At 41.5% G+C, this 427,107-nt stretch overlaps 2 protein-coding genes, 1 long non-coding RNA gene, 2 other non-coding genes and 1 pseudogene across 8 annotated transcripts; 3 read left to right on the plus strand and 3 right to left on the minus strand.

Moving 5' to 3' along the window:
* Window positions 1–38,941: 38,941 nt before the first annotated feature.
* LOC121496430 lies at window positions 38,942–39,048 on the minus strand. Its single transcript, XR_005989236.1, has one exon. It is a non-coding gene; the product is annotated as a U6 spliceosomal RNA (small nuclear RNA).
* Window positions 39,049–45,634: 6,586 nt separating this feature from the next.
* LOC121495519 lies at window positions 45,635–93,464 on the minus strand. Of its 2 annotated transcripts, none has more exons than XR_005989010.1 (3): window positions 92,990–93,464; window positions 90,225–90,377; window positions 45,635–45,750 (listed from the first exon to the last, which is right to left on the minus strand). It is a non-coding gene; the product is annotated as an uncharacterized LOC121495519 (long non-coding RNA). The 2 variants fall into 2 exon arrangements; XR_005989011.1 differs by lacking the exon at window positions 92,990–93,464 and adding an exon at window positions 92,168–92,284.
* SLC24A2 (solute carrier family 24 member 2) lies at window positions 92,400–334,807 on the plus strand. 2 transcript variants are annotated; one of them, XM_041763062.1, is made up of 11 exons: window positions 92,400–92,552; window positions 94,430–95,517; window positions 238,741–238,779; window positions 241,358–241,466; window positions 267,646–267,696; window positions 286,803–286,901; window positions 289,707–289,825; window positions 308,621–308,761; window positions 316,619–316,708; window positions 324,529–324,695; window positions 329,241–334,807. In XM_041763062.1, exons 2-11 carry the CDS (start codon window positions 94,588–94,590, stop codon window positions 329,488–329,490), a joined length of 1,995 nt encoding a protein of 664 aa, XP_041618996.1. In that variant the 5' UTR covers window positions 92,400–92,552; window positions 94,430–94,587; the 3' UTR covers window positions 329,491–334,807. The 2 variants fall into 2 exon arrangements, with proteins under 2 accessions (XP_041618996.1, XP_041618997.1); XM_041763063.1 differs by lacking the exon at window positions 267,646–267,696.
* Window positions 262,947–263,224, plus strand: LOC121495518 (annotated as a pseudogene).
* Window positions 334,808–353,559: 18,752 nt separating the features above from the next.
* Window positions 353,560–353,666, plus strand: LOC121496431. The gene has a single exon (XR_005989237.1). It is a non-coding gene; the product is annotated as a U6 spliceosomal RNA (small nuclear RNA).
* A 30,794-nt stretch (window positions 353,667–384,460) lies between these two features.
* On the minus strand, window positions 384,461–417,147 carry ACER2 (alkaline ceramidase 2). Of its 2 annotated transcripts, XM_041762135.1 has the most exons (6): window positions 416,926–417,147; window positions 407,969–408,083; window positions 407,029–407,170; window positions 399,532–399,669; window positions 392,625–392,762; window positions 384,461–388,958 (listed from the first exon to the last, which is right to left on the minus strand). In XM_041762135.1, exons 1-6 carry the CDS (start codon window positions 417,031–417,033, stop codon window positions 388,772–388,774), a joined length of 828 nt encoding a protein of 275 aa, XP_041618069.1. In that variant the 5' UTR covers window positions 417,034–417,147; the 3' UTR covers window positions 384,461–388,771. The 2 variants fall into 2 exon arrangements, with proteins under 2 accessions (XP_041618069.1, XP_041618070.1); XM_041762136.1 differs by lacking the exons at window positions 407,029–407,170; window positions 407,969–408,083 and adding an exon at window positions 397,190–397,244.
* Between the last annotated feature and the right edge of the window lie 9,960 nt (window positions 417,148–427,107).

Below are 427,107 nucleotides of genomic sequence, written 5' to 3' on the forward strand. Positions count from 1 at the left end.
ATTAGAGAGTATAGTTTCAAGCTCATTGTCATCTGATAATTTTCAGGAGCTAAATTCAGAGAAATTCAATTTAATTTTTAAAAATTAAAAATAATGACTCTGTTGTTACAAAACTATATCTAATCTTCCAAGTATTCCAAGGTCTATCCCCAGACGAAACAGGGAGCTGGGTTCCCATGGAATTATTTATCTGATTTGCATTTGGGTGTGCCATCAACTATCTGGTTGAGATTCATTATAAGGGGGGGAAAAAACGTGATACATTTCAAAGATGTTGTTGAAGATGTTAACTGCATCTCCATGTTTTCTAGAGGAAGATTTCAGGAAGAAATTTCATTTTCATGTTTTAATAACAAAGAGAAGGCAAAATTCTCCCAAAGAACCAGTTTGTTTTCATGTGTGGATGATATGAATCAGCTGACCAGGGGGTTCCTTCTCTGCTCTCGCATAGCTGTGTGCCAAATGTGTGGCCCAGCTGTAGCAAATGTGCGAATCAATGTGGTGTGTTTTTAAACCTAATTCTTGACTCAATTTTATGTTCCCACCATGTTTTCCTTTCTCTCCCCTTTTTGTTTCTTGCTTTAAAAAAAAAAAAAAAGGAAAAGAAAAGAAATGCACTAAATATATGTGTGTGGGAACAAATCAACAAGGACAGAAGAACTTAACGTGAAAAGCTGCGGCCTCTTGCCCCTCCGCTCTCTGCCTCCACCCCCCATCCCACTCCCCAGATTCAACCTCTTTTAACTGTTTGTTTTTAGTTCCTTTAGCAGTTACCTCCATAAATCTAGATAAGAGGCTTAACCTCTTTTTCTCCATTTATCAACTTGAGATAATATCTCTAGACACCTTAATATGAAAAGGGAGGACTTAGCTCATTTACTAGAAACCTCCTCTAGTTCCAAGTGTTTTATGTTTACATTATTTTCAGTTCTATGGTTCTTATGTTTGCAACTTTAAATACATACATCTTTTCATCAGAGGCCTCCACCCTCAGATTTTTAATTGTGTATACTACTGCGAGCTGCCTCATTTTAGCAAGTGAAGACAACAAACAATGCAAATCCCAAACAGTGAGGCCACAAAGTCTTCATGATGAATCCAAAGCTAAACAGTTAAGGAGCTCTAGAAAACATAAGCGGTGGTAACACAGACCAGGTGGGTCCCAGACATGGTAAGCTCTTAGTTTTATCTAGGGAGCAGCCTCAGTTACTCGTACATTATGGCTTAAACTGAAGCTTGAACAATGAGCTTCAGGCATCTACCTGATACCCAGGTGAAATCCTTTTAAACCCTTTTGTGTTTACTTGAAACCTTGGATTTCAAAGTTTGTCTTTTCAAAAATGTTTAAGGTACTTAATACTCCTTCTTTCCAATAGAAAAGCCCCCCTCCCCCACCCCCCCATAACTCTCTACAAAGAAAAGGCTTCAAATGGAGTCACTTATGTTAGGTCACATCACCAAACCAGAGCTTAATACCTAATCTAAGTATAGCTTCAACCTCCCCCAGAATGTAGTTCTTACCAGACGCCAGGACTTTTCTGATCAGTCCCACTGTGATCGTCCAGGGGCCTGTCCATCCCACCAAAGATGAATTCATCCCCCTAATAAATCCCTTCCTTCATCACCAAAGGAAGGTATCTTCACCTAAAGTAATCCTCTTTTCTATGTATGACTTCCCGGTCATGCCTTTAAGAACCTTTCCTTTGCTATAGCCCTTTGAGGCATCTCTTTTACTTGCTAGATAAGATGTTGCCCAATTTATGAACAGCATAGTAGAACCAGTAAGATCTTCAAACATACTCTGTTGGATTTTGTTTTTTAACACCTCACACCTAGAAGTTTCTTGGTTAACCTTAAAAACAAAACTGGCAGCTATTTTACCAGCAAAAATATGCATGTTTAGAATAGCACACAATTTCAGTTGAGATGACAAAAACACAGCCAACTCCTCAGATCAAAGGAGAAAAAAAATGCTCTTCTATAAAGGAGAAGGGGTAAGTTTGAGCTGTAATAAAGTCCACTAGCAGAAACTGGGAGTTCAAAGTTCCATTGGCTGTGTCATGACTGTCTCCCATTGGCTGGGCTGTTGCTAGGAGAGGAGACAGATCTTCTTCTGCAGGTGGGCTAGCGAGGTAGCCAAAGTAGTAGGAGAACAACTTGCAAGGTACTTCACTTCCCCGTAGAGTCTGCAACTGACAATGAGTGGTCGGGCAAGATGGTCTCCTGACGCCATCTGAAGCCTGGTTACCTTTTATGAATTATTAATTCATTTTCACATCTTCAAAGGCTCATTATTATGGGTTGTGTAGACTTGAACCAATGGGTGAGGGGTACAGAGCCATCTCCATGACCTCACAGTGGTTTAACCTGGTGACATGCCTCCCCTGGGCTCCTCATGCTGGCACACACATTAGACACAAAGGGGACCTTGCAGAAGATCAGTTAGGACAGCTCTGGCAAAGAGGACAAAGCCAGTACACTGGACTTGGCCACCCATGTCATTCAGCACCAGCCATGTACAGGCAATAAGCCAGGTTCTCACTGCAAACACAAGGGCCGTGGATCAGACAAGAATGAAGAACAGGTGCTGGGAGTAGCGCTGAGAGGAAGCAGGGAAGCAGCAAGGTAATGGGGGGGTGGGGGTCAGAAGACCTGTCGAGGTGTGGTAACCGGGATCAAAGGCAAGTATGACAAGACATCGAGAATTCTTAGATGCGGACAGGAGTGGGTTTGAAAAATTATGATTGATGTTATAACATTATGTATGAGAAACATTGAAAAAAGAAACACATGAAGACGTCGCTCAGAAATTGGAGTGAACGACTGGAAGTTACAAAAGGTTGAGAGGTACTGCTTTCACAAAGCCATGTACTCCGTTAATTAAAAATACCTAAATAAATCCTTTGACTCAAATCTGCCATAATTGATTACATTTGCTTGCTCTTAACTCTAGTATAATAGGAAAATTTATAATGCATCATTTTAAATGCCACAACATTGCTAAAAAGCTTGTGCCTGGGGCAAGTGAATGAGTGGAGCGTGATTGAATGGGCAAGGGGGTTCTATGGCAGCTTTGCTTTGTTTCCTAATTTCTCTTAATGGCATGGGCCATTAGTTTGTATTTTCCTCCTAGTCCTTCTCAAGCCTGCTGCTCTTAACTGCTGCTTTTTCTTTTTCTTTTCTTTCTTTTTTTTTTTTTTTTGCATTTAGTTCAGTTCCCTTGGACCCTCTTGAGAAACCCTCAGCCCACTCAGAACTGAAATCTTCAGCAGCAAGAACCCGGTGCCCACCAGGGGCTCTTAAACTTTAGTTTGCTTGGTAATCATCCAGGAAGGCTGTTAAAAATACACATTCTTGCGCTAGAACCCCCCCCCCCCATCTTGGCCTCCTTGATTTCAAATACAGTAGGTCAGGGTAGGGGCTGGGGGATCTTTTACAAGCAATTCTAGGGATACATATGTACATGATCTTTGGCCCAATACTGAGAAGGGTTTTTCACCCCACCTTGTCCCGTCCCTACCGTACCCAGCTCTACCCCTAAGGCTAAAGGGGCAACGGACAACCTTTACCATGAGGAAAACAAGATTCCAAGGATGACCAAATTTCATATCTCTGAGGTCCTTGCCAGCCCTCCCTCCTTCACCCAAACCTCCACATTTAAAATCTCTTCCACCATCTCCTACTCTGTAGCTCCTTAGAGGAGTAAAAAACAGAAATGCCACTCCATCCTCCACACACCACGCCCCCAATAGAGCCCCTCCATCCATGCTTTGGTTTTTGATTGAGATAAAGTTGACATACAATATTACATTAGTTTCAGGTGTACAACATAGTGACTTAATTCTATACATTTCAAAATGCTCACCACCATGAGTACAGTCACCATCTGTCACAACACAATTATTACAGTATCATTGACCATTGACTACATTCCCCGTGCTGTACTTCTCATCCCTGTGACTTATTTAAAACTAGAAGTTTGTACCTCTCAATCCCCTTCACCTATTTTGCCCATCCCCATGCCACGGGACCCCTGGCAACCACGTGTTTGTTCTCTGTAATTAGCCACTCTTTAGAGACTCTCATCAAGCAAAAGAGAAAGTTCCCCCGCCGTCTTTAAAACTCTCCGGGAAGTCCAGGGTAACATTTCCTCTTGGAAAGCTCTTTGCCATGATTTTCCCAGGGCTGTACTTGAGTGAAACTCCCAAAGGAAATTACCACTTAAATTAGGCAGGATGTGCTGGCTGCTTTTTTGGCCTCTGCCAAGCACACACACAGTGAGGGATGATTGGGGTGGGGGGGACTTGAGAGGGACCCAGACGGGGGCTGGGGGGCCTTTGGGGAGAGACAGGCCTGAGGACATCACTGGGTAAGCCAACACTGCGAAATGAAGCCATCTGCTCCTTTCCTGCCAAATATTCCACTGGCCTGTAAGGTGTGTGTGTGTGTGTGTGTGTGTTGGGGGGTTGGGGAGGAAATGATGGGCCAGCTTTGGCACCCAGCCACCCATCTTGGAACCTGCCCTCTTAGGTGCAGAGGCCTCCATGGAACCAGACTGTAGGTTCCATGAAAGCAAGAACAAGATCTATTTTGCTTTTGTTCTCCTGCTTTTTTTTTTTTTAAGTTGTAGTTGATATACAATGTGTTATTGGTTTCAGGTGTACAACATGGTGATTCGACAATTCTGTGCATTACGCAGTGCTCACCGCGGTAAGTGTAGTCACCATCTGTCACCATACAAAGTTATTTCAGTATTATTGGCTATATTTCCTAGGCTGTACTTTTCATCCCTGTGGTTTTTCTCCCTTTTTAAAAAGATAAATACCATAAGATTTGGCCTTTTAACATACACCATTCAGTGGGTTTTAGTGTATTCTGGAGGTCGAGTCACCACTTGAATTTCAGAACATTTTCATCACCCAGAAAGGAAGTCCCTCTACCCAGGAGCCCCTCTGCCCCCCAACTCTCCTCCCCACACCACTGATCCACTTTCGCTCTCTATGGATTTACCTACTCTGGGCATTTCATATAAATGAAATCTTACTACCTGTGGCTTTAGGCATCTGGCTCCTTTCACAGAGCATCGTATTTCAAGGTTCATTCACATGTAGCATGTGCCAGTCCTTCATTCCTCTTTATTAGAGAACAATATTCCATTGTGTGGATAGACCACATTTTGTGTATCCCTTCATCAGGTGATGAACACTCGGGTTGTTTCTACTTCTTGGCTCTTATGAATAATAGGCATGAAGGTTTGTGTACAAGAGTTTAAGTGGACACATGTCCTCATTTCTTTTGAGTATGCCTGGGACTTACTTGGGTCATATAGCAGCTCTGTGTTGAACTCTCTGGAAGAATCTGTTTGTACCCACTGCTGCAATTCCCCACTGACAGCCCAGCCCCTGGCATGTTCCTTGGCAAATGGATGAGTGAATTAAATCAATGAAAGAAATTAGGAATCAAAAGAGTGAGGTTCTGAGTTCTTGAGTGTGAAAGCATTTTATACTCTATTAAGAGCAGTACAAACGGGACTTACTGGTATTAAATAATGGAATCAGAAGTTCCTAATCTGGGATCTATGGAAAAGCTACAGGAGGGTGGTGAATGATCAGAAATTGTACATACTATAGAACTGAGTACATGTAGTGTTGTCTTTGGATCAGGCAAATGGAATACCTTGGAGACCCTGCTCAGGCTCTGCCCCTCTCAATAGGATATGGTGTGCCAGAGGCCCAGGGAATGTACCCACCATAAGCTGACCCTCTCCTTTTATGGTACATAGTTCTGCTCCTAAAACTCTGGAATTTCTAGTCTAAAGAGCCCAAGCCTTTTCCCCAGGTTCATCCTCTTGAGGGCAATTCATGCCACTCTGGTCAAAGGAGACCGGAGACAAAAGTGCAGACAGAGGTGCAACCTGCAGGGTAAGATTTTATACCCTAGGTGCCCAGGAGCCCACCCCCCACTCCAGGGATGGAAAGAGAAGGGGAGAGGGCAGGCTGCTGACTGGGCTGAGGGTTAGCAGCTGAGGGGGTGAGGGCCAGCTCTATCCCCAGCTGCCACTTTCCAGTAAGAAACTCCAAGAAACCCAAGGATTCTAAATTCCAACCTGGCTTTCCAGTCTTAGGTTCCTTGGAAATGCTCAAGAGGAGGATGGCATTCATGTTATGATTGGCAGAGCAGGGCTGGAAGGATGAGGAAGCATCTTGTGACAAGTGGCACATGGGCCTCCACTTCCATTTGTGTGCTTGTCCCAGGCCTATAGCAGGGGGAACCCATGTACATGGGTTGTTTTTTTGTTTTTTGTTTTACAAGGAGATGGTATATAGCTGTCATCAGATTTTCAAAGGCCTCAAAAAATCTGGACCACAATGGAAACGGTTGAAAATGAAAGGGAACACCAGAATAGAAGCCAGAAGTTCTGAGTTTTAGCCCTTCTCCCTCTGCACACAAGCTGCATGAACTCAGGTAGCTTCTCCTGATCTTAGGATCTTAGTTATCCAGACAATGAAATGGAAATCATCCTGACATATGTTAAATTTGCCATAAAGCATTAAGGAATGCAAGGTTCTTATAATTTAGGCTCATAATATTGCTACAAGCTAAATTTCACTACAAAATTTGCAAAAGATTTATGTAAGATAGACTTGCATTACATAATTTGGTTATTCAGCAGTAAATTAGAGGCAGTTAAAATATATATAACTAAGAATTCTGACACTCTTGCCCAAGCTTTCATCTCAACACCACACCCTCTCAACCAAGACAAAGAAATATTGACCATTACAGAACAGAAATGTTTTCCTGAGAGCTGTGATTATTTAAATAGTTTCCTTTTTTTTTTCTTATGGCTCAGTAATATTTTTCAGTTTCTCCACATGAATTTATTCCTAGTATTTGTTTGTTCTTCTACTCTTATGTTTAATGGAGCCGTGAATATTATGGCATGTAAATACATGAGAAATTTCAGCTGTTAGCCATTATGGCTGATACATAATGGATGATTTTTTACTAAATTAACAAAACTAATTCTACATAAGGAAAAAAGCTAAATCTCTAAAAACTAACCAGCTTGGTCTGTAATATGAAATAGCCAACTTAAGTTTCTTTTTTTTTTTTTTTTATTTTATTTTTTTTTTTATTTTTTTCAACTTAAGTTTCTATTTCTTTATTCAATGGATTCATTGTTACCAATGAATTACATAGATCATAGAAACATAATTATTCTAGTCATGGTGGAGGTTATTTGAGGTAGAGTGAACAACTGTCCTTTCCATGCTGAATCTCATATAGGCAGGACTGGGCAAATCAAATTAGTTGGTCACTCTAATTGAAAGGTAACGTACCATTTTGTCTATGATTTTTTTTTTAAAGATTTTATTTATTTATTCATGAGAGACACACAGAGAGAGAGAGAGAGACAGGCAGAGGGAGAAGCAGGCTCCATGCAGGGAGCCGGACGTGGGACTTGATCCCGGGTCTCCAGGATCACGCCCTGGGCCGAAGGCAGCACTAAACCGCTAAGCCACCTGGGCTGCCCTTGTCTATGATTTAAATCTAAAAGTTGTGGGAGACTTGTCAATTTAGATTTTCTAGTTGTCTACACCTCCTTTTTTTTGGTTTGAGAAGGCATATGTGTGCATGAGTGGATTATCTATGCTAGTATGATGTTCTTAAACTTTAATCAGAACAAGAAGGACAATGGGACAAAATTAACATCCTTCACATTCTAAGTAGATTTTGCATAATAAAAACGGATTGTTACTTTTCCATTGTGTGTTTTATGTGTTAAATATGTTATTATTTAATCTTTATATTATTAAATATTAAGCCATTTCCAAATTATTACTAAAAAAAAAATCCATTTTTAAATTTTACTACTGAACATGGAAGTTATACGAGTTTTTCCATCCTTCTCAGTAGTGCTCTGCTGCTAAGCTTTCACCTGGATAATTTTTTGGCCTCAGTTTGAAAGCCCAACTGATCAAGATTACAGCCTGGAGATCATCTTGACCTTGCCCAGTTTGTCCTCTTGCTCATCTTGGGATACGTTCTTGTGTCCCTTGTCGTTTTAATAGCCTATAGCTATGAATGTTGTTACTCTATGTCAACCATAGTGTTTTCATTTTTTGTTTAGTGAGCTTTTGCTTCCTTCCCTTCTATTTCATATTCTGTGGTCATCATTATTTAATGACTTTTTTTGAAAAGTATCAATCACCATTGGTCAGTGATCATTTGACAATGAATTTCATGGATTTTGCCAAAGCCAATCCTGTATTGAAATACAAGAGATAAGCCTTCCATGCAGACCTATTGTGGTATGTGGTACAAATAGTAAAGTTTCCCTCATTAGAAACCTTAAAAATAGACATAGCCTTAAAGAGTAAGAAAACCTAGGAACAAATTCTAGCTCGACTACTTACTAGCTATCTGAATGTGCACAATTACGTGATGTCCTGGGACTCTGTTTCCCAAACTATGAATGAGAAGGTTGAACTTTTTCAGAGGTTCTTAACCTGATGACCACTGCTGAACCACAGGTTATCTGTGAACACTCCTGAAATCTCATTAGTTCATATGTCTCTATATGTACTCCCACTATGGGGATCCATTCCTTCCCCCTTCATTCACCAAGGAGTTCACGATGTAAAAAATGGACAACCACTGAGCCAGATGGTCTCTGAGAAGACTCTGGGACAAAGTGTATGATATATAAGTTTTCAAATATTGTTTCTAACCTCTTTAAAAATCAATTTAGCATAATCTATCAAAACTTCCAAAATAAGGAATGTGAATGGCTTTCTCAGAGGCCATGGGCATCCTGGTCTCTCTGCTGCAGAATTGCTGGTTTGAAGCAAATCCCGAATGAGGGCAGCAAAAACAGTTCTCTTTGGTGTTAGGCTAAGGAATTGGGAATTAACCTTGGGGGTGGGGGAACCTGTTGACAGGTTTTGAGAAGAGAAGTGGTACTATGAAAGCACCCTTTTGGGGAAAATTGAAATGGAATTAATGTGGTAGGATGATCTGGAAAGAGCCTGAGGATACCAAAGGGGTTCATGTTATAGAACAGTATTAACTGTGTTCCTTGTTCCTCTAGTGATCTGACACATGTTAATAGGTGTTCTCCCCCAGAAAGTTGCTGGGGCCAATAATCTGGGGAAATGCTGAGTTGCCAAAGTGAGCAAGTTTTCATCCCATGATTTTCAGAACTTTTAATAATCGAATGCTACTGAACACAGCACTTTTCCAGTATCAATTGGCCACGACCCTCCCTACCAATGCCTATTAAATTCCCCCAGTCCACTTCTGGTGGTGAAGAGCATGAGCTATGAAATCAGACTGCAAGGATACCTTTACCACTAGGAGCTCAATGAGTTTGTCCAAGTTTCTTAATCTCTCTGTGATTCAGCTTCCTCTTCTGGAAAGTGGGGGCACTTCTGATAATTGACTACCTGATTGTTATGGAAATTAACAAGATAATGCGCGTCAAGTGGTCAAGTGCTTACACAAGCCTGGACCATAACAAGTGCTCAAGGGCTACAAATGTTGCCTCTGCTAAAGATGATTCTATAGATCATGTATTTATTTGTTAGCTCCGAATAATTCCTCTCTTTAAGACCCGCAGTTGGTTGCTCTAGCTGTTAGAAAGTTCTTTAGAGCACAAATCTGCCTGCCCATCATTTCTACACCTTTTTACATTTTAATTATTCACTCAACAAACATTTATTGATCACCTACCGTGGGCCAAGGATTCTAAACCAAGCACTAACAAAACCAGACTTACAATTTAGAAAAAGTCATTCTAAATCTATGGCAACCTCTCTCAATCTCTACTTCCTCACTGGTCAAATGTGAATCATACCTACCTTATAGAAGCAGTCTGAGGATTAAATAAAATTACTATAAGCCGGTGAGCACACTGCTCAATTAATTTTAATGATTAGATTTATAATAAACGCCTCTCCTTGCTGCAGTCTTCTGATTGGTGAACACAAAGTACAAAACGTGTTGGGCCAGGCAGGGGAAGATGAAGGGTGGCCAGAGAAATGGAACAAAGGCGGCCTCGGTGGGATTCGGTGACCTCCTCAAGGTCGCTCAGCTGTGAAGAATGTGAGCTGGGACTGGAGCTCAGGTCTGTCTGGCTCCAAAATTCATGTTTTTAACCCCTGACCCTGACCAGTAACTTCTCCCTCCATCTTTTTAGACTCTGGTTCTGTGCTAAGAACATCATTTCAGAATCTCCTAGAAACCACACTGGCCTTTTCAGAGAGGAACTGCTGATTCCCTTTTCAGAGGAAAGCTTCTGCATCTCCAATGCCCTGGCCCCCAACTCTCAGTGTGGGGCAGCTAAAATGTATCAATGGTTTGGAAAGAGCTAGAACTTACTTCCCAGCTGTGGGAAGAAAGCTTGACCGGGCCTCTGCTGAATATTCTGGCAAAGCCTCACTTTTCCAATGCATAGAGCTCCTCGAGCCCCCAGGACAAAAGGCTGCCAGGCTGCTAAGGGCATTGGCACGGGGCCAGCTCCAGGGGTGAGCGGGGGATTTGCTGCTGCTGGGCAGACAATGGCCCGTTGCTCCCGGCCAGGTGCCGCAGACCCTCCCTTATGGGGCTCAGAAGTGGCATTTTCTTTGTGAGCTGCGGGAGGCTGGAGCAAGAGGGAGGAAGGTTTGGTTTTAGTGGGGCTTGATCCCTTACTGAGCTCAGTCGTTGGGCTTTCAGAAGATATTCTTGAGTTTCAGTTCACACCCCATTGGATTTCACTTCAACCTGAAAACTCACAGGGAAGGTCAGCTGAAACAACTGAGTTTGGTCTGCTCTCCCCTCAGAGCAATAAATCACACCCTGCCATGGAGGAAAAGAAGAGGTGAGATGAGAAATTTGGCCTACCTTGTCTAATTCACCCCGAGTATGTGTGTGCGTTGGGGAGGATGCGGGGGTGTGGGGGGGGTATGTTGGAAAGGGTAGGGATTTTCATTTCACACCTGCTTGGGTTTTTATTATGAAATGTTTCCATCATGACACTCAGGTGTGTTTCCTTAAAACTAGCTTCGCCCTGATAGGAATAAGCTGCCAATCCAGGCTCACATGAACACTAATCATCATCACTTAGATGCAGATATATATGGGCAAGATACCGCACTAAGCACTTGACTTTCATTATTGCATTTGATCCTCAACCCCTCGATGTGGGTGCCATTATCATCCCCCCTTTTATACAAGAGGAAACTAGACTTGGCTAAAAACTTAGCAGAACTAGAAAGAGACCTTCATGACACAGATTGCACTAGGGAAACCTTTGACCAGAGGAGGCCTAGGGAGCTTCTTCTCCCTAGACTGGTTGTAGGAACCAGGTGGCCACAGAGCGGGGATCCTTCACCAGGGTCAAGGGCAGAGGGTGTAAGTGCTTATGAAGTCCACCTACTGGGGTTCTTTCTGACTTCATGCCACTCTGAGGCTCTTGCAGGCTCAATGGTAGGAGGGAGAACTCTGTGCTTCCCCAGTACCTAGTGGGGTACTCCCATTAGGGATCTGGCCCCAAAGTCTCCCCAACTCGAATTCCCATAAATCTGTTCACATTAATGGGAATTACTGATATGCTTCAAGGAAAACAGACTTCTAACTGGTGTGAAAGGGACCTTGGTGACCATACCCCCATTGCCACCCCTCTGCTCTCTGTGGGGGCCCACAGCCTGGCAGTCCCCTCCCTGTGTCTGCTGGCCCGTGACTCAGCATTTGGTTTGGCTCCTCAGATTATTAGCTTAGTTGTACAATAAAACTCATGTGCTCTTTAGAACGTCTTCTTAAAAACCCGGATCACATCAGTTGGCTTTCTCAATCCTCCTCTACGCCCCTTTCTGGGTCCATAAGTGAAGGTCAATTCCAATACAATATGGAGACATGACAGGTCTGGGGCCCATTTGGTCTGCATCCCTTCAATAGAATTTTTTTCTTTTTAAATCCCCATTGTAAGATTATAATACTCCAATTTACAGGGTCTGGAGCTGTCTTTTTTTTTTTTTTTTTTAAAGTAATACCTGCGAAAATAGCACTACCCCCTGAGTTATGCAGAGCCCTAAGCCTCTTCGGAGACGGGAACACCTGGCCAGGGGCGGGGTGAGATTTGGAAAGAACCGAGCGGAGGACCGGGCTGCGGGGCGCCGGGCGCGGGGGAGCCCCGGTCCTCCCCGCGCCGCCCGACGCCGAGCCGGGCCGGCTTCCCTGGCGCGCAGCGCTGAAAAGCAAGCCACGCAATTCCAGCGGGGGAGAAAGGGAGCCGGAAAATGGTGAAGTCGAACAAAGGGGCAGGAAGAAAAAGCACAGAAACAAAAGTGTTCCTCCCCCTGCAGGGCGAAGGGAGCCGCCGCCGGGGCTCCAGCTCGGTCCCCGCCCGCCATCTAGTGGCCGCGCTCCGGGACTGCAGCCCGCGCCGCGGCGGGGGAGCCGCCCGGGGGGAGGCGCCGGGAGCCGCTGCCTCCTGGTCCCAAGACAGGACGTCCCCAGCCACACAAAGGGTAACTGGAGCCCAAACCTCGCCCGGGACAGCAGACCCCTCTTGGTGGGAGGGGATGTTTCTTTGGACTCGAGATACTGTGCAACCACAAAACAGATGTGCGTCTGGCTCCACCTGCAGGTTAACGGAGGTTGGGATTGGACCTTCCCCAGCACCTGGCGGGTTCCTTAAAAGGATTCACACGTGTAGCACGCGATTGCACTCTCCCTCCGGAAGGGCTGGTTCTCTCTTCGTCAAGACTATGTGTTACTCCTGCTGCTTCTTTTTTTTTTTTATAAAGATTTTATTTATTTATTCATGAGAGAGAGAGAGAGAGAAGCAGGCTCCGTGCAGGGAGCCCGACGTGGGACTCCATCCCGGGTCTCCAGGATCACGCTCCGGGCTGAAGGCGGCGCTAAACCGCTGAGCCACCTGGGCTGCCCTACTCCTGCTTCTGACCCTATCCAGAAGTCAACCATTCTTAAGTTTTGAGGAGACCAGGGAAGAGGTGACATGGATTCATTGGCCAGGACGCACTCCCTAGTGGGGCACCCCAAGTTTTAGCCTCAACTAATAATTAGCTTTCCTTTGAAAAATAAATAATGCAGATTCTGGCCATTTACCCCCCACTTCCAAGAACAAAATATTCAGATCTTGGTACTAGTGTTCACAGATGAACTAATACAGAGAGCTTTTCAGCAGCAAGGACTAAGATATTTAGGAATAAAATACATAAGCACATAAAGTTACACTTTTAGAAATATACATGTATACACTGAATGGTTACACTCGCCACAGCCTTGGATAGCTGCCCAAAATGCCAAAAATTTTCATGTGTGGGGGCACCGGGGTGGCTCAGGTCATGGTCTCGGAGTCTCAGGACAGATCCTTACTGGCTCAGTCTCCCTGCTCATGGGGGAACCTGTTTCCTCCGCTCTCTGGGCCCCTCCCCCTGCTCATGCTCTCTCTCTCTCTCTCTCTCAAATAAAATCTTTTAAAAACTTCTCATGTGTGTTACAGTCTAAGGGGTTGTAACAAAAAGATCAAGTAAATAGAGCCTCTTCAAATTCCATTTTTTTCTGTGTCTATATATATAAGACAAAAGATGGTTGATATAAGCAGCAGTCTGTTTCTCTAGGCTCCTCTGTGTTCCTTCCTGATCGCTATAAATGTATAGATTTTGGACTGACCCACAGAGGCAGCCTAGATTTGTCCATAAAGTCTGAGGTTTGTTTCAGGGCACGTCTGTGCCAGTCTGCAAGGTCGCTGGTCAATCTGGGGGTGATGATGCAAGCTCCTTTATGTGAAGCAAGCAGTGCTTTGCTTTGGTATTCGAGACCTCAGACGGAGCTCCAGGCTGCCCCCTCCATCGGCTTGTGCTGGGCCACAGAGCCTGGTAATCAGCTCCCCTTGAAGCCTGACCTCCAAGAGCACTGAGTGTGGCACATTCAGACAAGCAGTTTCCTTCTGTCTGCACCGCTTTCAAAGGCCTGATTCTTTGCTTCAAGAGCCAAATGAACTCAAGGACGGCAATTACACAGCAGACAGTAGACAAGAGACAAGAGAGGAGGAAGATGCTAAGGAGCTTGGCAGTTGCTTTGGTTAAAAAGTTATTTCACTTTTTTGATGTGTTTTGCTCTCAGAGATTCCACCTGCTTTTCTCCTCACTTATTCACACCCTGGCCTCAATCTTAGAAAATTAACTTCTGCAGGCAATGAAAGTAGTTCTTCTGAGCCAAAGGATATGGGATCTCCATTGGCTCTTGCCTAGGAGTCAGTTGGGAAAAGAACTTTCTGAAGCAGGGATGCCTGTGATAGATTAGATCCACAGTATCATTGACTATGGATTTTGCAAATCCATCTTCTAAAGCTTTAGCTCCGTAGTTAGGAGCTAAGGGAAATTGCCATGGTGGGACTCTTGAGATAGGTAGGTAGCCACTCCCTGGCCCACCGTCCTGCCAGGTGCCCCAGGAGCATGGAGAGCATCCCAAAGTTAACCAGAGGAGGGTGGGTCCAGCTTGGACTGGGAAGCTGTCTGGAGGCACTGGGCTTCCTACCACCGATGGACTCAGCAGACTAGAGCAGTGATGGAGACTCGACCAAGATGATGTCCAGAAGCCACAGCAGGTAAAAGTCAGGGAGGGGAGAACAGAAAGCAGGGCAACCAGTAACGGCCAGAGAAGTGGGTGCTGGAGTCCCCCAGAAAGCAGCCTGGTGGCCGAGCTCTGGAGAAGGGAACAGCTGATGACATCATAACACAATGGCCCTAAATGACCCTTCATGTCTTGGTTCAGCTGGCTCAGAAGGACATACCAGCCACCCTCTGCCACTTCTGTTTTTCCTCACTCCTGGGCAAAAAGCTCAACAATAACCGTGTCACCCGAGCCTACTGGGTGTAGCTCCCTGTTTCTTAAAGAAACTGGGATGACTGTGGCACAACCAAATGGACAAAATGTCACGTCTTTTTGTTCTTGACCCTTGCCACCCTCTTCCCTTTAGAAATGACCTCCACCCACTACTAATTTGTCTCTGTGGGTGACACTTGGCAGATTGCATTCTCCAAAAGCATCCACAATATTTCCCATCCCACGTGTTCTTTTACAATGGGACCTTGTCATTCTTCTGTGAATGAATGTGGGTGGGCCTGCGACTGCTTCAACCCAGGGACAGCAGCATTGATGCTGTGTGACTTTCATGAGGAGGGGAAAAGCCTCTTCATGTGCGGCTGGGGGGACAGGCGAGACAGGCGGGTGGACAGGCGTCCTGAGAGGGACAGCCATGTTTCTCATCCTAGCTAGGATACCATATCTCCTCCAATCTTTCTTTTTAAGATTTTATTTATTTATTCATGAGAGACACACAGAGAGAAGCAGAGACATAGGCAGAGGGAGAAGCAGGCTCCCTGTGGAGAGCCTGATGTGGGACTCGATCCCAGGACTCTGGGATCACGATGACCTGAGTCAAAGGCAGACACTCAAACACTAGGCCACCCAGGTACCCTATCTCCTCCAATCTAAGAGGCTTCCTATGTGAGAAGTGTCATCAATTCAATGAGGCATTTAGGGAACAGAAGGACCATCACTACCATGTCACATATGTCATCTGTATGATGCATTATAAGAAATTTTAAAAGAGGAAACAAATTCAGTTAATATAAAGAAATAGGGCAGGTCCTTCAGCATGTTTGGACACCTTTTAGTACATGCTGAAAGTACGAGGGAAGGAAAGTTTGTAGCCTATGGAAGCCCCTGACTTCCTTCAGGGGTGTATGCAGGACTGATTTCTCCCCTGGGCTCCATACTTTTACGGTCCTACAAAAGTGTTTTAATTTCTTTCAAAATCAAAAGAAAAAAATAACTTTTAGATTGACTAAAGTTTTTTTAACATTAAAAGGAATATATTCCTTTCTCTGCAAACACATTCATGTAATTTTTAAGGTTTAAGATGTTTGATTTAAATGCTTATACATATTTAGCAAATGTTCAATGTACTTTATCTAGGAAAGTCATGGTACAACTGAGTTGTCTTGATCACCTGCTAAAGAGGCTCTGACACATAGTGCTTCCCTTTCATTCTCTCAATACCAGGATCCCAGGGATCCTCTAGAAATCAATCCCGGGGGTGGGGGGTGGCATGGGGGGGTTGGATTTTTCCATTCAGTACTTCCCTATTTGGAGTCTAGATGGCCCCATTGCTCTAAAGTTAGCTGTGCAAAGTTGCTGTGATTTACATTAACTGTGGGATGCCTCCTAGGGAGCAAAAGGGGGGTTACTTTTTTGGTAGAGATGTCTCCAGTGTGCAAGGCTGAAGGCAGGCCTGGGATTCTTCATGGCTGTCATCCTTTTAAACCTTTAGTCCCTGAGGATAATCCATGGAAAGTAAAACCTGGCCATTTTGAACTAAACTTGAATTATTGAGCATGCCAGGCCTGCATGAAAAATTTAAATGTCTAGGTAAGTAAATAGGGTGCATAAAAAGATTTTATTGAACTTCTCCAAATCAGGGAAGAATGGTAAATGGCTGCTTTTTCTTTCTTTTCTTCTTTCTTTTTCTTTTCTTTTCCTTTCTTTTCTTTTCTTTTCTTTTCTTTTCTTTTCTTTTCTTTTCTTTTCTTTTCTTTTCTTTTCTATCAGAGGAAGCCAGTGTAACTTGTTAAGAGATCTCTTGGCTCCCTTGAAAATAATGGACTCAAATACTTAGGGACAAATTAGCAGGAAAAAAAATACAACTCCCTGAAGCTATTTGATACTTAGGGAGATCGTTCATAAAATTTTTGAGTGAAACACTAAATTTTCCACTTCAGATTCCTAGCCTAATCTTTGAGTTTAGAAGGGTTGCTCATGAAACAATGGAAAGGGCCTGAATCATTCAGGTCTCTTTTCTGTTGCTGCTTGGGGTGGACATACATGCAAATGCATGTGAATGGAAGCAGATGTATTTAAAGATCATAAAAACCCACTCCTGGCATTCTTGGACAGGAGAATAATTTCTTATATTTCTTCTAATGTGTGTCTTATGTCCATAGAGGCATTTTAACCCTTTTCTTCCCTCTTGGCTACTTTGAAAATGATTTGTTCCTATCATATTAAATTCAAATTCCATACGTATAATAGGTGTGCTTTCTGTAATGTAAATTACCAGCAAGGACTTGGGGTCTCTTGTCTGCATAGTACCATGGATGGAAGACAAGGGACAAGGTAGGATGTAGGAAGTGGCCTTGGACCACAGGGTCCTCTGTGGAGATATGGGTTTACGTACTGTGTTATTTCCAGGAAGGGAGGAAAATCAAATGAGCTTTATTGAAATATGCTCAGGTAACGAGTTTAAATGCTCCCCAAATGATGATATATGTACATGTATATGAATGGAAAATAAACTCTAAATCCCAATTGAGATGAGGTTACTAGATATCATACATAGCATAGTTCTGATTTTTTTTTAGTTCATATTTTCTTTTATTTAAATTCAATTTAGTTAACATATAGTGTATTATTAGTTTCAGGGGTAGACTTTTATGATTCATCAGTTGTATATAACTCAGTGCTCATTCACCATGTGCCCTCCTTAATGCCCATCACCCCCCACCTCCTCCCCTCCAGCAACCCTCAATTGGTTTCTTAGAGTTAAGAGTCTCTTACGTTTGCCTCCCTCTCTGTTTTTATTTTATTTTTCCTTCCCTTCTCCTATGTTCATTCATTTTGTTTCTTAAATTCCACAGAGTGAAATCATATGGTACTTGTCTTTCTCTGACTGACTTATTTTTCTTAGCACTATCTTTTCTACTCCATCCATGTCATTGCAGATGGCAAGATTTCATTTTTTGCTGGCTGAGGAATATTCCATTGTATCTATGTACCACCTCTTCTTTATCCATTCATCTGTCGATGGACATCTGGGCTTCTTCCATATTTTGGCTATTGTGGGCACTGCTGCTATAATAGGTACATATGCCCCTTCAGATCACTATTTTTGTATCCTTTGCATAAATACATAGTAGTGTAATTGCTGAGTTCTATTTTTATAAGTTCTATTTTTATAAGTTCAAAGTTCTTAGTGAAGATATTAAAACTATCAGAAGGTGCCTCATGTTGAGAACACAGGTAAATGATCATTGTTTAACATAGGTGCACTGTTGAGAGCAGGTTGGGAATTTACTTTGGAGCTCTCAAATGATAAATACAGATAGACAGCAACATGTCAATGTTGTCAATGTGTCAATGCTATTTTTAGCTTGTTACCTATATTGACCTACTTAATCCTCAGGATAACCTTGAGGTTGGGTACTATTACTATCTCCTTTTCTTTTTTTACAGATGAGGAAACATAGGCAAAGAAAGGCTAAATAATTTTCTCAAGGTCACAGGTGAGGAGGGGCATAGCTGGATTGAACCTAGTTTGGTTCCAGACTCTAGAATCTTACTGCTACAGTCTTCTGCCTCTCAAATCTGCTCCAGAGTGTTGCAGGCTCTGTAGCTGTCCTGTCCAGATCCCCTCAGAACTCACAGCTCTTACAGAGGCTGACAGTCCCTCACTGCCTGAGGATTCTCATCACAGATACCCGTCACACATAGACCTGTGGGAAGTGCTGAGTACTTAAGGCCCCCTGGTATCCCTGCAGCTCTCAACCAACAACTAACAAGAGACGGTGGGTGAGCACCAGCTTGAGGCATGCTTTCTTCAGCCTGTCAGAGATTTGCAGCAAGATAGCTCAAAGTGGTCATTTTTGGCTTCCTTTCCTTCCTCGTCTTACTTCATCACTTTCCTGGCATGTCCTCCTAAATAAACTGCGTGTACCTCAGAGTCTATATCTAGGGAACGTGGGCTTTGAAAAATCATGAGTGCTAAATTCATCATTGGCAGATGTGAGAATTGTCCTAAAACTAACTCTATTTTTTCCTATCATGATGAATTTACCAAAAAAAAAAAAAGGATAAATCTGGAAATGTCAAAATCCTACCAAATGATGTTAAACATTCTTGGTAATTGGAAGAGATGATTTATTTCCAAGCTGCTATACCTAATGAATCTGGTAAGCTGTTTCTTAACATAAACTTAGCCTTAATATAACTTCAAAGAAAGGAAATACATCAGATGGTCCATGACTATACCAAGAACCTCATATTATTTTTAGGCTCTGACCTAAAAGGTAAGAATGCAAATAAATAGAACATTAAAAATACCCAGATCAAAGTAAAAAATGCCACATTCCATTATGAATCTTCCAACATACTTAGAAATGCTTTGGACTCTGGGGGGGAAAAGGGTTTTTGTTTTTGTTTTTGTTTTTTTTTTCCATTAAACTGTGAGTTGTGATGTGTGGCTGTATTTTTTACTTTGTCCCAAATACGTTGGCATCTAGATTTATTTTGCCAAAATCTCATGTGAGCCATTTTCACTGTTCCCTTCAACTTTCATTCTTCCCTGTCCTTCCATTGTATTTTCAATTAGAGACTGTATCAATAAAAAGCAAATTATAATTTCCAAGATTTAGATGAAGCAGTATATTGCCATCAACCTCCAAAGCACAATAAAGTAGAACATTCTAAAAGTGATTGTATAAGAGAAGGCCAGGAATCACTCTCTGTGCCTCTTTTTGGGCCTGTTTGCCAACTGAGCTGAACTCAGTAGGAACAGCAGAAGCCAGCACTAATCCTTCACATAACTAGCCTCTCTCACTCTGCTCTGTGAAATCATTTCCCTTGACACAAGTTTGGATAGGTTCCATGGCTTTCTAGGCACTTTCTGGTAATAAAAGTTCTCCAGCAACTGTTAAATAATTAAAACCCCATTCAGCATAATATCAAAAGTCCAACCTTCGTTTAATTTAAATCTTCCCCTTCCTCCAACACTGGCCTATTTCAGGCAAAGAGAGGTATAGGTGACTTTTGATTCTGCTTAAGAGTCAAGTCTTAAGTAAGAGAGAAGGGAGCCTTAGGACTTAACTGGTCTTACTTGCCTAGGACATCCTACACTGGCAGCAGGACCTCCTGTGTGGTGCTTGCACAGTGGCTGGCCCTTCATCACATGGCTCTGGTATTTTCATTGGAGTTCCCCCTTTGGACATCTGCAATGAGGAGTTTCCCCAGGGGCAGACAATGCCTCAACTGGCTGGCGCACGGGCTGTCCCTAGTCTTTGGGCTTCTCTGATAACACCTGTGGCATAGTCTTGCCGTTTCCTGATTCATAAGGTGTTCCTGGTGAATGCCTCTCAGACAGCTCATGCTGAGACTCCTTTAAGGCATTTACAGCCGGACTCTGGGGAGACACACCATGCCTGTCTCGGCAGATGCAGGTAGCATCAACCTGCATCTCACCTTTGAGCTTCCCATAGTTCAAAATGGCACCGTGGGTGAGAAGCAAGTGAAAGCAGAGGTATGGGACTAGAGAGGGAATGGTGTGATGCACAGAAGCAAGAGAGGAAACTGCCTTGAATGAAACCCACAATCTATTCCAGAGCATAGAAAATGACAGAATGCTTCCCTGTGTTTTATAAAGCCAGATAAACACTAGCAAATATAATTCAGCAGTTAATTAAAGAAATGATATACCACAATCAAATAAGGTATTTCCCACAAATGTAAATATAGGAAATATAGTAGTAGGAAATCAGTATGTGTGTGTGATATCCCCTGCTGGGATACATGTATGATTATTTCAAAGGATAATGACAAGATAGCAATAAAATTCCATTCTAATTCCTTATTTTTTTAAAAAAAAAAAAAAAGAAAATCATCTAGCAACCCTGATTCCTTATTTTTAAAAAGTTATTTAGCAACACAGAAGGATGCTTTCTTAACATGAAGGAAGCCAGCCATTTTCTTAACAACAACGCAAGCACTGGAGGTATTCCCAATAGCAATAGGAATAAGATAAAGATTCCCTCCAACCCACTGTTGTATAATACTATCCTTAAAGTTCTGAACATTATATTAATATTTGAAAAAGAAAAAGAATTCCAGTTATTGAAAATAAAGAGATAACATAATAATTATATGTAAATTATATCATATCACGTAACCTTAAAACTACAAAGCATCTACTGAAAAATTATCAAAGATAATCAAAAGATTTGAGACAAAAGTATAAATTGAAATATTTATTGCATATCAGTGAAAGTATATTTTAAATAGAAAAACAGCAAAAATATCCTATTCACTATTTTAACAAAAAGATACACAAAAGCCCTAGAGAAAAGCTTATAGGCATGATCTAATTTTTTTTTTTTAGATTTTTATTTATCTATTCATGAGAGACACAGGGAGAGAGAGGCAGAGACACAGGCAGAGGGAGAAGCAGGCTCCATGCAAGGAGCCCGATGTAGGACTTGATCCCAGATCCTGGGATCACGCCCTGAGCTGAAGTCAGACGCTCAACTGCTGAGCCATCCAGGCGTCCCTATAGGCATGATCTATATGAAAAGAACTGCAAAACCTGGCTATGGGATGTCAAAATAGAGGAATATATGACCTTCCTGGATGGGAAAATGAATATTATAAATATGTCAAATGAATTTATAGGTCTAAATGCAATCCAAATCTCAATGGGATTTTTAAAATATTTGACAGTGTGATGATAAAATTCATTTGGAGGCAAAAGTAAACATAAAATGCCAAAAAATACTATAAAAAGGAAGAATCATCTATGAACATGGTCTCTACCAGCTGTAAATTTTAAGGCCATAAGAAATAAGATAGTGTGACTAAAATTTCAGAAAAAAATAAAATTAATTTTTTCCTAAAGACTACACTGCAGCAATATCCAGGTGGCGTAAAGTTATTAAAACATGAAAGCAGAGAGACAAGTATCTTTGTGATCCTTTTGTGAATAAAGACATTCCAAACCCAAAAGCTGTTGAAGAAAATACAGAGGGAAACTTGGAAGATTAAATTTAAAGAGAAATGTGAAGCTTCTGTAAGTCAAAGAATATAATGATCATAACTAAAGGCAGATCCAAAAAACCGAGAAGAAAATTTGCTACAAGACAAACAAGGTATCTGCATCCATCCATAATTAATTCAGAATTCAGACAATTCATCAGGAAACATAACTAAAATCTTCATAGAATAATGGATATGGAATATGAACAGCTAGAGGAACTCCAATAAAACATACGAAAATTTCAGCTTTAGTATTCATTTTTAAAAGGTGAAGTAGAGGGGATCCCTGGGTGGCTCAGCAGTTTAGATCCTGCCTTCGGCCCAGGGCGTGATCCTGGAGTCCCGGGATCAAGTCCCACATCGGGCTCTCTTCATGGAGCCTGCTTCCCCCTCTGCCTGTGTCTCTACCTCTCTCTTTCTCTGTGTCTCTTGGATAAATAAAATCTTAAAAAAAATAAATAAATAAAAGGTGAAGTAGGGAGATAGAGCCTCCAGGTAAGGAATGAGTAAGTCATGGGAATAAAAAGCTGAGCATAAGGAATACCATCAATGCTACTGTAATAGGGATGTAATGGGACAGGTGGTGGCTATCCCTGTACTGAACATAGCCCAATGTATATGAACTTGTCAAGTCACTAAGTTGAACACCTGAATTAATGTAACGTTGTGTGTCAACTATACTCACATAAGAAAAAAAAAAGACTAAGATGCTATCATTCTATTAAATTAGCAAATGTTAAAAAATGATAATATTCAGTGTTGACAGTCTGGGAGGTATGGAATTTTTATACATCAATGGAATTGGAAATTGTTGCAACTCTTTAATAAAAGAACTTAACCATTAAAATCAAAAGTCTTAAAATAGGCTTCGATGAAGTAATTCCATTTCTAGGCATCTGTCCTGAAAAAGGTATTAGGTATGTACAAAAAGAATTTATTTATTTATTTATTTATTTTTAATTTTTTATTTATTTATGATAGTCACAGAGAGAGAGAGAGAGGCAGAGACACAGGCGGAGGGAGAAGCAGGCTCCATGCACTGGGAGCCCGACGTGGGATTCGATCCCGGGTCTCCAGGATCGCGCCCCGGGCCAAAGGCAGGCGCCAAACCGCTGCGCCACCCAGGGATCCCAAAAAGAATTTTTTTATAAGCAAGTTTAATTCATCATTATTTAGACAGAAAAAGACTTGAACTAGTCCACATGTCCAGCTATAGAGGAATAATTAATAATGCAACTATAAAAAAAAACATTTTCTGAGAATATTTAATAGCATGTAATATTGCTCATGATCTAATGCTATGTGGAATAAAGCAGGTATAGAACTATGTATCTCAATTTATTCTAGGAAGATAGACAGATAAATACTCATTTAAGACTCTAAGGAGGGACCCCTGGGTGGCGCAGCGGTTTGGCGCCTGCCTTTGGCCCAGGGCGCGATTCTGGAGACCCGGGATCGAATCCCACATCGGGCTCCCGGTGCATGGAGCCTGCTTCTCCCTCTGCCTGTGTCTCTGCCCCTCTCTCTCTCTCTCTCTCTCTGTGGCTATCATAAATAAAAAAATTAAAAAAAAAAAAAGACTCTAAGGAAATACTTTAAAATGTTAGTAGTGGGTTGGCAGAGACTGATAAAGCTTCTCCCTTCATGTTTTTCTTAAATTCTTAGGTAAATTTTTAAATTGTGTAAAATAAGCCATATTACAAAAAAAAATTTCAGAAGAACATATACACATGCTTTTAAATTATTGAAGTAAATAAGAGCAAAGTTCTCATACTTCCTGATTCCAAAACCAACTATAAAGCTATAGTAATAAAACGGCATGGTACTGATATAAGTATACACATATATATCAATGGAATAGAATCAGAAGTCCAGAAATAAACCATACATACATATAATATATATACATATATATATATATAGTCAATAAATTTTCTACAAGGGTTCAAAGACTATTCAATGGGGAAAGAATAGTGTTTCAACATAAGGTTCTGGGACACAGGTATCCACACGCAAAAAAAATAAATGTGACCTCTACCTCACATCATCTATAAAAATAAACTCAAAATAGATTAAAGACATATCGAAACATTATCACTAAAACTATAAAACTCTTCAAAGGAAACATCTTGACATAGTTTTGTGACCTTAGAAAAAGCAACCACTTCTTAAATATAAGATCAAAAACATAAGCAACAACAACAAAATAGATTAATTCGATCTTATCAAAATTAAAAACCTTAATGCTTTAAAGAAAACCATTAAGAGTGAAAAAACAGCCCACAAAATGGGAGAAAATATATACCAATTACAATCAGATAAGAGTCTAGTATCCAAAATATCTAAAAAACTGTCAGAACTCAACAATAAGGCAAATAACCCAATTTAAAAATGGACAAGGAATCTGAGTGCACATTCTCCAAAGAAGACCTTTAAATGACCAATAAGCCAGGAGAAGATGCTTGTTAAGAAGTAGGAAAAGGCAAAAAATTAAAAACCATAATGAGATACTATTTCACACCCACTGGAATGGCTACATTAAAAAAAATGCAAAGGAAAAGAACAAGTGCTGATGAGGATGTAGAGAAATTGGAATCCTCAGACATTGCTGGTGGGAGTATAAAATGGTTCCACTGTATGGAAAAAGTTTAACAGTTCCTCAAAGGTTAAATATTTACTGCATGATCCAGCAATTTCAGTCCTAAGAATATACCTAAGAGAAGTGTAAATCCATGTCCACACAAAAACTTCTACGTGAATGTTCATAACAGCATCATTCACAGTCACCAAAAAATGAAAATAACCCAAATGTGCATCAAGTGATGAACAGACTGTTTAAATGTGATATAGCCATAAAATGGAATATTAATTAGCCATAAAAAGGAATGAAGTACTGACGCATAATACAACATGGATGAGCCTTGAAAATATTATGCTAAGTGAAAGAAGTCAGACACAAAAGGACACATATCATATGCTACCATTCATATGAAATGTCCAGAATAGGCAAATCTATAGAGACAAAAAAAAATAGATTTGTGGTTGCCAGGTAGTAGGAGGAGAGTAGAATTAGGAGGAATAGTGTTTTTGGGAGGAATGATGGAAATATTCTGGAATCAGTAGGGGTAATGGCTGTGCAACATGGCACATATATTAAAAACCAATGGATTTTGCACTTTAAATTAATTAAAATTGTATGTTATGTGAATTTTATCTAAATCAATTTTTTAATTAAAATATGTTTTAGATGAGGGCAGCCCGGGTGGTTTAGCAGTTTAGCGCCGCCTTTGGCCCAGGGCCTGATCCTGGAGACTCAGGATGGAGTCCTTTGTAGGCTCCCTACATGGAGCCTGCTTCTCCCTCTGCTTGTGTCTCTGCCTCTCTCTCTCTCTCTCTCTCTCTCTCTCTCTCTCTGTATGTCTGTCAGGAATAAATAAATAAAATCTTTAAAAAAATATGTTTTAGATGAAATTAAAATCAAATTTGTGTAGAACTCTTGAGGCACCTGGAGTCAGATCTTTTATGTAACAGGATTTTGCAAAGGCCTATCTCCACAATCAGGTTCCTAGCTCTGACTGACCATGTGACATTGGCCACTTGTTGCTTTAAGCCCATTTTCTCATTATGAAATAAGCTGTTTTATGGTTCAAATGGAATAGCCTTTGTGACTATAAGGCATAGTTGTAAGGGACTATTATTACTTTGATTTCTTCTCACTCTTTTCTAAATTGCAGACTCAGAAGAGTCAACAGAATGCCTTAGGAGAACAGATCTTCTGCCTACATCAGTAGAAATGATATTTGAGCTTGTCTTAATGGTTGAGTTTACCAGAAAGATCCAAGAAAAGCCTTTTGAGACAAAAAAATGTGTATTGGAAAAACACAAACTCAGGGAATGCTAGGTGTTTAATGTGGTTGGAAATCACTGGAGTAGAAGTTGTGGGAGAGAATAATGGAGAAGAATTTGGGAGCAAGTCATGTAGGGCCTCTTGTTAAAGAAGTCTGTATTTTGTCCTTGGAGCGAAGAGGAGGCGATGGATATGTTTAGGGGTGGGTGTCAGGATGACAAATGAGTCTTAGGAAGGAGTGTTGTGACATCATGGAGGATGAGCCAATGTAGGGATAGGCTGTCAACAAAAGGACCTGACAAAAGGTGATTGAAACTCTGTAGGTGAGAGGTGTCAGGGATCTGATCTAAGGTAGGAGAAAAGTAAGGATAAACAGGAAGATCTGAAGGAAAGGACATTTTGAGGTAGAATCCAAAGTATTTGGCAATCAATTAAATATGTATTAAGGAGAAGAGGAATAAATACAAATATAAGGTTTTTGCTTTTAAAAACAAGGGTCTACTACCATACCACTGATCAAGATTGGGCTTTCTTGCTGAGCTGGCATGGTGAGGATCACAAGTTTGATGTGGGATATATTAAGAATTAAGTTAAATACTGATCGTGGATCACCGGGTTGGAAGAAACAAACTCACTCAAGCATGAGCAGGCAAAAAGGAATTTACTGTGAAAAAAGATTCAAATGTAAGATTTGTGAGGTCAGAGACTACATTTTTCTTGTCCAGCAAAATATTTCTTGCCCTTAGCAAAGTTCCTGATGTAAGTAGGTTGTCGAACGATATTCAAAAAATGATTGAATTTCATGAGCTACAGTGAAGGCAACACAGCAGGGGCTCATCAGCACCAGAGAATTCTTAGGAAATCACCTGCTCCATCTCGATCTCTCTGAAATCCCATTGCAATTTGCTCGGCTCCACTTTGCACATTTGCCCCATTCTCCAGATCCTTTCTCTCAACTGGCTTCCTCTGCTTATTTATCAACTGGAGAAGGTCTCATCACCTTACAGTTGTAGGGCTCTCTGGCAGGGGATTTCCAGGCAAAGGAATCTGACTGCCCTGGCTTAGAGCAGATAGTCACTCTGGTCAAATCAACTATGGCCTGAGGGAAGAGGTCACATAGTGATCTGCATGGCTACCCTTTATGGGCTGTGGGAAGGCACATTCTCTAAGAAGGGGGTGTTGGCAGACAGAAAGTGACTGTACTTCTAATATAGGGCTACAGCCAAACACCAGGTGTAGCTGAAAATATGGGACCTACATTTTAGACAGGGTGGCTGGAGATTTTGGCATTATTAGCAAACAGATAATGCTTGAAGTCATCGGTCTAGATGAAACAACCTCTGTATGTAGAAAAATGAGTATGTAGAAGTGATAAAATATTGGGCTATAAGAAATAAAGGGAAAGAGTCAATGAATGAGAGGAGTCATTGTCAGAGAAAGATTTAAAAAACCCAGGAGAGACACATAGAGACTTTGAGGAAGGAGAGAATATTAAAAAATAAAAAACAGTTTCATCTTCATTTTTAAAAAGGATTTTCTGATAGTTTCACAAGCCTGCAAGTTGAGATAGATACATCATTCTGGGTGTCAGCCAGCCTTTTGATATCTTTCATGACATCATTTTGGACAGACAGAGAAACAAAGATGGGATAAAATTCAGATGGGAGGATTACCAATCAGGCAATGAAGAACCCCGAAGGGATATAATGGGAGGATGTCCAGCACAGGCAACTGTAATGTAAGCTGAAAGACTCTAATATAGTCTTGTCTTTGTGAACTTCTTATAAGCTGTGTGGATATAAATAAGAATAATTCCTTTATCTAATTTGTGAATAACATGAAGGTGGAAATAATGGCAAGAAACTGGTGTGGCAGAGTGAGGGTCCTACCTGAATTCAGTGGAAAAGAAGAGGATAACTTGGCAACTTACTGAAACCACTGATTTCCAACCCACACCTCAGTCAAATTCCTGCTGATGGGATGGGAATAGAAAACACATATTTGTAACCCTTTTTCCAGGACATACTACTTCCCAGTATTGTCCATGGACTAACATCTGAGAGCATGGGCTTAAACTGCTAACAGGCTCAGTTTCTGAATCGGTAAAGTGAGAAGTCACCAGAATGATCCCTAAGGTCTTTTCCAGCTAGAATGTTTACATCTGTGCACATGGAAGGAAGACATGGATTTCAACAGAGAGTTTACCCAACCTCTAATTGCTGACCTCAGTCCTTGCACTGGGGATTTGAACACCATCATGACATCCCCGGAGTAAGCATCCTCATTCTGTGATCAATCCTTATTCTGGGAAGCTATGTGGTAGCTTTCAAAAGATGCTTAAAATGTAAATACACATTTATATAAAATTAATTGGGTAAGTAGATAAATAAAACCTTAGGTCTCAGACACTGAAAGACTCAATGGCATGTTACACACCAGGTTTCTTTCTCAAATTCAGCCATACCCATTTGCCTAACCCCCAAGATCACCCTTAAATGTCTGATTTTATTCTCAATGGAAAGAGAAACTAGTGTGCTGGGATAAGATCCAGGCAGGAGTTAAAAACAAGTGATAATGAATGTGCATCATAGGTGTTCTTCTTACAGCCATGGGTGAAGCACATTTCTCACCACAGAACAGGCTTAATGAAGCAGTGAGTGAAGGCCAAGGTAGAGTCATTAACATCTCATCTCTTGGTGGAGATGCTGGTTATCCAATGACACTACGTAGGAAGACCAGTTAGGACTGGGCTCCACATCTTTAGTACTGGGAATCTCATCCAGTGATAGAAGAGCTCAGAACATGCTTCACTGCACAAATATTTACTGAGTTTCTACCATGCTCCAAACACTTTTCTAAAGAAGCTCAAAGCTGGGTGAGAAAGACAGAATGAATAGTTGTAAAGTAAGAGCATAGTGATGGATAGATACAAATAGCCACTATGGAAGCATAGTGATGGATAGATACATATAGCTAGTATGGAAGCACAGAGGAAGGACAGCCATCCTTCCCTCCAGCAAGAGGACCAACCTGGAAAGGCTTTTTTAGAGTAGGTGACTAAAAGCCAAAAGGCTAATCCTCGAATAATGAAGTTAGGCATCTTTGCTGGTAAATATAGCCAGGTGTCAGTGGGCAAAAGAGCCCAAGAGAGGATGTTCTTGGCAGTTAGGAGCTTAAGCAGTTTCACATACCAAACCTGCTCTATGTAGAAACCTGAAAGGACAGAGAGCAAATCAGGAGGTGAGGTTGGAGATGAACCTCCATCTAGGAACTTGGACTTTACCCTGCAGGAAATGGAGGATCTCTGAGGGTTCAAAAGTATAGGAGTGATGTCTAAGGCTGACATCTGGAGGAGGGATTTAATGGAGCTGAAACTAGAGGGAGGAGGACCAGTTATGATGACCACTGATGAGCAAGAGATGATCGAGGCCAATCTAGAAACCTAATGGTAGAGATGGATAAAGGGAATCATTTAAAAAAAAATAGGTAACATCTCCTGTGTTTGGCGATATGTAGGTATAAGGAGCAGGAGTGAACTGGGTTGAGTTCCTAGGTTTGTGGTTTGGATGACAGAATGGCACTAATTTAAGAAGAGAGAAAGAGCAAGCAAAGTAGATTACTCTAAAGTTTGGATGAAAAGGAAATGAGATTTGGAGTACCTTGGTGGCTCAGTTAAGCATCTGACTCTTGGGCTCAGGTCATGATCTCAGGGTCCTGGGATCAAGCCCCATGTCAGGCTCCATACTGAGCACAGATTCAGCATGTCCCTCTCCCTCACCTCCTCCCCTCACTCACACACACACACACACACACACACACACACACTCTAATAAATACATGAATAAATCTTTTTTAAAAAGAAAAGGAAATGAAATGTGATTAGTTGGAGTTAGTGGGAGACATAGACAACAGACTATACATTTCAGGAGGACAAGGACTGTATCTGTATTATTCACTCACAATGTCCTCAACACCTAGATCGGTGTCTGTGCTTTTAAATCTTGAATAAATGTTATTTTCAATGTATGTGGAAGGGACACGGGAAGGATGGATCCTTAGATGAGAAAGATTTGAGCATGTTTATAAGCAGAGAGGAAGAACCAACTGGGGGAGGAAATGAAGTTATAACAGAAGGAAGGTATGCTTGATATAGTGAAGAGGATCCCAAAATAGGCCAGGTTGGCATAAGGATTATTTAGAGCAGACTGATGGCAACTGGAGAATTGACAGATATAGAAAGAGTTCTCTGCCCTCTTTTTATCTGCCTAAAAAAGCAGGGCATACGTTTCCCTAGGTGAAAGTGCCTCCACCACCACCAGGAAGAGAAGAGCAATTCTTACCATCAGAGATAGACAGTCAACACCAAGATGAGTTTCCATAAACCAACTTTACTAAAATTATCTTTATTTTCCATTAATTCCCCCATAGATTTCACTCCTTTACACTCAATCTTCTCTTGATGCTCAAACCTCCTTTTCTTCCTTAACATGGTATATAAGCCCTTGAGTCCAATAGCTTCCTTGAATTTCACTTCCTTTCCATGAACTCTTGTGCAAGTAAACATTAAGAAAATATTGTGCCTTACTGCTGTTAATCTATCTTTTGTTAGTTTACTTTGCATGCCTCCAGACACTGAACCTAAGAGGGGAGAAGGAAAAGTTGTTTCTCCCCGACAACAGCCAAGCCCCTAAAGAGGTGGGAAGGGATAGGGCCCAGGGTGCAGGTAATTTCACAAAAAGTACAACATCACCTGCCTTGAGCCAAGAGAAAAGTTGCTGAGGATGGCTAGTAAATATAAGTGTTTATAGAGAAAATACTAGGAAGTTGAAGGAGCTTATGCCTGATGGGCTTTCATATTCTTGAATTAGTTAGAGGCAGTCTTAGTGATACTCCTCACCTCTGATCCTATATTACTGTCCTTGAACCAACTGAGAGCCAGAAGGGCTGGGCTTTACATTCTCTCTCTGTCAGATCCTGAGTTGTACCCTTCTAAGTATAATTGAGACCCACAAGCCTGGCACCTTGTGTATATGTATGTGTAACAGTTTCTTTTAACATAAAAATAATACATGCATATGTCTAAAAATAAAAGATACAGAATGATATAAATTAATGAGAAAAGTAGTCACCAAATGTGTTGTAAGACCAGGGTGTGTGTGCTTGGAGGGGAATGAGTAGGATATATATGTAACAAGCTTTTCAAACAAGTCTTAAAGCTCCAGGCCTCAAATAAAGTTTTGAGTTATCTATTGAATAAAATGTTAAAGAAGTTCAGAAACTGTTTTATAAAAAAGCCTAATTCAATACTTGCTATATATACTATGAAACTCAGTGCTCCTTTTGTCCATCTACTCTTTTCCTTTAAGATGAATTCTCTATTATGAGGATTTTTAGTTCCTCAAGTAAATAGAGCCCTGCTGGTCTTCCCTACCAGCTGTGCAGACATGTCCAGGCTTGACTGGATCCCAGGGCAGGGAAAAAAAAAAGGCCTGGCTTTAAGCTGGGTCTCTTGCTGTGCAAATTTACAAAAATATTTCATGTCATACACCCACAGATTCAACAATTTAGAGGGGAGTCCAAAAAGTTAAATGCACAAAAGACTGTAAAAAGAAGTGAGCGGTATGAAACACCAAATGAGAAACCACACAATGTGTGTATTATTCTTCTGGTCTGTGTGAGAAAGAATCATGACTAATAAAAGAAAAATGAATGACCATGACCCTCAAAAGGTGCTGATCAAAGAAAATGTAGTTCCATTATTTTTCCACCTCTGGTTTAATCTTAGGGGGCCAGTTTTGGTCCAATCCAGGAAACTTGGCTGAATTCAAGAACTTAAGAGAGTCTCTTCAGATAGTTGAGTCTGCTTTGGATAACACTGAGTCTTTCACATTTTCTCCCCCTTCTTTTGCTCTTCCCTAAGACAACACATGGCTGTAGAGGGTGATGGTACTATATATCTCATGGTGGGTTGTAAAGGAGAGGCAGGGCCCTTGGATTCACACAATATCTGATCAAGGCTTCTGGAACTTAAATGTGAAATGAAAATTCTATATACCTTGTTATGGTACAGATTCTGGTTCACAGAATCTGGGGTGATAACCCGAGATTCCACATATCTAACAAGATCCCAGGTGATACTGATGCTGTGCTGGTCTTTGGATACACTTCAAAAGCTCAGTTCCTAGATCCTTGCAGGCCTCTGATGTAACATGTCTGTTCTGCTTAGCCTCCAGGCCAGTGACCACTGAGGTATGACCCAGTAGACATTTTGAGATGACATGCTGCCTCTCACAAATGATGTCCATAGTCTCAGCCATCTTCCTTCAGTTACAAAGTTTTGCATAGGGGCTTCTTTGGCTCTGCACAGCTCAGGTGCTCTCTCAGAGCATGGGCATCTACTCACTAGGATGTGAGGGAACGTCTGGTCTACCCGAATGCCATACAAGGCATCGGAGCACCTCACAGGGTACAACTTCACACTCATTTATCACCTTCTACCACGTTGCACCATTTCCTGTGTCATACTGGAAGAGGTCCCATGTGAGAGTTCTTTAGGCTTACAGCTTTCCTCTAGCACCAGGTCAGAGGCCATTGTAGGAGAGGAAACATTCCTTTTCCTACTACCCTGCTGGGTTCTCCCTCTCCCTTATAACCATGTAAATTGGTTGACAAAAGAGAGATTAACAAAAGAAAAGCATAAAATTTATTTAATATAAATTTTATTTAACACTGGAACCTTTGTAAGGAAATGAAGACCCAAGTGAATGGTGAAACCTGAGGATTTTTATATGAGGTTTGTTGAAGAGCAGGAAGTCATGAGAAGATGTGATAGGACAGACAGGTATGAGCTAAAGGCAGTAAACTGGGGGGATACTTAGCAAGGTCTGTTCATCCAGATTCTTCTCATTACCCTTTATCTTCAGAGACAAACTTGTTCCTTTCCTCCTGGAACAAGGAGGGCACCTCTCACATGAGGGTTTACTGACTTGCTTAGGCAGAGATGTGGGAGCTCTGAGAGTCCTTGCTTCTGCCATTTCTCAGATCACTTCAGCCTAAAATGTTCAATATGCCAAGGCACGATATTTTGAGGTAGCATATTCTGACCCACATCATAGTCCACCTCTAACTCCCATAATTTTCTCCTATTTGGCTGAATATTTCTGAGGTCTCATATCAGAGTGCAGCTTCAAGAAGGGAAAACAGAATCATAACATGCCATATGGATAGATCTCTGCCTCCCTCCCATTGCACCACACCTAAGCAAGAAGGGCTGGGCATTTTGTTTCCTCTCCATCATATCCTGAGTAATACCTCCCTGTTGTGGTGAAGCCCTAGATTCATATGTTGAACCCCTAATCTCCAATGGGATGGTATGCACTGGGGCCTTTGGGAGGTAACTAGGTTTAGATGAGGTCAGATGCCATTAGTGCCTTAAACAGACATGAAGGTACCAGAGCTCACTTTCTCTCTCTCTTTCCCCCATGTGAGGATACAGTAAGAAGGAAGTAGGCTGTGAACCAGAAGGAGGGCCTTTACCAAGAAGCTGACAATGAAGGCATCCTGATCCAGGACCTTCAGCCTCTAGAACTGAGAAATGAATGTTTTTTGCTGAAGTCACTCAGTCTATGGTATTCTATGGTATTCTGTGATAATAGCCCAAACTGACTAAGATACTCTCTAAGCATAGTCAAGTCTCAGGAGGCTTGACACTCAATCTGTCAAATGGGAGTTAAAGAAATTTAGAAACTGCTCTATTTGTATTTATTATTTATTTTGCAAAAAAGAACAAATATTTAAGTTTATTTAATAAATACTTATATTTTTCTGTGCAAATAAGCATATCATAAGTAAACCAGGTGTCTGAAACTTTATGTATAATATTCCATTTTTTAAATTGAGGTATAATTGACATGTAACATTATATTAGTTCCAGCTGTATAACATAATTCAGTATTTGTATACACTGAGAAATGGTCACCATAGTAATGTTAGTTACCAACCATTACCACAGAAAGTTACAGAAAAAAAATTTTTTCTTGTTATGAGAAATTTTAGATTTCATTCTCTTGGCGACTTTTAAGAATGTGCTACAATATTATTGAGTACAGTCACCATGCTGTATATTACATCTCCACGACTTATTTATTTTATAATTGAAAGTTTGTACCTCTTGACCTCTTCACCCATTTTGCCTAACCCCCAACTGCCCTCCCCTTTAAGACCACTGTTCCGTTCTCTGTATCTATGAAAGAGATTCTTTTATTAAGAAAATGTCTTATAAAAAAAAAAAAAAAAAAAAAATGTCTTATTTACAAGGCTTGCTATAAACTTTGAGACTCAATGACTCTTTTTCCTAGGTAGGATTTGTTCTCTCTCCTCCTAAACTAGTGAGCCTTAAGGTTTAGCCATGGAGGCAAAAGACTATAAGAGACTATCACGTGGGATCCCTGGGTGGCGCAGCGGTTTGGCGCCTCCCTTTGGCCCAGGGCGCGATACTGGAGACCCGGGATCGAATCCCACATTGGGCTCCTGGTGCATGGAGCCTGCTTCTCCCTCTGCCTGTGTCTCTGCCTCTCTCTCTCTCTCTCTCTCTGTGACTATCATAAATTAAAAAAGAGAGAGAGAGAGAGAGAGAGACTATCACGTAGGGTGGAAATAAAGCTATATTGGTTTTCTGTATCAGATATGTTATACCTATAACCATACTCATACATCTCATAAATGCTAATTCACAAAGCCCATTTCTGTTCCTCCTTCCCTTCTGACTTAATTGTAATGTAGTGATTACCTTACATTACACTCTTGTCCTATTTTAGAATTCTAGCCTTTTCTAGAGACCCTGCTCACCAGTACAAAGTTGATTGATATTATGATACTTACAACAGGAGGGTGACAGATCCAGGGACCAAGGCAAGTGACCCAATAAATATCCTCTTCCAGAGTGAGCCTTTATTTAATAGACAGAGCACCTGTTCTGCCCAGGCCAGATCCTATGAACTGACACTTAACCAGAGGACCACCAGAGCTGTTATTGTTGCTGTCACTGCTGTTGCTGATAAGGAGTTTTTCATTGTTAAAGGCTTTATCCACTAAAAAATATCTGATTATTGATTATCTAGGCCCTCTGATTTCTATAAGGTCAGGATTAATCTGTTGTAAGGGGAAAGTCTTTTCTCCTTGTCTGGAAATGTCCTTTCCCCACTGTCTGCCTTGAAGATGCCTACTCAGTTTTTAAAAATCCAGCTGTAATGTTGCCTACTCTGTACAGCCTTCTCTGAGCTATTGCTGCACTCAGGAAGACAAGAGTCCTCTGTTACATGCCGTTGCTCTAGCTTGTAAGAACCTCTATTGTCACACCATTCACAGTGACTCAAGAGTATTTGCCATCACATCTGTCTCCCTTACAGAATTTTTTGTATTGTTCACACCAGTCATAGTCTGGCACATAGTAGATGATCAATAAGTATTTGTCAACTGAGTGGCTGAAAAAATAAATAAGTAGATCTTAAGTGCCAGTACCCAAGGTCCCATAGGTAGTAAAAAGTAATGCTAGAATTCAACAGTGGATTAAGACCACCCGCCTCAAGCCCATTTTTGCCCAGCACCACACTGCCTTGCACTTTTGGATTTTCACATTGAGGTAGCTTATTGTCTACCTACGATAAATAGGAGTGAACTGCCATGAGCCTTATATATTTTTCCAATCTCTTCTCTCCTCCCTGTCCTCCCTTTGGTGAAGAGATTTCCCAGAATCGCCACTGGAACTTAGTTTTGGGGTAGTGTTGGCCCAAGAACAGAATGAACTATCATGAGGTTGAGCCCTTAAGAGTCAAGAGCAGAAAAGAACTTTCCTTGAAGTCTTAAGAATTGCTGGCATTTCTCATATGTTTATTGTGTGCTTGACATATTGGTAAGATTTTGCATACTTTGATTTAATTGTAACAACCACCCTTTGAGAGATGCCTTCCTGATGTGCTTTATTTCACAAATAGGGAACAGAGAGTCCTGAGATCCTGGTAACTGCCTGAGGCCTTGTTGGTTTTAGCAGTAGCAGAACTGCGACCGGAGCCTGCACTGGGCATGCCTGATGTCAAAATCTAGTCTCTTACAGTAATGGTTCACCACCAGGAATACACCAGTAAGGAAGAGGGAAAGGGAATTAATTAGGAATTGGCATTTATTCGGGTAATGGGTACCTGTCAAGCTTTGTGGCCACCCAACATCTCTGAACACCTTTCCTGTATTTGGGTGATTTTACACATTGAGAGTCCCACCCACCCAAAGGTGGAAACCGGACATTTGCAGTTGTGCAAAATGGGACAATTCCACTCAATACGCACAGGGGGACTAACTGACCGAAAAAGTGAAAGAACCTCACAAAAATAGAAACAGTAGCAGGCACACCGGTCCCTTTAGCCACTGCATTCTGTTAAATGCATTAAACAAAGGGGCTGTTAGAGTGGAGTGACTCTAATGCCCAGCAGCCAATATAAGCAAATCCAAATCTAAACCTTACTTTTACAAATGCCTCCAAGTTATGAAATCAAAATACTAAAGACAGCCAATCACAAACAGTCAAGTAGGCTTTAAGCTGTAGCCAACTAAATAATTTCCACACTTTCTCTATTAAGTTTTCCCTCTGGCTCCTGTGGACAGAGTGCTCCTAACCACTTACAATCTGGCACTACCCAAGTCAAATTGATTTTTGCTCAAAAAACCTCTCAAACATGTTTAATATTCCTCAGTTTGTTTTTTTAAGCAGTTCTAAAGCATTGCACAGAGATTTAACAAGGCCATACAGCAAAATCTCAGAGAGTGACCTTAATCTTGGGCTATGGGGCTTATGAGCTACGTGATTAGAGAAGCACTGGCCTGTCTCTTTGGGTAACTAGGCATCTGGAACCATAGTCATAGGGCATGGCAGAAAGCAGGCTCCATCCCTACCCTCATCTGTCATGGCTTTGGGGAACATCAGGCCTTTCTCTGATATACGGTGGAAGCTGGGGACCAACGCTCACAGTTGTAAAGTTGTATGAATGATAAACTATTGCTTGAACCCCAGCAACCAAGCAGCATTCAAGACTCCAGAAGGACCAGCCCTTCCTCTGGTAGAATCAGTGTAGGATCTGAGCCTCATAGGTAGCCAGAACTGACTGCTTTAAGCCACTGGCCTATAGCCAGTTTCCAGCAAGCTTCCAGGGAAGGAACTCGTGGCCTAGAAGGAAACCTGCAGAGAGAATCAGTCTTAGACAAATAACCCCTTTCTCTCCCTTGCTTTTCCAGCCTCCCTTGCAGTAAGGGCATGGTGTGTGGTCTAGGCCCTGCTGGTCAGACATGCCCATGTGAAATTTGATTTAGAAGAGAGCAGGGTGAGAATACAGGAGCATGAAACACATTTCCTGTGGTGGCTCATAACAGAGGCCTCTGTTCCTGGGTACAACGGTGGTGGTAACTCTAGAATCCAGGGCCAGCATCAACTTTGCCGGTTCTGATATGTGTGCCTAGAGAACGCTGCGACAGGGCCGCTTCTGGGACAGACTCATGGGTGGTTGGTACTGTTTCTGTCCATGTGCCTTCCAGCTGATCTGGCCCTCCTCAACATTCTCTGAGCTTCCTAAAGCCAACCTGGGATAAATTCATCCTCTGCTTCAATTCAAGCTCAAGTTGGTTCTGCTTTGATGGCCCAGAAGAAGAGTGATCACTGACCATCTATTTTGTGCCTGGCACAGTCCTCATCACTGTCCTATTCTTTATCCAACTGGATTCTCACACACATACTACCAGTCAAATACAATTTGAAATGCTGAAGAAAAGGGGGGGAAGGCTTGGGATGAGGCTGACAAGACCAACACACCAGAGATTGTTTGTCAACCATTGACTTTGTGCCTTATCCCATATCCCATAAGCATGCATTATACACACCCCAAGTTGTAGGTAAAATGAACACCACATACCTGGCTGCAGATGTGGGGGTGGAAGCTTCCACATACCCTCCTACAAGGTTCTTCTTTGCAATCTCATGCTGGCAGCCAGACATACAAAGTATTGGAGATTCTCCCACAAGCTCTGACTTACTGTGTATAACGGTGCTTCAGAGAAAGTGCCTAGATATTGTTCTCTGACCCTGGGACCACCCCCTGCCCAGGCTTTCCTGTTGAAACTCCCTATAGTCACGTAAGCTCTAACTCCTCAACTGAAGTCATGATTTCCAAAATACACAGTTCCTCTTTCCCTGCCTGGCCTGCAACTGATACAATCGGTAAAATGAAAAGGGGGATGGGAAATAACGTATACAGTAAAAATAAATCTCAAATACATTTTGTTCAAAGCAAACTAGAATAATGGGAAAACCTTGAGCTTCAGGAATCATAAACGATCGGGTTAAAATCTCAGCTTTACCCCTTGAAGTTCTGTGATGTTCAGTAAGTTAACTACTGAACATCTCTGAGCCTCCATTGTCTCATTTTAAAATGGGCACAATATTTGCCTCATAGGCTTGGTGACGATTACATGAGAATGTTTTAAATTTTTTTTTTAAATTTTTATTTATTTATGATAGGCACACAGTGAGAGAGAGAGAGAGAGGCAGAGACACAGGCAGAGGGAGAAGCAGGCTCCATGCACCGGGAGCCTGATGTGGGATTCGATCCCGGGTCTCCAGGATCGCGCCCTGGGCCAAAGGCAGGCGCTAAACCACTGCGCCACCCAGGGATCCCCATGAGAATGTTTTAAAGTGTTGAGAACACAATAGACTCAAATCTCAGGCCCTTTCCATTTGTGACCAATGTTTAGAAATCAAATATAATGAGGATGTGTATTTGTTACTCATTTTAACTGAGAATTCTTGTTTTTGTTCAAAGATTTATTTATTTATTTGAGAGAAAGAGAAAGAGCACACACATGAGTAGGGGGAAGGGCAGAGGGAGAGGGAGAGAATCTCAAGCAGAATCTATGACATGGAGCACTTGATCCCGTGACCCTGAGATCATGACCTGAGCTGAAGCCAAGAGTCAGACACTTAACTGACTGAGCCACCCAGGTGCCCCAAGAATTCTTGTTTTTAACAGCTATTTATAGGACTTGCAGGATAAAAATGAATACCTTTATAAAACACAGCTTTAATTAATATATATATCAAAACAAAATTGTGATTGCTCTGGATTTGTTCTCTCAAATTGGTTTTTAAAAGTATTCTGTACTATGCTTCTTTTATTTTTTATTTAGTTTTTAAATATAGAATGCTTCACAAATCTGTGTGTCATCCTTGTACAGGGGCCATGCTAATCTTCTCTATATTGTTCCAATTTTAGTCTATGTGCTGCCGAAGTGAGCACTATACTATGCTTCTTTTAATATACTTCAGAAAAAAAGTGTAAGCTTTCATAGGCTATGGAGTTTTAAGTTTTCAGAAAGTAAAAATTTCATTTTTCACATTTATAAACAGGAAAAAATGTTAGACATAGCATATACTTGATTGATAACTAATTGTTGATGGCACATTGAGACAATAAAATACAAGCTAAGAGTTCATTGTACTCACATGGAGAGGCTCATTAGTAGTTTTGAAAATAGTTTCACCAAGGGCATAGTTCTCCCAGTCTATGACCCCAAGGATGACTTGGCTCTTTGGGTCTCAGTGTTTCCTCACCAGTTACTGCAAAGAAGGCTTAATGTGGAGTCTTCCAAGTTCCAGCATTCTAGGACCATGAATGTGAGCTCTGCTGGCAATAAATAACATTTACTCAGTTATTCCTCCTCCTCACCAAATGAGAAAAGCAGGTGATAATTAGATTCTTCCCAACCCTTGAATGTGATAATTTAAAAGAATAATAATAGCATGGTATGTGTAATAAGGCATTTTACTGAATGTTTTATAGCCAGTACATAATTCAATCCTCACAATCCCAATAACACAAAACTATTCTCTAATTCGCAGACAAGGAAATGGAGGCAGAGTAAAGCTAAGTAACCCTCACAATGGTGCCCAGTAAGGACAAAACCTGAGGGAATACTGAAGTGTGGTAAAGGGTATTGGCTCTGGGAGTCAGACTGACCTGGTTTTAAATCTTGACTTTACCTTCTTTGTGTTTTAGGGGCAAATTACTTAATCTTTTCAATCCTCCATTTTTGCTATCTGTTCAATGATGATGATACTAGTTGTATTTCCCTCCAAGAATTAAATTAAATCATTTGTTTAGTGTTCAACAAGTAAGAACTATACTAGAGATGATGATTTATATTACCTCCCGAAGAATTTCTGTTCAACAACACTCAGTATCTTAAGCAAACTGGCATTTCAAAACCCAAGCGCTGTGCACAAATGTTGTTAGACACATGTTAACCTTTTTCACCAATTAGAAAGACTAATACAACATAACTCGCTAAGCTGCTTCACATTTCATGCATACTCAGAGAGGATGTCCAAAAAATTAGCTCTTTATGACAGATTGCTGTATGCCGTATTACAAACATATTTCCCACTACTCATAGGAAGGCACTCAGCAATCCAGAAGGAATTTTTCAACATGCTAATTAATGCAGATAATATATCTTCTCTGCAATTGAAAAGGTCAGAGGAATGTATCCATTCTCTCTTTCATTGATTAAAAAATGTTTGCATCCTCTTTTGATCTTCTCCCTATTTTACCCAAAAGAACTGAGGATGCCCACCCAGGAATATTAGATAATCTTCCACCCCATTGCCTAATGGTGAGAAACCTCTTGACGACTTTGGGCTCAGCTGTGCTCATTAGGTACAGAAATGCCCTGAGAAGATAGCGAACTTAGTCAGATTTTTGTTTGTCTGCAGTTTGATGTAATAGTGTTTTATTTTTGGCCCCCCGTTGCTCAGCAAAAAAAAAAAAAAAAAAAAAAAAAAAAACCTGGTTAAGCTGCTGATTTCCTCTAAATCGCTGAGCACAGGGGATTGTAGCTTGATAAAGTCATTTAGTTGCTACATGTTTATATTCAAACCATGCCAGGGGCTCTTGCTGGAGTTTTTCATGAGGAATGTGATGATGTGTACTTCACAGGGTTAAAATAGCTGTGAATTTACCAGTACTACCTCATAGGGGATTTTAAAAAATTTATTTCATCTTTAGGGCTTTGAAATATAAAATTTTATGTAGGTTTTCACTGCAGATGTCACAAAGAGAAGTATGTATGCTTTCACTGAACAAAATTAGCTGTAACTTCCCCAATTCCTAAATTCTGAAACACTAATACATTGGCCGTTTGGACTTGAATGTGGCACCCTCAAGACATTTCCCAGGCGGTGTTATCAAGGCCTACTTGAATAGAAAAATTCATAATTGTGGCATCAACACTAAAGTGAGAGAAGGAACTAGGGGATGAGAGAACTGATATAAAAATACCTTGGGGGATCCCTGGGTGGCGCAGCGGTTTAGCGCCTGCCTTTGGCCCAGGGCGCGATCCTGGAGACCCAGGATCGAATCCCGCGTCGGGCTCCCGGTGCATGGAGCCTGCTTCTCCCTCTGCCTGTGTCTCTGCCTCTCTCTCTCTCTGTGACTATCATAAATAAATAAAAAATTAAAAAAAAATTAAAAAAAAAAAAAAAAAAAAGAAAAATACCTTGTCTCCTTTTCCTGTTTTCTTTTCTCTCCTCTCTTTTCCCAGCACTGAAGGGAAAGGCAATACTGGGAATGTAGACTGTGCTTATCTAAAATAAGAAAAAATGTTGAGTTAGAAAAGCTGTTGATTTTCCATCCATCCACCCATCCATTCAATAAACATGTATCTGTTAAATATCTGTAAAAGGCCAATGTGCTGGAGATACATAAACAAAATTGTGTTGTTCATTAAGTCAGTTATTCGTGTAATAAACATTACCAATTAGCCAATATTTGATTCATGAAAACTGAAAACAAGTAATTATAACATATGGAATGAGTATATAAAAATATTCAAGGGTGGCTGGCTGGCTCAGTCAGTAGAGCATGCAACTCTTGATCTCAGGGCGTTGAGTTCAAGCCCCATGCTGAGCACAGAGCTAGCTTACTTAAATGAAAAGGCACTCAAAATGCTGAGGAAACAAGAAGCTGAGAAAATAAGCCCTCACCAGTAGCGTAAGTGACAGAGGCTGAGTTAAAGAGGCACATAGGTTGCAAGCCACAGGTTATATGGTAAAGCTGTCTCTGGAAACTTCAGCTACTAAGGTACTCAGAGGCAGTGTGGGATGACAGAAAGATTGTGACCTCAGGAGCCACACAGACCCTGGGTATGCATCCCTATTGTGGCAGACTACATTTCCAATCTCCTTTGCAGCTGTGCAAGGCTTTGAAGATTAAGTTCTAGCCAATGGTTGCAAGTAGAAGTAGTGCTATAGACTGTGTCCTCTTGAAATTCACACGTTAAAATCCCAACCCACAAGTGTATTAGGAGGTGGGGCCTTTGGGAGTTCACCAAGGCACCCTCCTGAATGGGATTGGTGCCCCTATAAAGGAGGCCCCAGAGAGCTCTCTTGCCTCTTCTGCCATGTAAGGACACAGCTATCAATGAACCAGGAAGACACAGCTGTTTATGAACCAGGGAGAGAGCTCTCATCAGACACAAATTTGCTGGCACCTTGATCATAGTCTTCCCAGTCCCCTGAACCATGAGAAATAAACTTCTGTTGTTTATAAACCACCTTGTTTATGGTTAAGTTGCTATAGCAGCCTGATGGAGTAAGACAATAGAATAATTTCCAAGAAGTATCCTTAAGAGAAGGGATTTCTCTTCCCTCTTCCTATTTTTTTTTTTCTGTTGGCAGATAGGTGACCAGGAAAACTCATGCTAGGGCAACTACCTTAGATTATCAGATGGAAACCTTGTGTGGAGGATAGAGAGCAACATGAGCCACAGAGTCTGATGAATATGAAGCCACCATACCAGCCTCATGTGGTCTGTGGGAGGAAAATAAAGTTTACCACATGTTTTAGCCACTACTGTCACTTGCAGTTGAACTTAATCCTAACTCCTACCAAAAGTGAGACCTTAATTAAATACAATCTGAAAACTATGAGACTCAGTTTCTTCATCTACAAAATGAGAATAATAATAATACCTATTTTTATAATTGTTGGAAGGACTGAATTATGAGTAAATAAATTTAATTCACCTAAAATAATGCCAAGTATCCAAGTAGTAGTATTATAAACAGCAGTATTTATATGTTTACTATGATTATAGTAATGTTCTGTGTCTTTCCAAAGCTCATGCTCCACAAATCTCTAAAACTTGAACAGAATCAGTACCCTTGTTCTCTGACCGTTGCATCAACTATCATCAAGGTCAAGCATCAGCTGAAATCCATGGTGTTTACTTGAGCAGTGGGGGATATTGGGGTAGAAGAAGATGGGGGAGGAGGGTAGAGTTGGGAGAAATCAATAGTTCTCCAGATATGTGAAGTTTGAGATGCTTATCAGGTATCTAAGTGGAAATAAATGTAGAGTAAGCAGTTTGATATATGATTCTAGAGCCATTCAGGAAGGCACTGGAGCACCGCAGATTTGAGTCTTATCAGCACCTAGATGGTATTAAAAGCTATGGGGTAGAATGAGATCACCTAAGATGTATATCTCAAGATAACAAGGCCAAGAGCATAGTCTTCAAAGCATTCTAATATTTAGAGTTCAGTAGAGAAGAAATTGATAAGGAAAATCCAACCAATAGGCTGTTTCAGAAACCTAGAGACTCAATGTCTTATGGAAGAGGTAATCAGCTGTATCAAATGCCACTGAGAAGTTAAGTGAGCAGAGGACAGAAATTGCCTGTTGGCATTGGTGAGAAATGGGTCACTGGCAACTAGATATGTTAGGCAGCCTCTAAGATGGACCCCCATGAGTCTCTCCTCCTGGTATCCATACCCTTGACTGGATTTACTGACTTATTTTTATTTAAAAAAAAAATTTTTTTTTTAAAGCAGGCTCCATTCCCAGCCCAATGCAGGACTTGAACTCAGGGCATGCCCCTGAGATAAAGACCTGAGCTGAGACTAACAGTCAGATGCTTAATCTGGCGAGCCACTCAGGCACCATTTAACTGACTTTTAATAGAATACAGAAGTGATGCAGTCTAGATTATGATATGGCTACAGCTTCTATCCTGCTATCTCTCTCTCTCTCTCTCTCTCTCTCTCTCTCTCTCTCTCTCTCTCCAGTGTTTGGCTTGGGTGCAGGCACAGAATAAAAGATAGGTTTAAATTGAGTAGGGATTTTTCAAAGCAATGATGAGAGAAGAAAAGAGAAGTTTGGGACTTAAAGAGGCTTATATGGGAGTAGTCATATTGGTGGTCTCTAGACTCTAAGCTATATGAGAAGAGAAGTGAGAACATGAGGTATGTAAGGGAAAGAGAAAACATAGTAGGACAAAAGATTAGAACCCCAGTGGGATGAGGACCCAGTGGAATACCAGAGTAACTGAGGAGAAAGGATTAAGAGGTAATGGGTAGAGAGAAGAATGCTTCAAACAGAGATTTTGAAACACATACTTGTGAATGTAATGTCTACAGTACAACCTTAAGAGTCAGTGGCTCAGAGAGAGTGAAGGAAAACGTGGAAAGAAACTAAAGGTGTGGAATGAATTACTGATGTAGGTGTGGAAATCATCCAGGATCTCCACAGACATATGGTAAGGATGACAGTGAGGCAGATGCCGGGACCACCAGACCCAGGAGTAGCAGGTTCTCTACCCAGAATGAATTTCCTACTCTATCAGTCAGAGACAATCGGCTTCCCTGACACCTCTGAGCTCAGACATTAGAAAGTGGTAACTCACATTAGAACCATAATTTATCTAAAGACAAGTCTTCCTCATTTCTACTCTTCCAGGATATGCCTTAAGCCTACAAACAAGTGGTATATTTAATGTAACACCACAAGAATCAAAAGTAAAAAGGTCACACATAAAACTGGTGCCCCCAAAACTGAATCACTCTAAACAAAGATGGTCATATTACATACTCACAGCTGGAGGCATTGAATGATATAGAAGACAAAATTGGGCTGCTTGATGTGTGCTCCTTAGTCACTTCAGGTTTTGTCAACGAGCAAGAAAGATCAAGACACTGGGGGAATGTAGGAGGAAAAATAGCAAATTTGGGCAAAGGGAATGAAAGGAAGGCTATAAGTAGATCTTTAAAGCATTTGCACCTGCTTAGGAATGAACTTTAAAGATTTATTTATTTGAGAGAGAGAGAGATAGAGAGAGAGAGTGCAGAGGGGGAGGGACAGAGAGAGAGGGAAAGAGAATCTCAAGCAGACTCTGCACTGAGCGCCAAGGCCAACATGGGGCTCGATCCCATGACTCTGAGATCATGACCTGAGCCAAAACCAAAAGTCAGACACTCAACTAACTGTGTCACTCAGGTGCCCCAGGAATGAACTTTAAAAGAAAATACTATTTTATCATATAAAAATTTTTCAGAAATATTAAACATAATGGAACCACATTTGTGGTTCAATGCAATTGATTGTGGTGACAATGCAAAACACCCACTTAAAGTTTGGAAGACTACTTTTAAATTATATTAAATCTTAATTAAGTGCTTGATCACTACTACAACACATGCTAGCTGGACTCTGAGCTTGTTTTCTCACCTGTAAAATGGAAATAGTAACCAAAAATTTCATGGGATTTCTGTAAGAACCAACAAACATGGTATATGTGAAAGTGTTTTATAAATTCTAAAGTTCTCTACACATAAAAATATCTTCATCAACATCCACAGGAAATCATGATTATCATATGAACATCCATTATTTGTGTCTACCTAGACCTCTGCCCTCCTTCCACTAATAACATATCCCCCTCCCAGTGAAGAACTGTTGTTCCTTATTATTGAGGGAGTACCCACTGGCCATGCTGGCCAAGCGATTCATCACACCTCATGCAGCTGGCCACAGTGCTGGGTCAGGACAGCTGTGTCCTGTAAGTCAGTCCAATCATAGTTCTTCTTGGGTTCCTTTTTCTTTTCTTGCCAAGAGCTATAAGAATATGTCCCCAGAGAGACTGGCAACCATATCCTCCCCTGCCACCTGCAGGATAAAGTTGACATGTAGAAAGAATGAGAAGTGAGACAGAGTCCTTAAAGAATTTCCATCATTCTATATGGCCAGCCCCAACCCTGTCCATCTCATAATTTCCTTACATGAACTTTATGCACACTCACACACACACATACATAAGCATTTGGGTTTCATTTTAGTCACTTCCAATAAACAATTTGGCTAACACAGATTCCACAACAAAAAACTTTCAAATTAAAAAAAGTGGAGAGAGAAGAACTTGCTCATTGTTTCCTTTTCAAATCTAGAATAGTGTTCAGAAGAGCACACAGAACCACTGAATGGGAATAACCTTAGAGATACATCTAGAATGATGTAAAGACACATCATATTACAGATGAGGGAACTGAACCCCCCTAATATGAAGCAACTGGAGCAAGTTCATAGTTTGCCAGTAAATTCGGTGAGGGTTCTTTGCTTATAAAATAGTTCTTTGTGGGGCACCTGGGTGGCTCAGTCGGCTGAGTGTCCCACTCTTGATTTTGGCTCAGATTTCCCGAGATCAAGCCCTGAGTTCAGCAGGGAGTCTGCTTGGGTTTCTCTTTCTCTTTCCCTCTGCCCTTACCCCCACTCGCGTTCACGCACTTGCATGCACACTCTGTCTCTATGAATCAATCAATCTTTAAATAGAATAAAATAGCTCTCTGCTTTACAAAACACTACACTATATTTTTCATTTTAGTTGATGCTTACAATATATATTTCCTAATCTATGGCCATGTTAAAAAATACTTCATTAAATTTGTAAAACTTTGATTTGTACACAACTCAGGAAAGCACTTATTGCATTTATATATAATTCCAGCTTGGACACGCTACTTATGGTATCAGAAATTCAGAGTCTTTTCAATGAGTCAGCACTGGGATAGACAAAATGTTTAGATTGGAAAATCTCAGTATCTTGAAGAAGTAGAGACAATTGCCTGGTAGAAACATGATACTCCTATTAAATGTTCCAGTGATTCCTAAAGCAGTTGATGAAATCCTTACTGCTGTAATTCTTGTATTAGGTAATTTTAATAATTTCATGTTCTAAATCACAACCATTTAACCAGTTTCTCTTGGAGTGCAATTATTTTCATCAATCTTTCTGTATATCTAATGGAACTGAGAGAGCCCCAAAGGGAATCATATATCAGCTCCCTCCGTAAACTATCCTTTTCGTTCAGTGAAACACAGCTCAAAATAGGATTTTCAAGGGTGTCATTTTTCAGATGTTATTCAATGTTGTTTACTATTTGCTTTTATTTGAATTACTGAGCTCAATTTTCCGATCTATGGGTTGGCTTTTTGTAGATCTTCAAATGCATGTATCTTCTTCCATACTATCCTACATTATTTATTTGCTTATATATCTTCTTACATATATAACATATGTAACTTGCATATGTTTACTTTTGCCCAGTGAGGACTGGGTGGAAGCTTATTCTCAATGTTTTGCCACCTCTTATCCTCTATCCCTGTAAAGCCCCAGAAAGTTGCTACAGAGGGACCAAATCTCTACTGGGTTAAAGCTGACAGTGGGCAATACTGAGACTTCTACTAAATTCAAAACTATGATTTCTGTATGCTTTCTAATGCCAAGTTTTTTCTCCATTGCTTTTTCAGGGGTCTAAGGATAGTGTAGCGGATAGACATAGTGTTAATCTTAAAAGCTATCAGTCACAAGGAGGAGATGTCGTACTAATAACAAGAGAGCATATAATCATAGATATCAAAACCAAAGAGGTGCAAAGGAACAGAAACATAAAAGTCTCAGAGAAAAAAAAATGCAGTGCTTATTGAGCAAATAAAGATGTTAACCTTTAGACTGAAAATTAAAACAGCAGCAAGATACTTTTTTTTTCCACTAATAAAAACAGCAATGACTTACACATGTATGTTCAACACTGGCCAGAGTGTGATGGGATAGGCACTCTATCTCTGTTGGTATATCTTATAACAGCACAGTATTTCTGGAAAGCTATTTAACAGCACATCAAGAGTCTTTAAAATATTCACACTTTCACCCACTTTCAAGAACCACCACCCCCCACAAGAAAATCAGAGCAAAGACAAAGATTAATGCATGACATTATTTTGGTGGTGCCTGCAGCAATTAAAAAATGTAAACACCATCAATGTACAAAAGCAGAATGGTTAAATGAATTACAGAACAGGCATAGGCTGAATTATTAAATAGTTATTAAAATGATGTTTCTGAAAATGTTTAAAACATGGAGAAATTCTCATGATTTCACACCATGAAGAAAGTAGGGCATGTGACAAATGTACTGCAGAAGAATCCATGAAACTGAAAGTACCTGTACTCTCCAGCCTTCATTTGAGGAAACCACCCTGAGCAGTTGTTTGTGCCTCATGTTGTCTTAGCTTGTGATAATAGTGGTACCACATCATTTAACTTGTGCAAGTTTAATTCTATGACCTCTGCAAAGAATAAAATGCGAAAAATAACGTCTGAAGTAGCGATGGCAATTTCCACTAGATAAGTGTGTGCCCTAAGTGAGCCTGACATGGGAATTATGAATTTGCTGTTCCCTCAGAAATTTCAGGCTCTAAGGAGCTGTCACAGTGGGGGAATCTTGCCAAAATGTGTAATTCTAGAGTATAAAGAGATAGTTCTATAACATCCTTTGCATATGAACTCTTTATTGCTCTGTACCTTCTCCTCACAATGGCTCCTGTAACATCCCCTAGAGTGTCTCTATGTTGCCAAACTGAGCAGGTTGTTCTCAGGCTTCATCTTATCCAACCTCTCAAGGCACTTGATACATTTACATCTTCTTCCTTCTAGAGAATGTCCACCTCACTTCCGGGAACATTATTCTCTCTTCCTTTTCATCCCATTCATCTGTTTCACTGATCCCTTTTCCTCTTCCTGTAGTCTATTAAGATTATAGTGTTTTCAGGTCTTAGTTTTTCAACATCTTCTCTGGCTAGACTCAGGTGATCATGGTTCAGGAGAACGATGGCTTTAAATATCAACTATAGTCATATGATAATAATAGGACTAATGACTCACCCCCTACTTTGTGCCCCATTCTAAGCATATTACATATATTAATCAACCCTCACAATGGGGCTATGAGATAGTTCATATTATTATCCCCACCTTAAAATAAAAACTGAGGCACAGAGAAATTAAATAATTTGTCCAGAGTCACAGCTAATAGAGGATGGATTCAAGACCTGAACCCAGGCATTCGGGCTGCAACTTGCCTGCCTACTCTTAAGTACTATCCTGTATTATACTCCACCACCTCCTCAATGATTCCTAAATTGTACCTCTATCTGTTACCTCTTTCCTAAAACTCAAGATTTGTACACTGGACATCTTTGGTTTGATGTTTAATGTAAACTTCAAACTTAAATATATCCAAAATGGTATTTTTATTCCCCTTCAAATCTCTTCCTCCTGTAGCCTTTCTGCTCAGTGAATGGCCTCCCCACTTTACTAATTGCTCAAGCCATCCTTGACTTCCCTTCCTCTCATTTCTCCTACTCATTTAAATTCTGTTGGCTCTGTCTTATAAATAAATCAAGAATCTCGGGGTTTTTTTTTTTTTTCCATCTTTTTTGTAGCTATCACCATAAAGCACATCAACTTTTCTCACCTGGACTCCCACATAGTCTAATTTCTACATAAATTGAGACTACTCTATGCTGAGGAAAATCAGTTCCACTACCCTAGCCATGACATACTGGTCTAAGGGTCCGTGTCTAAACCAGTTGTAACTATATATAAGTGGACATAAGGAAAGTTAAACCTGTCTGGCCAATAAGGATGCTCCATATAAGTGGTGGCCCACTAACCCAATTAGATGATAATTTGGGGGGTTATATGATGTGAGTTTGTATGCTGACCAGTGCTAAGTGACTGCCCTGGTCCTCTGAGGCCTGTTATGTAAGTCTAGTCTTGAAAACCTTGGATCCCTGTGTGCAGACTAAGAAGAAAACATCTCATTGTATTATACATTTGCCTTTAAAAAAGTAATCTTGTTATAGTCCTTTAAAAAAGTAATCCTGTTATAATGCTTCTTTACAATTTTAAAAAGAAAAATGTGCATGGGAAAAGAATGGAGGAAAAGAAATCAAATCGCAATTAGTATTCAACTCCAGGAGCTCTTTGTATGGGGCTTTGTTGTTGTTGTTCTGCTTTTTGCTGTTTTACTCTACTTTTCAGAATATCTTGTTTTGATAATTGAGGAAAACAATGTTAAGAACCGAGTGTAAGAGGGACTGTGGAAAGAGTATTTTCATATTCAAAAAGAATGGGATCAAGGCAATTGTGAAGTATATTATTGTTTATTCACTATTATTTTAAAAATTCACTCATTCTCTTATACAGATGCTTGAATCCTGAAAGAAAAAGAAGAATATAAAAATTTCAAATTCTGACCTTTGAATCCATATTTGAAATACTTCTTACTCCCAAGGAAATTTAAAAAAGAAAAGGAAAGGCAGTGGACTCAAGACATTTAGTTCTAATCTATGTGCCCTCTGCTGGCTGTCTTTTTCATGGCTTTCCACCATTGCATTTTTGGTTTTGGGGGAATGTTTTTATGTTTTTCTGATACTACGGCAAGACCAAACAACAACAACAACAACAACAAAACAAACCACATAACTCCTCAGATATACAACTAGTAACATTTTAAAATTCAAGAAGTCTTTGTAACAAGGCTCTGTTGGGCCCCCAAATAACTTGCTGTCTCCTTTAAAACAAAGATAATAATGACTACACAAGGCATTTATATGATGCTCTCTACAGATTTTCCTAAACTCATAGCTATTTAACTTATTGTGATTTTACCTTACCATGACTCATGTGTACATCACTCAGCTGCAAAACGTCCCTCTGCATACAAATTACTAAACCCCAAGCAACCTCCTCTTTGGGATCCAAATCACTTTCTTGATCCCCAGCTGGTTCCATCTCACAGCCCCCTTTCCAAGAGGCTCCCCCTTCTAAACCAGTACCAGCCTAAGCATGGCCTCTTAAGATGTTACTGGTGCTCATATAGAAAATGAGGAAGATACAGAAGAAGGAAAGAGTGCATTCAACAGGAAAAAAATAGGAAGGGAAGAAGGAATAAAGATCAGCAGACTGAGAGAGACTGTCCAGTTGGCATAAAATAATGATTTTGTTCTGTGCTTGATAAATGGCTTCGAAGGTGGTTTCCATAGAGAAGTCCAAGCATGTACTGAATTATGGAGACACTGTTACTTGCGTTGGCTAAAGAGCACTACTCTGAAGGACAATATTCTTTTGGTATTATGATTCAGGTTTTTTGGGGGGTGGGGGGATATTGTCAGTATATTTTTATTATTTTAAATTTTATTTTATTTTTGAGAAAGAGAGAGAGAAAGAGGAAGGGAGGGCAGGGGGAGAGAGAATCTTAAGCACGTTCCATACTTAGTGTGGAGCCTGATGCAGGGCTCCATCATACAACCCGGAGATCATGATCTGAACTGAACTGAAGAGTCAGACACTTACCAAATGAGCCATGCAGGCACCCTTATCGCTTTATTTTAAATTAATTTTTATATCCTGCTTTCTTCCAAAAGGGATTTAAGATAACTTCCAAAGATGTTGTAGAGTAACAAGAAGGATTAATTTTTTAAAATTCTGGTGCTCCTCCTGGATTAGCAGATGGTGAGCTGGCTGGAACTGGCTCTACTCCCTCTCCCAATGGGAAACTTGCATCCAACCCCAACTTCCCCTTGCAGCAAGGCTTCGAACTTCCCACTGGTCTCCAGGTCTCCAGGTGGTATGCAGGTGTATTCCCAGTGCTGCTGCAGAGCAGGTACCTAACCTCTGGCTGCTTGGCAACAAGGAGTCCCTATCACTGACAAGGGCATTTGCATGGTCACTCATAAAAAGGAGACCAATTAAATGTTTTTCTCTCTTTCCTGGAGCATTCTAGATCTGCCCATTCCAAGATGCCTCTGCACAGGGTAGTAACACAACTATTGCCTCTCTGACCATGAGCTCTAGCCAACACCATCTGTTCCTACTGGTGTTATTTACAAGACTCAATACAATATATTGGGGATCCCTGGGTTCCTGCCTTCAGTCCAGGGTGTGATCCTGGAGTCCTGGGATCGAGTTCCGCATCAGGCTCCCTGCATGGAACCTGCTTCTCCTTCTGCCTGTGTCTCTGCCTCTCTTTCTCTCTATGTCTCTCATGAATAAATCAAATCTTTAAAAAAAAAAAAAGACTCGATACAATATAAATTCACACCACAGAAAAATTAAGTACATACATAAATTTATAGGAATGAGTAATGAAAAAAATAAGAATAAGATGGAACTAGGGTTGATGACATAAATTGATTGCATGTCATGAAGTTACATGTTCTTGTATGCTGCAAGTCCCAGTGATTTCAGCCCTTGTGTATCTTTATTCCCTATAATACTCAGAACAAGAGTCCAAGTATCCACTCCATGGGACCACAGGCAGTCCACTCTTTCTCTAGGTTCCATTCACTGAGGGTCTCTAGAGCCCTACAGAAAGCCTCCATATGCCACAATCCTGTCTTGGTGGTCATGGTCACATGGCTACCTCCTTAGCTTGCCATCTTTATTTTTATTTTTTTTTAAGATTTCATTTATTTATTTGAGAGAGAGAGAGAGAGAGAGAGCACAAGCAGGGGGAGAGGCAGAGGGAGAAGCAGGCTCCCTGCTCTGCAGGGAGCCCAACATGGAGCTCTATCCCAGGACCCTGAGATCATGACCTGAGCTGAAGGCAGATGCTTAAAACTGAGCAACCAACCCAGCCTTCCATCTTACTTTACAGGTTACTTCTGGCCATCTCAGAAGCAGCCTCATCCTGACCTCTGCTATTTTTCCCTCCTAACACTGGGTAATTCCACACCTGAGGTAAAGTTCTAGAATATATAAGACTTTACTAAAAGCAAAGGAGATATCACAAGAGAATTTCTATACAGAAAAGGTAAATTACTTAGATATTTAAATGGTCACAACCTTTAGAATCCATAGGCCAAACTTAATGCAGTTACTTCCTCATCCTTTACCCCAGGGACTTGGTCTAATAGCAGGTTCCAGCTTCTTTCTCACAAAGGAATATTTTTTTAAGATTAATTTATTTATTTTATGAGAGAGAGAGAAAGCACAAGTGGTAAGGGCAGGAGAGAGATTCCCAAGCAGACTCTGCTCTGAGCATGGGGCCTCATGTGGGGCTCTATCTCAACACCCTGAGATCACAACCTGAGTCGAAACTAAGAGTCAGATGCCTAACAAACTGCACCAGCCAGGTGCAGTGCAAGCCCCCAGCACCCCCCCCCCCTTTTAAAGATTTATTTATTTACCACACAGGAATTTTTGACTCTGACTTCCCTATTGAGGTTTTTTATTTTCACTAGGGCCTAATAGGGAAGAAAATCATGTTTTCCTCCCCTTCAGCATCAGGCTCTTCTTCCAGACAATAGCATAAAAATCTACACAGATAGGGATCCCTGGGTGGCGCAACGGTTTGGCGCCTGCCTTTGGCCCAGGGCGCGATCCTGGAGACCCGGGATTGAATCCCACATCAGGCTCCCGGTGCATGGAGCCTGCTTCTTCCTCAGCCTGTGTCTCTGCCTCTCTCTCTCTCTCTCTGTGACTATCATAAATAAAAAAAAAAAAAAATTAAAAAAAAATCTACACAGATATGAATACCCTAAAGGAGGTCAATTTCATTTCACATTCAGAGATATTTAGTTCTCATACTGTCCAAAGCTCTCTGAAATAAGATTTTGGCTTTACCTTTGCAAAAGAGAAATGAGAATATTTTTCTGAATCTAGGAAAATAGTTCTTCTCAAATCAGAAAACAGCTGGCAGCTTTAAGATAGCAGCTCAAACTGACTTAGTGTCATCAAGATTTCAAAAATACTGGCTCCATATTTTTGGTGGACCACAAATATGGTTCTAAATCTTGAAAACACTGTAGGGGGAAACATGATTTGCTTTGTGTTTCAAGATAGCAATAAGCTTTCCTTGTGGCTATCACAAAGAGAGAGAACTATGTAGGGGCACCTGGGTGGCTCAGTTGGCTAGGGTCTGACTCTTGGTTTTGGCTCAGGTCATGATCTCAGAGATGTGAGATTCAGCATCCAGTTGGAATCCATGCTCAGCAGGGAATCGAGATTCTCTCCCTCTCCCTTTTCTCTTCCCCCTGCTCATACACACATTCTCTCTCAAATAAGTAAACCTTTTTTTTTTTTTTTAAAGAAACATACATTTTAATGTCAATTATACGTCCAGATATTGGTTCATTCTAAATAAATTTGAGTGAACATGCTCTGGCACTTATGGTTATAGACATCTTTCTACATTTATGAGCACTCTGGCCTAAACTGGAAAATATTCAAGAAAAAGAAGTACAGTAAAACTTAACGTGTCCTTTGAGTGGGCTTTCTCTTTCTTTCTCTTTTTTTTTCTTTCTTTCTTTCTTCTTTCTTTCTTCAAGATTTTATTTATTTATTCACGGGATACACACAGAGAGAGAGAGGCAGAGACATAGGCAGAGGGAGAAGCAGACTCCCTGCAAGGAGCCCAATGCAGGACTTGATCCCAGGCTCCTAGGATCATGACCTGAGTCAAAGCAGACACTCAACCATTCAGCCACCCAGATGCCTCTTGAGTTGGCTTTCATAAATAAATTTGCTGAAGCTAACAACACCGAAGGAAGACCTCTCCACTAGCCAGATAGTGAGGAGATTTTTTTTAAAATAAAAAAGTTGGGATTCGACTAAATCTTGAAATTTTTCCAAACACACCTGTTTGAAGCACTGAATAAAGTTGTTTATCATTTATTAAGCACAACTGGAGAAGCTTTGGGGAATCTGTGTACCTTGGAACCAGTCAAGCTAGTATGTTACTTGACACAGAAGAAATCTGAAGCAGTGTCTTATTCAAGTAACATAATCCACACTCAAATTCTCCCATTTCTATGCACATCATAGAATAATTGGCAGCTACTCTTCCTTTTCCTTTCAACATGCAAGTGGATGAAACCCCTGCATTTCTCACTGCATTCCACACTGACTTGTAGCTGCTGGGGGCAGGCCTAAACTTCAAAGAAGAACTTCTCTTTCCTGAGCCCTGTTTTTGAAACTTCAAAGGCCCGCACTGTCTTCGAAATGGTGACAAGTTTCCTTGCCAAGAAAACTTCCCCATGAGGATAATCTTGATATTCTGGGCACAGATGGAGTCCTTGCAGGACTTGGTAACACATCTGGTTTGCGGCTTTGATGAACAAAGAGGCTCCGTATGTCATCATGACTCATCGCTGTCCTCATCAGCATGCATTTCGTTCAGAGACTCTGCCAACGGACTCAACAGAAGTTTTGTCATCATCTACTTAAAGTAAGTCCTCAATTCCATCAGATCCAGGGCCTTCATTCACCTCACTTTCAAAAGATTTTGGTAAGAAATGAGAGCAAAATAGAAATGTTTTCTACTACACAGAAGATCACTGGCCTTCTTGAGGGTAAGTCTTTGAAGAGTCAATTGAAACATCAGGGGGGATTTTCAGCTTCCTGAGGGAGAAAAGGAAAGTCTGCTCAGTATAAACTGACTGGAAGGTATTCATTCATGATGTGATTTTTTTTGGCAATACTTGTAGCCATAGGTAAGAGTTAAAGCTTTCCATTCAAAACTTGAGTCACCATTACGGATGCCGGTAAAAACAAAACAAAATAAAAACTATTTTGGCAAAGCCCCCCCCCCCTTTTCCTATTCTGGAAGATAAAATTGGACATAGAAAGCAGAACTAACTTTTAAAGCTAGAGGAAGTGCTTCTGTAAACAGGAGAGAGGATAGAGCCTTAGAGAGATTGGTGTAGGTAGAAATCTGAAGACATAATCAAACATGGCAGAAAAATACTTCTGCTCAGATTATTTGCTTAAAATTTGGGAACACAGAATCAGAAGACATACTTTCTTTGATGACATAGTATCGATAATGTAGATGAAACATGGAAACAGAAGGGACTGCAGGAAAGAAAAAGCTGCATTTTCCCCCCTTTATTTCTCTTCTGGCTTCTATTCTCACTAGAACATAAACCCCCACCCCACTCTCCACATGCTTTGTAATGCAAATGGCCTATGTCCTCCTTGTAAGGGACAAGGGGTTAATGATTCTCTAGAACAATGGCTAAAATTCTCTAGAATAAATAAATCTAAGGAAGGATCAGTTGAGAATGACCCAAAGGAGCTATCATTTGTGCATTTCAGGCCCTGTAACTAGACATCTCAATTACCAAGACCCCCTGACTTCAAGAAATACTACCTGGTCCCTTGTCTTTGTTCTAACTGGTCCCTCCATGCCTGAAAGGACACATATATCAGACTACCATCCTCATAAGAATAGCCAAAGATAAGATTCATGATCTGGGCAGCCCTGGTGGCTCAGCGGTTTAGCACAGCCTACAGCCCAGGGTGTGCTCCTGGAGACCTGGGATCGAGTCCCACGTTGGGCTACCTGCCTGGGTCTCTGCCTCTCTCTCTCTGTGTATCTCTCATGAATAAATAAATAAAATCCTTAAAAAAAAATAAGACTCATGCTCTTTTCCTTTCTAAGTCCTCTGGACACTCTGTCCATACTTTTCCCCCCATCTTCCACGCCCCTCATCTCTCTCTGATATACATATATCTTCAATAAACTGCTTTCAGCTCCTGCTGGCTCATGCTTGATTTCCATCCTACATGAAGGACTCTCTTGGCTGGTCCCATGGGACCCCAAACCTTTCGGTCTTCAGACCTGGCCTGCCAGCATCACAAAGACAAAGCTGACCTCAGTGACTAAGAACAAAAAAAGTGATGCAGTGTGAATTCAACTGGAAGAATCTTGAGGGAATTCAGCACCTGGAAATAAGTCTGTCCTTATGTGGCAAAGGGAGCTACTGATACAGTCCTAAAATTTTTCAACTATTAATATAAAACGTTAGAAAGCATCTGGGTCAAACTCATACATATTCAAGAACATTTCACCATTTCCAAGTTCTCATACTGACCAAGGACAACCTCCTTGATACTGAAATAAACCATTAGAATTAAGTTTGACTTTTAATTTTGTTTGTGTTTTTTTTTTTACCTTTTTTTAAAGCAAGGATTCAATTATATCTATATGAAAAATGAAAATGGGAGATATAATTCTTTCTGGGACACATTTTTCTATTCGAGGTGAAGGAAACCAATTTCCAGTGCAATAAATTATATTAACTGAAAAATAGTGTATGTACAAGTTTATAGAATTTTTGTCTAGAGTTGGAATCAACAGTCTTTGGCAAATGTTCAAAGCAGTACATGACTCCAAAAAATTTTAAAATGCTGATCTAGAGAAACAGTTGTATTAGTTATCCTTGAAGCAGGTAGTGATTTGGGGTACTGGGCAAGTACATGGAGTCCAGTCAGACAATTTTGCAGTTGGAGTGTTGCATTATATTCTTTACTAGGGTAGAATTAAAATCCTCATAATAGAACAGAGTTGCCTCTAAGAATTTTACCTGATAGATGCCCATTCCTCCTCCTATCAAGTGAAGACTCTCTTCTGAATATAATTTGGGTTAACTGTATTGCCAAGACAAATGGATACTTGAAGACCCAAGTTCCACATCATAGAATACAATAATTTCAACTGGGAAAAAATTTATGGTTTTCCATTAGAAAAATAGAGTAAATCTCTCTTATATCACAGAGACTAAAAACACAGAGTCTAAGAACTCATGAAGATTAGGAAAGTCAGCTTTCTGTGGCCTATTTAGTTTGTCTACCTTGAAAATTAGCACTTAAAGGCTTTTAAAACTGAAATGTGAAACTGTGGTCAAGTTCAAAGAGAGGAAAATGAAATTCAAGGAAAGGTTGACTTTCGTTTGTAAATGCCAGTTCACTCTGCATAACCTCCAGGTGTTAAATAAGGCTCCACTTGTACCAGGAGCCTTATTATTTTCTATAATAGAAAACAAGGTTGAGATGGTTTACTTGGTGTTGAGAGCTACATGAGTGTTATTTCGTCAATACATACTTCTTAAATAAAACCACAAATATCTGATTCCACCATCCAAGCCTTCCCACTAAAAGCATACTCTTTTGAAGCTTTCTAATTTCAAACAACTTTCTTTTTCATGATTATCCTTATTACTATAATGCCCTGACTCACTCCAAGCTTCTGTGTTACACACTAGAGGGGTCTTCTCCCCATACAGCAGTGGGCAGGCTGAGAACCCAGGTACCTCCACACCCAGGTGCCTCCAGCCCCAGGGTTTTGATTTGCCTTCCTATTACCACTTATGGAGCTTTTCTAGTGTCCTTTGTGACTATCTGGTCCCAGCTACCAGATTCTACAACTGGGCCTGATGCCCAGAGAACCACAACTGCCATCACCTTGACATTAGCCCAGTAAGAATGATTTTGGACTTACCTTCAGAACTATAAGGTAATATGTGTTCTTTTAAGCCACTAAGCTTGCGGTCATTTGTTATAACAGCAATGAAAAAACACTTGTTAAGATGACAATCTTTCCAAATTGATTGCCAGATTCAACAAAATCCCAACATGATTTTTTTTTTTTAAGAAACTGACAAGCCAATCCTAAAATTTACATGGAAATGCAAAGGACCTAGAACATACTAAAAATGGCTCAAGGGAATTTGAGGAGAACGAGGGATATGTTTAAAACTGGATTTGGGTCATGGCTGCACAATGGCTAAAAATCAATGACTTATACTCTTAACCCAGATGAATTTTATGATATGTAAATTATACCTTAATATGGGTAAAAATAAAATGTATACATACTTACAAGGAGGTGTAATTGCTTGTACATAATGCTTTTTACATTTATAAAACTGTTGAATCTAGGTGATGAACGAATCTAGAACAATTCAAATGATCTACTTCCTCAGTGTTTCTTTGTGTTTAAAAATGTTCTCAATACAAGAATTCTTTGAATTTGTCATTGTTGCAATATAAACTAAATTACAGAGAAGATGAGATCATTGAATAATACCTTATACTACTGTATCATGTTAAATATAATTTTAAATCATTACTCTGATGTCTGCCTAATTGATTTTTAATTATTTAAAAGTCTTCATAGCTCATAGACATTAGAATCAGGCCCTTTGTCAGAAACATAACCCTATATGATAACATTGATCCTATGAGAGAAGCAGGTTTTATTAAGATTTAGTCTTTGGGCCTCTTCCCTGAGAAAATAACCTGCTGAGAATGTGTTAGCTAACTGCTTTTTAAATTTGTTCACATGTATCAGCTTTTCTTTTCCCCCACAACAACGCTTTAAGAACTTTGTGTATCTAAATCCATCATAGAAACATTCACTTTAAATATCCTTGATTGTTGATGAAATATCACATCAGTGTTTTGGTCTTCACAGTTTAGACTGGTGCCTACTATGTTTATGTCTTCTTAGAATCATAACATTCCAGACATAAAGGGATAAAGATGTTTGCGTGGTTGCCTTACAGAACATCTATAGCCCAAAAATAGACACATTTTTATGCTGTAGGCTATACATTGGTGAGTACATTTTATTGTCACTCATATTCACAACGATTTTATAATGCATTCCATTTTAAGAACAGACATAAATCGTGGCGCCGGGGTGGCTCAGTCAATTAAGCAGCCAACTCTTGATTTTGGCTCAGGTCATGATCTTGGGGTCCTGGGATGAAGCCCTAAATATGGCTCCATGCTCAGCAGGGAGTCTACTTCAGGACACTCTCTCTCCCTCTGCCCCCGCCTCGTCCCGCTAGCAAGTCTCTCTCTCTCAAATAAACAAAATTTTTTTAAAAAAGAACAAATCTTTTTTGCCAATGTTGCTTTATCTTTCTAATAAACATTTGCAAACTAGTGCTAAAAACATAATAATAGTGCAATGTTCATTAGCCAGTGTGAATAGAATCTCATTGGCCACACATTCAAATGAACTGAATTTAATGTTATAACCTCAGCAAGATACCAATCTTTTAAAATAAAATATTAAAAAATATTGCTTGTATACTTACTATTATATACTATACATTGCCAGAGACATTTCACATGTGTGTACAGATATGTATCTATACAGAATTTATTCTACAAATACATAATGGGCAATTAAGAGATTTTTTTTTTTAATGGTATTCTGGCCCTAATACCTGTTTGGTTTTTTCTTGCCTTACTTGCTGACCTACCTAATTCCCAAACTGGGCAGATACAAGTCTGCACTACCCAGAAAACTTTCTCTGACACTCACTCTTCCCCTGGGGTCCCTATGCCCACGTGGCGCCCCCTAGATCCTTGCATATCTTCACCCTCACTGCTTCACTAGGGATGCAACTGTCTCTTTACCAGGCTGCCTTCCCCACTCCATTGTGGTTCCCTCACATGCAGAATCTATGTTTTATTTCTCTTTGTATCACCAGTGCCTAGGGCATCTTTGGATGTCAAATAAATATAGCCTTTGAGGGACACCTGGGAGGCTCAGTGGTTAAGCATCTGCCTTTGGCTCAGGGCGTGATCCTGGAGTCCTAGGATGGAGTCCCACATCAGGCTCCCTGCATGGAATCTGCTTCTCCCTGTGTCTCTCATGAATAAATAAATAAAATATTCTTTAAAAATATAGCCTTTGAAAGATGCTAGTCAGGATGCAGATTATTCCGGGTCAACATCTATTGAAATTCTGCTGTTGGGTAAGAGCTCTAGTCAAGTAGGGAACCCAAGAATGAGTGGATCTAATTCTGTGGACTACAAGAACCTGAAGTATATCACAATTTAGAGAAGAATCTTTTGTGGTTAGAAGATTTTTACATTTTTAAAAATCTTACCTACTGTCCTTTAAGCAAAACTGTATTAACATATTTAGAAAGTATTTAAAATGTGTTTGCCATTCTTATTGTATATAATTATATTTCTATGGTTCTTAAATACTAATAATAGTTAACTCTGCCTGGGACTAATAGAAGCACTTTACATATAATACTGTATATCATTTATACTCAATACTTCATATATACCATGTATATACAGATAATTTATACTTAACCTGCATTATACTATATCATTTATTCTCCACCCAATTACTCCCATTTTGACCATTTTATAGATGAAGAACCAGAAGTGCAGAGAAGCTAAGTAACTTGCACAAGTCATTTAATACAGAATATGATAGAGCCAAAATTTTAACACTCTCACTTTCTCCCCTGGGTTTTAGCTTAACATTTTCAGCAAATCTACAGTTTAAACCTCCTCCTCTGTACACACAAAAAATTTAGTATTATCAAGTTAACTTACATCTAAATTCAGAAAAGTCCCTTTGTTCTGAATAATTTAAATAACAATGCCATGGATTCTAACACAATCTGAACCCACACAGGAATGGCTGTCACAAGGGAACTGCTGATAGTTGACAAATTTGAACTGCAGCTTCCCATTGAAAAAACAGAAGTCTTTTGAAATCCGATTCAAAGCTGGGATCAAGCCTTGCGGGCAACCCAGTTTGGGGAGCTTCTTCCATCCAAACATAAAATGACTAAATAATTAGCGCAGGCCCCATGAATTCACCATCTATTTGTTCAAGCAAATTAGGCTATGAAGTGAAAAAAGAAATTACTCAAAATAAATTAACAGGGATTCGAATGGTGTGCAGGGCTGACACAGGAGTAGCAAAATATGTGTTGTGCTTGCCTGCTGTGTAAGCTCTGAATTTTTCTGCCAATGTGGATCATTCTATTCACTGGTGATGTATTTATTATTTTTACCTCTCCACAAGTAATCGGGGCCTCAAAAACACACAGAGGTAAGGATGGTTTTTTAAAAATCTGAAAAGAGAGTAAGAGAGACAGGAGGAAGAGATTTAGATCAGCAACCACTGAGAAAGATAGGTTAATGCAACCCACGGAGAGTTACATTTAGCGCACTTGGCAGCCAAGGCTAAAAGAGAAACATTATAAATTATGCGGTTCACATTATCTGATACAAGAAAGCAGTTTGTTCTTCAGGATATACAAAATTTGTCCTAACATTCAGTTCTACAAGAAACTTCTCTCGGAGATATAGAAGCAATGGTCAGTATTAAATGAACACATGGATAGCAGTTTCGTAAAAGAGGCAGAAAGTTCTATTGTTTCTCTTCTGAATCATTCTCTGTTTGATCACATCTCTGTTTACTTGCATCTGTGTAGCACTAGCCCTGTCCCCCAAATAATCCAATGTAACAGTTGTGTAATGTCAAATGATTAGAAGAGCCATTTCTCCCCACTAAATTATCTTTTTTTGTTTAAAGATTTTATTTATTTATTCATGAGAGACACAGAGAGAGAGGCAGAGACATAGGCAGAGGGAGAAGCAGACTCCTTGCAGGGAGCCTGATGTGGGACTCCATCCCATATTCTGGGATCAGGCCCTGAGCTGAAGGCAGATGCTCAACCGCTGAGCCACCAAGGAGTCCCTCCCCCACTAAATTATCTTAAAATCATATGAACAGAACCCAAGCCAGCTCTGCATTTCTGCTCCAACATCTAACACAAGTGGAAATTTCTGAATAAGAATTTAGGATGCCATGAACTCTTCAAGGGCAAGGACACAGTGATTAGTGAAGTCCCAAATGAATAAACACATATTAAACCACAATTCTCCAAAAGACATTGCACTAACAGCTATGTGCGCTTTTTTTTTTTATTTTTTTATTTTTTATTTTTTTTTTAGATTTTGGGGCTTCATAGAGGATTATAATCCTTCATATCTGGAGGTTTAGATATAGAGATCCTGATTTTTCAATTTTATCAAAGAAAGATTTCAGAAAACCCTATATCTATTATTACTATAATTTCAAAAAAAGATGAAGCATATTGACATAAGGAAAGTAAGAAGGGCATGGCTTCAACATTAAGGACAGTCCTCTAACTTGAATATATTAGCTTTTTTAAAACCTGGCTACATGATTCATATTTTTTCCTCTGCTGCAGACTGGTGAAAAGCAACTACGTATCTCTTCCCCAAACTTTCCTGTCACTAATATCCTGTTCAGTGTCCTTTATTGACAAAGCTTTAGTGTGAGCTGGCAAAAAAAAAAAAAAAAAAAAAAAAAAAAAATATATATATATATATATATATATATTTATATATATATATATATAACCCAGGTCTAATATCACAAAGCAGGCAAAAAAAGGTGAATTCAGAGCTAAGAGGCAATGGGTTGATAGCTGATATATTATCCTCCATGTAAGCCCTTCCCACAACCTCTCACTGATCCTACAATGCTCGCCTCACCTATGCACATTGAATAAACCAGATACACCTCAAGAACTTTGCCTTGCTTTTCTTTTACCTGGAATGCTCTTCCCCCAGATATCTAGACAACTGCCCCTCTCAACTTGTCCAGGCCTTTGCTCAAATGCCATCCTCTCAGTGATGGCTTTCCTGGCTACTCCAACACCGCATGCCCCTTCTCTTCCTCATTTTACTCCGTAACACTTACTGATATATACCATAATGTATACTTTTTACTTATTTATCTTGTTTATATTTAATATCCTTGCTAGAAAATGACTTCTGCAAGAATAAAGATTTTGTCTGTTTTATTCATTGTTGTATTCTCAGCACTTAGAACACTGCCTGCCTCAGAGGAGGCACTTGATAAATATTTGTTTAATGAACAGTCTTTAAAAAAAAGTAAATGTTTACATACATTTAAGTCAAGGGTAATGAAAAAGTATATGGTTCCAAAAAAATTAAAACATATGTCCATGAAAAGACTTATACAAGAATGTCTCTTGCTTTATCCACCAGAGCCAAAAAACACTGTAAACCATTCATCTGTCCATCAACAAGGGAGCTGACATATATTTTATTGATGAATATACTCATCAATAAAAATGAATTAACTACTGATACACCAGCAACATGGATAATTCTCAGAAATATATTGAGCAAAGAACCCTGTTACAAAAATGTACCTACTGTATGAGTACTTTTATGTGAAGTTCCATAATTGGTAAAACTAATCTATAGTAATAGAATTCAGAGTAGTATTTGCCTAGGAAAAGGGGAAAGGAACACAAGGGTCCCTTCTGGGACGACTGGATGTTCTATATCTCAGTGGGGTGGAGGTTACCAGGAATACACACTTATCAAAACTCACTGAATGACAAACTTATAATGAGTACATTTCATCCTATGTAAATTTTACCTCAATGAAAAACTCAGTCATAATCTGATTCAAAGTCAAGTCACAAAAAAGCAATCTGTAATCCCAATCTGATGATAATCTGTTAATTAAATAAGGACAACACATACATTCTTCTAAGTTTACCAAGAAAAACAGTTACAATTTGAATGGCATATCTTGGTCCCAAATGGATTCTTTATTTGGAAATCAATAATTTTATTTCAGAAAAAAGATAAATATTTGGCATATTGATGGTTTGAGGTTTTTTTCTCACTACTAGAAGTTTTTGTATTATAAACTACTTTCTTATCTTTTATTATGAACAACTGGATAAATTTTAAGCTAATATTATGTCTCCCAAATTAAAAATCACTTTTATTTATTTATTTTTATTTTTTTTTTTAATTTTTATTTACTTATGATAGTCACAGAGAGAGAGAGAGAGGCAGAGACACAGGCAGAGGGAGAAGCAGGCTCCATGCACCGGGAGCCCGATGTGGGATTCGATCCCGGGTCTCCATGATCGCGCCCTGGGCCAAAGGCAGGCACCAAACCGCTGCGCCACCCAGGGATCCCTAAAAATCACTTTTAAAATTCAGCTTGGGAAATAAAAGGTCTATGAATCAAATGTAATTGCGAATCCAATGACATTTGCAGCACTACAATTGTTCAGACTGATTTGATTTCAAATTTATTGGGAACATGCTTTAAAAATGCATGCTTTTTTCCCCTAAGTTTCAAAACAGCTCATAAGTGGCTCTACCTTAAGGATTAGTGGAGAGGAGATGTTTCAGATGGAAGGAATATTAAGAAAGGTGGATGAGTTTTAAAAGAGGCACAGAAAACAATGAACTTTATTTAGAGACTCTTAACCATAGGAAACAAACTGGGAGTTGCTGAAGGGGTGGGTGGTGAGGGGGTGCGGTAACTGGATGATGGGCATTAAGGAGGGCATGTGATGTAATAAACACTGGGTATTATACTAATTAATCACTAAATTCTACCCCTAAACTAATAATGCACTATATGTTAACTAAATTGAATTTAAATAAATTTTTTTTAAGAAAAAAATTAGAAAATAATGGACTTGACTTTTACCCAGACTTCTTGAGATATGACAAGGAGAACATTAGTGGTCTTCTCTCTGGGCAGCCAGACTAAAATGTATAAATGTACTTGATATAGCTGGTGACCAGAATTCATATAGTCAGACACATGCTAGCCATTCAATTCCTTTGCTTGGTTCTTTGCCTCATGGATGGGTCAATGCCAAGGTCTTCAGAGTCCCTGTAATGTCCAGTTAGGGAAGAGCAGGAGTCTGGAGTCTACTGGGTCTAGATGATTTACCACATTACAGAACTGCTCAGATGAACCTTACAAGGTGTTACTGGCTCCCAGAACAGAGGCCCTTGGGACTGTCAGTCTATTTCATTTCATCTAAGAGATCCTAATATAGTTGGGGGTTGAAATTCCAATTGGATGATTCAGGACTCAGCTCTTACTGTGTGACTTAGGGTAAATTATTTAACTTTTTCTAAGAGTTGGCATCCTGGTTTGTAAAATGCAGCTATTAATAATACTTATCTCACAGCATTGTGGTGAGAATCTAATGAACATATCAAAATCCAGCACAGTGCCTCATGACAAGTAAATACATAGACAGTGTTATGTAAAGATATGTTAGTTAGTTTTAGAGACTTTGAATTCCTGAGGGATTCCCCAAAATAACTTACTTTTTCTGGGGCAAAAATGTCCTGGCATAGCTGAAGCAAATGCAGTATCTAGCAGATTTCTTTTAGCCATAAAACCTAATATTTAAGATAGATCATGTCCAAGGTCTGTGCTCACAGCAGTATCACTTGTATGGCAGTCCTAAGCAGGTACCTCTGGTGGAAAACTACTGGAAAACTCTTCTATCTCCATCATAGACCTGCACCTCATCACTCATAGGCTTCTCCCCCTGGATGGTCAAGGGAGCCAATTAGGCCAATATTATCCTAGGTTGTGTTTACATACCAAATTTAAAAAAAAATGACACTGGAAAATCCAGATACAATAAAACCCCAAACTTTAAGTAGTAAAAAGAAAAATGAAATGAATAATTATACTAGAAGAATTAAGGAAAAAATGTAATAATTTTGTAAGAGAGGGAAGGAAGGCAGGCAGGCAGACAGGCTGGCCAGTCGGTCCTGAGCTTGCTTGCTTTCTTTCTTTCTTTCTTTCGTTCTTTCTTTTTTTTAAGATTCATTCATTTATTTATCATAGACAGAGAGAGAGAGGCAGAGACACAGGAGGAGGGAGAAGCAGGCTCCGTGCTGGGAGCCCGAGATGGGACTGGATCCCCGGACTCCAGGATCGCGCCCTGGGCCAAAGGCAGGCGCTAAATCGCTGAGCCACCCAGGGATCCCCGGTCCTGAGCTTTCTAACAGCCAAGGCAAAGAGGGCAAAACTCAAGATTTCTTAAGTTCCAGTCTCCGTTTAAAAGGCATTGACCAAGGATATCTGGGTGGCTCAGTGGTTGAGCATCTGCCTTTGGCTTGGGGCCTGATTCTGGGGTCCTGGGATCAAGTCCCTCATAGGGCTCCCCTCGGGGAGCCTACTTCTCCATCTGCCTCTCTCTCATGAATAAATAAATAAAATCTTTTTTAAAAAATGACCCTGCCTGGACTGCAGAATGTTGGTGTAGACCCAGGGCTTTTCTGGTCCTGAGCAGCAGACCCTCCCCTTTTTAACCCTCCCCTAAGCTGCCTCTTACTTTCAGCAAAGCAGCTGGTACTGGGTTCCCTACCAACATCTTCTTCTCTCACATACCCACCCTCCAGCAGTATGTTCTTTGAGGACACCCAATCACTTTTAAAATTCCTTGCATCTGTTCAATCTGTACGCTTCCACAACATCTTATCCAGTTTTTAAAACTTAGGGAGGGGATTAAATGCAGGGATAAGACATGATCTGCCCAGCCTCCATGAGAATCTAGATATGAACTCCTCTCATTCACAAATTTATATTCACAATTCTAGGAAAACAACTTCCTTTCCTATTTTTTAAAATATGTAATTCATATTCTGTTTTATGGTGATTAAGTCAAGCTATCTACCAAACAAAGTGCTTGTACTTCTATTTGTAATTGAATTATAAGACCATTGGTACACACCAAAAATAATAATACCAACCATCATAAAAAGCAGGCTGAGGTCATAAAAAAATTAATCCCTTGCTGCGATCATGAATGATGGTGAGGACAGATAGACAGCAAAAGGAGTTACACATGTGGAAATTGTTTGGATGAGACTCCGTTGGCAGAAGAAAGGGCTTTGGCTGACAGAAATAGTTTTGGCATGTCTTATAGATGGGTGATTCCAGAGTTCATAGAATCCTCTAAGGAAGGATGTTTCACCCTCAATAGGAAATTTTAAGTAGATGACTTCTCTTCACACAGCTAATAAGGAGAAGGAGTATCTCCAGGGAACAGGAGTAAGGAACTAGAAAATATCACCCTATTCCCTTGAGAGTAGGGCAACAATTTAATAAGAACTTTTGGCTTTTTTGTTGGATTTGGGGGAGGGAGGAGGAGAAGAGCACAGAGGGAGGAAAACAAAGAGACGCTACTTAAACATGCATGCTGAATGTAAGCCATAGTCCTGTTTCAGAAATGTCAAAATGTGTGAACATGTACACCTGAGAATCAAGAAAATACAGTGATAAAGCTAATAATATCTTTTTTTTAAAGTACTTTTTGTAAATGATAGGTATTTGCTCTTTCTTCACGGTCATTTGAATGTCCATGTTAATCTTGTAAACTCCCAATTAAAGGTACATACTTGGAGAGAGAAGGTTACAATTTAGAGACTTTGGTGGAAATGTAATTTCATTTGTTATAAATCAAGTTCTTTTTTTTTTTAGATTTTATTTATTTATTCATGATAGAGACACAGAGAGAGGCAGAGACACAAGCAGAGGGAGAAGCAGGCTCCCTGTAGGAAGCCCAATGTGGGACTCGATCCCGGGACTCCAGAATCAGGCCCTGGGCCAAAGGCAGGCACTAAACCACTGAGCCACCCAGGGATCTCCATAAATCAAGTTCTTATATTGGATAACCAAGACTTAATTATAATGTGAAATGGGCAAAAGTGTTATTTTATTTTAAGATTTATTTATTTTAGAGGGAGTGGCAGAAGGAGAGAGAGAATCTTAAGCAGACTCTCCACTGAGCACAGCACCCAATGCAGGACTTGACCTCACGACCTTGAGATCATTACCCTGAGATCATGACCTGAACATCAAGAGTCAGATGCTTAACCAACTGAGCCACTCAGTCACCCCAGAGGGGTTATTTTAAACATGCAAACAATGTAATTACAGTTTCCTGATGTATTCTATATATGCCAAATTGCATATGTATAATCCTTCATATAGCTACTATAAAAATTAATATATACAAGTATATATGAATGAACATATTATGCATATATAATATCACCCAATGGGAACGGGTCAGTTTGCCCAAAGATCTTTATCGAATGATCAGTTCAATCCACTTTTGATTGGTTATTTATCTGTCCTAATGTTATAAGCTCTTTTGCTTCTTTTGGACAATTAACTCTTAACACTTTGAAATGGCCAAGATAAAACCAATTCTGGTTGTGTTCTCAGCATAATTAATCATAGTTTTTTCTTCTATTCTATAGATGCGTTTATAGAATGACACAAACCAACAGACTGAAACAAAGATAAGAGTGATACTGCCCATCTGGGTGCACTCAAACATATTAAGACCGATAAAGCACAGTCTCTCCTGGATTATTATTTTGAGATTATGTAAATTGGGCATCAATACCGTAATGGAGTTGCTGCTTCTCCAAACCTTGCACCCAGATGTGAAATTGTTATATTGCTACTCATCACAAACTATCTCAAACAACTGCATTTTTCTCAAATATTTATTGAATGCCTTCTATTGGTTTGCATTAAATACTTGATGTCAGTGGTACACTATAGTGTGGGAGAGATAGATGCCACCAAAACTTCATGCTCCCACTTCTACTGTTGAGGTGTTCCTACAGAAAGGTTACACGTCCCCAAACCCCCTTGTGCCATAGATGGGGCCATGGGAGCAGTTCTTATCATCGGAGTACATTTGCAAGTGATGTATGGCACTTCTGGGTCAGGGTAATTTTAAATGGGTGCTTTCTCTATCCTCTATTCTCCCTCATGGAAGCAGAGGACTTTGAGGTCCTAGAGAACAGTAGAGCTATAAGATGGAAAAAAGCCTGGGTCCCTGAATAACCATGTGGAGGGAAGCCACTCACCAAATGGATGGGAATAAAGAAAATTTAACTATGCAAAGAGGGAAAGAAAGTCAGGGAGAAAAACATGTATAAAGCACTCCTGGTATGAACATGTGTATGTGAAGGACTGAAAAAGACCAGAATGTCTCTGCAGATTTCAGCAACTGGTTGCCAAATACCATTTAAGTCATCAGGGGGAATGTCAGTGCAGCCATAAAAAATAAATAAATAAATAAATAAATAAATAAATAAATAAATAAATAAATAAAATTTTGCTTAAAGTTATAAAAATAGTGCAAAAAGTAAATGGATAATAACATATGTCCCAACATGGAAGTCTTTGGTATTACTTGTGCTCTATTGCCCATTACGCTGGCTACCATTGTTGTGTATAGCTCTTCATGTTTTATAATCCAGTATGATATTATGAACTTGAGATGTTGAAAAGTACAATGTTCAAAAGCGGGATACAAAAGAACCTAATTGTTTAAAAAATGTTCAAAATCTGATAAATACATATTAGAAAAAACTAAATATGTTATATTTCCTTTCATTTAAAAGATAAAAATTAGTCTTTGCATGGGCTCCAAGGAGTCTATAAATCTCTGAAAATGCAGACAAAAGTTTATGGATTTTGTGCAGAGATGCCTTTTTCTAGGGATAGGTTCCACACACATATCTGATTTTACAAGATTAAGAACTAAATGGATTAATGTCTAAAATATTTAGAAGTGAGGCCAGAGAATCAAGAAAAAATTAATAAAGTGGTGAATTTTAAGTGAGCGAGTAATTAGGCAAGAACAGGGTTTAGGGAAATTGGCCCAGGGCCCATCCAATGAACTAAGCAAACTTCCAATTATTATTTCATTTATATAACCCATATACCCTCAAAGGTCATATTTTATTTTCTGTAACATATTGGAAAAGGAAAAAAAATCAGAGTTAGAAATATTAAGTGCCTTTTTCAGAATTTTCAGGAGAATTCCAGAACTCCTCCAGTTACTGCTTTTTGCTCTTAACCGTCTGATTATTCCCATAAAATTGAAATGGGTGCCAAGAGAGCTCTTACCCTCAAAATTTAGATGTCTTCTGTGTGTTTGAGCCCAATGTTTGTGGTGATTAACTTAATAGGGAAGTTTTCTCACATTAGCCAAAATCTATATTCTGCTCTGCCTTGAAAAAGAAAACATTTTTTATTAACCTTCAGATTTCAGGCCAATCAGTCTGAAGGATGATCTTTTAGAATTCTCTGTGTTTTCTACTCACCGAATTTCAGGACCACATCGTCCAACTGCATATCTGACATTGTGAGGAAATGGTTTTCAGACATGATTTTTCCAGTGTTAATCACAGTTGTGCTTCATCTCTTTTTTGGAAACTTAGATATCGTTTGCAAGATCTTTCTAAACGGAAGATTCATTTTTTTTTTTAATTCCACAGACAGGAACTGCTGCTAAACTTATAAAGAGATGTCTAATGTCTAAATGTTGATAGTACTTTAGTAAGAGAGCCATAAAAACTGTCAAATTCTGGCATAGGTGTGTTCTGGCAACCCACAGCCCCCCAGGTAGGAAGATCACTCCCCACATCACACCCCAGAACTATAACTGACTTCCATGCCCACTTAGGAACACAGCACTAGTTGCTTACCCTGACATCCATTCTCTCTATCTTTCCAAAGAATAGCATCTTAATTTTTAGTTAGGTATTTTATCACTCAGAACTTTTAAAACTACTTTTTACTGTGTAGAATGTGACCATATGACTAAGTCTGAACAAGATATTGATGGGTGTGATGGAATGGCTTAAAATATACCAACATTCCCACAAGAATAATTAGCACAAAATAAGCAAACAACAAACATGTTTAAAGCCATTAAAGGACTGCTAAAGCAACCAGAGTTGGAGGGACCAAGATTTTGGAGAGCAAGGAACAATGGTGAGGTGAATTGAGCATCAGCAACTGCTTTTTTCCGTGGGTATTTGTGCATTTGGAGCTAGGGTGAAAGGCTGAGAATGTAGGCTTTGCACATACAGAAGGCTGCTGAGGGCTGATAAAGAAACCAGTAAGTATTTTGGTGGGTTCATGGGGCCCGAGAGTCAAAGAGACATTATAAGACAAGAGTGTGTGTTGGGAGGAGAGTGGGTACAGAGAAGCAAACCTAACATGTGGTTGGTTTATTCCTTTAACCAATCACCAAATTCTGGAACTACACAGTGTAAGAGGCTAAGAAGCTAAGTAGAAAGAAAGCCTCTGGAAAACAGAAGGTTTAGCTAAAGGGCAAGAATTAGAGTTCAGGACCTCCTGGAAAGAAAGAGAATACATCAGGCTCTTAGTTGGAAGCCCTGAAGGGCTAAATTTAGATTAAGAGCAGAGGAGAATATAGGAAAGTAGGGACTTACTAAAACTACATTGCTCAGTGCCCCAAATGACGTGAGATATTCAGACCTAATTCTTTCTGCCTAGGAAATAAAATGGTGAATACTTTCTGGAAGGAGATAAAATCATCTGGAGGCTATACAGTAATAAATTGTTTGGCATTCAATCAAAATTACTACACATGACAAGAGGAAGTACAATATGACTTGAAATGAAGAGAAAAAATTAAATAACAGATGTAGAACTACAGGTGGCTCTCATACTGGAGTTACCAAAGATTTTAAAATAGCAATGACTAAAATGTTAGACAAAACAGATGGAAAAAATGAAGAATTTCATTGTAGAATTATTATCCATAAAAAGAATCAAATGGAAATTCTAGAACTAGCCTGGAAACTTGAGTTTACCAGCCAATTAGAGACAGCAATAAAGAAGATTAGTGAGGTGGAAGACAGGTTGCTAGGAAATATCTAGAGTGAAACACTAAGAGAAAAAAAGGATTAAAAATTTACAAGAGTATAACACACGCAGAATAAAAAACCAAATGTAAATATAATTGGATTTCCAGAAGGTGAGAAGAAAAAAATACAAGAAAGAAGAAAAAAGAAGGAGAGATCATGGTCAACTGATTTTTTTAAAAAACAGCTAAGAAAAAAAAAAAAGGTTATCACCTTCAAAAACAAAATCCAAACTTCTGTAAGTCAGAAGATAATGAGATGATATTTTGAAAGTGATGAAAGGAAATAACTTTAATGAAGGGCACAACAGGAATATAGCAATGGTATTGTAATGGCATTGTATGGTGACAGATGGGAGCTACACTTGTGAGCATAGCATAACGTAGAGACTTGTTGTACACCTGACACTAATGTAACATTGTGTGTCAACTATATTTTAATAAAAACAAAAGAAAAAAGGAAATAACTTTAAAACTAAAATTCTATATTTAATAAAATTATCCATCAAAAATGAAGGCAAAATAAGGAAGTTTTCAAACAAAACATAATTTTTACCAGAATATCTATACTAGTGGAACTTATTCAGAGAAAAAGAAAATTATCCCAGACTAAAACACAAAAATGCAATAAATAAAGAAGAACAATGGAAGGGATAAATAAAAGTAAACAAGAATATAAAACAATATCTTTCAGGGATTTAAAATAAAGTTAACAGAGGGATAATTGAATTAAGATGATCTAACGGTTTTAATATTAGGAAAGTGGTAAAATATAATCCATATTGGACTATAATAAATCAAGACTGCATGATGAAATCTCATAACTTCTAAAAAAATAGTGAAAGGATAGAAAAATGACAGTTGATAAAGGGTAAAATGGAATGAAAAAATTAATCCAAAAGAAGTCCAGAAAAAAGAGAAAAAGATAAATAGACCAAATAGAAGTGTGACATATCAAAACCAAATAATGTTAGTAATCCTAGCATATGTAAGTGAACTAATTGTAAATTTAAGTTTGTAATGCAAATGAACTAAATGCCCCAAATATTTGGAAAGATATGCAGCCAGCTGCTAACTCTGGCACCTCTGGGGAGTAAAAAGTGTTTGAGGAAAAATAAGGAGAAGGATTTTATTTTCCAAAATGTTGATTGTTAGGAATGTTCCCAATAAACATATTTTACTTTTGAATTTAAAAGAAGAAAAATGTGATATTTTATATACCTACTTAGCCAACTGTTCTATCAGTTTTGTCCAGTTTTTCCTGTGGACCTCACATACTCCTTGCTAAGGTTATCCTTAACACTGGTTATTATATGGTTTAAAAAATTATTGTCATAAGATCTCATTGTCCATTTTGTTTTCCAACAAGTTACTGGTTATATAAAATAGAGCTACAAATTTTGGCATGGTTTTTCTTATAACAAGTTACTTTACTGGATTCATTAATTAACACTCCTCTTTCAAATGTCAGGATATATAATCTCGAGATACACAAGTACTCCCTCCTTCTACTTTATCCTGAATGTGTACAATGCTAACAGACTGTTGAAGCCCATTTCCACTTGTGACCATGAAAGCTGATCAATTCTTCACATTCTCATTATGTGCTCTACATGCATTGAGGTCCCTCCACACTGGATATCCAAGCTCCCTGTAGTTGGTACTGTTCTCCTAGGACCGTGCTACACAGGCTCCTGGAGGAGGTGGGACAAACCTGATTCCAAGCCGACTTCACCTCATCCTCAGAATCTCCTATTTGCAATTCAGGCCTTCCTTCCGGTGCCTTACTCACTCAAGGCTAAGTTTCTCTATGCTGTTTCCTTTTTTTTTTTTTTAAATAATAAATTTATTTTTTATTGGTGTTCAATTTGCCAACATACAGAATAACACCCAGTGCTCATCCCATCAAGTGCCCCCTCAGTGCCCGTCACCCATTCACCCCCACCCCCTGCCTTCCTCCCCTTCCACCACCCCTAGTTCATTTCCCAGAGTTAGGAGTCTTTATGTTCTGTCTCCCTTTCTGATATTTCCTACCCATTTCTTCTCCCTCCCCTTCTATTCCCTTTCACTATTATTTATATTCCCCAAATGAATGAGACCATATAATGTTTGTCCTTCTCCGATTGACTTATTTCACTCAGCATAATACCCTCCAGTTCCATCCACGTTGGAGCAAATGGTGGGTATTTGTCGTTTCTAATGGCTGAGTAATATTCCATTGTATACACAGACCACATCTTCTTCATCCATTCATCTTTCGATGGACACCGAGGCTCCTTCCACAGTTTGGCTATTGTGGCCATTGCTGCTAGAAACATCGGGGTGCAGGTGTCCCGGCGTTTCATTGCTTCTGTATCTTTGGAGTAAATCCCCAGCAGTGCAATTGCTGGGTCGTAGGGCAGGTCTATTTTTAACTCTTTGAGGAACCTCCACACAGTTTTCCAGAGTGGCTGCACCAGTTCACATTCCCACCAACAGTGTAAGAGGGTTCCCTTTTCTCCGCATCCTCTCCAACATTTGTTGTTTCCTGCCTTGTTAATTTTCCCCATTCTCACTGGTGTGAGGTGGTATCTCATTGTGGTTTTGATTTGTATTTCCCTGATGGCAAGTGATGCGGAGCATTTTCTCATGTGCTTGTTGGCCATGTCTATGTCTTCCTCTGTGAGATTTCTGTTCATGTCTTTTGCCCATTTCATGATTGGATTGTTTATTTCTTTGGTGTTGAGTTTAATAAGTTCTTTATAGATCTTGGAAGCTAGCCCTTTATCTGATATGTCATTTGCAAATATCTTCTCCCATTCTGAAGGTTGTCTTTTAGTTTTCTTTGCTGTTTCCTAAGAGTCTAGCCAGCAGTCTGGTTGTTATGCCCTAGGGGCATAAAATCAGTTTCCCCAAAGTGTGAGATATTCTGGAGGCTGTTGAGAAAATAATTTTGTTTGTGTGCCGAGAAAATAATTTTTTGCCAGGGACAGGTTTTCAAAATCCTTAAAATTTTAAAGTGTTTATATCTTTGCATTCTGCTCCATCTCAGAGTATTTAACCTGTTTCTGTGTAACAGAAAAATCCAACAGTCTGGTGTCATTTTAAAATTCATTGTTGATGGATTTTTTTAAAACATATTGAGGCATAAAGAAAACCAAAAACTAGCCAATCACTCTATCCCCTGTATAACTCCTGTGGACATTAAAAAAAAAAAAAAAAGTAATACCTGTATATTAACACTTCAGCACCAGTCAGGTAATCTGCTGATAGACCCCTGCCATTCCCCAAAGGAAGGTGACCTTGTCTGAAACTATCTGCATCTTGCTTTTATAACTCCTCATCCTGCCCTCTTCCATGTCTTTCATTTTGTGTAGCGCTTTGGAATTCCTATTTGCTAGATGTGGTGCTGCCCAATTTATGAACTGTTGAACAAAGCTAGTAAGATATGTAAAATTTACCCAGTTGAGTTTTGTTTAACAACAGATAAACCTTAGGGCCCCTGGGTGGCTCAGTCAGTTAAGTGTCTGCCTTCAGCCCAGGTCATGATTTCAGAGTTCTAGGATCCAGCCCCATACCGGGCTCCCTGCTCAGAGGGGAGTCTGCTTCTCCCTCTCCACCTACTCATACTTTCTCTTTCAAACAAATAAATAAAATCTTAAAAAAAAAAGAAGGAAAGAAAAATATAAAAGAGAAAATCTTTCTTAAATAATCTTAAAATGTTCACTTCCTGCATTGTATCAGAAAATTCTTGTTCTTAGAGTTGTTAATCATTATTCTAAAGACAAGGAGTTATATGTCCAAATATTCTTTATGTAAATGTCATCCATTTCTTTCATGGGAGTTCCAATTCATTACTCACATGTCTTTTAAAAGAGGATGCATGTATGTCCTTCAGACTTACCAGAAATGAGAGAGAATACTGCAGTAGTTTCACAAACATCTGTCTAATCTGGTAATGCTGACACTATCGTGGTGGTTTTATTTCAGGCACCTTCCAGCACAATCTATATATAACTCTAAAAAAAAAAATGGTAACTATTTCTTTTAGAAGTCTGAAACAAGATCTACAAAGAACCCAAAAAGATTACTCAGTATAATTCCCCATCTACAGGGAGTCCTTAGGGAGCAGAACCCAAATTTATCTACTTGCCTTTCCCCCATAGTGCCTTTTGTTTAGAATTTGGTCTATAAATGTTCTCTGAATTGACTGGAAGTCCTAACCATTCAGAATGGATGACACCTTAAATATTTTTCAGGTAGTCATGCTGTTCATCGAAAGAAAAAAAAAGGTCCTGAGGCCCTGAGGCCCTGACTTTGAACAAATGAAGAATCAGAGCCACAGTGATGAAACTGGTGTTAAGTAGCTCTTATGCAAGGGAACTCAAAGTTCTTTACAGTGTCACAGGGCAATCGTTTTCTTTTAAAGCAGACACCTTTCAGTAGCCATAAAGTATGAGAGGAGGCAGGGCCACTGTCTGCAATCTGAAATGCCATATTTCCTCAAATTACAATTAGCATGTAAAATACTTTCATATCCATTTTTATTCAAATATGCCACCTTTGTAGTTATAGTAACCCTTTTATATTTAGATTTGGTTGTCTAGTTGAGCCATTCATTTTATGCTCTCTCCTAAATGTACCAGGTTTCTCTCTCCCTTGCTCTTTCTAATAGAATCCACTGCTGCACTTTTTTCTTATAACATGTTGGTTCACCCTAAAAGATGTGAGAAACGCAAAATAAAATACCATATTGAATCACAAAATTAGGAAAACAGTTTCTCAGACTATCAGGAAAGTTAGATGATGTCACTGTGTTCAGATACATGGCAGGAGCCAGGTTCTTACATACATTTCAAACCTACTCCTTTTGTCCCTTGTTACCATAAAGATATACCACTTAACTGACTTAAATTCCTGAGATTATAAATGGTCCCATTTGGGTTGTAAAATTCATGGGTCAGACCAGCAAGATTGTTTCCAAAAGAGGACAGAATCCAAATGCTAGAGAGACTTTAAGTCCATTTTCTGTTTGTTTGGGTTTTTTTCAATTTATAAAGGAAAATCTCAAATGAGAAGACATGTAAAATTAGCATATTTCTCTTTTAGGATCTGTTATGACATCTGATTTTATGTTTACAGAAATGGATTTTCAAATCCATTCTATTTAGAAACAGGCATGAAAATTCAGAGCAGTAGAAACCTCCATTGATCTCATCTAGAGCCTTTATTCTGCAGGTGAGAAAACTGAAGCTGCAAAGAAATGAGGGACCTACTTAGGGTCATACATCTAGTTAATGGCTCAGTTCTAGCTCCCTACTCCAGAACTGTGTGTTCTTTCCATGACATACCCAGTCTTCACATCATGCTGATTCCACTGTATTCCTTAAGATGTTAAATTTCAGGATTTTATATCTTGCTATGATTTTTCCAGATAATTAAATTTTAAAATAAAATTAAATAATACTGTTTAGCCTAAATTTTCCTAATATATGATAAACAGCATGCCCCTTCTAATTTCATCTAGTTTAGCAAAGCTAGAGTAAAATGTGGCAAAGCAAAAGGTTTTTTTTTTAAGATTTTACTTATTTATTCATGAGAGACACAGAGAAAGAGGCAGAGACATAGGCAGAGGGAGAAGCAGGCTCTCAGTGGGGTGCCTGATGCAGGACTCCATCTCAGGACCCCAGGATCACAACCTGAGCTGAAGGCAGATGCACAACCACTGAGCAACCCAGGTGTCCTAAGAAAAAGTTTTGATTTAATTTTTAGGAGGGAAAAAAATTCACTCATTCATTCATTCATTCATTATATAAGCAACAATCCATAGTAACATTTTAGATAAGACAATTTACTGGGAAACTAATAAATATTAAGCCTTAGGGGCCTATACTTGCCAACTTGCCTAGGCCCCTTCTAAGATCCTATGACTAAGGAAAAAAAAAGAAAGATCCTATGACTAAATTTATATTCTTTTTCTTAGGCCCATGAAAGTATTTGAGCTTCAGGCTACACAATACTTGGACCTAACAGTGGAAGAAAAATGATCAAGTTCATAATTTGGATGCATTTGAAGCATTGGTTCACCAAGAACTAATCATGGTAACCTAATTTCCATTTTTTGCTTACTAGGTAGTACAAGAGATTGAAATCACTCAATCATGTAACGTGATTATCAAAATCTTCTGTGTGTCAGGTGCTGTTCAAGGGTTTGGGGACAACACAGTAACAAAGTACCTGTCCTCACAGAGCATAGTACAATGGAACTAATCATATATATCTTCATTTTTAATAAGCTTCCTAAGATGTATTTTTGAATTAGATGAAGTTATGTGTTCTGCATGATTACATTATTGGGTAGATTTCTTATCAGGGGAATGGCCTAACATTAAAGAATTGATTAACAGATTCGTGTACAGTTGGGAAGCAGTCTATAGAATAGTCTATAGAATAGAATGTCCGTCAATGGCATTGCTTTATTCAATTATTTTACTAAACATCCAAATATAAAACACAGGCATCCTTATTAAATGTACAGCTGAAGAGTATAGGTCAATATGATAAATGACAAAGTCAAGACTTGTCAATATTTTCCATGAAATGTAGGTGGGCTTTCATGCAAGGCTATTCCATTATCGACAGCATTATGCCCCTTTATCACATTGTGTTGACAGGTGTCAAGAATAATATGTTAGTACGTGTCCAATCACTATGATAGTTTGCTAAATTAGTATGTCAGTTTTAAAATTGAAACATTGAAAAATTCAAGAAAGTACTGACATCTCTGTTAGAATATCATTTATTAAAACTAAATCTCCAAACTTCTCATAATGATTATGTAATGTAGCATATCAATAGAATAAAGGACCCAAACCACATGATCACCTTAACAGATGCAGGAAAAGCATTTAACAAAGTCCAATACCTCATTATAAAAAACACTCAATTAAAAAAAAAAAAAAATAAATAATAAAAAAATAAAAAACACTCAATAAACTAAAATAGAACAGAACTTTCTCAACTTGATAAAAGCCATCTGTGAAAACCCCCAGCCAGCATATACTTAATGGTGAAAGACTAAGTACTTCCTCTGAGGTCAGGAAAAGACAGCTCTTGCTGCTTGTCTTCAGCATAATACTGGAGGTTCTAACCAAGGCAATTAGGAAAAAAAATGAAATAAAATGCATCTTGATTGGAAAGGAGGAAGTGCAACTTTCTATTTGCAACTGATATGATCTTATATAAAGGATATTCTAAGGATCCAGTAAAAGACTTTGAGAACTAATAAACAAGTCCAGCAAGGTTGCTGGATATAATATACAAAAATTATTTGTATTTCTATACAGTAGCAATGGACAATCCCAAAACAAAGTTAAGAAAACAATTCCATTTATAATAGCTTGGAAAAAAATTAAATACTTAGAATGAAATTTAATTAAAAATATATGAAACATATACTCTGAAAAGCTACAAAATAAAAAAAAAAAAAAAAGCTACAAAATAATGTTGAAAGAAATTAAAGAAGACTTAAATGGAGAGAATTCCCATGTTCATAGATGGAAGGACTTAATATGGTTAAGACAGCAACACTCTCCAAATTGATCTATAGATTCAACACAATTCCTATTAAAATCCTAGGTGATTCCCTTGCAGGTATTGATGAGCTGGTCCTACAGTTCATATGGAAATGCAAAGGACCCAGAATAGTCAAGACAATATTGAAAGGAACACTGTTGTAGGACCCACACTTCCTTATTTTTCCACAACATCAGATGTTCTAGACTGCTATTCACTGTCAGTATCATTTCTTCTTCACTAAATAGTATTTTTCTTCACTAAAAACAATTGTACATTTTTAAAATATAAGCTTAATGGTGTGTGCATTACATATTAGTAAAGATGTTTTAAAAACTCTAATTCTCCAATTCTTTTCAAAATGAAATGTTTTCATTTCTCAAATATTTAACTACTCCTGTTCACAATTTCTATTAATGGCATAATTTCCAAACTACAAGCTACTAACTGAGGTGCAAGTATTTTTCTAATTTTCATGATTTAATTTCTTTTATCTTCCAGAATATTGCATATTTCTCTCTGATATTTATTTGATAAACAGTAGTAAATGTAGAGTTATCAAGAATATATGTATATGTATATATTTTATATCTTTAATTGCATTATCCAAAAATTATTGAATATGGTGGTTAATATCAAATTAAAAAATGCCCAGAAAAAAATTTAAAACTCCAAATTGCCTCCTTAATATTACGCTAGCACATCCATATAAAGTTTAGTAACGTTTTTATGTCAACATATTTCACTGAAATAATTTCTCTCTGATACCACTGTCATAGCATTTCAGATATTTATGTCAGCTCTTTATGACATATTTATGTTAGCTTATTATGTCAATACTGAAAAAAACAATTTCCAACTTTCTTTGAAGTGCTGAATTTTTCACTTAAAGAAAATTATTCTGTTTACATAGAGCAATTGAAACATTATCAATAATTAAAATTTTACTTTTGAATTATGTCTTCCAAAAAGCAGTGTTCTCTCCCAAAGGAAACAAAACTACAGATCTGAAGGGATACATGTACCCCAATGTTTATAGCAGCATTATTAACTATAACCAAACAATGGAACAAGCCCAAATGTCAATTATAAAAAAGAAGTGGTCAATGTAATATCACTCTGCCATAAAAAAAAAAAGAAAGAAACCTTGCCATTTGCAATGATATGGATGGAGCTAGAGTGTATTATGCTAAGTGAAATAAGTCAGTCAGAGAAAGACAAATACCATATGATCTTACTCATATTTGGAATTTAGGAAACAGATGAACATATGGGAAAGGAGAAAAGAAAAGGAGGAGAGAGAGAAACAAGCCTTAAGAGACTCTTAAAGATAGAGAACAAACTGATGGTTGATGGAGGGATGTGAGTAGGGGATGGGCTAGATGGACAATGGGTATTAAGGAAGGCACTTGTTATGATCAATACTGGGAGTTGTGTGTAAGTGATAAGTCACTGAATTCTACTCTGGAAACTGTACCTAAAATTTAAATTTATAAAAAGTAGTGTTCTCTTGTCAGTAAACATGTATTTTTTTAAAAGATTGGTTGATTTCTTTATTTGAGGGATGAATAGATAGATGATAGATAGATAGATAGATAGATAGATAGATAGATAGAGCCAGGTGGGGAAGGTAAGAAGGTGAGGAAGAAGGAGAGAAGCAGATACCCCTCTGACCCCAGGGCCCAGTGATGTGGGGCTCAATCTCACAACCCTGAGATCATGACCTGAGCTAAAATCAAGAGTCAGATGCTTAACCAACAGAGCCACCCAGGCACCCCAGTAAACATATGTTTTTAACAAGCCAGGACTACAAATATAGATTATAATTATTTATCAATTTGATATTATTCCTTTTTTCACAGTCCTATTAAATATTCATGCCTAAAAACGTCCATTCCTGCTTAGGAATTTCAAGTGACTTCATTTACTTTCTCAAGAATTTGACTTAAACTTTTGAAATTTTTATTGAATTCTTTTTTAAAGATCTTATTTATTTATTCATGAGAGACACACACACACACAGAGAGAGAGGCAGAGACACAGGCAGAGGGAGAAGCAGGCTCCATACAGGGAGCCCGATATGGGACTCAAGGATCACGCCCCAGGCCAAAGGCAGGCACTAAACCTCTGAGCCACCAGGGATCCCTGAAATATTTATTGACTTTTATTGAACTTTTGAGTTTTTATTGTTTCACTCACTCTTGATATTTATTTTTTTCCCTTAATGATGATCATAAATTTCTTATGTTTAAATCCTAAGATTTAACAGAACATGATTCCTAATCTAACAAAATGTTTAACATTTTTACCTTTAAATAATATAATTTTGATGTTATTTCTTCTTTATACTCCCAGATTCAAATTATTCCTGTTAATTATATTTAACAGAAATATTGAGAAACATATCCAAACTTTATTGTCCCTTCATTCTAGGTATCTCTATTCAACACTCTTTTATAAATCCTTACATTGCAAAACATTAAAATATACACTTACACAAGAATTACAACATAGTAACTATAAAAGACAAAAAAACCCCTACTTAGATGGAGGAACAACTAGAATTTCAGGATGAAAATAAACTGGTCATTCTCCCAAATCACAGACAGTTTTATAAGGAACACATAATCTATCTGCTCTGTATATGGGGCTTTGGCTAACTGGCTATAAAGCTATCACTGTTTCTCAGATGTTTTTATGACAGGTGACCATTTATCAAGGGTTCTTGAGACATCCTACACCTTTTCACTAGAGCTGGTGAGTTTATATTATGAATGAACTTCACTGTTGCTATAGTAACATTTCCCAAGTGGTACAGAGTTATTTCAGTATTTTAATAATCAGTCTGACCATTATCTGTCCTAAGTCTGCATGGACTCCTCCATTGAAGGGTCAAGAAAATTACTCTTAATAAAGAATGCTCTCCATTATAGTCCGATGTGTGCCTAGTATGGAAAACTGACAGGACAGGAAGTATTTGAGGGAAAATAGTGACTCTCCCTAATCCTTCTGCTAAGGATTTAGCCAAGAGAAGACAAAGTTTGTTGGTCTTCCTTGTGGAGTAATTGCAAGGTAGATTTACCACTGGTTATTGGGGGAAATAGAGACATCCAGGGAAGAGCATTGGCACAGAAGACTCATCTTTGTCAACAAACTCATGAGAGAAAGATGCATGTGACATCCCAGAGTTTCCAGTAGCAAGGGACATACTTCAATATCAGTATAAACAATAGGGTCTTTCCAACCAAATTAAATATATATCAATGTACATTGCTATTTATAATTGGAAAACAACAATAGGGTAATTGGGGAATTGCTAAGTAAATTATGATCCACCTAGAAGATAGTATGTAGCCCTTAAGAAAAAAAGTAGTCTTTCAGTAGAGGTAGTAGTATATGAATGTATGTCTCCTCACTGTATGCCTCCAAATCAACAAAACTAAACTATATAATGAAGGGAATCCCACCTACAGTGAACCCAGGATATGGCTCTATTCCAAAAAACTAATAATAAAGAATTTCTGTAAAAGACAGTGATATTTGAGCATATTAAGTGAGAATTCCAAAAAAGTAACAGATAACATTCTAGTAACAGAGCTCAATGATATTCCCTCAAAATAAGTGACAAGGCATGAGAAATCTAATCTCTTGCTTGAAACAATAATTAAAGTAGACTAAGCAAGGGGATGATGTGCTTCAGCACCACAGTTTCAAGTCATAGACTGGAAAGGCTGGAGTGGTCAGAATGTGGGCAAACCTTATTGTTTTCTTGGACATGAACGGTAGCTACACATACTTTAGGTTGAATACTCCCACCCCACAGAAAAGTCTTGTCTACCTGAAACCTCAGAATGCGGTCTTCTTCGGAAATGGGGTCTTTGTAAATGATATTAGCTAAAGAACTCAAGAGGAAATCATCACAGATTTAGAATGGGTCCTAAAACCAATGCCTGGGTTTTTTATAAGGAGGAGAGAGGCCACAGAGAGACACACAGGGAAAAAGGCCATGTGAAGAAAGAAGCAGAGAATGATAGGATATAGCCACAAGCCAAAGAATGCCAAGGATTGCTGGGACCCACCAGAGAAGGTAGGAAGAGGTAAATAAGGAAGGATCCTGGAGACTTCAGAGGGAGCAGATCCCTGCCATCCCCTTGATTTCAGACTTCTAGCACCTGGAGCTGTAAGAGAATAAACTTCTGTTGTTTTAAGCTACCAAGTGTGTGGAAACTAGTTTTGGCAACCTGAGGAAACTAATATACATATAAATAAACTTGAGTGTGATGCAGGAGAGAGGGAGGGAATATCAGGTAGATTTGCAGTGCTGACCAAAGTGGACTGAATAGAAATAAACACACAAATGGCTAAACAAAACATCTGTGATCTATTAGCCTTCATTATGAACCACAAAAAGAGACTGAACATTGTCTCCAGCTGACAGCCAGCAAGGAAATCAAGACCTTAGTTCTACAAGAGCATGGAGCAGAGTCCTCCCAATACCTGAATGAGCAGGAAACAGATTTCCCCTTGAGCTTCCAGAAAAATTGCCTTGCTGACACCTCCATTTTTAGTCCAGTGAGACTATACTGGAGTTCTGACCTATAGAACTGTAAGATAATAAATGTGTTGTTTTAAAATGCTGAGGTTGTATTGTTTATTTTTTAACAGCAGCAATAGAAAACTAATTGCACAAAGATATAGGATAGGCCCCAAAGATAGAAAGCTTCACTGAAAGTCTTAAAAAAGCAATGACATCTCCAAAGATCTTCCCCCACCCTGTGTAGTTAGGAGATGGCCCTTCTCAGAGCTGGAAGAAGACTGAAGGTTGACCCTCTGTAGAAGCTCAACAAGAGTTATCTGGGACAGAGGGCAAAGCTCTGGTCAAGTGTGAGCTATCTTAAAGTCTATAAGCTGAATGATAAAACTCCATCAACTTCATTTCTTACTCAGTTCCCGTAATGCTGGCAGCTAGGAATAAATATCTCTGGTAGGAGCTTGGAGAAATCCCCCATGGGGAAATTGATCAGCCAAAGAGAAGTTATGCAGATACTGACACTCTCATTTCTTCCAATGTAATGGTCAAGTCCTCACTTGATTACCCTATAGTAATCAAGTATAGTAAAGCCCTTTTCTTGACAGGTCCCATCCAAGTGAGGGCTTTGAATTAGCGTTTTAGTGCCTCCCCCTTAATTATCTTTCTTTTTAAGATTTTATTTGTAAGAAATTTCTACGCCGAACAGGGGGTTCAAACTAACAACCCTGAGATCAAGAGTCGCATGCTCTGCCAACTGAGCCAGGCAGGTACCCTCCTCACTCTTAATTATTAACAGACACCAAAGTAAACCAGACATTTTAGAAAGGCCAGAATAGTGAAAAGGAACTTGTAGGAAACTGAACCTTCAAGGGGAAGACTGTGCAATAAGCTATAAGAAATTTTCTGTCATTCAAAGATTTTATTGAACACCTACTAGGCATTTACTGCTCTAGGTGTTGAACATAAAGTAATTAGCAAGGAAGAAAAGTGCATGGCCTTATGAGGCTTACATTACCTAAGCAAGGGAAGAGACACTGCTTGACCTAAGGACTAAAGGCAGAGAACTGTCTTTAAAAGAAAGAGTCAAAGAACAAGATAGAGCTTTTAAAAATTAAAAATGTAATAAGTGGACTTTTTTAATACTAGAAGGATTAAATGATACAGCTGAAAATCTCCTGAGAGATAGAAAATGGAGAAGAAAAAATACCTTAATTAGGGGATTAGGCAAGGAAGGTAGGGGGAGGTCATGGAGCTCCAGGAGTGATGCCTCTTGATGGGGGAACCATAAAACAGGCATATCAACTGAAATGTTTAAAAACACTGAGGGAAAAAATGAACAGTGCCATCAGAGGGTGTGGGGTGAATTCGTATACTAGACAGCTCAACTGATTGTATTTGCATAATTCAAAGGACATATTGATTAAAGATATGAATATTAATTTATTCAAAATTGTGATATTTCTTTATTGAAAGGATGAGGTGAGGATTAAATTGAGATGAGGGCTTCAGGGAGTGAGTGGGGAGACATTATAAGAGGAAGAAATAATTTTCTCTCTTAATAGGAATTTGATAGCTAACATCCACATTAGATAAATCAAGATATTAGAAAGACAAGCCTACTATTTTGAAAGGTAATGATAAATACCAGGGAAAAACAAACAGCTAAAACCTACAAAAATGATACATCCAGGGACAAGGAAGCAGGAGTTGTGGGGAGAAAAAAAACTGCAATTTTTAAAATAAGCCATGTAGTAATATTTGGAGTGTTTGAGGGGCTCAGTATATGTCACCTATTGTCCATCTTGATTATAAACAGATTAAGAAATAAGCAAAATGGAGTGGCAGGTGGAAGAGAAACTATCACTATTATTCCCATAAAGGCTAATTTGGGGAAATGATAAGTTGGAGTACTAGACAGACTTATTAACTGAGTCCCAGTGTTGGGCCAGGGGAGGTGTGCTCCCATGGTATCAGGACCCCCCCCCAACCCACCACCACACACACGTTTGTTACTTGGAGGGGGAAGAATGTTGCTGAACTAAACAGTTTGAGACCCCTGAACTGGGAAAATGATTAGTGATTCATACATTTTACTTTAATGAGTTCTATAAAACAAGTATCTTCAATGTTCAAAACCAAAGATACAGTAGCACATTCTTGTTGGCTTGCCCTATACACAGTGGAAGCTCAGGGCATATATCTCCTTTCCCAATATTTTAAACTGTATATTATGTTGAAATTCTGAGCCAGAGATAGGTAAAGAGAGAATGTAGTTAAAAAGGAAGGCAGCAGTGGTACAATTTTTTTGAGCTGTTATAACGAAGTGTTCCTTGTTTGCCCTCCAAATGGATGGTCCTGACTCTGCTTCTCCCCCAGACTCTGTGCCTCTCCCCCAGCAGGTCTTCTTTTACCAGTATTATTTATTCTTCTTTCCTTGGTAATGTGTCTTTAAGAGACAAAGGGGCACCCTGGAGGTCACTCAGGAAGTCCCCACTAGAATCAGGAAGACAGCCAGGTTTTAATACTCTAGGTCCCTTTGTTAGAATCAACAGACCATGCTCCCATCCTCTTCTAAGCCTTGTCTCAGTACTGTGCCTAACTTGGTGCCAGGAGGCCAGAGCTGAGCTGGGGTTGCAAGAGAAACTCAATTTTTGTGCTTCCTGAGCATTTAAGCCCGGAAAAAATCCTGTCCCTAATGTAAGAATCACAGGCATTTATCATTTCTCATTTCCTAAATAGATGAAAAAGAAGAAAGAGCAATAATTCGGGTGTGCTACTTTAAGTGCTATTGCAAAAACCACTGTCAAAAGCAAAGAAGTCTGTACTTACATCTCTCAACCCCACAGATATCTTTTTCTTGCTTTATAGTTCTTATTGAACCGGAAGGGGAAAGCCACTGGCCAAAAAAAAAAAAAAAAAAAAGAGCCAAATGCAAAGGAAAAGAAAGTCAGCCCAGAGTTGGAGGCCAAAGGAGAACATTTTTCAGAGAACATCAGGATTTTATTTTGGCATTTACACCTGTGATTTTTAAATAAGCAAAACAGATCTTCTTAGGAAGTAGAAAGTTATCCTAGATTATAGACAGCTGGTGGTAGAAAAAACCCACAGGCATCACCTAGGGATATGATCACAGCAGGCAAAATGCAACTAAGTCTCAGTAGGCAAAGACTAAAAATCTCAGTCATATAAAATGAGGGTCAGTAGAAAGAACTTGGGCGTGGGAACCAATATTGGGCAAATGAGAACCACTTAATATTGGGCAAGCCACTTAACCTCACTGAGCCTCAGTTTCTTCATTTGTAAAATTAGGAAATAATGGTGATAAAAGTCATGAGATTGAAGAGATAAATGAAAATTTGTAGTTCCCCCTTTGTTCCTATTCTCCAAGGTGACAGTCATTTGTGCCGGTCACCAAATCGTCCTATTCTCTCTCAAGCACGTAGTGCACCCATACTGTCTTGCTCCCTTGGAAATACAACCATGTGCTTTGCTTTGGCCAATAAAATCTGAACAGCATCACCTTTCAGCTAAACCTTTAAAATCGAGTATAAGATCTGCCACGTACCTTTTTCTCTGGCAATGTTCCAGACAGTGACCAGCTTGGCATCAGGAGTGAGCATGACATAGCAAAATTCACAAAGAACAGGTAGTGTAAATAAGAAACAAAACCTTTCTTTTTAGCCACCTTGAGCTCTTTGTTACTGCAGCAGAACCTGCACCTCCTGATTGATTAATTTTCCTTTGAGTAACTGCATTTGCCATCAACTCATTAATTCATGCCACAGATATGTATTGAACAAATGCCAAGCATTGTGTTAGATGCTGGGAAATGTAGGATCTGATTCTTGTCCTCAAGAAGCTCAAAGGAAGAAGGAAAGAAGGTCGTTGTTATAAGTCTTTTAAAAATATCCCTCTGTTGATTCCAATATTGAATGAGAATCAGGGATGAGAATTACTACTTTTGTACACATGGAGTCCTTCCTCTATGTTCTGGTTACTTGAAGATATTGATAACAGAGAAGGTGGAATTGTAATAAAAGAAAGGAAGAAGGTTGTGTGTTGAAGGGAGAATGAAAAAAGAGGTGGTTAAACTGACAAAGTAAAAACTGAGTATTGTCTCTTGGTTACCCACAACTTCCTGGCTCAGCTATCTCTCTTCCACGTTCCCTTTAAGAAAATTTATTAGAACTTTTCTCCTTTAGACTGAACATCAAGTCAAAAACAATATAAAATTGCTTATTATAACTTCAGCACCATTGACTTTTAAAAAATTCTCAATTTATTATGGAGAAGATGTAAAGTAAAAACCCAACATAATAAATTTCTCATGGTGAAATTATAGACACAGTGCCAATTGGATATGTCATTTTAGATGGAAGCAAGGGGAACTTACCAATCCTATCATAAACCATGCCATCCTATGTTTCTATGTGAAAATGATATCGGTGCTTAGTAAATTATTAACTCATCCTGTTGGCCATTTTCATTAAGGTTTTTCTGTGAAGTTTTATCTTGTTCTTTTGTTTGGAACCATTCCTCTGCTTCTTCATTTTCCCTAAGCATTAGATAAAATAGCCACTTCTTCTAGTCTCGAATAAGAGATGAATCTTATTGTTCAACCCGCCCTAGATCTTCCTCATCTCTCAAACTTTTGTGATTGTCCAAGCAGCCTATTTTATTTGAATGGCTCCCAGGAGTTCAAGGTGTGCCAAGACCTGTCAATGTCCCAGAGGGGAGGATCTCAGCATCTAGAGGCAGACCCTGAGGTACCAACTTTTATCTATTTATTTATTTTTTAAAAGATTTTATTTATTTATTCATGAGAGACACAGAGAGGTGGGGGGGCAGAAACATAGTCAGAGGGAGACGCAGGCTCCATGCAAGGAGCCTGATATGGGACTCGATCCCAGGACTCCAGGATCATGCCCTGGGCCAAAGGCAGGCACCAAGCCGTTGAGCCACCCAGGGAGCCCTGTACCAACTTTTAAAGTATGCAAATATATACAGTCCCCTGGGGTCACAAGCCTAAGCCCCACAGGCCACCAGTGCTAAGTAACCAAGACATGTCCCTTGGGGACAAAAATCAGGGCTGCAGATAACTGTATGAGCCTCTATGGGAGATACTTGAGAGCTGTGGCAATGCAGAGAAAGAGCGCAGAGATGGTATGCATGGGCCCAGACCTTTAGATATAGGTCTGAAGCTCCGGCTGAAGCTCCAGGACAAGGAAATAGGCCTTTTTCACAGAAAGACTGAGTGTATGTTTCAGGCTGCTGTCCTTGCAGTGCCCTGGGTGGAGGTCAGGGTGGGGGGGACACAGACTGCCCAAAACTAGCTGTATGATTATTCCAGGCCTGTGGGACCCAGGAAGATGAGCGCCTCCCACCCCCCACACTTCCCAGCCACTACAGCAGGTGATCAAGGGGGACACCTCTGGCAGCAGCTGCAAAGAGCAGAGCACTACAAGTAAGAACTAGGGGTGTCAGAGGTGTGTAAAAGCTCCCCTCTGGGAGATACTGGAGCTGTGGAGTACAGCAGAGTGCCAGTATAAAGATGGAGTCAGGCAGAGGGAGTGTGTAGAGATCACACACACGCACACACTCGCACACACTCCGTTGCTGGAGCCACCCCCATCCACCTGCTGAGGACACAGGACAGTACAGCACCAGGCTCCTGCCCTGGACAGCATCCCTGCAGCGCCCACAGGATGCAGGCGCCTCAGGGCGGAGCTCGAGGACAGGCAAGTGGGGGATCCAACCACAAGAAGTCCCAGCACCCCTTACCCAAGGTTTCTGTTCTGAGCGGCTTTAAGAGCTGCTTCTCCCATCATCGTAGCCTTGTGGGGCTCCTGGGTATGACCCCCATCGGTTTTCAAGGCTAAATGTTTCGGGGGATTTTCTCTCAGGTGCAGATGTTTAAAGGTGGGGTGCCTAATAGGGAATTCAACCCCGCTTAGCTCCTTAGGGCCAAGGCCTGGCTTTTTTGAGTTCCCACCCCAAGGTCAGTCCTCCCACCCAGGGTGGGGTGTATGGCAAGACCGTGTGTCCCAGCGCCCCCTACCTGACAAGGTGTCTCTCAGCCAATGTCTCTGGGTATTTTTTTCAGAGGAAATTGTTCCCCAGGTAGCTGTTGATTGGGTGCTTTCGCTGGGAGGAAGTGAATTCAGGATGCTCCAAAGTCTTCATCTTGACCGGGAACCTGGTTCCTTTCTCCCTTTGGCAGTTTTATATTAAAAAGAGTCTATTAGCTTAAGGACGATCCCACGCTTTTTAAAATTCATTGTTGATTTCTGAAATTCTCTCCTCCAGAATTACAAAAAGAGCTTAACATTCTTAACTGGTAATTACCAATGACTCCTATAAACTCTGTGTTCAGAGAAATCACAGTTAATAAAAGAGTAAGCATGATGCCAATTAATGTTTATACTTATGCAGGTATCTAAAAATAAATAAATAGTTGGCTCTTTATAGGAATATTTCTAGAAATACATTACAATCTTTTCCTCTTAAGCAGAACCCCGTATAGAAGATCCACCCCCACCTCGATCCCACCTCATGTAGTCAGAGACATCCACTGCATCAGAGGATATTAGGATTGTTATGCCAGGAAAATAAGGACAAAGGCAGAGTAAAAGTATAGCCTAATTGGTTACCCTGCAGTCCATTCTGTATAGAAGAGGCAAAATAAATGCATGATTATTTTCTTTTGTCTAAAACAGCTTCAAAGTAATGAGTTCATTCCCTTTTATCTCTCAACAATGACCAATCAGCTGAGTTGCTTTAGAATCATAAGGAACTTATAATCATATTTGATATGTTTGAAACAATTACAATTATTGTGAATTTTGGGTGCTCAAAATGAGTGACCATCCTTTTGGGTGACCATCCTTGCCTAGTGGGAACTTATTTTAATTGATTCTTCGGTCTTTTCGACAAAACCCTAGTACTGGTTGATAGCTTCCTTACTTTCTGTAAATATTTATCAATAACGTATCTGGGATTTCCTTGAAAATGATGGCACAGGAAAAATAAGTATAGACGAAACAGGATTGGCCATGGGTTGATAATCGCCCGGTGGAATTTCCTTACACTATTCTCTTACATTTGTCTATGTCTAAAATTTCAAAAAAAAAAAAAAAAAAGTAAAGGTTTAAAAAGTTTGGCCTTTGACTTCCAAAAGAGGACCTTGAAATCGTTAGTAAGACAGTGGTCTTAAATGCCTGGTTTTGACGAAAGAAAAAGAGATTTGTAAGTTCCCAAGGCTTCTCTTGACTTACAAAGAGTAAGTGCAGAGGCCTGAGTATAGAGTTTTACTCAAAATCAGAGGTAGTGAGCTCTCTGGATATGAGGATATTGCCCTAGTCCCAGGAAGGCATGAAACCCTCTCTAAGACAGAAAACAGGAAGGTGGAGAGTGAAGAGAGTGGAAACCGTGAGCTGATTGCCTCAAAGGTTTTTCCTGCTGAGTACCCTTTTGACAGTTTTGGTTGTGGTCGCTGGGCTGGCTAAAAACAGCTTCTGAAGGTCACCTGTTTGGCTCATCTTCTTCCACACTTTAGCCCAGATTCTTGCCTCTAATCCCCAAAAAGACTGACTCAATTTCTTGTGGTCCGGGAAACCTTGCTTTCCAAACGGGGCAGGAAAGAGCACTGGACTGGGAGTCCAGAGGCCAGCATTTGAGCCCTGTGACTCAAAACGACACTGCGTCCTGGGTCTCCATTTCATCACCCATTAAACGAAAGGTCAGCTGCAAGCCTCGGGGTCCTTCAGTGTCCCGACCTTCCCAACCCGAGATTTCAGGAACCCTGGGCCTGAACACAAGCCCTGCAGGCCTTTACGCCTTTCCACTGAACAGCTTTTCCACCATTACACATTACACAGCTTCCTACACAAATAGGTGGCTGCTGTCACTTTCTGCAGATAATTGGGAGAGGAGGTGCCCAGCATAGATGAACCCCAAAGTTGGCAGCACTTTCAGGCTCCGGGAAGCAGGCGCGTCACCGACCTGTGCGATTTCTCCTCTGCGTCCTTGCTCGCCTGCAAAGCCTGACCCCAGTCCCCACTGCGGAGAAATCTCCTAAGAGACGGCTGCCGGCGCGGCCCCTGCGCCCGGGAGGCGTGGAGCCGAGGGCGCGGGAGCCGAGCGCGCTGCGGCCACGCTCCCCGCGCAGAGGCGAGAGGGAGGGGCGCGCGGGCGGGGGCCGGGCAGCACCGGAGGCGGCGCGCAGGGCTCGCCGCGGCTCAGTCTCCTCCCGAGCCCAGCCCCGGCCGGCGGGAGCCGCGGCGAGCGCGAGCGCGAGCGCCAGCGGGAGCCGGAGACCGGGCCTCGGAGCGGGGAGGCGGAGGGCCGGGGACAGCCCCCGCCGCGCGCGTCCTCCCGGCGCATCCCGGTAAGTGCGGGCGGCCGGGTCCCCGCCAGCCTCCGGGCTCGGGGGCCGCAGTGCCCGCGGCGCCCGATCCGGCTGCGCTCCTCCCGCTGCTGCAGGCTCACAGGTGGCTCTGCGGTGGCGCGGGTGCCCCAGGCCCCGCGAGGAGTTCGCTAACTCTCCCGGCTCCGGGGCGCGGTTTCCGAGCTCCCCCCCGCCCCCAACCCCGCTTCTTCCACCCCGAGCGCCCTTGCTTCCGGCTCGGAGGTGGGGGGCGCGGCGGGGCCGGGCCTGCCGTCGGGGTCGGGGCGCCGGAGGAACGCTCCCCTTCCCCAAACCACCCCCAGAGGATCGGGGGGCGAGGGCGGGGGCGGGGATGCTGGCCACGCGCCTTCCCAAGCCGCATCCCCGCTCGCTTGGCGGGGCGTCCGTCCTTTAGTTTTATTTTCCTATTAACCCACCGGGGAAAGTTTGGGACCACACAAGGCAAAGTTGGGGCGCGGCTGGGGGTGCACCTCTCCGGCAGAGGCAGCTCCGGTGGAGCGAGGCGGCGGGTTTGCAGGTGGAGCCGGCTCGCTGGAGCTGGTCGTGCGCCCTGGGAGTTGAGTCTGTCCCTGCCCGTGGCCCTGGCCGGCCTTGTGACAATCCCCGGAGCGCTGTGAGTCGCTTAATCTTTGGTGTTCGAAGCGTCGACATCTGCAGCCGGCCCCCAAATCTCCGTGATAGGTAGCAGCATCTGAGCCTGGTTTGACTTGTGTTCTTGCTCCGCTCTGCAAACCTGAGCTCCAGCTAATCTCAGTGTTTAACCGGCGTGTGTTTAATTAGCTTATTTTACACCTGAGATGATCTCAGCGAGCCTCTAAAATGAAATCGGTGATATAAAAAGGAACAACGACAGGGTTTTTAGAGAAAAATTTAAATAGGAACCTTCAGAAAAGCTGCTGTGGTGTCTAGATGTTTTACCCATCTCTGTGGGATAGAGAATGAAAACTGCTTGACTATCTAACCTACTAGAAGAGTCGGTGTTGGGGCTATTTTTATCAGATTTTGTGGACAGAGGTACTGCTGCAGCTTGCATATTGTTTACAAAATACACATTTAGTCTCTAGAAATAGCCTACTTGTTAGGAGTTGTTTAACTATCTTGTCTATTTTACATATGACTGAAGGTTGTTTTTAAAAATAAGCTTTAGCTGAAAACAATATCTAGGTATTTAGGGAAGGCAGCCCATGTCACCAGAACATTCTTTTGTAAACTTAAATTTTTAAAGGGCTATTTGTCTGCATCAGGCATAGGAGAAGCTTTTCATGAAAAATAAGACGCTGAGATCTTTATGTGTTACAGGAAAACAGTGCAGTCCCCTCTGACGCTCAGTGCTTTCAAATGATAGATTAGATAGAAAAGCATGCCTTCAACTGGAATTATATAATTGAACAAAAAGAAAACACAATGGGTAATTATTGGTTGTCAAGTACTTAGATAGTTCTAAAAGAAGTGGTATCTTTTATCACTGGGAGGTTGTTACATGAGTAGAGGTGGGATAAATTTTTAAAGGTGATAGATTTGCATCTACAAATTTTTTATATTTAACACACACATCTACATAGTCTATCCAACATTGGATTTACCAAAATGTTTGAATTTATAAACACATCATTGTTATAAGTGCTTACTAGGTGCCACATCTTACTCTAAGTGTCTCATCCTCAAAGCAGTCCTTGGTGGCAGTTGCCACCAGTAATTGTTCTTATTTCTGAGATGGGGAAACTGAGGCACTAGTTAAGTAACTTACCCAAGGTCAAACACAGGATAGGACTTTATCATACATGCAAAGTTCTCTTTATAGAAAAGACATATGATGATTTTGTCATTTATTCTCCTTGTTTTAATTTTTCTTTAAGCCTGAATGTCAAAAACATTTCCTGTGACGTGTAAGAATCCCTGATTGTGGAAGTTCCCCCACAAGCACTGTTGACTCTAAACGGAGGAAAAGTATGAGAGAACCTTACCTGGTTGAGTCTACAATTTGAAGACCACCACAGCCACCAGAAAACCAAGGATGGATCTGCACCAAAGCACTGCCATCACCTTCCTTGAGAAATGGTGTTTGGATAAGTCACTATCTGGCTGCAGGAGACATTATAATGTCAGGAAAAAACTGAAGTTAATTCGAATCTTGGGCCTTCTCATGGGCCTAGTAGCCATCAGCACTGTCTCATTTTCAATCAGTGCCTTTTCTGAGCCAGAGACACAGAGCACAGAAGAGGTCATTGGTGCAAGTGGCCCTGGGGCAATACACGGTTACCGTCAAAGAACCCTCTTAGATTTAAATGACAAGATTCTGGATTACACTCCACAGCCACCTCTTTCTCAGGAAGGCAAATCTGAGAATACTACAGATCATGCCCAAGGAGACTACCCAAGAGACATCTTTTCCCTCGAGGAGAGAAGAAAAGGCGCCATCATTCTGCACGTCATTGGAATGATCTACATGTTCATAGCCTTAGCCATTGTCTGTGATGAGTTCTTTGTTCCTTCTTTGACTGTCATCACTGAGAAATTGGGCATCTCTGACGATGTGGCTGGAGCCACCTTTATGGCGGCTGGGGGCTCGGCCCCAGAACTTTTCACATCTCTTATAGGGGTATTTATTGCTCACAGCAATGTTGGCATAGGCACAATCGTGGGCTCAGCAGTGTTCAATATCCTCTTTGTTATTGGCATGTGTGCTCTATTTTCTAGAGAAATCTTAAACCTGACATGGTGGCCGCTCTTTCGGGATGTGTCCTTCTACATCGTTGACTTGATCATGCTGATCATATTTTTCCTGGATAATGTTATCATGTGGTGGGAAAGCTTGCTTCTCTTAACAGCTTACTTTGGCTATGTGGTTTTCATGAAATTCAACGTCCAAGTAGAAAGATGGGTGAAGCAAATGATAAATCGCAATAAAGTCGTCAAGGTGACAGCACCAGAGGCCCAAGCAAAGGTTGGTGGTGGTGGTTGTTTATTCAATGTTCTAAATAATTATGTTTTTGAGATATACCACTCTTTTAATGTGATGGTGTATGAGGCTCTAGTGGGTAGCAGATTGCTTTCTGCAGTTCTGTGGTAGCCAGACTGACATGGTAGTGGGAAAACATAATTTGGAGATATTCTTGTGGATATCTCCTAAATTCTCAAGCCACTTGCTTAAGAGTAAAACATTGATAAGTAATGGTTGTGCAAGTATCCATGAGTGAACTCAACAGTTATTTACATCCGAAAGGAGGCATAATGATTTTGAGAGCAATTTACTTTTCATGGGAAAGTGTGTGTGTGTGTGTAGCCTAGCAAATTTCAGGCATGTTTTTTAAATAGGCCCATGACAATGATCGAGAACCATCACTTTAGAGACATTTAAAGAAGAAAGTTTGTTTGTGTCACCAGAGCTGTACCTTTAAGTTAGCAGCAGGACCCAGAAGGACTGGTCATTGCGGTGATCATAGCCATTTTTCTTGATCCACCCAGTGATCATCAGACCACTTGAGCAGGAACTGATTGGGATCCATGACAGGAAGTGATTGCCAAGCTCTGCTGTCTGCCTCCATGGCCTTACAGCACTTTTGCATGCCATGAAAAACATGACCCAAAATAATTTTACAGTAGAATATGAGGGAGTTTTAATGATGAGAGTAACCACTTAGGTGGTGAGCAAATTGGTAGAGGGCTTAGAATAAATTGGTCTGCAAGTTTATAAACTAATTTTTTTAAATAATGAATAAACACATCAATAACATTTTATGTTAAATATAGTAATGAGGTTCTGATTTATATCCTAACATTGGAATGTTGTCTCTGAATGTGATTTTAAACAGAAAACCAAAATACATATGCAGATTTTTCATACTAGCATCTGGGAAAATTCTCATGTATGCAAAAAACAGATGTTGAGTGGAGGGTGAGATATTTTATCCAAAAAAAAAAAAAAAGGTATTAACTTAGCATAATTAATTCCTTTACATTCAGGTTGGATGACCACTTATCATTTTTGTGGCAACCATAGCATGAAAGCAAAGTGCAGTAAAAAAACAAAAACCAAAACACCAGTAATATTGCCATTTATTACATGTAAAAGAAAAATGTTTTCATCTGTATTTTTTTCTGACATTTCACTCAGTGTATTATTGTTTGTTAGAAACTGTAGTAAAAAAAAAAAGTCACTTACCAGTAGACATGGCAAGTAAGCATTTAGATGTTAGACCTGAGTATATCCTTGAGGGCCTGATTGGACCCCTCTCCTTGCTCTAATTTTGTAGCCAACAGGATGAGCCCTCAAGCCTGATGGCTAGTTTGAGTGGTTTGCATTCATAATCTATGGGTTTATTCCAGTTAGAGTTCTTAATAATTGCCAAGGGAAAGGCATTTTTTTAGAGTCAAGGAAATGATTTGGTATCTTACAAATATCCTGGGCACATAGAGGGTAAAAAGTCTTTTCGAGGGCTGAATATATTTTTGTTTTGTTACACTACGGTGGAACTTGATTAACTTAAAAACAAATTCTGCCGAAGGTTATGCTGACAACATTAATGATAAAGGAATTTGCAGAGCAATTCAATGGTGTAGTTAAGATTGTGGGGAGATTTTCTAATTTCAGGAGGAGCTGGTTTTGTGCACATGGTAGTAACTTTTTAAATACAGTTTACAGGCCATATTCAATCAGTTGTAAACCATTAAAGTAGCTCTGCAAGAATCTTTACCTACTATAGTAGGTGACTGTCATGTCGTATTTATATTTAAAAATCAGTAGCTTAGGCTGACGTTCCTTAGCAGTTGTTAATTCAAATCCATAATTTTGCGCTATGCTTAATATTGTGCATGTTTTAAATTTGGAAGTTCTGGATTTACCGAATTAAAAAAGAAAGTAGATTAGATTCAAGTCTATTTCTCCTGTTTGTTATCCCTCACAAATATGTTCATTGTATTATTTCCCCATATTAGCACTAAATAGACTTAATTTATTCCTTTTAATCATTATTATTTCTTGTGGCATTTAGTAACTAAATTGAAGTATAAATTATGACGAGAATAGAATTTTTTTAAACATAACTATGCCTTGTTTGGCATTCCTCAAAAATGCTAGAACACATTTTTTAGGTGGAGAAGTACATAATGGTATGTAAGATTTCCTTCAGGGCATTTCACGTTGCCAATTTCATCTTTGAAGCATTGTTGGAAAAAAAATTTGTTTCAGCAGCTAGTTTTATCAATATGCTTGATTACAGAATCTTATGGAGGTTTTGCTGCCCAAGCCCTGAACATAAGATGTCTCAAATGGGATGAGTCCTTGAATGTGGCCTTCCATTCTCATTCTGTGACTACATACCCCACCTATCCTCCAGAAGCCTATGCTTCTGATGCCGTCAAAACATGCAGGAAAGAGACCCTGACCCAAATGCAGCCCTCAATGAAATCTTCATGGAGAGGGATGTGGTGTAGAAGAATTTAGGAAGCAGAATACTAAGCATGTTTCCATGGTCTTATTTTTATAACTATGGAGCATGGGAGTTTGGGAGACTAGAGGAAACATATTTTAGGTATTCCTGTACAAATCATCCGTGGTTCTTGCTCAAAAATCATCAGCTCTGCTGGGCTTTTGGCAGTGAACTGTTTTTGGAAACTACATGCTTCAATAGACAGGTTGAAAATTCTGATTTGGTTCTATTATTGAGGATATATGTCATGGGGCAACTGTGAAACATGGAAAAATGTGAACTGGCATATTTTTTCATAGTTATAGTAATAGTTTCTCATCTCATTTGATTTTTACACCCATTCGTCATTACTACTATTTCTTTTAGTGAGTATCATATCCTTTTTAAAAAGTTACTTTGAGTCATCACAGTGTAAATAGACATGGGGCATTGACTCAGGGTGAAAAAGATTTCAATCCCAATGTGTAATTAGCTCTCTGATCTCAGAAGTTATATAAACTCTCTGAGCCACAGTTTCCTAATGTGGACCTGAAAATAATAATGCCTACTTCATGAAGCTAGGAAAATTATTAAATGAAGAAATGAATGCTAAGTGACTAACAAAGCCCTTGGCAAATGTGGGTTGTTTAATAAATGGTAGTACCTTTCCTTTTATCTTCTGTTATTAAATGAAAAGTATGAAATGAAATGAAATGAATTCTTTTTCTAAGATTTATTTATTTAGTTGAGAAAGAAAGTGTACATGTCAGCAGGGGGAGGGGCACAGGGAAATGGAGAGAGAGACTCTCAAGCAAACTCCCCACTGAGCATGGAGCCTAATGTGGGGCTCTATCCCTTGACCATGAAACCATGACCTGAGCTGAAATCAAGAGTGGGATGCTCAACCAACTGATCCGTCCAGGCACCCCTAAAATAAATTATTTTAAATTCAAGAATTTCACATTTTTTGAAAGCTGGAATTCATGCCAGTGAATCATTGAGTTAAGCAGGTCATTGTCTCCCTTAGGGGCATATACTATTTGTCACAGTATGATATTTATAAGCCCTGGTTCACATACAGTGAATATTTGCAGGCCAGATATTATCATAAACTCTAAGAAACCTCCAGGTGCATTTATTGTCCTGAAATTTTATTGTGTAGAATTTTGGTTGAAATAAGTAGGCTGTTAACTGGGGTTAAGGAATATCTATGCTAAGCAGAGGTTTTTGTTTTAACGGTATTCTTATTTATAAATTATTGGGACTCTTCTAAAAACCTCTCCATAGCTGGTCAGGAATAACTTTGAATACTGCAGGATGTGAAGCAGTGGCGTTTCAGGGCATTCAGAGCATTTTGCTATGCTTCTGGCCTGGCTGCTTGAGGTCCCTTGATCTGTTATGGTGCTAGGCCGTCATTGGCCTAGAAAGCAGCTGTCCATGGTATTTAACTTCTTCTTAGTCTTGGCATTATAATCTGACAGCAATTCAGCCCAGTTCTAATGAAGGGAATGGTCTAAATAAAGACGCTTAAATCTGAGTAGTTGAGTAGGCTAGTTAGTAATTTCAGCGTGCTTTGCTTTATTTGGTTTGCATGTTCCTGAAAAGTTGTTTGTAAATAGAGTTCCTGTAGTTCGAGTTGTTACTAATGTTCATGAGAAAAACAAAATTGAAGCAATACTATAAATATTCCTCATAACGTGAAGTAGTTCTTATAAGGTGCTAAACCTAAATAATTTTATTAGTACAAATCTATGGGTTCAAGCTCACTTATGGCACAGAAGATACTATTTATTCAGCCTTTGTTTCCCCTCCACACCTAGGAAATAAATTAGTAAAATTAATGTACAAACTTCCAAGGAAGGTAAGGTAAGATCATCCTAATAATAAATAAAAGGATAGTGTTACTTGGTAGACTTGGAAACTCTCTGTCCTTCTCATAGAAAGAAAAGTAGACTTTAAAATTCTTGACTGACTAGGGGTAGTATGTAAATGTAGCATGTTTATCTAGGGATACAGCATTATGCCTTTTCCTTCTTATGTTTCCTTCTACTTATATTAAAAGCAAACTCTTTAATTTAGTTACTGCATGTAATTCCAAGAGTGAAGACATTTCAACAGACCCAGAAAGCCCACTGGATTTTAACACACAGAATTCAGATTATCTTTGGCTTTTCATCCTTGCTATTCTGATTTCTCCAGCAAGAGAATATCTAAATTTTCTGAATCCTGGCAATGTTGGGAGCAAGGATTTACCAACACTTCCCTTCCTTCCTCTCTTCTTCCTTTGTCCATTTCTCCTCCCACCCACCCACCCCCAATTCCTTTCTTCCCCTTTTCTTTCCTTTTTATTCTGTCTGTCTCTCTTTTTGGTATAACCAGATAATTAGTATTTTAGCTTTAACAATGAATGGGATTGTTATGTTTAAACTGTTCCTTGGCTGTTAAGGAGGCAAGTACACCTTCAGGGTGGACTTGATTGGTTTTGTTTTTCCTTTCTTTTACTTTCAACCTTCTTTTATTTTAAATAAGTCCCTAGTAAGCAGAATATAGCTACATTTTGTTTAATTCAGTTTGACAATCATCTTTTAACTGGAAAGTTGATTGACATTGATTGCGATTAGTGTTACATTTGGGTTCTTTCTGTTATACTATTTTATACTTTCTATTCATTCTGATCTGTTTCTTTTTTATAATTTCTCCTTGCCTTTTTTTGGAGAAGGAGGGGCATTGAATTTTTTTCCCTAAATTTCTTTGTCCCTTTAATAGTTTGCAATTTATACACTCTATTTCTATTCTTTTAGTGTTGGCTTATAAATTTTAACGTGTATATTAAACTTAACATAGTATAGGTTAATTACACTGCTGCCAAACAACCTAAGGACTTTAGAACCTTTTAACTCTATCACCTGTCCTCTGCCATATATATGTATGCCATATATATATGCCATATATATATATATATATATATATATATATGAGTCATATATATATATATATGACTCATATATATATATATGAGTCAAGGTCCATGATTTAAATTCTACCTTCCTGCCTGTTTTATAACAGCTTTATTGAGATATAACTTAACTTTTTTAACCCTACAAATTAGACATTGTTATTATGCCATCAGTGTTTTTAGATTTAACCATTTCTTTACCAGCTTTTCTCCTCCTTTTTTCCATTTCAGACCTCTTTTCAGGAGGTTTCTTTTTTTTACTCTACTGATAATCTTTATAGGTCCCTTTAGCAAGAATCAATTAATAGTAAATGCTCTTGTTTTTATTTTCTTAGAGATATTATTTCACTTTTAGTCCTGAAAGACGGTGTGGGTAGAAAATTATTTTCTCATCTTACTTTGAAAGTAACATTCCACTATCTCTGACTTCTGTTTTTGCTGTTGAAAAAAACTGCTGTCAGGTGTAAAGGTTGCTCCTTTGTAAGAAATCCATGTTTTCTTTTTGACTACATTTAAGGTTGTCTCTGTTTTCGGTGGTTAACATTTTCTTTATGCCGTGTCAAATATTCTTTTCTTACTTATTTATCCCCAATTTGTGATTCATTAAACTTCCTGAATTTGCAGGTTAGCGCATTCCAACAGTTTCAGCTCTACCTCATTCTTCCTATAGTCTTCTAGAATTCTGATTAAACAGATGTTGTACCATCTCAACCCATCTGTCACATTTTGTAAATTTTTCTACCTCTTCTTTTTCATTCTGTTCATTTTTTTATATTGACCTCCTAGTTTCTAATTTTCTCTTCAATGTTGTCTAATCTCTAAAGATCATCCATTAGGTTCCTAATATTATTATATTGTTTTATGCCTAGAGGTTTTTTTGTGGCTCTTTCATATCTGTCAGGTTGACTTTTATTGTTTCTTATTCCTTCATCATTTATCAATTTCTTTAGAAATGTTAAATTCATTATATTTCATAATCGATATTCCTTGGGACAGTATCCTTGCAGGTCTAGTTTTGCTGTTTTATTGATTCTTGATCATGTAGAGTTGCTTTCTTAGGTATTTAGTGATTTAAAAAACACAACTTTGAATTCCTATTTCTTGGAACTTTACCCATAGGAAGTCATTGAGGTCTGGGTTTTAAATGTGTTTCTTTAGAGGCAGTTGCTTTTCAGGCAAGTGCCTGATAACACAACCAACCTGGCATCATTCTAATTTAAATGTTTGACCTTTTTCTACCCAGGTAGTGTGAATTCAGACTCCAAACCATATGTGTGAGCCAGTGGTAGAAATTTTTTAAAGGAGATTCTTCTCTCTTTCTTTTTACAATATCACTCAAAACCAAGATGAAGATAAGCCCATCCTGCTATTTCCCCTTGCTAGGCAGGTTTTTCTCCCTTATTCACCTGCTAAGAGTATCAACCCTTCATTTCTCACTTATTGGAAGGGGAGGTTTCTGAATTGTTTCCTCCCTATGAGGCCTTTGTAGCTTTTAAAAACCTAGTCTTTGGTCACTGGGGATTGCCAAGTACTCTGAAGACAAAGCAATACAGACCCCTCTGGATTTGTGCTTACTTGATGCTGTTGCTTCAAGAAACCTCTGATTCCTCACTAACATAGTTAGAGAACTTTAAAAATATAATATCCAACATTTGGGGGTGTGACATACTGAGAATGGTTTCTCTGAATATTTGGCCCATCATATTGCCAGAAATATATGTTTCAGACTGTGGGTTTGTCAAAAGATAATGCATATAACAAGGGATACTGATATGGAATTTTAATTGAGTATTCTCAGAGTGTTTCATGCAGCCTAACCATTGTAATAAAGCTTCTCATCAACGAAAAATCCTACCAATGGCAAATTTTGAGTCAAAGCTAAGAGGCAATTCTAACAGAAAATTATTTGGGACTACTTTATTTTATTTTTTTGGGGGGGGGCACTTTAAATTTGCCTTTTAAGTAATACTTTTACCAGATACTGAAAGTAATATATTCATCATAGGATTATGAAAACACATAAAAATATTAAAAAGGGATTTAAAATAGCCCATAATCTCCTCATTGCACCATCCAAAAATAATTCTGTGCATTTCTTTGAGGCTTTTCTCACATACACACACACACACACACACACACACACACACACACACACACATATCACATGCATATTCACATATATATCTAAGTATTTAGATACATTGGAATGATATTGGATATACATAACTTTAAACTTGTATTGGGTATATAACATTTTAGTTTTCTAAGATCTTATTTATTTGAAAGCGAAAGAGAGTACACAAGCAGGGGGAGGGGCAGAGAGAGAAGCAGACTCCCCACTGAGCAGGGAGCCTGACAGGGGCTCAATTCTAGGACCCCAGGATCACGACCTGAGCTGAAGGCAAACTCTTAGCAAACTAAGCCACCCAGGTGCCCCACATTTTAGTTTTTTAAAAAAGCTTGACTATTTATGATCATTTCCTTGTATCATTAAATGTAATTCACTGTTAAGTATTATTTTATAATAGAAGACCATTTTCATATTATAAAATGTTGCAAATATGTCACTACTATAAAAAAATGCTACAACAATTTTTTTTTTCATGGAGACAGTGCTTTATTCAGCCTTCATACATTGAACTAAGCATCCAGCCACCAGCACAGAGATGGGTCTAGATGCACAGTCTGGCGGGACGTAAGGGCCCATGTCACAGAGCCAGGGGGCACCTGAGGCCAGAGCTTGAGCTCTGGAAGGCCCATGTCCATGTGGAAGCTGGCCTCACAGTGACACCACCACACCCACAGTCCACGGTCCACCCTTCTGCTGCCTTACACACAAATTTCTGATTTTAGAGAACCAGAAATTCTGGATCAAAGTTTATGAGCTTCTTATTTTGTTTTTAAGGATTTTATTTATTTATACATGAGAGACACAGAGAGGCAGAGACACAGGCAGAGGGAGAAGCAGGCTCCCCATGGGGAGCCCAATGCGGGACTTGATCCCAGGACTCCAGGGTCATACCCTGAGCCGAAGGCAGATGCTTAACCACTGAGCCACCCAGGAATCCTATTTATGAGCTTTTTAAAGTTTCTGCTACATTGTGACATACTTGGTAGTGTTGGCTATTATAATTTTTAATGTTTTTATGTTTTTGCAGTGCAATATAGCATTTTGTTTTAATTTGAATTTCTTTGATTGAGACACTGAGTGTTGAAAGGTACATTTATTGAGAATTAATTTTTTAATAAGTTGCCAGTTTGCTGTGTGTCCTTTGTGTCATTTCTTAAGTTTTCTATGATGACTCAAAGATCTCTTAAAAATGTATGTTGAGGATCACTAACATTAGCTTTCATCCTTCCCCATGATTTCCACACCTAAATAAAGACAGGAAGTTTTGGGTTTTTTTTTGTTTTGTTTTAAAGGATTAATTATTTTGAAGAAGGAGGCCTTGTGACTCAGGAGTTGGGAGATGAGGTTCCCAGGGACTGGCCATGTGACCATAGGGAATCCTATGTCACCTAAGACTCCTATTTTCTCATCTGGAAAATGGGAGACTTGACCGGGATGACCTAAAACATTGCTGCCAGCTTGTCATTTCTGTCCTTGGAAGCTCTAGTGTATATATACGGAACACTCTAATCGTGTCAAAGTAATTAAAGTTACTTAAAACAGAAGACCAGACTCTCACCATTCCCATCTCAACAAATTCTGTTTCTAAATTGGCTTACCTGAGGTCTTTCCACACAAATGACTTATTGGCTTGGCCAAGCAAAAGTTTTAGCTTGGACATGTCGTGGGAGGTAGTTCTTCCAGACAGGAGAACAACTTGCATGGGAGAAAGTCATTTAAAGTTTACTGCAAAAAAATAAAAATAAAAAATAAATAAACTTTACTGCAGGATTCTAGTAGACCTGCTCAGCATTTGTGGTTTCTGGCAGGGAAAACCCACCGTGGCAGCTGCCTGTGCATCCCTGGGATGCTAGTCTCTCCACAGTCGAGAGAAGAGAGAGGTCAAAACTGGGCATGTACTTCATACCATGGCCTTATGACATCAACACCCTGAAATAGAGATCATCTCCACATGCACATCAGGAACCTGAGGGTCAGAAAACATAAGTGATTGCCTGAGGTCCCAACTGAGTGGTCTTAAGCTGCATTTGAACTTAGGTCTGACTCTTAAATACCTTCTTGTTTTCCTAGTGCTTCTCACTGAACAGTTGGGGATAAAGACAAAGCAAACCTCCAAATTAGATTCCCATTTCATATTAGGCTCTGTTAAGTTCGTGACTTTCAAATATTTTTTACTATGATCTCCACTAAGAAATACATTTTACATTCTAACCTATCGTGTAACACAGTACACGCACGCACACATACATATGTGCATGTTTACATATACATATAAGAGTAAAATCTTAGAGTGATGTACTTTTTCTTTCTTAAATTTTCTACACTATCAGAAATACCAGTTTTGACCCTCTAAAGTAATTTCATGACGCACCAATGAGTTGTCACCTGAATTTTAAAAAATAGTATCATGTTAAGAAATTTCTTTTTTTCCTCCTCTTCCTCTTAGCAGGGCTGCCCTACAAAACTGTGCTGGGTTGCTGCACAAGGGCATCTTTCTGATCAAGGAGATGGACAGGGATGGAAATTCAGACATCCCTCTGCTGGATAAGCTATGTGCTTTGGTGTGGAACTGTGGCTGCCCAGAGGAAGGGCTGCTTTTTCTTCATTCAACAAAAGTGCCCTTTGGGCTGGCCATGGATTTGCTTCCTACCCTCAACTTCTCCTTTTTATAATTGAGTATTGAGAATTTTAGAGCCATGGATCCATGGGGACCATTCTGTGCATGTAAATCTATGCTGATTTTCATGTTTGGGACTGTTTCAGCCATTTAGAGTTGGATCCACCTGTTATCTCAGCTACCTCCCAAGCACACACACTGTCCGTGTTCAGCTGGGTAACTTCAGCCCTCTGACTAATGCAGATTTCTGTAGACCTAAAATGCCAGCATATACCAAGCTACGTCTTGCTCTCTGGCTCTGACATAGACTGATTGCAGGGTAAGGAAGGGGCAGATCAAAGCATGATATGCTCCCCGAGCCTCGACTCATCCTTGTTTCCCAGTGAGCTTGTCATCGGGTAGAAAAGAAACGTGGATGAAACGGAGATGAAATCAGAGGAAAGCAGAACCTTGGCGAGAAGACCAAAGCTGCATTTCAATTAGGTTGGTTTCCTTTTTTTCAAAGGCTGGATTTGTAAGCCAAATCATGCAGACATGGTTCTCATGCTGGTAAAGGCTGGTGGGTTTGGAAAGGGTCTGGGCACCAGGCCATAGTCATGCCATGCTTACAGCTTTAGAGGATACACGCAGAATCTGCATTGGCAGGAACCAAGCCTGGAGAGATGATGTCCTTTTCATCCCGCACAGTGGTGGTCTAACCATGGTCCAGGCACTCTGCCTCAAACATCTCCTCCTTGACAGTAAAGAAGCCAGTTTATCTCCTAGGTCCTCACCAGCTCTGATAACTCTGTGCTTCTCCATTTTTTTAAAAAAATATTTAACCATTTGAGAGCAAACGAGCAGGGGCGGGGCGGCCAAGGGAGAGGGATGGACAGACTCCCCACTGAGCAGGGAGCCCCACATGGAGCTCGACCCCAGGACCCCGGGATCACATCCCGAGCCGAAGGCAGATGCTTAACCGAGTGAGCCCCCCGTTGGCCCCCTGTGCTTCTCTATTAATGGGAAAGAAACAAGTATTTGCTTATAATTGTGGACTGGCCGATAGAAGAGGTGATCAGGTAATGAAGCCCTGAACTTGCCTCCTTCCAAGTGCTTTTCCAATTAAGGAACCCAATTAAAGCAGATTAGTTCCTTTGGAGGGGTAACGAGGGCTTCTTTACCCCTCCAGAGGACCTTCGTGGAAAGAGGCAAGTGGGTAGTGCTTTGTAAGTCACTTTCTCTTTTACCGTTTGATGGGTGTTAAGCTGGGCAAGCAGGCTGCTGGTAGACACACAGGTTTCACCTATAGCAACCCTAGTCCTCCCGCTTAAGTCTCTTCATCTGTTTCCTAACCTCTCAAGCAGGCTGAGTTGGTTTCATTTTTCCATGCCATCTGATAACAATTAAATACATGTTGAACCACTTCTATTATTTTAGGCCTGTGGTAGACCCTGGTGTGTTCCAGGAACTTGGGACTTTGCTTCCTGAGATGAAGTATGATAGTGAAGCTTTAACATGATGGAATTATTATTTATGCCTGGGTTAGAGTGTGACCATTTTAGCTGTTTAATCTTGGACACATTACTTAACCTCTCTAAACTTACATTTGCTTATCTATAAGTTTGGGAAAATGATAGAATTTTCTTCATAGAGAGGCTGTGAATTTTGATGAGACTGCACAGGAAAAGTGCTTCTCAGAGACGGTCCCACCTGGCCTCTTCCTCTGAGTCCCTTGTGCTGCTAGCCTGCTGTCTGGGGTCTCTACCCCCACCCCACCTCCCCAGTGTATTTTCCTCCTGTCACTTTAGGACCTTGCCTCCCTTCCTGGAATCACTTTGCCATGCCTCCCATGCAGCAATATGAAGGCACAGTTGCCCCAGCTAATCCCTAACTAATAGTCAAATCCTCAGCGTTCGGACTTGAACCTGCTTTCCCTCTGTTCTTGCAGAGGATTAAGAGAGAAGCAGTTTCCCTATCTCTGAAACTGAACCTTAGTCAGCTGTGAAATTCCCCTGAGCCCTCCTGTCACTGCCCTGTAGATGCACTTACTCTTTTCTTATGTGCACCATCAATATTTCATCTTAGCTTGTCATGTCTCCATCCGGTCATGGCTATGCCTTATGTTGGTTTGTCTGCAGCTGTGTTTCCTGCCTTGGACCCAGCTACTGCCCTTGACTCAGGGACTAACCAATCTCATGTGCAGTATTTGTTCCCAGGTTCCTAGGTAAAAGTGCAAAGGGCACTTAATGCCCTTTGACATGTTGGTAATGGAGGTGATGAGTGTTCATGATAAACAGGCTTGGGTCCGGAAAAAAAAATCATAACACAAATGGCTTATGTGTTCGAGTCACATGGCAAACAACAAATGTCCAACTTAAGAAATTATTATTTCTGTCATTAGTAATTCCCCAGTCCCTTCAGGTTGCAAGGATGGGTATCAGGGTGGGTCAGGGCCCCCAATTCAAAGAGTCAGATTACTCTAGCTGTGGCTTTAATAGCCTTTTTGGAGATATAATTTATTATAGAATTTATTTGTTAATTTATTATATAAACTCATAATTAAGTGTGCAATTCAGTGGTTTTTAGTATATTCACAGAATTGTAAAACCAGCACCACTATCTACCTTGGAAACATTTTCATCACCCCAAAAAAGAAACCCTATACCAGTTAGTAGTGGATTCCCCCTTTTCTCTCCCTGCAGTCCCTGGTAGTCGCCAATCTGCTTTCTGTTGCTATAAATTTGTCTGTTCTGGACATTTCATAGAAATAGAATCATGCAATATGGGGCCTTTTGTGTCTGACTTCTTTCACTTAGCATGTGTTTGAGGGTCACCCATGTTGTAGCCTTTTTTTGTTGTTGTTGTTGTTGTAGCCTTTTTTTGTTGTTGTTGTTGTTGTAGCCTTTTTATGGCCAAATATTACCTGCAAAACTGGACCACAATTTGCTTATCCACTCATCAGTTTATGAACATTGGTATTATTTCCACTCGGGGGACCATTATGGATAACGTTGCTATAAACATTTGCATACAAGTTTTGTGTGGGTGTATGTTTTCAGTTCTCTTTGGCATATACTTAGGAGAATGGGATTGCTAGGTCATATGTTCACTCTATGTTTAACATTTTCAGGAATTGCTAAACTGTTTTCCAAAGTAGCCGCACCATTTTGCATGCCTACCAGCAATGCATGTTTTCATTTCTCTTTGCCAACATTTGTTATTATGTCTTTTTAATTATACTCGTCCTAGTGGATATGAAATAGTATCTGGTTTTGATTTGCATTTGCTTGAAGGATGATGATGTTGAACATCTTTTCATGAGTTTATTGGCCATTTATATATCTTTTCTGGAGAAATATCTATTCAAAAATTTTGCCTATTTTTGAATTGGGTTATTTGCCTTATCATTGATTCAAGAGTTCTTTGTACATTCTGGATACAAGTCCCTTGCCATATCTGTAATATATAAATATTTTCTCCCATTGTGTGAGTTGTTAAGGAAGGTGCTCCATAGATAGGGCAGCTCTTAGACTGGAGACCCTTGGGTCTCTAAGCTGTTCTCTAAGACATACTTATATCTAGAGTGATTTGGTACTCTTGGGTCCAACCCTAAAGCTGCTTCTTCCCTTGAGTTGGCCTTGAGAAAAGATTGATCCCCTTGAAGCTAAGGACTAGAAGAGGATTCAGGTTTTTTGGGGGTCCAGGCCTTCCTGATTATGGAGATCATAGGGACATATGAATCTACTTGAATTTTGGTCCCAGGATGTTTGTGATCTGCTGATTGCATCATTCCTCTTTACTTACTTCTGACTCTTCTCTGTATTATCTAAGATAATTTCTTGTCATCAGATCTCCTGCCCTACATCTTACCCAGAAGCCCTGTCAGAAAAGCAGTTAGGCTATAGACCTTTGCTTCCAGATGAGAGCTTTGCCCATTTTGCCATCTGGACCTTGGCGCTTAGCTTTATGTATCTTGGTTGTGGGCCAGTCCTGTCCATTTCACCCCCTGTCCCCCACTATAAACCATCCTACTCCAGGCTCTATGAACATTTGCCTTCATCTTAAACAAAGCGTTGTAAGTATATGGAGCAGCATACAGTAAATAATAACAATATGGTAATGATCTACTCCATCATTGTCTACCGTGAAAACTAATTGGACAAACTTGATTAATGAGCATGCTCTGAGAGTAAAGAGAGCTTCTCCAAGCAGTCATGCTTTGTACAAAAATGCAGAATTGTTTCAAAGCTCCAGCAGTTTCCAGGGGGCTTAGGAAACATTTTCTTTCTTGCTTCTAGCTTGCTTCAGCTGCACGATGACTGGTGGCATGGTAGATGGAGTTTTGTGGTCCTGAACAAGAGGCTGATTTATTTAAATAGGTTCAGATGTGCCAGGCTGCTCTTTTGATGCTTATTTTGAAGGACCGTTACAAATCTGCTGTTTTCGGCTGCCTTTTATTTTAAGTCCAATTAAGTGGATAGCTACAAATAGCTCTGACCTTGAAAGTCTAAGTGAAGGTGAGATGGGAGAACAAGCTTAGGAAGCATATGTTTTGGCATGTTAATGCTCTGCAAGTCATACACACTTAAGGAAAATAAATAGAACAGGACAAGATAATGTTGTGCTTTAGGAGGAAGAATTTGAATGCCCTGGGAAGTAGCACCACATGCTTCACTGGTGGATAATCATAAACTGTGCTAAAAATTAATCCAACTCCATCTCACTTCACTGTGGCTCTGGAAGAAAAGCTCCAAATGAGTGGTAATGTCAGTGATGTTCAATGCATCATCACCTTGGATCAGTGTGTCTGCTGCATGTCACCACTGAGCGACGCCCTCAGCAGCCCTAGCACATGATTTGTATTATTTATTTGTAGTAAAATAGTGCTTAGAGTACCACACCACCATTTCAGTTCAGTTTCTTGCAAATGTGGATCACAGGAAGACCCTCTGTAGTTGAATAGCTTGTTCTAAAAATATCAGCATGGGACCTCTTATTAAGATTCTTAAAGCCCTAGAGTTGGGTTATGGAGGTTTAAAGATTTTTTTAGCCATCTTTACAAAAATAATACGAAGTATTTTGTGATGTGCCATGAGCTGCTCTTTGATCTTCTTAACCTTACGAGTCCAGGAGCAAAAATGCTTATTCAGGAATTTTACTGACTCACTGAATGGCTATTCCGATACAGTTCTAGTTTCTGTGCACCTATTTTAAAATATTTTTGTGTTCTTACTACCCTCCTAAATGCTCCAGCGTTTTGTGAGTTACATATGTGTTTATCTGTCCCCAGTTTTCTACATCCAGAAATGGGGGCAGATGGCTTTTCCTTTGTCTCGTGGGATAGCACAATAATTAACGAGGTGATAGGAAGGGATCGCTGTCTGAGCCCACAGGCGAATGGGACTAAAGACACAAAGAGACAGTGGCAGGCACTGAATGAGAATACTAGGACATAGGACCAGAATGATCTCAAGCACATTTTCTTGTAAGGTTCACATAAATTGTCTTTATGGAAAGGATCACTCTAATGTGAATACCCTGAAAAAATGTTCACATAGTCATCTTGGGAGAATAATAAACCACTCTCTGACAGTCTATATTTGTATATGTATTTGTTTTGAAATATCATAAACTTCCATTTTTCTGGAAGTCCTATATGCAGATGATCAGAACAGAATGAAGATCCAAGGCCATGAGGATTTTCAAGATCCAAATAGATGCCAGAAGATCAATGCTCTAAATTTCAGGCCCTTAATCATATAACTACTCCATAAGACTCTTTATAAGGTTCTGTTTATATGTTTTCCCATAGGCAGAATTCAAATAAGTTAGATTGCCTGGCTTCCCAGCCCATAAAGAAATTGGAAGCAATCACCATAGTCTCTGTGGAACAGGAGGCAGGTAGAGCTTTGTGTCGGGGGAGACTCCTCTGTCCATGCACACAGAGAGCCAGGCCTGCCACTGGCCTGTTCACTGTCTTTAAGCATATTTTAAAAGGCTCCCTGCTCTAACCAGACCAATTAGAAAAGGCACAACCCTACTCCCTCCTCCAGGTATAGACGGCTCTGGAGATGCAGGATGTGATAAGCAGAAGGCATTTTTTTTTAAAGATTTTATATATTTATTCATGAGAGACACAGAGAAAGGCAGAGACATAGGCAGAGGGAGAAGCAGGCTCCCTGCAGGGAGCCCGATGTGAGACTCGACCCAGGACCCCTGGATCATGACCTGAGCCAAAGGCAGATGCTCAACTGCTGAGCCACTCAGGTGCCCCTAAGCAGAAGGCATCTTTGCACAAAGGGAAAGCTGCCATCTCCTCAAGGTGGGCAAATACAGTGCCCACCAGGACTCATGTCCTGGCGTGGAACACAGGCTGTGCTCTCCCCCTAGCCATACACCTCAGGGCAGTGTATCATACAGATGTGCAGATATACATCACATCAGTAAGACAGCCGGTGGCAACAAGATCCTGGAGAACTCTAAGACCACACAAAAATAGATCTGTCTGGGTTAAGTGTAGGTTCAAAACAGAGTGCTGCACCTTTTTATGGTACCAGTGGGCTCATATAATAATTGATGTTGGTAATACCTACAGAAACACTGAGAGAGTCTGAATTATGTTCAACATACTTTGTGCTGGTGACAGTGGAAGTATAGAGCAGGAGCTCAGTGACCTACCGGTTTGTGTAACTGGGGCCATGATCCAGGTGGGCCATGATGGTGGCCTGGCCAGAGGCAGGGAGAAGCACCTAAATTCTGTACATATCTTGAAGGTAGAACCAATAGTGTTTGCTGATAGCTTAGGTACAAGGTGTGATAGAAAGAGAGAAATGCAGGATGATGCCAAGATGTGGGGCCTGAATCATGGGACGTGTGGAATGGCCATTAACTGAGATGGGGAAGACTTCAGGAGGAGCAGGTTTCAGGGGGAAGATAGGAGTTCAATTTTCAGTTCAAGTTTTGAGATCTAAATGATTAAGTTTAACATCAAAACCGGTATGTCGAGCAGGCAGTTAGGGCACATCTAGAATTCAGATAAGAGTTACAAGTTCAGAAATCCTGAAACCCTAGGTAGTATGTAAAGCCAGGGGACTGAAGTGAAGAGGTCAGAGACCTGAGTCCTGAGGTTTCCAGCATGGGGATGGGAGGAAAATGAGGAGGAAGCAGCAGAGGAGCTGGAGAAGTGGCAGTTAAGGGGGAAAGGAGGACACCTAGAGAATGAGGAAGTCAGGTGAAGAAAGGATCTCGAGAAAAGAGTGGTTGTGTCAAGTCCTCACCAGCTAGGATGAAGATAGAGAATAAGATATATTCACTGGCCAAGACCAGGTTTGGTGGGGTGGGTGGGGAACAAAGCCTGGTAAGGTGGGTCCAAGAAATGGGAGTATGGGAATTAGAGATAGGTGTAAAGGGGAACAAACAGATGGGGTACAAGCTGGGAGAAAATATAGAGCCAGGAGGTGTTTTTCAAGTGGGAAAAAAATCCTAGCATGTGCGTGTAGTCATGGGCATGACACAGGCAAGTGGGAAGACTCAATGAAGTGAAGAGGGGAGACTCGCTGGACAGCACATCTTTGAGTAAGTGGGGAAGGTGAGGAAGATCCCGTACCAAACCACAGGTTGCTTGGGTGAGTGGCACTTACTCAGGGGTCAGCCGAACAACTGCAAGGCTGCAGGTTATGGGTAAATGCATTCAAAGACTTGTGCAAGGGTCTCTCTGTGTTTTCTCAGCATGATAGGAAGCAAGAGATTTCTGAAATATGATTGGAAAACACTTTGATGAGTAATAAAACCTGTCGATCATAGCAACATTCAATAAAATTGAGTTGTGTAGCTCTGAATGAATTACAGAAATCTGTACTTCTTGGGAAGCCAAGAAGCAGAGTGATAAACATTAATCCCTCTTCTTTTGAAAGACTGCATTATTATTATTTTTCTGACAACAGGCTATAGAAGGGCATTTATTTGCAGTTCAGTGGGCCTGCAGGATGTATTTCTCATTCCCTTGAGAGCCCCAGTTAGGCCAAAACATGGCTTGTGATAGAAACATAGAAGTCAGTGAAATAGAAGCTTCATTAGGGCAGGAATTTATTTTGTTCACACATGAATCCTTAGAAGAGTGCTTGGCAGATAATAAATGCTCAGTAAACAATTATTGAGTGAATGACCGATACCAAACCAAGGGCAATCAGAGTATTTTTTTTTTTTTTTTTACCGAAAAGGATTGTTACCAAGATTAGAAGTGATCTGTTTCTACACTCTCAATTTTTTATCATTCAAGTGAGAGTGTCCATATGGCTACCTCACTACCTGCGTTCCTCCAAACACTTTGTTCTTCAGAACTGGCTGAAGAATATTGCTTATAGCTCTATTTTTATGGGATAATTTCAGAGGCTTTTAATCCATAAAGTCACTTTGCTGTCAAAAGCTGGGAGAATCTGTGTAGAATGAAAATCTGCCCCCTGATCTCATCAGGTCCAATCTCATTATGAAATGGTTATGGAGATCATAGAGTTTAATGGGTAAAATGCCTGGTACCATCTGTTGGGGAGTTGGACACCTACACTGATCAACCAGATATGGCTGTGAAATTTCAGAACAAGGTCCTCTGGTACTCAAGTTATGCAAACTTGCTACCATAGGTCTGGCATGATGAGAATTTAGAAGCTAAATAGCAGCGTTACACTTCACATTCCAGACCTAGATGCCTGCTGTCTTTCGTGTGATCTTCATTGTCAACAGTAGGATCTCCGAGTAAGCTAATTGTTCTTTATTTCCCTTTTGCTTGGCAAGATGAGTGTCTTCAGAAAAATCAATAGGCTGCTTAATGATGGTCGTGCACAAAACAGCTGTGGCAAGCATTTTTTGCAGTCAGTCCCAGAAGCCTCAGAGGAAAGGTGCATTGCAGTGTGGGGTAATCTCCTTAGTGAAGGAGACTAGCTGAATTTACATTAGTAGAAGAGGAAGATATATTTTAGCTCCAGCTTGTCCAGTTAGTGGGAATGATTGACAGACACTAGTGATTAGTAGGGAGTAAAACAGATTTCTTGAGGTATTGGAGCATCATGCTCTTTAAAGAGGATCATCTTCCTTATTAAAAACATACCAAACCTCACAAGGGTCTCCCCTTCCCTTGGGTACCCTCATGGGCACAAGCCAATGCCACTGAATGACCTTTAAGATGTAGAATACTCCTATGGGACTTTTGGGTTCCAAGGGTGACAGAAGGAAACCATACTCTCTTGTTCGTTTTTTAGCAAGTAGAATTTATTTTCCAAATAATGTTATATTCTAACTCTTAGGTTGGTTAGTTTTTTGATTAAAGACCTGATGGACACAAACAAGGGAAGGTCAGCATTCCACATGATATGGTCCCAGTTGCAAAGTGTAGCACAACTGTGACCTTCCCAACAGATTATTTCTGGTTGTTCTTTTCCTCCCTCTTCCAGAGGAGGGCTCAGGTAGTACTCATGTGGACAAGCGAATGATGAGAGGAACTGGGGCCCTTCTGTATTTGTCTTTTTCACCAGCTTAGTTTAGGCAAAAACATGGAATTTATGTCTGTTGGTAGGTCATAGGCCATTTTCTTTCATGCTCTGGAAACGGGCTCTTCCTGTTTGACATTGAAATGATGCTAACACAGACTCAATGGTAGACTCTCTTAAGTTTCCATGTTGGTATGTCTAGATCATTGTCAAGATCTTTACTGGGCTGTATGTGACTTTAAAACACCAGTAAATCCCATTGGCTTATTGGAGTATTTTGGATTTTTAAATATTTAACGTCTGAGCTTCGCCTTTTCCTCAAGCCATTTGGCGGTGGGGGGTGGGGCAGAGGGAGAGGGAGACAGAGAGAATCTCAAGGAGGCTCCATGTCCAGCACAGAGCCTAAAGTGGAGCTCAATCTCTCAACCCTGAGATCATGACTGAGCTGAAATCAAGAGCTGGATGCTTAAACTACTGAGCCACTCCGGCACATCCCCCCACCCCCAAACCATTTTTTTTTAACTACCGAGAGGATATTTCTGTTTTACAACTTTGCCAACAAAGAAAGTAATAATCTTTTCAAATTTTAAGTGACTATTCCTTAAAGTAAGAAGAGGAAGGAAGAGAAGGAAAAGAAAAGAAACTGCTTTACAATTTTTTTCTATCCTTTACAACCAAATTTATAAATCAGTGAAGTTTTATAAGGATTGATCATTTTTAAGATGTAGCTGTGTATTTTGCTGCTGTGTTTAGTTTCATCTAAAACTCTCAGATTTATCAAATACATGGTGTGCTAAATGGAGGACAGACCCCATGCTTGGCACTTTGGGTACAGAGATAAGGAAGATGGGAGTCTTGCCTTCACAGAATTGACACTCTATCATCATTTGGCCAGTCATTTCATTTGTAAGTTGGCAAATTGAATAGATTGACTCTGGAATTGTTAGGTAAGGATTTCTGTTGCAAAGAGGCTGTAGTAGAAGCCTGGAACATGCATTCCATGCTCTAGTTTTATACATTTCTGGTGCCATAGACTTCTCCCCACAACATCTTCTGTAAACTTGAGCATTTGCTAGGAGGACTACAGAAACATGGTATTTTTCTGAGTAAAATGAACAAATTTAAGTCAAGACTGCTTTCAAAAAACCTAGTCTGAAATAGAATCCGATAAATCTGGTTTTCTAGTTCCAGAATATTCTGGAATGCTTCTGGAATGCAACTGTAATCTTTACTGCCTCCCAAAGGTGAATTAGTTATCCGGTAAGAACATGATCGCCCAAGCAGAGGCATGCTGTACTCAAGACTTCTGGGCTACAGAGACTGCAAGACAATAAATGGATGCTGTTTTAAATGTCAGAATTTGTGGTAATTCGTTAGACAGCAATAAAGAAGTAATATACCCATGATAACAACATTGTATAAAAAGCTATCCAGTGGTGCCCGAGTGGCGCAGGCAGCAGCATCCAACTCTGGGTTTTGGCTCCGGTTGTGATGTCGGGGTCATGAGATCAAGCCTTATGGAGTCTGCTTAAGACTCTCTCTCCCTCTCCCTCTACCCATCCCTATGCAGGCATGCACAGGCTCTCTTCTCTCTCTGAAATAAATAAATCTTTAAAAACAAAAACAAAAAACCTATGCAAAAATGTTGGAATACTAATAGCTAAGCTTTGAGTATTTTCAAAGAATCACCATAGACTATTTAAGCCCATGATTCTCCTTTTCTTGGAGTCCCTCCGGAATTATTTTCTTCTTCTCTTGGTTTCTATAGTTTAAAAACAACAATAAAAACTCCTCTGCAAAAGGACACATTCATTTGTTTATAGATTCATGCATCAAATATTTATTACATATCAACTATGTATGTGTCTGGTGCTCAGTTGGGCATTCGGAAGTAAAATCTGACTAATGCATGGTCATTGTGCACTAGGAGCTCAGACAAGAAAGTAGATTGTTGCATACAGTTCAGGTGCTTAAACTTGAAGATTATAGCTGGTTACACCGGGCACTGGAAGCAGGTGGCATTTACCTTGGTGAATTTGCTATGGTCAGGAGCCTGCCTGTCAGCCCACTGGGCTCATAAACCTGCTTGTGATGGTGCATTGCAAAGGGATTGTCTCTCAGAGGTGGACTTGTATTGCCCAAGCTCATTATGATTGCTATCTATTAATACAAATCCAATTAGAGCCCATTAAAATACAATGAGAGCTACATCTCTAAAACCGAATGGAAAGCTCAAATCAGAAAATCAGTGCCTTATTATCCCCCAGTAGGCAAGTACATGGAAAACAAAATTATAATAATCAGGGTGACAATCTATTAATTTGCAATGAAGAATTAAACTGTCAAGTTGTCTGATCTGACCAACACATTGGCTCTGCCTAGATAACAAAATGTGAAGCCAGATTATGGCATCATGATGGATTTAAGAAGCGTTGTTTTGCTAAAATGCTTGACAGACTCTCACCGCAGTAGGGATGACCTTACACTTGCTCAGCCAGGATTTCCTCTACCCTTGAGAGCCCTTGGACAGGCCTGGCCAACTTATGTCTCATCGTGCTGCTTCCTGCTCTTCGCTGTGCTTTCCACCCCGACCACCTGTTCATGGCACAGCACAGCACACAGTACGACATAAACAATTATGTTTCCAGGTAATCAGTTGCAATTAGTTTCCAGTTCTCCTTCTTTAAGGTTACTCTTTGATTGGGATTTGGGATATTCCTCTAGCATTTCCTGCCCTGTTACGGTCCTCTGGGTTTGTGTTCACACAGGGTTAATCAATACGATATGATAAATTCTATAATAGAAGTGTACAGAGGGTCCCATGGGAACTTGGTACAAAAAGAAACTAATGTTTATTGAATTCTTTCTAGGGACCAAGGACTGTGGCCAGCATCCTACATGTATTACTCATGTAATCCACCATAACGCCTTCGATGTAGGAACTAGAGATTAAGAAACTTGCCCATAATTACAAAGTGAGTAAGACGCAGGACCAGGGTTAAAGACCAGGCCATGTGAGTCCAAGGCTTACATTCTCAACTGCTGTGCTCTACTGCCTTCCTTTGGTCTTTTGAGTCTTCTCACTCACTCTGAAGGATGGAGAAGTATGTCAGTCTGGGCTCAGCTTGCAGAAATTGGAAACCACTCTGTTGTTTCTAAAGAGAGTGAGGGTTTTAACGTAGGAAGTGAATGCTTGCAAAATCACTGTGAGGGCTGGGTTTCCAGGAGTGACTTCAGAACCACACTGGTAGGTCTGGCCTGCCCAAAGAGCTGCTGCATCTGCCTCACTCAGAAAGGGGGTGGGGAGGGAGGGAATCAGGAAGCTGCCCCTGGGACTGTTGTTTCTGGAATAAACCACCAGTGCCCTGCCTCTTAGCACTATGATCCTAGTCACTAAACACCCCAGGTTAATAAGAAAAATCCTCTCTGTGATTGCCAGGAGAAAGCAGAAATAGTAGAAGCAGAGCATGCACCTTGCTTTCCCCTCCTAAACTAGTTTGGGAGTCTCTGATCGGCTAAACTTACATAACATCCTACACCACAGCCACAGAAGCGGCCAGGAAATGTCACTGCCGGATTTGCCAACCTCTGCAGTTCAGGAAGGCACACCAGAAGGAAGGTGGGACAGATGCAGAGTGCCAGAACCCGTGTCACTAAGGAGGAACCCACAGAGGGCTGATGTGCCTGGGGTCATACAATGAGTGATAGGTGGCCTGGGCTCTCACAGAATTGGTCAGACTCTAAGCTCTATGTTCACACTCCTCTCCATTTCCTGACTCCCCCTACTTGGGAAAGGAGCATTCCCGGAGACAGCTTCATGGAGAAACAGTCTTGAAGGAGGAGTGTACCGTGATCCTGGGAAGACAGTGGGTAGGGCAGGGCCACTGGGAGCATGTGCATCCTCTCTCTTCCTCTGGCACAGAGGTTGTGATCCCTTTTTCAGGATCTCTGAGGAATCAGTGCAGTGGCTTACCTCTGTGAAAGCGACATAGTGAGCCTTCTTAACCTCCATAATGTAGTTTAAATTGTTAGTGTTGTAGAAAAGGTTGGGGCTTTTAGTTTTTCTCTTCATTTAGTTTTTTGGAGGGTATTTCTCTTGTGTGCATGTTCAAATACACAATTTAATAATTTACATACCTTTGTTGCTAGAAAGACTGCTTGGTTCTCTCAAAGAACCTTGTTGGTTGATGGAGGTGCGAGATTCTGGTGGATGCTGATTGTTGGAATCAGAAGAGGCTTGTGGGGAGCATCTCCTGCCCCTGCAGTGATGGAGAGAAGTCTGGGGAGTCTGATTCCCTCCCCCCATCTAATCCACAGTGAGCCCTAGCATCCCTGTCTGGTCCTCAGCTTGGTTTTCTACTAGTGTGTACCTCTAGTAGGACAGTAGTTTTGAAGGAATAGGTAAACGAGTAGGCAAATACCGTGCTTGGTGGGGAAAAATTAGAACATACCAAAACAAAGAAGCACTGGAAGGTCTTTGAAACTAGGAGGTTCAGATATTAACTATTCACAGCAGTGTAATTTAATTCATTCCTTAGAAGCTAGAGGTAAACACAGTATTATAGGAAGATGGTGGTTTAAAAATAAAGATGGGCTTTGTGCCAGTCTGACTGATAAGCACCCAATGGCACAGGAAATGGACAAACTATTTGAGGATATTCAGAGTTTAGGGTCATTAATTTTTTTCCCCACAGTTTTAGCTCTGCTCATCAGTACTTAGAACTCTCCAGAATAAGAGCCATCGCTGTTCTTAAAAGCTTTATTGATTGTCAACCCAGATAAAATTCAGGGTTTCAAAAATGCTGGGGCTTTGGGAGGGGCACCAGTTGAGTTGAGAGATGTGGTTAGATGAGAAATGACTCAACTGTGTGTTGCTCGCCTCTCTGCTGAGTCAGGGGAGCTGCTGGTGATCTGAGGCCATTAAAAGGGGCCTTTTGGGTCTCCATACAAGGCTCTTCTCTATCTAGCCAGAGCGTGCAAAGAAAAGGATTTGATAAAAAGTGAGTGTAGGTCTAAATCCCACTCCTGGCACCTGAGGGATCAGGGCCTATCTCCGGAAGCCATCATTTAGGGATCTCGGTGTTTCCATTTTTCATGCCTCGGACATTTGTCCTTACTCTATCTGCTAATATGTACAGAGGATTTTGAGCATGGCATAGCAGTTTGGAGCTTAGAGTCTGGTGCCAGATTGGCTTTGGTTCAAAATCTGGTGTGGCCACATATTATCTGTGTGACCTTGGGGATGTCACTTAATTTCTCTGTTCCTCAGTTTCCTCATCTGTGAAATGGGCATGATAATAGTACCTGTTTCCTAAGACTGTTGTAAGGATTAAGTAAATAGAATACTCACAGACCCTCTAGAAAAGTTAGCTATTATTGTAGATGTGAACTTTTTGTTTCTTTTTTCCCCACAACCCTATGAGGTAGATCTTTATTAAGACTATTAGACATAGGTAGAAACTGAGGCTCTGAGAGTTTAAGGAGTTTGCTCAAAGTGACAGAACTTATAAGGGGTTGAGCCAGGGTCCAAATGCCCAGGACCACATGACTGCAGAGCCTGTGCTAAAAGGCATCTTCTTTCACCGTGATAATCATGTTTAACTCTGGAAGAGACAAGATGTTCTTTATTCAAGGGAATCATTGTCTTTGCTTACTAGGTTGCAGCCCTGGGTTTCTGAGTCTCTCCTTCACATTATGAACCCTGTCTTTGTCCCGCTTTTGAATCCTGCTAATACTTCTGAAGTCATACACCTCTCCTAGGTCTTTTCTGTCTGCCAAGAAGAATCACCTGCCTTCTAATCCCCATCCTGGATCATTCTTTCTGCACCTCGTTTCTCTAGGTTTTGTTCTTTCTTATTTCTTCCCTGGGAAGCAGCTAGCACTGATGTCACATAACCAAATACCTGTCAGGCACTCATCAAATGAACATTTTTAAGGTCAAATTCTGCCTTTTGACAGCTTTCGACTACATATAAAGTGGTTACTGCATTGCACATTCTAATTTTGGCAAAGGGATGATTTCTTTGCAGAGAAGCAGCTGGTGCACAGAGAGGAACAGGACCAGTCCTGTCTTTGGAGAAGATTAGGTGAAATCATAGTGCTCAGAAATGTCTAATTCAGGCACTCCCTTCCCTCATGGCCTGATAAAGTGCACTCAGGTTAGAAAGGAGCTGTCTCCACCCCCTTTCCCACTCCTGATCTCAAGTCAAATGTGTACTAAGGAAAGAACTATGGTGTTATCTGCAATGCTGGGGAAGGAGGCAGGGCACCATGTCAGGTGGCCCTGGTAGGGCACTCGTCAATGGGAGTCTAATGCCTGATGAGAGACTCAGGGGCCTGGTGTCAGAGCTATAGAACTCTCAGCTGCCACGGTCCGGGTCCTTTTTCCCCCTAAAAATCCTCCCCACTCCTCCCCCATCTCCCCAATATTGCTTACATTTTCTTAAGACAAAGCGGGTAGATTGGTGATCCTCAAAGCTGGCTGCACGTTAGAATCACCTGGGAAGTTTTAATAACCTCCTTTGAGGCCTGGGCCATCAAAGATTCTAATTCAAAGGTTCTTGAATGGGCATGAACACCAGTAGTTTTAGAAAGTTTCTCAGGTGCTTCTACTTCGCAGATGAGTTGATGCTACCAGTTGACAAGCCATAGCATGTTGGGCAGCCTTTGACATCTTTGCTTCTTCTTCTATCAAATAGAGATAATAATGGTACTAGTCTCATAGGGTTGTTGTCAGGATTAAAAGGTTAAAACACAAAAAGAGCCTAGAAAATCATCCAGCACATAAGCACTCGGCCAATGTTAGTCATAAGAATGATCATTGCTTATAATTATTATACTTGGTGCTTGTGTAAAGTCCTAGGAATTCAAAGGTCAGGAAGGTAAGTCCCTGCCCTCAAGCTCATAATCCCCTGGGGAAGACGGACATGCCACTGCTACACTCAGTACAAAGCCCTGGAGTGAAGGCAAGCCCCACGTGCTATGTGTGCACAGGCTGGAGAACAAGCTAGACCTCTCTGGAGAGGAAAGCTGCTTACTGGAAACAGACCTACCCCCTGAGCACGGTCTAGAAGGGCAGATTCACCAGACACAAGCAGGGCAGGCGGAGGACACTCCAGGTAAAGGAACAGTCTTTGCAAAGTCATCTTAACACGAAAGAGCATCAGATGGCAGACAACTGGCCGTAGTGTGGCACCATCTGTTGTTGGGGGAGAAGTGATGGTCGAGAGGCTAGAAACAAAGACCAATGCTGAAACTTGAAGGACCTGCATGCCTGCCCAGAGGCGATTGGATTTTACCCTACAGGCATGAAAAGCCGAGTACATTTTTAAGAAATGGAGAAACATCCTGAAAATCACATTTTAGAAAGCTATCTCACAGCAATGAGGAGAGGAGACCCAAAGAGGAAATGGCTGGTGGGGAGGGGTCTCTGTTAAGACCCACTTGCTGATGGTTGGGGTGAGAGATGCTGACAGCTGACACCCCCCGCCTTGAATTAAGGGACCCGCAGGAGACAGGACTTGAGAGGTGGCCTCCCCACCCCCACCCACCAGAGGTGACAGTTGACTGAGCTGTAAGGATAGTAGTGGCATGGGGTGGAGTTGGGGGGGACGAGGGGGCTGCCAGCCTGGGACCATTGCAGCCTTGGTGTGTGGACTGCGGTTGAGGCAGGAATTCTAGGACAAGTGGGTTTGGAGAAGAGTGAATTAAGTGTTGAGCATGTTGAGTATGAGAGCCTTCTGGGATATCCAAGTAGAGGACATTTAGGTAGAGGTTCTTTATCAGGCAGCTTCAAAGAAAGAGAGATTGTTGTACCCTTAGGCCTTTCCAGTCCTCCCAGAAAATCTTTCCATATCCTGAAAAGACCTCTGTGAAAACCTTATCCACCAACCAGCTCCACAAGCTAGAAGTTGGAATCCTGTCAAAGACTCGCTGTCCTTGAACTACACCACCACCAGTCTACACGGGCCACATCCAACCGATCTTCCTTGTTTCAGGAGGCACTGGTAACTGTGATTCCTTTTGTCTTGGCTTGAGTTCTAGAGAGTCTGGGAGCTGTATGCCTGGCTCCCCAGTTTGGTATATCTCACCAGGCTTGATCACAAAGGGTGTTCCAGATGGAAGACTTTGGTTCATGGTCCTGTTGGCAGAATGCACTGCAGTGCGACAGTGACTTTACGCTGTTAAATAAAAATGTTACTAAGTCCCAAGTTGTGGCATGTAAACACTTGCTGCTGCATTACCTTGACCCCTACAAAGCCTCACCTCATTAGGATTGCAAGGTAAAATATAGGGCAACTGATTAAGTTCGAATTTTGGATAAACAAGGAATCATTTCTTAGCATAAGTATATCCCAAATATTGCACTACATACTAAAAGTGCTTGTTTATCTACAACACAAATTTAACTGGGCATCTTGGATTTTTATTTGCTAAACCTGGCTACCCTAACCCCGGTCCACCTCACACATTTCTTTTAATGCCTAGAATCTTCTAATAAGAAATAAATGGCTCCTTTTGCCCTTAGCGTGAGGAGGTCAGCTGAACTCGATTCTGGAGTGATGGGGCCCTGGTTCTCCCTTATCCCACACGCAGTAAATTTATCTTTGTGGGGTTTTGTTTGTTTTGTTTTAGATCTCTGGTGGTCTTTGTTTTATTCTTTGAACACACGCCTTTAAAAAACAAGTACCCTACCGAATATAAATATATAGCCCCCCCAAAAAAGAGATCCTGGTTGGTTTAATAAAATTCAGACAGAGAGATCAGCCAAACGAAATGAAATGTGTGCTATTTCCCTATCTCCTTTAAACAAAATTAGCGAATACCTGCATTTTGCTGAGGATGCTGGGGATCTGTATTGCATGCCCTTTTGTTATTTATTTTAACCTCTCTCCCCTAAGTAACCTGAGCTGAGGGCAAGAAGAGAGGTGACTTGGGTCAGTATCTGGAAGGCACACATTGGTCTTGCTGATTCATGAGACTCTTGGGGGCTTATTGATAGCATCTGGAAATAGTTCTGGAAGCTGGTGATGCCGATCGGATGTGTTTTATCCTGCACCACAAGGTCTAGAGAGAGAAAGAGATTGCACAATCTGGTGCAGCAACCTGTTCGAGATAGGAGGAGGCTCTTGTTTCTAATTTAACACAAACCCACTTCCTCTTGCGCTCTCTCCATTTGAAATGGAATGTTGCTTATCGCCCTCCCCTGAGGTTGGACTGTATCCTGTAATTCTTTCATCCTTCTGCACCTAGGGATTCTTTACCCCTTCTGGTTAAGTTAGGCCAGTTCTAATAGGAAGCCGAGAAGATGTTTGGGCTGTGTTATTTAAAAACCCCAAACAAAAAAGGAACAACAGAAACAATTGGGCCTCAGCTACCTAGATAAAGGAGCTGACCAATATTGCTGAAAACTTGGCAGGTCAGATGACAAAGATCATAATTTTGACACCAACCAGCCACATCTGGCATCCATCCTGCAAAATCCTACTGTTTCGCTGTGAATACACATTTAATAAGACATGCTCAGAAAGGTGCCTCAATAATTTTTTTCTGCCACTTACCCTGCCACATTAGTAGAAGGCCCATCTTAAAAATTCCTGTGTCATTCCTTGGTGCAGTTTCAGAGGGAAGAGAATAATGTTTTGTGATGTGGTTGAGCATAAAGAAACCAGTGTCCCATGGTAAAGGGGGAAATCTGCCTGCTTGTTTATGAGTACTGGTGGGAGCCAGGGAACTGAAACCTCAGATCTTCTTCGCTTCTGCACAACATATTTATGTCGGCTTCAGCTGAATTGAGTGTGAGCCACTGTCAAATGCTAATGGCTTTGGGTATTTGTTTTTTGTAAATAATTCAATAAACCCCCTGGGAGGCCCATATGCCCATTCACTGTTGCATATCTCTTTTGTGAATGTGCACCTTTTGCAAAACTGGAAAACAAATCTGCAGGGGCCGAGAGATTGAGATGGAGCTGAGCATCAGCCCTGAGCACAGGCTCAGGACCGAGACTGCTTGCATTTAGCATCCTGTGGTGGCACCATCTCCTAACTTTATGATCTCCAGCAATTTATTAGACTCCGTGTGCCTCTGTTTCCTCACCTGTGAAGTGCAGAGAGCTGTGTGGGTGACATGGCTTGATGCAGAGCAGCTCCAGTCCATTCCTGCCCACAGTCTTTGTGTGTGTGTGTGGTGTGTGCGTGTGTGTCTGTGTGCCATCGTAAGTGTGTCCGGGCAACCTGCAGTGCTCTCTTCATTTGATCTCTTCTTGGGTCATGTGAGTTTATGGAAGAGGTTCGTAGTCGAAGTTAATTTCCAGATAAGGCAAAAAGAATTTGCTCGGCTGATCCCATGAAAGACAGCTTGGTCTGTCAGATAATATTTTCGTAATTCTGTTGGTTGCCTATTACAGGCTGGACACCATGCTAATCACTTTCCTAGACTACATAGTCTTCTTGTAGGTAGGGCTGTTACCCCTTTTTGACAGTTAAGGAAATGGAGACTTAAAGAGGTTAAGGATATGTGTATCGAGTTACATAATATGGGGCGAAAAAAGCCAGTTGCATATGTATATTGTGAAACTAGTTATAGAAATGTTTTCGAGATATATACATATGTATATATGTATATAAGAGAGAGAAAGTAAAGGTACAAAAAGTGCATGAGAATGTTAAATAGCAAATCAGGGGGTGAGGAAAGGGAGAGGAAGGGAGTACAGAGGAGCTTCAATTTTATCTATCATACTTTCCGGTAAGTGTCAACATGGCAATGTGTTAAAATCTGAGTAAGTCAGGCAGTGGATTCACAGGTGGTCATTATATTCTCTGTACCTTTTTGAATGCTTAAACTATCTCATAATATTAGAAAGAGATTCTGTGATAGTGATCTGGAGAGTGCCAGCACAGCACCAGCACGCACGGACCCTCAAAGGATGGGACTGTTCTCGTGAGTTGGCTTTTCTCCCCTCTAAGTATTGCTGTGAAGGAACACTGCTGATTTCACTGTTGGAATTCCATTCTGTAGTGAAGATGCAGCAGTTAGAAACTTTTACATGATTCCCCAAAAGGCACTCAGAACCCCTTTGGGAATGTTTTTTCGGTGGTCACATACACCAACAACATAAGCAAGGGTGTCTAAAAATACGTATCTCCAAGTGCACTAAATAAATCTTCCTTGTCAGAAATAGCACTTAGCTTAGCCTCCCCATGGATCATCTTTCGGCTTTTGGCCTTCATTTTTTAAATATGCAAGTTAAAGAAACAAGGCAGGGGGTACTATTTTTAGAGTAATACCAGAATGAGGGAAAAAATGATTCTCTGGGTCAATCAAAAATTAAAAGCTTCCCATTGCATGCCCTTGGGTATATTTCATAATTTTTCGCTGATTGCAGAAGCAGTATCAATTTTATTGACACTAGACTGTTATGGTAATGGAGTTTCTTTTATTATTAAATTCTATTACAGTTAGTCACAGCGAGCCTACACACACTATCTGCAGTTGGAGTTGCCTCGGGCACCTCTCTAATAGCATAGAGATATTGAATATTTTTGTATCAGAATTAGCAATTTCCCCTGTCTGTCATGGCTGCTAGAAAAATCAGTGCTGCTGATTTCATGCCATTTAGATTTTGCATCTACTTTCAGGGTTACTTCTGACTTTGATGCATAAAAACTAAATAAAATATTTGAACGTTTCACTGATGAGCTCACTAGAAGGTTGCCATAGGCTCTGAAAACAAGGGAGCTGTTGATCTCCTGATGATATCGTGTAATTGAAAAGAGGATTGCACTAACCCACATGTGCACTCATGCATTTAAAAAAGAAGAAAAAAAGACACAAAGAAAATGCACACTAGGAGGAGTTGCAAAGATAGAAGCAGGGGTAGGAGTAACCTACAACCGACAAACACGGGTAGCCTTTATAAGCTGGAAAAATTAAGAAAATAAGTTCTCCCCTCGAGCCTCCAGAAGGAATGTGGTCCTGGCAACTCATTTTAGATATCTGACCTCCAGTACTTGCTTGTTTAGCTAGGTATCATTGGGTGACTTGGCTGCACATGTGCTCTGAAGGACTTAATCCAGAAGGTTCCCAAACATGCTTGTATCTTTGCTAAGAGGCGAATGGCTCAAGTGGAAATTGAGAGCACCAGCCAATATCTTTCCAAGGGCAGAATCACTTGGCAGAAGAACTAGCCTCAGGGAGGTTTCTGGAAGCTTGAGCCAACCTCCAGGAGGACAACAAAAGAAACCTCCTCGTCTAACCCAGCTGCACCAGGAATACCAGTAAGAGGAAGGAGGAGATGGTATCAAGGACACAAGTGGGAGAATTGACTTGGGGAAGGAATGGGAACATCTATGGGATGATGGGAAGAAAAGGGAAAGAAATAACATAGACAAGCTCCTTTTCTGAATCTGAGGGAGGCTCTTATCCTGGGGAAAAGAAGAGGTTTGGCTGGAGAATGTGCTAGAGAGTTGATAGGAGATAATAAACCATCACCGAGCAGCAGTGCCAGCCCATCTGAAATGAAATACACTGTGGATCTTCTCCTCTCCCAACACACTGCAGCACGGTGGTGAAGGCAGTGACCCAGGACAGAGGATCCAGAACAGAATGAGGAGAAGCCATTTTTCTCTTTAAACCAAGAACAATCACATAGGCACAGCTCTACAGTTTAGATGTGAGTTAATAAAGTTAAGAAGTGTCCTCCTTGCCTGCAACCTGATCAAAACAAGTTATCAGTCCACTCATGCTGTTGTCCCGGGTGCCCTGTGGAGTTTCTAGAACACCAGAATTGCTTCTGAATCTCCATGCTTTTTGAACCAGGAAAGGCAGTAGCATGCCTCAGGATAAACAGAGTCCTAGCATCTGAGCATAATTTTACTGCTAGATATTTTAGAAGGGGGCAGCACTTAAATAATTTACCTAGCAAGTAATTTAGAACATTTTTATATTATGCAAACAGGAACAGATTGCGGAATGCTAAATCTCTCTATCTTTGTTGGATAGAATACAGATTTCCAAGAAATTGGGCTTTATAGCAACCACGTTGGGCTACATGCCTCTGCACAGCCCCCACCTGCACCCTCCCTGTCCTCTGCTCTGGGACAGCAGCAAAGTCCGAGAACTGTCACTGAAGGAAAACACCTCATTCTTCCAAGTTGTACTTACAGAACAGTAAATCATCATTCTTTAAAAAAAAATGTGGAAAATCAGCATTACCTATGTTTCAAATACTGTTTCCCTAAAAAGCAGCTGATTAAAATTCTGTATAATTTATAAGGAGAATTACAAATCAGGGTGTGATCAACTTCTCATGAACAGAAGTGAGGAACTGATTGACCCCATGACATAATCTCAGACATAATCATCCAACTGAGCTCTAACAGCTTTCTCAGGCCAATACTGACTTTGACTTTTTAATTTTTACATGCTGTTATTTTGTAAGAGCTGTTAAGCATTAAATTTCTCTACTTTTCAAAATAACAGGTTTTTCTCAGACTTATGAAAAATTCAAAGACATTTGAAAATTGTTTAAGTCTTTCACTGAAACACAAAAGAGTTCTCTGGTTTTAATTAGAAATTCCCATGTCCCATTGGGATTGCCATCTGTTGATAAAGGGATCCCATAGTATTCCTCTGCAGGCTGCAATATGGTGCCCATGAAGCTGTCATCCATTCCAAAAGGAGGTCTGCTTTCTCACCAGTAGGAGTACATTTATGGTCCAGAGGCAGCAACTGACTCAGTGTCCCCTGAGGACAGGTATGTGTGTCAAAGAGGGTGAGAGGTTAACTTCTTTGATTCCTTTCACAGATAAGTTCATAGTTTGCCTTCTTGAAAGGAGACATGTTCTACTGCTGCTCAGAGTGCTTTTAGGAAAGCAGGACCAGGCTGCAAATCATAGAGCAGGATCTAACCCCTCTTTAGCCACTTGTCCTACACTTGAACTAAGGGAAGTTTCCAAACTCCTCGTACTTAAATTTTTTTAAAAGTGTATATAGGGAAGGAGCACAGAGAGGAATAAGAATACCAGCTCTGTTCCGAAAGACAAATGTAAGAATTCAATGCAGTCATGCTAATGAAAATGCTCTTTGGGGATGGATCTCATTATATACAAATATTGAAGATTATTAAAGAGCATACCAAAGATGACTGTGTTCAAGATATGTCTCAGAGATCTGTTCAGAGGAGATTGCTTCACGCACAAATATTGATTGGACATGACTACACGGTGGTCTAACGAAAATAGAAAACAGAAAAGTTCCTAACTTAGGGGAATATCAATCTATTGATCTAAGAAGGCTCTATAATTTCTATATTGTTGATGCCTTTATTTCCTGCTTTCACACCTTCTGAAAAGATGGGCAGCTAAGAACAGGCTGGTAGGAAATAGATGAGCCGCCAGTTCCTGGCTTTTATTTTTAGCTAGTCGAATCCAGTTGAATTCATGAGTGTTACTGGTTTGTTTTCCTCGAGATAATACCTGCTTTCCATCTTACCACAGTGTATTTTGACTACATTCTCAGTATGTTTTTCTCTGGTTTGGGCAATACCCATTCAAATAACATGCAACTTTCCTCTCATCTGCTTCTAAATAAGCACCCCATACCATGGAGCTCTCCCATATTTATGACATCAACACTTTGATGGCAGTTGCTTCTGAGATGGAATTTGGCTTTTTTGCCTCTGGATTTCAGTATTGCCATGTCAATTTCATTCCTAATGGGAAATTCTAAGAGAAATAATGTGAGCATGTGACAGATGTGTGGCTGATAGCTCAGATATGCCTTGTCAAAAATTATACCAGAACTGAGTTAATCACAATAATGTGAAGCCAAAACTTGTTTAATTTTCAATACTGCTTAAAAAAAAAGAATAGAGACAGCTGAATATTCAAATAGTTGAACTGTTGTCATTCTGTTTACCTGGAGTGGGAAGAAGAGGCGTTTGATATTTTACAAAAATGTGTGCTCAGTTAGAGAAAATAAATACATTTATATCAAGCACAGAGTTTTTACTTTATTATCTTGAAAGCTGTATGGGTCGGGATCCAGTGAAGTAGCAAGAACCTCACTTGTTACTTGAACAGGCCAAGATTAAACATAAGGAGTGGTTACCTAGGTATGAAGTTAATTACCTAAAGTGTAAGAGAATTTTAAGGTACCAGGGAGTTAGAATTGCAGGAAGCAGCTGCCACTCTTAAGACTGGAGAGACAGGACAGAGGCTAGGCGTTTTTAAAGGTTAGAAACCTAGAGGAGGAGGCTGCTCACTGATGCCCCTGTCTTTGAGCAGAGGGCCATGAGCCTGATTCTATAAGAAACAGTGTGCTGCATTTAGCTGCCACCACAGGGAAGTACTACCCTCCCTGGGATGAAGCTGAAAGGATCAGGAAACAGATTGGAAGTGCGCAGGAAGTGAAAAGGGAGGAGCAAGTCCCTTCCTCCTATACACTTCCAGTCTTGCCCTAGTGCCCCTTTCCAGAGAACCATAGGGAAAGCTGGCAGGTCAGAAACCGAGTTTGCAGAGCAGCACCCTGGTTTCAGAAAGCCAGAATATAGAAGGAGGGGTTTGGATCTAAGAGGCAATAACTTTATCACTGGCACAGAAGTTTTCAGACAAGAAGGCTAGGTGATGGCAGCAGAAGAAACCAAACTAGGAGATCTTATGAAGAGTCAGGCAGCCCTCAGGATGCCAGGAAAGGCATACAAAGTATAGCATCATCCTAATCATGGTCTTCAAATGATAGCTTTAACAATGTTTATTAACCTTCAAATAAAGCCAGTAAAACTGTGATTTAGATATAGAGGACAGTAACCCATCAAGAGGCTGTTGGTCTCTCTGAATAGTTGTTTGTTTTTTAGGTCATGGAAAGTTTCAACTGTACCTGAAGTCCAAAGAATAATACAGTGAACCCCCAATGTACCCAGCACCCAACTATAACAATCATAAGCATTTGGCTGCTTGTGTTTTATTTATGACCCCCCCTAATCCACACTCCCTCTCCATTCCTCCAGTTTCTCATTGAACTATATAATTTTGTTCCTAAACAATTCAATATATTTAATTACAGCTTCGTGAATTTCCACAAATCAAACATGCTCATGTAAGTCCCACCTAGATCAGGAAAAAGAATGTTAGAAACCACCCAGAGCCCCTTTATAGTTCTTTTCTTTTCTTTTGGTTTTTAAAGATTTTATTTATTTATCCATGAGAGACACAGAGAGAGAGGTAGAGACACAGGCAGAGAGAAAGGTAGAGAGAGAGAAGCAGGCTCCATGCAGGGAGCCCGACATGGGACCCAATCCCAGGTCTCTAGGATCACGCCTTGGGCCAAAGGCAGGCGCCAAACTGCTGAGCCACCCAGGCTGCCCTATAGTTCTTTTCAAGATTGTCTCCCCACTATTTTCCAAAAGAGTGACTACTATCACTTGTTTTGAATTTTGTATATATGGACTTCCAGAGTATGTGTGTTTTGGAGTTTGGCCTCTTTTGCTCAATGTTGTTGGTGTAATTTAAACATGTTGCATGTAGCCATAGTTCACTTACATTTATTGCCCTGTAGTAATTTATTGTAGGACTGTACCACAATTTATTCATTCACTCTACAATTGATAGACAATTGTTTCCAGCTTTTGGCTATTACAAAAATGAACATTCTTGTATGTGTTTTTTGGTACACACTTGTATACATTTCTGTTGGATATATATCAAGAAAGGAATTGTTGGATCTTAGAATATGCACATGTCCAACTTCAAAGTGGTTTACCTCCCACTAGTCCCTATTGCTATCCTTGTCAACACTTGGCATTATCTGTATTTTTCATTTTAAACATTCGGATAGGTGTGTCATGGTGTTTCATTATAATTTTAAGTTGTGTTTTCATGATAAGCACATTTCCTAATGCTTGGCTATTTGGTATATTTTATAAAGGGTCTGTTCAAGTATTTTACATGCTTTCAATGGGTTGTCTATCTTTTTTTCTTACTGATTTGTAGGAGTTCTTCCTATATTCTATATCTGAGTCCTTTGTGGGACATAAATGCTGTGCGTACCTTCTCCCACTGTAGCTTGGCTTTTCATTCTCTTAATGATGTCTGTGATAATAAACGTTCTTAATTTTGTTGTAGTCCAATTTATCAGACTTTTTCTTTATGGTTAGTGCTTATCATGTCTTGTTTAGGAAGCTTTTGCCTATTCCAGTGTGATAGAGATATTCTCTTGTGTTATATTCTAAAAGCTTTTCTTTAACCTTTCACATTTAGGTCTAAAATCCACCTGCAGTTGAAATTTGTTTCTGATGTAAATACAGAACAGATCTTTTTTTCTTTCTCATAAGGATATACCATTGTCCTGGCACCATTTCTTAAAAAGATTACTATTTCCTCACTGCACTGTAGTTTCACCTGTCTTGAATCAAGTGATGGTATGAGTCTGTTTATGGTTTCTCTATTTGTATATCCTTGTGTGGATACCATGTAATTTTGATTGTAATAAGGATTGAGACATCTAATGGTGTTCCTTCTTGAAGTTTACTCTTCTTCAGAACTTTCTTGGCTTTCTTGCCTTTTGCTTTATTTCCATGTAAATTTTAAAATAGCTTACCAATTTTCTAAATTACCTGATAGAATTTTGACTAGAATTGCATTCAGTCTATAATTTAACTTGAATAGAAATGACTTATTTGCAATATAGAACTTTATACCTATGAACATTTTGTAACTTTACATTGATTTAGACTTTTTGAATTTCTCTAATGTTTTTTTGGTAGAATCTTTGCATATATTTCATTGGACTTATTCTAGATGTATGATTTTCATAGATTTATGCTATTTTAAATATATAATATTTAAATTTTTATTTTCTGTGTCTTGCTTGTACATGGAAATATAATTGGCCTGTTAAATTCAGCTGTTCAAATAGTTTATTTGAAAATAATTTGATTTTTTTCTCTGTATTTAATCATGTTGTCTGCAAATAAGCCAGACACTTTATTTCTTCCTTTCTAATCTTTAAACCTTTTTTCTTTGCTTTATTGCACTACTAAAGACCAATACCACTTTTAGACCAGCGAATCACAAATACACACTGAACATAATAAATTTATTCTAAAAATGTATGGGTTCCTCTTTCACATGGGAGCTGTTACCCTAAATATCCTCTTTAACCCTAACACCATCCAGCCCCCCGAGAAGTGGTTCTCCGCCTCTCTTGCATGGTCATTGAAACAAAAGGTGATGGTGTCCAGATTCCATGACAATTTGTGGGTTGTCTTGTGTTGATAGTAGAGACAAACACTGCTTTACAGTGGAGGGAGCTTGGAGTGGCAGAAGCACTTATGTAAAAGGCAGGTTAATTAACCTGACACATCTATCCTCTGAACCAGCACAAATACATAGATTCCGGGACTAATGAAGTATTATTTCTCACTGCTTTTGGCTTCTTATTTATGGTTCTGGGGATTGGCAGGTTATGTATAAATCAACATTTTGTGCAGTAGTTGTGCATCCTAAAACATTCTGGAACATTTTCCAGAAGCAAACAATTTGTGTTACTCTGAAATTTATATCTAACTCTGTATCTAACATATGTAATGCTTCATACTGATTCTTTCCATTGGCATGTAGAAGAACAGTGAATGCATGAATTGTAAATGTTTTACATTTATAACAATATTTAATCAAATTTATTAAATTCTCAAAAATGATAAAATACCAAGTTTCTTTACATTTGATTTAAAATTTTGAGATTCACTAATTTGTAGCCTGCCTTCAGTTGTAATGTATAATCTTGAGGATTTTAGATGAAAGGGGACATTTTTGAAAACAGAAACTTTTGATATTTTATATTTTCATTATTTTTATCAAAATGTATATACTTTGAATGCAGTCACATTTTATATTTTAATCCTTTAAATCATTACTTTCAGTATTACCAATTATACAAAAATCTTAACTATAACAACATGAGAAATTTGCCAAAAGTATAAAAAAAACCTTATGAAATAAATATGTAATAACTGATGGATTATTCATGCATTCCTTGTTTGACTTATGCAAACATGGCTGGCCCATCGACAGAACACCCAGATATGTATCATAATAATTAAATTTCATCATCTTTGATACTTTGCCAATTTTAAGTCATATAAAAATATTAGTTTTATACTTCTTAATTTTGTCTTTATAAAGGTATACTTGTCAAGGTTTGTCTTTATAAAGGTATACTTGTCAACATAGACATGTTAGAGCATAGTTTGAACATATGGGAAATGTGACTTTGATTTGTTTTCTTACTCTTGTCCTTGCAAATGAACTTGGGTGATTCTGGCTAGGACCTTGGGTACAGTGCTGTGTAGAGGAAAAGATAGCCAGCATCCTTGTGTATCAAGAGTCTTCAAATGTTCAGTTAGTTCAATACCAGTTTTTTACCTCTGTCCTTTCTATCAGTTTCAGGGAGAAGTACATTAAAATTTCTCACAACATTTGTAGATTTGTCTATTTTTCTATTAATTTTGCTTTATATATTCTGAAGCTGTGTTATTAAACATATAAATTGAGAATTGTTACATCATTAGGCTGAGATAACGTTTTTATTCTTGAGAAATGGCCCTCTTAATTTCTAGTAACTCTTCTGGCTTAAGCCTGTTTTGTCTGATTTTAATATAGCCACGTTAGCTTTCTTTTGGTTAATTTTTGTCTGAAATTTTTTGCTCTTCCAATCTTTTCATACCCTTATATTCAAAGTGTGTCTCTTGTAAGCTGCATGTAATGCGATTTTATTTACAATTATTTGCTTACAATCTTTGTTTCCTAATCAGAGTATAGAGTCAATTCATATTTGATGTAATTATGGGTATATTTGGACTTAAATCCATCATCTTATTTATTTTCTTTATGTCTTATCAATATTCTATGTTCTTTTTCTCTGTTATTTTGCTTTTTGGATTAAGTATTATTATTTCATCTTGTTACCTTCCTTTATTTTATTATTTTATTAAAACTGTAAATACGTCACACATGCTTAACTTACTGAAATCTGATATAAATGAGTACTTTGACCACTTTCTGGACAATGTGTATTAAGAATCTTAGGAAATGTTATTCCATTTAATACTCCCAGACACACTTTTTATGTTACTGTTGTCAAGTATTTTCTTTCTAAAGATGTCTTTGACTCAAACTGCTCTCCAGTCTTTGTTCAAATGTCACTTCCTCTGAGAGCCTTGCCTGCATCATCCTTATCCAAACAACTTCACCTTACTTCTTTCTTCTCCTTTCTTTTGTTTTGTCTTTCCTCATGAACTTATCACATGAAATGAAGTATTTGTTTCCTTGTTTCTTACTTTGTTTACTATCTTTATCATTAACTCCTTAAAGGTAAGGGCTATCTCTCTTCTTCACCAGGATGTGGTCCGGTAAACGTATGTTGACTCACTAATGTAGGTCAGAGGTGCCCAGCAGAGGCCACAGCCACTAACTCTCAGGAATGAAGAAAGCAGAAGCCCATATGGCCTTGGAGAACTGCTGCAAACCACAAGTCAAAGATTTGATATCTGGAAAACTTAGGTGGGATACTAGGATTGCTCCAGAAATAACACAGTGGGCAGATTTCCTCTATTCATGTTTTTCGTTCATTCAACATTTCCTGAACACCTGTTCAAATCTGGGCGCCAGGCTAGGTGCTGAATACTGTGCTAGACTCCACACTGTGTGTGGTAAGCAGGATTCTCTACAAAATCCCTTCATAGATCATTCTGGGAAACAAGGCCTGGCTAAAGAGAATGTTGTAATGGAAAGAAACAGAGACTGCTCTTCTCTTGAGGTGTCCTTGGGCTGAAGGAAATCAAGAGGTTTGGTCTTGATAGCCTTAGGTCAGCTATGTTGAGACATGATACAAAAAGGTATTCATGTGTAAAGGTACTTAAAACTGATCCAAGAAAATTCTAAATCCAAAGACCCTGGATATATAGTGCCCTATCCTCCTCATTGCTGAGACTCAAGAACCAAAGGCCATTAGGCCTGAAAACTTGGACTAGGGTGCCAACCAGAGAGCAGCTTAGATGCTGTGCTAGCTTGGAGCCATATTAGCCTTTTTTGCTTTTATTTTTTTATTCACCAGTCACATCTTATGATGTCTAAAATGTTCTACCCTTATGTGGTTTTACGGTCACTGTTTTCTTCCCTTGTAAGCACTTGGGCCTGATGTAGTGTAAGGGATACTTGCCTCTGGCTTTTGCCCATTTCTGGAAAAAAAAAAGGTCATGGGTTAATTTCTATGTTGTACTCACAGAATGGCTAATGAAAAAAAAATCAGCATTTTTTAAAAATAATTGGGGCTACAGTATTTTCACATTTTCCACCCTCGGCCTTTTCTCCAGCCTGACAGGCAGATGGGAAGGCAGCTGGACCCACAATAAAAAGTGACCCTAGTAGCAAATCCCTCTGTTTCATGGCCAGTCCTGGGTTCTGCATATGGGATGTAGCTGGCATTTGCAGGCAGAGTACCTGCAGAGGAAGAACCAGCATGGCTGTGGAGAAGAGGCGGGTCTCAGGTGTGACATTAGGATCTCATCCCGAGGCATACTCAACATTGCTGAAGCACTTTACAGACTGCCAGCCCTCAAGAACTCATATGGATGGATGTGCTCATGCCATTAAAGAGCCAGCGTTTCTAGTATTTCCACAAGTGCTGGTCTTGCTGTGCCCTGTTGGTCTGAGCCACTAGTCAGAGTTTGGTTTTTTTCTGGAAGCCATTTGAACTTTGTAGAGATTGCCCCACAGCCTCTGCCTCTTCACTGCCAATCAGTAGAGCTAAACCACCTGGAATGTTTGTCTGGGCAACAGACATAACTAGGTGCCCATTGGGGGTCAGGCTCTGGGCTGAGTGTAACTAGACAAGTGTCTGCACCTACCTTTTTTCAGTACATGCAAGTCTTCATCAGAAAGAGATTTTTTTAACCCTGCAAGCAATTCTTCAAGGTTCTGTATTGGACATCCAAAAAAATATGGCAGTAGGTATTGTTTTAGGGCCCCTACAATGTGCCAGCATTATCTCGGCACCTTTCCTCCACATCCTCAAGTCCTTACCCTGCAAAGTAGATATTGTTACACCCATTTCACAGAGCAGGAGATAATGCTCCAGTGATTAAAGAAATTGAGTCACAGTGAGTAGGTTGCAAAGCTAGGGTTTATATCCAGCTTAATTCAGTGACACTGTGCACCTTTAGAAACTGTCTGTGTTGTGACAATTTACCTAACAATTTAATTCCCCTAACTATTAAATTACGGATATTTGAACTGCTCTTTCTCTCCATAAGCACTGGTACCATCAGGGCGTCAGACTCTCTGGTTTAGGCTGCAACCTGCATAAAGGGATTACACCTCATTCAGAACATCTGTCCTCTTTGTAAGTTATCACTCAATGTCAAGGTGACAATCAGTTTTCTTTCCTATAATACTACATTCTTTTCAAGGCAAGAGATATAAAATACTAAGGCAATCACTTTAGCTAAGAAATGAATTTTCAGTTCTCCAGTTCCTCACCTTGAATATCCACAGTGGTGAGGGATCATGGCATCCACTTATGTGAAAGCCAAAAGCAGTCTCATTTGAATGGACAGATGACAATAATCAGCATGTGCCTTTGATGATTTATTGGCAGTTATTATTTTGTATAACAATTCTATTATATTATTATTAACAATTCCATTATTAACCATGTTTTTATAAACATATCTTAAATACACAGAAATGTAACTGCAGTAAATGATTACCATACTAAATATAAGTATCCAGGCAGTCCTTAATTTTCAAGCTTTTGGGATAGCTGCCATGCAAAGTGAGGGCATGGTTCCAGTGTGCAGGTTCCACTAACAGATTACCATGCAAAGTGAAAACTGCCTATAGTCACCACTTGTTCAGCGTCAGCTCTGTTCTTGCTACTCCATTTGAGGTTTTACCCAGGCTCTGTGTATTAGTCAGTTCAAGCTGCTATAACAAAAGATCACAGACATGGGGGCTTAAGCAACAGAAATTTATTTTCTCAAAGTTCTGGAGGCTAGAAGTCCAAAAGCAAGATGCTAGTCAATTCACTTTCTGGTGGGAACCTTTTCCTGACTTGTAGACTACAAACTTTTTGCTGTGTCCTCACATGGGAGAGAGGGAAGGAAAGTGAGCTCTCTGATATCCTTTTTATAAAGGAATCTAATTCTATCAGATGAGACTTATGACTTCATTTAACCTTAATTATTTCCTTATAGGCCCTCTCTTCAAATCCAGACACATTGGGGGTTAGGTCTTCAACAAATGAATTGGGGTGTAAGGGATACAAAAATTCTGTCCATAGCACTATGTATATAATCTTCACAAGAATCACATTTGACAGTAAGTCATCTTCATGACTGAAACAGAGGTCAAACCAGTACTTGATTCTAAAACCCATATCTTTTCTACCAGCTAGGCCACTTCCTAAACTTTATTCAGTGGCTCTATATTGAGAATATACAAAAAGGACAAGAATAGCTAAACCTGACTGATCATGGACTAAGCTAGTTTGTTTTGTGCTGGCCTGTTTTGAAAGATGTACCTCAAGACAAATCAGTGTCACTTAGCTTTTGAACAGATAGATTATAAAGCAGAATGGAATGAAAAGTATACAGTTTTAAGTATGGTCAAGTGTGTGAAAGATACGTACCTTTTTTTCTTTTAAATTGTCAGAAATGTTTATTACCAAAGGAAAAAATAACCTAAAAGCAATAGGATTTAAAAGTAGAAGGGAGGAGTAACAGTTGAAAACACTACTTAATATGATCTTAAATGGAGTCATATGTGCTTAGAAAAGATAGTATTAAATTTTTTAGATATTTAGACATTTTGTTTTTTTTAAATTTTATTTATTTATGATAGTCACAGAGAGAGAGAGATATTTAGACATTTTGATGCAAAAGTAACATATCCATATTTTAAGCAATTCAAGCAATAGAAAATATATAAAAACTTATATAAATATACATATGTGTTTTTTAAACAAAAATGACTCTTAGACATTACTTGCTTTTTTTATTTAATATATAATAAGTTGGATATATTCTCATGTTGCTACACACAGATTTGCCTCATTCTGTGAAACAGTGGCCTGGCATCTCATAGTAAGTTTGTCCCATCATTCACTCAACTATTTCCCTATTAGTGGACGCTTAGTTTGTTTCCCACAATCACAAAAACATAGGCTGGCTGTTTTTATTTACTAACAAAATAAAGGATGTCTTAGTCCATCTGGACTGAGCATCTTTGCATTTCTCTTCTTATACACATGGGCAGATAACTCATGTGATTTCTCTGTAAAATAAATGCAATCACTGCATCAAAAGCATGCATAATCAAGATGCCGACAGTTATTGCCAAATTAAATTTAAGATAAATTTTCACATTTAATGTTTCCAAAGATGCATTTTGCATCAAGTGTGATGAAATAATGCCACTGTTCTCACTGCATTGCCTCCCCCTCCTTTGGTGACATTTGATCAGAGGCCTAAAGGAACTGAGGGAGATAGCCATGCTGCTCTGGAATGTGCTAGCAAAAACAATAGTTCGCTGAACTTACATGTAGACTTGGGGGAGGTAAACTGACATTCATGCACTGAAATGGTAGTTTTTTTTTTTCCTCCCTTCATTCTTCCACTTCATTCCACAAACACTTATGGGATGTCTCCTATGTGGAAGGCAAAGTGATGGGTACCACAGTTGTTCCAGAGGTGAAGAAGCCAAATAGGACCTTGCCCAGATTCATGTATTTCACCATTCTTTTTTTAGTAGGCCATTTGAGGAGAAAACATTGGTTTCTCCTCAAATGATTTTGATTTATGTTTTTAATTTACAGACAGAAAAATTCACTCTTTTGGTATACTGTTTTGTTTTTTTCATTCAGACCTCAAACAAAAGCAACAAAAATTGTTGCTATTGAATATGCCCTTTGCTATGATTTGAATGTTTATGTTTCCCCCAAATTCATATGTTGAAACCCTAATACCCAAGTTGATGATATTAGGAAGTAGGGCCTTTGGGGCTATTTATGGGATTAGTGCTCTTATATGAGACACCACAGAGAGTTCCCTGGCCCCTTCCACCAGACAAGAATACAAAGAGAAATCTGCAACCTGATCATGGTGGCACTCTGATCTCAGACTTCAAGAACTGTGAAAAATAAATTCTATATTATAAGCCACCCAGGCTATTATATTTTGTTATATCATCCCAGATGGACTAAGGCATCCTTAATTTTGTCAGTGAATAAAAATAGCTGGCCTAGAGTTCTTTGGGTCTCTGACTGTACAAAAATTTAGGAGCCTTCCAATGTGCAGTGTTTCCTAAATCAAAGGTCTGTTCAATTAAACTTTTTAAAAAAGTAAGATGTGGGTTACAGCTATTTTTGTTTTGTTTTGTTTGACATAAGCATTATGTAGCCTTTGAATTTTATGCCTGCCTTTTCTGAGCCTTTTTCCCCACCAGAGTTGAGAACCTTCTATAATCATTACATGTGACAACTTAAGACTTTTTTCATTACAACAAAGCAGGATGAATAAAAGGTGTAGTCTTTCAGGCTGAAACTACATTACCAACCCGATGCTCTGGAAAATGCTAATACTCAATATATTAAAAGGACAGACAACTTAGCCCTCTTAATGCCCATTTGCCTGAATTTACGAGATACCATTCTTTTCAGTTGGGTATTTTTAAAATTATCCAGCTGGGAGTGAGTCAATTTTTTTTTGTCACTAATTCATTAAAAATGCCAGTCATACCAAGCAACTCAAGTGAGACCATCTGCCTTTCAGAAAACCTTAAATACCCAAAGAGCAAGTGGAACTCTGTTCTTTGGGTCTGAGCTGGGACTGATGCACTTAGAAAGGGCAGAGCTTCCAAATCCAGCACACCTAACCCCGCTACAACTCCCCACTTCCTTACCTGCCCAGCAGTTGAACTATTTGGGTCCTTGGCTGTTTAGGCCCTTAGGGTTAACCTATCTTTCCCTTTTGTGAACTTTCTAGCGATGTGCTGTAAAGAATGGAAGCAATCCCTTTACTCTCTAAGAGTTTACCCTATCAGTTTTATATTTATTTGAAAACACGGTCACTACTGAAACCAGAAATCATAAACTAATGTTATTCTTAATTCTTTCTCAATGGATAGTTTTTTGGATAGAGTTATCTTTTCAATACTTAGGATAAATGAATTTTTTAAAAAAATATGTCTTCTAGAAGATGGTCTACAGTGCAATTACTTGAATAGCTTAAAAATAGTTAGACAAAGAATGACAGATATAATATTCATTGACCCAACAAATAGTTACAGGTGTCCGCCACATGCTAGCCATTGTTCTGCGTGCTTAGGCACCTGCAGGGAACAAAGTTGGCCCAAATCCCTGCCCTCTTAGAGCTGACCTTAAAGTGGGGGAGGACAGATAGTACCAAATAAATAAGTAAATGATTCAGTACAGGGGAGGATGCAAAGTGCTATGGAGAAAAAATAATTAGGGAAGAAAGGGGGGAATTATATTGTCAAACTCTTAAGGCCAAAAGGAAATGCAATTATGAGCTAAACATACACAAGTTATATAAGGCCATTTTTCATAATCTTGATTGTATCTGAAGCATTCTTTTTTGTTTCTTGAGATAACAAAAATGTCACTATATAAAGATCACCCTCTTTGAATCTATCCACAGAAAATGTCTAGTATTTGTACCAACTCAAGTTAGGATGGTAGAGCAGTAAATTTCAGCAAATTTCCTTTTTTAAAAATTTATTTTTCTTTTTTCTATTATTATTATTATTATTATTATTATTATTATTATTATTTAGTAAATTTCCTTGATAAGAAGGTATGGTAAAGCCTACAGATGCAGAATTGCTGTTTTTACTGTCCTTAAAAATAAGGTGACATAATCTTTGCTTCTTTAGTGGTGAAAAAATTTCGCCCCAAATTATTTCCATGCCTGAATGAAGTGGGTATAAATAATAAATCTGGCATTGACTTCATGGAGGCATCCAGCAGGATGATGATCTGCCCTGTACTGCCAAGCAGTAGACACAATACAATATTTCTAATGTGAAGGGAAAAAATCCAAATGCACCCAGAGCATTTATTATAACTTTAATCAAAAAGTTTCTGGTTTAAAAAAAAAAAAAAGAAAGGCTCTTTAGATCAGGTCGACTTTGCCTCCGGGTAAACAGATCAATCTATAGGATAGAAAATACTCTATAGAACAGTTGGTAAACTGCAGCTGAATTTAACTAAGTTAACCATATGTGAATGATGCTATCCAGTGATTTTAAGTGAGTCATCTGCATGACAACTAGGGGATATTTAATGCCCACTGGTTTTATTAGCAAATAGGAATTGGGTAATCGTTATGAAGAGAGCAAAATCACATTTCACACTCTGTTCAGCTTGGAGAAGGTCGTGGAGGTCTCTGAGCACTGATGACAGCCTTCTCTTCCATCTCCCTGTTTTGGGGGGAGTGCTCTGCCTTCTGATTGCTGTTTGGAAGCAATAACCAACACTGCCATTTATTTGCTTTCATATTCAAACAAAATAAGACTGATAAATGAAAACAATAGGAGTGAGAATAATACACTAATCACACAGGAAGATTTTACTTTTGTTTATGGAACAAGATTTTACCCTCTTCTTTTACCTTTTTGGTCAGATATAAGATACTCTCAAAGTTTTATTTTCTTGCAGGCAATTAGAATATTGTTATTGCAGCAAGGAGGCTGCCAGTTGAGAGGAAGTGTAATCCTGTGCCATGTTTAATGTGAAATGCTTGTCTGCATCATGGAAGGTCTTGCCAAGAGGTGACTCCAGGGAGATTGGTTTTTGAAGTCCTATAAAGCTGGAGGCAGAAACCTTAGGGCACGTAGGCCTTGACTCTGCTTTCTCTCCTTGGTGAGGAGATGGCCTCCTTAGAGATGAGTTTGCTTTAAGAATCAAGATATCATAGAGTTTATAAATATTCCTTGCTGAGCAGAAGCCCATATGGAACTGGAGCATAAATTTCTTCCCAATACCATATAAATCTAAATATAAAGGGCCAGGGCATAGCAAGAATTGGACTTTTCTTCAAATCTGGCATAACTCTACCCCAGAAGGGAATGTGAGTGGCTGTTGGGTGTCCTGAGAGTAAGGGGAAAACTCTCAATGACATGCTGAATCTAATGCTGAACTGTGGCCCCACATCCATTCAGTTCTGTGTCTTTTGGGCCATGGGGAAGGAGTGCATATGAGCTGTTTTCCCAAGCTCCCACCCCTGCCACAGTAACAGTGGCCTTCAAGTGTATTTTTAATACTATAATCTTTATTCATATACCATCTCATATTCTTTTTTTTTTCATCTCATATTCTTATCTATATTTCCCTTAAAATGACAAAAGTTAATGTGCACATAATTTGAAATGCTGTAAAAAATAATAAAATATAATGCTCTGATATGTATCAGTGGAGCCCTAGGAAGATAGCTTGTTTTGTAGACTGCTTGCTTCCAAATCTGAGAGCTTTTATCAAAACATTCAACAGAGTTTGTACACATTTCATCCTAAGCCAAAATAGAGTAAAAAGACGTTGAGCCAAATTCTCTCACCTAAACTATTTGCTTATTCTGAAGGAGGCATGTCTGGATTGGTATTAGCTCCTTTAGCTACTAAAGAAACAACTGATTGAGTTATATATAATTACAATATGCAATATGAAATTAACCACTTGTCAAATGTACAATGTGCAGAGTATACTCTAAGGTTTCTCAGCCTGGGCACTACTAACATTTTGAGCTGGATACTTCTTTGCTGTAGGGTACTGTGCTAAGCACAGAAGGAAGTTTAATAACATCCCTAGCTTCTGCCTGCCAGATGCCAATAGCACCCACCACCACCTGCCAGGTGGGACGAATATGTCTCCAGACATTGCAAAAAATGCCCTTGGGGTGCAGAATTACCAACTGGTATATACTATAATGGACAAAAATAACTATTGTATAGACAGAGGTTTTAAATGGTACAGACCATGCCTTTGAGACTCTTGAAGAGGGTGGGAAGTGGTTTCCAGTGGGAAAGTTTGGGGAGGCTATGGGAGGGAAGCTATGGGAAGAATTTCTATTGTTTTGAAATTTTTAGTCTCTTGAAGTTTGTATAGGATTTTAGATTAAACTGTAGCTTGGTTATTGGCTTACCTTTAGTGGTATCTTTTCCAACTGCTGTTTATATTTGAAATACGTCCTATTGGTTTCAAAGCTGTTTAAATTTCTAAATATGCCAAAATTATAATTTGTACACAAACTTAAAATTGAGAGAATTTAAGTAATTTATATTTCCTTTTTAAAACTAAGACTGAAAAAAAATAAAACTAAGACTGAATTATTTCTGAACTTAATAATGTGGCTTTTTTGGAATTGGAGCATCTGGGGGTAATTAGATTGTGTCTGAACGTGCTGTTCTCCATTTATAAATGCCACCCAAAAAACCACTTAGCATTATTTTACTGAAAGGGAAGTAATATAACTGGCCTTGCATCAATAATGTTACCTTTTGTCAGGACCTCCTCCCAGCTCCCCTACCAAGAAAAAACAAAGTGCATGTTAAGTCATTTAGATATTTTAATCCTGTGTCCATGCATCTTGTCCAGATCAAAATTGTGCGCAATTGACTTTCAAATATTTGTTGAATCTTCAGTGTAGCTTTAACTTTGAAGACATCACCTTTCTTAAAGGAAATGAAATTGTGTCATGTTTGAAAAGCAGGTGTTATAGCCTTCTGGTGTATTGAAGTGTCATTCTTTTCCTGGTTAGATGCCTCATTAAGACTGATTGAGCAATAATCAGCTATGCACTTAACCAAGTGTGTGAGATTAATCATGAGTTCACCAAACTTTGTAGCTCTGAGTTATCTGAAACTGTAGTCTTTTAGGATGACTTGCTCTTAAATTCTTCGAATGAATTATTATTCTCTTCCAGGTATAATAATTGTGTCACTATCAATATCACTACATAACAAATTAAGTTGTAGGATTGTGGCTGAAGTTGTGTTCAGATAAAAACATTACTATCAATGTACCATAAATTGTATTATAACATGAGTTAGACTACTTCATAAATTAAAGATATCTGAATAGTTTAATGCATTCAGCAAATGTAAATTTATGAATTGCAAATCCTTAATATGGCAAAATGCTCATTTTATAAGAGACATACCTTGTACAGGACCCAGTATCTAAGTTCTCAAAAAGTGTTTGAAGTAAGCTCTTGATGTTAATAGCTGTCCTGAAGTATGATGTATAGAAGACTTTCCCAATTGTGAATTTTGCTTCAATGATTGTTCTCACTTTGACGCTGGCCCTGGACTTCTATTATTAATTATTAACAGAAATTCTCTTGAAATTATCTTTCAAGGAGAATTCTATTAATAGGACAGTAAATGATCTGACTCTATCTGATTCAGCTATACTGGAAGGCAAGGTAATAGCCCTAATATTTTTTAGGATCCCTCTTAGTTCTATAATCAGTCCTGAAGTCATATGGTAAAAATTGCTTATTTCAGAGAATTTATGTTAAAGTCACTATCATAAGATGAAAGATTCAGTTTATGGCTTTAGATAGAGTTTAAGGGGGGAAAAGCTTGGCCTTAAATGGAAGGTGATAGAATGTTTGGAATGGAAACACCTGTATTAATTACCATTTTTAATGGGGGAGGAATGCCAGATGTTCTGTGGGCTCATTCTTTTTTTGCTGCGTCTTATTTTTCTTTGTTGTTAGCAAAAATATGAAATAAAAACTCTTTCACATTTACGCAGCAGAAACAGAAAAAGAGAACAAATGACATGACTGTTAGATAAAGCAGCACCTAAAATAATTGCCATAAGCTACTTGGAGATTTATTGTGAATTAGATTGCAGGAATGTGCATGATGAAAGTGGCATCTGTCATTTTAAAACAATATAGTAATTTATTTTAAAATGGATCCATGTGCACTGCTTAGATTGACAGGTTTTTAAATTTTGATGATAATTTTATCACTACCACCCCCAAGCCCCAGTATTTTATGTGCCGTTTGCTTTGGGATTTTCCTTGAATTAAAAATTGAACAATCTTATTGCAGTGCAGAGAGGATTTCATTACTTTCAGAGGTGACCTTCCAGATTCTATTAGGACAAGAAAATAGCCTTTAACAATGTCACTCAAAACCTATCTTTCTATACAGGCTTCACCTCATTCTAGCACCTTCAAATATTCTAGAAACTCTCTGACACTTCTCCTTCCCCCTGCCCTTCCTACCTAGAGTCAGGAATAAATATGAGTTACGGTTGTTTGGAAGACTTCTTTATCATTTTTTGTGTGATTCTGCCTCTTGCATTTTTCTTGCCTCAGCCCTTCGCATCGAAAGCTAGTACTTTGAAGATAGGAATTGAATATCGTATTCCTTTGTAACTGCCGAGAGAACATAATTCAGATCCCTGTACCAAATGGGCCTCTGATATTGTTAACTGTTTTTTTCCGATGAAATATCCCATTATTCCTTTAAAGATTGTTTTGATTTATCATGCATTTTTTTTTGCTATGTATAAGAGCTACAAACTAAGAATCAACTATTCTCAGCTTCTCTGTTGAAGATGTAATAGTGCCGAAGGAAGTAGAACTTTTATTCATTTTACTATATAGCAAGTCATAATATTATTTTCTATTTTAAAGTGGTATCAAAATATGTATCCAACCCAACATTCTCAGCTCAATCCAGTTAATTTCTACAAGACGTCATATTTTTCAATTGCTTCAATAGAATTTCGAATCTCATAAACTTTCTGAGGCAACATTCTTGAAGATGGTATCTGATTTCATCTGCTCCAGGATTCCTTAATCCAGTTTTTTCCACCTAAATAAATCTATTTGTACGCACCCCTACTATGCATGAAACTACTTAAATACTGTTTTCCTATAACTTCCATTTAAAATTAAGCAAGACCGTGAAAATAGCATATACAAAAAATATAATAGCAGTTAATAGGTAGTTTCTGGAATGCTTTGTCCTCTCAGGAGGAATTGTGTAACCAATAGGATATGAGAAACTTGGAAAAGCATCGTGGAAAATAACTTTATACTGGAAAATGGAGAGAAAACCGTATACAAAATGAAGTTGAAGAAATGAGACCTATAATCTGAAAAAGAACAATAAGCCTCACTAATTTGGTGACTGTTTTCAGTTATATAAAGAATAATGATCAGTGTTTTCTCCATGAATATACAAAGAGAGAGACTTTAAAAAAAAGGAAATGAGCTTTAGATGGAAAAAATTAAGGTTAGATAGGATGAAAATATTCCCCAAATGAAGGCTGTTACGTGTTAGAATGATTTATTTATAAGGACCATGGAATTGTTTCATTAGGAAGTCATAAGAATGAGGAAGACACATAAGTGTCTGAAATGGGGACTAAATGATATTTTAAAGAGCCTCCCATTTTAATGGTTTTTAAGATTACTTTCCATTTATTATTTAATTTCTTTATTAACTTCCCTGATTTCATCAGATTTATCATCATTTCATGATCAAAGGTTTTTAAACCTTCATTACAAAAGAAGGAAGAACACTTCCATGTTCAGTTATGTTACTGGAATATATATTTTTGTTCCCCTTTCTTCCTGTATTGTTTTTCTTCTTTTATTGTTGTCATTCCAATCAAGGCAAATTGCTAGCTCCAAAATAAAGAAATAATCCAGATCTGCACAACAACTTCTCTAGCTAGTATCAACATAGGGTCAACATTTAAGAATATTTGTAATGGAAAAGGGTGACTATAGCTAAAATCCAGCAGAGATCATCTTGCTCTGAATCTTCATGAACATGCAGAATTAATGTTTTGATTTCAAAATAGACCAAGTGAGCTGTATTTTAAAACTGAGGTTTTCAGAGTGAAAAATTTCTGGATTAGTTGCTAGTTTTCAACCTGTGTATGTGTGTGTGTGTGTGTGTGTGTGTGTGTATGTGTGTTGTGAAAAACTTTAAATTCCTATCCCTTTCGGAAAACAATGATTTTTTCTTAAATTTATAAAAGGAAATAATTACCAACAAATGAAACATGTAAGAAAAAGGGTCAGAAGTTGCCATTTCTATATTACAGAACTACACACTTCAGAGCAGAATTACTGGGACATTATATAAGTGGTCACTTGTATCAAGCACTATACTTTGGAAACTTAGAGATTCAAGTAAGATAATATTAACATCTTGGAGATATGTAGAAGCTTTTAGAGGAGTCACACACACACAGACACAGACACACACGCACCAGCACCCGCCACCAAACATACACAAATTGTTTCAGAACTATGGAAAGGAAATTGAGGGCCTGAGTTTCCACTTAAGTGTTTGCTATTGAGTTGAGTCAAGAACACATTAGACCCTTTTGCCCACACTGAGGTGGTTTGGTGGGTTGTAGTTTTGTTTTGCTTTTGTTTTTTGTTTGTTTTAACATATAATATGTTCCAAATAAAGTACTCTCATACCTCGAACTCGAGAAAGGCTCCAGCTTTATGGAGAATTCTTAAGCACCATGGACAGCTGCAGCTTTCTTCCTGCAGTTCTGTAGTTTACTAACACACAAGAACCAGTGAAGAACAAATTCAGAACAATGTTTACTGTGAAATTTCACTCTTGCATTTTCAGACAAGGCTGTCTCAGGTGAGCACTTCCACTTATAAAGGGACCCTTCTCACTCAATTGTTGAACAGTTTGTGTACCATCTTCTGCAAGTCCTTTTGTAGTGTCTGCTAAATTATTGTAGATTCTCAGAAAGAGTCAAATTGATGTCCCCAAAATTAAAGCCAGCCTCCTTCAGTTTTGTTTGGCACACACAGAGATACAAAATAGCAAGGCAAGGATTTTGAGATACAATATAGTAAGGCAAGCATTACTTGTATTGGTTGGTCACAAAACTAGCAACATAGCATCTGCAAGTCTATCTCCAGCCTGCTTCTTTCATTTATGTTACTTGCCTGGGGCTGTAGGAATTTTATTTTGTGAACCATATCATAGAGCTCCAATAGAATTTTGAAGAACTTTAGAGTTGTCTCAAATAAAGACTAGGACCCTGAAAGATTGTGTGGCTTGCTTAGTCACATAACATTGTATATGATATATATATATATACACACATTATTCCCAGGTGTGATCAATTCTGTGTTATACATTAATGGAAAACCAGAGAAAGAATATCCAGAAGGGTAGATAATAACATGATACAAGACATTCTGAGTCCTCGAGATAGTTACCTGAAGTTTGTTTAGGTTTGAAATCCATTTTACATGGCCAATGAACTTGCTCACTCCTAGTAAGTACTTAAGATTTTACCTTAATCAAAAATGAAACATCATAAATTTCTAAATCCAACCCAGGATGATTCCTGTCTTTTTCTTCTCTGCTTTTCACTTTCTGGACCCTTTCTCTTCTGCCATTAGTGGGGTGGGGGTGGGGATTAAATGCAAATCCTCCAGTAGTCAGATTACCCTCATTTCTCAGATAAGCTCTTACTCTGTACAACAAAGGTCTAGGAATCAAGATGGTAAAGACATCTTTAGAGCACTGAGCATCACCTAAGAGCATTGTTAAGAACTCAGATAAAACAACAAAAAAAGTGACATAGAATAGTCTGGGTCAGATATAAAACAGAATAATAGTGCTTAAAGAGATTACAACTGGATAACCATCCACCAGGTTTTAAGATGTTAGCCATGCTTCCTTCCCCACTAATTTGGTGACAAAAGTATTGGGATAGGTCCCTAGAGGAATAGTAAAATTCTCCTGACCCAAAGCACAATACTGGTAACCAAGAAAAAGAATGTCTTGTGACTGAGAGCACCAGGATAAGAAACTATGCCTCAGAAAATGTCAAACAATAAAGTCATAGCAGTGCATGCCCAGAAGGAAGATTCATCAGGAATCTTGGCATTTGGGATATTATATGAAGTGGAGGTGGAAGGGAACTGAGGACTTATTGCTTTGTGCCAATATTCTGTTTGACAGCTTGTTGCAGATGGGTTCCTCTTTCTCATATAAGTGAAATATGTCAAGGGAAATGTGTCCCACTTTTCTCAGACTGGCTCTGAAATTTCAAAGGCAAGACTCTGGTATAAATTCAGAGAGAGTCATGAGGGAAATAAGTTGACACCACACTTAAAAGTTCCAAAAGTTGAAGAGGAATGAAAACGGGTCATCTTTTAATGAGATAACAGAAAGGCATTCCCACAATGGGAACTGTCGATTCAATTTTGAACATGCATGAGATTCATCTCCCATTCGAGGTGTTCACTGTCCATGGTGTCCATGGTGACCATAAGCCTAACTATCAATAAGGGCCAGTCTGAGTAGCCCAGTGATGCTATTACAGTGTTGTTACCCAGTTATCATTATCTTCAAATGTCCCAATTTTAACACATGCATGCATTGTCTTTCTATAAAGTTTTGAATTTTCATGTAGTTGAGGCATCAAAAACTGATTCTTAGACCCTTTTATGGGAAACCCTAATTCAGCATAGTCATTGCAAGAGGCTTTAAATAATTTTAGTCCGAGAAAAAAAAGAGAAGCTGTAGAGAACAGCTAAGAAAATAAATTAGAAGCCAGGTAAAAATTCAGATTCTCATGCAATATTTTGGGCTCAGATCAGGTGAAGTATATATTATAACTTTATTGTTTATCAGTTTAACTTTCAAATTTAGATGAGTTTATATAGACTTCCATTTTTTCTAGAATCCTAAAAAATATCAAATAGGTTTTTGTTATTTTTGTTGTTATTGTTACAATGTTCTTAATGACCTCTGAGGCAAATATTTTGGCAGCCTCTTTTTATTAAGTGCATTCATCCTCATTCTTTGAAAATTAGAAATCTGTATATTGTGCATATGACAGTCCCTGGTTAATCAATGAGTTAAATTGACCTAACCATTTCATTCTACCACTATTTTCAAATAAACTAGAGTGTACTGAGCACTTATAAGGCACTTTCTCTCATGGGACCTTCATGTCCCATGTAGGTCTCTTTCTGATCTAACATTCCCATTTTTTTTTTCTGAATATGAGGACCAGTGAGTCAGCACAGTGTGTTCAAGGTTGCAGAGAAATATATGGCAAAGCTCAGAGCCCTTTGGCTCATTTCCAGGGTGCTATTCATTAGCTCCTACCTTCTAATCCTACCTCTACATTTTGTCAAATGATGTGAGTGTACCTGGTGTCTCTGGAAAAGCTCTCACTGTTTCTGGCAAAGTGAACTGAAGTAATTCATCCATTATGCAGAACTCAGATGTCAGATTACAAACAACTTCAAGCATCTGGAATAGCACTAAACCAGGTTTGATGAAAGAGAGGGGAAGTGGTGAGGACAGATAATTGTGTGTTTTAAAGGATGGTTTGTCCAGAGTTTGAGCAGACCAAAGTAACAATGGTAACTAAGAAGACTTAGAAACCTAGAGATTGTATAGTACCATGGACTGATCAGATATGAACACACAAGCATGAAGATATGATTGAAGCAAAAGAAAGAAGCTAATAGAAGAAGGAAATAAGATGACAACAACAGAGGGGTAAAGCTGTTTGGATGAGAGGAGTGATGGCTGTTAGGTATAAGTGCTGGGAGCCTATGAGAAAGGATCAACTTGAAGAGGCCAACAGAAGAACTTATCAAAAAATTATTATAGATCTCAGCAGTCCCACAATACATGAATGTTCCAAAAACAGCTATCAGCCATCAGCCCTAGGATAACACTGATGTCTAGGGTGGGGAGGGTCATATTTCAGATAAGGATAAATCTGATCACTCCAGGGATCATATAGGGGTCACTGCATATCAAGTTTATTGAAAGCCTTCAAACATGTAGTTCAATAGTGGCTAATGACCATGAGGCCAGAGACCTTGTTCTATCCCTGAGACTCATACATTGCCTAACATAAAATATGTCCCAAGGATGTATGCTGAATGAAATATGAATGAGCCATCATTGTCATCTGATAGAGTCTTTAGCTATAGAATAATAGAAACATGCAGTTAGATTGAGAGTGAGCATGTTGTAGACCATATCTTGCAGTATGGACTGGGAAAAGCAAAGGGGAATAGAAATAGGAAACATAACCCAGGCATATTAGAAATGAACAAACCTGGGAAACCTAGCCTGGACAAGTTATTCATTTTTCTTTGTTGAATAACTTGGTTAGAAAGAATTGCTGGTGGGACACCTGGGTGGCTCAGCGGTTGAATGTCTGCCTTTGGCTCAGGTCATGATCCCAGAGTCCCAGGATTGAGTCCCATATTGGGCTCCCTGCATGGAGCCTGCTTCTCCCTCTGCCTATGTCTTTGCCTCTCTCTCTATGTCTCATGAGTAAATAAATAAAATATTAAAAAAAAAACAAAGAAAGAGATGTCCATAAGCCTTCTGATTTTATGTTGTAAATTCTGTTGATAAGCTGCTATGCTTGGCTAAATGGAGGTACCTCTTCTATCTGAGTGTTTCTCAGTGAAAACAGAGGATACCATTCCTTTCCCCTCCCCCACAATGACTTGCAACTCAAAACAATATGAAAAGACATATTTTAAAGAACAAATTAGAAAAACAACAGATTCTTAGTTGACTAAAGCAGTGGGTATTTTCTGCTAGGTACTTTGACTGGTTTTAACTTTTATAAATGGCCACCATATAATACAGCTATATGTGAATTGTCAGCTCTTTATTCCTTTCATAAAACTCATTTGTAGAGAGTCATTTGTGTCTTGGTCACATCTCCCAGATTTTCTGTGGTCTGTGCCTGGTTTTAAACATAAAAGGACAGATTGACCAAAACCACAGAGGCTGGTCTTATAGACTCCCAGAAAATAAAGCCTGTACTTATAGAAAAAAAATTTTAGTATGGCGCTTTCAGAGGAGGCACAGTGTTGATTCCAGAGAACAGGCTAATGCATAGATGGATGAAGAATACTTCCCAAGAGGTTCCATCATTTTTTGGTACCTTCAGGGAAAGATTATTTCAAGTCTGAGTCTTCCATGAGGATACTTCAGCTACGCTCCAGCTAGGCAATTATGGCTCTAACCTTGAAGAGGCAGGATTACTATATGAGATCATTTTCCTGCCTGCCCATGTATCAGCTGGAATACTATTTAGAAAGAAAATACAAGAAACATTTGATGTGTTCTACAAATACTACACAAAACATCCAAACTTATTGTCCATTAAATGCGTTTTGTAGGCATCTAGAATTCTTTTCAAAGTCAAACATGGGAATGGTTCAAGAAAAATGTAGTCTGATATTAAATCTCTGGATGTGTTCATTTTCTGATGATGCTAATGGAATTAGAGAAAATGAGGCACTTTAGGAGGAGGTTTTCCCCACTTCTTCTCAAATACACTTGTGGGCTACTAATGAGAAATCCTCCTCCTCCATACAAGGGAAGTAGATGAGCCATGTGAGTTGCCAACAGGGCTGACTGAAGAGATTACAAACAAGCTTCTGAAGGTTACCGAGAAGGTAATAAGACCATAGAAAAAGAGCAAAGAAGTTGTGTGTGTGTGTGTGTGTGTGTGTGTGTTTGTCTGTTTGTTTGTTTGTTTGTTTGTTTGTTTGTTTTGACCAAAAGGAAAAGGCTACTTTCAGTCTTGGGTTCAGCAATCCATGTTGGAAAAGGGAGGCTTTGGACATTGCCACCATGGTTCGGGACATGCTGCATTTCACCTATGAGAGAAATAAGTTCTAGGGCTACTCATGGAATCCTAACCCTGCAGCCCTGAGACCTGAACTCACCCTTGCTTATACATAAGCATAAACACAGTTTCACAAAAGAACTGTTCATAAGGATGAGCATAGGTCATTAACACACACACACACACACACACACACACACACACACATTATAAAAGAGAGGGAAGTATTGTGGTATTTTGTGTTTCAGAAAGATTTTAATTAGTGAAAACTTGAAAAATACGGAAGAATTACTCAACTTTTTAAAGTTCTATTTAATGTATTCAGAAGTTATTTCCTCTTGATTCTCAGGAGATAGAGTGTTATGGAACTTCATTTTTTTTTTTTTTAAACATTTTTTTTAATCTTTATTTATTTATGATAGTCACAGAGAGAGAGAGAGAGGCAGAGACACAGGCAGAGGGAGAAGCAGGCTCCATGCACCGGGAGCCCGATGTGGGATTCGATCCCGGGTCTCCAGGATCAAGCCCTGGGCCAAAGGCAGGCGCCAAACCACTGCGCCACCCAGGGATCCCTGGAACTTCATTTAATAGCAGCCTAGAATCAAGTTCTGTAAGAATATTCTGACCATTCATAAGGATCTACAAGCAGTCAGGAGATGTCTTTATCTCCTCTAAAATGTGCAAATTTTTTGGCACTTATAATTTCTTTTGAATACTTAAAGTTCTTTCCAAAAGAAAGTTAGCATCTTAGAAATTGGTCTTACATGTCTTAAGGAATTCAGAAAGACTATAATAAATTATTTTTAAAAAATACATTAATTTTACAGTTAGGTAAGGACTTCAGTACATGAATATACTTACTAGGGCTGGAAACTGGATAATACCCACTGAATTGATAGGCCTAGCATTACATTAATGCTAATAAAAACCTCTTAGAAACACATTTTCAACTTACAGGTCTTTATTCAGATAATTTTGTAATTGTGAGAATGCATTTTTGCTCAATGACAAGCAGATATTAATGTTTATAATGGGTAAGGACATAGTTTCTTGATATGAAATGACTAGTTTTAGGTCTCAAAAGCCCATAGTATTCATAAATGTGAGAGACAAATACATTTAAAATGTTTTCTGCCTTTAAAGCATCTTTTTGGAGAAGGTGAGTAAAAGTGCCCATTATTAGAAAATTTCCTGAAACCTGGCAATTGTAATATGTAACCATCAAAACAGATTTCAATAGCTATACAGAATTGAAGCTTTCCCATTGGTGGCATGTCTCCATACCCCTAAAATTAGAACTTTCTCTTTTTCCTCCAACTTTTTAAAGGGAACCCTCCTCCTTCCTTCATTCAACGGATTTTTGTTTTGTTTTTTTTTTAATTAATTTTTATTGGTGTTCAATTTACCAACATACAGAAAAACACCCAGTGCTCATCCCGTCAAGTGTCCACCTCAGTGCCCGTCACCCATTCCCCTCCAACACCCGCCCTCCTCCCCTTCCACCACCCCTAGTTTGTTTCCCCGAGTTAGGAGTCTTTATGTTCTGTCTCCCTTCCTGATATTTCCCAACATTTCTTTTCCCTTCCTTTATATTCCCTTTCACTATTATTCATATTCCCCAAATGAATGAGAACATACACTGTTTGTCCTTCTCCGATTGACTTATTTCACTCAGCATAATACCCTCCAGTTCCATCCACGTTGAAGCAAATGGTGGGTATTTGTCATTTCTAATTGCTGAGTAATATTCCATTGTATACATAAACCACATCTTCTTTATCCATTCATCTTTCGATGGACACCGAGGCTCCTTCCATAGTTTGGCTATTGTGGCCATTGCTGATAGAAACATCGGGGTGCAGGTGTCCTGACGTTTCATTGTATCTGAATCTTTGGGGTAAATCCCCAACAGTGCAATTGCTGGGTCGTAGGGCAGGTCTATTTTTAACTCTTTGAGGAACCTCCACACAGTTTTCCAGAGTGGCTGCACCAGTTCACATTCCCACCAACAGTGTAAGAGGGTTCCCTTTTCTCCGCATCCTCTCCAACATTTGTTGTTTCCTGCCTTGTTAATTTTCCCCATTCTCACTGGTGTGAGGTGGTATCTCATTGTGGTTTTGATTTGTATTTCCCTGATGGCAAGTGATGCAGAGCATTTTCTCATGTGCATGTTGGCCATGTCCATGTCTTCCTCTGTGAGATTTCTCTTCATGTCTTTTGCCCATTTCATGATTGGATTGTTTGTTTCTTTGGTGTTGAGTTTAATAAGTTATTTATAGATTTTGGAAACTAGCCCTTTATCTGATACGTCATTTGCAAATATCTTCTCCCATTCTGTAGGTTGTCTTTTAGTTTTGTTGACTGTATCCTTTGCTGTGCAAAAGCTTCTTATCTTGATGAAGTCCCAATAGTTCATTTTTGCTTTTGTTTCTTTTGCCTTTGTGGATGTATCTTGCAAGAAGTTACTGTGGCCAAGTTCAAAGAGGGTGTTGCCTGTGTTCTCTTCTATGATTTTGATGGACTCTTGTCTCACATTTAGATCTCTCATCCATTTTGAGTTTATCTTTGTGTATGGTGCAAGAGAGTGGTCCAGTTTCATTCTTCTGCATGTGGATGTCCAATTTTCCCAGCACCATTTGTTGAAGAGACTGTCTTTCTTCCAATGGATAGTCTTTCCTCCTTTATCGAATATTAGATGACCATACATTTCAGGATCCACTTCTGGGTTCTCTATTCTGTTCCATTGATCTATGTGTCTGTTTTTGTGCCAGTACCACACTGTCTTGATGACCACAGCTTTGTAGTACAACCTGAAATCTGGCATTGTGATGCCCCCAGCTATGGTTTTCTTTTTTAAAATTCCCCTGGCTATTCGGGGTCTTTTCTGATTCATCAAAAACCTCCCAAGACACAAGAGTCCAGGGCCAGATGGCTTCCCAGGGGAATTCTATCAAACGTTTAAAGAAGAAATCATACCTATTCTACTAAAGCTGTTTGGAAAGATAGAAAGAGATGGAGTACTTCCAAATTCGTTCTATGAGGCCAGCATCACATTCAACGGATTTTTGTAAAACATCTACCATTATCTGGGTACTAGATGTTAGCAGCATATAAAACATTGAAGACAACAATAAGAACTGATATAACATTAGCTAGTGGTAAATACTATGAGGAAAGATACAACAGAAAAGGGGGACAGAGAGAGATGGGGTTTCTGTTTTAGCCTGGGTTTTAAAAAGGTTCCCTAGAGGTAACATTTGAGTACAGAGCTCAATTAAGTGAGGGAGTGAATCATGCAGCTATCTAGGGCAGTGATTCTTAACTGGGGGCGATTTGTCTCCTCATGGGACATTTGGCATCTGGGAGTGTTTTTGGTTGTCACAACCTGGTCTGGGGGTGGGAAGGTGCTACTGGCAACTAGAGAATAGAAGCCAGAGATGTTGTTAAACATCCTGCAATGCATAGGACAGCCCCCATAACAAAAGAATTATTCAGCTCAAAATGTTCATAGCACTGAGGTTAAGAAACCCTCATCTAGGGCAAGAACATTCCAGGCTAAGTTAATACACAACAGGTCCCAAGATGGGAACTTGTTTGGCACATTTGAGGAAGACCTTGGGGGTTTGCGTGGCGGGAACTCAGTGACAAAGCATATTTACCAGGAAAAGAATTAGAAAGAATGCTCACAGCCAGATCACATTGGGTAAGAGTCAAGACCTCTGCTTCTGTGTTCTCTACCCCTGTTTCCCATTCTACTAAACTCCTATTTCACAACTCTTTTAGGAGAACTAGCCAGCTTTGCTAGCAGGTGTCCTGGGAAGCTGACTCTTTTTTTGTGAAAGAAAATGTTTCACCTACTTTTTTTACCTAAAAAATGAGTTCTCAGCTATGTTGCCCAGCAGTGGGGTGGGGGGGGGGGATCTTCCAAGTTCACTCTTCAAAGATCTGGAAGATCAGTCCACTGACGTTCTAGAATGGAGCCCTCCAATATGGTAGTTATAAATCATATGTGGCAATTTGAATTTAAATTAATAGAAATGAAATAAGATTAGAAATTTAGTTCTTCAAATGTTCTAGCCATATTACAAGCACTCAATAGCCACATGTGACTATGGCTGCCATGTTGCACAGTTCATATATGAAGCATTTCATCATTGTTATATTGGGTAATACTCTTCTCAAATAATTAAATATTAATAATATAAGGAACCTTTGAATTGAGCAGTTATTTCTTTGTGAAATATAAGGAAACAGAACCAAGAAAGGTTAACTGATATATCCAAGGTAACTGTGTCAGTTAATTTTAAGTCCATAAAAAACCACCCCAAAACTTAGCATCCTAAAACAGGAATCATTTATTTAGTTTATAGTTCTGTGGGTCAGCAGTTTGGTCTAGACTTGGCATGGCAGTTCCAGTTTGGGCTGGATTTACTCACGATTGCTGTGTCAGCTGCTGAGTTAGCTGGAAGTGGTTGACCTAGGATAGCCTCAGCCTTAATACTCACTGTCCATTCTATGTGTCAGTCATCTCTAAGCAGACCACTGGGGTCTGGTTCACATGGTGGTGGTGGCAGCGATCAAAAGAATAAGGCCATAGCCCAGGTTTGCCACTCACATCATCACTTCTGCTTCATTATAGTGGCTAACACAAATCATAACACAAGTCCACATTCAAAGGGTAGAGAAATTGACTCTTGATAAAAAAGAGCTGTAAAGAATGTGGCCATTTAAAAAAATTTACTACCATCTTACAGGTAATAAGTTGAAAGTTGGAATGAATGCAAACCCAAGTCTGTATGTCTAGTGGTGTTACTCTAAACTCCTCAGGGTTTTCCTATCCCCTTTCTCTGACAACTTCCAAGTCCTGTTCTGTTAGCACTTATATTTTTGATTTCCCATATGTTTAGAAATTAAAACACAAAACAAAACAAGAGCTTTGGATTCTAGCAAATGGTATCTTAACTTAGTATTTGACTCATTCTCTCATATTACGCGATAGAGGAAAATGAGAGATAATTTTAAGTAATTAAAGAACAGAATTTATTTTATAAAATATACAGGGAGAATTTTGAGAACCTATTTCAAAACTTGGATGTAAATGGTAGCCAAAGAAGTGATGATCTTACAGCACAAGCATAATTTTGGAAATGGAAACACACACAGGGCAGTCAGGCAAAAGAAGCTGGAGCACAAGGGAGGCTCAGAGCAGGGGCAGAATAAGAACATAGAGTCAATCCTGCTGTGATGGGATAGAAGAAGATTGGAAAAGATAGTAAGTCCAGGTATACAGTGCAGGTGTTCAGTGGACTCATTCAGCATGGCCACCATCAATGCTTTCTTGTGCTATTAATCCTTGAAAAATCGTATTGAGCATTCTTCTATGAAAATTTGAGCATCCTTTCTTGAAAATAAGTTGGAAGATTGCATCAAAAGACTTTAAAATGTTGCAATAATTTTCTCAGAATTTCCATGTCAAGGAGTTTATCTAAACAAGGGCTCAGATATCCTCTCAATAAGGAATGCCCACTAATGTTGATTGTAATGATGGTTATTAATGCAAAAAATTAGCAGTGATATTATTGAGCAACAACACAGCAATCAGCAACTCATTTTGCTAGTCACTAAAAATTAAGTTTTTACTTAATTAAACAGCAAAATCTTTAGGCTACCAGGTTAAACAGGATAAAATGGCCAAATCTGTATACATAGGTTTATTCTAATTTTAAATAACTATTTTTTATGTTTTCTTTATTTTCTAGAGTCAAGCATAAATTGTTTTTACAATCAGGAAAAAAGATTTTTAAGGGACGCCTGGAAGGCTCAGTGGTTGAGCACCTGCCTTTGGCTTAGGTTGTGGTCTCAGGCTCCTGGGATCAAATCCTGCATCGGGCTCCCCACAGGGAGCCCACTTCTCCCTCTGCCTGTGTCTCTCCCTCTCTTTCTGTGTCTCTCATGAATAAATAAATAAAATCTAAAAAAAAAGGTTTCTAAAATTTATTTCATGTAATATAAAACATTTGGAAACCATTCACTTCTGAGCAGGATTAGATTCAAATGCTATTGTCTTTAGGCAAAAGGCCAAAAATTTATAGAGGAATAAATAAATCCAAAGTAATTCATGAATTTATCTAAAATCTTCCTGTAGTACCTGTTAAGTATGAGAAGTTGAGGTTTTATTTGCTAAATAGAGTTCTATTTCATTTTTTTAAAGAGCAAAAATCAGCCTCTTTCAAAAACCTCTGCAACAGCTGTTTGTTTTGTGAACCAAGACTAAAAGATATCCACCCTTTTTGAGGTTTTATATATTTCAGTCATGAGCACTTCCTAGTCTTCTTAGATTTACCCACGAAAGAATCTTATTTTACATTCAGATTTTTCACTTTCATTGTAACTTTTTTCTATTACTTGAAAACTCTACATGGTTAAAAAAATTCAAACAGTACAAGAATGGGCGTAGTGAGTCCCAGTATTCCAATATCCCTTCCTCCCAGGGTACTGTTCTTTTCACTTTTCTCATATTCTTCTATCAATAGTCTAGGATTATACAAGCATTTTTATATGCATGGACTCCCACATCTTTTTTTCACAAGTGAGACCATGTTACACACTCTGTTCTTGAGTTCTCTGATTTTTTTTTCTACTTTATTTATTTGGGACATGATTTCATGTTAGCACTTAGGGATCTCTCATTGTTCCTAAGAGCCATATGGAAATCTGGTCTTATGTTTTGAGCTTTAACTGGCCTCAGTCTCCCGGACCATTTCCTATGTTACTCTTATCCTGACCTTCCCCCAGGCTCTTCATGCTGAGACCTCCAGTGACCTCTTCGAAGGTCAACACCCCAGTATCAGTCAGGGGCATGATAAAGCTTCTTTTGATGTCTCCAGACCTCTTCAGTTGGCAAGTAGGTGACTGTCAGGTTTGTGCTTAATTAGCTAGCCCATTTCCCTTTATCTTTATTTAAAGATTTTATTTATTTATTTTAGAGAGAGAGAGAGAGAGCATGAGCAGGGTGAACAGGGCAGAGAGGGAAAGAGAGAATCCCAAGCAGACTCTGTGCTGAGCGCAAAGCCGATGCGGGGCTCCATCCCACGATCCCACAATTGTGACCTGAGCCGAAACCAAAAGTCGGAAGCTTAACTGACTGAGCACCCCCACCAGGAGCCCTCCCTTAATTTTTTAAAGGAATGGCCCCTAAAGGATCCTGAAGTCCTTTCAATAGTGGAAACTTGCTTGAGTTTGGAGCTCCTGGTTCTCTGAGTCTCTCTGAGCATCTTTTCTCCTCACTGTTATTTTCCACATGCCCACACTGCGGCTTCTATTTTGCTTTTCTGCCTACACACCAGAGAGCTTGTTCTCAGCTATGAGTATTACTCAGTGACTCTGTTTTCTAACTTTCAAAACTAGTTTCAAGAACGAAGTATATCTTCAGAAGCGCAGATAGAGATTTCTTATTTCTATTTAAGAGATTATATGTCATGTGCTTAGATGTCTTCAGTTAGGTGGCATCCCTAAATCCTGGGTATTATTATCCTTATGTTGTACAGGAAAAGCTCTGATTTGAGAGGACAACAAACCTCAGATAAGAATTAGGCTCTTGAGTCTGTAGAGTTAACTTTCACTCATAAATTTGGTGAGCTCTTGGGAGTGGATGCCTTTAAGATGTCCTTTAAATGCTTATAGCAGTGGCTCTCAATTTTGTGGTCTCAGGTCCTCTTTACACTCTTAAAAATTGAGGACCCCAATATCTTTTTCAAAGGGGGAGTCACCTGGGTGGCTCAGTGGTTGAGTGTCTGCCTTTGGCTCAGGTCGTGATCCTGGGGTCCAAGGATCGAGTCCTGCATCGGATTCCCCACAGGGAGCCTTCTTCTCCCTCTGCCTATGTCTCTGCCTCTCTCTGTGTGTCTCTCATGAATAAAATATTTTTAAAAAATTATTGAGGACCCCAAACAGCTTTCATTGATTTTCCATATTCATTATATTCAAAATTAAAACTGGGAAAACTTTAAAGCCCAAGACAATCTAAGCACATATAATATTAGCCATGACAGCAAACACATCATGACAAACATTTAGCCCCTGGAAAATTCCATCTGTTTGAGAGAATGATAGCGAAAAAGGCAAACAGTGTCTTAGTATTAATATGAAATAGTTTTGACCTCACAGCCCTCCTAAATGGAAATGCAATGACCCTCAAGGATCCCTAGACCTCTCTTTGAGAACTGCTAGCCTGCTGTATAAATCCGAAACAATTACTTTTTAAGGAGGACCAGGTATTATGTGGCCAGGAAATTTTTTTTTCTGCAGCTGCTGAGTTAATCTCCAGTTGGCCCCCCAAGTAGCCAGTAGATCTCTATGGAGCGGGCTGGAAGGAAAAAAGCATTTATCAGGTACCTTCTCACTGTCTCTTCCATCATCCCCCACTTCCAGTTAATCACCAATCTCACTCCATTTGCAATCATCTACTTCCACTGACATCTAGAGTAGGCTCATCTCTCGCCTACATTAATGCAACAAACTCCCAGCTGGTCTCCAATTCTCCTGTCTTGCCTCCATTCCTCTCTGTGCCCAGAGTATTCTTTCTAAGACCCCAGACAGACCATGACTGACCCTGACAATGTCCATTGCCTTTTGGGTGAAGTTAACTTTCTCCACACACCTTCTAAGACCCCTTCACAGCTGGGCTCTGCTGACCCCTCCAGTATCACTTCCCTTCTTTCCACCACCCCCACTCACTATCCTAAATTCTTATTCTAACCATTTTTGTCTGCTGAGCACCTGAACACGTGTGATCTTTCTCACATATGAGCCTTGAAATGTGGTATTCCCACGGTCTAAAACTTCCTAGCCTTTCTTGGCTAAGACCTACTGGTCCATCAGCTCTCATTTAAATGTCACTTCCTCCATGAAGACTTCCTCACCACCACTGCCCCCATGGTTGGGTTAGGTACACCTCTTATTTTTTTCCCATGATAGATGATCTCTCCCTGTTGTAGCGCTTGTGACACTGCACAGTAATTGTGTCTCCTTGAGTATATTCCCCCCCGAGCTTGAAAGCATTCTGAGGCAAGGGAACATGTCCAGAATTATGCACATCCTCTGCCTTCAGAGCAATTTCTGACACATGTTGGACATACAATCCATAGTTGTTGATGATGAATCAGTCAATTCTTCATGCATATCCTAATGCTCCATAGTAAATGCTTTATGTGCATTTCATTCTGTTAACTCAAGTAGGTACTATTTCTCCCAATTTTGTGTAAAGGAATGTGGGTCCTTTACTTCTGTTGCATAAATGTCCCAGTAGCTAGGAAATAGTGAAGCTGGGATTACAATCCTTTTTCCAACCACAGTATGCTGAAATACAGAGATCACCAAAATGGTAAACAATTGGCAAAAATGAAGTTTAGGGTAAATTTTCCAAGAGAGAGTGCAGGCAAAGAATCATTCTGATGGAGCACCTAGGTCTTCTCTTAGCTTCCAGTGAATACTGTGGGAATCTATCTTCCCAACCAGAGCTTAGAATAAAGCCATGGAAAATACTTCTTAAGGGAAGTTGATCTGTTTCATCATAAAAGTGCTTTCCTAGTTGGCAGTCTTGAAAATGTCTATGCTCCTGTAGCTTCATAGCCTTGTTTTTTTTTTTTTTTTTAAGAAAAAAAAGTTGTTTGTTTTTAATGTGTCCCCAGAGCTTCAGGGACTGCAGTGTAGAGGTTACACAGCCTCATTTCACACCTATTGGAAAATTCTTACCTTATAAGTCTTTCTTCTGACAGCATCTTGTTACATTTATAAAATCCCTGTGGGTTGTTTTTCTTCCAGTTCGGCCTATTGGTTCATGTTTATTTTTCCAGAAAGAACTGAGTGGGATTCTGAAAACAGAAAAGGAATTAAAAAGAGAATTTTGTTGTTTTTATTTTTTAAAGAGGCATGTTTATAGTAGAAAATACAGGTCAGCCAACAAGAAAGAAAATATATATCTCCTTTAATTCTGCCACTGTTGGGATTTTGGCGTATGCACTTCTCATCTGTCTTGCTGTCTCTATGTCTCTGTGTATATCTGTCTGTCTCACTCATATGTATAAATTATACATGCTTTTAAAAACTTAGTAGTGTAGTATTCCTAATTTGTATGAAATAGCCTTAATTGACCATTCAGTTGCAAATATCTTTCCATGCCACTATCATCTACCTCAGTGTTTCTCAAATTGGAATGCACGTGTGCATTGCTGGGAGCTTGATAGAAGTGCCAAATCTCAGAGCCGGCTCCCGACCTGCTCACTCAGAAACTGCATTTTAAGAAGTTTCAGATGAAGGCAATGATGTTATTACAAGGACCACATTTCAGTAGCATCAGTGAATATCCTTTGTGAAGGCAGATGTGTCTTTAAGGTCCATGTGTCGAAGTTTATGTAACCAAATCCCATTTTGTCAAACATCGGAGTTATTTCCAGTTTCCTTGCTGATGAGGCATATCTTTATGAATATTTGAACACACCCATCATTCTTTCTTTAGGAAAAAAAGCCTGTAAGTAGTTTACTGGATCATACATATATTATTTAAAGATATTTATTTACTTATTTCACAGAGAAGGGGAGCACATGCGCAAGCGGAAGAAGCAGCAGAGGGAGAGGGAGAAACAGACTCCCTGCTGAACAGGGATCCTGGGAGCACAACCCAGGACTCAGCCCCAGGACCCCAGGATCATGACCTGAGTGTTTAACTGACTGAACCACCCAGGCACCCCAGAATCATACATATTTTTAAGGGAAATAATGCATTTTTAAAGAGTCCCAAACCATAATGAATTCCACCATAGCACATCAGAGCAAAATGTAGCTGTGACATTTCCTATCACATCTGCATTTTCCCCCAGCCACAGTGAACAAAGACAGAGCTTTCCTTGGTATTTTTGGTAATTGCGATCACCATGTTGTGTTTATTGAAATGCCTTTTCTTTGTCTTCAGTTCATCTAATTTTACCCAACCTTTCACGTGCCGTTTTAATCTCACTTCCTCCAGAAAGTTTCCCCCTTCAGTTCCACTTACAGTGAGCTCATTTGCTAAGTATTTTTTTCACCATTATCCTCTGAGCCAGCTATCTGGAAGCACACGTACTTCACTCTCTCCTGATACCATTTGAATATACCACTTGGCATGTCTTCGTAGCTATTTTATGAAATGCTTGAGGGAGTGGATCTTCAGTGTGCTGCTGCCAAGTCCTTTGTGTCCCCTCTCCTGGGGCTTTACTCCACAAAGGGTTTGGGTGCAGAAGGAAGAGCTCACCATTTGAAATGAGCAGGCCTGTTTTGGGGGCCCAGATCTGTATTTACCATCTGTGACATCAAGGAGCAAGTCCTATAACTCCTGAGCCCTGGTTTTGTCATCTGTAAAATGGGAATAGTATCTGTGCAACTTACTTAACAAATAATAAGGTGATTGTGCAAATTAAGACTATAATCCATAATATCATTTCCCTAAGTCTAAATAATTCGTTTAAAAAGTCTCCATTTGGAGTTTGTCTCTGACCTCAGATGTGCAACTCTTTCCTTCTCTCCCTCACTTTTTATCCTTTCACTTTAAAAAAAGAGCCTATCTCGAGCTCAGGGATACCTTTACCTGACACAGTGCCTAACAGGAATTAAGCAGTGTTGTTTTGTTTTCATTGTATTTATTTACTTTCTGTATATGGCAAGCAATATTGGTTTTGCTGGTAATGGTAGTATCTTATTTTTTAAATAAGCTTATCAAAGTTTTAAGAAGGGCAAGACAACTTAAAGTAAAATGGTGGGTAAACAGTAGAGCATAAGTTATGAAAATATGACAAAAGATCACACTGATGTTATAAAAAAGACTGAAGCTTGAGAAACATCTTACTGTAGGAAGCCACCTTCCAACTGTAAGACAATAGATGGATGTCAGGTTTTATTTTAGCTGTTATTATGTAAACTACTAGAGAATCAGTTCTGTGGGTTGTTCTCCAACAGAGCTGTAGACATAATAGACTCTGAATAAAAATTACTCAGGTGTGATTAAAGGTAGACCAAAAAATCAAGCGTTCTGTTATTTGACAAATGACTATTGCTTCAGCCTGCAGAAGTATCCAAAGAGCATAGAAAAACTAGTTTGTTTCTGATTTAAAAAAAAAAAAAAGTCATATATAAATGTCATTAAGGGAGTTGATCAAAGTAACTGGAATGGCTGAACACATACCAGTTACAATTAGGAGAAACTGAAGAGTATGTTACTTGGCAATGAGACATTTCTTTTCATTTTCAAATAAATACATAAATACATAAATACATAAATAAATATTTGAGCAACACCATTTGTACAGAGAATACTTTACTGGGGGATATTTCACTAAAACCTACATCCATGGGGGAAGAAAAACCAAAAGATTTACTGTGCTCTGAGATAACATGATTACTGCTACTGTATTAGAACTCAAAACAAGTTCACTTAGAATTTTCTAGGTAGTGCTGTTACTTGGCATCTCTCAAAGCAGGGGCAGGCCTTATTAATTCTACCTCTCTCTGAAGAAATGAGATCAATCAGAGCGAGATTAAGTTATTAGACTAAGATCATGCAGTTGCCTTATAGCCAGAATGAAAAATAAGAGACTCTGGCTCAGTGGACCTTGTACTTTCATCACTGATTTCTATCTGGGGTGGGTTTCTGGGAGTCTCCATCTTCCTGCTGGCCTGGGGTGGATTCTGTAAGTCAATTCAATGCTTCTAGACCTGGATTGTGCAGTAGTGGGTTAAATTAAATTAAGTGGGATTAAGAGAAGGACCAGCATGATTGTTTTGAGGAGGACAGACAGGAATGAGTCTTTAATGTGAAGGATGCTGACTAAGCTCATGATGCAAGTAGACCAAGTCGTGGGCAGCTTATTTTCCTAAGACCTGAAGGAAGGCTTCTTGAATTCCTCTTCTCCACATAACCAAAACCAATACAGGAGTATACAGTGATTTTTTTTTTACAGGCTCTGGAGCTGAGCCAATTTTGTTTCAAACCCTGCTTTTACCATTATCCATAGTATCTTGGACAAGTTACTCAATGTCTCTGATCTTTAGTTCAGCTACAAAATGGGAAGAATAATGGTACTTACCCAGTATGCTTATAACAAGGATTTAACGTGGTTTTCAAAAAAAATTGTATTTAGAAAGCCCCTGCCTGCAATATAGAAAGTACTAAGAAGATTAAAAATATTTCTGGGAAGGAAAGTGTGAGCCAATGTTTGAGACGTTTCAGGCCTCTCTGGGGCCTACAGTCCTGCCTCTGGGGTGGAAGTTATTCCTGTTACTTTAGATGATGGCAATGCCCTTTGGGTCTCTTATTTGTTTCATTAACAAGTTGTTATCAAAAAAGTTCTAAGCACAATATTTTCCATCGTGTCTCAAAGCCTTTGCCTCCTAGAAGACATTCTATACTCCTTTAAGATTTCCACTCTTTTAAGATTGTCACCTCAACTAAAACAGAACTCAGGATTCTTTCCTCAAACTGAGATACGCTTCTGACTCCCCTTAGTCAGCATTCTCCCATCATGGCCCAGTTCATCTTTTTTGACTCCTCCTTCTATCTACCATAGGCTTATCCCTTTGTAATCTTAGTCTAATTTTGGGTTTCCCTAGAAGCAGATCCCAAGACACGCAGATCCCAAGACAAGACCTTTACTTGGAAGGTCCAGAAAACACCAAGCGCAGGGAGAGCCAGAGGAGAGGTAGGAAGTAAGCAAAGAAGGGAAACCCAACCATTAGGCTGAGTTATAAAGCCACCACCACTGGGGGGTGATTGGAGCTTATTCCTCAGGAGGAAACTGGAGGATGGCATAAAACATACCTGTGGTCACCCAAATAATCTGTCCCCCCCACCAATGGCCATGTCCTAATCCCCAGATCCTGTGAATATGTTGCCTTATATGGTAAAAGAGACTTTGCCTTTATGACTAAATTAAAGATCCTGAGATGGGAGGATTATCCAAGTGGACCCATAGTAGACTCCAGGCTCCTTATAAGAGGGAGGCAGCAGGGTCAAGAGTCAAAAAGAGATTTGAAGGTGCTAAGCTTCTGGCTTTGAAGATGGAAGAACAGGCCAAGAACCAAAAAATGCAGGCAGCATCTAGAAGTTGGAAAGCAAGGAAACAGATTCTCCCCCAGCATCTCTGGAAGTAACTCAGCTCTACCAACACCTTGATTTTTAACCCATTTGGGACCAAGACCCATTTTGGAGTTCTGACTATCAGAAGTATTAGTTGGTAACTTTGTGTTACTCTAAGCTTCTGAGTTATGAGCATTTTTTTTATACCAGTAATAGGAAACAAACATAACAATCTACAGAATTCATCTGCCCAGAGGGCAAGGGAGCTGGGGTGTGCATGTATTGATTCCTGTCAGTTATCTGGCTGAGTCTGCTGGGCATGGGAGTGTGAATTCCTCAGCGCTCTGGTCAAGGGGGTAGACACTGGCAATCAAAAATCACCCAGCACACGTTAACATGCTTGGTTCCCAGGGAATGGACAGGACACCAACGATCTGCCATAGTGTGCCTTTTATCGGCTATTCCTGTCTCATCTGCCTCTAGGATCACCTCCGCTTTGGATCACCCCTTCCAGAAAATCTCCCAGCATCTTACAGATTAATTTTTCTGGAACAGGGAGTGTTTTACATGGGGTGCCCCCTTTCTTAAAAATCTTCAACGTTTCCATAAGGAAAGATTCTTATAAAAGAAATCCCAGAGGTCAAGAAATAAAACTTCAGGTTGGATCCCTTGATACTTTCATCTCAGCCCCTGAGCTTTTAAAATTGTGTGTGTGGGAGAGACTGAGGATGTGCTTGGGTACCTATTTGTGTACAGAGTGCCAGGATTGGCATATGAACCTTTGGAGGCTTGAAACGTGGATCCCTTAGGTCTGCATTCCTGAGAATAGCAGTAACACCAGGAGGAAGTGAGAAAATTGATTTGAAAATGAAGAAGGTTAATTAAAGGAAACATTTGAGATGTGCACTTGTCAATTGACACTAGAGAAACGGAGCCTGAGAAATTCTGAGTTCTGCACATTTACAGAATGTCACACATATATTGAGATAAACCCAGAATCTAAGGAGACATAATAGGCTGAAATAACTTCCATGCACGAAAGCAAGGACGTTTACCCTTCCTACTCTACCTGCCCTTATGGGAAGTGCTGCAAATTTCAGAGCCTTTGTGTGGCTGCTTCAGGCTCACAGGACTCATTTTTTAAAAAGATTTTATTTATTTATTCATGAGAGACACAGAGAGAAAAGCAGAGACATAGGCAGAGAGAGAAGCAGGCTCCCCATGTGGAGCCCGATGTAGGACTTGATCCCAGCACCCTGGGATCACAACCCAAGCCAAAGACAGACACTCAATCACTGAGCCACCCAGGAGCCCTCCCTTAGACTTTGTTCACATATTCATGTTGACTTTCCCAAGGTGTGCTGACCCGGTGCTAGCTACTGGTCCAGACCATTAAGGGGCAGAGAAAGGAAAGAAAAGAGTCTATACATTTTTCACATACCAAAAATAAATACACTTTAAAGTTAGAAGAGAAGGTGCTTGATACTGGAGGCATTTTGGTTTTGGTTTTGGTTTTGGTTTTGGTTTTGATTTATCCTTGTATCAGAGTAAGGGTGAAACAGTGAAAGGCAGAATTAAGAAAGGAAGGAAAAGAGCCTTCACGGAGCATCACACAGGTGTTTGGTTCTCACTGACCCTCTAAAGAAGCCATCTATAACTCCACTTTATAAATGCTGAGTTTCAAAGAGGATCAAAGAGGTTACAGATTTGACTAATGCCATGAAACTGAAAGTTGATCATATGGGATTTGGGCCTCAGTCTGTTTCTAGCATCTATATTCTCTTGTCTTTCTCTCATGAAAGACATAACTTGGATCTGTGTAGTGTTTTTCAAAAGCATTTTCGTAGGGTGCCTGCATGGCTCAGTCGGTTAAGTGACTGACTCTTGATTTTAGCTCAGGTCATGATCTCAGGTTGTGATATCAAGCCCCATGTTGGGCTCCGTGCTTGGCATGGAGTTCGTTTAAGAGTCTGTCTCTCGGGACACCTGGGTGGCTCAGCAGTTGAGTATCTGCCTTTGGTCCAGGGCGAGATCCTGGAGACCTGGGATCGAGTCCCACATTGGGCTCCCTGCGTGGAGCCTGCTTCTCCCTCTGCCTGTGTCTCTGCCTCTCTCTCTCTGTGTGTCTCTCATGAATAAATAAATTAAATATTTTTCTTTTAAAAAAAGAGTCTGTCTCTCCCTCTGCCCCTCCCCTGCATATGCTTGTGTGCACTTTCTCTCTCTCTCTCTCTCTCTCTCTCTCTCTCAAAAGAAAAAAGCATTTTCTGATGCTGTCTTTAAATTTCTTCTGTGGATAGATATCAATTGCCACATTTAATGGATAAAATTACAAAGATTCAGATCTGTTTTTCCCAAAGACATCCAGCTAATAAGCAGTAAAACAGGTCTGGGTTTAGGGCTCATGCCTCACAGCCTTTTCAGTTCATCATTGTGTCCAGACCAGAAGAGACTGAGTTATGGTGGCCTGAAACCAGTTAGTAGCAGGCAGTTCATTTCAGAGAATCCGTCTGGTCAGAAAAAAATTAACTGAGACTTCATTGTTTCTTAATTCTTAAATTAATGCAGTCTGCTTACAGAAACTTTGGATAATATAGAAAAAAAGAAAAGAAAAATCAGCTGGAATATCACCACCCAGAAATGATCACAAGTATTATGTTATACATTTCCTTCCAATGCATGTAATGCCAGTACACATGCATGTTGTATTTTTTTTAAGTACGATCATGTTGTATATAGTTTAATACCCAGGCTCTCTAATTAACAGTAAATGATGAGTAATTCCCCATGCCATTAACCACCTGAAGTAACTTCCTCACTTACCATGATATTGCAAGAACATAACCTTCATTTATTCAAACGTTCACTTACTGTTGTACAAAGAAATCATTCCTGGTTGTAAACTGTTACACACGATGCTGCAGTTTGGGCATCTAAACATAAAATCTACATCTCCAATAGCTGTGGGCGAGAGGATTGATTTCTCCATCTTGTGTATTATTATTTTAGAACTTTTGTAAGAGGGGCGCCTGAGTGGCTGGTCAGTTAAGTATTTGCCTTTGGCGCAGCTCATGATCCCAGGGTTCTGGGATCATGTCCCTTGTTGGGCTGCTTGCTCAGCAGGGAGTCTGCCTATCATCCCTCTGCTGCTCCCCCACTAGTGCTCTCTCTCTCTCTCTCTCACTTGCTCACTCTCTCAAAAATTAATAAAATATTTTTATAAGTAAATAAAACCTTTGCAAGACTGATAAAGGAAAAATATTTTCTAATTGGCATTATACAGATGACAGCCAATCTGAACTTGCTTCTGCATGTGTATTGTATCAGGGGTTCTGATCCACTTGCCATACCAGGTTTGTTTCTGTGTCGCCACAATCCTCAGAGGCCCAGCAGTAGGTACCAAGACAATCAGATGTTAAAATATTCCCAGAACTCCCATGTCAAGCCAGTGCCTGGGTGAGAACACGAACACCTCTGGGCAGAAGCCAGGTCTTATTCATCTTTCTTCTCAATTTCTGGCTCTGAGCCAGACACCTGCCAGGTTCTCAGTATATTTGTTGAAAACATTTAAAAAGAATGTACATTCTAATTTGGGCTTCTGACTTGCTGTATGATTTTCAACAAGTTAGGTCACCTCTCTGTGCCTCCATGTCTCCGACTGTAAATGAATGGAAACGTGAAGTGATATGCTTCATGAACTAAGTACCACCGAAATGCCACAGCTCCCACACAGAAGTCTCTATGTATGTGCACCTGGGCAGGGTGCCTTTCCTTCTCCTGCCAGGTGTGGAGAAGTCCATATGTATTAGAGACTCGGGCTTACATTTCCTTCCCCCTTCTCATGCTGATGTACTGTGGCTAGAGCCCATTTCTTGTTGGTTCTCTTTCTATTCTCAGAGTCTAGCACAGTGCATGGCACACAGGAAGTATCAGGAAGGGAGGCAGGATAGGAAGGAGTCATTAATGATGAAAAGATGAGGGGAAGAACCATTTGTGCTGGAGGAGCTCTTACAGATCACATTTTAGAGGGCATCTTCTTGGTCACTGTTTTATTTTTGTAAGCACAGCTATGTTAGCATCCTCACTTTATAGACACTTGCTAGAATAAATTTAAATAACTAGCTGGGGAAATTAAATCGGATACAAATTTTCCATATTAAAACATTTCTGTCCTATTGTGTTTTGCTTTGTTTTGTCACTGGTCATGGTCTTAATATGTATTTTCTAATCAAGAAGCATAGAGTTTTCACTTTTAGAGGAAGTACACTTTGTATGAAGCAATGATTAGATTACAAATGAATCTTTTTTTTAGATGAACTTTGTAATCATATCCAAAAGTGGTGAAGTCACTTCAGTTTCCCAAGCTAATTTAAATGAATACTTCTGAAGCCAATGAAAACTGGAAAGTACAAACTGTATCTTCTTTAAGGATCCTTTTTCTTCCTAAATAATGTAAAATGTTTATTTTAACCTGCTAAATATGTGTGTCTTTAAATGTTTCATTCCTTGGCATACAGTATTTCAAAATAGACAATGTTTCTAAAATGACAATTAAAATGACAATTTTAGCTAAGCTGGAAAAGGAAATTAAAATTAATCCACTCACAACTTTCATCATTTATTTATACAATTAAAAATGACGAGTTTTATGCTTTTCTCAATTCCCAAATGATTTCTCTAGTTAGAACAAATTAGTGCCAAAGAAAAAGGCATTTGTTATGTAATGGCAGAAGTTGTTATTACAATTTTAAAAGCCTTTGATGTAATCACTTAGCTGAGGGACTGAATTCATTGATGAGATTTTAAGCATTGACAAACATGTTGTTTTTTAATTTCTTAGAGTTTCTATCTTGGACCATGACTGCTAGAGGCCTAAAATATAATCAGTTTCTCTTCTGTAGCAATTCATCATTTTCCCCCAATACTTAGAGAAAATCTAGAAGGAAATGGCTGGACATGGCAACATGACCAAGTAGGATGGTTCTATAGACCTTTACAAACAGGTACATGACTTAGTTATATACTTGGTTATTAGAAAAGAAAAACTCAATTTGTTCTAGAATGATGCCACTGGGGTTAAATTTAAATTATGTATTTGAAATTAAACTTCAGAGATTTTAAAAGAAAGCCTGTACATTTTTATTTTATATTTTAAAGCATGGAATAAATTGACTACACATTGAATTTTCTTACAACTGTATTTTTAGAAATTAATTCCTACTTCATGAATCAAACTCAGTACTTTTTCTTGGATGCCATATTTTATCTTTCTGAAGATATTAAAAGTAATTTTTATATACTATAATTTAAATGACATCAAAAACATAAAGGGACAATATTAACAAGCAACTCTAAGCCCAAAATGGAGTGTAAGAAATGAACCATTACAAAGTTGCAATTCTCCACGTGCCCCTCCCAGTCATGCTTCCTTGCCACCCACTTTCCAGAAGTGACCTCTGTCCTGAATCTGATAAATAGCCAAGATGTATAGCCTTATAGATTTAGTAGACAGATACAAATCCTAAAGGATACAGGGATCCCTGGGTGACGCAGCGGTTTGGCGCCTGTCTTTGGCCCAGGGCGCGATCCTGGAGACCCGGGATCGAGTCCCGCGTCGGGCTCCTGGTGCATGGAGCCTGCTTCTCCCTCTGCCTGTGTCTCTGCCTCTCTCTCTCTCTCTCTCTCTCTCTCTCTGTGACTATCATAAATAAATAAAAAAATTAAAAAAAAAACAAATCCTAAAGGATACATAGTAATGTTGTACATATTCCTAAATTTATATAAAAAGTATCTTAATGAATATGGTCTACTGCAATTGGCTTTTTTTTAAGTCAACACTATATTTATGAGACTTACCTATACTGAAACATACTATATGATTCATTTTAAGTTACTTATGGTATTCAGTTATATGAATAAACTGCAATTAATCTATTCATTCTCTTTTGGTGAACAAAAAGATTGTCCTACTAACAAGCAATGCTGCCATAAATAATCTGTGCATCTCACCAGGGGATATGTGCAGGAGTTCCTCTGAGAAAAATCCCTACAATGGGAAGTACTAGGTCATGGTTTGTTCACCTGTTTGCTGGATGTTGCAAAGTTGCATTTTAGGTTCAATTGTAACAATCACAGTTTTTCTTTTTACGTGTTTTGCGTGGTCTCTGTTTCCTCCAAACTTTTGTTCATATAAGGTGGTTTTTCTTATTAGGCTGATGTTTATTTTCATCTCTGACTTTCATTGTGGGGCTTTCTTCAAATGTGTGGGGAAGGGTCAGCCATTCATATTTAAGGATAAAGTCTGAGGGAGCCGGTTGAAGTCCTATGTGAGCGATGGGGACAAGGGATGAGTGTGACCTGTGAGCTTCACTCTAAGACAGGGTTCCTCAGCAGCAGCACTACTGGCATTTGGGGCTGGATAGTTCATTGTAGGGGGGCCGTTATGTGCACTGTAGGATGTCTAATCATTTCCCTGGCCTCTCCCCATGAGATGTCAGTAGAGCTACGCACCTCTCTCTAGTTATGATAATCAGAGTTGTCTCCACGTGTCCTGTGGGGACCACCCCCAACACCTCAGGATGAGAACTTCTGCTCTAGGATGAATGCGTGGCTGGCTAGCCTTTTTATTTCCTCCAAAATTAAATTTTCTCCAGGAGGGCTCCTCCAGTGTCTTGTTCCTGGTAGAAGAGGAGTGGAGAAGTCAGTCTGGAGAAGGACCAGGTCCAGTCCTTTCCTTTGGCCTTCACTTTCTCCTGGTACTCCATGCCAGCCCTTGGCTGGGGCTGGAGTTCCTCCAACGCCTCCCAGATTAAATTTCGGACACTCAGTGTGGGATGAGCGCTGGGTGTTATTCTATATGTTGGCAAATTGAACACCAATAAAAAATAAACTTATAAAAAAAAATTTCGGACACTCAGCCCCCTGTCCCTAGGGTAGTCTCACCTGCCTGAAAAATGTGGGGTACAAGGATTGGCAATTTTTTACGTCTGTAACCAACATTGAATGGCATCATTGTCCTCACATGGTATATCTCTGTGCATATCTGAATTCTTTATGATAAATTCCCAAAAGTGGTAATAAAAAATATATGCAATTTTTTAAAGTAGGTGCCACCCTGAGCATGGAGCCCAATGTGGGCATGAACTCAACAACCCCTGAGATCAAGAGTCAGATGCTTAACTGACTGAGCCACCCAGTCCCCAAAATATGTGCAATTTATTATTTTTAAAATTTTTATTTATTTATTTATGATAGTCATAGAGAGAGAGGCAGAGACACAGGCACAGGGAGAAGAAGCAGGCCCCATGCACCGGGAGCCTGACGTGGGATTCGATCCCGGGTCTCCAGGATCGCACCCTGGGCCAAAGGCAGGTGCTAAACCGCTGCACCACCCAGGGATCCCAATATGTGCAATTTAAAATGCACTTACTGGTCTATGCATTTTCAACCCTTGATACATAACTATCCAAATTCATCTAATCAGTTCTTTCTTTCCTTTTGTCAGCATTTATCTTTAGAAAATCTTCACTTTTCCTGTAATCTTCTCTTTATCAGTGAATGTAAGTAAAATAAATTGTTAATCCTCAATTGAGCAAGTATTAGAAAAAAATATCCTATTCAGGTGCCTGGGTGGCTCAGTTGGTTGAGCATCTGACAGTTGATTTTGGCTCTGGTCATGATCTCAGGGTTGTGTGATCAAGCCCTGAATCAGGCTCTGCACTGAGCATGGAACCTGCTTAAAATTCTCTCTCCCTCTGCCCCTTGCTGTTCCCTCTCTCTTTCTCTCTCTCAAAAAAAATATTTGCTTTCCCCTCTAAGTAACAAATCAGTTCTTTTTTAAAATATTTTATTTATTTGTTTATTCATGAGAGACACAGAGAGAAGGGCAGAGACATAGGCAGAGGGAGAAGCAGGCTCCCTGTGGGGAGCCTGATGTGGGTCTTAATCCTAGGAGCCTGATCATGACCTGAGCCCAAGGCAGACACTCAACCACTGAGCCAGAGATGCCCAATAACAAATCAGTTCTTAAAGAAGATGTAAAGCGGATGGAAAATTCTCCATTGCTGGGGAGAACAAATACTTCTGCAAATGTAATCTGTAAAATTCTTGTGCCCCTTCCCTCATATAACTCTGGAGGCATTTAAACTGAGTGGGGAGTGATTAAGCTGATTGCTAAAACAATAATCTATAAGAATACCCCTAACTGGTCAGTTGCAATTCCATCATTTATCATGTTCCTGTGCAAACAAGCCATTATTTTTCTAATGTTTTAAATTTTTCTTTATTTAGAATAGACATTGAAATGACTCAGGGGCTTTTTAGAGCATACTAGTTGACAATGCTTGAACAGGCAACTCTGTTATACTTCAACCGGTTCATTTTGTCTTCATGGTGAAAATCCCAATTTGAAGAGGATTTAATGTACATTAATCTTCTAGGAAAGCTTCTATGATCATTTCTTCCTCCCCACTGATTCTATGACCAGTTTTTTCCTCCTTCTGACCTCCTTCATTTTTTAGATACTTGTCTTATGTGAAAATAACCAAAAAATTTAATTCTAGTTAATGAGCAAAGATACTTAGGAGAGTTGGGAGGAGGGGAGGAGGAAAAGAGGAAAGGCAGGCAGGCAGTATGACTTTAAAAAGAAAGAAGGAAAAAGCGCCTTGTAAATCACCTTTCGAAAACTCAAATTCCTCTTTTCTGTATGTGAGAAGCATCTTAAAAACAAAACTGACCTTTTAGGAGAGACAGACAAGACATCTTTCATGCTTACGAGTCTCGTCAATGTCCTGTTCTATTTTTGCCCTCTAAATGTACTTGACTAAGGAGAACACTGTGTTTTTAAACCTCTTCATTTTGGAGATACATGACGAATAAGAGTTAAGTTACATAAAGGCAATGCTTTCATCTATTGATTACTTGTCCTTGGTTTTAGACAGGGCCACCAACAACCAGAAAAGAAATAATTCCATCGTGTAGTAAAATTGATGACTAAACAGTGAATAAACTAATACACATGTATGGTTCACATACTAATACAAATGTATGGTTCACATACTATGGTTCACATATTATGGTTCACATGGATGGTTCTCCTTGCTAGAGAGTTTCATTCATACATAGACACATGGATAGATACACGAGGCCTACAGAGAGACGCCAACACTTCATGGATGTTACCTCCTTTTATTCTCATAAATGCCATGAGTTGATGGTGCCTCCATCATGTAGACAGACATAAACTGTGAGAGGTTATATAGTTAAATGACCTTAGCCAAAGGTCAAATGGATAACACGTGGTATTTATCAGATCTGAAACTGATGAGTGGAGCCTGAAAAAATGAGAGGATTTGGTAATTATAAATATTTGGTCATTAATCAATATTCATTCGTCCAACACATTTTTTATTGAGTATCTTCTTGGTGCTGGAGAAAATACATGAAGAATAAAAATCCCTGTCCTCATACAGCATACAGTGTACAGGAGGAAAGATAATAAACACAACAAATAAGATAGTGACACATAATGACAAGTGCTAGGGAGAAAAATAAAGCATTGAGTGGATAAAGAATGATCATTAGAAGAAAGAGAAGCAGTTGCTCCCTCTGAAGCCACAAAATCTATGAAGCATTTTTTTCCTACCGATTCAGAAAGAAAACCATGTTTTATAGTTTACTACTGGCATATTTTACCCACAGAGAAGCTAAAACATGCTAATTTAAAGAATAAAAAAGGAAAGACTTTCAGTTTCATCTTGTAATATTGTAGTATTGTAGTCGACCATCAAGTAACATCTAAATTACAGTGTCTGAGCTGAGGGGAGGAGAAAATGAGGTGTCCATGCAAACAACACTGGAACTTGGGCTCCCTGGGAATACTCAGCATCTCAGGTGAAGAACTTGGTGTGTCTGACCTGGAATGCAGTCATATAGTCATTGTTCCCTAGACCAGCAGTTCACAATGAGTGGCATAAACACCACGGTGGCACCTGAAAGGAGTTGAGTGGTATGACAAACATTTTTAATGATTATGTGCTGGTACTTTAACATATACTAGGAAAAGTTTATTAACTGGTACAAAAGCCATAATTTCTCTAGGTTTATTACCTAGAATCAGCAAGGAAGTATTGAAGTAAAAGAGAAGTGAATCCACTTAAAGAAAAATACTAGGTTAGTAGCAGTATATAGTACTCGGTCGTGGACAAAACTGTGACAATAGCGCATGAAGGTCTAAGGCTGAGTGAACACAACCTTCACTATGGTCTCTGGTCACCACAACCCTGTGAGGATGGATTTCCTATGGTCCTTTATTTATAACCCCTCTGCTCACATAACTTTTCCACTCATGTGAGTCATGGGGGGTTGGCCAGCAGGTGCACTGAGCATTGTTCCATCCTTGATCTCTGGCTTTTCAACTTCCCCTTTGGTTGTGTGGATAAAAGACCCCTCCAAAGTAGCTCTTACAGGGAGGTACATTCTATATCTGTAGGCTCCTCTCGTTCCTTCTTGGTCACCTCTTCAGAAAAGGAATGTGGCCATGTTGACAGTAGACCAACTTTGCACTAGGCTTCTGGTATCTGAAATTATCTTGGGCAGCTTCAAAAGTATTCATTATTTAACGAATTATCAGGTGACCCTGTGGTTTGAATGTGATACTGTTTTATCTTTTGCCAGTGCACATACACATACTCATACACACAGAGAAAGGAAATAGACTTCCCTTGCTGGTGACCATACTACACCCGATTCAGGCTTTGCAATCCTAATCCACTTAGCACTGTGAGTATCCATTATATAGCAACAGGGTGGTGCAGTGAATTACAGAAGAAAGGGATTTGGAACCAGACTGAATTCCAAGTTTACTACCTACCAGAGTTTGAACGTGGCCTTGTTCAAATGATTTGTCATTGCCAAGAGCTTCAGTTTCGTGGAAAATAGGGGAAATTCTACTTACCAGGTTTGTATTAGGATTGAGTGTATATAAAAGCTTGGCATATTAATCAGAATCATTTGTATTTCTTTAACAATTTTTAAAAAGAAAATATCGTAGTTTTTCAGTAGTTTGTCCAGTAGCTTCAGGTCTGGCTGGAGCTCAGGGGACATCACTCAGTACCATTTGGGCTTTGCCTCTGTCTGCGTGTCTCTTGCACTCAACCTTGCTTTTCTCTGGAACAGCTTCATTCTCAGGCAGGCTCTTTCTTTGTAAACAAGAGTAGGCAGTAAAAAGTAAACAAGCCACCAGAAGCTCTTAGCTTACATTGCATCAACTTAACACCCCATCTTAATCTGTTTGGGCTGCTATACCAGAATATACCAGAGACTGGGTTGCTTACAAATTTATGTCTCACAGTTCTAAGGCCAGGAAATCAAAGATCAGGTGCCAGCAGAGTTGGTGTCTCGCGGGAGCCCACTTCCCGATTCTTTGTCAGCACCTTCTACCCATGTCCTCACTAGGTGGGAGATGTTAGGGAACTCTGTGGGGTCTCTTTTATATGAATATGAATCCTCTTTATGAGGTTAGAGCCCTCATGACCTAAGGACCACTCCAAACCTCACCCACGAATACAATCAGGTCAGTCATTAGAACCTTAACACATGAATTTGGGGGGATGCAAACATTCAGAACCTAGCAATCCGCAAAGGAAAGACAGTTCCTCTTTCCCAGTGGTCAGCCAAAAATCCCAGTCTTAGACCAGCTTGCAGCCATGGCCAGGAGGTGAGATACACTGACAGATCTGAGTCACCTGTTCCTGTGAAGTGGCAGCTGGGGAGAAGGATCCCCTCTCAAATCATATGGACCCCCAATAGAAGAGAGAAGGGTCCTCCAGCCAGACAAAATGCTTTTTCCAGAAAGAAAAGAAGAGGTTGCTCAGCATGAGAAAACATCAGCAATCTCATACAGGGCATGACTCATGACATAAGAAGGCTCTGCTTATGATGAAGGTTACATTAGATGTGCCACACTGGCAGGTCCTTTCCCCTTCATGTCAATTGGCCTGTGGCATTTACTCTTTGAAAACTATAATAAACATGATGTCATGTATCACACTACCACGGTCCATAAGAGAATGAATATTCCGAACATTCATCAAATATGCTGAAATATCTGCTCTGTAACTCCTTCACATCCATATCTCTCTCACTAGCAACTCTTACCAGTAAGAATATCAAGTCATCAAAGCTGAGTCAATCTTATTGAGACTAAATTGAGTACACTAAGAACGTGGCCTTTTGAGAAAAGCTCAGACCTTTAAAAAAAAATGTATGATTAAGTGGCTGATTGAGTTGCTGTTTTTCCCCTTTTTGGGGAAATAATAATAATAACTACTGCTCTTCCTTCTCTGGAGAAGGCAGCACTGGCTGGGGAGCCAGAATAACTGCCCCGTTTATGATTCAGTCCACTTAATTAAGCCAGACCAAGTCTCAGCAACCTCACCTGTAAAATGGCAATGGTACCGGTTTTATAAGGTTATATTGAAAATATGATGAAGAAATAATGAGTAAAGCAACCAGGAAAGGCAAGGGAAGTGAGCCATGAGATGAAAAACTTGGAAACTCTGAGACATGTGGAGACACGTTGGCATGGCTGTTTCAGAACAAAGAATGTGACCAGCGTGTTGGCATAGTGCCTAATGCACATTCTTTTCGCCCCATGTCAATAAAAGACTCCTTCATTATAGATGTGTAATTTTAATATATACATTAATTTGTTTCATAGAAAAAAAATAATTTGTTTCATAGAATTGAAAGTCTCAAGTTTATGTAAGATTTGAACCAAGTTAATTTATATTATGTCCTCCACAGTAGCACTAACAATCTGCTGCTTGACCCTATGAAACCCTGTATTTCTTCAAATTAACAAACTAGGAAAATTTAGATTCTGGGAGCTCTGAGCATGGCATCAGGAGACATGCAAAATTACAGACATTTTGAGAAAGACATGAATGTTGGAGACAGATAAGAAACCCAGAATCAGTGAAATGATAAAAAAAAAAAAATTTACAACGCACACCTAGTATATTTCCTCCCGGTGAGTGAATGTTACTCACCGGGAACACATTCTGATTTGCATCTTGAAAGTGAAGATAAAAAACAAAACCCATTCTAAGGAAATTTACTTTCCAGTCAATGTAACTAAAGTGCAACTCTTTTTTAAAACCAAAAAAAAAAAAAAATCCTCAGTGATGACCCATGGACCTCAATCACTATTTTGCCTTCAAACTCAGATTTAACAAAAATATATTCAGCCTACCAGAAGGTGCCCAGCATCTTATCAGCAACATTTTCATATGCTCCTCATTTTGGTTCTGCTACAGTGCAATGAGGGAAATTTTATTCCCTCATCTTGCAGAAGAAACAGGTTCTAGAAGAAACAGGTTCTAGAGAAGAAGACAGGACTTGCCAAAAGCCATGAAGGCATTAAGCCAGAAAGCCAGGATTATAAAGCCCAGGTTTGGGCTACTCTATATCCAGGGCTCTTCTCCCAGAGTACTAGGAGCCTACTCTCAACCAAAATGGAGTTTTTGATTTTTCACATTTAATAGCACCTTTCTTCATCAAGATCTCTACAAGCTGAACAAATTGATTTGCAAGTTATTTATAGAAATCATTTCACCCATCATTGAAAGCAGCCTTGGCAGAGCTTTTCAAAAGCACATGAAAATATTGCCTGGCAGTTTAATGAAATGGAAAAATAGAGAAATTATTGGAAGCGACAGAGTGTTTATGCATAAACACTGGAAAGCACACATGGGGGCATAGGGCGGGGCCCACCATTGAACTTCAGGGTTAATTAACACTGTAGGAACACAGGCTTTTTAGTCCTTGTCCTGGTCCTTTTAAGGGATCAGGGCTCCTGACTGGAACATTTGCCACTTAAATTACAGGGCCCCAAACTAATCCTGTACCTTGGGATGTTAATCTTAAAACAGCCAAAAGTTGTAGCTGGTGGGAACCTAAGTCAGACTCAAGGAGGGGAGCGAAGGTCAAAGCCAGAGAGTAGGAACTAAAGTCATGTGGGAGGGAGCTGCAGAAAACCTCAAACCCCTCCATGTGCTGGAAGGTCACAGACAAGTTGAGAGAAATGGCCTGGGACACATTGGAGAGATTGTCCCAGAAAGAAAAATATGGAAAAATATGGAAATAAGGAAGTCAGAGCCCTTTTCTGTCACACTCACTGCCTGATACATGGGAGCACTGGCACGGGCTAAAGGAATTTCCTTTTGTGTTTTCTCCCTCATGGATTCCACTTTCAAGTCTACCACATGAATCCCTAACAAAGTTTCATAATGGTTTATACAATAAGTAGTTTTAGGACTATGCACTCGTGGGTAAATAATGTCCCATTTTATACATCTCATATGTAGAACACAATGGATTGATTAACCTATCCAGACTACCATGATAAAGTCAATGTGGAATCGGGTTAGAACTCAACACCACAATGCTACCATCTTGCTGATCTTCTAGGATGGATTTTTCTTGGGTTCTGATTACCTACTCTCCTAACCATTTGGCTTCCCTAAGAGAAAGAACCATATTCCAGACATCAACAAGCCTAGGAAGAACGCATCACCCTGGAACTTCTAGAATGTTCAAATTTACCTTTACCTGTCAAACAAACTCAGGGGTTCACTGTCCTTAGTTCTTTGGCACAGTCACGCTTGGTTATAGTGTAGTTCTGTAAAGTGCTAACCAACCCTCTAGCCGCAAGTATGGACTGCTTGAGCAAAGGTGTACCATCTCTCCTTGACTATCTTAATTAAAGGACTTGCTGGTGGAGGTTCGCTCTAAGGTTGTCACCCTGATTCTAGAGAGAGACCTTTTGGGGGAAGGGCTCCTCTTCTCTTAGGCACATCCGGATTTCCATGGGTAGGGGAGGGGAAGGTCTCTGTTTCTTTTATCATCAACCACAGAGTTGAAGGAAGTCTCTCTCCTGGGCCTTGGAAATTTTAGGGAAATGACATAGAAACAGAATATTTTTTAATTTTTTTTATTTTTTAAATATATTTTATTTATTTATTCATGAGATACAGAGAGAGAGAGAGAGATAGGCAGAGGAAGAAGCAGGTTGTCTGTGGTGAGCCTGGTGTGGGACTTGATCCCAGGACTCCGGGATCATGACCTGAGCCAAAGGCAGACACTCAACTACTGAAATACCCAGGTGCCCCCACACTAGCTTTTTATTTTTTTATTTTATATATATATATATATTTTAAGATTCATGACAGACAGAGAGAGGCAGAGAGACAGGCAGAGAGAGAAGCAGGCTCCATGCAGCGAGCCTGACATGGGACTCGATCCCAGGTCTCCAGGATCACACCCTGGGCTGCAGGCAGGGCTAAACCCCAGAAAATTTTTTTTAAAAAGCTTGGAGCTAAAAAAAAAAAATAAAAATAAAAATAAAAATAAAAATAAAAAAATAAAAAGCTTGGAGCTGATTGGCCCTGCAGGGAGACTAGAACCCTAGAGGATCCTATACCTGTTATTTCTGAACCTGATTCTTGATTTTCTTTCAATCAAGTGAGTTGCTTCATTTCTTTCCAACAACCCCTTTTCCTTGTTAGCCAGAAAGTTTCTTTGGCTTGTAACCATAGAATCCTAATGCCTACACTTCAAGAAGAGATAGCAACGGGCCTGAGACATAGAAAGAAACTGCCAGAAAGTGAGAGAAAGCAAAGAGGTGTGTGAAGCCCTTGTGCACAGGACAGGTAGCCTCCCACCTGGTGTCCTTGGCACCAGCTCACCAACAGCTTTCTTAAATGCTTTCCCCCCTCAAAAATTTGTAATGCCCCCATTTAACCCCAGGAAAGCTGCTCTGTCTATATTTGACTTCCTTTCTGGTTGCTTTTGGCTAGATTTCCATCACCCAGTGTAGTGATCCTCACCACTTCAGAAGCTCTAATTAGAAGCCTCCAATTAATACGAGTGGGAAAATGAACTCAATGTTGTTTAATTAATGAAGTTTGGTTGGCCGCATCTTTCATCAAAGAATTAAAAGACATTACTTGTAGATTTAAAAAAAATGTTCAAAGCACAACTTAGAGGGAGGACACCAGCTGCTGAGTATATAAGGTAGGTCACTTGGCCAGAATGGCTGCGTATGACTGGATTAAATGGCCATCATCTTCTCCAGACCCTTCCGTTCCAGGTCAGTGAACTCCTCTGCATCCTTCAAAATAAAACTCATGTCCAGGTCATCTCCCTGAAACTTTTTTTCTTTTCTTTTTTTTTTTTAAAGATTTTATTATTTATTTATTTATCAGAGAGAGAGAGCGTGTGTAGAAGCAGGGAGAGAGGCAGAGGAAGAGGGAGAAGTAGGTTCCTGCTGAGCAGGGAGCCCAGTTGCGGGGCTTCATCCCAGGACCATGGAATCATGACCAGAGCTGAAGGCAGACGCTTAACTAACAGAGCCACCCAGGTGCCCAAAACTTCCAGTTTTGTCATTGCTCATGCCCCCCCCCCCAAGCTCCCCACTAAACTGTAAACACCACAGACTTATTGTAGCATCTGGCACACAGTAAGCCCTCAGTCAGGAATTCATTGTTCTTTAGGGCGACCTGTTCCCTCTTTGGCAAATGTCCCACATTAGAACTTTACAGCAGCGTTATACTAGGAGTGAGGTTGGTGAAGCAGAATATTCATTGTGAGTTCATGGCTTCATAGCCACCTAGTTCATCTGTATTTTTCTACCGTGAGCCTTTTTTTTTTTTTTTTTTGGAAACAGCTGCTTTCATTTTTGTTTTGTTTTTCAATCCATCTCCCTCCAAGACAGTACAGGCAATCAATACATATATAAAGTAAAAAGAATGGACAATGGATATAAGTCATTACTTTTGGGAGGGGGTTCCTTTAGGGCCCCATCTTCAAAAATCTTCCATTTCTTCCATCACTTGCTTAGAATAAGTACAGATTAGTTTCAACAATGGTGTATTTTAAGATCAACTATAAATATATCTGATCCCAAATTAAAGTTCCCTTGCCATGTCTTATGGTGCACTTGTGTGTTTACTTCTGTACTTCTGCTCCTTGGTCTGCTGCTGTGTCACACCAGATAATGTGCTGGTTATATTTTGCCATGGAAACGGGCCTTTCCTTTGGGGTTTTCTGCATACCGTGGCCACAGAGATTGAGACGGTTCCGCTGCTGGGGTTTGGTATTAAAGTGTTTTCCCCTTTTGACATTCTAGTAAAAAATTAAAGGAAGGAAAAACAGCTGTAAGAGGAAGGATTACTATAATAGGAGATGGACATCTTTATTCCTTCTAATATTCATTAGCAATTCAGTTTAAGGCCTTATCTCAACGGCTTGGGCTTACCATCATCCAGGCTTTGCACTCAGCTATGTAAATTTGATATGCAACTATTTACTACCAGTACCAAAAGGAACACAAAGTGTAATTTCACGTGTGCTGCCTGAGACACTGAGGATCTTACTCCTGGCCCAGCAGACATTTCTGGGCATTCATCACAGCACGTCAACATTGTTAAAATTAGAATCTCACCTCCGGTAAATGTTCACATGAAGCACATCCATGATGCAGGATAATGAGTTTCAGAGGCCCCTATCTCGGTCCCAGTTCCAATTAACCTGTGGCAGAGAGAACATGCATAAAAAAATGTCAACAGGAAAATGAAGCTGGTGGATTTGGGCAGAAGAAATGATGATAAATCACGCCGGTGGTTCCCATCAATCAGTGCCTGCTTCCGGTGCGTGAAGAAGTTGTTTTTGCAAACCAGTGTTTGTCACTCTCCTCTCAATTATTCTGCAAACATAATCCACTGTTTCCCAGACAAAGGTAGACTGAATGAATCTCTAGAGAGGAAAAGTACATGATCTCCTTACTCATTAATCTGTGAATCCTCAGTATGTGCTTGTAATGTTCATGTTACCAAAAGCCAAACTTGCTGTCATTACATCAGGGGGCCCTATTATTGCCCACCGCTTTCATTTTTATGGCTGTGCTACATAGAAAGTGTCTTGCCCCCAAAACCTTTTTTTTCTGAGCAGTACGAACCAGAGACAAAGGGAAATGAAATACTGAAATCCCAGTGAGACCCAGTGTCTCTGCTGGACCACAGTTCGTTGGTTTTCTGCACTGCACCTCCATGCCCCCACTGGGTCGAGCTGGGAGATCCATCAGTGAACAAAAGAAACAATTATTCCTACCCTCTTAAAGATTACATTCTAGAGAAGGAAGCCAGGAAATAAAATAAGTAAATTAGATAGGACACTAGCAGGTGGGAAGGGCTATGGAGATGCTTGATGAAGAGAGGTAGGGAATGCCAGAGGGTGGAGAGGCTGCAATTTGAAATAAGGTGGTCAGAAAGGCCTCATTGGAAAAAGTGACATTTGAGCAAAGACTTGAAGGAGGAGGGGTCAGAGATCTAAGATCTAGAGGATATACGGGGCAAAAAGCATTCCAGAGAGGAAAGTCCAGATCAAGACCCCGAAGGAGTGCTGGAGAAACATGAGCAAAGACAAGTGAGATCAGAGAGGTAAGGTGGGGATGAAGGACCTGAGGGTCTCTGTAAGGGCTTTGGCTTCTGCTTCAAGACAGGAACCCATTTAGAAGGCTTTCAGCAGAAGAAAGACATGTCCTGACATTTTATATGGGGTCCCTCTGGCTGCTGTGCTGAGAGCGGGCTAAAATGAGTAGGAGGATGGGAATAGGGAGACCCAGAAATAATTTAGATGGTATTGCACTTACCAGGTACAAAAAGATGGGCCAGATGGTAGTGGAAAGGGCCTCAAGAATGAGCCAGAGTCTGGATGCTCTGTGAGCACACCCACATCTGCCATATATTTGGAGTGTTTCAAGTCAGCAAAACTTCCTGAGCATTTACCATGTCAGTTCTTGATGAGAAAGAAAGAAATTTGTCACTAGTTGTATTTGTGAACGTCTCAACATTGTGAAATTGACAAGGGCTTTTAAAATGTTCTGAAGCTATGAATCTTTGCCTTAAGATAAGTAAATCTGGGTCATGTGAAAGATTGTAGGGGCAGGTGACCCCCAAAGTGAAATTTATACTCTCATCATTTTAGCTATGGAAGTGATAGAGTGATAACTGTCCACATTTCCCATAAAATTTAAGAAATGAAACGAAAGCATTCCCGCTAACATGGTCATTCTAGTGAACAAAAGTTGTGCAAAGAAACTAGGATTTGCAACAGAACTTTGTCAACCACAGAGAAGTCACTGCTGCAGTATCTTCTGTGGCTGGATCCCTTCATCTTCATTCTTTGGGCAGCGGGTTTGCCCTGTTATGGCTGTGTGAGCAATGCCTTTCTCTCTGTGTGTCCTGACACTCTGTGCTTCCATGTCTTTCCATATCTTTGACTTCTAGAGTGCCCTGTTCTCTACTACTGCCAACCTTCAAACGTTGGCCCAAATGACACTCCTAACTGGGTTAGGTGCTTCTCCTGCAGCCATTGTAGCACTTCTCATGTTAGATTTCTCTACTTGTCTTTCCTTCTTGACTATCAACTCCCTGAGGCCACGAACTGTGTCCACGTTCTTTGTACCTGAGTGCTAAAATAATATTGCCTGACACTCAGGAAGTTAGTGTGTGTTAGTGAACTTAGTGTGTGTCAAAGTAAAATTGGTCTTAAAGATGGGGTGCCTGACTGGCTCAGTTGGTGGAACACATGACTCTTGGTTTGGGGGTCAGGAGTTTTGAGCTCCATGTTGGAGATAGAGTTTATGTAAATAAAGGAGGCATTTTAAAAAATTAATAAAGTTGGCTTGAAAGAGCCCAAGGGAATTCATCATTTGTTAGGTGACTGTATTTGCAGGAAACATTTAAGGTTTCTTGCTGTGCCAACAGGAATTACCACCATTTAGGAGCACCTGGGTAGCTCAGTGGGTTAAGTGTCTGATTGCAGCTCAGGTCATGATCTCGGGATCCTGGGATTGAGCCCCACATGGAGCTCCATGCTCAGTAAGGAATCTGCTTTTCCCTCTCCTTCTGCCCCTCCCTGCCACTCATGCATTCTCTCTCTCCCTCTCTCTCTTTCTCTCTCTCTCTTCTCTCTTTTTCTCTCTCCCATTCTCTCTCTATCGTAGATAAATAAAATCTTAAAAATTTTGAAAAAAAGAATGAGGGACTCCTGGGTAGCTCAGTGGTTGAACATCTGCCTTCGGCTCAGGAAAATCTTTAAAATTTTGAAAAAAAGAATGAGGGACTCCTGGGTGGCTCAGCAGTTGAGCATCTGCCTTCGGCTCAGGGTGTGATCCTGGAATGCCTAGATCAAGTCCCACATCGGGCTCCCTGCACAGAGCCTGCTTCTCCCTCTACCTATGTCTCTGCCTCTCTCTGTGTGTCTCTCATGAAAAATAAAATCTTTAAAAAAAAGAAAAAAGAAAAAAAAGAATGAACACCATTTACTATGAACATGCAGTGTAACCAGGACAGAGGTAGGCACCTTACGAACATTATCCTATTCAGGCCTCCAGCAACAAACACTATGAGGAAGGTATTTTTAATCCTTATTTTGCAGATAAGACAACTTTAGGTACAGAAGGGCAAGGTGGTCATTTAGACCTTTACGCAATCCACAGAAATGATCAGAATGGATAATTTAAAGAACCTTAGGACACTATTTCCCTTTGATATATGTAGGTAAATAGGCAGTAAATCTACAAATTTAATAAATGAAACCTACCATAACGTGGCCTAGGATAACAGGAACTCAGCAGACAGTGCTGGTGATCAGCTCCCATCCCCTGCCTCATCCCTGTTCTCAATGAAGGGGCTGAATTCTTGTCTCGAGGGTGTCAGTGCAGAATTTAGGGCATGATTGCCAGGTGCTCATTTGAAATGCCTTCACCGGGATACAGTCAGCTGTGTAAGTTTTACCACCTCTACTTTTGTAGGTTTTGTGACGCATAGACAGAGTACAACAGATTATTTTTCATTAACCTCCTAATGCAGAACTGCACATTTACATGATTGGTTTTTCTTATCCCACTTACCATGTTATGATGGAGCACTTTGGTATTTGGTTACTTGGAAGAGCTATCAATTTGTGGCATCATTTATTAGTTGATTCGTGTCAATTCTGTGAATGGTGAGAAGGGATTTAAAAGAAATCCATTATGGCCTCAGACAGGCAGTCTCCTGGTTCCAGACATTTTTATTTTCATAAGAATTTTATTTTAGTTGCAGGCAAGTATGAGCTATTTAGCAGGAATCAGTTGAAAAGGCAAAGCATCTGTATTTGTTCATGGGAAGGAGATCTTTAGATGTCTTTTTGACATGCTTATGGGAACGCTTTTGATTTTCTTTGGGTAAAAAGTAAAATTTAAGGTAGGAGGACAAGAGAAAGGACCTTCAGCACCTTTGAAGTAGAGATGAGGCATCACACAAGACAAATTAGAGAGAAATCCAAAGGCAAGTGCTTTATTCGGTGGTACCAGCCGGGCTGCGCAGGAGGTGGGGCGGGAGGCGGTGACATCTCCGGGTGCGGGCAGGTGGGGTGTGCATTTCCATTGGGAAGCCCTCCTGGTGAGAAGGCAGCTGCAGGATGGGGTGCAAAGCTTCCTAACAGAAATAGATGTAGGAGAGGGTACCGAGAATTACATAAACTAGCGCCTGAGGGTGGGGTGGTGGAAAGCACAGAATTTAGACTCAGAATAACAAGTGGAAGCAGCAGCCAAAGTGGCTTGTCATTCCTGAGTAACGGGCTCTTTCAGGCCTGCTACCCGCATCATCTCTGGGAGTTGGTGTGACTAGCCCAAGTGTTGCCATGAGGAAAGAGACTCAAAGAGGTGGAGTCATTTGCCTAAGGCTGCTTAGCTAGTGTGACAGAGAGAGGACTTGAGACCAGCAGTGTCTGATTGAAGCCCCCCGATCTTTCTGTGGCATGCTGCTGCCTGGGGCCTGGCTCTGTCATCACCCTTCACTGTTTGTATTGTGTGCTCGTGCCCGTGTGTTTTTTTTTTATGTTTATAGTTACACATATTTGTTTACATATGTTTGGATATTACATGTAAATATTTGCTTATGTTAGTATATGTATATGTTTATGTGTCTCTACTTACTGTATCTATATAAATCTACAACACATAATACCATATGGTACAGAATGTGTATTTTATGTAATGTAACTACATGTAATTGGAGACAATTTTTATAGAGATATGTTAAATACATTTGTATAGTTTTTTAAGTATACAGAGTATTTATTTGATTTAAAATTTTTAGATTACCTAAGAATTAAGGGTTTTATTCACCTTAACTTGAGTTCTTCTAATAAAAAAACTCATCATTAAAATGTCTGTAAAGGAATCTCTTGGGTAGTCGTGAGATCAAGCCTGAGTAGGGCTCCATGCCCAGCGTGGAGCCTGCTTAGGATTCTCTCAGTCTCTCCCTCTCCCACCACCCCTCTCCCCTCCCCTACTCCATTTTTCTCTCTCAAAAAAAAGAAGGAAGACAGGAATAAAGGAGGGAGGGAGGGAGGGAGGGAGGGAGGGAGGGAGGAAGGAAGGAAGGAAGGAAGGAAGGAAGGAAGGAAGGAAGGAATTCCTTGAGTAGAAATTAAATGAGTTAAATGTTAAATAATAAAATAATTTATCTCCAAAGCCAAATCTGCCCTTCCTAATGTAAATACCTCAAAGGTAGAGGTACAAAGTTTCATCAGGTTTATGTGACATTTGAATCAAATGGGATCTCCAATTGTAAATATAATGAGGAGTTCATTTATCTTATTTTATTTGCTTCTTTCTTAGCCTTTCTCTTACTAGCCTAACTTCTAATAAAAAATTGTTTTCAAAACCTTTTCCCACTCTGCAAGATATACGTGTGGAAAAAGTACCTTTGTTGTGGGAAAAAAATAGAAAATACAGATAAACAAAAATTACCTATAATTTTACTACCCAGAGATGAGCATTGCTAATATAAGAAGCATAGACTTCTAAGTCTCTTGAAGCTTCTAATTTTTAAATGCTATTTTCACTTATTCATACATTCAACAAATAATTGGTGAGCCCTAGAAATGGTAAATGCTGGTGTTTGGGGGAAACTCCTTGAAAGAAAGATCTAAGGGATTTTATGTAACAAAACTCCCTAGTAAAAAAAAGAAAACTCCCTAGAAACACTAAATACCTTTTAATGATTGTAGAATTAACCCCATTCTAATCTGACTACTTTAGGTTAATTAGCTTGAGGTCTCAGCACTGATGGCTGGATTAAGTTTTTATCAGGAATTCAGAAATGTTCCTTAGAAAGCTATAAAGTTCATCCGGTGCAGATAAAGCAGGCTGTGTTCTCCCACCTGGTGACCTAGACAGTGCAAAGTGACTTACAGAGCACACAGAACAATTATCCTCACTCTGAGATGTGCAAAAGTCTGGGCCATGTCTGCCTCTTCTTCCCCGCAATGCATTTTTATGTGCTTGGGCATGCTCTGGAGGCTGACAGAGCTGGGATCAAAATCTGGCTGTGCTTATTAGCCGTGTGCTCTTGGGCCAATAATGTAATCTCTCTCTGCTTCAATTTCCTCATCTGTAAAAGGGGAATAATTAGATGGGATTGTCATAAGGAACAAATAAAATATAGTGCATAGGGCGTCGGTGACTTTAATGGTAGCCATAATAACTGTTGTTATTTAAGGAACAAGCCGAACAGGAGATATCATGAATTCCTTTTACTTCTGAGGTTCACAGATTATGTGATGGTTGTAGGGAGTTGAATTCTATGAGATTACATGGGTAATAGACGGTTGTAAATATGTTGTTGTGTGGTCATATTTGGAAGCTTCTAGCAGTATTGGCATTGGGAACTAGGATGTCAAAATACCTAATAAAGCACGGGGCTAACCCAGAGTGATGAAGTAACATGCTTCCCTGTGACTTTAATTCTCACCTGAGCCTAACATCTCCAGGAATCAAAGAGGAGGGATCTCAAGACTGAGGTCTGATACTCCTGATGGCTTCCAGTGGTACCATGAAGGACAGAAAGGAAATATTGAGGCCTCTGAGAATGAAGTGATACTTCCACCAGGTGTTGAGAATTTCATGGGGGTATTGTGTTCTAGGAAGGCAGCAGAGCACAGCATTGGAACATCTGGGCTCTGGGATCAAGTGGTATTAAGAATGACCTGCATGCTCTGAGCCTCACCTTCCTCACGTATCAAATGAAGATAAGAGTCTGCTCAGATTGGAAAATAAAATAGGCTGTGGGCAGGGGCTGCCTGGGTGGCTTAGTCGGTTAGGTATCTGATTTCGGCTCAGGTCATGTCTTAGGGTCCTGGGATTGGACTCCAGAAGGCGAGCAGGGAGTCTGCTTCTCCCTCTCCCTCTCCCTCTCTGCCCCTCCTCCTGCTAGTTCATGTGCACTCTCTCTCAAATAAAATCTTAAAATAGTCTGGGAAGATGTAGAGTAGTAGGAGGTGATATTGAATCAAGGTAGTGTTGACAATGTACAACTGGGAACATAATCCACTTCAGCAGTCAGTGGGTATCCAGTATGCCCAGGCATCATGCATCTTTGCTGGAGAGTCAGAGATGAATTAGAGACCATGTCCAAATCCAAGGAGCCACCAGTGTGGTCAGGGAGACGGGCATGTAAATTAAAATATGACAAACACAATGTGAAATGTCCAAGAATAGAATTAGGGTCAGAGGTCCAAGGAGTTGCTGAGGGGGCAGTGGGTTAGAGGTCATAGGTGGCTTCCTGGAGGAGGTAGTATCAGAACTCGTGGTGAGTTAAAGAGTAAATCTCTAGGGTTACAAGGTAGAGGAAAACACTTCCAGGCAGAGCAAGCAGCAGGCCACAAGTGGCATGGAACAGCTGGGATATGAGGTGCCATGTGGGCAGAGAGCCTCCACAGGAGGAAGAGTTCATCCTGGCATACTTTCCACACTGTTCCAAGGAGCTGACACTCCAGTGTCTGTCTGCAGGTCTCAATGAAGAGTTTCACCCAGGAAGAGGGAGAGCGCAATTTAGAAAGCAACCTTGGACAGCAGTGGAGCTCCAAACCTAGAGGCAAGAACATTCTTTAAGAGGCAGTGGAGAATGCATGGTCCGGGGCAAAGACGTGAGGATGGAGAGAAGGAAGAAGGACAAGCAGTGATTGGGAGGTGGACTCACCAGGATGTGGTGACCAGTCAGACCTGAGTAGTGGTCATGGACGTTCAGGGTGGCTCCTGGCCTCTGGCTGGATGATGGAATCAGGAACCAAGATGGGAAATGGCAGAGGGCAACCAGTCTGTGTGGGGGAGTAGAAAGGATAAATCACAGTGTGTTCTTTTCTGAATATTTGTGAGAGGCACCTGAGGAAAACACAGGGGACAACTAGGTTAGAGAAGAAATGACTTTGGCAAAATCTCTGTCCTCATTATCGTAGCACCTTCTTCCTTTAGCCATGATTCTTAAGATTTTATTTTCTCTCATTATATGAGAATTAATTCAGGTTATATTCTTTTTGTTTTTAAGATTTTATTTATTTACTCATGAGAGACACACAGAGAGAGGCAGAGACATAGGCAGAGGGAGAAGCAGGCTCCCTGCAAGGAGCCCGTTGTGGGACTAGATCCCAGATCCTAGAATCATGCCCTGGGCCAAAGGCAAACACTCAACCACTGAGCCACCCAGGTGTCCCCAGGTTATGTTCTTAAATAGGGAAATCAAGCTATTCTCAGTAGTAGAGGCATCTAGATTTAACAGTATCTCTGCTGAAAGAACAGACCCCAGTTACACAAATATAAAAGTACCTGCTCTTTGTTCATATGTACCGAGTATTTTATTTTAGATATTTTAAGAAAAGAGTGAAAATAATATATTGTTTGGGTAGCTCTGAAAATGCTCACATAAATAGCACCTGTCATAGTGGACACATTGTGCTTTATAATAGATAAAATGTCCTGGGCAAAGAACAGAGCCCCACTTAGCGAGTAGTTTACTGTCTGAAATCATGAAAGACACCAAGTAACATAACCTCAGGGAAAAGGACAAAATGTCCTGCATTGAACAAAACTTAACAGTTTCAGGAGGCCTTTAGAGGGGGAAAAAAAATCTGCTAGGGAGGAGAAAGTGTTTCTTTATTACTAGTACACACTGTTCTGGTGAATTGGAAATAAATATATACTCTCTACCCTGCTGGGCTTTAATTCATTTATAGTCATTTTTTTAAGCAAAAGTTTCAAATCTCTGCACTAGTAATGATGGATACTGTATAGCTGCATGGACAGATAGAGCTAGAAAGTAATTTTCTTCTTGAGACACATAGTTTCCTCACATTTAATCGAGGAAATAAAAACAAGGTCCCCTCAATCTCATTTGAAAATAACAAGAATTAAAAAGATGTGTTCTGGAAGGGTTCAGGAAAAAAGCATTCTGTTAATTATAAAATATTTTATAAAAGCTAGTAATTTATGATTTGCTTATGTTGTCTTTTACATATAGTACATTGTAACTCTCATCCTTACTTTGTTTTTAAGATGTATCTATTTATTTGAGAGTGTGAGCACATGCCTGTGAGCAGGGGAGGGGCTAAAGGAGAAGGAGAGAGAATCCTCAAGCAGACTCCCCAGTGAGCATGGAGCCTGATGTGGGGGCTCAGTCCCAGGACCCTGAGATCATGACCTAAGCTGAAACCGAGAGTCAGACGTTTAACTGACAGAACCACCCAGGCACCCCCCTCATTCTTACTGAAGATCAGGAAACTGAAACCCCATGAGGTTAAGTGTCATCCGTAGCTAGAGTGTTATGATGCCAGGGTCCATCCTTACTTCTGCCCAGTGCCCTTAGGGAACTCTGCAACCAATCTGGTTCATTTTCATCCAGTCCAGCCCAGTCAATCACAGTAAACTGTTCGCCTCTCCTCCCGGGGGCACCACCGCCTGCCCAGTTACCTAGCCAGAAACCGTAGCTTCCCAGCCAGTAGCTCTCACACCCACTCCAGATCCAAGGTGTTGGCGGTCCTGTAATTCCACTTTCCCAACACCTCCCAAAGCCACCCCTTTGGTCTCATCCCCACTGACCCCACATGATTCCAGGCCACCTTCATTTCTCCTTGGACAAGAGCAGCACTTCTAGACAGCCCCCTGCATCCATCCTGGTGCCACTTCAATCCCCTTCACCCAGGGCCATGTTTCGAAAACTCACCCCCCGTACACTGTGCCATTTCCCTGCCTGCTGCCTCTCGCTGGTTTGCCTCAAGAACAGACTAATCAGTGGCAAGAGTGAGGGTTTGTGATATCAATAAGCACACATGCCGGACAGCCTTGACATTCCATCAGGCTCTAGAATCAGAGAACCTGGTGTTTGAACCCCGGGTGTGTTGGTTGCCTTGGGCTGCCATAACAAAGGATGGCAAACTGGGTAGTGTCAAGCAACAGAAATTTGTGATCTCACAATTATGGAGGCTGAAACTCTGAAATGGAAGTGTTGGCAGAACCACGTTCCCTCTGAAGGCCCTTAGGGAAGAGTCTTTCCTGGCCTCCTCCTAGCTTCTGGGGGTCTTAGGCTGCTTACATCTGCAAAGACTCTATTCCAAATAAGGCCATATTCACGGGTACCAGGGATTAGGACTACAGTCTATCTTTTCAGGGGACACAGTTCAACCCACAACAGGTTTGCCCCCTGACTTTGCACTTCTTCCAACTTTGAATTTCTCATTTATACAGTAGGAATGGCATTATCAAATTGCTGGGGTTACTGTGAATGATAATTGAGATATCCATATGGAGTGTTTGTCATAATGCCTGCCTCATAGAGACCGCTCAGAAAGTGGCAGCTGTGACTTATTGCCAGACTTTCCTTTAAAGAACTATCTGTAATCTAACCTCACTTCTAAATGTACCAAGGAAACTTGGCATTTCAAGAAACCCTGCATCCAATACTTGAGGAGCAAAGCAGATAATGGCTACTAATTTATTTTTATTCTGATCTCTGCATATTGGGAGAGTCCGTGGACCATGATAAAACAAATCAAAATCTAAATTCAAATGTTGGGTTTACTCAAGGGTGCTAATCTATGAATTCAGACTGAGCCTGCGGAGCGACCTACTGAGGAAACCTATCCATCATCACTGCCGGTCACAACACTTCAAGGGGAGGACCCACAGTGCTCCGGATGGCAGAGGCTTCTAAGGGCAGCCCTGCCAATCTCTTCTGCTTCCAGTTGTCTAGCTGCTTATCGGAAGGAGAGATAGGCGATTGGGAAGGAAGGCGATCCCTGCTTGCAGATTCAAGGTCGCACTCTGGTGCTCTGCCCGCCTCTTAGGTTTGTTGCCAGCAGCTTTAGTGTCCTGCTTTGGTGTCTCAGTGGCCTTGGGACTGCCTGTGACAGCACCGACCACAGCGCCAGGCATATGCAGGCTTAATTAGTGCAACTGGGGGGTGCTTAGGCAGACTCCAGTGCAGAGGGTGGCAGAAATGCTTAATGAGAGAGAAAACAAGAGCCTCTTTGGAAAGCAGGATGGGTGCAGTAGAGCTGTTTCTCACACTCAAAAGCTGGAGTTGACCCCTGCCCTCGACAGCCTGACTGCCTGTGGGAGGTGGACAGAGGGCCTTTCCTGCTGATCTGATCCATCCCTGTGTCTCCAGGAGTCTATTCTTCGGCCAAGTCAGGAAGCATCTTCTGTCACTGTTCTTTATGCTTGCCTGGGTGGAGAGGAGAGCAGATTATCCTGGTGGGAGAATGGAGATGGAAGAGATGCCTGGCTCTGCATTGTCCTTTTCTCCATGATCTCTTTAAAAAAAAAAAAAAAAAAAAAAAGATACTCCTGAGCTAGGGTTTGTTTGAAGCGATCAGAAGGCTACTGTTCTAGAACTGTTGTAATGGGGGCACTGGTACAAAGATCAGCTTCAGAGACAGACCTGGATTCACATTTCCTCTTTGGGCACTCACTAGCTTTGTGCCTTGGTCAAGTTTCTTGATCTCTCTGAGCTTGGGTTTTCTCATCTGTCAAATATTTCCCTTGTGGGCTTATTATAAGAGTTAAATGAGATGGCATAGGTAACCAGAAAGTGCTTGGTGGATGTTGGATCCCATCTTTCCCTTTCCTTTTCCAGAAAGTGGACTAATGCACTGAACACTTAGCCATTGACCTGCTTTGCAGGTGATAAATGCAGAGTGTATCTTCAGTCAGAAGCCTATATATTTTTTTAAGATTTTATTTATTTATTTGACACAGAGAGAGAGCACAAGCAGGGGGAGGGGGAGGTAGAGGGAGAGGAAGAAGCAGACTTCCCGCTGAGCAGGGAGCCAGATGTGGGGCTCAAACTCAGCACCCTGAGATCATGACCTGAACAGAAGGCAGACGTTTAACTGACTGAGCCATTCAGGTGCCCCAGAAACCTATTTCTTTCAAAATTATATAGATAAATTAATATTTTATTAGCATATACTATGTACTGTTGCTACATTAATTTTATAGCAGTGGTATTTGTTATTAGTGATCTAGAACCAGTAAGAGAATACACACACATGTGTGTACACACACACACACACATACCCACACGGTCATAGGGCAGTGAATGAGACCAAAAAGCAAATTAATTGTAAAAGTACCACATAAATCCTGATAAAAGAGGTTCAGAAAAATAGGCATTAAGTCAAATTGAAAAGTGGCAAGGGACAGGATGCTTTTTGAGAGCAGATGTTACTTTTTTAAAGGACAAGTGGAAGGAACATCCTGGGCAGAATTGAAAACATGTACCAAGACAAGGAGATATAGATGGGAACTCCAGGCTCAAGGACCACAGGTGGCTCAGTATGCCCTGTGGAGGCATCAAAGTGTAACCCTGGATCTCTGGCCAAAACTTGAAAATTAGCTGATGGGACACATGCATGTCTTGAAGGTTTACTAATACAGGGCATGGTGATCATTGCACGTTGGGCACAGAGACATGTGTGTAACCCAGAAAGTGAGAACTTTAAGCAATAAGCACTTGGTTCTGTTTGTGTGTGTCAGGCACTGTCCTTGTCCTCAAGGATTGTACAGTCTAGAGCTGCAGTGCCCAGTACAGGCCACTGCTGAGCCGTTGATATGTGACTGGTCCAAATGATATGTACTGTAAGTATAAGGTATACTCTGGTATACATTATATGTCATTATCGATTTCTTTATCAATTACGTTTTGAGATTATACTCAATACTGTTACATTGGTTAAGTAGAATCTATGAAGAAAACTCATTTTACCTGTTTCTTTTTTTAAAATTTATTATTGAAGTATAACATTAGTTTCAGGTGAATAATATAGTCATTTGACAATTCTGTACATTACTCAATGCTCCCATGATAAGTGTAGTCACCATACAACATTATTATAATATGAATGATTATGTTCCCTATGCTGTATTTTTCATCTCCATGACTTATTAATTTTTAACTGGAAGTTTGTACCTCTTAATCTCCTCCCCCACCCATCTCCTCTCTGGTAACCATCAATTTGTTCTCTGTATTTAAGAGTTTGCTTTTTGTTTGTCTCTTTTTTAATTTGTTTTGTTTCTTAAATTCCATATATAAGTGGAATCATGGTACTTGTTTTTCTCTGGTTGACTTATTTCACTTAGCATTATACCCTCTAGATCTATCCATGTTATTACAAATGGCAATATTTTTTATGCCAGAGTAATATTCCATACACACACACACATATGTGCATGTTTACATATGTGTGTATATATGTACATATACACCACATCTTCTTTATCCATTCACCTGTCGGTGGACACTTTGAAAAGATACATAGCATGTATCTTTTCTTTTTTATTTTATTTTATTTTTTAAAAATTTTATTTATTTATTCATGAGAGACATACACAGAGAGAGAGAGAGAGGCAGAGACACAGGCAGAGGAAGAAGCAGGCTCCATTCCATGCAGGGAGCCTGACCTGGGACTCGATCCCTGGTCTCCAGGACCACAGCAGGGATTGAAGGTGGCGCTAGGCCACTGAGCCACTGGGCTACCCACATGTATCTTTTCAAATTAGTGTTTTTGTATTCTTTGGGCAAATACTGTAGTACAGTAGCAGAATTATGGGATCATATGGTAATTCAATTAAATTTTTAATTTTTGAGGAACCTCCAAACTGTTTTCTACAGAGGCTGCACCAGTTTGCATTTCTAGCAATAGTGCATGAGGGTTCTTTTCTCCCCACATCCTCACCAACATTTGTTGTTGCCTGTGTTTTTTATTTTAGCCATTATGACAGTCGTAAGGCGATACCTCATTGTGACTTTGATTTGCATTTCCCTGATTATCAGTGATGTTGAGCATCTTATCATGTATCTGTTGACCATCTATATGTCTTCTTTGGAGAATTGTCTGTTCATGTCTTCTGCTCATACTTTAATTGTATTATTTCTTTTTTTTGTGTTGAGGTGTATCAGTTCTTTATATATTTTGGATATTAACTATCAGATATGTCATTTGCAAATATCTTCTCTCATTCAGTAGATTGTCTCTTAATTTTGTTATTTCCTTTGGTGTGCAGAAGCTTTGTATTTTGATGTCCCAATAGTTTATTTTTGCTTTTGCTTCCTTTGCCTCAGGAGACATACCTAGAAAGATGTTGCTATGGTGGATGTCAGAGAAATTACTACCTGTGTTCTTTTCTAGGATTTTTATGGTTTCAGGCCTCACATTTAGATCTTTAATCCATTTTGAGGGGAGGTTTTTGTGTATTTTGCTTGTAGTTATCCAGTTTTCCCAGCACCATTTTTTGAAGACTTTCTTTTTCCCATTCTTTCTTTTTCCATCCTTGCCCCCTTTGTCGAACATTAATTGACCATAACTCATGAGTGTATTTCTGGGCTTTCTGTTCTGTTCCATTGATCTATGTTTCTATCTATCTGTTTTGGTGCCAGTACCATACTGTTTTGATTACTACAGCTTTGTAGGATATCTTGAAATCTGGGGTTGTGATACCGCCAGCTTTATTCTTCTTTTTCAAAATTGCTTTGGCTATTTGAAATCTTTTGTGGTGGTTACTTTTTAAATGTGGCTCCTAGAAACTTTACGTTGTATATGTAGCTCCATTGGACAACACTGGTCTTGAGATTGAAAAGTCTTGGCCTGAGATGCCCGGGAAGGACATGGAGCTGGAATACTGCTGTGGAGAATTAGTCAGGCTCAGGTACATATAAAGGAAGAGGAAGGATTTTCCAAAAGGAGAGTGATAAGTGTGTAAGCATCAAGGTAGAGTGTGCAAGACTCATGTAAGGAATTATGAGTAGACTGGATGGCACAGGTGAAAAACACTCAGTGACACTTTGATAAAATGATGCATGTTGAGCATTCACACTCAGATATGCTGAAAGGTTTCATGTGAATGATAAGCAGGAAGAAATGTCCATCACTGGTAGTAACAATGGAAAATTACCCAAAAAAGGCTCCCTAATTTTTCACTTTGGTTGGTAGCCAAGCGTTACCCTAGAGAACATTAAAATATTATCTCATGATTAAAGTTTTGGGAAAAAATGAAAGTGTTGATGAATCTTGGCATGCCTTTTATTTGAACTTCCTCAACACTGTGATTTAAAGCTACAAATATGTGTTCAAGGAAGATACGGGTTAAGGTACAGGTGACAGGCCCCTGCATGAGGATCTTCACAGGAGAATTAAGAAATGTCTCTAATCTCTCATAATGATGTCCTGTGAGACAACTACTAGATGGGCTCCCTGCCACAAGAAATCATGAGCTGAATTGATCAAACATGGTATTTTATTCTGGTTTTAAAGTACTTAGAAGAAAGACATCCAGGGCATGATGATTTTACAGTAATTGCTGACTTTCTCATGATCTCCAAAGGATGCTAAAGCAAGATCCTGCCTTGATACTGTGTTGGGTACTTTATCTAGTGGTTTATATAGTATTGTTCATGGTCTACGGGGATTCATACACTACGACAGGCAAGGTAGTAATTAGAGCTGATGTCAGTTCAATACACAAAAACCATGGATATGAAATATATGTCATAGATAAATTACTTTGTGATATTGGATGGAGGGGGGGAATTACAAGAATGGTTATTTAACCAAGCTGCTTATAATGGCAAAATTTTTACCATTTCTTTTATCCAGCAAACCCACAGAATCCCCTAGATGGAGTTTCTCATGACTGGGGAAGACAATCCAATGTGGGAAGTTCTGCCAAAATGTTCAAGAACTACCTCTTGAGCAGGCTTGCTAGCTGATGGACTTTTATGTACCCGCAACACCCCAATGGGCCACAATTACTACATGTCATAGCTCAGACAGACTTGAGATCCAAGCCTGGCTTTGGCATTTATTGGTATGTTACCTTTAGGAGATTACAAAACCCTTCTAAGCCTCAGCTTCCTTATCTGTAACATGGGATAGTAACCCTATCTATCTCATAACACTCTCTGTGTCATGAGGATCCCATGAGATAATGTGTGTAAAGTGCCCGGTGCCTGGGGTTTGCAAGCCTCATGGTGGTGGTGTTGGTTGTGCTGGAAGTTCTAGTATAAGCTTTCCTTTACAAGAGGAATCAGGAAGCTGCCTTTTTTTAGCTTCTACCCCAGGACTTCTCAATCTTCCAGGTGCTGACATCAAGTTTTCTCTGCTACTCCATAGCAAAATATAAAGCATTCTGAAGTAGAATTTCTTCAATCTCTCTTTCCACTTGGCTGCTCCTCACTTGTGCCCCCTTCTCAGGAAGCTTGGAGTCACTTCCCCTTTCTTGCCCTCACTCCTAGTTGCAGAGGTTTTTGAGAACTTTCTCATTTCTCAAATATCTGGGCTGAGAACACATTAAGTTATTTCAAGGGGGGATTTATGTGTTTTCATTGGTGCCCTGAATCAAACCAATCAAGTCAAGAGGAGGGATAAAGTAGGAAGATAAATAGAAAAACACCAAGACATAAGGGTTAGGTCATCATGAAGAGCTTCCCCCCACCCCACACACACAGGGGCATGCACTTCTATGAATGAGTCACTTCTAAAAATAGTGACATCCTTAAGGAGAAATGGTAGAGCAGTAATTACTCAGACAGCAGCTTCCTCCACCTGCTTCCTTGGGGCAGGAACTGGGGTACATAAAGACAGAAGCTTCGAGATGGTCCAACAGGTAGAGCAATCGGAGGGATCCTCTGTGACAAATGCAGACTTTCAGATCTGTACCTTTCAACTGTTTGCTTTTTATTTGTTTTTCACCTGGAAGAATTGCAGTGTGCCAAGAGCCAGCCTATTTACATTTAAAAGCAAGCCAGCTTGCTTCTTCCCCCCACCCCATAATTCCAATTCTCCGCCTACTCACCTTAAAAATGAAGATACTGCCCTTTAGTTTCAGGTTTTGATGGTAATGGAGGTCAGGACCTGAGCTACCTGCCTGGCTCTGCACCTGATGGTATTCATGAGAAGCTCCTGAGCATATTTGCAAATCATGACCCCCCAGGGACCCTGGCTTCCACTTGTCCTATTCCAAGTGTATTTGCTCCTCTTCAGGAAATCAGCTTTCTCAAGAGCTTACTCTTCATCACAGCTCTGCCAGTTAATGCAGACACAGCTGGTCTGATAGCAAAATAATCAAGCATGCCATCAATGAAGAATGTACTATCTGCAACACTATGCTCAGGCCAAATGGCATTAAGGGAGTTAATATAAGCACTGTGTAAGTTTTACCCATAACATTATTAGAATTATTATAGAGGATAAGCACTTGAGTTTTGCCATCAGAGCCCTGGATCCTGTTCTTAGCTTTTCACCTTAAGAAAGTCAGGGACCCAGTAGAAACAAAACAAGTAATTGAAGAGAATTTAATGAAGGGGCTGTTGCCAAAGGAATAGGTGGCTTGATTCATTTCTTGGGGCTGTTGTAACAAAGCATCACTGACTGAATAGCATAAAACAACAGAAAGCTATTATCCCATGGTTCTGGAGGCTAGAAGTCAGAAGTCAAGGTATTAGCAGAGTTAGGCTCTTTCTGAATCCTGAGAAATCCTCCCTCATCTCTCCTGAGCTTTTGGTGTGTCCAGTAGGCTGTGGTGCTCTTTGGCTTGCAGCCCCCTGAGTCAGATCTCTGCCTGCCTTTACTGTCTCCTTTATCTTCACAAGGAGGGTGAGAGGTCCCAACAACTAGATCCAGAGAAATCAGGAGAGAGAGAGTGGAAAAAGAGAAATCAAGGGATTTCAACCACCAGAGTTGCAAACAAGTGGGAGGAGAAGAGGGTGGAAGGTGCAAAGAGACCCCAGCTGCACATCAGATTTCAGGAGGCAAAGGAGCTGGAAAGAAGATGCCAAGAGCTAAGAACGAGGAACATGGGAGTAGTGCGAGTCTGCTCTGTGGGTTCTGAAGGTGGGAATGAAAAACGAGAATCTTCCAAATGGGAAAAGTGAGAATCTGGGAAAGAGAAGACAAATCAATGCATGAGGTGGGATGGTAGGAGAAGGATTGCAGAAAGGGTATCTGGAATCAAGTAGTGATAAGAAGAGTTGAATGAAAAAAGAGAGACTTGAGATGGGAAATGAGACCCTAAAGATTTTAGACTGATTACAACTAAGAGAAGGTCATCCTAGAGCCTCTGTAGACCAAAAGAGTAGGTTATGTTAGCCACAAACAGAGAATAACATCAGACTGGTGGAAGGGCGACAGAATTAGCCACACAGAGCAATCTTGACTTCCCACATGTAAGTTTTTAGTATTTCTATTTTCATTTTTCATATTGGTTGTAGTCTTGGCAACCACAAAGACTTTGCATTCTGTTCATTGTGGTGTCTTACATAGCAATTTGATTTAAATGGAACCTCTCTCTGTGGAAATGATCCATTCCCTGGTCTCAGAGAGAAACACAAGCTAGTCCACAGCGTGGAAGCTAACAATCTGAGAATTGTCAGATTCTTACACAAGCAATTCTGAAAGGACTCACTTGTCGTCATCACGGACTGAGCTTCAGAAATCCAGGTGGGAGAAAGTGATTCGGGCTCTGCAGGGGCAGTAGAACTTGGGGCCTCCTGTGATCCTATTCACAATCCACTGTGGCACCCTTAGGTTAGAATGTTAAATGTGGGGTTTCAAGCCACTGTGCCCTCCTCCCACACCCACAGAAGACATCACAAATCCATGCCAGCAGCCTCTTCCAGCCAGCCAGCCAGCCAGGTATGAACTTCAAATTGTCCTTGGCACAGCTCTCCAGACAACCTCCACCCACCAACTGTAACTGGCAGGGGGGTTGAGACTCACTTGCCACTGGCCTTTGGAGAGTTTTTCTTAACTTCATGTCACTGGAATTTGTATCACTGGGGAACTCTATAAATCTGTAGTGAAGAAAATCCTTCACCAGTTAATGCAATAACACCTAGTTATCCCACCTCATCACTGAACAAGGACTAGGACTCCATTGTCTGGAGAACTGAAGCCAGTTCACCTCAAAAACCGTTTCTGATGGAAATCTTCCTAAGAAGCATTCACTACAATCTTCCTTGCTTGGGAAATAGAGTATATTGGATGCCATTTAATCTCTTCTTCTTGGCCTTTCATTTTTTTAACATATTTTAAGATATTTTATGTACTTCTACAGATAGCTTAGAAGACATCTCCTCTATTAGCTTCTATGTCTTTAGAATGCCACTTGGGTCAACTTCTGGTGGTCTTATCACCTTCCAATTTTCTGTCTGAGGCTACATAGACAGTAGGAGAGGCTATCAAAGATCCAGGGGAATCTAAGAATGTTAAATCACTAACCCATTCTCCACATTATACCAAAGTGAGGTAGATGTGCTTGGTGAAGAATCTTTCCCCTCTGCAGTGACCAATACTTCTTTTACATATTTGGGAATTTAAGGCTGTGTTATCGATGTGTAAGGCCCTGGCATTTTAATTTCAAGATTAATGGGCTATCTGGACATTCCCTGAGAATTATTTTTTTTGGCTACTTTACTTACTTTGTCTAAAATAAACTAATATTTAATCACAGGTTATAACTAAGTTATATACCGAAAGCCATGAATATTCATAAGGAGAATGAACTTGGCTGAACTTGGACCTGAGAAAATGAGGGAATGATTGCTCGTGTGTGTGTTGCAGACTTGGTCCAAGATCCCTTCTATTGTCTGCACAGCGAATATGCATTCATGCAGTGCTGTGGTGAATATGAGAGTCCATACTGGACATGGTTGGAATCATGGAAATGGGGTGATAAACTGAATTGAGAATGGGTGGGGGCAGGTACAAAGGATATTCCTAGGTGAATGAGAAAGGATCTCTGCCCTCATGTTGCTCACAAAGAATTACAGGCGACGCAAGGTTCTTAGAACTGCCAGACAAACAATACCCTACACCATATTTGCAGGGCCCCCTTTCTTTACTGGAAATGAAACTCACAGATAATATGTCTAAGGGAGAGGGAAGATGGTAGATGACCTCCCAGTTCCTCACTGGGGCAAGGAGTAGACAGAAAAGGGGGGCCACTAACCAAGTGAGGGGAGGGGCAGGCTCTCCAGGTGGTTGGAAATTGAGGTGTGTCACACAAGAGAAAAGCCATGATTTAGCACACAGTGCACACAGTGTGGAGGACAGGCAGCCAGGCCAAAATGTCAAGAATACTCCAAGTGCCAGGAATACACCCAGGCAAGACAGAAGATAAACTCATGCATATGGATGCATACAGCAGAATGGATGAATCTCAGAAACTTGGGAAAGAGCCAGCTATAAAAGACCATCTTCTGTATGATTTCATTCATAGGAGAGTCTAGAAGAGGCAAAGGTTTGATAACTGAAGACACATCAGCAGTTGCTTGTGACCAGGGATTGGGAAGGGGCTTAACTGCTGAGGGGCATGAGGAAACTTTTTGAGAAGATGGAAATGTTCTGTATCATGAGTATGGTGGCGATTCACGATATTAATGTTTGCCAAAACTCATCAAATTGTACACTTAAGGTGGATAAATTATATGTACATTATGCCACCGTAAGGCTGTTCTTCAAAAATCAGGTGTGTAATCTGGCAAAGTAGAATCACAAAACACTTTGACATTGAGGCAGCAACTCCAAGGACCAGCAGATGAGACTGGGCACAAGTCATTAGAGAGATGCTAGCACAGATGTAACCTGGCCAGATCACTGTTAGACTGGGTTATTTATTCCACAAACATATATCACACACCTTCTATATGCCAGACACTATTCTAGGCCTCAAGTACATAATGATGATAGAGGAATCACCAACTTAATAAAACTCTATACTCCACTGCAAATTCAATGTCCCAATGATATTTGGACAATTTTATAGCAAGCTTGTCAGCATGGCTATTTGGGTAACCTTGGGAGGTTAACTTTTTAGCTAACAACAATGCTTTCAGAATGAAGAATATTAATCCATGTTGATAAGAAATGAGGATATTACACACTGGCAGGAATATTTATCCACAGTGAGTCCTAGCTTGTGGCAGGAATATTTATCCACAGTGAGTACCTAGCTTGTGAACTGGCAGTCCACAAGCTGACGGGAATATTTATTCACAGTGAGTCCTAGCTTGTGGTTTTGTTCATTCAGCACATTCCTTGGGCATGTGTCAGGCACTGAAGAAGAGGCTCACATGAATGGGTCTCTATTCTCAAGAGAATCATAAAATGGAAGAAGAGAGAAGGCAACCTTACTACTCTGATCATAATCAAAGATGGCACGTGATCAAGTATCCTAAGAAAATGTCAGTGTGCTATGGTGCTCAGGAGAGTGTGCTCTCACTTCTTGCCAGGACATTGAGGGATATTTCAATGACAAATCTTGTTTGCTCTTGATCCTTTGTTGTCTGGGCCTGGGCCCAGACCCTGAGGTTGAAAGGTCTCTGTCCTCAAAGGAAGCGGGTTCGCTTAGCTGAATATGTCCAAGGATTGAGGGGTGGGCAGTAGGCAACCTGAGGTGGGCTGAGTTTCAAGGCCCCAAATTGGAACAGTGAGAGTGAATCAAAACCAGGTGAGTTGGTGTGTAGAACTAGTTGAATTTTCCCTGGCAGATAAGTGATAGGGCATAGAAGGTGGACAGAATGGCATGAGTATATGCAGGAAAAAGGCAGGGCATGTTGTGCTCACGATATCATAGTGCCTGGGACATAGCAGAGGCTCAATAAATATTAGGTGAGTGCAATGAATGAATGAATGAATGAATGAATGAATGAATCATTGAATCTGGTGGGCCAAACCACAAAGAGGAAAGGTTGAAAGCAAGGACACTAGTTTTAAGCAGGCCTGAGGATCTGAACAAGTATGACTATTTTAGATATACAAGGGTACTGAAACAAAGTACCACAAATGTTGTGACTTAAAACAACACACATTTATTATGTTAGTGTTCTGGAGGTCAGAATTCTAAGATTGAGGTGTTGGCAGGGCTGTGTTCATTCTGGAGGCATCAGAGGAGAATGCATTCTCCAGCTTCTAGAAACCAAACTGCATTCCTTGGTGTGCAACTCCTTCCTCCACCTCCAGTGCCTCTCTCCTACTTCTGACTCTATAGTCTTTTTTTACCTCTAAATCTAACTCTATTGCTTCTCTTTTACAAGGACTTCCACAAAATCCTTTTTGCCATAAAAAATAACACATTCACAGATTCCTGGGGTTAGGACAGGGCATGGACATCTTGGGGCCCATTATTTAGCCTACCATGGTAATATCAAATTCCAAGTCTTTTCATTCATTTAACGAAAGGCCAGGAACTAGAGGAAGTACTTTACCTCCAAAGCAAACAAGAGAAAGATGAGAAGATAATGATCAATAACCTTTAATCACATACAGATTAAATAGAAGGCACTACTAATTAGCTTTAGCAGTAGAGATTCAAAAAGATTTGAAATTTCTCTCCAAGCACAAGGACGTTTAGTGAGCTTCATCTTAGGGCATAAATTAGTATGGCATCTCCAGCAATCAGGTAGTCTACTTGAGTAAGGATTAGCTCACTGAGGACTACCTGAATGGAAGGGAAGAACCAAGATCTGCAGGGGAAGGATAATTGGCTTCTCTCTGAGAGAAATAGTTATGGTCAGGGTTGAAAACTGAGTTGTAAGAAAGTGGCTGAAGCCCCTGGAGAACTTCATAGGGAAACCTGGGAGATTAGGAAGGAATGGATCCTATTACAGTATACACTGTCATCAGTTGGATGATGCCAGTAATGTTTTAGGGCCCATTAGCTTGATCTCTCGATGTCCTCATCTGCAAAATAAAGGTATTATTTAGATAAGACAACTCTGTGATTTATTTTTAACCTAATTTTACAAAATAGTGATAGTTTGCTTGCTAGTCCTCATAAAGCAACACTCTAGGGAAGGGGATATAGGGAAAAAGGAGAGAGAAACATGAAGATGAGGGGGGAGATTGTCCCACTGGCAAGCTGCATGTTCCTTGGTGTCTGATGTCATCTCTCATCCATCCTGCAAGTGCCTATTGGCTAACAAAGGGAGTAGTGTTAAGATCATGGCTTCTGAGTCAGACTGCCTGGGTCTAAATCCTGACTCTATTCACCATATGACTTTAAACAGGTTTCCTAATTTCTCTCTGTTTCATATTCTTTGTCTAAAGTTAGAAATAACAATACTACCTTTGTCATTGAGTTGTTCCAAGAATTAAACTAGCCAATACATGCTAAGATGCTGAAAACAGTAAGTGCTGTTGTAAGTACTTGCATTATTATTAGGTGCAATTATTGCTGACACGGCTCCTAGTTGGGGTATTGTAGCTTTACTAAAAAATGTTTCTTTCACATCGTATTCTTAAAAGCAAATGAGGTCATCAGGGCTTTGCATCTGTGCTGTCTCATACTGTTAGGTCTACATCTGAGCTTGTTTCTGAAGAAGTACTCATTTTTCAGTTTTTAAATTTTGGAAGGCAGCAAACTATTTATCTTTGAGGCAGATGGATATCCTGTCAATGCAAATTGACCACTTAGCTATAAATTCTCTTCAAATGTAAGTTATAGTTCTCCACTTCAGAAGCATTTCAACCCTGCCAACAGAATTGACTTCACAGAAGGCTATTGATGCTGGCACCAGAAGAAAAACAGGAGCTGATTTGTAAAAATACCTGTGAATTAATTTCTATTTTGGTTGTAAATCTTGTTGTTGTTTGCTTTTGCTTTATTTATTTGTGTGCATATGTGTTTATGTGTATGTGTGTGTATATGCCACGCTTTGTCTCTGCAGATGGCTTAGCTGACTGGGAAAAACTGGTCTATTCAAGGACATTGCTGACTCTTTTTAATGAGGCCAAGGTCATGGTTTCAGTTCTTATTTGGCCACATAGCTTTTCTCTCTGTTTCCTTTCATAGCCACAGGCTTCTCCCTAATCGTCACATCTAAGCTCTCTAGTGGGATATGAGGATGGGGGCAGGAAGCAGATTATTAGGGCCAGTCCGTAATTGCAGGTCAAGCTTATGATAAGCCAGAGGCCTCCCGAGATGTTAGTTATGATCACTCATGAAGTTTTTCTTTTTGGTCTTCATGTGATGACCACTTCTTAATTTTCCCTGGGAAATTGGGCCCCTACAGAAATTTATTTTAGGCTCTATTTCTCCTAACCAATAGACTAGATCATTTCAGTATCCATCCTCTTTACTGCCAGAGTAGACTCCTGGGACCCAATTAGTACCACTATTTTTTGTCTTCTGGAGGTATTACATCTTTGGTTTCTTAAATTTTCAGCTCTTGAGTCTATTTTCAAAGAATTTGCTAATACGAACTAATATTTATTAAGTGCTTAGTTACCAGATGCCAAGACCTTCTACATGAATTGCCTTCTTTAATTCTCAAAATAGCCTATGAGGTAGAACATAATATTCCTTTCTTCCAGTGAAGACTGCAGTATAGAACAGTTACACTGCCAGTTGTACACAGAGTTAGGATTCAAACTCTTATAGCTGCTTCCAGATCCTGTAGTCTTTAGCCAGTGTGCTATGACACTTCCCTGCAAATGTACACTCTGAACAGAAGAACTAGCAACTGGGTGATTACTTCTGATTTGAGGGGATGCTCTTATATTACATCACCATTGTCGGAACTAGATCCAAGATGACTACCTGGCAAACTGAGCAAACTGGACCAACTCTTATGTGTCAGGAATTAGATCTTATTCCTGTGCACTGCCCATATTTCCTAGTTGAATCACATGCCACTTGGAAACTATAGCCTGGACCTCAGAAATACTTTATTAAACAGAGATGCTTGAACATGCTAGTATTTGTGACCAAATGAAACCTGCCTTTGAAGGACCCTTTGATCCAGACATGCTCTCTCCAAATGTCAGTACTAGACCATATTTTTGGAAGTGATTTTTCAAATGCTGAAAAGAAACCCCACATTAAAGTCCAAGCATAGTATTCTTACTGACCTTCCCAACCCTGACTCTTATGGTGAAGATAGGGCTCAAGAAGCTGAATGGTATAATATCTGTACTTGCTTTTTTAAATGCAATAGTATTTCATATCTTCCTGTCAATTTTGAAATACCCAACAAATTTTTGTGAAGACAATGCAAGCTGCAGATCAACAAGTATTATCTTTAAAAGAAAAAAGTGTGATACTTTTCAGTGCTTATAAACATAAGTATAAAATGCCTACTGCCTCATCTGAAGAAGCAAAAGTTTGTATACCTTAATTCTCAAAGCCATTTAGGGTTATCTCCAAACCACTTAACACTTACAGTGTTTACTAGTTGGGTAATATTTGGCACTGATTCCTTTCTAGTATTTAAAGGGGTCTGACTGATCCCTGATGTTGACTTTTTCCAGATGGTTTCTACATTTCCCATCATCTACATCTTCTGAAGAATTGTGGGGGAGGGGGGGAGGGTAATTTGTAATCGGTGATGGTAGAACCACTAAGCCCTCTTTTCTTGAAATGAATAACTTTAGGTCCAGACAATTTGAGCAAAACCAGTTTTATTAAATAACTTTGAGTCATTTCCTTCCCTGTTCTAGCTTTCCCCATCTGCCAACACACGTGGGTGGTGCAGAGTCTGTGAAACTCAACACAAATTGACCCTTTTTATGGCTTGTTTTATAAACACAAAACTCAGTAACCAACCCTAACCCCTTAATCTTAAAAGTGTCCTCTTTGATTAGATATCTCCCCTTGTCAGTGACTCAGTGTCACCTGGTTCCCCTCTGCCCAACAGAATTAAATGCTTTCCCTACTCCAAATAATACTTACAAACTGCCTCCAATTTGGGGCTTTCTTCCTACAGGTGAATTTTATGTCCTTCACTTCTCCTTAAATGATCTGGTTTAACTTCCCAGTTTGTAGCATTGCATTATGTTGGTGTAGTTTCCAGTTTAACCAACTTAATTCTTTTTTTTTTTTTTAAGATTTTATTTATTTACTCATGAGAGACACAGAGAGAGAGGCAGAGACATAAGCAGAGGGAGAAGCAGGTTCTGCACAAGAAGCCGATATGGGACTCAATCGCGGGACCGCGATCATGCCCTAAGCCAAAGGCAGACGCTCAACTGCTGAGCCACCCAGGCCTCCCCAGTTTAATTCTTTATCTTGTTTTCACTCTTTCTCTTATGTACTGAAGTTCTTTCCATCAGTAACATCCAACTCATTTGGGTGCTTGGTTTCTTTGTTTCTTGGTTTTTGGTTTTCCATGACCCCGTCTGATCTCTTGCTACTTCTCTGAATTCATTAAACCTAACATTTTTGAAATTTATTATCCTTGTTTGGCAGATTCTCCTTCTTTATTAGCATCGGACAGCCATGACAAGAACACTTATTAATTGGATGACCTTAGAATGAGTTGTTTAAGTTTGCTGCCCATCTATAGAATGAAGACCTTACAGGGACGTTGTATCTATTATTTCAACTAATGTCTGCCCACTGCCTAATACAGTTTATGGCACTTCAGTTAATTTTTGCACCATCTTTATTTATGAGAACTAGTTAATAGGGTTGTCATGGCTAGTTAGCTTTTTATCTTTTATCCTCCTTCTTTGCCTTCCATAAATACCCCCTACCACTACCACCAATAGGAGAAGAAAGGAGATTTAAACTCAAGGTTCACCATCCTTGTGTGGATGTCCACTGTAAAATAGATGTTGGCTAACCCAAGTAAGACCCCTATAACCTTGCTTATCATGAGCCTTCTCTTCATGCTGCTTCTCTTCATAGTGATTGTTAAAGGATAGAGAGAAATCCAAGCATTTTCCCATCGACTGTTAGGAGTTAATGATTCTTGTAAAGGTGAGAACCTACATTTACTTAAAGGATTGGTGTTAAAAACAGAAACATAAATGGTACCCTACTGATTAATTTTATAAGCATTCTCTCCTGCTGATAATAAATCCTGTTTATTTCCCCCTTCTATCTTAATCCAGAAGTGTTCTTTTAAATATGTTCATGTTGTCCTACCCTTACGTTATTTTTAATACCCAATTTCCCTGACTCCTCAATTATATTTCTACACTGGCAGTGCTGTTCTGAGCAGTGCATGCTGCCACACCTCATCTCAGGGACATCTGTCACATGAAAACAGAGTCATGAACACCCCTCTTTTCATCCTTCCCACTGCACCTTCTCTATTTGTAGAGACCTCTTCATGGTCTTGTCCTTTTTGGTCAAATTTTCTAATAAAGAAGATTTAGAAAACCCCAACACAGGCCATCTATAATTTCCCTGAGATAAAAGGATAAAACTTTAAAGAGTTTTGACAGGTAAATATTCTTACACATACCTTTGCTAAAGCTTTAGTTTCTACAAGAGAGATATAGATAACTAACTTACTCATTGTCAAGGAAGAATTCACAACATTGGAAGGAAACAAATAAACCACCAAAGTCAGGCTGTGAATACTACTATAACTGAGGAATCCTCATGACAAGTAGGGAAAGGAAATTAATTTTCTCTGGGAAAATCTTGGAAGGCTTCATGGAAAAGGTGATTGTTAAAGGATAGAGAGAAGTCCAGCAAACTTCTAGAGGGGAATGGCCAAGGATAGTATTCCAGAGAAGAGGCACCACTAAAGAACTTACAACTCCTTTACCCCGGTGTGTGTATATGTGTATGTGTGTGTACATATGTGTTTAAAGATGAGTGCAGGCATTGAGTAGGAAATACATGCTAAGATTGGTTGCAGCCTTATTTTTAGGGCCATAAAAGCCACAAAGACTTATTTTTACTCTAAACATGCCCAAGGAGATAATAGCAAAGAGGGAGCAGATTGGGAGAGGGTGTGTTTATGTCTTGTTCCTGTCTGATTAGCACACCCTTGAAACAGGAAAGCTTGTTGTTATCTATCAAAATCATTTTGCCTGTCACTCTTATCCCACCCAATTTGAGGCCCCACACACAGGTCCATTCTCACAGCCGTGACCTTTCTTTAGAAGGTGAACCTGGCTTCACATCACTGATGTTTAAATTCAACATTCAAAGCTTTAGAGACATTTCTTTCTGAAAGAAAGAAAGTGTGTCAGCCCTAAAGTGACAGCCCCCTGCTTGCTGCTGAAAGAGGATTCAGGCTTTTTTTTTTTTTTTTTTTTTTTTAATAATCAGTGACAAGGGCAATTTCAGAGAAGAGAAATGATCTGTTGGTGAAAATACAATTTCTCTTCAAATCTTCTTCAAGGGGAGCCTGAGAACAAGCCAGAAAGTCAAATGGCTTGTATTTTGCTTTATGATTAAAAGAAATATATAAGATGATATACCACAATATACCTGTTTGCTTGGCCCTTAGTTACACAAAATGGCTAGAATTCTTTGCATGTTGGCTCAAACTCAGGTCCTACTGAACTGTGCCTAAAACAGGTTGTTTTTTTAAATTATTATTTATTTTTTTAATTGAAGTTCGATTTGCCAACATATAGTATAACACCCACTGTTCATTCTATCAAGTGCCCCCCTCAATGCCTATACCCAGTCACCCCATCCACCCCCACCCACCTCCCCTTCCACTACCCTTTGTTTGTTTCCCAGAGTTAGGGGTCTCTCATGTTTACTTGATAGCAAAGACTATCTTGCTTTACATCATTTCCAAGGTAATTTCGTATACATCATCCTATGTATTTTTCCTGGCATTCCTAGGAAGGCTTATCACAATGTTATAGCTGGGGAAACTGGAGCCACAGAGGCTGACAGCATTCCCAAAATCACACAGTGGGAAGATATGGGAACATCACTTCAAGTGGGCCATCTGATGTGGGTCCAGTGCTCTTGGCATTTCAAACACAGCCATATCTCTAGGGATCAATTTCTTCTTTAAAAAGAGAGGAATGGACAAGGACAGTTCCCTCAGAGATTCCTTACAGACCCAGAGAATTTAGACTTGTGATTCATAGTGAAAAATTTTGCCAAGTCTTCTTTCTTGCAGAACCAATGTGGGAAATCCAAAATTGAGGTGTAGAGTGGGCCAGAGCCACTGGGAGCTTGGGCTACTGGAGCTGTTCCCCACCACCCTCCACTGTCACCCAACCCCATACTGATCGTGACTGCAGACCCAGTCATTGGGACCTACCTAAAAAATGTTCATCCTTTCCACATTCTGTTCTGAGTCCCATTTCTTCCATACCCTTCTTTGCCATCATGTTTTAAAGCACACATTTTTGGCCACCATGTTTAAAGCATACATCATGTTTACTCCAAAGTACAAAATATGTCTTCTACAGCCATAGCTCACAAACTAGATTAGACTAAATAGTCCTGAATAATTAATTGTAAAATGCAGCATACTCTTATAAGGAGCAAAGAAATTTTAAGTAAAATAATAATAATGTCAATTTTATGGTGTGAGATATTCCTAAGATAGTGGAAATTCATTATCTTTGTCTTTACAAAAGTATGTGAATAGAAATTATATTAATGCAGTAGCTAATTTAATCTCTATGAGTTGGGTTTATTTTAACATTCAGTTATTTTTTTTATGTTTTTGGAAATGTGTCCCCTCCGTATCCTTATGCCATATAGCTTGAATACTAAAATTATTATTTTCATCAGTGGGGATAAGGAGCATCTAACCTCTATGAAATAGAATATAATAGAATAAGATCAAATACTACTTATGAAGAATCCTATTTTCAGTTATTTACAAGTATCCACAAAGCAAAACATGAAAAATGTCGTGATTAGTTTTTTAAAAATAAACATGAACTCTTTATGGTTCAAGCAGATTACTTATGTTAAGATATAAAGAAAAAATGCATAAGGTAAGGCTAGTTGAGGAAAACAGAAGTGTAATTTAAAATTAAGCAAGCTTAAGTTGAGATAGAAACATGAAGGTCAAGGGCATAGACATTGGGTCTAGATAGCCTGTGTGCTTTGGGAGAATGATTTATTCTTCCCCGCTGTTTTCTCAGTTTTCCTGTTCTGTAAGTTAAGGATGAAAACAGAACTTATCTTACAGGCTGTTAAAAGGATTCCCTGAGGGAATCACAGACCTTTCCTGGCGTAGTAAGCATACAATGAGTGTTACCTTAAAATATTAAAAATATTACAGCCATGTCTATTTAGTCTGAATGTCCTTACACCTCAGAAGCCAGTCTTCCCCCCACATTCATTAGAATCACTGAATCATTTCCACCATTGGTGTGTCTAACACTCCAACTTATTCTCACTTTCCATAAATCTTTGATCTTTAGAGGAGAGATGCCATTCCTTATGAAGCTCTAACTTAACAACCATAGCATTGAGTTGGACGAGTGTGTCTTCAGGTGGGAGGTGTGTCATAGGTAGTTATTATGACTATAAAGACTAAAGTACCCAAGTTCGTAAATTTACTTACACCAGTTAGAATGGTTTCAAGGTTATTACAATGACCTCAGGCTCATTCCCCTGAGTTCCAACAAGCTTCCACAAGTGGGATAGATGCAAAATTATGAAATCCAGGCATTCCTACACTCTGTGGATAAAGCACAACATTTCTGGTCTATTGCTGTGCAAGTGCCAGTATGTCAGTGTCATATCTCCATGTGTTTCAGAAAAAAATTGAATGTCGAGAACTGCAGTCCTAAGCAGCACGTTGATCATGATGTATTACAAGTGCTTTGCAAACTGGACAGGGATACACAGGTACTTGTAGTTATTTTTGGTAAATATATGTTACAGAGAGAAGACTCAGGACAGGTCTGCCCCATCTGAAGTAGTTAAGAGTATCTGGGGCAGTTGTCCTGGGACATGGTACCTGTGGCAACGGGCTCCTCTCATCCATTCTCTGGAGCAGATATTGACTAGATTCCTTGTTGGCCTTTTAGTAGCAAATGCTCCACATACAGAGAAATATACCCAAAGGACCTATGCTCAATTTGCTGCCATTTTAGGGTCCTTTGCACCAATTATTCAAATTTAATGGCAGTAGCAAAGTGTGGAATACAAGAGACATGTCAAAAACTAAGCTGGAAATATTTCATAAAAATAAGATTAGTGAAAAATATAACATCTGGCCTGAATAATGGGTCCATTAATCTCTGCATGTAGGCATTTCAGCAGGAAAGAGACAATAAATCTAATAGTTTTATACTATAGAGTCCACCAAGTTTAGTAAAATGCACATATAAGTAAAGCAGGTATTCCTAACTCTTCAATATTTAACATTAAGATAAAAATTCTTCATCTTAATACAGCCAGACAGCTTGCATTTGATATGCAAAGTGCATTTAAAATCAGTAGTTACCAAATCAAAACCACTGATTTTTGTAAGTGGGTAGATGATTGATGGACTCATTCAGATCAGTAAAAAAAAAAAAAAAAAAAAATTAATACCATCTCTAGAAGCAGGATCTTGCAATCACAAAACGTGAAAAGCCACAGCCCCATATAAGCAACCTTCAGAGCCAAATCAAACAACAGCAAAACAAGCAAACTTCAGTCGGTCTATGTGAGCAGGAGCTGCAGACATAGCTACTGCTTACTCTACCTTAGGGAACTTGGCTCCAAGAGGAGTATATACTCAGCTTGAAAAGCTGACCCTGTGGTTTTGGTACACTGCCTCCTGGTGTCACCCCTGTGCCAGGCCATGGATTCTGAGTAATTCAAGCTGAGCTCTGGCTGAGGGCATTGTTGCCAACCCCATCTGCTTGAGCAACCTCCCAGATGATGACAGACACATTTTCACTAATCACCCTACTGCCTCCAGGACCAAACACCCGCTCGAATATTCCTCCCTTTGGTCCCAGATCCCAATGTGTAGGCCCACACAGGATGTGAGAGGATGTGTGTGGTAGACCTAAAGTCGGGACACCTTCTAGCCTATGTTCTACCTGAGGAGACCCAGGCACATGAAGAACCAGTTCTCATCAGCCTGTGTCTTCTGCCTTCCAACAGCCGGCCCAGTCTCCCTCTCTACAGCCTGTCCTGGGAATTCAGCAGTCCCATTCACACCCTCTTACCCCTTGCCAGGCCACCTCTTTCCATCTGCGGCCGACTCTACCCTATGTCCTTACTAGACCTACTGAGGTCGATGACAGTTTTACTAAAAGAAGAAGGAGGACATGTTTTAGCAATAGAATTCATCACATTTGCTGCAGATTGAACGTAGGACAAAAGGGGTAGAGAAAATTTAAGAAAGATTCCTAATTTGGGGGATCTGGCACAGTTGGGTAGATGGTGGTGCCATCCTCTACTAAAGGGTAGATGTAAGATTAACAGGTTGGAGAGTGGAAGGAAAAATTTTTAGTAAGCATGTGTTGCTTTTACAGTCCAAACACACACACGTTATTTTAAGTGTTAAAAAAATGCTTAAACAACCTAAAATAAACCAAAGACATATAGAGATGTTTTATAACATCTCAGCATATGATTGGACTGATTTCAAAATACAGAGAGAAAGACATTAATATCTGTGAAAGTGAACTTTGTCTAGTGGGCATAACAGACTACCCATGGCCAATGAATAGAGGTGGCTAAGTGGCAGGTGGATGTGCATGTTCAGAGGGGATAAAGCCAGGAGTAGAGGGGCCTGTTGATGGTGTGTATGGCCAAAGGATTGGGAACAGAAGAGGGCAGAGTTAGTGAGGTAGAAGGAAAGCCTCAATGAGACCATGGCAGGAGTTAAACACATGCTGACATGGTCCGTGAAATGTGAGGACAGGAAATGGCCTCTCCCTCTCTCTTTTTTTCTAAGAGTCTATTTATTTATACCTGAGAGACACAGAGATAGACACAGACACAGAAAGAGTGGCAGAGACATAGGCAGAGGGAGAAGTAGGCTCCCTCTGGGGAGCCATATGTGGGACTTGATCCCAGGACTCCGGGATCATGACCTGAACCAAAGGCAAACACTCAACCACTGAGCCACCCAGGTGCCTGTGGCTTCTGTCTTCACATCAGAGTGCTTTGCTGACTTGGACAAGGGTAGAATTGCTAGACTAGTACAATAGCTTCCTAACCAATCTCCCACTTTCCACACTTGACCTCCCTCCAATCTCTACAGCAACCAAAGCCATCTTTTTAATTAAGTTTTAGGTTCCATCAGTCACTTGCTTGAAACCCTTCACTGGCTCACCTTCTGCACTTAGAACAAAATGCAAACTCCCAGGGCCGGAGCTAGGGCAAGGTGAGTGAGGCACGAAATTGAAGGGGACCCCTCAATATCTCAGTAATCAAGATAAATAATATTTTAATATGGTATTTTTTAAAATCAAGTTGGCCCATGGTTGCTGGTTGGTTTTTGTTGTTATTTTTTGTTTATTTCAAGTTTTATTTCAATTCCTGGTGGTTAACATCCACCTGGAATTAGTTTCCAGTTTCCATCCAGTGTAAGATTAGTTTCAGTAATAGGATTTAGTGATTCGTCACTTACACACAACACCCAGTGCTCATCACAGGTACCCTCCTTCATCCCTGTCACCCACTTAACCCATCCCCTCACCTCTCTCCCTCCAGCAACCCTCAGTATGTTCCCTATAGTTAAGAATCCATTATAGGGTTTGCCTCTCTTTTTTTTCTTTCCCCTTTGTTCATCTGTTTTGTTTCTTAAATTCCGCATATGACTATTACCCAGCCACAAAAAAAGAAGAATGCAATTTTGCCATTTACAACAACGTGGATAGAGCTAAAGTGTATTATGCTAAGCGCAGTAAGTCAGAGAAAGACAAATGCCATCGGATTCCAGCTGCTTGTTTTTCTAAATGGAGTTTTATTGGAACCAGGGCCAGGATTCAGGTAAGGTAAGACAGACTTAAGCAGGGATACCTGGGTGGCTCAGCGGTTGAGTGTCTGCCTTTGGCTCAGGGTATGGTCCCAGGTCTGGGGATCAAGCCCTGCATTGGGCTCCCTGCATGGAGCCTACTTCTCCCTCTGCCTGTGTTTCTGCCTCTCTCTCATGAATAAATAAAATATTTTAAAAAGAAAAGAAAGGCTCAGGCAGATGCAGAGTCAAAGCCTATCTTTAAAATCTTGATCTTTTGTTAGTTGTGGAATTTTTGCATTAATTTTGGTTTTTGAAATATTGCATTTATATCACTTATGTTTCTGAGTTTTGGGGGCCCCCTAAATTTTTGTGCACAAAGTAAATGAGACGTTTTCCTCACCCCTATCCTGGTTCTGCAGACCTCATATCAAGACCTGTACTTCCAAAGAATGTGTATTGTTTTTATGGTCGAAACCATAAATATTAGCTTAAATTTTTAAAAAATGTTTAAGCAACTGAAAATAAACCCAAGATATGTGAAGATGTTTTGCCCAGCCATACGGAAAGGCACACAACTTTGTCATCTAAAAAAGGTGAAGATTCAACTTCTTATTTTCCAAATGGATCTGATCTTACTCAGTAAGAGCTCGGCGAGGCACAGGGATTAATAACAGCAGGAGAGCCATTTTTAGATAAAACTGATGATGCTTTCATGGAAACATTCCAGGCAGATTAAAGTTGCATAAGACATAATGCTTTTTGACTGCTTAAATATGTTACGATCATCATTTTTTGTGACTTCTCCAACACAGAGAGGTTTTTTCTTACCAGGTTATCAACAAGTAACTTTTCATTAGTTCAGGCTGCTTTAAGTTCTTCATTCATCTACTAAACTCCAGTTATTACACTGAAGCATGAAGAATCTTAGAAATCCACTAACAACTATGTTTTTAAGAGTGTGGATGATTTGAGGTTTGATTAATAAATATTTGTAGGCTTTCCAAGTTGATGAGAAATATTTTTCTTAGCCTCTCCCCTCTCTTCTCTCATCATAATGCCTTATGTTGTAAAGGTTGATTTGCTTCCTCTGTGAGTAACTGTGGTAAAGTGGATTTAACAGGGCTTAAAAGCTATTGACTCTCAGTGCAACACTAATATTATAGGAGATATGGGTATCTCAGTTTCCCTATTTGAGATTTGAGAATCCAATAATGCAAAACGCTGTCATCATTATAGCTGGAAATTTCTTACCCAGAAATTGCCAATGTGACCCACATATCCAAACAAGATCATCAGTGAGCAAAACACCTGAGTGTATCCCCCATGCACACACGTCCCTAAAGTACTTGCCTCATTGCTCAATTGTAATTGCTGTCATCTGACTGGGTGATGGCTGGCATGCCATCCAGCAGGGGATGGCAAGCAGGCTAGCCTGGGCTTGTTCGCTTGGTGGCTGGTCAGAATTCCAAAGGAACATCTAGATGCGTGCACATTCCCTTGAGGTCTATGCTGGAAACCGGCACACTGTCACTTCTACCACAATCTGTTGGCCAAAGCAAGTCACCAGATCAGCCCACATCAAGGGGAACAGAAATAACCTCTACCTCCTGATGGGGGGGTGGGGGGAGGAGGGAGGGCAGATCACTACAAAGTCACTGATGCAGAATTATCTGGGGGGAGAATAAATTTGCAAACCATTTGTAACCATTTTGCAAACAAACTACTACAATTAATAAAATTGGAAAACCCACTTGTTTACTTATAGTATTGTAGCTTCACCTTGTGATTTTTTTTTAACAAGGTTAGTAAGGGAGAAGCGTGGATGAAGAGCTGTAGGAGAGAATCTTTGTGTTGATGAAACCACTTGCAAATGCAAAATGGTGATTGTTGGATGAGAAAATAGAAAAATCGAAGCAGATTCCATTCTCATCTGTCTGGGATGACAGTGATTGCCTTGCCCAGTTCTCCATGGTTTTATGAAGTTGAAATTCTTGGCCAAAGCTTCTGAGAGATTCAGTATTTGTTTAGACAGGAATTCCAACCTAATTGCCATCATCTGAGTTTAGACACCTAATTGTTCTAATGATAGATTCTTATGATTTTTCTATTCTCATATGTTTGTTAAGCACCAGTAGGGATCCAGGAATTTTATATCTTCATCTTATTTAATTTGGTAATTAAACAGCCCCCTGAGATCTCTGTCATCTACATGTTACAGTGGAGGAACTGAGGTTTACAGCCTTTTAGTAACTAGCTTGAGGCCACAGAACTAGTAAATTGGCAGAGCCAGGGATATTTAAAACACTTTCACTATTCTCTAGTATCATTCTATGGCCTTATCCTCTTATGTGTTATCTGTAAAAATAAAAACTGCCAGGTATTTTGCCAGCCAAAGATAGATTTATTCAGGAATAAAAGGGAGTTGTAATCTGGGACAAAAAGCTGCAGCAAAACAGTAGGCAGGTCTGAGGAACAAAGGAGAAGTACACTTTTTTGAGGAGAAAAAGAGGTAATTTGAGAAGGCTATTATAAACTAAAAAATCCATTGGTATAAACTGGGACTTCAAAGTGTGGTGGCTTTTTATTGGCTAAGCTACTGGGGGATGGGGATGGGGGAGGGAAGGGAAGTGTCTCTTCCTCCAGGTGGAATAGTAGAGTAGTATCCATTTGCAAGGTCAAATCCATTTAAGGTCAAGTTCATCTCTTCCTGTTGGATCTGCAATTGACTACAAGCGATGGGACATGAGAGCTCCCCCTGCCTACTTCCTGACTCGTTTTTAGTGAGGTTTCCCATTACTAATTTTCTAAATCATTGTACTTAAGATTAGAATACAAATGTCAAAATCTAACTCGTTGGGAAATAATTATTCCATGATCAAAAAATTAACAAAAAGATATTTATTTAGATATCCTAAGATGTCTAAATGCTTTGTGGATCTCTAATGTGGGTACACAGAAAGTATTACAATCATCTGCCTAATAAATATCCACTGGCAGTAAAGATAAATTCAACATACTAAAAGTTGGTTTTCCACAAAATTTCTCAAGAATGTGTTTTTTGGATAAAATAATGGTTCATGGGGTGGGGGGGGCATTGGGGAGCAACCTTTTCTAATTCAACTAAGTGCTCTCTGGTGTCCTGAAAGTTTGTGCTCTCCCAGATGTTAATACATGTCCTGATCCTGCCAGGTCCATAGCAAGCCTACAGAGAAGAACACAAGTTTCTGGGCCAGTCTTGGACATGAACCCCAACTTTCTCAAGTACTACTTTCGTGGCCTTAGGCTCTTTACTCAGCCTCACTGGGCTACTTTCTCAGCAGTAAAATGGGATTTGTAATGCTTATGGAGCTATAATGTTAAATGAGATAATGCATTTAAATCAAGGGGTTCAAATGCTGAGTGCTATTGATTTTGTCTCTCACCATGCATTTTTCAACAGAAGCTCACCAAAATAAAGCACAGTAAGCAAATGACCCCACAGGATGAGCTGACTTCACGTGTTTATTGTCCTTTTTCATCATATATCCCATACCTATCCTTCTTCACCGAGTGAATATTCATAAAACAACAAAATGTGATGGGAAATGGCGTACAACAGACAGGAGCTCTAGGCCCAGCTCACTGAGTAACTAGCTGTCCTTACCACACCCAATTGCTGCATTTCTTTGAGCTTCACTTCCTTCCAGCTGTGAAACAAAGATGCTAAAGGAGATACTGATAATTCTGCTAATACAGTTAGACAGCCATGTGTGAACCCTTAGCACGGTGCCTGGTACTCTGCTATACCGTTGTTTTATTCCCTTTAGCATTTGCAAGGAAGTGCACAACGTCCAGGTATTTGGAGACTCTTTTCCTTTTTCTCACTTGTTTATTTAGGGGTTTTCTGCTTCCCCTTTTGTGTTTCTTCAAGGTCACCTCGAAGTCGTAAACCACCCCTAAAGCTGCCAAAGCCTATAGAGGGGCGACATTTGGAACAAACACAAGCTGGACGTGATGGGGTCCGATCCCCAGAGCAGACCTCTGGCACTCTGCCGGCGGCTGCCTACCGACTAGAGTCAGGCCATCTGCAGTAACATTCAGCTCGTCTTCCTAGACTTTGAACTAATTGGGAACTTGTCAGAGTGTGTAATACGCTTCATGCTGCCTTCTGCTCCAGCGCTCGGCCAGATCCCAGTTCAGTGGCACCAGGCTATCAATTGGATAGAATAGATGAGTCTTTTTGGAATCCCTCCTTTCTGTCAGTTAGCAGGTGATAATTTATGCCCTTTGTAATAATACCCCCCAGCTTCCAAAGGGGTAAGCATTTTGAAAGCCCTAAATCAACAGTTCTCGACCTTCTTAGGGTTGCACTTTTGAGAATCTGATGGAAGTTATGGATGCTCTTTTTCCTGCCCCTGAAAATTTATGCCTACATAAAATTTTACATTTTTCAGAGATTTCAGATTCCTCCCCTAAATCCAGACTGTGGGCCCCAAATTCCAGCATCAAGTAGTGTTTGCATTTATGGAGGTCTGGATGGTTAATATTGTTCATCAGTAAGCTAATACCAAACGGCAGGCAGGAAATAAGTACTGGTGTCTGGAGCAACATGTTTTTTTAAAGAACCAAATGATTAGTGACCTGCTATCACGGTGGGATACACAGAGAAAGGAGGAAGTCTTGCAAATAAAATGGATACTTTTAAATTAAGTTTTAATTTTAACTCCTATATAGTTATATTAGTTTCAGGTGTACAGTACAGTGATTCAGCAATTCCAAACACCACCCAGTGCTCACAAGGACAAGTGCCCTCCTAATCCCCTCCACCTGCTCTCTGGTAACCACCAGCTTGTTCTCTGTCATTAAGAATCTATTTCTAGGTGTGTGTGTGTGTGTGTGTGTGTGTGTGTGTGTGTGTGTGTGTCTTTCTCCCTTTTTTCCTTTGCTGACTTGTTTTGTTTCTTAAATTCCACAAATGAGTGAAATCATATGGTATTTGTATTTCTCTGACTAGCTTCTAAAATGGATATTTTGTTTTACATATAATTAACTAGCTTTGGGGACAAAAGTATAAATACAAACATATTTGATCGTATTGTCAAAAAAACCCACATAAGTAATATTAATCTGTCAATTCATCATCACCTGTGACATATAAAATGCACACACACGGTATTATTATATAGGACAATGACCACATCCTCAGAAGACAGCATATGAAATGTGTAGGGGTGAAAATTGTCTTCAGTTTATTTTAAAATGATTCAGAAAAAAATAAACATATATTGATAAAGCAAATATAGAAAATGTTAATTTTTGAATCTAAGCAGTGGGAATATGGCTGTTCATTGTATTTTTCTTATAACTTTTCTTTGGTTTGAACATTTTTATTACAAAAACTTAGAGAATAAATATATTATTTTGAGAAAAAAATGTTAACTTAAGCACAGCCTTTCACCTTCAGAGTGGATTTTCTTCAATCAATTGATGAGCATCATTTTCCCTTAGGTCCAGTATATTTTTCATTGTGGTTTAGAATCTTGTCCAAAGATGTTCAATGTTACTACTATTATAATTTTGTAAATAATAAATGCTCAGTGATGACATTATACTTTATACAGCATTATATGGTTATTATCAGCATTTAAGAAGCTGTCTAGGCAATAAGCTCAATGTACTAGGGCCTGCTACAAAATGAAGTGTGTAGAACTATTTTGAGAAGTTCCTAATGGTTAAAACCAAGGCTTCGGAGCCAGCAGTAGTTACAAAGAAAGCTTCTTCTACAGGATATTTCTCATGTCGTTGTCCCCTGATTCGACAACAAATTTTTTAATTCCAGCACTGAAAATAGTGCTGGACATTTGGCCAAGAAGATGGTACTAACCATAATATCCTACCTCTTGGCTCTATTTGAACTGTAATGCAGTTAGGATTCCCAGAGCATATCTCTTCCATTTCTGTTACTACAAGGCTACATCTGTTTTCAATAGTACACAATTTCCACTATGCTATTGACAGATAACAGATAAGATATGCCCTAGGAGACCACAGCCACTATCTGGAACCAGAAGTTTTATTTTAAGGTCTGAACCTTCCAACATCATTAGTTCATTCCTATTTTACCAGCAAAAATAGAACACTATCTTCACTTAATGGCAGGCCTCAGTTTCATCTCACTTTTTCAATTTATACCTTGCTTTTATGTGATTAGAAGGATGCACGATGTTTGAAAATACTCTTAAAATCATGTACATTTTGTTCAAAGAAAAGCTAATGATTAAAGCTCTAAATTTCCCTAAATAGTTTTATGAGTATTGGATGGCTCCCACTTACTGAATAAATTTCCTTCTATCTTGCGTGGAAGGGGAATTCAGAGGGTGTTTTATCTTTAGAGAATAAATAAATTTAGAGAATGCAAAGAGAGTGGTGCCTTAGACCCAAGTGAGTAAGTACATGAGAAATGTTCAACATCATAAGCCATTAGAGAAATGCACATTAAAATCACAATGAGATATCACTACACCTATTAGAATAACTAAAATAAATAATGACAATACCAGACACTACCAAGAATGCAGAAGAGCTGGATCATTCACATATTGCTGGTGGGAATACAAAATGCTATGGCCACTCTGGAAAATAGTTGGGCACTTTTTTTCTGAAACTAAAAATGGTCTCATGACCCGGAACTTATATTCTTGGGCATAGATCCCACAGACGTGAGACTTATTTTATTTTATTTATTTATTCATGAGAGACACACAGGGAGAGGCAGAGACACAGGCAGAGGGAGAAGCAGGCTCCTCACAGGGATCCCAATGTGGGACTCGATCCTGGACCCCGGGATCATGCCCTGAGCCAAAGGCAGACACTTGACCACTGAGCCACCCAGGTGTCCCAAAACTTATTTTTATGTAGAAATTGGTACATCTGTATTCATAGTTTCATTCACAGTGGTTCCAAACTGGGAACTATCCAAAGGCCCTTAGATAGGAGGATATGAGACATCCATACCATAGAATACTACTCAACAGTACAAAAGAAATAAATTATTGATACATGCAACAGCTTGGATGAACTTCAAGGTAGTTGTATTGGGTGGAAAAAGCCAGTCTTATAAAGGATACATACTGGGATCCCTGGGTGGCGCAGCAATTTAGCGCCTGCCTTTGGCCCAGGGCGCGATCCTGGAGACCCGGGATCGAATCCCACGTCAGGCTCCCAGTGCATGGAGCCTGCTTCTCCCTCTGCCTCTCTCTCTCTCTCTCTCTCTCTCTCTCTCTCTCTCTGTGTGTGTGTGTGTGTGTGTGTGTGTGACTATCATAAATAAATAAAAAAAATTTTAAAAGGATACATACTGCATGATTCCACTTATGTAACAATCATGAAATAACTTAGAGAGGTGAATTCCAGGTCAGTAGTAAGGGATGAGGAGAGGAGATGGGTAGAGCTATGAAGGAATAGCACAAGGGAAGCTCGCGGTAAATGGTACAGCTAAGTATCTTAATTCCAGTGGTGTTTACATGAAGCTACACATGTGATTAAATTGTACAGGGCGACACACACGCCATACACAATCACAAGTAAATGCACATATAACTGGTGAAATCTGAATGAACTCTATAGACTGTACCAATGTCAGTTTCTTGGCTGTGATACTGTACTATGGGTAATGTGAGATGTTATCCCGGGTGGAGACTAAGTGTGGGTGCAGAGGATGTCCCTGTACATTTTTCTTTGCAACAATAATTGGTTGTATTTTTCTGTAGTTATCTGTTAATCTATGATTGTTTCAAAGTGAGAAGTTTCTTTTAAGTGCTTCCTATGAGTCCCTACCACCTAGGATTATGAGGAAGATGAGCTGAGCATATAGCACAGTTATCTCAAGCGTGGCTAGTGCTCAGCAAAAGGCAGCAGGGGTTTTGTATGTTAACTCTGATGTCACTACTTAATTGGAAGACTCTGTCTGAGAAGAGAGATTTAAACTTGAATATAAGTTCCATGAGAACAAGGAATTGGGCTGTTTTGTTCGCTGTTGTATCCTCATACCTAAACTTACAGTTTAGCACATATAAATAAGGTGCTCATCAAGTATGTGTTGGAGACAGTATGAAAGAGTGATTTTGAAGATACCATGAAGGAAGATGTGTAGCAAATGGAGCAAGAGGGCATAACTTCATCATACCCAGGGTAGGACACAAATAAGAGCTAAAATGGCAATTTGCCAGGACTGCCTTCTGGCTAGGAAAGATAAGTGAGCTGAGATGTTGAGGATAAATTTAAATCTCAATAGGACTCTCACTTCCCTTGATTGCATCAATCTTAGGGGAACAATTGAGACTATAACCACTGTCACATCAAGCCAGTTGGGGGGACTCCTAGTCCCCAGGGTGCACAGGTATCTCATGGTCAATGCCCAATGGAGCTGTTCCTTAATACCATGTTTCCACTTATTACATGGTGGCCTTATTCTGTTCAGTGCTTCCACCAGCTGAAGGAGATCACTACTGCCATGCTCCTCTGCCATGAGCAGTACAGGTCCACCTGCATTAGACCACCAACAGGAAGATGGGCTCTCTCTGGTTAAAGGACCCATGCAATTGTGACTGGGTCCATGGTCACAGGGACTAAGCCAAAGAATTATTAGCTGATGCCACTCACTATTAGTCAAAATAGTTTCTGCTGACCTTGGCCTAAGCCCCAACACTGGATCCAGGGCCCTCAACCCTTTTCCATCTCAAGATGAATTTCTTGCCTCTTTGAGCATCCTCCTTGCTTGCAAAGCTCTAGATCGACACCTCTTTGTAACTGTCAATCAAAACATCAATGTTCAGGGATCCCTTTAGTGCCGCCTTCAGCCCAGGGTGTGATCCTGTAGTCCCGGAATCAAGTCCCACATCAGGCTCCCTGCATGGAGCCTGCTTCTCCCTCTGCCTATGTCTCTGCCTCTCTCTGTGTGTGTCTCTCATGAATAAATAAATAAAAGCTTAAAAAAAAAAAGACATCAATGTTCAGTGTTATGAAGACACGCATGTTCAAGAGAATTAGAGTCCTAGCCAAGCAAACAAAATGGCAATCTCCAGCAATCAAGAATAAGTGTGAAATGCCAATTTTAAAATAGGAGTTCAAAAAATAAAAAAATAAAAAATAAAATAAAATAAGAGTTCAAAGAAGGAAGGTTTTATATTATTACATTTCCATAGGAATGAGGACATAGAGGCCTGGTCGGTACATCTCAGAAACCGGAGGAGAATGAGTCAAGAAACAGTGGGTCATTAGCAATATCAAATGATAAGAGAAAAGTGACATAGTTCAGTGTTGGGCTGAAAAAAAGCCACTTGCCTCCAGCTTGGTGATATTTGATCATAAAGGCTCATTAAAAAAATAGATCTAATTTCACTTACTTATTTTTAAACATGCATCTAGCGCCATTGTACTAGGTACTGTGGAATAATATAAAATGGGGGGGAAATGGCCTCTGCCCTCAGAGGGTACTCTATAACAAGAAAGAGAGAAATAAGACAAATAATATAAAAGAATGAACAAGGAAGCAAATAAGGAGATTCACCAAGTATGAATGGAATATGGATGTAGCCAAGCAGTGTCCCATCTCCATGACATGAGTGATCTTAATTCCCTCCTGGGCTCTCTTGGGAACAGGAGAACAGGTCAAGAAATGGGACCAATTCTCAATATCAGTACATTTTCAACAGGAAATGTGTAATTCATGTTTGCACCCTTTGTTGTTTTCCGAAAGTTTAATTACCTTTCATTTGTATCGTTAAGTATTTAAGTTGGGTTTACGTAATACACATTTGCTTCCTGAGAATTCCAAAACCATGTTCAGCAAATCTGGCGTTTCTTATTTGCTGCACATGTGGAAATTGTGTCATATCCTGTAGGAACCAGGTGCTGGTATGGTGCCAATGAAATTTCTAGGATCACAAGTTAAAATGTGGTGGAGAGGGAACCCTGGGTGGCACAGCGGTTTAGCGCCTGCCTTTGGCCCAGGGCGCGATCCTGGAGACCCGGGATTGAATCCCATGTTGGGTTCCCGGTGCATGGAGCCTGCTTCTCCCTCTGCCTATGTCTCTGCCTCTCTCTCTCTCTCTGTGTGACTATCATAAATAAATAAAAAATTAAAAAATAAAAATAAAAATAAAAAATAAAATGTGGTGGAGAATCAGTATGTTGTATTCATGAGGTTACACTGTATCTAGGAGATCATCAAAGTGAAAAGTTACATATACCAAAACCATGAAGTTATGTTCAAATTATACTCTTTTGTTCTTCTTGGAGTTCAGAGTTTCACTTTTTCTCTTTTTTGTCTTTAAAAATGTGAAAGTTCTTTTACAAACTTTGTTGCTAATAATATTGCCAAAAAATAATCACACTTCCAATTTTATTACTTTCAAGTTGCACTTTAAATATTTAGTGCCCTTGATGAGATGAGCACTGGGTGTTACACTATATGGTGGCAAATTAAATTTAAATAAAATCTTTTTTAAAAAATAAAATAAGTATTTAGTGCCTTGTTCTATATGTTGGATTTGTAATTCTATAGAATCATGTTCTTTATCTTCTTCATAGTCTTTGCTAGCTTCTCTTCAAACAGAAGGCATGTTTTTATGTAATTAATAAATTAGTCATAAAGTTGTTCACAAAAGTTTGTGAACATAACCTAATTTATGGTTAGACCACAGTTAATTCACTTATGTATATACCCTTAAATATAACACTTAATTTTAAGTAATCTGACTACTATCCATTACATCTAGTTAATTTTACATAACATATTCTGAGATGTGAGCTCCATGAGGATAGAGATATTTTTCCAGTTCTGGTCACATATGTATCCCTAGAATCTGGAAAAATACCTGGCATATAAGTAAGTAAGTGTCCAATAAATATTACCAAATAAGTATTGTTAAAGGATTGAATTTTTTAAATTCAAAACTTCCTATTCAGAGTTTCCCATTGATGATAATATGAGACACTGTATGATTATTTAATTTTTTTGAGATGTTCTTCCCTTGAAACAAAGAAACAGCAGTAGTCCTCCAAGTAACAGAAATTAATTGAAGACTGAGCACACTGTGCCTCCAAATAAACAATATAGACTAGTATCGTGCACCCACAGTGACAAATGGGACCACAAGAGGGCTCCACTTTTCCCACCCGCTGCTGAGCTATAAACTCCTCCATACAAGTCAACCTGCTATATGGATAATCTAATTTGCAGAGTTACTTGAAACTATACCATTGTGAAGGCCATAAAAAGTGCCTCCATGACCTTCAAGAGACAGAACCAATAATGAAAATTCATGACAATTGTAGGTGAGTCTAAATAATAACACTGGGAAAGACAAAGAAAATAACCTCTACTCTTACTGCATTAGCAGGCATCAACTTTTTGTACCAAACACACACAAATAAAATCTCATTTTGCATTCACATCAATCACTTAACAATACCATTTTCTGGCCTCCATTGGAAGTCAGAACTCATTAATAGCTCTTAATGAACATAAATTTTTTATTGCATTTGGAATCTAGTGCCTCCAGCTCCTTTCCACAGGCCACAGCAAGGAAAAACCCCACTTTCTTGTTTCTTCTGTGCTTAAAGCTCTGGAGCCCAGCTGTCTGAATCCATATCCCAACTCTGCCATGAACTGGCTGTGTGGCCTTGAACAAACTAACCAACTTCCATCAGCCTCAAGGTCCCTTGTGTATTAAAGGTGGCAGGAGTGGTTATAATACCTATTTTGAGGGTTCAATGAGATATCTCTATATAAAGCACTTGGCACAAATTGAACTTTCAATAAATGCTATCCATGATGACTGGAATCTGTTTGATTTGCAGTAAATCAGCCTGTGGTTTGTCCAGCACCAGCATTTGTTGGAGTTTTCTTTAAAATTCACACCCTCCTAGACACTCTTTCCTCCAAAGAAGCAAGACAATCCAGACGTAATATGTGACTGCATTTAGGGTTCTTTACTAGTCAAAGGATATTTGTGTGACTATAGCCAGAACACCACGAGCAGATTGTGTTTATTGGCATATCATAATGGTTCATTAGCATTTGTGAGAATTGCTCTAACAGTACAACAAAGTATATTAACAACATCTGGATTTGGGGGGGAGATGAGAGATGACAGTGGTAGTTGGATTGCTAATCCCTAAATTAAGTGAATTAACACAGAAGCTTAGTATCCTGAGTATAGAAACAGGCTAAGGAAACTCCCACTTATTTCTCTCCATTTATGAAATGAGGATTGCGGTTTTCTGTGTACCAACTTAATAAGTATTATTTTCTTAAAAAGAGAGCAAAGAGGGGCACCTGGATGGTACAGTCAGTTAAGCATCCAACTCTTAGTTTCAGCTTGGGTCATGATCTCAGCTGGGGTTGTGGGATCCAGCCCCAGGTGTGGGGCTCTATGCTGAGTGCAGACTCTGCTTAGATTCTCTCTCTCCTCCTTCTCCACACACTACCTACCCCCCCAAAATAAATAAATAAATCTTTTTTAAAAGAGAAGAAATTAGTCTATGTTTACTTACTGATTGACAATAGCACATAAACAAGATAGGTGATGGATAAATGAATGGATAGATAGATGATAGACAGATAGATAGAAAAGAGACTTGGGTGGCTCAGTCAGTTAAGCATCCGATTCTTGGTTTCAACTTGGGTCATGATCTCAGTCCTGAGATGGAGCCCACGAGCTCAGCAGGGAGTCCGCTTAAAGATTCTCTCCCTCTGCCCCTTCCACCACACATAAACATGTGCATGTGCTCTCTCTCTCAAATAAATAAATCTTTTTTAAGTATATTTAGAAGATAGACGGTAGACATTCACATTATATATATGATACTTACGCAGAATTTTTTGATAATGATATATGATCTGTGAAGTGTGGAGATACTGATAATATACAACTGTGTAGATTTCAGCTGGTTAGTCACAGTGCAATTCTGCATCTTGAAATTATGCTGTCCTCTTTGCCTTACTGGATATTCCCCAAATTGTATTTCCTAACAATTTTAGAGTAGATCACAGCAGATGCCCCATGCCATCTGTTATAAGCAGCTGCCCTCTCCTGGGGTAGGTTTTTTTCGAGTTTTGCCTGGGACCTTATTTCACTCTTTGTCCAAATCATGACTTTCAACAGATGTGAGAGGTACTCATACTGGACGTGTTCACAGATCCTCCCTGCGCAGCCTGGCTTCCTGGATTCAGAGAACTTCTAATGCAGAATGTTACCCAATGAGAAATGGCTTCAGCAGAAATTGAATTCATAGCTAAGCCTGTAGCCTTTCTGATCCAAATATTTCCCTTTTTCTTCTCACAAGCAACATCCTGAAAAGTGAAAGTATTAAACAGAAAACTTGCAGAGTTCCCAGGGTAAGAAGGGTCCTTTGGGTTCAAGTGTGGGTTTTGCTCTCTCTTTATTTTCCAACCTTCAGAGCTTCCTGATTGAAACCAGAGCCTCTAAGGTATGTGCGATGTGAAGTGCTGACATAGCCAATGCTGAATCCTTCAGACAATGCCAATTCATGGGAGCCAAGTCAAGAAAATGTAACCTGTTTTGTCGTCCCCTCCTCCCTCAGCTGCCGACTAGGATATGCCCAGTAAACCACCCTGCAGTGCCCTACACACATCACCTCTCACCATCCTGAAAAAATGGAAGTTTCCTCCTCTCAGAAGCCACTCAGTTCTCTAATCCAGTTTACAACTGTGGACATTTTGTCTTATAATATGTCATCATTCTGGGGCACCTGCGTGGCTCAGTTGGTTAAGCATCTGCCTTTGGCTCAGGTCATGATTCTGGGGTCCTGGGATTGAGTCCTACATTGGGCTCCCTGCTCAGGGGAGAGTCTGTTTCTCTCTCCCCCTCTGCCCTTCCCCCACCTTGCTTTTGCACTCTCACGCACTCTCTCTCTCTCACTGTCAAATAAATAAAACCTCAAAAAATAATAATTTGTCATTATTCCTTCTTGTGACTCCTACTTTTTATTATAATGATAATGGAACCAATCCATAGTGCTTACTTTGTACCAAATGTTGGTCTAAGCACTTACATGTATTAATCCAAGTAACCCTTGCAACAAACTCTGAAATTGTTACTGCTAGTATCCCCATTTTACAGATGAGGAAACTAAAGCATAGAGAGGTTGAGTAACTCGTCCCTGGTCACACTGCCAATAAGTGACAAAAATAGGAAAATGAACCTGAACAGTGTGGTCCATATTCCTAATAATTATATGATGTCACTGCTCATCCTACATTATTTTCTTCTCTTTTAACAATTATTTAAAAGGCAAAAGATTGAGTTGCCTGGGTGCCTCATTTGGCTGGGCATCTGACTCTTGATTTCAGCAGGGATCATGATCTCAGGGTCATGAGATCCAGCCTCGCATCAGGCAAGGAGTCTGTTTGAGAGTCTCTCCTCCCTCTGCCCCTGCTCTCTCTCTCTCTCTCAAAGAAATAAATACAACCTTAAACATAAAAAAATTAAAAGGCAAAATATTGTTCCTTAACTGTCACTGGCAATTTCATTTTACTCTCTCCATTTTGGGCAATACCTATTCTTCTGAATTTTTTTTCTAGTATTCCAAATATTTCATGATCATAGGAATTACTCAAGCAAACTGTTAAAAGGCTTTGCTTCCAAAATGTGAGCTTCCATTGCCACACTTTTTACTTATTTTCAACACTTTCTTTCCATTGCAATGTGTTTATTTTTTAAACTTCTTCCAATATGTTTCTTTAAACCAGAGTTGCGAAGTGGGTATTCCTGCATCCTGGGCTGCCACCTCCTGTAATTCATTAATCTGAGATTCTCACTTTGCTAATGGGCAGAGAGTTGGACTACTACATAAGCAACCAATAGAAAAGTTACTTGAACTTTAGTACACTCTTGGTACTTCTTTCTTTAGGAATTAATTTAATCCCTCCTCCCTTAATGTTTTGGGGAATCCACTAAGACCAAAAAGGGAGGGAGACAGTGATGATTTTTGCATCTGATTAGTGGTAAGATTTCTTTTCCTTTTAGATTTTTAGGACTGAGGCTTTCACACTTTCCAACCCATAGACTTTGAGGTTTATTAGTCTCTTTCCAAGAGAGATGTTTTGAAAGTTATTGTTTGTTACAGCTAAATGCATTGAAAGAAAAAGGAGACATCATTTCATACTTCCTTGTTAATTTCTTAAACGAAAATCCATCATTCTCCTCCACTCAACCTTTCTAAGTTCCAAGATGTCATGATAATGTCAGTTAAATATTGGATTAATATTTCTAATGGCTGGCATATATATTTTAGGTCACATTTAGGACAAAATAATTATATAGTACTTCTAGGTCCTTGATACAATAAATTCTGGGGCATTTCACAGATCTAGTGAGAGATTATAGTTGCAGAAGTTTATGGATGTTACTTGACTGTTGTGAATAGTTGCTTATCTCTGATGCCATTCCACTGTCCAGAAAAGCCACCCCTTATTTTACACAGTTGTATTTTGGCTTATGAAATCTTCCCAGTGACTCATTTGATTATGTGATTTACAGGTGGGCAATTACTGGTCAGAATGAAACAAGGACTGTGTGGTCATGATGTAGCTACAGTGTGTCATATTTGCCTAATGTTATGTGTCTAAAGTGGAAGTGGGGGCCTGTATATGGAGAAGCCAGTGGTTTCTGAGGTCAAAGGAAGAGAGACAATTTGCAGATTTATGAATGGCTTATAGTGTTTAAAATGCTTTCTAAATGGGCTGTTGTATAATGGGGGTCGGAACACTCACTTTCAAATAGATAGCAAAATTCCCATACAGAATTGGGGTTTCTAATAGAATAACAGATATTCATGGCATTGTTCCAGTTGCTCAATTGCCCAATCACTTACAGTGATTAGGGAGGAGGCCAGTTTAAGATAAATAAAGGGTTGAATTTCAGAATATTTTCTTCTAAGTAAAAGGTGTATTCCTTATATCCTGGCCTAATGGATGTCCTGCTTTCATGAAGGAAGAGGAGGATCTGTGTTGGTACAACAGAACCTCAACCTGGGACCTTTTGGGATGCATTTTATGAACTCTTTTACATATTCCTCAAGAATTTCCATGTATGCTCTCAATTGGCTTAACAAATTTTTCCTGTAGCTGGCACAGCCTTTCAACTGACTACCAGGAATTGGGCTTTCAAATTAGCGCTGCCCAAAGATATGATATTTTGGGGGGTTTAAAATCAAAGGCATTTAAACACAAAATGGATAAGAAGAATGCCAACATTAATCCTTAAAGCCCCATTCGTCTTCTTTTGAAGAAGCTATTTTCTGTAGTGTACAGTGGCTTAAAATAAACTTGCCACATGTTCAGTGGCCCTGAAAATAAATTCACAACACTGAGGCCAACCCCAAAACCAAATAGTTAGCTCAATAATTCAGATGTTAGAAATACTACAGGCTTATAAGCTTTGGCTATCCACATCTGAATCTTTTTTTGTTTGTTTGTTTGTTATCTTCACTAGTTACTAACAGTGTAATTAAAACCCCTTTAAAATTGAGTTCCTGACCTAATCAGCAGTGCGTCTCTAGGACCACAAAGTGGTCACCTTAATGGGGCCATTAAGGTGAGGCTGGGTCAGGTGAGCATGAGGGATGATCAGATGCGTGTGAACCCCTAAAAATGAGGGGCACATTTCATGTGGCACAGTTCTCATCTTTTCTACAACAGAGCTACATAAAAGGAAAAGGGAGGTCTTAATGGCCTCAGTTGCCATTTCTGTATATAATGAAATATACATGTTGTAACCTGATATATATTCATGTCTGCAAGTTACACTTGAAAGGAAACTAATGATGTCAACTTCTGCTGACATTCAACAGTGGGAGATTTTGAAAAGGATTTCAGACCTTGCTCTGCACTCAGTTTTTTCTTTGTAGAATCTATGTGCAAGGCCTTTTCTTTCCATTTATTGTGTCTCAGGATCCATCTTGCTTGCGAGAGAAAAAAGGAAGTCAATGGGGCAGATCTTTTTTCTCCCTTGCAGACCAAAAAACAGGTTTGATTTTTTTTTTCCTTCCTCAAATATTTTCTTTAAATATATATTTTTAAAATCCAAAATCTGGAATGGTTAGGACTTTGTTCTCATAAAGACCACTCTGTTCTCTTACCCTTTTCATCCTGTTCCTTCATGTTCTATAGTGTCGCTGTGGTTATCAATCCCAGCTTATAATTATTTGTCTCCCATTTAGCCACAAGGTGTAAATTTGCTAACTGAAAAGGCGTGCTCTGACAGTTAATCTCCTTGTATGTCCAAAGGCTGGGCTTGCTGTACTGGATAACTTCCCTGGGGGATTGTTCTATAGAATGTGAGGCCATTTGTTGGGCTGTCTGATGTAGAAGAAGAGAAAATGAAAGGACCTGCCAGAGAGAAGAGTGGGATCATACAGTGCCTTCAGAGTAAAGAAGAGAAATCAAAGAACAATTTTAGGTCCACTTCAGTCTGCAGGCATGTTCCTGGGAGCTAGAGAATCAGTGATATTTTCTTATTCATGTTTTTAGAGAAGTCTCTGAGAGAGAGCCCCAAGTCAGGGGAATGGCAAATTTAGAATGCCCAGGGATGTGCTCAGAAATTACCACCAGTGCAGGGGCACCTGGGTGGCTCAGTTGGTTAGTATCTGTGTCTTGATTTCTGCTCAGGTCATGATATCAGGGTCGTGGGATCGAGTCGGGCTCTGTGCTAGGTGTGGAGCCTGCTTGGGATTCTCTCTCTCCCTCTCCCTCTGCCCCCCACCACCTCTCCCTCTCTTAAAAAAAAAAAAATACCACCAATATAGAACACTTCTGTCTAGGCCTGAGAGTTAACAAGCTCTTTAAGGGCCCCACAAAAATGTTTAGAAAAAGTATGTGTTGATATCAACTCTAAAATCTAAAACAGGGATCCCTGGGTGGCGCAGCGGTTTGGCGCCTGCCTTTGGCCCAGGGCGCGATCCTGGAGACCCGGGATCGAATCCCACATCGGGCTCCCAGTGCATGGAGCCTGCTTCTCCCTCTGCCTATGTCTCTGCCTCTTTCTCTCTCTCTGTGACTATCATAAATAAATAAAGATTAAAAAAATGTTTAAAAAAATAATAAATAAAATAAAATCTAAAACATGGGGACACCTGGGTGGCTCAGTGGTTGAGTGTCTGCCTTCGGCTCAGGGCATGATCCTGGGATCCCGGAATCAAGTCCTGTGTTGGGCTCCCTGTGGAGAGCCTGCTTCTCCCTCTGCCTATGTCTCTGTCTCTCTGTCTGTGTCTCTCATGAATAAATAAATAAAATCTTTTAAAAAGATAAAAATTTAAAAAATAAAATCTAAAAAAGGTAACCATAGAATTATTAAATGTTTAATTGAATGTCTATACATATTTAACATCAACTTCATTAAGTATGAAATTTAGTCTTCTTAAAAGTTACATTATCTGTGAAAACAAATTATGGATTCAGTTTCTCACGTTCCAAGATCTCAAGCACGCCAATCATGATTAAATGAATTGCATGTAGCCAATAATTTGAAATACAAAATTATGAAAGGATTATAAGAATCCTTTCCATTTTTGTATGCAGAAATGTATATTTTAGGTGGGATACTGGAGCATCTTAATGTTCTTATATAAAGACGTGTGGTAGGATTGAAAAAGAGAGCCCAGGATTTATGAAGATTCTAAAACAGCTCTGTACCATGTCCTCATCTCTGTACATGATTGGTTATTCCTGAAGACATAGATCACCAAAGATACCAATGGGAAGGACCAGAGGCAACCTGGGAGCAGGGTTCCAGGTTGTTCTTGCTGTATGCACCCATAGTTGAGGTGTGGTGACAAAGGCAGCATAGTCTGAGCATGAGGAAGGTCAAAGGCACCTGCACATTGTTAGATCACAGGATGGTGCCCTGCTTCTGCTGAAGGAGTGTGCATACTAGGTTAACAAAGCAAAGCCATCCAGTTGGGTCATGTTGGTAGAACTCCAGTGTCCTTTTGTTGAAGTTGTGTTCTCTCCTAACAGATGACCAGGCCCATGGGTGCCCTTGTATTCAAGTCAACTTTTCTCTACTTGACAGATATTTCCATTTTTAGAATGGAAAACTTGAAGTGGTAGAGGCAGAAAAGGTGTATTATTTGAATTCTGCATGTGATGATCTTAGTCTTTAATTCAGTGACCTAACTTCTCTTCAGGCTTTATTTTATTCACCATATATGGAGAAGTGAATGTTGGCTCCCTCCAAAATAGTTGGAAAATGATACTTCCTTGTAATGTCAACCCCTAACAATAACCACCAATAATTGGTATGATTCTTGCAGAATTTCTTTCTATATACTAAAGTATTGTTAATTTATTTTTTCTATAAAATGACATGACCAATAAGGTTTTAATTTTTTTCAGTTGAATAGTATATCTTAGATATTTTTGCATGTCAATACATGTGTACTTACCTCATTTATTTTAATGACCACATGGTATTCCACTGCATGGATGGGCCATAATTGGTTGAACTGCCCTCAATTGCTGGGCATTGGGGATGGCCATTCAACTTTGAGCATTCAGAAGAATGTACCACGTGTTTAAATAAACCACTACATATTGGCTAGTCATCTATATCACTGGCCCCCTGTTTTGGTTCCTTCCTGCCCAGAAGGAGAAAGAGCCAAATCTTCTCTTATAGTGATGTTTGTTATTAAATGTAAAACTTACTACATGTTACTTGTTGTTTATTTATTTATGTCTTTTGTTTTTGCCTTTTTCTCTTATGCAGTCATCTACAGCCAGGGACAAGGATGAGCAGGCTCTACCGGTAGGAAGCAGTGGCTCTGTCTGTACCTGTCCGTGTGCCTGTGGAGAGTGTGGGAGAGGGTGGGAGGAGGAGAGTTCACGTGCTCAACAAACCATCCTCCCCCTTGGGATACTTAAATGGCTTAATCTACCAGTATATATGTATTTTCAGTCCTGTAATTAGTCTCAACTGTATTCTGATATTCACTGATACTCAAATTATTTATGAGACTAGATTTCAAAAAGTTTGAGTTCTCTCTTTTATTTGTCATAACCCTTTATATGACTTGAAAGAGTGAAATATTTCCAAATTGCATCCCATGGGATGTTGAGCTGATATTTGGGGACAGTGTGGGATCTAAAAATGCTTGATACCTATTTTTTATGTATCTGCATGCACTTAATTTTTGGTTGGAAATTTCTTTTGGTTCCATCAAAAGAAATGCTGCATGAGAGCTGTATATTTAATATATACATAAGACCCAAAAAAATGCTTTAATTTGTTCTACAGATAAAATTCTTTGCCAGTGAAGATCTCCCCAGCAAAGTTCTTCCAGTTTCCTAGAATAAGCATAGTAACAGTGATTATGACAAATTATTAACAACAAACACATTTTCCAGTGCCTATCCAATTAACACATCACATTCTGTAATGTGCAACATGGCAAGGGAATGACCTTCAGAGTTTTTGTGTTCAGCCTTCAAACAGTGATTACATTTCAACTCGATCCAAGTCTCTCAACCTTGCCCTAAAATATTTTGAACCTAAATCATCTAAACCAAATATTACAATGCATTAAAAAAAGTTACAGATTTTAAAGACTGATAAAGCTAGTAATAAAGATACATATGACCCATCCATCCTCCTGTAGTGCTCAGTGCAAAGACAGGATATTCACTGAGAGCCCATCAGATATACCAGACCTGGACTATGGATACAGACCCAGTCTCTTCCTTTAAGAAACTCATGATCTATTTCACCATTGAGACACCAGTAATCTCCTCTGATTCTTCTTCAATCAGAGTTAGGAGTATGATTTCTGATAGAATATCAGTTATGATAAAATCACACCAAGAAATCCACGTTTCTCCATGTATCTCACACTGGCATTTTACCCATACTTCAAGTTACCGTGGATTTCACATTTGTTCCCAAACGTCCGGACCATGATTGTTAATAAGTTTTCTACAAAATAGGAGACCTCTGGGCACTGTCCAAATTAACCAAGTTAACCAGATTTCTTTAGCGTTACACTTAGTGGTCTAATGTGTATCTTAAAATGCTAAAGGTGGGTTGATCCAGGATATAGCGCTTGCCAAATGTATTCGATTGTGAAGTCTCTTGGGGGACTCTTATTGGGGAAGCCCCCTTGTGGATCTTGACTATGATGGAATAAATATTGGAAAACCCTATAATGTAGATAGTTGAGAGAGTTCATGGGAAATTGTATTTTATTTTTAGCTGGCCCCAGAAAAATTTCATGTCGAGATTTTTGGATCAGAAGTTCAATAAGCAATTAATTCCTTCGCATTACCTTACCTCGTTCCCTCTTAAATCTGGCTGTCTGTAAAGCTCAGCTGCTTCTAAAGTCTCTTCCCCTGTGAGAACTAGCACAAAACCAACCAAAGGGAGAGAAAGCAGTTCCTACTCAGGATAAAAGTCCATCAAATCCTGAGGGTTTAGGGTGTCTTTTTTTAGATTGCATTTGAAGATGCCATAAAAAGAGTTTGTCAGTAACCTTATCTGTACAAGTTTTTTATTCCCCTCTTACCTGTCAGTTTCACCTCATTGGCCAAAGGGTCATAATAGTAGTTTATGCAAAAGGAGTCCCTCCCTTGGAAGTCAGGAGATTTTTTTCCTTCAAATCTTTCTTGATATAGAGCATAGGGCTTCATGAATTAGAACTGTGGCCCCCAGAGTAAAGATGAGGCTCCCCAGGAGATATGTGAGCTGTTCCTTTGGGGAGCAAGGAGAAAAAATTAGCACCTCTATCACTTATTTTCTATATTTTTCTTCATAGTTTCTGTTTTTGCGAATGTTTTATAATAGATATGCTCATATTTTGGTATGTGTGGATATAGAGACAGAGATAGATACATACATGCATACTCAAAAACTTTACAGTTAGGGTGCACATCTAAACATTTTAGAGACCATCCACCAGTTCAGAAAACAAATTTTGAGAGGCACAAACCTGAGATCCACTTCTCTATTCTCCATTTTTTGTCTGTGTGACCCAGACATCTTATTTTACTTCTCTGAGACAGTTTCCAAATCTGTCTAAAGGGAAGAATGACCATATCTAGTTCTGAGGGCTCATTCTGAAGTTGCGATAAACTAGTGGAGGTGAAGCATATAGCACAGTGACCATTAAGTAAGCTCCCAAAACAAGGGAGGTGGGTAGCAATTAATTCATTTAGGATGTGAGAAAGCCATTCCTCTGCAGGATTTGAAATGTACTTTGAATATCTTTTGGACCATAGAGTGTCATCATGTGACAGAAATGAGTGACTACCAGACTAAGTGAGATCTTATCTGTAATGCACTTGCCAATAGTTGCCAAGAACTAATAGCATCTTTGTCTGGTTTCTCTGCTCAGGCTAAGCCACGTCTCCAACGAGGTGGAAGTTCTGCCTCCCTCCACAACAGTCTCATGAGGAATAGCATCTTCCAGCTCATGATTCACACCCTTGACCCACTCGCTGAAGGTAAATGTCAGGCATTAGTTTGGGAGCTTGTTTGGGGGGAAAAAGGATGTAAAAAGGCTTCTTTTCAGAAAACATCTTTACGCTTCCATCACACAAGCCTGCCTGTGTCCTCGTGTGGAGCATCTGCCCTGGCCCCTTGGTGTGCTTTATCTGCAACAGCCTCAGTTCACAATTGGAGAGTTTTGTACCAGGAGTAGGATCTGAAGTCTGTGTACAGATTCTGTCTTTTGATGCCGGCAGCATAAAGAGTTTATTATGAGGCCGAGAAGACAAAAAGGGTTCTCTTCCTCCCAGCTGGAGTGACAATTCTCTTTCATCATCCCTCCTAAGTTCCCAAATGAAGTTGTATATGAAGATTAATTTTTAAAATTACATTTTAAAAAAAAGAGAGGGAGAAGAGAACTCTATGACTTAGGGCCATGAATAGTTGGGGGAATGATGTTCACCGTAGAACACTGATGTTGTCCTGATTCTTTGGCAGCTGGAGGGTGGTATGTGAGCTAAGCATCCAAAGAGCCTTCTCAAAAGTAACTGTTTAGGATCAGTCTCAAAAGGCCTGGTTCACCTCCTAGGGTAAATGAACCATTACAAAGAATCCAGTATTGTGTTCTTCAAGTTATACTCATTCATAATAAAGGCAGATTCATCCTGTTTCTTAACTTGCATAACTGTCCTAAAAATTTACTTTTCCAGTAAGTAGATATCTTATTTGTCAAATAGATGTGAGAGGCTGTTAGCAAGGGGTTCAAATGTAAGCTAGTGTGTTCTCCCTTCATCTCTGGACCTTGTAATTGGGCCTGATATTACATGGGGACTAACAGGGATCATTGGAAGAGCATGGCCTGGGATGAGATTCTCAAATCATATCACATAAGTCAGAGCTCTTACCCAATACAAAGCTTTGCTGAATAATTTCAAGGGTACAGGTCATCAAGAGATTCAGATGAAGGAAAGAAAATATGGGAACCTCAAGAACAGCTCCTCATATCCTGTCTTCCCTTATTAAATACACCTCCCACCCAGAATGATAGGTGAAGATCATGGGATCACCACTCACTACAAAGCATTTTGATTATGAAACATCTCCATTTTATACTTCGGAGAGTTATATAGTTGATGTGATATTCTCCAGGGAGCCCTGCTTCATAGGTACTGGGTCCTATTTACTAGAGGTAATCTTGAGCCAGGGGCATCCTGAATATCATTACTCTCTTAACCCAGAGGCCCACTAGATGAGGGAATTACACCTGGTCACTAGCCTTCTTTTTATTCCCCTGGGTCTCCCACCACCACCACCACCACCACCACCACCACCACCACCCCAGAGAAGGGAGCAAAGGGATGGCAGGCCAACTTCCTCCCAGCTGCTAAGCAGTTGTGTGACTTTGGGCAACTTAGAGCCTCTCTAGTACTTGGTTTCTTCATCTAGAGTAAGAGTTACCTTCATCTAACGCTTTACAGTTGATAAAGCATTTTCACACCTGTGAACTTAGGCTTTGTAATTCCTCTTCATAGCCAACATTATTATTCTAATTGTGTAAGATATCATACCACCCAAGTAGATCTCAATTTGGCCCCCTCTCTCTCTGCCAGCTGTTGATTCCAAGCCATCCTCATTGCTTCCTGGCTTCCTGTGGGGCCTTCCTAACTGGTTTCCTACTGCCTCCTTGCCTCCTCCACTGCGTATTTTTCACATGTCACCCCAAATAATCCTCTTAAAAAGTAAATCAAATTATGTCACTCCTACTTATAACCCACAGTGGCTTTCCATATGGCTCTTGGAAAAATTGTGAAATACTTCTCATGGTGTATATGATCTGCCTTTTCCCCCAAACTCAGTTTGACTCACTATGCTTTAGCCACAGAGGCCTTTCCATCTTCAGACAGGTACTCCTTTCCTGCCTTGGAGTCTTTGCATGGGTTGTTACCCCCACCCAGAATCTTTTGCTTTCTCCCACTATCTTCCACTGCCCCTCCCCATTCTTTTTTTTTTAAACATTTTATTTATGTATTCATGTGAGACACAGAGAGAGAGAGAGAGAGAGGCAGAGACATAGACAGAGGGAGAAGCAAGCTGGGAGCCCAATGTGGGACTCTATCCCAGGACCCCGGGATCACAGCCTGAGCCAAAGGCAGACACTCAGCTACTGGGCCACCCAGATCCCCCTCCCCACCCCATTCTTCAGCAAGCTGTCCACAGAACACTTCCCAACCACCCAGTATAAGTCAGGGCCCCAATCCTCATCTCTCCGCGCACTCTTCATTTTCCCTTATCACTCACATTATAATTTGCGTGATTGTTTACTGTCTCCTCTACGATGCAGTGAATTCTAGAACAGGAACTCTATTCTATTCACTAGTTTCCCCCTAAATTCTAGTGTAGTGCTGCTGAAACTCAAGAAAGAATAAGCAACGTGGCCAATGTCAGGCTTTTGACCTGATATTCATAGAATTTCAAAGCCCTCTAAAGCCCCATGGCTTGTATCTTGGTTATTTTGAGCCACCATCTTTCCTACCCCATCACCCTAAATAGGACCATATGAGCGAAGAACCATTTTATCTGCCCCAACGTGATTATGAGCAGGCAACTGAGTACATTTATTTTTTGCAAGGCAGTATTATGTAGTAATTAAGAGGACAGACTCCAGAGCCAAACTCTCTGACTGTAGATTTCAGCTCTGCATTTACTAGCTGTGTGACCTTGGACAAGTTATCTAATCTCTCTGTACCTCAGTTTCCTCATCTATAAAATCAGGATATCTATTGCATAGGGCTGTTGTAAGGATTAAAGGAGTGAATATACATAAAGCATTTAGCACACTGCCTAGCAGGTCATAAGTACCACATACAGGTTTAGAATCACTCTGTTTCATTATTTTGAAAATTAATGCATCATGTAATTCTTTTTTTTTTAGATTGTATTTATTTACTTGAGGGAGAGAGAGAGAGTGAGTGGGGGGGAAGGCAGAGGGAGAAGGACATGACCTTGAGATCATGACCTGAGAGGAAACCAAGTCTGATGCTTCACCAACTGAACCACCCAAGTGCCCCGATTCTTTTTAATTTAAAATGTCCAAAAGGCTATAATAAATAAGTCTTTCTCCTCCATCAACCTCCCAATTTTCTTCAGTCTCCTAATTCTCCCCAGAGAAAACCACCCAGAAACCAATTCTCGGGGCTCATTCCAGAGATGGTTTATGATTATACAGCTCTATGTGTGCACACCCATGCGTGCGTGTGTATGTGTGTGTCTGTGTGTCTGTGTGTCTGTGTGTATCCTTGCCCACAGGTCCCAAAAATCTAAATTTCTCTGGTGTTTGTTTGGGAGAGTTCAGTCTCTGATAGGGCTTGTTTTTGTTCATCCTCATTCATAGAGGAGGTTATGCTTTGTTTCTGTGAGATAAGAGAAAGTGAATCTGGGTTTGTCTCAGAGTCGGGCCATCAGTGATTTTCCGAAACACCTGGCCCTTGTGGTGCTGTGTGCAATTAAAGTGTTTGTTCCTGCTATAGCAAGATGCGCCTTTGGAATCCAGCGCCTGCTTTCAAGGTGAAAACTCCCCCTGAAAGATGGGGAGCGCTCTAGTGGCGTGAATCTGAGAGAATGCTGAGAGCCATAATCAGTTCTGGACTTGAGTGATTAGAAAATATGGAAAGCACTTCAATGCTTTAAAATTGCTCCATAGCACGCGGCCAAGAAAACAGATTGCTCTGGTATTTTTCCCCCAAAATTCACAATCATTTTCCATTCCAAGAACAGCCAAAAAAATTAACCCACGGCTCTCAGAAATAGTCATCTCTCTTTTAGTTTGCATCTAATCACTTGAATTCACACGTCCTCGTGCCAAACTGTCACCTTTTAACAATATAGAGCGTGCTGGTTACATCACCAGTTGATGGCTTGAACGCTGCAGTGGCTACCCTATTACACTGAAGGGCAGGTCACTGATGCTCCTGGCGTCCACATGGCATGCAGTCAGTGTTCACAGAGGGCAGTTTTCTGCTTCATCTGGAAACATCATCAGTGGCCTACAAAAAGACCTCTGTTCCTTGGTCTCATCTGTTCCGCTCAAGTGTGCCTGTCTTCCACAACCCAGTGATCGAGCCATTGCCTTAACTGGTGGTTGGTTTGGCCCCTGAGCCTGAGTCACCAGATCCATCAGTATCTGTGTTTCCCTTATCTATTGATATGTAACAAAGCATCAAATTTTCCTGATTTCTTGGATCAGTAATTTGAACGGGGATCAGTGGACTGATTCTTCTATTCCATGTGGTATTGATGGAGCTCATTTGATGTTATCCAGCTATTAGATGGTCTGATTAGAAGGTCCAGAAGGGCCTCACACTCACACCTGGCACCTTTGAAGGCACAACTGGAAGGCTGGGCTCAGCTGGAACTCTCTCTGACTCTTCATGTTGTCTCAGGGCCTTTCCACACGGTTGGATGCAGTGGCTCAGGGCTCCAAGAGCAAATCTCCCAAGAGGCCCAGGTATAAGCTGCAAGGTTTCCAGTGACCTAGCCTGGGAAGTCCCTGAATGTCACTTCTGCATTCTACCAATCAAGCTGTCACAAAGGCCAGCCCAGACTCTGGGACAGGAGGAGGAGACTTTGCCTCTCAGTAGAAGACACCAAAGAACTTGAAGCTACCTTTAATCTAACCCAGTCTGTTTTGGGGGCACATACCAATTGATCATTGATTGGTTCCTGTGTTCACTGGTGTGCTCTGAATAGACCACACTGTTGGGAAGGGACAGAGCCATAGTCAGCCTCCCTTGGATGAAGGTTTAGTCCAAAACAAGACTGAACAGTGTCTTTCCAGGGCCACAAAATGAACAGAATATTGTTCATGAAAGAAAGGAATCTGCTTATAGCTTACATAAATGGTTGGAATAAGGAATTTGTTTCTTTCATAAGAAAGCCCTAGAAAGCTAGCATTATCAATTTTGGGGGTCACAGGATGGCTGTCTGAATTGATGTTTCTAATAAATTCAGTGTTTCATATTGATTTTAACATTTTCTTTAAACAAGCCATCATATTTACCCAGATATACATCTTTATGAACCTAAAATAAGGATGCTGGATATAGCACTCTTAGGTTGGATAGCTTCTACAATCAATTTGTCTAAATATTAATACCACGAACTAATATTTGCAGAATTCTTACTATGATCCAGGCCCTATGCTGAGTGCTCTACATAAGCTGTCTCATGTGATCCTTACATTAGCCCTACTCCATCATTCAGAGAAGGACACCAAAGTGTAAAGTAATCATGTCTTGCCTCACCAAGTGATACAGGCAGTAAATGGCAGAGCCACAGTTTGAACCCTTTATCTGCCAGACTCTAAATCTGTGTTTATGCTTCTTGATCTCTGCTGCCTTGGGTAATCTCATGTCCAACTCTGTGTTCCCTGTTGTCCTGGTGTAGATCCCAGCCCAAATAACAGGAGCTCTGACCAACCCCTGGACCAGTTATACACTCGGTTTGTAACATGTGAAATTCCCATACATACACCTTTGCAGCAAGGCCCGTCTTAGCCTTGACTCCTCCCATTGCAGCCCCACCGTGAATTCCAGACATTCTTCTAGGCCCTCCATGCACCTTGCCTCCTCCCTCAGCTGCCGCTCAAGTACATGAATTACTGTTGATCTACCTGTCCAGGATGACATGGTACCCCATGGATAACCCTGCAGTTCCAGGAAAGGCCAATGACTGCATGATGGAATGGGGAGACTGATGGGGGAGGAGGCACACGGAATGCCATTAGAGATTGGCTCTATAGCTATGAGGTCAGCCTGTGGTCCAAAAGTCAGTCTGCCTGGGTCCAAATCCTGACTCAACCTCTTGCTCTGAGACCTTCAGAAAGCTTCTCAATCTCATTGGGCCTCAGTTTTCTCACTTTTAAAATGGAGTAAGGATAGCACCACCAGCATATGTTTATGATTCACATTGCTCCAGATTTTAGTGCCTTGGTTTCTTCACCTGTAAAGGGGAATGATAGTTCTGCTATCAAACATGTATGGTGAACATTCAATACCATAGTATCCCCAAATCATTAAATTGGTGCTCACTGAGTGTAGGCAGTGATTTCCCAGTTAAAATTGTGTTCAGTGTCATGAAATAAAATCCAACTGCAGTGGGTTAATTTAAGAGGTTTCTCTAAGACTTGATTTTTTTTTTTTTTGGAAAAGTTTTAGGTTCACAACATAATTGAGAGGAAGGTAAGAGATTTCCCATATACTGCTTACCCCCACACATGAACATCCTCCCTCATTATCAATGCCACTCACAAGTATGGTACCTTTGTTACCAGGAATGAAACTACAGTGACATTGTAATCACCCAAAGTCCATATTCACCTTAGGGTTCACTCTTGATATATTCTATGGGATTTAGGCAAATGAGCAATGACATATATCCATCATTATAATATCAAACTGAGTGTTTTCTTGCCCTAAAAATCCTCTGTGCTTTGCCTGCTCATGCTTCTCATATGTGCATGCACACACCCCTGGCAACCACTGGTCTTTTCACTGTCTCCATAGTTTTGCCTTTTCTAGACTGTCACAGAGTTGGAATTGTACAGTATATAGCCTTTCCAGATTGGCCTTAATATTTTTTTAGGGTTTCCTTTCTCTTATTTAACCAGAAGCCCAATAGGAAGCAGTCCAAGGCTGGTCACATAGCTCCAGTCTGCCGTGAGGAACACAGTGTCCTTCCGTTTCTTCATTCTTCCATCCAGAGCTTGTTTCTCTCATCGTCATCTTCAGAAGAAGACAGCTGTTCCCCTCCAAATCCCCCCACCTATCATATCTTTATTCTGGGAAGAAGACAGTGCAGCTTTTTTTAATTGGAAGAACCTTAGTGTTCCCAGAACCAGACTTCCACTTACACCACATAGGTCACAACAGAGCTATGTGACCACCCCAACTTACAAAGGAGCAAAAATGGGGCACTCTGCCTTCCCAAGCATGGAACTCCATGTAGATCCGAGTGAAGGTCAAATACGTTCCCTTCTTCTTCCTGTTCCTAGGAACCTTAATCCTCTCTTCTCGGGTGCCTGATTTACAAAGAAGAGATGTGATGTTCTCTTCTTTCTCCCTTTAAAGGGCTCTCTGTTGGCCCACAGGTCCAACTTTAATCCAGTGACCCCAGATCCTGCTCCGGAAAAGGCATGCCCCAAAACTTGCCATCTAAGAATCCTGGCTCCCCTAAAGTATCAGTAAAATCATGCCCAACCTCTGCTCAAAACCATCTCACCAATGTTAAATACCCTGGTGCTTACCGAGGCCCTAAGGCCCCCTGAGCCCTGCCTGTCTTCCCTCCTCCCTTCCTTTCTGCCTTTCTCTGCTCTCCTCCCTCCCCCCTTCTCTCTTCTTCTCCCTTCCCACTTCTCTGGCTGCCCACCAGCTTCTTCTCACAAACTCCAAACACACTCTTGCATCAGGGCTTTTGACATATTCCTTCTTCCCTCAGACATCCAAATACCCCCTGCCCTCCCTTCCTTCAAATCAGCCTTCATATGTCACCTGACCAGAGAGGCCTTATTCAATCAGCCTTTGCAAAGTAGCAGGATCAAAATGATGATAATAAATCAGTTTCGGATCTTCCTTGACCTGCTTTATTATTTCTCTGTAATGCTCATCACCATGAATGTATTTGTGCATTGTTCACTGCCTGTCTCTCCCTCATATCTCTGACAGGACAGGACATGGGGCAGGCTGTATCTCCAGGGCCCAGCATACATATGGACCCCAATACATATTTGTTGAATGCATTAGATGAGTGCTTGCCTTTATAATTTTTCTGCTGGAGAGCTCTCTGTCTGTAGCCATGTGGGCTATCTTAGCCCATGCCCGGGCAAAGGCTCTCTTTGGTTGGGACCAGCTAAGTCCTCATCAGTTGAGGGCTGTCCCTCCAATGGTGAATAGTAGTCATTTCTGCCATGGCCACCACTATATCCCCTGCCTCTTGTATGGCACTGACATGAGGTAGATGCTCAGTCGCTATTTGCTGGATGAGTGAATAAATCTCCCTCTGGTTCTGGCAATATTGCCATGGTGGGAAATGTTTGCTCTGTCTGCTGCCTTCTTTTTTCATTTTTATTAAAGATTTTATTCATGAGAGACACAGAGAGGCAGAGACATAGGCAGAGGGAGAAGCAGGCTTCCCTGGGGAGCCTGATGCAGAACTTAATCCCAGGACCCCGGGATCATGACCTGAGCCGAAGGGAGACACTCAACCACTGAGCCACCCAGGCATCTCTGTCTGTTGCCTTCCTGGTGAGTTCTGTTCACTTCCACTTTTCTTTCCAAACTCTTGGTTCTCCTTTTTCATTTCCTTTTCCTCCCTTTGAGATAGCTTTGGCTCTTTTTCCCATTGCATTCCAGGGGCCTAATTTTCTATGTTCAAAGAATTACCATCATTCCGAAATTCTAAAAAGTTTATTTGAGTCTTTCATTCATTTGTCAAAATCAAACACCTCTAAAATAGCTTCTACCACATAATGTTGTGTTAAACTGTGTGTGAGAAGGAAATCGCAAAAGGAGAAGCCCCTCATTCAATTTCTGTGGATTCGGGGATTATCTTCTACAGTTTCAGAAATTGCTCCTTCCTCGTAGAATTTTATTTTATTTTATTTTATTTTAATTTTTTATTTATTTATGATAGTCACAGAGAGAGAGAGAGAGGCAGAGACACAGGCAGAGGGAGAAGCAGGCTCCATGCACCGGGAGCCTGATGTGGGATTCGATCCCGGGTCTCCAGGATCGCGCCCTGGGCTAAAGGCAGGCGCCAAACCGCTGCGCCACCCAGGGATCCCCCTCGTAGAATTTTAAATGTGATTTACATTTTTTCATTATAAAAACAACTTTATTAATAGCAAAATCTAACAAATAAGTGCGCCTGGTACCTTAGAAACACACAAGTGGAAATAATACTGGCCTACTGGGCTATAATTGAACTGAAGGATTATTTAACTACAGGGCTTGAGGCAGTTTAGAACAGCAGGGTCCCATGCCTGTATGTAATTCCCTTTGAGCTGTTTGTTGAGACAAAATCTTCAGAATCCCATAATGAAATGTCTGAAAATGACACTGTGCTCATACCTACCTTATTTGCTGTTAGACAGACAGATGTTTCCCACTGTACATTCACTTCACGTTATCAGAGCCAATCTCACTGTTGTGACTTTCCAGCCAACACATTCATGTTACATTTATTTAGATTGGTTGGGGAGCATCCTGGGAGCCTTTCTGTTGCCTTCCTGAAGGACAGTTTTGCTCCCTCCTTTACCCCTCCAGTAGCTATTGTGACATCCCAGTGCCATCTGTCCCGTCTTTATCGGTCTGGCTCAGGCGGTGGGAGGTGAACAGGCAGCTTTGGTGACCTGAATTCCAGGACATCTCAATTGTAAAAGCCTCACAAATGAGTAGCAAATATCTCTTTTTCTCACTGTCTCCCCCCACAGGTTTTCAAACTTAAAAAAAAAAAAATCAGCAGAACCTTTTGCTCAAAAGAATTCCCACAGGGAAGAGTAAAAAAAATGTTTCAAACTGTTAGGACTGTTAAGAGTTCACTCATGTCAAATCCTTTAGCAACATGCCTGATTCAATACCCTTCCTCTAGATCAGCAAAAATCAACATAAAAGCAATGAAGACACCATTTACAAAATGCAACAAAGCCACCAACTACCAAGCATTAACCCAAAGGAAATATTTAAGAACGTTATAGCGCAAACAATAAGTAATCGGTTCTGAAGAACATAGAAAATCTAAATAAATGTTGATTCATTATAGAGTTTTCAGTTCTCCCCAAATTAAACTCTAAATGCAACTCAACCCTGATTGAAATCCTGAGAAGATATTTCATGGAACTTCATCACTTGGTTTGTAAATTTATAGAGAACAAGCAAAAGAAGAGCAAAGACACTTTTCTGAAGATGAACAAAAAGAGAAAAATGCCCATCAGAGATCAAAATGCAGCTCGTAGATGCTCTGGTTGAAGTGCTTGGCAGGAATGAGGAGAGGCTGGACCAGAGGCAGCAGGGGTCTCTCCAGGAATAGCAGTAAGATGTGAGAGCCACTGCCCCCATGGAATCTGTTCATCGCTCTCAGTGAAGCACTCTGGGGAAAGGAGAGGGGCTTCCTGGGGCATTAGAACCACTTATTTGAAGGAACAAGGCCCTCAATCCTGAAGCAGTGAAAGCACACATTTATGGAGGCAACATCACGTTGCAGATGAATGAACCAAATTGGACCTCCATGTTGGGGTGCATAGAGTGCCGAGCACAGTGGTGGGCAGAGTTCTCAGGGTGTGAACCTGATGTCTTTTCCTAGAGAAAGTGAGCTTTGAGGGTGGTTCTTGGAGGAGGTGAGGAGCCTGGACAGGCAGAGAAGAAGGCAGCAATTCAAAGCGTTGGACCTCAGGGAGACTCAAGGAGAACCAAAACTATTGTCATTGATCCAACCACAATGGGAGCTCTTTGGGGATGGGCAGGCAAACAGGTGGCTCTGTGCTCCCTGAACGAACATTCTAGCAGTCTCTCCTGTCAAGTGGCACTAGGGCAGTGTGTGTGTGTGTGTGTGTGTGTGTGTGTGTGTGTGTCCGTGTGTGTTGACCATACCTGTGCATGTGTGATTCAAGTGCAGGAAGGAAAGGGTCTTACAGATGGTGAAGAGCAAACACACAAGAGTAGAAGTTGGAAGTGCCTACTGTGTGCCACACACCTGATAGTCACCTTGGGTTATTCCCTCAATGGTGGCTTTGGAAATTGTTGTATGTTTTACCTCTGAGTAAATTGAGATGCACAATGACGTTACTTGCTCATCATCACTTAGCTCCTAAGTTTATCCTCAGAGCCCGGATGCCTTCCACGCTCCCAGGGCTCCCACCTCTAGTCGCACATGTCCATCTCTTATCCACAGAGCCAAACATCTATTTTGTAAAACCATTCCAGTTCCTTAACATACATTGAGTGTTAACGTGAAGCTGACACTAAGATTTAAAACATTCACTTGCTTGCTGGGTTTTCTTTTTTTTTTTTCTCACCAAACAGTAGAACTTGTTATTTCCCTAGCTTCTATTTTTAAAAACAGCTTCAATATGAGTTTTCATAAGTTGTCATTTGATCCCAGAAGCAAGTCATTTTCAGGCCTATTTCATTCAAAATGTGGGGAAGTTTTCCCTGAAAGGCAGTATTGTAACCTTTCTCTTTATCCCAAGTCATAGATCAGTTTAAATTAGCAAGAAAAATGTTTGCATCCAGCCTCAGTTGGTAAGTGAATAGGCAACAGGAGTGGAAATCTTCACTGGAGAAGAATAAAATCCAATCTACTGTCTGTGTTTTTAATAAGATGACAGTAGTTTAAATGCCTGGATAGAGGAAGACAGACTATTAATGCCTCTCACAGAGCAAGCACAGGGACAAGTCAAATAGCTCCTCTCTTTGGGAAATAATAAAGCATTACTCTTGGATTTGAACAGCAAAGATGGTTGAAATTGAATCTCTCTTTGGGTTGAACACATTATAAATAAGTTTCATTTGGGGCATGAAGGGAATGTGAATGACCTTATTGAAGTCAATGATTTTGAGGATGGAAGGGGGTTCTCTCTCTCTCTCTATTTCTCTCTCTCTCTCTCTCTCTCTCTCTCAAGTTTGCTTTGAAGTAAAGGCCACAAAGAAATGTGGCCCAAGACCCAATTTTGATGGCACTTGAGTTTACACATAGCGCAAAGAAGGGAAAAGACACAGAAGCATCCGTAATCTTGCAGATTCATCTCTGTTCTCTTGAACTTATCACATGCTCAAAAGATGCCGTTAGAAATCCTTCTGAGGGAAGGACTCAGAGTCCCAGGGAGAGCAAGCAGCTATCACAGGCATGAGGGTGTGGAGGACCAAAGGATGGAGGCAACCCCTGAAAATACACTTTGATTTTACTGACAACTGCCCATTCAAAATGTGTGTGGATACATAAATACCATCTGTGATGTAAGAGCATTCAAAGGTGTTTTCTTCCAAATGAAACGCTCAAGACACCTCTGCTTGTTTAATGAATGGCAAGGCCTCTCTTAATAAAGAGCAGGTTGGATGACTTGCATACAGTTAAGAGACAGTATGCTGTGATCGTAGCCAAAACTCTTCCCAGTTTGACACTTGCATCTGGGCTGTGTGCTGTGTGGTGTGCTCACCTCTGGATGTTGATCATGTTGTAAATGCACATCCTCAAGCTACTGTCAGAGTCTGTTTCCCTCTGACCCCACGATATCAGATCCCCCAAACCTGTCCCTCTCGCCTCAGTCACTACAAAGAATTTCCTCACCCCACACCAAACTGTCCTTTACACCTTGTCTAGGGGCTCAAATAAGACTATATGATACACATGCACCCGTGTCACACAGTCACTGACACACATTCACACACATATCAAGAGTCCAGCAAGATTGTCGTTTTTACAAAGCTTTTGGTCTACATCAGATTGATTTCTTATTTGTGTGTGGATTCATGTATTCACTCATTCATGTACGATACACATTTCTATTGCAAGCTGATGTGAGTGTAGTGTAGTGATGTAGTGATGGAATAACCCATTGGGAAAGATGGTTCTTTACAAGCCCCCACTATAGATAAGTCTCTGGGTGAACAGTAGCCAGTGCTTATACTGGACTAGTTTAAACCTGGAAACCAGTTTAAACGATGTTGCTGCATCTGAGCTTCCCAGTGCAGTTGCAGTAACCCACATGGCTACTTCTGAGGTGGTGGTTTCCCTCTGACTTCCCAAAGCGGCAGCACTTAATCCCAAAGCAAGTGCAACTTTGCTTCAACGCTATGCCCTTAGGCCAGAACAACTGTCATTGCCAGGAGTTCAAAATCATAGTGAGTCAGTTTCATTCCAGAAAACCATTTGTGATGAAAATGTTCCTCTGCCATTTCTAAAAAAAACCTTACCCAGTTATTCACCTTCCTTTCCATGCATGCACCACATTTCCATTCATGACGTAATAGGTCATGCAGAGTTTCCTTGCTAGAAAAAAGTTTCAGAACCTTTTCTAGACTTCAGGAGTGTACACCATCTTCTTTATGCTAGTGAGGATCAGCAAAAAGGATCCGACCCTTGGAGTGTAACAGTAGGATCATCCAGTATGCCTGTTGAGATGGGCTTTCTCCCCTGCTGGGTGGGGACTCTTCCCCATGTAGGACTCTTCCTATCAGACTCATGGGAGGAGAAACATTGTGTAGTTGTTAGACCCGTTGCGAAACCAGCCACCTTGGTTCCAACCCCAGCTCTGCCACTTACTTGCTGCATGATCCTGGGCACGTTATTTAACTTCTCTCTAGCTCGGCTTCCTTTGTAAAACGGGAAGATAATAATATCTATCCCTTAAGCCTATTAAGTATACTCACTACAGTGCTATTCATAGGGCATGCAGAACATTGCCTGGCACATTATTAGTTCCATGTAGATGTTTGTCAAATAAATTGCTCTTAGTTGTTTTTTTTTTCTTGCAATCAACATATTTCCAGGTACTTAAACCAGTATTAAGTTTTTGAATTATCTTTTCTCTATTTTCCCTTAAAAATAAGCCTATTTGTATGTGCCAATTTTTTAGATCCCGTCATACCTATCTAGAACATAACATGGAAATGATTCTTTTTGGCAGTCTGGCCTTTCGTGGAGCAAAAGCTATCCTGGAGCTGTATGGCTGTAGTTTATGTATTTACAAAGTTGTACAATAAGAAGGAAATTGGCGTGACATAGTACTTAACTCATTTCCTTCCAGAAAGTCCTGATTTCATCTGGGATTCATAGCTTTCAGATGTTCAGCAGACTAAAAAAAAAAAAAAAAAAAATCCTCTTCCTAACATATTGATAAAAATCTGGAAGAGCAATTACTGTATTAATTTTTTAGTCCTGTGGAAACATTGTTAGGTCACCATTTCTATCCATGGGGATTAGAAGGTCCTGTCATGCCTTGCCTCCTCCAACATCGTCAGATCTCTGGTCCACTGGCAGGCATTTGCTATTTGATCTAAGGTGTATAATGGACTATTTATGAAACATGTCTTCATCTCCTTCCCTATCTTCACATCTGGATTTTAAACTCACTTGTATAGTTCCACATTATACCATATGGCATTTAATTAGGCGTAATGGTAAATGGATTTACACTTAGATGAAATTTAGATGATTGCATAAATATTCTTTCTGCTTTGAATTTGATCCTTTAAGGTCTTCATAACTTGGGGTGACTGTTTCTATTATGGTAGAGATCCAAATAATCAATAAAGTGACATCCTGCACAATGTTGGAGTGCAAGATACATAATTATAAGGATAGTTTTTCTTTTCATCTCTTTCCACATTAATGGCATTAATTTCCTGTTGTTTTCTCACTCTTTTTTCCCTCTTTTTCATCCTCTTCTCAAATTATTTTAACTTCTCAGATTTCTCTCTTATCCCTTGCCTTTTATCACCCTTCCTCCTCTCTTCCCCCCACTGAGATGGCTGGAATTTTTTGTTTTGTTTTGCTTTTTCATTTTGTTGCTTTTTCTCTCCCTCTAGGATGCTTTTCTTGTGTGCTTTTCTATATTGTTTGATGCTCAGTACATCATAGGGTAGAAACTCAGCTGTGCTGACCCATGGCTGAATATAATTTAGCACTGATTCTCTCTGCCTGGCAAATACCACTGACTCCAGCCAGGCTGCAAGATGGGATCCAGGAGAACATCCAAGTTGTTCTCTAGCCAGCATGCAGTATCCATTCTCTGCACCAGTGGTTTTTTCCACTTCCATTTCCAAGATGTCACCGCCATTTTGTCTTCTGTGTGCTGAGGACTCTACTGATGGTACTTTTGCACATGACGTAAATCCTCTTAAATTTACAAAGGCAATGAAAGGGATTCCAAGAGTTGAGGCCACATACATCTTCCTCCCTGCAGAGACACTGAAAACAGAATAGTTGAAACTGCAGGGTTAGAACACTAAAATGGAAGGAACCATAGGCATCAGTACCAAAGGCAACTCAGCTGAAGAAGATCAACAGTGCACTATTAAATAGAGATCTAATTCAATTCAACAGCGTTTGAACACCTACAGAGTGCCAGGAACTCTGCTGGGTGCTGAAATTAACAAAATAAATAAGAGGATTCTTTGCCCTGTAGGGCAGAAAGCAAATAGGTTAAGGTACATTTGATGAACACACAACAAAAGTATGTACTTGGAACAGACACACAGGAGGACCTGACTCCCACTAGGGATGGGGGCCGTTCAGGGATGCCGCCTGCAGGAGGGAACCTCAGAACTGGGTTCTGAAGAATTGAATAAACCTAATAAAAGTCCAACATGAAAAGTGCAGGATTCAGAGCTATCATATTTTGATTTTGTGTTTTGAAAGCATGACGCTGGAAAGAGTGAAAGGTAGGTGAGAGGTGTTGAGAGTAGACAGGAGGAGGTGAGAAAGATTGGGAATTGAGAGTTCAAATAAGACTATGGCAAGAGCCTCAGACTAAGGCAGGGGCAATGGGAATGGAGCAGGAAGGATGGAATTGAGTTTAGGGATGGAACTGATAGAGCTTCCGGACTGGTTAGGATGTGGGTGTTGCTTATGATGTGGAAGCATTAGCACCATCTGGGGCCCCACCCTGTGGATCTTGGTTACATGTAATATAGCCAAGCTCCTATGTCTGTGAAAGAAGGTGAGCCTGTCTAGACATTTACCACCTCCTTAAGTCCTTTTTTTTAAAAAAGGAGGACGGGGAACAGGAAAAGGGAATGGAATGTTTTGCCACTTTAAAGACTTAGTAATATATATGTCAGTATCCTGCACCCAAATTTGATAAGACTTAATCAGAAAATTCATTTTGCTTGATTTCATGAATATAATCTTTCAATTTCCAGAGATGCAAAAATGTGCCCAAGATGTTATAAAATGTCATTAATGAAAACGTTAGCTTTCCTAACCCCTTACCTACACAGGAAAAAAAAAATTATCGAAAACATGTTTTAGAACCTTGCTATCAGAAGAGGTCAGACAGATTTTCTGAAATAAGAAATAAATTCCAAATGTTATACAGATGGTACCTGATACTGTGTGCTCTTTGCTATTCAAACTATAGTTTTTTACTATCTTTGACAATATCATTTTCTCCCTGGAGACTCCACCTGAAAAAGAAGATACCAGAAAAAGTATTAAATATTCAGCCAAAACTCTGAATTGATGCCCACAGAGACCATTAGAATGACAATCACTGGAATAGGTAACATTTATTGAATACTTAATTTGTGCCAGACACTATGTTAAGCATTTTATATAAATTAAGTCATTTAATTTTCACATCAACGCTATGAGATAGGAACTTCTATTATAGTCATTTAACATATAAAGATGGTGAAAGTTATAATAGTTACATAATAAGAAGTGATTGATGGAGCCATGTTCAAATCCAGATTTGTTGGACCCCAGAACTCACTCTTTTAACATTGGATGTACCCACTTTGCTATATAGTTGAAGTCCCTTTTGAATGATCCTTTTGAAAGTCAAAACTTAAAGGTGTTTATAATATCTCTTTGCCTGAGCTGGACATTCTTTAAATAATGCCAGCAGCCTCCATGTACTTGATGTCAGATTATACAAAAGAATATGACCCTCATAGACTTCCTTTGGCATGATGTAATTGGCCATTATTTTTGTCATTCTTTTCCTTTCACCTGTTTCTCCTCCAATATAAGCTTGTGAAATGGATGTCAGAACAAGTTTCTAATACTAGGTCAGTTATTGTTACTTACTATGTTAGCCTGGATATTCATTACTCACTGGGCTTTGGCACAATCATAGAATGATGGCTCCCATTGATGGAACACTTCCAATGTTCCAGGCATCGAGTAAAGCCCCTGACAACAACACAATAGGGAGTACTAGAATTAGCCCCATTATAGATAGGTAAACTAAGGAGTATTTTATTACAAAGTCACATATCTAATAAGAATTAAAGTCTGAATTAGAACTCACATTCATTGACTCTAAAACATACTGTACTGCAAGATCACCATGTTCTGCATCATGGTGAGGTCTCTTGGTAACAGATTCATGCTGATTTTGAAAAGATCAGAAGAATGCTATCCATTTAAAGGAAAACCAATAGATGCCTTAAAGCCATATTAATGCCTACCATGTTTTTAATGAGTAATATGTGCCAATTACATGTTAAGTACCTCTAGTCCTCACCACAACCCTACAAGACAACTATTACTGTTCCCATTTTATGTAAGTGTAGGAATGGAGTATCAGAGAGGTTAGGTAACATGCCCAAAGTCTTATGGCTAGTATGTGGCAGACCCAGTTGTCAAGTCAAGGTCCATAGAGCTCCAAACTATCAAAGATACAGTTTTAGGCTGTATCATCACTTGCTTTTCTCCATCCCTTCGGGGAGAAAAACATTCTGACAAAGTATCAGTATTTAAAATTATGTTAAAGTTGTCATTGAGATTTTTAATTACACAATTAAAGAGATACTCATAAAAACCCAGGAAATCTTTTTTTAACCACACTGTTTTGGGTTGATCCTCTTGCATAGGTTGCTCACTGTTTTTCTTTAAAAATCCTTTCCAGAAACCTGCTTGCTCTGTCCTATACTCTCTCTCCTGCCCCCAACCCACCTCAAAAGGAAAGCAACAGAACAGCACATCCAGGTCCCATTTTTCTTGTTTGATCATCCAGAGCATGTAAATTACAGTGAAATATGGCCTGAGTCAGCTCCTCACAGGATGGAAATCAGTAACCATTGATATTGCTAAGCAACACCACAGAGGAGCAAGGCTGCAAATTAGGTGACAAATTTATAAGAAGTCGGAGTATCTGGGGACTCACTTGGGCATTTCATTATGGACCATCTGGATGATCCACAGTGATGACCACACATTATTGTTCACCGTTCGAGGATGATAATTCCCATGTAATTATGGCACCTCCCTCTGTGGTTCTAACTAGCCTCTCAGAACCTTTCACTATATTTTTCATAATACAGACAGTTCCTTGCAAGATAATTGGGAACAGTTACACCTAATGGGCAACTTCCATTCTTTCCCAAAATAAGATTTGAAACAAAACATAAACGATGCCACTCCATTGGCTTGCGTGAAGGCAGAGCCAGCTGGGTAAGAACATACATACAGGAGGGAGTTAGTCACAGGATGCTAGCAGCTCCATGGGCCTGACATGGGCTCCACCTTGTTGATCCCAGAGGAGCTGGAGGTGATGACGTTCAATTTGCCCCTAAGCCAGAGATGAGCAGACTGCGGTACGTACACCAGGTGAACTTTGTTAGCTTCGAGAGAGACAAGGAAGTGAGCCCAAGTCCTTGACTCTCTGGAGAAGACTTGCCTAGCAAGGACCCCTCCCAGTTCCAACAGCCAAGCTGGTTTCATTTGTTCTTTCATTCATCCAACTAATATTTATAAGAATTTAACCAAGCAACCTGATTTTAACCCAAAGATTACAAATTGATGAGCCAAATATGAGCCAGGTGGTGTTTTGTTTTGTCATTGCTGTTTTGTTGTTTTGTTTTGTTTTTTGAGAGAGAGCACCAGCAGAGAGTGGAAGGAATCTCAAGCAGACTCCCCACTGAGCGTAGAGTCTGACATGGGGCTTGGTCTCTAGACCTTGAGATCATGACCGGAGCTGATATCAAGAGTCAGGCAGTTAACGGACTCAGCCACCCAGATGACCTTCTAGGTGGTGTTTTTTAATTTGGAATTTGTTGCAACATTTTTTTAAAGACTTTACATGAGAGACACAGAGAAAGAGGCAGAGACATAGAGGGAGAAGCAGGCTCCTTGCAGGGAGCATGATGTGGACTCAATCCCAGAACCCTGGGATCATGACCTGAGCCAAAGGCAGATGCTCAACCACTGAGTCACCTAGGTGCCCCCATTGCCAATGTTTAAAAAGCAGGAGTTTTCATGTAAAAATCTAGATATCTGGCTTCCCTTGAATAATCAGCAGATCTTTCAACACTGTACCCACGTTTCCACATGGAGCTGGAGGTGCATGGCCATTGCCCATTTTTAGGCATGCACTCTCCAGGTGTCCATAATCACACCACTCCCTGTCCTTGTCTCCAGCCCACTCTGCTCACATCCCTACCTGGCGCCTGTGGCTCATTCATGCCTTGTCAGAATGCTTCTGTGCTCAGACACAGGCCAGATGCTGGGACCGTTCTGACTCCAGATTTGGCTGGTGATGTAACATCAGTGTTTGCTGGGAGCTGGGGCCTCAGAATGATGTCAGCAGCTGGACGTTAACAAAGAAATATACAGAGTGGGGTGACAGAAACATCAGCAGTAACAAACCAGTGTGGCCAGGTTTGCAGGAAGCAAAGGGTATTTCACAAAGGGGCTAGATTCAACGGGCATGAAAATCAGGTGATAAATTTCTGAGCAGTCTGTTCAGAAATCCTACTTGCAACTCAATAGCTGTTGGAAGTCTGTGCCCCAGTTCAACCCTTTATTTTCATTTGCACAGTTCTTGCCTGGCATCCAAAAGCCTAAGTGAGAGGTTTTCATCTCGCAGAAGAAAAAGAAGCACTCATTAGCATAGAAAGGGGAGAGAGAGTCAGATGTGAAGGAACTCCATAGAGCAAAGGCCTCTCTGGTAACACCTTGTGTGTGACATCCATGTGTTGCCATGTGTAGAGTACAGCTGTCCCTGGGCAAGTGTGTACATATCAGGAACTCTCTGGGAAGCTTAACACATGAACATCAGTGTCCGTCCACCCCCCCACCCCCCACCACAGAATGGTAAGCAGAAACTTCGGCTGTGAGTCAGTACTCTGAAAGCCTCTTTTGAGTGAGAATTTGAAGGTTAAAATATTCCTTTCCTTCTGACTTGAATAGGAAGTGAGGACTCATGGCTGTTTCCTCATTTAACCTCAGTCTCTCCAAGTTTATTTTTAAGTTTAAAAAGTTACTTGCATTAGCATGAATTTGATATAAAAGAATAATGACCAAAGAAAGCCTTTTAATGGGAAGCAATTAATTGTGGTGACTTGTGCAGCCCCCCCCCCCTTTTTTGAGGTGAAATGAAACCAAAAGCTTTCAATTGCACTGTATTGGAAACTACCTTTTAACTCAGAACTCGTGCTTATTGTGATGCAAGTTTTTCACAGGAAAAGACAAGAGAAAAAAGGTAAGGCCAGATATACTGCAAGAAACTTAAAAATTATATAGATCCACAAATATAAATGCTACATTTATGTTGGGGAGTGGGATGGGAAATTACAAATACTCAACTGTCATCCCCGCCCCCATTCACAACATTTCAATAATAAAAATAAATTCACAAGCTTAAAAAAAAAAAAAGCCACCTCAGGCTGAAAGTGCAAAACATGGCTCTGGAAGTTAGCCAGGGCAGCCTTTACCAAACTGAAAGTTTTTCTTTAGATGGTTTTCCTTGTGTTTAAGGGAAGAAGTCTAGGGGTTTTGTTGACTTGCACATGGCAAGCATTGGTGCCCACCCTCAGAGATGATCAGAGCTTGAATAGGATTCAGCAACCTCTTGCTAGGCCAAGTTGATGTTCATGTTGGACCTTTGGCAGACAGTGAAGAGGGGTACTAGTTACTAAAGATGTCTGTGCCACCCCAGTGCAAAGTGCTTTATATGCTTGTCCTCATCTGATCCTCCAAAAACCCTCCTGAGAATAGGTATTTATTGTTCTCGTCTTTATTTTTTTAAAGATCTATTTATTTATTTTAGAGAGAGACAAAGCATGAACAGGAAAAGGGGCAGAGGGAGAGGGAGAGAGAATCCTCAAGCAGACTCCCGTCTGAGCGTGGAGGCTGGTGCAGGACTCAATCCCAGAACCCTGAGTACATGACCTGAGTCAAAATCAGGAGTCAGAAAGTAGACCAACTGAGCCACCCAGGTACCCTGTTCTTGGCCCCATTTTAACTGAAGAAGAGATTGAGACTCAGAGAGGATCACCGGGCTCATAAGTAGTAGAGGCACTACTTTGACTTAGCCAGCTTGTCTATCTCACTCAGAAGCATTCTTAACCTTGATAATGATGTCATGGCATCCGTGCCTGCCTTCCTAACTTCAGCTTCTAGGGAAGTTCAACAAACCAAAGCATCCTAAACCTCACTGTCATTTGGGAGCTGTGCATTTATATGTTTTATTTAAGAAATGTGAAGAGAGTGTTGATAAGAGAAAAGCACTGTTCTAGGTTCTCTTGGAAGAGATCTAAGAGGAAGAGGGTCTCGGTCTCCAACATGTGGACAACCTACTTGGAGACACTGGCTTGTGTGCAAATATTAGAAGGAAAGGTGCCTAGGTCCCGAGTAGAACACAGGTGGTCAGATGGATGACAGGTCATGTGCTATCCCATAAGTAGTAGAGCCACTGCGGGTAAAGGGGAGCCTGGGGGGCAATCCGGGGTAATCCACGAGTGGGTGCCGGCCGCGCACTGACCCCCGCAACCCCCATTGCCATGCGTCGCAAAATCGAGGAAATCAAGGACTTCTTGCTGACGGCCCAGTGAAAGGACGCCAAATCCACCAAGATCAAGAAGAATAAGGATAATGTGAAGTTTAAAGTTCGATGCAGCCAATATCTTTATACTTTGGTCATCACAGACAAAGAGAAGGCAGAGAAACTCAAGCAGTCTCTGCCCCCAGGTTTGGCAGTGAAGGAGCTAAAATGAACCTGGCCCACTGATTTGAGCTGTATTAAAATTTTTTAAATTCTTAAAAAAAAAAAAAAAAAACATGGTTATGGTCCATGTTTTGACATTCTCCATAGATCTGAGAGGAGAGGACTGATGAAGAAATTTCTTTTACATGCTGGTCCCAACATAGTAGAATAGCTTTTGTAGTTGAGCAACAAATAGCTATTTAAAACCTCTTTAAGTAGTGTTGAATTTGTTTTAACAAACCTGTATAAAATACCAAATTCTCTAACTGCTCTGCTCCATGTCCCCATGGGTTCTCCCTCACTCTTCTTGATGGAGCTTGTGGTAGTGAAGCTGCCCCTTACTATGGCTTAGTCAGTGTTATCATCTCATCTATCTCACCTTTACCACAACTTTATGGGATTAATATATTTATGCCTCTTACAGCTGAGGACACCAAGGCTTGGAGAGGTCAAGCAATTTGCTCAAAGTCACACAGCTAATAAGTGGCAAATCACAGATTCAAGTCTCCAACCTGGTTTCAAAGCCCATGTCCTTAATTTCCATTTGCTACTGAAAATAATCCTTCCATGGGTTGATCTAATTCAGTATCTGCACACACCTTCTGGTGTGTAGTAAAGGCAACTTTACTGAGAGACTACCTTTGTATTGAGAATGCCTTAATTTTTAGGTCTTCCACATTCAAACCAATATCAAAAATAAAGAAGCTCCCTGACTTAAAAAATAAGTAATCATTTTTTTCCTATAGCTAACATTTAAGTAATAAATACTTGTTCTCACTGATTCCCCACCCCCTCTATTTTTCATTCTAATAAAATAAACCCAGCATAGATCCTTCTATTGACTTTCTGGCTTATATATCAGAATTTGAGGCCTAAAAGGTGAGAAGTCACTTTTCTCCTGCTCCTGTCTGGGGAGATTTGCTGAAAAGGGGGTTGAAAATACCAAAGGCCTCAAAAGTGGAGCTGAGAAAGTCGGTGTTGGAAGGAGACATCTGTACCCATACTGTTCCTTTTTTTTTTTTTAAGATTTTATTTATTTATTCATAAGAGATGCACAGAGAGAGGTAGAGACACAGATAGAGGGAGAAGCAGGCTCCCCACAGGGAGCCCAATGCAGGGGGTGGGGGGTTGATTTGGCTCAATCCCAGGACTCCAGGATCACACCCTGAGGCAAAGGCAGACACTCAACAGCTGAGCCACCCAGAGGTCCCAACCCATGCTGTTCTTAAGAAAGGAGATCAGGGGCCTCAAAAACTAGCTCTTATTCACAGACTCTTTGATCCTGAAGATAAGACCCTTCCCTTGACTCACCAATCATGAAGTGTGGACAGGAATCAGAAGGTACCTTAAAGCAGGTCGTTATGTTGCAGGACCTGGAAAGAAGTGGATGGAGGAATGACAAAAGGCTCCATCCGTCCTAGAGAGCTGGGAGCATGGATGCCGGTGGCCGCAACTATCCAAATAGTGTGAAAGGAAGTGTGGTCACCATGACAGGCAGCATTCAGATCGGCTTACAGGCTCAACTCCAACACCAAACACTGGGTTCTGGAATTTTTTCTTAGGCTGTGTGGGCTTCTTAAAGAAATGTTGCAGTGAAGAGACACCAGGTGGTACCCAGGATGATATTCACTGGTGATTCATCTCTCTTCCGATCCTCACTGCCTCTTGCTCAGTTGATATGATAGATATTGCTAGTGGGGATTAAACATCCCTCTCTTGAACTCCCTCACTTCCTCCTATCCCATAGAAATTCCACTTGGATGAGGCTGTGTTGGAATCCTAATCCAATAGTGTAATGGTACCTTGGTTAGTCTCTGTGGGGAGTGTGCTGACTGAAGCCATTTCCCCTAGAAGGTGAGTTTTCATTCATGCCTCTTAGGCCCTCTCAGGCCATGGTGGCTGAGACCACTCTCTGTGAGGCATCCATGGTCTGTAGGATACCAGCCAGGTGCATGATGTGCTCTGGCTGACATATGCATGTCATGTTCATCCTAGTTGCATGCCTCACCCGTCTTCCTGCACCCCCTGAGGCCCTGGTTCAGGAATGAGAGCCACTACCTCTTGGAGATGCAACTCTACCGACTCTAGGATGCTGTCTTGAACATCTGAAAACATGGGAACACTGAGCCTAGCATCTCACCATCCCTTCGCAGTGTGCATTAAAGACTATTCTAACAGGGTCGTTTCTTTCCCATTCTTTTCTGCCTCAGTAAGCAACAAACATGATTCTCTTCACCAGGGAGGATCTTCTTCCCTTGCCTTCCTTCCTCACTGTGCTTTGAGTTGCTATGTCTCCTGTTGTTCTTTGGCTTTTCACTACTTGTATTCCTTCTCTTCCACCATCTTTAGCCTCATTTTTGGTACGTTCTACTCAGTTCTTATCGCTCTGTCCCATTCATCCAAGGGAGCAGCGAAGAAACAATCTGGACCCTGCCATAGCAGCAACAGTGTGTGAGCTTTGTCAGACATGAACAGTTTCAATTTCAACTATGTAAAAATAAAACAACTGAAGAATATGTTTGTATTTATTTATACCTGATTTCACAAGAGATGGGGTAAAAAATAATCACATCTGCCACAAGCAGATGTTTGACAGTTTGTAACTGATACATAGAAAACAGGCAAGTGTATATGGAGAGGTTGCATCTAAAAAGACAGATCCATAAAATTGCAGGGGTGTATCTTTCCTGTATAGAATATGGTTTACACCCAACTTGGCAAACCCAGAGCCACCCACATTCTGTTTCCTGAGCAAATAGTTGTGAATACCAGCTGCTTATGCTACTGCTTTACCTCAGGGGAAGAGTAGAGGCTACAAAAAAATTAGCTGGCTGATGTAATTTGTGAACTTACTATAAGGTTTTACGCGCATGCATGTGCACGCGCGCACACACACACGTGCATATATTATGTGTAAAGCCACCATGAACATGCGTTTAATATTTATGAAGGGATTTAGATCATTTAAAAATTCCAAGCTTGTGCAATGTCATATGTATAATAGACTACTGTTCTTAAAATATCTAGAAAAAAATTATATTCCACTGAAGGCAATCCCCAGAAGTCATTAAAAAGACTTTCTTGTTATTTACACAAAATTCAATTTCTTATTGAAGTACTTGCACGTTTTGTATCTAACAAAATCCAGAGTAGACAGGTTTTTGCAGAAAGATAAGGATGAGGTGATTTTTCTCCTCAAGGCATAATTTTGCATTGGTGCATTAAAACAGCTTCAGTAAAAATTTAGGCAAAATGGAAAAGGGATATATATACACACACATTATATATAATATATATAACATATACAATGCATAATATAAATACAAAATAGAAGAATATTTATTATTATTGTCTTTTAAGCTAGATCCTTCATCTTGCACACAAAACCCATCAATTATTAGTTGATCTGGATGTGGATTTTCACTGGCTTCCCAAGTTAATGAGCCAGGGAGGCATTCTGCAGAACCACAGGAATATCTCTTGAGTCTAATTAATTTCTTGAGGTTTATTGGGAGACTGTTGTTATGACCAGGGAAAAAAAATATTTTTAACCTGTTCACAATGTTGCTTAAAACAATCTGGAATTTTCAGATGAACAAGAATAAAAGTTTCTATTTTAGAACTGAAGTAAGAAAAACAGACAGGGTGCATCCCAGCCTCGTCTCCTCCCCAGCCCCAGCTGACTCAGCACCCCCAGCTGATTCAGCACAGCTGTGCTTTCCGCCAGTGGGGCCCACGGCCACTGGAGCCTTCAGCGGCCCGTGCACAGGAGGGACTGCTGGTAGCCTCCCGTGCCCTGCCATCCAAGGAGCAGCAGGCGATTTTCGGTCTGGGAGACGCGGTGCTCCGTCACCTGCCTGAGCCAGGTGCCTTCCCTCTTCTTCCCAGAGCACTCTGCACCTTTTGCAGCTCTTCTCAGCAGGCTGTACTCATGGTATTCACTGTTTTCTATCTAAAATATGTGCTAAAAGTGAAAGGGGAGGTTAGAGCCTGGTGTTGCATTTTGGGTTTTCCCAGGTAGCCACCTTAATCTCCGGGAAGTGGTTGTGTCGGAGAGGAGCCATTGAACCGAACCTCTGGGCCCATGATTCTGCGCAAAGGATGCCAGTCTGCAAGCCTCACGGGGACTGGACATTGTCCTTGTTTGACCCTTTCTCCTGGAGTGTCACCTCTATAAAAATTATAGAGCCAGGCTAGACCCGGTGTGAAGTTCTCTTGCCACATACTCTGTTTCATCAGATGTTAAAATAACTGTGTCCTCTTCTGTAATGCAGGGCACATCCTACCCCCAGTAGAATAATATATTTTAAGTGATTTCTGAAAATGGGCCGTGAAAGCTGTCTGCCACATGGCCCATGTTTGCACATCCCTATATAGTTACGATTGCGGAATTTGACAGTATAACTCTGAATCTGATTAATTAAGAATGTGTAAAAACAAAGTTCTTGCATTACAGCTCGTTCCTTATCTTTGTGTCTTTTACTGTGATGTTGTAGAACTTGGATCATATGGAAAACTAAAATATTATGACACAATGACTGAAGAAGGTAAGAATGATTTTAGAATTGTATGCATTGGCTTTTTTTTTTTTCATTTCTGGTGTCTGGTGCTTGCCCATTTTTTTTCATCTTTCTTTCCTCTTTGCATGACTTCAGTGACATTGTGTGATTTATTATTCTTTCCACATTTTCGTCTAGTTTTTGCCATCATGTTTATTTGGGATTGGAGACGTGCAATACCATGGGTAATCATGTTATTCCATTCAGATGATCCAAACCATCTCAGTTGTGTAACATATTCAGAGAAATGGTGTCGGCAACATAAGCGCAAGTACACACTCATGTGCCACCATTGTTTCCCACATGTGCTCACAACAACACATAGAAACACGCCCGATCAACACTCTTCTCTTAATATGCCCTGAATTTCAGAGTGGGTGGGTGTTCTGATCTGTGCAAAGAAATGGGTGATATAAAGCAACTCTTGCACCCAAAACCAGATGGAGACCTGTTTCTGATACACTGGACTGTGGCCTCATGTTCTAAGCCCCCACAGTCCCTGTGCCCTCATCTAAGAGCATTACTCTGAGAAGCCAGGGCCACAGTTCCAGCCAATGGAACTGAATTCACTGGGGTTCACACTCTGTGATATTGAGCACATCATTTTAACCATTTCCCCTGTGTCAATGAAGTCTGGCAGAGATTTATTTTTACATGAATTTACTAATGAACTCCAGGCACTACCCTAGAGCACCACCTTGACCCAATGAGAATCACTTCTGTTGAAATTAGTTCACCATGGAAGAGCAATTTGAAGATTTTGCTTTCTTGAGAAGGGAGTTGCCATATTGCCCTGGCCCCCATTTCACCCCACATGTATCTCCACCTCTTGAATAAGAAACAATATTTGTAAGTTATGAAAACATTTGGGGTTTCCACGTGATTTGTACACTGATATTGACAAGTAATCACAAAGTAGCCTCGAAGGAGAATCAGCTAATTTTGTCTTTCAGCATGAAACTCCCAAATGTGTTGCATATCTTGTTTTCAGCTTCTAGTATTTCTAAGTTGCCTTAGCTTGCCAAAGATCTAGTTGCTTTGCATCCAAGAAGCAGAACATCTGACAGCTCTTGGTAAGAGGAAGCCCCTTCTCTGCCTCCCCCCACAACGCTTCCTTCTGCACAACACCCAGGCCCTTCTCTGTTGCTCTTGCTGTGCTTTCAGTTAACCACTGTGATGTTTTCTGAAGCAGCAGGCCACTGTTAGGATCTCAGACTGGGCCGCGTTATGGCCCAAGACCCTCCCAAGAATCTGGGGAAATGAGAACCCCGGAAACAGAAAGCTACCTATGAGAATAAGGGTCCTACCACTGAGAGGATAGAAAGCACAATCCAGACCTTAAAGGAAGGCTCTGGTCCCAGCTTTTAGTTGTATTCCATGTCTTCAGACCACTTTGATTTTTATTGGTGGTTAGTTTGAGAAGCCAAAGCTTTGGGGGCTTGCTGACTTGATTTTTTATCACACCCCGGGCATCTTGCTAGCCACCACCTTCGGGTTTGTGGCTCCAGCAGCAGGTAGGTCTCTTAACTTCCACCAGACCTGTCAGGACCCTCACCCTCTCTCTTTACTCCTTCCTGTCCTCTGCCTGCCACCCTTACCTTCCCATCATCGGGGAAGCTTCTGCCTCTCCATAGCTTTCGGTGCCCCATTTCCCCCTCACTCTGCTCTTTTCCTTCCTCTTTCCACATCCATTTGAGCAAAGGTTGCCATCGGAGCACTCTCCTTCTCAGCCTCCCTAAACCAGACGGTTCAAGGTCACATGAAGGTGCACAGCTGCAACTTTCGATCCCATGAGTCCACTTGATAACCACTGCACTTTGTAGGCAGGAAACCAAAGTCAAAATCATGTCTGCAATGAGGATTGTGGCTGGCCCTCAGCAAGACTGTGGGGTTGTGTTCAAGGGCCCCCCATGGGTCACCTTTAACATTTCTCATACTTTGCATTACCATCCCTTCTCACAAATCCCTTTGTGTCCGGTTCTTAGCTGGATATTCATCCCTAGTATGGCAATAGCTAATAGTAGCTAAAACAGCATTTTTAAATTGTGTTCTATGATGTACTTGTTTCATACAATGTCAGTAGCAATTTTGCAACAACCCAGGAAAAAATTTAAAAAAAGCAAGTAAGATTGATTTCATAGTTTACTAAGTAGAAGAGCTTCTGAGTTAAGTTAAATAGTTTTCTCTCCCATGTGACTTGTTAGAGGCTTCAATATGCCGCTGTATGTTGCAGCACAGAGGAAATCATAAAGAGGGATGGAGTTCACAGTACTTCCCAGACTTCTTTGATCAGAGAACTCTTTCTTCCCTGGAACCTCTTGTGGGACTGTTTTGGAAATGCTAATTAAGGGTGCTATCCTCCCCTTGGATTAGGAACCTCTGAAAGATGGAAAAAGCATTCTAAACACATAGCCACCCCTCTCAGGTACTCATAGAAAGGATACCTTGGGAACAGAGGTCTTCCTCTAGCCACAGCAGATCACACCCTCTGGCACCTGCCTCCATAACAAGCCAGGCCTGGCTGACCCCTAACTCTGGGATTCTGTCTAAAAGGCTCAAAGCCAGCTCAGTAACCTAAGACTGGGCAACAGCCATGCATGACTTCTTCAAACTCTCGAAGGCCTTTCCCTTCTCATCAAAAATAATAACTGTGCTCGGTGCCTCTTCCTTCCTACAATTGAAGGAAGTGTAGTACAGATGAAGATGTTCAGGGCAGTAACTGCAGGCTAGCTAGCCTTCAGGAAATAGCCCTCGCCATGTTTAACATTTCTTTTCCCAGGTTTAGAGATGTGACTAGCTCTTGAGCAGGGCTTTATTATCATTGCCCATATGACTAGTCATCACTTGTAGCCATTTCCAGGAAATTCTCTGGATGTGACATGAGGTCAGCTACTTTAAATGAGGGCCTGGCTTCCGCCCCCCTCCTTCAAGTAGAGCAAATGGAAAGATGGATTATATGTGCCATTCCATATCTTAAGAGGAATTGAGTGATAATTTCCTAAATATAGAGAATTGTCCTGTACATATTCACCTCATTACTTTTAAGCACCTGCTACATGCAAATTACTTTGCTAAGTGCTTTGGGGAAATATGAGATTAAAAGGTGAGCAGTTTGCCCCCACAGAACTTACAGAGAGGGAGAGAAATAAAACACAGTAACTACCGAGCCACCAGAAAGAAAATGGTAAGTACCATAGGTATTCGGGAGAAGATGACAGGCTACACAGGAAAAGGAAGAATGCTTTCAACCAGAAGGAAGATTTAGTGGAGAAAGTGAGCTAGGCCCCAAGGATCAGTAAATATTGGGTACACTGGTGAAGGAGGAGTGGTAAGTTCTGACCTAACAGGCTGAGAAAGGGGTCAAAGAACAGGAGCCCACCAACCTTTACTGGGTGTCTCCCACCTGCCAGGTGCAATGCTCTGGGCTTCATGTATTCTATGTCATTTAATTCTTGCAATGACCACACAAGGTAGATTTTATTGAAGATGAGAAAGCTAAAGCTCAAAGAAGTATTTTACCAGATGAGGGAACTAAAACTCAGAAAAGCAAGGTATTTGGCTCTAGGACTCAAGGGTAGTTAGTGGTGCCTTGGGACCTAAACTCAGGGTTGTGGCATGCCCAAGCCCTGACCTCTTGGCACCACTGTAGTTTGTTGTATAAGGTGGGTATGAAGAAATAATTCAAATTTAGATCAGTAGAGGGAGTGGGAAGAAATGCTTGATGGGGATCAGCCATGGGAAAGGTTTAAACCACAGACTTAGAATCAGGGAATCATAGAGTGAACAACGAGCCACTGAATGAGACAGGAACCCCTGCTTGAATAGTCCACCATAAAAAAAAAGGTATTTTAATAAAACAAGATACTCTCAGACACTGGACAAAACCATGACATTTTTACAAAATGTGTCCTCGACCTCAGAGCCTTTTCTCTCCCTCCCTCCCTCCTCCTCAGGTGCCTTAGAACCTAAACTGGAATAGCTCCCCAGGCCATACCCAACCTCCTCCCCACCCCAAGCTAATCAGAATTGTATTCACTCCTTCATTCATTCCCTAATGCATTTACTCAGCAACACTTAGGATGTACCAGGCACTAGATTGGGTGCAGGACTAATTAGAGAGAATCCTTCTCCTAAAGAATTCACACTCAAGTGTGTGTGTGGTGGGGGGGCGGGCACAGGCCAAGAAATAAGAAGTATGATGGACAGACCCAATGTGCAGCGGTAGCCCAGCAGAAGGCTTCATGTTTAGCCTTGGGAAGTGAGGGCAGGCTTCGCAGAGAGGTGATGTCTCCATTTCCTCATTCCTGCATCCCAAGATAACAGTCTTACCAGCCACCTGATACTAATGTGTTCACTTAATAATAATGGAGCACCTGCTCTGTAAGATGCATTTTGCTAGACTTGATAAATTAGTAAGCCTTACTCCTCCAAAGGATTGTATTTCTTTCTATAACAAGGTGTTTTGAGGGAAGTAAACAAATTACTCTAGAAGTGGTCTTTTGATGACCTCTGATTCCTCTACATGGGTGGTTGTCCTCTTATCTCCTCCTGCAGTAAGACTACACATACTTGGAAGGGCAATTTTCACTTAAAGCTAATAACCCTTAGTTTCTTTCTCATCTGCAAATAACCAAATTATATACCATTCTCATTCTGGAATATTCTAAATAAATTGAACCTGACTTCCTTACTAAAATTAGTCTACAGGAAAATGTAGAAAGCTAGTTCAAAAGAAAACAAACGTGTGATAGAACAGATGAATTAATAGGAGAAGAGATCTTTCCACCAATCACATTATATAGAACTACTAATTTTCACTCTTTGGAGATAAACATTCATAGAGATATATAGATAGATAGGTAGACAGAAACACTGACTCATATCTTGCAAAGAAGCAATGTATGGGGAAAGTTGGCTGCAGCAGACTATCCTAAACTCATTGCCACTTAAGAGTAGCCATTTCCAGGAAAAATAATTTCTCCATCAATTTAAAAAATCTTTGTTTATTTGCATAAGAAAAAAGATATAAAAAGTTGTTGTAATGTCAAGAGCAAAAATTATAATTACCTTTTCCTTAATGAAATTAAGGATACTGCTTCACGGCAACCAACAGCCCCTTTACCAAGCTGAGAAACTAATCTTACCTGAATCATGGGGTCCTAAATTAGGCATGTGGCTGAGTTTTGAAAGCCCCCATTACCTCAAAAGAACAAAAGCATCTTAAGGTCACGTAGTCTAGCAAGTCAGTTGATGTGCTTAACTGCAGTGAAATAGTCCAGTTCTTTTTCAAGGAGAAATTGAATTTTGGAATTCCATTTAACAATGTTTTCCACTATCCAAGATGTACCCTCTGAAAATGTAGTCCCACCACAGGTCTTGATGTTATCTATGGCCTTCACATTTTATTTTATTTTTGCCTACATGGATAAGACTGTGTTATATACATTCATATATCAGGCAGGATAGGTTCAGCTATATATAGTAGAAAATTCAAATTAACCATGGCTTAGGTCAGATGGAAGCTAATGTCTCTCTCAAGTAAAAGAGGTCCAGAGGGAGGCTGTACATAGGAGACATGGAAGCCCTCCAATAACCCAATACCCAGTCTCCTTCCATCTTCTGCTCCACAATCCTAACACATGACTTTCAACCTCAAGGGCAGCTTGTGGCCCAAGATGGCTGCTCCTAGAGCTCCAGCCATTGTGCCTATATTCCAGGAAGGAGGAAGAGCCAACATGATTTTTTCCAGCTCTTTTGTCTTCTTTTTAAGGAGGCCTCCCATAAAACTACCCAAAACTCAGTTATATAGCTACATCTGGCTTCAGGGAAGCTTGAAGATGTAGTTTATTAAACCAGGTGATTTGCTGTCCCCAATAATTTAGGTATTATATCATTAGGAAACAAAAAGGAAATCTATATCAGATAGGCAATTTGCAGTCTCTCCACAAGAGAGAAATAGCACTTTTGTATAATTGTATGTTGGCGGGGAGGATGGAGAACAGAGCAAGCTATGGGAAGGATGTTGAGAACTCATGTAAACTTTGAGGTGCCCATGAGACATCCAAATGGGAATGTGGGGGAAGTAGTGGAAATGGAGTCTGGATCTTGGGAGAAAGTTCAGGGCTATGGATGCAAATTTGGGAGTCACATAATATCAATGTTCTTTAAGCCACAGAAGTGGATAAGAATACCTAGCTAATCAATAGGGAAGAGGAGGTCAAGGTTGGCCCAAGGGACTCCAAAGTTTAGAGTCTGGAAGAAGGGGGAGACCCAGCAAAGAAGACTGGGGTGGACAGAGGACCAGGAGAGAAAGGCGGCCCAGAAGCCAAGGAACCGTTCCACAGGAATGCAATGAGAAGAGGATAGCACCAATGAACTGACCAGTGAAATCGAAGAATTGTTGTAGTACAAAGATAAGAGTGGGGGACACAAAGCAAGATGCTTCAAGTCAGGAGTTTGGAACTGGGACAGTTATTGTTAATGATGAAGTCTAGGGTCTAGCTGCAGGAGTAGGTGAATAAAGTGAGCTGGAGGGGCAAGTGGCCAGAGGTGAGCAGGTTAGGGTGGTGAGGAGCCAAGTGTTGCAAGGCTTACCTATGTAAAGTCACCAAAGCTGGTGACAGAAGCCCTAGTGTAAATAAGTAGTGAACTGCATTCTCATTTCTTCAGGAATGAGGGAAGGAGGATGAGAAAGTCAGTTGCAGTGGAGGTAGTGGAGGTGGCTTGTGCTTCAATGGAGGGAGGAGAAATGATCTAGAAGTAGAAAGGAGGGGGGTGGGGATGTGAGGCATTTGGAAAGACAAGCAACTGTCCCTTTCAAGGGCCATGAGAGAAAATGGGCCTTCAGGAAACAGCCGAGTTTCAGCTGAAACAGAAAGGCAAAAAGAACATTCAGAGCAGAGGTTAAGGATGTAGAGACAGATCTCCTGATGGCAGAGGTGGGAGACTGAGTCAGGCCAGGCATTTTCAGAGCCACATGGGGAGAGGAGTCTGGATTGTGTTAGATAACCCAGAGGGTCCTGAAATGAATAAGGACATAGGATGGAATGGGAACAACCTAACAATGGTTAGAAGTTCTTACCTGGGATTGGCCCCATGGACAACTTACCGTGAGAAAGTAGAGTCTGTCTTTCCAGGAGAGGGGCTCTGGAGAACCACTTAAGTCCAGCTGGTGGTAAGGGAGGTTGAGCAAGGAGCCTCCCTCAAATGAGAGAGAGAGAGAGGACTCAGCCCAGCACCAGAAAACCTTTCCTACAGACATGCCAAAGATGGAGTGGCCTGCCTTAAAAGGCATTCCTTACCTCTGGAGTGAAGCCTCTTTCACAAGAGTGTTCAGATAAGGGACACCTCAATGCCCCTTCCAGCCCAAGATTCTATCCTGGTGCCTTTTATTAAATGTGATGGGAGACATTGGTTTAGAGTCTATTTTTAAGATTAAATCTTTTGAAAACTTGAACTTATGTTTTGGTTAAGCTGCCACCAAGACAGTGGGTAGGTAGGTTCCTGGGCCACAGCTTCTGAAATAGAAGGCTGGTATATTATTTGATCCAGTTCATAGATAAACTGTTGATTAATGTGGTTACATACATAGCAAATAGTACATTACATAGTTCCCGAGAAACAGACCTTTAAAAAGAACAATGGGGCCATCTTCCCTTTTGGGTGCAAATACAAACTCTTAGCACAGTTGAAATTGTAACTGCAAATTAATTTTAATTATTCCTTTTTATTATAAAAACATCACTTTCACACAGAGGTAAAAAGCAAACACTACACAGGGAAAAGCGATAAAAGTGAGTCTTCCTTTTACCCCAGGTTCCACTCATTCCTTAGAGTTAACCACTATCATCGGTTTTCTAACATATGCTCTTTTCTTCCACACGCTGTTCTCTATACCTGGCTTTTGTTTATTAGCATACACTGGAGATGTTTCCACGTTAGCACAGTCCTCATTCCTTCTAGTAGCTTTGTAATATTCCAATGCTTGGCTCTTCCATGGTAGGTCTGTTCCATCTGGCCCCTGTTGATGAACACTCATGGTACTTCCATTTTTTATTGATTTATCCAGTTATTAGAACACAACATGAGCATCTTCTTTGCCCCTATAGCAGACTCTGCTGAGTAGGGAATATACATACGTATAAAATAAATCCCTAAAAAAAGAAATACCACATCAAAGCATATGCACATTTAAGATTTTGAAAGATATGGCCAAATTTCCCTGCAAAGCAGGAGCACCAGTTTGTGCTCCCACCAACAGTAAAAGAGATCCTCAAACAAATTTAACTAAGTCCTCTGAACATTGATTCGTAACTGACTTCCATACAAAGACTAGTGTGTGTATTATAACTACCTTCAAATTTACTTATTTTTAAAACCTGAATTTTTTCACCCAAGGTGAGTTAAAGCCAGGGTACAGTTATGATCGAAGTCTTTCCTCTCTAAATTACATGACAAGACTATTCCTCCCACACAGAATATCCAATTTCCACCGCAGCATGTGCCCTTCTTACCACAAAACTGTTGACACCCCCAAGAATGTCTGAGAAGTACACTGCAAGTTAACTTTCTGCCTTCCAATTACCAACGTGAGGAAGTCCCCGTTGTGCACAGACACCATTTCCAATGCCATGTTATGTTTCATTCATTCCAGGTTTATGGTTTAACTCATTCAGTCCAACTTTCCATAACCTGAGGATTTTTCTAGGCACTTGAACAGATGCTGTCTGTAAGGCTGAGCCTTACCCCTACCCCTGCCCAAAACGTATTGACTCGCCAGTTATTAACCACATTACTTTTTCAGAGATGTATTCTTACATGTATCTCCCTGGGGCTGGATCTTAGGAAGACAGCAGCCTAGTAAGTGTGCATAACCAAACTAACCAGCTAGTAACCGGTATCAGATCTGCCCGAAAGACCAAACCAGCTGTGTGGGTAAATCCACGGTCTTCCTGAAAACCAGGACCAAGGAACTCTAATTAGAATACATCCAGTTTTTCCAACTTCATTGCATCTTATTTCATGATCTAAATTGTCAGCAGTAAAAGCAGAAAGATTGGACCTGGCAAGTAAAGGCAGATTTTGCCACATTGCATATGTAGAAGGTGTTAAGTTGCAGCAGAAGGCAAATTGTGGATGCTGCTTTTTGTCTATTTCTGACATCTCTAGAGCTGAAAATGTTGAGTTGCCTTCATTAGTCAACCTTGAATACTATTATTATAAGTTAATGATATAATTTCCCACCCCCATGAAGCTTTCTCTCAAAAAAAAAAAAAAAAGTGGGAATCGGTAATACCAGGAGGCTGGCATGTTCAATTAAGCATGGTAAGTTTCTCTTTTGATTAAATCTGAAACGAACTGAATCATCTCATTTTAGTCATGGACCACTGAGCCCTCAGGAGCAGTTAGTTAAGAACTCTCAGCATGTGTCAGCACTTCTGTTGCAAACCCATGCTTCCAAATGAGATTTACAGGCACCAGTTTACAATGTAACACTGAGGATTCAAGAAACTAGGAAGTAGGACCTCAAATTAATTGACAGTTCCCAGACACATGAAATCCAGGTGATAGGAGATGATGTACGTACACAATCGAGTGGCTGCTACCGAAGGAATGTCAGCCACATCTAAAGTCTCTCACTTTATATCAAGATAAATAATTGGGTATGATAAATAGGCTCATCATGAGAAAGAACGGTTTAGGTTCAGTTTTTTATATGCAAGTCAGAATAACCATTCATACACATATATTGAGCACCCACTCGTCAGGTGCTGTGAACAAATCAAAACTTTGCCCAAGTAAACACAATAATGTTATAACGCACTTGCAGAGATGTACCCGAGATATGGGCTTTGAAACCTGACTCTGAAGAGACCATTTGCACCCCTCAGGTGGTCATGGGGTTGGAGGTTGGCAAATCTTGAGATCTGAGGCCTAGTAACGTGATTCTTTAGTCATTTATCTCTTAGATGTCCACAGGGTGCAAGGGATGGGAGCAAGAGGAAGACATTCAGACCTTCCATGTGGCAGCCCCTACCTGGCTCAGAACTCCAAAGCTGAGATCAGAGAAACCCCTTTGAGAATTTTGTGTGTGAGTGCCATTTGTATCTCTGTCTAGGAGATAGAAATTTTTGGAAAATTAAGTTCCTAAAATTATAAAGCAGGTGACCTAAAATGATAAAGAACATTAGCTCTCCAGCGGTGTCAACCTCAGCTAAGGTCAGGGAATTGGCTCTTTTCCTGAAACACCATATTCTTTCATTGATCCCTGCTGTGAATTTTTTGGTTTGTAAAATTCCAATTTTGCCTGAACCTGATTAGATTATATATTTTTTAAGAGTCTCAAAATAGACAAATATTGACTGCAAACACTATTAGACTTTAGAGGCTTAATCACCGCATTAACCAAGAAGAGTGCCTGGTGAGTTTTCTGTACTGTGTGTCTGGTCCTTGTTTTCTATTCCCAGAAGGAATATAAACTATGAATAGATTTTCATACAGCAAGTACTCTAAGCATGCATGCGTACACACGCGCGCACACACACACACACACACACCCTTTGTCGTTTGTGTTAATGTTGCTATATTCATAAACACTGAGGACCAGCCTAAGAAGTAGGAAGGGGGTAGCAGATGACAAATGACATCCCTATCCTTGAGGGGCTCGGAGCTCGCTGGAGAGAGGTCAGTAAAATGCCTCTGAGGGTCTCTAATACGCATGATAGGACAGGTTTGAGTGCTGTGATAGAGAAAAGGACCAGCGTGCCTTGCCATCCCAGAAAAGGGACTCAGGGGAAGCTTTCTGAAAGATGAGATGCTTTATAGCAGAGTCTTAAAAAGGAGTATGACACGCAGATAACAAGTGTGGAACATTCTAAGCCACGAGAAGCGTTAACTCAGAAACTGGGAGACCAGCTTATAGGAGGCTGTAACCAACATCCAGGCTGGAAATGTTGGATCTAAGGTATTCAAAGGTAGACTCAGAAGGAATTGACAACTCAATGTGGGGTGTCAGGAGGATCCCTAAGATGGCTGGAAAACACTGGGAGTGAGGAAATCACCAATAGAAAATGCAAGCAGACAGGCACATTCCCAGGGAGAAGAGGATGTGTGGGAGTGTGGGCCATGTTGAGTTTAACTGTCAGAGGGGCTTCCAAGTGAAATGCTCAGAAGTTCATTGGATAAAAGGATCAGAGCCAGAATGCTGATTTTGGGAATCACCGATATTTAGGTGGAGATCCACTGGGTTCTTTGGGAGAATGTGGGGCGGTGGACAGGGAGCAAGGAGGGAGCCTGGGGAATAGTGTCCTAAGGGTCACTCTCAGGAGTCCTGGAAAATCAGATTGGACTTCAGCAATGGGGTGAAGAATATCAGATGCCCTGAGAGACCCAGTCATGTGGAGGCAAAAAGTGGCCGAGGGGGGGTTCAGTGGGGGGATGTTGCCAAAGGCCAGATACAGAGTGAGGAAGTGAACAAAGGAGCCCTAAAGATTCAGAGGCACCAGCATAGACGTTTCCAGAGGCTTGGCTGTGAAAGAAGACAAGAGAGGGCAGGGCAGGCAGGAAAGCCAAAGTCAAGGGAAAGGTTCCCAGTGGAGAGATTTAACCAGGATTATATGCTGAGGGGAAAAAAGGAAGGATGGAAGACTCATGATGAGTAGGTAAAGTCCCTGCAGAGGCAAGAAATTGTAATAAAAGACAAAATATAAATCTTTAAGATACCAACTTTTGAAAAGCATTGGAAATCTTCCAAAACATTTATGAAAGCACTCCACATTTCCAATGATAAGGTGACCCTGCCAGGGGAGATGATAGAATCAATTCACATGTGGACAGATTCATTCTTTATGGGTGATTCTGAAGGTCATTCATAGGGAAAATTATTTTTTAAAACCTTAATAAGGAAATCTGGCTGCTTCATTTCATTATATGATGGCTACCAGTTGAGATACAATTATGTATATATTCTCATTAATTACAGAAAGTAGTCCTATGATGATGTCTATAAAAATACAATTAAATTATGTTGATTACCCTTATTATATGGTTCATTTACAGAATATTTACTAAAGATATTTTACAAGATATTACAATACTGGTTTAATTTCCATTAATATCAATGTAGTCATAATTGGTTTTCCATGATGCTTCACAAAAATTAGAAAAAATTATTTAGAGCTTCTACTTCAAGAATAAATGTAAGAATAAATAAACTCTATGTTCTTGGCATTTTTGCTTAATGTGAAAATTTCCACCATGTTTTGCTCCTAAGAATAAAAATCAGAGGCACCTGGCTGGCTCATTCCATAGAGCATGTGTCTCTTGATCTTAGGATCATGAGTTCAAGTCCCATTTTGGGCATAGAGCTTACTAACCAACAACAACAAAACAATAAAAATCAATAAAGTAAAAAATTAAAGTCAGGCCAGATCCTATTAGATGAATAAGCTGCCCCATGAGGATAGTTTATAAAATGAAGAGGATTTTATTCATTCACTCTGCTAAGTGACATCTTGTATCTTAGAACTTTGACCTTCCATACTCTTCTGAGAAGGATTCATCATGAATCTTAAGTCCTTGTTTTTCGTCTCCCTGACTCGAAGCTGCAACTCTACAGGGCACCAGCTAGATCTGTCTTGGTCACCGAACACCACCTGGTATACAGCACAGGTGTGGTTAATATTTACAGATTTGAAGATGGTTCTGACTTATACCCACTTGAAAGCAAAGCTCACGCTAAGAGAGTCAATATAGAGAGAACTTCACTGGAATTCACTGAGTGCACCTGCTGTGCCGCCGAGCACTACTCTATGATGCTTGCTGAGAGACACAAGATGGCGAGAGAAGGTCCCTTCCCCAGAGAAGTCTAATGTCTGATGGGAAAGTAGGCATGTGGGCAGCAAACTGGAATAAGGGCTGTGATGAGGAGTGATCAGAGTGCCATTCGAGTGATGGATTTCCACTTGGGAAGGAGGGGTACGGCTATCACTAGAGAAATCTTCAGTTTGGGCCTTCAGATAAGCCTTGACAAATAAGAAGCATCTTAATAGAGAAGGAGGAGCCAAAGCCCCGCCTTCCCTTCTCTGCCCCTCCTCTGTGTCACAAAGGCCCCTCTCAGCACCCACCTTGTTGGCCTTGGCAGTATGCAGAAAGAGGATGACTGATATGCCCTTCTCTTCCACCCCTGGGCCTCATCCATGCCATTTTCTCCTATTTACCTTCAGAAAATTACTGGGATCCCCCATATAGGCTCTGCCCCCTCTGGGGACATGTAGGGATTTGCTTTGGGTCATTAGCCAACAAGAAGCATACTAAGGAGTGATTGCCTCATCTACTTGCCTGGAAACCCAAAAACCAGGACTTATCAAGCCCTACGAGAAACTCTGGGGGTCACCATAGAGAACAAAACCAACAGAAATCCCTATCCTAATGGAGCTCGGCTGCTAAAAGATAGGAAAAAGATAACCAATAGTAATGATACAGCATCTTAGATGGTGATTAATGTTTTAGAGAAAATAACCTGGGGATAGATAGGAAATGCTGGATAGGAAAAGGCTGCATTTTTAAATAGGCTCCTCAGAGAAGCCTCAATGAGAAGGTGACATTGAGCAAATACTCGAAGGAGCTGAGAGAGTGAAGGCAATGGATCTCTGGGAGAAGAACGTTCCAGGTAGAGGGACCAGCAAATACCATGGCTCTGAGGTGGGGCCAGCATGGCTCCAGTAGAGTGAGCCTGGAGAGAGGGAAAGGATGAGGCAGGGCAGCCTCAGTGGCTAAACCCCTTTATTTACAGGTCCTTGTCACGACCTTGGCTTTCACTTTGACCTGGGGAGCCACTGCAGGATTTTGCCCAAAGGAGTGGCATGATCTGATTAATCACTAAGGTTACTGGGATGAGACCAGCCTGGGGAAGAGGTTAAGGTGGAAGGGGACACTAGTTAGTAGACCAGCAGGATTGTTGCTGCTCCTGGGAGAGGAGGAAAGAAAAGCAGTGGTCAGCTTCTGAAATATTTTGAACGCAGAGATTCCAGGCTTGCCACAGGATAGCATGTGGGCTGTGAGGGGAAGTGAGGAGCCCACGCTGACCCCAAGGGCAGCATTTGCTTATGCCACGGCAGTATCCTTGCATGCCTTCTCAGAGCGATGATGGCCTCCCTGCCTTGAGTCTGCGCTTCCAGGAGGAAAAATAAAAAGGCGATGAATAAACAGGAGGAAGGTTCAGCTGCATGTCTGCTTTTGAAGCTACCTGCCAAGTCATAAACTTCAAAGACAGAGACAGGAAAAGCAGAACTATAAACACAAAAATAGATTTAAAACACTATGTTCAAGTTTTCCCCTTCTGTTTCAATTTTTCTTTTCTTCTCCCAAACCGAGGTCTGTTCACTGAGGTGTGTGTGGCTGCTCCCTTTTGCACCTATATATCTCTTTTGTCCCTTCTCTTCTGGGTTGCTGAGGCTCAAAATGTTCTGCAGCAGGCAGGATCTAATCTGATCACCCACCCAAAGGGTTCCGTTCTAACACTGGGGGTTACCGGCTTGGTGGGAAAGAGGTGAAGGCATTTCCAGGGACTGTTTTAATCAATTAACAGCAGAACAGAAACAAAAGTCATTTCCTTGGGGTGAGCAGACCCTCTGAAGTTTATTTTGCTGGGCAGCTTGGGACGTCTCTTTTATGTCTGGGTGATAGGGCCAAGGATTTTGATTCCCGATTGTTTTTCAGAATTTGTGCCTATTCACATTAGGTCCTCATGCTTTGATCTTTCATTCGGCTCTGCTCTTCCACCCCCTCAACACACGCTCCCCTGAGGACACTCAGCTGGTATTCTTTTGCAAATTTCAGAACAAGCTAAACTATATTAAAACTGTGTACTAGGTTTTGACGTAGGTGCCTCACGATTTGAGCAGAGTTTGCTATTTCCGAGATCTTAAGTATACAAATATCTGTCGCCGTGTAAAAATACAACACTGTAAGGCTTCGCACCACAACAGAGTATATTTTTTTAAGGTTGCCTTAAAACATGTTAAAAATCGCTCCTTCCCTCGCTCTGAAAAGTACCCAAAAATGTCTTCATTCTTTATCTCCAGGCACAGAGCTGCAGTCGTTTCTGAAATCTGCCCCCCTGTGTCAACCCCGAATGCCAGTGTGGAGTCCATGCCTAAAATAGTTTACGGAAGCAGCCCCTCTCCTGCCAAGGTCTACCCCTGGAGGCTGCTAAACGTGACTTCTGTAGTGGATATCAGGCTTTTTATTTCCAGCTCTTCGCAGGAAGGATGTCCTGTCGCCCCCCCCCCCCCCCCCGTAATAATAACCCTTCCTGAGTAACAATGCCTGAGCATTTGCTGTGTCAGAGGCCGTGTAAACACCTGATGTGTATCAACCCACTGAGCCTTCCAACACCTGTATGAGGAGCGTGTTACGATCCCCGTTTTAAAATTCCGAGCCTGAGACACAGAGGTAAAGCCCTCGTGCGTCAGCAAGTTCTTTGGAGCACACGGATCCGCGCGGCAGTATTTCCTTGCCCGGACTCTGTCCTCACAGGTGGTGGGGAAAACTGATCTCTCCACCCTCAGATGGCAAATGTCTCGGTGTTTAGACACAGAACGGCAGCTCTATTACCTTGACCTTCTCAATTTCAGGAAGATGTAAAGTGATCCTTTTCCTAACCAGTTGTGGAGCTGACTTTGGAGGCCTCACTGACACCAGTCCACCTAGGCTTACACCGTCGGGTCGGGAGGCAGCGAATCCCCCAGGCTGGCATGTTCGGATTGAGAGAGAAGAGAAAATGCCAACGATTCTCCGAAGCAGCTCAGGGCCGTGTCACCCTTGTAGTTTTCACTAGTTTTCATTAGTCTGTCTTTTCTTTTTCCTCTTATTGATAGACTGCTTCCAGTGCTAGGTGTTGTGATAAGCCCTTTGCACACACTTTTCTCACTTAAGCCTTGTGTTTAACTTATGAGCCGATGCCATTGGAATCCCTGTTTGACAGATGGCAAAACTGAAGCTCAGGAATATTCAGGAACTTCCCAAATTCGCCCAGTAGTCAGTGAAAGAGGCAGGACTTAAACCCAGATCCACCTGCCTCTAAGTCACGTCCAAAATGTAACCACAATACTGTGTGGTCCCCAACACATACACAGCCTACTGGTGTTCTCCCCAGCTCCTGGTGTCAGGCTGCCCCAGTCCTGAAGGTGACTTGCCTTCCTACCCCAAGGCACAGAGGGTCACTTTGGGAATCAAAGGGTCTGTGCTGGCCTCTGCCCCAGGGACCTCATGCCTACGCTCCTCTGGTTAGCCATCCCCAGGGTGTCCATTGGGCTGAAAGGAGCATTCCTTGCTTTGTCAGGCTGTACCCCACCACCCTCGAGGAGCACACCTGAGTGCTGATTCTGAAGGTGCCATTTCAACTGCTGCTTTTCTAGAAATGAATCTTTAAGAGAAAATCCTTTTAGGCTGTGGGGTAGCCATTGTCAGCCCTCAGAATGCAGAATGGTAATCAGGTCATGCTAACTGGGACAAAGATTGAGTTAGAGAAGTCAAAGAAGGGAGTGGAAAGGAGAGGTCCCAGCCCGCCTCCCAGCAGTGCCCTGCTGCCCGTAGGGCTAAACCCCCAGAGAGAGCAGAGAGAGCCAACCCCTCCCACCTTCCAGCAGCTTAGAAAATCTCAAGTGCTGCTGCAGTGGGAAGAGTAGTGACACGCTATCTCGAAAGCCCTCGCTGACCTGTGAAAATGTTTGAGAACCTATGAAATCCCGCATCTAGCATCATTTCCTACCCTGTGCTCCCAGCCTTCCTTTAAAGGATTTGGGGAAGCCAGCCCACCAGGGACAGTGGCCGACACCGTGCTCAAGGAGATTTCCTGGCAGAGGGAGTGGCAGGCCCCTCCCATGGGTGCCTTCTATTATTTCTCTGGTATCCATCTGAGCTCTGAAAATACTCCTGTAACCACACACAGTAGGCAATCAGCTGTTTGCTGTCAAGTATTTTTCTGCCCTGATTCCTGACTTTGGGGCATTCCTTAGACTGGGTTATTTCTGGCTGTCTCCACAGGTTTATTTGTCTCCTCTTCTGAATGCTTTCCTGCTTTATTATCATTTTTATATAATCTTCAAGTGGCAATTATTGATCATCTTCATTTCACAGAGCTTCAGAAGGTTCTAAGTTCAAAGAGTGACCCTGAGACCACTGAACAGTTTTATGAGTAGAAGCACCATCTTCTTTGTTTCAGAACTTGCTTTTCTGTCTTCTGGACTTTTTAGCAAATAACGTGAGAACCTCTCGGAGGTGTCTTCCACCAGAAGTACCCCCTCTTCAGGCTTACGGCTGCAGAGTATGGAGAAGCAGACAAGACTAGGTTTGGCAGCCATGAGAGTGGCCTGCATCCACACCAGCATCCTCCAGGCAATCACAACCCCCCCGCCTACCTCTTCCTTCCTTGATCTTCTCTTTCTCTTCCTTTTCTGTCCTTTCTTATTCCCTTTCGCTTCCTCCTCCTTCTAATCCCCAGGCTTTCTTTTCTTTCTCCCCTTTCTTCCCAGAGTTTCCCTCAGAAATTAAATAAAAACAGCTGAATTCAAAATACCCTTCAGTATAGTGACCCTAATGCTGACCTTCAACCTCCCTCGGGGTTGGACATGCTGCCTGTCACCTCATCCTTCTTTCTCGTTCCTTATGAAGCCCAAGCCACATACAGACCAACTTTGCTCTGCGTAACATTTCCCTTCCTGTTTCCTTTGAGAACATGTGCTCTGGTGCACGTTCACGGGCAGCACCGAGGCGCTCTAGTCCTAGAGGCTACCTTTGGGGTAGCCAAGTGTCTGGGCTTAGGACTGATGGAGCCTGGAAGCAGAAAGGGTTCCATCCAGCATCACCTTCACCATTACATGGAATCAGCTGATCCCACTCTAGCTTACACCTTTTGTCACCCCCACCCCATCACACAAGTCACTACTCTGACCACACCCCATCTGTGAGGAGGGGAGGTTAAGTGGACGCCAACATGCCATGTCCCTTCCTAGGAAAAGAGATTCTCCAAGAGAAACATCTGGGTTTGAGTTTGGTTTGGTTCAGCGTGGGTCAAACTAGAAAAGTAAAATGAGCTCCCTGTTAATACGCTGCTGGGGAATCCAGCCAACACGAATGCCTACTGAGAAAATTGTAGAGGTTGTGGTGTACTAAAGGACTTATCATATCTGAATCTAGGCAACAACCAGTCTATTTAAAATAAGGCTCCTTTGTACCTTGAATGTTCCCGGTGCAGGGGGGCGGAAGGAATCAAGGATTAATAGAGAAAGCAAAACGAGCTATGTTTCACTAATTTCTACATTATTGCATGCTTTTTTTTTCTGTGCTTGTTGCATGCATTTAACCATTAATTATGTCAATAATGGAGAAGAAACTAAGTGTTTGACTTGTGGTATAGCGGTTTGAAATGGTCATTTTGAGAATTTGCAGGATTTTTCCAGCACCTTTCCTTAAGCGGCTCATCATCGACAGACATGACCTGCTGTGCTCAGTTGATCATTCTTTGCCCTAAATCCCCAGGTGGAAGCAGTTGCCTCCTTGATGCTTTAATTGCAGCTGACTCGCTAATTCGGAAAGCTGGGATGCATCCTCCCAGCTCATTTAGAAACTTCAATGTTCATTAAGATGTTTGAAAACTGAAGTCAATTCAGAAGACCCCTGGGCTTGGCTTTCCATTGTCAAAAGGCAATTCTGGGGATGGACATTTAATTCCAGAGGAATGACTGTATCTCCAGAGCAGCTCGGTGTCTTTAGACATGTTTTAGATTTCAGTAGAAGGGGAGTTTTAGTGATGATTGGTGCCTTCATTTATTTTGTAGGCAGTTGGGAGGGGGGGTGGAGTTTTGAGTCAAACTTCCATCTGTGGTCTGGCGGCTTGAGATTCTCAACAGAGATTTGGGCTAAAGAATCCACAAAGGTAAGAAAACACCCTTCACGCGGGGCACAGGGCCTTTGGGTTGAGCAGAAAGTTGTGAAAGCCCCAAGCCTGTCGGGCCAGTGCTTCACCATTTCCCATGAGCCTCTCTATCTTCCTCCTCATTGTGCCTCCTTTCCACTGCTTTCTCTTGCTTCAGGGAGGTTCAGAGAAAAGGCATCTATTCTCCACAAGATCGCCAAGAAGAAATGCCAGGTGGATGAGAACGAGAGGCAGAATGGGGCTGCCAATCACGTGGGTGAGTGCAGAGAAACTTGCATCCCATGCCTTTCCTGGAGTGCACGGAAGGGAGCAGGGAGGCAGGAGTCTGCGTGGGCACCCTTGACTTGGTGTGGACACCCAGCCCTGCTGCTCAGCCTGTTCCTGGGTGTCCAGGAGAACCCACTTCCCCTGGGGGGTTAGGGGAGCATACCTACTCTAGGGGAACCCCAGGAAAAGTAATACGACTCTGAGGAACCTAAAGTAAAACCAGCTTCTAACCAGATAGTTCCCTCAAAGAGTAGAAAATCACTTCATTTCAGGAATTCCACAGAAGGAGGACACACACACACACACACCTGTCATTTAATGTTTAACAAAAGGTTAAGAGTATCCTTTCTGAGATTCTTACCTGGTAACCAGATACTTACACATTATACCTATGACATAGCCTATGCCACACCCACTAAATTACCAGATGGTTCGCTTGGTCACTCCTCAGCTGAGTGACTGGGTCCCTGCGAGACCACGCCACCTCCCCTTTCTCAAGAATTCAGCAATACCAGCCCAAGTCTCTTTCGGCTGATTTTTTTCTGAGCGCCCGTGTGACCAGATCGTGACATTCAGACATCTTATTTTAACATGGAACATGATGTTCCTCTTCTCCTGTCTGCAACTATCATATAATTCACTGATTCTAAATTCAAACTAAATTTAACATAATCTGGATCTCTACTACAAACGATGCTATTGCCCAAGGAACTGTAATGATCTGCAGACAAAATGCAATAGTGTTGCACTCAAAATACATGACACTCCTTAGAAGAGTTTCTGCCTCTCCTATTATCCTGACTTCGGGGTCCAGAAAATTTTTTGGCCAAGAAACAGTCAAGATTCTATCGGATATGAAAAGAAAAACTTGAGGGGAATAAGCTGAAATGTTAAATATTATGTTCAAGGGATGTTTCTTCTCATCTGTTCATGTCTATTCTCAGACCTCTTAATTCTGATTTGCGATATGATTGTCCCATGTTGGTTGGGTCAGGTTTGGCCATTGTGGGCTGATCTTAAAGTTGTCTCACTTTAGCCAAAAGACCCCCTAAACCCAGTTTTAAGATTTCCCAAGGTACTTAGTGTTTAGTATCTCTTATAACTGGACCAAGTATATTAGGATTAACTGGCAGAGCCACCCACTGCAGGACATCACATACATAACACTGCCACTAATAAAAACAGAAAGATAAAATAAATTGGAGCTTCTATGGCTCTCCAAATTTAAATATTTATGCCTCTATATTTCACAATGAAATGCATGAATAAACATAAACATTTCCCTATGATTTCCAAAATTTGGCCACTTCAAACCCAATAATTTTTATGTAACTCTCAAAATATTTTCCAGTGATAAAAATATGTGGTCCTTCAGAAGTTACTAGAAAAAAACATTCTGATGCTACAAGCTGCCTGATACTGATCGTATCTGATACTGATGAGCATTATGAACCACACAGCTTCATTGTCTCCTGAAATCCAGGAAATACTCAGCACAGCCAGAAGGCCTAAGAACCTTTATATCTTGCTCCCACTGAAGTCCTGGCAGACCTTGGTGGTGCTGATCACTCATCCTCTGAACCCCCAAATAAATCTTCTCCTGCAAGGCATTTATTGTCATAATGACCAGAATACTTTGTTTCTTGTTTGCTTGCTCTATTCCAGCACTGTGCCAAGTGCTATTATATGCATTTTCTTATTTAATTTTTACAGGCAAGCCCTTTGATTGTGTTCTTTGCAGTATTAGTACATCACCCCAGTTTCACAGATGAGGAAGCTAAATCTCAGAGAAGTTATATTACTTGTCAGGGGTCCCACAGCATGTGCAGTAGAGCAGAGTATGAACCCAGGCCGGTCTGTGATACCCAGTGTCAGAGATCCCAGTGTCAGAGAGTCCCAGTGTTTAGTCATGACCCTGCAGTCACTCCTCAACTCCCAGAGGAAAACTGGAATCTGTACTTGCTGACCTGTAGCTTCCTGCTAGGCAGATGTGAGGAATGACAGATGTTTCCTTCTGTTACTTGTTCAGCTTCTCCTTGCCTTGCTTGTAATAGGATGCCCAAGTGTAGAATGTGCTAAGTAGCATTCTTCAGGCATTTTGAGAAGACCAGGCTCTTGAGCCTGTCCCCACCAGCTAGACATTAACAGGGCTGTGGACTCAACAAGACTAGAAAATTAGAGCTCTTAGCAGGGGGCCTTAAGGTCAACCAGCTAAACCCCCTCATTTCATAGATAAGGTTCCTGAAGCCTAGAGAAAGGAGAAGACTTGCCCAAAGTGACAGCCTGATAGTGGCAGAGCAGAACCTACAACCCAAGTCTCCTGGGGCCTCGGCCAATAAATATCCCTTCCAAAATGCTGTATAGAAGAAAAGATCCTACTGTAAAAAAAAAAAATTCTGAGGGGTATGGTCCCTGGGTATAAATAGTAGTGTGTAGATTAAGTATGGTTTTGGTGAAAAAACGTCTGTGTTCATGTTCTCAAATGGCTAGTTGGTGAATTTGCCTAGTGGAGAGAATGCATGCCATGGGAGCTGAAAGGGGATTCAAGATATCAGGGCACAGTGAGAGACACAGACAGCCATTAGAGAGAGGAGGAGGACTGAAAATGCTGACAGGTATTGGGGGGAATGGTAGAAATCCTTCGACATTTGGCACAACCCCGCCCCGGGGCCTTACCATCCCTCCGAGACCACTGTCTTCTTTGGCCCAACATTTTAGGACATTCCTTCCAATGTGGCTCTTACCTGTATTGACTCCCTTTGCTTTCTCTGTGTATGTCTACGCTGTACCACAGAAAAAATCGAGCTCCCCAACAGCACCAGCACAGAGGTTGAAATGACAACACCCAGTGATGCTTCAGAGCCTGTACAAAATGGAAATCTCTCCCACACCATTGAAGCTGCAGAAGCCCAGGTATGGCTTTTCCTTGCTCTTCTGGGCCGCTGCTCCTATTGTTCTCCTAACACAGCAGCATAGAGGCTCCGTTCTCCTCGGAGGCCCACACTCCCGGCAGGACAGACACCAGGAAAAATCAGTTCTTTGTGTCTGTTGCTCCTCACCAGCAAAGGGCTCCACCTGCATCAAGCTCTTTGTTTATTGAATGAATACACATATTCTCCCACTGTTTCTCAGTGTGGGATCCAGGGCCTCATGCATTTCATTTCCTGGAAATAAAAATGCAGATCCCTGGGCTATACTCCAGACCTGATGAAACAGTGTCCAGGTATCAGCATTTTAAACTCACTTCCTGGGTGATTCTTAATATATGAAAAAGTTCGATGGCCGTCACAGCCTAATCCTTTCTCTGAGTCTTTAAGATCAAGGCCAAGGGATACCTGGGTGGCTCCGTGGTTGAGTGTGTTGAGTGTCTGCTCAAGATATGATCAAGGTGTGATCCCAGGTCCTGGGATCAAGTCCCACATCGGGCTCCCCAAGGGGAGCCTGCTGCTTCTCCCTCTCCCTCTGCCTATGTCTCTGCCTCAATGTGTGTTGTGCCTCTCATGAATAAATAAATAGAATCTTTAAAAAAAAATAATAAATAAGATCAAGGTTAAGTAACCCGGGAAACTACAGCCATCACGCCTCAGTTAACCCCCCCTTGACCTTCCCTGCTTCTGCAATTGAAATTCATCAATACTCTGGCCCTTTCTGCCAGTGAGTGGTGCAACCTACAGGTAGCTGTTTGATCTGGTAGTAAGAACGCTTAACCTTCACCTGTGCTCTGTGCCACAGATTTGGTCCTGGGCACTTTACATATATTACCTTTAAACCTCATAGCTGAAGATATGGGTCATCGTTTTCTCCCTTTTACAGTTGAGGAAGCTAAAGCTTGACAAGATAAAGTGCTTAATCAGGATTACCTAGCTGGTAGGTAGTAGAGCTGAGATTGGATCCCAGGACCATCTAAGTACAGTGCCTATACTATTTCCACCACACAGCACTGCCTCTGGACCACAGCTGCTCACAAAAGGGAGCAGAACCACTCAAAAGCAGGTGACGCTTGCCACATTTCTAGACCCCATCCTCACCAAGTGAATCACCATTTCTAAGGCAGAGAGCCCCAACTCACATTTTAATCAAACACCCTAGGTCAGTGTTTCTCAAACTCGAGTGCATTTATAAAGCTCCCGGGGATCATGTTAAAATTCAGAATCTGATCTGTTCAGGTCTGGAGTGGGTCCCAAAGTCTGCAAGTCTAGCAAGCCCCCAGATGGTTCTGACGCTGCTGGTCCAAGGACCACACTCTGAATAGCACTGCTGTAAAGTTTGTGACCTACTTCTGTAGACAGAATTTTCCCAATGAGCTAAAAAGTTACACAGTGCCCACAAATAGAAGCCAGACTACAACAAATCTATTCCAGTGCTCTCTTGTCCTTTATACCAGGATACACTCTGCAATGGAGCCTGCCCTTCTTAGGAAAAAAAAACATGCCAATTATTGTCCCTTGTCCTTATTCCCTGAAAGAATATGCAAGAAAAGTCTCTTCACTTAAAGGAAAGGGTAAAGATGTTGAGCACCTTTGCATGTACCTGTTGGTCATTTGTATGTCTTTTTTGGAAAAATATCTATTCAAGTCCTTTGCCCATTTTTAATTAGGTTATGCTTTTTTTTTTTTGCTATTGAGTTGTAGGGGTTCCTTACATCTTTTGGATATTAACTCCTTATCAGATATATGGCTTGCAAGTGTTTTGTCTAATTCCATAGATTGCCTTTCATTTTGTTGATGGCTTGCTTTGTTCTGCTTTTCACAGATACATGTATATCAGATGACCACTTACCCCTTGAATAGATATGATTTTTATTTGTCAATTACACTTCAGTAAAGCTGGAAAAGAAATAACTAAAGGAAATGATAAAGAAATGAAGCTCCTTTGGCTCCATCTCCTCTGCCTTCTAGGCTCTCGCCTTCTAGGCTCTTGCCTTTCTGCCCCAAGCCCTGTGGTCCCTTCGCATTAGCTCAAGGGCAAGCTGGCAGAGCAGCTTATGTCCACATGGATAAGCAGCATGTGGCAGCAGGAGGCAGGCCCCCAGGACATCTAGCTGCCCTTGGGGATGGTACAGTCGCAGGTGTGCAGAGGGCAGCCTCCTCATCGTGCCTCTCCATCTGGCTGGCAGAGGGACATCTGCGCCCCCCACAAGGGGACACCTTGCTGCAGGCGAGTGAGCGAGACCCACCCGGCCCCTCTCTGAGCAGACCTGTGCCCCTGGGTCTCACACAGGGAAGCAGGATAGATTTGAGCACCACCTCAAGGGCAGACAGATCTCCAGAGAGCCACCAAGCTGGCTGCAGGATGGCCTAGTGGGGAATTGCGGGTCCACCCAGTGAGTCACCTAATCTTGCTTTAGTCTCCTCATCATCAGAATATAGATAATGATGGTGCCGGTCTTGTTTGGGTATTAGGAGAGTTACACAAGAAAATGTATGGAAAGCACTTAGCACAAAGCTAAATGCTGCTATTTATATTATTATGTGCCCACACTTACCATATAAATCCCAGCCAAAGTGTTCCTTCCCTGAAGGAGCTCATTTAGGTAAAATGAAAACACATACATACATATAGAAAATACATACATATATGTAAATAGGGATGGGTATAGGTGGATGCACACATAAACAGATATAATATATATTCATATATATATAATGTCTGGGGGTATTCAGGATATAATAAACATTTGCAGTAAATAAATAATTATAGCCCAGTGTGACCATGGAGCTCTGTGCAAAGTGTTCTTGGAGCCTGCTCGAGGAAGAAGTTGATACTCACAAGAGAAAGTATAAAAGCTTCATGGAAGAGGTAACATTTGACTGGGTGTTGGTGGGTGAGTAGGTGTTCATTGCTCAGAGAAGATGACAAGTGCAAAGGTGTAACACCTTAAGAGGGAACTTCATGTTTAGTGATGGGTGAGAAGGCCAGTGGACCCGGAGACTGAAGTATAGGGTGAGGAGTGAAGAGAGATCCATTAGGAAAAGTAAATGAGTCTGAAACTCTTCAACTGTTCAACCAGAAAAAATTTAAGTGTTCATCTAATAAGTGTCAGGCACCATGCGGGTCACTGGAGACACCCATGCATTCTAGCAGAGCAGAGAAGTTGCATATACAAACCAAGATATAGATGACCACAATGGCCATGAATAAAATACAACATGGTGGCATGGTGGAGGCCTAGTGGAGGGCCCCTGTAGGTTGGGAGATGGGAGGAGCCCTCACCAAGAAAGTGGCATTCAACTGAGACTGAACTCCAGGAGGCAACCAAGGAAATAGCACCCAGGGAGGCAGAAATGAGTTTGGATCATTTGAGGAACAGAAAAATCTGTGTGGCTGGTGGCTGGGAAGCAGAGAGAGGGAGGATGGTGGCCCTGAGGTGGGACAGGAGGGCCAAGCAGGGCTGGCTCACTTTGTACAACATAATAAGGATGCTGACTTCCTTCTAGGGCAGCAACAAGTTGCTGGAGGTTCCCAGATGTGATTTGCACTTCTAAAAAATCCCCAGGGCTGCACTGCCATGTGGAGAGTGAACTTGGGGCAAGAGGGTGGTATACCAATAGCAGGGCAAAGAGGTCATTGGAAGAATTGAGGCTAAGAGGTGATGGTTACATGGACTAGTGCAGTAGACATGAAGGTGTAGAGAAATACGTAGATAGAGAAGGGCATTGTAGGTACCACTGAGCAGTCTGGACTTGACCCTGTGAGGAGTGGGGAGCAGCAGGGGGGTAATGGGAAGCAAAGTCAGTGTCACATTTGGATGAGAAGAGGATAATACTATCAGGATGGTCAAGAAGGGGCCAGAGTGAGGGAAGACTGGATACAGGGTGGCAAGGTAAGAGTCTGTTCGTTCAATGATCAACAAACTATAGTCTGAGGTCAAATCTGGCCTGTAGCTTGTTTTAATTCAACCTGTGAGACAAGAATGTTTTTACATTTTTAAAGGCTTAAAAAAAAAAAAGGCAGTAGCAGCATATGCGACAGAGACCATATGGACCACAAAGCCTAAAATATTTACTATCTGGCCCTTTACAGGAAAAGTTTGCCCACCCCTAGACCATCTGCAGTCTTTCAAAAGAAAGAGAGAGAGAGAGAGAGAGAGAGAAAGAACTCTTCATATATTGATACAGAATGATCTTCAATATATGTTCAATGAAAAAGGCATAATGCCAAATTGTACCCAGTCTAGTATGTTTGTAGGAGGGGGCAAAGCAGAGATAAATAGCATACGTATTTGCTTGGAATACTACTGAAAAAACTGGTGGTGTTAACTGCTTCCTGAACCAGGGCCTGGGTGATGGGGAACCAGATTCTTTCCAGTATGCAGCTTTCTTGTAGCTTTTAAATGTTGAACCAGTTAACTTTATTCCCTATTCCAAAAAATGCAACAAGAATAATAATAATAATAATAATGGGTTAAATTAAAACAGAATCAGTATGCTTTAGTGGTTTAAGATCAGAGACTATGGAGATGGACATGAATCCAAGTCCCAGACCTACCACTTCCCTGGTCTATGACATTGGCCAACTTACTTAACCTCTCTGTTGCCTATTTTCCTTCTCTGTGAAACATGGATAATGATCCTGTTTCATAGCATTGCTGTGAGAATAGAATGCTCTTGGAACAGTTCTTGGCACACACAAAACACTGCCCGGGTGTTTGCTATTATTAGTGGTGCTTAGTTAAACTTTAAAAATGGTATCAAGTAGCCCAGGTGACAAAGACTTAGACCAACTTTTGGCTGTGACATGGATGGCAATGGCTGGATCCGAGAGCCATGACTGAGGTGGCATTGAGGAGATCTGGTCCTAGAGGGGAACAAAGGAAGGTGTAGGTGATCCTGAGGTTGCCAGTTGAGAACCCTGGGTGATGGGGTGCATTAGGCCCAGGACTCTAGAATCAGAATAAAGATATGAAATTGGAACACTCAGGCTCCCCTCAAAGCACAGCTTCCCAGGAATGATTCAGTGCCTTTATGGTGTTAGTTTATCTCTTTCCCAGTTGTATGTTTATCAAGCTACAAGAAGAATGAGGTGTGCATCCTGACTTACTAATGGAAACTATGAGCCCCATGAACCACGCACACATTGCTGGTATTCTCTGGGGACTTGAGCCTGGTCTCGTGTAATTGCCTTGCTGTTTCAAAATCCCATTTACAAGGGAACTAATTTTACGTTGACACCTCATCTCTGAGAGCTTTCTCCAGGACAGACTTTACACTGGCAATGAAGAACATTTTAAAATAAGCTCTTTCACAGAGGGAGCCCCTTTGCAGGAGGCTTTTTTCTTCATTTGTACGTTCTCTGGAACCAAGAAATAATTTGACTTCTAAACGGCTCAGTGCTAATTACCTCCTCCCAGTGACTGCTGACACAATGCAGTCACTCTAACGCAGAACTGACTTGAGCTGCCGCAGAGAATTCACCAAGCTTCCAAATTTCCAGTGCCGGGACTTTATCCAGGTCTGGAAAACAATGGAAAGAAACAAACTGTCCCACCCAGAACCCAGCATTTTCTTATACTTCCATTCTGCCAATCTAGACAACAACCAGGTGATGGCATTTGGGCACCTCGTTGCATCCTCCTGCCCTATGCATGACACAGCAGAACCCTTTCAATATACATTCACCGTGACAGGATAGAAGGGGCGATGCCTTGCAAACTTCTCATATTCCAAAATCTGCAAGTCTGACTTTTTTTTTATTGTGTCCTACACGTTCATGTAATCGTGAGGTGGTTTTTTTTATATGCTGCAGCTTTTATTTCATTTTGCCTCTAAGATTTCTCTCTGTCCTTAGGGAAATCAGAATTGTCTTTGCCTTGGTGAAAAGTTGCACAGGTGCACCAATAGGCAAACAGATTTATATAAGAAAATCACATTCCCAGGGCAAAAAAGATATAGATAGATAAACAGAGAATGTACAAAATGCATGATTTTTTTTTCTCTCGCTTGCTCTCTGTGCAGTTAAATATCACCTTACTGTGTTAAGCCCTTCCTTTCTCCTTTTGGGAACTCAGGCCTGATTTATTTCTCCCCAGTCTAGCATTGGCCTTTACCTAAACTCAGCAGAGTTTTTAAGGTCTGCTTTCATAAAGCCTCATAGTGCTGATAAAAATGTTTCAGTATTATGTGACTAAGAATGCGTAGGGAAAGATGATAAAAGCGATTGTGATTTTTAGATTTCTCTAAAAAAAAAAAGATAAAATGCATAAAAATATCTCCTTTCCATTAAATTTAGATCTCTGAGGGTAGTGGTGAAAAAAAAAGCAAGCATGATTATCAAGGCAGCAGTTTATTACAGGTTGTTCTTATTGTTCTATGATTTTGGAGCTCCTTCGGGAGACTTCATAATAAATTTTGGTAAAAAATGTTAACTCTGATAGGGATCTCTGAGATTATTGAAGCAGATGGTACTTAGAATCCCCATGATGTCTTCCTAAAATATTACCCTTCTTTCGCGAATGTTTATGTTCTCAGCCATAGGGAGGTTTAACAAAGGCTTTGTGAGCCTCGAACCTTCTTATTATTCAAAGAACAAGTATCTTTCCTCAGTGACTAAGGTGTAACAGCCAGTTCACCATTTTGAAAGCTTAAAAATAGCCAAGATTTGCATTTCCCCCATTGATGAGTTCATTCAACCTCTTGGAACATCAGTAAGACATAATAAGGGGATTCAGGCCCCCCAAGAAATGCAGGCTTTGGGGGAAAGTGGGATGTGTCTGTGTGAGGCCACCAGAGCACAGGGCAGTGCTGGGGGAGATGCCAAGGCCCAATAGTGAAAGGAAAAGAACATTCAAAGATTCTCCATCCAACTGGACTCTTCAAGGTCCAAGCCGTGTTAGAACTCTAATTCCCTCAGAAAAGAAATTCTTTAGTATCAGAGAAAACCCAATACAAACTATTTTTTAAAAAGTAGAAATTATAATGTCTTACCTAACAGACCTTATTGCAAGAGTTCATTTCTGGAAGACAGAACTTTTTTTTTCAATCTACACATCTATTTTTCTAAGGAAAAGTTGAGGTCCAGTTTGTGTATCTGATGACCTGGACAATATTTACGAACTGCTTAAGATGTACCCAAAGGCCTTTTGAACACATTTTAAAATGAAATTAAGATCTGACTCGAGTTTCTGACTAAATTTGAATATTGAAAAAGAATTATATATTCACTAGGAATCTTACTGTTAGTAACACCATTTGTCATTGTGCTTTCTGAAGGAGTTTGAAGAACATCTATTAATCATGCACATAAAATACATTAAGGGCTGACTATTAAGAAGGAAAAAACCTCCCTGGAAAAAAACACTGGCATTAATATTACTATTCCTATGAGAATTTCTAATCCATTTGATAATAAAATGATGAGAATGATTTTTGAATTATTTTTTATGATCCCCCAGTAGCTTTTGAATTGACAAATCTTTCATGATTTGTATTGGCAAGATTTACAAAACCCATGGAAACAATACAAAAAACAATTTACAACAGCCATACAGAAAGAAATCCATCTTCTCCGTAGGTTGCATCTCAGAATTATTTGGGCAAAAATGCAAAGTGAAGAAAAGCAATTGCATTCCACCAGACTCTTCAGATGCCATTTTACATTGCAATAAAATGGTCTCTTGGCTTTCAGAGAACTTAGGTTCAGACAGCTCCATCACTCTCACAGCAAGATACTTTGAAACGTTGATTTCAATTCAAAGTCCTATAGAAGCAGATTATGTTTTTTCAGGTTGCCATTGCTGAGTGAAACCTTATTTTGTTTTTAATATCCCAAGTTCTTGATGCTTGGTTGTTGTTGTTTTTTTAATTTTTCATCTCTATGTAAAACAAACCATATGATGGTATTATAAGGGGAGTGAATTATTTCCTACCATTAGGTGGGCAGAGATTTATCACTTTTAAAAAACTTGTTTGCTACGTAAATGTTAGCTCTGTTGGTTCAGGATGTCCACACAGAAGGCAGTACAAATGTCTCAGATGGTGCATCCTCCCAAAAAAGAAGATGCTTTTGCCTTACCTCTTTTTGACTTACCTCTTAGAAAAACGTGATAGAAACATAGAAGATTTTTTAAAACAGTGTGGAGAGAATGAGGTATATTGCTAAATCTATATATATAATGCAAAGACATTGAGAAACTAAGAGAACAAGAGTAAATAAGTTTTTCAGAGAATGAGGATGGGGAAAGTGATTCAAAGTTAATTAAAGCAATTAAGTGATTTATTTCAAAGCCCAAAGAAACCTATTGAAAACTGAGATGTTTTTTTAAAAGATAAATATTCATATGGTCAGCGTGTGTAAGTCTGCTTGGGCTACCATAACAAAATACCATAGACTGGGTGGCTTAAACCACAGAAATTTATTTTCTCACAGTTCTGGAGGCTCTAAGTCCAAGATTAAAGCTCTGGCCAATTCACTTTCTGGCAAGGGCTCTCTTCCTGGCTTGCAGGTGGCTGCCTTCTCTCTATGTCCTCATATGGCCTGTCCTTGAACACATAAGGTGGGATTGGGAGCATCCTCTGATGTCTCTTCCTACAAGACATTACTGCTGTCAGATGGGAGACCCACTCCTCTGACCTCATTTAAGTACTTCCTTTGAGATGCCATCTCCAAATACAGCCACACCAGGGGTTAGGGCTTCAACATATGAATTTTGGAGGGACACAAACATTCTGTCCATTATTAACAGTCAGTAAGGACTCATGTTAGAGTTGAGTAAATAACAGTTTTTCCAAATGCAGCGCTCTGGTTTTCCATCATTGGAATCTAAAAGTTTTTCTTCTTTCAGATTCTCCTGTTTTCATTCCCTTTTCAAAGAAAAAAATCTAGCAAATGGCAAATGAGTTTTCCTTAGCCATACAGCCCTTAGTTGACCCATCCCAGAATTCTGAGTTTGCTTTCAAAATGACTCACAACACACCTTACTTGGCAAATCCTTGAACTATGGCTCCGGGGTCTCCAAAATTCATTTTTCCTTGTGTCACTGAGAGATTTTGAGTACAGACTTTCGGGCCTGTGAGGCCAAAATGATCCACAACCCAGCAGTGAATATTTTTATAGGTCATCTTTTTCATATGCCAATTTTAAACATGATGTCCTATTTCTGTAATAGATATAATGGTATGTTGACCCCACTAATTGGCCAATCAATTTAGGGGAAAATGGAAGAGAGAACCACTTACCATCCCTCCCTGGGCCAGTTGGTATTTATGGTGGGAGTTTATCATAAATTTCTATTGCTATTTCTACTTCTATTTAAGACACCTAGTCTATAACACTTTGTTATGGCAGCCCAAGCAGATTAATACACTCACCATATGGATATTTATCTTTTTAAAATTATCTATCTATCTATCTATCTATCTATCTATCTATTTGGGGGGGGTGGGAGAGGCACAGAGAGAATCTCAAGCAGACTCTGCACTCAGCACAGAGCCCAAGGCAGGACTCGGTCCCACGACCCAGAGAACACGACCTGAGCCAAAATCAAGAGTCAGAGCTCAACCAACTGAGCCACCCAGGCACCCCCTAAATATCTCATTTTTGAATAGATTTCCTTTGTAAAGCACTGGTGAGATTTGAGCTTACAAAATGGAGAGCGCTCTATGGAATATTTCTTGGGAGGCACCTTTTACTTGCCAAATAGTTGTTGATTTCGGAGACTTTCACTGTATTAAAATGTGACTGTGCATTTTTTGGCAACTTTACCTTTGAGAGTTCCAACTCTGCTATTGTTTTTAGCTCTGCACAAAACACAGAATCAAGGTGTCACAATATTATGAGTCTTGCCATCTGCTTGGAAGCTTTGTTTCTGATAGAAACTCTACTTACAGCCTACCTACTGAAATAAAATAGCATTTTCTCCATAGAGCTGTGGAATTCTCCCTTTCATCCTATTTATAAAGGCCTTCTATTTAGTCATCTTACCTAAAAGGAAAGTAAATTAGATTGTTGACATCACTACAGCCAATGAACACTCAGTAAATGTTGGCTGAATGCATAGATGGAGGAACAAAATTATTACAGTTTCTACTTTTACATCAGATCATTGAATTATAGAATTTTATTGCTGGAAGTATCATAATTCACTTAAGTCAAACTTCTTTCTCTTAGATGTCTTTGAAGAAATTACTTTCCTAAACACCCAGTAAATGTTGGTTATTATTGTTTTTTTTAATGTGTTTACTATGTGCCAAACACCATTTCAAGTAACTTTCATGAATTATCTCAGTTAATTTTATAACAACAGTAATGTTGTAAAAGAATGTTCTGGAGCAGAAGTGGGTCTTCTTTATTAATTCCTTTTCCAACAACTCCTTCATTAGGTAAGGCACTTTCAAGATTCTTCTCTCTCTAGGAGCCTCCCACGCACACACTGTACAGGCACACACACCTTTTCACTGGTTCCCACGGAAACCTAATTGGAAAAGTAAAACATGCCATCTTTGTCAAAGAGAGTATTTTTAATGCTTCAATAATGAAAGAGGACAGAGGTAGGAGGAGAAGCAGATAGTCCCTGTTTAAGGCTGATGCTGTTTTGTTGGGCATATTCTTCCCTTGAGGTTCTACTGGCCTTTGAACACTGAATGCTGGAGTCTGGAAATAACCCACCTCCTATTTCAGTTCTTGCTAAAGTTAGCCTCAGGAAAGTTTATTATTGTAAAGGGCTTAATCCATCTTCGACATGGCCCCTAGATATTCATTTTAGAAGTAGCTAGTGCAAGATTACCCACAGTTATGGGAATCGGGGATGACATCAGGCAATGAAATGCACATAAAATCTCAAGCCCTCAATTTGGCCATTGGCGTGCTTGGTTGTCACCCTCCTCCCACGTGAAGCTGGCACTAAACTTCAGTACTTTTTCCTTGGGCAGAGATGCTAAAGAACAAGTCTTTCTTCTTCACCTGCATTTGAAGTCCTGGCCTCCATTGATATCAGCCTCACATTTCATTTTTAAATTTGTACCTGGCACCCTGGAGATCTTCCCCACAGAGTTAGAGGAGGGAAGAAGGTTCTAAGTTTCAAATTAGACTACTTCTCAATGCATCACAGTGGCCCCTCCTAGTCACATACCTCCCAAATCTGCTCTTCATTTCCCCTTCAGAGCTGCCCTGGATGTTATAACAAGAATGCCGTAGAATGAATAGCTTAGAAACAACAGAAATGTATTTCTCTCGGTTGTGGAGGCTGAGAAGTCCAAGATCAAGTGATAGGTGATGGAATCCACTTCCTGGTTCATAAATGGCCATTTTGGTGACTGTGTCCTCACATGGCAGAAGGACCAAGCTAGCTCTCTGAAGGCTAATCCCAAGAACACTAATCCCAATCACAAGGGCTCTGCCACCATGACCAAGTCATCTCCCAAAGGCCCTACTCCCTAACACCATCACACTGGGGAGTAGGACTTCAACATGAATTTCAGAGGGACACAAGCATGTAGTCTACAGGAGACTCAAAGAAAAGGAAAAGAACATAACTAAAAACTAAGGTGTTTCTGTTCACCTTTTCCTAGAAATGTGAGCCATCCAAACCACCAGAAATTAGTTCTAGGCTCAAGAAAATTAAGCAAAATTATGTCAATTAAATGCTTAGTGTTTGCTATAGCTAGGATTTTTGGCTTAATAAGTCAAATTTATTACAAATAAAGCTGGTGTATGAGTGGGAAACATTAGAGAAGGTGACAAAACATGAAAGACTCCTAACTCTGGGAAATAAACAAAGGGTAGTGGAAGGGGAGGTGGGCGGGGGGGATGGGGTGACTGTAACGGGCACTGAGGAGGGCACTTGATGGGATGAGCACTGGGTGTTATATGTTGGCAAATTAAACTTCAATTAAAAACTTAAAATAAAAAAACAAAGCTGGTGTAACTAGGCATAAAGCACATTTTTTTTAGGATACCTATTTTTTAGGAAGTAGGAGGGGAAGCAGTATGAAATGGGGAAAGAATCTTGAGCTGGGAGTGAAATGGGAGGTCACTCGGGCCCAGCCTCACACTGTGACCTTTCTTCAGCATACCACTTCATCACAGGGCCCTCATCCATCAAGTGAGAAGGTACGACCACAATGTACTAGGGCCCTTCAATTCTGAAATTCAGGAGCTCCTTCTCTTGGAGCCTAGAGCTCCTATTCTAAATATCTCAGAAGGCTTTGATTGTAGCTTGCCTTTTGTGATCAGGGCCCATACAGTGAACCAAATGGCAGAACTTCTTGGTCAGGAAAGTAGACAGTCCCACAGTAAAGCATTGCCCCTTCAATGCAAGTTCTGTCTCACAATGACATGGATTTTAAGGGCTGCGGTGTACCCTACAGATCACATGTAGTATATATTCTTTGGCCATTCCAACATTTCCATTGATTTGCCTCAGGTCACACAGCTAGTTAGAGATGAGATTCATGGCCTAAGGGAAGAGGATTAACACGCATCAATCCCTGGGTCTCTACCAGGAACTGTGCGTCCTATAGTTGCCTGAGAGTTACCATCCCCAGTCTACAGATGAATGTCTCCCATATGGTCCAGACATTACACATTAGTTCCTTTTTGAAAACTCTGTTGGAGTGTGATATTTTTAATATTCTTGATGCACCCACCCAACCTCACTGCATAGGCTCAAGCAGATGTTTTTATGGATCTGTTTTCCCACTCTCGGCCCCTCTGGGCCCTGTAGGTGATTGATTCTCCTAGCATGCACCACATTCTTTTGGTGAGCTTTATCCCATTTAGCCATTCATGTGAGCACCTATATGGCTGAACAACAATGGAGATAAAAACTCATTTTTCTCTCCTTCAGATATAAATTATAGAAACAGCAACAATAGCAAATATGTTAAGGAACATTCTAAGTAGAAGTATAAATCACTTAAAATCTTAGCCTTCAGCCAACTTGACCATGGCTCAATGCTTTAGAGTAAATAAGTTATATTTTTCATGACTATTCAAGTGCTAGCATGTTATTCTACTCAGCATCATGCCACACTGAAGGGGCTCCCCAGTGAGAAGAAACGGCCCTCCCCAGAGCTAAAGAGTGTCGTTCTTTTGTAGGGGATAGACAAGTGAGAACTTCACTTCCAACCCAAATCAAATCCTAACTGAGCTGAGAACTGGGCAGATCCAGGTGATCCTCTGAGATTACTCCTTGTGAACTGAAGATGTTATTAGCAATCAATAAAACTGAACTTGAAGATGGCCTATATTCAGATGCCTTCCGGGTTTTCATTTTAATTCTCTGATAGAAGAGATTGCATTAAAATGGGCTCACCTTCACACTGAAATCTTTCACGATGCCCTTCACAGACAATAATAAGAAATTGGCTTGCTTCCAAGAAATATTTCTCTGGCTGTAGAAGTGACCTCTGGACTGGTGAATCCAGCTCCAGCCCCTCCCCTGGAGACCTGATGCCTGTTCTAGGGCAAACCATCCCTATCCGGCACAAGTGGAAATAGTATAAGATGTACATGCAAGGAAGCTAAAAAGATTCTCATGAGGGGCATTTGGGTGCTGTCAGTTAGCATCTGTTTTCAGGTCAGGGCATGATCTCAAGGTCCTGGGATGGAGCCCCACATCAGGCTCCCTGCTCAGCGGAGAAGTCTACTTCTCCCTCTCCCCTCTCCCTCTGTGATCTCTCTCCTCTCTCTCAAATAAATGTATAAACTCTTTTAATAATTTAATTAAAAGATTCTCATGACAGTAGGCCACAAGTGGACAAGCTGTAGGTATCCTCCCATTCTCCAGATAAATAAAAAATTAGTTGATTGCTCCAGAGACCTCCCAGTAGGTACCAACTGAACTCTGGAAGTGTTCTCTTCTATCTGTAAGTGTTCCGATGGCCAGATCTCCAGGATCCAACCTTCAGTATTGATAAATGAATCCTAGAAGGTGATTGTCCAGTTGTCACTTAGGATAACTCTCTCTCTCTCTCTCTCATTCTCTCTCTCTCTCTCTCTCTCTCTCTCTGTCCTCCCCCCCACCACACACACAAAGTTATCCAAGTAATTCCATTCAACCACTGAGGAGTTTCAGTTTTGAGGCTGCCATCCCTTGTTTTACAAAGATTCGAGGCTGCTTGCAAAAATACTTCTGAGGAAAATAGTAACATGAAGAATTTTAAGAAAAGTCAGCACAAGAGGAGAAGGAAAAGGAAAAGGTGGGCCTGGGGTAAGCGACACAGACACCAGAGCTGTGATGGGTGGGTGGAGTTTACAGATTTGACTCTGAATCCCCCAGGGCAGAGCAAGGGGGAAGAAATAGTATCATTTACCTGATTCACAGTATTTCAAAGATTTTTCAAAGTTGCTCAAAAGAAGCATGACTTTTCCCAGTGCTGAGATGTGAAAGATATTTTTCTCCCTTGATTCCTCAGAAAGAGGACATTGGATTAGTGAGGTTCCACTGTGAGCAATCAAAAGCCCAAAGTAACACGGCCTGAGTACAACAGAATTTTAGGTTTCTCTCAAGTCACTATACGTAGCTCAGGACTAGAACAGCTCTTGATGGGTATCAGGAACTCAGATGCTTTCATATTTTTTCTCCACTTCATGGTCCAAGATGACTGTTAGTTCTGGCCAAAATGTTCCATTCCAACCAGCAGGAAGAAGGAAGGAGAGATGAAGGACACACCTCCATCCTTTAAAGATACATCCTTAAGTTGCAGAGGATTTTTCTGATTACTTCCTGTTGGCCAGAACCTCCCATGGCCATGCCTCATTGCAAAAGAGGCTGAAAACAGAGCCTTTCACTTGACGGGATGAGCACTGGGTGTTATTCTATATGTTGGCAAATTGAACACCAATAAAAAATAAATTTATAAAAAAAAAAAAGAAAAGAAAACAGAGCCTTTATTCTAGGCCTAGGTGAAAGTGGGCTTTCTGTCACCCATGAAGATGCACAATTTCATCTAGCCCTAGTAGGATAAAGGCTCTCAGGTATTGAGGTTAGGGTTTCAACATAGGAATTAGGGGAGGGCACCATTGAGTACATAACAGGCAGAAGCTTGAAGCTCCTGCCGCATGTCCTGCCAGGACCCCTGAGCAGGGCACCTGATGAGGGGCTTGATCCCAGGACCCTGAGATTAGGGCCTGAGCAGAAGGAAGGCAGACACTTAACCAACTGAGCCACCCAGATGCCACTCTGTCCTCTCTTTTAAAACCAAGTTTCCTTGAACCCAGGAGTTAGGACCTAGTGTACTAGTTTGCATGAGAAGACACTCCATGAATACCTGCAGGTGATGGTGGTCACTGCCTAAGATATCACAGCAGGAGCAAAGCCTGGAAGCCAGGACTTCTTATTCTCTAGCACCTACTCCTCCCACCAAGCTGCACTGATCCCTTCATGGTCTGGCACACAGCACACATTATGTGGGAACGTAAAGTCATGTGTTTTAGTCTCAGATTTTTCCGTATCAGAAACTATAAAACCCTAAAGAGCTGATTGCTGGCCTTGGTTTCACATAAGTCTAGTGCTTCTACCGAGACCCCAGCATGTATCAAACTATTTTAAACCCTTCTATCAAAAGTCATTTGAATTTTTTCTGGGTTCTTTTTCATTGTTTTGTTTTCTGTGGACACTCCACAGAAGCTTTTGGAGGTTTGGATGGGTTGCTACAAGGTCAAAGCTGAGATGCCACAACTCCAGGAAAAATTGAAAAATCAGTACACTAACCTCAGTGGCCTCTCACCAGGGCTGAGACTAATGAACAACATGCCAGCAGCCCCAGCTTGGGCAAAGGCAAAACTGGCCCCAGACTTCAAATGGTATTTTTTTTCCCACTTCCCTAACCAGCTTGCAAGCTGTCGCCCATTGAATCAGTGAGATTGCACTTGGCAAGAAGACAATGAAAATTTTCCCCAAAATATGCTGACAGCCTTGCTCCCAGGACACCTCTTGAAACCACCCCCAGGTTCTGGGCTCCTATATTCTGTAGCAGAACTCTTTCCCAAGAGGCTGTGGATTCTGGATGAAGAGCTCTGTTTATATGGCCTGAAAGCCAGGTTCTTCTTCTTGCCCATTTCTGTCCTAGCAACGCCACCTCAAATGCAGCTTTTGGAAGCTGTACAATATAGCTAATTGTTTGCGCTGGACAGTAGTGTGTTTAGAGCTTATGCATCTAAACAGACAATTATTTTCTGCTATTTGCTAGTGGCACTGCCTGCCTGGTGACTTTGGCAGATGGAGAAAGGAGCTAATCCGTAGGTTATAAGCAGAAGGGTTATTGATGAAATGTCACCATCTGTTGGTGTCATTAAAATGATATGAGTCATAAAGAGTTGCTTTTGTTTTTTCTCAGAAAAAGGTTAGCTTAGAGTCTAGAGAGAAGTTGCTAGATTGCGGATGGCAGTTGGATGGGACTAGGGGTGCGAGTGTCAGTCCTGGAAGGGGGAGGAGCCTTGATGAGCTTATCAGATCAGCTTGATGAGTCTTCCGAGAAGTGCTGGAATCTTCTGCCTGAATAAAACCAGCCATCTGGTATGAGATGAGGTCCTTATTGGGAATGATGCCTCAACTATCCCATGATTCCTCCCTATGTCTGAGTCATCTAATGGGGGAGGGGGAAGTCATTCATTTGGGATAAACAAGAAAGATCATACCTAGGAGGGAGCAGTTAAAGCACACCTGTCTCCTAAAACTCTCACTGGCCTCGTTACAGAGAGATTATTCATGCAGCCAGCTGACATCTTGGGAGGCTGGCAATCTCAATGGGGAATGATATTTTCTATGTCTGCTGTATCTCCTGGGAGGACATGGAGTGATCTCAGAAGAGGAACCCATGACAGTATGCCCAAGCTTGCATCAGACATGGGAGCCCCCAGGATGTAGAAAAGAAAGCAGCGAGTGGAACCACATGAATGATATAGCGAAGGAATCAGCTTCTGGTCTTATTGAACTTATTGTCTCCCTCCCTGTCAATTTCATTGATTTCTTCTGTAACTTATTTATTATTTATTTTCTTCTGCTTACTTTGGATTTAATTTGCTCTCCTCCTTCTAGTTTCCTAAAGAGGAAACACAGATTGTTATTTAAACTTTCTTCTTTGCCAACATGTTGCATAGCAAAGGGATGGAGAGCATGAGAAGTATACTCAGTGAGGATCCGGATGACCAAAAAACTGGTGCCAACTTCCTAATTCTGCCTATTTATCTAATCCTCTTGGTTCTCTCGTATTTGCTGTTTATAAACTCTTTTACCCACTGCCAAGGAAGGACATATGCCCAAAGAGAAAGAACCTGTTATTACCAACTTTTTTCAGTATGGCTTAAGATTCCTTTTACATATATATATATTTTTTTATTTTAACTCATGGAGAGAGTGTGTGGGTGATTGTGTAAACCACTACAAATTCTTTTGGCAGTACTAGGGTTGAAATTATAAATAAACATAACACCACAATGTATCGGCCTTACACCTAGCCTTGTGTCTGGTTTTGTCCTTTTCCCCTCTCCAGTTGGCCTAAGCCTGCCCGCCACACATCCCCTGCCCCTCCCAAGGAGAGGGGTGCTGGGGCGGGATAGGGGTAGTCAGTGCTGCTGTTGGAAATAGTGTGCACTGCTGGAAGCAAGAGCCACAAGGGGTGGGCAGGAGCTTCATGAAGCCTATGAGGGTTATTTATATGGTCTCAAAGGGAGGCATCCATGAAAAAGTTCCTGATGATATTTTTAGATCTGATGCTTGATCCTCCTGCAGCACTTTCATTTTTACACAGGCAGGGAAGGGAGTGATTGATGCTGTCTGCAGTGCTGTTTTGAAGGCTTGGAGGGTCCATCTGACAGGCTAATGGTCAGACTGCCTGGCCCGTGGCCACCTCCTGTCTCTTCTAGATCTGGGACTTCAGAAGCTGCTGACTTCAGCAGGTGGCACATAAAACCCTAGCCGCTTGCTGCCAAGTCAGACATTCTGAAGTTTACCCCTGACTCTGAGGTCCTGGGGTCCTGTGCAGTTGACACTCATGGGTTCAGTCTCTTGCTCTACTCCCATACTCTGTTTCTCTGGGAATGGGACACAGGATTGTGGAATAAGCCTTTGACTGGAATGAAAATGGTTTAGAATTTAACAAGATGACTGTATAGTTTAAAAAGCTCACAACCATACAATAATCCATGTGTTTGACTATTCCAGGGCCAGGGAAGAGAGTTGAGTATTATTACCGAATTGTTTCTATAGTTACTTTTATTTGCCCACTCAAAGTCAATGCTCTAAATATATATAAATTTATTTTTAAAATAAAAGCATAGATATTTTAAGTTTAATTTTTTTTCTTTTTTAAATTTTTCTTTAATTAAAAAAAAATCCTCCCCAAGGATTCCCATAATGAATCCTATAGCTTTGTCGTTGAGGAGAAAGGAAGACACAGAGAAGGGGGGGGCATTGGGGTCTTTTGCTCTATGGATATGGTTTCTCATAAAAAGTCCATGGATCATAGCTATAGCCCATTCCAGTTGGATGGTCATTTCATTTAAGTGAGAAGCTGAAGAGTGTTCAGGGAGAGAAAAGGAAGCCCCTGAGTTCTCATGGATGTGCAACATATTGTCTATCCCTGGGATTCAGACTGTGATACAAGGGGTTCTCTTACAAACCTAAAAATCATATGATGACGCTGGTGGAATAACCCAAGAAAATTCCTGATGGAGTCCCAAGCCACCCTCCCTGGCTATATGCTCTTGCTCTTGCTCTTGTACATGGTCATCTTTTTCGTTTATTCCTTCATCTCTATTTTTCTACAACAGACCACAGAGACGGGTGAAGATGAGGAGGACCAGCCTCTCAGCCTGGCCTGGCCTTCCAACCCCCGCAAGCAAGTCACATTCCTAATTGTTTTCCCCATAGTGTTTCCTCTCTGGATTACCTTACCCGACGTCCGCAAACCTGTGAGTAATCATTGTTTAATCGACTCCTTGTGAAAAGCTCAGTGTATAATAATATGCACAGGCTGCTTCTCTTTGCCTTGAGAGGAAAAACGGGGGTGACATATGTTCATGTGTATGCTTATATATGTCTAAAATTTCTCTGGACAGGTACACAATTAAAGCCACCTCAAAACATAGTGGCATGGAAACAATAAACACTCCATTCTGTTTGCAGATCCTGTAGATCAGGAATTCAAATAGGGCACACTGAGGGTTGCGTGTCTCTGCTCTGCAACATCCAGGGCCTCTGCTGGGAAGACTGAATAGCTGTGGGATGGACTCATCTGATGTTTCTAGGGGCAGAGATGATTCAAAGGCTGGGTTCAGCTGCGATGGTCTGTGGGAGAGCCTAAACGTGGCTTCTCCATATGACTTGGGCTCCCTGACAGCATGGTGGCCTCAAGATAGTCAGATACTGTAGATAAGAGGTCAGGGCTCTAAGAATGAGTGTCCCAGCAGCACAAGGCAGAAGCTGGCATGGTCTTTGATGACCTAAACTCAGAAGTCACAGCAAGCCACTTCCACTATATTCTAGGGTCAAAACATTCATAAGTTTGTCCTGATTAAAGGAGAGGAGACAAAAAATTTACCCAGAACATGTCAGTGTCATATAAGGTATGACATCTTTGATGGAAACAGTGTCAAAGAATTGGCAACCATGTTTTAAAATCACCATTCAATTCAAAAAATAATGTAAAGAAATGTATTCGTGTAGTGTAAATGCCCACTTGTCTGATCTTCTCAATCCTGTATTGCTATTACTATCATCAATATTCCTTTCTACCATTATTATGTACCAGGTGCATTGACCATAATACCATCTTATGAGCAGCAAAGTACAATCTAAGTATAGATCAAATCAAAAGAACATCTCTCCTAGTGTTGAACTGGGTTCTTGGCCAGTGCCCCAAAGGGTAAGGGAACTAATGATGGTAACTAGCTGTACGTTTTGGTATGGCCCTGCACACACATCTCATTCAACAAAGCTGTGCACCTACTGTACATCAGACTCTGCCCTATGTATTTCCAATAAGTCGTATTGTGGAATCTCAGGAAACAGCTAGCATAGGAATATGTGTGTACACACCCACATTTTATATTTGCATTTCTTATATATAATGTTATATATTATTGGCATAAGTGGAAAGAAACTTACACCCAAAGAAGTTAACTAACTCATCCCTGATCACTTTCTCAGAGATGGAGCAAAGTTTCAGATCCAAGTCCAGGTGACCACACAACTTGGACTCCCACCCTATTTCATGATACCAGAAAGTGGAAGTCCAAGAATATCATGTCTGAATGCATTTACAATAAGGCACTGTGGTAACATGCAGCAAAATTGAGCATAAGTCTTAAGAGCCCCATGGTGATCCCACTCTCAGTACTTGAAGAAGGCAGCAGAAAAATCCTGTCCCCACTGGCCTATAAATAATCCAGCTGGTGGAGAGCCATGTCTTGTCAGGTACAAGCCAGAAAAGGGACCCCCTCAGGTAAGGACTCCCAACGTTAGAGGTTTCCAAATAGAGGTGCATGTAACAGGTGTGACTTACTTAAAGCAGTATTTAAGTTTCTTTATTCACAACATAATTGCAGAACATCTGCTCTGTGCAAAGGCCTGGCTTCCTGGAAACCTCCAGTGAATGAGCTGGAATGTGTTGAGTTTCTTCATGGCTTACGTCACACTGACATTTCTGAGATGCGCGTGCTCACATGTGCTCTCTCACACACACGCTCTCTCTTTCTCTCTCTCTCTCCTTCCATTGTTCTGTTTAGATGAGTGCTTTTGCTCTGCCCCAAGGAGGAAATTCAGAGAGACAAACATGAGTTCCTAAATTCCTGTGCCTAGTTTAGTGTGGCCCCATATAGGGGGCTGATGGACTGCAAAGGGGGTGTCAGCACACAGCCACTGGAGCAGTCAGGAAAAGTGTGCAGGAATGGGAGGAAGATGCCAGTAACCAAGGCCTGGGCTCTCAGGTTGGGTTGGACTCCTAGAGCAAGGGCTGGAAAAGTGCTGGTTGTCTCTGTGATCTGAGCTTAAAGGACAAGGACGCTGTTAGGGAAGATCAAAGCTCTGAACCAGCAACTCCAGGACAACACACAGGACTCCACCATGGCAGTAGTGAGCTGGATCACGACAGCTGTCCTGGCTTATGCTACGACCCCAAAAGATACAAGGCAAGAAGATGCAGCTGCACGTGATGCTCTCCTTTGTAATACCATGGACTGGTCATTCACTGCGCACAAACCTTGAGAGCCAGCTTCTGGGCCTGGGTAGCCAAGAGCCATCCCTGGGATGAACTGGATTTTTTTCTCTTTCTTTGCATATACTATGTGCTGTCCCAAGCAAAAATGCAACTCTCAGAGCATTTGGTGGTTTTAAAATTTCCTTAGCATATATTTATTGAATACCTATTATATTCCAAGCATCAAGCTTATACCCGAAAAGACATGTGAAGACACAGAATTCACAATTCCTATCTTTAAGGGGCTCAAAACTTAGTAGAAGAAATAAGGCATGTAACTATAGGGCAAGACTGGCTAGCCATATCAGTGACAGTAGCTAGATTCAAACAAATGTCCTGACTCCATCAGTGTTCTCATTCTACCACACTGACTACAATGTTTTTCCCCCCACATAACTCATGAGCTGTGCAACCTTAAGAAAGTCACTTCTCAACTGTGAACCTCACTTTTCCTCCTCTCTGAAATACAGGGAGGAAAGATCTCTAGATTCCCTGCCAGCCATGACATCCTATGATTAAGGAAGAGATAACCATCAATGCAGCACTGCAAATTTAAGGGGACCGTACATCCCAGTTTGCCCAGGATAATCCCAGTTTAATCTCAAAACATCCTGGTTTGGAATATGAATTATATGGCCATCCTCTGCATATACAAAACGCCAAATGAAAAACCATGCCTGTGGATATAAACGCCAATAAGTGGCTTCTTGATCATGCTTAGCATGATCAAGAAGAGTTTCATTAGGTTTGGTCTTGTATCTGTTATCATTTGCTGTGTGACACACAGCCCAAAACTTAGCAGCTTAAAAAAGTAAGCAATTTTTAAATCCAGAATTCTATGAATCGACCATTTGTTCTGGGCTCAGCTGGACAGTTCTCACTTAGATGGCTGGGGTCTTGTTGGCATAGGATCATGTCAGCTGGATAAGCTCATCTCTGCACCACATGGTCTCTTACCTTACGTAGGCTAGTCAAAGCTGATTCACGTGACAGCCACGTTCCAAGGGCAGCAAGAATGAAAGCTACAGAGCCTCTTGAGATCCAGTTTGGAATCCCCCCATGCTGTCACTTTTACCACATCCTGTTGGTCAAAGAAAGGCATAAGCCCACCCCAGAGTCAAAGGACGGGAAAATAGACCCCACCTCTTGGTTATAAAGGGTTGTGGCTGTTTTGACAGTCTTCATGCTCTGCCACAAGGGCCTTTTGAAAAAATATCAAGGGAGAGGAAAAAGAGGAGAAAATTATTAATTAATAAACACGTGCTACTCCGGAGGGCCTGGCAACTCTCTGTCTCCCCAGTAGTTTTTGAATTACCCGTGGAGATGAACGTTCCAAACCTTGACAGTAATTACGAGGAAAACATGATTTTTTTAGTATCCATCCAGTTTCAGAGTAAACAGTACTCCCACTTGTTTTTATTTCCCCTTTATTTATATGCAAATTATATGACAGTGTTTGTGGGATTGTACACCGTTCCAGCTCAGATTAATTCACTTTTATAGTTTTCTTAAAATAATGGCTTCAGTTTAAATGCAAAAGAACGAAAATATAAACCTCAATGAGAAACATGTCTTTGATAAACACTGAAAATAATAAAGGAAATAGAGACCCCAAAAGTTATATTCTCTCCTGATCCAGGATGGAGTTTCTTACAGGAATACATCAAAACATGACCTTTTGAACTGGGAAGGTACCTAAGAAGTCAGCTCTGTTTTTGCCATTGATACCATTCATTGGTTGGTTCACCAAATATTTATTGTGTCTGCTGTGTGCCAAGCATAGGCTTAGCAAAAACAAGTGATTGAGACCCAGAGAGGTTTAGTGACTTGTTCAAGCACACCCAGCAAGTAAGAGGCAAAGTCAAGACTCTCAGCCAGGTCTCTGCAGCCACTTCCATCTCTCTGAATGTCAGTTCCCTCAACTCTTAAAAAACAAAACAAGGATAACATCATCTAATAACAACCACCATTATTATCTGAGTACTTATTATGTGGCAGTCACTCTGGTAGACACTTCATGAACATGAAATCCTCAGAACAACTATATATCATTATTTTCCCCCATTTTACAGATGAAAAAAACTGAGGCTTAGAAGATGAAATTATTTCTCTCAGATCACATCACTGGTAATTGGTGAGCAAGGATTTCAATACTGGTCCTATTAATCCAGAGAACACACTTTTAATATTAAATAGGATTGTTTGGTGGACTGTTGTTAGATATGCATGCCCCAGAACCTTGCACAGAATAGATGCTCAGTGAATATTTAGCCATTTAAATCAGTAAGGATACGGCCAATTTGTGCAATCAGCTAATGTCCAGAAATATTTCTCAAGCCAAGAAAGTATCCCACTGATGTACTAAAAGCTTCTAATGAGAACATTAGCTGTCAATTATACACGTAAACCATTACATTGGGAACAAAATGGCCGCCACATGGACGCAATTTGCTTTTTGCTAATTAGTATGAGGTTCATCCCAGCAGATGTTAGGATGAGCCACCGTTACTAACCAAAAATTGACATGTCAGACCTTGGCTTCGAGGGCTATTTTCTTCCTTCCAATGAGACTGGTAACTAAATAATTGCACAAGTATCACTGGGCAGTGATGTCTGGAATGAGACCATAGAGTCCAAATAAGGGGAGTCATTCAGAAGAAAATGAAAGAAGAAGGAATTACCTGGGCTGTGAGATTGGAAAGGACAAGATAGTTTGACAGTTGGGAAACATTTAACTGAACTGCTGATGCATAAAGGGTTGATACTTCCCAATCAGGGACGATATGGGAGGTTGGGCGAGGCAGATGGCCATACAGCTGGAATGCTAGCCTCTACTTCTCCGATGCTCCTTATATTTTTCTGCCATTCAGAGAACAGGCTGGGATTATGATCATCATTATCATTATGTCTGTAAGCTGGGCATACTTTGAGCATCATTGACCTTGTTTGTTTTTAAGAAAAAAAATTGGTATAACCTAAATATTAGGAAGGATTACCTGCTGGATAGTCAGACAGAGCTAGGTTTGAATTTCAGGTCTAGTTCAAGATCTGGGTACAGAGTAGGTACCTGGCCTTTATCTGCCCTTCATTTATGATGAAGACCTGGAAACTTACAAATAAAAACTATCTTTAATTTCTTTTCACTGAGTCCCTAATATAACACTAGGTACATATAGATGCCCATGAATTACTAATTGGCCTCTTGATCAAGAATCATAAGCATCATCAAAAGAGGTTTTCATTAGCATGTTGATGTGAACTTAGTTCCTTTATATCCTTACTCTGATTCCTTAGTTTCTACCTTTTGACTAGGAATGTTCCATGGGTCAGGGATGATATTTTTCAGATGAGAAATATCTCCAAATAATTTGATTCTAACTCATCACACTACATCAATGTGCAGATATGCAAAGGTATAACAAAATAATTACATATTTAATAAATGATCTAACCTGTAAAATGAGCAATCTATGAAATGAAGACTCTCCCAAGATCTCTAGTACATATGCCATACCATAAAGTATGGAGATGGTACTCCATTCCCTCACAGGATGCTCAGAATCAAACTCACAACCTGATTGCTGCTCCAATCACATGTGTGGCCCCATACAAGAAAGGCCTTTTCCTTCCCTGTCACACAGCCTGGCCATACGAGAGGAAACTCTTACTCACTTAGGATCCTGAAACAGTGACGTGTGACCAGAAGAAAAGAATGGGAACTCCATTCAGCTAAATGCCATGTCTGGAAAAACTTGCACTGTCAATTTTAAGGCTTGGGGAATCTGCTCTCTAAAATCCAGCTAAAGCCTCAGCTCTAAAGGAATTCACTCTCAGAAGTAAATGTCTCAACGTCCACTTTGAAAAATGGATTACTTTTTTTTTCCCCATAACCCACTAACGTGCTCAGGCCCCCAGTAGGGGCCTGAGTCTTTAGCCAAAATATTTTCCTCCCATTCCCTGGGGTCTGATGTCTCCCTCAATTTAAGCAAGCCCACAGGTCTTGCAGATACTACAGCTAACAAATAGCACAAAAAAAGTCAGCACTCATTAAGCAAAAGAAATTGTTATTGTGAAATTTAATGGAATGGCATGAGTGATAATAAAAACATATATTGAAAATTCAAAATTAGTAAAGAGAACATAAGCCTGGTTTGGGGTGATAGAGACTGTGTTCATTATTATTATAGATATTCATTATATATATAATATATCTATAATTATATATTATATATATACTATTATACTATACTATACTATTAATATATATTAATATATTATTATAGATATATATAGAGATATTCCTCTTAATGAAGCTCTCAAAAGCCATGACAGAAAGTGTTCTGTGTGGCTGCCCAAGGTCTGCTCTTTAGACAATTGAAATAGCTTTCATTCAAGTCAACTCCAGAATTCACTTCCCTGGACAAAATTGGATGGAATTATCAAAGCAAAAAATGAGATTGTTTCTCATACTGGAAAGCTTTGAAATAAAAAGTGTTCAGTTGGCAGTAATAGGTGAGAGGGTGAGAGCATTCTGCTACCCGAATATGTTTTAAAGGACCCCAATTTTGAAAAAAAAAAAAGCTATCAACAAAAGACCACCACAATCAGTGTAAGCCTGGATCTCTCTGTAGTGGGGTCAGGTAAAAAACGCTGCATTTTGAGTATCTGATTTTGGCTAACATTTGAAAGAAACTAAAAGTGTTCACACTGAGCACTGAGCAATTTATAGAATTGGTGAATCATTATGCTATATTGTACACAATATAACATTGTATGTTAATTATAATTGAATTTTAAAAATAAAAATAAAAAGTGTTCAGACTCTAAGTCTGCAATTGCACAAAGGCCAGTGCTCAAAGCAGAAATGGACATAATACAGTCAGGGGTGGGGAACAGGAGAAAAAACCATCCCAAGATCATCTACTCTACCTCCTGTGTGAAGAGCAACACATTGGGCCTCTGTCTATACTCTATAAGGGTGGTTCAAATATGTCCTAGAGGATGGCTGTCGTCAATCTATAGAAACTATGGTGATGACTTCTGTGTGGCTTTTCCCAGTAATTCGTGGTACTATAAGATGAACCTGTTTTGCAACCTATTGATCCTTCTTGTTAAAAGCAATTAATCACATAGTTTTTCTGGCTAATGGACTGATAGGATACATGGGGTGAAGCAATAGAAACTGATTCTGATGAACTTGAGCAGAAGGGAACAGAAGAGGGAGGAAGGCTATGAGGTGGTCAAGAGATTGAGGGCAAGGCTGAGAAACCAGGCCGTGGGAAGGGCAAGGGGCAGGGGGCATCTGAGCAGCCAGCAGCAGAAACAGACATTCTCTTCAAGAGACTTCCATCTCAGGAACTTGCTTGGTGATGATATGGCTCCAACCAACATTCCCAAGAGTGAGTCTTCCTGTTCCAGCTTGACTGGAGTTAGGCAGAGCCTTCTGATTGCTGAGCCTATGAAGATGGAAGGCAATGGAGAAGTAGCGGCAATAGTGGATTTAGCTTTGGTCTGTCAGATCCACCTCACTGGACAGCACTGACACTCTCCCCTCTTTCTGGTTCTCTTTCAGTCATCAAGGAAGTTTTTTCCCATCACATTCTTTGGCTCCATCACGTGGATCGCTGTATTCTCTTACTTGATGGTCTGGTGGGCACACCAGGTAAGACCTCCATAGGAAGGCCCATTTGCCTGGTTCTTCTCATGGTTGCCAAAGGGCTAATCAATGTGTTTGCTTTTGAAAAGTGTCAGAGGATATTTACCCCAAAGATACAAATGTAATGAAACAATAGGACACCTGCACCCCAATGTTCATAGCAGCATGTCCACAATAGCCAAACTGTGGAAGAAGCCATGATGTCCTTTGACAGATGAATGGATAAAGAAGATATGGTAATATATACAATGGAATATTACTCAGCCATCAGAAAGGATGAATACATACCATTTACATCAACACGGATAGAACTGAAGGGTATTGGAACGCCTGGGTGGCTCAGCAGTTGAGCATCTGCCTTTGGCTTGGGGTGTGATCCCAGGATCCTGGGATCGAGTCCCAAATCGGGCTTCCTGCATGGAGCCTGCTTCTCTCTCTGCCCCTCTTTCTCTCTGTCTCTCATGAATAAATAAATAAAATCTTAAAAAAAAAAAGAACTGGAGGGTATTATGCTGAGTGAAATAAGTCAATTGGAGAAAGACAATTATTACATGATTTCACTTGTATGTGGAATATAAGAAATAGTGAAAGGGACTATAAGGGCAAGGAGGGAAACTAAATGGGGAAAAATTAGAAAGGAAGACAAACCATGAGAGACTCCTAACTCTGGGAAACTAAGAAGGGGTTGCAGAAGGGGAGGTAAGTAAGAGGATGGGGTAACTGGGTGATGGACACTAAGAAGGGCTCATAATGAGATGAGCACTGGGCTAAGGGCTCATAATGAGATGAGCACTGGGCGTTACACTATATGTTGGCAAACTGAATATAAATAAGATATTTTTTAAAGGAAAAAAAAATAAAAGTGCCAGAATAGTATTGTGTCCAACAAGACAGGATACATATTCCAGGACTAAAGGATTTAAGCCCACTTCACTTCCCCATGCCTCCTGGTCTCCTCCTATAGTGGAGAGTCAAATCAGCACAACCCTGAACATCCGTGTGGAGGAGGTCCCCTCAACTCTTCTTGCCTTCTGTAGCCTGAATCTAGGCCTACCCAGGTCTAAGAGGAATGGCAAGGTTTTACCTGATTCCATGACACTTACTTCCTCTTGGCAGCCGCTCACCTCATGCTCTCACCAGCTTTTCAGATTGGCTCTAGGAAGAGAACTGGAGACAAGAGAGTCTCTTATTTGAACCTCAGTTTGCTATCATGATGATGTATTTTGCTTTTCCCACTTTTAACTCAGTACTAGTCGTAGTGCCCATCACAAAACTAAATTCTCAGGAATTGTTTGCTGTAACACATGGATGAAAGAATGAAATGCCAACATTTCACATTCTCAGAGATAATACTGGCAACTATTACTGATTGAATGGGTACCAGATGCTGGACAATTCATATCACTTTGCCCTCCTGATCTTGACAGTCACTCTGTTCATAGGCACAAATCCCATGAAGGAGGTACTATTATTATCCACAGGTGGAGGAGTTATGCTTAGAGCTAATAATAAAAATCCTCAGGATCATATAGGTTTAAGTAACAGAACTGAGATTATAACCCAGAGCTCTGAAACTCCAGAACCTATGCTTTTATCCTCTATTATAAGCTGCACAGGGGATCCCTGGGTGGCGCAGCGGTTTGGCGCCTGCCTTTGACCCAGGGCGCGATCCTGGAGACCCAGGATCGAATCCCACGTCAGGCTCCCGGTGCATGGAGCCTGTTTCTCCCTCTGCCTGTGTCTCTGCCTCTCTCTCTCTCTCTGTGACTATCATAAATAAATAAAAAATTTTTTTAAAAAAATTTAAAAAAATAAAAAAAATAAGCTGCACAAATCTCAAACTTCCCACTTGTGTATTCTTTGTTTAACATAGTCTTAAAATATATATCATATACATCTGATAAAGCACTGGTATCCAGGATATATTTTTTAAATTCTTAAAATTCAATGATGGAAAGGCAAGGGGCACCAGACTGGCTCAGTTGGTAGAGCATGTGACTCTTGATCTCAGGGTCATAAGTTCAAGCCCCATGTTGGGTGTGGAGCCTGCTCAAAAAACAAACAAAAAAACAAACAAACAAACAAAACAAAACAAACCCCACACACAAAACAATAAAAAGGCAAGCATCTACAGGCATCCTAATGTTTAAGATGGACAAAAAATTTGAATAGATATTTTACCAAAGAAGATGTGAAAATAGATAATACACAAGAAAACATGCTCAACATCTTATTCATTAGAGAAATGCAAATCAGCACCACAGTAAGATACCACTTCCCTCTCACTTAGGATGAATATAATAAAAAAAGACAATAACAAATGTTGTAGAGGATGTATAGAAATTGGAACCTTTATATATTAGTGGCAAGAATGTTAAATAATGCAGCCTCTTTAGAAAACAGTTTGGCAGTCCACAAAATGTTAAACATAGAGTCACTATATGATCCAATGATTCCACTACCTGTATACCCAGGAGAAATGAAAACATCCATACAAAAATTTATACACACATGTTCGCAGAAGCATTATTCATAATTGCCAAATGATGGAAACCACCCAAATGCCCATCAACTAATTAAACCATATACAAAATGTGATCTGTCCACACAGTAGAATACTATCCCACAATAAAAAGGAACAAAGTACTAGTACACGCTACATGTGAATGAACGTTTAAAATATGCTAAATGAAAAAGATAGTCAAAAAAGACCCCATGTTATATGACTTTAATTATATGAAATGTGAAAAATTGGCAAATCTATAGAGACAAAGTACTTAATAGTTGCCTAGGGTTGGGGAGGTTGGAGGGAATGATGAGTGACTGCTAATAGGTATGGGGTTTTTTCCTGGGATAATGAAAAAGCTATAAATTTAAATTATGGTGATGGCTCTACAAGTCTATAAATATACTAAAATATTATCTACACTTTAAATAGGTTAGTTTTATGATATATGAATTATATCTCAATAGAGTTGTTTAAAAATAAACACAAGGGGAGCCTGGGTGGCTCAGTGGGTTAAGCGTCCAACTCTTGATTTTGGCTCAGGTCATGATCTCAAGGTCATAAGATCAAGCCCCACATCAGGCTCTGCACTGGGTGTGGAGCCTGCTTGAGATTCTCTCTCTCCCTCTCCCTCTGCTTCTCCCCTCCTTCTCCCCACCGCCACAGCTTGCAGTCATGCTCTCTCTCTAGACAAATAAACACGAGATACTACTTCACAACCACTAGCATGCCTATATTCAAAAAGGCAGATATGCATTGATGAGGATGTGGAGAAGCAGGACTACAAACATTTATCAAAACTCACAGAACTATACACTTTTTAGAGGGTGAGTTTTACTGGATGTAAAATTATCTTTGCTGTATGTATGTAAATTACACCTTAATTTTAAAAAAAAAAAGAACATATACCATCATTGAAAAAATCCACTGGAAATGTCAGTCTATATACCCAGTATTATTCCTTCAAGATACTGCATATTATTCCTATCCTAGTTATTTTTTAAGGATTTTATTTGTTTATTCATGAGAGACACAGAGAGAGGCAGAGACATAGGCAGAGGGAGAAGCAGGATCCCTGCAGGGAGCCCAATGTGGACCCAATCCCAGGACCCTGGGATCACAACCTGAGCCAAAGGCAGATACTCAACCACTGAACCACCCAAACATCCCTATCCTAGTTGTTTTATGACATTTGACTTCAGATTATTCTTCCTGGATGTTTCCAAAAAACTGTTGACCCTGAAGAAACTCTGCTTGCCCCAAAGTCACAATTTTTCCACGTTCACTGAAAGTCCTTTGCCACCAATATACCCAGATATCATTACAGTAGATAAGCTGCTCCTCAGCCTCCAGATTTCCATGCTAGAAGGACTATTTGCTATTCATAACATGTAATGGGTTTTTAAAAAATAATTATCTTTATTCTTAAAAAATAATGGTTATTATTCTTTCCTGTCCTGATAAAGAAAAAAGTGGTGTTTTTTTTCTCAGTTGTTTTCTGGATATTTCTCTTTAGCCATCCTAGAAAACATCATCCTATTGGCTTCCATCTTTTTTGTCCTTTTTAATGATTATCTTAATTCCTTACTCTTGCTTCCTTTTCATTTTCTTGTAGAAAAAATGCAAACATAACGCCAAGAACAATAATAATTACCAAAAGGCCCAGGAATATAAAGTGCATAAAGAGAAACCTTACTTTCTAGTAAAGCATAAGAAGTTTCTCTTTCTTTTCTCCTCTAGAAATGCTCTTCTCTTTTAAGACATCCAGACATCTGACCAAAATAGCAGATTCTGTTCTAAGAAGTCTAGCTCTAATTCTGTTGCTTGTACTTTTGAGCTATAAAGGCCAGAAAGATAACAAATGCACCATTTAGTGTTCAACTATTTTATTATCCACAGTCTTACCAACAATAAATGCTATTTAATACCATTATTTAGCTACTGTTCGGCCAAAATTAAATGCCCTTTACATAAAATGCTTTATGCATATTTTCCCTTAGTTTTTGTTACTTTCTATTGTATTTGCATCATGAAATTAGTAAATGTCTTGGGTTATCAGAACATTAGGTTAAAATCTATCCTGCATCTAATATGAGAAGTTAGTTCCAAGAGTCAAATACGACCTTGTGTCTCATTTTGCCAATATGACATTTTTGCAGTTCCTCCTTAAATCAAGGCAATGACCTGCATCACACAATATTCAAGCAGCACTGAATTTGGATTATGAGTGGCCCCATCATCTACTTCAATCAGAAAACAGGAATTCCATCCAAGAAACATCTGATGTCCTTTCTACCCCTAACTTCTCTGATGCTAGCAATTTGATCAGTGCTATCCCATCCGTGCACCTGTTATCTTGCCTCTAACTCTCCAAAAGCCAAATTCAATGAAATTTTCTTAAAATGAGCTTATGAAGACTAGTTCTCAATCAGTGAAAATGTTTCTAGGAGCCACATAGATTCATCAGAAGTTTGATGTACAATAAAAAATCTTCATTATTTTCATGATTTCCTGCATTGACTGATAACTGATGCCTATTAAATAACTGATGCCTATTAAACCCACTTCAGTCTCTGCTTCCAGAGCCCAGCAGCTAGTCTGATAAGTTGGAGAGGGAAAGGGGTAGTGTCTGAGTTAGCATAGCTGGTATTTATTGAGTATTTATACCTGACACCGTGTTCTTTGCTCTGTCTGCATCATCATATATAATCATCAGAACAGGGTGGACATTATTATCCCCATTCTACAAATGATTAAAACCAAGGCTCAAGAAAGTTGACTACCATGTACTGTGAGTGGCAGGCTAAGATTGGCACCCAATTCTCCCTTTATCTGAGCCATCACTCTTAGCCACACCATCGTAATACCCCTCTTCAGTTTCTCTTGTTTTTCTGTCTATAGAGCCATTCAAACTCCAAATAGAAGTGTTGCTTTAAAATAGCCACTGCTTTAGAACTCCCTTGAAGAATCATCCTATTTATTGGGGATGACAATCATTCACAGTCAGCATCTTCAGTCTTTGAAAATGTTTCATTCCAAATCTAACAAAAGAAAAAAAAATAGGTAATCAAGGAGACTTGGGCACTCCTGTGTTGAGCACTTATTTAATTTTTTCTAAGAGAATCAGTGGAAAACATGCTAGTAAAATCACCTAAGTATATAGATTGACTAATCTATTCAGCAAATAGATATTGAGAGTCTATTAAACACCAGGCGAGGGACGCCTGGGTGGCTCAGTGGTTGGGCATCTGCCTTCAGCTCAGGGCATGATCCAAGTCCAGGAATCAAGTCCCGCATCAGGCTCCCTATGGGGAGCCCGCTTCTCCCTCTATCTCTCTGCCTCCCTCTGTATGTCTCTCATGAATAAGCAAAAAAATAAAAATCTTTAAAAAAACACCAGACAATATTCTATATATTAAGGAGCCCAAGCAGTGATCAAGCAGTGATTCTGCTTGCATGGACTTCCTTTTGGATGGGGAACAAAGAATCTTTGCTCCATGAGGATAGGATAAACTACTTTAGCTAACCAGGCTCTAGAGCAGACATGACCATCCAAACAAAAAATAGCTCCCAGCTATGCTTTTAAGTTAGTGGAAACCATGCTATTACTAATAAATCACAAAAGTTATTTAGAAATGAGCTTGGAAAGAAAGAAAGAAAGAAAGAAAGAAAGAAAGAAAGAAAGAAAGAAAGAAAGAAAGAAAGAAAGAAAGAAAGAAAGAGAAAGAAAGAAAGAAAGAAAGAAAGAAAGAAAGAAAGAAAGAAAGGAAGGAAGAAGGAAGAAAGAAAGAAACGAGCTTGTTCTATTCCCTAAAAACTCTTATTCTTACATGCTACTCTGGCCCTTTGAATTTTTTTTCCAAAAATGTTGAGTGTTACTGAGTAGGCTGTTGAAAACCAAATTGGGAGCATCATCTTAAAAGTTTTCAGAACTGCAGTTGACCAACTCCAGGAAATACATAAAGTTTTTAAAAGTCCCAAGAAGACTCTTTAAAAAGTTGCTCAAGAGAATAGAGGAGCCTCCATCTGAGGCTAGACCAACTGTCCAAAATAGACTTTATCAGTGTTAAAAGGCAATGACTGAAATAAAACATAATAATGGTCCCCCATTGCTTTTCAGTAACCTTATACTATTTGCAAAGGGCTTTTCCACAAATGTTCTTTTTTACTCCTCCCAATCACTTGTAAGATAGGTATTATCATTCCCCCTTTAAGGATAAGAAAGCAAGGATCAAAGACATTACATAACTGGTTAACTTAACAATAGGTCAAATTCTTTTTTTTTTTTTAAAGATTTTATGTATTTATTCATGAGAGAGAGAGAGAGAAAGAGGGGCAGAGACACAGGCAGAGAGAGAGGCAGGCTCCATGCAGGGAGCCTGATGTGGGACTTGATCCTGGGACTCCAGTATCATGCCCTAGGCCAAAGGCAGGCACTCAACCACTGAGCCACCCAGGCAAACAATAGGTCAAATTCTTAATAAATGCCAGAGCCAGCCTTGGACTTGTGATTTCCTAACTGATGGTTTCTCCGTAACTGCCTTGCTGATTTACAGTCATATATTACCAAACCCCAAAACACCCCAAATCAAGTTTCCTATGGAATGGTAGTCTAGAAGTGTTTAAGTGGGCTACAGACACTAGGAGATGTCTGAGAAAAAATGGGAACACTGGGTGTTAGTCCTTAACCTTCAGTTGTTAATCCAAAGGCAAATGTGCTACAGGATTTAGTACCATTGCCAGGCACTGGCCTCTGGAGCCAGTGGCCAGTTGACTTTTAGAACTCCTGTCTCAGTCTTACCAGACATCATATAGAGACTGCATTCAAGCCCTCTATAGCTCTTTCCTGAGATTATCTGTTTAATTCTCATGTGAACATTCCTGATCTTTTGGGTCTGAATATGATTAACGTAGGAACTCTATGGCAGTGATTGTGGCTTACTCTTTATCATCTCACCCCTCCACATACTGCAGATAGGAACTCATTAAAAGGGAGTACCAAGTGGTACATGGTACATTTGGGTGGTACATTTGGTTAAGCATCTGACTCTTGGTTTTGGCACAGGTCATGGTCTCAGGGCCCTGATCTCAGGGTCATGAGATCGAGCCCCATGTTGGGCCCCATGCTCAGCAGAGAGTCAGCTTGTGAGTCTCTCTCCCACTCCCTGCCCCTTCTGCTTTTGCATGCTCTCTCTCTCTCTCTCTCTCAAATAGATAAATAAATATTTTTTTTTAAAAAAAGGAGTTGCATGGTAATGTTTGTAGGTTTGTTGGTTTTGTGACTACAAACACTCATGTGTGTACCTGTTACTACTTTTAGGTTGGAGAGACGATTGGCATTAGTGAAGAGATTATGGGTCTGACCATCTTGGCTGCTGGGACCTCCATCCCTGATCTTATCACCAGTGTCATAGTGGCCCGGAAGGGACTCGGGGACATGGCTGTGTCCAGCTCTGTTGGAAGCAACATCTTTGACATCACTGTAGGGTGAGTAGAAACAGTCTTGTGAAGGTGCACACACCAGCTCTAATACTGTCTTTGTCTTCTGAGAAGCTGTGAAGACATGACCAGGATCTCTGAGCTCAAAATTAACCAATACCAATAGAAAGTAAACACAGGAAGTACTATTCAATTTCATGAACTCCATTTTTCATTTTCAGAGAACTTAATGAAGAATAAGTTATTCCCAGTTAGGCAGAAACAACATGCCTGCATATGGAGTGGATATTGTAGGAAATACTTTAAGAATTTTGCTTATATAATGGCATTGGCTAGAAGTTAAGAATATTTAGTATTCAGGTATGATGGAGATGCTGTAGACTTTTACTGTATTTTTTCCATATTCTTATTCTAATTAAAGTCCCTACCAGCCTCGGGTGAGATTTTGGATCATAAAACAGATTGGAACAAACATAGGCCCAGCAAAAATATCCCATCTCCTTCCTTGGAAATTGCTGGCAGGTTTGGCATTATCATGTATGTATGCTGGTAAAGATATTCTAGGTTTTTTGAAAGCCAGAAGATAAGATCTATTCTTACAATTGAGCAAACTCGAGTTCTCAATATGAATAATCTCTAAAGTGGATCAGACTGGGGTGGGATGCTATTACTTCTGTCATTTCATTTAACGTGTCAGAAGTAAAAGTAGTCTGCTAAATAACCCTGAATGAGAACCCCTGAGAAAGTAAGACATGGGATGTTATGCTTATGTTCCCAGAGCTGAGCTCTTGACACTTAAATTTAGAAACTAAGATGGATCTACTTTCTCACTGAACATCTTGAATATTATTCTCTCTTGTACCTTGGTGTTACCTATGTTTCTTCATTCAGTGTATCCTTTGTGTATTAGATGTACATTTTCATCCATTTAGGCCATACAGTAATCCTATGGCTTAAGTATTTTTTTTAAGATTTTATTTATTTATTCATGAGAGACACACAGAAAGAGGCAGAGATATAAGCAAAGGGAGAAATAGGCTCTGCACAGGAAGCCTGATGTGGGACTCAATCCCAGAACCCTGGGATCATGACCTGAGCCAAAGGCAGACACTCAACCACTGAGCCACTCAGGTGCCCCATGACTAAGTATTATGATCCCCATTTTTCAGATAAGGAAACTGAAGGGCACAGAGTTCACAAAAGTAGTAAGAGATGGCTGGGATTTGGACAGAGTCTGTGCTTTCCACGACAACACCCTCCACACAAACCCTGCCCTGAGCTCCCACCATCTTAACCACCTTTGAATTCTAAAGATTCTCTCTCCAGCCATATTTCCTTCCTTCTCAGGCCCCTCTCACTCAAGATTCCTCCCTGCTTGTCTTTCTGGAAAATTCCCAATTTACCCTCCCAATGTCAAATCCCAGCTTCCCTGATTCCCTTGGGCCTGACTAGGGGTTCTTGCTCCTGTAGACACTCTGCAGATGGTGTTCTTGTCATGGTCATGTTTATCAGTCTGCCCACTAGACTGTAACCTACTCAAGAGCAACAGCTTCCTGAAGCCTAAAACAATGCCTAATGCATGGTGGCACCTTGACAAATGTTTGTAGACGGAATGAATGAATGTATGAATGAATGCCTTAAAAGATGCCTGTTTCAAAGGAAGGGTATCTTTAGTAGAAACTGTTTTCTCAGTTGCACTGCTTACACATTTAGAGTAGTTTTCTTGGTCAGTCTCTTGTAAAAAAAGGAAAACAAAATGTGCTATGGTATAAAGAGAGAAAATCCTACAAGTTGGGAAGAATTATAAGACCTCTTTGTCAAAAAAAAAGACCTCTTTGTCCTGTTTTTTAAAAATAAATATTCTAGGGAATTACAAGATGCTTTTTCGTTCACTGTTCTTAAATTGCATATATAGGAACAGGTTAAATGAAAGTTTACAGAAAAATAACCCCTAACCCTACCACCCAAAAGCAACATTTAATTTTTGTATGTTGTCTTCCAAATATCTTTTGGAGGTCTTTTGTTTTTCCACTTTAAAGCCATTTATGTGTGGCACAAAATAGGCATCTATTAGTAAAGTAGTAAATCAACTATTTTTCTAAGTTCCTTTATAACTCTCATAATTAACATTTTATCACTTCAAAATATTTCATCCCATTGCTTTTCAATTTAGCCATTATTTTTTATATTTTTCCAATTTTCTGCTATTATGGGGGTTTCGATGAAGACCTTAATGCAGAAAACCTCCACTTTTAATTATTTTTTTAGGGTAAATTCCTTCAAGAAATGTTAATGAATTAGAAGCTATAAGCATTTTAATGGCTACTGATGCATATTTTTCAAAAAGGTCTTTCTCAAGAGTTTATGCCAATTGACGAACTTGTTAGCAATATATTGAGTATAAAAGATATTTCATTGTCTCGCTGGCATTCTTTTTGTTGATAATATTAATACATACTCAGGTAAAAGATTTAGAAAATACATAAAAAGCATAAATAAAAATGAATGATAATCCACCGTCCTGTTTTAGTTCATATATAGTTTACATTATTGAAATTACATTGCTATTTTTACATGTATCCTTCATTTTAACTGTAGAATTATATCATGAGTATTTGCCTATATCATTATAAGCTTATGGTTTTTAATGGCTACATAACATTACCTCAACTTCAAAGTTTGCTACTTAACTAGCTTTTTATTAGAGATTAAGGTATCCCCAATTTTTCACTACTCAAAGTAACACTGAAATGATCATTTTTCTGAATAAAGTTACATTTGCAAGTATTATATGTATATATATAAATATATTTATATATATATATTATATATATATCAATTATTTATTTATTTTAGAGAGAGAGCAAGTGAGCATGAGCAGGGAAGGGGCGGGGAGAATTCCCAGCAGACTCCACACACAGAGCAGAGCCCAACCTGAGGATCGATCTCATGATCCTGAGATCATAACCCCAGTTGAAATCAAGAGCTGGATGCCTTTTCAGCTATGCCACCCAGACACCCCAACATTTCAAATACTTCTTATGCTTGATCCCTGAAAAATAGAATTGATAAATCAAAAGGCACCAAAAAAAAGTAATTTTTCCTACAAAGAGTTTTTCCTTATTTGTAGTGCCATCCAGCACAACTTCATATAGCAAACTTCATATAGCACAACCTCATACCTGTATTGGTTACCAAGCAGTTGCATCAATCACTTCAGTTTGGCACAGGTCAAATACGTAACGAGATGGGGCCTGCATGTGCCAGGTCCTGGATATTCAAAGATGTAGAACTCAGGAGCTCTTCCTTCACATGCTCCCTCTGGCAGAGGAGACCAGCTATGTAAACTCACTACCCGTTTCACCTCATTATTTCTCTCAAGCTATTTGCTTTTCTTTGGAGAGCTTTGTGCTTCAAAAGAGCACCTCTTCTTCCCCACCCCTGAGGTCAGGCCAAAACTGAATCTCCCCTAGCCAAAGGCTAAGACTCTGCAGAAGCCGCATCCAGCTGGGTGGCTGGGTCTATGTTTCCCCAGCCAATGTTCGATCATTAGGCTCGATGGGTAGGACTGCGTCTCACCCAGCCCCTTGGAGGTGCATGGGCCATGTGAGTCATGTGTTTCCAGCTGCTCAGAGTCCTAACTCACCCCTAGGATGCAGCTAACGGTTAGCTTTTCTGATATCTTCCATTGTCACCACTCTGGATAGAAAACAAAAGATGTTACCAGATTTTTAAAAAGTCAAATGCAACGGGAGGGGACAGGTATAAAAATACATAGTAAAGTTTTTTAAATCACATTACAAATGTAAGACCCTGTCTTGTCAAATTTTTCAGGAAGCCCAATTTTTAGTCAAAAGATTATCCCATCTTTTCCAAAATAAATCTCAGACAGCTATATGGTACCAGGTATCATTTATCATCTCTGGCCAGTAGATTGTGCATTAAATTATGGCTATTCTCCATCTCCATTCCTAAAAATAATGTTGCCATTTTCACCACTGATTTCTATGCCTTTCTCCGTTTGCTCCTTCTCCTGCCCTGAACAAATCGTCCAGTTCACCTTTTTAGGGCTGGGTGCCACATTTGAATTCAACTTGGAAAGCACACAATAATTTCAAATCACATTCAGAAATCACCCCACAATGATCATATCAGTCTTTTCAGGAACCAGGGTGGCTCAGTTGGATAAGCGTCTGACTCTTGGTTTTGGCTCAGGTCACGATCTCAGGGTCATTGGATCAAGCCCAGCAGTGGGCTCCATGCTTACTGTGTAGTCTGCTTAAGACTCTCTCTCCCTCTCTTTCTCTCTCTCTCAAATAAATAAATGAATGAACTCAAATCACCTGCAGTGGTCCCAGCTTTGATCTTACTCAACCATAGAACAAATTCTTTCTTTTCCCTAATTGAGTCAGGAAATAGATAAAAGTTTTTGAAGTTCACCTGACTTCCTTTTGTGATTTCCTGAGCCGACCACGCATGAGTCATAACAAACTTAACCAGACACCCTCCTCAGATTATAAATTCCAAGAAGCTGATGCTATGCCATATGCCTCCTCCAACATGTCTGACTGCTCCCCCATCTATCCTTCACAGGCTCCCACTGCCCTGGCTCCTATACACCATTATTCACAGATTCCAACCAGTGGCTGTCAGCAGCAATGGCCTCTTCTGTGCCATCGTCCTCCTCTTCATCATGCTGCTCTTCGTCATCCTCTCCATTGCCCTCTGCAAATGGCGGATGAACAAAGTGCTGGGCTTCATCATGTTCGGCCTCTACTTTGTGTTCCTGGTGGTCAGTGTCCTCCTAGAAGACAGAATTCTTGTGTGCCCTGTCTCCATCTAATAGGAAAAGCCATATCTTGAACTAACAGCATGGATGGTCCCTCCCCGCCCTGGGTTCTAGGCTCCTTGACCTCTCCAAAAGAGGCTGCTGACACACAGCCATGGACATTTCAAAGTGTCCCTCCTTGGCGGATTTGAGGATGGATGGATTTGCACTGGGCCCACTCATTTCACAAGCTGCTGCCAACCTTGCCTACTGAAACAGCTTCATGCAAGAGACCACGCAAGAGCCGTTCATTTGGGGCTTCTCTCCATTCACCACTGACAGGTACTCCTCGCTGGTCGGAGGTACATTCATTGTAATGATGCAAACAATGACAAAGGCTCTCTCTATATATACATACAAAATATACAAATTATAAATAGATGCACATGAACACACCCCTGCCTGTTCCTGTATTATACCTCTCCTTTCATATCTATAGAGTAATACATACCTGTATACAAAAACAAAGAAAAATTTTATATATATATATATATATAAAATCAACACACACACATATATATAAATACAAATGCATCTTTTCAGGGATAGCTCTAGTATATTTATAGCACCTATTTGAAGAGGGGCATCACCTCCAGTCTGAGCTTTAACTCTTAAGTGCAAGAGGTAAACTAATAGAATCATTGCGGTGACCTTCAGCCTACTTTGGACTTATCAGGATCCTGCCTGGTAAGGTGGTTATCTTAGAGAGATATGTTGCAGGAGGGAGGGCTTGGTGGAGAGGGTCTATAGGGACTCTGAGCTGAGACCTCCAAAACATTCCCACCAGCCAAACAGTGAAGACTATCTGCCCATCCCCACCAGGGCACACTGGCCAAAACCCATGCAGTTACTTGGAACAGACAGAGGTAAAACCCAGGCTGTGTGGATATTGCTTTGAGGGCAGGAGAGAGGTGACCAGGGTTTGGGTTTTTTGAAGTTTTTTTAATATATTGCCCCAGCATGCAAGTAGAAAAATATAACTGCACACCAGATTAGTGCTCTTCTAGGACAATGAGACTATATAAACTGAACCTATATTGTCCTAATGCATGTCCCATTATCATCCAAAAAGGTGGGGGGCAAGTCTAACTGTGATTGTCATTTAGGCATGTTTTGATGCTAAGGGCTCACATATAATCAAAATGCCTGCCAAGGGAGCCTGTGGTATGTAACAAGAAATATCATCCAGTAGAGGGGCTCAGTGGAACTTGCCACCTAATGGGAACATAAGGGCATAGTTCTTTAAAGCACCTTCCAATGTGGTTCATAAAGGGCTTCAGTGTCTAAAGAAATCATTATTCCTCCAATAGAACTAAACTGATTTTGATCAATACTGCTTGGGTTGAGGCAGCTTAGAGATGTTTGGAAAGGCATCTATATACTCAGCGCACCCGGGAAGGTTTCTGATTCCAATGTCTAGTGGTGCCAGGACCAGGATTTGGCTAAAGCCCATGCAAAATCTGTGTCTCTCCTTCCATCGGGACCCCAAAGAGGACTCTTCTGAGTCTACTGAAAAACCTCTTCACACCTGGCCTCCAGCCAGTCTTTCCAAGGTTTTGATCTCCTGATTTTGCTTAGCATTCTTGTGACATTTTCATTTCATTCCTTCTCCCAAATTCTGTTTGACGCCTTGTAGGACTTCCCAGGTCTATGTCAATAGAAATTAAAACCATCAGGGGGAACAAAAGGCAAACTAAATTGATGAAAAAATAGTTTCTCCTCTCCCCAAGTCATGCTTTCCTTACAGTCAGTTGAAAAAGTAAATAGAGGATGGCCCACAATCCTATATCCATCTTCCATCTAAGTCAGCACACACCACATATGGGGGACAATACGGTGTGTGTTCTCATATCCAGTCTATCATGTCCCTAACGCCTGCTGTGATTCTGTTGTGGGCACATACCTCCTAACATAGGGAGACAGGGTGCACAACTGACAATTAAATAGAGGGGAAGGGAGACCTGACAGCTCCAGCTCGAGCTCAGTGTTCCTTCCACATAACCTCAGCTCACTCCACAGAGCATGGCAGTAGCAGGCAGTGCCCATCACAGCTCTTCACCCACAAGCAGAAGGCACAGGAAATCAAGATGCGGCCACACAGGAGGCAAGCCCTCCAGTCTCTCCAACTCGGCCAAGTCGGGTTTTCAGTTGTGTGAGAAAAGCCCACGTCAAGGGCAGGATGTGTTGAGGCAAGAACACACATCTGTGCTACTTCTTTAGAGCCAAAGAGAATGTAAGTGAATTTCTTGCTGAAACCTCTGGCTGTTTTCCCTGCGCATTACTTAAAGGGGAGCAAACTGGGTTATTGCGTGAATATTATTGGTGGGTCTGCTGTTTGAATAGGTGACCGTCACCCCACTACAGATATATGAAACCAAAAAGGATGAGGGAGGCCCACTGCACCCCTGTTCTTGTTGCAGCACTTGCTTATGCTCCCCTGTCTCATTCTTTCCCCGTCACTCCCAGCTCACAGTGAAGACCCATCCAAGCAGCCACAGAGCATTTTACTTGCCTTGGGAGCTCCACTTCATAGGAAGTATTGTGGTTATTAATGAGAAGCTGTACTTGAGGAGACAGGCCGTCAGAGTCCATCCCCACCCCGGGGTGTGCTCCGAGCACGAGGTACAGAGCAGTATTCCCCGGCTGCCTGGTATGCAGTTGCCTTCTCCTGCCACAGCTTGCCCAGTATGTGTCTGGGAGGGGATGTGTTGGGCTAGGGGGAGTCCAGAGAGCAGTGTGTGGAATGCAACAGTGGACCTTGAAAAGCATTCAAATCACTAACATAATTTATAAGAAAGAACTTTCCTGAGCAGCAGCGTCTCTAACACTTCCCCTGCATGCCCGTGTACATGCATAGATACCTGTAGATCTTTATACCAGATTTCTAGGCACACACACACTTACAGCATCACCCTTGACCCAGTCACCTTCAGGATTCAAAAGCAGGGCACATCAAATTTGTCATAATGAAGGAAAAGAAAAGTCACCCACACCGACAACTGAAGGGACCTCGTAGGTTTTTTTCTGTACATGTGTACATACAGGCCTACACATACGCCCCCACGCCATATACCTTCCCACTCCAAGAGTCAAGTTACAGCCTATGGAAATGGCCAGCCATAGCCCTAATGCTGACATACAAGCAAAGAATACACAGCAGAAAAACTTAGACTGTAGATATTCTCTGCTTTCTTGTAGCAGGGCATATAAAGGAATATCAAAAATTCTAGAACCACCTTCTTATTTCTCGATCTAAAATAAACAAGCCGTGCCCAAGTGGTTCCATGCAGTCACAGCAAACCAAGCAGGTCTTGCTTGCTGTCACCTTGCCTACTGTCGCTCAAGGCAGCCTCCGCACAAGAGAGCGACCTGGCTCAAACCAAGAATGCCTAAATAGAACCTTCTAAGCTGCATCTGGAAATGCCCGTGCTGGGTCCAGCCACCTTCTGAACCTGACTAGATCCTGCAGAATTGAAGTTGGAGCTGAGATGCATCTATGCAGTCCTCCAGGACCTAAGCCGAGCCCAACAGGGGCAGAGCAGGAAGATGATGTATATGTGCACAGACTAGAGGGCAGGGCTATTCATCAGTTCAGCAGATGTAACAGACTATCCAGAGACTTGCCCAGAAGATTATCAAAAGAGGCAGGCACGGATTCATATTCAGGGAAAAATGCTTTGTCAGGCTTCTAACAGGTGCCACCTGACAGGGGCCAGTATAATTTATTTTCTAGGAAAGACATGAATCAGGTGGTTTGGAGGCCTTTCAGCAAAACACAGCTGCCTCGCTGATGAGACATTTGATAATATTAATGTACATCCCTTCCTGGGCAAGGAGAAAGTTGGCAAACTCCCCACCAATGCTCACAGCTTTTAAACTCCTCCATAACAGGAAGATGGGAGATGAGCCGTAAAGGGAGCCCCCTCCTTTCCTGGCCACCTTAGCAGAAAACTGACCAAGCAAATGGCAAAAGTTAGAGCTGCTGGCCAGAGACAAGGTTGGAGAAGAAGCGACGTCTGTTCGATGCTCTGCTGAGATCGCCAGGTCGGAATAAGGGACAGGAGTCTGATGACCTATCTGAATACAAGCATTTTGCAAAACTTCAATATGCCTTCTTCCCTGCCCCTGCCAACACACACACACCCCAGATGATGAGGATGCCATGCTTCCTCGCACAGGACAGATTGGTACTACAGTAATTAAGTGGCCATATTAGAAGTGGCAGCTCAATTCCAGAAGAAATAAAGGGAAAACGTCCTCAGGGTGATTTCTGGGGAAATCATCTAACTCCTGAAGGCTTGACATAGAAGCTTAATGCTCATTCTTGCTAAGCCAGATCTCACATAACCACCTGGCTTAATATTTTTAAAAGCCACATCCTCCACAATATTGTCTTTAATTAGTAAGGGCTTGGCCATTAAAAGAGAATTAGTGGGGGCGGGGGGGGAGAATGAAGCATAAGGAAAAGGAAGAAAAAAAATGTATTCACTTTGACTCTGAGTCCCAAGAAACCAAGTGTCACATTGATATATATCCCCATGTAGTTTAAAACAATGACAAATTTCAGGCTTTTCCAACCAATTATAAGAACCTGCATAGGGTCCCAGATAAAAATATCTTCCCCTCTCTAGAAGGCTTTGGGAAGGAAAAGTAATGTGCCCCCGGCCCACTACTTCAGCTTAGCTCCTCCCTGTCTCTTGGCGTATCTTTGTTATTTTCACAGCTTCACATTCTTTGAACTACGTAGCAAACAAGAAAAGCAATAAAGGACACGCTCACCACTCCATTTCTTATCCTTACAACATCACAACGTTGTTGTTGTTGTTGTTGTTGTTGTTGTTGTTGTTGTTGTTTCACTTCACTGGGAGCTTTGAAACTGCTCAGGTTGCGGCCTGTGACCGCCAGGAGAACGTAGGCATCTGTAGAAAGCAGAGGAGCACTCATGTTCAGGATGGAAAGTAACACATCTTCCCACCCAGACACCCGCCTCCAAACACTGTCTGCGCTGCCACTTTCCAGGCTTTCCGCACCCCTGGGGGACCAGCCTTGCTCAGAACCACTTGCATTCCACAGTGGTCTTTCATCTGTCTGGCGAAAGTTTCCTTTAAAAACAGCAAGAGAGAGCTAAAAATGATAAGTGGATCCAGTCGGCCAGTTCTTTTAGAGACAAAAAAGACCTTGTAATTACTGCTGGAGAGAAAACTCTGTTCAAATTAGTTGTAGAAGGGGCACTGCATGGATCCCCAAATTATGCCAGAGCACTTTCACTAGATGATTGATTGCCGGACTGGAAAACCTTACAGAATTAAAAAAAAAAAAAAAAAAAAAAAAACAGATGAATACCCAAGTCTGAAAGGGTGCCATAGAATTTGTGTTGAGTTTGCCAAAGGTTTAATTCTGTTGAGACAGGTCATCCAACCTATCACCCTAATCAAAAGGACAGTTCTTTTGTAGGTGAGGGGTCCTGGCATAGGGGTTCCTGATGGAACCAGGTTTCATCAAGTATTAACATTAACAACCAGCAGGTTTACCCTAGCCCAACAAGTTGGTGACTTTACCTGTGTCTTTTTGGGAGATGGAAAAGAACTGGGTCTGGGCACTCTTCACTATGTGCCTCTCACATCATTGGGAGTCCCCACTATGTGACCCTTTATCTGTTTTCATCAAAACTACCTTTAGAGCTTTATTTCAGAGTCCTTTTTTCCTAACCCTCTTAATTCTTCTAGTTCTTCTCTACTCAGCGTTTTTACCTGCTTTATGTTGCTCCTAAATTATAGAACCCTATGACTCATCATGACACAGGTCAGTCTGAAGAGGGCAGAATTACAGTCTCAAACCTATTGCTTTGCTCCCTTTTGCTGAACTTCTCTGTTGCTCTTACTTTTACAAAGTCACACTACATTGCTAATTCACATTCATTTTCTGTACCCTATCACTTCTGATCTCTTCTCCAAGACATTTAGCTAAAGCGGGTGCACCTCTCAGCCTGCCCCAGTGCATTTGATTCACCATTTTGCCTACTATGAGCCACTCTCCACTTGGCCTCTTTGAGTCTCCATCTGTTTATTTCTAGGGCCGCTTCCAGTTTTCAAGTCCAGGTTGGACTCAGCGCTTTCTCCCTTTCCAGATTCTGCTTGCTCTTGGCCAGTCTACTGAGCATTTGTCCACCACTTCATTAATGTGAATATTCAAAAACACTGGGCCCATGCTCCCAAAAATTTCTGTTTCATGTCTTTGGCAATTTCTCAGGGGGAAAAAAATCCCTCCTGATTGCTACTGCAATGTGAACAGAGTTCACATTCATAAAAGAGTAGAGTCACAGAAATACCTTTAGAGTTTAGAGCACCAGTAGGCCTTGGTGCAACAGCACTAACAGGCGTTTATCCAGGGGTGAAAAGTTTGAACACAGGGTGTGGCATAATCATGAGGCCTGGTGAAGTCAAGTTCATGGACTTCATTTTTACTGTCATAATTCCACGCTCACAAAGAATCAGAGTGGGGGAGACACCACTAGAGATCATTCAGAAACTCTACTTGCTTTGATATACCAAAAGGAATTCATGTTTTCACTTACATAGGAAATAGGGGAAATGTTGGTCCTCTTCTTATCACCCAGTATTGTAGTGTATTTCCTTCCTTGGGTACTAGGTTGGATAGGAATTGTGTGGCTGTAGATTGGGTCCTGGCCCAGGAAAGTGGGCTACAGTTCAGCAAAAGCACAGGAATTTGGTTCTGCATTCTCACGTATTGGGCTGCATGTTCCTTTATAATGGATCCGTAAGTAACAAAGGCCTTGGGACTGACAGTTCTCTTAAACAGTGAACTACCTGAAAGAGAATGCTAATTTTTAAAATCATGTCACACACACACACACACGCACACACACACAAAGGAATGAGTTAAGTCTGAATCCCTGAATTAAATAATTTTAAGGATCAAATTACATGCATGCAGTATGGATAGATAATTCCTTGCCATTTAATTAAATGATTCTCCAATTCTTCTCATCAGGATAAAACTGAAGGACAATGGATGCCTTTTGGGTTTTTAATTTTTTAATATTGCACTTTATAGTACTTCATAAGAGACAATTGTCTTAATTAAAGCCATAAAATACCAATAATACATATATTCAGGGCTTCTGAATATAATCAATAAGCAGTCATGAGTCATTCCTGTTTTGTATTGTTTATTGTAAATTGGAGTTTATCTGTTCTGTTTTTTATTGCATACAATTATTGTTCTAGACAATCCTAACCTGATAAATTTTAATGTGTACTTTAATAAAACTCTGCATAGGAAAGAAATTATTCATTTCACAAAAGCATTCTTCATCTTCAAAGTAGCTTGTGACATAGTTTCTTGAAACAGCAAGTTCTGATACTATATTGAAAGTCTAAATTATAGATCTATTATTTTTCAGGAATCCATTTGTTATGTAAAGCAAGGTTCACCTATACAGAGAGTGAAATGGATAATTAGGCAAATACATATCTGGGAAACGTAAGGTTTGTTTGAGTTTTTATATATATAAATGTGGGATGGGCCTAAGAAGTTCCCTTATAAAAATGGCAAACATAGATGTACAATTTGTCAATAATTCCCTGTGCTGGAATATAAACCTTCCTTGGGAGGACACAGCAAATAACAGACATCATAGTGCATTCCCTTTCTGCTAAAATACACATGTTCTGACCAGTGTGGTAGACTACTTACCTATACACAGACGTCCCCACAACTAGAAACTTTAATATTTCCATTGATCATAATTTTCTATGTAATTTGAGGGAAAGCTAAAAGAATGACCAAAAAGCACTTAAGAGCCTAGAAATATTCACCACAACTGGATCCCTAAATTCTCAACATGGAGTAAACGTGGTTATTAAATTGAACGACCCCACCAATTTGATGCTTAAATGGCCATTTACCCTAAGTCAGAGTGTCTAGGCCCAGAGCCAGTGACATTCTTGTTGGGGACTGTTTTGTGGTCCGAAGAGTTTCTCCAAAGGGCAGAGACTCTATCCAGAAGAGGGAGCCTCTGTTGACATACAGCCCTACTGAACTCTGCACATAAAGTCCATATTTGTGCCCTGCACCTATCTCAAGTGTGTCTTCTGCTCGAGTCTGAGAAAGTTCCAGAAGCAAGAGCTTTTATCTCCAAACAATCTGCAGTCTCATGGAGCCATCAAAAATTGGAGTAGCAAAGCTACCTTCCTGGATTAATTAAGTTGCCACTAGCACTAGAGGAAAGATAAATTATACTTTTGTTCTTTGCATATTGGTAAAACAGAGAAAATGTGGTCACCACTGACCCCAACATAGACTTTTGCCCTAGAACACATGAACTCTTTTTTGGAGAGATTATATTAACAATATCAGAATGCCATTTTTGTAAAGGATCTTTTTAGGGATAGATGTCATCTCGCTCTTCCTTTGTTGGCCTCCATTTTAAAGAAGCATTTTAACCCTTCTCTTTACCCCCAGCAAGACTCCAGCTGATGCACTTCTAAATTAGTTTTGTCATTTTCTGTGTGTTTTGTTTATTACGTGCAATTTTCACTGGATGACAGATGTATGGAGATTTCGTGTCAGTTTATTCTCTGTGAATATGTCTGTACATAGACTGAAAGCTATATTTATTTGTACATAGGCTGTTTGCAGTAATGTGTTCTGTCACATGGACTCCACTTGACAAAGGGCGTTTCCTCACTGTGTTCCTGTTATGCTTTGCACACCTTTGTGCTTCTCCTGCTGGTAATCAACTCATAGAATATCACTTTATGTAACTAAGTCTCCTCGGTGTGAAAAATAATAGTAATAAAATTATTGACTCAAAAAACCCCACATTGTTTTGTTTTTTGGAATAATCCTTACCTTCAGCTAATCAGGACCCTCAGGATATCAAGCAATAGATACACAGTCACAGAAGTTTCCTTGCACAGATTCAAAGAGACAAAAAGACAAGCAATACTTACTGTTCATTGTAACTACCACTTACTGAATGCTTCCTAATGTCATTTGAGCTTTTATTTTTGTTTAAGATTTTATATTTATTTCACAGAGAGAGCACACGTGCGCAAGAGCAGAGGGTGGGGGGTGCAGAGGCAGAGGTAGAAGCAGAACTCCCCCGCAACAGGGAGCCAGAAGCGGGGCTCAATTCCAGGACCCTGGGATCAGGACCTGAGTCCCTCATGTGAGCTTTTAAATGTCTGACAGAAGGGACGCCTGGGTGGCTCAGCAGTTGAGTGTCTGCCTTTGACCCAGGGAGTGATCCTGGGGTCCTGGGATCAAGTCCCAAATCAAGATCCCTGCGTGGAACCTGCTTCTCCCTCTGCCTGTGTCTCTGCCTCTCTCTCTCTCTGTGTCTCTCATGAATAAATTTTTAAAAAAAAAAGCCTGACAGAACCTCATACATTGAAAGAACTATACTAATAATAGTATTTCATTAATTAAATACATGGAAATTGTACATTTAAAGGCCTAATGTTCCCTGAGCCTTTAAGTTCAATTGAGAAGTCTTGTTATGAATATTTTATATAAAAATAAGAATTCACAGTCACTTTTTTTATTACATTCAATTAACTCATAAGTTTAAAAGATTAAATTCTAAAAAGTTAACCTCACTCATGAATTAAATTCCCTCGGGCACTTTTAAAATTTTACACAGTTAACATATCCAATACCCTAAAGTAACTCCAAAAGACTGATGGAATTACAAACCTAAAAACCAAAATCTTCCTATGCACTTCGGTAATTCTTATTAATCTGTCAGACAAATAAAATATTGTAAACCATTTAATATTTAAATTTTTATACTAAAAAATTAAAATTTTATACTATTTACATTTAAGTACTATTCACAAACCATAAGTCTACAGTACCTTTAAAATTAATGTCACGAGTCTAATATAAATTATACATTTCAAATCTTAATCCGATTATCTGATATGCCAGATATATTTGAAATATCTTAAAACAACACAAACGCACGCAAAATATCCCAATGATTATAAAACTTATTCCTAAACCACACCAAAATATGAATGCTACCAATTCTATTTACTTTATGATCACTATATTTCAATATCATCTTGCCTACTAATGAGTGGACCTACCATCTCTGGCAGAATGAGATGACAGCCGGAGTCACAATAGCATTATTTATCATTTAGAGAGTGGAGCCCAGAACATGACCTGTGATCCCCACATACAAGATGACTCTACTGGAGCCAAGAGAAATCATGTAGCTCTCGGACTGTGAGTCAAATTCTGTTTCATGTCTGTCCGTAGAGAGCCTCTTTCCTTCTTCACCAAGCCCAAGCCTCTGGGCTGGGGTTTAATTTTGCAATCCAATGAGCCTCGTTAACATTACTTTTTTTAACTTGAAATCTTCAAAGTTGTATATCCGCATTTGAACAGGTGAATTTTGGAGCCCCACCTGGGTTATAGCCAGTTTTTCTATACCTCTGGATTGTATTCAACTAATCTCTTTATTGCTTGGTTGGACTCTTCATTCCATTCATAACTTTCTTGTCTGTTCTGAACACAAATCCAAACATTTTATTAACAACTCTTTTTTTAAGATTTATTTATTTATTTATTTATTTATTTATGATAGACATAGAGAGAGAAAGAGAGAAAGGCAGAGACACAGGCAGAGGGAGAAGCAAGCTCCATGCCGGGAGCCCCACGCGGGACTCGATCCCAGGACCCCGGGATCGCGCCCTGGGCCAAAGGCAGGTGCCAAACCACTGAGCCACCCAGGGATCCCTTTATTAACAACTCTGCATATGCACTGATACTAAATGCTCTGTAAACATTTCATTTAATCCTCATAACAACTCATTGAGTTGGGTACCATTATTACTCCCATTTTACAAATAGAAATGTGAAGCCCCAAGTTGTTCAGGGACACGCCCAAGGTCACACAGTGTCAGAATATTAAACTAAATGTGAGTCCTTCCACTACCCAAATTTGAGCTCTTGAACATTACTTTTTACCTTCTTCCATGAGCTACGTAATTACCCCAAGTCCTAGGACTTAGAATTATGGGCCACACAGGCCACTGGACAGGGTGAAAACACCAAAGTTGATCAAGTGTTGGGCCTCCTTTAGCATTCCTAAATTTACACTTCTCCATAAAAAAGTACCAGCACACCAGCTGCAACTCACTGAGTTTGGTGTCTTCACCACAGGATTTCTCAACCTTGGCACCATGGACATTTGGGGCTAGAAAATTATTTGTTGGTGGGTGCTGTCCTATGTATTATAGGATGTGTAGCAGTATACCCTGGCTTTTCTTACCCATTAGGTACAAGGTTCAACAAGCAGAAAAAAAGTCTCCAGACATTGGCAAATGTACCCTAGGGATAGAGTAGGGGTGGGGCAAAGTCACCCCTTGAGAACCACTATGGTTCTGTCAAGTAGAATGCAGTCTACAGTATCAAGGTGGCTACGCTTCAGCCAATGGTTGCCTTTTCAGCTCTCTTGTGTTCTCTGTCTCTTTCTGTCACACACACACACACACACACACACCTTCTAGCCCCCACCCACAAAAGTGCAGAGGTAAAAATTCAAGCAGGAAAAGTTCATTTGGCCTCAATTTTTAAATGGCCTCCATATGAACAGAAACTACTGAAGCTAAACCTTAGGACTCCTCCTTCAGCCCATTATACAAGTATCGGCAGTTTACCAAGTATAATCTGTGTCTTAGGGGTCTGCCTCTCTTGAGCGTCTGGGTCTCTCCTTGGGCAAAGCTTGGCCATTCTCTTGAAAGAATTTCTGCAAGCCACAACCATGGAATAGCACATCCCCAAAATCATGCTCTGAGGTGACCTCCATAATGAATATCCATTGGCATTGTCCTGATGACTGGATTTCTCCCCAGAGGGAGATTTCAAGGTCTTTTTTCTCTGTCAGCATAGTGGATGGGCTGAGGGCAAACAATCAACTTTAAGGAAAGCTTAAAATCCATGCTTCCTCTCATCTTCCTTCCTTCCAAAATGAATCCCACTTCTCAGAGATGAGGATTTAGGAACTCTTTATATGCAGTGAAAAGGCCCAAACATTTTAATGCTGCATTCAACACAGTTATGTTTACTGTCCCTGATGGTATTTTTGATCCATGTTTGAGACTGTGAATATTTTCATCACACATTAATGTCAATTTCATCAATGCTGATTTTAGGCAACTTACATTAGTTGATTAAAATGTGTGATCAGTTGTCCATGGAGAACAATTTCTAACCATTTTCATTTTATTGAAATTTTCATAGAGACTATGCTTTCTGTATAAATTTTAAAATAGAGGGCAGCAGCTGGGTGGCTCAGTCGGTTAAACACCCAAGTCTTAAAAAAAATTAAAATAAAATAAAATAAAATAAATAAACACCCAAGTCTTGATTTCAGCTCAGGTCATGCTCTCAGATTCCTGGCATCCACGAGCCCCCGCTCATCGAGGAGTCTGCCTCAGGATTTTCTCTCTCCCTCTGCCCCTCTCCCGGGCTCAGTCACTCCTCTTTCTAAAATAAATAAATAAATCTTTAAAAATATAATAATAAAATAAAACAGGAATTCAACTAATCAACTATGTTTTGTTTTGTGACCATATCAAAAATTTTACCCACCATAGTTGCTATTGGGAATAGCTATTGGGAATGTAATCTTTAACTAGTCAACATGGTATTTCCTGGCCAATACTAGGAAATTTACTGATAGACCCCTTCCACCACCCTTTAGAGGGCAGCCTGTCTAAACAATTCATTCCTTGCTAATCAATTATTTTCTTTTAATGCCCTCTGTCTTTAAAAACCTTTCTCTTGTTTAGCTGAGTTAAGCTTCCCTCTACCTGCTAGATGGGATTGTTGCCTGATCCAGGAGTTGTTCAATAAAGCCAATCTGATCCTTAAAATTACTGGATTAGGGAAGCCTGGGTGGCTTAGCAGTTGAGCATCTGCCTTTCACTCAGGGCGTGATCCCAGGGTCCCGGGATCCAGTCCCACGTTGGGCTCTCTGCAGGGAGCCTGCTTCTCCCTCTGCTTGTGTCTCGACCTCTCTCTGTGTGTCTCATGAATAAATAAATAAAACCTTTTTTAAAAATTAGAAGAATAAAAAATAATAAATGTACTCAACTGAATGCTGTTTTTTAACAATCTTCTCCACTATTTGGACTGAACCCAGTTTTTATTAGTACAGTTTTACAGATTTAAATTACACCAAGAACATTTAAGTTTGCCACCAATTTTCTTATTTGCAACTCTATAATATATTGTACTCTTTGGAGGTTATGTTGCTAAAGAAAATAACCGTAGTAAACCATAGATTACGTTGCTAAAAAAAAAAAAAAAAAAAAAAAAAAAAAAAAAAAACTCTTTGGAGGTTACGTTGCTAAAGAAAGAAACAGAAACCAAACCACTGCATAGAAAAAAAAACAAAACCCATAGTTGCTAAAGAAAAAAACCTGGAATTGCTATATTTTTTCACCTTTTAGGAGGACTAATTTTTAGGTTTGTCCTCAGTAAAGATTTATAGCAGCAAAAACACATGATTTCCTAATGCACAGCAACTCTGCATGGTTTTTTCTGTTGTTGCTGTTTCTGATTGTTTTTTTTTTTTTTTACTACCCCCATGTGTTTATAATACCATTTTTTAAACTTGTTTCTGAATGTAATGTCAGCATAAAGTTGTGTAATACTAAAATCATGCGAACTCTCTATTTAAACAACAACAAAACCTACTGTGGTATGAATTTGATTAATCTATAAAGTGTTAAAGGAAAATATTTCACATGAGTAATTTTATTAGGTTTTATCAAATTAGATTTGTAAGAATAAAAATAAGTTACTAAAACAAATTGCCTTTGCAACTATTTATGTTAGCAATTGGCCTACAAAACACCCATATAATTAATGTTTGGTTTTTTCTTTTTTTTTTTAAGAATTAAAAAAAAAAAAAAGTACTCCCTAGTCACAAATAATGGAGATACTAGGGTCCAAATGCATTGACAATTACTTAACACACAGAAGTCTTTTTTTAAGATTTTATTTATTTATTCATGAGAGACACAGAGAGAGGCAGAGACACAGGCAGAGGGAGAAACAGGCTCCCTGCAGGGAGCCTGATGACTGGATCCCAGGACTCCAGGATCACGCCCTGGGCTGAAGGGAGGCACTCAACCACTGAGCCACCCAGGCATCCCTAAACATACAGAAATCTTGATATAAAGTATGCATTGATCAGAGTTCAGAACTGTCAAAAAGAGTGACTTTGATCTATCTTTTCCTACCTGTAGGTTACTTAATGACTGCATCAGCAGGCAGAGGGAGAGGGAGACGCAGGCTGCCTGTTGAGCAGGGAACCTGATGTGGGGCTCTATACCAAGACCCTGGGATCATGACCTGAGCCAAAGGCAGATGCTTAACGGACTGAACCACCTAGGCACCCCCACTGTAGGCTTCTGGTGTGTTTCAGCTCCCTCCTCCCCATCCCATGTGACTTTGAACAAGGTCTAGAACCTCACTAAGACTGAGAAGACGTCTTCAATGGGTCCTTTATTGGGATATCTGGACACTTTCTAATCTTACAGATTACAAGAATCCTAATTGTCCAGGACTCTAATACTACACACATAGAAAGCCCATCTCTTCCTGGGATGCCACAGAGCCCAGTCCCCCCACCTACCCTCACTCAGCATTGTGCCCAGGACCTGGGGATCTAAAAGCCTAGCTTGGTTAGTAACAACGTACGAAGCAGGTGTCAGACTCATCTAGTACATAAGACATTCTGGGATGCACAAAGCCCTCAGGGTCTCCACATCTCTTGGAGGCTTTGGGGATCTATACCTATGAATGACACACTGAAACACTAACCTCCTGCCTGGTGGATCTTGCCTCTAGGGCCAGCTCACACATTAAACACATTCTATGTATCTCTACAGGGACGACCTTGGATGCTGCAAACCCAGAGTTGACAAACACTTGGTGAATTATGTCACTAATGCTCCCTCACCCTCAGCAGACATCAACAATCCATCATAGCACCATTTCCCGCTACACTTCCCAGCCGGGCATTCCAGGCAGCCCCTACCCATCAGATCTGCCGGCAGGCAAGGCAAAACCGAATGGTTACATCCTAGCCCAACTAAGAAATGAGGAAAATGAGAGCTAAACAGGCAGTGCTGCTTTCCTGAGATCACACTAGAAAGCCTCCGAACTGGATACTAAGGTCTGGTTTTTGTTTTGTGCATCGTCTTTGCTGGAGAACCGTGCTAAGAAACCTCTTGTTTAAAAGGCTTAGGTTAGGTCATTAGTTAGGTTATAGCAAGACAGTGAATGATGGCAGCTTCCAATTAGTGAGAACTGTAGAGAAAGAAAAGAAAGGTTTTGCTGCCAGGATTTGATAATAGAATTTCCAGTAAATAATAACACCACCTCAAGGACCAAAAAAAAAAAAAAACAACTTATGCCCAAATTTGGTTACAAAACTGTTGGAAGGTATGCATACAGCTCTCCCTGCTGCCAGCCGCTAATGACCCGTGTCCTTGAAATAGAATCAGGTCAGAGAAGGTTGTAAACATTCATGCTTTCCTGTCTGCTCACAGGAATTTGCTCAAATGTGCAATCAATCCCTGGAATAATTCCACTGGACGTAAGGGAAAAAGAAAAAAATATTTTCCACATGAAAAGTAACACTAGTCACTCCAGTTGGCTGAGATCAACCATTCCTAGGTCAGGAATGGCCTTTAGGAGAGGCTGGGAGATAGAAGAAGAATGGGAGAGACTCTGTCCCCAGCATCCTCAAGCTCCCCCTCCAGCCAGGACTGTTGCCTAAAATTTTGTCTTAGTAGCTTATCTCTCCAGCTCAGTGATTCTCAACCAAGAGGCTACGCCCCAAGGGCATATCCAAAACACCTGCAGGCATCTTCAAATTCCTCAGTAAAACCAGCCCCGGTCCAGTTGCCCCTCCACCCTCGCCAAAGCGTGCTCTTCCAGGTGAGGGCCATAGGGAGCCCTCGCTGAAGGGAGTGCACCCCGTGTTGGGTGGAAAGAAGACTGGGAATCCTGTTAAGCCTAAGCCCTGATCCTATGGAGATGATAACGGCTCTAGGAGTCACGCCTTGGAGTTTCTTCAAACGACCAGGAAGAGTGCCTTATACTTTTTCATGCTCAAGCCTAAAAGGTGCCAGATACAGGCATTAGCACTGGGTGCCCCAGGGGAAGCAGCCCCAGCCTTATTTTCAAAGACTTCATGGCTGGCAGAGAGCGACACATATGTGACAAATACAAGACTGTACTCGAAAAAGCAGCCTCAGAGGGTGGTTAAGAAACCAGATCGCCTGGGTTGAAAACCCTAATTCTGCACTTACTATTTGGGTGACCTACACCTCTCTGCGCCCTGCTTTTCCCATCTGTGACTTCATGAGAGTTATTTTCTGTGGGTTAAATCAGGTACCATTTATTTAGAATACCCCCAGAGCAGGGCCTACCTCACAGTAAGCAACATCCCTCTGATAAATAAGTGCTGTAAATAGATGTCTGTGTGTGACTGGAGCCCAGCGGAGGGCCCGATCCACCCCTCTAGGAATTCAGGGAAAGCTGCAGAGAAAAGCCAGCCCTGACCGAGGCTTGGGGGATAGAGTGGTAAGTCTCGCAAGAGGAACATGTACCAAGTGACAGATGAGGGGGAAAAAAATGTGGCGTTTGGGGGAACAATATTTGATGTGGGCTAGAAGGATCGGTAAGGTCTGCTAGGGGATGGAGGGATGCAAGATGAACAGATGGGTGGCAGCAGATTGCAGAGAGCCCTGTCCAACTCCTCCAAGCCAGCTGGACTGTCCCAGGCCACTGGAGGCCCTTCACCAGCATGTGATGTGGTCAGACCGAGGTTCAAGAAAGTCCTGCACAGGGACGCCTGGGTGGCGTGGGGGTTGAGTGTCTTCCTTCAGCTAAGGGCGAGATCCTGGGGTCCTGGGATCGAGTCCCACATGGAGCTCCCCTCAGGGAGCCTGCTTCTCCCTCTGCCCCAGTGTATCAGACTCTCATTATTCATCTCTCATAAATAAATACATAAAATCTTTTGAAAGAAAGAAAAAGCCCGTCCTGCACATACTGAAAAGAAATGAAGTCTCGATTTGCTTCAAAATGCCCCTTTGGGGTGGGCGGTATAGAAGAAACTGTATTGGCTCAGAGTTGATCATTGTCGAGGCTGGGTGATGGAGATATGGGGATTCGTTGTATTATTCTGGTTTTATGGGACTGGAATTTTCCATCATAAACAATTATCCAGGGAGGGTGGCTGGGAGAAAGCTCTTAGGCGCTCTCCTCTTTGCTGTCACAGTTCATTTGCGCCGCAGTGTGAAAGGAGGAAACTTCTGGTGGGGATGAAGAGGCAGCAGAGGAAGCTGTGGTGGGCCATCCTACACATACTGAAAAGAAAAAAAAAAGTGAAAGTAAAGTGGAGGAGGGAGAAGGCGGTGAGCCAGGAGGTCAGGCTGCCTGAGACCACTCGGCCTCCACCTGCGTAATTGCGCACCTGATGCAGATTTTGGCAATCAGCTCTAGGCACTCTCAAGGCCCGACCCGACCGCTTCTGCTGCAACCCCCAGCTTTGGGGGCTATCCTGGGGCCACTGCTTGTAGACTTTACCCCACCATGGGGGGTCCAGGCGACTCCAGAACTTCCCTGAGCCCATTTTAGCATCCATGATGATGAGTTTTTTCTGAAGGAAGCTGTTCTGAGATCTTGGATCTTAGGTTTGTCAGTCACTTCGTGTGTCCTGACTCTCACTCCAGGACCTTCATCACGGACGGGAGTTGAGTTACGGTATGAGAGCCCCAAACCCGCGGGGACTCCTGGGAGCACCCCAGAGAGCCCTCCAGGTGGTTCCGAGGGAGGTTCAGCCTCTGGGAGCTCCAGGAGGCACTCATGAGGCGACAGGTGCTGCCTGTTTCACAGCAAGAAGATAAATGGAAGCCAGTGGTGGGAGCCAGAGCAGGAGTAAGCACGCCCAAGGGGAGGAAGTGCTAGAGGAAAACCCTCTTAGGAAAACTGGCTTCTAGCAAAGGAGCAGGCTCAAGCTTTAGGAGGATTCTTTAAAAAAGGAAAAATGTTCTTATTCTAAGGCAACATTAAATCCAAAGATTCTGAACTATCCTAGCAGGGAGCTAAGGGGACTCCTTCATGTGTCCTCTTCATATTTCTGCAGCGGAATGGTCTTGAGCAGCCGACAGAGCCCCATCTCCGCCCCTCAGATCTTTGCCTGCCTTTCTCTCCTTTTTTCTTCCTATATTTTCCCCCATATCTGTTGGAGTAGGGGGCGAGGGCAGCTACAATCTTCTGCCACTTTGACATCTGCCATAGTGTAGCAGGAACTGCTCTAAGGGCAAGAGGTTGACTCAGGTTTGTCCTGAGCAGCAGCACAGGGTGGGGAGGGGGTGCCGGGCAGGAAAGCCAGAGGGGGGATGTGGAATGAAAGCCTGCTAGGAGGGCAGTGGACGCAGGCTTCGCAAGCCCCTAAGCATTGCCAGATGCCCAGGCTGCAGGGAGAGGGGTGCTCCTTCCACACCACCCCAGAAGAGCAGCTGGGGCTCCAGCCAACACTGCTGCTCGCCAGGCATCCTTCCAGGCTATCCCTGCCAGCAGCAGGGGCACCCTGAAAATACCTCTGAGATAACTGCCCAAAAAATAGGTAAAGTGGGAAGAAGTGGGGGAGGGAATAGAGAGGTTAACCTGCCTACCACCTCACACGTTTAGAATGCAAGAGGTGGCTCAGTCCATTAAGCATCTCCCTTCAGGTCATGATCTCGGGGTCCTGGGATCAAACCCCACATCTGGCTCCCTGCTTAGCAGGGAGTTTGCTTTTCCTTCTGCCCCTCCCCTTGCTTGTGTTCTCTCTAGCTCTGAAATCTTTAAAATGCAACCAGGAAGCTCATGGTACCACTGCCTTCTACAGGCAAAACGGTCGACTGTGGTGAAGTGGCCCCATTGAGAGCGCCCTGAAGATGGGCTATCTCCATGTCCTACCAGGAGGCCTAGAAGTAACAGGAAAGCCCCCTCCCCAGGAGCTCTGAGGGGCTAGCTGCAGCCAGTAGCCCCCCCCCCAAAGGGCAGAGGCTGAGCTGTCTTAAGGCAAACCTGATGGTCTTTGGGATCTCAATGGTTCTCACCTAAAAGCTATCAGGACTGACCACCTCCCAGCCCAGTCCCCGCAGGGGATTTGAAAACCTCTGCAAATGGTTTGGAGTTATATCGTGACTCTGGAGCACCACCTGGCATTTAATGGGCAAGATCCAGCGATGCTCAATTTCCTGGGAAGCTCGGGAAACATCCTTTTGCTCAAAATGCCACAAGCTGTCTCTTTGGAAAAACCCTGCTAAGACCTTGCATTTGCTGGGGGCTTTACCAGGCCACTGTTTTTCAAAACCTGAGGCTTCCTGGACTCCTAGACCTCGTCCACAGAGCCCAGTTAGGCAAACACTACGTCCAAAGGTAAAGGTCACCAGTTTTGGAAATCTCTGGCGATGTACACGCAAAAGCAGGCCCCGAAATCCCATGCTGCTGTTGATTTTGAGATGGTCCTCTGTGATCCAGAATAGGGGTTTCCTAATCTTTAAGCATAAAATCATAATTGTTACCATGGTACAAAGAACACCTACCCCCTCAAGCGTGCGCCTGTGGGCCTTCTCCCCGGAACCCAAGCATACAGGCTACTTGATCTTTGCTGATCAAGGCGGCCTAGCCTCCCTGACTCCATGGCAGCTGCAGGCAGGCAGCAGGTGGGAACTCAAGGGCACATTCTCAACGGCTATGGAGGTGGGGGCAGCAAACTGTTTGAACCCACCTTCCAGCTGATTCTGATGCACCTTAGATTTGGGCACCCCTGCTCTATAAGCATTCGTTTGAAACTTGGGTGTCCTATCAAAGTAACAAAGGTTACTGATTGTGCACACACACACCCCTTGGTTGCCCGTAACAACTGAGGGCAGGAAGGAGTAAGATCTAAGGAAAACCTTCTGGTTGGAGGGGGATGTGAGGGTGTGGAAAAGCCAAACTCCTCCCTTCCCCAGATGCTCCCTCAGCCTGCCTGGGCAATACTCTCAGCTCCTGGCCAGACTGCAAAGCTCAGACCAGGCTCCCAGTGATGCAGGTGATCTAGGGGCAAAGGATGAGAGGTTGTTTGGGCAGGAGAACAACAGTGAGCATTTAGCCCCTGTCTCAGAACAACCACCACCTTTAATTCCTCACAGCTACCCTCTGGGGCAGGTAGGATTAACAGAGAGAAAGAGCCCTTTGGGAAATAAAATGACTTGCCCAAGGTCATTCAGCTACTTAAGAGAAATGAGCTTTGGAAGATTCAGCCATGTTCTAAATTCTGTGCTATTGTCAGTATTGTCAAAAAGAATTTTTCCTGATGATGGAAATGTTTTGGGGGATCCCTGGGTGGCTCAGCAGTTTAGCTCCTGCCTTTGGCCCAGGGCGTGATCCTGGAGTCCCGGTATCAAGTCCCACGTCGGGCTCCCGGTGCATGGAGCCTGCTTCTCCCTCTGCCTGTGTCTCTGCCTCTCTCTCTGTGTGTCTGCGTCTCTCTCATGCATAAATAAATGAAATCTTTTTTTTAAAAAAGGCAATGTCCTTTATGGGTAGCTGCTAGCCACTTCTGACTATTGAGCAGGTGAAATGTGGATGGTACAACAAGGGAGTACATCCCTTGTCTTAAGTGGGCCACATGTGGTTGGTGGCTAAGCTGTTGCACAGTGAAGATCATATGGTGTTGCATAAAAATATAAAAATGCTGTAAGAATGGAAGTCTTCACCCAAATAACCCCAAGGAAGAAAAAGTAAACACAAGAATGTTGGTATAACTAACAATCCTATGACTCATTAATCTTCTAATGGAAGTGCTGACAGCTTCTTAAGGTGTCTGAGTAAAAGAAATAACATTAATCCTGACTCAATTATTCAGATTTAAAGAGGCCTACCTTAAAAAAAAAATAAAAATAAAAATAAATAAATAAATAAAAAGAGGCCTACCTTTTCCAATGTTGGCAGCCGGCAATAGCCAGGGATGGCAGCTGGGAGATACCCTGTGCCACCAACTAATGGCCTGAATGAGGACAGTGAAGGCATATGTAACATCTTAGCATTTAATCTCTTTGCCATTTGACAGATTTTTGGAGACCCCCTGGCTTGTTTCTTACAATCGTCATTTTTCTAAATATTAAGAGGACCTGGTCAAATGGTTACAGCATGGAGGTTGATTCATAGCAATGAACCATAGGGATTATAGCAATCTAGCCATTACTTGGCGCTGGGCGAGGCAGTCTTCTAAGCTGGCAGTCTTAAAGAAACAAGCCTATGCCCAGAAAAGATTATAGGGCATGTCTCCTGGTTAACACAGTTGGCATCTGTCACCTGGCCATTCAGTGGCTGCTTAGATGAGATTCCCAGCCCAAGGGGCCATTCAGTAGATTCCAGAACAGGTGAAGGACTCCCAATTCAGGCACCAATTGAATGAGATTCGTGCCTTCTCTTGTCAGCAAATAGAATCCACTATACAATTCTGCTCCAAACCTTATTTGCCTTTTGAACTGCCTAAGATTCTGGGCCCTTTTGAAAGTGATAAGCAAATCAACAACAGTGGAGGTAGAGAAAAGCCAAATCCATATACTCTGCAAAAATCAGAGCCTCGGTCAAAACCCTGAGCCAGCAGGAAGGTGGTAAAGTAGTAGGTAATCGAGCAACCAAGAGCGTTGGAAGAAATTCTGAAAGCTGAATGTTAGGACCCAAGCAGTGAAGAGCAACATAAAAGGATTAAAGAATTAATAGCAGAGGAAGGAAGAAAAAAGCCTGAACAAAACAAGGTTTTCTTTCCAAAACACCGTGGGTCACAAAGCCAGTCCATGCTCTTACTGGTGCCTCTGCACACACTGAGCTACCTTTAAAGATCAGACCTGTCCTATACTTGACGGACACCTGCCAAGGAGTCCACCTCTCTGGGCACAGAGTAGACCATTAAAAAAAACCAGTCTGAAGTCTCATTGTGCTCTATGGTGACTTTTCGAAACCACTGCATCTCACTGTCCCGAGCATATAAATCACCTGTATGACTTGTTAACCTGTTACTTTGAATTAGTATTTCAGTCGGTCTGGAATGAGACCTGAGATTCTACATTTCTAACAAGCTCCTAGGGAGGCCAGTGTGCTGGTCTTTGGACTCTACTTTGAATAACAAGCCTTTTTTTTTTTTTTTTTTTTTTTTTTTTCTGTTGGTCACAAGCTAGCACAATTGGCTGAGAATCACACCAGGAAAGCCAAGAATGTCAGTCTGATCCCCCTCAAAGTGGGGTCACTGTTCTGTGGCTGCAAACTGAACCCACAGGTCCAGCTGGTCCCCTCGGGTCTTTGTCACATAGGCAGGACCAGAGGAGATAGGATGGGAAGGAACTCAAATGGCCCCCTGGAGGCCAGCACTCTGTACCTGGGCTGCTCCCAGAAGCCAACCCTGAGCAACAGCCATGTTGTTGCTCTTTCCCTCCCCAGCATCCTGTAAGGCCTGCTCCCTGGGATGTCCACCTCAGAAGGACTCTTCCACAAAATCACTCAAAAGCAGGATTACAAACAGGTCTCCTCTCACTGCCTGGCTGATCCAAAGAGGCTGCCCACAGAGCTGTCTTGAGAAACACTCGGAAACCAGGCTTTGACTCTGCTGGAATAACTGTCATAATGGATTAATGATGCCTAATGTGGGGAAAGAGGAGGAAAGTGGAAGCGTAGGCAGCACCAGGCCGACTCTGAGCAGGTGTGAAGGTCTTGCAGGGAGACTTGTCTTGCCTCTTCTCAGAACCCAGAATAAAGGGAGGCTGGCAGGCATGGCCGGGTAGATCCAGCATGCCCACCCACGGATCTCCTGACAGTCACCGGGGTGGCACTGCATCCGGCGTCTGGGCCTGGGCTAAGGTATCTGGTCCTGGGTCTCGTGACTCCAATCCCATGCGCTGCTGTCAGAAAGGGACCCTAAGAAAGTGCTTGGAAGGGGGGGAGGATCTGGTCTTCTACCACTAGGCTGGCTGCCTCACCAGAGAACAAGCACTCAAAGTACTCCTAGTAGATGGAGCACTGCAGAGTCCACATTTTGAGAACGCTAACCATTTTTAAAGAATCAGAAGGACCTGGGTGTTAGTCCCTGGATAAGAGTCTCATTTAGCTGCTTTAGAGCAGCCCCTTTATTTTAGCTTCTTTCGTCCATAGAATGGAGTCTAACTAGGTGGACTCAAATTCTCTTTGTACTCCATGGTACAGATCTACAATCCTAGAGGACATTCAAACAAAAGCACTGTGCCCAGCCACAAATCACAGCTGCAGTCGCTCCCCTTTGTCATAAATTGGATTTTTTTTTTTTTGAAAGGCATTTTGGTCTTTGGTTAGTGAGTTACTGCTGTTGTAGATCTCAGGCTCTCCATAAGTTTAGATGAGGAAAATGAGGTTAGTAAAGGGTTAATCCTTTCTGCCTGAGGAGAAGCAAGTTTGACAGCCCTAATTCATTTTTTAAAAGCTTTGTTTCTGGAACTATTTTCTCCAAGATAAAATCCGTGAGCCTCCAAGTATGATTCTGACAACCTATGAAAGTTACCTGGGAGAATTACAAGGATACCAAGGGTGAAAGGTAGGGTCCTAATAAGAGTTGCCTCCCACCCTACCAGGTGATTCTTAGGCACACAGTTTGAGGACACTCACATGGGGCTTTGTCCCTCCGCTGGAGAGCGGGGCTAGGAAGATGTGTCACATAATGAATACTTGAAATGAATTCGAGGTGCATCTGGTGTTGGCGTCGCTGGCACATACTCTCACTGGTGTTTACTTTCTGAAGTCAAAAAGAAGCCCCTCAGTTTAAAAAAAAAAAAAAACCTCTTTTATAACTATGGCTCTGGCTTCTTTTCGTTGGTTTCACATCATTTTAACAAAACGATTTTCTGTCTCCAGTTAAAGAAATGTATGTATGTATGCATGCCGATAAACCATGTACTTCACCAAAACCTAGAACAATTTGAGTGTTGATTTATGTCCTTACATGCCTGCCTTTAAAATCCAGTGCTCGCTTCGGCAGCACATATACTAAAATTGGAACGATACAGAGAAGATTAGCATGGCCTCTGCGCAAGGATGACACGCAAATTCGTAAAATCCATTACCTACTGTGCCCTAGGACCAACCGCTTCATGGTTACCTTATAGATTAAAAAGTAGAAATGTTAGCATTGCAACAGATCTTTGACTCGGTGTTTTAACTGGAATCACTAGATTTCTGTGCTGTAAAATGTAAACATGTTAGAGATCGAGATTGGGGGTGAGAGAGGGGAGACTCTTAAATAGCACTTATTATGACTCCCCCCCCCCCCCCACACACACACACACACACACCAACCAGACCAAAGGGCACTGAGCTAGACCATTTGCAAAAATCAGCCATTATTCCCCTGTTTCCAAATCCCTTGGCAATGGCAAGCAAGAGGTATTCACTCCTCCTTGGAATCTGACCCGGCATTTGACTTGATTTAACCAATAGAATGGCTAAAGGGACATCATGTCAGTTCAGAGCCTAATCCTCAAGAGGCCTGACAGGCTACCACTCGTTTTCTTGGAATTTACCTAGCCATTGCATGAGTAAGTCTAGACTAAGCTGCTGGAAGCACGAGCCACCCCAGCGGAGCACCACTGAGACCAGCAGCCCCCTAGCTGGCCACAGATGCTGAGTAAGCTCGGAAAAACAGGCTGGCTACCCTGAGCACAAAAAACCTTAAATATGGTTTTTGTTTTAAGCCACTAAGTTTTGGGGTGTTGGTCGTATAAGCAGAGCTGACCAATTCAAGGAGAGGCTGCATCTGAATTTTAGCTTTCTACCTCCAGCAGCCAGCATGGTGTTTGGTGCAATGTGGCATTCAATGAATAAATGTTGAACAAGCAAATAAAGAAATCAGTGTGACTGCACAGTGGTCAGCCCTTAACTTCCTTACTGTTCAGTGTACTGTGGGGTAAAGCAGCATTCTTCCTTGAGCTATAAAAATAGGAACATTTCAGAACTTTACATTTTGACAGCAGCACAGCCCCTGTCATTAAGAAATAGGTAGGAGATTGGGTACCTCCATCTCTGAGGTCTGAGGGACATGCCTATAATTCTCTAAAGAACTCAAACCATTAAGTAATTACTTCTTGAAACTGTATTCACTGGGAGTCTGTTTCTTTAACCTACTTCCAGAACAGCCCTGAAATGGAGATGCCCACATCACAGAAACGAGCCCCCTGTTGTTCCTCTCTGAAGGATTATTGGTTACATCTACTCAAGGATATAATCAGGAACTGTGAGATATAGGTAGGAGTATGCTTGCATGTCACCTCCAGATTTTGACCATCCCCAATCTATTTGTAATAAAATCTATATATACCTAGTAAAAATTCAGGTCTCCAGCTAGCATCCCTAAAGGTGGCATGTGGATCTCAAGATCCATGAGGATACAATGGGATATTAGCCATAAAGAAAATGCAGAAATCCTACCATTTTCAACAACGTGGGTGGACCTTGAAGGCGCTTTGCTAAATAAATCAAATATTATATGATCTTTTATATGAGGAATCACAAAAACAAAAGATATCAGGCTTGTGGCTACCGATGGTGGAGCATGGTGGAAGGGGGAATTAGAGGAAGGTGGTCTAAAGGTCCAAACTTCCAGTTATAAATAAGTGTAAAGTACAATATGACTGTAGCTAACACTGCTGTAAGATCTATGGGAATGTTAAGAGTAAATCCTAAGAACCCTCATCACAAAACTTTTTTTTCCATATTTTTTCTGTTGTATCTATAAGATCAATGGATGTTAGCTGAATCTACTGTGGTAATTTCACAACAAATCAAGCCATCATGCTGCATGCCTTAAACTTATGCATGATCTAGGTCAATCCTCCAAATTGGTTTGGGGTGGGGGGCTGAAATTCCATAAAGAAACCCAAAAACAATATTCAAAAATGGAGGAAAAAAAAACTACCCCATGGTATATTTGCTATTAAATGTTCATGGGCTGTTAAACATAACATTCAGTATAACAAAGTCCTGTACTAGAATTGGTCAATGTGACAACAGGCCTATAGTCTGTCATGGGATGATTCAGCTGAACCATTTTGCCACGTCTGTACATGCACTGATTGTAAAATCTTAATTTATATGTTAGGCCTTCCCTTGAATGGAGCCTATCATTTTGTGTGTTCACATTTGTTACTAGGATTATTTTTTCCTTGACTTGTAACAAAAAGCATGTCTTTTTTTCCTTCATGAGGTGTTTTTTATTGTTTTTTGTTTGGGGGGTTTTGGTTTTGGTTTTATTTTTTAAGACCACTTATCTGTATGATTTTGGAAAAGCTTAACAGATAAGTCAGGACCTCTCAAGCCTTTCCAGGAAGGAATGGGTGTGAAGAGGTCACAAACGTGTCACATATGTGCACATGTACCCAGGCATCCATGGTTCCTAAGTTAGCTTCTAGTCCTAGGAATGGCTGGAAGAACACTTGTAGCCAGAGACCCATCTTGGGAATGTCATGTGCTTTGGGAAAAATTAAGGCTCAAATCTGGCATTTAATCTAGAAATCCCACTCCCAGGGACCTAGTCTACATATATATATGAAGGAAGATATTCAAGGATTTCCATTGCAGTGTTGTTTATAACAAAAACTAGAATCAGGTAACCTAAGTATCCACCACTAAGTTATGTGGTTAAATAAAACAGAACCTTTATTCGGTTGACTGCTATGTAGATACTAAAAGGAATGGAACCTTTCTGGTTGTGCTGCTATGGAAAGTGCTCTTAGCTGCATTATTACGTGAAAAAGTGCAGGATAACATGTACATTAGACTACTACCTGTATATGCACAAAAAAAATTATATCAAGATGTGTAAACTCCTAATGGTGTTTACATGTGGAGGATGGCACTAGAGGATTAGAAAGTTCTCCTATTCCAACAATAAGAGACTCTTCCTCATTTAGGATTTTCTCCTGTGCATATGCTATCCTCATGATCAAAAATTAAATCCTACCAACACCTGACGACTGCAACAGATCGCAAAAGTGAACACCATTCTTTTCTCTTCCTTGTATGCTCACCCCTTTGCCCTAGGACTTTTCAGCTCCTTCACCAAAAACTGGGGTCCACTTTACCTTCCTTTGACCCTGGGCAGACCTCATGACCGACTCTGATAGACGCAGTAGCAGTTCTGTGAGGCCTTGCCTCCATTCACCCTTCCTCTTGGAATCCTGCCAAGGTACCAAGTGAACAAGGCCCAGCCAGCCTCTGAAGGACTAGTGAGCTTGTGTGACTGGTTTTCCCTACTCCCAGCACTCCAGCTGAGAGGCAGACAATTGCCAGAATGGTCAGCTAAATCAATGGTGGTAGTTCAGGCCACTACTTTTGGGAATGGTTTGTAACAGTAAAAGCTAACTGATATTCCAACCATGTGACCTTACGAAGAATCTGCTTTTTCTTTTGAAAGATGGCAATGATCACACCAACTAAATAAGAGCTGTGTAAAAGCTTAAGTGAACTAATGCGTTAAAAAAAAACACATAAAAAACTTCAAATATTCTTCTTTTCTCCATGCTCAGTGAAAGACCATGAATCTTGAAGGTTGAAACAGAAGGAAGGTGTCCCCCTGTGCCTAGCTGGAAAGTTTAACTTCCCACTTATAGAGGCCTGGAGCTGGGAGAGTCAGAACTAGAGGAAGGCTGTGTGTGTGTGTGTGTGTGTGTGTGTGTGTGTGTAGGTATGGGTATACGCACAAGATTTGGAACACTGACTAAAGTCTTGATGGTCACCCACTATATAAAGAGCTCTGGCTGGATGTGCAGGACGGGGCGGGGGGTACCTGGGTGGCTCAGATCATGATCCCAGGGTCCTAGGCTTCCTACTCAGCAGAGAGCTTGCTTCTCCCTCTCCTCCCCTCCTCCTGCCTGTGGTCTCTCACTCTCTGTCAAATAAATGCATATAATCCTAGAAACTCTGTGGGCCCAGTGACCTGGAAATCTATACCCTGGGGTCCCCTCCCAGTCCCAGAAATGCAGAGACAGCACTGACACCTGTCGAAGCAGGGCCAGTCTGGAGGTCCACTCAGGGATCTTCCAACCCTCTCCTTGCCTAACAGGAGTCCTTGTTTCAGTGGAGTTCACCACAGCTGTGGTGGCCTGACAATATGCAGCCCCTCACCCACTGTGCTGGATCCCTGTAGCATAAGAGCACCAGAGGGGGTCCTGCCTTTGGAGGAGATAGAATGGCCCTCCGGGATAATCCATGCTCCGAAAGTCTCAGAACTCCTCCACAGCTGCCAACCTCCTGGGTTCTGTGCAGTGGCCCCAGATGATCCAGCCTCCAGGCCTGGGAGCATTCTGAGCATCCCTGCTCCCTTGGGGGATTCAAAAAGAGCTGTCTGCTGGGAAGGGCCCTGGGGAGCATCTCTATGAGGTCTTGGAATAGTAGAGACCGAGGAAAGAGTCTGCAGGATTCCACCAGAGTGAGGCCTGAGAGACTAGAGAGAGAGTTATCCAGACCCTCTGCAGAGAGTAGACCTTGAGAATAAATCAATCACCCACTGCAGGATCCTCGAGGAATCCTGAAACCGGCAGGACACTGGCCAGCTTTAACAGTGGGGATGGCTTTCACAGTGGGGATGGCTGCCAAGGAGTGCTGGGCAAACACCTGCTCTTTGGATTCTGTACCAGGAATTCCATCCTATAAGGTAGGCCAGGTGGAAAAGCAGAGGGGAAAATGTGGGAAGGGCATTCTAAGCAAAGGGGAGGGAGAGTATGGCAAAGGGCACAGAGATACAGCCTGGAAGTGTTACAAATCATCTGGAGTGGCTGGAATTTACCAGCATGTAGGTGATCTCGCTGCCAGTTAATAGGGCATGAGGGGGGAGGCCAGATTGTCCTTAAAGAACTTGAGTTTCAGGGACACCTGGGTGGCTCAGTGGTTGAGTGTCTGCCTTGGCTCAGAGCATGATCCCCAGGGTCCCAGGATGGAGCTCCGTATCAGGCTCCCTGCAGGAAACCTGCTTCTCTCTCTGTGTGTCTCTCAGGAATATTTTTTTTAATTCAATTTCATCTTGTAAGCAGTATCTTATTTTCAAATAAGGGGGGAGGAACCTTGCACAAAGCCTAGCACATAGTAAATGCTCAATCCTTGTTGGGTGAGTTAAAGAACTGAATCTGGGTCCCACTAAACCATAATTTTAGCAGTCCATTAAAATTGGGGAATGCTCATTTAATTCTTAACTATGATAAAAGCAGCTACCATTCCTAAGTACTTATAACAAATACTATCTCACCAGCTCTCAAACTTGGCTGTACACTGAAATACCTAAGGAGACTATTGATGTGGATAGTTCCCACAGCCAGAAATTCTGACTTCCTGTACCTGGGTGGCTGCTTGGCATTGAGATTCTTTTTGAAACCCTTCCAGCAATTCTAATGTTCAGCCAAGTTTGAGACCCTACAGCCGTAGCTCATTTAATCATGGCAACAACTTCAGGAGGTAGACTGTCATCATCCCTGGTGCAAACAGCCATGTTGGAACATTGGGTGGTGTGTGTTTGTGAAAGAGATTGGGGGGCTATCTATGAGTCAAGGGGGAGTTTATCGGCTGTCTGGCTTGCTTAAAGTCTTAGAGCTGTAGGCAGGTTTAACAGAGGAAGAACTAGGCTGTTCTGTCTCCCCAGAGTTAGAGGCCCAAGAGTAGGGAGATGGCCCTACATTCCAGGACCAGAAAGTGAGACCAGAAAAAGGATTAAAAAGGAAGATGGTGGCGATTAGCTGAGGAAGGGTAGAAGAGTGGATGCTGACCAGCTCTTATTCTTCTGCCAGGAAAAGCAGCTGGCTACCCTTTTAACAATTCTTTGTCTTCTCCAGAAAGACAGATGTAGAGATGCTTCTGTTAGTAGCTGCAGTGGCTGGTTCCAAAGACAGGGGTAGGGGGTAGGGGGTCAAAAAGACCATATCCATGATTTCTTTTCCCTCAAATTTATTGAGTTAATGTGATTTAAAAAAAATATATTACTAAATCAAATAGCTGGGTCTCTCTCCAGATAGAGACAGCATTAAACAGTATGCCCACTACAGTGGCAAAGCAATGGGGTGAGGATGAAGTGCCTTCGGCTTCAGCATTGCCTAAGGCCTAACTTTAACCAATAATCTTTCTTCCAAATTGCACTCAGGTTCGTTAGGCCTCTATTGGTTTTAAGTAAAAGAATCCAGTTTGATGTAGTCAGCAAGAATGTATTAAAATGGCACAAAAGTAGATCACGCACAGGGCCAGCAAAGTAATAAAGGAGAGGACAGCTTGCTGGCATAGTTGGCCAACTCCGGCTCCAGAATCACCTCCAGAACTGGAAGGATTTCAATTGCCCTGACTGATGAAGCCGAATCTCCAAGGATTCAAAGCATCATTCTTTTCTTTTAAAAGCGTTCAGATGTTTCTAACATGCAGCTGGGGAGACCATTCTCTGGCTAATGTGAGCATAAGAGCTCAAATTTCTTGAAGACTTGCTGGGCTAAGTCTTAGTCTAGCTGGTACCTCATTTACATTTCACAAATTGATGATATGGGTATAATTCTCTGCATTTCAGATGTGGAAGCTGAGGTACATGGAGGAGTAAGTGGCCCTGGAAGGTGTCCTGAGACCTGATGTGTGGGTAATGGACAAGCAGCTGGGAAGGCATTGTAGGAACAGCATGGCAGGAAGGAAAGAACAGAGTATGGGGGGCCAGTGGGGATCACATTTGGGAGCATATGATCAGGTACTAAGGAGACTCTGGGGACACTCAAGCTATCTATAGGGATGATCTCACCTCTGAGGAGGGGACACAGCCTCCACATGAGCCCCTGTGTTACAACCATGTGGCTGTTGAAAATGGAGTGAAGAAGTAGTGCTATTTTTAACTAAAGCTGTAAGGGAAGTATTTAGGTCGGTGGAACATCGTCACTAAGACCAGATGGCAAAAGCTGCCATCTTTCCAATAGTGAACAATATTGGGAAACTCTTAAAGTCCACAAAGACTAAAAGACTTTGGGCATTAGGGACCATTTACAAAGAGTAATTCTTCACCTCTCATGGCTTTCAGTTCTATTAGCTCTGTCCACTGGAAAGAATTAAAAACCATGACCAATCCATTAGCCAGAACCTAGATTAGGTCTTGGCTATTTTAGTGAAACACTATATCATTACTTGAAGTTCTATGTGTTTGGGTCCAGGTCTAGTAGGAAATGTACAAAATGACCCTGGAACACATTGTCTTCCTGGTTAACAAGGAAGCTGCCAATTACTAGGATCATATCAGAAGATTCAAGAACCAACCTAGCTTCACTGGTTAAAGATGGAACAGTAGGAGTATAAATCATTGCAATAGCTTGAAATCCATCAGATACACTTAACTCCATGAGTTTATAATTACATATATTTGGTCTTTTTTGGAAGATGGTAGGGAACCAATTTTATTATCTTGAATATTGGTAAATAAGAGAATCAACAATATGTGACCTCTGTGTTCTATATGATCTTTATCACTGGTCAACCAAATAGATGAGAATATTTATTTCTGCTTCATAAAAGTATTCCAAGTAGTAAATGCAAAAGGAACAATAGAATATTGCATCTTTTAATGTATAAAACTAAACTTTAGTGTCTATGGATGCACATTTGGATTAAAAAACCAGAAAACTAGAATATTGATGACTTGTCAGGGGAGAAAAGATGGCAATTGTGGTTAGTGTGGGGGACCTACCATATGCTTCCAGGGTGGTGGTAATGTCTGTTTCTTGACTTCATGGTGGTTACACAGGCGTTTGCTTGGCATAAATCACTGTCACACATATGTATGGCTTTCGTGAAAAGGCAACCATGAAAAGTATTTTTAATGTCTAAAGTATTTTTAAAGTATTTTTTTAAATATGGCATCTCCATTTCAGTGACTCAGGAAGGCTTCTGGGATGCTTCACCACTACCCCTGCCAACTCTGCCTCCCATTCATTAATTCTCTCTATAAATATTGCAAACTTACTATAGAAGAGACACTATGCCAGGCACTGAAGATTCCATGCAAAAGGCAGACCTATTCCCTGCCCCCTTAAAGCTTCTATCCTAGTTGAGGTAAAAAGTAGACTGATGGATAAAATTACAAATGCTGACAGGCTGCAACAAGGAAATAAGCAATGTGTACAAGCAGAGCTGAATGGGGATTGTGAAGTCTACATAGCCGGGCTGGTGAGGAAAGACCATAAATGAAGCAATGTATAATCTGGGACCTGAAAAATAAGTAGGAGTCTATTGTTAGAGCAAGTGGAAGAATATTCCCGAAGGTGGAGATAAGAAGCCCTTGGACGAGGAGTTGATGGATTGGAATAGCTGACAGAAAATCATTGTGGCTAGAGTTCATGAGAGGCAAGTGGCACTCCCGAGCATGAAGAGGTGAACACGGACAGGATTCTGGAGGGTCCCATAGGCCACAGTTAGGGTCTGGGTTTTTTCTCCTAGGAGCGATAAGCAGCTACATTAGGTTTAAAGCTAAGGAGCGGCATGATAGAAACTAAGTTTTATGACCACACATTTGCTGCTAGGTGGAGAATAGAAGAGATGAGAGGGTGTGGTGGGTCCAGGCCAGAGAGGATGCTTGTGTAAGGGAGCGTGGCGGCAGCACAGATGGAGATGAAGAGGTGGTTTCGAGAACTGTTATGGCAGCAGAACCAATGAGGCCTGCTGCTGATGGGTTGATGAACAGCAAAGGGTGTAATCAGGGGAAGGATCACCCAGAACACAGGAGTCTGTGGCTCAGTGTGTCCTCAACAGATGACCTTTAAGTCCTGGGACCAGATGGGCTCACCATGAACAAGCATACGGAAGAAAAACCTAAATGAGAATCCAAGGACCTGGAGATCCCTGGGTAGCTTAGCGGTTTAGCGCCACCTTCGGCCCAGGGAGTGATCCTGGAGTCCCGAAATGGGGACATCGGGCTCCCTGCATGGAGCCTGCCTCTCCCTCTGCCTGTGTCTCTGCCTCTCTGTGTGTGTCTCATGAATAAATAAAATCTTAAAAAAAAAAAAAAAAGTGTTCAAGGACTGCGTTACTAAATACCATGTAGAATAGGGGTTGGCAAACTTCTCCTTAAGAGCCACATAGTAATATTCCAGGCTTTGTTGCGCCTAAGCACTAGAATGTGAAAGCCAGCATGCACTGGGTGTAAACAAATGCCAATAGCTGGATTCCAGTAACACCCTATTTATGGGAAGTGATGTTTGAACTTCATATAATTTTCAGGTGTAATGAAATTCTGCTCCCACCCCCCCCTTTAAAAATGTAAAAGCCCATTCTTTGCTCTCTGGTGCCACCACAACAGGCAGAGGGCCAATTTGGACACGAGGCTACCCCTGATCGAGAATTCAGAGAAGAAAAAGTGGAAGCATGTGAGGCTAGAGGAATGGCATGTGGGGGTTAGCAGGAGAAGGCCCATCCCAGCCCTCTCTGAAAGGGGAACCCCATCAGATGGGTTAAAGTCAATCCCTGATAGATTAAGGTCACCAGCTGGATGAGAAAGCAGCAGAAGCAGCTGCAGAAGAACTCTAGTGGTGGCCTGAGAAAGGGTTGTCCCCCTGGGTCCTTCCAAAACAAAGGTGAATCAAAGGAGACCTCAAGCCTCCTTGTTCTGATGCTGCTGGCTGAGAACTTGAGGCTGAAAACTATTTTCCTGATCAGGGCAATCCTCACTGCACCCTTCATTCTCACCCCAGCTGGTAGGGGAAAGACAGAAGAGAAAATGTATAAAACCATCAATCTGGAGTATTACTGTAGGGACAGGAGACTCATGAAGGAACCACTGATGCGAATGATGATGATCCTATACAGGCTGTGGTAAGCAGAATCCTGTTTTGGCTTGAATTGTATTCCCCCAACTATGCTTAATGTGCTAACACCCGGTACTTTAGGATGCAATGAGGCCATGCTGGAGCCGGGTGGACCTCTAACCCAATACAACTGGTGTCCTTATAAAAGGGAGAACAATATGTGAAAAGGGGAAGGCAGAGGTTGACCCTCCCACTTCTGAGGATATGCCAAGGATTGCCAGCCAACCCCACACACAGCCAGAGGAGAGGCACAAAACATATTCTGTCTCCCTGCCCTCCAAAGGAACTACCCCTACCAACAGCTTGATCTCAAACTTCTGATCTTCAGAACTGTGAGTTGGTAAATCCTGTTGAAGCCACCCAGTTTGTGGTACTTGTGAGGAACCCAGTACAGCAGCCAAAATCCCTGCCCCCAAGGACCCAGGCTCTGTATAATCCAAAAGCTGTCCCTCCTGTCCCTGTGCTATATGGCAGAAGGGATTTTGCAGGTGTGATTAAGGTCCCTAATCAGTTGGCTTTGAGTTAATCAAAAGGGAAATTATCCTGGGTGGGCCTGACCCAATCAAGTGAGCCCTTAAAAGGCACTAGGCCTTCCTCTAAGAACTTCAAAGTGTGAGAAGATGAGGGCCCAAAGAGAGGCCTGGCCAGTGGCAAGCATCCAAGAGAGGCTTCTAGGAACCAAGCGCATACCCAGCCAATAGCCAGCAAGGAAACAGGATCCTCAGTCCTTCAACCACCAGAAATTGAATTCTACCAACAACCTGGATGAACCTGGCAGAGATCTAGGTGAGAAAACTGCTTGGCTAACACCTTGATTTCAGTCCTGGGAGACCAAGGGGAGAAGCCAGGTGCACCATGCCTGGACTTCTGACCTGCAGAGCTGAGAGGTCATAGGCAGGTGGTGGTCTTTTTTTTTTTTTTTTAAGATTTTATTTATTCATGAGAGACACACAGAGAGGCAGAGACATAGGCAGAGGGAGAAGCAAGCTCCATGCAATCCTTGGACACCGGGATCACACCCTGAGCCAAAGGCAGATGCTCAACCACTGAGCCACTGAGGTGCCCCGGTGGGTGATGTTCCAAAGTGCTGGGCAGATGGCATTTTTGTTAGGCCGAGTGGAACACTGATATATATATATATGCCAAACTCTAAACCATGAGAAGTATTTTTTTAAATGACCTAAATGCAATAGTGTAAGTGGGCTTTTCTTTTTTATTATAATGTTAATTGTAAATGGGGGGGGGGGCAGAAGGAGTTTACAGTAGCAGAGCATTTTAGATTTCCAAAGTGTGATAAGGGGGAAAAAGTTTTCAAATATGTTAAAGATAATTCAAATTGCTACCAATTGGTGAAAAGCACTCAGTTGAGAAGAGGCCTCATGTATCTGAAGAAGCATAATGAACCCACCCCCTCACCTTTCAGGTTCCAAATACATGTGTGGCTTAAGAAAGATGATTGAAGAGAAGAATTCTCTTCCTCCCACTCTTACCCACCCAGAGCAATTAGTGACAGGGAACAAAGAATGCTACATGCCTTCTTGGTCTAAGACTTCAGAGAATAGAGCTGGGTAGAGAAGGCAGGTGCCCGGGAAATGTCTGCATCACAGGAGTAAAGTGACAGAAGCTGGGTGGCCCCCTGCCAGTGGGCAACATTGACAGACCAGGGGATTTCTAGGCCTAGAACTAAGTATTCTTTTTTCCTCCTCTCTGTCCATTTAACGCTTCAAGAGAATTGGGAGGCTGACTGACAAAGCATCTAGTCCATGTGTTGGGTACCATTCTATATACTTACATTGGAATTCCTGTTAATCCTCATGGCCTTCTATATTAAGGCTGTCCAGAGAAACAGAAGCAATCGCTTGTGGGGAGGGATGGAATGAGGTGGGGGGTGGGTGGAGGGACAGAGGTATACCATAAGGAATCTGCAGGTGGCAGGCAGCCTGGAGACCCAGGAGAGCCACTGTTCTAATTCACCAAAAACTGTCTGTAGCATTGGCTCTTCTTGGTTCTAGAACAGAGACCAGGTTCAAAGGCAGTCCTCTGGAGAACTCTTGCTCTAGGGAAGACTGATCTTTGTTCTGTTCGAGTACTCAACTGATGGTATGAGGCCCACACACTATGGGGAGGGTACCCTACTTAAAATTTATAGATTTAAGTGTTATTCATCCAAAACCCTCACAAGAATGCCTAGAATGTTTGAACATCTGGTCCTCCTGCAGCCCAGTGATATTGACCTATAAAACAAGCCATCACATCCCATGAGGGTAAATATTGCCCTCATTTTGCATGTGAGGGGACTGGGGTTCAGAAGGATTAAGCAACCTCCCCAGTCAAGAAGCTGGTTGGAGGTCAGGCTCTGGTCAAACCCTGGTCCCCATGACTCTGGAAAGTTGGGGGTGGGATGTGTACCATGGAATCTCACCTGGAGGAAAAAGACCCAGTTCTGTCCCACCTACATTAATTGACCCTCAAACTACTATTCAATCAACTAGCTTGATTTGAGTCCTTAATGTGCAGTGAGCTGTCGGGGAAATGAAAAATCTAATCTTGGAGACAAAAATCCAAAAGCTGCCAAAACGTGAAACCGGTCTCAGTTTCTCTCTGATTCAGGGGTTCAAGATGCTTCCCCTGAGACCCACCAGAAGTGAGTGGTCGTGCTGGGAACAGCACCCACGTCTGTCTGTCCACCTCTCCTGCTGCGAGAACCTCTCCCTTCTCAGAGGACCACGGAGAAGATGAGCATGTGAATTTTCTTTCGTGAAGGTGATTGCTGACGTCCACCAAGGCCAGGGAGCGGGTATTTAAGTCCTCTTCTTTCAGCAGGATGTGTGATCAACATTCCCTTAGGACAACCAGACCAGGAATCTAGGAAAGTCATGGCAAGCGCCCCCGGGCCCCCATCCTGCTTCCTCACACATTCCTTGCACATCAGTACCGGGTCTGGCACCTCTGGTGTGGCTGTCTTAGTTCAACCATTCAGGAAGTGGACTTCCTCCTCCACCTCCTGCCCTTGTATTTGTCTCCTAGACCTCCTACCTGCCTGCTGCCTGGAGGTCTGCTGAGGGACCACTGGTGACATCTAGTGGCCAAGGCAGAGGCAGCAACAGAAGAACCAGGATTCCTGGTGGTCTTTCCTGGAGGTGAGTGTAATCACTACTTAATCCTTGGACAGAGGAAGCACAGGAGGAGTCAGATTTCCCAAGAGGGAGAAGGCCTGCAGGAGAACAGAGGTGGCATGACGGCTCAGAGACCTGTGGTTTGAATATTAAAGGGAACATGACCTTGCTTCTTAGGCTGGTCAAGGGGCACCTATGTTAAAAGGCACAGAAAAGCTGGTGGCTTTTCTTGATTCTGGTCCCTGGAAAAGAGCCAAATGAGGACCTCCAGAGACTGACCCCTTCGCATCCTTCCTCCCTCTTTCTGCATTGTCCACCATGTTTAGTAGCCACTAATGATGCTTTGGTGGCCCCAGCCACATTTTTTTAAATCTTTTTTTTTTTTTAATTTTTATTTATTTATGATAGTCACAGAGAGAGAGAGAGAGAGAGAGAGAGGCAGAGACATAGGCAGAGGGAGAAGCAGGCTCCATGCACCAGGAGCCTGACGTGGGATTCGATCCAGGGTCTCCAGGATCGCACCCTGGGCCAAAAGCAGACGCTAAACCGCTGCGCCACCCAGGGATCCCCCCAGCCACATTTCAAGTGCTCAATAGCCACATGTGGTTGGTGCCCACATGCCCAATAGTGCAGATTATAGAATATTCCCAACACAAAGTTATAAGGAATAAATCCTGGGCTACAGGCTAGGAATTTGTTCCCTATGTGTCTTCTAAACTCTGTTTTCCCATTGAAGTTTCCATTGAAAAGAAGGGCAGTTCCACTAGATGGAAATGTCCTCTTGTTACACTTCAGTGTGGAAGCACAGACTGACAGAAGCCATTGACACAAATTTGGCTTTGGGTGTTTTCCAGGTGCATGCTACTTCTAGGTCTTTCTCCCAAGAACATGAGCCATGTAGGTGGGTTTTTTGGGGGGCTTCCATTTGTCACTGGAGATAAGGTATTTTCTCCCTTCTTCCTCTTCAAGAGAAATAACTTTCCTTAGGGTGCCTGGGTGGCTCAGTGGATGAGCATTTGCCTTTGGCTCAGGCCATAACCGTGGGGTCCTAGGATTGAGTCCAGCATCCGACTCCCCACGGGGAGCCTGCTTCTCCCTCTGCCTATACCACTGCCTCTCTCTGTGTGTCTCTCATAAATAAATAAAATCTTTTAAAAATAACTTTCCTCAAATGCAAGACAAGAAAAGGATACTTGGTAAAAATGTTTAGGTCCTCTGGTTTGGGATAAGGAAAGGTTCATTAGGGACACAAGCTAGCCAAATCTCAAGGCCAAAAATGAGTCCTGAATCAGGGACCATTGGACTAGCCACTGATCTCTATAACCATCCTATGGAGTCTCTTGGTTCTTCATTTGTTCATTCAATCAGCATTTACCAAGTACCTACCATGGGCCGGCTGATACTCTAAGTTCTGAGAATTCAGCCGTGAGTGAACATGCACTTTCCCTGATGGAGCTTGCCTGGAGGGGAGTGACCCATAATACAAATAATGGTGCCACATCCATGTAATAGATCCAGTTCAGCCATGTAAGATAATAGCTAGCAACAGCTGCCTTTAAATTCACAACCCTACCCCTATTCCTTACCAAGCACTGAGCTCTCTGCTCACCATCAATTAATCTATCCTCCCCAAAAATTGTGTTAGGTCTTCAGTATTGCTATCCTCACCTTCCATATCCACAAACACTCAGAAGTAAAACCAGTTGCTTAAAGCCACCCTGCCGGGACAAGGATATACCAGTGTTCAAGCCCTGGTCTCCTTCCATATGGAAAGAAAAAAAGTATCTGTTGTCTGAAGACCTACTTTCCAGGCTCCCTTTTGTTACCCAAGTAGCTGTAAGCCTTTGGGCTAATCACAAAGTCTTTCCCAGCTCAGTTATTCCTCTGTAAAATGAAGATACGATACCAGGAAACATCTAAGATCCTTTCCGGTACAAACATTGAGTAATTCTAGAATGCCAGGAAGGTCCTGTAGCTCTGCTGGGTAGAGTCTGTCTGGTTCACTTCTTCTCAGGGGTTAAAGATGGTTGGATACAGTCCGATGTGCCCCATGGTGGGAAAACAGAAGTCGCTATGGAAACGGGAAGAGCACCTACAGGCAACCTGGGGAGGCTGTGGCAGGGGAGTCAGCGGAGAAAGCTTCCTGGAGGAGGTGTTACGTAAATAGAATCCTGAAGGCCAAGTATAGAAGAAAGAGTGTTGAAAATGTGGAAAAGGAAGGAAGCTGGCTGGGCAGAGGGCACAGAAATGCCAGAGCCTAGAGGGCAGGGACTCCTGGAGGTGGTGTGCAGCTTGGAAGAAGGAGCCAGGGAGCCTGGAGAGGTGCCCCGTGATGGAGTTCATACACCTGCTCAGAGGTGTTCCCTTTGAGGGTATCAGGCAATCACTGAATTGTGCTACAGATGGGAAGACAGCCAAAAATGCTTCTCAGCATCCACATCAGCAAGGTCACTGTCCACCAGCTTGCGAGGTCACTCAATAAAGAGTGCCCTGAGCATTCACCCTGTGCTGTTGTACACAGACCTCTGTAGTGCTCAAAGCAATTCCACCTCCCAAACTCCCAAAGCTGTTAAGTGGCGAGGCCAGAACTCCCTGAGTTCAAGTCAAAGCTCTGGCCTCTGTTCCATAGCCAACTTGACAAATCCAGCGGTTGGTTGGCTGATCATCCTGGGGAAAAACTAAAAGCAGGAGAGTTTGTATTGGGGATGATCTTGAAAGGAACTTAGAGAGTGGAAGTCTGCAATCAAAACCTACTCTGGGGCTCCTGGGTGGCTCAGTCAGTGAAATCTCTGCCTTTCGACTCAGGTCCTCATTCCAGAGTCCTGGGATTGAGCCCCACATCCCTGCTAAGCAGGGAACCTACTTTTCCCTCTCCTGTTCCCTCTGCTGGTGCTCTAGCTCTCCCTCAAATAAAATCTTTAAACTCTGCTTTGGTGAACATTTCTCTTCCATTGTCATTCCAGATCATTCGTTAGTTTCAGAACCGATCTGTGGTTCTCTGGATGGCACATCCTGCTGGGCTTACCAGAATTTCCTGCAAGGCTTTTTCATACTTAGCAATCACTGAGACTATGTGCTCCCCACCTTGTCCCAAAGCCTTTCCCCTCCGCATGCTCCCCTGTTCCCTCCCCCTCTCCCACCTGTCCAGTGGACACAGGATGTGCTAGGTGGGGATTGCAGAGAACCACTGGCTTAATCATCAGATAGATGCAAGTACCATAGCCATTTCAGGTTGTGATGAGGACTTGATAAACTGGCTAGAAAAGGCCTTGAAAGGGTAGCCGTGCCTGGATGCCTGGCACACACACACGGATATTCACTATTCTTAAGGAAAAGATCAGACCTGACCACCTAAAGCTTTCAAACATTTGTGTGTGAAATAATAGCAGTAACCACTATATTCAAAGGGCTCACTTCCTTGCCCATAGTTTTCTCAATAAGAAAAACACTGAAGCCCCCCATTGACCACTGAGGAAACTGTCAGTCACCAACCTATATCCTCTGAATGTTTGAGGATTACCTCCTCGCATCCTCCTATAGCCTGACCAAGTATATGCTGATTAGCCCCAGTGAAGAACGGTGACTACAGCAACGGACTGGAGAGGTTTGCATTTACGGCAACATTGCTCCTTTCTGCAGTCTGTAGCACAATTCTCAAGTGAAGGACTTCTGCCTTGGCCTCCGTTTCTTGATCTGTGGCATGACTCCCTCATCGGCTTAGGTGGGTAGGAAGAGCTGACCTTTTCAATCCTGCAGCCCCAGCAAAATGAAATTTCACATGTTACCATTGTTTATGATCACGTTGACCAAGTTCTGGAGAATATGTGTGTACCCTAGAACTGCAAAGGGAAAAGCCTCCCAAGGTCACCTAGTTATGAACTGGTGTGCTTCCCCTACTGTAAGATGAGGCCACAGGCTCCACCTTCAGCATACTTCAAGCCAGAGTCCTTGGGGAACCCAGGACAATGAGGGCCTTGACATTCCCCTAACCCCCAATGACAGCTCATTCGAGAGAGCCTGAACTAGTGTCCCAGCTCAGAGTCTTAGGATCACACCCTGTTGCTCCTGTGTGTTCCTGGCCTAAACCTGGGGAATCCATCAGTTCTGTTTCTCAAATAATGCTCCTAGAAACCTGGCGGGTCCCCCCTGCCCCCCAAGGCAGTTTGAGGACGGAACCAGAAGGATTTGGATGAGTTACAAGTTCTGTTTACATCTGTTTTATATATTGACTTCCCTGCGATGCTGAGAACAGATTGAAAACTCCTAGAGCTAGCCGAGTCCCTCTTCATTAGAGAAAATTTAAGTGGAGCCTGAGAGAGAAGACTAAAAATATGACACAGGTCCCCTGGCCCTGATGTTCTTTCTCCCCCATCCTTATTATGGCATTTGGTTGGCTGCTCTGATCGCACCTGTGAAAAAAAAATCACTTCCCACTCTGCTGCGCTCCTCCAGCTTTCCAGGCACTTGCTAAGGTGTAATGAGGTAAACATTCAGTTTGGCTACATGAGCCAGAAAACCTAAACAATTGCCCAAACAAAAGAAAAGTTTATTTCTGTATCAATGCAGTCCAGAGTTGGTCTGGCAGCTCCACAAAACTTAAAAACCCAAGTTCTCATCTCAAGCATGTGCTACTTTACCCCTGTTTCAAGATGGCACCCAGAGCTCCAGCCACCACATCCACATTCCAGGAAGAATAGAGGAAGGGCAACAAAGAAAAAGAACAAATGGAGATTCAAGTTGCTTTTAAGGGAAATGTACTAGTAAAGGTTCTCCTGAGAAATAGAAAAAAATAGGATGCATAAAGATCTAATAGAGCCTTGTCGTGCAATTATGGAAACTAAGACATCCTGTGGTTTGCCATCTGCAAGGTGGAGGCCAAGGAAAGCCAACAATTTAATTCTAATCTAAACCTGAAGACCTGAGAACCAGGGGAGTCAGTGGTGTGTCTGTCCAAATCTGAAAGCCAGAAAACTGAGAACACCAATGTTTGAGTGTTCCCTGCTACCCTTTTTTGCTCTGTAATGGTCTTCCATGGATAGGATGATGTCTACCCAAACTGGTAATAAATCATCTTCACTCACTGATTTAAATGCCCATCTCTTCCAGAAACATCCTCACAGACATACGCAGAAATGTTTTACCAGCCATCTGGTCATCTCTCAATTTTATGTGTCAACCTGACTGGGTTAACTATTGATAGCAGTTTCCTGAAAGCCACCACTATGCCATTTCTACTTCTCTTCAAAGAGCAGTGACTTGGGGAAGGGTGGAGAAATGTAGACTTCTATTCTAGACGGCTACCTTCACTGCTAAAAATGGGAACTTCTATTGCAAAGAAAAACAACTGATCTCTAGGTAGGCAATGAGCAGTCTCTGCCACTCAAAGTTATTTCATTAATCCTCTCAACATATTTATGAAGTAATTTCTATCATTTTACAGATGATGAAATCAAGGCTTAGACTTCTTGATAGAGATCTCTCATTCAAAATCCCTGGCCATCATTCTGACTGAAACTCCATAAGAGACATCAGCCAGAACTGCCCAGCCAAGCCATTCCTTAATTCCTGCCCCTCAGACACTGAGAGACAGTAAATGTTAACTCTTGATTTAAGCCAGTTGCTTTTGGGGTAATTTGTTATGCAATCACTTGTATAGCTTATGGTGTGTGTCTTCTAAGATTTGCATTTTCACAGGGGATTCTTGGGGACACCTGGCTTAGTAGAGAGCATGTGACTCTTGATCTTGGGGTTGGAAGTTCAAGCCCCATGTAGAGTGTGCTTTAAATATTACTTTAAAAAAAATCTTTAGAAAAGGAGGAGGGGAGGTCTCTTAGAGAGGCTGTCCATGTGGCAGGAAAGAAGCCCTGGGCTTGAAGTCCAAAGACCTGGATCTTGTCCTGCTTCTACCTCATAAAAACCATACAAGTCTGGAAGGGGTCCTTCCAGGCCCTGGACCTCAGAATCCTCATAAGCAGTTTTAAAGGGAAGGAGATAGGTGTGGGGCTATGTGGCCTCACCAATCCCTTCCAGCTTTACTCCTGTCACTGCTGGAGGGCTGAAGCTACGGGAGCAGAGCATGGCACCCCAGGCCAGGCCAGCAGCTGCTTTTTCCACAGCTCTTGGGGCTGTAGCCTGTGGCCCCTAGAGGAAGAGGAGCTCTAGGCCCTCACCAAGCTCTCCACCTCCTGCGTCTAGCCTACTGAGCCCCACTGCCCCATGCCTAGGACCAGGGCTTTAACTGAACTAATGGAAAGTGTGGAACATCCAACCTCTGTGAATGGAAATTTCTAGGTCGAGGGCCTGGAAGGGGCCACAGTTCAGCCTCTCTGGAAAAGACTTGAGGCTTAACCATCATGCACGCTGGAAAAGAAAAGCTGAAATCGGCCTTCTGGCCAGTGTAATATCTCCAAATGGGTGGTTTTCAATGAGAGGCAATTCCCTCCCCCCCCAATCTCAGTGGTGAGTATTTGATATTTGGAGACATTTTGGGTTGTCACAATTATGGAGGCCCCATGACCTAGAGGTGTCATCTAGGTTGGTGGAGGTCAGGTATGATTCTGCATATCCTAGAATTTACAGGACAAGCCCACACAAGGAGATTATCCTGCTGGGAATATCCATAGGACCCAGAGTGGGGAACCTCTAAATGAAGGTACTTGAGACAGCCAAGAACAGAAGCTCATAGTATAACGATTTCTCCCCAAAATGTTACTGAGCAAAGTTACTATTCTTTGAGGGTGAGAACTAGATTAGGAGTTAAGCTACCCGGCTGAGAGCTCTCTCTCACCCAGAGACCTCCACCTCAGCTCTGCACATGTGCTGTTTCCCAGGTGGCTGCTGGCACCTCCTCTGAATTGGGACTGAGATCCTCAAGGAAGGAACCACCCAGAGGTAGATCCTGCATTTGTGAGGCCTTTATATACTTTGGGGATATCCCTTTTAAAAAGGAACAAGGGGGATCCCTGGGTGGCTCAGCGGTTTGGCGCCTGCCTTTGGCCCAGGGCGCGATCCTGGAGTCCCGGGATCAAATCCCACATCAGGCTTCTGGCATGGAGCCTGCTTCTCCCTCTGCCTGTGTCTCTGCCTCTCTCTCTCTCTCTCTCTCTCTCATAAATAAATAAATAAATCTTTAAAAAATAAAATAAAAATAAAAAAGGAACAAGGTGTTCAGGAGGACCCTGCCAGTGGGGAGCCCTGCAGCTTGTCATCAGCTCTGGCATGAATCTGCTCTAGAAGCCCAGAGTGTGAGGATTCCCCAGAAATCCCTTGCCCCTTGAGGCACATGTCTGCAGCCAGGAGTCAGCTACTGCAGCTCCACGGAAAACCTCCCAAAGGAGGGGAGCTGCAGGCATAGGAGAACCTCCCCCGGCTGTGAGGGAGGCAAGGTCCCCCGCAGCCTGGCACCTGCGGGCCGCACCTTGTGCAAGCACCGAGATGTCTCACCGCACACCCTTCCCTGCTGCGCTGCCCCCCTTGGTGGTATTTTTCCCAAAATGACCAAGATGCACAATTACCACAGTCTTGCAGGTCCAGATCCCTCTGATATTTTCAACTCCCAGGCATAGCCCCTCCTAATCAGTCTCAAGGCTTTCCCTGCGCAACACACTCCACCCTCCCTCCATCTCCCAGCCCTACATACATACAACTCCTACTCCTGACAGACCGAATGGGTGCTGTTGACAAAGGCTCCATCCACTGTCCAACCTGCGGAGATCTTTGACTTGGTGCTGTCCTCATCAGTCTGGCAGATCCCTGTTTGGACACTGCCTTCCAATCCACAAAGACTTCCTTGTCCCAGTGAGGTATTCCCACCACCCTTTGAACTGTTCTTGCTTTATGATTTGATTGATTGATAAGTCGAGGTTTAAATTCAATCGATCTCATAAACACGGATTGCCAAGTCAGCCCTGGCAGTACAGACATGAGGAGGAGTTGGGGTGGTGCACAGCCAGCTAGCTTTTCCCTACCAGACACCCTAAATGTCCAGGACAGAAGGGATTTTTCTCCCAAGTGAAGCTCCAGGCAAGTTTCCTAAGACCCATTGTTTCCTACTTCCCCCCACAAACTTGCCTTCCTATTGTACCACCACTCCCTCCCTTTCTCAAGGTATTTTTCCACCACTGGTTGTGGGTGGGGCACAGATCCCCCAGCTCAGATGGGGGAACATGAAAGGAACTATAGGAAACTGTGACAGGGACCAGAAAAGAGAAATAAGCCCTGGGTGCACATGTGTGTGTATATGTATAAGTGTACATACGTGCATATGGTGAGGACCTAGCTACTCTGAGACCCTAGATTCTGGTGTCTTTGGCTAAGCACGTATGCGGGGGATCCCACATTCTTGGAAGGTGCAAGAAGCAGCTTGTGTGAGACAGTGTAGTAGGTTGAATAGCGTCCCCCCAAAACTTGTGTCTACCCAGTGACCCTATTTGGAAATTGGATCTTTACAGATGTGATTAAGATGGGGCCTTACTGGATTACAGTAGGTCCTATATTCAATGACTGTTGTCTTTTTTTTTTTTTTTTTTTTTAAGACTTGTTTTGGAGAGCAAGCAGAGGGAGGAGCAGCAGGAGAGAGAGAATCTTAAACAGACTCCACACTGAGCACAGAGCCCAATGCAGGGCTTGATCTCCCAACCCTGAAATCACAACCTGGGCTGAAACCAAGAGTTGGACACTTAACCGACTGAGCCACCCAGGGGCCCCTAATGACTGGTGTCCTCATAAGGGAGGAGATTCAAACAGATGTAGGAAAGAAGCCATGTGACAGCAGATAGAGAATAGAGGCCAAGGGATGAGGATTGCCAGGAGAGAGCCATGGAACCAAATTTACGCTCGAGCCTCCAACCTTGCCAACTCCTTGATTTTTCAGACTTCTGACCTCCTGAACTGAGAGAGCCCCAATCTTATTGTTCTAGGCTACTTAGTTTATGGTAATTTGCTACTGAAACCACAGGAATTTCCAACCCAATCCGAAAGATTGTACAATCTTGTACCCAAGTACATGTATGGTAGACAGGAGAACAAAAGCTACAATGTTCCATATCCTACTTCCGTCATTCACCATCTACATGCCCTCACGCTGGTGACCATACTTCTGGGTGTCCATGTTTCCATGTCCGGATACTAGTTTCCAGTGCCTTGTGATCAGTTATCTGGAATGGTATAAGGACTTGGCACACATAGAAGGTGCCCAGTGTCTACTAATCACATCCTGCTCACTCTTAACTCTACCCATTCAGCCCAGGGCCACAGTCCCTCCTTATCTGCTACCAGAGCAAAGATGGGAGAGTGCCCAGGTTTGGGGGTAAGGAAGAGTTTAGCTACTTTCCAGCTCTATGACCTTGGGTTCCATATTCAACTCCACTCTGCCTCAGAACTTAGTTCATCCAGAAAATAAAAATCATTAAAAAACCTTGCTCATGCATTGTTAGGGACTCTGTTGCCCAAAATTCACATGTTGAAGCCCTAATCCCCAATAGGATGGTATTTGGAGCTGGGGCCTTTGGGAGGTAATTAGACTTAGGTGCGGTCACGAGGGTGGGTCTTCATGATAAAATTAGTATCCTTAGAAGGACTAGACCCCAGATTAGTCTGTCTCCCCACCATGGGAGGAAGCAGCCCTCTGTAAGCAAGATGCCAGCCACAGGAGGAACCGGATGTGTCGGCACCTCGGTCCTGGACTTCATAGCCTCAGAAGTGGGAGAACTGAGTGTCTACTGTTTAAGCTGCTCTTCTCCAGCATCCTGCATGGCCGCCTGCGCTAAGACAGCTAATTGTCCACTCATTCAACAAATGGTGACTGAGCTCCTACAGAGCATCGGAACTACTGTTCTTGTGCCTGATAGATAACTATGAACAAGTTATCTGCTCAAACCAGGAACTACAGACCAAGTCCCTGCCCTCCCGGAGCTACCACTGGTGGGAAAGACAACAAAGGTACAGCTATCACGTCCGTTGCTAGTGCAGATGAACAAAGTTGTGAGATGAGATGAACCCATATAGGTAAAGTATGGGATGCACAAGCATTCACTAAAAGTTCACTATCTTCTCATAATTTCCTCTTCTGACCCCTCTGGTTTGACTCCTAGCACCATTATTCTCCCACCCCACAAACTCGACACTTGGGGACATGTGTGGGTGGGTATGTTAAGTTACATGGCAAAAGGGAATTAAGGTTTCTAATAGTCAACCTTAGATGGGAGCTTCTCCTGAATTCTTGGGTAGGCCCAGTGCCCTCACAGGGCCCTTCTAAGCGGGAGAGGGGAAGCGGAATAGAACTGGAAAGATGATGGCATGAGAAGGACTTGGCCCAGTGTTGCTGGTGGCACAGATGGAAGAGGGCTGCAAACCACGAGCTATAGGCAGTCTCTAAAAGCTGAAAGAAGGCAGGCACCAAAGGCTCCTCCTAGAGCCTCCAGAATGTAGCCCTACGGAAACTCTGATTTTTTTTTTTTAACTCCGTGAAACCCATTTGAGACTTCTGACCTCCCAAACCACAAGATATTTGTATTGTTCTAAGCCACTAAGTTGTTGCGGCAATAGGAAACAAATACTGGGGTCATCTTTGGCTACTTCTCGCATGTCCCCTACTCCCACTCCTCAGAAAAGTGACTGGTTCTGCCTTCATCGAGTCTGCTGCCACCCTCCCCTCACCACACAACCAGCACCCACTTTAGTCCCTGGTTCCCAGGATCGAGTTCTGTGGGTTTTTTCTTTGTGCCAGATTTTGAAAGAAAGGGGTATTCTTAAAGACCTAACCCCTGCCCTATTATGTTATAGTGTGAAAAGCGCTGTAATAAAGGGGAAGGAGCTGAAGGAGGGAAGTAATAGGAAAAGCTTCCTGAAAGGAAGTACTCTCCGGAGGCGAGACCTGCTATGGGGCATTCTAGAGAGGGATTCCTTTCTACAAAGGCCCTGTGTTTACCAGCCTCCAAGATGGCCCTCCATGACCCTCACTCCTGGGACCTTTTGTGTAGTCCCTTCCCACATTGAACAGGGCAGACTTACATAACAGGATATTAGAGAAATGACTGTGGTTTCTGAGGCTGGGTCATAAAAGCCATTGTAACTTCCTGTCTGCTCTGTTGAGTCACTCAGTCTAGAAGTCACTTGGCCTATTGTGGAGGAGCCCAATGGAGCCATATACCCAGCAAGTAGCTGAGGCCTTCAGCCAACAGCCCTGTGAGTGACTTATCAGGGAGGTGATTCTACTCCTCTAGTCAAGCCTTCAGATGACCATAGCTCCAACTGCTATGTCCTTCATGAGTTGGTAGTCAAGCTGAGGTGGAACCACCTGGCTAAGCTGCTCCCAAACTTGTGACCTACTGGAATAAATCTTTGTTTCAAGCCCACTGAGTTTGGGGTGACTCATTACACAGCAATGGGTAACTAACATAGGCCCTAAGGCCAAGTGAAAGACCATGAAGAGCTACACCAAGGTCTTCACTCCAGTATAGGGTACAAGAGGAGACCAGCTCAAAACAAAACCGGAAAAGAAGACAAGGGAACAGATTATGAAGGGGATTCTAAATCATGTAAAGGCCCTCAAATAAAGTTGGCTTTGGAGCAACTGAGTGGCTCAGTTAGCTGAGCATCCACCTCTTGATTCCAGTTCAAGTCATGATTGAGCCCCAGGTCAGGCCCTGCACTCAGTACAAAGTCTGCTTGGGATTCTCTTTCCCTCTCTCTCTGCCCCTATCCCCATGTTCGATCTCTCTCTCTCTCTCTCTCTCTCATAATTTTAAAGATTAAATTTGCTTTGCTCTTAGAGTGATGGAGAATTTGTGGGCTTTGAGTAGTGAATTGACCTGGTGAGATTTTTCTTCAGAAAAAATGGTTCTGGAGGGCCCCTGGGTGACACAGTTGGTTAAGTGGCCAACTCTTAGCTTTGGCTCATATCATTGGGCTCCATGCTCAGCACAGAGTCTGCTGGAGATTCTTTCCTTCTCCCTCAGCCCCTCCCCCTTTCTTGCTCACTCGTGTACTTGCTCTCTTTCTCTCAAATCTTAAAGAAAGATGACTGTGGCTCCAGATGGAGGATGGATTGGCAAGAGACGGTAGCTGCTTCACTAGGATGGAGAGAACTGGATGGATTTTAAGATATTGGAAAAGCAGAATCAGGAGGATTCACTTATTGTTAGGTTAGATATGGACAACAGCAGAAAGGCAGGGATTTCCCCAGCAAATGAATAGAAGATGTCATGACTTACTGAGAAAGCATACAAGGTCCAAGTTTGAGAGCTATAAATGAAGGCAAATGTGAAATGCCTAGTGGATGTCCAGAGATGGCCAAGAAATAATTGGATCTGTCTCTATAGGAAAGAGACTGTTTGGACTGTGGAACCAGAAGTTAGGAGGATTCCTCTGTGTGTACACACCATCACCCTTGGGAAGTGTGGGGAATGGGGTGCAGCTTCTCACTATGGCCACAAGACAACAACACTTACATCTATGACTGCCTGGTGGTAGGTCATCTTATCAACTGCCACTTATTTGAGCACCTACTCTACGCCCACTGCTACTCCATATTTTATCTAATCATGTGTACTAACAGGACAGTTTTGAATCTGATAATCCCAACTTGGTGCCCACCTATATGAAAACCTTTTACTTCTTTTGCCATTTAAGAAATCCTTTGTAGTTAAAAGAACTAAGTGTGAGACAGGAATCCATCAAAATCCTAGGGGAGAACACAGGCAGCAACCTCTGTGACCTCAGCCACAGCAACTTCTTGCTAGTCACGTCTCCAAAGGCAAGGGAAACCAAAGCAAAAATGAACTATTGGGACTTAATCAAGATAAAAAGTTTTTGAGACGCCTGGGTGACTCAGTGATTGAGCATCTATCTTTGGCTCAGGGTGTGATCCCAGGGTTCTGGGATCAAATCCAACATCGAGCTCCCCATGGAGAGCCTGCTTCTACCTCTGCCTATGTCTCTGCCTCTCTGTGTGTCTCGTGAATAAACAAATCTTTTCTAAAAAGATGAAAAGCTTTTTCACAGCAAAGGAAACCATAGACAAAACTAAAAGACAACTGACAGAATGGGAGAAGATATTTGCAAATGCCATATCAAATAAAGGGCTAGTATCTAAAATCTATAAAGAACTTATCAGGCAGTGGCTGCTGGGAACATGGCAGAGTAGAAGGACCCTGGGCTCACCTCGTGTGGCGTGGCCACCTGGAGAATACCCAGATCAGCATAAACAACCCAGAAAGTGACCAAAGACTGGCAGGACAGATTCTGCAGCTGGATAGAGACAAGAAGCCACAGCAAAGCAGATCCACCCCCTCTTGGCAAGATCCCATCAAACAGTGCCATGAGCCTGGCAGTGTGCAAGCAGCCCAGACAAGGCCCAACACCACTCCTGCTCCAAGAAGAGGGGAAGATAACCACACACCAGTCTGACCACAACCCCCAGTCAGGGGACAGCAGAGGGAAAGTGCCCTGCAGTTCGGTGCTGCTTCATCTCTGGCAAACACCTGATCTGACTCAACTCCAGCCCAAGGCAGCCCTGGACTGGCCCATTAAAACCACAGGCAAGACCCCACCCACAACAGGCAGAGATCCATTGCAGACTGGACTGAAGCCAAACACAGCCCAGCTACAACAGTAGGATACCCCTGTAGCAACACACATAGGAGACGCCCCTGAAGCACCATTTTCTGGTGAAAAGGAGACCTTGCACTGTGGGGCATTTTAGGACCCCTTCTTCATAAAGCCATTACTTTCAAGTGTGGGAGACAAAAATGATTTTCCTAACCCATAGAAATAGACTAAACGAGAAGACAGAGGAATATGTCCCAAGTGAAAAAGCAGAACAAAACCCTAGCAAGAGATCTAAACAAAATGAAGATAAGTAATATATCTATTAGTGAATTTAAAGTGATGCTCAGGGGATCCCTGGGTGGCGCAGCGGTTTAGCAGTGCCTGCCTTTGGCCCAGTGCGCGATCCTGGAGACCCGGGATCGAATCCCACGTCGGGCTCCTGGTGCATGGAGCCTGCTTCTCCCTCTGCCTGTGTCTCTGCCTCTCTCTCTCTCACTGTGTGCCTATCATAAATAAATAAAAATTTAAAAAAATAAAAATAAAAATAAAGTGATGCTCATAAAGATACTCACTATAATTGAGAAAGAGTACAGGACTTCCATGAGACCCTCCACAAAGAGATAGGAGACCTGAAAGAACCAATTAGAGATAATGAACTCACTAAATGAAATTAAAAATAGACCACCAGGAATAAATAGCAAAAAAGAGGAAGTAGAAGAATGGGTCAGCAACCTGGAGGACAGAGTGGTGGAAAGTAATCAAGCTGAGCAGATGGGGGGGAGGGGGGAAATTACACAAAATGAGAAATAGACCCAGAGAACTCAGCAACACTGTCAAGCATAATGACAATTGCATGATAAGGTATCCCAGAAGAGAAGAGAGAGCAAAGGGGGCAGAAGACTTATTTGAAGAAATAATAGCTAAAAAACCTCCTGAATCTGGGGAAGGAAAGAGAAATCCAGATTCAGGAGGTACAGAGAGCCCCCAATAAAACCAACTCAAAGAGGTCTGCACCAAGACACAAAGTAAATAGGATGGCCAGAAGTAGGGACACCTGGGTGGCTCAGTTGGTTAAGTGTCTGCCTTCAGCTCAGGTCGTGATCTCAGGGTCCTGGGATCAAGCCCCATGTCAGGCTCCCTGCTCAGTGGAGTCTCTTTCTCCCTCTCTCCCCTACTCATGCTCTCTCTCTGTCTCTCTCAAATACATAAAATATTTGGGGGGAGGGATGTCCAAAGTAGTGATAGAGAATTTTAAAAGCAGCAAGAGAAAGAAAAATATGTGAGGGGAAACTCCATAAGACTATCAGTGGATTTTTCAGCAGAAACCCTGCAGGCCAGAAAAAAGCAGCATAATATGTTCAAAGTGCTAAAAGGGAAAAATCAGCCCAGAATACGCAATCCAGCAAGGCTTTCATTCAGAATCAAAGAAGAGCTAGTTTCCCAGAAAGACAACAGTTAAAGTCACGACCAGGAGCAAAACCAGCCATGTCCCTGTCACACAGGATGCCATGATGCCATCGGCCGAGGGGTCTCAAATCCATAGTCCAGCCTCCCTCCTGCCTCAGTCAGCCTGCACTACCAGCCACCTGCTCAATCCCAAATCAACATGCCTTCACCTCAGGTTGACGAGGACTCAAACTGATACTCTTCCCCTCAAATTTCAGCCCCTAGGCTCAAGTTTGTGCACAAAAGTGGGCATGATTATAACAGCAGAATGAAGCAACCCAAACAGTGACACTAATTCTGTGGAAGACATAATGGATAAAAGGAGCGTGTACTAAGCTGAGAACATCAACAAGCACATAAAAAAATAGTGCATAAAGCAAGATTCTGGCTACTAAAAGAAACAAACGGAAAAATAAGATGAAATCAAAGATGGAGATAAACTATAAGGGGCTCCTAATCATAGGAAAGAAACAGAGTCACTGGAGGGGAGGGAGGGGAGAGAGATGGGGTAACTGGGTGATGGGCATTAAGGAGGGCATATGAATGAGGAAATGATCAGCGGGTGAATGAGGGAATGAGCACTGGGTGTTATATGCAATTGATGAATCTCTAAATTCTACCTCTGAAACTAATAACACACTATATGTTAATTGCTTTTAATTTAAAATCCTTTGTAGAAAGAGAACTGAATAGAAGAGTTGAAAGTCTTGGGTCTAAATCTTGCCTCTGCCACCTAATGGCTGTGATCAAAATACCTTTCTGAGCCTCGGTTTTATCCTATTCAAACCAGGAATAATAGTAATACTGGCCTCACAAAAAAGACATGAGGAGTAAATAAGACAACTTTGTGTGAAAATAACTTATGTGCAGAGTTCTCAAAAAAAGGTTAGCTTCAAGAAAACCGTACTCCTAGGCAATGTACCCATCCTTTCATTGGTCTGAGATTATATGTTAAACGTAGCTCACGGTCCATCAGTTAAAGCTTAGAAGTCTCCAGCGGACTCCTCGCTAGTCAGATGTTACCACTGTCCCCTGCCTGCCTTCCCAGTGCTGTTGATGGGTCTTGTATGCGTGGATTTCAGCAATCGGTGGTTTCTCCCCTCCACACAACACCCTGATTTGTTCAGCACGTGGCCCTCTACAGCTAGCACCACGTGTAATACAAAACAGGCGTTTATTTGCCAAGTACTGGTTTAAACTGGATTCAGTCTTAAAGATTTTTTGGGTTTTACTGGGCATTTGACTTGTATAAATGGAACTATTAATCCCGAAAGGTAAACTTAACTCCGGCAGATTAAAAAAAACTCCCTCCAGATCACAACTGTGTTAACTCAGTTTTCGGTGCAGGAAAATATTCATTTTCTGGTATTTGGCAGATTTTTAAAACTGAGATCAAACACCTAAGAGGATGAAGAATGAGTTGCTGGGCGAAGTGAGGGAGGAGAAAAGGCATAGAGCTGCTTGAGGGGAAAATAAGCAGGAAAACATGCCTGGACCCAGAAAGAAACTGTGTAACTTGGAGTTTTGAGATAATTATATGGAGTTCTGGGGTGGTTTGTACTTGGGAAGGGCTTCAAGTGCACCACGGAGAGGAATTCCCAAAAAGGCCACAAGATGGCGATACTACTCCAGGAGTCCCTCCCTGTCCTTTCCACCCAAGGCCATGGCTTTCTTTGTTCAGATTCCCTTGCCTAGCAAATGTCACCAATGTCACCGTCCTTTTTGTCTCCTCATGCCCCTGGTTTTACCTTAAGCCACTTTGTGACTAGCTTTAACACAGAAATTTATTTTATTGCTATTTGTTAAATTTTTAAGATAGTGTTACAGTCTCTGTTCTCAGTGGTAAAAGCAGCTAAACCAAACGTTTTAATAAGAAATATAAAATAAACCAATTTAAAAAACATGAGAGATTGATCTTTCTTTCCCTTTTTTATGAGTTACTACCCAGAGAGACTTCCCAGGTAAGTGGGGCATCACTAGGCCTGGAGCCTGTTAGACGAAGTGGCCACTTGAAGCCAAGAGTGAGAAAGGCAGCCAGCACTCAGGTCGGGGCAGGAAGGACGCTGAGCCCCACCCCACACAGAATGAAGGGCAAAAAACCCCAAATGTGTACCTCTTAAATTTTATTATGGAAAAAATCCAATAATCCAAAAGACGGAATAATAGGACAGACCCAGATACAATCTTATGGAGTATCTGAAACTATAAACCAGGAAAGAGCTTTGAGGAAAAATGTAAGCTCCCATTTTGTTGAGGACACTTGAAAGGCACATCCCAGGGACCCTGGTCTGGCTCCCTCCAGCCCCTCCTAATGGAAAGTCCACACCTAGAGGAGGAGGGGGGAGGGGCGGAGCACTGGTTTTAGAGGGTGTAGGGAAAGCAGACCTGTGGAGGGAACAGTCTAGTGCCCCGTCCTGCAGGAGGAGTTCTTTACTTGGGTGGCTTCTAGGGACACTTGAATTCCCAGAAAATTACACGTATAGGCACTTCCCTAGAAGACTTCCCACTCCCACCAGACTGTCAAAAGGCTCTCTGGCCATTCCTTATCCCCTCACCCGGGCCAGAAAAAAAGTCTAAAAACCCCACTGTTAATGACACCGATAATACTCATCCAGTTTCTTTTGGTGGTCACGTTGTTCTTTTAAATACGATGACCTATGAAATCTTAAATAATTAAAAAAAGGGTCACAGAGAATTAAGAAAAATGGGTACATAATTTTCCTGCAAAAGGAAGTCATTTAGTATGCACTTAGGCACCTTATGCTGGAAGTACTAGGTGTGTTAATGTCACAGCTCCGAGAACAGCTACGCTAATCCAAAGTATGCTTAAAAACGATACCCAATTCATTAACAAATTAATCTGGGAAAATGTGCCTTGTTTGACAACCCATTAAATACATTTTTCATTTTCAGCTATTTCAGAAGTCGTTTTGGAAATAAAGACAAACATACATATTCACAGAAAATGCCATTTAGGGCTTTAATATCGAATGTAACGGTACTAGTTCACAAAAATAGCATAAAGTGCAAAAGCTCCATTTCAAAATCACTCCCAAAGCAATGGAGACTAAATGCTACCACAGGCAGTGGGCATACCACCCTTATATGGCACAACTATATAAAGTATAAAACAAGGGATATATCTGAAAATACTATATATGCTCTGATTACACACTGTGATTATAAAATAGTCCACAATCTGGTTTAACATGTAGAGAAAGAAACCATTCAATTAGTCCTTTAGAATAGAGGCCTTTTTGTTTTGTCTGTAGGAGAATAACCACAAAATTCATTGAGAACCCCAATCTGGCCTGTGAATTCTCTTTGGCCAGCTGGAATGGCAGCACCGAGGCAAAGAGCTGGCAATGAAAGGTTCCCAGCTCATTTGGGGAAAAGGAGCTATGAGAGGGGATCCGTTGGACAAGCTTCAGCCCTTCCCTTTCCCCCAGGGATGGTTGCATGTCAGCCACATGGGATGAAGAGCCAAGGAAGACTCCCTCCCATGCTCAGAGCCTCCGACAGGGCCCTGGCTCACGTAAGCATGATGAACTGGTGAGAAGTTTTCACACACCTGAGAAATACGATAAAAATAACAAGTTACTGTATATTTAGAAAGTCTGTGCTTGATGTCCATCAAGCTTAGATTCCCCCAACAGGACATCTTTCATCCACAATTAATATTTTAGGCACTCATCAGAGGGACAGGCATAGTTTCTCCCAAAATGCAGCCTGTTACCAAATAGATTCAGGTATCTCTTCCCCATCATATGCCTTAAATATAGCCACTGAAGTGCTAATACCATAATCCTAATCATAAAGAGGAGAAAAGATTTTTTTCTAAAAGAATCACCACTCAGTGTTTGATTGAAAATAAGAATCACTGACTTAAATGATTGCTTGATAACTAGGATAGTAATGTTTAATATCTTAGATCCAATTCCTGCTGGTAATCGATCTTGGCAAATTCTAAGGAGAACAAAAATCTGACAGCCATGATGAGTAACTGCCGTGACCTAACTCCCAAATGTCAAATCTCCACTTCCCTGTATGATTAGGGGAAAAAACCAAAAAGATTCCTGATTGCACATCAATTAATAAGCTATTCACTTTTTTTTTTTTTTTTTACATTTGGGGAATAAAAAACTGTAGAGCCCTATTTTTAACAGCTCACGAATCCAAGAGTAGAGGCCTATCAAAAGGAGAATTCAGTTCATTATTTCTTAGGACCTATTCATGTCAGGCTCAATTTAAAAAGAAGACTCAGCAGTAAGTCAGAATCCAGTGATGAGCTCTCAAGTGTATAGCTAACACGAGTATATTCCAAAAGCTGCTCCTCATGAAATATACACAACTGGTATTTACATTCCATTCAAGTTACCAGTTGAACTGTCCACTCTAAAAGGCATCTATTTACAACTCGAGGCAGGTCGGGGGAGGAATACACCAAAATACCAAAATATTAACAATGATTGTCCTTGGAAAATACAGATTTTTTTTCTCTTCAACTTTCCTATAGTTTTCCAAATTTCTTTCAAGACTGTGTAGTACTATCAAAGCATCATAAGTATAAATATGAATGATGCTATAAGTCTAACTTTAAATAGAACTGTTCAACTTTGGGGTCCCTTGGTGGCTCAGCTGTTTAGTGCCTCCCTTCGGCCTGGGGCCTGATCCTGGAGTCCCAGGATCGAGTCCTGCGTTGGGCTCCCGGCATGAAGCCTGCTTCTCCCTCTGCCTGTGTCTCTGCCCCTCTCTCTCTCTCTCTCTGTGTGTGTGTGTGTGTGTGTCTCATGAATAAATAAAATCTTAAAAAAAAAAAAAAAACTGTTCAACTCCTACTTTCTTGATTCACCATCTTCATGCTAAGAGCTATAGTGATTTTTGTTCAACAGTAATGTTTTTGTTCTCAAATCTACCCCATTCCATACTTTATCAGTCCTTAACTCATTAAAACCAATCTCTAGAAAGGCCTTCTGGTTTTTTTTGGGGGGGGTTGTTTTTTGGGTTTTTGTTTTTTACAGGAAAAACCTCCTTTCTGACATGTTAAGTCCTTTGTCTTGTAGAAGATGGATGGAAACAGCCCTGTGAGTTGGGCCACTTATTTCCAGCAGTCACATTTTATCCCTGTTTCCAAAGGACACTTGGAAACTTCCAGAAGAGCAAGGTCAAAGTGTTGAAGCTGGAGGTGATATTCCCCAGTGACCCACCCTCCCTCCCTGATAAGGAGACCTCCTCCCTTCTTGATTGCTGGAATAATGCTCCCGTCACTGAGGAGCCCTAAACAGAAATTAAGCCTCATAGAGAATGCAAACACTTCCCACACCCCCTGCCTCTCCTCATCTATGCTTCCACACTAAGACAGCTGGGCTTAAAGTACATCAAAGCTTCCCCCTACTTTGGAGCATTTGTATACTGCAGGAATGGATGAGCCCAGAATCCATGCCTAGTAAGTCCATCTAAAGCGAGGACTGATATTTCCCTTTAAAAAAAATTCTAGACTTGAAACCAAAGGACTTAACAGTAGTTCTAAAACTCTAGGTGGTTCCATGAACCACAGAACCACCTAGGTATCAGAGGTGAATTTGAAGGTCCCACAAATACATAAATACTATTTTTCAAAGCACATTTTTAAACCATAATAAACAGGTACGCTCATTCAATACCAAATTTTTTACCACGGAAACCAATTTAACTTGCATTTTCACTGCATGATATTAGGGAAATATATAAGTTCAACCTTAAAATAAATTTAAACAAATAGATCACAACATAGTTCTCAGGTTTAGGTTCCATCAAGATTTCTTACTTTAAATAGGGTTCTGCTACAAATAACTTGAAAACCACAAAAGTAGAATAAAGCCTTTCCTTTTTTAAACTCTCAATTCATTGTTCCTTGTTGGGCTCTTCACCTAGGATCCTGTACAAATTCTGATTAGAGCAAGAGTTCCTAGACATGCCAAAGACTGGTACTGTCCAGCTCTCAGATCCTTAGCTTCAGACTCCTGTCCTCACCAGGACACGTGTGTCCTGCCTTCCTTTACCATGCAATGTTGCAAAGCAGGAGATGTGGGAGTTCCAGTGAGTATCCCTGAGGTCATGCCTACCCCCTCACGCCTTGCTGACAATTCTGGAATCTTCATTCAGCTCAGTGAAGAGGTTAGCCGTAGCCAGTGTCACTTCTGCTGAGGAAAAACTCAGACTTGCCCACTGCAGCAGCAACCTGGGAAGCCAGCGACTAGTCACTGCAGGACTGGAGAAGCAGCTGTCAGATGCTCGAGGAAGCCACAGGAAGCACCTATTCCCTCAGGAAATAGGGGACGAAAAAGAGGCTAGGTTTTAAAGGATAACTTCCAGCACGGAAGAGCATACGGAAGGCTTCCGATCAGCATAAGCTTCCAGAACTTCAAGTTTGCTCCAGATGCTGAACCAGGATTCATGCCCCCAGCTCCCTTGACCAAACAGGAAGGAGGCCTTGACCTTCAAAGCTCAGCAGTAAGGGGCAGGGGTCTGTGTGCAGCCAGATCACCCCACACCTGTTCTCCGTGTGTCTGAGGTGACTGGGCCAGATAGCCAACAATGTCAACATTTGAAAATTGTGCTCATCTTCGAGAATGGCTCAATGTGAAGTGTAGCTTTTGGCACAGAGGGTCTTTTTGTCCACTTCACCCTCCTCTGAGGTCCCCGGCTCTCAGCAGAGGTAGTAAAGGATTCGCAAGCGCACATAAACTTGGTTACTGTGAGTTCCAGGTGGACGAGTGGCCTCGTGGGTTTCATTGGCTTGGTTTTATTCTAGGGCCATTCCCCCAAATGAAAATCCTTGGCATGTTCCATCGGTCAGTGGGTCTTGCCTGTTGCAGGGTATGTCTGTGAGCAGGAGTCTCCTCCGAGAGTACAGGGGTCCACAGAGTCTCAAGTAAACCCCCGCTGGGAAATGAGCCCCACCCCCACCCCACCCCCACCCCCACCCCACCCCCACTGAGGGACTGCTCTGCCTCTGCTGCAACAGGTCCCTGCATCTGGAAGGGACGCTGAGGAGATCTACCTGGTGCCCCTGAGCCCTCCACTTTCTGACAATTTCGGGAAAGGGGAAGACACCCTTCCCCCTGCACAGTGGAGTCCTGGTGGGCCACGGCCACACTAGTTAGAGCCCAAGGGAACAGAATACCAAAAAGACAGGCCCTCCCCCTAGCTCTACAAGCCCCCTGCTGTCTTCACTGGCAAGCCCGATGCAGGAGGGAAAAGCAAGCAGAGAAGCCAGCCTCCCCATCACGTGATCTTGACCGGTGACTTCTTGCTGGCACACAGGAGGGACACGTAGGGGACCCCGATGAAGGCCCATTTCTCGCTGGGCCAGAACTTGATGACGGGGCCCTGCTCGGGGATCTCGGAAGCAGCATCAAAGTAGGCAAAGCATACGCAGCCCAGGTAGGCAGCAAGGCAGATGAGGATGTGCCTGCAGAAGGATACAGGATGTGAGCCCCGAACAGGTGCAAACAGAGCTGCCGCCCTGGGTGAGCCTGCCCAGCACTCTGGCCCAGCCCACCTCCCCGAGGTAACCACAGGCCAGCGCCTCTTCCTGTCAGGACAGTCCCCCGCATCGCAGGAGACCAACAAATCTGGAACCAACAGGGCCGGCTCTGGAAAGTTCTAAAATACTCCACCTGGTAACAGTCTTTGGCTCAACCCCCAAAGACTGAGGCCCAAGGATTTAAAACAGGTGCTAGGAAGATGGAACTGACATCTGATGAGATCCCACCTTCTTACTGCAACGTTGCATATACATAGTTTCTGCCTTTTACTAGGAATCCTTTTATACCAATTAAACTACTACAGTTTTAGTAGGGAAACTTTTTTACTCTGTGTCTGTAAAAATTTAAACATGAATCTTTATCAAGCAAGGGACCATCTAGAAGCATGTAATCCTTCTTTCTACCCTAGAGTGGAATTCCATTCCAGATGAATGAAAGACTTAAAATGTTTTTTTAAATATAATCAAAGAAAACACTTTCATAAACTCTGGTGGGGGCAGCCGTTCTGAGAATGAAACAAAGTCCAGAAATCCTGTGAGCAGGATTCTGAGCAGGAAAAGACTGACAGGTGTGAGAACAGGAATCTTTAAAACCAAGATGGCACCAAACTCATTCTATCCTGAAAGATAAATGGAAAAGGGGAGGGAGAAATATTTGTACCGTATGACCAAAGAGTTAAAGTCCTTATATTCAAGACTGATGAATCACTGACCTCTACCTCTGAAACCAACAATACATTATATGTTAATTAATTGAATTTAAATTCTATTTTAATTTTTTTTAAATTAAAGTAAAATCCTTATATTCCAGGGCACCTGGGTGGGGTCCAGCTGTTAAGCAGCTGACTCTTGATTTCACCTCAGGTCATGATCTAAGAGGGGGGTGAGATCCAGCCCCACATCAGGCTCTCTACTGAGCATGGAACCTGCACAGGATTCTCTCTCCCCCTCTGCCACTCCCTTTACTCATGCACACATTCTCTCTGTGTCTCTCGGAAAATAAAAATAAAATCCCTACATTCCAAATAACTCTCAAAAACTAATCATTTCACAGGATGCCCCTTAAAGAATCGGTAGGGGAGCAGGCAGTGGGTGAGGATGGCAGGAGTGAGACTGGCCTCAGGCTGATAAGCACTGAAGCTGGATGTTGCCTCCATGAGGGCTTAATGTAGTATTCCCTATACTCTTGAAAATGATGCAAATGTGCATAATACATACAGCTACTGGACAGTAATGACTGGTGACTATGTGCCAGGCACTAGGTGCTAGATATGCTAGATATAAATTTTTAAAAATAGAAAAAACTCCACAGAGAAGGCAAATGAAAAGGTACCTTTCAAAAAAAAAAGAAATATACACATTAAAATTACAATGGAAAAGATGCTCAACAATAATTCTAACTTTACAAAGACAGGAAAATATTTTTAATCAGGTTAACAACATTTAAGAGCTAATGCCTTTTACCTATACTTTCATATATATTAGATATTATAGACTCTAATAGAAAGTGTTCATTAATATACTCTCCCTGGATTTGGAGATAGAGATCTATACTTGTACCTGCATTTATAGATACAGATATATCTATATATAGGTATAGATGTATAAAATTTAACCTAAGGAAATGTTTAGGCATGTGAACAAATAACCTAATTATCCATTAATAGTTTGGCTAAATGATTTATAAAGCATCCATACTATGAAATATTAATTGGACACAAAAATATGAAAGGTAATACATATGCATTGGACAACAAAGAAAGTTGTCCACCATCCTATTAAAAAAAAAAAAAAAGTTTGGAGCATATATAGAATGATATATTTATTTTTTAAAAGGTAGAGTTAGAGAAATAGACGTGAAAAATCTGGAAGGTGGGGTTCTTGGGTGGTACATCCATTAAGCAGCCAACTCTTGGTTTTGGTTCAGGTCATGATCTCAGCGTCGTAAGGTTGAGCCCTATCTTGAGATCTGCGTGGAATCTGCTCCAGTTTCCTTCTCCCTCTCCTTTTGTCCCTCTGACATACCCGTCTCTCTTGTGCATGTGTGCTTGGTCTCTCTCAAATAATCTTTTTTAAAAATCTGGAAGGAGGGACACCTGGGTGGTTCAACTGATGGAGCATGTGACTCTTGATCTTAGGGTTATCAGTTCGAGCTCCATGTTAGGTGCAGAGATTACTTAAAAATAATCTTAAAGTCTGGAGGAATAAACTTTAGGTTGTTAACAATTGTTATCACTCTTTGGACAGAATTATGAGAGCCTCTCTATACTACTCTGCTTAAATTTGTTCTTAAAACATCATAACTGAGCTAAAAACATGGTTCAACTGTGGTGTACCTCCTGCTTAATTTCTCAAACTCAAACTAAGTTAATTACAACTTACTTTTTGAATTTTGCTTAAATTGCTGACATTACCAAAAAACTTGATTAAAAATGTACTTATAGTACCTTGAATGAAGTCTTTTTTATATACATGTATACATTTATCAAAACTCATTAAAGTACACAGTTAAAATCTGCATTTTATGATCTCCATTATAACTCAGCAAATCTATAGTGTGTAAATTCACTAGTGTGAGTTGAGGTTGAACCTAAAAAATATCAGGAAAAGGACCCTGAGACTGGAATCTCCAGTTTGTGCTGTTTTACATTGTATTGTCTTTTGGAAAACAGTCCTGGGAGTCCCGGAGCCTTAAACTGAGAGCAGGTTGAGTCATGTTAAATATATACAAGTTCCCATGTTCAAGGCAATTCCTGATAGAAGTCAAGCTTCTTCTGAATCTTGGATCTAATAAAGCTTTTCCAACTCCTTACCGCTAGAATTCTCCCTGGGTGCTTTCAATTTATAAGGGACATCCTAAAGCAGATTTCCCTTGGCCCTTGCTCTCTTTTGCAATCAGAAGTCCTAGAGGACCGAGGAAATCAGGATTCTGGTTTGGAGCTGAAGCAGTTCAGAGGAAGAAACCACTCAACTTCTCAGCTGAGTGTAGGATTCTGCAGGCTGTTTAATAAACTGTTTGCTGCTTTTTTTTTTTTTCTTAAACTTAACCACATATCCTGAGCATTCCAATGCATAGATGCTCCAATTCCCACGACTGAACTCCCAGGTGAGCAATCATGAACAATTAATTCACCTCTCTGGGCATCTATCTCTACCTGTTAAGTGAAGGGGTGAGACTGTCCCCAAATGACCTGTGTTGCCTTCACCCGGTCACTTGAGCATCTCAGTCCCCACATCACTTCTGTCCCAAGCCTTCCCCACCCCCATCCCACCCCCAGAGATCTAGCTAGAGTTCAGGTTACGGATTCAGCTTTCAAGCTCCTTTATGCTTTAGTAATGGAACTAGAGGTAAGAGACCACAGACTTGAACCTCACACAATTAGGTCTTTCTGATCTGGCTAAGCCTGCTCCCCAGAGCCTATTCTGCTTTTGACAATACTTTCCATTGCTTCCAAAAGATCTGACCATTTCTGTGAGGAGAGAAGAGTGCTCAGGCCGTGCTCCGTCCTCTTGCACACCTGCGTTCCCTACAAGGAAGAGAGTACCTGCCCACGGGCGGATGAAGACTGCAGTCTGGTCGCTGGCACTTACCACACGCAATGCAGGTAGGGAAAGTGGAAGGAGGACAGCAGCTCACAGAAGGCTCGGTCACTGATCCAGCAGAAGAGCGCGAGGGTCCACCAGAGGCCAGAGAAGAGGCCCAGTTTAAAGACACGCACATTGTCACACCTGCACAGGGACCCAGAAAACAAGTCACCCTCAGTCTGGGCTGCCACCCGCCTTGCTGGCCAATCTTTTCTGGCTCCTCACAACCCCCCCCCCCCCCCAGCCTCTCGGCACTGGAGGTCCAACCCCACATCCTGTCACCCCACAAGCTTGTGGACGTGGATGCCATACATACATGTGCAGATGACTCCCAAAGCCGTGTTCTCACCCTGGTCTCTCCCTGACTCCAGACTCCCATAGCCAGCTACCTTCTGGACGTGTCTCCCCCTGTGCAACGCAGACCTAAATTTAACATGTCCATAATGAACTCCTAATCTCTCCTCCTGCCCAAGATCTGCTCTCCTCTCAGCCAGCTCAGGCAAAGAGCCTTCCACGCTCTTCAGAAGCTCAAGGCCAGTATCTTAGTCACTGTACTTGTCCACACACCCCACATGCAACCCATCAGCTCTACCTTCACTATATACCCAAAGTCTATATACCCTTCCCACCACCTCCACCTGAGTCCAGCCACCATCACTTCCTACCTGAGTTATGGCAACTGCCTCCTTCTGCCCCTGCTCCTACAGTCCACTCTCAGTGCTCTGCTCAAAGCCTCCCTCTGTCTTCCACTTAACCAGAGGGAAAGCCAACATGTTCCCAGGGGCCACAAGGCCCCATGTGTGCTGGCTTGTTCTCTGCCCTCCACTTGCTCTTCTATTTACACTGCCCCTTGCCACCTCTGCTCATCAACCGCACACCCCCTGCCCCAGGGCTCCTTGCGCTCCTCAAATATCCCTGGCATGTTCCCCAGACCTTAGCATTGACTGTTCCTGCCACCTGGGGCGCTCTTCCTCACATATTCATGTGGTTCACAGCCTCCCAAGTCTCTGCTTAATGTCACTCAGTAAGCCTTTTCCTGACCACTGTTGTTAACAATCGCACCACCTGTCTCCACCCGCTAAGTGACGCTCCCAACCCCACCTCCATTTCCTTTTCTCTCCTCCAATTTTCTCTGTAGGGATTATAACCCCTCTAGCATCCTCCATGTTTTACCTGCTGACAACTGGTCTTCCCCTGAAACAGCATGGAACACAGAGGGCTCCCCTGATTTGCTGAATAAAAAAGTGAGTTCTCACAAACACTGGGACAAAATGCTTTTCAGAAACAAATCCTAAGAGCCCAAAGAAATTTCCATTGTCATTTCCCTCCCTCGTTCTTGAATTGTTCATAAAGGAGGGTGACTTCCATTCCTAGGGAGGCATGCTCAGAGGCAGCTGGTGGCTGAGGGTTCTTCTCAGCTCTCCCTCAAGCTCTCCTTCCCTCCACAGACCGCTCCTGGGTCAGCTAAGCTCCCTCTCGGGACCCAGAGTCCAATGTGTAACCTCTGCACCTGAGAAGAAGCCACATCTATTTGTTCATATTTGTTGTATAAATGTCAAAAGCCTGACTGGTTGGTACCTTTCCCAGCCACCTGACAGAAGCATTGGCACAAGCATCAGTGAAAACAGGATGGGAAATAGGTTCAGAAAGGCCAACTCAAAAAACACAAACAGAAATACCCTGTTGTAGGAGAGCTAAATGCATTCCTTGAAAAACTTTTCGAGAGAGACCCAGAACTGGAGACACTAAATTCCTGCTTCACTTTGTTGGGCAGCTCACCCTCAGAGGCTCCTCCTCTCTCTCAGCTCAGCTTTCTCTGCCTCCTCAGGTCTCGGCTTCCAGGGTGCCTTCTCAAATAGACCTTCTCTGACAGCCCCCACCCCTGTTACATTGTCCATACCATGAGTGCCCACCATTTTCCTTCATAACACTCATCACAAGCTGATACAGTTTTCATTTGTGTGATTGTGTGATTGAAGGTCTAGTATCTGACTAGACGGGAAGCTCAAAGAGAATAGGAACTCTACCTGCTTTTCACCAAGTATATGCAGTGCCTGGCCCAGAATAGACATGAAATCAATGCTTGCTGAATGAATAAATAAAACAAGGAAGTAAAAAAAAATGTTAATTGGATTCCAGTGATCTAAGAAACACATTTTTTCCCTCAGACTTCAAAAAAAAAACCAAAAAACCCCAACAACAGCAACCACGTTGATTCAGTACCAAATTCTCTGAATGCATGCTAGGCACTGTGGAAGGCAAAATGAACAGGCCTCTTGCCTTGCTATTGTAAAAGATAAAATGAATGTGGATAAAAATAAGTGTCAACAACTACAGACAATTTGGTACACTCAATTCAATTAAACCTAGAATCTTTTGCTTAAGGAACACACCAGAACATACCTCAATATGCTGGAGAGGCAGTGCATGTGCCAAGTGGCAAGAGAAGCAGAATGCCGAGTGAGGAGTCCTGTGTGGGGAAAGCCCTGCCCAATCAGCATCTCAGGGTGCCATGGGACTGCCCCTTCCTCTGTTCATAGAGGGAGAGCTCCTGCTACCTGCTGCTGACCAGGCCTATCTGTACTTGACTCAGTGTGAGATTAAATGAGAAAAGCAGAACAAAAGTGATATATACAACAGGACCCAATTCTAGGATAAAAAAAAAAACCTGAGCTGATAACTGCAGTTCTCCTCTTCTTAACCCTTTGTTGTATTCTCAAAGTTGTCTCCTATACTCAGTAAAAAAGCACCTACTTTAAAATATGTTAGGGATGCCTGGGTGGCTCAGTGGTTGAGTACCTGCCTTTGGCTGAGGTCATGATCCTGGGGTCCTGGGATTGAGTCCCGCATCCAGCTCCCCGTGGGGAGCCTGCTTCTCCCTCTATGTCTCTGCCTCTCTCTGTGTCTCACATGATTAAATAAAATCTTAAAAATAAATAAAATATGTTGAATGTGAGGCACCTACGTGGCTCAGTGGTTGAGCATCTGCCTTTGGCTTAGGTTGTGATCCCAGGGTCCTGAGATCAAGTCCTGCATCGGGCTTCCCGCAGGGAGCCTACTTCTCCTTCTGCCTATGTCTCTGTCTCTGTCTCGCTGTTTCTCTCATGAATAAATAATTTTTTAAAATATTTTATGTTATATGCAACTGAGCCACTTAGTAATATTCACACAAATTTCATTAAATATCAGGTCATAGCCTGAAATAAAATTTTGTTATCTCATGGTCTGAGAGAAGAAAGTTCAGAAAAGAAAATGAAAATACGAAAAGAGGGCAGCCTGGGTGGCTCAGTGGTTTAGCGCCGCCTTCAGCCCAGGGCCTGGTCCTGGAGACCCAGGATCGAGTCCCAGGTCAGGCTCCCTGCATGGAGCCTGCTTCTCCCTCTGCTTGTGTCTCTGCCTCTCTATATATATCTCTCTGTGTCTCTCATGAATAAATAAATCTTAAAAAAAATAAAATAAAATATGAAAAGACTAGAAACAAGCTCTAGCAGCAAGGCTAATGGGAAAGAGAAAGCTTCCCCAGCTCCTTTGAGCAGAGGGAGGCTCAATGAGAAATATTTAGCTGCCACCCGCCATTACAGATCACAGATCATCACTAATGATAGCAGGAAAGGTCCTGGAAGGAAATGCAAAGAGAAACAAAAGCATCCCCTCGTCTGGGAATTTTATCAAAGCAGGCCAACAGCCATCTTATCTTTCCTTGCTGGGACTCGGCTGGGAACTGGGACATGGCAGTGAACATAAGGGCCTCACCTCTGCCTGTGGAGTCTGCATCAAGAAAAGGGACAGACACTAAACAAAAAACCAGCACAAATAACTTTTTTTAATTACTAAAAAATTGGGATGGGTGCCAGAAAAGAAGCTTGAGATGCTATGAACAACTGAACAAAACAGGTGAGTTAACGATGAGCCAGAAGCGAGCCAAACAGGAGAGTCCAAAAGTATGTACAACAAGAACAAGGACCTGGGGACAGAAAGAGCTAAGCCCCTTTGGGGGTAGGGAAGATCGGAACAGCTAGAGGATAGAGTGTAAGGGGGAGCTTCATGCAGGACAGGTCAGCAGGCAGGGGTCTGTTAAGATTTTGAACTTCAGCAATGCAATGTCAGCTAAAAAAAAAAAGAGAGAGAGAGAGACTGGGACTATTAGAAGAATGGGCCAGGTTAAGGATATTAAACTTGATGTCAGTTGTCATGTCAACTAATAGAATGACACTGATCAGATGGGGATGTTCAGGAAAGGAAGACAGGAAACCAGGCTTCTGTCTTGAGCAAATGGGTAGATGGTGCTCCCATTTACTGCAGCTGGAAATATCAAGAGAACCAGGACTGGAAAAGCAGATCAGGAATCTGGATGAATTCGAGACGGCTGTGACAGGTGGAGTCCAAGGTTAGGCAGGTAGCCAGATGTGCCACAGTGGAGGCAGAAGGAAGGACAGAGTCAGACACCCACCTGGGAGTCATTTGCATGCATTCAGCCATTAGTGCAATGTCAATGAGCTCTTCCAGGCCAAGTGAGAGGTTACCTGAAGGGACCCCTACATGCAAAGGTATGTAGCCAATAAGGAGCTCACCTGAGAGTCTGAAAAGAAGCTGCCGCAGAGCGGAATTCCAGGAGGGTGTGGCATCCTAGGAGGCATAGGGAAGAACGAGGCAAGGATGAGAGGAGTGGATTCTGCAAACAGCTGAGAGAAGAGCGCATAAGACACAGGAGGACTGAAGAACCGTCCCTGGACATATAGCCAAGGGGGGCTTAGGCATGGAAGTGGGGCAGAAGCTAGACTGCACTGGGCTAAAGAAGAAATGAGAGCTAAAGGATGAAGATAACTTTTAAATATGCTAGGTTGTGATACCTGGCTGCCTCAGTTGGTAGAGTATATGACTCTTGACCTTGGGGTCTTGAGTTTGAGCCCTATGTTGGGCACAGAGATCACTTACATATATAATAAGCACTTCTAAGACCCTGGGCTGTGACAGACAAGAGAGAAAGGGTGGTGGTTGGAGACAGACCTGGGCTGAGGCCAGGCTAAGGGCTAGAGAAGATGGGAGAGGCCCCAGTGTTCTTACAGGCCAATGGGAGGGACCATTTAAGGAGGGCTAAGGACCCAGTAGACAATATACAGGAGTGAAGTATGTTTAGGAGAATGGAAGGAATGATCCACAGGCAGAAAGACCCCAGCAGAAAGGATCCAGAAAGGAGGATACTTCCCCTGATGCTGCCATTTATTAATATAATGACGGAGACCAACAAGCTGGAGTGGTGGCTAGCTTTTCAGGGGCAAAGATTTTTAAGTATGAAACAGATGATTTCCTTTGTGATTATGTACAAAGTGAGTTCTCAAGAAACCTAGCTAAGTCCAGGACCTTCTACTCAATTCAGGCCTAATAAGAGCCAGTACCACTAAACTGTTACAAATCCATTTCAGATCTCTCTATTGGCAATTTGTGTGTTTTCCGAAGAGCTTCAAAATCTGTTAGTGTTCTGAAACGAGTCTCTTATTTTTCCACTCCTTCAAGGCTACTGAAGGAAGCCAACAAGACAAGACCAATAGCATCCTTCCTTGGCCAGCCAGTATTCTTAAATACTTCTTCAATCACCATTGATCATGCCTGGTATTGCCAGCATTCAAAGCAACCCTCAGAGGCAAAGCAGTGGAAAGAACCATGTATCTCCTCTCAGAACAAAGACTGAGAGAAATCTGTCAATACATCACACAGAGTAACTCTCACACACAGAGTAAGATATACAAGACTTCAGAAGATAGAGCAGTTAAATGCCATGTCCTCAAGAATGAGAAAGTATTGAATTAAAAAGCACTTCTAAAGATGGGGCGCCATCTTATAGGGGGGCGCCTGAATGGCTCAGTCAGTTAAGCATCTGCCTTCCACTGGAGTTGTCACCCCAGAGCCCTAAGATCAAGTCCCCCGTGGTGCTCCCTGTGAAGCCTGCTTCTCCCTTTGTCTCTGCCTCCCTCTCTCTCTCCTTCATAAATAAAAGTAAAATCTTAAATAATAATAAAGATGGGCACAAAGAAAAAGCATTTTCAGAGTATTCCAACAAGGGCAGTAGTTTGATGTATTTGGGGGTTAAGGAAGTCCTGCACACACAAGGCTAACCTGTCTCTGGATATCAACCCAAACTTGAATAGACAAGTTTCCAAAGGAAAATCCTTATGCAAATAGCAAAGGCTTACAGGACAGGTGTCAGAGAGCCTAGCCCAGTCAATGGTACCGTACCTGGAGTCGAAGTTGCCTCGTATATAGACCTCTGTTTCCCCTTCTGCGTGTAAATGCAATAGCCTCACTAGGATTCTTCTCCTTATTTTTGTCATGTAAACAAATCTATTCTTCGCACAGAATTAAGGCTAGGCAGGCTGGTCTAGGCACTCACCAGGTCCTTGAGACGTTCCTGCTGAGCTAGCTTTGGATTGTTGGGATGCATTGCATCCACTAAACAGCTGCTCCCCTCTCCCCTTAATGTTTAGAACCAAGCCATCAAATGTGCTTCTAGTCACCCAGTCAGGAACTCTACATGAAGAGTCAGACTCCTCTTCCACACTTGAGTGTGGTTAAAAACAAAACAAATGAACACCAGAAGCGGGAAGCCTGGGTGGCTCAGTCAGTTAAGCATCAAACTCTTGATTTCAGCTCAGGTCATGATCTCAGGGTCCTGGGATCAAGCCCTGCCTGCCTCAGGCTCTGTGCTCTGCAGGGGGTCTGCTTGAGGTTCTTTCTTTCTCTCTCTCTCCTCTCTCTCTCTCTCTCCTCCTCCACTCCTCCCCCCCCCCCCCATTCATGTGTGCTTGCTATCTTTCTATCTCAGATCTTTATAAAAACAAAAACAAAAACCAGAAGCTGGTGTGTTCCCAACACAGGGTCAGCCTAAGGGGCAGGCGGGAAGAACAAAAGTACCCACCTCCTTAGCTCTGCAATGAGCAGCACAGTGCATGGAACCCCCAGGGTCATCAGAGAGATGTTGTTGATGGCAGGCTTGACAAACGCCAGGCATGTTGTAACTGCAGAAAGGACGCAGACCACCACCTTGAATCTGCCCCTGAATCAATGAAAGCAAACTGAACTGTTAGCAAAGGATGTCTCGTTTGTTTAGTGAATGCTGGCAAAGGTACAGGTGCCACAGGCGGAGTATAAGCTGAAAAGAAGTTGTGCCCTAAGTACCAGGAGTCTTAAGCCCACTCACATGCCCAGTTCAGGAACCCCACCTCTAGAAGTTTATCCTTAAGAAATAACCAAAAAATGTGTAAAATATTTAGCCAAGAGAATGGTGAAATGAGAATCCATCTAAGTCCCTGGGGGTCTTAAATATGGATAATTGTTTTCGTTAGTGTTACTTTTCTATATATTTTTTTCATATATTGTATGGCAGGGGTTAGCAAGCTTTTTCTGTAAAGGGTAAGACAGCAAATATTTTGGGTTTTTGCAGGTCCCAGGACCTCTGCAGCTACCTAAGTCTGCCTCGGTAGGCAGCAGTAAGTGAATGGGCGTGGCTGCACACCAATAAAACTTGACTTGCAAAAGCAGGCAGTGGACCCATTTGGCTCATGGGACCTAGCCTTCCGACCCCTGTTCTACAAGGTGAACAACGTGTAGGACTTTTACAAGAAAAACGGGGACGACTGACAAAGCTCCCTAGTTTAAAAGAAAAAAACCTATGTGTCTAACACAGAAAGCTAAAAGGCTTAAGGAAAAATTCTAAGAGTGTCTATATTTACTGGCAACTCACAGCCCAGCATGCACTGGAACTCTTGACAAGTTTTTGACATGACCAATCTTGGAAAAATCCCACCCTCACATCCCTCAGTGGAGGTGCTTTCTGTAGAAAGAGCCAGAAGTGGCGACGTGATCTGGGACATGCTCCTTCTCTCCCTGGGACTCCCATTTCCTTATCTATGAAACGAAAAGGCTGGACTAGATGATCCCCAAGGCCTCATCCATGGCTGAAATTTAGGAGCACATGATTTTCCTGAAGTTTCTTTTATTTCTCATTAGCACAATTTACTTTGGCCAAAAGCCCTGGAACAGGTCGTAGCTGGGAAACTCATTTGAATGAAATCCCATTATAAAGAAATCAAAGTACACCGAAACCTCCAAAATACAAATTTATCTCTTCGAGAGGAAAACCATTTATCATCAAGGCACAGGAAATCATTGATGGAGCTGCCAACTTTCTGACTGGAAGGAACAGGAATTGTAGCCCTGAACTTCAACCAGAGAAGAAATACGTATGTGGGAAAGAATCCAGGCAGCAAATCCTCAGGAGAGTCGTGTTTTCCTCCTGGCCTTGGCTGGCATCCTTCGCTACTGGATGAAAGGCTGCCTGCTGAGGATGACAGAGGCGGCTCCCCTCCTCCCACCTTGCAAATGGCCCTTAAGGACCCGCCATCACTCTTTCAGGGGGTATGGAGGTTCTTTGACCTGCACCAAGGCTTTTCAGCCTTTTTAGATTGGATAAGCAGAAAAAAAGAAAAAAAAAAAAAAAAAGAGGGTTAGCAAACAAACATTTTTAAATTGCATTACTTCTCTAGATCAATGGTTCGGGAGCTGGAGCCACAGTAATATAAGCACAGGTGTTCCAGCTAACAGATGTGTGTTCACTTTCTGCTCCCCTTGCTTAGTAGATGTGGGACCTTTTGGCAGATCGCTAAACCCTCCAAGCCTCACATTTCCCCTTTGGAAATGAAGACCCCCTACCCCATGGCGTTCCCTACAAGCATTAGAGCATTTAACATGGTGCCCAGTGCCCAGTACATGGTATGTGCTAATAAAATCCACTATCACTGTCATCATTACCGTTGTTTGAGAATCAATGGCAACGTTATTGTGAATAATATCTACTCTCAGGGAAGAGTGACGGGGCTGGTGTTGCAATCTCCCAAAGCTCTATAGGGTACTGCCAAATAGTTCAAAGGCAGAAAGCCTGACGAAACTTGTTTTCTTTAAGGAGAACATAGGCAGACACCTCCCATGTCGGTCCAGAGGGTGTGGAGGAATGTGCTCTAAGAAGAGCCAACAAAACAACCTGTGAACATACAAATCTGCAACCGGCAGAAGCCACAGAGCCAGGCTGGCTGACCCCAGAGTCCCCAGAGGTCCTAGGTACAAGAACTGGGAATGTCCAGGAGCGAGGGCTTCTTGACAGGCTGTTGCCTTATCAGCGATGTGGGGCAACCCCTGATGTGATCTCTGGTCCTGTTCTCAACTGTCCAGCCAATTTTGGGCTCAAACTGGAACCAGGTCACGGAGCGCCCATCACTTGGCCTTCCTTGATTCCCCTAAGTCAAAAGAACCCCAACACCACCAACATAACAAAGTTGCTACTGTTGTTACCTTTAGCCACCCTTTAGAGCAGAGGTTTGCAACCCCATCAGACTCTCCGCCCCATTTATATAGCAAATACTTAGCGATGACCCTTTTGTTCTTCCAAAGTGAAATGGATTTTATGGAGGATAAAACCTCCATCATTGTAACCACCGAAAACATATCCATGAACTGCCCAGATGTCCCTTAAGGGATGGAAATGTTCTTGGTTAAGACCCACTCCTTTAAACTACACTTTAGGACTAAAATATAATTTATATAGAATAATCGGCCATGATCGTCACAGGATTACAGCATTTGGTCCTGGAAGGTCCAGGCGTGTCATTTTATTAGTAAGGAACTGATCTGACCCAGAGAGCCTAAGACTCTGGCCCCCAGTCTTCCAGCTAGAGCAGGATGGCCAGACCCCAGCCTGCACCCTGGCAATTCAGGATTCAAAACCTGAACTGGATTACAAAATGAGGGCAAAATCATAAAAATCACAGTGGGATAAATCTTTAAGAAATGGAAACAATTAGCCTGTAATAGTTCTTTGTTCTTGGGTTTTTTTCTCAAAACAAAAGTGTCTAAAAATTCTTAACCATCAACAGCTAAGTGTCTGATGATTCTTAGGATACTCTAGGCAAGATAAAAGAACAGTTTTTTTGACCTGCCAATTATTCCTATTTATATGGTAAACTTTAATAATTTCCCTGCTGTTCTAGACATTCTTCAAAACACCTGCCATATTAACCAGTCATACTAACTGCTAGACTTACTGAGTCCTTACTCTGGACAAGACACTGTACTCTACACTTAATAGGATTTCTCCCCTATATTTCTTACCCCCAAGGTACTCTTAATATCTCCAGTTTACAGATGAGCAAAATGAGGTACCAGAGCTTTAAAAAAAAAATAGCCCTATAACCCAAAGCCATGTCCATCTGACACACTTCACCACCAGGCTCTGCTGTCCCTTCTCCAGAAGCCTCATATTGGAACTACTTTTAATGTGGTTTTAGAAATATTCCAGCGAACTCTAGATCACAAAAAGAGATGTTAACTGGCAAGCTTGGATGGCTAAGCCACACAATCCCTGGTCTGCAGAAATCCTGGTTTTGATGCGAAGTCTTTGGTCTGGCCTGCCACTTGGGCTCAGAGCTGTACCTGTCCCCATGTCCTGGGTGATGAGGCCCATGAAAAGGGGTTTGGTTTTCTTGCTCTGTCACTGGCAAGTTGAAGGTAGACAAATAAAGTTGGAAATCCTTATTTACAGTGCGCCAGTTTCCTATAACACACACCTTTTCCTCATTCACCTCTACGATTCCATTTTCTCCCTCTGTGTGTGTGTGTGTGTGTGTGTGTGTGTGTGTCCAAAATGCTAAGCAGAACTCTCCACGTGCCACTGGTAGTACTGGAAGCTAACTCTGAGCACTTGCCACATTTCTAGTACTCTACTGTATGCTGCAGGATCCTCTCACAAGAGGATTATTTACCTAATTTGACAAATGAGGAAACAGAAAGTGAAAGAGTCAAGACAAGTCACACCATTTGTAAGCAGGGGAGCTAGGATTCTAACCCAGGGAGTCTCCAAGGCTGGGGACACAGACATCTGTGGAGCAAAGGGCTCCAAAAGACTCTCCCCAAGCTGAAGATAGTGGAGTCCATCTTCCCAGAGAAATGGTGCTGGCAATACAAAAGTATTGCCACCAAGCTGTCACCTCTCTGTCTCACGGTATGGCTTCATCATTAAAGTTGGTAAGCTTTATAGTCACTCCATCCAATGCCTCATTTTTCTCTCCTGCTCATAACATTCCCTCACTCCTCCCTTCAAGAAATGAACAAGAAAGGGGTGCGCAGGGGGCTCAGCTGGTTAAGCGTCCAACTCTTGAACTCAGCTCAGGTCTGGATCTTGGGGTCATGAGTTCAAGCCCTGTGTTGGGCTCCATGCTGGGTGTGGAGCCTACTTAAGAAAAGAAAAAAATGAAAAAAGAAAAAGGTTCTCTATGAACACACTAAAAACTGTCACTTGGAATTTCAAGCAGCACCTCCAGATTGTCATGAACAAAATCATCTGCAACTTGCAACTTCTCACTCAAATCCCAGGACTTCAGAGATCAGATCTAAGAGCAAAGAGGTTCCTCAGCTCTCAACTTATCACCCACTAGGCTCCAGGCAGGATGGAGGTAACTGGTGGCCACCTTCTGACACCACAGGAAAGATCAAAGGTAAATGATGTTTCTCAGCCAGAGTTCGAAAGCCCTTGCCTATGATGTCCCCTCATGAACCTGCCTGGCGCTGCCCATCTTTGACCCTCACCCCACCCCATTTCTCCACCTCTGAGGCTTTGTAAGCATCTCTGGTTGTTCTCCTGAAGCCAACGAAGCAAGCACAACACCAAGACTAGAAACTGAAGACCGCCCAAATCAACCTGCCCCACGGTAAAGCCTACTTCCTCTACTGAGAAGGCCATGGCAAACGGAGACTATATTTCTCCTGAGTCCGAGAATGCCCTTCTGGTCACTTCTTGTTAACAGCTGGCTCACTCCTTCTCCGTTTTTGGATAAGTAATCTTGAAGACCCTTTATCTGCTTGATGATTCTCAAAGAAAATACTATTTAGGGGCACCTGGGTGGTTCAGTGGTTAAGCATCTGAACTTTGGCTCAGGGCATTACCCTGGGGTTCTGGGATGGAGTCCCACATCAGGCTCCCCACGGGGAGCCTGCTTCTCCCTTTGCTATGTTTCTGTCTTTCTCCTGTGAATCTCTCATAAATAAATAAATTTTTTTAAACTTTTTTTTTAAAGATTTTTATTTATTTATTCATGAAAGACACAGAGAAAGGCAGAGACGTAGACAGAGGAGAAGCAGACTCCAGGCAGGGAGCCTGATATGGGACTCAATCCTGAGACTGTGGATCACGCCCTGAGCCAGGGGCAGGTGCTCGACTGCTAAGCCACTCAGGCGTCCCCCCCAAAAAACTATTTAATCAAATCCAGCTCTGCACAATGAAGATTGTACAGCTAGTTCATTTGAAGTATGTTTTCTCCCTACCTCGTTGAAAAATACGTTTTTTTTTTTTAATTTATGATATCACACAGAGAGAGAGAGAGAGAGAAGCAGAGACACAGGCAGAGGGAGAAACAGGCTCCATGCACCGGGAGCCCGACGTGGGATTCGATCCCGGGTCTCCAGGATCGCGCCCTGGGCCAAAGGCAGGCGCCAAACCGCTGCGCCACCCAGGATCCCCGAAAAATACGTTTTTAATATTAAAAATTAACATGTGCTCTTTGTTTTAAAAAAAACTGTACAGGGACGCCTGGGTGACTCGGTGGTTTGGTGCCTGTCTTCGGCCCAGGGTGTGATCCTGAAGACCCGGGATTGAGTCCCATGTCGGGCTCCCTGCATGGAGCCTGCTTCTCTCTCTCTCTCTCTCTCTCTCTCTCTCTGCCTGTGTCTCTGCCTCTCTCTGATCTCTCATGAATAAATAAATAAAATCTTAAAAAAACAAACTGTACAATGGTATAGATTAAAGGAAAAAGCTAAAGTTCTCTCCCTCATTTCCTATTCCATTCCTAATAATAGCCAATGATAGTGGTTGTTTATCTTCCTTCTCTAGGCATCTCTCTGCAAATATCAAAGACACAGGCTCAAAAAGAGATTAATTCATTCTAAAGTTGTAATATCAATATAGTTCTACCATGGGCTTTTTGCAGCCAGCATTTTTTATGGATACTTCTCTACCTCCATCCATAGAAAACAGCCTTTGTCTTTAATAGCTCTAAAATTCCTATTACCAGGAAAACTGTAGGGAATTCTTTTCTTTTCCTAGCATAGCTCTTCCCTGAGTACATACAGCTTGCTTACTTGAATCCATGTTTTTAGACTATTTATCCATATACACATATCTCCGTATAAAATAGTGTCCCACAGAGAAATATATGTAGATAATATGTTCTAGGAACATTTCTCATCTTTATGAGATTGACTCTCTTCTGTTCCTTCAGATATTAACAAACCTCCTACAGCTCCTCAAAAAAGGCTTTCCCTGACCAAACTCTAAATGAGCACCCCATGTCACCATTACCCTTCTCAGCTTCCTTTTTTTATCCTAGCACTTATCCTAATATTGTACTGTTTGTTTGTTCATTGATTTGTAGCCTCCCCAACTTCAAAATGAGGTCACTGAAGGCAGAAACTCTGTTTTGTTTACTGCTTTATCCCAGTGCCTAGAAAAAATGCATAGTAAGTGTTCAAAAAAAATATTTACTGGGTGAAAAACCATATAAGCATCACAACAGGTATTAAAATGCATCCCTTGCTAAAAGTCCAGATCTCCAGCTTGGAGGTGTGTATGTGTGCGTAGATCTTAGCAGAAGTAAAACCAATACCATTTGACAACCACGAGATCTACAGCTACAGGAGCCACTTCCTTAATGGAATTCTATAAACTTATCAAATGGTAGAATTGGATCGGACTCAAGGAAATGTTCTAGCAGAAAATCAAAGGTCTTTGAACTACCATTCAATAATTTCTCCCCCACTGCAAATCTTTCCACTTTTGTTCTCTCCTAAAAGGGAAGCATTTGACTTTTTGCCCCTAATATCCTATACCTTTTTTCTTTTTCTTTTTTTTTTTTTAAGATTTTATTAGGGAAGCATTTGACTTTTTGTCCCTAATATCCTATACCTTTTTTCTTTTTTTTTTTTTTTTTAAGATTTTATTTATTTATTCACGAGCGACACAGAGAGAGAGAGGCAGAGACACAGGCAGAGGGAGAAGCAGACTCCATGCAGGAAGCCCAACATGAGACTCTATCCCAGGACTCCAGGATCACACCCTGGGCTGAAGGCAGCGCTAAACCGCTGAGCCACCAGGGCTGCCCCCCTAATATCCTATAAATTCTTCGTCCAAGCATATTAAAATTCCCTCTTCATTATTCTGTCAGGCCATAAACTGATCAGTGGATATTAAACAAGTACATAATAAACTCATCAGGAGGTTAGGCTCCATTGCGTGCTGTTTTCCAGATACATTCATCCATATATTGGGTACTGCACTTAGCAGTAAATACAAAAGTGTTTAGCACAGGCTTACCTGTCATTCCGAAAGACCTTTGGTAGATACCTTCTGGGGAACCACATGGCCAGGGCACACATCAGAACCCAAAGGATTGCAAGTTCATCAAGCATCTGACCCAAGAAACTTAGGGTTGCATGGAAGTAGACGGATCCAATTCCTAGAATCAATTCCAACCAATAAAGAAGGTCACCACAGAAGTATAGACTCACAAACTCAACACGCTGCTGGAGGACAGCCATTCGACCAACCACTGTCACAATCACCAGATCACACTCTCACTGAAAGAAGCTGAAGGAAGAAACACACACCACCTTGGCATGCAGACTTGAAGCCTAAAAAGAGGATTTCAAGCAGCGCCCCAATGTCAGCACATCAGAACTTTAATAATGCCACAGTTTAACACTCTATCCTCCTCCATCAGGGCTTCATGGGAACAGGCAGTAAGTAAAAGTCAACATTCTCTTACTGTTAAGGATTCCCAATCTGCCTGTGGAAGGAAATGGAAATTATACAAGCATTTCCCAGAACAATGGATGAAGGCTCAAACATCTAGAATTTTCTTTCTTTAATTTTGGACCATTAGGCGAGAGTCTCATCAGAGTTCAATTATTTTGTGTGATTTTTCTTTTTTTTCTTTTTCTTTTTCTTTTTTTTTTTTTTTTTTTTTTTATGTGTGTGATGTTCTTCAGAAGTCCTCAGAAAATTGTGCTGGCACAGCACCAATGGCTGTTACGTAAATAAAGCCTCAAATGCAATTCAGGGATCATTACAGTAGCCCTTGTTATCAAGCCTGTGTTCAAAAGAGTCCTCCTTCTGGCGTTAAGCAAGCAAAATAAAAGTTCGCTAAGACGTCAGGGTGACTTTGGTTTACAAAACATAATGTTCGATAGGACAGGAAGTGTGCAGAATTCCATTTCCTCCCTTTCAGCCCATGCTCGAAAGCGAATCCACTTACCCACTACAACTAAGAGAGTCCATATTAGGTAGATGCCACTGTTGAAGCATGTTGCATACTGGCGAAACAAGCACATGCAGATGGGCGGTAAAACGAAAAATAAGACGTTGCTGATCTGGGGGGGAGGGGATGTAAAATGAAAAAATGAATATTAAGTAAAAGGGCAAAAAAATAAAGCAGCGTGTTCCAAATATGACTTTTGCAAACTGGGATGAATGTGGGCCACACATCTTGTTTAAGCTCTTACAACTTTTTGTTTTTGTTGTTGTTGTTGTTGTTAACTGCAGATACAGGATAATTTAAGACCTCATTAGAGGCCATTTGGAGGCTTCTTCTGGTCCCTTTGTGGTGTTTTTAGAGTTGTTCCCCAAGATCAATCCATGAAAGTTGCCCAGCCTCCTCTCTGGATCCTAAGAATCTCTTTTTTCTACGCAAGACTAACTATGAGGCATTCTGATCTACTCGCACATACATTTTTAAAGGTAAAGCCTTCATTAAGTAATGGTAAACTAAAGTTTAATATGGAGGTGAGGGCTAGACCTCCCAGCTCCCAGTAATTTTCTACTGGCAAGGCCAGCCTTTTCTCCAAGGCCCTCATGAAGGCGGGATGCTTCCTATTTTCCCATGTCTACCCTAATCAGACCTACTTTTAGATAAAGATCAAACTTTGAGATTTTAGTGGAGGTTTAAGCCCAGGGGCATTTGGCTTTTCAAAAAAATAAATCTTCCCTATTATGATATACTCAAATTATTGTCATTTTGACACATAATCACTACTTAAATATCATTAAGGAGATATTTTACATTCTGTTGCTCACATAAAGCTTTGAAGTCCAGAGTGAACTTCATACTGACAGCACATCTCCATCTGCCCAGCCATATTCCACATGCTCAACACCCACAGGGGCCTACTGACTACCATACTGGTTGGTGTCACTCTGGAACCTCACCTGTAATTTTTTTTTATTTACTTTTTTTATCTTTTTGTTTTTAGGAAGTCAGAGCCAGCTCCTTTTTTTCTAAATTTTTTTAAATAGAGGGAAAATTTTACATAACCTAAAATTGACCATTTTAAAGTGTATAATTTCATGTCATTAGATGCCCTCAGAATATGTAACCATACCTCTGTCTAGTTCTAAAACCTTCTCATCACCCCAAAAAGAAATCCTGTACCCACTGTGCAGGTACTTTCTGCTCCCTCCTCACCTCCTACAGCGCCCCCACCCTGGCAACTGCTAATGTGCTTTCATGCCTAGGAGTTTACCTATTCTGGGTATTTCATGAAAGTGCATATTCACATGATAGATGACCTTTGTGTCTGGCTTCTTTCACTTAAAACAATGTGTCTGCAGTTCATCCATGTAGTAGCATGTATCAGTATTTTCCTTCTTTTGTGTGACCAACTAATATTCTATCCTCTGGATACCATATGTTTATCCATTTACTCATTAGTGGATCATTGTGAATGGGGCTGCTATGAACATTTCTATACAAACTTTTGAGTGCTTGTTTTCTTCTGGGTATATGCCCAAGCTGGTATTGCTGGATCTGATGGTAACTCCACGTTTCACTTATTGAGGAACCACCCAGCTGTTTCTCAATGTGGTTGGACCATGTTACATTCCCACCAGCAACGTACAAGGGTTCTCTAATTTCTCTACCACTCTGTCCACACGTGCTATATTCTGATTGTCTTTGTGGTTAATGAAGGCCATCCTCGAAGGTACAAAGTGGTGGGGACATTCAGCTTGTGAAGTTTCATTTGTAACTGTGGATCATAAATGACAGCAGGTAGAGGAAATGTGAAGAATGTGAAGACCACAGCTACGGAGAAATGAGCAACACCAGTGGGGAAGGGGTGTGAGGATTCCACAAAAAAAGAAAAAAACTCAGAGATTGGAGAATGGGGCAGAGGAAGTCCAGAAAGTCAAGGGCCTGGAGTCTTTCAAAAGAGACCCATCCCCTATGTTGAACAGTAGAGGGGCCCCAAGGGAACTAGGAGGGTGGCGGTCTGAACTGCACTGAATAAGTCAGGGTGGAAAGTCTTTACCAGACCTAGGAAATTGCACCGGGCTACAACTGAACAAAATGCACTGGCAAACCTCAGAACCTGAGCTGTTAGAGGGAAGGATTGGCCCTGTCAGCGGCCTGTGTAGGCCTCTTTCATCATCTGGGAGCAGGAAAGGTTAGAAGGGACACCACTTCTAGACAAGAGGGAAGAGAGGGAAGAAGGGAAATAATGTAAGTGAAGAGGGGAGAACCAGATCTTATGTCAGGGGTAGGATGGGAACAAGGCTGCTGCCTGAAATCCCCAGCAGGGCTGCACCATTGTGAGAAAGGGGTACTTTCTTTCTAGTTGGTCTGCTCTGCTGGGGATCCTTTCCTCCCTGCCACCTGAGAGGCCCAGGAGCTACTTGTGATCCTGGGTGAAAATTCGGATATGTCATCTCAGATGCCCCAGCTGGTGTGTGGTCTCCAGTCTCAGAAAAACAGCAACTCCCAGTCACTAAGCAGCAGGTAAAGAGGCATTCGCCTTAGGGTCTGGTCAGCGGTAAACTGTCCTTCATTAGGACTATCATAGCCTTTAACTTTCCAAGGAATCATTTAAATGAGCAATCGTTAGGAGGCACCTGGCTGGCTCAGTGGTTGAGCTTGAGCATCTGCCTTTGGCTCAGGTTGTGATCCCAGGGTCCTGGGATCGAGCTCCACATCAGGCTCCTGGCAGGGAGCCTGCTTCTCCCTCTGCCTATCTGCCTCTCTCTCTCCTCTCTGTCTCATGAGTAAATAAATCTTTAAAAAATAAATAAATAAATGAGCGATCATTAGGAGTAATGATCATAGGAGCATTTAAAGACCATCCCTTGCTTGACAAGGGGCACTGCATGAGCGCCCAGAGGGGCTCCCCAGGCTGGCTGAAAGTCAAAGAGGTGGTCACCCAGAGAGCAGGGGCCAGCACTGAGCTATTTCCACCGCCCAGAGCTGATTTTCACCTCCAAGCCCTCACCCCGCCCCCCAGCCACACTCTGACCTCCTTAGCTTAACTCCTCACTGGTTATCTACAAAATCTGACATACCTGTGTTCACCTATGATGTGATTTTAAATGTGGCTCTCCGTTTGTTAAGCACAGAAGGAAGGAAAAAGGGAGAAGGAGAAAATGGAACTGCTCTACCATAGGTAACTCAAAACCTGATCTTTCTCCTTTCTTAAACATAAATGTGTTCTCCTGTTTCATTTTGTAATTTAGAAAAAAGTCTCCTTGGGGCGCCTGGGTGGCTCAGTGGTTAAGTGTCTGCCTTTGGCTCAGGTCATGATCCCTGGGTCCTGGGATTGAGTCTTGCATCGGGCTCCCTCCATGGAGCCTGCTTCTCCCCTCTGCCTATGTCTCTGCCTCTCTCTCTCTCTCTCTCATGAATAAATAATAAAATCTTTTAAAAAAAGTCTCCTTGCCCTCCTCCTCCCGAGCAATAACCATTGTCCTCAGATTCACAACCTTCGAGTCATTTCCCTTGCATTTATGTGAATACATATATATATCACATTGCTCTACTGCCTCTCTCATTCAACAATAGGCTACAAAAACCTTTTCCTCTTAGTTCAGATACATTGACCTCACTTACTCCAAGTGCTGCGTGTGGCAGCATTTCATCTAGCCATTCCCCAGGGAAAGGGGCCCCAATGTACCGCCCCTCCTACAATGTCGGGGGATAGAACACATTTTGCTTTTTACACCCTATCTTCATTGCCTAGAGTCCTTGCAATCTCCCTCACTCCAGCCAAGTGCAACCAATTCCTGCCAAGCCGTCCCCCAACTGGCTCTGTCCATCTGTGTTCATCACTTTTTTTTTTCAAATTTTTATATAAATTCCAATTAACATACAGTGCAATGTTGGTTTCTGTGTTGATCATTTTTAAATGTATGTACACACTACTCAGAGGCATGAAGTCGTGCGACTTCAAACATTTTTTTAATATACCTATTAAGGAGTTTAGAAGCACCATTTGAACATCTCCCAAATAAAACAGAAATCATATTATTGCCTCTTGGTAGCCCTTCTACCAATGACAGCTACCTCTATCATGCCTTTGAAAGCCCTCCATTTATAAAAAAAGGGAAAGACCAAGTCAGAGGGAGACTCTCCCCAAGACAAAAAGAGGAAGGAACTCCTAAAGAAATATAAAAAAGCAAACAAGTCCTAGTTAAAACCCACATTCAGTGGCTCCATCTTGTCTGAGAAATGAAACTTCCCCTTTCAATTGTGTGGGTTACTGAAAGTAAAGCATAGTTCAGCCAAGGGGTATTTTTTAAAGCATATTGCTTTGGAGAACAAGTTTGCCTAGTGTCTGCGGAGCAGATTTTTTTAATTAAAAGGAAACCACAATTTTCAAATGTATTAATTATTTCCTTAGAAAGTTCCTCATTCCATGAATTCCTCCATAACATTGCACCAAAATAATTGCAGGAACAGAGGGCAATCTCCTCCCGTTGCATGGGAGTGTGCACTTTCCCAGGCAGAGGGTAAATGCTGACAAAGCAACAGGCTGTCAGATTTTCTGAACAGGAGATTCATAAACAGCAAAGGGGCATTCCTCTGGCTGGGTAGACTGTGCATCTTAAGTGTATGCAGATGTCTAATCTTCCATTCCATTGCTCTGCTCCTGCCGCTGGAATGATCTACGGTCCTGGTCTGCCTGGACTGAGGAGGGTTCCCCATGGGGCTTTCAGCTTCAAAATCAGGCAAGGCCTGGACAAACCAGGACAAGCTGGTCAGCCCACTCAGAAGACTTCTTGCAAAATCCTCCCACAGTACACCAACCTCATGCAGAATGCTAATAACATCCTTGCAACTTGTACACATCTCTGTTATGCCACCACCGAGATGCCTGTTTGCAGGTCTGGTCCCTGTGACAGGCAGACAGTAGTTGCCCAGTAAACAGATCTAGAGATGAACAAACACAGGATATAGGCAATTCTGCCCTAAAGGGACATGGGCTTTAGCATATCACGAGAACTACCTTCCCGACCTTGATTGGTGGCAGAGCTAATTGGGAAGGGTGACAAATGATGAACTGATTTTAAGCACATATTTTGCATCAAGACTTTTTTCAGCACCAGTTGATTTACTTCTGACCCCCTGAGTCCCTGCCCTGCAACAGAGTGCCCAAAAGCAAAGCCCAGTGGTTAAAAAGTAGACCCTACTTTTCCCTAAAGAAGTGACTTCTACAGTCTTTCTCTTCAGTGTGACTAGAGCCCAAAAACTTAAAACAGAAAAAGGAACTTTAGTCCATAAAACTTGTATGTAAAAGAAACCATACAAAATGTGCACAAGCAAAAGGCGGTGAAAGAGCATGACATGTTCTTGGAAGGGAGATTTGGGCTTGGCTGAAGCAAAGGATGATGACAAGACTTGAGGCAACAGAGATTTGCGGGGCCCCAAAGCAAGATGCTTTATACATCCAAACACTGTCAGTGGGAGTATAAACCAGGGTACTCTCTCTAGTGGGCCATTTAGCAATAATTATCGGTCTTTAAGGAAACACTTTCCTTGATATAGCAATTCCCTGTGGAGGATTAGTACTTGTATAAGTACATCCAGATGCATATATAAGAATATTCATGGCATCACTGCTCAAAAACTAAGCTGAAAGTATAAAACATAAAATGCCTTAAATATCCATAAATAAGAGATTGAATGGGTAAATAAATCACGGCCAATCCATTAAATTGAACACTGATTAGACACTGTAAAGAAGAAGATAACTCTGAGCCAATATAGAACCATCTCTAAGACCTATTAAGAGAAAACACCAAGAGAAGTTTGTGTAGTATAATCTTAATTGCGTTGAATAAAAACTTAGATATTGTATATATACATTATACATATGTATCTCATATGGTCACCCAAATACATGTGTTTTGTACAATGCCTGAAAAAAGGTCTGAAGAGATACACAAGAAAGCATATTTTTCACTTTATAACTTGTGTACTATGAATTTTTTTACCACGATAATGCTATTTGTGAAAAGTAGTAAGCGGGAACTTCACTGAAGTAGATTTGGGAGAGGATTCCAGAAAGGGAGGTTGGAAGGAGAAGCCCACACCACTCAATGTCAATTAGAGACCCCTAAGAGAAGATTCCCCAATAGGAACCAATGGCCTATCCCAGGAAAGATGCACCTTGCATCTCCCACAAGAAATCCATTACCCTGGCCACTCAGCCAATGAGAAACAATCACTCTGAACTCTCAACTTTTCTCCAGTTCAAAACAACCCCTCCTGACTTCCTCCTTTTCCATAAGATAACATTCCTCTCCTTTGTGTGTTGGACTTGTCTATGGTTTTGCTATAGCTTGCTTGTTCCAAATAGCAATTCTGTCTCATTCCAAAATAAACCCACTTTTGCTGGTAAAGTAACTTTTATTTTTAAGGTTAACATTTTATAATAAAGACCAATATAACAAAAAAAGAAAAACTTTTTCATATCAAACATCATGAATATTATCCTGTAGATCAAATGGTCCCAACACAAAAGTTTCTAGTTAAAGAATGACCCAATGATAAACACCCAGGTTGTATAGAATAAAGACGTCACAGAGGGCTGCAGTGGCATTTCCATCTTCAGAAGTATCTTTGTAGAGTCAAATGCACCAAGTTCTAACTCTATTTCTGCCATTTTCTTGGCCTCGACAAATTGCATCATCTATCTAGACCCTGGTTTCTTCCTTTTATCAAATGAGCACCCACCACTTGGGTGATTGTATAGTACGCAGCAGAGCTTCAACACCTAGCAAACGATTAATGGTAGCCACTAGTAATTGAGGTTGTAGTAATGATCGGCTGCTACCCCCAAGACCCATTAAGAAGGTTTCAGATCCCTCTCCTAGTCCTCTCTTGATTTTATATCTTCAGTTCCTTAAACTTTTCCTCAAAATTAGTAATGATTATTTTCTTCTAAAATGGATAATTAGACCTACTGCCTTCCTATGAGGATTTAATGAGCTGTTTATCACCAATAATAGTTCACTGCCTTCCTCAATACAAGAGAGAAGCATGAGTTCATCCTGTGATAAGCTTTAGAAGATATGTAAGGCATGGAGACAGAAGGAAATGGTTTTTGCTAAACTCTTTGGACCTACACTCAACAAAGTTAGGTGACCAACTACTTGTCTGAGATTTAAAGCTCTCTGTTGGGCTAAAGTAAATTTTGTGGTTTTAGGAGTATTCCAAAGAATAAGGCCTGTCAGGCAGACCAGGCAGGCTAATCACCCACAGACACTGCAGCTGAAGACCAACAGTTCAAGAAAAGACTTTGGCACTCACTCCCTAACAGCTCCAATGGGACTAGATTAAAAGTAAAAACAACATAAACTACACCACCCCCCCAACCCACCCCCACCGCAAACCTCATCCAGCACTCTGGGGCTTTTCAAGGCTGGCACAGAGCAGCTATAGATGAACTTCTGGCCAAGTAATTAGGCCTGAGTAGCTGGCCTCAAACTCCACAGATCATTACCTTGCTGGGTGTGTGAGAACTTGTCCCTGCCCTGTCATTTGTTCTCTAACTCTGGTGAAATCCTTAGTACTCTCCACTTACCGAGGAGAAAATGACTTACTGCTACTGAAAGTACCCAACCATGCCCCCACCCCATCCCATGTGCCACCCTTTACCCCTGAGAGAATGCTCTGAATGAAGGAGTTCTGCAGGTGAGTTGTAGCCACCTCCACTATGTCTTTCACAGTATCTATGGACAGCAGAGGACCAGGCTTTCTTGAAGAACTAACCTAGTCATAAATAAGAAGCACAAATAAGAGTGTTGGTGAGGGGGGAAGGAGAGAAGAGTGCAGACTTCTGGATCATGCGAGAAACACGAGTATGACAGTTTCTTTCTCTAGAGTTCAGTTGCATCATCAATGAATGAAAAGCCTGGAACTAGCTCATCTGATATCCCTCTGGACTGACTCATGCCAAGGACACTCTCTCCAGCAAATCTTAGGAGAAAATCCTAAAGAACAGCCTCAAATTCACAGTGACTTGTAAACCAGGAGTTCCTGTTTTTTGTGTCGGGTAGCCGAAGACATGACCATGCAGTCTTCCCTTTGGTCTGGGAATCCTGAGCCACCGCACAGTGAAAAGAAGAGGCATTTTCCTTCCAGCATCAAGGTGTCGCTCCGGTTAATACAACAGCACACAGGACACTGCAGTGGGGAAGTTTCAGCTTCCATAGCAGGGACCGAGGCAAGCCCACCAAACACGCACAATCACTCCCAAACTTCCCTCTCACTCCTCAGGCTTAATCGCTGGAGAGGGCACAGGCCTGGGGGAGCTGACTTGGGGCTGGACTGAGACTGGGAACTAAACGCAAAGAAATAAGAACTAGTGCAATTAACTTGATTCTGGCCAAAAGCAACTCGACCTGTTATTGGTGTATTAGTGGGGCAGGGCCAGTCGGCACGGTGGCAATGGGCCCTGCCCGGGACTGCTCTCTCGGGGACTCCCCTGCCCCGCCCCACCCCAGCCCGCACTCCTGGGGCAGGTATCCAGGGAGAAACCGCGCGGCGACCCCGAGTGCGTCACGCCACCGAGATCCCAGGGGAGGAAGGGAATCGTGCCGGCGGGCTGCCAGCCTCGGGGTCACCCCCCTGGGACAGGGGCTGACACGGACCACTGGCTTCGGGACAGGTGGCGGCCAAACAAGACAATGGAGCCATCGGGAGGAAATGGCAAGAGGAGGATGAGCCCAGATGTCGGGATAGGGACAGAAGAGAACAGATGGAGAGCAGGAGGGGGCGCGCGGATGACCCGGCCCCGGGGAGAGGATGCCCCGGATACAGGCGGACACCCCCGTCCAGGTCCCAGGCGCAGCCACGACTGGGGACGGTCCCCTCCCTCCGGCCCGCCGGCCAGCCCCGCCGGCCAGCCCCGCCGGCCAGCCCCGCGCCCGCGCCCGCGCCCGCACCGTGTTGTAGAACTCGGCGATGGCAGGCACGATGGTGTAGTTGTCCTCGCACCAGTCCACCTCCGAGCTGCCAGCCCGCAGCTGGTCCCACCAGTGCGGGATGCTCATGGCCGCGGTGGGGCATCGGGGCAGCCGCTCCCGCTCCCGCAGCCGCCGAGCGCCCGAGCCACTGCGGGAAGCCGAGCGCCAGCGCCGCGGCCGCCGCTTTATACGCCGAGTCAGCCGCCGGATGTGGCGCCTCCCCAGCCGGCCTCCCGGGCCGCTCCGCCGGGGACGGGCCTGCTCGCGGGCCCCGCCCCCGGCCCCGCCCCCGGCCCCGCCCCGGCCCCGCCCCCTGGAGGGGACCGCGGCGGCGGCAGGCCACGCCCACCCGGGCCGGGCTGCGGGCTGCGGGCTGCGCGGGGGCGGAGGGGTCCCCGGCCCGTGGGGCGGCCCGTGGACCTGGCGGGAGCGGCGCAGCCGGGCTGGCGGGGGCTGGCGGGGGCCTGCCCACACCCCCTCCCCGCTCAGACTCCCTGGCGCCACCTCCCACCCCGGGAGCACGCTGCCCCTGTGGACTCTCAGGGCGTCTGCTCTGTGGGGGACCCGTACTCACCCTCCAGAGACACAAGCCCCCCCACCCCCGTCCCTCGGAAGCCCCTGAGGGTGTGCGCGGCAGGACTCGGTGCCGTGGGCTACAGCAGGACGCCCTTGCAGGCTGGAGTGCCGGCTCCATGACCTTCCCCTGCAGCCTCTGCCAATTTCCAGGACACTCTTGGTCTCCGGGACTCTAGCTTTAGGGCTTTAATCTGATCTGATCTGCAATTAAACATAGGACGAAACTTTAGCCATAGTAACACTCAGAGGCCGCGGTGTGGCAGATATGACATCTCCAGGACAAAGAGCAAGAGATGATGGCATATACATAGATAGATAGATAGATGGATAGATGGATAGATGGATGATAGCATTTATTCATTTATTATACACCAGGCACTGTTTGAGGAGCTTCCATGCATCACCACTTAGGTAGTGTTCCCAGGGTAATCCTGTGAAGTGGGTTCTTTGGACAATGCCCCAGTAAAGCAGAGCTAGAAATCAAATTCGGACAGAATGATCTCAGACCTGCTGGTAACTACTTTGCTGCTGTAGTTTCTAAAACCCAAATCTGGTCCCCACAAAAGCCAACCATGTGTGTGTCTGTCTCTGTGTATGTGGGTGGGTGTGCAGGTGGGTAGGGGTGGGGGGTGCTCTGGTCCTCCTTCCTTGAGTGGTTCTAGGATTACCAGGCCAGGACAGTGGCAGTGGCTAAGAAACTTCTGGTCAGCCATCCATGGTGCCTGGCACTTGCATCTGCTTGCTCAAACCTGCATGGTATTCTGAAGGCAGCAGCTTGCCAGGGACAGCCCTCTCTCGGCCTGACTGTCTAGTGGAACGCTGGCTGGTACTCCAGTGTCCATCTGTAGCAAATACCCACACAGCCATTTGCAGGCCTCCCCAGATCTCCAGAAACTGCAAGCCCCAACTCCTCTTTCATCTCCAGAAAAATTCAGCTTTTTTTTCCCCCCGCTGGAAACTAAACCACACTCCTTCTTTCATCTGTCCCAGCATCTGTCCTCCTCCTAGACAGCCAATTCCACTGTCCAGGAACCCAGATAACACTGGTACCTTCTCGTAAGGTTGGACCCATTCAGGCCTCCAGGACACCCAGTGTGAGCTGGCCAATTCAATGGGAGGGGGAAAATATTCCTCACAATCACAGAGGAAATTTAATCAGTTAATTTCTCTGTGCCTCACAGCGCTACACTAATTGTCCAACAAGTTTTCCCCATTGTACTCCTTCCAGTATTTAAGGTAGAAATATATCTGTATTAACTCTACTAGTATAAAACACACCATTATTTTATATACCAATGACTCTCAAAGTGTGTTCCCCTTTCAGGGGATCCACAAGGTGAAAACTCTTTTCCTGTGAACACTGCAACATGATCTGCCCCTTTTGCTCTCATTCTTAAAAGTCTCTTTAAATTTTGAATACAAGGGGTGGTTGGTTAAGCATCCAACACTTGGTTTTGGCTCAGGTCATGATCTCAGGGTGCTGAGTTTGAGTCCTACGTGGGGCTCTGTGCTGGGCATGGAGACTGCTTGAATCTCCCTCTCCCTTTGCCCCTCCCCCACCACGTGCACACATTTCTCTCTCAAAAAAAAAAAATTTTTTTTTTTAAGATTTTATTCATTTATTCATGAGAGACACAAAGAGAGGCAGATACCCAGGCAGAGGGAGAAGCAGGCTCCATGCAGGGAGCCCGATGTGGGACTCGATCCCAGGACTCCGGGATCCCCTGGGCCAAAGGCAGTTGCTAAACCGCTGAGCCACTGAGGAATGCCCTCAAAAAAAAATTTTTTTTAATATGAAAAACATGGCTAGATATTACCACACAAATAAAAGAATTTTAGGATCCTCAATCTTCATTATAAAAGGTGTCCTCAAATCAAAAAGGTTGAGAGCTGCCCTTTAAAAAAAAAAGATATGCCGAATTAAACTTTGTTGTATTTTTATCTTTTAGAATTTTAAATATTCATTGAATGAGAGCTTTTAGACTTACATAGTTATCTCCTATCATTCTTATGTAAAAGGGAAAATATAAGCACAATAAACTTATTAAGGAATTCCTGTAATTTCGGGACCCCTGGATGGCTCAGTGGTTGAGCATCTGCCTTCAGCCCAGGGTATGATCCCAGGATCTGGGATTGAGTCCCACATCGGGCTCCCCTGCATGGAGCCTGTTTCTCCCTCTGCCTGTGTCTCTGCCTCTCTCAATCTGTGTCTCTCATGAATAAACAAATAAATAAAATCTTAAAAAAAAAAAAGGAATTCCTATAATTTCGTCACAGAATCTCTCACCTTTTTCTTAATTGTTTTTCACCTGAGTCATTAGTGTCCTCATGTTATTAATTACCAAGCGTTGCTGATACAGCATTTCTTCACCGCACTCTACCACTGAATGCTTCCAAACCTCATGTACATATTTTGATGCTGGCATGTTCTCGCCTGAAGGTTGCAAGGGAAAGTTTTGAGACAATAGGTATCATGCTTCTTTTCCAGACAGTCCTTAGGTGATTTGTTGACAGAAACATGGAGATTACAGTTGCCAATTCATTCCACCAGGATTAACCACTGAGTTTGTGTTGTGCATTCAGGCAATGACAATACATCTTGACCTCCACTTGGCCAACTGTGGGATTGTATAATCTATAAAATGCCACCCACTGTAGGATGTATCTGGATTTCAGGATGTTAAAATGTAAAAACATTATGACTTTTAGGGGCACCTGGGTGACTCAGTTAAGAGTCTGCCTTCAGCTCATGTCATGATGCCAGGGTCCTGGGATCGAGTCCTTCATTGGGCTCCCTGCTCAGTAGGGAGTCTGCTTCTCCCTCTCCCTCTGCCTTTCCCCACAGCTGTGCTCTCTCTCTCTCAAATAAATATTTAAAAAACAACATTGTGACTTTTAGCACCACTAAAATAGAGAATTCACTAGATATAAAACCTCCTCCAAATCCCGCTAGGGAATGATGATGAGGTTTCCTCCTACTCAGGAACTCTTACTGGCAATGACCATCCTAGTTCAAGATCAAAACCAGCCACTTGGGTTCTAATTACAATTGCACAGAGAGACAGTGCTAAGCTAAAGCCATTGGTGGGCAGCACCAGGGACAAAGGTTACATTTCCCCAAAGACATCAGTGTTGGTCTTCTTGGGACTGTGTTGAAGTTTTTTTGATATTGTCATCAACTCTCCTCATTGTTGCCATTTTTTTTCAATGAATATAACCTAGTAATTTAACATTAGGACCTATCACTGGATCATTAATTCTGAAATAGATTTATGTTAATAATATGCCTTGGCAACTACCATTAGTGATTGAATACAAGACTCTGAAATCAGGTGTAAACAGAGCTTGGGGAGAGCAGGATGGGGGAATGTGACAGCAGAGAACAGGGCACTGTTGAGTTCTGACGATGAGTTTACTTACATTGCTTTTGGTCTAAATATGAATCAGTGATACAGATCCATAGAGCAAGTCTAAGGGAACCAGCCCTTCAGGGAAGTCAGGATGCCAGCATCTTCTCTTTTTACAGAGTTTATAACTATGTTTATATTTGGTCTAAGTAAATATCTGATAATAAATATCCAGTTCAACTGGTTCTACAAGTAGAAGTCATCACGTCACAGTCATCTTTGGAAAGAATTGCAGGCACCTGCGCCAATAAAGCACGAAGTGCACGATCGAGGATGAAATTTTCTGTATTTTCCTGTCTAGCCAGAGTTTTTCATTATGGTCTTGATTCTCAAAGTGTCATCCCCAGACCAGCAGCATCAGCATCACCTAGGGACTTCGTAGAAATGCAAATTTCTAGGCCCATTCCCCAGATCTATTGAGTCAGAAACTCTGGAAGTAAAGTCCAACAATCTGTGCCTTAACAACTCCTCCAGGTGATTCCAACCCACGCTCAAATTTGAGAACCACTATTTAAGCCCAAATGCGCAAGGGCAAAAATTCATTATGGACTGTATGCTTTGTTTCCCTGAAAAATCAGATCTAAGCCAAGACTGCCACCACCAGCGAGAGGAGAGAGAAGACCTGAGAAAGACCGGCCTCTTTTCCCCTGGCTCTTTACGGAACTAGGAGCTCAGAGTTTGCTCACCCACTCCAGTTAGGAGGGAAACAAGACAAATGAGCAAGGATTTTTTTTTTAATCTAAGACAAAATCTCCAGGTTCAGAATTGTGAGAGAGGACTGTAGGAAGCAGGGACTCACCAGGACCACATTATTGCAGCCCCTACAGGAACATGTCCATATTTGCTGCGTTGGGTGTTCTACTAGATTACTGACAGGTCATCAGAGACTACTTCCTGCCATTGTTCCTGGGTCTCTCTCTTTTCTCTAATCTACACTGGAAAGCCACAGTTTGTTAGGACTGGGTATATCTGTAGTACAAGTCAGTAGATTCTGATTGGAAGTCTGAGGCTTTGCCTGTGCCTGCCGTGCATGGAATTTGTGAATGTGGATTTTTTTTTTTTTTTAGATTTTATTTATTTATTCATGAGAAACAGAGAGAGAGAGAGAGAGAGAGAGAGAGAGAGAGAAAGGCAGAGGCACAGGCAGAGGGAGAAGCAGGCTCCATGCAGGGAGCCCGACATGGGACCCGATCCCAGGTCTCCGGATCATGCCCTGGGCTGAAGGCAGCACTTAAACCGCTGAGCCATCAGGGCTGCCCATAGTGTGGATTTTGACAGCTCCTTCTCAACAGAGAGGGTGTTACTCTGTTAGATAACTACTTTTCAAGAGTATAAGGGTATATGGCATTTTTGGGCACCTGCTTTGTGCTCATAATAAGTGCTGGGTAATATGAATAAATAAGAATAAATAAATAAATAAATATAAATAAAATATTATTCTTGGCCTCCTGGAGCACAGTCTAGTAGAGGCCCACAAACCATCAGATACAACGTGATACTTGCTAACATGGAGATGCACACATTAAACATGAAAGCAAGGGGTGGAGGGTCCACGTCTGCCCTGAGAGCTAAGGTAGGCCCAGCAGAGGAGATAGCCTCAGAACAGAGCTATACAAGATGAATAGGATTTTACCAGGTAAAGCCCTGAGGAGAGGAAATTCCATAGAAGGAACAGCATGTGCAAAAGTACGGAAGTCTGAGAAAGCGTAATAATTCAGAAAACTTCAAACCTATGTTTCAAATGGAAAAGTGGCAGAAAGGGAGGCCGGGCTGGAAGACAAATAGGTAGTATGAGGAGTACACTTGGAGATACCAATAACACTTGGTGAGGTCTTTCTATGATCCAGATGAGGGATGACAGCAGCATGGCCAATGCATGCATTCATTCATTTACATGTAATTCTTTTTTTTTTTTTAATTTTTATTTGTTTATGATAGTCACAGAGAGAGAGAGAGAGGCAGAGACACAGGCAGAGGGAGAAGCAGGCTCCATGCACCGGGAGCCTGATGTGGGATTCGATCCCGGGTCTCCAGGATCGCGCCCTGGGCCAAAGGCAAGTGCCAAACCACTGCGCCACCCAGGGATCCCTACATGTAATTCTTGAGTACTTTCTGATGTGCCTGGACAGTCTTCGAGATGCCAAGGATGAAGTGGTGAGCAAAATCGATGCTCTGTCTGTCCTCACGGAGCTTGCAGTCTAGACGGAAAGTCAGATGTTGAATATTGCCTACGTCATTCGTTACAAGAGTGCCATGAAAAAGTGCACGTATCACGACAATAGCCAGCAGTAGATCTGACCTTGTCTGAGGGTGTCAGGAAAGGCTTCCCAGAGCAGGTGGGTTCTAAGCCGAGAGAAAGGAAGTTTAAGGCAGGGGAAAGGCCATTGAAATAAGGGATGCAATCCATACAGAAAAGGAGTTGTGATAGACTGTACTATTGATTCCAGATACTTGGACACACTTTCCCGACCCACTGCCATGGGACTTAACCTTGTCATTGGCTGTGAGCAAGAGATGGTGGGTGGAATTGATGTGTTCCGTGACTACCAGAGGCTTTGAAATCAATCCCATTCTGCCATTCTTTGCCTTCTGCCGATGCCAGATGGGGGCTGCTGCTTCCACCTCGGCTCCTAGAACGGAGGAGACATGAGAGCAGAGCAGAAGCGCGCTCAACCCAACTTAGAACATCAGCAAAAAAAAAAAAAAAAAAAAAACCAGAACTGTGTCACTGAGATGGGTGTGTGTGACTGTTTCCTACTCCAGCATAACCTAATGAAGGCTGACAAATACAGAAGGAGAATCAAAAGCTTAACTACTAATTAGAGGTAGACGTGAAAGAGGAGGGGGTAAAACAGAAGACGGCTTCAAATAGTCTAGCCTGAGCCATCAGAAGAAGATGGCCAGGTGACTAACCCCAGAGGGAAGCTAGGAGGGAAAAATGTGATGGAGGCTCAGACTTGTTGAGTTAAAGCTGCAAGCTGGGGCTCCGAGAAAGATCTATACTCTCAGCAACTGAAGAGGCAAGCTGAAAGACGGAGGGCTGGTCAGGATTGGGCAAAAAGGGTAAGAATAGGAGGAGAAAAGGGAGCCCTAAAAGCCCTGTGGGGAAAGAGCTCACCGGACACTAAGGGACCAGAGAATGGGGTGGGGCCAGTGCCGGGGCCACAGTTCCCCAGGCCCGAGTGACAGGGAGGCGCCCAAGCTGTCCCGCAGGGCGAGGGAGAAGCAGGTGTGTACCTGGTTAAGAAATAAAAAGTGGTGTTGACTCCTGAAGGAGGGGTTAAAAAAAACAGAACCCAAACCAAAACTCTGGCCCTTACTTCTGATTCACAGTAACTGAGTCACCTGGGGATCTTGTAAAAATGTTACAAATGCCGATTCTGATTTAGTAGGTCTTGAGCAGCGTCCCAGATTCTGCATTTCTCATCCTAAGTGATGCAGATCCTTGCTGCTTCACATTTTAGTAGCGAGGCTGTGGAGGACAGACGAAATGACGACATGCAAGTGCAATCAGTAAAATTTAGATTAAAGGAAACTCTTCATGACCGCCCAATGTCTTAAGCAAAAGCTGGAGAAGAAACGTACAGATTTCCTATAGAAACCTAACAATCAGTTGCAATGTGTAGAAAGGTCTAGATCTTAAGAGTGTAAACAAATAATTTTTAGGACAAACGTGGAACAGGAAACACTGGATATTTGCTGATATTGGGAATTATCATTGGTTGGGAGAGATGTTAATAATGGTATGATTATGTTTGAAAATGTGAGTCTTCAGAAGGCTACTACTTTATTTTTTTATTAAGATTTTATTTCAGGGGATCCCTGGGTGGCGCAGCGGTTTGGCGCCTGCCTTTGGCCCAGGGTGCGATCCTGGAGACCCGGGATCGAATCCCACGTCGGGCTCCCGGTGCATGGAGCCTGCTTCTCCCTCTGCCTGTGTCTCTGCCTCTCTCTCTCTGTGTGTGACTATCATAAGTAAATAAAAATTAAAAAAAAAAAAAAGATTTTATTTCAGAAAGAGAGGGAGCAAGGGAAAGCGAGAGCATGAGCTGGGGGAGGGGTAGAGGAAGAGGGAAAAGCCCACTCCCAGCTGAGCAGGGAGCTCCACCTGGGGCTGGATCCCAGGACCAGGACCCTGGGATGATGACCTAAGCTGAAGGCAGATGCCTAACCAACTGAGGCACCCAGGGGCCCTAGAAGGCTACTACTTTGATTCCATCTTATGACCTTCTAGAAAAGGCAAAATTAAGAAATAGAAAACAGATCTGTGGTTACTTGAGGGAAGTAAAGGGAGTTCACTGCAAGGGGCATGGGGAAGTTTGAGGGGATGATAGAACTGTTCTACATTCTGATTATCATGGTTATATATAACTGAGTTCATAAAACCTCTCAACTGTACTTTATAAGGGTAAATTTTACCGCATGTAAACTATACCTTAATAAACCTGACCATAACCAAAAATAAAAAAGCATTGTATAGAGATATATACTGAAATATTTACAGACCAAATAGAGCATCTCAGACTTGCTTTAAAACAACGGGGGAGGAGGCACCTGGCTGACTCAATTGGGAGAGGATGCGACTCTTCATCTTGCGGTTGTGGGTTTGAGCCCCATGCTGGGTGAAGAAATTACTTAAATAAATCTTTTTTTTTTTTTTTTAAATGGGGGAGGAAGTTGGTTTGGGCGTACAGATGGAACAACACTGTCCTTAAATGGATAACTGTTGAAACTGGGTGATAGAGACATTAGTCTCTCTACTTTGCATATGTTTAATTTTTCCACAATAAGTTTTTTAAAAGCTAAGGAAGCAATGGACTTCATTAAATAGGGGCCTCCCCACAAGCACCCATGTAGCCGAGAGCACCAGAAAGGAGATGGGTGAGTGAGGACGAAGGGCTCAGCCTTTCCCAGTGGCTACCATTAGCAATTCTGGTTGGACCTGTGGTTGTTACCTGTCCCTTTCATTCCAGAGGGCACAAGATGGCAGGGAGTTACCCTCACCTGAGGAAGCAAATGGCAAATGGCCTGAGAGGAAATCCTCTCAGGCCTGTGCGTGAGAAGGCCCTTTCACCAGGGAGCCTTTGGTAAACAAGCTATCAGCAGCCTGGGTGGGGTCCAGGTGATGCTGTGGCCACAGACTCTCTGGAACCAGGAAGCTAGAAAGGTCAGGGACTGGTCAGTGCCATGCCTCCCAGTCCTCCCCAACCCCTGGTTTTGGCTCTCTGATTCCTGAGATATCCCTTGAGGGAGGTGATACTGGCTTGTCAGACATTCTACCCACTGGAAAGATGCATCACAACAGCCTATAAACTCCATACTTCCTCCACTCTGCCTTGTCTTCAGCCTTTCAGAGAGCAAGAAACACCTTGGCAAAATGCAAGCAGAGCAAGTAAAGATGGAGGAGGTCAGGTGGGGTAAAATGTGAGTACCTGGGTGACACATTTGGTGAAAAAGTACATGAATCAAGCAGGAGCTTGAGTTATGGGACTTTCCTTTAGTATAGGAGAAACTTGGGCAAATTTCAGCCTAAAAAAAAAAAAAAAAGGCACCCAGGTAGAAGAACAAATTTAAAATGTAAAGCAAAAATAAAAGGGTGACTCATGAAACTAGATCCTGAAGAAGATGGAAAAAGGTGGAATTGAAAACTTAAGATCTTGCAATTTACCAGGAGCGGAGGAGTGCATGGAGGAGACACATGTTGTTTTATCTGTCCCAGTGTCTCCTCCTTTTCTGGGATTTTCCACCACTTCTTCGATGGGGACAGCCCACCTCCCACCTTCCCCTGCCCCTACACCATTCAGATGGCTGCCATAGGAACACTGTGGTAACACACTGTAACCTAACTCTGTGGCTAGGGTTCATCAGTCCAGCAGTGGGTCTTGATCCAAGCTGGCTGATCAGAATGCATCAGTAGGAATTTAGGATCAGTGGCTGAGCTTCTACCTTCAGCTCACGGCGTTATCCCCCGTCCAGGGATCGAATACTGTATCGGGCTCCCTGCGAGGAGCCAGCTTCTCCCTCTGTCTATGTCTCTGCCTCTCTCTGTGTGTCTATCATGAATAAATAAATAAATAATCTTAAAAAAAAAAAAGAATTGAGCTCTGGGTTAAAGATTTGAACCTGGGCACTATTGATAACCTGTCCTACCAGATGGGTAGACAAGCTGGCGGAACTG

The sequence above is a fragment of the Vulpes lagopus genome, chromosome 7 (assembly GCF_018345385.1).
Source record: "Vulpes lagopus strain Blue_001 chromosome 7, ASM1834538v1, whole genome shotgun sequence".
NCBI lineage: Eukaryota > Metazoa > Chordata > Mammalia > Carnivora > Canidae > Vulpes > Vulpes lagopus.

Coding starts and splice junctions, on each gene's coding strand:
- SLC24A2 (XM_041763062.1), top strand. CDS start 94,588: ATGGATCTGCACCAAAGCACTGCCATCACCTTCCTTGAGAAATGGTGT. Junction 238,780..241,357: donor AGGATGAGCAGGCTCTACCG/GTAGGAAGCAGT, acceptor TTCTCTGCTCAG/GCTAAGCCACGTCTCCAACG. Junction 289,826..308,620: donor TTGAAGCTGCAGAAGCCCAG/GTATGGCTTTTC, acceptor TTTCTACAACAG/ACCACAGAGACGGGTGAAGA.
- ACER2 (XM_041762135.1), bottom strand. CDS start 417,033: ATGAGCATCCCGCACTGGTGGGACCAGCTGCGGGCTGGCAGCTCGGAG. Junction 408,084..416,925: donor TCGCCGAGTTCTACAACACG/GTGCGGGCGCGG, acceptor CCTCCCCCCCAG/ATCAGCAACGTCTTATTTTT. Junction 388,959..392,624: donor CCCTACCTGCATTGCGTGTG/GTAAGTGCCAGC, acceptor ATCCTTCTGCAG/GCACATCCTCATCTGCCTTG.